Source organism: Doryrhamphus excisus, chromosome 2 (genome assembly GCF_030265055.1).
Source record: "Doryrhamphus excisus isolate RoL2022-K1 chromosome 2, RoL_Dexc_1.0, whole genome shotgun sequence".
In the NCBI taxonomy this organism is placed as follows: Eukaryota; Metazoa; Chordata; class Actinopteri; order Syngnathiformes; family Syngnathidae; genus Doryrhamphus; species Doryrhamphus excisus.
This window is the reverse complement of record NC_080467.1, coordinates 19,250,939-19,781,250: the sequence shown is the minus strand read 5'-3', so window position 1 is coordinate 19,781,250 and position 530,312 is coordinate 19,250,939. Positions and strand designations below refer to the sequence as shown.

At 42.2% G+C, this 530,312-nt stretch overlaps 17 protein-coding genes across 28 annotated transcripts; 10 read left to right on the top strand and 7 right to left on the bottom strand.

Annotated features, from left to right (window-relative positions):
- Positions 1-88,878: 88,878 nt before the first annotated feature.
- sfswap (splicing factor SWAP) lies at positions 88,879-120,546 on the top strand. The gene is made up of 19 exons (XM_058064165.1): positions 88,879-89,254; positions 90,394-90,557; positions 91,973-92,104; positions 92,513-92,589; positions 95,217-95,442; positions 95,540-95,640; positions 96,439-96,589; positions 99,328-99,586; positions 100,176-100,334; positions 100,463-100,556; positions 104,062-104,113; positions 104,594-104,697; positions 104,768-104,936; positions 107,237-107,433; positions 111,510-111,886; positions 112,031-112,159; positions 113,762-113,899; positions 114,174-114,246; positions 120,035-120,546. The coding sequence occupies exons 1-19, from the start codon at positions 89,058-89,060 to the stop codon at positions 120,098-120,100; spliced, it is 2,865 nt and encodes a 954-aa protein (XP_057920148.1). The 5' UTR covers positions 88,879-89,057; the 3' UTR covers positions 120,101-120,546.
- Positions 120,547-164,814: 44,268 nt separating this feature from the next.
- Positions 164,815-251,190, top strand: mmp17a (matrix metallopeptidase 17a). The gene is made up of 10 exons (XM_058056569.1): positions 164,815-165,221; positions 206,453-206,585; positions 208,227-208,362; positions 219,250-219,536; positions 241,965-242,141; positions 243,491-243,593; positions 245,179-245,261; positions 246,244-246,396; positions 246,461-246,718; positions 248,435-251,190. Exons 1-10 carry the CDS (start codon positions 165,117-165,119, stop codon positions 248,758-248,760), a joined length of 1,761 nt encoding a protein of 586 aa, XP_057912552.1. The 5' UTR covers positions 164,815-165,116; the 3' UTR covers positions 248,761-251,190.
- A 3,615-nt stretch (positions 251,191-254,805) lies between these two features.
- On the top strand, positions 254,806-273,061 carry ulk1b (unc-51 like autophagy activating kinase 1). The gene is made up of 27 exons (XM_058055218.1): positions 254,806-255,480; positions 256,577-256,669; positions 256,919-256,960; positions 258,757-258,789; positions 259,602-259,638; positions 259,747-259,920; positions 260,270-260,343; positions 260,565-260,666; positions 261,134-261,192; positions 261,688-261,770; positions 262,361-262,414; positions 262,530-262,621; positions 262,799-262,964; positions 263,083-263,137; positions 263,242-263,328; positions 263,858-264,001; positions 264,087-264,229; positions 265,298-265,560; positions 265,647-265,852; positions 266,771-266,892; positions 266,973-267,089; positions 267,279-267,463; positions 267,774-267,958; positions 268,666-268,784; positions 268,868-269,025; positions 269,807-269,942; positions 270,017-273,061. Exons 1-27 carry the CDS (start codon positions 255,391-255,393, stop codon positions 270,070-270,072), a joined length of 3,075 nt encoding a protein of 1,024 aa, XP_057911201.1. The 5' UTR covers positions 254,806-255,390; the 3' UTR covers positions 270,073-273,061.
- Positions 273,062-273,198: 137 nt separating this feature from the next.
- Positions 273,199-277,821, top strand: si:ch211-222n4.2 (uncharacterized protein LOC101885505 homolog). The gene is made up of 7 exons (XM_058055268.1): positions 273,199-274,375; positions 274,730-274,777; positions 274,972-275,044; positions 275,815-275,962; positions 276,042-276,142; positions 276,205-276,258; positions 276,491-277,821. Exons 1-7 carry the CDS (start codon positions 274,078-274,080, stop codon positions 276,600-276,602), a joined length of 834 nt encoding a protein of 277 aa, XP_057911251.1. The 5' UTR covers positions 273,199-274,077; the 3' UTR covers positions 276,603-277,821.
- A 173-nt stretch (positions 277,822-277,994) lies between these two features.
- Positions 277,995-284,687, top strand: crkl (v-crk avian sarcoma virus CT10 oncogene homolog-like). Of its 2 annotated transcripts, XM_058055255.1 has the most exons (4): positions 277,995-278,623; positions 278,790-279,102; positions 279,990-280,464; positions 283,078-284,687. In XM_058055255.1, exons 2-4 carry the CDS (start codon positions 278,792-278,794, stop codon positions 283,210-283,212), a joined length of 921 nt encoding a protein of 306 aa, XP_057911238.1. In that variant the 5' UTR covers positions 277,995-278,623; positions 278,790-278,791; the 3' UTR covers positions 283,213-284,687. The 2 variants fall into 2 exon arrangements, with proteins under 2 accessions (XP_057911238.1, XP_057911229.1); XM_058055246.1 differs by having other exon boundaries at positions 277,997-279,102.
- Positions 284,688-286,232: 1,545 nt separating this feature from the next.
- Positions 286,233-295,660, bottom strand: LOC131106300 (T-box-containing protein TBX6L-like). 2 transcript variants are annotated; one of them, XM_058055227.1, is made up of 10 exons: positions 295,645-295,660; positions 291,969-292,161; positions 291,752-291,893; positions 291,588-291,690; positions 289,963-290,127; positions 289,751-289,897; positions 289,613-289,689; positions 289,436-289,497; positions 288,496-288,712; positions 286,233-287,103 (listed from the first exon to the last, which is right to left on the bottom strand). In XM_058055227.1, exons 2-10 carry the CDS (start codon positions 291,982-291,984, stop codon positions 286,929-286,931), a joined length of 1,104 nt encoding a protein of 367 aa, XP_057911210.1. In that variant the 5' UTR covers positions 291,985-292,161; positions 295,645-295,660; the 3' UTR covers positions 286,233-286,928. The 2 variants fall into 2 exon arrangements, with proteins under 2 accessions (XP_057911210.1, XP_057911217.1); XM_058055234.1 differs by lacking the exon at positions 295,645-295,660 and having other exon boundaries at positions 291,969-292,309.
- Positions 295,661-295,890: 230 nt separating this feature from the next.
- Positions 295,891-378,841, bottom strand: LOC131109421 (matrix metalloproteinase-17-like). 2 transcript variants are annotated; one of them, XM_058061387.1, is made up of 11 exons: positions 378,778-378,841; positions 337,980-338,416; positions 319,711-319,843; positions 318,784-318,919; positions 313,055-313,341; positions 305,244-305,420; positions 304,056-304,155; positions 302,682-302,764; positions 302,034-302,186; positions 299,774-300,031; positions 295,891-299,395 (listed from the first exon to the last, which is right to left on the bottom strand). In XM_058061387.1, the coding sequence occupies exons 2-11, from the start codon at positions 338,133-338,135 to the stop codon at positions 299,076-299,078; spliced, it is 1,803 nt and encodes a 600-aa protein (XP_057917370.1). In that variant the 5' UTR covers positions 338,136-338,416; positions 378,778-378,841; the 3' UTR covers positions 295,891-299,075. The 2 variants fall into 2 exon arrangements, with proteins under 2 accessions (XP_057917370.1, XP_057917379.1); XM_058061396.1 differs by lacking the exon at positions 337,980-338,416 and having other exon boundaries at positions 378,778-378,823.
- LOC131109411 (centriole and centriolar satellite protein ofd1-like) lies at positions 340,197-343,030 on the top strand. The gene has a single exon (XM_058061374.1). It carries the CDS (start codon positions 340,197-340,199, stop codon positions 342,363-342,365), a length of 2,169 nt encoding a protein of 722 aa, XP_057917357.1. The 3' UTR covers positions 342,366-343,030.
- Positions 378,842-379,113: 272 nt separating the features above from the next.
- Positions 379,114-383,923, bottom strand: LOC131109428 (dynein axonemal intermediate chain 2-like). Its single transcript, XM_058061410.1, has 11 exons — positions 383,486-383,923; positions 383,296-383,417; positions 383,061-383,203; positions 382,880-382,993; positions 381,731-381,870; positions 381,536-381,658; positions 380,943-381,166; positions 380,615-380,750; positions 380,382-380,528; positions 379,568-379,798; positions 379,114-379,493 (listed from the first exon to the last, which is right to left on the bottom strand). Exons 1-11 carry the CDS (start codon positions 383,828-383,830, stop codon positions 379,482-379,484), a joined length of 1,737 nt encoding a protein of 578 aa, XP_057917393.1. The 5' UTR covers positions 383,831-383,923; the 3' UTR covers positions 379,114-379,481.
- Positions 383,924-386,092: 2,169 nt separating this feature from the next.
- LOC131119223 (neoverrucotoxin subunit alpha-like) lies at positions 386,093-397,142 on the bottom strand. 2 transcript variants are annotated; one of them, XM_058064696.1, is made up of 5 exons: positions 397,062-397,142; positions 389,147-389,272; positions 388,935-389,049; positions 387,389-388,855; positions 386,093-387,302 (listed from the first exon to the last, which is right to left on the bottom strand). In XM_058064696.1, the coding sequence occupies exons 3-5, from the start codon at positions 389,026-389,028 to the stop codon at positions 386,764-386,766; spliced, it is 2,100 nt and encodes a 699-aa protein (XP_057920679.1). In that variant the 5' UTR covers positions 389,029-389,049; positions 389,147-389,272; positions 397,062-397,142; the 3' UTR covers positions 386,093-386,763. The 2 variants fall into 2 exon arrangements, with proteins under 2 accessions (XP_057920679.1, XP_057920678.1); XM_058064695.1 differs by lacking the exon at positions 397,062-397,142 and having other exon boundaries at positions 389,147-389,343.
- A 21-nt stretch (positions 397,143-397,163) lies between these two features.
- Positions 397,164-401,155, top strand: LOC131119250 (syntaxin-2-like). The gene is made up of 8 exons (XM_058064697.1): positions 397,164-397,730; positions 397,809-397,908; positions 398,395-398,469; positions 398,781-398,854; positions 398,993-399,101; positions 399,529-399,602; positions 399,698-399,835; positions 400,178-401,155. Exons 1-8 carry the CDS (start codon positions 397,680-397,682, stop codon positions 400,403-400,405), a joined length of 849 nt encoding a protein of 282 aa, XP_057920680.1. The 5' UTR covers positions 397,164-397,679; the 3' UTR covers positions 400,406-401,155.
- A 455-nt stretch (positions 401,156-401,610) lies between these two features.
- On the bottom strand, positions 401,611-404,163 carry pgam2 (phosphoglycerate mutase 2 (muscle)). The gene is made up of 3 exons (XM_058062662.1): positions 403,671-404,163; positions 403,419-403,599; positions 401,611-402,000 (listed from the first exon to the last, which is right to left on the bottom strand). Exons 1-3 carry the CDS (start codon positions 404,085-404,087, stop codon positions 401,831-401,833), a joined length of 768 nt encoding a protein of 255 aa, XP_057918645.1. The 5' UTR covers positions 404,088-404,163; the 3' UTR covers positions 401,611-401,830.
- A 1,062-nt stretch (positions 404,164-405,225) lies between these two features.
- nefma (neurofilament medium chain a) lies at positions 405,226-410,438 on the bottom strand. Its single transcript, XM_058064791.1, has 3 exons — positions 409,271-410,438; positions 408,723-408,847; positions 405,226-408,023 (listed from the first exon to the last, which is right to left on the bottom strand). Exons 1-3 carry the CDS (start codon positions 410,282-410,284, stop codon positions 406,046-406,048), a joined length of 3,117 nt encoding a protein of 1,038 aa, XP_057920774.1. The 5' UTR covers positions 410,285-410,438; the 3' UTR covers positions 405,226-406,045.
- A 19,552-nt stretch (positions 410,439-429,990) lies between these two features.
- LOC131120067 (ankyrin-1-like) lies at positions 429,991-497,174 on the top strand. 7 transcript variants are annotated; one of them, XM_058065137.1, is made up of 45 exons: positions 429,991-430,064; positions 430,170-430,901; positions 448,230-448,331; positions 450,874-450,972; positions 451,070-451,168; positions 451,279-451,377; positions 452,005-452,190; positions 452,288-452,386; positions 453,987-454,085; positions 454,266-454,364; positions 454,653-454,850; positions 454,965-455,063; positions 456,329-456,427; positions 456,502-456,600; positions 456,660-456,857; positions 456,935-457,033; positions 457,821-457,919; positions 458,412-458,609; positions 458,716-458,814; positions 458,896-458,994; positions 459,105-459,203; positions 459,270-459,362; positions 460,156-460,228; positions 460,347-460,367; positions 462,541-462,664; positions 462,930-462,993; positions 463,208-463,320; positions 463,556-463,780; positions 469,306-469,460; positions 469,712-469,923; positions 470,994-471,198; positions 471,346-471,442; positions 471,528-471,756; positions 471,847-471,975; positions 474,066-474,185; positions 474,941-475,025; positions 475,836-475,910; positions 476,239-476,370; positions 476,483-476,641; positions 481,779-481,850; positions 490,342-490,987; positions 491,062-491,332; positions 494,018-494,074; positions 494,457-494,554; positions 494,733-497,174. In XM_058065137.1, exons 2-44 carry the CDS (start codon positions 430,776-430,778, stop codon positions 494,523-494,525), a joined length of 5,820 nt encoding a protein of 1,939 aa, XP_057921120.1. In that variant the 5' UTR covers positions 429,991-430,064; positions 430,170-430,775; the 3' UTR covers positions 494,526-494,554; positions 494,733-497,174. The 7 variants fall into 7 exon arrangements, 6 of the variants coding, with proteins under 6 accessions (XP_057921120.1, XP_057921122.1, XP_057921121.1 ...); XM_058065139.1 differs by lacking the exon at positions 429,991-430,064 and having other exon boundaries at positions 430,433-430,901; positions 490,918-490,987; positions 491,062-491,197; XM_058065138.1 differs by lacking the exons at positions 429,991-430,064; positions 481,779-481,850 and having other exon boundaries at positions 430,433-430,901; positions 491,062-491,197.
- Positions 497,175-497,542: 368 nt separating this feature from the next.
- On the top strand, positions 497,543-501,223 carry LOC131120070 (eukaryotic translation initiation factor 4E-binding protein 2-like). Its single transcript, XM_058065144.1, has 3 exons — positions 497,543-497,823; positions 499,960-500,142; positions 500,293-501,223. Exons 1-3 carry the CDS (start codon positions 497,688-497,690, stop codon positions 500,322-500,324), a joined length of 351 nt encoding a protein of 116 aa, XP_057921127.1. The 5' UTR covers positions 497,543-497,687; the 3' UTR covers positions 500,325-501,223.
- A 132-nt stretch (positions 501,224-501,355) lies between these two features.
- LOC131120069 (nodal homolog 2-A-like) lies at positions 501,356-502,852 on the bottom strand. The gene is made up of 3 exons (XM_058065143.1): positions 502,727-502,852; positions 501,804-502,558; positions 501,356-501,644 (listed from the first exon to the last, which is right to left on the bottom strand). The coding sequence occupies exons 1-3, from the start codon at positions 502,839-502,841 to the stop codon at positions 501,492-501,494; spliced, it is 1,023 nt and encodes a 340-aa protein (XP_057921126.1). The 5' UTR covers positions 502,842-502,852; the 3' UTR covers positions 501,356-501,491.
- A 1,634-nt stretch (positions 502,853-504,486) lies between these two features.
- Positions 504,487-521,376, top strand: LOC131119920 (low-density lipoprotein receptor-related protein 2-like). Of its 2 annotated transcripts, none has more exons than XM_058064794.1 (49): positions 504,487-504,608; positions 504,873-504,995; positions 505,191-505,430; positions 505,598-505,711; positions 505,842-505,961; positions 506,146-506,271; positions 506,452-506,655; positions 506,875-507,043; positions 507,111-507,279; positions 507,354-507,576; positions 507,690-507,809; positions 507,899-508,117; positions 508,286-508,591; positions 508,708-508,926; positions 509,032-509,178; positions 509,287-509,535; positions 509,636-509,854; positions 509,917-510,165; positions 510,277-510,495; positions 510,572-510,820; positions 510,979-511,200; positions 511,290-511,538; positions 511,688-511,912; positions 511,996-512,244; positions 512,336-512,554; positions 512,645-512,917; positions 513,037-513,252; positions 513,333-513,512; positions 513,646-513,768; positions 514,316-514,480; positions 514,572-514,784; positions 514,886-515,115; positions 515,190-515,319; positions 515,390-515,583; positions 515,752-515,938; positions 516,525-516,740; positions 516,813-516,996; positions 517,065-517,266; positions 517,338-517,502; positions 517,660-517,914; positions 517,984-518,211; positions 518,283-518,417; positions 518,622-518,823; positions 518,910-519,035; positions 519,517-519,624; positions 520,014-520,250; positions 520,374-520,689; positions 520,786-520,879; positions 521,233-521,376. In XM_058064794.1, exons 1-49 carry the CDS (start codon positions 504,551-504,553, stop codon positions 521,278-521,280), a joined length of 9,333 nt encoding a protein of 3,110 aa, XP_057920777.1. In that variant the 5' UTR covers positions 504,487-504,550; the 3' UTR covers positions 521,281-521,376. The 2 variants fall into 2 exon arrangements, with proteins under 2 accessions (XP_057920777.1, XP_057920775.1); XM_058064792.1 differs by having other exon boundaries at positions 512,333-512,554.
- Positions 521,377-530,312: the final 8,936 nt, after the last annotated feature.

Genomic DNA, 530,312 nt, shown 5'->3' with positions numbered 1-530,312 from the left:
CGTTACATTGTGTCAAAGCAGACTGGGTATCTGACACTAGATGGCACTTTGACACAGAACACAGACTTGTTTGCCGTCACAGTAACTACTCTTGTTTGGTGCCTGAGCAGCTGATTACCTCCTCTCTGTATTCAGATCTGGTTCCGACAGGTCTGAGCCTCCTTTGATTACTGATCAGTGTGCAATATCAAACGTTGCGTATCTGTAAAGCTAAAGGTTTCATAATGGAATGAAAACCAGCTGTTTTGTACTCGTGCATAATACTTGGTGGAAGTCAGACTGACGCTGCTACAAAAGCACACACACACACACACACACAATGATCACTGTGGAACTCTGAGTCAGTCGCACACTTCTAGGACATCAACCAGCCCTGCTGTTGGAAAAACAGATAGCAGGTAGAAAAGAGAGGGACTTTGCCACAAGCATCTCCATGGCCTCCCAAGATACTCAGGAAGTGCAGATCCTCCAGTAGCAGGTATGCTGTGTCTTCCAGCACAGTGTCAAGAGTGTGGAAGTGATACCAGGAGACAGGCCAGTGTGCCAGCAGGGGTAAAGTGCAGAGTCCAAAATCCAACCAGCTGACCTCCAGCATGCCACCAGTGCCACCCAACTGTCAGACTCCATGACGACAGCAGGAAGACCCAACAGCCACAACAGAGGACATAGAGTTCACACAGAGTCTAGGGGTTTTTGTGGAGAACATTCTGCTGCTTGTAACATTGGCCGGCATGTTTGGAAAATCCCCCCGGACAACTCCCTGTCACTCACATGCACACACACAGGTGATGTGGAGCGATGCAGCCGCAACAGAGACCCATTTGGAAAATATGGCTGAAAAGAGGAGAGCAGCTAAAACAGTAATCCCTCATTTGTCACGGTTAATTGGTTCCAGATCCAACTATTATTTGTGAATGTCCACAAAGCATATTTAATATTTACATTTTAGATATGTATCTTTGGTTGCACGACGGACAAGTCGTTAACACGCAGGCCTCACAGCTAGGAGACCCGAGTTCAATATCTCTGTGTGGATACTCCGGTTTCCTCCCACATTCCAAAAACATGCTAGGTTAATTGGCCACTCCAAATTGTCCATAGGTATGAATGTGAGTGTGAATGGTTGTTTGTCTATATGTGCCCTGTGATTGGCTGGCCACCAGTCCAGGGTGTACCCCGCCTCTCGCCCGAAGACAGCTGGGATAGGCTCCAGCATGGTAAGCGGTAGAAAATTAATGAATTAATTTTTATGTATTTTTTGCTTTTAATCTTTTTTTTTTTCATGAAAAAAGGTAGCTACGGTATTTTTTTTTTTTTATCATGCCAGTAGAAGCAGAGAGAACTCTTCCCTTTCATTTGAGGGTCAGTTTGCCTCACAAAGTTTCATACTAATTAAATAAAACTGGCAGTGAACCAACACCTCGTTTGACACAGACAGTAAATGTAGCGTGTCAAGGGAGCGGTTGCACTCGCAGATCTCCAAGTCCTCACAAGGCTGTAGTTGATGCACAATATGAGTCATCAGAATCAGCATCAGCGATTTGTACATGGAAGATTTGTGGCTCTTTCACAGTCGTCATCACCTTGCGATACCATGGCAAGATTGCGGTGATCTGGAACTAGTAAATGAAAAACACACAGAGAGCAGCAGACCTTTTCATACAGCGTCACTGATAATGGGAAGTATAATGGCAAGGGTGGAGAAACCCTGAAGGGCCGACCTCATCCGAGGACGATAATCGATGTGGATGTGTTTCATTAGGAGGGATATTGCTCACCGCCCTTAACTTGCATGCAACAAGTCCCGATTTGAGGTATTCTTGGTCTGAATCAGCACGGAAAGCAAACTGGAAGTGGTTTTGTTTGCCATATTTGAGTCGTTTGAATCCATAGATCATGGGGTTTAATATGCAAAACACTAGTCTCCTGCAGAGTCATCGACGCCTACTGATGATTGCTCGTTTTATTTTCTTACGGCTTTCATTTGTACTCAGTGGTTCCCAGAGAGATAATTTGCATGCACAATCATATTGGATGAAATGCACGTTTGATATCCACTGTGTAGACTATACTGCACCAACAAGGCAATTACTTTAGTAAATAATAGTGATGAATGTGCAATTTCACGACATATTTGACATGGAGAGCTCAACTAAATGGGGACTTATAATTGTGTTCCTCTATAGTTGACCCGGTTCACAGTAAAACCATTACACGGACCCTCAGCTGAGGACAATATAATAACATGAATTCCCATTACCATTTGGCCTAATGGTCTGAGGGTGCTGGAAAAAATTCCATAAAACCTCCCTGTAGCGCTTCCAAACCACTAAACTGGTGAGTAAACGCAATTAGAATGCAAATATTTCAGCCGCCGAGCAACCTACTAATCTACTTTGTAATAATTCCCTTCATACAATTAACGCCGCTATACAAACAACTCTGCTCCAGTTAGGTTTTTAGTGGTGTGATTGATCTGAGTGCTGCATAAAAGCTTTAATTAGAGATGGTTATAACAATTAAGTGGTTTATTATTCATTTGAATGATTCTACTGATTTTTTTTTTAGGGTACACGCATGAAGAGTGACGTTACTCGTTATGAGGGATGCCCCTTGCAAAATCTCCAAGTAGCCAGGTGCCGTTTGACGCCCCTGCACAACCTTATCATAGAATAAAACATTCTTCCACCTTTCGATGTCCCAGGTTTGGTGCTCTTGTCGAAATGGAAGCAATTCCATGATTAATCCTCATAATATTACTTTATTTTCAAGTCAAGTTATATAGCCCTCAATCACAAAAGAGCCTCAAAAGGCTTAACAAGCAGGCAACAGTAGACGATATTCTAATATTCTAACTTATTTCTGTCTATATTTTGACTTTATTCTTGTAAAATTACTGCTGGGTTTTCCATTTTTGCTGTTTTATTGTTTAGTTTTCTTGTTAAGGTAGGTAGGTAGTTACTTTATTCATCCCCATGGGGAAATTTGCATGTTCCAGCATACTTTGTTGAAGTAAAATATTTTTTTAAAAAGCACAAAAGGATTAAAAAACACAGTAAACAGACTTTAAGGTGCAATAAATACTTAAATACGCAGCGGAATTGAAAAAACGGTGTAAGGTGCTAAGTTAAGTATAAATGTACACAAATGGTCCCTGTCCCGCACTTTGGATACCACTGAGTTTGTGTGATAATAATATTTAAATTATATCTCTACGTTGACTTTCCTTTCCTCTAATTTGGTGAACATTTAAAATTCAACTTCCAGATCACAGCAAGTAGCCACATTCTAATCGTCGTACTTTGTACAGCGGGTGTTGCAAATCGTCAAAGCCTGTGTCGCTTTGCAATGGCAGCCCAATGCTAATGTAGAGCAGTCGTCAAGCCAATTAGCTAAATGTTTTGATTACAGTCCTCTAATGAACCTTCGAAATGATGTTGTCAAGCTGTTTGTGGCTGAGCTGTTTATATTAACTTTAATGAGCAATGAAGAAGTCGCTGTGCTCTGCCTTTTGTTGCAATGGAAGAGACTATCAAACGGAGTGGTGGTGTGTGGTGCATTTATTATTAAAAAGCTGTCTGCCGAGCATTGTCTGGAGAGGAGAACCACTAAAAGAACACTCTGCAGTCTGCTGTGGAGACACACACACACACATAACCGGTATGTCAAAGTTTAGAGGGAAATAACACATACATTGTTTATGCAATGATTGGAAAAATGTTACTTATGTAATATTATGCGGGAAATAGCTTTTGCTACATGGAGGCTAAGTAGGGCATCCAAACAATTATTAGTATTCATATCACTACAAGGGAACTCAGAATAAGTTTTTAAGGATTTTACATTGAAATACATAATAGATAAATGTGTTTACCAATACTGAAAAATATTTTTATACGGGAGTGACTTTATTGGTTAGAATGGCCTTACAGGTCAGGTATTTATAGCGCCTTTCCTCACCCCCTAAACCCTAACCTATATAACCTATATAACCTATATTCACATAGAGAGACTTACCACATCATCCATGTTTAAGCATTTGATATTGTGGCTGAGTCAACTTCCTGTTACCTTTTGCTTTCCTTGGTGCTGGAACCAAATGCAGGATGGCTTAGCCCTTAATCACTTTATCAAGGTAGCAAATGTGTGCATGTGTTTTCACGTTATGACTCAGAAGAAAATACAAAATAAGGTCACATCCAGAAAGCTGGCAGAGGTACAAATCTAGCGGGGACGGATTAAATTAGGGCAAAGATACAGAAAAAGGTGAAACTAGTGACCTTAAATATGACCTTAAGTCAATGAAACGATTGGCAAACAGATGATTGGTTGGTTCATCACTGCTCACTGTATTCATGTAAGAATATTAAGGCTTTTTGGAGGTAGCCAACTGGACTACATGAAATAGTAGGTTTTTGCAGAGCAACGGAAACATTCATTGACAAAACGGAATCCACATGAGTTGGGTGGTGGGTTCACGGAAGTAGCAGTCGGAGGTGAGAAGATCCCTGGGTGCTTAGTCCGGCCCCTCCCAATTGATTCTGAGGCCTTCTTCAAGACCTCCTACTGGTCAGGCGTGCCCTGATGGGCAAACCAAATGGCTCTAAGGGAGAGAAACTCAATTTAGTCACCCGTACTTGTGATCTCGTGCGTTCGGTCACCAAACTCGTCACCCCCAGGTGACGGTCGGAACGTAGATTGACCAGTAAATCGTGGGTCAGGGTCATAACGAACCAATGCAGAGTTGCTGCTGACATTCCATCCTTCCCTTACCCATCCCTGACCCAGACTCCACCCTTTACCGGCTGAGAACCACCAACGGAAGCCCGTTTATATTTCTGTTGAAGGCACAAACATTGATGAAAAAATTCAAACACTATACGCTACAGCAAATCCGTTATTTTACAAACTTGTGGAGTCCGACAGTCTCACCTCAACAGTGTCTCGGGACAATGTGAGGACCCACTCATGGAGAATATCATTTGCACATTGCATGTTGGTTTGGCATCAAATTCATTTACACAACACAAAAATTTTTTTCCTAGTGTACTTATAGAATACTACCTAATTGTATTTTTTTTGTAACAAACTGAAGTATCTGTGATCTTCTGGACCCAATCCTTCATATCAAGCAGTACTGCTGGAGTAGGTAGATGTTGGATATTACAGTAGTCAGTTCGCCTCGATCAGCCTACAATTCTTCTAACATTTTATTTTCACTTTCATACCTCTCAAGCTGGTTACTTTGGAGAGCCATTTCAGTTACAGGGCACGCACAAAAGTCTCGGAGGAGTTCTGGCAGGAAATGATTTGCAGACCTGTAACATAATTGAGCAAGAAAGAGAAATGTAAAAAAGTTTTACTCCTTCGGTTATGTGAAGATAGAAATAAATCATAGCTTTGTGCTACGTGTTTAATACAATGCATGATTTAAAGTATAGGTCATTAACTGGCGGACCACGGTTCGAGTCCGGACCCAGACGTTGTCCTGTACAGACCTGGACGCATCGTCAGGAGGCTACTACAGAACTACAGTTCCCATGAGTGCTGAAACAGAAAGTCATACCTTTCGGAACTAGAAGCAAATAGCTAAAATCACATTTGGAAGTCTTATGCGGCGATCAGGTTTTGATCTGACAACTCTTAAGTACGTTTGATCAAGTTTACAATAAAACTTCTGCTGCTCTTGGACCACAGCAACTGTTGAACCGATGGAAAAAAGCACCTTGCATACGTTGTTATATATATTAGAAGTTATATATATTTCGAGAAAAAACTGCATCTCAGCTTAGTGATACAGGTTAAAAAAATACTTTTAATATCAACATCACTCTTTGCTCGTTTTTTTTTTTTATGTTTGCTGTTGTTTTTTTTCTGATAGTTCAACTGATACTTTTCTTGTAATACCTTATTTTCCGGACTACAAGTCACACTTTTTTTCATAGGTTGTCTGTTCCTGCGACTTATACTCCAGAGCGACTTATAAATGAAAAAACTGTTTATGTTCCATAAACACTGGACACCTTTTCTGTTCATGTTTATTTTTTGTGTAGCTGAATAAGCATTGTGTTAGCATATCTTACACCTATTCAGCCTGTTCTCTATTCTTTTATTAATGTTAGAACTTGCCTTCCAAGAGGATGTAATGTCTGTTTTGGTCAAGTAGTTTGGAAAATAAATTACCCACAAAAAATGCGACTAGTGCGACTTATGTATGTTATGTATGTTTTTTTCTACATAAATATGCATTTTTGGCCTTGTGTGACTTATACTCTGGAGTGACTTATAGTCCAGAAAATACGGCATTATGACTTTGTTCCCATAATATTAGAACTTTTTAAATTGTTTTGCTTGTTTGTTATAATATTACGACTTGAAAAAAACAACATATTTTTTCTTTAGTATTTAAACACTATGGTACTAAAATCACATGATTTTTCCTCATAATACTACAAATTTTTTCTTGTAAAATTGTGTTTTTTTCTCATTAGAATGTGCCTTTTTACTCGGGATATTTGGACTTTTGATGGGGTGCTTCTATTTTTGTAGACATTACAGTCCCGGTTTATCAGATGACCCAAAAACATTCATGGCAGTCAACATTGTGACTTGAAGAGGCGAGAAGCCAAGCGACTAAACCGGAAAAGAGAAACCAGTGAGCGATACGCAGAGGAAGGGCAGCGGGATGAGTGACATACGGGGAAAGTCGAGCAAAACGAGTGAGAGAGGTCAGAGAGATGAGTGACATACGGGCAAATTAGACAGATACAGTACGAGAGGGCAGACGGACGAGTCTGAGACAGCAGAAAAATAAATACACTTGGTACTTTCTAAGAAGAGGAAAGTGGACGGGGAAAATAGAGCTTTCAACTCAGAATGGACAGAATCATTTCCTGTACGCTCCTTTTCTCCCTCGAAGCACAAAATCAGCCTCCCATGCTGAGAGACTGTGGCAAAAGTGGAACGCCACTGTGAGACCAAGCACAATGTTGACGACTAAACACGTCCACTCAGGTCTGACTTGCGGTCACAGAAAATAAGCAACAATCCACCCAAATCCTGACCCACTCAGTCACAGTTTAACAGCTGCTGTTGAACCTTCTTGCCTCCTGGGGGTGGGGGGGTGTTGAGGAGACGTCTGGCAGTTAGGAGGCCTCAGGGAAGACTGAGGACATTTTGGAGAGACTAGTCTCTCAGCTGGCCTGGGATGTTCCCAGACCTTGGATATGCGGTAGAAGATGGACAGTGACAGTGGGTGTAGTTGAATGTGATAATTATTGGTTTCCATTTATGGTGACATACCCTAGCTTGGTCTGGAGCAGGCTGACTCCACACAACATATCTCCGTGGTAACATATCCCACTTTCCACCATCCCACACTAGAAACACACGGCTACTTCAATCTAATGCCAGTCAGACATGATGATGTCCTTTGCTTTGCTTTAGGGCAGTGATTCCTAAAGTGTGGGCCGTGGTGGTTCTGCAGGTGGGCCATGAGAGGTCATTAAAAATATGATTCATTTTTGCAAATATTATTTTTAAAATTATTTTTATTGTAAAATATTTATTACATGATTTAAAAATATATATATTTATAGGCCTAAATAATAACCTATTGAGTGTTATTGACCTATCACAATATTTTAGGAACCTTATACAGTTTATGACCAGCTCTCTGGTCATCATGCCAGTCTTGAATGCAGTTATGAAAAGTATGAGAATTAATTCTATCTTGTGTGTACACCACAGATTAAAAGTTTGGGCTTCCTTTATCCCCCTGTTTTCATTTCAATCCTGAATAATAATAATAATAATAATATTGTTACTAATAATATTATTGTTATCATTATTGTTATATTATTATTATTATTATATATAATAATGATGCGTTCTTAGAGCACTTAACTATTAATAATAATAATTATTATTATTATAATATAACAATAATAACAATAATATTATTAGTAACAATATTATTATTATTACTAATAATATTATTGTTATCATTATTGTCATTATTATTATTATTATTAGTAGTAGTAGTAGTATTATAGTCTCTATTATAATAATAATATTATTATTATTGTTGTTAATAATAAAATTATTGTAATACTAATAATAATACTATAACAATAATGATAACAATAATATTATTATTAACAATAATAACATTATTATTATTATTATTGTTATTATTAATAGTTAAGTGCTCTAAGAATGCAGCATTTGGTCTACGTACTGTTCATAGGACAAAGGTGGGCCGCAGGCTTTAGGGAACGTTCTCGAACTGGCCCAATTTGGATTTGAGTCAAATACAGCTGCTTTAAAAGCATGGCTGCAGTTCAATAAGGCGGCATCGGCCCTTGATGAATTCATCCAGTAAATTGAGGGTAACAGGTGGAAGGCTTGCTTCAAAGCCAATATCGACTGTCTGACGCTGTGCAACAGCCTATGCAGATTCCTAATTACACTTCTTTTAAAGTGACACGCAAGGTGGTGTCGAGTCCATTTGCATACACGACATGCTGATAGCAAACTAAGGCTTCTTGTGTTTTCTTTGATATTTTTGTCAGGCTGGTGCTGAGACAGCGCGAGGCTATTGACAGTGACAACCGTGATCCCATCCACGCTGATGTTAGGCTGACAGCGTAAGTCTCTTTCATGAGAGTTATTATCTTATAGCATCTGACTGTCAGGTTTTTTTGGTCGGCCATCTCTTTTCTCCCCAAGTACTTCTCCAAGCAGGAATCAAACCAGTGTGAAGTGGCAGTTCTTATAATGTCTGTTATGGAGAGAGGCTCTCTGTCCGACTCTGTCCCTGCCTAAAATAAAACATATCATTCCAAAATTTTTGCGAATATAGCATTTAGATTTCTTTCTTATTTTACATATAGTTGTCCCTCTTTTACTGCGGTCAATCCGTTCCATTCCAATATATTCATTTCCACAATATAGGATCCAATGATAATAAATGGATTAGAAAATCTGTTTATGACTTTCTAAATATGTTTTTTAGCATCATTAGAGCCCTGTAGAACTAACATGCCTATAGTCTTTACACTCCTATTATTATTTATCCTTTACGTCACATTGTGCAACTCTTATGCTGCATGGACTTAAAAAGCTAATCAAAACTTACCACTTCCACACGTGAAGGAGAACATTTTTTCACTCTACCACGTTGGACATACCATAGCTGACTGCATGCAGTGTTAAGGTAATACAACTTCGATATGCAGGTTGAAAGAAATGTACCATAATCATAACCGTTTAGTCTGCAAAGGCACACAACAGGCTTAATAAAATTTGCCGGTGGGGCCATCTATACACAGGCAGTCAAACAGAACAACATACTAGCTCATGGTGCAACAAAACGAAAACAATATTCACAGCAAGTTACCATATCACATAAATCAACGAGTACGATGATGTGGGTGATTCACAACAACTAAGCGCTAAACACAACATGTAACTTAAAACCGTTATTTCCAAATGACTGCAAGACATGCTGGGTAGTCCAGCTGCAACCACAATATGAACTATGAACAATTAAACATTGGATATCAAGAGTATGTTAACTCCTATTAGTTTACTTCTCTGATGACTTCCTCAACAAATTTTGCGACAAACATTGCAAAATGTTGGGAAAGTACCACAAGTTACCCTGCATGCCTTGCGGCAGGAATATATGGGTTTGCGTTGATATTTATTTGTATGCCCACACGGTGCAGTGGATAGGTTCTTTGTGTGTCGTGTGTGTTTGTGGATCACTTTTTTTGTACAAGCTACAGACTGCAAAAGGAATTTGGAAATGCCTGGCGGGCCGGATGAAGACACGCGGGCCATAGTTTGCCCACCCCTGGCGTAAACATTCACAAAAGGCAAAGCGCCTGTTTGAATTGAAACTGAGACGCTACTTTGTGGCGGAGAATAGACAAATTTCCCCAGGCCATTTTTCCACTTCCACACACTTGAATCCACACTGTCAGGGTAAATGTATTGTTAAGGAAAAATCAAATAAAAAAAGACACCACAGATCTTATGGGCTTCTTTTGTGATAATTTCCAACAGTTTGACAGCAGATGCTTGTTTCACTTCACTTCCTGCGCCATTAATATTTACACATCCTATTTCGAGTCGGCCATGAGAAAGAAAGAAGTTGTCAGCACAACCCCCCCCCCCCCCCCACTCGCCTCCTCACCATGACAACATTCAGTGTTTTGACAGCCCGAGACCGACGACTATTCTGATGTTGCATTTGACTGGAGGCTCCACTGAGCCGTGTTGTGTTGGGAGACAAGAGAACGTCAAGGAATGGGGGCTACATTTCACTTACATTTGTCACTGTGGGGACTACCAATAAGGATGAACGACTAAAGATAGACAAGTGACAAACTTGTGTTATATGGTGGATTGCAATGTTTGCAGATTAATAAAGCATCTTTCTAAATGCTGGAAAAACAAACATGTTTCTATAAATGTATGTTCTGTCCATAAACTCCCTCAGTGCTTTATTTTTGTTTATCACACTTGTTGTGGGGATTATTTCTCTTTTTGGTGTGTGTGATTCCATAATTTTTGGCGTGTTTTCATCTTTTGGAAAGATGAGAAAGTAATTAGCTTGTTCTTCATGCGCTTTGTTCTCAAGAGTTTAACCAGACGTGTGATTATGTGTGACCACACTTGATCCTAATGAATGCATGCAACAAGCTCAGCACACAGAATTGCTGATGTGCAGATAGCATACAAATACGACTGTTTATTGTGTAACGATTATATACATTTGTCACAAAAAAGGTCAGTGAATGTGTCGTGGAATTTAAGGGCGGGGTGGCAGAAGCTGGATATTTTCTCCAGGAGGATACGCAAAGAAATGATGTAATCTTACAAAAAACATTACATTTAAAAAGCCTGTTAAAAGATGATTATGTTCCGCCCTGATCCGACAACATAACCATGTTATTCATTTTACTTTTCTTTCATTTATACCTGTTCATACCGGAAATTATTCATTCATTCATTCATTTTTTGCCGCTTATCCTCACGAGGGTGGCGGGGGGTGCTGGAGCCTATCCCAGCTGTCTTTGGGCGAGAGGCGGGGTACACCCTGGACTGGTGGCCAGCCAATCACAGGGCACATATAGACAAACAACCATTCACACTCACATTCATACCTATGGACAATTTGGAGTGGCTAATTAACCTAGCATGTTTTTGGAATGTGGGAGGAAACCGGAGTACCCGGAGAAAACCCACGCATGCACGGGGAAAACATGCAAACTCCACACAGAGATGGCCGAGGATGGAATTGAACTCGGGTCTCCTAGCTGTGAGGCCATGCAGCCTCAGAAATGAGTGTGTGAAAGTCTTTATTCATGTTACTTTACTTTCATTTTTCTTTTCTTCGTACCTGTTACCAAGGTTTCTCTATCTCCTATTTACCTCATTAATATTTAAGCATTTGTCATAGGTGGACTGAAAGAGAAAATAGGACATAGGGGTTTATCGAAATTCAGGAGGTCGGAAATTATTGTGTGAAAATCTGTATTCATGTTACTTTTGTTTTATTTTTCTTTATACCTGTTCTCAAGGTTTTTTCTCCTGCATTCACCTCACTAATATTTAACCATGCTTCATATAGATAGGTCGATAGAGAGAAAAAATGGGACTTAGGGGTTTTGCAAAATTCCGGAGGTCAGAAATTAGAGTGTGAAAATCTTTCCTAGAGTGTGAAAATCCGTTCACTTTTTTCAGACCGGTTCTCAATGTTTCCCTCTCTCGTATTCACCCCACTAATATTTAAGCATGCTTCATATAGATAGCTCAATAGAGAGAGAAAATAGGACATAGGGGTTTAGCAAAATCCGGAGGTCAGAAATTAGAGTGAGAAAATCTTTCCTATAGTGTGAAAATCCTTGACAACAGGTCTGAAAAAAGTGAAAGGATTTTTACACTGTAATTTCTGACCTCCAGAATTTTGTTAAACCCTCATGTGCCATTTTCACTTTTTTTATACCTGTTCTCAAGGTTTCTCTCTCTCTCTCTCTCTCTCGCATTTGTCTCACTAATTTCTAAATAGTTTTCAGAGACAGATAAAGAGAAAAAATTAGACAAAGGGGTTTAGCGAAATTCAGGGGATCGGAAATTAGTGTCGGAATCGGAATTAGTCTTTATTCATGTTACTTACCTTTCACTTTCATTTGTTCCTATTGTCAAGGTTTTTCTCTGTGCCATTCACCTTTCTAATATTCAAGTGCTTCTCATTCCCTCCTGTGACAATGTGATGACTGCTTTTATGTCCGCTACGTCATTTGGACTGCTTTGCGAAGAGCACTTTATCACTGGTGACTTTAAATCTTCCAATTTAGCAACTCACACAGATATATTGAAGGTAAGAGATGACGCATTGCTTAAAAACAATATAGAACTTTCCCGTCATCAGTACGCTCAGACATGCGGGGGTGCTGATTATCTGAGAAGGTGTATAGAAGTCATCTGTATCACGGCAAGGATTGTAGACAATGTTTAAAGGGGACCACTTTTCTGACCTATAAATGTAGTTAGAATGTAGTATACTCGTTTTAATCCATGCCAAAGTTTCAGGTAATGAGGGATTGGGACATTGGGAAGTAAGCCTTGAAAAGGTTTGGGATGGCTCAAAACGCTTGGTTTCAAAAGGCGTGGTAAAACTGTTCCTTTGTGATGTCACAGAGAGGGCAGACTTCATTATATGTAAACTCTCTGCCCTCCCTCCAAGCGTACATTTTAAAAAGATGAATGGCCGTTTATCAACTCCTGTAAACTTGGCGGCACAAACGGGAAATCTTTCCATGGTGGAATACATTAAAACTAAAAAACTAAAAATAAATACAACAGTTTTTGTGGGATGGACAAATCCAAAGAACTACAGCTGAATAGGTGCAGATTCTGAAAGATCTAGAAAGCATTCTATGCCGGTTATTGTGTGTAGCTGCTCTATAGGAGTCCACCATTCAATACAAAGGGTCAAAAAATGGGGAATTCTTTTACTTGAATACACTTTACACGGATCAAAAACACACGTTTGGCCCACAGTGTGGGTGATCTGATCAAATTTAATCCCTTGTAGAATGAAATATTGAGGCTTGCTGCTCCACCCCCTTTCAATCAATTTGTCACACAGTGTCACACACACACACACGCGCGCGCACACACACACACACGGTAACCATATCAAATTTTATTAAATTGAAATGTCACCTTCACCTGAAAAAGGTAATGTATTTGTATTATTTACAGTTAGCTATGCTGTGAAGGATTAATCCGCATGTCATTATGGCAGATTTTGTTGAATAAACAAACATGAAGATATTTATAGCCAGATCTGACATTGAGCATTCACCTCCAACATCACACTCCAACATCCAAAAGTTTACCCCGAGGTCATAGACGCGCAACTGCGATGGTAAACAACACACCGCAATTAGAGAGACTAAGTTTGGTAGCCTGCTCAGCTGTGAAATAGACTGCAAATTGCATGTAATTAGTGTATAACAAACTTAATGCATTATATACACTAGACCCCGACTATCATACTGGAGTCACATTTCAAAAGCCGTCCCCATCGGTATCGGCTATTTTTGATGATTTTGACTGATTTTTCAAGGCACACAGAATATTGTGTTCTTGGGCTATACAGGCATGGTATATACCAGGGGTCGGCAACCTTTCCTATCAAAAGAGCCATTTTACCTGTGCAGCAACGTGCTCACATCCACAGCGAATTTGCGAGTCTCCCATGATTTTGAATGACTGCCAGATTTAGACGGAATTTTGGGGTATCAAAGTACTTCAGAGGAGAAAAAGCGGAGTTGATCGAGTACTCTTGCTAGTAATGAGCTTGCTAATATAGAAGATAAATGTACATAAATATCTGTGTAAATCAGGGGTCTCAAACTCTGGGGGCCACTGGAACTAGGGTCTGGGCAAGGCTGGGCCGCATCAGGTTTTCCAAAAAAAAAACACGCATTTATTAAAAACAGAAAAATATACCAACTTTTTCAGTGCTTTGGTTCCGATTTTCTGCAATAAAAGCTCTGATAAAACATTCCACTGTTCTTAAATATCTTAATTTTTATTTTTCTGCACAAAATAAGATGAAAAATAAATAAATCAAGAATAAAGAAAATCAATCAATCAGCAATAAATAAATATAATAATAATAATAAAACGGCAAATAATAAAAACTTAAGAAACCACATATAGTTGGTGGGTAGACAAATTATTTTTTTCAGATTAAAATGAACAAAGCATTATTAGAGCCCTGTAGACATGACAAAACACGACTATAGTCACATTTATACTCTTTTTATTTACAACATATTGCGCAACTGCAGGGTCTTGAGACACATGCTAACTCGCAAACTAGAGAGCTAGCGACCTAAACGGTAGCCTTCAAGTTATTTCCTTTAAACGTAAATAGCCAAAAACTTACCACTTCCACACGGATAGGGAGGATAACTATTAACAGTTATTTAACCTTTAACATGAACATGAATCAAACGTAATAATTTTTTCTGGGTACATGATACCATACAGCATCCATATCAAACTTGCGTGGGCCGCACTAACATTAAACTTTCATATCAAGGCGGGGGCCTCAAACTAGTGTCCTGCGGGCCACATTTGGCCCGCTGGGCCGCGTGTTTGAGACCCCTGGTGTAAATTAAATGTAAACTGTTTACATTTCTTGACAAACATGTTTACTCTGGCCCCAACAAGTTTGGGTGTTAAATATTTGAGCAATGCGAAGGGAGCCACAACAAAGAGGCTGAAGAGCGACATGTGGCTCTGGAGCCGTGGGTTGCTGACCCCTGGTATAGACCAAAAGAATGATTAGACTAATTTTTCATCAGAACAACCTTTTTTAGTAATTAGCAGTAAAACAGAAGTAAGTTTCAGCAAAATATCAGTTCTCAATGAAAAAAGGGAGTAATAAGTTAGCCTTAGCCTTGTTGTGATTAATTAGAGCAGCTGAGTCACTCAGCAAGTCTTCCAGATGAGGTTTTTCCATCAACGCAATATTTAGTCTGAATTGTATAGACATTTGTCGTCCTAAGTACTACACAAGTAGTAGTAATCTTTACTTCAAAAACAGCATCTTGGGTATCTGGAGTGCGGTACTGTGACAGGAAATAGTTTAGCCAAAACATAGCTCACATTACCGACTGCTAGCCCGTTTTGTCAGTTAGGCTGCATGCTCGATGAAGTTATCAGCTCATATTCCAGCTTTATTTGGCTTCAGAGTAAGTCGAAGAATGCAGATCTGTAAATATTTCTTAAAAACTGCCACTGAAAACTCTCAATGAATTAATAAACAGAGGTTGCTTTAGACCCCTTAGTTCCACCTGAATATGAATTATTCATCCAACCAAGACATTTTGGACATTTCTATGCTTCTGAGTTTGTAGGAAGGACCTTTTTGTAGGTTCCTATTGCATAAATCAACATCCATAAAGACACGCTTGGTTGAGTTTTGTTTGGAAGAGTTCTGACATCAAACCCACTAAACACCTTTGGGATGAACTGGAACAGAGATTGAGAGCCAACATCCGTTACCTCTGACCTTACAAATGTTCTTCTGCATGAATGGAGGCCACAGACACATTCCGCCATCTCGTAGAAAGTGTTAACAGAAAAGTGGAAGCTGAGAAACGGACCAATGACACATTTTGACTCCCTGGTCAGGTACTCTGTGACTTTTCTCCAACAGCGACTCCTTCTAAGATTGACTCGATAATATATCGACCAGTTAATGACTTCACTTAATGAGCTGTAGACTGACGAGTCAAGGCATTGCGTGTTTATTCTGCGATCTTGGATCACACACCCAACACCAAATCTTGCAATACTGCGGTATCCTGTTAGGGTCATTCAGTTGGCGAACTCTCTTATCATTTCATGGACTCAAACAATCACAAACGTTGGTGTTGTCATGTTCTTAATATCGACTCCAAATTGTCCATAGGTATGAATGTGACTGTGAATGCTTGTTGTGGATGAGGATGGGAAGAATAACCGTATATCAGTTATAGAGTGGACTGATTGGAGGGACCGGGGATTGGGAAGACCTGGGTTCAATTCTCCGCTTGGAGATAATATTTGTGTGGAGTTTGCATGTTCTACCCATTCGTGTTTTTTCCTCCCACATTGCCACTCCAAATTGTCCATAGGTATGAATGTGAGTGTGAATGCTTGTTTGTCTATATGTGCCCTGGGATTGGCTGGCCACCAGTCCGGGTTGCCCAAATACAGCTGGGATCGGCTCCAGCATACCAGCGACCCTAACGAGGATAAGCGGCAAAGAAAATAAATGGATTGAGTTTCCACTGTGAGAAGAAAAGCAAGTTTGTGTACCACTATACTTAACTATTCATATTCATGATTGAACATACTTTTGTTCGACCCCATATATTTCATCTTGTGATATTAGCAGACGTGCAAAGTCCAGGTCAACAGAAGCTGTGGGTAGATATTACGGTTTTAAGACCTCACCAAGGCTGAGCTCTTGTTTCTGGAAAGAGCAACCTCTTGACATCCAAAGGTTAGAAGGAAGGGGAAAAAAAATACATCCAAATAAATCAATAGCGAGCCTGCCCTCGTCTAACTGCAACACCAACTTGGCACAGGTGCTGAATGGAACAAAAGGAAGGTTAAAAAGCAGGGTCACGGCGCGGTGTAAACAAACGCTAAGACAAATGCTCATTTGTTGTTGCGGCTTCCGTGAAATAAGAATGATGAAGAAGAAAAATAGCACATCTCCGCCGTGGTATTCATGTGGTAATGAGTTTACTCCCCATGCGCTAGGAATCAAGTGATTAGAAAGTGCGGCTTAATGAACTGACTGATCCTGGTCGCAATTTACGATGTGCTCTCTCTGAGACATACACCCCAACAATTAATAGACGTTATTATAATCGGGATTATTATGATCATCATCGAGGTGGTCATCTTGCTTTGCTTTTGTTATGAGGCTTTGAGTTGATTATTTATGACGTCTACGTGATTTATTCATGGTTTTCTTCAAGACAAAACATATTTTAATGAGACTTGTTGGTGCAAACCAGGATTTAAAATGCTAACACCCACAGTGGGACCGCTAACCCTCCAGAATGCAAATGGTAGCGTCCTATATACACTGCATATGTCCCTCGCTCTATGCCGTTATTTTGAGTGCTGTTTACCCTTCTTCTTCAAGGATTGCTTGTAAACTGCTTGTATGCCGTTTCATAATAAATGCTAATTATTTTGCACCCTTTGAATGAATGCAGAATTGAACTTCTTTATCTTGTTCTGATTTTCAGTGAGTAATTCTTACATCAAGCACGTTTAAAATGCCGTTTTGCTTGGAGAATCCATATCCGTAAACATGACTGTCTCATTTGTGTCCAATAATGGACGGCTAATTGCAGCGTGCAATCGTCTGTGTCCGCAACAAATGGAAGACGAAGGCAGGAATAAATGCTGGGACTAAAAAGATGAGTTATTTAATGTGAAATTGATTTTCGCTGCTTATGTTTACAATGACGACTGCACAGCGAGCAAGTGGTTAGCGGGTAGGCCTCACAGCTAGGAGACCTGAGTTCAATTCCACCCTCAGCAATCTCTGTGTGAAGTTTGAATGTTCTCCCCATGGGTTTTCTCCGGGTACTCCGGTTTCCTCCCACATTCCAAAAACATGCTAGGTTAATTGGCCACTCCAAATTGTCCATAGGTATGAATGTGAGTGTGAATGGTTGTTTGTCTATATGTGCCCTGTGATTGGCTGGGTGGCAGGGTGTACCCCGCCTCTTGCCCGAAGACAGCTGGGATAGGCTCCAGCACCCCCAGTGACCCTGGATGAATAAATGATGAAGGAATGAATGAATGAATATTTGTAATGTTGATGTATTTCAGAAGAATGACAACATGAAATCATCCCAGCCATCAAATTAAGGGACCTTGGAATTTCCCGACTTTTCCCCTTCATACTGGTCAGTATCGGACAATACTAGTCCTGGAAAATCAGTATCCAAATTGGCAGCATAAAATCCTAATCCTTGATTGTTATAAACTAAGATTCCCTCAGTATTTCCCCTCCGCTCCTCAAGGGGGCCCAATAGTGGTGAAACCCTCAGTGGACCTGCAGCTACCTCACTTCCTGCCACTCCCTACATATAGACCTGGATCTCCAGCTACACATTTCTATTGTCTCCAAACAATTCACAGCAGCCAGCCATGTAGTAAGTTCAGTATGCTCCATAATGATAATTTAAGAATATATGCCTTTGATTTGTAGATATTTTGATTTATGATGAGATGATTTTTACTTGGCTTGTTATTATTTGACTGCTGTCTACTATCCTATGAATTTAAAGGCTATATTTGTATTACTACTTTAAGAGAGATATTATAATGCGTTCTTTTTCTGTGTTTTATTTAGAATCAGAGCAATCCTCATTTAATGCCACCAGTATCTGGAACTGAAACTGGATATTCTACTGCAAAATTGTGTCCTGGTGGTTCCGTGGTTTGTGGGTCCAGTTTGAACCTACAAATTCCCAATACTGATAAAACTATGTAACCTGCCATTCTGGTTTTGAAAGTGGAGATCTGTCCCCAAGTACGTTAGAGACACATTTGGGTTGAGAAACTTTTTCCAGAGCTGAACATTTTAATTTTAAGTGAACCAGGACATATGACTCAAAATTGTTGGAACTTTGTAGCTTCATGGTTCACACTGGAATCTTTGACATTGAACGAAAAGTCAAAAAACTAAAAGAAACAAACAAAGGGTACACTTGCATTTACTTTCTGCAATCGCCTTAAGAGCTGTTCCAGTCTGGACAATAAGTGAAATTTAGCAGAACTGACCTGAAAGAAACCAAGTTCATTTTCACAGATCCAATCTTGTGAAAAGTTTAGCTCATACCACGGAGGTCGTACAGATGAATTTCTCTAACAAAGCTACAGTAGACTTTAGAGCAGAATTCCTTACTAAATTCTCGAGACAACGTTGTGCACGGTTGGCCAAAATCAAAGGTCGCAATATTAATGTTCTTCCATTTGCAGACATTTTCAGGGGTTATATGTACATTTCCATCATATTTCCATCATCTCTCGATATATTTGGACCGTATCAGCAGATTTGAGCCTCCACCAGAGAAAATAAATCCACATTTGGCAGGATCTGTCATACTTTTAGTATTTAACCTGACCTTTGGAAGTTCTCCTTTAGAGCGGCATTAGGCAGTCTAGCGGCTGCTGCGTACGGCATCACCTTCCCCAGCCGCGACGCACGCAGGAAGTAATGTCATATTAATTAAAGCCGCTCTTATCACAAATATTAATCTTTCAGTGCTGGTAGACAAGCCCATGTTTTATTGATGCGGCCTGACTCGGGCGCTGCGGCACGATTTAATTCTCTCTGGCAAGCTAAATGGAAACTGCTTAAGAGATTTTTACACCTGCTTATCACGTACGTTCAGGTCAAATTTAATCACACTTTTCACTTCCAAATGAAATCAGGTCCACCAAGTTGAAGTCCCCACTGAAGCGCACAATTGCCTTTCTTTCAGTCGTCTTTTTCACCTCACTAAGTATGTGCGTTTAGCTAATTAGCAAGTTAGTAGAATCAAAGCAGTTTGACTTGTGTGTGCATTGTGTTTGTGTATTGTCTAACCCTGCTTTGGACTTGGACTTTTGGAAGAAGCCTTCCGGAGCTGCTTTAATGTATGCATTTTTCCGACACACCCCGCACATGCTTCGGTGCTCTTAGGTGTGAATTTTGTTGCCTTTGTTGTCAGATGTGCACCTCCAAATAAACCCTTGACCAGTGTCGGGCACGTTACTTTAAAAAAGAAAATAAATAAAAAGTAAAATAAAAAAGTAACTGAGTTACTCCACGACAAAAGTAACTAGTTACCAGTAAAAGAAACAATTGCCCCCCCCCCCCCCCCCCCCAGCAAAGAAAGGTATCATTACAGAGGTTTGTATTTATTGTGGGTTTGAGTTGCACACACAAGACGTGGACGAAGTTTTTTTCGGGGACATAATGTACATTTTACCTTTGACTTCTATTTGGCAAACGCTGTATTCTCACTCAATGTGCTCTAAACACCCGCCCACCCAAGTTCTCTGATTGGCTGAAAAGGCAATCTTACTAAATTTTAGCCAATCCTCATTGCTTATGTGCTCTAAACACCCGCCCACCTAACTTCTCTGATTGGCTGAAAACGCAATCTTACTAAAACCTGAGTCAATCCTCATTGCTTATGTGGTTATCTCACCCCCTCCCTTGTCACTCTGCAACACTCTCACTGCATTGTAGATTAGTTATGAAGTCAGTGATATATTTTTAGGCGGTTTCAGTAACGTGCTGTAACAGGGTGTCGAAAATGGTAACGGCGTTATGCTGACAGTAAAGTAATTAGATTACCCGTTACTGAAAAAAGTAATGGCGTTAGTAAGTTAGTTATTTTAAACTTCGTTATCCCATTGCTTCCCTTGACGCATTGCACTGTTAGTGGGATAGTTTGGATTATTTGACATAAAGTTGTATGACATCCCCATCACTCACCCCCCCCCCCCCCCCACTTGGTCTCCTAAGTCCAGTTCTGGTGGGATTTTGGTGATGAAGAACATGGTTCCAGCTGGGTTTCACAATGAAGGAGTTTGGCTTCTCAACGTAAAATCAGATGCTCACATCTACTTGTGGGAATTCATTCTTCATGACCGAAATCCGACCAGACCTGATTTTAGGAGACCAAGTTGCGAGTGAGTCACTGTTGACGGATTACACCGCTGATGGGGATGTCGTACAACGACAAAATTGTACAATCGTACAAAATCCCAAAAGGGGAACTGCATTTTCGGGGGGAATTTTGCCCATCATCGGTCATCATCGCACAGACCTCACAGCTAGGAGACCCGAGTTCAATCCCACCGTGCGTGGGTTTTCTCCGGGTACTCCGGTTTCCTCCCACATTCCAAAAACATGCTAGGTTAATTGGCCACTCCAAATTGTCCATAGGTATGAATGTGAGTGTGAATGGTTGTTTGTCTATATGTGCCCTGTGATTGGCTGGCCACCAGTCCAGGGTGTACCCCGCCTCTCGCCTAAAGAAAGCTGGGATTGTTAGGATAAGTGGTATATAAAATGAATAAATAAATTTTGGCCATCATTCACAATCCTTATGTGAAATGTGAACACTTATTTATTTCCCTTTTCTGTGCATTCTAGCTCGAGAAAAGAAGTTTATATGCGCTGGCTAGCAACAGGCATCGTGGGAAAGCCATGAAAAAAAAATCCAAAAAACTATGAGCTACTGCGATATTACTAAACTATGTTTATCTCGTGGACTAACACGGCGCATTGCTAATCGCTGGAGCACACGTCTTGTGCTGGAAGACACAGCCATCCAAGGTAGAGCGGACATCGTAAGTGTTGTCGCTGCTGTTGTTATTGACGGAACTAGCATAATTAGTATGTGTATCAATGCACTTAGGAAATGCAATAATTGAAAAGCATTTTATTGCAGTTACAGTCCACTTTCTTTGGGTATAAGATCTTTCAATAAACCAGCCACACAGACGTCATAAGAACCGTCAGCTGTCTACCGAGTGCTATTCTGCATGAATGTATTTTTATTGCCCCGTGCTTTCATACCATCTGCACAAAGCCTCCACGTGGCCCCTCGGGACTGCCAGTTTTATCTGTGTTAACCTGCAAAGATAACAAGTGCCCCTCACGCTGAATTATTCACAGAGATTATTGATTCACAGTCGGCTGCTCCTCCTGTATTTAAATTCTTCCAATGGCGGAATGAGCCAGGCAAAGTGTTCCTCCGTCACTTGGAGCTGACCTCCTTAGGAGTTACACCAGTCTGGCTGCCTCCTTTTCACTCCGGCACCTCAGCACACTTGAATAACTTGGGTTTGATGTGCTGAATTCATCCCCAAAAATGGCTTTTGCTTGTCTTTTTCAACCTCAAATGCAAACTCCCATATGCACAGCGCGTAAGAACACAGCTCATTTGCATAATCTAACCAGTCTGAACCTGAAACTCATTTGAAATGCAATTTGTCTTCCTTCAAAACTGCAACTCTTATATGTCCCACTGCGGTATTTGACGATCATTAGGAGACAGTTTTGCTACGTGTTGGCCGGTAAATAGTCCCAGAGAAAGCCGGTTGGAAGAAAGAGGAAAGGAAGCAGACAAGGGAAAAGTTCAACAGTGAGACGGTGGAGTCCATGGAGAATGGGAGATGGTGCGGTGAGGCAAATAGCCACAGCTGCTAGCAGGATGTGGGAGGATAAACAACAAAGAGAATAATTCCCTGCTAGCTGCCGGAGAGAGCAGAAGATGAGGAGGGGAAAAAGAAAGAGAAATGCAGAGGCTACGACATTTCTGGGCGTGAGGAAGGAAGTAGTGTGAGAATAAAAATGCCTTAACTACTGGGTTCCTGTCATGTGACTGGCTGCTTGCGGGATGCAGGTGGGCGACAACAAGCAAAGTGATGGTGAGAATCCGTGTAAAGATACAGAAACTAATGAGATTCAGTGACATTCGCCACCTCGCCACATCATGGTTCGAAATTTGCAGCTTAAAGGTTTTTGAAAAACCGCTAACCCTCCAGAATGCAAATGGTAGCGTCCTATATACACTGAATATGTCCCTCGCTGTATGACGTTTTTTTGAGTGCTGTTAACTCTTTTTTTCTCATGTTATAGAAATTGGTTTCAAAATAAAAGCTAATTATTTTGCACCCTTTGAATGAATGCAGAAGTGAACTTCTGTGATGGGAAAATGTATATTTCACAGGTATAACATAGGTTACACATTGTGTGAATTACTTTACGGCCATCTTGTTCTGATTTTCAATGAGTAACTCTTACAAAAAGCACATTTAAAATGCAGTTTTGCTCGGAGAATCCATATCTTTTTGAAAAATATATTTTTATTGTGTGTTTTGAGGTTGACTCCAGTGTAAACAAACATATGCATAATTCCTTTCAACTTTAGCCAGCCTTAATGGCTTAATTTCTTATGATTATATAGACTATATTGGGTAATATGATTGTACAAGTGACTATAGGGGTGCTATTGCATGTCCAGAGGGCTCTAATTGTCACGATCGGGCTTCACCCCCCTGTGACAGCTTGTTTCGTTCCTCCTTTTCCTCTGTTCCTCGTTCATGCCCTTATTTTGTATTCACTTCCTCTGTTGCTCTGTTCTGTTTTCCGTTCCTTTCAATTATCTCCCGCACCTGTTTCCTATTTTCTGTAGCCTATTTAGTTCAGGTGCTCCTTCCTTTGTCGGTTCATTGACATGTGTGACTTGGTCATGCTAGTGCGTCATTCTGCTGCATAGCATAAATAAATATATTTTTACCTGCAATTGGGTCGCCATCTCTGCATCCTGGGGTCGAACCTGTAAAAGTCGCAAGCCGCACCGTGACACTAATAATGTTAAAAACTGCAACAATGGTGTGAAATTGTGGCATTGGACGTCTTTTGATGACGTATATATTCGATAAATGTAAAAATTGGATGCACTTCAATGATGTTGATAATATAAATGTAGAGAATGCAATACTTTCAGGTCCTAGAAAAGTTCAGTAAGAATCTTTTTAACACATAAATTAGCTCACATGGTATCTTGGAGACCAGATATGAATTCTTTCTGCAGCCTTCGTTCTGACGTGATGGAAAGTCAAGATATTTACATTCCTCATGAATCATAGCAATCCTGAAGTGATGCAATGCTCTCTGCACCACAATTTAAAGGTTTGATACCAACAATGGAACATCACGCGCGTGACTGAGGCAGCCTAGACTGTGGTTCTGTCCTCATTAACACTCATTAGCCCCCGGTCGACATTGAACAATCCACCTCATTATTTGTGGGCCACCTCTGTAATTGAGTAGTGGAGTTGTTGAGAACAATTGTCAAACACCAACTTGGGTCTGCAGCAAAAACGGACCATTGGCAGTGTCGCTTTAAACACAGTTTATCATAATTACGGGGTGTTTAAAGAGCACTCACCACTGGGCGAGTTCCCACAGTGACGACTGAAAGTGCATTAATGCCCTCGGTCATTTCCCACATCATGATTTGTACAAATGCTGGAACATTAAACAACACAGCAGGGCTTGTAAAGGAACAGCAGGTTAGGTTTTCATCCACGGTAATGAGCGTTTAACAGTGTTTTTTTTTACAATTGGACAGTGACTGGCTTTGTGGGGGAGCTCTGCAAGTTCCAAGCACTCCATCACCGCCTTCCTTCCGCACTGGGGGAATAGCTCCAGGACAGGAGAAGTATTTAATAGTCAGGCGGGCAAACTCATTTTCAGTTCTTGTGTGATTCATTCATTGTTATCGTCGTTTTTCTGAACAAGAAATCTTGTTATGATGAGATCATGGAGTCATGGAGGTGAGATGAGCTCACCAGATGAGAAGATACATGAGACTTGGTCCACGGGAATGAGACATTCATTCATTCATTCATTTTCTACCGCTTATCCTCAAGGAGGGTCGGTTGCGGTGCTGGAGCCTATCCCAGCTGTCTTCAGTACACCCTGGACTGGTGGGCAGCCAATCACAGGGCACATATAGACAAACAACCATTCACACTCACATTCATACCTATGGACAATTTGGAGTGGCCAATTAACCTAGCATGTTTTTGGAATGTGGGAGGAAACCTCGGAGAAAACCCTGCAAACTCCACACAGAGATGGTCGAGGGTGGGATTGAACTCGGGTCTCCTAGCTGTGAGGTCTGCGTGCTAACCACTCGACCGCCGTGCAGCCTAGGGAATGAGAATACATGATTTTATTCCAATGACAGCAGTAGATCATAAAATAGATACTTGCCTATAGATCAGGGGTCTCAAACTCACTTTACCTGGGGGCCACTGGAGCTAGGGTCTGGGCGAGGCTGGGCCGCATCAGGTTTTCCAAAAAAAAAAAAAAAAAGCATTTATTAAAAACAGAAAAATGAATAAACTTTGCTTTGGTTCCGATTTTCTACAAGAAAAGCTCTGATAAAACATTCCACTGTTCTCAAATATCTTAATTTTTATTTTTCTACACAATATAAGACATATCAAGAATATCAGTAATAAATAACTATAATAATAATAATAATAAAACGGCAAATAATTAAAAATTAAGAAACCACATATAGTTGGTGGATAGACAAATTATTTTTTTCAGATTAAAATGAACAAAGCATTATTAGAGCCCTGTAGACACGACAAAACACTACTATTTATACTTTTTTTATTTACAACATATTGCGCAACTGCAGGGTCTTGAGACACATGCTGACTCGCAAACTAGAGAGCTAGCAACCTAAACGGTAGCCTTCAAGTTATTTCCTTTAAACTTAAATAGCCAAAAACTTACCACTTCCACACGGATAGGGAGGATAACTATTAAGAGTTATTTAACCTTTAACATGAACATGAATCAAACGTAATAATTTTTTCTGGGTACATGATACCATACAGCATCCATATCAAACTTGCGCGGGCCGCACTAACATTAAACTTTCATATCAAGGCGGGGGCCTCAAACTAGTGTCCTGCGGGCCACATTTGGCCCGCGGGTTGCATGTTTGAGACCCCTGCTATGGATGCTAGACCTATAGATGCTCGGCCTATAGGCAAGGAGGAGTAGCACGTACGGTGTTCTACCATACCGTTTGCCATGTAGAAACTCCACTCGATACATATGCAACATTCACAGGCCAGTAAAAAAAAAAAAAAAACTGTAAACAATTGGAGTGCAAACACAAAGCAGAGCTCATACGTAGTTGTGAAGCATCGGCCATTGTGACTTGAGCAGCAAATCTCTCCAAGCTGGAATTGATGAGGGCCAAATCCAAATCCATGACAGCGTGCGAGGATGCATTGTGTACATTTTGGACACGTTGGCACCCACCCCCACTTCTCTCCTGTTTGTCTTTGAGAAATAATGAGGTGTGTCTATTTGTCACCAGTCCATTCCGCCGCCCGAGGTTGATCTCATCTGCTTGCAGGTGTGTTCTCTCCGCGGACGAGATACGGAATGTTGAATAGGTTTCCAGCCCTGTTTTCCCAAAAGCATCCTGAAGCTAAGATGATTGCAAAAATCCATCTTGCCAAGATGGAGAGGGTTTAACAAAAGCAAAGTGACGGAATACGTCCGCACCCTTGAACAAGACAGATTGTTTTATGAATTGGAAAAACCAGTCAGGGGAAAAACACTTTGCTTGTGTGTTTTAGGAACGCGGAGAGAACACGTGAGATATCCGGTCGACATGAAAAACGGCAGATAAGCAGCACGCGCTGACTGATAACATCCAACATTTCCAATGTGTGTGCTCAAGATTGAAGATCAATCATTTTACTAAGTGCCCTTTACAGGCCAAAACACAGAAACCACCCCCCTCGCCTTCACGTCAACTGGGGACAAGTGTAATCAATCAGGACAATCAACCTGTGAAGCCAATCTGAAGGGATGGCACGGGTCACATAAATCAAGAATCCAATTTACAGTGAATGAATAAAACAAAAAAATACATCGAAATGGAAGTTGGCTTACATTATTCACATTGGAAGATAGAACAGTAACACGGAGGTCGACGTTCTAAACGCTACAATAGCCACGTATACATGGACCCAAATATTCCAATTGCATTTGGTTTATTTGCTCAAATGGAAAGAATTTAACCTTTGTATACACCTCATTCTGAAAGAAAAGTGCCAATCCGAATGAATACCGTATTTTCTGTACTATAAATTGCTCCGGAGTATAAGACGCATAAGGCCAAAAATGCATAATTAGGTAGAAAAAAACATGCATAAGTTGCACTGGAGTATAAGTCGCATTTTTTGCAGGTAATTTATTTTAACTACTTGACCAAAAAAGACATTACGTCATCTTGGAAGGCAAGTTCTAACAATAAAAGAATAGAGAACAGGCTGAATAGGTGTAAGATATGCTAACACAATGCTTATTCATTCATTCATTCATTCATTTTCTACTGCTTATCCTCACTAGGGTCACAGGGGTGCTGGAGCCTATCCCAGCTGTCTTCAGGCGAGAGGCGGGGTACACCCTGGACTGGTGGCCAGGCAATCACAGGGCACATATAGACAAACAACCATTCACACTCACATTCATACCTATGAACAATTTGGAGTGGCCAATTAACCTAGCATGTTTTTGGAATGTGGGAGGAAACCGGAGTACCCGGAGAAAACCCACGCATGCACGGGGAGAACATGCAAACTCCACACAGAGATGGCTGAGGGTGGAATTGAACCCAGGTCTCCTAGCTGTGAGGTCTGCGTGCGCTAACCACTCGACCACCGTGCCGCGTTATTCGTTATATTATTATATGCTTATTCAGCTACACGAAAAATAAACATATAACAGATAAGGTGTCCAGTGTTTATGTAACATAAATATTTTTTCATTTACAAGTCGCTCTGGAGTATAAGTCGCAGGAACAGACAACATATGAAAAAAAGTGTGACTTATAGTCCGGAAAATACGGTATACAATCGGATTCACAGGGGTGGAATATTCCTTTCCCCAATCCGATTGAGGTATCTTGTACCCGCTCAAATGGAAAACTGTCAGGGTGCGTTCTTCTTCATCGTGTTTTTCTTCTTTTGTTGTTTATTGGCGGTTGGCAAGCAGCTTTCGTGTGCATTCGCGCCATCTGTGGAACAGAATCTAAACACTTCTATACTTTATTCACAAGTCCAGTTTTATTCAAAAAGAAAATATATATCTATATAAAACATGTCCCGAGTTTAATTATAAAATATTAGCAAGATTGAATTTGATCTTTTCCTGTTAAAATTGATCCCGGGTGCATTCTTTCAGCGCATGCTTAGATATGACGTAACATGCAGATCCAGACGTTGTTCAGTTCTAAAAATGGAGGCGAGCAATCGGCACTGGACTGCTGCGGAAAGTTTGGTTTTGATCCAAACTAATTCCAACAAGTGAAAGAAAAACTCGGAAGTCGGTATCACGTGATGTTGATGTTTACGTTTTACTGGGCATGCCCCATTGACTATTCTGTTTGATTATAGCGGCGTATGTAGACAAGAGATTGGAATATTCCTTTCCATGTATACCATTGTTTTCGGAAAGATTCCATTTGGAAAGAGAAAATCTCATGTAAACGTGGCAGGATGAAAAGTTGCTGACCAAATCAAAAATTATTGAATGAATCTGTTCCGGGAATGCCATAAATGATAACACAAAATATGTTTTTGTGGTTTTACACGCAGAAAACAATTAGGCGTACATATGAATCAGTGGCAGGCGGTGCTCCTCCAGTTCTTGATGACTTTGGTCGTCTGGAATAAAAACGAACCGTCAAATCATTCTACTGAAGGCAGCTTGACTGACACTCCAAGCGGTGATTAAACTTACACCATAATTGCTCAAAACGAAAATGTTTTTGAAGAGTAGGGACTTCGGAAGCAACTACCCGATCCACCGAGACACGTTTTTGCAGTCCCGCATCAACTGGCCTACTTGATGTGTGCACAAAGACGGAGAAACAGTAAAAGAGGAATAACAATCACGCTTCATTTCAAACTGTGCAGATGGAGAATTGATGCTGTCTCGTTATGAGCAAACAGATTACCTTGTTAGATGTTATTGTTATTATTGCTACAGATTCATTTTAATCGCTCGCATACACTCACATAGCACAATCAGACTTGTGCAAATATTATGGCTTATAGTTTATTATTGGCTATTCTTTGGTATCATTTCAACACTTTTTTAATTGTGTGATGAGTGACTACTTTTCTGGTAGCAACACAGTCCAAACAATAGTCTCTAAAGTTACAGGATATTAGCTTTCTTCCGGATATCCGATATTGTCCAGCACACGTGTAATGAAAACTGTATACCTCTTTCACTGGATGCGCTTCACAAATAAACACTATCTGTGCAAAATAAGACAAATACTGCAATGCTGCAGTTGACTCATGGTTATATGTGTTTATATATGTTATTATGAATGTGCATCGGCAATTGTATAAAAAAAAAATCTGTGCGAGTTGATTAAGCTGCAGTGCCTTTCGCTATCTCCATCACTCCTGCTTTGAGCGCAATTAATTTTAGGAGACAGCTGACAGCCAATTATCTGCGGAGTGGTGCAGACAATACATTGGACGTCACCCAGAGGAACGGTTAAAAGGCAAATACAACAACAACATGCTGGACTGCAGTTTTGGAGCAGAATATTTGGGGGTTCTAGCTTTCCATAAAATCTCACACATTCAAATTACAATTGAATGCATCACATAATCAGTTCCCAGTTCCACATGTCCAAAAAGAGTAGGAAGAAGCAAAGCTTATTAAATCCTACCCCTCCATCTGGTACTTTGACAATCAGTAACTGTTACATTTGTTCACTTCCTACTTTCCTAATATAGTTTAAGTATTTTTATTATTATTATTTTTTGTCACGTACCAAAGTACTCGGTGATATGAGCATCCAATGCCATAATGTGTACCATAGTGCGTGTCAATATAGTGATATATATAGCACATCATGACTGGTTCAAGACTCTTCATCCTTGTATTTAGCAAACATCAACTGCTTGTATTGTTTCTTGAATTGGCTCATCGTTGTGCATTGTTTGATTTCCTTACTCAATCCATTCCATAGTTTGATTCCACATACTGAAATGCTATGGCTAGCATAACGTAGTCCTAGCATAGAAGTGTTTCAAATTTAGTTCTTCCCTGAGATCATATTTCTCCTCTCTTGTAGAGAAGTATTGGATGACATTTTTAGCTAATTGGTTATTTTTAGAGGGCTGCACAGCGGTCGAGTGGTTAGCGCGCAGACCTCACAGCTAGGAGACCTGAGTTCAATCCCACCCTCAGCCATCTCTGTGTGGAGTTTGCATGTTCTCCCCGTGCGGGTACTCCGGTTTCCTCCCACATTCCAAAAACATGCTAGGTTAATTGGCCAACCATAGTTCCCAATGAGAGGGTGAGGCAATACGTCAAAAAGGTACCCTATTTACATTTATAACACCCTTCTTTTATATTACAAAAGTCCTTCAAGAGTCCCACAATGAAGTGTCACTTCCTGTATACATTTAAACACTCAATTACACATAACTACTTAGATTACCGAACCAACACCCAGTCTTCCCCCCCCCCCCCTCCTCCAGGTGACACTTGTCCAATTAAAGTGATCAGCCTCTGGCCTGCACTCACATGGGCGCGCCTCCATGTTTGTGCCCCGACCAATCACCTCAAAAAAAAGGAGAAACTCATGAGAAATTAGGAACAAAACAATTCATTCATTCATTCATTCATTTTCTACCGCTTTTTCCTCACGAGGGTCGCGGGGGTGCTGGAGCCTATCCCAGCTGTCTTCAGGCAAGAGGCGGGGTACACCCTGGACTGGTGGCCAGCCAATCACAGGGCACATATAGACAAACAACCATTCACACTCACATTCATACCTATGGACAATTTGGAGTGGCCAATTAACCTAGCATGTTTTTGGTGGGAGGAAACCGGAGTACCCGGAGAAAACCCACGCATGCACGGGGAGAACATGCAAACTCCACACAGAGATAGCCGAGGGTGGAATTGAACCCTGGTCTCCTAGCTGTGAGGTCTGCGCGCTAACCACTCGACCGCCGTGGCGCCCGGAACAAAACCAATGACTTCTAAATGAAAAACTAATTAACTAAAGTGCCAATTAAAAAACGTAAATGGCAACCAAATATAATCAAAGTACTAACCAGAATATATGTAAATAACAAAAGTCAACTATATACACAAATAGAAACATGACAGTGTAGGTGGGCCAAACACCTGATCAGTGAGGGAGGATTGGCAGCTCCCTCACAGTAGGGATGTCCGATATCAGCAAAAGCTGTAGGAATTCTAAACTTGATCAAACTTACGTAAGATTTGTCAGAATGAAACGCGATCGCTGGCGATCTCGGCCAAAGTCAGCCATGGTAGGCTCCAGCATTGCGCCGTCACCCGAGTGAGGATGAGAGGCATAGAGAACAGATGGATGGATGGATGGATGGATGGATGGATGGATGGATGGATGGAAATTAGCCGCATCATTGTTTAAAATGATGCATTCAAAGCGTGGCGAAAAATGTTTTGGTAAATAAGCTTGGCTTCTTCCTGCTCCTTTTCGGACATATTGAATTGTATAAGATGACCTGATGTACTTCAATGTAACTTTGTTCGAAATAATCATTTACCAAGTCAAGCAATTCCAAATGATTCCATGTTTCTTCGTATGTTCAGTATTTTTACACTCATGTACGTTTTAACTTCCTAAGAAGTTTCAGGCCGAGGTAAGAAGAATGAAAGTTTTGTCCCTTCTGGCTTCATTGCTTGTGGTCTGATATAAATCTCAGCACATTCTCCCTGCTCGGTTTTAGTAAATGGCTGCTAACTGGCCTAGTTTAGTCTGCAGCGTTTATCTGTGACACTTCCACAGGCTAAGTTATGAATTAGTCAGGGGGGCTCAGTAGGAAAACAACAACTTAATTAGGGGGCTCCGTCACCACACTCCGTGATCTTTAATCAGGAATTTGCTTCTTTTTCCGGCACCCAAACAAACACTCACAGTGGGGAGAAACACTTAGGCTTCATCGTTAAGTGAATAATTACATAAAGTAGTGTTTGTACGGAATTACAATCTGGCATGTTTAGTGACAATGTGGTTTTCCAAAAGCACCGTTAAAGCTTGTCGACAAATTATCACCCTGTTTTGTTTTTTTTTTTTTAATTTGGCTTCCCACAGCTTTGTAGATGTAATACTTTAAGTAAATAACAATTGGAACATTTTAACAACCTCAATTTATCCCTTGGGTCAAAATGACTTGCCATTAGGTTAAAAAAAAAACAAAGAAACGTGTTTTTCGCAAATATCTTCTGAACGGCAAGAACCAATTTTCACCTTCATCATTTTCCATAATTTGACCTTTGCTGTCAAATGAGGTTGAGTAAAGTCCAATCAAAAGATGGCATAGCTAGAAACTGATCAAAATAAACTGTGCCTGTTGTCCCAAGCGAAAGGTGTTGTGAATGTGTTACGTCACCGCGGCATCAAAAAGTATAAACATGTTGTGGTACTTTTTCAAAACAGTGTGGCAAATATTCCATTCCTAACGTGACCATTTAAATTGCCCTTTCATATTTAGCGGACTAAACAAGACAGCAGGACTGAGGATGGAATCAGCAACCATCTGGTTGGTTAGACAATAAACCAGTCCTGGGCTATGTCACCCTGTTTAAGATGTCACTCTGTAGAATAAACAGACCGACAGTATCTGGTCTTTTAGCATGAGCTGATGAAGCCTCCGAAACATCTTCTTAGACAACCTGGACTGCCCAGTTGTGATGCATTCAATGGCATGCATGAATGAGATTATTCACAGGCAAGTAGAAACATTTAGGGTGAGGAGCTCAGCCATCCGGGAGGGGCTCAGAGTAGAGCCGCTTCTCCTTCACATCGAGAGGAGTCAGTTGAGGTGGCTCGGGCATCTCGTCCGGATGCCTCCCGGACGCCTCCCTGGTGAGGTGTTCCGGGCATGCCCAGCCGGGAAAAGGCCCCGGGGCAGACCTAGGACACGTTGGAGGGACTATGTCTCACAGCTGGCCTGGGAACGCCTTGGTGTCCTCCCGGTGGAGCTGGAGGAGGTGGCCGGGGACCGGGAAGTCTGGGCTTCCCTACTAAGACTGCTGCCCCCGCGACCCGGACCCGGATAAGCGGAGGAAAATGGATGGATGGATGGAAGTAGAAAAATAAATACTGTATTTTCTGGACTATAAGTCGCACAAGGCCAATAATGCATAATTAGGTAGAAAAAAAACATACATAAGTCGCACTGGAGTATAAGTCGCATTTTTTGCTGGTATTTAATTTATTTATTACGTCTTCTTGGAAGGCAAGTTCTAACAATAAAAGAATAGAGAACAGGCTGAATAGGTTAGCACAATGCTAACACAATGCTTATTCAGCTACACAAAAAATAAACGTGAACAAAAAAGGTGTCTAGTCAGTTTTTTCACTTATAAGTCGCTCTGGAGTATAAGTCACAGGAACAGCCAACCTATGAAAAAAAGTGTGACTTAAAATACGGTGCATGAAAAACGGTATACAATTTGACATGTGATACCGTAAGTGTATAGTCAGCTCCTGTCTTAAACCGTAATGATAAACGTCAGTGAGCGGTCTCGCTGGCGTCGGGTCATAATGATGGCAGCATACCGCCCAGTACGTGTTCATCAAGTCCAATCATTCCTCGGCTGTACGCTTTATCTAACTACAGCTGATAGATCGGTAATGTAGAGTCGTAGACCGAGGTGGCAGGTCATAGTTATCCATCGTCATTTGTGAGACCCGTGCTGCCCCCGAAGCCGCCCGGCCGCGGCCATCACTCATGCCTGCATGGCGCAGTCGGAGGGGAAACCGGGATGGAGTCGACGGCATTCAGACACGCCCGATAATCACTCATGTCGGCCTCATAATGCACCGAGAGTACCTTCGGTGATGGATGGTCATCATCTCCTTTACTCCCTTATTTCTTTCACCCCCGCTATTCTCATTCTCTCACTCTTCCACGTTCACATTCATTCTGCATCGCCTCATTTATCTTGAGGCCTCTTTTTCCTCACCGCTGCTTGACTTCACTCTCCTGATATTACCGTCTTGACCTGTCACAAGGCAACTGTCTCTGTGCACACGGCAATTTCAGAGACGTGAGCGACCCGGTGGGAAAATCTGATGAAAACATCCGTCCCTTTTATGAACCCCCAAGGCAGGGTGGTATCTCCCTGGCATACAAAGGTAGCATTATAAGCCAGAACTTGGATTGTTAAAATATGCCAGAAAAACTTCAAGTTGAAAACCGCGATGTGTGATGTCACCCAGAATGTCAGCAAATCCTGTTGGACGTCAGCATCCAGAGGATCCTTGCTGAAACTCCACAAGTGGGTGTTTACCCACTTTTATTGTGAAGCCATCACAGAAACAAAAATAAAACCACTGGTCTAGTTATTTAGTATCATCGGTCAGCTATATATGGAAGTCCGTTTCCGCCACTGAAAAAAAAAAATATCACAATGGTAAGTTGAAATAACAAGACAAAAAGTTGAAATAATGAGATAAAAAGTCAAAATAACGAAATAAAAAGTCAAAATTTTGAGATAGAAAGTCAGAATGAGAGAAAAAGTCGAAATAATGGGATAAAAAGTCGAAACAACGAGATAAAAAGTAAAAATTACGAGATAAAAAGTCAAAATTTTGCGATAGAATGTCATAATAATGAGAGAAAAAGTCGAAATAACGGGATAAAAAATCGAAACAAGATAAAAAGTCGAAATTACGAGATAAAAAGTCGAAATTACGAGATAAAAAGTCAAAATTTTGCGATAGAAAGTCATAATAATGAGAGAAAAAGTCGAAATAACGAGATAAAAAGTCGAAACAACGAGATAAAAAGTCGAAACAACGGGATAAAAAGTTGAAACAACAAGATAAAAAGTTGAAACAACGAGATAAAAAGTCGAAACAGTGAGATAAAAAGTCGAAACAGCGAGATGAAAAGTCGAAACAGCGAGATAAAAAGTCGAAATAACGAGAGGAAAAAGTCGAAATAACGAGATTAAAAAGTCCAAATTTCGAGATAAGAAAGTCAAAATTTTGAGCTAAAAAGTGTAAATAATGAGCTAGCTTCACAGCAGTCAGAGTCACAGCAGCAGAGTCACAGCAGCAGCTCTTCTGTTCAGACATGGATTGTGAGTACATTGAGGAGTACTTTAAGTGTGGCTTTCCAAGTGATGAAATACTTCATTTGCTGGTAAATTCACATGGAATTGTACTACGCAAACGCACATTGGAAAGAATTTTGAGGCATGGAAATAATAAAAGGGATGTGGCTGTTGACAACTGTCTAGCCATTTTGCCAAACGACGAAGACGACGGTGAAAAAGACGGCACCTGCGGCACATGCGCAGTTGGTATCTCATAATTTTCACTTTCTATCTCGTAATTTCGACTTTCTATCTCGTAATTTCAACTTTCTATCTCGTAATTTCAACTTTTTACCTCGTTATTTCGATTTACTATTGTGATATTTTTTTTTCAATAGCAGAAACGGGCTTCCATATTTATATCAATGGTCCACAACCATTTTGAATCCAAATTGGATATTTAGAACAAAATCCAAGATGGTTGAGAGAATGATCATCAAATCAGTCAACTATTTTAAGACACCCCTCCGTGTTTTACTCCAAGCGATGAATCCTTGAACTCATTAGGATTTATCTTAACTTCCTAACAATAGTAGCCCAAGGAGTATTCAGCTCAAGCTGTAGCTTTTGTAGCTTCGGTCTTTATCTTTTCTCAGATGCCGGCCATTTTCTGACCGGCCCGAAGCGTATCATTTGGAACCAGTTTGACCTCTGTTCCTCCCAAGCCAAGGTTAGATAAAATGGAAGGCAACAGGCGTGATGGTGCCACAGTAGAGACACATGTTGAGCAGGGGAATGATGGGAAATAAAAGTCGACTTTGAATGGCGTCTATTTTTATGCTCATACACGACGGATGCCCCTCAGGGTTGTGCTGTTCAATAAATCCTTAAAACACTATCTGTAGCCTGCACTTTAAGAAGCAGAGAGCTGCTTAAACAGATTATTTCATTTTGCATATTATTTCCAGTGAACAGCGTGATGATCCGATTGGTCATGGATCAGTGTGGCAGATGGCTTCAGGAAGAAATAGATTTTGCAGCCATTCCGGCTCCAGCCTTATTAAAAACCATTTACCATTTTGCGCCCTTCCTTCTTAATGTCACTTCCTTCCCCCTGAGAGAGGACTTGTTTTGCAAAAGGAAGTTCCAATCACGGTAATAAAAAGTAGATGGAAGTTTAAGAAAGTGTTTCTTTATGAGGTTGGAATGATTAATATCTTGTTGTCGTAAAGTTTGATACCTTAACTCGGGGGTCGGCAACCTTTACTATCAAAAGAGCCATGTTACCCCCATGTTAACTAAAAAAAATAGACTGGAAGGGCAAAACATCATTTAAAAACAATATCCCATAAACTTTATAAAGTTTGAATCTCAGTTTTAGAAATGTAAGCCAGAGAAAACAAAGGTATCTGTCCATGCAAAATTAAAAACTCTAATGCTCCTTTTTTTGGAGGAGTATATTCATGGTTAGTTGACCACGTTGCCGGAAGACCCGGAACATCGCAACCAGCTTCCCCTCCATTCCTCAGCTCATCCAATTTTCCAGATTTCCCCCATTCGGGTGTTAAAGAAATACATTGCAAAGGGAGCCACAACAAAGAGGCTGAAGAGCCACATGCGGCTCTGGAGCCATGGGTTGCTGACCCCTTTGCCTCTGTTTACATGGGAACAATAATGTAAAGATTGTGTTGTCACGACCCAACACACATTTTATCTTCTTAATCCTATCTAATCATGCCCTGAATGTTACATCCATCACAGCTCTACCTCCCTAGATATGGTCTGGTGTGGTGGTGATAGAACAATGCTTTGATTGACACCATAATACTACAAAAATCAATCATTCTTGACGAAGCAGCATTTCTTTCGAGAGGATGAGAGCATCCATTGAATTCCCCTGAAGGACAAACACCTGAGTGAACACATCCATTCAATAATGCAACAACCAACACGTAATATTTTTCATCAAATACACAAACATATTGGCTTTCCGTCTTTACACCTTCAGTAGTCTATTGTCAATCGGTGGGGTGCCGTGCTGTGATTTACTCGAGACAATGTGGGATGTGTGATGAAGATGCTTTGCGGTGGACAAACTGGCATCAGACAGCTGCACTTGAAGAAATTAAAAAGTGGGGGTATCACTTTTAGGAATGATATAAATGATTCCCGGCAACGGAGGGAAGGATGCGTGGGAATTAAATTTAAAAGCTTTTTTACCGAATCCTTCACAGATTCACACAAAGCAATCAGTGACGGAGCGATGATGCCGTTTTTGCTGTAGCGGCTTTTCGCTTGTGCAGCTTGCTTGCAGCTGCAGCTGCTACACGAGGCTACTGAGTCTGTGAGTGTGAGTGACGGGAAGAGAAGCTCCGCAGCAGCTGCCGCTCATTGGGGAAAAATACAATGCTAGTCATTTTTAACATAGACATAGTCACTGGGATGAGAATGAATGAATGAATGATTGGTCACTGGGGATCGGTAATAATAAATTGTACACAAAGCAGTATTTATATACAGTATTTCATCATATAGCAATCGCCATTGGTAGACCCCCGTTTTGAACGTGGGGGCACGTTCTCTGCAAATAATCTGTCATGAGGCAGAGAGCATCAAGTCAGCCTGAGGCAAGAGAGGAAAAACACACACCAGTCATCTGACATCGTGCTCTTTGGCACAATGATTGACAGCACGCTGCAAGAATAAACCGCCAGAATTCAGCCGTCGATCTCTGATGCTGTAATGGTACAGCTGCTGCCTTTTAAGGGAGCAGCAGGTTCAATCCCAACGATAGCCACATTTACATGAGGAGTTTTTCTCTTTCCGAATGACTTTCCCGAAAATAATGGTATACATGGAAAGGAATAATCCAATCTCTTGTCTACATGCGCCGCTATAATCAACCAGAATAGTCAATGGGGCATGCCCAGTAAAATGTAAACATCAACATCACGTGATACAGACTTCCCCGACTTTTTCTTTCACTTGTTGGAATAACTCCGTATTGCCAGTTTTTCCTTCGTTCAGTCTTGAAATTAGTTTGGATCAAAAACGAACTTTCCACAGCAGTCCAGTGCCGATTGCTGGCCTCCATTTTTAAAAATGAAGCATATCTGAGCATTCTTCCGAAAGAACGCACCCGGGATAAATTTAAACAGGAAAAGATCAAATTCGATATTGCTAATATTTTATAATTAAACTTGGGACATGTTTTATATAGATATGTATTTTCTTTTTTAATAAAACTGGACTTGTGAATGGCGTATAGAAGGGTTTAGATTCGGTTCCACAGATGGCGCTAATGCACACGAAAGCTGCTTGCCAACCGCCAATAAACAACAGAAGAAGAAAAACACCACGAAGAAGAACGCACGCTGACAACTTTCAGTTTGAGCGGGTACGAGATACCTCAATTGGATTGGGGAAAGGAATATTCCACCCCCATGAATCCGATTATATATTCATTGGCACTTTTCTTTCGGAATGAGGTGTATACAAAGGTTACATGCTTTCAGTTTGAGCAAATAAACCGAATGCAATTGGAATATTTGGGTCCATGTATACGTGGCTAGTGTAACATCATATTATTAATATGTTACTTGATACGATACATGAACTTAAAAAAATTTTGTAACAGTTTGTAACACATGGAACCTCACAGACAGACCATAATGACATCCTTTTGCCGATGGTGGGAGTTTTAATGATGGTTTTCCAAGAAACTCAGCCACCTCATTATGACTTGCTGCCCTTCTGACCCAACCAAAGGCAGGGCCCATTTTCAGAAGCAGTCGTTATGTTGTAGTTTTTATCCTGGGTTGTTGTCATGTTTTTCGGTTGTGATGATGGATTCGTTCTTTGTTTAGTTTCCGTCTGCCTTGGACAACGGGAGTACGAAGAAGGGGCAGCGGCAGGGGATGCATCTGCAGCAGATTGGCAATTAGGCTTTTTTAAGAAAGCTGCCGCACGAGGAGGATGCAGAATGGTTTTCTCAGCACACGGCTCAAACTCTCAATGTGGTCGACTTGCCTTTGAAGACTTTCTCCTGCTCTGCAGTTCCAAAGCTGTAATTCATGTGGCGAGGAGTTGTATCGTTTTGATTTTGGGGGCCTCCTCGTCTCCTGCGGTCATCCCGACTGCCTCCTTTGACTGTCGAGTCACTGACTCTGACTTTTTACTCCCATCTTTTGTTTTTGCTTTTTTTTTATTCCTCCCGGCCATCTTGCTGTGCTTTTCTTTTCATGTGTTGTCATTCAGCATTTTCAGGATTACGCTTTCACTTTATTTTTTCCCTAGCCGCCGTGCTGCATCTTTTGTTTGGTACTTTGTGCAGAGTTGTTTTTTGTTGTGGATATAATATCGCTGTTACCTTGTGGACTAATTAAAGACTTTTTCCTTGCCGGAAACTGCTTGTGCTTCTCCTAATTACACTACGTGTATCACTGTTCTTCTTTCTGTGGCTGCACGCAATGGGTGGCTTGGTTTAGCGCTATTTATTATATTTATGATAAGACTTTAGCAAGAATAAACCCATGACTACTTTTTAGGATAACTACTTCAATGCAAAATTTGAACATGATTAGAGCCTCGTAGACATGAAATAACACCCCTATAACAACCTTGACACTGCTATTATTCTTTATTTACACCGAATTGCCACTGTTGCTTCATGCTGCAGGGACTCGAGACAACAAGCTAGCTAACCAGTTTGCCTCAAATGTATTTTTTTTAACTAAAAAGCCAAAAACGTACCACTTCCACAGGGAATGGGAGGAGAACTTTTTAAGGATGTTGACATTTGCTTTGGTCAGAGTTCTTTGATGTTGGTTGACTTAGCATAGCATTGGTCCTTTTGCAATTTGGTTTCAGTGCTCATCAGCGAGGAAGATCGATGAAGAGCCCAGAATGACGGGTGTACACCACAGATAAAGAAGTTCCAGAAAATGAAAGTTAAGTTTGTGTGAAAGTGAAATTTCTGCATGTGTGACTGAATAGGAGCAATGCACCTTTTGTGTGCAAGTTTGATTGTGCTATGTGAGTGTATGTGTCCTGAAGGTCTGTATAGTTTAGACTCACAATGCACTGCGCTACCTAAAGTGTAATAATAATATCAAACACTGTACTTGAATGTTGATTTTGTCATAGGAGTAATTGAATAACGCTGGAATAGTAATTACAGTGCATGATATGCTGCCAAAACAAACCTTGCATGATGGCAGAACACGGTGCACCCCATTCAGTTGCATTAAAACTTCACCACAGGCGTTCAGGCTGCCTATTTGTACTGCAGCCTCATATATTCTCTGTTGCATTACGCACACCCCCAAGATTTTGCCATTTTCACCTCATATATCATTCACAGTGTGATGTGTCATAAAGTGCAAAAGAACTTTGGCTGACCCATGAGCAATGGATCAAAAAAAAGTTGCAGAGGGTTGACATTAAAACGTAATATCCTGCGCTCCGAAAGCAGTATTCCGCTCTTTCTTACAATCAATATAAAATCACCAAATGATCAGTTGCAGAAATGAGCAGTTGCAGGAGGATTCAACTGTCTGAATTCACTAACTTCCTTTCTTTAAGACCTAAAGAAATGCCAGAAAATGCATCGTGACTTTGCCATCCACAAGATCCTCTTGCACAACCACATTCTGAATGTAACTCCAAGCCATGATGTTCCTCCACCAAACCTCACCCTTTTCTGGGTCTTTTGCAGTTTTTGCAGTTTTTGCATTTTTGGCGATTGGGATTCAGTTGAATGAATGATTCATTCATTCATTTTCTACCACTGCTTATCCTCACGAGCGTTGCTTGGGGTGCTGGAGCCTATCCCAGCTGTCTTCGGGCGAGAGGCGGGGTACACCCTGTACTGGTGGCCAGCCAATCCCAGGGCACATATAGACAAACAACCATTCACACTCACATTCATACCTATGGACAATTTGGAGTGGCCAATTAACCTAGCATGTTTTTGGAATGTGGGAGGAAACCGGAGTACCTGGAGAAAACCCACGCATGCTTCACACAGAGATGGCCAAGGGTGGAATTGAACTCAGGTATTCTAGCTGTGAGGCATGCACGCTAACCACTCGAACGCCGTGCAGCCGAATGAATGATTCATCAGGGAAAAAAAAACCTTCCCATTGTCCATCCTTTCTCGGTGATCCTTGGCAAGTGCAACGTCTCTTGTTGCCCATCACCATCCAAATTACAAGAGAGTGCAAATGATGGCTCTCCTTCTCATTCATACAGCCTCTGCATCTAAGTTCCTGATATTGAAGAAGGCCAATAATGCTCCAGGATTGGCCAACCTGGTCACCAGACATAAACATCATTAAGCATGTTTGGGGTTAGATGAAGTCCTGGAAGATGACATCGTATGGATGGAGTCAAACACAATATTAATTCTTCTTACCAAGTCACCTTGACTTCATGTTCTGTTTTTGTACAGCATGTTGGTGTTTTCAAAGGAAAATAGACAAAGACGTTTGCCCAAGTACACGCTAACCTTCCTAATTAAATGATAAAACATAATGAATGATACCAAACCTTATTTTGCTATAACCAGCATAATCGAGATCAGTGGCGTCATTAGGCCTATTTTAGGGGGTCTGCAGCCCCCTTGAAATGTTCTTAAGCCCCCCTAAATAATTTTATATTTTTATTGATATTTTTTTTTAATTTACAAAAAAAATGTCTGACAAATTTCATATAATAGGGCAAAAGCAGGCTAATAAGCAAGCCAATAAGCAGGCTAATACTTGCCTTGTAATAATCAGAAGAAAAATAATGATGATAGTAATAATAGGCTAATTAATAATATAACAATGATTATTATATCATTGATCACTGTCCACTGGACAGAATGGTTGCAGAGCTTGAGCAGCGGTTTTGCAGTGTAGATTGTGTGTACTTGTGTACATTTAATGGTGGCCTAAAACAATTGAGTATCTCTACTAAATCTGTCCAAAAGTGGGAATATATATATATATATATATATATATATATATATATATATATATATATATATATATATATAGTATATCCCGGTTCTTGTTGCTTATTTGTTTTTTGGATTTTTTTTTTAACGTCTACTACATTCATTCATATCCTGTGCATCTCCAGGGGGCTAAACCCCCCATCCTCAGGACCTAGTGACGCCCTTTTCATAATAAGATATTACTGAATCCAAATGAGCAAAAGTAGCGTCGTTTACAATGAGATTGCCATGTAGACGCAACAACCATTAACATGTTACAACGGGTTTAAGGGCGGCACATTACAGAAAGTCAGTTGTCTGTGTCAGCATTATGCTAAAGTAAATAACAGTAAAGAAATTAACGACACAATATGCCTGATTACCTCAAATCTGGATTCTGTTCAGAAGCAAATAGCCAAGCGTTTCAGTGTTTTTATGTGCTATTGTGGTGCTTTGAAATAATGTTCAATCATAAACCTCCAGCTGCCATCTTCATTCCTGTCAAGGCCCTCTGTGGTGTTTTCCGTCCTTTCTCAACTGATCTACAACTTGAATGGCTAGTGAAGCAGCGTAGCCATTAACAACTTCACAGTTGCATAGCTGCAATCAATAATGCATCCCCCACGCTCCTCACAAAGACACTTTTAAGGAAGCAGGTCCAAGGGCAACATGTAAGACAAGACTGAGGGGAAGGGGGAACGGAAGAGAAGAAACAATATCGAAGCAACAAAACAGATAAATGACTATCCGAAAAGGAAAACCACACTTTAAAAAAAAATGCTGCCCATCATCCACAGTCCTTACGTGAGGACTCTTCTCTTCTCTTCTCTGTACAATCTAAAGCACAGCTAAAAAGACTTAACAAAGAATGCACGTAAAAATGCGCCAACAACACCTCCTTTAGATACAATGTGATGTGCATATTAACCAAGCTACTTCCAAATGTGAGAAATGTAAATTGTTCATTGTATTATATTCATAATTAAATGGTTATTTTCATGTAAAACAACCGTTTTTTTTTTGCATTTATGCTATAGCATATGTAGCATGTACATTGCCTTATTAAAGTAGCTTTAGGTACTAAACAAGGATAACTGCAAGATCTAGGCTAGAATCAGAAAATCTAAATTTCGGCTCTGGGAGTGAGAGTAAAGAGGCAAAGCACCAAAATGAAGCTGTGGCGGTACCGTATATTAGAATGTGCAACAAACAGAGCAATGCAACATTAAGTTACAATAACAATTCTAGTGAAATCAAGTACAATCAGGACAAGACAAATACAATGGAGCACCATCACGTGACCTAATGACGTAGCACCACGAGACATCGCACGCACGATAATATTTCCATTACTGATATTACTATAACAACAACCATAATAATAACACTTTGTTTTCTATCTAGGTTACACACACAATAGTTGTTCAGATATTTTGCTGAAACTTCTACTGCTGATTAGTAAAGAACAGAATAATGTAGAAACAAACTTTTTTTTCTGATGAAAGATGAGTCTTTTGGTGTACACCACATCTATATAGCCTGAGAACACAATATTCTGTGTAAAGCTGACTATAGGGGTGTTATTTCATGTCTACAGGGCTCTAATAATGGTTAAACATGTAGAAAGTCAAACCGGTTTTCTATGTCCAAACTATGAAAATATTCCATTTATTAACACAAAATCCTACTTTGCAGAAATTCACTTAGCAAATATGACTTATCACGTCTAAAACAATTAACCGCGATAAACGAGGCGATGACTGAACACATACTGTATGTCTCTCTTCACTGTACAATCTAAAGCACAGCTCAAAAGATTGAACAAAAATTGCACGTAATGGGAAACCACCTCCAAAATGCGCCAACAACACCTCATTTACATAATAATGTGACATATTAACCAAGCTAGCTCCAAAAAATGAAAAATGTAAATTGATCATGGTATTATATTTGTAGATACATTGTTATTTTCATGTAAAACAACCATTTTTTTGTGTTTATGTTGTAGCAGACAATAGTTCAAATTACCGATGTTCTACTGTTGATTACTAAAGACCAGAAAAAGGTAGAAACAAACTTTTTTCTGATGAAAGATGAGTCTTTTGGTATACACCATGACAATATAGCCTGAGAACACAATATTCTGTGTAAAGGTGACTATAGGGGTGTCATTTCATGTATACAGGGCTCTAATAATGGTTTTCTATGCTCAAACTATGACAATATTCCAACACAAAATTCTACTTTGCAGAAATTCACTTAGCAAATATGACTTATCACGTTTAAAGCAATTAACCACGATAAACGAGGCGATGACTGTGATACTGTATAAATAAAAAACACCACCGAAAAGGTTCCATTATTAATCTTCTTTTCTTGCTAGTGACACTATGATTTATAACCAGGTATTCATGAGTGTTCAAATTACAAATTGAATTCAGTCATATGACGGGAAAAAAGCTTGATGCCACGTCTTACGACTCCCAGGCCAACAAACAGCATTTTCATGATTCTAAAAGGAAGTTTAGGTCAAAAAAGGCCAGATGAACAGCAAGATAGAAACTATATTTGGAGACAATACACTTGTTTTCTCTTGAGTGGGTCCGCTGCCTTTCTACTTTACTATTGTTATTTATGGTGGAGCACTCAACAAAAGGCTTTTATTCTACTCAGAGAAGCAGACCTCCATTACTATTGGGTGTATATGTGCAGTATATTTCTGGCGGCTGTAAAATATTTAAAGCACATCTGAAAGCATTTGGTATTCATCAATCATCAGCGAGTCCTTATCTGGAGTTATAGAGGACAAATCATTTCATTGTAAATCAAATATGCAGGATATTCTCTTTTTGAATGAAATGCACAAGGACCAAAACAACCTGTCATATGTCCATGGATTCAAATGTATATTCCTCTCACATATCCAAATTTGCCAGAAAGAATATGAAATGGTCGGCTTGGCCTGGCTTGACGCTCGTGTGGCGTTAACGAGGACGGAGATAAAGAAACAATTCCAACTTCTGTGTTTCATGAATTATTAAATGCGATGCAAGAGTCACTCGGCAGTCAGAATGAAAAACAGAAGCTCAACGGAGAGTCAAGGGAAAGTTTATGGATAATACTAATTAGAAGTTCAAAATGAAATATGGCTACACAGATGAATTAGGCTCCAATATTTGTATAGAAAGAAGCAGGTGACGCTAACTTTCAAGTCTTTGCAAACATTTTTTTCAGCGCTACATGCTTTGGTTTAAGCTGTCTGTTCTGTGAAAGCTGTGCCGCATTAGTCAGAATGAGAGGAACAGCAATGCGGCAAAAGGGGTAAACTATTCCAGAGGGAATAATCCGGTTTTCACTCTAGACTCCTTGGTTTACTACTCATGCCTACTCATGCTGCTTCAGAGAGCTGAAAGTCCGACTCAAAACAGTAAGAAAACGTGACCGGAAGTAATCATGGAAAGTTCATGCAAGATGCGGTTTTATTGACAGCCCCACCTCAAAATAGGCAGCTCTCCCTCAGAAAGTTGTGTGCTGCAGTGAAATTAGGCTTGTCAAAATCAGCGACTGGTGTGGCCAGAAAGGGACCAATGGCGGTCATGTCCACCCCGGGCCACCCCACAGCTCCGCTGTGGTGTGTCGCTTAAGACAGTCATTTTCAACCACTGTGCCGCGGCACACTAGTGTACCTTGAGAAACGTGAGGAATTATCCAATATCACTTTTTATAATTAACATTTATTAATCATCATTTGCAAATATGATGTCAATAGTATACATGGACCCAAATATTCCAATTGCATTTGGTTTATTTGCTCAAACGAAAAGAATTGAACAGGGGTGGAATATTCCTTTAACCAATCCGATTGAGGTATCTCGTACCCGCTCAAACGGAAAGTTGTCAGGGTGCCTTCTTCTTTGTGGTGTTTTTCTTCTTCTGTTGTTTATTGGCGGTTGGCAAGCAGCTTTCGTGTGCATTACCGCCATCTGTGGAACACAATCTAAACACTTCTATTCACCATTCACAAGTCCACTTTTATTAAAAAAGGAATATATATATATATATCTATATAAAACATGTTCCGAGTTTAATTATAAAATATTAGCAAGATTGAATTAGATCTTTTCCTGTTTAAATTTATCCCGGGTGCGTTCTTTCAGAGCATGCTCATATATGACGTAACACGCAGATTCAGACGTTCTTCACTTTTAAAAATGGAGGCCAGCAATCGGCACTGGACTAAGCAAAGTTTGTTTTGGATTCAAACTAAATTTCAAGACTGGACAGACGAAAAACTGGCAATACGGAGTTATTCCAACAAGTGAAAGAAAAACTTGGGGAAGTCGGTATCACGTGATGTTGATGTTTACGTTTTACTGGGCATGCCCTATTGACTATTCTGTTAGATTTTCATGCCGCATGTAGACAAGAGATTGGAATATTTCTTCCCATGTATACCATTGTTTCCCGAAAGGTCATTCGGAAAGACAAAAACTGGTGATGTAAAAACGTGGCTACTGTGGAGTGTCTGTGGTGTAAAGACTGGCATAGCAATGTAATATTGGTCCGTGTGGCAACACCTACCTTGTTCCTCCCATAGACTTATTGATGCACGTGTGAGGTCGTGGTGACATTTTGGTTAGTGGTGAGCCACAAGATTTTTCCAATGTAAAAAAGGTGCCACGGCTCAAAAAAGGTTGAAAAACACTGGCTTAAGATGTCTGTTCAACACTTACTTTGCCGCTTAGGCGCAACAGCGAATCAGGACGGCAGCTTCATGTCAGCTGACGACTTATCATATGATGGTGGGTGGCACAAGCGAATCAACCCACACGGAATGGCCATCCCTAGTACCATTTGTATTTGGTGTTGGGTGCGTGATCCAAGATGGAATGCTGAATGCTGGGCGTAATCAACACAGCGCAAGACAACGGAGACAAAATTTGGGCAAACATTTTTGTGGAAAACTGGAGCGTTTGAAAGCCTCGGATTGACACCGGCCTTAAGGACTTATAATACGAATATTTGTAGAGTTATCTGCATGAACTCCCTAATCAATGTTGAATTCCAATTGCAAATGGGAATGTCTTCCCTCGTGACTATGCATGCTTTGAAGAAAATCCCTTTTTCATTCTGCCAGCTCACATCAAGTCAGTCTATATTTATGCATGTGGCCAGGCCTACTGTAAAATGCAAAATACATCCAGGTGACTGGAAAATAAACATGGGGATAGAATGAGATTGATCGGGATTCATTCCTGCAAATTCCTCATTCATAAGAGGCAGAAAGCCACACTACAGAGCCTACTTGCAGTTTCAAAAGCTATTTTCCTCCCACAACTAACAACCGCCAACAACACCAGAGAAACTTTTATTCTATTTTTTTTTTTTTTTTTACTACCGGTGGCATCTGTTTCTGACCTTTACTTAACATTTCCTCTAATGTTTATTGGGTGGTCACGGGCCTTGAGGCAGGTACTTTGTAATTGGTTCATTTCTGACGTTTGCATGGTGACATTTTAGGTCAGTCACTGTGTCCCCTGCTGACTTGCTCTTCCTGCTTCAAAAGAACATTCCCCCGTGGAAAAAAAAAAACACATTTAAAGCTGTACATCTCATGGTGAAGAGTCTCCAATGACATTTTTTCAATCTCACATTTGAAGTGCAATTGATTTGCTCAACGAGACCTCTACCAAGGTTGAACTGTTCCCAAAAAATGGAGAGAAATGTGGCAGTCTGTATTGTGGGCACAGTTCAGTCCTTAGTCAGACAGCAAAAAGAGGACATACCAAGTCTCTGCTGTTTATCACGGCTGCAAAATAACCCCAAATGGGGCCAAAGCAAAGTTGCAAGTGCCAACATTTCTTAAAGAAGGCGAGAAACACCACTGAATTCAAGAAATAACTCATCGCAAAACATGAAGTTGGTGTTCACGTTGATCACTACATTGTTGCATCTTTGGCAACAATCATGTCTTCAATGAATGTCACATTTAATTTATCAATTTTATTCATCATTGAGATGCATTTAGTATCGTTTTACGCATGCAAAATTATAAGGTGTTTTGTATAACTGTGATAGCTACCAAAGAACTACAGAGACAATAACGTAAAACAGTTGTCGAAAACCTTTTTTAAGACCCTCAAAATGTATGCTTGTTGGTTGCACTTCGGGGCGGCATTGATGTAATATTTTTTTTTTGTTTCAAATATTTTTGGGATGGCCAGTAGTTTGCGATTGACGGGTTGGTGACACCTGCCATAAAATTTATAACGTATGCAAACCGAGGCAAACACTAACCAGGGTGTACTCTAACCAAGGTTACACTTTTTGGATGACGAATATAAGGATACAGTGGAGTCGTGTATTGAATTTAAGAAATAACTCATCACAAAACAAGAAGGTGGTGTTCACGTTGATCACTACATTGCATCTTTGGCAACAATCATGTCTTCAATGAAGGTCAAATGTAATTTATCAGCTTTATTCATGATTGAGATGCATTTAGTATTGTTTTAATATTTTAAACTAGAACATGTTTTGTATCTAACTGTGATAGCTACCAAAGAACTACAGCAACAATAACGTAAAACAGTTGTCGACAACCTTTATTAAGACCCTCAAAATGTATGCTTGTTGCTTGCACTTCGGAGGGGGGGGGGGGGGCATTGATGAAATTTTTTTTTTTGTTTCAAATATTTTCGTGATTGACCAGTAGCTTGCAATTGACGGGTTGGTGACACCTGCCGTAAAGTGTATGCAAACCGAGGCAAACACTAACCAGGGCATACTCTAACCAAGGTTACACTTCTTGGATGACAAATGTTAGGATACAGTGGCGTCGTGTGGGTGGTATCACCTTCCTTGGTTAACATCCAATTCCGATCTATTTGCGGTCATGGACCCACCTGACCCATTTTGTTTATCTTTTTAAGAAGGGGTAAAAGAACAGCGTTGTATGTGGGAGAAAGGTGGTGGTAGACCTCCCCCTCTGTTCACAGGTGGCTTCTCAACCTTAACGTAGATGGTTTCCCCCACTCCCCTTTCAAACCATGTGGTGCAATACATGAATATTGCTATTACATGCCATTACGTGCATGCAAGTTGTCTTTCCAAAAGCAACTTATTTTTTTACACTGTTAATAAAAATGATGTAGCCTTGTTTGAAACCTTTGACAAAGCTAGGGGTTCTGACACCGCTGAGAAACAAATCATTAAAAGGACACACTCATGCCAGGAAAAAAAAACAAATCACGAAAGGAAGACTGTCTCGGCCTGAAATATCAATCTTCAGGATGGTATTTTCAACCATAATGAAGTGCTGCTGCATCTTCACTCCTCAACAAAAAGTTGATAAACAATTTATGCAGTGGGAAAAACTAATAAATCCGCAATCCCTGACATCGCATTTACATGCCATATTCAACCCAGACAAAAGAACGTGGCACTCACACACATCCATTATTGTTTCTGGATTCACATTTATTATTTATCAGACTCAACAGGAGCTGACTCAAACGATGTAGCCGGACAGGAAGAGGGACAAATCCTCCATACGTATATTTTTACCTAAAATTCAAGAAAACTGTTTAATTAACTGTAGAAATTCACTCATTTTTCCAGGGTGCATTGACTAAAAAAGTTCCGCAATCATTCTGTGTCCTTTTCATCCTTTTGTGGATGCAGCACCGAGCCAGCAACAAGCCTTGGCTGTACCGACACATCAGCGACTGTGAGCTTCAATGCGGAACAAAAAGTGACAGAAGTAGGTAGGGGTTGTTTTTGTGTGGCTGTACAAATTGGCAATGATCAGTCCAAATTTGCACAAAAGAAGAATAATAAACACCAATTGTAGAACAGACCAGAGTTAATTCACTGGCATAAATGATTTAATAAAAACAACAGAGGAAAATAAAAGAAGCTTTTCACCCTCAGCGTCCGTTCATCAGCACCAGATTTAAAACTGTCCTAGTTTTCTGTCTTTTTAGTACAAGCTGTATGAGTAGATCAGTTTCTGGAGCCTTAAGTGTATTTATCAGGTATTTCGAACCCTGTGTAACGTTTGCCAGACAGTATGGCTGCACTACCTCACTGCCTCAAGAGCCATGCTAGTCACCAGGTTGACTGGCCAGACTTTTAGCTCGGCGGTTAGCACTCTTCAGTCCCATTCCGAAGGTCCTGTGTTCCGCGGGGCTTGCTGAAACGGGCGGGTCACGCCTGGACTAGGGGCAGTAGCTCTGTCCATAGGAACTTGGCTTTACTATCTATGGACTAAACAGCAGAAGGTCTTGGGATGGAGATGAGGACTGGTTTCTGGTCGGTCTAAGCAGTTATGGACTGTGTCCATACCTGGAGAGGTCGCCAACTTTTCAACATAGTCCCTTTTTGGATAAGAAAGCTAAATAAAGGCTATTATCGAGATTATTAGGAGTTGTTTGGTTTTGTCTTTACGTCTTACAGATCAAAGTCGCTGAGAATCGAACCCACCACAATAGGAAAGGCAGTATGATGTGAAACCTTGTGATTAACCTTGTGATCATGAGTGAGGGTCGGGATGTTGTCTTTTGGATCAGTGCTCTCTTGACCTCCACAGTCCAGGATCGCGACTGCATCACTGTGGATTCTTAACCGATCACGATTCGTCCTGAACAGGACAGAGACCTGATAGTAAGCTTCTCATGTCAGGAATGTAGAAGTCTGCATCTTCACTTGGGACTCCTGCTTGTCAAACAGCACAGACAGTCACAGAAAATCTCATCACAATTCTTTTGTTCACAAAAAGCCCTTCTATACTGCTTAGTCTCAGAATAGAGGACAAAGGACAGGAAGCTGAGAGCTTATAAATAAAATCAGTAACAGTGTAGTGTTAGATTTGATTATTTCTCTTTTAGGTCCAGTCTAATAGTTTACTGTATTTCAGTCTAATAGCTTCCCGTAGGAATGCTTTCATGACAAGCCACTCACATAGCACAACTAGAGTTGCAGATCATTTGTATGACATAAACAGACACCAAATTTAAAGCTCTGTATCTGAAAGTATAAAATACTAGTGGTGGGCAAAACCGTTCATTTCAGTGAACCGGATTATTCCGGTTCATTCAGTAAGAAGATCAGTTAATTTCGGGTCATTTCGGTAAATCCGGTCATTTCGGTCAATTGGTCGTTAGCCTGTGATCTCACCCTGGGCATAGATGCGGTCAGCTGTGTCGAGTCAGTCCGTTCACTCATGTTCATGTTTGTTCCGACTCAACAGCACAACAACACGTGATGACGTCGCTTGAAATCTGAAGTATTATGACAGCCCTTCGGATTCGAGCGTCTCAGCTCCCCGGTCCAGCGTTACGGTCCAGTCAGAAAGACAGAAAGACCGAGGGATTGACCTGGTCAATCTGTCGGTCTCTGAGACCGAGACTCAGAAAGACTCGGTCTTTCAGTCCACTAACCCCACCCACAGAGCGAGGCGCGACGATCGGATCGGAAGCATGCAGATAGTCCCGCCCTGCAAAAGGAACAGTGAATTGACTCTCCAGCCAATCCAAAAAAAGCACTTGCAACTGAACGGGTATTTTAGGGGCGGTGACCTCGTTCATTTCGTTCACAAATTCGTTTGACCCATTCGTTCAAGACCGACACACCACTACAAAATCCTCCCCATCATGATTTGCATTACACAACAGACTCACCAATGCCCTTTATAATCCCTACCCTCAGGTCTGATACCCTCCAAAGATTTTACGGTCAGTCCACACACTCTCTCAGCTCACAAGGCACCACACATTTGTCATGCAAGAAAAGCCTGGGAAAGGTTGGTTGTGGACGTTTGGGTGTACCGTGTAAAAACACTCGTCTCTCAAGTCCTGTTTCTGTCGCAAAGACATTTCTTTCATTCACTGTCAGCTTAACCGTCCTCAAGTCTTTTATTTATTTCCATTCGATGTCCCGTGTCCCTCATGAATTCTCTGGATCATATAGTTGATATTCTCCACCTCCCAAAGGCCTTCTCTATCAGGACACTTTGAATAGTGTGCTTTAAAATAGAAACAAATGACCTGTTTTCTCGTCTTTTGACTTAACGGTGATATAAGCTATAACGGGACAACACACGCAACATCAAGAAAAAAATTCTTTTCTTTAGTTTGATTGATTTTGATGGCCAGTGTTTATTTTAGGACCTCGTGTGACAGTTGTGACGGAACCGTCACATAATTCACAGCATGGCGTTGGCAACACAGTCTGAACCAAAATAGCTCATTCCCCAAGCGTTTCAACTTGTGTGAGCTAATTTCACATATCACTGAATTTAAAGCAAATATAAAGCACACTACCCCATTAATCGACATCTATAGCCTAATAAGCGCCGACACAACTTTTACCTGTTGTTGGAAAATAATTCAGAATACAAAAAGCACTAAACTATTAAAGACCAGGCAATCTTTAATAGTCATTTATTGTCCTGTCGTGTGGTAAATGCTTAACTATCAATTTCTTTTATAGTACCAATATCTCTTAAAATGGCAAACTAAATGCTGCTTTCTTTTTAGTTCTGTTGCAGCCACAGAACGCACCATATGCAACATGACCACATTTTCATAACAATAAGATCAACTACTGGGTTTTGCCTTTAAAACTCCTGTAAACGTTATTGATTTTCTTAGCTTTCCTCACAATATTTCAAAGGTTGGGCTGCACGGCAGACTAGTGGTTAGCGCGCAGACCCCACAGCTAGGAGACCCGTGTTCAATTCCACCCTCAGCCATCTCTGTGTGGAGTTTGCATGTTCTCCCCGTGCTTGCGTGGGTTTTCTCCGGGTACTCCGGTTTCCTCCCACATTCCAAAAACATGCTAGGTTAATTGGCCACTGCAAATTGTCCATAGGTATGAATGTGAGTGCGAATGGTTGTTTGTCTATATGTGCCCTGTGATTGGCTGGCCACCAGTCCAGGGTGTACCCCGCCTCTGGCCCGAAGACAGCTGGGATAGGCTCCAGCACCCCTGTGACCGTGGTGAGGATAAGCGGTAGAAAATGAATGAATGAATGACTGAATGAATAATGATTAATTTCTATGTATTTCAATGTGTTTTAAAAGAGAATGAAATGACATTAGGTTTGCAATTTGGATGAAATGTTTTCTGACTATTGGCCTGTGTTTTAGGTATTTTCATTTGTACGTTTCATAAAGAAAAGGTGCATTGAGGCAATGGCCCAAAGTCCCCAAATTGATATCCCTTTACATAAAATTTGATGTAATTATCGTTGTAGTTACACATCGAATTGTTTACCACAGAAGAGATTTCGCCTCCTTATTATAGATAAAAACTTATTTCCTGTGATTAAACTGTGATTAAATGTGATTAAATGCAAGTTAACTATGGCCAAAATGTGATTAATCACGACCAAATATTTTAATCGATTGACAGCCCTCCTTTATTTGCCTTTTATTTAACTTACAAATGTGTCAGATCATTTTGCCTGACCGTATATAATTGTATACAAAGAGATCCGCTAAAATGCATGCTAACAGTTAGCTACATGCAGGGCCATGATTTTTTTTGAGGATTTGGAACCGAGTTTCTCAATGCATTCTTAAAAACTATTTTGGTATTTCTGTCTGGGAGTGTACTTGGTGAGAGGAAAGGAGAATCATTTCTGCTCCCATAGAACTGCTGTTCATTCTACTAAATGAATAATGAATAAGTTGGCAGCAAGAGAAAGTGAGCGTAGCAAAATTAATTAAAATGTAACTTAGTCTCCGACCAATCCTGCAATTTTGTCATCTTGTCATAGCAGCCCACAGCGCAAGCCTAATATTTAGGCAGCTCTGCATCTGTCAAGGTAGAATAAATGTCATGTAATCAGGGGTCCTTCGTGTTTAGCACATAAGATATTGACCCGTGTTGCCCGCATAGATCAAAATGACAGGTTGACAACGTGGCACGTGGAAAATGTACAATTACTTACAAAGCATTGGCACATGTAAAACCCATTTTCTGCTGTTTTACCTTTTTTCCCCCAAACAAGCAAATAACATATAAGTTGTTACGATTTGATGGTTCAGTTGCTTCAGTTCACAAGTCAGCTGACATTCGGTTCAAGCCACCTCGCTTAAACAGCTGGCATTCTTAGCCAATCACAACGTTAAGTCCATCGTTACACTGGGAGCTCATTTAAATCAGTGTGGAACCGATGCCAGCTAAAGCGGCTGTAGGAGACGTACAGGTACGTTGGGAAACCACCAAAATGTTCTTTGTCTGGGGAATTTCTACTCATTCATTCATTTTTACTCATTTCATATCCTCACTGCTGTCGCAGGTGACCTTGGGGCGAGAGTTGGGGTGCACCCTGGACTGGTCGCCAGTCAATTTGGACATTTTTAGAATCTCAGAGGAACCCAGACCTTCACGATCTCCTGGCTGTGTGGCCAACTTGCTAATCACAGAGTCTGGTTGAATCAAATGTAAAAGTGACACAATTTTTTTCTAGTAATAATAATTTCAAATTCATTGTGTGCCTGGTTTGGGCACTCGATTTCACATGACCATGCAGTACAGGGCAATATTATGTTATAATATAATATTACACGTAATATTGCACAAAAACCGAGACAATGCTCAGAAATTATGTCAAAATTGAAATGTTTTATGTAGATGGGCTGCACGGCGGACGAGTGGTTAGCACGCAGACCTCACAGCTAGGAGACCCGGGTTCAATTCCACCCTCGGCCATTTCTGTGGGGAGTTTGCATATTCTCCCCGTGCATGCGTGGGTTTTCTCCGGGTACTCCGGTTTCCTCCCACATTCCAAAAACATGCTAGGTTAATTGGTGACTCCAAATTGTCCATAGGTATGAATGTGGGTGTGAATGGTTGTTTGTCTATATGTGCCCTGTGATTGGCTGGCCACCAGTCCAGTCAGGGTGTACCCCGCCTCTCGCCCGAAGACAGCTGGGATAGGCTCCAGCACCCCCGCGACTGTGGTGAGGATAAGCCGTCGAAAATGAATGAATGAATGAATGTAAATTTAATCATCCGAACATTAGGGAGTACCAAAAACATTACTGAGTCAAAGTCGGCCATTGCTTCCATGAAGAGAAAGATTATGTTATCGTTTTTTTCGACAGCAGCTTCTTAAAATATGGTTTCGTCTCTTCTCAGATCCTGGGCTGAAGTTAAAAGGAATGATCCAAAACTTTCCACAATGACACTGAAGACATTCTTACAAACTGCGCTCACACACATCAAACCAAGCTGTGATCTTCTTTTGGAAAACAAACTCTAGGTTCGCACCGATGGTGAGTCAGTATTTATATACATATATTGTGTTTTAATTGGTATTTTGCTTTAGAAATGACTGTGTCAGAGGTTTTTGCAGAAAGGAATCAAACATGTTGAGCCTTTGAGGTTCCTTGGTCTGTCATTGTAACTATCGGTCATGTTTTGATCAAGATGTCTCCCAATTGGCCAACAGTTAGACGTTAACGTTAATCAAAGCCCCCAACCTTGAGGACGATCAGCAGTTCTGGCTTGTGTAATAATCTCAGATTGTGCCTCAAAACATATAAGAGGGCCACCAAAGACCCATTTCCTCTTGCGCTCTGCCTTCTCGAAAAGGCCTACCGGTCCTTGTAACGATCTCTCTGGCGCCTTTTTCATCAGCTCTGATTTCCTCCAGGCATCTTTCTGCCAATCTCGCGCCTCTCTGGTGAAAATTTGCTGGGTATGAGTTCCCGTGCAGTAATAGCCCATTACATATCATTTGTCACACTCTGATTGACACCACGTAATCATTGGGAAATGGCTTCTTTTCAAGGAAGATGAGAAAACAGGTGTGACGTTTACTGACAGCAAAAAATCGTTGGAGCACACATTCGCTCACACACACACACGTACTGATTTGGGAAGGATTTCATAAATACTATCTCTGCGGAGAAACTCAAATAAACCTCGACATGAATGATTCCCACCAGAATGATTATACTGCCGATTACATCGATGTGATGGTACCCATCTGTTTGCCTCGTTGTGTTCTGTTGGCTCCTCTCCTTGATTGTGAGCTGGGATGCTTTAAAATATGGCATTAATAGCAAAGCCTTTCCTTACGCTCACTTGTCAACTGATTTTTCACGTGAAATTGATTTTCGAATGCAGAGGTTGTGTCACGGTTCGTCATGCGGGTGTTGCGGTGCGACCCCAGGATGCAGAGATGAAGCAGACGGTGCAGGAAAAAGCTTTGCTTTTATTTTCCGAATTCGGCGAATGCAGCACTGGCATACGACACGTAGTAAAACATGCAATGAACCAACAAAAACGAGACGCACCCGGCTGAACTAAATACAAGAATCAAATTGGCAACAGGTGCGCGTAGAACGGGAAAGTAAAAGTGACAAAATGCAGGACAGACCAACACAGGAAGAACAACAAAATAAAAGCATGAAAGCAGGAACTAAGGCGAACAACGTGACAACAAAAACTGTCACACAGGAGACGATGCGGATTGTGACAGTACCCCCCCCCCTCAAGGACGGATCCCAGACGTCCTAAAGTGTCCATAAAACGAAAAGGGAAGGGAGGTGGGAGGACTGGAGGTGGGCTGCTGGCCGGACCTCTCCGGAGGTCAGCGTCCCGCCGTGGAAGAGGTGGCGCCGGCGGCGTGGCGTCCCGCCGTGGAAGAGGTGGCGCCGGAAGAGGAGGAGGCGCGGCGTCCCGCCGTGGTATCGGTGACGCCGGAAGAGGAGGAGGCGCGGCGTCCCGCCGTGGTGTCGGTGACGCCGGAAGAGGAGGAGGCGCGGCGTCCCGCCGTGGTGTCGGTGACGCCGGAAGAGGAGGAGGCGTGGCGTCCTGCCGTGGTGTCGGTGACGCCGGAAGAGGAGGAGGCGTGGCGTCCTGCCGTGGTGTCGGTGACGCCGGAGGAGGAGGGGCAGTCCCGCTGTCTTGGCTGGACTGTGGAAAAGAGGAAGAGGAATGTGAGTCTTGGTCCGGAGGAAACGTACCGGGCAGCACATCCCGGTCAGCCGGAAGAACCGGTTGCGCTGGCGGTCCGGCGGGCTGTTCCTCCTTGGGCGACCAGCAGAGGGCATCATCCCCACACTCCACAGACGAGGTGTGACGTGCGTCCTCCAACGCACGGCTGGTCGTACTAGCCCCCCCTTCCGAAGGCGGATTCCAGACGCCGTATGCCGCTGGACGTGGAACCAGGGACGGGAGGAGGGGGACCTGGAGGAGGGTCTTGAGTTCCACCTGCTCTGCTGCCCGGACCAGGTCTAAAAGGGACCGCAGGCGGGGTTTGGGCACTGGGGGGGGGTCTGGAGCATCAAGCCGCTGGACACGGGAGCCAGGGAATGCTGGGGCTTGGGGCTGCGCGGCTTGGGCACAGGGGGAATCCGGGGAGTCACAAAGCTTGACACGGGAGCCGGGCTTTGGGGAACCTTGAGGCTGTGCGGCTTTGGAACAGGAGGGATCTGGGCCGTCACACAGCTTGGCACGGGAGCCGGGGTTTGGGAACCCTTGAGGCTGCGTGGCTTTGGGACAGGAGGAATCCGGGGTGTCACGCAGCTTGGCACGGGAGCCGGGTTTTGGGAAACCTTGAAGCTGCGTGGCTTGGGCACTGGGGGAATCTGTGGCGCCACGCAGCTTGGCACGAGAGCCGGGGTTTGGGAATCCCTTGGGCTGCATGGTTAGGGCACAGGGGGGGAGGGCGGCGGGAGATTGACGTGCTTGCATGGAGTGGGAGCCTCTTTGCGCTTGGTCGCAGGCTGGCACTCCGAAGCACCGTGAGCGGGGGGGTGCGCCCCGGCTTGGCGCGGAGGTGAGGAAGGAAACGGCTTCGCCCGCTGAAGCCTTGCTGGAGCCGGCCGAGACGCGCGTCGGCGTCGTCGCCGGACTGGTGTGTCAGCGCCGTGTCCGCGGTGCACCCCCGCCATGGGTATCAGCGTGCCGTCCGGCCCCCACACCATGTCCTCCAGCTCCTCCGGAGTGAACTGTGCGCACTCCTCCTCCATTGCCTTGAAAACCTGCAAGGTCCAGAAGTCCATCTCCGCGAGGTCGTCGTTTGGTTGGTTCATTCTGTCACGGTTCGTCATGCGGGTGTTGCGGTGCGACCCCAGGATGCAGAGATGAAGCAGACGGTGCAGGAAAAAGCTTTGCTTTTATTTTCCGAATTCGGCGAATGCAGCACTGGCATACGACACGTAGTAAAACGTGCAATGAACCAACAAAAACTAGACGCACCCGGCTGAACTAAATACAAGAATCAAATTGGCAACAGGTGCGCGTAGAACAGGAAAGTAAAAGTGACGAAACGCAGGACAGACTAACACAGGAAAAACAACAAAATAAAAGCATGAAAGCAGGAACTAAGGCGAACAACGTGAAAACAAAAACTGTCACACAGGAGACGATGCGGATTGTGACAGGTTGTATCCATTAAAAATGCTGTCGTGTCCTTATTGGTTGGAAATATGACAAAGCGCTCTGAGAAAAAAAAACTATGCGGCACTCCCTTGGGATTTGCACCTGCACCTCCCCTTGTAAACTCTTTGTTGTCTTTGAAAAGAACTATAAACAGTCAAGGTCAATCGATGAGGATGAGTCACTGCCACTGTTATTCCTTTATAGGATGCTTCTTCAATTACTTCAAGTTATTTCAACTTAATAATAATTATAGTCAATTTATTGTAATATTAAACCAGTATCGCATTTGTATTATTCCATTAATTAAACCAGGGGTGAGCAAACTACGGCCCGGGGGCCACATGCGGCCCACCAAGCGTTTGAATCCGGCCCGCGAGTTGCTTTCTATGTATTTAAATGTTTAACATACGAACTGGCAACATGACTTTCAAATCAGATGTTTTATTTTGTAAATAAAAAAAACATAAAAGAATATACAGCTGATAGTATAACATTTTTACAGATAAAATTAGACAAATAATTCAAGGAAAATTTTAAGCGTGTTAAATATATGTTATTGCCCCCCAGACAATTTTGTTAACTCACTGCGGCCCACAGGTCGAAATATTTGCCCACCCCTGAATTAAACATTTCCATGATGATATTTTATGTCTGAGTACAGTAAATTGAAAAATTTGAAAATAATTATATTTTTATCACTTTTTTCGAGGAATGTTTTATAATATTGTCCGACCGATACTGTCGAACCACATAAGATCTTCCGCGTCCCTCCATCTCACTGTTCCCTCTGCACGTCTTAGCACTATGGGGAGCAGAGCGGCTGAAAGCTCTGCTGGAACTCATTGCCACCAGACCTCCGTAACTCTGCCACCCTTCCCATCTTCAAATCCAAACTCAAAACTCATCTGTTCAAACTTGCCTATTCCCTTTAACTGCTTCACATGGTCCCCCCCCCCCCCCCCCCCCCATTTATTGTATGTTGTCTTTTATCTTGTATTTTATATTGGTGTTTTTTATCTTCTGTACAGGGACCTTGGGTGTCCTGAAAGGCGCTTCTAAATAAAATGTATTATTATTATTATTATAAGCGTCGGTAAAGATGTACTGGATAATATTGGTGGATCTGATATGGGATTTCAGTCCATCTAATAGGAGAAGAAAGAAGTAAGTCTGTTCTTGGGTCCCACCCTCGCAGGGACGGTACTTCTCCCCTACGTGGATCAGTGGTGTGTCGATCCTTGTCCATGCATCTGATTGGTTCTAGCGCTTGTCAATCTGGGGTTTGAGTGTGCCTTCTATGTGTAAAAGCTGATATGGTTGCCAAGCAACATGTCTGTGCCATTCTTACCATTCGGCCATCAAACCTCATACTGTTGAGTATTTCTGCCGTGTCTGAAGGTCAGGAGGTTATAATCATGTATTTTATTCTTTCACCATCTTTCCCTGCTTTCTGCATTTGCTTAAAATATCATTTCTGTCAGTGAAGTTGGAGGAGCTGAATAAGTCATACACTGCAAATGGGTGACGTCTTGCTTTAGCTTGGATTACATCCCCGATGACTACTTCCTTGGGGAATAGACTAGAAAAACAAACAAAGGCAACTCTTAAAAATGATGTTTACATTTGAGTGCATCGAGGCGTGCACATTATAAATACATTTCCTCGTGCCCTCGGGCCACCGCAGTGGCACGCTTTTTTACGCGGCTCTTTAAAGATTCACGGGCGATAGCTGTTGTCGTTGCCACGCAATGTTACATCAGAAACAGATATTTAAATCCAAGCGGAGGAAAGCATGAGTCGGGTTACCATTGGAGGAATATTATTACCCAGCCTAAATGAACAACACAAAAGCCATTAGCCAAACAAATAAAGAAAGTCCAATGGAGAAGGAATTGAGTGGAGTGAAGTCGTTGCATCTGGCGTTCATTTCCCTCTCATTCCTGCCTCCATCATTCTGTTTATTCTCATGATGCCTGAAATTAGATACACACAAGCCTGTCATTAACTCTCACATTTATGGCATTACATTGCTTGCTGTTATTAAACTTCTCTCAATAGTCTCTGCTTAGGTGCAAACAAATTGGAGTCGGGTAAAGTATTAAACTAAGATGAGCATTTGGCTGCTATTGCTTCTTTGGTTTAACGATTTTGCCTTTATACTCCACCACAGCTGATTTTAAATTAAACAGTCAAGTGCGATTGGGGTGTAAACGAATGAAATGAAGCATTTGGAAAGTTGAGGTGGTTTAGGAATCGAGCCAGAAGCAAATCGTATTATAATAATGAGACGACAAACATAGCTTGTTCAGTGTCAAGGAAAAGGAAAAAGTAAAGATGTGTGAAATAAGGAAAAAAATAACATTCATATTAAATTAAACTGATAAATTAAGAATAAAAAGTATATTATTATTGTGCATATTGAAGCAAATGTCACTACCTAAATGAAGCATTTTCAAGCATAACAATGGTTAAATGAACTAAGATACAAATGGAAGGCATCCAAAGACACAGACTTATTTAGTATTTTACAGGTGTCAGTACTGTTACTGTAATGTTCGCTGAGACACACAAGCACCAGACTTGATTGCCGACACAACAGACTTTTATTCTCACCCGCTGATGTCACTTCCTGGTCGACACTCATCACCCATCTCCCCTGGGAAACACGTTTATAGCAACACACATGAGTAAAAATCTTATTTAAGTCATAAATGACTTGTTTAATTTTAGTGTGTGTACTATACAGTATTGGGTAATACCAGTATAAAGGTTACTATAGTGGTGTTAGTCTAGAGGGTTCTAATAATATTCAAATATGTATTTAGAAAGCTGAAATTAAAAGAAATAAATTAGCAAAGTATTTCACTGGTAATGGCTGCCAGGGTGCTGCAATGATGTCAGCCTCCCTCTGTGTTCTGTGCTCGTCTGGTTGCCTCTGGTGGACAGAGGCAGCATTGCAGCATCATTGGACCCAATAACCAAATAAATGCTTTGCTGGGACAAAATGCATTATGGGAAAAAGTTTAAATAATTGTTTTTAACTTGTATTGGTACTTGTATTTTTCTTAGCTATCTTTGACTGTTAAGTTGCTGTGTGATGAATTTATAATTCTTTGTAAGATGAAACCCTGAGCTAGAATGTTATATTGTGTAATGACTTGCGTTTTCCAATGGGTTGACAAGCTCATTGTGGATTCATGATTGGCTCCATTTACTGACTGCCTTGCGAGAGCCACAGTAGCTAAATGATCGTAGTGGTTTTGAAGTAAAGGAGGTGTCATGAGATAGCTATAAATTAGCCAAGCCTCTGTGTTTATTTGTCATTAGGAACAAATGACCAGGACAAGGTCGTCCCGACACTGGAAGGTTGGCAGTTCGATCCTCGCTCCCTCCACCTAGTTGGACACCTAGTTGTAGTTGTGTCCTTGGTCAAGACACTTCACCCACCTTTCCTCCCAGTGCTGCCCACACTTGTGTATGAATGTGAATGAATGTTTGGTGGTTCTCCAGTAGGTCTGAATTGGCAGCCTCAATTCAGTCAGCCTACCCCCGGGCAGCTGTAACTACAGATATAGATTACGACCACCATTATGTGACTGAAAATGAATGAATAACGGGTTCATTTCATTGCGAAGCACTTTGTGTGCCTTGAAAAGCGCTATATAAAATCTAATCCATTAGTGTTATCATTAAAAGTTCATTCTAGGACCTTCCTGCAATATGTGTGTATATACCATATGCAGCCTTCTATGAGGTTGGTGCCCCATCAATTTTTTTCATACAAAATCACCACTGAAAATAACTGTAATCCATCATCACTCTCAGGCTTTCGGTAGGCCATTAAATCTGAACTGGCACCAATGGAAGCAGGCGGTGGGATGCGAGGTTGACGGCTGAGGAATTCAACCTGACGAATTATCGTGTTTGCAAACTGGAGGCGTGATGAAAAATCGATTCTCAGACCTGTGAATACATTACTTCTGCCGGCGATGCAAATTTGCAACTCGCTCAATGATAAATTGATGCGCCAGCTCATTTGTTTGTGTTTATGTTTCAGTGTCTTATGTCATGTTGTGTAGTTTACAGTATGCGGGGTGGGAATGTGATTGCTCTCCAAATCAATAGCATGAATGAATGTTTTTTTTTCTTTTATTTGTCCAGGTTTCATTTGTTTTGTTGCAATTTTCATACATGAATATGACGCAATTGACAATTCAATATCGTTTTCTGTCTGCTATTCACATTGTCATGATCTCTTGACGGCAAAGGACTGTCAGACGAGCACCAACTTGGCTGTCGTGAACATGTCTGCCGCTCCTCTCACTCCCTCTCCTCCTCTTCCCAACGTCTCAGTAACGCCGTGAGGGCAACCCTCTAATCTCTTCATCGCCTCCTCACAGGTCGAACAAAGTGTCCCGACAGTTGACAAGACCCCACCACATCCCCCTCGGAGCAACGGGAGCTGTGACTGGTAGCCAGATGAAGGAGTCTGAGATAGTATCACGCAGGGAGATTGAAAGGGGGAGAGATATGCGACGATAGCTAGAAGAAAGGACCGCTCAAAAGGATAAAGGAGCAACGGCGCTTGCATTTGCAGTCCTGTGCACAAAAATGACATAACTATAAATCTATAAAACATAACTCGCCTCAAAGTTTCACTGGAAAGCCGCAGTGGATATCGGCTGACAAAGGATATCAGGAGACTGACCCAATTTTCTACTTTTTTTTGGAGGGGTAGGGATTGGTTCCACTTTACAGATGAACTCACCAGGGGCGTCACTAGGTTCTGAGGACAGGGGGGGCTTAGCCCCCTGGAGATGCACAGGATATGAATGAATGTAGTAGACATTCAAAAAAAAAAAAAACAAAAAAAAAACAAATAAGGAACAAGAACGGGGATATAACTTTCCCACTTTTGGACAGATTTAGTAGAGATACTCAATTGTTTTAGGCCTCCATTAAATGTACACAAGTACACACAATCTACACTGCAAAACCGCTGCTCAAGCTCTGCAACCATTCTGTCCAGTGGACAGTGATCAATGATATAATAATCATTATTATATTATTAATTAGCCTATTATTTGTCACAATCTGCATCGCCTCCTGTGTGACAGTTTTTGTTTTTCACGTTGTTTGCCTTAGTTCCTGTTTTCATGCTCTTATTTTGTAGTTTTTCCTGTGTTGGTCTGCCCTGTGTCCCGTCACTTTTACTTTCCCTTCTACGCGCACCTGTTTGTAATTTGATTGCCTTATTTAGTTCAGCCGGGTGCGTTTGTCTTTCGCTGGTGCATTGTTGTTTGTTCTTTGTTCGTTGCCAAGTGTTGTATGACAGTGCTGCATTTGCCCGTGTTGAAAATAAAAGCTAAGCTTTTACCTGCACCATTCGCTTCTTCTCTGCATCCTGGGGTCGCATCGCAACACCCGCATGCCGAACCGTGAGAATTATTATTACTATCATCATTATTCTTCTTCTGATTACTACTACTACTAGTAGTAGTAGGCTAGTATTAGCCTGCTTATTGGCTAGCTTATTAGCTTGCTTTTGCCCCATTATATAAAATTTGTCAGATTTTTTTTATAAAAAAAGAAAAAAATCAATAAATTGAAAAAAAAATGAATAAAAAAATATCAAATTATTTAGGGGGCTCAAGAACATTTTGATATTTTTTTATATATTTTTTTAATTTTTTTATTGATTTTTTTTTTTAAATAGGCCTAATGACGCCACTGGAGCTCACACTGCTCTACAGTATTTTGGCTTGGCTCTGTCGATATGTGCCATCACTTCATTCATTATACAACGCTGTATTAGCACAGATTTACCAACTTTGGGGTTACCATTAAGGAATGTGAAGGAATATACTAAAGGAAGGGGGGTATTTTCACAAGGAAATGTAGTGTACACCACAGCAGCGTCGCTGTTTATTTTTGCTTTCTCTCGAGTGCCTCCCACATGTGCATTGCGGTTCAGAGTCGTGATTGTAAATAGTAACCCTTCATATCTGTTCCGTGCAACCCCGGCAGATATCAGCCCAGGATCATAGGATTCAATAAGCTGAACTTGCAAGGGGAAGGAAAATAAATAGATGTTAGAGTGGTTTCAACCCGTAGCCTGCTGGGAATCCCTCATGGGAACGCCTCTCTGCTTGTAGGGTTTAGTCACTGATAAATGTCGTTTCCAGTGCATGTGCAGATAATGGCCAGCAAATTGCTTTGTAGGCATGTTCACCACCAGGTGATAAAATGCACATCCGGCCGTGGCCTTAGCCCTAGTGTTGTTGAAATCGAGCAACTGTTTGATCCCGTTTGGCAAAAACAAAACTGATTTCTATATACCATGATGCATATAATTGGAGGATTTGTGTGACTGCTCAGTTCTATTGTAGCCCTTCATAATTCAATAATTCTCTGAATGAAATCCTTCCACAGTCGATGTGCGGATGTAATGTAATTGCTCGTGCTTCATGATTAAGACACATCCAGGGACCTAATCATGGCGTTTTATTTTTTAAGCATCACCAGGCAAACTGCCAGGCCTTCCCTGGCTCACAACACCATGGTGTGTTTTGACACGTTCCAATCTCAGCCCTCCATCCCGTTACAGCTTCTATCACTTCAGGTGTAGGAGGTTCTAACATTTGCCAGGTTCAGTCCTAACATTACAGCTGGAAGTCATTTACAATTCAGTTCAGTGAATTATTTCCATGTGTCTGCAGGTGATTTCCATGTCTACTTTCCACGTCCTTAGCTGGCTGTTTCTCTTGCCTTTTGTTGACGATACGTGGTACAGCCCCGCATCATCCCCGAAGGCTTCCTGTGATGGGCATAATGGGCTCATAATGTCCCGTGTTTTAAGCTGCAATACATCACTGCATACTTGTATCTTATTTGCCTACCACCTGTGTTGAATAACAGTTGCAGTGTTGTGCCTCAGACTTCGACATCAGACGAGTGTCAGGTAAAAACACTCCACAAAATGGCTCCTTTGTGCACATTATGGATTGAAGATGAATCATGTACACAAGCAAATGCTTTCCATTTGTCCTTTGCTACGCTACATCATTACATTACAGTCATTGCATGGAGCCACGGCAAGTTCTCCTCCTATTTCGTGTGGAAGTGGTAGGTTTATGGCTTCTTATTTTTTGTCTTTCTTCGCCACTCCATTTCAAACTCTTAGATTCATAAATTGGAGGATAACTAGTTAGCTCGTTAGCATGCTGTGCAGCCATGGCCGTCTCGTCGCTTGGATTAACATGTTTGTTAAAATAAAATGTAAAATTATTAAAATATATATAAAATATAGTTTTTTCCTTGTAATAATCTGACATAACTATAGTGAAATTATTGTTTTTTCGCGGTTGGAGGCTAAATTAAAGTCTAACTAGTTAGCTCGTTAGCATGCTGTGCAGCCATGGCCGTCTCTTGGGTTAACATGTTTGTTAAAATAAAATATAAAATAATATTTTAAAAATATATATGAAAAAATTATTTGAACAAATTTTCCTTGTAAAATTCTGCCATAACTTTAGTGAAATTATATATTTTTTCGCTTAATATTTTGCCTTTATTCTTGCAAAATCAATGCCGATTTCTCCATATTTGCAGTTGTTTTGCCCTCGGGTCGCACTTCAAACGACCTGAGGGCATTTCCTGTGCTGCACCAAACTGTTGCAGTCAGGCTGGACAGTCCTGTGCTTGTCCCTCGTCTATCGAACGGGACGAGGGGGCCCTTGGAGCCGTAACGGGGCTTTTTTTTGCTTAATATTTTGGCTTTATTCTTGCAAAATCAATGCAGATTTCTCCATATTTGCAGTTGTTTTGCCCTCGGGTCCCACTTTGGGCAACCTTGTTTGTGAAAAGCCTTAGAGATTACACTCTAAAATTGTTGACTTGGAACAAACCCATGGAGTCAAGTGACTGGATTACGAATGTGTATGCAATATTTCGTAGGCAATACATCAATGGTTATCAGGAAGGATAAAAGGTGCACAATGACATTGTCACTCTGAGGGACATGTGGTTTTATGGTTTAAAAAATTGGCGTGGGTGGGGTTGGGGGGGGGGGTAGTCTGCATCAAAAGTACTGTATGGTTGATTTATGATTTTTCTGTTGATGTTTGCATTTGTCCCACTCATCAACGTGTGAAGGACATCCAGCAGTGGAGGAGTTGGTCCATGGAGATTTGTTTCCTGCGTGTGTGCTTAGTCATTTCATTCAGAACATCTGCAATCATTTTTCAGAGAACATTTGATCAGAATTTCAATCAGTCAGAAGTGAGAAAAAAATGTTTCAAAAACAAGTTGAGTGACTGCACGGGGCCTAATGCGTGACAAGCCTTGGAAATAGTTCAGATGTATGTACACGCTTCCCCAATTAAGTTTAGAAAAACAACAAGAGAAAAAGCGCTGATATAAAATGTGTAAACATTCGTTAGCATGTATCAGACAACCCCGTTGGACGCGCAAATACAAATGTGCTCCAAGATCAACAGATTGTGCTGTGTATTTTTAATGAGACACATCCTGCCTCATTGTGGAGGCTTTTACAGCCCCGTCTTGTACAAGTATTGACTTTCGCTGCTCAGAGAGCCCATTTGTGCATGTCTCAAAACCTCTACAAAGGAGCAACGCTATGTTAGAATGTTGATGTTGTTGCAGTTTCCATGTTAACATGCCCAAATACCCCATGGGGGCTGACGACATCAATACCGGAGCTCAACAACAACATACCTGCAGCCCACTGGAAAATAATACCTTGAGAGTCACTCGTTTGTTGACAAAAGACGTTCACTCAGTGAATAATGATATTTTCATCTTTTTCTGATATCCAATAAATTACTTTACGTTTTTATAAGAAAGAATATACCGTATGGCTGCACGGCAGTCAAGTGGTTAGCCCGCAGACCTCACAGCTAGGAGACCCGAGTTCAGTCCTACCCTCGGCCATCTCTGTGTGGAGTTTGCATGTTCTCCCCGTGCATGCGTGGGTTTTCTCCAGGTACTCCGGTTTCCTCCCACATTCCAAAAACATGCTAGGTTAATTGGCCACTCCAAATTGTCCATAGGTATGAATCAGCTGGGATAGGCTCCAGCACCCCCCGCGACCCTTGTGAGGTTAAGCGGTAGAAAATGAATGAATGAATATACCGTATTTTCCGGACTATAAGTCACACTTTTTTTCATAGGTTGGCTGTTCCTGTGACTTATACTCCAAAGCGACTTATAAATGAAAAAAGTGTTTATGTTACATAAACACTGGACACCTTTTCTGTTCATGTTTATTTTTTGTGTAGCTGAATAAGCATTGTGTTAGCATATCTTACACCTATTCAGCCTGTTCTCTATTCTTTTATTGTTAGAACTTGCCTTCCAGGAGGATGAGAATGTCTGTTTTGGTCAAGTAGTTTGTAAATTAAATTACCCGCAAAAAATGCGACTTATACTCCAGTGCGACTTATGTATGTTTTTTTCAACCTAATTATGCATTTTTTGCCTTGTGCGACTTATAGTCCGGAGCGACTTGTAGTCCAGAAAATACGGTACTGCATTCAAAAAATGACAGCAATGACAAAAATGACAACAATCTGGCGACATCCCAACGCCCCTTGACAACATATTTCAAATTTAGCAACTTTTTCTGACGTCGTTTGGGAGTTTTCTATTAATTTGGTTTATTTGTAGTTATAAACTTAGTAAGTGTTTATAAACTTTTTTTGGTCTCTCCTATGAGATTATTTATCTCTGGCATTTTAAAACATTGTATGCAAATTAGACTATGGCATCATCTATTGACTTCCTGGACAGCCAATAGCTACTTTTCTGACTGAAAGGTTGGCAACAATGGATTGAACAAATCAGCAAACTGATGCTTTGAGTCTTTGGAGTTTCAAACTATGAAACTTATGAAAAAAAGTGTGACTTATAGTCCAGAAAATACGGTAAGTGGTGTTCATGACCTTATTAAATGCAATCTGCGGGGGCGCAGAAGATGAACTGAATATTATTTGTTGGTATCAGCAACGATGTGCAGAATCTGTTCCCTTTGCCTTTAGATGAATTCAACCTATCAGGACGCTTCTCTTGTGTTTGAGTTATTTCAAGGGTTTTCAAACAGTCCAGTTAGAGTACATAAAAGCCGGTGGGTGGAAACCATCCAAATGAGATATTATGACAAACTGATTAATTAACTTGATTAACCTTGAGGTTACAACATTGAATAAACGGTTAGCATGCATAAAGCATGTTTGAATAGGAGCAAATGCTGGAACTTCAACGGTTTTGTATGAGCTGACTTTGTTGTTCGGTAACATGGATTTGTGGATTTAATGCCACTGGCCCTCGGTGTACTATTGATTTGTCTTCGAATTGAGAATGGCCTTGTCTTCACCAGCACATCAATAGTGACAGGTTCAATTCTTTTAAAATGTCTACACTCAGTGTATTACTGTGTGGGTCTCAAGGGTCCAAACCAAATCAATTGAACTGGAGGCAAAGCAACCAAACTGAAAAGTCCAAGTATAAGCTGTTGGGTGGCCTTGATGATTGTGTTAATTGAAAAAGGGAAGGGATATGGAGAGTGAATATTGCTTCATGGAGCCACATGTCTTCACTCTCACAATGGTGACTGTTTCTGTATTGGCATAGCCCAATAATTCCCAGTCTGCCCAGTTTCTCTGGGCTTGTACTCTCATCTCCCCCTGCTGCCATTCTTTCCTTTTCATCAATGTTTTTTTCTTTTTCTATCCAATACGTCCATAAACAGTCTTTTATAAGGTTGTAGGCTTTGACCTCCATACATACAGTACGTGGAGCAGAAGCATGCCAGTCGGAGAGAACAGGGGGGCAGACCAAGTTAAAAGAAGACCAATGGTTAGCCCTTTGCTAAATATTTCACACTTTCTGAATGTCCAAAGTTGATAAACCTGACAACGACCTTCCAAACCTTCCATTAAAGCAGATCTTTCAAGGCTTACTGTAGATGTTGGTAGATGGCCCAGTTGGCCGTCCTTTCCAAAGAGCCCAGAACCCACCGCATCCCCATAATTAGAAGGACTGATGGCATCCACGAAGGATGTCTCGTCGTCTGCTCGTGGACCTCGCCACCGCATTCCTCCCGCCACGAGTAGCAGGTTCAGGTCGGACACAAACAAGGCAACAAAAACTGTACACCCTGTCATGATGCCCTTTTCAATCCTCTGACATTTGTGGGTTTTGCTCCAGAATGTAAATGCGTATAAACATATCCACTGAGAGAGTCCATTGTCTGGATCCCCCCCACCCTTGTAAGCAATTCCTGTGAAATTCTAAGTAAATAAAACAACTTAGAATGGAGAAAACTTATAAAGTGGCCTTTCAATTTGAAGGTCACAAAGATCACTTTCAGTTGTGGATGGTTTTTCAAGCATAACACGATGAAGGTCTTTTTTTTTTCCTGTTGGGAAAATCAGCCATTTACAAAGTTTAGAGTTCCACATTGTGTCACTGTCGACTTTCTTTTGACTTTGTGTTTGACTTTTTCATGGAGTTTTTTTCATCGCCTCCTTGGTTTTGCCCGTGGCAGCCAATTGGCTCCTTCCTTTCCCTCGTATCTTTCTCAACTGAACATACAAGTTGTTTTTGTTCACCCTTTCTCCCAATTCACATCATTTCCTATTATCCAATTGTTGGCATTTGATATTTCCCTTTTGTCTTTCAAATACAATGGATAATTAAAAAATAGCATACAGTGATAGTGCGAGTCATGATGAGGCAGTTAGCTTCCGTGACAGCTCGTTTGGTGTCCTTCCTTTCCTATTATGCTAGGAGTCCACCGGGCTCGTGTCAATCACATAATCTTTGGCGCGAACTGGCACCAACTGGCGCCGGCCCCGTGGACTCCTAGCATCATAGCCACAACTTGGCTCGCGCCATTACATTCCAGTGGATTCCAATCGGCGGATTGTTTGTGATATTCGGTTCCATTTGGTGGGCACTTGAACCACTTCCATCAAGCAATTGGCGCAACAAAGACTTTAAACATTTTGAAATTTTCTTGGCTGCACGGCGCACGAGTGGTTCACGTGCAGACCTCACAGCTAGGAGACTCGGGTTCAGTTCCACCCTCGGAATTGAGTGTGAATGGTTGTTTGTCTAAATGTGCCCTGTGATTGGCTGGCCACCAGTCCAGGGTGTACCCCGCCTCTCACCTGAAGACAGCTGGGATAGGCTCCAGCACCCCCGCGACCTTCGTAAGGATAAGCAGTAGAAAATGAATGAATGAATGAAATTTTTTTGCCGCCATCACGGGCCACCACGAGCAGGTTGGGAGGCAGTTTGAGCCACAAGGCACTTTATTGGCGACACCAGGCGCCACAGCAAATTGTATTGGCGCGAACCAGCAACAACTGGCGCCGGCCAGTGGACTCTTAGCATTATAGTTCTCAGTTCATGCCCTTATTTTGTATTCACTTCCTGTGTTGCTCTGTTCCGTTTTCCTTTGCTTTGCATTCATCCCTGGCACCTGTTTCCCATTTCTATTTAGTTCAGGTGTGAGCTCCTTACTTTGTTGGATCACTGTCGTTTCTCTGGTTGTACTTGCTAGTCGTTTTGCCGCATTGCATCAGCATTTAAAGACGTTTGCTCTGCTGATGGATGACATTTGGTACTGAGATGTTGCAGTCAGCCTGGACAGTCCTGTGCTTGTGTTGATACCAAATGAAGCCTTCCTGTGTTGTGTTGTGTTTTTTTTTATGCCTAATAATCGGTCATCTTTTTTTTTTTTTTTTTAACCTTCAGCTATCTGCTCGCTCATATGTAAGGAACTCTGAGTTTCACCTGACATGCAAGCAATTTAAACCCGAGGATGAGAACTACTAAAACCAATGGAGTCCACATTACAGCTACTTCAGGGGATAGATCAGAAAAAGTACTTTGTTGGTTATGTACCGGCAGTATGTGTAGTCAGGCAGATACAGTACTTTTGTATCAAGATAGATTTCTTTTCTTCTGGTCCGTGTTCTGGAGCAGGAGCATGCTAAGCGGGAGAAAAGTGATCAAGCTATTTTTTTACTGTTCTTTAAATTGGAAGCGCTGTCCCTGGTACTGGTAGAAAAAAATGAATAAAAGCAGTAAAACAATAAGCATAAAACTGTGCACAGTTGACAAACCATGAATCTGATTGCTAAAGTGTCCCAGTGGACTTCAGTGGACCATTACCATCATCCTGCATCTCACTTTATTCTTTATTATACCTCCTCCTAGGAACGTTCAATTGAGTAGGAATGTTCTAAGGTGCTTCTTCTCCACGTCTCTTTCTTTAATAATTCCAATCCAGGTGTGTCGTGTACGGTCTTTTTTGAACAGTTCGTCCAATCAAATCAACGACCGTGTCATTTCCTTACTTTTATTTTCATGGCAGATTGTGAAACTCATTCATTCATTCATTTTCACCAGGGTTGTGGAGGTGCTGGAGCCTATCCCAGCCTGTCTTCGGGCGAGAGGCGGGGTACACCCTGGACTGGTGGCCAGACAATCACAGGGCACACATATTCATACCTATGGACAATTTGGAGTCGCCAATTAGCCTTTGGCGAAACATGCAACAACACACCTCATCCAAGTTTACTCTCCAGCGTGGTCACTGAGGTCCGAGGGCCAGCTCCAACTTGTGGTGCCTAAGACGAGACTTAAGACCAGGGGGGAACGAGCCTTTTCTGTGGTCGGCCCCAAACTATGGAACTCTCTGCCCTCCCAAGTAAAAAAGCCCCCCGATATCGAAAGCTTTAAGTCTCGTCTTAAAACCCACTTTTATTCTCTGGCTTTTAACTCGGAGTGAGTCGTATGGTCCTGTGTTTTTTAGTTCTTCGTTTTTATTGTAACTGGTTCTATTTTTTATACTTTTATTGCTTTGTTTCTAATATTTTAATATCTATTATTATTTTATTTCTTAAATGCTCTTTTAGTTTTGGATTATTATTTTTTATTTTTACTAGTCAGCACTTTGGAAACTCTGTTTATAAAATGTGCTATATAAATAAAGTGGATTGGATTGGATTGGATTGGATGCAAACTCCGCACAGAGATGGCTGAGGGTGGAATTGAACTCGGGTCTCTTAGCTGTGAGGCCTGCGTTCTAAACACTTGCTCACAGTGCCCGTGAAACTGGTGAAACTGGAAAACAAAAATACAGTATACAGTACCCTTACCTAACTTTGATAAATCTGGAGCAGCAGGATTGAAACATCAAAAATTTCATTGCAGGCTGCTACCATGACAACACGATAACTCTGCATACAAATATATGGTACGCTCACAGGATGGCACACGTGTGTCCCGTTTTGATGCCTCGTACTGAAGTCAGACCCTTTGTGCGATGTGTCAATTGTTTGACCCTTTTTTGTTTCTCTTTGTGGGCACTTGCATATTTGTTGACATTCCCTCATGATCCACTTCAATGTGGGTTGCTGTTCCCTAGCAGAACCTTCATCTACTGTAAACCCACACAATGCTGAGCCTCAAACAACCTGTGAGAGCAGAAAGATCAACTAAATAAGCGAGATGAGAACTCGGGAGCGGGTGTCTTTTTGTAAACAATGTCTCACTCACAAATTCTCTCTCCTACTCAGAGCAGCGGCGTATACCTCGGAGCTACAAAACATGAATAAATACATAAATAAAACAACAACCAGCGTTACACTTGTATCTCTTTCTAATCTGTCAAAGACAATTAAACTATCAAAAATAAAAAATGTTCTGTTCTTAACTGGGAAAACTTTTGGAACACCGTGAAGAACATTTTTAGTTTTCTTTCTTCAATTACAAAGACATCAATTCCTGCTAGCCTCACCCTGGGGGATTCCCACCATCACTGCTGATATACAATATGTGGTCTTGAATTATTCAGCATTACACCGCAAGGAAAATAGACATAAAACAAACAGCACAGACAATATGGACGGGGGGGGGTTGGATGAATTTACGCTGCCATTACACACATGCCGACACACACAGGAGGGAGTCACTCACTGAAATAAATACTGCAGACCACAAAGGCAAGAAACAAGACAAAAAACAAGCAGGTGAACAAATCATACGCTACACTGAAGATGGCTCAATGTCAGCTGCGGGACTGTGAAGACGTTCTTGCGACATACTATGTGTGGCGTGACCGGCCCCCTTCCTGATGATGTGGACTTTTGTGGACCGACTCGGGATAATGTTTTTAGTTTGACGTTGTAAATTTACGCCACAATTTTGCCTCGTCTCTGTTTGGCGTACAACATGAGGCGTGTCTCGTTGTGTTGTGAATACACCATATGAGTCCGACTGTGTTCTTGATGTATTTTTCATTCACTCATTTTTCATTTTCCACCACTTATCTTCACAAGGGTAGCGGGGATGCTGGAGCCTATCCCAGCTGTTTTTGGGCGAGAGGCGGGGTACACCCAGCCAATCACAGGGCACATATAGACAAACAACCATTCACACTCACATTCATACCTATGGACAATTTGGAGTGGCCAATTAACCTAGCATGTTTTTGGAATGTGGGAGGAAACCGGAGTACCCGGAGAAAACCCATGCATGCACGGGGAGAACATGCAAACTCCACACAGAGATGGCCGAGGGTGGAATTGAACTTGGGTCTCCTAGCTGTGAGGTCTGCCTGCTAACCACATGACCGCCTTGCAGCCCTGATGTATTTTTATTATCAAATACATCTTCCTTGTTAGCCTAGTAGCTTAATCACACTTACATTAAAGACACAACACAGGCTGTAGAAAGTCATGGTGTATAATAAATGTGACATAGAATGGGGGAGTTACGGGGTGGCCACAGCCAGCCTTGGTCACTCTCCGGCCACCCCAGTGGCCACCCCCACAGCTGGGGGACAGTTTTGACAAATGTAGTTCTATTTAGTTCAGCCTAACCACTCTTTCCGCTTGGACACATTTCACTGCAGCACACAACTTTCTTAGTTGCAGTGCTGTCAATAAACTGTTTGCATGAATTGCAAGCGGTAGGTAAGTTTTCCATGATTAATTTGGTTGGTTTTGTGAAGTTTTCTCAATATGTTGGCTTTGATTTAAAAAGTATTGGAATCATACAGAAAATACACTACTAATGCAGTTGAATGGAAAAATCTGAATATTTACATACAATGGATGATATGAATTGCACCGGGAATCTAGTGCAATGGGTGCAATTCCCGACAACAACATGTCAGCAGGTTGCCTGTCTGCAAAATGAAACGAAAGTTTTTGATTGGCTATTGGTATTATAACAAGGCTATCATTCCCAGTCAATATTTCAGTCTCAAGCAATGCACATAAAATCTTTTCCCCCCATTTTTTTCTCCCCAGTTTCCAGTCGCGTACAGTTAAATTATGGCTACTTTCGGTGTGAATCTGGCACCCATGGTAACAATGGTTGTGCAAGCCCTGCTATATATTGTCTGTTATTGTGTGTCTGTTATTATTTGGTATTGCCAGAGGAGTATTGTGACTTAAAAAAATGTGACTTATACTCCAGTGCAACTTATATATGTTTTTTTCAACCTAATTATGCATTTTTGGCCTGGTGCGACTTATACTCTAGAGCGACTTATAGTCCAGAAAATACAGTAATAGGGCAAAAGCAGGCTAATAAGCAAGCCAATAAGCAGGCTAATACTAGCTTCCAGCGTGCGTGATTATTACTGATTAGTAATAATCAGAAGAAGAATAATGGTGATAGTAATAATAATAGGCTAATTAATAATATAATAATGATTATTATATCATTGATCACAGTGGGTGCAATCCCAGACAACAACATGTCAGCAGGTTGCAAAATGAAACGAAAGTTTTTAATTGGCTATTGGTATTATAACAAGACTATCATTCCCAGTCAATATTTCAGTCTCAAGCAATGCACATAAAATCTCTTCCCCCAATTTTTTCTCCCTTGTTAAAATTGCAGGATATATTAATATGTATGGGCATGAGCTGGAGGCGTCACATTTCCACATCTTATATATGAAAGCTGAATATTTGACCAGAATTGGCGCCCCGACTATTTGTGACGTTACATACAAGGCACGCTTCAAGGCCTTATCTGATTTCCAGAAAGTCAGAGAAAGTTTACTCTTGCGTCAACTAATGCTTAAGAATGTGTCAAAATCCACGCATGCATCATATCTACACCGTGACGCTCAATCATATCATTAAAAGAACAGGAAATACATCTATTTCTCCACTGTGAGAATGTATGAAAGTATAACTGTAGCCAGCATCTTTTCAAGGTGCAGCTTGAGGAACATACTACATCGTCGCCCTAATGAAGTAGCTGGTGGAAGCGGGGTTAATAGAAATGCCGATCTACTATTCCACAAGGCAGCAATGAGCTGGCAACTTCTTGTGTCATATTTTAAGAGCAAGAGTTGAAAAGGCGTTTGAAAAGTTTGTGGGTATGTATATTTAGAAGCGTAACAACTCAGGAACACATAAGATGTATGTATTGCATGTTTCCCAGCATGCTTTGCTGTAGTTCTAATGATCACTTTTGACTGTCTTGTGCCTTTTTAAGGTGTTATTTTGGTAATGGTAATGGTTTAATTTCATTTGAACATGCATCAGATTACAATTGAATGCATCACATAATCAGTTCCCAGTTCCACATGTCCAAAAGGAGTAGGAAGAAGCAAAGCTTATTAAATCCTACCCCTCCATCTGGTACTTTTACAATCACTAACTGTTACATTTGTTCACTTACTGCCTTTGTAATATAATTTTTTTTAATTATTTTATTTATTTTTTCATTTTCTATTTTTATTTATTCATTTTTTTGTTTTATTTCATTTCATTTATTTTTTTATACAAGGTGATATGACCAAACAATGACATAATGGGTACCATACTAAGTGTCAATATAGTGATATATAAAGCACACCATGTCATCCTTGTATTTAGCAAACATCAACTGCTTGTATTGTTTCTTGAATTGGCTCATCGTTGTGCATTGTTTGATTTCCTTACTCAATCCATTCCATAGTTTGAGTCCACAAACTGAAATTCTGTGGCTTTTTAACGTTGTCCTAGCATTTCAAATTTAGTTCTTTTCTGAGATCATATTTCTCCTCTCTTGTAGAGAAGTATTGGATGACATTTTTGTACACATGGTGCAGTTTCCAGTCGCGTACAGTTAAATTATGGCTACTTTTGCTCTGAATCTGGCACCCATGGTAACAATGGTTGTGCAAGCCCTGCTATATATTGTCTGTTATTGTGTGTCTGTTATTATTTGGTATTGCCAGAGGAGTATTTGATACAGAAATAATTGCTTGAGCACACAGAATGCTGTGAGCACTTCCTTTGTTGAGGGCCATCTCCATGTTATTTTCCGGCCGGATGAAAGTGCAGAGGCCCCGCAGGCCTGAGTTTAACACGTTCTAGATCAATAAGAGCAAAGGTTTGAGTGTAGAGGCTTGAATAGCTACCTTTTTGCTAGGATAAAACATCTTAAAAAGAAGGCGTGGGTCTCAGAAACCTCAATATTATGAGGTCATTGAATTGGTCATTGAATAATCGTGGCACGGTGGATGAGTGGTAAGCATGTAGTCAGGAGATCGGGGGACCTGTGGAGTTTGCATGTTCTCATCCAGACCCAACACCTTGTAACAGCTGATGTGTGTCTTGTTGACGGAACAAATGCTTGAATTGAAGTTGTAAATGTCAGGCGCCGCTCCTGACAGTGATTGGGCCAGCAGAAAAGGCCTTGCTGACCCTGACCGCTCACCAGCGGTTAATAATAAAAGAGTGCAGCAATACGACTGACACGACAACAGCTCATTTCAGAGCCGCTGCTTGGTTTATGAAACCCTGGAGGAAGACATCCTATAATATTATATTTGACATGGTGAAATGTTCCTCTAACCCCACGGGCTGCACTCTCCTTCTCGAGTTTCCTATCGCATGCATCGTGACCGCCGCATGGAGGCTGTAAACGTTTTCACAGCATTTCACATCAGCACACATTAGGGGTTGTTAAATTGATTGGAAAGGGTTCGGCGAAGGGCTGGCGTTCATCGGGAAGTGACACCATCACAAAAACGTCCATTATTAAGGATTTTTGACATGATGCTTTAATCCAAAACCGTATTAGATGACCCGACTGCTCCACAATCAGAACATCACCAGTCTATTGGCGCATTTGAAATGTATTAAAATGATATTTCTACCTGGATGGTGAATGTGATGTCGAGTTAGACATCAGTGGCGTCATTAGGCTTATTTTAGGTGGGCTTCAGCCTATTAAACCCCCCCTAAATAATTTCATTCATTCATTCATTCATTCATTTTCTACCGCTTTTTCCTCACGAGGGTCGCGGGGGTTGCTGGAGCCCATCCCAGCTGTCTTCGGGCGAGAGGCGGGGCACACCCCGGACTGGTCGGCAGCCAATCACAGGGCACCCCTAAATAATTTCATATTTTTTTTTGATTTTTTAAGTGTTTCTAATTTTTTATTTTTTGTAATCTCTGACAGATTTCATATACTGTATTTTCCGGACTATAATTCACACTTTTTTTCATAGTTTGGCTGTTCCTGCGACTTATACTCCACAGGGCTCTACATTAAAAACAAAATTGACTTCCCCATAGGGAATCCTTAAGGTGAGAACTACTTGCCCCAACTTGCCCCATGTAAAATGAAAAGACTGCCATAATGATATCATGTAATTTTTGTGGCATCACATAAAGATGAAATGATGATCATTTCTTGTGGTTGTTTTCCTACATAGATCATGACGTTGCATGGAAATCTGGATTGTCAAGAGACTTCTAGGCACTTTGCCTTGATAAATAAAAGTACATTCATAATTGAATAAACATTGTGCTTATAAAATAATAAATGACATGAGTCATAAATGAGTTGTTGAAGAATTAGACGATGTTGGCAGGGACGCCATGATAGATGTTTTCGTAGTCAAACGATCGCTGATTTGTTGATCGCAAAAAAACCCGGATTGCGGACCACGGTCTAAATAAATGATTCTGATTGGTCCATTTCAAGATTTGCAAGGATTGGTTTGCAAATTATCACCGGAATTACGCAGTCCGTGTTTTACCAACACCCAACAAGAACCGCTTTAAAAAAAAACACTTGGCAGTACGGCATGCCAAAGTGCACTTGCCCGACGGGAATATCACCGATTAGATTTACTTGCCCCAATTTTGTTTTAACTTGCCCCGGGCCATCGGTACATCGTTATTGTCGAGCCCTGCTCCAGAGCGACTTATAAATGAAAAAACTGTTTGTTACATAAACACTGGACACCTTTTCTGTTCATGTTTATTTTTTGTGTAGCTGAATAACCATTGTGTTAGCATATCTTACACCTATTCAGCCTGTTCTCTATTCTTTTATTGTTAGAACTTGTGTCACACCCTGTGTGGGTTTGCACGTGACAATTTGGGTTTGAGTTTCCGGTCTGGGTTTTGGTTTCCTTTTTGCACGGTTTTATTTTGTCTGACTTCCTGTTTTGCCTTTTCTGCCACCGTTGTCTTAGTTACCCACACCTGTGCCTAATTTGAGTCTCTATTTAGTTCAGGTGTGTGCATCTCCCTGTGTGGGATTATTGTTGTTTGTCCGTCAGCAAGTTGAGTTGCGTTTTCTTCTACTGCTATAATAGCTAGAATAAATATTATTTTACCTGCATTTGGTCCTGCTTTCTGCATCCTGGAGTCGCACCGCAACATAGACATGCTGAACCGTGACAACTTGCCTTCCAAGAGGACATAATGTCTGTTTTGCTCAAGTAGTTTGGAAAGTAAATTACCCGCACAAATGCGACTTATACTCCAGTGCGACTTATGTATGTTTTTTTCAACCTATATATGCATTTTTGGCCTGGTGCGACTTATACTCCAGAGTGACTTATAGTCCAGAAAATACAGTAATAGGGCAAAAGCAGGCTAATAAGCAAGCCAATAAGCAGGCTAATACTAGCTTCCAGCGTGTGTGCTTATTACTGATTAGTAATAATCAGAAGAAGAATAATGATGAAAGTAACAATAATAGGCTAATTAATAATATAACAAAGATTATTATATCATTGATCACATTGAATGGTTGCAGAGCTTGAGCAGCGGTTTTGCAGTGTAGATTGTGTGTACTTGGGTACATTTAATGGTGGCCTAAAACAATTGAGTATCTCTACTAAATCTGTCCAAAAGTGGGAAAGTTATATCCTGGTTCTTGTTTGTTTTTGTTTTTTTGAATTTTTGGGATTTTTTTTACCGAGTGCCGCCCCTGTTGGACATACTTAGGCTGATGAAGCTACCAAGTGGGTATGTTAATGATTCACACCGACGCCCACTATCGCATCCATTCCACAGGTCTAGCCTCCTGTTTTCCGACTGTCAGAGGCTGTTAGCTGGCTTTTCCATTACAGACTCCCAAGATGAATGAGCCCTTTGCTTTGCACTGACCACAGCCTCGGTCTCTGGGAGTGAATTGTGCGATACATCATTTACTCAAGGAGTGGTTCACACTTTTCAAAGATTTCCCCGCAGGGGTAAAAAAAACAAATTTCCCTTGGATGTGTCCACTGGCTGTTTGTCCACCCATTTATTGGTTTGTCTCAGACGGGTGATCAGCTTTTGGCATCTCCCTGCTTGTCTTTGGACTAGCTTTCGGCCTTTATTTCTTAGTCCACTCTGTTCTTTTATTGCATTTATTAGTCTCTGACAAGAGCAGCACAAGACACATTGGCTTCTGAATTTGAAAAAGGCTATCCAACAATATTCATTCATTCATTCATTTTCTACCACTTATCCTCATGAGGGTCGCGGGGGTGCTGGAGCCTATCCCAGCTGTCTTTGGGCGAGAGGCGTACACCCTGGACTGGTGGCCAGCCAATCACAGGGCACATATAGACAAACAACCATTCACACTCACATTCATACCTATGGACAATTTGGAGTGGCCAATTAACCTAGCATGTTTTTGGAATGTGGGAGGAAACCGGAAAACCCACGCATGCACAGGGAGAACATGCATTGGGATTGAACTCGAGTCTCCTAGCTATGAGGTCTGTGCGCTAACCACTAGACCACCGTGCAGCCCTATGTTGGCGATAATTATATGAATTGAGAAATTGTTTTTTTGTTTTTTTTCAATTTTTTACATGAATCAAAGTCAAACATGACCATGAATACTATCATGCAATAAAAAGATGCCAAAATAGGAAGGCCGAGACAGACGTTTGGTGGACTGATGAATGATTCCCGCTGAGGTGTTCTGTGTGTGATAAGTTGAGAAGCATTCAAACTCAAACACAAAAAGAATTGTCGATCAATCTCAGGAGTGCTAGCTGTTGGTTTCCATAAAGAATACCCCATAAAGTGTTTATAGGGAATGGGAATAGAATCTTCCAAGTTCACTTTTAGGGAGCGCCATGCATTCCTCCAGAGCCTTCCATTCCAGTGGAGGTGTCACAGGTACTTTCTGTGATTGAATGGTCCCGACCAGCAGCCCAGCCAGTGAAATGCCAAGTCTGGCCTTCATGAAAGCATGTATACTCTCAGGCGCTGGTCAGGATGAAATGGGCTGCATGCCACACTAATTTCATTCTGCCAAGGGCTGCTGTCACTCAGGATATCAATAATTCATGAAAAGGGTCCATATAGGAAAAGGTCAATTTACTGAAGAAAGCTTCTATTGATTACATCAATGTAAATGGTTGCTAAAAGATTTTTTTTATCAGTCCCAAAACAAAACTTTAGATTTAAGATGCGATGTCTGGTGTTATTCTGGTAAGAGACATTCTAAAGATTTACAAGGCGGTGCATTTGGATGCCAGTAAATTCTGATGAAAATGAGAAACTAAACCTATAAACCCCGGCTGCATGGCGGACGAGTGGTTATCATGCAGGCTTTATAGGTAGGGGACCCGAGTTCAATTCCACCCTCGGCCATCTCTGTGTGGAGTTTGCGTGTTATCCCTGTGCATACGTGGGTTTTTTCCAAAAACATGCTCGGTTCTTTGGCGAGTCCAAATTGTCCATAGGTATGAATGTGAGTGTGAATGGTTGTTTGTCTATATGTGCCCTGTGATTGGCTGGCCACCAGTCCAGCGTGTACCCCGCCTCTTGCCCGAAGACAGCTGGGATAGGCTCCAGCACCCCCGCGACCCTTGTGAGGATAAGCGGTAGAAAATGAATGAATGAATGAATGAATGAAACCTATAAACCCAAGACTACCTGAGTGCAGGCCTCTACAATGACTCTGATGTAAATGAGTGTGAATTGGATTCACTTTAAACAGAGATATGGTAGATTTTGTAAACTCTTATCTTGGACTCCATAAAGACCAAAGTAAATAAACAATGCTGAAAGCAAATATCTCATATAGGTCTCCAAAAAATTGCTTTCTAATTGCCTGGTAAGCCAGTGACTAATGTTTTTTCATTCATTCATTTTCTACCGCTTATGCTCGCGAGTGTCATGAGGCGTGCTGGAGCCTATGCCAGCTGTCTTCGGGCGAGAGGCGGGGTACATCCTGGACTGGTGGCCAGCCAATCACAGGGCACATATAGACAAACAACCATTCACACTCACATTCATACCTATGGACAATTTGGAGTGGCCAATTAACCTAGCATGTTTTTGGAATGTGGGAGGAAACCGGAGTACCCGCAGAAAACCCACGTATGCACGGGGAGAACATGCAAACTCCACACAGAGAGGGTGGCTGAGGGTGGAATTGAACTCGGGTCTCCTAGCTGTGAGGTCTGCGCGCCAACCACTCAATCGCCATGCAGCCCCCCACTGACTAATGTCAATACTGTAAATGCACTTGCATCAGCAAAGCCGTCGAACTTTGTATTTGTATTGCTCTTACAGTAAATAATAATGACAGTCCGTCCTTGTTGGGTCCGTCCCTTCCAACCTGCCAATCATGTGACAGATGGCTGATGGTATGAAACTTGTGTCGGAGAAAGCCTTCGACATGTCACTTGCCAACTGACTGTGTGGGAGAGGCCATTGAGTCAATTTGTGACAATGTTAGTTGACATGCATCCGCCAAATGAGAAAAGATGCTGACTCGGGGGAATTTGGGAGCATCTTTCTATGAATGTTAACTCCTGTTTCCAATGGCAGTGTTGTATGTAAGATGTGTTCAGTGCAATTTTGCATTGTTGGGCTTTAGAAGAGATTAAGCCATCATTCACGCTTCCTGTCAAAAAGGTTTAGGTTCATTTTTACAGAGCTCTCATTCATATTACTCTGAGACGCCGTGGCTGGTGATCACAACGACAACGAATGGATTAAAACAATAAAAGTTTCTTGTCATGCTGTTGTCAACCTCGAATACCCAAACCCCCACCGCTCATGTATAAGCCATCTCTTGGATCCAATGTTGGTTAAGGACATAAGGAAGGAAAGAATGACCAATGCTCTACTGTAATTCTTTATTTTCCCAATGGGAGAAATGAAATTGGAAAATAAACAAGTTCTAGGATCCATCTAGTGACATCCTAAAACCTTCAGGGGCCATCCATAATTTTCAACATTTTCACGAGCGTACAAACCGTACGAGGGGGGGAGGGGGTTAAGACATCAACGTACGCTTTTTTGAAAACCAGAAAATGTCGATGTCTGTATGTTCGAACCGCGGGACGCAGTCAAATTTTAGCGCGAGTAGACTGGTCCCCTGTCGTCGTATGCTAGCGCGAGAGCGTACCAGTCCACGCGATACTCCACGTGGCTCTGCGTGCTTCGCATTCCAACACAACAATCAGACAATGGCCGACCCCGGTGATTTCGATTACCTATTTTCGTTCATCGGAAAGAAAGCGGAAGGACGCTGTAGCGGCTGGCCAGGCGGCTTGGAAAGGTTCCAAATCGAAGGACTCGAGCAGGGCGGATTTGTTCCGAAGTGCCGTTGCGAAAATGGAGAAGATCAAAACTAAAGCGACCATCCTGAATCTATTCGCCAGCTCTGTGTTTATTTTCTATATTTGTGCATGGACCTGGCTGTGATCGCCATTTTCTGAATGACTCTGTGGTGGTGAATTTGACTTTGTGGACAGTGCAGTAACAATCAATGTGATTTTCACTTCCTGTGATACACTGACTAGACTATAGGTGTGATTGTTAAGCCTTTTCAAAACAGTTGTGGCATCTTTATTGCATACTTCGCATTGAGTTGAGTTCAAGGGTTGTGTCCATCATTTCAAAGAAGATTTGATCTCCTCAGGCTTTTGGAAACCAGGGGCAACTCTTCTGCTCCTTGAGTAATCATGTGTGTATACAAGAAGTATTCCCTTGTTTAAAAGATCCTGTGGAAAACGGTTGTTGCATCAGGACTTTTCTACATGTATCATTTGATAGAAAGAACAATACAAAAAGACCAAATTTGTAATACATTTGTATTTTCTTGAAAGAAAAATACAAAAAAGGCATTTGATATATTTTTTTTTATCTTGTTCGTGTTCAATACAATGTTGATGGGCAGTGACTGATTGACCAGAGTCCCAAAATACAGCCAGAGAACACTATTGGACATTCGAATTTCCTGGCTGTATTGGGTCAGTTGGTCATGGACCTATCAACATTTTTCATTTGGGATTGTACTCTTTTTAGGGGGGGGGGGGGTTCTCAAAAGAGTACTCTTTGTACTCTTGTGAAAATTTTGAAAATTATAGATGGCCCCTTACTAAAATGTTTAAAGTAACATTTTAAAGTTATTAGCGGTCATACGACATACATTTTGTCCTTGAGCTCCCAACCCCTGTCATGTACGGCAGCTGTTCAAAACCAAAAATACCAAAGATCCTGTTTTTGGCCATGCCAATGGAATCAGGCAAATTTACATGACCACTCAAAAGTTTGGGATCACTTGGAAATGTTTTGGGTCAGTCTGAGATATGGCTTTTTCTTGGCAATCCTGCCATGAAGTCGGAAGTCCTGAAGTTGTGCTTCACTGTTGATACTGACCCTGGTGTTTGATGGGTACTATTTAGTACAGCTGCCAGGTGACGATCTTTGTCTTAAACTACACACTCTCAGATATTTGTCTTCTTGCACAGTTGTGCATCGTTTTTCTGTCCTTATTAGACCCAGTTTGTGCTGCTCTCTGAAGGGAGTAGTTAACAGCATGGTAAGAGATTTTTTAGATGGGTTTTCTAGTAATCTATTAGCCTTATAAAATGATGAACTTGGATTAGCAGCCATACCAGGAGATTGATGCAGAGGACTGACAGTTGTTGATAGTAGGCCTCTATGCAAAAATGTAGATCCTTCTTTGAAAATCACCTGATTCATTTTAATTGTTTGTGAAAAGGATAAAAATGTTTGCGGAATGGAAAAAAATGTTTGTGAAATGCATGAAAATGTTTTACTTTGGAAAACAAAGAAATTTGCAAGTGATCCCAAACTTTTGAGTGGTAGTGTATATGGACATTGCCGAAAACATTGGCACGCCAATATTTTGGCCAGTGTAGCAAGATCCCCTTGAACTTCATATGTGAATTCTCTTCAAAAAAATGGTAACGCAGAAATGGTAATGGTGAGTGGTCCGAGAGAAATTTTCATCGTTTTGGGGGTTTGGTACTCCCAAAAGGGGGGAATATGACTTGTCTTTGGGTGAACTTAGTCGAACGTAAGAGGGCTACGTGACTTTGGGAAGCCAACGTAACCTGATTGTTACACAAGATGTGTTTGGAGTCCAAGATGTTCTGCCAAAGTACTTGGGCCCGGTCATGACAAGGCATGACCAGATAAGGACTGAATTCTCGGAATTCACATCATTGCTATTGTTCATGAAGTAAGGTGTATTAAATAAACACGACGACCCTTTTCTTACAACTGCAGAGGTGGTTCGTGTTGCATTATTTGTGCAACTGTAGGCTGAATTTGCAATTGTACGACTTCAGGGCCGTTCAAATGATGAGATTCCGCTCTGAAAGACTTCAGGCTCTTCAGCTGCCAATTCCACTTTAGACTTTAGTATTTGCCAACCCCGACTCATCATCGCCACAAAAGCTCAATATTACCATACCAGAAGCGCATGTGTGGTGTTTACTTGTTGTGTTTACTCTTAAAATACAAGGGAAGCAGTTTGTACGGTGCTGTCAAGCATTATAATGTTACAAGTTATGGCGTGTTATGCTTAGACACTTTGTAAAAGGAATAAAAGAGAATGTGAGTGAGAGCGTGTCAGGAATGGGCATGCGTGTTACGATAAAACTGCATAATAATTACAGTCGTGCGGGCTAGACCAATTTGTCACCTGCATGTGCACATTATAAGTGGCAGTCAGCAAGAGAGGCATAAATTATACTCATAAATGCCTTCGGCGTAGGGGTAGCTCTGCTGTGTAGCTTTCTGTCTCACAGTCGGCTCTTACCTCGTCCTGATGTATTACGTTGCCTTAGAGGGAAACTGGATATCCGTACTGGCCCAAGAGAAGCCGTAAAGGTGAAATGATCCGTTACTACCAAACCTGTAATATGAACCCATTTCCTATCGGGTGGCAAACCGGAATGCAACACTGCTTTCTGTGGCGCTTAGAATATGTTGAATAAAGTGACACTGGAAAACTCTGGTAAAATTGTTTCAATCATTTGTACTGTGTTTTTTATTTATTTATTTATTTGTTTGTTTGTTTGTTTTATTTTTTTATTGATTTATTTATTTACATTTTTAAAACTGCACTTAGAAGATGTTGAATAAAGTGACATAAAAATTGAAAACTTTTTTTAAAAAGTTTTTTAAAAGCAAAAAAAAATGTTTTCAAGTTTTTCATTTTTTTGTCACTTTACTCAACATCTTCTAAGCACCACATAAAGCAGTGTTGTTGTTTTTTCTTGTTTTTTTTATTTTAAAAAACATTTAAACAATTTTTTTAGTTTAAAAAAAAAATTTAAGAAAAAAAAATGTTTTAAGCCGAAAACTGATTTGCCTCTAAATTTACAATACCGTTATCAGCCGATACCGATATGTTTAACATGACTTATCTCCTATGGTCGAATGGACATATATGTTGTATGCAGTATTTTTTTTACATATCAGTTTTCATGATCTGGAAAAAATCTGATACCGATATCAACCCATATTGCATTTTATGGCGAGACATCCCTAATTAAAATGCATGAGAATGTTTTATATTTTGAACACAACACAGTTTTAACGCTGTAATGTCCGTCTTGTCTTACTTTGAAAAGTCAGCCAAAAAGGTATTTAGCTACAAAAATAACTACCTTTTATTGTGTTACAAAATGTCTGAGATCCAGAAGCAGTCATCAAATGTACTGGCACATAGGTTCTCTACCCCTGTATTAGATGCCCATTCCATTCTGCAAAGTCCTGCTTACTGATGCCACTGCAAAGGCGCAATGACAGGGCGACAGACACAGGTATATTATGATGCAGTCTCTTATTTGTCCTAGTTTTTGCTGTGAGCAGCGACGCAGTAAGCGTGCTTTTGCAAGCCTGAGTCTCTTTGCACCTTGTCTCCCACTTCTTTCACGAGAGTGTTAGGCTGTGCCTATGGATACGTTTGAACAAAACACGAGCATGGGTAGTAAATAATAGAGGGGGGAGATAAAAGCTTTGGGAGTTACAAGACTGCTGCATTTTTTAAAATGGAGTATACCTGTTCTATGCTTCATCTCAATCAACCACAGTTAGCTTATTTCCTGCATTAATATAATAGCAATCCGCAGTGTTGATTGTGCTAACGGGTTGTTTTCTCATAGATTCAGTGCAATTGAAAACTCAGTTTGTTTAATTGAGTGTTTATGGCACAATCAGCACAATTATTTTAGTGGAGCCACATTCCATGCAGAGCATTTTGCAGTTCGTGAGATGCGCACTGATATCAGTATTGGTTGGGTACAAATGAAAAAATACAATATTCATTTTCATACTCATTTTCTACTGCTTATCCTCACGCGGGTCGCGGGCGGAGCTGGAGCCTATCCAAACTGTCATCGGGCAAGAGGAGGGGTACATCCTGGAATGGTGGCCAGCCAATCACAGCACACATATAGACAAACAACCATTCACACTCACATTCATACCTATGGACAATTTGGAGTCGCCAATTAACCTAGCATGTTTTTGGAATGTGGGAGGAAACCGGAGTACCCGGAGAAAACCCACGCATGCACGGGGAGAACATGCAAACTCCACACAGAGATGACCAAGGGTGGGATTGAACTCGGGTCTCCTAGATGGGAGGTCTGCGCGCTAACCACTCGTTCGCCGTGCAGCCAATACAATATTCCTATCTGATAATATAATTTCTGCTTTGTTATACTCTTCTGCACTCTGTGTGTATGCTTGCAGCCCCGCCTCCACCCACTGAGACAAGGACTAACTCTGTTGTTCTATGACCCAGACGTACCCAGGAGGTTAACTCCCTTCTTACCTGTTTGGAAGCGAGAGACGAGAAAAACTGGGACCCTACACAGAACAAAACAAAAGCACAATAGCGTAGCATACATGACTCAAATGTCAAGTGTGTGCAGCGTCAGCCATGGTTTTCTTTGATGGAGTGATCTGCATTCACCTTCAGTGGTCAAGTTCACCTCTGATGCTCTTTGACTGCACAGGAGAGAAAGATCAATTTTCAATTACAATCTGACTTTCAAAAATAACAAATATCACACAGTGTTTTCATCTGTTGGCCAAAACCACCACACCCACCTTACCATGTGGCTTCATTTGGGCTGTTCTTCGATGATTTATAAGGCCCCTTGTCTCCAGAACAAGTTCTTCACCGGCTTAACAGCCATTTTAGATACCTGTCGTTACGTTCATGAATTCCATTGACACTATTTTTTTTTATTTTCCTGGTAAAAAGTGTACTTCCATCCATCCGCTTTCTATGCCGCTTATCCTCTCGAGGGTTGCAGGGGTATGCTGGAGCCTATCCCAGCTGACTTTGGGCGAGTGGCCGAGTGATGTAGGCCCCACACTCAGTAGATAGGAAGGACCTGGTTTGATTCTGTGCTTATCATCACGATACTGCACCGAGACTTGCCACATCCTTTCAGGTATTTCGGGAAGAGTCTATTTCAGGACTTTTCTGCAGGTTACTCATTTTCTCCCTCCTACATGTTCCATCACTCCGGTATAAGAACAGAGGAGGCTCCGCCTCCAAGGAGGAGGGGGAGGAGACAGGATGTGAGTGAATACAGTGCGTTAGCACAGCATTTCACAAACCACTATCAAATTATTATTTCAGTCTTTTTGTTTGTGTAATACAGTCAATTTCATATCAACTGCAATACATTTGTTCACTTCCAGTAATTCCAAATGTACTATTTGGTAGTTTTAAATAAATAGGAAAATGATTACTTATTTAAACACATATATTCTGGCCACTAGATATTGAATTTGATACTTTTTGTAAATAAAAAATGAAAATTTTAGGAGGCATTCAGATTTGCCGCCCTGAAATAGTCCTAATAAAGCCATTGACTTTTCTCCCACCCAAACGAGCCCAGCGCAGTTGAGACTGACTTTCAAGCGCTCAATTTCCGACTCGCACATTCACCACATATCCCACGAACTTACAAATAAATCTACAAATTAATGGCATTTGCGTTAAATGATAACAATAATTTCATTGTAAATAGTAGCTCAACTAAATGTTTATATATTATATATATATATGTATGCTGGTAATTTAATACGGTTGCTAACTATGACGTAAGTGTCGAACGGACACATTGCTACATTTACATATTTTCAACATGGCGACCGACAGCACGTAGAATTGTGTATCTTAGCTTTAACAAAAACAAATAATCGTGGCATCTGATCACGCCGTGAGCTCTTTGATTACCTTAGACTCATAAGTATTGTTTTGCTACATACATTAGCGTCTTTTTAAATTAACCATTCGGAGATGTATCGTCGCGGGACGGCAAAGAAGGACCCAAACAACAAGCCGGCTAAGGATGCTAGTGACAGTGATAAATACGCCGATCTTTTGGTGTTTGGCTACGCCTGTAAAGTGTTCCGAGACGACGAAAGGGCTCTTTACCACGAACATGGAAAACATCTTATTCCATGGATGGGGGACAAGAGCATCATGATCGATAGGTCGGTTGAACACTTAAACCGAAACACAATGCTAACTATCTATCTTGCTTATTAGCCTGTTTCAAAGTTGAAGGAACTGGTTGGAGTTAGTCTTGCAGAAGCCCTGAAACCACCTAAAACTGACGACAAATGTTGCACTTCCATATACAGATGTGTTTTTGGAAGATTTGTGCCATTCAAAAGACATTTCCAGAGTAACATTTGGAAATCCCAAGTCTGCATAGCTCGCAGACGGGATGCTAAACTATTAAGATAACACTGATCGACTGCAACGCAGTTTAATACAGTAATAATGTATATTAAAAGCAATTAGTATTGTTAAGTTGCACTGTTTGCACGTTTGAAGTATCTCCTCTGGAAATGTTTACCGATGGCATACGAGTTGCAGATCAAATGTGAATGTCCTCTTTTGGTTTTCCTGTTCAAATTAAATTCTGCCTAAAATACCTGTCTTCACTGAGCACATGTCCTGCCCACAAGGCCAGAGTTACTGCAACAAAGGTGATTCATGGTGACAAATCTCATTGTGGTTAGTTAGCCACTGTGTGTTGCCCAGTCGTGCACGCACCCAATTTTCTTTTGAATCACCTTGACCGGCAGTGGCCCACGTTGTTTCATGTGTACAGCCTCTGTATGTGTGTCTTTATCACATAACACAGTTCTTTCCCCAGCAAGGTAGGCTAAGGGGTCCCGGCAACCCCGAATGCCAACCCCGGCACCCCATTTCTTTGTCTTCCTGAAGATACTCCAACTGAGAGATGGCGTAGAGGGACGCACCCAGGAAAATGTCGTCCGTTTGCGTTCTTGCGGATAGGTATTTATGTACTCGGGTTTGTGTGAATGTAATTCTCTTTGCAGATATTGATGAGGTATACAGGGGGAACCCTGTAAGGTAAGGGGAGTTGCTTTAATTGCATTTCTTTCAATGTAGGGTTCTTTTTATGTGTTTAGGATGGAAATAGGTAATATTACTTTTATTCCTGAGAGAAAACGGCACATTGTAGTGTTTTGCAAGTGCAGGTCAACAGAATATTTGATATAACCATTTAGGGGTTTTATATCCCACCCTCCCCTGGTAAGTAGGTATTTTTAGTGACTAAGTATTTGTCTTCTCTCTAATCCTGCATATCATTCAACAGATATGATGGGCGTGGTCATTTACATGACCTTTCAGAGTATGACAGCGGGTCGTGGAACACATCCTACCAGCTGTCGGAGGAGGAGGCCAGAATCGAGGCGCTCTGCGATGAAGAAAGATATCTGGCCTTGCACACTGACCTGCTGGAAGAAGAGGCGAGACAAGGTAGGCATGTACAATACATTGTTTTCATTTGGATTCTGGCTGGTTAGTACGTTTGCCGAACGTTAGGCAAAATGTCTTCCTCAGAAACAGGGGAAGGGGAAGTTATGGGGGACATTTGCAGCATGACACAGAAAAGGAACGTTTGATTTGCTCACTCTAAACCACCTTACAGCACAGTCCAGGTAATCTGTGCTGTACAGTTACGGCGCTATTATGATAATTCCTTATATTGGACGGGTAAGTGTCTCTCAATTTCCCTTTTCACAATCTTCGTCCAATCGATGATGTAGTCCACCTTCAGCCCTAACTCATGTGGGTCAGGCTGCAGCTTCTGGACAGATGAATAGTTCCGCTGTTGATGGTTAGAGCACATATATAGTTATTACAAAGCATTATGCTTTACCACATCTAAAACATTATTATTAGATCATATTTTTTCTATTCAACAATGTCCATTTTCTAATTAGATATACACAGTACATCACAAGTCTGCATTGACATCATTGTGTCATTTGTAAAGCTCTAACAGGTCTTCCAGGTAGCAAGTATAAGGGTGCTCCAGAGAGAGGTACTCTAGTCTGATGAAGTCCATTGTCCATTGTTGAAGTCCATTGTTTTTCGGGTTATTTGCTTCGCCATCCGACTGTCATGTACATATGAGTATGTACTGTACTGTGTATATATACTGTATATTTGCAGACTGTTGCTAAACTTGCCATACAACGTTATGGGTTTGTTCTTCAAATGCCGTGTTAAATTAAAGCAAATTATTATGCACATTGCCTAGGACTATTTTTCTCTGGGAAATAATTTTTTTTTTTTAAGAGCTCTGATTTTCAGCATCTGTTTTTTTTCCTGTGGAAAATGACACACTGGCTTTGCCACTGAGCTCATGAGCCACTTCTATTGAGATCACTTTTTACTCAGCTGGATTACTTCCATCTCGCTCATTTGACATGCTAATGAAACAGGGTGGTTTGGTGTCGAATCACTCTCCTGAAAGACATACTCAGTCACTTAATTGAATGAATAACCCATCATTTTAAGTGAAATATGGTGTCTTGTGCCCAAACTGACAGGACAGAATGACGTGGCTAATGATGGATGTCACACACACATTCGCATATTGGGGGTTCATCCAATATGGCTGTGTTGCCCTTGAATTTGGGAGCCTGACTCCCATTCATTCAGTCTATTACCCATCTGGCCACTAAAGGGACAGCGTGAGAGCATTAGCGATATTGATAGTTTTAGTGGGAATTTTGTCCTTGTGGCTTTAATGAAGTTAAAGGTATGAATTTCATTAGGAACAAGGCAACGTTGAGGTCAAACCGGCCATTTTTATTCATCGACATAGCCATTTGTCTTCTGCATTAAAACAATTGAGGTTTGATACATGCAGTATTGCTTTACAGAAGAGGAATACAAGCGGCTGAGCGAGGCCCTGGCAGATGAAGGCACCTACAATGCAGTGGCCTTCAAGTACAGCGCGGACTACTATGACCCATCCCAGCCTACGGAGGAGGAGGATGCTAACAAGGTCACTGGTAAGAAAAAAAAAACATGACAGAGGCAATACGACTACTGTAAATTAGTAGTCCGTATGTGAACCTATGGACAGATGTACATGGACTCCAAATGGCAACATAAATCAAATCTTTATCACTTGTAATTGCAGGGTAATTCATGAGGGGCACACAAGCCAGAAGATTAATTTCAGTGTAATTACAAATTATCGCTCAAAATATGTCATGTTGTTGTGTTGCTGCAATGACTGTAATTCTCACCCAATTAGTCACCCCCTTTTCATCTAGCTATTCGTCACACCATCCTTGCTTTGCTTACCACTACCAACCAGTTTATTATCTGCTTTTTATGTAGTATTTTTTTGTTGTTGTATTAAATAAGAATTTAGTCTACATACGAATGAATCCAATTGTTTGCTACATGCACAGAAGAGGCAGAACCAGAAGAGAGTGAAGAACCATTTGTTGCTCCTGAAGGACTTGAAATCCCTGCCGACGTGGAACTGGTGAGTTTAACCGGATCCCTGATGGAAATAGAGCATATCCACCCCGCCTTTGTGGAATGCAACACACATTATGAACAATGTGATAAAGCCCACAGCCTTGCTTGTGCAGAAGTAATTTCAATCAAACTCTTAGTAATTGCACTCGTGCTTGACAGACCTTGAAGATGAAAACCGTGCTCACAAACATAAGAGCGAATGCCAGACTTAATTCTTTAACCTGAAGGTGCTCCGGAGTGCCTCCTGTAGTGTCTGACATTGCACAACATCAAACTCCGCTGCCTGTTAAGTTACCATGAAGCCGTATTCGACCAGTGGTTTCAAAGGGCGTGCAGGTGGTTTGTGTTTTGTGCGGTTTCGTGGTTACGCATGTAATTAAAAACTGTAAACACGGGACTCGCTTGAGAATGACACTACCGCTTAAAAGTTTGGGATCACTTGGAAATGTTTTTGGCCAGTCTGAGATATGGCTTTTTCTTGGCAGTCCTGCCATGAAGTCCAGCATCCTGAAGTCGCCGCTTCACTGTTGATACTGACACTGGTATTTGACGGGTACTATTTAGTACAGCTGCCAGGTGACGACCTGTGAGGCGTCTTTGTCTTAAACTACACACTCAGATATTTGTCTTCTTGCACAGTTGTGCATCGTTTTTTTCTGTCCTTGTTAGACCTAGTTTGTGCTGCGCTCTGAAGGGAGTAGTTAACAGCATGGTAAGAGATTTTAGTTTTAGTTTAGATTTTTAGATGGGTTTTCTAATAATCTAGTAGCCTTATAAAATGATGAACTTGGATTAGCAGCCATACCAGGAGATTGATGCAGACGACTGACAGTTGTTGATAGTAGCCTCTATGCAAAAATGTAGATCGTTCTTTGAAAATCATCTGATTAATTTTAATTGTTTGTGAAATGCATGAAAATTTGTTTTTTTTGGAAAACAAAGAAATTCGAAAGTGATCCCAAACTTTTGAGCGGTAGTGAAGCTACAGCACAATTCTTTATATATTGAATGTTTCCATAGTTAGAGCATAGAATGTTTATGACTTCCTAAATATGATTTTTGACATTAGAGCACTCTATACATGAAGTAACACCCCTGTCACTTTTACGCTTGTATGACCCAATATAGTAGACATAATGTCATATAGACGCTCAGATGTTTCCATTGGGAAAGTTATTGTTGGGGCATAATACAAAATATATATATATAACAACCAACAGAAATTCACAGGGAAGTGTTGGGAAGTTAAGGGTGGGACCATCTGGTTTCGACATCACTTGCTCCTGATGAAAATTGTAAAACAAAAACAAATACCCCAGCATTTTGAAAACAGCATTAGCATTATATGGATAGTCCTGCATGTGAGCTCATATTAATAACGCTGTTCATTCTAGTTGAAATCGGTGTTGTGTTGCCATGCTACTTTGATGCCCTGCCACCAACACATTTCCACAAACCACTTGTGTGTTTTCCAATGGATATTTTGGGACTAACCAATCATCTACCCCACAAGGTTTCTTCTTTTGTGTGTATGCATTATGCCTATCTCCTGATTATAACACCCCTGTGAATACACAGAAGCATTATGCATATCATTTCTTTATGGACAAATGATGAGCCAGGAGTTGTGGAAGAACTCGTCTCACCAGGTTGTTGTAAAGTTTGGCTGCTTTAAAGTGTTATTGCTGCTTCAACTCATACATTTTATTCAGATCATCATTCATTATCATAAATGATATTCAACAAATACTCCACGCTGGAAAAGCTATCGGGTGGATTGTAAATATCTTTGCAAACTACATAATGAATGTTGTTAATGATGATTACATTGAAGTTCGGTATTGTCCTTGGGTTTTGTCTTGGAGGCGATATCTATCGCCAGTGCTTCCAGGTAAGATTTTCTGTTGTGAGTATGTGTTGCATAAATATTATGCACACATTTCCTGTCGCGCAAAAATAGAAATAAAATATAATAGACAATTAGCGTTTGACCCTGTCATCTTTTTGGCAGGTGTCTTTTAAGGAGGTAATATTTATTCCAACTTTCATCCCGATGACATGTGTGTGTCGGGTCAGCACGTCCCCTCTACTGTCTAGGTAATGACAATGATTAATCATTGAAAGCACACAAGGGGAACAATAATGAATTAATGATGGACCATTTTATGTTCCACTGATCCCCCCCCAAATGTTTCCAGAATTTATGTGATCAAAATGAGCATTGGATTGCTTTGCATAGAAAAAGTCTCAGAAATAGAAGTACTTGTACTTGGCATTAAGCGTTGCTGTTGTTGACACGTTGACCCCAACTGTGTTATCCTTGACCAGACCAGACCATCACCTCATCATCATTCAGTTTCCAGGGGTCTGTGTGGTGTGTGTTTTTTTTTTAGTTATAATATCATATTCAATTTCATTATTTATGCTATGTATGGTTTACATCAACTTAATTCTGAACAAGGTAGAGCGTAAAATTAAGCGTGAAATCAAATTACAGATCGTGAGGCACGCTTTACTCTAAAGCTCAGGTGTCCAAATCTAAATAAAAAAGTCTTGTGAAATAGCTTTGTCGTTTTTCAGAAAGATATATTATGTTTTGTTTGTTTTTGTTTGTTTCTTTTTTTTTTTTAGCCGGCAACCATCAAGACTCATAACATCATCGAGCGGACAGCCAACTTTGTCTGTCAGCAGGGTGCTCAGTTTGAGATCGTGCTGAAAGCCAAGCAGGCTCGTAACTCTCAGTTTGACTTTCTTCGTTTTGACCATTATCTGAATCCTTATTACAAACACATCCTGAAGGCCATGAAGGAAGGTCGGTACAATCTGGCCTCGTCTGACAAACAAGAGCAGCCAGAAGGTGAGTTTATAGTCTTACGTTCTGTCAACCCACATCTAATGCAGAATCACATTTTGGACAAATCTCCCCCCCCCTCCTTTTTTTTTTTTTGCTGTAGAATCTCATTCTGATGAGTCGGATGACGATGGAGATGGCAGCTACCTTCACCCCAGCCTGTTTGCACCTAAAAAGTGCTCACGTTTGGAGGAGCTGATGAAGGTAACCAAGTGTGTGAAGTGTTAATTGATTGAATTAGTGTTTTAGCCTGGAAAACAACTTTTACAGTAGCGATGTGCCCAGCTGATCTAAGAATAAATGCTTTAAGGAACGGTATGTTCAAGTCGCCATCATGGCGCCTTAAACAGCATCTACAGTATAAGCAGTTGTATCAGTGGCATCATTAGGCCTATTTTAGGGGGACTTCTATGTTCTAAATATTCTAAATAATATTCTAAATGTTCTTAAGTCCCCCTAAATAATTTGATATTTTTTATTTTTTATCGATTTTATTTTTTTTGCAAAAAAAATATCTGACAAATTTCATATAATAGGGCAAAAGCAGGCTATTAGGCAAGCCAATAAGCAGGCTAATACTAGCCTACTACTACTACTACTAGTAGTAGTATCAGAAGAAGAATGATGATGATAGTAATAATAATAGGCTAATTAATAATATAATAATGATTATTATATCATTGATCAGAATGGTTGCAGAGCTTGAGCAGCGGTTTTGCAGTGTAGATTGTGTGTACTTGGGTACATTTAATGGTGGCCTAAAACAATTGAGTATCTCTACTAAATCTGTCCAAAAGTGGGAAAGTTATATCCCGGTTCTTGTTTATTTGTTTTTTTGATTTTTTTGAATGTCTACTACATTCATTCATATCTTGTGCTTCTCCAGGGGGCTAAGCCCCCCCGTCCACAGAACCAAGTGACGCCCCTGAGTGGTATTGATAGCCCAGACAAACGTTTGAATACAAAGGTCACATCTTGACTATTTCACTGACCCTTTCCCAGCCGCTTCGAGTGATGGACCCGGACCATCCCCTTGCGGCACTGGTTCGAAAAGCCAAGGAGGAAAGAAACGGCTTGGCCGCAATATCAACCGGCCCCGAGGAAGCATCAGATCCCGCAGCATCCAGTGCAACTGCCCAGTACACAGCTGACCGTGAGTGTTTATTTGTTCATTGAACACACTCCGAACCTTATTAAACCTCATTATCGAATAGTTTGGCATCGTTTAACATGGTAATACTACATTCTAACATTTCCAGGTCACAAAAGTGGAAAAAGCATAGAAGGTTCACTTAAATGTTCTTGAACTGTGTTGTGTTGATGTTTTTGTGTGTCTGGAAGAAATTAATTCGTCCTGATCTTTTGGAATGACTTAATGAGGAACACCAAAATTCCACATACAATAGCAAGTACAATATTAGGGCTTTTACTAGGGGGTGAGTATTAAATTATGAGGCAAAAATTTGCAAGTTATGTGACTCAAGTCGTCATGTTCCAGTCATAAAGTTTTAATATTACAAGAATACATCATTCACACATCAACCGCTTTCCATGAGATCAATACTGTATAACTTACTGCTATACTCGTATCTCTGCATGTACATTGTGAATGGTCTTGCACAACACGGCCGTCGGTCCAGCCTGACCCGTGAGTGTTAACTTGTTCATTATTGCAATTTATTCTTCCGTGATGCAGTTATGGAGAGAGCCCTTTTGACCCGCTCTTCGCTTCAGCACCGGGGCTGTTGATGTTTTTAAATTGGCACCCGATGACCTTAGCATTTAACACCACTGATGTGCATTTGCCATCCAGGTTGCAATGCTTGGCTTGTTTGAAAACAAGAACATCTGCATTTATGTTAGTTGTGGTCTTGAGTGGTAAAAGTGCATTTTGTTATTGTGGGAAATACTGAGAGGAAAGCCTTTATAACAGTATGTACCAATCCTTTTATTATCGCTTTGTCGATTTAACGTAAGGAAAAAACAAAATTCGACTCACAAAGATGCTCAAAGGTGAGCTCATGCAGAAAAGCAATGATGCCATCGACCCTCAATTTCGCCGTCCATTCACACCGCTGTGATGTTATCCCTATTTGGCTTAAAGCACTCAGGGATTTTTAAGATCAAGTGTAATGTCTCAACTGCTTTTATCATCTTCAGTTGTTTTGAATTATGGAACACGGACAGCAATGCTTTGCATTCTAATGCAAATTATAAGGGAGCTTCTAATCAATTGAACAGTCAATTGTACGATATCTATTTCAGTCATCTGACCGTAAAGGTCTTAATTTTACCAACAGCACACATTTTTAATGGCAGCTTGCAGTGTTTGCTTTCCATTTTCCTGATTAAAGAAAATTGGATTTCCCATTAAAGTTAACTAGTTCAGTGACTAATGTTGCCATCCCCTCATTGACGCTGACCATTTAGGTTTCGGCGATTTTGCCGGATAGCTGCCTTGTCCTGCTCCTTTGGAAAAAAGTGTTTGAAATATAATGAATAATATGTGATGAGTCATAGTTCCTGACTTGTTTGATACAAAGTGAGTTCTTGTAACAGACATGTTATTGCTAAGTGTGACACTGACCAATAAAGCGCCTCAGCAACAGTGAAAACATCACAGCCTCGTAAAGAACACCTTTACTTTGCTCTTGAGGTCCGAGCACAAGCAGTGTACTGATGTGTTACTCTCAGGAGAGCAATTAGAATGCTGCTGCTCACGCGGCGGCCTCGCCGTGATTACGCCCAGCACCATTTACATGCTCTCCACCCAACAGCCGTAAATTTCAGCCCGGGCTCCAGTTTGATTCAAATTCTGATTGATTGACGTGTAAAATGCAGGGGGTAGTGTCAGCGCTGAAATGACGCAAATCTTGCTGGAGGTCAACATAGTGCGTCAAAGCTTTCTGAGCCAAGTCTCCAAAGTGGAGCCTCGAAAGATTATTTTCAAAACAAAATTTCTGGGAAAATGTGGATTTAAAAATATACACCAAATGTTAGGGTAATTGGATTTACATGATTTCGGTTTTGGCTTGGTTACGTTGTGGTTAGTCGGATCTCCTGGAACAGATTAATGACGCTAACCAAGGTTCCACTGTATTCAGTCCTAGTTTTCAAAAATCCAAATGAATCACATTTAGGCTATTCTAGAGTGGATTCTGTTCCAGTTGTACATGGATTTCCATTGTGTCTATTGGATGTTTCCTTGAGTCAACAGTGATGAGCAGTGATGGGAATAATGCCGTTACTAACGCTGTTACTTTTTTCAGTAACGGGTAATCGAACTAATTACTTTTACTGTCAGCATAACGCCCACAGAAACACCTGTCAACTGCAATAAATGCAAACCTCTGTAATGGTACCGTTTTTGCTGTTAGGGGGGCAGTAGTTACTTTTGCTGGTAACTAGTTACTTTTGTACTGGAGTAACTCAGTAACTCGGTTACTTTTTTGAGAAGAAACTAGTAACTATAACTAATTACTTTTTTAAAGTAACATGCCCAACACTGGTGATGAGATGGTTCAAATGGTAGTACTTGGTAGTACGCAAAAAGGCATCGCTGCTGCCCACAGAGCCCACAAGTAGAAAAAATAATTTGCTCCACTATTCACATTTGCATTCTTTTATGTTTATAGCATGACACTTCAAATGAATGAATTGAGTTGTGTGTATTCATTGACCGTTCCGGTTGTCTTAGAATATGTTTTGCCTCTCATCTGAGCAGACATCATCAGTTCATGCTCAAAGATTATATATCTAGGACACCTCTAGTCTTGTGTGTGTTCTTTTCATTCTGCCACATGCATCCAAGTAGCACAACTCCTTGCCATGCGTACAAGTGAAGCATTTATAGATGATACGTCATGCAATCATGTTCGTATCTGTTTACAGCAAATGCGTCGGCCATGTACTATGGCTACTACATGCTTCCTGATGGAACATACTGCATGGCCCCACCTCCCCCAGGAGTAGATGCAAGCGCCTACTACAGCAGCGTGGCCTCGTCGGGGATGACCCTCACGTCTTCTTCGGGAGCTTTTCCACAGTCGGGGACATCCTCCCTCATTGAAAATATGGCCATGGTGCCGCCAGCTGCTGACCCTTCTCAAGTCCCCACGTCTGTTGCACCTGTTACCATTGCAGAGATGAGGTATGAAGTACTTGGTTACATTGCATACATATAGAAGTAGGGCTGTCAAAAATAACGCATTCACGGTGGTAACTAAATGTCAAGGGAAGTTTTTCTGCCGGCTTCAAAATAGACAATACCGTTTCCTTGAGAATAATGAGAGGCACAATTTAGTGAAACTTTTGTGGAAGGAGACGGATCAATACAACCTGAACAAGCGGCTTCTTGAGAAAATGACCATGTTTGACAGGAAAAGATGTTGCTATATAGGATGTGCATTGCTACTGTGTTGGGCAAATACATTTTCAGACGTGTTGTATTTGAACGTTTCAGTTCATTTGCAGCTGTTGATATATCCAAATATAATTGTTTCCCATCGTTTCTTTGTGTTCATGCAATGCAGTAAAATTGAGCATTTTTAAGGCATAATTGGAAACTGATGAATCATAAAAAATGTATGTGAAAACTGACTAATCTGATTCAAAATTTGCTCCCTGCTAACACTGGTATGATATAACAGTATATGTCTAAATTGAGTCTTGAGACCCAGACAAGGATGCGGGTCACTAATGGCTTTAACTTGTTGAACATCTTTCAATTCTCCTGAAAGCAATTACAGAGCTGGAGCTCAAGTCGCCACCATGGCAGCAGCACCAGCTATAATCCCCCCACCGCTGGATGTCCAGGCTGTCATAGACAAGCTGGCGGAATACGTTGTCAGGAATGGTTTGAAATTTGAATCCAGCGTCCGTGCCAAGAATGATCCGCGGTGAGTGTTCTTACAACGAGTAACAAACTATATATACGTTTTTAGCTTTTCCCCCTCGAGATCATGTAGGAGCAATTCATCTTGTTAAGGAGCGTAATCCTCATACAGCATATGCTCTTCCACTCTAGGTTTGACTTTCTGCAGCCTTGGAATCAGTACAACTCCTATTATGAGTATAAGAAGAATTACTTCATGCAGAAAGAAGGAAAAAGCTTGGCAGAGGTATTATTAGCACTATATGTTTGACTGCTTTTATTTAATGCTATTAGCATTCAGCTTTATTAACCACTGAATGCTGCCACTCTTTAACAGATGCATACAAATGGTGTCATGTGTTTTTTCCCCCTAGAATTTACAAGCATAACTAATGAGAATATAAGGCATTCAGAAGGCTGATTGAAAGACACCGGTCACTAGGTGTCAGTAATATTACTCTGTCTAAAAAAAGTATGAATTTGGGGCAAAATTCATCCACACAAACCAGTGCATTGGGTGCAAACAGTACCTCTCACCTCACATATTTATGCTTGGCATACCAATTAAATGGCTGCTATGAGAGAGAGCTGTGTTGACAGTTGCCATCATCAAGATGACATAAATGCTTCAGATTAAAAAAATTAAAAACGCCTAACTGAAAGTGCACGACAAATCACAACGCCGGTTTATTATGTAGGGAATCCGTTATGAATTCCAATCATTGAAACAACCTGTCGACAAAATCTACATGTGCTGCATTTGCCAGTGGACACACACACTTATCAGACAAAGAGCAGACATATCCTTCTGCACACTTTCCTGACAGTACACCAGCCCAGGTGGCCTGACATTTACCGTTGTGTGCCTGAAAGCACCTTCAGTTGAGCTGCCCATCTCTCACCAGCATTAAAATTCCAGTATCCCACCAACAAGCCGCAGTGGAGACCTGACCTCTCTCTATGACCACACACACACTCAAAGCTACAAGCAGGTATTGTGTATAGCAGACATAATAGAATATAGAACGCTTAGTCATACTTCTAAGTCATACTTTGCACCCGCTAGCAACCTCTCCATTCACCAGACCTCAGGCAATTTATCTCAAGTGTAGATTAAATCTTTTTCTTTTTTTTTTTTTTACATTTTAAATCTAAATGCATCAGGTTTGTGTGGGAAGCTTTCTTAGCTGGTGTTGCAACATCCCTGCTAACCCGTACCCATATGCATTCGATGGTAAGCTGACCACACGGCAGGCCTCTCTGCTCTGAATCTTCTCCAAGATGAGCATTTCGAAAAGGAGATGCGGTCCATTTCAAGTGCTGTCGTCATCGTGTTTTTGCGGACTATAAGTTGCTCTGCAGTGTACGTTGCGTCAGTCGAAAAATACACCACCAAGAAGGGGAAAAAATATATATCGCACTGTAGTATATGTTACATTTACTGCTATTTATCATCACCCCTAACATTACTCTATCATTAAATATACAAGAAGATGAAGCCAGAGGGGAGGGGCGATGCTTACACCAACAAGGAGACAAATTAAAGCCCCGAGTACATGGACAGTTTAATAACACTTGTACACAACACAACATGGCGCCTTTTAAGCACTTTAGGCAAAATGAATACATGACACATACTACTGTGTTGTGTCCATGCAAGCTATTTTCTTCAAGCCACTTGTCATTCAGTCGGTACACCGCATAGGACGCACTGTAACCCTTTACTCAACACTTATCTGCTCATCCCTCCAAGGCAAATAATGACCTCCCCCTGCCGTTAATTCTCTCACCTTGCCGTGTTCATTATGATCATGCTAATTTTGCAGTTTTTCCATTTTAAGAGGGGGGGAGGGTGGGGTGAAGAAAGTTTTCTATAGAGCAATTTACTTTTTGATGAATCCAATTCATTAGCTTGTCAGAGTGTGATCCATTATGGCAAATCTCAGGATGGAGCTGCTCTGCTATTCTGTCCCCAATACAAGCTTTTGATGTGTGCATTATGAAAAATTGCCCTTCTCAGACAGTGCTGTATCATATGTGTTATAGCAAATGGTTGAAACATGTTTTTATTTGCACTGGTGTTCATTTATTGTGGTAGAGTTATCCTAAAATCTGCTCTGACTTTCAGTAAAACTAGTAAAAAAAAAAAAAACCAAAAAACCTGCCCTACTTAAGGTGAAACTTTTGCATTTTAATAAACTGTAGACGAAAAAAACAGCAACAGATACCATGTAGGACACTGTGGCAACAACTTAGGATGCAAGTGGAAGCCTTGAAAAACACCCAGTTAAAAATACATATTTTCAAGGCAGATGCTGATGCACTGACTTGAAGATAGCTCTTACTACTTGGGGTTAGTCAAACACAATCTGGGAGGCTAATTTATTGGCTGCTGGAATATTGTTGGAATAGGAAAGAAGAATTCCCATTTGGAGCAGGCTGTGTTAAAGGAGCTTTAGATACTATACGGGATTTCGGTTTTTGTTGTACTGCTGTAAAAGACTTTACCGGGATGTTAAAATGCGATATTGGTTCCTAGCAGTATTATTGATTTTTAGCACCGCAACATACTTGCCTGTTCAGTATGTCTGGAATTTTTTCCAAGTCTGGCGTTTGAATTTTAAATACAGTGGAACCTTGATTAGTGTCATTCATTCGTCACAGAAGGTCAGACTCTAACCGAAGTGTACTCTAACCGAAGTGTACTCTAACCGAAGTGTACTCTAACCGAAGTGTACTCTAACCGAATACATTTTTCCCATAAGAAATGATTCATATCCAATTAATCCTTTGCAGGAAGCCAAAAACACTCTCTTCAATGCAATCGTAATTTATTGATTTGTTGGTCCGTAGAATTAACAAGCAGCACAGTGACGGGCAACTACTGCTGTAGCTAAGGAGCCTACTATCCAATGTCCAATTGCCTTTATCAGCAATGGTAATAAAGTGCTTGACGATGTTGGTATATTGGATAGTGTTGTGATGTTCGCGAACGAACTGGTTCTTTTGAACGGCTCATTAACATGAATGATGGGAACCGACTCGCAGCTGGGAACCGTTACGTGTTCAAGTCATGGTTTACACACACATACACAGAATTTGTACATGGGTAATTCAAAACAGTGACGTCACTGTCAAAGCAGAGTGTTATAGCACCACATTGTGGAATATTTACAATTAATCCATATCAGACTTTAAAATGTTATAATCAGTATTTCAGAATAATAATTTCAAAGTCATATTGGTGGGATGACTAAATTCATTCCTCCTAATGATTATTTCCAAGATAAAATGAGTTAAGGCCAGGCTGGCTTCTTAATAAATATAAAAATGAGCCAGTTTTTTGTTACGGCTCTTTGAAAGGAACGGCTCACCATAAAGAGCCAAAAATCCCATCTCTAATATTGGATACTGATAAGAAAGCCAATATTGAGAATCTCCAGACGTGGCCTCTAAAACTGATTTTCCATCTTTTAAAATAAGTTTTTGCTTTCTGCTCTATCCAGTAGTTTGTTTCTATTCATGGTTGAGTAAAACCTCTCAATTACATTTTACTGATACTCGTTTACAAATGGAGCAGTTAGAGAGTCATCGTAAAAGTGAAGGCGGACCATTTTGGAAGTATAAACTTGCTTAGTACCATCTGTCTCTTGTCACATTCTTCTTTATTATGTTCAAAAAGTGTGTGTATGTAGGGGGGGCAATGAATATGTTTTGTGTGTGACTCTTGTGTTGTCATTTCTCTTATTTAGATGGGCAAGCTTCAGTCAGATGAGTCTGGCAGTGAATCCAAAATGAGCAAAGGTATTTCTCCTCTCCCTTCTGCCATTCCTGCTTGGGTAAATACTCCCCCACCCCCCCTCCCTCTTCCAATAGTATGGGAGTCAGGTGGTATTCACACTAGCTATTTCTGTTAGCACTATCGGACTGGAAATGTCTGGCGTCGGCCCAAATCCCTAAGATAGATGCACACGTTTGCAAATGAAGACGGTCTTTCACAGATAGCGTTAACAAGTGACAGGCCACAGGAGGCTAGAGCATTTATTCTTGACTGGTGGATCGCAGAGTTTTCAGTGGGCTGCAGATCTTGGCCTGGGCAAAAAAAAAAAAAATGTAACGACCGTGATTGTACCTCTTGTCTGTAAAATTCATTTGCATGTTCATGAATAGCTGGTGGTGTTGGTCCAGCCCAAGTAACTTCACTTTGTCGTTGTCTCTTGTGCTGGTTCCATTTTTAAGCTACACTGATGGATATTTTTGTTGTCTGTCTCTGTGCTGTTGTAGCCTCCTTTGCCCCAATCTGTTTTGCCATCAAAGCGAAGGAGAATGACTTGCTGCCGCTGGAGAAAAATCGAGTGAAGCTGGATGACGACTCGGATGAGGACAAGGTTTGAAATGTAATCCTTAACGTCATGTGGTTGAAATGGTTTTTCCTCAACATATGAGCATGGTTTGCAGCTGCTGGAAGGCGAGGGTCTGGAAGCTGTGGTCGGTGCTGCCGCTATTGCCGCCGCCGCTGCTGCCGCCGCCGCCGCTGCCATCGTGGTCATCAAGGAGCCACCAACCATTAGTGCTCCTGAGGTGAAGAGACCGTGTCTCAGCTTGGAAGAGCTGGAGGCCAAACAAGGTAACAGCCAAAACAAACTTCTATTTATTCAGGTTTTTTTTACGTTTATTATTGTCCCATTGGGCCATTTCTGTTTTTACTTTCATGTTTACATTTCTGCTGGAAAAAATATCCTTTGGGATAAAAACAAGTTGAGATAAAAACCAGTTAAAAATAATTACACCATACTGTTGCTTTTTCCAGAGGAGAAAAGAAGAAAAATAAACAAGACGCTGAGTAGAAACTGAATAGTTTATTCCTTTCATAAAATACTTGTTTTAAAAATGTGGATGTGTTGGCAAAACATATTATAGTAAAATGAAAGTTTTGCAATAAGATTTAGATTCTTGCAGGGGTTATTTTAGTGGCAAATTCACCATCTCACCTTATTTGCATGTATTTTAAGGTGCTCCATGTTGGCTTTCAAACTGATATCTTAGTTTGTACAGCACTTCTTTACCGATACTGATGCAGGCAGCAGCTCCACCCTATAAATGGTGCTAATGAACACATTATGCTTCTTTTAATGGATGCATTTTGCCAATTAAACACTATTTGTGGGGAATAATACAAATCCTGCAATAAGCAGTGATACCTCAGTAGTACTCGGCATTACTATTTAGGTGGAGCAGCACAATGCGCAAACACTTAATAATAATAATAATCAAGCAATAATCGGGAATTGTATATTTACAATCTGAAGACATAAACTAAATAATTCCAGGCTGCGGCCATACTAAGCTTGTTGCTTTGTGGAGCATGATACAGGTCGATGAGGAAAAAGAAAATGTTATGCCAATATTGTCCAATAATATTATATACATTATTCCTAGGAAGTAGCCATCTTGGAAGTTATTCTTCTCAATTAGCCTCAAGCCATTATAATGATTTGCAAATCCATAAAAAGATTATGGAGATTATTGAAAAAGTGTTAGCCAATTGATTCTTGTTCCAACGTTGGCATCCACATTCAGTTCCGGCTAAAGCTGTCTGATGGATGTCTGAGCCTGCAGCAGTCCAGTCAGCTTCTCCAAATAATGTTTTAACGTCAAGCCTCTGATCCGTGAGCTGGTCAATCGCTGAATTTTGTTATCCCAGAAATGCACTCAAGATAACCCCTCACTTTGTTCTCTTGCATGTCACATATTTACATATTTAACTAGGCTGATTAATTATTTTTAAACAGTTTAATTAAGTAAAGAGGGGAAGAGCTATCTGGATCATAAAGACGGTTGCTAACTGGAGCCCGGAAAGACAAACACTTCAGACGGACAGTTCAGACAAATGTGCTACTTTTCACCATCAAGGGAGCTGACAGGCGCACTTAAGGTTCAACGTACGAGTCTCAAAGCATCGCGGTCCCTTTCCGGGGCTGACCGACCGCCAGAGAAAGAGGCTTGAAAAGCCTAATAAATAGCTGATTGAATTTGCTTGGCTGTGTGGTAAAGTGGCTGTCGGTCAGCGAGCCTAACTTGATCAGATTGCAGGAGAATCAGTGGCGGGCAGCTGAATGCTAATCTGTATCGATGGGCTGGAAAAGCGCCACGTGCACTTAAAGTGGTTTCCAGTAATAACTACTCCAGTTCTTTACTTTGTACATGTGACGTTTACATGCACTAAATTAATGGGATTCCTCAAATAAATCAGGTTCTTCCATTCTCACTTGTGTATGTGAAGCCCCTGTACTATTTTTAATTGGACTGTTGGCCACACTGGAAGAAGTTTGTATACCACTGGCAATTTTTTTGTAGCTCATTTCCTAACTGTATCCCTAATAGTTGCATAACATGAAGCTTTTCACATGGTCTTCATACCTCTCTCTCTTATCTGGTTCTGGTGCTTTCTCAGCTCGTTCACGTTCCTTCCACCCGTTTCTGTCACTCCGTCTCTTTTCTTCATCTCTCAGAGCTGTGAATTTATTCCACCCCCATTGTCATGCAGATTTCTCCTCGCCTCTTCCCATATACCCCTGACTTGGATTTATGTCATCTTCAGATTTCTGCCGCCACAAACGCAGTTTGGCTTATCATTAAGTGCAGGAAATGGCAAACTGTAAGCATCGACTTTTGTTTGATCTGACAGCAAGCAGAAAATAAATCCCACCATCCTTTCCTCGTCAAATTTTTGTAATTTCTTTCATTTTTGTATTTTACCTTCTTATTTTAAACACTCCGCAATCCTGCTGCTGCTCATTAGCCATCTCGTATGGCAAGGTAGCACAAAACGTAGAGCTTATTTATTTTCAAGCTCCAAGAAATGTGTTGAGCAGCAGTAAGAAAACAAAAAGCCTCAAATGTAACTGTCCTATTTGTTCATCCCAGCCAAACAGAAACTGGAGGATCGTCTCGCCGCTGCAGCCAGGGAGAAGCTGGCGCAGGCATCCAAAGAGTCCAAGGAGAAACAGCTGCAGGCGGAGAGGAAGAGGAAGGCAGCGCTGTTCCTCCAAACTCTCCGCAGCCCATTAGCGGGGGAGCTGGGGGCCAAGAGAACTGAACTCGACGTATCTACGCGGCTTGAGGTAGATAAATGTTTGATAAAGGAGCTTCTGTAATTGTCATTGTGTTCATGTTCCTACATAATTTAACTGGACCATTAACCTACTCACCCTTGCTGAAATCACAGTTAAGCAGTTCCTACAGGGGCAAAATTGTTGGCACCCGAACAAGACACTGACACCATCTTGTTGGATGAGGCCTGTTTTGTTCCTGGGGGGTTGCACGGAAATGCAGTTGGTACATCAGGACTTTGGAGCTGCACAATATGCAATATTGCTTTACATACTATACTATATATAGTATAGTACACAAAGCTGTCTTTAATTTACTTTGGAAGTAAAGTAAACTATGGGGTGGGGATAGACCGATATGGATTTTTTGACAAAAAAAAAAAAAAATGACAATGATAACAAATATTACAGGTCTCAAGTTTAAACAAACATTTATTGAAATGTAAACACACATTCAAGTAAACACGTTCAAGTAAAAAAAAGTGTTTGGTGCTTTTAATTATTCAAGTGATGACTATGAAATAGAATAAAACAAATATTTTAACTTAAATATGAATAAAACAACACCTACTGTACGCATAATTAAAACAACTGAGGTATTGCACACAGTAACAAACACACACACACACCAGCTGAGCAGACGTGACTGAAAAACTTTGCTACCGCTAGATTGATAACGGCAAACGGCTCAAAACACGTTTTCACGAAATACTGACCCAATTCAGTACTATATATAAAACATTTCTCTCATCATTAAAGTTCGTGTTGTGCACGCTAAAGACCTCTGATAGCAGACACGGTTGCTCCAATCCACTCTGTGTGTGTGTGCGCGTGCTCTTTAACCCTTAAACTAAGTTGAACTGTTAGAGGCTAATTAAAAGTTTAAAACTTACCCTTGTTGTGGGTAATGTTGCTTTCACCACTCGCAGTGCGGGATGGGTACCGCGTCTGCGTGTGCTGCAGGGTCTTCCGGCAACACAAAGCGGCCCATGGATGCCTGTCTGTAAATCAGGGGTCAGCAACCCGCGGCTCCAGAGCCGCATGTGGCTCTCCAGCCTCTTTGTTGCGGCTCCCTTTGCAATGCTTGAATATTTTTTAGCACCCGTGTGGTGAAAATGAGTTTATGAGTTTACAAAAATCCAACTTTGTGTGAGACCATGAATGCATCCTGACTGAGTTCTGACTGGTGACTGAATGAGCAGACAGGATGCTATCCAGTTCTCTCTGACAGGTTAACATGAAGGGAAATGAGTAATACTTTGAGTTATTTGAGTTATTAATTATTATTAATGAGTTATTTGACGATTCTAAAAAATAAATTAGAGCTCATTTAAAAACAAAAGTTTATCTCCAGTACTAGCAAGAGTACTCCAACTCGTCTTTTTTTTTCCCTCCAATGTTGTTTTAAACATACAACGTTTTGCGGCTCCAGGCTATTTTTCTTTAGTGGGCAAGTGGGTGAAATGGCTCTTTTCATAGTAAAGGTTGCCGACCCCTGCTGTAAATCATGCCGTGGAAGACACGTGGCACGGCCCGATATATCGGTCGATCCTTACTATGGAGTCATCACTGGCAGAGGCAAAAAAAATGTGGAAAAAAAAAATGTAAGAAATATCTTTCGACCAATACTTCATATATCATTAATCAATACACCGTTTATGTGATAAGAGAATGCCACCAATATACTCCTAATCTTTTAGTTGCCTCTTCCTCCACCGTTCCCATCTTCTAGTGCCTGCTACTTATCGTTCCTCTTGCTGATATTGAAACTTAAGTATATCTTGCCAGTCTGTGTAGGGGAAAAGATTCCCATAAGTCAGACCTAATTTTAAACAAGCCTTGCTTTGCTTCCCCATCATTTCATTATCTCTGCCCTAGCCCCCGACTGCCGATAGTGCTCCAGCCGAAAGGTGTGATAAATATTCCTCTCCTGACTTCCTTGACTGTTTTTTAAATAACTATTGATTGTCCCATGCACCCGTACTCCACTTTGCAGACGTTGCCGCTTTATCTGATTTGCCCTCCTGCTTTTGTCCGTGTTCTTCGTCATCCCTTCTGTTTGCATCCCTCACTTGCCCTTGTTTATGTTTCACCCATCTCTTACAGGGTTTGCCTTGGAAGGGATTGGGTTGAATATGATCTTGTTATGTTTGTGGGCCAATTCATAACCGATGTTGTCTTAAGGAAGTTTCCATAAGGAACAGGTTCATGTAAGCAAAAGGAAAAAGTCCCTCTGAGGAAGAAGTGTTACTCAGCTACACAATTAAGGGTTTAAAAAAATGTAAAGGTCTTATATTCACTTGACACGAGTATCCACATTTTAAATTATTTAATTTAATATGGCTTTTAAACATCATAGCTGTCTATGAATATTGATCTCAGTTTTAAACTGTGTGCATTCAAAAAAATAAGCATATAATGCAACAAAAACAAAGGTGTTCAATTCAAGTTATTTTCATTGTTGTATTGGCAGCAGTGTTGTATTGGGGCTAGAAAAAAATGAATGTATTGTATTGTATTTCAAGTAAATAAAAAATGCAAAAGAAGTTTCATCACAGCAGTATTTCAAGTCAAAAGTGCAAAAAAAAAGTACAAAAGGGTCCCCTGTCTCTCACCTTTCATATATGGACATTTTGGCGAGACAAAAAACATTTATTCCAGAGGTAAACCATAACGGGGGTGATTTGAATGTTAGATTACCGAGAGCCTCCATGATGGACGGACATACTTCACTGAACCTGTCGAGAAGAAAATCAATAAACGGTGGTATTGTGCCCATCCCTATTTTCTGGTTGGTTCTTTTTTTTTTTTTTTATTACTTTTTTCCGCCTTAGTTGTTGTGCTTGGCTCAGGAATCCCAGTGAGAATGAGGCTTTACGTCTGCATCGGACACTTGGGTTTTAGGCCACTCGCCGGCCGAGGCGGACGCAATCAGTGGAAATACGTTTACATCAGCATGAAATTAAACTGAAAAGTAGTAGTAGCAGTAGTGCTCCACTGATTGCACTTCTAAAATGGGATGGCCTCAATAGCAACTCAAGCTTCAACCCGGAAAGATGAAATCTGACCTCACAAGATTTCGGGTCATGTTTAATCCACTGATGGACTCGGGCTATCTTTTTCAGCGTGCATCCAGCAGCAGACCAAACTAATGTGAGCCGACGGGGCAGCATCGGGTTAATTAGAGACACCAACCAACTTCATTGTTTTGTCTTGCAAACAATGGTTTTCAATCAGAGCAACAGCAGCTTCAGGGGGGGAAGCGTGGAGTAATATTTTGCAAAGGTTTTTTTTTTTTTTTGAGTGGCTAAACCATGGCTGACAGTGTCCATGCTATTTTGTTGCTATTCATGGAGCACATTGCAGTTACATATTTCACCTCCGATACTGTATTGCAGCCTTGTGTATCGGCCGATACTGATACCAGCACACATCATACGTACTTTTGTTGCTTATTTTGTATTGTGTAGATGTTTGAAAAAGCTTGATCGAGTCGTATTACTCAGAGAGCAGTAGTCAAAACAAAACACGCAGCGGCATGGAAAGGTGTGAGAGTATAGTCATAAGATTTCTACAAGGTTGGTTGGTGTGTTAGTGTCTTTATTCATGCTTGAACGATGCTGGTGCCCGCAGCTCATACAGTGGTTTGTACAGATAAATAAATCTGCTCACTAGGGTGGGCAGGACAGAAAATACTTGAGAATCACCCTGTTTTTTTGCTGTTCTGTTTATACAGACTTAACTGCTTGTGTTCACTTTATAGTGCACTGCAAGGCACAACAAAGACACAATAGCCCCACCGAGTAAAGAAGTTACAGACACTGTTTGTAACCGTTCCCTACCCAGCCGGCCGTTTACGTCTCTTGCATCTTTCTAAATGGATGGCCCAGTTATTGATCGCTTACTGTGAGATAAGGCATTTGGGAATTCCTTTACTCTCACTGACGTCAAATTGACAAAGAGACCGTTGTATTTAATCAATGACTGGGCCTTTTGTGTCTTTCGAATAATGACTAAGTGCAAGCGGGGCACTGAATTGAAAAATAGAATTCCCTTGCTGAATTTTCATGCTTCCATTCTGTTTCTAGATGCAAGAGGCCCTTTCTCTTCTGTCTGAACTGCCGCCCTCGCAAACGTCCTCTGCAACACCTGCGTATCGTCAGGATGAAAGACCTCACAAGGAGAGCCGGGGAAGCCATCGCGGCAGGGAGGCCCCCTCGTCTTCGTCGTCGTCGCACAACTCTACCTCCAGAAGCGCTGACAAAAAAGACAGATACCGGGACAGCGATCGAGAGAGACGCCGAGACAGAGAGAGGGAGAGAGAGAAGGACAGGGATAGAGACAGGGAAAGGGAAAAGGACAAAAAGAAGAAAAAACACAAGAGAAGATCTAGATCTAGATCTACTTCAAGGCCAAAGAGCAGACATTCGCTTCCCAGTGCCTACAAGAGATCACACCGATCCCGGTAAGACTTGACTCCTTCCAACTTAACTGCATTGACTCTGGACCATTTGAACCCTGTTGGACTTTTCCAGCCATTCAATTCCACCCTTCAGTTTAAAGTCCTGTGCTTTGTTTCCTGAGCTCTGCCTTGTCCTCTTCTGACAAGGTCCCGTTCATATTCCCCGGCAAGAAGAGGCAGGGATGGTCCGTCATCAGAAAGGCGACATGTCAAAGAGCGCGACCCTCATCATCACAGTAGCCGCTCCGGTCTGCCCAGGGAACATTCCGCATCCAGGTGAGGCTCCCTGCAAACACTGACTTTTTTTTTGAAGGTCTCATATTATACTTATTTGTCAGCAATTTTAAGTAAAGTCTCCCACACAAAATCTAGCCTTGATGATGGAATTTAGACCCTTTAAAAAGTGCTTTTAGTAAGCCCTACTGGGAACATTCCGTTCTGTGTTGACACGTTTTAATGCTAATGAGGTGTTTGTTCACACCTGTCTCTGACAGTGTGCGTCTCAGGAAGTGCTGTTATACACTTTATCCACTTTTTACATATTCTTTCTACTGGAACTCTGCACTAGTGTAATGTAATAAATACCATATATTGCATTCGACAACGTAACATTCAGGAGTAGGACAGGATGATACAAACAATAGCAATAGCTCCTGGCTTTAAGATGTGTAGCAAAGCCTATTTGTATTTTTTAAAGTGTACACATAGTGGGCTCATACTAGGTGATGAAACGCTGCACGGGCTATGCAATGACACGACACTCACCTTGCATTTATAGCAGTCACGGTGCATCAATTGTAAGAGGAAATTACCTTCATGCTAAAGTCAGTAGGAGCAATCAATTGTTTATTTGCAGCCTCGGGTGTGGAGACAGTGATACACTTCTGTTACCGCCTTGTAAGCCTGATAATCAACGTAACATTCTATTTTGGCTTCCCAGCAGAGCGAAGACGCGTAACTGGTACCGGTTATTTTAACATGACAGGCTGCAGTAAAGTTTCGTTTGGCTTTTTTAAAGTCATCAGTCTGGGGGGGGGGAATGAATAGGAACCGTTTGGAAAAGTGTAGGCAATTTAAAGTAATCGGGAAGGTAATTGTACAAGGGTTATGTTTGTCGCATTGATTGTAGCGCACTGGCGTGCACCGCTACCGGCGCAGAGTACAAAGTCCTGCGCAAGTCTTGAGGCCGCCATTAAAACACCACAACAACAACAAGTAGGAAGACAGAGTGCGCGTTTTCAATGATGGATGTGCTGCTCATTGCTAATTAGTGTTTGCTTCTGAACTAATGAACGTGGTTATGCTCACTTCATCAATTAAAGCAGCCGTCAGTCACAAGTGCGACTAAATATAGTCGCTTGTACAATCCCCAATTTATCGGACACAGGAAATTGAGCCATCCGCTCGTGTCAACAACCTCCCAAATATCCACTCATTTAAAACCAATAACAGACAGTGCTGCTTGTGAAGTATTTATAGACTTACGCCCCTCTCGCCTGGCAATGTCGGGCAACTTCCTGCTTTCTGTAGAGTGAGAAGCCCTGTCATGACGAGCAGATGTCCTCGATGAAATGTTAATGTATTTTCATGTCAGGGTTTTACAGAAATAACAGCGATATGTGACAGACTGCTAACGTTACAGCGTGTGCCTTATACATTGTGGCGTGTAATGCGCTTTAGTCGACACGCTAACAAGACACTGATGGAAACTGGAACTGACAGTTTTTCCCGAGCATTAATTTAAAAAGCAGGGCTCTGCTGAATACAAAAGCCCCGCTGTCTCTCCTCATCCGCCATCCCAGATGAATTATTGCTGTCTGAATTCAAAATGTTTAAGATCCCTCTGTTTGCCACTTTTTTTTTTTATATATCTCGCAGGTCCCCCCTTGCCAAAAGGCAGAGCTCCTTGTCCTCGGTTGCCAAGAAAATGGCAGGTTCTTCTCTTTCACCTTACCCGTCACCCAATAGAGCCTTGTCCCATTCATCAAGCCCCGCCTCCAGCCTGGCCCAGTCCAGGTAAGCCGAAAGTTTTCAAATACAATTTTGAATTCTTCCACTGGAGAAGCCAGTGCTTATCCTTTACAAACCCTTTGGTAAGGTTTTTTTCTTCTCTTTCTACTCCTTGCCTCTTCCTTTGACTGCTCCACATTCCGGTTTTGCTTTAAACATTTTAAAACACATCATGCATATTGCATAACGTCTCCCGTTATCGTGATTGGTTTCCTTCTTTTTCTCCCCGCAATGCTTTTGCTCTTGTCTAACGATGCTTTCCTCTCCTTACACTCTGCAGGGGTGTTTCTCAGGAGAAAGAAGAGCCAGTGGCCTCTTCCATAGTATCCGCTGTTCAGTCCAAAATAACTCAGGTATCGTGTCTTGATTGTATACTGCCCGTGCAATTGTGTAATGTTTTCCGTGTTACCGATGTTTGTTTATGTCAGGTTTAAACCCCGACACTTGTAGAAAAACACTGCCTGTACAAAGGAAGACGCAGAGAGATGAGTTTCTTTTTACTTGCAAGGAGAGTGATCAGGAACCGTTCAGTAACAATTCGCCACCTCACTCTGAAGCAGTTCCTGCCCTCTTGCCTTTTTATTGAAGGAAGGCCCTGTACAATCAAATAGCTGAGGGAAGGGGGGTTTAATCATTCTAGTTAAAACCAGTTTCTTTGCACAACATGTTATCCATATGTGTAGATATCTCATCCTTGGCATGTGATTCTCCGGACACACACACACATACCCTTTGAGGTCATATCTACTTCTGACCCGTGCCTATGTCCCCTGAGGGTGTTAAAACTATCTGCTAAGGAATGTTCTGTCATGTTCTGTTTTCCCTTAATCATGATGTACACCACAAGTGCAGGCGTCACAGCATTAATCTTACATTGTTATGTGAGTGATATGAAACACATGTACAGCGTTAATCTTACTTTGTTATGTGAGTGATACGAAATGTTTGTAGGTCATAAGAAAAATAGGTCATAAGAATATAGTAAAAATAGGATAACTTTATGTACAATTCAGGGCTCTACGTTAAAAACAAAAATTACTTGCCCATGGGGAATCCTTAAGGTGAGAACTACTTGCCCGAACTTGCCCCATGTAAAATGAAAAGACTGCCATAATGATATCATATATCAATATATGCTGATAATTCATCAGATAATAGTACTGATGCATTGTATTTGGAGGAATGTCTGAAAATTTGTGGAGATGTATGTTAACATGGCAAGCCATGCTACCTTACACATGGTAGTCGTAGTAAGCAGTGATATTTATTTAAGTTGTGCACCTCAATGAAACATTTGACACATTTGTGTACTAGTAAAGTGTTTTTAGAAAGAAATGCTCAGAAAAAATGCTCAATGGTCAAACAATAATTTGTGAAGCAAAGGTGAGAAAAATACACAGAGAAATGAAACCGCTAGGTTTTGTAGCTTGTGCAAAATCAGCACTTGGTATTGGATCTAATCGGTGGCGTTTCATTGTGACCACTTCAAATTGTCACAGCAATGTGATTCACTCACCTGTGCCATCATTTGATTTGCTGCCGCTAATAAAATACTTGTTTAGGAGGCACTGTTTCATCACTTTTTGGTGTTTTCCTTCAGAAGTTGTTGAAGAATTAGACGATGTTGGCAGGGACGCCATGATAGATGTTTTCCTAGTAAAACGATCGCTGATTGGTTGATCGCGAACAAGAACGGGTGTGGGTAAAACGCGGATTGTGGATTACGGACCGCGGTCTAAATAAACGATTCTGATTGGTCCATTTCAAGATTTGCAAGGATTGGTTTGCAAATTACCACCGGAATTACGCAGTCCGTGTTTTACCAACACCCAACAAGAACCGCTTTAAAAAAAACTCTTGGCAGTACGGCATGCTAAAGTGCACTTGCCCGACGGGAATATTAATGATTGGATTTACTTGCCCGAATTTTGTTTTAACTTGCCCCGGGCCATCGGTACAACGTTATTGTCGAGCCCTGCAATTATTCCAACAGTTTACACCAGCGCTTCTCAAATAGTGGGGCAGGGCCCCCCTGGGGGTAGCGATGAACTGTCCGGGGAGGGGTCATACTCTTCATACAATTTGACTCTTGAATAGAAAGTAATCGAGTACCACTGGTTTACATCAACAAGTAGACCAAAGTGACTGAAGTCCAGGCTCTTACTGGTGGATGGTGGCTCTGTATTCATTTAGTGCTTTTCATGTCATGTTGTCGTAGTTTTAAACAATACACAATAAGATCAATTAGATCCCGATCATGTACGTTTGTTTTGCTAATGCTATTTGATCCATTGTCATCTTCAGCCATGGTCACATTGACACAAGCTGTCCTCGGCTTTAGCTTGTAGTTCAAAGCACAAAAAAACAACCCGAGACGACTCGTTAGTTGGGACACTTGTATGCTAAGGGACTAAATGACAAAAAATACCGTCAGTGCTCCAGTAACTTCTCACTTTTATCCTAATCCGTGACAACTCAACTCCCAGCCAAGATCCACATAACTTTGGTCTTGATGCAAGAGCTCTCTGCCAGGGCATTGAAGCTAAATTTGCCATTCAAAATACCCTTTTTTGTCCATTTCTCCTCAATATTTGCGGCTCCCAGGCAACGGGAAAGTGCCATTCAAGGAAACTTATGCTAACACATCAACTTTGTCGGCACTAATTCATACGCTTTTATAGTTAAGAAGGGAAAAATGTTCCCTGTGAGGTTAATAAAGGTTTTGGGATGGTGACAAGTTGGCCCAGGAAAAAAATGTTTTTTGACCTTGGACTGTACTAAAACTAATACAAATTCAATTTATTATCCATTTTGGTCAACAAGCGACGGCGGCTCAGCCAGGAAAGAAAGCGAAACAGAGATTTAGGACAGTCCACACTTGGTTTGATTAAATCCGATGGCTCTAAGCTTCACATTAAAGCGGGATCACCTATAGATTGTGTTTCACCGGGGCATTGCTTTTATTGGGAAGGAAAAGAGGAGCATTTGCTAAAGAAGTGAATTTGGAATTACGTTGTAGCTCAGAGCGGTTAGAACAAAGAGGTACAAAATCCATCTTTGGAACTGTAATTTCTGGAGACTAACTGGCCTGAAATGTGACTGGGTGGTATAGTGCTTGTACTACTGTCTACAAGCAAACACATTAGTCACTATAATCCCACACTCACTCACCCAAATATACTGCGACCTTGGTCAACATTCTCTCCGCTCCACCCAGTTTAACATTACAGTGTCAAATTTATGGCCGTCATCAAGCTGCTTTCCATAATGTGATGCACCAGCACGTACTGTTCCTGGAAGAAAAATGTATTGTAATGATTTGTGAAAAGCTTTAAACTGGAATGCTTAAGGATGGGGAAAGGATAGCTGCTCACTGAGATGTTTATGTCGCTGCTCGTGTGTCTCAGCTCCAAGTTTCAAGTAATGACTGACCAGTTATAGAAGCACACATCGTAGACCCGCTGATGGATACAAAACATCTCTCCTCCCGCTTGTATCACAGCACGCCTCCCGACATCCTGCTGTTTCTCTGCAGAGTGAAGATAGTCGCAGCCACTTATTACGACTTAAAACCCCCCTTCCGTGATGTTTTACAAACACACCCTGAATAATTCAACAGCTTCTAATAGCCTTGTTGCTAGTCGACTCATCTCGTCTCGTCATTGTCATCGTGTCTGCTTTTGTTCCTTGCTCATCTTCACCGTGGTCGACTTGTTTCATATGCAGCGTGATGGATCCATTACACAGTGTTAGTAACTTACATACCTGCAATCCTGCACTTTTTCTTGGATCAGAAAGATGCTGAGAGCTGAGATAGACGAGTTTTGTTAAGGTGTTGGAGCTTTGACGGGGTTTTAAAGACAATTGGAAGCAATTGGACTGTTGCCTTTGGCAAGTCAGTCTTGAAAAGTGATGATAAATCCAGTATCTCTACTACGAGAAACACAAATATATTTAAGGGGTCACTAAGTGGTAAAAAAAAAAAATTACAAATTCCAAAGCCAGGTTCCTTTGAGAAGGCAAATCAACACACAGGCATGTGTTTTATTTGGTCTTATGTCTGCTATATTGGGTACTAAGAGTGTAATGGTGACTATAGGGGTGTTATTTCATGGCTAGAGGGCTCTCATGTTAAAAACTGTATTTAGAAGGTTATAAACAGCTTTTCTAGGCCAACTACAAACATGCTACATTCATGATAAAGGAATCCTACTTCACGGAAATTCACTGGTCTGGTCTGAAGCCAATTAACCACAATTAGCGAGGGATTGGTGTACACACACAATGAAGATGATTCAAGTCCCTGGCCGGAATCTGTCTATAGTGTCTGAAAACTCTAAAATAGCCACTATCTATCCATTCTTCACAGAGACCAATTCATTAATCCGTAGATGCTTTGCTTGGCCACTCAATTCCGGGCGAACGGACTACTTTGGTAGGCGCAAACAGAGCCATAATTCCAGCAGTATTTTTTGTCAAAAACCGAATCCTACGAAAACCAGAGGTACCACAGCACTTCTCATCATAATAGTTGCGTGCAACTTCACCATTATTGCCTTTCTTTTTTTGGCATCCATTTTGACTCGAGTAGAACGTTCCAAATAGGCCCCCATCGAAGGGTAATGTTGGATCCCTCGCGATCAAGTAAACGGAATCTCTCTGTAGCTGTCTTAATTGAGTCCTCACCAAAAAGTCCGACCTATTTTTGAGGAAATCCACAGGGTGCTCATTTCAAGTTCAAGCATTTCGTTCTGTTAGAGATCTTCTCGGTAATAAACTTTAGTTGCTTGATGTTTCAGTTACAGGAAAGTTACAGGAAAAAGTCAATCTGAGCGAGTGACTGTGGTAATGAGTCAAACTCAAAATCAACGCACAAATCTTTCTTTGTGGATCCAAATGGTAGAGGAGCTGCAGACCAAAAAAAAAAGGTTTGAAACAGGACACAAGTGTCAAGGTGGCGCTAGCTGCAGGCACAGGTGAAGAGATAATCAAAAGGCAGAATACGCAATGAAAAATTCACAGACTGCAAGCGGGTCTTTATGGCAGACTGACAGCGGCTGGTGGCCTGACTCATGCACACCTTGACACCCCTGACTGTGGAGGAAGTGTGTGTGACTGCAGGCTTCGTGCAAACAGAACGTCATCGCAGACGTGTGTGTGTGTGTGTGTGTGTGTGTGTGTGTGTGCGTGTGCGCGCGTGTGGTGTACATTTGCAGTCACCGGGGGCCACTGAAATGGCCTTTTGAGTGATGTGATATGACAGTTCCACCTCCTCTGTGATTACAGCTGTTAATTTGTCTCATCTGTCAGCAGAGCTCACGGGTGGGTATTTGTCCATGTGCAAACGAATCACGCCCGGGATGCGAGCTAGAGCGTCCCCGGAGGACGGGCAAAGGAAAGTCCAAACTAAAGACGTTCTTTGGTATCAATCTATTGAACGGGATATAGAAATGTTTGCCTCCAAAGGAAGGCAGGAAGTGCATTCCAAAAGAAGCAGATAGGTTCTCTTACCATGTAGCAGCTGTGAAAATATGCCTCTCCCTGGTGTGCAAAGTGCTTTACACGCTTGTAACTTGAGCGCGTCTGCCCTTTCCGATGGCCCGACTTCTTATTAAGGGAGTTTGTGCAGAGTCCGGCGAATACCAGAAAGCGGGACAACCAAGGACATCCAAACCCGGAGGACTATACGAGGAGCTGGGGACATGAGTGTGGTTCTGTCTCCATCATTGGTGGGGATAAATTGGTGTTGGCTGGGAAGGCCTGGTTGCCATTCAGTCGTGCTGGGACAGAAACAGACGTAGCGATTGATTAGTAGCGCAGTGGTACTTCATTTTTGGTTATGAATTAATTCCAGAAGGAAATAATGTTTCAGACACTTAAGGCACGGCAAGGCAAGTTTATTTATGGAGCACCATTCGTACACAAGGTTATTCAAAGTGCTTTACAGCAAAGAAGGGTAAAAGCATTCTAAAACCGATACTTATAATTCCATAAAGTAAACAAAAACAAATAAAAAAATAAAGAGTGCAGATTGGCGTCTGCGCCATTCCCAAGTATCCCTGATAGACATTCCAAGACAACTTCATCATGGGAACAGTTTCCCTCATTGAGCCTCATTTCTTTGTGTCGATCTATCTTTAGGATCTGATGGCCAAAGTGCGTGCCATGCTCGCCTCCTCGAAGACCTTCCAGCCTCCCACTTCCTGAAGACTCCTCGGCCGTCGACTAACCAGCAGCCAACTCCAATTTCACGGAGAATCCTTGGCCTGAGTTTTATCTGGTTACTTTTATTTTTTTTGTAATTGTCCATCATGATTTGAGAATCTGCAGATTCGGAATGACATCAGAGTTTAAGATGAACTATCTTAATTTGGCTGCCTTAGCTGACTGGTTCGCTTTGTTCATGTATCACATTTGCTTTCATGCTTTAACGACACTTTCCCTTGTCTTGTCAGGAACATATCCGCAGATCTTGATGTTCCTTCTGTGAAGGATTGTTGATCATTTCCGTCACTCTCTATTTGCTATTTCACTCAAGCACCTCACCTCGCCCGTTCTATATGGGATCTTTTCATTTTGGACTCCCCTCAGCTCCAGTCTGACCCTGTTTTCTGTTCCCCATCCAAGCTGTTAATAAAGTTCAATTAATGATCTATTTGTCGAATGTTCCTGCTGGAATGGCCTAGTGTGAGTACCACTGCCCATCAAACCTAAATCCCAACTACTGTATTAACTGCGATGTTCCTGATACCCCCCCGTATCATCCAATCTGTTCATAGTCGGACATCCTCAGGGTGTTTGCGTCTGAAACCTGTGACCCAGTGGGCAGTTAAACCGGGGTGCAGAAATCATTCCCAGACTTCTCCCCGACGACCGCAGGCAAGCTCATAAAAGATTAAATGTTCAGAAAGATAACCTGTTTAAGGCCCCCCAGAGCCGTGCGATGATCAGCAATAAATATTGTTATAGACAAGCCCTAAAGAGACCCTAAACCAGATGTGCTGTTGTCTGTCCACCAGCACTGTTGCCAAATACCTTGGTTAGTGTACTGTTTTACAACTCCCGAAACGGGGGCATTTTATTACATGAAATAATGAATACAGTATTATGCTGAACACTCAGTTATGCTGTTAGAAGTGTTTTTTTTTGTTTGCAGAATGTGATAGATGTGGTAGACAATGTGTAGATGTTGCAGAGGCCATCCCTTATGACTGAGGACAATTCTGCAGTTCACGATTTTTTGGAACATCCTGCATGTCGCCCTGATCTAAATCCAATTAAGAACATTTGGGGATGGAGGCAAGGGTTGACAAAATGGACATCAGTTCCAGACAGTGGATGCCCGCCCCGAGGCCATCTTCACCACCTGGAGAACATTCCGCTTTCCTCCTGGAAATACTGGCATCAAGCATGCTGAAAGGTGATCATTTTTTCAGCATTTTAGAGCATCATCTTCACTATCTAAATTCACTATCTAACGTATTTTAATGTCCTAATGTTCTCGATTGCAATGTCAAGCATGGATGTTTAAAGGAATAAGCGACACACTGCATCACTTCAATATGAAATGAAATGAATTTGTCAGAGATATGAAGAGAAAAGGACTATTTAGAAGGTTCCATTCAATCTTCTAGATGAGAATTATCTAAAGTATTCACACTTCAAATTGAAAAGTGGTACTCTGTGTCTACATGTGGCTGTTTTTAAACAGTTTTGGCCCTTGCTTCCAAAGCATATTGTGTTGCATATTGTACTGGAAGCGGTGCAGCCAAGGAACAAATATTACAATTTAACTTTTTTAATGTAGGTCAATATTTGTGATTTTTTTTTGCCTCGTCTCCCTTTTGGAGATGAAATAATTTTCAAAAATATGAACAACATAGGGCTGCACGGCGGTCGAGTGGTTAGTGCGCTCACAGTTAGGAGACCCTAGTTCAATCCAACCCTCGGCCATCTCTGTGTGGAGTTTGCATGTTCTCCCCGTGCATGCGTGGGTTTTCTCCGGGTACTCCGGTTTCCTCCCACATTCCAAAAACATGCTAGGTTAATTAGCCACTCCAAATTGTCCATAGGTATGAATGTGAGTGTGAATGGTTGTTTGTCTATATGTGCCCTGTGATTGGCTGGCGACCACTCCAGGGTTTACCCCGCCTCTCGCCCTAAGACAGCTGGGATAGGCTCCAGCACCCCTGCCACCCTCGTGAGGATAAGCGGTAGAAAATGAATAAATGAACAACATAACTCCAATAATCACTGCCATGGTCACTTTTACAGTTTAAAGATTACCCTGACGAGTTTACCAAGCCACCAAGAATAAACAAAAACAACTTTTTTTGTTCTGCTATACACAGAAGCACACAGCTGCCTGCGCCTTCACTCCGACGGTCCACAGAGCATCACATTTTTGGAGCTCCATCTTGGTGGCAGGAAGGGACATCCCGTAGGATTCATGACGTAGTACATCGTGTGTAGCACGGTTGGTCAAAACTTGAAAACCACTGTGATAGTGTTTAGGCCAGGGGTCTCAAACTCAATTTACTTGGGGGCCACTGGAGCTAGGGTCTGGCGGGACTGGGCCGCATAGGGTTTTCCAAAAAAAAAAAAACGCCTTTATTAAAAACAGAAAAATGAATAAACTTTGCTTTGGTTTCGATTTTCTACAAGAGAAGCTCTGATAAAACATTCCACTGTTCTAACCCTAACCCTAACCCTAACCCAATAAATCAATCAATAAATAAATATAACAAAACTGCAAAAAAAACTTAAGAAACCACATATAGTTGGTGGGTAGACAAATGATTTTTTTCAGATTAAAATGAACAAAGCATTATTAGAGCCCTGTAGACATGACAAAACACGACTATAGTCACATTTATACTCTTTTTTATTTACAACATATTGCGCAACTGCAGGGTCTTGAGACACATGCTAACTCGCAAACTAGAGAGTTAGCGACCTAAACGGTAGCCTTCAAGTTATTTCCTTTCAACTTAAATAGCCAAACACTTACCACTTCCACACGGATAGGGAGGATAACTATTAACAGTTATTTAACCTTTAACATGAACATGAATCAAACGTAATAATTTTTTCTGGGTACATGATACCATACAGCATCCATATCAAATTTGCGCGGGCCGCACTAACATTAAACTTCTCAAGGCGGGGCCTCAAACTAGTGTCCTGCGGGCCACATTTGGCCCGCAGGCCGTGTGTTTGAGACCCCTGGTCTAGGCCAAGAATGTAAGAGAAGGCCTTGCTGGCCCTGACGGCACATATTTGATTATTTCTGGCCTTTATCCTCCTGTACAGCTGCAATGCTTTTGATAAGGTGAGCTTTGCAGCAAATTGTGTGCCACCACTGAGGAATCACAGAGGCTGGTGAGGAAGGTTTAGATGTTGGATGAGCCCATCACCCTTTCCTACAAAGGCAAGTTCTCCCTTTAAGCATGTCTGACATTTATGTAAAATTCAGCTTTACATATTTTGTATGTCAGAACCAAGGGTAAATGTGGCTTTCCTTCTTGACTCGAGCAACGTTTAACATCATTAATAATATGCAAGAATGAATAAGCTGCAGTGACCTAAAATATATTATGAAGGCAATGAAGATTGAGGCAATTTAAAAACAAACCTGAACCTTGCTCGTTTGGGGATTTTAGCTCAATTTGAGGAATTAACATGCTTTCTGGCAGGTGAGCGGTTAGTCTTTCTTTTTCGTGCATTTGTGAACACTCCAAATGAACTCTGACCCACTCTGAAAAGATTGGTAAGTGCTGTGCTTAACCTGTGCATTATGAACAAAAAGCTTCACTTTTTGGTGAATTAACAATCCGGGAAAACTCCCACCCTGGGGGGCATAATGATTGGTTTGCTTCTGCAGTTTTTTTGGTTAAAAGAAAAACTCTTACACTAAAACGTAATTTCTCAACCAACCAATGCAGCCCATCAACTAGCGATCAGTAATAAACCTACTTACCTCCACCAGTACCAAACAAGTCCCGTACCATAGCCAGTTGCTCATGCGCCCATTATTTCTAACTACAGGCCATATATTAAATCACCATTTGATTTCCAGTGAAATTAAGCTCGCTGCATCTGCATTGAGTGACTCCGGACTCAATTGTGCTTGACATTTGCAATTTCATTAACTCGTACTGGCGTACAGAAAGATTGTGTGCGGGTGAGGGAGTCACTGGGTGCAGGCTGGAGGAGAGATGAACATTTTGTTTATAGTGAAGGATCATTGCACTTCAGTCTTTTGTATTTTAGTTAAACAGAAGCTGCTTATCCAACTGACCCAACCTCATTAGCTCCTTGACCCACTGTTCAATTCATCATAGCCGACCCTTATCTACTTCAATCAAAGGGGTCCCGTCATTCCCAACCAAACATATTTTCATATACAGTGAAGAAAATAAGTATTTGAACACCCTGCTATTTTGCTATTTCTCCCACTTAGAAATCATGGAGGGGTCTGAAATTTTCATCGTAGGTGCATGTCCACTGTGAGAGAGATAAACTAAAAAGAAAAATCCAGAAATCACAATGCATGATTTTTTTAACAATTTATTTGTGTGATACAGCTGCTAATAAGTATTTGAACACCTGAGAAAATGAATGTTAATATTTGGTACAGTAGCCTTTGTTTGCTATTACAGAGGTCAAACGTTTCCTGTAGTTTTTCACCAGGTTTGCACACACTGCAGGAGGGATCTTGGCCCACTCCTCCACACAGATCTTCTCTAGATCAGTCAGGTTTCTGGGCTGTCGCTGAGAAACACGGAGTTTGAGCTCCCTCCAAAGATTTTCGATTGGGTTCAGGTCTGGAGACTGGCTGGGCCATGCTAGAACCTTGATATGCTTCTTACGGAGCCACTCCTTGGTTTTCCTGGCTGTGTGCTTCGGGTCGTTGTCGTGTTGGAAGACCCAGCCACGACCCATCTTCAATGCTCTGACAGAGGGAAGGAGGTTGTTCCCCAAAATCTCACAATACACGGCCCCAGTCATCCTCTCTTTAATGCAGTGCACTCGTCCTGTCCCATGTGCAGAAAAACACCCCCAAAGCATGATGCTACCACCCCCATGCTTCACAGTAGGGATGGTGTTCTTCGGATTGTACTCTTCATTCTTCTTCCTCCAAACACGCTTATTGGAATTATGACCAAAAAGTTCTATTTTGGTCTCATCTGACCATAAAACTTTCTCCCATGACTCCTCTGTATCATCCAAATGGTCATATGCAAACTTAAGACGGGCCTTGACATGTGCTGGTTTAAGCAGGGGAACCTTTCGTGCCATGCATGATTTCACATCATGACGTCTTAGTGTATTACCTACAGTAACCTTGGAAACGGTGGTCCCAGCTCTTTTCAGGTCATTGACCAAGTCCTGTCGTGTAGTTCTGGGCTGATTCCTCACCTTTCTTAGAATCATTGAGACCCCACGAGGTGATATCTTGCATGGGGCTCCACTCCGATTGAGATTGACCGTCATGTTTAGCTTCTTCCATTTTCTAATGATAGCTCCAACAGTGGACCTTTTTTCACCAAGCTGCTTGGTAATTGCTCCGTAGCCCTTTCCAGCCTTGTGGAGGTGTACAATTTTGTCTCTGGTGTCTTTGGACAGCTCTTTGGTCTTCGCCATGTTACAAGTTAAAGTCTTACTGATTGTATGGGGTGGACAGGTGTCTTTATGCAGCTAACGACCTCAAACAGGTGCATCTGATTCAGGATGATACATGGAGTGCAGGTGGACTTCTAATGGGCAGACTAACAGGTCTTTCAGGGTCAGAATTCTAGATGATACACAGGTGTTCAAATACTTATTTGCAGCTGTATCACACAAATAAATTGTTAAAAAATCATGCATTGTGATTTCTGGATTTTTCTTTTTAGTTTATCTCTCTCACAGTGGACATGCACCTACGATGAAAATTTCAGACCCCTCCATGATTTCTAAGTGGGAAAAATAGCAAAATAGCAGGGTGTTCAAATACTTATTTTCTTCACTGTATACTCTTTAGGAACCTCAGCAGATCACACCAACTGACTAAACTAGTCATTTAACTTACCGATACCTCACAACATACGTTCCTCAACAACCTTAATCTCTCATGGCCTACACCAGGGGTCTCAAACTCGCGACCCGCGGGCCAAATGCGGCCCACAAGACACTAGTTTGAGGCCCCCACCTTGATACCAAAGTTTAATGTTGAAATGACAGCTTAAAGCTGTGTGCACACCGGACACAATTAACATGATTTTGCCCCGCCCATACTGTTACCCTACCCCGTTACCCCGCCCTGTTTTGCTTTGGATTAGCAATGAAGCTAAAGGCTTATGACGCTGGGTACAAATAAATGCAGGAAATGATTTGGAATAAAAGGGAAAATACACGTCAAGATAAAGCATCTCATCAAACATGTTGTTAAAGTTACCACGCTGCTCCCAGATGGAACTGAGTACCATGCTAACTTGCTAATTGGGTACAATTATTAAGTTTCATTCATGTTCATGTTAAAGGTTAAATAACTGTTAATACTGTACATTTCAATCTGAAAAAAATCATTTCTCTTCCAACTGTATATGGTTGCTTACGTTTTTCTTATTTGCTGTTTTATTATTATTTTACTTATTTATTACTGATTGATTGATTGATTGTCTTTATTCTTAATTTGTTTGTTTTTTAATCTTATTTTATGTATAGAAAAATAAAAGTTAAGATATTTGAGAACAGTGGAATGTTTTATCAGATATTTTGGTGTGGAAAACCGGAACCAAAGTACTGAAAAAGTGTAGGGTATAGCAGAAGCAAAAGCATTGAAGATAGTTTTTTTATTGATTTTTTTCCAGTTTTTAATAAATGCGTTTTGGGTTTTTTTTTGAAAACCTGATGCGGCCCAGCTTCACCCAGAGCCTAGCTCCGGTAGCTCCCAGGTAAATTGAGTTTGAGACCCCTGGCCTACACCAACAGACCTTCCCAAATCCAAAAACCTAATTACTACTACTAAGTACTATTATGGACTGGTCAAGCCACCAACCAACCTTAACCTACTTCATCCAATGCAGACTCTGGCAACTACCACTAATCCAACAAACCTACCACCTCACCCAACTTATTACTAATCTAACTAACTACCCACCACAACCAACAGATCAACTCATTCAAATAAACACCCTACCTCATGAACTATCAATACTCTCACCAACCCGACTAACCTAACTACTGATATTCTAACTCGTCCACCTCCAAAAATTCCTGCCAACTCTGTTTGTATTTCTATGAAGGATGTCATGAAGAACAAATTCCAGTCTTTGTTAAACGCCTGTGGTGGCAAGACTCTGAAAACTGACAGCAAAATGCAACATGTGTGCCAAGTCTCCTTTCTTATCTTTGCATAGGGGATTTGGACGGCTTTCATCATACCGTATTGGGAATGGTTTATTATTCTAAGTTGACTTGTGTCCCAAATCCTGTTATCTAATCTTGGCTCTGTTGGGGCCCCGCAGTTAGCAGCTATTGTCAAATGTGTCAGCTATTTTGCAACTCACTTGTCTGACTCGGTTGTCGTCAGCTGGGAGCCGCTATTAAGGTTTTTGCTTCTACATTGTTTTGATGTTGTCAGTAAGTCGGCCATGTTCATGTGGATTTTCGATGTTCAAAATTGAGACTGTAGTTATGATGTCATTGCCTCAAAACAGTTGTCCAATCAGATTGCTCAACTGCATACCGCCTAACCCTGAGCATGACATCTGGGGATAATAGTATTAGTATTAGTACAACAGTATTCCCACATTTATGGTGGTTAATTGGTTCCAGACCCAACCGTGATAAGTGAATTTTTAGTAGTATTCAATATTAATAAATAGAATATTTTCAAAGTTGGATCATAGTCCATAGCCTGTTTGTGACACAAATGTGGTTTTTAACATTAGAGCCCTCAAGACATGAAATAACACCCCTAAAGTCACCTATACACTCTTACTACCCAATATAGTAGACATAATAAGAGGAAATACACCATTTAATAAATAAAACTTGTGAGTTGCTAGTGGTGGGGGTTCAAAGTTCACGGAGTGGCGGTATCGGTGCTCAAACTTACCTCAGCATTCAACTCATGCTTCACCTTTTCAACACAGCACACACTAAAATTACCGCTCAATACTCGGACACTTGAAGACCCCCCCTGCCTTAAAATTGTTGGGTTCCAAGGTCCAAAATGAAGATTCAATCTGTTTCCAGATGTGCAACAGGAGTTGTTAGACAAGTCGTTTTTATTCCAGTCGTATTGAGAGCACAGAGCCCACAAGAAGAAATCCTTTGTCTTGTGTTATATGAATGTTATATTACTTTTTTTAGAATGATGTATTCTGCTCATACTTTTAATCCTTTGCCACCACAGATTTTCAGATCCAAGTCAAACAACAAACAAATTAGTGCAGCAATTTTCGCTGATTGTGTCCAAAATTGGTGGTCATTTCGAGCGTCGATAGTCACTTTAGTGATTCCATTTAGCAGGGGATTGAACCACGCCTTCTGTGAAAGCTCCTGGGGTCAAGATGGAGTCTTAACAAGGTCAAAAATCAATTTGCAACCACATTGACTCATATTACAGTGACTGAAGAGAGCCTTCCAGATCAGTCAGTACGTCATCCAGGGGGTCGTCGGTTTACACCGAGTCGTGGTTCCAATCTCTCGGCCATAAATTAATTAAAAACGTCATTTTGGTACATAAACACAGGGACCCGTTCCAGAGCTCGTTGCGTTGTTCAGCCACAGTCCTTTTGAGAATTAAATGAAAAGGACAGAAAGAACAAAAAACCACTACCTAGTTATTACCATGGCTTCCATAGGACCAGATCCTTTAGCAAGCTGAAGGAATTTGTACTGACCTGGCAGTTATGTGTCATGTTTTGTAAGTTTTGTGATTTCCAACACGTTACAGTTGACTTTGCTGATGTTTTTTGGCGTGGTTATGGCTGACAGTAGCCCTTTTTTTTGTGTGAGGAAACCGGAGTCCCCGGAGAAAACCCACGCATCCACAGGGAAAACATGCAAACTCCACACAGAGATGGCTGAGGGTGGAATCGAACTCAGGTCTCCTAGCTGCGTGGCCTGCACGCTAACCACTCATCCGCTAACCACTCGTTCATTCATTCATTCATTCATTTTCTACCGCTTTTCCTCACAAGGGTCGCGGGGGGTGCTGGAGCCTATCCCAGCTGTCTTCGGGCGTGAGGCGGGGTACACCCTGGACTGGTGGCCAGCCAATCACAGGGCACATATAGACAAACAACCATTCACACTCACATTCATACCTATGGACAATTTGGAGTGGCCAATTAACCTAGCATGTTTTTGGAATGTGGGAGGAAACCGGAGTACCCGGAGAAAACCCACGCATGCACGGGGAGAACATGCAAACTCCACACAGAGATGGCCGAGGGTGGAATTGAACCCTGGTCTCCTAGCTGTGAGGTCTGCGCGTTTACCACTAAAGCACCGTGCCGCCCCTAACCACTGGTAAATAATAATAATAATATTTCATTCAATTCGTACTGTCTAACATTTGTAGCATTTCTTGAAATGCTGCTTTTAAAACTGTATTAAAGAGCAGCATTTCTTTAGTGATTACACACAATTTGTATTTACATTGTCTCAGTGAGTGTTTACTGTTGGGACGAAGGCTCTGCATCTTCACGTGTCGTTTTTTTCCCAGGTGGGAAAACTGAGTCGTGTGGATGTTGGTTTTCATTTATTCATTGATGATATGAATGGAGTTATTTTTATTATCGCAAGTTCTCGTGAAAACCCGAGACATCCCTACAATGCGTATTAGGAACGGAGCTGGTTCATAACCCGAGGACCACCTGTATATGAAAGTGTAGAGCACTCGGAGAAGAAGGAATCCTGCTAAAGAGCAATATTCTGGGGGCATTATGGGTAAATAACAGCGAGTATTATTGGCTCTTTTCTTTGACCAAATAGAGCTCTGACTCAAATCAAACATCGTCATATTTCACTGTTGGCCTTGTCCATAATAAAGACACTCAGGGTCCTGAGATGATGTGCTTGTCCTCGGGTCCCTCTGCTCAACTGTTCAATATCCTGGATGGCATTAGGCTTACAATAAAAAAAAATGCTTGCACCCCAGGCATTGTGCGAGTGTAATAGAGAACACAAAATAAGTCTTTTTAGAGAGGCGAATTGGAAAGGACTGAGTCGGGTAACAGCTTTTATTTTGGCCAAATATCCATTTAAATGGCTTTGACAGATGCCTCTTAGTAAACCACCCCCAAGGCATTCAAGGTTGTTATTGGAAGCTCACAGTAAAGAAAGTTGAAGCCACTTTCTTATTTCTTGGAATCAATGGCTGTTATTGCTGCACAGATGTTTCAAATACGATCTTTTTTTTTCCTCTTTGAAAGCCGCATAAAAGCTGTCAGTGTGATTAGGATTCAGCATGCTAACGTTGATGCCTTCCTTTTGAACTGCGTGCAGGATTGGCTACGTCTTGTTTCGGATTGAACTAGTTCTTTTTTGTGAATGGAATGAACAAGGTCACCGCCCCTAAAATACCCGTTCAGTTCGTTCAGTTGCAAATGCTTTTTTTTGATTGGCTGGAGAGTCAGTTCACCGTTCCTTTTGCAGGGCGGGGCTATCTGTGTGCTTGCCTGTCTTATCTTATCGTCGCGCCTCACTCTGTGGGTGGGTGGGGTTAGCTGACTGAAAGACCGAGACAGAGAGATTGACCGACACTGTCGGTGACCTCGTTCATTCCGTTCACAAAAAAGAACTTGTTCTTTTGACCCGTTTGTTCATGACCGACACACCACTAGTCAACATCACGTGTTGTTAGTCGGAACAAACATGAACATGAGTGAACGGACTGACTCCACACCGCTGACCGGGTCTATGCACAGGCTAACGACCAATTGACCGAAATGAACGGATCTTTTTACTGAATTAACCGGAATGATCCGGTTCACTGTAATGAATGGTTTTGCCCACTACTAGTGTGAGTCTATGGAATGTCTTATTTGTGTCTAAGACGTCTTATTTTCTTTTCTTATGTCAACTATATTGGGTAATACATGTGTCTACAGGGCTAAAAACCTTATTTAGAATAACTTAAGCTACGCTCTAACTCCAAAAATATTTAATTCAGGGGTCTCAAACACGCGGCCCCCACCTTGATATGAAAGTTTAATGTTAGTGCGGCCCGCGCAAGTTTGATATGGATGCTGTATGGTATCATGTACCCAGAAAAAATTATTACGTTTGATTCATGTTCATGTTAAAGGTTAAATAACTGTTAATAGTTATCCTCCCTATCCGTGTGGAAGTGGTAAGTGTTTGGCTATTTAAGTTTTAAAGGAAATAACTTGAAGGCTACCGTTTAGGTCGCTAGCTCTCTAGTTTGCGAGTTAGCATGTGTCTCAAGCCCCTGCAGTTGCGCAATATGTTGTAAATAAAAAGAGTATAAATGTGACTATAGTCGTGTTTTGTCATGTCTACAGGGCTCTAATAATGCTTTGTTCATTTTAATCTGAAAAAAATAATTTGTCTACCCACCAACTATATGTGCTTTCTTAAGTTTTTATTATGTGCCGTTTTATTATTATTATTATTATTATTATTATTATATTTATTTATTTATTACTGATTGATTTTCTTTATTATTGATTTGTTTATTTATTTTTCATCTTATTTTGTGTAGAAAAATAAAAAGTAAGATATTTGCGGACAGTGGAATGTTTTATCAGAGCTTTTCTTGTAGAAAATTGGAACCAAAGCAAAGTTTATTAATTTTTCTGTTTTGAATAAATGCGTTTTTTTTTTGTTGTTGTTTTTTTTGTTGAGTTTGAGACTCCTGATTTAATTGCTATTTATTTATTCCACTTCACAATAGGCTGTATTCAACCACGAACCTGTGATCAGTAATTTATTCATTAATTTGTGAAAAACCGCAAGCGAGTGTGGGTGTGATGTTCAAACTGCAGTGTAGCGAGTGACGACTTCATTCTACTTGTGTCCCAATTAGTTAAAAACAAAGAAACTAACAAATCCACAGCCCCCCTCGTAAAGTACATAAAATACGAAAACATCATTAAACCAGAGTCAGCTCCCCACAGGCTCCATCTAAAAAGATATAACGCCAGCATGAGCTCAAGATCCAATATGAGAGGTTTTTATGTTATTCATATTGGAGAAGCTGAGGTTGGGCCAAAATTCAAGCAACAAATAAAGTATAAGATTTGGTTTAGCTTCAGTGTGTCTTCGTAGCTACAGGCAAACATCATCAAATCAGCAGACAACTGCGGGGAAAGTTATCCCGTATATCTCCCAAAACAAAGTACCGATGAGCTTTCCATAATGCATCATGTAGAGATTGACGGATATCCAATCCACACCTAAAATATCCCACCTGGAAGGAAGAATCCTGCTTTGGTTCCCGCTGAAGGCATCAGGAGTGCAGTGGATTAGCTCCTACCCAGCAAGGTGAGCATAGCTGCTGCCAACCACCTTCTTTTTCCAAGTTGGGCAGAATTGAAAAGCTCAGTGGGAAGCAGGGAGAGCAATCATCCACCCGCACCCCATGAGGGTCTTTTGTTTTTCAACAGTCGTGAACGCCTCACCGCTGAGCGGCAATAATGTCGCCTTGCAGGAGACGCGTTGGAGGCTGGTTTGTGGACAACGCCTACAAGTCGGATGACGGTCATGTTATGGAAGCTCAGTTTTTCAAATCTATCTCAATTAATCATGCAGTTTCATGGTTAAAGATGACCATCAGTCAAAGAATATGGTCCGTATGTTTTTTGCCTAAAAATAAAAGATCATAAAAATAGCTAAATAAACTACAATACAAATATAAGGCATTCAAAATATGCCTTCAAAGATGTTGATGTAGTGTTATACACTGGTCACCAGGTGTCAGTAGTGTTACTGTCATTTTCAGTGAGACACACAAGCACCAGCCTTCACCAGACGCTGGTAGAACAGGCATAATAATCCTGAATAAAAACACCCATGGCAAGCTGAAACCCTACTTCCTGTCCACCACCCACTCTGCTCCCCCCTATGGAAGACATTAATAGCAACACACACCATCTATTATGTTAGCTAGGAGTGATATTTCAAGCCTCGTCTAAAAAAACAAAACATATTTAGATGTTCGTAAACAGGTGGTTTTTAGGTGTGTTTTTTATTTTTTGTTATTATATTATTATTGTGTCGAATTTGTGTAAGAATGCCAATATCAGGCCAATCTAGTTTGCACCAAAGGATTCCAGTGTGGAAGCCCCAGTAAGTCCCATATTGTCGTTAGCGGTGTTGTATTGTGTTTAGTTCAATACTGTAGTAAAAGACACTTTCCTTCACCATAAAATATTAAGACCCCTTCGGATCTGCTCTGACCCCACACACCCCCAGCATGGACTGTTTTCTCGCCTGGCGTCAGGGAGAAGGCTCTGCAGCATCCGCTGTAGAACAACCAGGTTTAGAGACAGCTACTTCCCCCTGGCCATCAGACTGCTCAGTGCCAAATAAGCCCCTCTTCCTGCCCACACGCACAAACAAAACTTTTCATTATTGTTATTTATTCTGAATTATTTACAAATTACTGTTTACGCTGTACATTGTTCATATTTGATGACATCTATTTATTCTCCACATTATTTTTTATTATTTATTATTACACGGGAGCCAGGCAACGACATTTTGTTGGCAATTTCACTGCTGTGTTATTGTGCAATGACAATAAAGAAATTCATTCATTCATTTTCTACCGCTTTTTCCTCAACAGGGTCGCGGGGGTGCTGGAGCCTATCCCAGCTGTCTTCGGGCGAGAGGCGGGGTACACCCTGGACTGGTGGCCAGCCAATCACAGGGCACATATAGACAAACAACCATTCACACTCACATTCATACCTATGGACAATTTGGAGTGGCCAATTAACCTAGCATGTTTTTGGAATGTGGGAGGAAACCGGAGTACCCGGAGAAAACCCACGCATGCACGGGGAGAACATGCAAACTCCACATAGAGATGGCCGAGGGTGGAATTGAACCCTGGTCTCCTAGCTGTGAGGTCTGCGCGCTAACCACTAGATCGCCGTGCCGCCCAATAAAGAAATTATTGAAATTTATTATTTTAACCCTAACCCTATTAATTTTATTTATTATTAAATTTATTATTTATTATTTATTATTTATTATTTATTATTTATTATTTATTATTTATTATTTATTATTTATTATTTATTATTTATTATTTATTATTTATTATTTATTATTTATTATTTATTATTTTCATTCATTCATTCTCTACCGTGGGCCACGTTGAGTTAACAAAATTCTCCAGGGGGCCAGAACATACATTCATTCATTCATTTTCGCTTATCCTCACGAGGGTAGCGGGGGTGCTGGAGCCTATCCCAGCTGTCTTGGGGCGAGAGGCGGGGCACACCCTGGACTGGTGGCCAGCCAATCACAGGGCACATATAGACAAACAACCATTCACACTCACATTCATACCTATGGACAATTTGGAGTGGCCAATTAACCTAGCATGTTTTTGGAATGTGGGAGGAAACCGGAGTACCCGGAGAAAACCCACACATGCACGGGGAGAACATGCAAACTCCACACAGAGATGGCCGAGGGTGGAATCGAACCCTGGTCTCCTAGCTGTGTGGTCTGCGCGCAAACCACTCATCCACCGTGCCGCCCTATTTATTATTTATTTATTTATTTTTTTTAAATTATTATTATTATTATTATTATTATTATTATTATTATTATTATTATTATTATTATTATTATTATTATTACACGGGAGCCAGGCAACGACATTTTGTTGGCAATTTGACTGCTGTGTTATTGTGCAATGACAATAAAGAAAGTTTATGTCTAAAAGCAAGTTTTATTTTTCCATTCTGCCATCATCGTTGTTATGAATGAATCTCTGTGTCTTATCACGCGCCATAGCTCCTCTGACTTTTGTTTCCTTTTTCTATTTGTTTCTCTCCCCCCCCCCCCCCCCCGCCTCCCTTTCTGATTGTTTGTTTCTATGTGGAACTTTGACTTTCCTGTATTGTGGCATCATTCACTCCCCCCGTCTCCCTCCTTTTGTATTCCAACACCAGACACGTTCCAATCCCGTCCGGCTGTGATTTATGGCTGCAGTGCTTCCTTTATCTTAAAGTTTCTTGTTCCAGTCCCAGCCAGATACCAAGTTGCTGTGTAGTCCGTTTCAGCTTGTTGTTCTCCGTATCGCTTCTTCTTTCCCCAGACGAGATGGACAGTCAAACGTTGTGGGAACACAGCGGGAATACTTGGCTCTTTTTTTTTTTTTTTTTCGAGGTGAGAAAGCAGTAACGGCGGTGTTGTGGTTCTCCTGCTGTTGTCTGATTCTGTGTCTTGGCTTCTTCTCACAGGCAAGCTTCTCCCTGGTCTCCATCCATTGTTCCACCTGCCTTCATTCCCGTCCTTATTGGCTCTAGACTGTGGAACACAGCTCTCGATACAAAAGCCACTGAATAGCCACGACACTGGAAAAGCCTCTAATGAGACAGAATGGCTGACCATGGGCACCCATGCCTAACGCTGGGGAGTCGCCATTGTCTTTCTCCTCTGGAGCCTTTGGATCTGACCAGAGCGACATTGTCTGCTAATGTGAGAATATTCTTTGCGGAGAGTGGCTGATTCCCACAATTCCCATCCAACCCTTTGGTCTTGCCTGGTTTGGGTTCACGCTCAAAGATCATTTTGGAATACACATACTGCAACAAGCAAACTCATTTCCGTCGTTAATCTGCTCCAAAATGCCAGACGAAAACCCAAATGAGACGGAATAGCCTTAGTGGAGCCTGCAGTGCATAACCAACTGATTCATTATGTTTTCAGAGTCTTTGAGATATGGATGTGGTTTGTCAAACCTAGTACATGTTTTATTGTCTTTCCTGCGTCAAATGTTGTATGCCGTCAATACGATCGATCTTGACCATGCTACCTCTTCCTTGTGAATGCTAGACAAACGATTTCCATCGATTGTTTGTATGAGAGACCAGGAAGGAGGAAAATATGAGAGAGGAATCATTTCCAGAGACATATTAGAGCAGGGGTCTCAAAATCAATTTACCTGGGGGCCACCGGAGCTAGGCTCTGGGTGAAGCCGGGCCGCATCAGGTTTTCAAAAAAAAAAAAAAACGCATTTATTAAAAACTTCAATGCTTTTGCTTCTGCTATACCCTACACTTTTTCAGTACTTTGGTTCCGGTTTAACACACCAAAATATCTGATAAAACATTCCACTGTTCTCAAATATCTTAACTTTTATTTTTCTATACACAAAATAAGATAGCAAAAATAAATAAACAAATTAAGAATAAAGACAAATAAATCAATCAATCAGTAATAAATAAATAAAATAATAATAAAACAGCAAATAAGAAAAACGTAAGAAACCACATACAGTTGGTAGAGAAATGATTTTTTTCAGATTGAAATGTACAGTATTAACAGTTATTTAACCTTTAACATGAACATGAATGAAACTTAATAATTGTACCCAATTAGCAAGTTAGCATGGTACTCAGTTCCATCTGGGAGCAGCGTGGTAACTTTAACAACATGTTTGATGAGATGCTTTATCTTGACGTGTATTTTCCCTTTTATTCCAAATCATTTCCTGCATTTATTTGTACCCAGCGTCATAAGCCTTTAGCTTCATTGCTAATCCAAAGCAAAACAGGGCGGGGTAACAGGGTAGGGTAACAGTCTGGGCGGGGCCAAATCATGTTAATTGTGTCCGGTGTGCACACAGCTTTAAGCTGTCATTTCAACATTAAACTTTGGTATCAAGGTGGGGGCCTCAAACTAGCATCTCAAACTCACGGCCCGCGGGCCGCATTTGGCCCGCGGGCCGTGAGTTTGAGACCCCCAGTGTAGGCCATGAGAGATTAAGGTTGTTTAGGTACGTATGTTGTGAGGTATTGGTAGGTTAAATGACTAGCCAAATGTGGCCCGCGGGCCGCGAGTTTGAGACCCCTGTATTAGAGGTTGCATGCCGCACATGTTTCATACTTTCTTATTTTCCTGCTGCGTTCCAGTGAACGACTCTTTTATAGTGTGGTGTTTGGTGGCCATGCAGCCACTTTACCTGCCCCCTACGAAGCAACAAGAGATCTCTGACACCGACCCCCCCCCCGTGTTTGGGTTCAATACACAGAAAGAAGATGCTCATTTTTTCCCCCTTCTAAATGGGATGACAGCTATGAAACCGCCCCCCTGCTGGTTGCCCTGCGAGGCCACACAAACACAGGTATGTAACCTTAAATTCAATTCAAGTGTGAGACATCAAAGCAGTGATTCCCAACCTTTTCTATGTTCCTACGTGATGAGCTCACCTCCAACAGAAGGCAAATAGAACCTACTGTACACATTGGACAAGAAGGTATCCACTATCAGTCCACATACGTATACAGTATGATTCCCCTTTTGTCATATTTACCATTGTTATTCTGCTTTGGTGTTCCAGCCTCTCTTGAGAAATCCTCATATTGAGATGAGGAATTATCAGCCCCGCACAGCAAGAGGAGTTTTCCACAACCCAAGACCGCCGAGACCTGAACACGAGACATGGCGGGCGTTTAATTAGAGCACCAGACAAAAAGAAAGCTCTCGTGTTCCTTGTTAAACATGCCGAAGGCCACAGGTAGAGCGCAGTGTAGTCTGGGGGTCAGCGGGTGGATTCCTGACTGGAATGGTGAAGCTTTCCTGATGAGGTAAGTGTCTGCATAACACATTATTAGTCACTCTGTTATGTCGTGTCTGCACTGCGAGGAGACGAAACCATCAAAAGTCTCAACTAAAACAACATTTTTTCATGGACTGTCACAGACAGAGTAGATTCAAACATAATTGTAGGATTTTTGTTTTTGGCCAATGATCACTGTTATGATGTTATGATTACTGTGCCATAGTTTTCCATAGGAATATGTTGAAAAATGTCAACTGAGATGTCAAATGTGAAAAAGTGCACGTTCATGTATATGATTTCATTCATTCATTTTCTACCGCTTTTCCTCACGAGGGTTGCGGGGGTGCTGGAGCCTATCCCAGCTGTCTTCGGGCGAGAGGCGGGGTACACTTGACCGGTCGCCAGCCAATCACAGGGCACATATAGACAAACAACCATTCACACTCACATTCATACCTATGGACACTTTGGAGTGGCCAATTAACCTAGCATGTTTTTGGAATGTGGGAGGAAACCGGAGTACCCGGAGAAAACCCACGCATGCACGGGGAGAACATGCAAACTCCACACAGAGATGGCCGAGGGTGGAATTGAACCCTGGTCTCCTAGCTGTGAGGTCTGCACACTAACCACTCGACCGCCGTGTCGCCTGTATATGATTTAATCAAATCAAATATAAACCAAGAATTATTCATCATCTAAGTCAGGGGTGGGCAAACAACGGCCCGGGGGCCACATGCGGCCCACCAATCGTTTGAATCCGGCCCACAAGTTGCTTTCAAGTATTCAACTTTGAACATACAAGCTAGCAACATGAAAAACAAAACCTGCAACAAAACTGTAAAATTCAAATTTGCTGTTTGTCTGATGTTTAAAGTACTCCTGAAAAAAGGGACATGAGAACATACAGCTGATAGTATGACACTTTTTACAGTGTAACAAATAGTGTACTATGTGTTACAGTGCATCCGGAAAGTATTCACAGCGCTTCACTTTTTCTACATTTTGTCATGTTACAGCCTCATTCCAAACTGTATTAAATTAATCTCTTACCTCAAAATTCTACACAAAATACTCCATTATGACAATGTGAAAAAGTTTTTTTTTGACTTTTTTTGAATTTATTAAAAATAGAAAACAAAAAAATCACATTTACATAAGTATTCACAGCCTTTGCTTAATACTTTGTTGATCCACCTTTGGAGGCAATTACAGCCTCGAGTCTTTTTGAATATGATCCCACAAGTTTAGCACACCCATCTTTAGGCAGTTTTGCCCATTCTTCTTTGCAATAAGTCTCAAGCTCCATCAGGTTGGATGGGAGACGTCTGTGCACAGCCATTTTCAGATCTCTCCAGAGATGTTCCATCGGATTCAAGTCTGGACTCTGGCTGGGCCACTCCAGGACATTCACGGAGTGGTTCTGAAGCCAATCTTTTGAGATCTTGGCTGTGTGCTTCGGGTCGTTGAGCTCAGGCTGGGGCGAAGGTTCATTTTTCAGCAGGACAAGAGCGCTCTGGAGCAGGTTTTCATCCAGGATATCTCTATATATTGCTGCATTCAGTTTTCCTTCTATCCTGACTAGTCTGCCAGTTCCTGCTGCTGAAAAACATCCCCACAGCATGATGCTGCCACCACCATGCTTCACTGTAGGGATGGTATTGGCCTGGTGATGAGCAGTGCCTGGTTTCCTCCAAACATGGCGCCTGGCATTCACACCAAAGAGTTCAATCTTTGTCTCATCAGACCAGAGAATTTGGTTTCTCATGGTCTGAGAGTCATTCAGGTGCTTTTTGGCAAATTCCAGACTGGCTGCCATGTTCCTTTTACTAAGGCGTGGCTTTCGTCTGGCCACTCTACCATACAGGCCTGATTGGTGGATTGCTGCAGAGATGGTTGTCCTTCTGGAAGGCTCTCCTCTCTCCACAGAGGAACGCTGGAGCTCTGACAGAGTGACCATCGGGGCCTTGGTCACCTCCCTGACTAAGGCCCTTCTTCCCCGATCGCTCAGTTTAGAAGGCCGGCCAGCTCTAGGAAGAGTCCTGGTGGTTCCAAACGTCTTCCATTTACGAATAATGGAGGCCACTGTGCTCATTGGGACCTTCAAAGCAGCAGAAATGTTTCTGTATCCTTCCCCAGATTTGTGCCTCAAGACAATCCTGTCTCGCAGGTCTACAGACAGTTCTTTTGACTTCATGCTTGGTGTTTGTGCTCTGACATGCACAGTCAACTGTGGGACCTTATATAGACAGGTGTGTGCCTTTCCAAATCATGTCCAATCAACTGAATTTACTGCAGGTGGACTCCAATTAAGCTGTAGAAAGATCTCAAGGATGATCAGTGGAAAAAAGATGCACCTGAGCTCAATTTTGAGCTTCATGGCAAAGGCTGTGAATACTTATGTAAATGTGATTTCTTTGTTTTCTATTTTTAATAAATTCAAAAAAAGTAAAAAAAAAAAAAAAAAACTTTTTCACATTGTCATAATGGAGTATTTTGTGTAGAATTTTGAGGTAAGAGATTAAATTAATACAATTTGGAATGAGGCTATAACATGACAAAATGTGGAAAAAGTGAAGCGCTGTGAATACTTTCCGGATGCACTGTATATGTATGTTCTGGGCTGCATGGCGGTCGAGCGGTTAGCGTGCATGCGTGGCTTTTCTCCGGGTACTCCGGTTTCCTCCCACATTCCAAAAACATGCTAGGTTAATTGGCCACTCCAAATTGTCCATAGGTATGAATGTGAGTGTGAATGGTTGTTTGTCTATATGTGCCCTGTGATTGGCTGGCCACCAGTCCAGGGTGTACCCCGCCTCTCGCCCGAAGACAGCTGGGATAGGCTCCAGCACCCCCGCCACCCTCGTGAGGATAAGCGAAAATGAATGAATGAATGAATGTATGTTCTGGCCCCCTGGAGAATTTTGTTAACTCAACGCGGCCCACGAGTCAAAAAGTTTGCCCACCCCTGATCTAAGCCTTAAATCTCTGTCTGCCGAACACCCAGAGATTGACTTTAAAGAAGACCTATTATGATTTTGACACTTTTCTGACCTATAAATGTAGTTGGAATGATGTCTTCTGGTGTTAAACCACGCCAAAGTGTCAGTAATGAGGTTTGCTCATTTGGAAGTGAACCCTGAAAGAAGTGAGGATGGCTCAAAATGCTCGTTTTCAGAGGACGTTGCAAAAGTGTTCCTTTGTGATGTCACAGAGGAGCCGACTTCCTTATGAGTGGGGCTGTAGGCGTGATATGCTCTCTGCCCTCCCCCAAGCTCTGCTTCCCCCGCCCTGCCCCAACGAAACAAGCCCATTATTGTTTTTGTAGTATTGGGTGATTTCAAAATAAAAAATATTTTCATCTGTCAACGGCATTTCACACGGGACAGTTTTTGTGAACATGAATGTGAAATATCTGCCAAACTGTTGCTGGAGCCAGAAGCAGCGCGGGGAAAAGGTGCATTAATGTCAGACATGTCACTTCTGAGCTCAATGGTGCCTCTGACAAAGTGTGTGCAACAATGAGTGCTCCTCCTCGGGCAGGTGGGGTTGGAGTGGAGTGGGTGTGAGCATCCCCGGAGGCGGGCCGTGGGCGGAATAAATTAAAACAGAACATTTTATTGGGAAGTACAAATAGAAGGAAATTGAACTGGAATAGGTGCAGATTCTGCAAGATCTTGTGTGTCGCTGCTCTATCGGAGTCAACAACTCAACAAATGAGTATAATAGGTCCCCTTTAACATGTTCTTCTTCTGCAGCTCGATATTTTTTATGGGTCAAATCGAAGAACACCAATGTCAAAAGCCGTATGTATGCTTGTATGCTCCATTGCTCTCTCATTTTGTTGCATTTCGCTGGTCTCACTTTCGAGTTCGGGCTGTTCAGTCCAGATAAATAAATCGATATTATCAGTATAACATAGCGTTTCTGTCCCACAGTGGGGGCATGACAGAAAATAATTGAGAACCACTGCGACTGTGCTTCCGTGATTAGAGAAAAAAAGGTTACATCTGTGTTGAGGAAGTGCGGAGGCAAGTGGAGGGTTTCTGACTGATCAGTTGATCACAGACGGCGCAGAGCCAAGTGGCCAATCATAAATTGCTACGTGAGCGAGTCGGGATGATTGTGAATGCATGTCAGCAGCCCAGCTCTCAGCTCTACACAAGAGGCCGGTGTAGAAGGTGCGGAGCAGGAGTGCTCTTCGGGAACTGAAGGGAGTGTCAGGAGTTGAAGTAAAAGGTTGGAGAGGATGTACAAATTGTCTCAAGGGGGGGTTGTCGGGGGGTGAGGTTGCCTTCCCCTCGTGTCAGAATTTCATTTAATTGAGAGTATGAGGTGTCATATTTGCAGGACGGTTCTGGTTCAAAAAGGGGGGGTAGGATATAACAACATCTTGTCCAAAAAAAGACTAAAATTGGACGTACGTATGTATTTTACTGCATGTGCACGCTTGCACACAGTTCAGTTTCAAATGTGGAAATTGCAAATAGTTCAAAGTGGTATAATTGTAAATACATTATTTTCATGTAAAACACATTTTTTGTTGTCAAGTTGTTGTTTAGATATTTTGACAAAATTATATATGGCTGACAAAATTATGCTTGGAATTTTACCTTTTCATAAAAAGCCTTTTTTCTTCTTTTATTTTTGTTATTTATTTTTTGTTTTGTTGAAAACTGATATTGGGCTGCACGGCGATCGAGTGGTTAGCGCACAGACCTCACAGCTAGGAGACCCGAGTTCAATCCCACCCTCAGCCATCTCTGTGTGGAGTTTGCATGTTCTCCCCGTGCATGCGTGGGTTTTCTCCGGGTACTCCGGTTTCCTCCCACATTCCAAAAACATGCTAGGTTAATTGGCCACTCCAAATTGTCCATAGGTATGAATGTGAGTGTGAATGGTTGTTTGTCTATATGTGCCCTGTGATTGGCTGGCCACCAGTTCAGGGTGTACCCCGCCTCTCGCCCGAAGACAGCTGGGATAGGCTCCAGCACCCCCGCCACCCTTGTGAGGATGCTATTTGATACTGATATTTTTCTGAAACTTACCTGTGTTCTACTGCTAAAGAACGGATGAGAGTACAATCTTACTTTTGTTAGGTACCATGTTTATATAGCCCTACAACACAATAATAACACAAAAAAATCAATTTATTTATTATTATCCACCTCTTGTATATACAATAGTACTAAAAAGTAGTAGTAACATCACAAATGGTCGATAATGCTGTACACCCCCCACCTCACACGACAAGGAACTTACCAGATCGTCACGGAGCCGAACAATTCCAAAGACAGCCCCACCACGGGGACCTGTGATTTGTTCAAGCATTGCAGCCGTTGTGTAGTCTTGACGTCTGGACAGTCATCTCAGTGGAATATCAAGCACGGCTTCTGTGAGGAGGTTTCACTTTCAGTTCCAGTACAGAGCCAAGTTCCAGTCATGGATAAAAACGATTAGACTACCATTGCTTCTTCAGTTTATCCATCCATTCTAATGCCCGGTCCAACGAAAGGCACTTTTGTTTGAATAGATATGATGGTGATAACAAAAGTAGCTCATTTTGGAGCTGATATTTTCTTCATAATCACCAGAATTACTGCCAAAAAATTCAACTCCTATGAAGTACTTTTGTTGTCATCATTATATTTGTCCAAATAAAGGTACCTTTATTTGTGCCAGGCATTAAAATGAACAAGAAACTGAAGAAACAAGGTCGGTCCTGCCAGATTTTTGCCTTGACTGTATGTACGACGTGATCCTCGGAAGCCGTCACCTGAGTTGAATGCAAATGCTCCCGGTGGGAATGTCAGATGTCTACAGCACAAAGGCGTGGACGTAATGATAGCGGAACATCTGAAATACTGATATTGACCCTCAGCAGGCTTCCATCTGACAGATCATCTTCACTTCAAAGTCAAGCTACAAATGTTCAAGGTGAATCTGTTTTCACTGCGACCTCGTTGAAATGGATTTCTAAGCGTGTGTTGAAAAGAGGAAGCTCCGGGAACCGAATATTTATTGAAGCTGCTGCTTTCCTAAAGAGATATTTATTTGAGGATATTCCGTGTAATGCCCAGGGCTGATGAGATGACTACATTGGTTTGAAAGCAGCTCTTTTCCAATCTGGCGTCCTTACAACGCCCTTGCAAATGAGAGCGGTTAATAGCCCGTATGACAATGGCTCTTATCTGCTCTGCGTCGCCGTACGCAAGGCGGCTGCAACCAGAACCTCCCCGATGAACACAGCGGATAGAGAAGTGGAGGAGCGGCCCGATCCTTTATGCTCCCGATCCCATCAATGTCTGAGCTTTACTCTAATTGAGGATGTGCTCAATTGTCCCGATTGCCCCCCCCTCTTCTATTGCTCACTTAAGCAGCTCTCACTGAGCTGGAAATGATGCCTCTTGCTCCCTGGTGTCTCACAGTCGTCTCTTAAAGGATCACTTCAGGCCCGGTAACCCTGGGTGACTTCTTATGGCTCCGTATATATTGGACTCATGGGAAAGGACGGATCGATGCGGTTTAGAAAATTAAATAGCTTTGGTTCTCATGTTTACTCCTGAGGTCAAAGGAAATACACTCTTGTTAACGTTGTGCACTTACTTTTTCATAACCATCTGCGTCGCTGATACGCTGAGCCCTCGTTTGTGGCAGTTCATTGGGCCCAGTCTTGACCACCATAAGTGAATTTCCGCAAAGTAGGATTCCTTATTTCTAAATTTAATATTTTTTAACATTATTAGAGCGCTCAAAACATAAAATAACACCCCTATAGTCTTCTTTACACTCCTATTACCAAATATAGTAGACATAACAGAAATTGTTGCGGATAATTCAAACCTGCAATAAAAGCCTGTTTTTCAATCAAGTGTGGTGTGTAATAACATTACTGACACCCAGTGTCCAGTGTTGAATACTACATATCACTCACAGCTTCTTTTGTATGCCGTATATTGTTTGTATTTTAATTCATGTCCACTTTTACTGAACCCCGTCAGTACAGCCATTTTCGACAATTTGACTGATCTTTTAAGGCAACCAGAATATTGTGTTCAATGCCTATATAAACCTGGAACCTACCAAAACATTTCGATTTAGATTTCTTTTATCGGAAAAACTTTTTTTCTTTCTACCTTTTTCCGTTCTTTAGGAATCAGCAGTAGAACATAGGTAAGTTTCAGGAAAATATCAGTTTCTGACTAAAAAGAAAGGGAGGAAAATGGCTTTTTGTGAAAAGACATTCCCTTTGACAATATTTTTTTTTTGCTTTAATATATCTAAACTAAAGGCTGCACGGCGGTCGAGTGGTTAGTATGCAGACCTCACAGCTAGGAGACCGGAGTTCAATCCCACCCTCGGCCATCTCTTTGTGGAGTTTGCATGTTTTCCCCGTGCACATTACAAAAACATGCTAGGTTATTTGGCGTCCAGGGTGTACCTCGCCTTTCACCCGAAGACAGCTGGGATAGGCTCCAGCACCCCCCTGCGACCCTTGTGAGGATAAGCGGTAGAAAATGAATGAATGAATATCTAAACTACATCTAAAGTGTTGTTTTACATCAAAATCATGTATTTACAAATATAACACCATGAAGTATTTACAGTTTCTACTTTGTAACACGCTGCTCTTGAACAGACGTTGTTGGGTCAGCAGGAATGCGACTATTGTTGAAGAACTTCACTTCCAGCTACGAGATGGCAAGTGTTGCCTCCTTCAGGTCAATTTTTCACCTTGGAGGACTGACTGTGTTGTTGTGGTTGTCATGGCGTGGGCGACTGAATAATCTTTGAAAAACGAACTTCAAGGACCCAACTATGACTAGTATACATTAGACATCCTCCATGAATGCACCGGGTTCCCGTCAGGAGGAGAAACCCAAGTGGTTGCTATGCTGGGCGGAACGTCCTTCATGCTTTGACATACTAGAAATACAACATACGTGTTCAGTCAGAGATGGCATATTACTATAAGTTCGGGAAAAAGGTTTGGACATCAATTATTGTATGGAACAAAGAGCGATTCCCAACGTTGCCAACACGGAGCGAAGAAGCCGACGTATTCTGCGCTGAGCTTCTACGAACAACCGATCCTTTCCAAGTGAGATGCGAACGCGATCTGGCTTATTTGCAGGGTTGCGGTCAAAGTCATGCGCTGTTCGAGCGCACCGACACACCACTGACACATGCCGCAAATCTGGTCCAGGCTCGCAGGCTGCAACTCATCTCCAGATTAAAGGCTTAAGGGCTCAAAGGTTGTGTGTTTGCGCTTGATAGCATGTTTTTGGCGATGCGTGTTGGCATCGCTGCACGCGGCGAGCTCGCGCTCCTCAGATCTGACTATCACCTCCATATTTCATTGTCAAAGAAGAGATAAGGGAAGGCGGTTGGAGTGTTCTTCTGCTTTAGCTGTACCGTATGTCTGAGCCACTGCAGCCTCAGCCAGTGAGGATATACTGGTGCTTGAACTCATATATTATTCACAAAACATGTACTGACACATCTTTCCAAGCTGATTATTTCACATCATACTGAGACTTTTTTTCTTTCATTTTGTCAGGAACAAAACACATGCATTGCTCCTCATTTGTATGAAAAGTCAATGTAATATTTTAACATCAATGGAACACTGTGAAATTGCACTGAACATTAAATTACCGTCATGTCCGGTGGGTGTATGAGCTGCTACTTTTTTCTTAAACCTTCAAACCAGTGGTGTGCCTAATTTATGGCTAATCTCGTTCGTGAGTCAGTGTTCAAATGGTAGCTCTTTCTTTAGCAGGGGCCGGTCGTGACCAGTCTGACTCACAGTGTCATATTTCAAACAACACTGAGTTCATCACACAGCAAATTAACACTCAAAAGGTATATGTAGTAAATATACAAACATATACCAATACAGTTTCAAAATAAATACATTTTAAAACTCTTAAAGTTTTCTCATAATGCATTACGTCCGAGCAATGTATTCATCGGAGCGATGCGATGATATCAGCCTCCCTCGAACCTGGTGGACAGAGGCAGCATTGCAGTTGTTAGTATAAGGAATGTACTTGGCCACTTCGATGGGCTCTTCCAGTGTACTAGATGACAAATTTTAATACCAGTGAAAAAGATTTTTTTTTCGTAAAAAAGGTGGGAACTGAACACACAGATGAGGGCCTTCAGTCATGAGGGTCGTCCATTGAAACATTGCCACATAGCCAGCTGCCCAAATGGCATATTGTAGCATATTGTCCCGTAAATGTAGTTTGACCTGCACAACATTCGACTTTGACTTCAAGCAATCTTCCAATTCAAGACAACCCCTCCACCCTCGGCAAAGGTACCCTGTGGGACATTTCACCTCATTTCCCATTCAGGGGCTATCATGTCATTGAGTGACTTTCTTTATCTACTGTCTGGTAGGGGAAGCTTAGATTACCTTTTGTGATTATCCAGTCACACGTTCAACAGTCCTACAGGGACTCCAGTTTGACCCCAATTATCTTAAAAATGTCAGTGTGGGGAAAGTCCATTGGTGCATACAAACGTGAAAAGAGTGACATCAAGAAGGTTAAAAAGGCTAGTTCTTGTTAAAAAACAATATATATATACTGCATATATATATATTTGTTTGCACTTGCTCTTTGGTCCCCACCACATGTAGCCAGATGTCCCGTTTGGCAGTGCAATTAAGGAAAAAGCCCCAACTTCCCCTCCCCTTTGCTAGGGTCCCTTCTGGTACTGGACTCCGCCTCCTCCACTTACTGGTAGCTACCTAAAGCATTACATAATCTAATCACTGCGCACATAAATCAAACACTTCGTGCTCCTTTGGGATGCTTCAGCCAAGATAAATCATGTTCAGTGAGCATTTGTTTACATATTTTCCACCAAGCTACTGCTAGTGACTGTGTGTTTGTGTAGCATGCATGTTTGCAGCTTGGTGCATGTTCATCTTTGGCACGCCTGCACAGTCGAGGCCCATTAACCAGATTAATTCCGGAAATCGGATGAATGTGAAAGGATGGACGGACACGGAGAGGAGGGGTTGGGGGGGGGGGGGGGGGTACAGAGACGAACAGAAAAGTATTGGATATGATAAGATATATAAGATAAGATATACAGTATAATCACACAGATGGGTGATATTGATATCAGATATCAGCAAAAAATATCGTATTGTTGTGGAACCTCGGTCAGCATCCTCCCCCGTTATCATGTTTGGGTTGATGTCAAAAATGTACACCACAATGTTGCCTCTGTTTGCATGCATTCCCCGTTTGGCTTACAATCTAGCGCATGTTTTGTCTTGATTTGAAGACATTGCGTGAGTGTGTTATTAACCCATTTAATCCCAGCTATATTTCAAAACACAACCCCTTCAGTTGCCCTGTGATTGGCTGGCCACCAGTCCAGGGTGTACCCCGCATCTCGCCCCAAGACAGTTGGGATAGGAAAATATCGGTTCCCAACTAGAAAAGGCCGATGGTCTCTGGCTACCCCAATTCCACCAGGACACCAAAGTGGTCCCAGACCAGCTGTGAGACATGATACCTCCATTTTGTCCTCGTCCTCGTACAACCATGTACAATGAACCAATCAGGTGAACGTTGTCCTCCACCAACTGAATCCTATGAATAACTGAACAGTATGAGTGACTGAACAGGCAGCATTTCATGCCATTTTTTTAAGGGAGTAGAACCAGGTAGGTGGCTAAGGGAGATTAAGAAGTGAGACAAAGCAGGGTAGAGATATGACTATAAATCTTCTTATGCAAGAAAGCTAGCTATTGCCTCTATCGCTCACTGAAGGACGCAAACAGTAAGTAGGAAGTAAGAAGTGTCTGCGGGCAAACGTGCTGCAGAGTGCCGCCAGCTCAGGCGGTTTCACGGCGCCAAAGAAGACGATGATAATCCAGTTAAATTGAAAAATGGCAACGTCTGTAGAGCTCTGGTTCATCCTGTAATTAATCCTTTCTTACATTCGTGCGGCCGCATAGTTTATACGATTAGGATTGAGCAGGAGTGATACTTATTGGGAATGCTCCTTGATGGCCGAGGACGTATGTTCACATGTATTTCAAGCTCTGCTGTTTGTGTTGCAGGGGCTTTAAGTGCGCTTCGCCGCGAATTAATCACATTTGTGGGACATGTGGTGTTAATGGAACACTCAGCTCGGGAGTGGAAGGAGTGCACCTAAACTGGGATTAAAAGAAGACGAGTGTGGCTAAAAAGAGAACTAACATGAAATACATCAATGGGGGAAAAAGGTTGCTGTCTTATATTTTTCAATTGCTTCTTAGCCTAGCATCCGTGAGTGAGTGGACCATATAATAGACGTTGTTCATGGTTCAGCATTTGGGAAAATGTGCTTATAGGAGCACTTGCTGCCTGGGAGACGTATAGATCAATATCACTCAAGCCAAAGGAACATTAGATGAGCTTGCCTTCAAAACTGGAAGTAGGCAGAAAGAAGTAGGACTTTTTTTTTTTTTTTAAGATGAACATGACCTTTCAACACTGTAATTACACGGTGGGTTTGAATCAATGACACCATCGGCTACTTCCACGTGTTTTCAGTCAGCTGTTACACTTCTGATTGAACCTGGGTAGACGTACGCCACGATTAGCATATTTTTCAGTTAACTAAAAATTTACAGCACACTTCACGTTATCGCAAACGCTTGATTGCAGTTGTTGCTGACAGGACAGTGACGGTCATCTGCACTGAAACTGCTCTTCTGTCAGGCGATGATGTTCTGTGTTGGATGATGCTGGTTGTCAGTCATCCTGTCAGTCTTCTTTCAGGAGATGATGGATGATGGGCAACCAGCATAATTTACACCGGAGCAGTTTCAATGGCAGATTACTATCACTGTCCTGCTTTACTGAAAGACTAAGCAGATATCTGTTTGTCTCTTCTATTGGGAGATGATGGATAGCGGATGACCAGCATCATCTCACGACACAGGAGCAGTTTCAGTGGCAGATTACTATCACTGTCCTGCTTCACTGAAAGACAAAGCAGCTCTCTACTCGCCTTTTCTATTGAGAGATGATGGATAATGGATGACGAGCATCATCTCCTGACACAGGAGCAGTTTCAGTGGCGGATTACTATTACTATCGCTGTTCTGCTTCACTGAAAGACTAAGCAGATATAGTACCTATCTATCTCTTCTATTGGGAGATGATGGATAATGGATGACCAGCATCATCCAACGCAAAGCATCATCTCCCAAAACAGGAGCAGTGTCAGTGGCAGATTACTATCACTGTCCTGCTTCACCGAAAGACTATGCAGATATATATTTGTTTCTTCTATTGGGAGATGATGGATAACGGATTACCAGTATCATCCAACGCAACGCATCATCTCCAGACACAAAAGCAGTTTCAGTTGCAGATTACTATCACTGTCCTGCTTCACTGAAAGACTAAGCAGATGCAGTATCTATCTCTTCTCTTGGGAGATGATGGATAACGGATGACCAGTATCATCCAACGCAAAGCATATATCTCGGGATATAGGAGCAGTTTCAGTGGCAGATTACTATCACTGTCCTGCTTCACTGAAAGACAAAGTAAATATCGATTTGTTTCTTCTCTTGGGAGGTGATGGATAACAGATGACCAGCATCATCTCCCGACACAGGAACAGTTTCAGTGGCAGATTACTATAACTGTCCTGCTTCACTGAAAGACTAAGCAGATACAGTATCTATCTATCTCTTTTATTGGGAGATGATGGATAACGGATGACCAGTATCATCCAACGCAAAGCATCATCTCCCGACATAGGAGCAGTTTCAGTGGCAGATTACTATCACTGTCCTGCTTCACTGAAAGACTACTTATCTTCATGTCATGAGGCTTTCAGCGGCATGGCTACAAATACACGGAAGGTGATGTGGACAGAAAGTGCTGCTGGAGGTTGTCTAGTCTTTGTTACCTTCATTTGCCCCAAAGAAAAGGGAGCCTCTTGTCGATTTACGAGGAACAACAGAAGCTTCAAACAGAAGCTGCTTGGAGATTGCAGGTGGATTATGTTACACTAAATCCAGAAGTGGCATTTTGAAGGTCCAGCCTTTCTGAAAGTGGCGTTTATCTTTTCAATAGCATGTGGGGGGGGGGGGGGGGGGGGGGGGGGGGGATTTCTATTGTGCTTTGTGTCTCCTGTCATTTTTTAGAGCTTCTATTTACACATGTAAATAAAAATTCTGTATAAAATACTTGAAAATATAGCCATAATTCCATTTCCACACTGTAATATCATTCATGTGCAATAAAACACGTTAATGTGGGTTAATCTGCACGTGAAAAAAAATAAACCAGCCCTGCAGACAAAAGACACATTCAAGTGTTTAATGAAATATGAATATTCAAATCCCACAAAATAATGAGCTTAATTCCTGTGGGTGCCATCAGTCACAGTTTGTGGAACACATCAACTCGATGATCACAGAGACTGTGCTTGCGTTGCAGCGTATATGGGTGGACTTTTTTTTTTTTTACAAGCATATGTATGTAATAATACAACATTTTTATGGTTACGTTCTGATTGCATATCTTGTTTTTCTAATATTTTGGACTTTTTTGTAATAATGCAACTTTCATCTCATAAAACCGTGCCAACGTTCTTATATCATCATTTTGATTTGTTCATGTAAATAAAAGGAAATTTTTTCTTGCAACAATATAATTTTTTTAATTTGCAATGTTTATTTTTTATATTTTTATTTGTGTCTTGTACCATTACTATTCCATGCTTTTCGTCATTGCAACTCATGTCCTCGTAAACTATATATATGTATATATATAGATATATATTATGCATTATACTACTGCATACTGTAAGTCGGCAAATGCGTTGACCACAAAAAAACAGTCATTCATGATCATTCTATCACGATAATAGACGGTAAAGCTGGAATGAGACCTACTTACAATGTCCAGGAGGAGAATGTGAGATGAATCCAACATGCTTCTACAAAAATACAGTAGACACAGTCCGAGTTATTGAACCCATAAAGCAATCCTTTGGAGGATTTGTGTTCTGCAACAATTAACTGGAAGCGCCACATATATTATATTTCTCTGCTCTTGCTGTGTTCCCCCAAGCGGCGCCGTACACTCACATTCGCTGAGCACAAACACGTAAACAAGCAGAATTTATAAGATCGGACCAGATTTATTTATCAGGCCAGATGGATTGAAGACAGAAAGGCTGCTCTCAGCTTCCACGTGAGTCGGTGGAAGGATACAGTACGTACAGTAGCGACTGTAATAGTGTTCACTGGTTGGACAATATGATATGTTAGAAGTGAAATTATATTGATTTGACATTTGGCTTCTCGGGTCATTCGTATGAATCAATGATGTTCTTGCTTTGGTGGAGGACAGGAGGCCCCCAGGTTGAGGGGGGGATTGTGGAGGATTATGGAGGAATTCAAGGAAAGCTTTATTTCACTACTGTCACCACATGAGACGTTGTATCTAATATTAAATGAAGGGGAATAAAGTGGAAGCCCAGACATGGCAAACAATCCCCCCCCCCCCCCCAAAGACCTGGAACCCGCATGGTCACCAGCCAATCCACACCATTCACACCGTTTATTCCATTTCTGCCCTTATTATTATTTGGATTTTCCAAGTACCGTATGTTCCGGACTATAAGTCACACTTTTTTTCATAGGTTGGCTGTTCCTGCAACTTATACTGCAGAGCGACTTATACATGAAAAAACTGTTTATGTTACATAAACACTGGACACCTTTTCTGTTCATGTTTATTATTTGTGTAGCTGAATAAGCATTGTGTTAGCATATCTTGGTCATATCATTAGAACTTGACGCAATGTCTGTTTTGGTCAAGTAGTTTGGAAAATAATGCAACCTATACACCAGTGCGACTTATGTATGTTTTTTTCTCCCTAATTATGCATTGTTAACCTTGTGCAACTTATACTCTGGAACAACTTATAGTCCTGAAAATATGGTATTTAAACTTCTTCTTTTAATTTTCCCCATAATATTTTGTCTGTCTTTATGTGACGTTACAACTAATTTTCCAAAAATTACAAACAAAAATTATTTAAAATAATGAAGCTGCCTAGCATGCTTTGCGGCAGGATGGCACAGGCGTATGTGTTTATTTTTCTGCCCACACGGTGCAGTGAGAAGGTTACATCGTGTGTCAGTTGAGGTATTGTTTCTGAGGTAGTTGCTTTCCTGTTGGACTCAAATTCATTTCAAGAGCCAATAATAATTTAAAAACATAATTTAAGACCAAGACCCACAGACCATAGACGCCTAGTCCTGATCTATTGCTACTTTTGTTTCCCAAAGTTGAGAGGATTTTCCAGTCATATTATTTGACCTCATAAATTCCAACTGTAATGAAAGGGAGTGACTTTCAACCGGTGGTGGAAATCTTCTATCAGTCAGCGAGGTATGATACTACCGTGAATCTTTGCCACATTGAGTGGGAGGTTTCCTTAGCTCAACTCACCTCAGCGTGCTAGATGACATTTATCCCGTCATGGTCAAAATGTTCCTTTTTCAAAGCCTGTGGCTGGATGTTGTTCCGTATAGCCGAGTGCATATGGAGGCAAGATGCTGCAGAACAACCATATTGACATTGGACAAGGTTTCATGTTGAAGTTTGACTCCAGGCAAGCTCATGTGTACAGCACTGGATGTGCAACATCCTTGCCGGTTGGTGGACCGGGTCTTTTTAAAGCTAAATCATCTTATCATGCAAATGTCTCCCAGAGATCACCTCATTGTGAATCAGTGGCTGTCCATCAATTTGGTCGTAATTAACACACATTCAGATGGGGGCAACTAACAGCACATTAGATATGCATTGCTTTGTTCACTATTTCACGTCTTTTAATTGAATCGGATGCGATTGGATGTGCTACTCTAGCTAGGGCCAAAGAAAGTGAAAAAAGTAATCATCAGTAATTTGTTCGTCCTCATGTTTCACTCATTCCATCCCAGCCATTTCTCCAAAGACAACCCCTTCAGTAACGGTCATTGCAGATGATTTTGACTGATCTTTAAAGGCACTACTAGCGTTCTCTGTTCTGTAGTAATCAGCAGCAAAACATAGGTATGTTTCAGGAAAATATCAGTTCCCGACTAAAAAAAAAGGGAGAAAAGATGCATTTCAAATATAACTTTCACTTTGACACAAATATTTTTTTTGCTTTTGTGACAGCTGAAACATCCAAACATTTATACCAAGATAAAGATTATTAAAAATAATAATTTATATACAAATATAACACCATGCTTCAGCCCCCCTAAAATGTTCTTAAGTCCCCCAAATCATTCATTCATTCATTCATTTTCTACCGCTTATCCTCACGAGGTTCACGGGGGTGCTGGAGCCTATCCCAGCTGTCTTTGGGCGAGAGGCAGGGTACACCCTGGACTGGTGGCCAGCCAATCACAGGGCACATATAGACAAACAACCATTCACACTCACATTCATACCTATGGACAATTTGGAGTCGCTAATTAACCTAGCATGTTTTTGGAATGTGGGAGGAAACCGGAGTACCCGGAGAAAACCCACGCATGCACGGGGAGAACATGCAAACTCCACACAGAGATGGCCGAGGGTGGAATTGAACCCCAAATTATTTAATCTTTTTTATTAATTAAAAAAATATATTTTTTTCTTTCACTAAAAAATATGACAAATTTTATATAATAGGGCAAGAAAATGAGATAAAATAAATATTCGCATTACCTGTCATTAATTTATAATCATAAATCTGTCCATTTCCCTTTATTTCATGGTGCATATTAGAACCTCTTCACTGCGCCATTCCAAGTCCATTCCAAGAATGGATATACGAAGGTTTTTCCACAAAAGTAAGTATTCATCACTGCTGGTAGCAATTAGTTAGCTCCAGCACACAGTTAAAGGCAGATTGAACCATGAACCAAGCATATCTAATTTTACAAAAAAAATCAAAAATATAAGTAAATTAAATGACCCCCCCCCCCCCCCCGTCCTCAGAACCTAGTGACGCCCCTGCTACTATTAAAATCTTCACATTTGGAACTGAACTGCGTGTGCATACATTAACATTTTCCGATGATGCGTAACCGTCTGCACGCTACGTTCTTCCTTAGTTCCTCCTTCCTGCCCTTTGTGATTTTTCTATCCACGTGATCTCCCACGTGACCCAACTCTTATCAAATCCACTTAAGCCATCTTGTGTCCCTTCTTATGGCCTAAAATTGCTCTCAAGTGAAATGCAGAGTTGCGTCATCACCTCTTTTTTGCCTATTCTGCAAAAAAAACATAAAAGATGGGCATTATTAAAACATATAATTAATTACGTTTTTGGCATTGAATGAGTTAATACAGCATGTTTTGATGAAAAACAGTGGATTAGTTTTTTTAAGGAAGAAAACTTGCTGTATAAAAATGTGACATTTTTTCTTCCTACATCATAACTGAAACACAATTTAGTTAGCCCCCAGTCACATCTGTGTGGCAGCTTGTTGCTAGGAAGGATTCAGAGGGCACAATCATACCTGCCCCAGAGGCCAGTGGGGAAATTGGGATATTCTGGGAAAGTAAAACTTGAGGATTATTGAGAATTGATACATATTCATTTTGAACCCTTAGCCAATGGTTATGATATGCAGTCGTCAATTAACGTAAATTAATGAGTGATGTTGTGACCTAGTGGGGCACTGCCCCAGGTGCTTTTCGCAAAGCGAATCACTGCTTTGAATCATGAATTACTGCAGTGGTCTCCGCCAAGGCAGCATGTTTTATTTTTGTTTGCCGGTGTGTCCACAAGAACACAGATATTTATAAATGATGCATTCAAGCACACTCCGAGAGTTACAAATAGCTTTCAGACAGAAATCATACGATTGGAAAATTCTGACATTACCGTACGCCTGCGAGCTGGCCCTGCGAAGTAAATCTGAAATGTGATTGGTTAAACAAACAGCCTTGTTGTTAATGTTTAAGTGACATGGGCCAGCACTCCTGATTCTGAAGGCCTTGGGCAGATTACACTGATATGGCAACATGTAGGGCTAAACAATCACATTACTGGAACGCTACTAAATGAAAATAATGGACTATTGGGAATAAATGACCAATTATATGCAACAAATACTAGAATTGCGTTTGTAACTGTTTAGGCCAGCAGAGTGAGCTTTGCTGGCCCTGGCGGCACAACACAGGTAGGTTCAGTTTTTGAAATAAAATGTGGAATGAGGGTTTAATACACTTGATGTTTGATACAGTCTGTGCTACATATATACAAGTACACGGCCGTGGTACTTCAAAGATGCTAGTCGTCTACATTTGGACACGCTGTCGCAGCTTTCAGACGATATAACGCAGTCTCAATTTCTTTCTTTTTCCCCTCATCAGCACTTGTGAGGTTCGCCAAAAGACACGTGAAGCATTTAATGGCAGCTTGCAAAAGTGTCAGAGTTGAAACATTTGGCATTGTAACCTCATCTTTAAGTAAGTCATTGGCAAGGCCTTAAGGTCACGCTTGAAAAGCTTTTCCTCTCACTCTCTTTTCTACCACTTTTCTGGTCAACTTGACTCCATCTTTTTTCATTTTGGAGCTGTATTGGGCTAAAAACAAACCAAAGAAAATACTAGAAAAATATAGCAAAATTATTGGGGGTGGAGGGGGTATCAATAAACAAATAAAAAATAGAAAGAGAAGTAATGGTAATGGTTTTATTCCATTTGAACATGCATCAGATTACAATTGAATGCATCCCATAATCAGTTCACAGTTCCACATGTCCAAAAGGAGTAGGAAGAAGCAAAGCTTATTAAATCCTACCCCTCCATCTGGTACTTTTACAATCAGTAACTGTTACATTTGTTCACGTCCTGCTTTCCATAATACAGTTTAAGGGTTTTTTTTGGGTTTTTTTGTCACATACCGAAATACGAGGTGATATGAGCATCCAATGCCATAATGGGTACCATAGTGCGTGTCAATATAGTGATATATATAGCACATCATGACTGGTTCAAGACTCTTCATATTTAGCAATATTGTTTCTTGAATTGGCTCATCGTTGTGCATTGTTTGATTTCCTTGTTATTTCCCTGTTATGATCCTCAGTAATGTCATATAGCGAGTAAAATGTTATAGCCTTTACAAATATAAAAAAAAAAACTTTATTGGTAAAAGTATTAAGTGGAGTCAAGAAAAGTTGTACTGTAACAATGATGAAGTCACAATAAGTCATAATATTATAATATTAAATGTTGTGCATGTCGGCACAGTCCAAAAACTAATCCCAGCTATGGAAAGAGCAAATCCTTTTAATCAGGGCTCGTTAATTGAACTTCTCTTGGCGTCATAACCCGCAAGAAAGATGGCATTCACTGCAGGAGAGAAGGTGGAAGGCAGCCACCTGAACTGCCACTGTGGCAAATTGGAGGTGAAATGTAAATGTTGATGAATGATGGCGGCTGCACACCTGCAGATTCCGCTCAAGCCGAACAGCGTCGGCGTAAATCATTGATGGCTCTCACCGATGACCTAAATTAAGGTCGCTACGATGCCACCGGCGGAGCACGATTTCCATTAGAGGAGTGTCAACATGTCTTTTCACCTTTCACTGACAGTAACAGACAGCATGTTTACACAGGAAAGATGGAACCAAGCTATAAGGATGCTGAGGGTGTCATCTCCAGCATCTCCAGAGAGAGAGAAAGTACTCCACCATGGGACCTTGAAAGTCAAATACTTTAGTCCTACAATTTGGAATTCAATCCAAATTTTAGGGGAAAAAAATGCAACATCTGACAAAAACCTTTTCCCATCATTTTCAAGCATAGAAATGGCTAAATGAATTAAAATACCGTACCTGAGATTGGCTGGCGACCAGTCCAGGGTGTACCCCAGCTGGGATAGGCTCCAGCCGAACCACATAGATAATGAATGAACTAAAATAGAAATATACAGTATTCAGAAGACGCGTTTAAAGACCCTGTTACTATCATACACTGGTCACTAGGTACCAGTAATGTTACTCTAATGTGATGCACAAGCACCAGACTTGATTGCCACAGGTTTGAATTATGTCACATTTATGTCCCCAAGTTATTATTTATAAATAAAACCGTCAGAGCATAGAAAGCCTGTTTACGACCTCCTAAATATGATTTGTAACAGGATTAGAGCCCTCTACACATAAAATAACACCCCTATGGTCGCCTTTGCACTGTTGTTGTTTTTTTGTCACTGTCAAATACTACATTTCAACGTGTCGCTATGCATTTTTTTACTATGTTATATTTGTGTTTTAGTTCATTTAGACATTTTTATACTTAGCTGTCTTCAGGCGAGAGGCGGGGTACACCCTGGACTGGTGGCCAGCCAATCACAGGGCGCATATAGAGAAACAACCATTCACACTCACATTCATACCTATGGACAATTTGGAGTGGCCAATTAACCTAGCATGTTTTTGGAATGTGGGAGGAAACCGGAGTACCCGGAGAAAACCCACGCATGCGCGGGGAGAACATGCAAACTCCACACAGAGAGGGTGGAATCGAACCCCTGTCTCCGAGCTGTGAGGTCTGCGCGCTAACCACTCGACCACCGTGCAGCCCTATTATGAGTTTTATTTACCCCCAAAAAAGTTGCAAATTTAACCACCATGTTGTGTATCTGGTGGGGCAGTGCCCCTCCTGCAACATATGCTCAGGGGCTGCTGTGTGTGTCATTCAGGGAGCGTCAACAGTAAGTTCGCTCTCCTCGAGTCACGCTTTGCATCATGTTGATTGGGGTCTTTTTCGTTTTTATATAACAAAACAGCGAGTGTTGTACTTTTTGCTTAAGTGCACCTTATAGAAAAAGCAACACATAGAATAATGGAACTGACAAGAGCCGCACTGCTCTCCATAAAACACTCATGTCTTCTAATCTGATTCTCTGTAGAGCATCGGTCCGAAGACAGGCTTTTATTTTTCTGCTGGTTTGCATTGAACCACGCTGTGCTGAATAGAGGATTGGAGACGAGTCGGCCATAGCATCAATATCAATAATCCTGCAGCCTAGTTTTTCCATTTATTCATTCACAGTGAAAACAACAGGGGACACGAGGCAGAGGGAAAAACACACCAAAGATTCATCTTTTATATTTATTTCATCGCATGGACTTTGGTGAATATAAAGTTTGATAATTTAGCAGACATCAAGCATTCACACTAATATTGTATTCTTCTTCGGCTTATTTTAAAGCTCTCAATAAAACAACAAAATCGTGTGTGTCTCCTTCCGTCAGTATTTACATGCAATTTTCGACTGCAATTTATGGTGCATTATTGCTATTATTTGCGGAATGGAAAATGAGCAGAATTGCTGCAATTTTGACTGTTATTCATCCTTTTTGCTACTTCCAGAGCCAACAAGAACAAAACAAAGGTTCGCATCATTGATTCCTTTTAAACTTTTATATAGGTGTTGCTTTGTTGGCTCACAGCGGTTGTGCGATTGTGTCTTTCTGTGGCAGCGACTCCTTTGGACCTCTTCTTGCATTTTTCCATCCCTTGAATTCACATTTCATATATGTATTTTATTCACAACATGTATTTTTGAAAAGACAATTATCATACTACGGTATATAAAAGCAAACAATAAGGAAAAACAGTTACAAAAATGAATTAATTCGGACTGTCAACCGATTAAAATATTTAATCATGATTAATCACACCTTTTGTCCATAGTTAATCCATATTTAATCACAATTAATCGCAGATAGAAAGAAGTTTTTTGTGTCCGATATTGGCTTTTTGGCTGAAAGCCATATGCTAATATTGTCCGACTCTCAATTACCGATACCGATATCCATATCGATATTCACATATGTGAAGCATGACATATCTCCTGCGGTGGAATGAACACGTGAGGTTTTCATGATCGGGGAAAAAGCAGATACTGATATCAACCAATATTGCATTTTTATGCTGATATCGGGCTGATAATTATTGGTACCGATCATGACCAGACAATAAGTTTCATAAGGGAGTGATCAAACATGCTGGCATCGATTGGTACAGCCTGTAGCAAGCCCCAGGCACATCATTCCGTTGGCATCCCTGCGTGGCACAGCGAATATGTTGGATTGGCCGTTGCACGCAAATCGTTTTTTGTGATCAGCTTTGAATGGCGTTTATCGGCATGTGACGATTACATGTTTTTCTTTAATGGAAATCAGCCGATATTGATTGGTGGCCGATCAATCACTATCCCAAATAGAAACATATTAAAATATTAAAATTGATTGAAAGTTTTTTCTCACAAATTTCTCTTCCATTTTTTAGTTGGAAACTGACATTTTCCTGAAACTTATATATGTTCTAAGGCAGATTACTAAAGAACGGAAAAACATAGAAGTTTTGTTTTTTTTTTCTGATGGAAGATGTGAGTTTAATCTTTCTTTTAGTAGTTCCATGTTTATATAGACATAGAACACATTAGTCTCTGTGCCTTGAATCGTCGGCCGGTAGTGAAGAGGTTGTCCTTTGAAAAATGGATGGGATTGAATTTGTTCAATAATAAGAAAATAATTGTTATTATTATATAGACTATAGTCTAGATACAGTACATGCAAAAATAAAAACAATTAAGATTAAGGGTTCCTGTATGATGTGAATGAAGCTTTTAAAAACAGGCCGGCTTCCCGCTGATTATATAAAAAAAGGTTTATTGACCTCACAAAAATGACTCTAACGAGGGACGTAAGAGCCTGCTTGTTGCTAGGCACAATATGGACCCCCAAAGCCCAATAAAAGTGGCCTGCAGGGTACAAGAAATGAGAAGAGATCCAACAACTACACGTTGGATGTTCCAGCACACTGCCAATGTGCGGCGGGTGTTGACTTCCTGTTGTGACATTCCACAAAAATAACGTATGCAAAACATACCGTGGTGGAACACTGGGGCAGAAGAGCAGCTTTTGAAATGGGTGCTAATGGAATGAAAAGTACGGTGGCCAACTGGGGCACGCTGCACTCGGATGGGAAGCGTGCATAATTCCATCCTCTTTAATTGTGGACCACAAAGCAACATTGCATCCATACGTGTATCATAATCATTACATGTGACATACTGTATATCATGTGTTTACCACACTGGAGCATTTGCATTTTTTTCTCTTGAGATGGACATATTTCATTATTTTCTACTGCCCTGTGCTCCCTTTTATGGAAGACAGGCGGAAAACTGGATTTTGAAAACCCCACAGCAGAGTGTGTTGTAAATAAAAAGCATTTGTTTTTGGATTGAAATTTTAACAAAATGTTTAATATTTTATGAACGTGACCCCCATCGTCTCTGCTCAGAATTTCGGATGGATAATTTATTTATTTATTTATTTTGCTATTTATTGCTAATGCTGTTACCCGTTAAATGTGCCAAAGCTGCTAGAGCCTTTAATCTTTGCGACAGTTTGCGTATCTCGGAGCCAAAATATAACAAGCAACATTTAAATCTCTTTTTAAATCTTCCCTCTGGACGCATGATGTTTACATGTGGAGAAACGCCACATCACGGTTCGAATTTCACGGCCTCACTCTATCACGCTTTTTCAAACATACCTGAATAATAAATTAATAAATCATGCTGGTTGAAAACAGCCAATTATTAGTCAAAAACTATATATATATGTAAGTAATTTGTATGTATTTTTTGCCTTAATGAAGCATTTTTAACCACATTCAAATAGTGAATGTAGTATTCTACATTGGTCACTAGGTGTCAGTAATTCTTCATTGTTATTGCAAGTTGAAATGATCTACAAATTATAATGATAAACAAGGGATTGGTATGAGTACTTGGTATGAATGTAAAACACTTTTTATGTTATATTATTATGTCATATGTCATTTACACATCTATAGAACGGGACATTGATAAAGAATGTTGTTTTCTTAAAAAAGACAATCCCTCTTTTCAAGCCGTGTTGACATAAAATCACAATCATAGTTGCACAAATTGTGTAGGAGGTGACAAAACAGTTTGTATGGGGTGATTAATTTTAATGTGTCCTAGCAACAACCAAAAAGTTCATGTTACAGAGTCAAACTTTCTACAAGTTGTGGCAAGCCTTCCCACGCTTGCTTTGCTATGCTGATATTGTGGGGGCGGGGCATTTGGGGCTACCTGCGATCTGATTTCATTGAATTGGTAAAAAAAAAAAAAAACAATATTTTTTGTTGGGTTTGTTTTTCTGTCTGCTGCAACAGGAAGAAGAGTTAAATGCTCTTCCACAAGGTAGCTGGAAGTCCATCATGAACCTGTGCATCCATCTGTTTACATTCAGGTGGATACAGCTAAAAAGGAGGCGGGGGGGGGGTTCTCTTGGTTCCCGGATGTCTCGGGCCCCAGCTCTTCTTGTTCTGAGGGACTGCACAGCGGAGGTGGGGGGGGGTTCCTCGCACCCCCCGTGAGGGTTCTTCGGTGAATTGTGCGTGAGGTTCCCAGAGGGTGGATGGTCTGTGGGTCTCCAGTGCACTTTGGGGTCCGGGGGCCTGCACCCCCAGGGGGGACGGGCACTGGATCCCAGCACATTGTAACACTCTAGCATGCATGCATGGTTGTTTTCATCATTTGTCATTTGATACCTAATATTATTATCACCATTTTTCTGTCCTAGCAATTATATTATTATTATTATTATAATGACAGCAATCACAGGGATAATAACAACCATACTGAATGATACTTTTATGATACTTATTGCTGTATCTGCTGGTATGTCTCACCCTCTCTTCTCTCTCCCTGTCAATCCCCAGATTCTCCACCTAGGCTCCATATCCATTTCTAAGGTTCTCCAACCAGGCTCCATAACCAGTCCCAAGGTTCTCCAACCAGGCTCCATAACCAGTCCCAAGGTTCTCCAACTAGGCTCAATAGCCAGTCCCCTAGTTCTCCAACTCAGCTCCATAACCAGTCCCAAAGTTCTCCAACCAGGCTCCATAACCTGTTCCAAGGTTCTCCAACTAGGCCAATAACCAGTCCCAAGGTTCTCCAACTAGGCTCCATAACCAGTCCCAAAGTTCTCCAACCAGGCTCCAAAACCAGTCCCCAGGTTCTCCACCTAGGCTCCATAACCAGTCCCAAGGTTCTCCAACTAGGCTCCATAGCCAGTCCCCTAGTTCTCCAGCTCTGCTCCATAACCAGTCCCAAGGTTCTCCAATTACATCCTTGCTATTCCTGCACCTGCTGACTATCTGGCTTGCACATTACGCCAGAAACATGCGATGGAATGAATTCTCTTCCCCCAGGCCTTCCTCAGCATCAGACCCCAATCCCAGTCTTTTCATCCATCACCCCTCTAACGATGTTCTGTTTGTTGGTTTTAACAATAGATTTGCAAGGCAACTGGAACAGGAGGAGTCTACTAAACAATGACACTCATCCTGCATGACTAAGCTGCAGAGCATGACAGCTTCCAAGGTTAGAAGACTGTGCACGACATGCTGTTTGATTCTAGAGGAAGATTATTGTTGGCCACATAGAAACATCCAGGAAAATCAACTTTATCATTTCATGTATCACGTTTCATGTGTTTATTCCTGTTTTCCTCTCCTTTCATTGTCCAATTTGTAGTTTGGAAATCCAAATCATAAGAGAAGGGAATTAAAGAGGAGAAATATGCCAGCATTTGTCTTGGGGCTCCAGTACACCAAATAAGAAGACATTAAAGCCGAGGCCTTCAAGCTGTGTTCCAACATCTCTATGAAGATTCTCCATGATGCAAACAAGCACATGGAATCCTCCTAGAAATACGGATAATGATGACTTTCTTTTTACAATTCCTGCCACAAAGTGTTGTCTTTGTGCACACTCTTCTCCACGGGGGGCGGGGGTGGGGTAGTTCGGTACCAGCAGAGCACGCTCATCTTCAGGTCAGCACCGCTGAAACTAATAAGGATTTGGAGTTTTGCGAGAGGAAGGTGGCTAATTGCCACATTGGGGGCTTGAACTTCATTCTTCCACTTGAGCGAGCTTGTTTGTCATTACGCTCCCACAATAAGGACATGAAATGCAAGTACTTCCAACAAAAGATGTTTTTCATTGACAGTAAACTTTATTTGGAGCAGAGGAACACGTGGATGATTCTTTGTAAGACACCCAAAAACTGTTGACAAACATAATCTTAACCTTAAAGATCTTTTTTTTTTTAAATTCCTAATGGATTTTGGGGGTAATTAAGCAGCAGTTAAATCCATTAAGTACAATTTTCTAAAATGCTTTTGCAACATTAAATGGCATCATATTATGTTTGATGTCATCTTTTTTTGGTAACTCATAAAATCGACAAAGCTTCATCTGAGAGGAGGATGCCCTCAATTTCCAACTCTCTCACAGCTGTTTAAATAAAGCCAAATGTGTTTCTAGGAGCCAACAGGAAATGGAACAAACTCACTTCAGAGTAAAAGCATGAGCTATTTGCAGTTTGGGGCACTGATGGAAGACAAACTGATTTTTTTTATTCTAATTTTTTTCATGTGACATCTTTTGGTATTATTACTTACTGCGGTTTGATTATAATGGTGATTGTAATTGATTAAGCAATATGTCATATCTGATCAATATAAAAATAAACAAGTTCACAGTTCATAGACTGCAAAATAAAAAATATAAAAAAATGTTAAAGAATATACCATAAATATAAATACAAAATAAATAAATATAATAATATTTTATATAAGAATATTTATAATAATAAATACATATTTATTATATTAATTAAGCAGCATATTATTAATTTTCATCAGCACTTTGGACTGGAGACTTATCTTATGTATATTTACATAAATAAATACATCCATCCATCCATTTTCTCGAGCCTCATAAATAAATCCAGTATATTTATATAAAATAAATACTATAAAATAATAATAGAATTTATACCAATTCAAAATACATAACACATGCCAAATAATGTGATTCTTTATAGATGAGGCACTTTTATAGAAATATCATTTCATATCATTCCAAATGTGTACATGCACTGTCGGTAAAAATGGGCGTGGCTTTATTTTGGCAGTCCATGCCGGAAGTCGGCTAAATTGACGCTAATGGTCGCTCTGTTCTGAGCCGCTCGTACGGCAGCTGACTTACTTTGAGCAGAGCTGGAGCCACTCCAGTCATGAGTGGAGCTCATTTGCGCTTCTTGGCGGATTTTGAAACAACACACTTCCTCTTTTTTCATTTTTAATCCCACCACTTAGTTGAAAGCGCCTCGTCGACATAAACTGGTGTGATGCTTCCAAATAGCCGCGGCACCTGTTTTCATGTGTTTTATGTTGCGTTCAACAGTCAGCTGGACTACTGGGAATTTTGGATGCTACTGAAAGGTTCGTTGTTCGAGCCCTGCGGGTCCAGCCTGGTTTAAGGGCGTGAAAATTGTTCCCGTTCTTCTTTCCACCCGCCAAGTGGATGAGGATTATATCTGCGGAGATGCTGCTTCTGGTGCCGGTTCTGTGGCTGCTGCCTCTGAGCGGAGCTGCTCCCTCTCCAACCGCGCAAGAGGACACCGGGGTGGTAAGTTTACTATCATGGAGATGAACTTTTTCCCATCTTTTTAAAAATATATATTTTTAACCTCTCCAAATCTCCATACTTGATTTGAATATTAACAACCCACTGCAGTCCAACGGGCAGGGACAGCCTTGCAAAACCTCCTTACTCAAATATCAAAGACGAACAGTTGCATTTGATGACTATGAATATGGGGATGTGTGCTGCCATGACTTGGAGCTTTTGCTATAGCATCATGCAAGGGGGGTGGGGGTGGGGGTGGGGGTGTTCACTGTCACAGCCAGGAACCCACCAGGCATGAGAGATTATTCCATCAAGGCGTTTCTCACGCATGGAAATTGCCAGCGAACTTCCCATTGGACTGCTTGGGAAGCCAAATGTCAAGTGGTTTACCTAGCCACTGGAAAAGCATATTCATTGCCATCAAAACACACATCATGCACGTGGGAAGAATTTCAAAAGCAGAAATCCTTGTCCTCGTCGTGGCAGTGTTTTCAAAAAAGATAACACTTTTCAAGGAAGGCCATCTTCAGCGAGCTCAAACGCAGCACGGTGTGGTCTGGAGTGGTTTATTTCTTTCAGATAAACTCAACAAGTTGAAAAATGCACATTTCAACATGTCTAAAAAGGAGTAGGAAGAAGCAGCACTGTCCTTTCGTTGCATCCAACATGCCTTGCATCTTTTCCTGATTCATATTCACTAGCGGTGTGAAATACTGACGGGGAAGGTGGAGGCAGATGTCAACATCTTGGACATCAGGACATGGTCCGCTGCACCGTATCGCTGAACTTTGATACCTCTCGCAAGGAAAGTGCAGCGGAACCTGAAACGTAGGGGTGTCATGAGATTTTAATATTCATTTTAAGAAAAGAACAATGAAAAAGAAATTGAATTTTTGTTTCACCGTGGCACAAAACATTGCAGGTGTGTTTTGGAATATTTATTGTCCCACATATTGATAACAAACTTTATTTTTGTCAACATTTTTTTAGACCATATACTAAACCACCACACATCATTCACAATCCTTATGCGAGAAAACGGGTTAATATGAGCTAGCTAGCAACGGGCGTCATGGGAAATACCTATTTTGATACGAAAGCCTTCACCAAAAAAAAAAACCCTCCAAAAAACGCAACAGTGTTTACATTTACATAACTGACTAGCTAACACAAAAAACTATTTTTACCTCGCGGACTAACACGACGCGTTGCTAATCGCCCGTCTCAGCGGATACCTAGCTCTCCATTTTGCTACAAAGACTCAACACAATGCTCGTTTGCTGTCAGCATTTTTTTTAACCTGATGACTGACGCACACGTCTTGTGCTGGAAGACACGGCCATCCCAAGGAGAGTGGAACTAGCATAAGTATGTGTATCAATGCGCTTAGGAAAGAAGTTTGGGGCGTGTTTTAAATCATCCAAATAGGGCAAAATACTGCAACTATTACATATTATCATCATTGTACGTGCTAATGCATGATGACAGCATGGATATCAAACCATGCTACGTTTTTAGAGGGCTTCATAGTAGTCGAAATAGGTGTATCCCAATGACAGCATTGTAAGCTAGCTCAAATTAACTTGTTTTTTCGTGTTATAATGCCCAGAAAAAGGAAAGATTGCAGCATCAGATGACTGTTAGCTGTTATCTTACTTTCTTTTTATTACCTTTGATTTGTTAGGTTATCCAAAAAGTCCATACATGAACCGAAAGGCAACAATATTTGGTCCTATTTTCCAATCCCAGGCATGCAGCAAATTCAATTCAGGAGCTTCTGCCACAGTTTTCATGCTCCTCTCATTCCTAATCTTTCTTTTCAGTATTGAACTGAACCAAATTGCACCCAGTTGGCAACTTCGTCATAACAGTGTAGCTTTGAGGGTTTTGTTTTGTTTTCAAACAGTTGAAACAATACAAAAAAGATGCCATTAAACCTTCTTAAACCCACTTCCCTTGTGTATGACATCATTCTGCTGATGTTTTGTTGCTTAAAGCTTACCCACAGAAGATGTTACACTCTGGAGATTTACGCTGAAAGTCAAACGGTTGAGACTACAAATTCAAAGACATGAAAGTGTCACTCTCCGTGCTCGTCCGCTTCTTGTGGATAGTTTTGTTGAATGTCTCTGCAGGCTCTGCGGGGGAAGGTCTCATTTGTCAGTCAAACTGCAATAAATGAAAAAGAACTATAAGACAGGTGGAAGTTTTTGGCTAAAGTTGTTGTATGTGCAATGAGGTGATGTTTTTTTATGGGTGCAGATACCCCCCCCCCCCCAAATCAAGACCAAATTCAGACATTTAATCTGGAAAGACAAGTTCTTCAACTACACAACGGTACACAGAACAAGAGGCAGAATAGGTGTCCGGTATATTTCACCGAGCTCCCAATCTCATTCCACATCAATGAATCCATGATAGTGACTCAAACTCATTCATTCATTTTCTACCGTTTATCCTCACGAGGGTCGCGAGGGGTGCTGGAGCCTAACCCAGCTGTCTTTGGGCAAGAGGCGGGGTACACCCTGGACTGGTGGCCAGCCAATCACAGGGCTCATACAGACAAACAACCATTCACACTCACATTCATACATATGGACAATTTGGAGTCGCTAATTAACCTAGCATGTTTTTGGAATGTGGGAGGAAACCCGGAGAAAACCCACGCATGCACGGGGAGAACATGCAAACTCCACACAGAGATGGCCGAGGGTGGAATTGAACTCGGGTCCCCTACCTGTGAGGCCTGCGCACTAACCACTTAAGTGCCCCCTGACTTTAACTGTTTTACTTCTTGATCGATATTCCAAGCTTTCTTTTTCTATCAGGTTTTGTATGACCCAAAGGGTTTGCGGCTTTAGCGGTATCAGCCGGCGTTCCAGCCCTCCGGTTCATTTCTTTCCTTGGCATGTTTACTTGGCAACTGCATCTCTCAGCATTCGCCTGCAACTGCAATTTCAAGTTCATTAGTGATAGGGAACATAATTTAACAGAGACAGAAACAATCAGTGTGAGCAGCTCGGCTGATGATTAGTTGCTCACATGTTGTCAATGCGGTGCGGGGGGGGGCCTTGAGGATGGTGTCATGCTTCCCTCACAGGACGATATCATCAGATCACAGTTGAGGGCGTCACGATTGTACGTAACACCGAAGAATATGAAAAGCACTTCATCACAAAAGTAATTATATGCTCATTTGTATGATTACTTGTGATGTTTTCTTAAGTTTGCACTCCCACGTTGTGATGCTGGGTACGCTGCGTGGCTCTACAACCTCCCGTTGGGCACTCCGGCACACATCAGCTGTATTATTGCTCTACCGCCATCCGGTTGATGTACTGTGTCGCTGCGCCGTGCCGATGTGCAGTTTCAGCACCTGAGCCATAACATGTAAAACACAGTACGCTTTCGCTTTGTGCTCATCGTGTTATTCATTTTTTTGGGATACAGTAACTGACAAGCTTCCCCTGGGATCTACAGAGAACATTCACCTGAAGAACATTATATCCAGTCGCCATTGTTCTTACACAAAGCCTGTGTCAAGACTTTTTTTTGTAAGTCTTCTCGTTAATCTCACGTCCAGAACCTCTTCATCGAAAAGCTCACCTCTGTGTTCAATTATTCATATTTCAAGCTTTGAGGTAAAAAAAAAAGACCTAATTTTCAGGTCCTAAGCTCTTTCAGCCAACAACTTCCTGTGGCAACTTCACAATGAAAGACAGTTGGCATTTCACTCGTGGAATGAATGTCATGCTGCAGCAGCAGCAACATTTAGTTTTGGACGGTGTAGTCCAAGTAAACAAAGTCCCACTTCCGAGAAAGTTACCTTGGAAGTTGATTAGTAAATATGACGGAGCAGGATCATTCCGATCGTTAGATCGAAAGATTGTGTGACGTGCGATCGTCATCAATCAGTTTTACCGATGATTGGTTGAAAGCTGGGGCTGCACGGCTGACCAAGGTTCAATTCCACCCTCAGCCATCTCTGTGTGGAGTTTGCATGTTCTCCCCGTGCATGCGTGGGTTTTCTCCGGGTACTCCGGTTTCCTCCCACATTCCAAAAACATGCTAGGTTAATTGGCCACTCCAAATTGTCCATAGGTATGAATGTGAGTGTGAATGGTTGTTTGTCTATATGTGCCCTGTGATTGGCTGGCCACCAGTCCAGGGTGTACCCTGCCTCTCGCCCGAAGACAGCTGGGATAGGCTCCAGCACCCCCGCGACCCTCGTGAGGATAAGCGGTAGAAAATGAATGAATGAATGAATGAATGGTTGAAAGCTGTAACTGGATGGGTAGAGTACTACTGGTGTGTCGGTCATGAACGAACGGGTCAAAAGAACTAGTTCTTTTCAGTGAACGGAATGAACGAGGTCACCGCCCCTAAAATACCCTTTCAGTCCGTTCAGTTGCAACTGCTTTTTTTTTTGATTGGCTGGAGAGTCAGTACCCGTTCCTTTTGCAGGGCGGGACTAATCATATCTCATATTCATTTTTCCATTTAGAGTGCATTCTTAAGTTTTTCAATGCACATTTATCTAAATGTTTAAAATATTTTATTTCATATTTGTTTGCACTGAAGTTGAGTATTTTCTTTTTCTATTGCACAAAGCACATTTAATATAATATATACTTGCTATTTAGGGCTATAGGGTTTGGGCTTTTTACATTTACGTCTCTTGACTTTTGTACTTGATATTATTGTTTTCAATGCAACTCAAGATAGTAAAAACCATTAAAAACCTTAAATTTTTTGTTATTCCTACTATAATTTATATTACAAGGAGTGCAGCGTGATCGCAGTGTTGGACGAGGTGCAGCACAATCGCAGTGTCGGCGCGAGTGGGGGGGTGGGGAAGTACAGTGGTCAGAGTGTCAAACGAGGGTGGGGTTCGGAACGCCGGACCGGGGAGTTGAGATGCTCGCATCCGCTCGGACCGAAATGAACATATATTTTTACTGAATGAAGTGGAATGATCCGGTTCACTGAAATGAACGGTTTTGCCCACCACTATGGAGTACTGGAGTACTGACACTCGGGCGTCTGTGTGGAATCTGCTGGTCTTTGAAATTCTTAAATTGGACTTCCTTAAACCTGCATAGGAAGCTGGAAAAGGAACAAGAAATCTAACCCTTTGCCTGTGTTACCTCAGTCATGCGGCGTCTGATATCATTCAAAAGGAAAGGGTTTCTCACTTGGACTCTTTTGATGCCAGCAACCTCAACTTGGCATTCTATTTGGGTTATTTGGCAGTTGATTGTGTTTGTGGTGGGAAATTGGATGAAAATAAAATACCCCGCTCACTAATACCTCAAATATGTAATGCAGTCAAGTGAATTATTTAAACTTCAAACTGATTTCAGAACCAATTAAAAGATGTGGTTAATACTCTCCGTCTCATTTTTTTCCCAAGCAACATTAGTCCTCCATCACCCAGCCAGCAATGGTTCAACTTTATGTATGGAGCTGGTGTGCAAGATGGAAGATGTTCTTTTTAATAATTCAGTTTTTGTACAGAAGGGAACAATAGGGTATTTTTTTCATATTCCAGCCAGGCTCTCTACCACTGGTTCCATCGCCCTCACGGTGTTTGCCTGAAATTTGGTGAATATCACCAGTTTTATATGCAGCTTTTACACTCTCAGTGTATCTTCCTACCTTTAGCTCCGTCTCCCCACGTAGGAGGCCCATCATGGTCTGCCTGATTACACCCAAAGGGCCACAGGATAGGGGAGGTGGCTCAGTGAGAAAATTGGATGCAGTGAAAGTCCAGCAGACGTACGAATGAGGGATTGCTGCGCTGAAATAAGCGAGGGTCAAGTAAAGATGGCATATGTAAAATGAAGAGGGAGGAAAAAGAACCAACCAGGAAGAAAATATTCCCTTCTTTGGTTTAACAGTGTTGATTCCGTAGGGTGGTTCATATAGAGAACTAATAACTCGCATCAGATAAGCTTTCCTGGTTCTGTGCAAATCTGTTATTACATCCTCAGCCTGGATCATTAGGATACTTTTAGCTCTGCTGTCCCACTTCCAGCGAACGCTCTGACCTTGGGTCTGTTCTGCAGAAATGCACCAGGGGACGCATATTAAGGGCGAGGAGACAATTTGAGGAGTAAGACAACTTGAATGTTGGCAATTTCTCTATAACGATCGTCATAGAGAGTAAAGTCACGTTTTCATCCTCTCAGAGAAATGGAAATCAGGCTTTTTTTTTGATGGCTTTCTTTTTCTTGCTAGTTTGGCGAGATGTCTTCAAGTGTGATATCCTCCAGGGGCTTGTAAGAACTTGGAAGCATCACTTTAGAGTTCATGATGCTATTAAATTCACTCAATAAGGCAAACTAGCATATATTAAGTACTCGCAACATTACACTGCACTTCATAACACCATCTTCATTGGTCAGATGAGGAAACAACAAGTCCTAACTCAACTGAAGATAGCAACTAGGAAGATTTTAGACAATACGTAAATTCACCCAATCATTATACGTCACGGTCAAGGCCTGAATCAATCTTCCTTTTCCACTTTATACCTAAATATCACATCAAAATTGAGTCAGCTGGTGTGAGCTTAGGCCGGGTCTGCCTATTTTTGCGGTTTGGAAAAAAAATCGGATCAGTAAATAGTCCACACAGGAAGGACTCGCTGTATGAAAACAAAGTACAACAATGTTCCTCGCCACTTTGCCGTTTCGATTCTTAGGCTTCACTCTATCATGGTTATTCATTCATTCATTTTCGACTGCTTATCCTCACGAGGGTCGCGGGTGGTGCTGGAGCCTATCCCAGACGAGAGGCGGGGTACACGGGGCACATATAGACAAACAACCATTCACACTCACATTCATACCTATGGACAATTTGGAGTGGCCAATTAACCTAGCGTGTTTTTGGAATGTGGGAGGAAACCGGAGTACCCGGAGAAAACCCACACAGAGAGAATATGCAAATTCCACACAGAGATGGCCGAGGGTGGGATTGAACTCTGGTCTCCTAGCTGTGAGGTCTGCACACTAACCAGTCGACCTTCGTGCAGCCCCATGGTCATTTGGATTTCATCTAAATTTTTTGCAAAAAATTTGCTTCGGCTTTCAAATAATGTCTCGGTTTTTGTACAATTTTGCACCGAAACTAGTTTACTTTTCCGTGATTGTATCATTTCATAAAATTGAGTATCCAAACAATGCAATTCTTCCCTATAAAACGTATATTTTTGTCAATATTTTTGGGTGTCTGGAACATGTTAATTGGATTCAGTTGACAATCAGTTACCGACAATCAACAGGAACGATGACCTAAATATACTGTAAGATGACACCTCTGTTTTTAAATACAAAATAAATCATAATCACATGTCTCATAACACCTGTGCTGTTTGCTCACTTGCTATCTGCTAGTTTGCGTTCATAAATGAGTAGGCCCCGAATATAAGACGACCTGCGGGTGGCTAAATGAATCAATCGCCCCACGGTTATTCCAAATATACTAATTATCACTGTTTTGTGGTTGACAACAGCCTGTTCTTAGTCAAAAGTATGCAGATTCAAGCACATTTTACACGTTCCTGTGTGGGCATGCCCTTCATTTGTCCAGGGTACATCCATCTCTAGGCGAATCCATCAGAATAGGTTGGGCATTGTCAGATTTGAGGTGACGACCTTAATCATCATGAGCTGAAGTGCACTTATTGAATCCACAAAGGGTATTTTTGAAAGTTCAGTTGTGTCAGATGAAGAAAGCTTTTGTTTGTTGTTTGTTTGCAGACCAGATGATGATGCCATCTTTGTAATAAAACAAAGTGTTGTTGTGCATGCGATTTTGGCATCAACAAAAGGTGAGTTAAAGTGAGTTTCGCAGAGAAGTAATGGACAAAACAGGACGGAGCAGGAAGAACACCCCCCCTCCCATTCACTCTTTTCATGACTTATGGTAAATGCGGGTTGGAAACAAGCTGGCTCACTCTCAGCGTCCCTACGTAATAACCCCCAAATCAACTCCATGTGGCCTTCCTATTTATAAGAGAGGCCCGCCCCCTTACAGGACTATGCAAGATGAAGAATCCCAGTGCCATTCAAAGAACCTGAACTGGTAATTTTAGTGCTTCCTTGAGGTTTGCTCTGCTCTGCACATTTCATGTTCAAGTCAAACAGTCCAGAGACCCAACGAGCCAAACTCCTCTGATGTTTGCCTTTGGAGACTGAATTGTAATAAATTCTAAGCGTGTTTGTTTGCTCGTTAGGATAAAGAAAAGCGTTGCCCGGAGCCTGGAGGAGGGCGCATAGCTGATTTCATCTCTGACATTGTTGTAGGAGTGATGGGCACCCAAGCCTTCCGGCTCGATTGGTAATTCAAATCAAAGGACAGACACCCTGCTTCCTCCAATCCAAAGAAATGGAAAGAAAACGAAAACACATTTTGAGACTGTCTGGGAATTAACTTTCAACAATGGAATACACTCGGTACAATGACATGTTTTTATTTCTCAGACGCCAAAGACAAAACACAAATATTTGACACTGGGGAGGCCTTTGGTGTTTGCCTCCATGTTTGTGTTAAGGGGAATTATTATTACTATTCCACTTTTCTGTCTTATAAATGTAGTTTGAATCTTGTATTCTCGTGTTAAACGATGCCAACGTTTCCGATAATGAGGTTTGGGCATTTGGAAGTGAGCCCTAAAAGGCATTTGGGATGGCTCAAAACACTATGTTTCAGAGGGAGTTGCAAAACTGGAGCCAACCAACGTAAGTAACAATGTATCAGTGTCCTAAGTCAAAAGTGGTTGTGTAGCATCATAGAGTGTGCATACAGGAAGCGGGGTTGCTAACAGCCGATTCCCAACACAGTGAGTTTTTAACACTGGCAGTCCCGCCAAAAACGAGTAATGACCACATTAGACGTTACTGATGCTGTAGAAAACCTACGTGTTGTCTTCCGTCTGACCTTTTTGAATGGATTCATATTGAAAACCGCGTTTCCAGCGTATTGCCGATGCCGCAATGTGCCATTCTTGTATTGTGTCATAATGTATTGGGTGATATGATATTGAACAGCGGTAATAGGAATTCTCATAAAAGACAAATAAAGCAGAACACAGAAGTCCGACTTTTATGTGCCTGTTCTTACTTATTGGCTAATTAAGTTTTTTCTTCGTTTCCTTCCCATTGGGAACAGTCAAAAAGAGTTATTTCACAGCATTGCCTCTCTTCTACAAGATCGTAATGATCACACAACAGTGAATGGAACAACCCTTGAACAACCCGGAATTTAATGTCTCCTTTCATCCTGTCCGAGATTCTTCTAAGTTAGGATAAAATTCTTGCTGGAGGGGAACAGCCCTATCCTGACTTGTGGCTGGCCGTTTCTCTCTAGACCTTCACTTTGGCTCCAACCCAGATAGCGTCTGAAACGGTTACCTAAGCTGACCTCACGCCTTCAGGCAATCTGTATGGGCTAGAGACCAACACTTAATGTCACCTGAAGGACTTCCATTACCCCACCACACCCTAATGTGGGGACTTTGCAAAAAATCTTGCGTAAAGGTAACTTACATTTTGCTGTGGGTTGATTTTGACTCGAAAAATCTAAACTAAAACCAAGGTCAATATACAGAATATCTCTATCTTTGACTAAAGTTTGTTTTACAACCATAAAGAAAATTAATAATCTGTGAATTCATTAATTGTGTTCTTAAAAATATAGTCAAACCTCGGTTTTGGTACACTGTAGTTTTTTTTGCATAATTTGGTTTTCATCGACATTTTTTTGCTGAAATTTTGCTTTGGCTTTCATATAATGTCTTGGTTTTCGTACTATTGTACTGAAACTACTTTGCTTTCTTGTTATTGTATCATTTCACAAAAGTGAGTATACAAACAATGCAATTCTTCCCTATAAACTGTATATTTGTCAATATTTTTGGGTGTCTGGAACATATTACCGTATTTTCTGGACTATAAATCGTCGCTCCGGAGTATAAGTTGACCAGGACAAAAATGCATAATTAGAAAAAAACATACAGAAGTCGCACTGGTGTATAAGTCGCATTTTTTGCGGGTAATTTATTTTACAAACTACTTGACCAAAACAGACATTACGTCATCTTGGAATATAGAGAACAGGCTGAATAGGTGTAAGATATGCTAACACAATGCTTATTCAGCTACACAAAAAAACACAAAAGGTGTCCAGTGTTTATGTAACATAAACAGTTTTTTCATTTATAAGTCGCTCAGGAGTACAAGTCGCAGGAACAGCCAACCTATGAAAAAAAGTGCGACTTGTAGTCCGGAAAATACGGATTCAGTTGACGATCAGTTCCCAACAATCAACAGAAACGATGACCTAAATATACTGCAATATGACACCTCTTTCAATACCGTTTTTAAATACAAAATAAATCATAATCATATGTCTCATAACACCTGTGCTGTTTGCTAACTTGCAATTCGCTAGTTTGCGTTCATAAACGAGTAGGCCCTAAATAAGACGACCTGCGGGTGGCTAAATTAATCAATAGACTTTTAGTGTAAGATATAAATGTGATGTTACCTAGCAACATGTTGTTACTAAGTGAACCTCACGTATCGGTCCAATTTGAAAATGTAATCCAACATATAACAGGCATGCAGTGTGTTCTATTAAAACTAGCATTGGTTCCGTTGTTGGCATGCAGGGAATATCATCTGACAACTGACAGCCTTCATTTCTGCATGCCTGATTTAATTATTTTCTGGATTGGAGGCAGCAGACCGTGGCATTGTCCAAATAGTCAACATTTATACACACATTTCAGAATTGCTCAAATCTGGATTCATCCGGATTTACAACCATCACAGTCATGGGATGCAAGAAATAGATTTTTTTTTTTAAGGAAAATAATCAAGATTAATTTGTGCATGTAATGGGGAAAAACAACCACACAATCTCGGAGAATTCCCAAAGCCCAGAGTATTCATCTCTGTGCAGGTTTATCGTAACAATGAAATGATGTTTAGATCGGGAAGGAGGGATATGGGACACGGTTATTAACTGATGATTAACTGCCATTCTGCTTCTTCATTCTGAAATGCGGATCCACCAAGCACCGCTTTAATGCCTTATGAGCAAATAAATGAGCTGAATGAATGTGATATCAACTTTCTGATTCGTTTTAGCGCAGAATTCCTGTGTTGTCTTTTTTGATTTGAACAAAGTCAGCTCAGTGGCCCACTTGGTCGCTTTCCTTCCTTAATTAGCCACTCTAAATTGTCCTTTGGTATGGATATGAGTATGAATGGCGTACCCACGCGACTCTAGGGAGGATAAGCGGCATGGAAAATGGATGGATGGAGTTATGCTCACCAGTGGTGGGGTTTTTTTGGGGGGGGGGGGTAAAAAGCTGGATAGGAACCATAGACTAACCATAGAGAAGTAAACTAGGTCACGGAAAGATCAAATATTTCTGCAACACAGCTACTCTCCACTTTACATATCCACCTGGAGTTGGAGGAGTTTGTTGACGGCAGGCAGAAGACCCTGGAGCAATTACTAAATCAGCACAGTTTTCTGTTAGATTTGTCACATTGTTGCAATATGCCTTCTCACATTCCGTCACTGTTTGATGACAACACACACGGCATATTTCAGGTGGATACAAAGACACAGCACATTTTTAAGCGGACTCCATACCGCATGTGTACATTTAATGTTAGATTCCAGTGATGAATGGATAGTAATGAACTGTCCAGAACAGGAAGTCAAAAAAAGAACAACAATATTATGTCTTATTTATGCTTAATATGTCTTTTTTTCTCTGATTAGGTCTACTATATTAGGTAATGCAAGTGTAAAAGTGACTATAGGGGTGTTATGTAATGTCTAGAGGGCTCTAATAATGTAACGTATTTAGTCGGTTTTAAATAGGTTTTCTCTGTGATTGGCTGGCCACCAGTCCAGGGTCTACCCTGCCTCTCAGCCGAAGACAGCTGGGATAGGCTCCAGCATACCCGCTACCCTATAGTGGAGACATGTAGTGCAGAAAATAAGCAGGTTTTCCATCCATTCATCCTCTATGCCGCTTATCCTCACTTGGGTCGTGGGGGTATGCTGGAACCTATTCCAGCTGACTCCAGATGGGGTACTCCCTGGACTGGTCACCAGCCAATCGCAGGGCCCATATAGACAAACAACCATTTAAGGGTCGCACGGTGGACTGGTGTTTAGAGTGTTGGCCTCACAGTCAGGCGACCGTGAGTTGGTATCTCTGATACCACGGCGTGTTCTCTCGGTGTGTGCATGCCCAGGGTACTTCCCCCTTTGATCGACTGGCGACCAGTCCAAAATAAAGTGGACAGTGGACAGTCATAGGTACTACATGTTTCAAGATCCTTTGGGTATTGGATATCAAATGTTCTCAGTATACATGCATTTTCAGACAACAATCCATAATCAACATGTCAGCTACTTGACAGTATTTCTTCTGCTTTTATGAGGCCAGAGATTCACACAGATGAATGCTAAAAATGGCGGGACGCTACGACTACATACTGATTTTATTTTCAATGCTTGCATATTTTTTTTATTGTGCAAAACAAATCCACGGCTCCGACAGCCCATGTGTTATTGACAGCCGCTTTGACACTTGCATTAATTATTAGGGAAACAGAGCCGACGCCGTCTTGAGCGGTACAGCCGACTCTGTAGCAGAATGTGCTGGATGTGTTTGGGGAAGAGCGTCTACAGGAGACGCCATAAAATGACAAGACCAGCAGCTGTTAACAGAAGTAGGAACATTGTAACATGAGTATTCTCCCTCTGGTTTTGTATGTGCAGGGTGTATTCCTGAGCCCGGAGTAATTTGGGGGGAGGATTTTGGTCCGCTATCAGTCCATGGCCTCACGGTTACTTTATCTCAAAAGACACAAAGATCAAATTCAAAGATAGATCTTCCAGCAAATGTTATCGTTAATTAAATCTCTTTGTCATCCATTGTCAGAGATCATTTCTATTTTATGTTCAGTACAAATATTAGTGAATGGCCGTGATGTTTGCTCCAAGGCAAGTGTGTGTTGTTTCAAAAGTTTATTCAACTCCCCATTATCTCCTAATTGCTCAATTGATATTATATAACCTGGATGTGTTTCAAAGCAAGAGCGCTGCAATCATATAATTATACCGCATTTCAGAAGCAGGCAGGCATATTTTTCATTTCTTTGCCCAATGTCGCTTTTGTTTAAAGTGCTACTGACGTCAACAAAAAGACTTGGGCTCCACGCACTCCCCAAATCAGCATAACCAGCATATTCATTGAATTAACGGGCTAGTGAATTTCATGAAAATCACCAGCAGAAAGTTTATTTTGAAGAGACTGTACTCGGGATGTCCAATAGTAGTGGCATAAAATTAGATACTGGTTCGTATTGGTACTGGTCTTTCTGCCGATGGTGATATTGGTACGCAAGTGATGACGTTCCACACAACATGTATCGTCAGGATGTCGAGTTCCGCATTTAGTCGCCCCTCGTTTATTGTGAGTACAGTAAACCTCGGATATATCGGACTCGGATATATCGGAAATTCGCTCACAACGGACAGATAAAAAAGAACCGATTTCTCTGTAATGCATTTCCAATAAAATTTAATTGCATATATCGGATTTTTTATCACGGATTTCGCCTATTTCGGACAAAATCTCCAGTCCCGTTCCAATGCATTTCCATTAAATTTCCCTCGCATATATAGGATGGCCGCATCGTGGCGCTCCGATTCGCCGAATCGTGACAGGCCGCTATACGACGTCATTTGCAGCGTTTGCAGCGTTGCCTGCGCGTCCAGGTACATTGGAAACATAGTCAAGGAAGTGCCTTTTTATAACGGATAAAATCCCATTTACGCATATACCGGATATAAATCCGATATATGCGTAAAACGGACATTTTCCGGTATACGCATATAACGGACAAAACCAGTGGGAACAATTTAATCCGATATATCCGAGGTTTACTGTAATTGGTTTCAGACCAGACTGTGTCAATGTTAACATTATTAGAGTCCTGTAAACATGAAATAACACCCCTACAGTCACCTTTACGCTACTATTCTCAAATTGCACAGGCTACGGGATCACTGCAGGGATATAAATAGATGGCCGTTGCTGGCATAGCATGCTAACAAGCAAACCAGTTAGCCTCTCCAGTTTGTTTATTCTCAACCGCAAGTGTTTCAAACACAGTGGCAAGGAAGAACAAAGTAAGATGCCAAAAACGTACCACTTCCACACGGAATGAGAGTACGCAGTGTAGGGAGGAACGACTGTATTTTTCTTATTTTGCACAAGCAGTGTTTATTTGTGAAATACATGCAATAATATCACAATGAAATAAGCATAATGTGAGATGTGACCTAACGTTAGTTTGAAGGAGTGGCTGCCAATATCGGTATCGATATCGGTTCTCTTCTACACTAAATTATAAACATATTGCTGAGAAACGGAGCGATCAAAAAGAGGAAGTTCATTGTAAATACTGCAATTCCTGTAACACAGACCGGTGTAAAGTTAATGGAGTGGTGTTCCCCTGGCTGGGGAACGTCTACATCTCCTCATCTCTTAGACTTCTGGAGTGGGTGTTTGTGTCGCTCGGGTCCTTTCACATGCTGACATGCTCGTATATCATAAAGAACCAGTCGGAGGCGCTTTATTGTCTGCAAGAACTTAGCTCTGAGCCTCAGGCTTCTCTGTCGTCTGTTTGACTGTTAAGTTGTAAAGAGAATTGGTGAAACAGGAAAAAAAAAGCTTTAGCATTTCCTGTCAGTTCAATGTAATATTAAAACCTATTAGATAATACACAGGTTTATGCATACCACACATAAATCAGTACAGAGGTGTTTTTGTGAACTCACAGCACCCGTTTCCTTTTGAGTCACAAAGTACCTGCTAAAGACTGAACTTTGACCCCAATCCCCAAGCTGCTGCCGTGTCGGATAGCAAGACAAGCAAACTCCCTCTGCAGCTCATTTTGTCCAATCTAAGTCTCCATTCTTTAGCCTTGAAGTCAGACTTCCTCCTGCTGTGAGGCTCACCGCTGCAGGTAGGAGTTGAAGACTGCGAGAGAATCCGTTGATCCACAGGCAGGCTGTCGTTTAGTTGCAGCCCTTTTTATTGCTCTCGGTCCAAGGGAAGCTTTTTTTTTTTTTTTTTGCCTTTCCTCGCTAATGAAATAGCATATATCTGGACAGTTCATGTCTTCCTGCAGGTACCCTGTGCTTACTCCCGCTCTCTCTCCTAAATACACACGGCACCTATTCCCTCTTGGTACTCCTCTTTTCTCAGATAACCCCTTTCTGATGTCACGAAGGCTGCTCATCACCTCCCGGTCTGTGTTGTTCTTTTAACAGCCTGGAGCTGTAGGGGATTCTAAATAAAACTTCACTGTTTGTCTTGTTTTGATGGCCTTTTTTAGAAATGCTCCTCTCGAGCTGGTGACAAAAGTTTCGGGTGCGCTGGAGGGTCAAACTGTGTGGGGAAAACAAAGTAAAGTTTGACTGCTTTGCAGTGACGATAATTGCTTTTGAAAATGATGGACATGGAAAATATTCATCTTGAAGCAAATGTTTCATTTGTTTTGCCCCAATTAAGTAAGCATTTACATGCATAGCAAAGGCTCGATTAATAGGAATGCACATATGGATATGACATACGGTATTCTACACCGGTAACAAGGTGGTATTTGTGTTAGTCTAATGTTTGGTGAGACACACAAGCACTTGATGGCCGCAACAACAGGCTTTTATTGCAGGTTTTAATGAACTCACAATAGGAACAATAATACCCAATAAAACCCACCACAAGCTGAAACTCAAATCTGAATCGCTGACATCACCTCCTGCCCATTTCTAGGGAATACACTTATAGTAACACTCTTATTTATGTCTTTATGTCTGCGTTAATGCTCTAATCATGTAATAAAATATATATTTTTCTGCCATAACTATGGAAATATTCCATATGTAAATAAGGACTCCCACCGGAACCAATTAACCCTGATGATCTTGAAGCAACTGAGGCCAAATGAGGTAGTATAAGTATTTATATAGTTATCGATTTAACTGAGATCATTGATAATTGCTAGCGCATACTGTATATGGGATTTCCAATGTAAATTAGCATTGAACTAACATTTGGTTTATGCTGAATATCACAGTTTGTTTGCAATTTTACAGTGCTTCAAAGTACTCAAACGCAACTGGAGTCTTTATTGAGAGCTTTTTTTTTCGAGCAAGCAAGTAGAGACCAAACGTTAGCAGGAACCAGATAGTAAAGCTTTCCACTACACTTTATTAACTTTAAAAATACACTTTACACTTAATAATAACATAACATAATATAGAGTTTGTGGACAAAAAACTATTGTCCATGAAATGTTCATCTTTCATCTTTTCATTCAATGTAGAGTCATTCATTCATTTGTTCATTTTCTACCGCTTATCCTCATGAGGGTCGCGGGGGTGCTGGAGCCTATCCCAGCTGTCTTCGGACGAGAGGTGGGATACCCCCTGGACTTGGTGGCCAGCCAATCACAGGGCACATATAGACAAACAACCATTCACACTCACATTCATACCTATGGACAATTTGGAGTCACCAATTAACCTAGCATGTTTTTGGAATGGGGGGGGGGGGGGAAATCGGAGTACCCACGCATGCACGGGGAGAACATGCAAACTCCACACAGAGATGCCCAAGGGTGGAATCGAACTCGGGTCTCCTCGCTGTGTGGTCTGCGTGCTAACCACTCACACCCTCAATGTAAAGTATTTGAGTTAAAAAGTTTCTCCAGCTTGCGTCGCCGCTTGTTACTAAGGGATGAGAGAGTCAGAGCTTTTCTTCCAGTCGGTCACACACACACTATTGTCTCCAATGCAAATTAGCAAAAAGAGGCGTTATGATGCCAATTTTAATATTGATGCTAAATGCACCGCTGGAATTGAGGTTTCTCCCGTCCATCTTAAAATCACAGGAAATTAGGTCACATGGTCTTTTACTCCACGTGCCCATTGGGATTGAGTGCCACGGCATAAGGTAGTGCTCGGGATCGATGACCAACCAGAGAGAAGAAATGAGTCAAAAAAATATTACAAGGCCGGGCATCACATTTTTTGAGGATGGCTTTCATCATTTTCAGAAGAGTAATATTGATTGTTGAAGCTTAAGATTTGCAGCAGACGAGGTTTTATGACCCGCTGGGGATTGATTGGTGGAGACTGAAACCTGCTGCCAGACAGCTCAACTTCACCAATCACCATATCTTTTTCTGCCATCGCCAACACGCTCTGTAGCGCCTTCTCCTGCCAAGTGACTGATGGTTTCCTGTTTGCCTGCTGTGCTGCTCAAACTCTGGGGACGTCTCAACACTACTCCACACACGCAACTTCTCACCAAACATTCAGAGCATGCAGAATGGCGTGATGCCCCAAGTCACTCTCCGACCGCTATCTGCTTCCACAAAATTGAATTGAGCCACCCCACGAAGATGCTGCTACACAAAAACATGTGAATAAATATGGATAGGAAGCCAGCAATGCTTTGTTCTGCATTGGATTCAAAGTAAGCACAAGTCCAATCATACAGTGGAACCTTAAATTTAATGAACATTTAAGCAAATGTGCTAGCGCAATACTAATGTGTATTGAAAACCCAATATACAGTAAACCTCGGATATATCGGATTCAATTGTTCCCACTGGTTTTGTCCGATATAAGCGAAATCCGTTATATGCGTATACCGGAAAATGTCCGTTTTACGCATATACCGGATTTATATCCGGTATATGCGTAAATCTGATTTTATCCGTTATAAAAAGGCACTTCCTTGACTATGTTTCCAATGTACCTGGACGCGCAGGCAACGCTGCAAACGCTGCAAATGACGTCGTATAGCGGCCTGTCACGATTCGGCGAATCGGAGCGCCACGATGCGGCCATCCCATATATGCGAGGGAAATTTAATGGAAATGCATTGGAACGGGACTGGAGATTTTGTCCGAAATAGGCGAAATCCGTTATAAAAAATCCGATATATGCAATGAATTTTTATTGGAAATGCATTACAGAAAAATCGGTTCTTTTTTATCTGTCCGTTGTGAGCGAATTTCCGATATATCCGAGTCCGATATATCCGAGGTTTACTGTACTACCGATTAGCATTAGCAATTGTATATGGTGATTTCCATCACCTTCAAATATGGCTATTAAATAAACATCAATTCCACCCTCGGGCATCTCTGCGTGGCGTTTGCATGTTCTCCCCGTGCATGCGTGGGTTTTCTCCGGGTACTCCGGTTTCCTCCCACATTCCAAAAACATGCTAGGTTAATTGGCCACTCCAAATTGTCCATAGGTATGAATGTGAGTGTGAATGGTTGTTTGTCTATATGTGCCCTGTGATTGGCTGGCCACCAGTCCAGGGTGTACCCCACTTCCTGCACAAAGACAGCTGGGATAGGCTCCAGCACCCCCGCGACTCTTGTGAGGATAAGCGATACAAAAATAATGAATGAATGTTATCTTTCACTGTTATGGAGCTGGTTTTTGTGACATGCATTTTCTCAAGCAATTCATACTGTCTATCAGACATTTGCAGCATTTCTTGAAAAGCTGGCTTTTCAACTGTGTTAAGGAGCTGCATTTCTTTTGCATCTCGATGTGTAGTTTTTTTTTGTTCCCAGATGGGGAAACTGGATGGGGTGGAAGCAACAAGAGGTCTCACTTTGTTTGCCGTTGTTTTATGAAACAGACGCGCATGCACATTTCCGCTGGGGGAAAAAAAATCCCATCAGAATACAAGCACGAGATTAAGACCCATGATGGTTGAGACCCACCAGTTGACAATCTCTCAGTCTTAGGACCCTTTTTCAGCCTGAAAGTTGCCACATCAGAAACGGAGTGGCAAAATGTACGAAAACCCAATAAATCAATTCCAGATCCGCCAGAATATTAACAACAAAAAATCCACTTGGAAGAGAATAATTCAGGGACTGCAGATGGAAAATCTTAAAATGTTTTTGCACATTGTCCCTGTTAAATAAACCAAGCTAAGCTAAACTAAACATTTACCTTATTCATGGACCATTATTGGGAAGCCTGTGAGGAGCAGACAGGGAGGAGGGGAGTGGACGTCATCTTTGTACTATTTAGGACTCGCACTCAATAAAAAATGCACAGCTAGTGAGTCATCAACGCGTAGCGTGCTTTGGGTGTTCAAATTCTGGAGAATACTACAGTACAAGGCAAACGGAGTAGTTGGTTACACACAATATTGTACGATAACATTTTGGGTGAATTTTGTCCTCAAAAACCAAAACTGTGGGATTCGAAAACAAAGGTGTTACTGTACTTCTTGTGGATTCAAACAAGTCAGAGATGGACCAGTGTTCAAAATGGGAGATTCCACTGTACAAGGAGAAGACACAGGGGCTGAGTGCAATTAATATTTCAACGTGAACAGCAGGATAAGACTGACTCTGCCCTGGCAGAGATTATGTCGGTCTGACATGAAGGAGACGAGCATCGGAGGTTGTGACGTGGCATGGAGGGAGCTTTAAGGTAGAAATGTCAGGTATCTGCTGTTCTTGGTGGTGGAAGAGCGGAGGTGGTACTGCGAATTGTTATAAGGCTGAGTGACGGCTGAATTAGACGGAATTTCAACACTTTATGCGTCAAAGTTATCTCCCGTCATACATGCGACCTCCTATAAAGTAACTTAAAACCACATTAAACACAAGTAAGCTTCCATAAAGTCAATGTTGCTTAATTTCTGTCCGTCTCAGAGTCCCATTTCCACTGACCTTTGTGGGGTGTGTATCATTCAACCAGCGGTGAGCTCTTTTCAGTATGTGTTGTCACGTCCATCCAAGCCCCTTTGCCCGACCCTGTGTTCCTATAAATAACACGTCTAACCCGTAAATACCCATACACAACGTATATTCCTGCGGAACGTTTGTAGTTGAGGCTGTGAAAGCGATATCATTCCTCATAAGGTCATGTAAAAGAAATAGGAGCCAATTAACCTCCAGACAAAGTGTGATAGGAAGGAAACAAATGGAATGATTTATGTGGAGGCTCACATATACCATGTATTGGTATCCTGCAGCCTCAACTTAAAAAAAAAAAAAGCCCTCTCGGACATATACTTAAGAGATAAGGATTATTTCTGGTAGAGGATCGCATATGTGATAGCTGTGCGAATCTGTCACGCAGCACTACTTGTGTGTGCGTGTGTGTGTGTGTCTTTGTGTGGCTTATGGGATGAATGCAGCAGCAGGGACACTGGGCAGGCGTTACTCAATCCATGTGTTTGTGGCGTTGGCCTGCTGCCCTGCCACATTCCCACCCACGGAGGCAAGGAACTTCAAAGAACATTTCCAGGCTTATTCCCTCGGAGGAGCCACTGAATCTTCTGCATTTAAAAGGAACTCCAGTTACGCGGACACGGCCTAATTGAATCAACAAGCCCTCAAGTTTGTTTATCTTTAAATACTGGATGGCTTCTTTTTTTTACTGTGCATTGAATTTCCTTTGAAGCAAGAATAAAATCAGGCTTTTTGGTGGATGATAATGATGTCACCCGCTATGACTGACACCTTTGTAGTCCTGAAGTTGGTCTTTATATCATGCTCGGGCTGTTTTAACAATGCATGAACACTACCCTGCAAATGAAACTCTCGTTAATGCTATTCCAGCCATGCATTGGGTGTTTGCAAGTAATATGTGCTATGACCATATAAGCTGCATTCTCTGAATTTAGAAAGACAAACTTTATATATATATATAATTATATAAAAACTATGATATGTAGGTGATTGCACTCGTTAATTAGGAATGGACCTACAAGTCTGTGTGGACCAAGTCGTTCTATATTTGACAGGATCCAATCATGAAGACAAAACTCACAATGAGCAACCTGACTCACTGTACCATCTTAGGAACAATGCTAAAATCTTCACACAGCAACTTAACACTCAAAAGATAGCTAAGAAACATACAAGACTATTACCGATACAAATTTAGAATAAAAACAACTGTTTTACCTGCTTCCCATCATGCATTTCTTCCCAGCTATTGGCCTTGGCTGCCGAATGAATCATTGCAACGCCTTGGCAGCCATGGCCAAACTTCCACACAAGCAGATCCCTAAACATGTGCTAGGATAGCATCTTTACGCTTAACGGCGGTCGAACAGCTGAAGAGTTCAAACCAAAAGTGCTGCCAATGTTGGTGGGAGCTTTTAATTATGTTCCTTTTCACTTCCATGGCGATGACTTTTCCTTCCCTTGGCACACTTCCACCTGCCTTACGCTTGGAAGACATAATGAAGTGCCAAAACGTAATTAATAAGATCAAATTTGATGGGTGAAATATGATTTAAAGTGACATTTAAAAACAGATATTAGGCCAGTTCCATAATATATAATAATACTGCAAAGTATGCTATGGTAAATGTACTTTTTGTGCCCTTTTCATTACTCTACAGAAGTACATATTAACCCATTAAAAGGGTGGGGATATGCAGCAATGTCTTGAATACATACTGTGGTTTTACGGTTCCAAAATAGCACTTAATTGGCAAGGGTTTGTTTTACTGAGATGAAAAAAAAGAGGAAAACCAAGTTTTCAGCAGAATATGACCACCGCCTTGTGGAAACATGTTATGACTCCTCCTGTCCTGCTGTGTTAGCATTATACAGTTCTCACTTACACAGTTATAAGTCAATGCTTTTTATAGCCTGTCATTGTCATCTAGGTGGCGGCCATTGTGGTTGCAGTCGGACTACTACATATTGATTTTTGGACAGGCACAAGATAGCATCTTCCCACTTGACTTGTCGGATAAATCTCCTCTTCTGGAGCCTTTGACTGAAGCATCGGTAACGGCTAAAAATGAGCAGGGGGTGACAAGGGTGAGCTGCTGTGGGCAGCTGAAGCTTAGGCTTGAGGTCAAAGTGTCCTTGGCTAGCAACTTGTATCGGAAACCGCATGCGTGTGTTCGGGACTGCCTGTGGCGAGACCATCAGGTGGTTGAAGTAGAACATGTTTACGGAACGGCTCAAGCAAGGGTGGGAAAACTACGGCCCGGGGGCCACATGCGGCCCACCAAGCATTTGAATCCGGCCCACCAGTTGCTTTCTAAGTATTTAAACTTTTACCATACAAACTGGCAACAGGACTTGCAAGTCAGATGTCCTTTTCTGTAAAATTGAATTACATAGTTTGATGTATCAGCATAAAATAGTGTGTGTGTTAAATATTTGTTCTGGCCCCCCGGACAATTTTGTTAACTCAATGCGGCCCACAAGTCAAAATATTTGCCCACCCCTGCTCTAAAGGCAATGGCATCCAACCCAAATTTTCTCGGAATACAATCACGTAAAAACTTTCCCTTGAACCACCGTGGCGGATTACACCATGGTTGATTTTACCCAACCTCACGAAGGTTCAACAAGCATCAAAAGGAAGGATCAACTCAAATACAAATTTGTTTTGCTCCTTCTTGGGCTTTTTGTGGCTTTTTTGGACATTTACTTCAAAAACTGGACTAAGTGGCCGACTCTGATTCAGTGCCTTTATCCTTTATCTGTTGAGATGCCTATCTGCAGCTACACTCCATTATCTTCAAGGGACTCATAGTCGATATGGCTGTGTTATTTACCGAATACTTTATTTACAGCGGGTGTGATGGTTGGGTAAACATGCATTTGTATACGTCAATGACCGATGTTAGATCTGATGTGTCCATTTATGGTGCAGTCTATTCATAGCTGATTTCTCTCCTGATTCCGATCGGAGGGTATCTGATTCTGTGTGTTTTTTTTCTCTCTTTGTGCTGCTGATATTTTTCCCAAGTGTGCCACATGGGATGAAAAAGAACTTGTCTAACGATATAGAACCATATAGTGGAACGCCAGCCGTAGTGTCGACATTGGTTTACTTTTTAATTGTAAAAATCATGAAAACGAGTGTTTCCACCGTCTTAACCCTGACCTTTTCTGATTCTCCCCCGTGACATTTTGGTTAGAAAGTAAGCAAAGATCTTTTAAGGGGGCAAACTTTCTAAAAAAAAAACAAACAAAAAAACTGTCAAAACAGACTGGTCTATGTCAGTGCGTTTGGTATGATGCAGTGGCTTTTAGTGTCAGTGCTTTCCTCTTTTTGTCAAGGTTGGCATGTCTCTAAGTGTCTTTATTAATGCTTGAACGATGCTGGTGCCAGCAACTCATACAAAGGTTTGTACACATAAATTAATAAATAGCTTCTCAATAGTATTTAAAACTGGGAGCAGCCATGAAAAAAAAAATCTGTGAATGACAGAAAATAATTGGGAACCACTGGTCTACGTTACCACACACTCAACTAGTGGCATTCCCTGGATTACATCACATTGCGGTGAGTCTCTTTCAATTACCTCTGTTCCCTCCATGAGCAACCCCACCGCCAACCCTCCAACCCTCCAACCCGCCATCCTCGGCTCCGTATGTAAAAGGATTGAACAATCTGCAGTCTCCATTAAGCAGACACCTCCAGGTCACTTAGGGTTGAAGATCAAGGGGAAGAGAAGGCTTCCTTTCTCATTTCCTCCCTCCTCCGCCGTCTGTGTGATTCCTGTTGTCTCCCCCAGCGCCTCCATCAACAGACAGGAGTTGTGTCTCAGCTCTCTGTAGAACCAGCTGTCTCTAAGCTGGGGATTAAATGATTCATTTACCAGCCGCATTTTAATCCTCTCTGTCACACACTCGCTCTGAAACACAGAGACGCACACTCAACGCGCACTTTGTTGCTTTCCGTGGCACCCCCTTCCTCCTTCGCTGGCCAGCGTACGTGTAATGAAACCATGACATATCGATATCGGCAAGTGGAAACTAGGTGTGAAAGCCAGCACGTCCAGTATCATTACAACAGCGTGTTCCTTTGTGGGTTTATTTTATGAAAGTACTTGTGTAATGAGGTGATTGAGCGCTGCAGCGTGGGGGTGGGGGGGCGGGGGGTGCCATCTGCTTGCAGAATAGTGGCTTTCAAATCCATCCATCTATTATTACATACGAGGTGGGGTGGACAATCAAATATTTATTTTCAGCTATTTATAATTACGCGTCACCTTCAAGAACGGACTTTCAGCAAAGATTTAAGGCGAGCTGAAACCTTTTGGTCAACTACTTGCCGTTTGACGCCCCTGCACAAACTGAAGCTCCATTGTTCCATTGAAGAAAATAAAATCAGTCAGGTCATTTTTTTTAATCATCAGAGAATACAGGGCTGCATGGCGCTCGAGTGGTTAGCGTGCAGGCCTCACAGCTAGGCGACCAGGGTTCAATTCCACCCTCGGCCATCTCTCTGTGAAGTTTGCATGTTCTCCCCGTGCATGCGTGGGTTTTCTCCGGGTACTCCGGTTTCCTCCCACATTCCAAAAACATGCTAGGTTAATTAGCCACTCCAAATTGTCCATAGGTATGAATGTGAATGTGAATGGTTGTTTGTCTATATGTGCCCTGTGATTGGCTGGCCACCAGTCCAGGGTGTACCCCGCCTCTTGTCCGAAGACAGCTGGGATAGGCTCCAAGCACCCCCTCGACCCTTGTGAAAATAAGCGGTAGAAAATAAATGAATGATTGAATCAGAGAATACAACTTTCTTCCACCTTTCCAGCTGGTGCTCTAATGCAAATTCTAAACAGGACATTGTGTGCCGTTGAAGGAAACGAGAACTTTGAAGACATTTTTCCTTAAGGCTGATAGGTATTTGACTGGACTCGGCATCAGTAACAACCTTCATTTGGGTCGAGCATCGTCCCGTGTCTTGACCGAAGACAGCCAATCAGATCCGCCGCTTCATATCCGGGGTCTTCCACTTGACTTTTGGGTGGGTGTATTTGTCAAACCTGCCACTGAGTACTGTATTGTACGACTTTAGAGGTTCTACCATCGTGGGTCCTCTCAATTTTGCAGTGAGACACCCAATTTCCGACTTCAAAAACCAAATTTCACACCACGGGAGAAGAAGCCTCAAAGCCCTTCCTGTACAAAAACATGATTATATGAGTTCCGCTGCTTTTCACTGAACAGAGCACTGAGCCATAACCGGCTTTTCCAGATTTCAGCTCCAACATTGGACACAGACCAGAAGAGACAATTTGCTGACTTAAGTTGATGAAGTCTTAGCCTCCACCATATCATAAAACAACCCTCGTAAATGTCACATTCTCTCCTCATTTAGTTTGCAAAACAAGGTTGAAATGCACACTTATGAAGTCTGCTGCTGCAGGATGAATGAGATGATTGGTATTTCCAGAGCAAAAGTACTTCACTTGTTTACTTGCCGTTAAGCACAAAATGCTCCATAATCTCGTCTAAATTTAGGTTACAAATGCTATTAAAAATATTCTCTCTATTACTTTTGCATTATATCCTGAAAAAATGCCCTGAAACACAAACATTTGCACCAATTCGGGCAACACGTAAAAAAATAAGTTAGAATTGGAATTTTTGTCAATATTTTTTTTAATAGTAAAAAATAGCATTTTTTCTGTTAACATCACACCTTTCAATGTCTGTTGCCAATCACCAATGTCTTTTGCCAATAAATGCTGCCAGGGTGTACCCCACCTCAGCTGGGATAGGCTCCAGCACACCCCTACGATCATAACGAGGATAAGCAGTATATAAAATGAATGGATGAGTGGAATTACCAAGGAAATATAAACAGATGACATTTTTGTTTGTTTTGGGGATTTTGGGACCCCGAAATAAACAAAGAGTCCCGGTGTGCGTAATACTACAGTGTTACTTAGTATAACAATATACTACATATTTTGTGACATGCAAGTTGAACAGAATAGTACTTTAAATACTTCATAATACAATTAAAATTAAAAGTTTATAGCTGTAGCAATAGAATCTAAGTAGGATGATATGAAGAGCGCAAGTTATGAACATTAGCAATATTTGGATATTTTCATAGGCATCATTATGACAATGCTGACTGTGGTAGTTTTTGGAGTGACTGCAAGGGGCGTGGCACACAGACTATAACCATATAAAAATATACTCTGTGATACAAGATGGGTAATTGTTACATGTGCAAAATTGCACATGAACGCAAACCAAGGCAACATTTTAGCATCAGTTTTGGATGTTAACCAGAAACACGTTAACCAAGGTACCACTGCACTGTGCAAATATTCCCATGGACCGCTATCACACAACAAACGCACAATATTGTTGATGTATATACACAGAAAAACTTAAGTCATGCTTTAAGCCGTGACATAATTTATTATAATTCAATAATACAATTAAAATAACAAAGTAATTCACCATTATGAAATAAAATACACAACAAATTGCAATCGTTATGTCAGCAAAAGCAGCTTGTGTTGACAAAATGTGTGTTCTGTGTTTGGGTCTGCAATAAAGTTTAAAAACAGCGTATCTGACAGGATGCTACAGTACATTACTTACAAGGCGGTACGTGCTCAATATCACCGTCAAGCCCTTGTTGCAGGTGGCTGAGTCTGCATTCATTTTGCACCGACAGCTACTTGGGTTGTAAGAGTTTACATGAAGACACCGAGTTTGGGTGCCCATCCCTACTAGATACTGTATGCTTTAATGAGTGCAGGTCTCAAACTTTAATATAGAAGCATTTTAGTTTGAAGTCTATGCTGGAAGATGAATATAACCCTCAAACACCCGACTTGTATTGACGGAGTTCTACCGCTCGCCTGCCTCAGCTTTGAGTTTCATCTCTCCTAACTCTGGTGTCGTTCTGTTTGTTTAAACTCTCTGCCGTGCACTTTTTTCTCCTTCAAAATGATCTTTCCAATGTGCCAGCCTGTGTGGCTCTCCGCAATCCCAAGGCCACGGATTTTTTATGGCTTAACCTCTCGTTTGAAGAAGGGGGGGGAAAAAAACATAATATATAGAAGAAAGACAAAAAAGAATTTCTGGCTCTTTTCACCGCAGGAGTAAAGCAAGCTTTCATGTGGTCTTCATGGCCACATGCTCGCAAGCCACATATAACAAGCAGCAGCCAGCCTTGCTCCACCACAGCGCAATTATCCTGTATATTAAGTCTGGTAAATGTCGTAAGATGAAAGACGCCTTGCAGCCTTTGGGATGGAAGGCGCTGTGGTGCAATGCAAAAAGGTTATAGCACACTTAAAACACTTCACAAAACACTAAGAACTCTCATGTCATCTTTCTCTCTTAATCAACTGCACTGCTTTAAATACGAACGATGCTTTACCAGCCCCCACCTGACAGCTGTGGCTCCACGGTGCATGAGCAAAAACGATACTTCGTTTTGTCATTACTGAGTAACTACTGTCGTTCTGGATCATTTTTTATTGACTTATTTTATAAAAAGGTGTGGTGAAGCAGCATCATGTGGTTTTGAATTGGATTTGCACAATTCAACATGCCTGGAAAGGTTTATGAAGAAGCCCTTCTACATATTTACTACTGATAATTCATTCACACTGAACCTTTTACATGTTGTCACTTACGCAGTTTAAAGTAAGGGAATAAATAAAATGTGTAATAAAAGGAATAGCATAGGAATACATTGTTAATGATGAATAGAAATCCTTCGCTACATGTCTGTTTGAACAAAAATAAATTCATTCATAAAGGATTGCTGTTTTGTGTTTATCAGCAAGCTGGAGCTACCCGTTAGCCAAGTGCTAGCAGCATGTTAGCAGTGTAGAGCATGGCCGAGTGAGTCTATTTCATCTTATTTATGTCTAAGATAGCTTATTTCTCTATGCTACTCTATTGGGTAACATAGGTGTCAAGTTGACTATAGGGGTGTTATTTCATGTATACAGGTCTCTAGGCCTGTCACGATTATGGATATATCGGTTTATCGAAGGTTAACACAGCTCATAGCTGTAGCGATAGAATCCAAGTAGGATGATTTGAAGAGCACAAGTTATATGAACGTTAGCAATATTTGGATATTTTTATAGGCATGATTATGACAATACTACTGTCGTAGTTTTGTAGTTACTGCATGAGGCGTGGCACACAGACTATAACCATATAAAAATATACTCCGTAATACAAGATGAGTATTTGTTAGATGTGCAATATTGCACATGAACGCAAACCAAGGCAAAATTTTAGCATCAGTTTTGGATGTTAACCAAAAACACGTTAACCAAGGTACCAGTGCACTGTGCAAATATTCCCATGGACCGCTATCATTTTCCCACAACAAACGCACAATATTGTTGATGTATATACACAGAAAAACTTAAGTCATGCTTTAAGTCGTGACATAATTTCTCAGATTGAGTCGTCATTATCAGCTGTTAAACCTTCATAGGCATCATTATGACAATGCTGACTGTAGTAGTTTTTGGAGTGACTGCAAGGGGCGTGGCACACAGACTATAACCATATACAAATATACTCCGTGATACAAGATGGGTAATTGTTACATGTGCAATATTGCACATGAACGCAAACCAAGGCAAAATTTTAGCATCAGTTTTGGATGTTAACCAGAAACACGTTAACCAAGGTACCACTGCACTGTGCAAATATTCCCATGGACCGCTATCACACAACAAACGCACAATATTGTTGATGTATATACACAGAAAAACTTAAGTCATGCTTTAAGCCGTGACATAATTTCTCAGATTGAGTCCCATTATCAGATGTTAAACCTTAATGAAGACACTGAATTAGATTAGATACTAAACCATGTCGGAGTTTGTTTGTTTTTGTTTTTTTACCCATCAAAATAATTTCTTGGGGGCTCCATACAAATCAAGCAGTCATCAATTTGAGCTTTGAATGTAAATAATGCAACAGCGCCCGTTTCTGGTTAACATCCAAAACTGATGCTAAAATTTTGCCTTGGTTTGCGTTCGTGAGCAATATTGCGCGTGTAACAAACACGTGGCAAGTTTTTCCTCACAACCTGACACAGAAGAAGTGATACTTGATGCTTGATATGTCACACTTTTGCTACCCGTCTCAGGAGAACGACCCTGATGCTTTCAAACCAATTCACACCTTTTGCACTTGTATCCTCAAAAGCGCTAAACCTCAATTTGATTACAAATGTGCGTTTTCTCCCTGTTCCCACCCACACTCATCACACTTGCAAGTGTGATTGTTTCTTTCTCTCTCTCTCTCACACACACACACACACACATACACACACACGGAGCGAAGGAACATCTCTGATTAAGCATGACCTCAGGAGTCAACATATGCTGTTGGTGTCGTGCACACAGAGAAGCAGTGTTTAATTTCACACAGATTTAACACCAAGCAGTTATATGTGGGATCTGGGCCAAAACAACACATTTCCTGCTCGTTTACGTCCAGTATTTTGTTTACAGTGTTTTGACTTCAAAAGTGCCTTTAGCACATCCCAAGGTGTTGGCACCATATACGCACTAAATGACTCCAAAGATCATACAACGGTTTCCGTGAACTACAGCAATACTAACTGCACCGAAAAAAAGAGTTCTTCACATTTACTGTTTTTGGCCTAGAAGCAAAAAATGGAGTTTAAAGTTCAGCTTTAAGTCACCTCATTATAAGTACAGCTGATAAACTTATAACGGAAGATATTTTGTAAAGTGTAGCACAGCAGTTATACAGCATATTGGTGGGGAAATAACAGGAAATCCTTGGCTCGTTCCCTGGTTACCAATGTGCTCCAATAAATTATTCATATTGAACAAGAAGATGAGGAGAACTAGTTGCACGGTGGAAGAATACATCGGCGGAATGATACATCATTGGTTCCGTTCCAAAAAATGAATCATACCAAAGCTGAAACATTTTGTTTCTATAGGAAGCAATGTAAATGAATCACAAAGCACACTGAATACAGTGGAACCTTGGTTAGCATTGTTTATTGATGTTAACCAAATCAAGTTTTCCCATTTCCCAATGAATGTGTTCCAGAATGCCGAAAACACAATTTTATTGTTTTACAATTCTAATTTTACATGCAGAAAACAATTGAAAATGCATATAAATGATGAATGAGCATTTAAGGCTTCTTTAACCTTCATTGGTGACGTGATTCTTGACGGGACTACAATTGGAAACGTGTTCATAGACGTAACGTCCGGGTCTGGATGCCACTTGTAAGCTAGCTCATAGGATGCTAACAAGGATGGACGCTTTGTGGTAAAAACTACAAGAAGAAGACAGTTGGACTCTCAGTGTGCTAACAACACGCGCCATAATTGCACGCTAATCTGACAATGTACACAAATGGAGGCAAAATTGTGGCAGAAATTTCTGACAAATTGTTGACTGTGTAGAGAAAATATAGTTTTATTTTTTGGAATACATGAGAAAATTGACACATCAAGCGAGGCAAGGAATGGATAATAATGTTATGTTAGGAGTCCACTGGGTTGGCGCCAGTTCGCGCCAAAGATTACGCGATTGGCGTGTAGTGGCTGGCTTAGGCGCCGAATTAATGTTCGCTCGGCATGTTGCCGTAATTCGGCGCCACAGCGAGCCACTACACGCCAATCACATAATCTTTGGCGCGAACTGGCACCAACTGGCGCCAGCCCAGTGTACTCCTAGCATCATTGGCGAAACTTGGCTTACGCCATTACGTTCCAGTGAATTCCAATAGGCGGATTGTTTGCAACATTTGGTTCCACTTGGTGGACACTTAGCGCCGATGCGAAGATTTTCAACATTTTTAAAATTTTCTTGCCACCAAAATTAATTTTTGCCTGCGTTACGGGCCACCATGAGCCAGTTGGGAGGCAGTTTGAGCCACTCGGCACCTTATTGGTGACACTAGGCGCCACAGAAAATTGCATAGGCGTGAACTGGCACCAACTGGCACCGGCCCAGTGGACTCTTAGTATTATGCTTATTCCGTTATCTTGATCACATGATCACATTCTCACCTTGCCCAGGTGAGCCAAATACTCCATTTCCTCAGGCAATTGCGTATTTTCCTACTGCTTTCATTTTTATTTATCATGTGCTCTTGATATAATCACACAAGCTGTCGTTGCTGGGTACATCACCATAGTGGAATACTTTCAAGTAAACAATTCCTGGCAGTAAGGAAAGCTGTCCAACTGCCTCAAAGAGCGCTACGATTGCATATGTTTCCAGCCGTGTCCATTATTGTATAAGACTGTATATTTATGATGTCTGAGGGCAATAAACAGGCTAAGTCCGCCCTCGCAAAACACTGCCTTCCTCGCCCACCCTTATCTTCCACTATCGCCACGGACATGGCCCACATGTGTCTGGGTCAGCCTGAGTTTTGGCTTGCCGTCAGATTCCATGTCAAAGGGTTGGACCCCCGGTTCATGTCGGAGCTCTGGTCAGCACTAGGGAAGGTTTCGGGTGTGCAGGTGCACCGCACTACGGCCTACCACCTTCAAGCTAGCAGCTTGTGTGAACTCTTTCATGGGTTCCTGCTTCGCTCTCGGATGGTAACTGCTTTGACTCTTTGACTTGGGGTCATGCTCGGGTTGCGCTCGGCTTCTAAGGAGGATCAAAATGCCGCGCCCGCTCATTCATGTTCCTGGAGAGTTTTCGCCTGAGAGTTCTACTTTGCAGTCACATCCCTTTTTGTCTCCCTGGTCTTATTCACCGCCGTTTTTGACAACGGATCTCGTGTCAGATTGTTATTGTACGCCTTGATGTCCACCATTCCCAACCAAAGGCCCGTTTTGGGGGCTCGAGTGGGGTCCTGTGGGTTTTGAGCTAAAGATGGACAAGTGTAGGGAGTGCGTTATCTGAGATGGGCCTAAGACCAAACACCTGGTGGCAGGTGAGGTGCATTGCCATTCCAAGTCCCCTGCCCGGTCGCCCTCCAAAATCCCCACCTGTGAATTTGTGGGTCATGTTTTTGAGTGCTTTTCTCCTTCTCGCCACCCACGTGGGCACCCTGTCTGACGGGTTTCACCCACACAGTCGGTTCTGACTTTCTTCACATTGGTCAAAGTAGTCAAAATGCAGTCCTGTTGCCTCTGGGGGACGAGGCTACTGATGTGACTCCTGGCCTAAGGCAGGGAAAAGTGATTGTAAAAACTAATGTAGCCGATGCTACATGTTGTAGAGGGGAGTTGGACATGTGCATTTGGGAGTTGGGGATGGGTGGCCATGTGGCACTTGGACTTGGTCCTGGGGTTGACTTTGACTTTGCCCGATGCCCCTGGCTCCAAGTCAATCATGTACATTGAATACAGGAAGTGAACAAACGATTGGGTAGGATTAAATAAGCCTCGAGGGCTGTCTAGTCAGTGCTAGACCTCACAGTGCCAAAATATACAATTGGAATTATACTCACTAAACCAGGGGTGGGCAAACTATGGCCCGGGGGCCACATGCGGCCCACCAAGCATTTGAATGCGGCCCGCCAGTTGCTTTCCAAGTATTTAAACTTTTAACATACAAACTGGCAACATGACTTGTAAGTCGGATGTCTTATTTAGTAAATAAAACAACAAAACTGTAAAGTTAAATGACATAGTTTAATGTGGTCTGATTTTTAAAGTGATCCTGAAAGAAAGGACATGAGAACATACAGCTGACAGCTGATAGTATTACACTTTTACAGATAAAATTAGACAAATAATTCAAGGAAAATTTTTGCAACTGAATTTTCTTAACTCAATGCGTCAAAATATTTGCCCGCCCCTGCACTAAACTCACTGATTATGACTATTGAAATTTTAGTTAACGCAAGGTTGTGTTGTATCCCGGTGAGCACATTTAAAGGCTCTTAGAAGCTGCTCACTGAGAAAAACAGATGCTTTGTTGCGTGGAAGATCTCACCAACAGGAAGGACAAAACAAGCTGAGCTTTATAAGGGCATTGGGGAAAGTCAGGGGGCACTCTGACCTTTTGTGGGGAGGAGAATTCTTCCATGATGTCGGGGTCTCTCGCAAGGAGGATGAGCTTTTACGCTAAATACAGAATGCTGTTTGTCACTGGCCTTGCCGAGGTTTGCGCTTTCTCTCTTTTTGACACTAAGTTGTAAAGCCTTCACTGTTGCCAGCCTGCATAAAAACACCATCCAGACCAGCTGGAAGACAAGGATCTATTCTCTTGGATGAGTCAGCCGTTAGACATGCACAAATTTGAGGATGGGGTTGGTGAAGATAGATTGCTAGAAGATGCTGAAACCATGACGGAAACTATGCACTGATATCATTCATTCATTCATTTTCTACTGCTTATCCTCACGACGGTCGCGGGGGTGCTGGAGCCTATCCCAGCTGTCTTCGGGCGAGAGGCGGGGTACACCCTGGACTGGTAGCCAGCCAATCACAGGGCACATATAGACAAACAACCATTCACACTCACATTCATACCTATGGACAATTTAGAGTGGCCAATTAACCTAGCATGTTTTTGGAATGTGGGAGGAAACCGGAGTACCCGGAGAAAACCCACGCATGCACGGAGAGAACATGCAAACTTCACACAGAGATGGCCGAGGGTGGAAATGAACTCTGGTCTCTTAGCTGTGAGGTCTGCATGCTAACCACTTGTTCGCCGTGCAGCCCTGCACTAATATCAATAAAATAAAATAAAAAAGGTTTATAGTTGCGATATCACTGAACAATGGGATCACATTTCCGAGGCAACTAATTTTATTCATAAGATAATGTAGCATGAAATAGAATGTATATAAATCATTGGACGGTTTCATTCCCACGTACGTGAATGAGAGAGAGGCTTAAGAAGCATGGAGAATGTGTGGGATAGATGATGATTTTCGGTGATTACATTTTAATAACGTTGCAACATATTTTTAGTTATACAGTCGTGCCCTCAACTAGGGGACAGAATATTAAGTTAAAACCATTCATTCATTCATTTTCTACCACTTACCCTCACGAGAGTCACGGGGGTGCTGGAGCCTATCCCAGCTGTCTTTGGACGTGAGGCGGGGTACACCCTGGACTGGTCGCCAGCCAATCACAGGGCACATATAGACAAACAACCATTCACACTCACATTCATACCTATGGACAATTTGGAGTACCTGGAGAAAACCCACGCATGCACGGGGAGAACATGCAAACGCCACAAAGAGATGGCTGAGGGTGGAATTGAACCCTGGTCTCCTAGCTGTGAGGTCTGTGCGCTAACCACTAGACCGTCGTGCCGGCCAAGTTAAAACCAAACACAGTTAAAAAAAAAAACAGGTAAACTAAATAATTATTTTGCCGATGCTATTTTAACTCAGAGGTAATGATGCAACTCCACATGTTGGTAAAGTTTGAAGCTGAAAAATGACCACAAGGTGGCAGAATTGCATTTTATAATTACAACACGGCCTGCATCTCTCCCACTGAAATATACAGTTGGCTAGACGGCAAGCAGGAAGTGAAAAAACATCTTGCCGTGTTGCAAACTATTTCAGAATAAAACTAAAAACTAAAATAAAATAAAAACAAATAAAATAAAACTAAAAGACTCTAGAGTCCTCTGTGGCCTTAGAAAGTTGAGGTATTTGTCAGTCTGCCCACAGACTTTTTTTTTTAAGTGATGAATTTGTTCTCATTTGGAGGACACCCGGTAATTGTTCCAACTCCCTACAAGGTTACTCGTGTATAGCGTTAGTTTTATGTTTGAATGTGTGTAGCCCACCTTTGTTGGGTGTCAATGATTTTCATTTGAAATGATAAGCGGGACCGTATTCTGTTCCTGTTAAATTGAAAAGCCTTTTGTGTGAGTTTTGTGTTCAATCACAGAAAAAAAATCCACTGTTTGGGCACCGTAGTGAGAGACAACTTTTGAAAACATGACTGGGATTCCATCCGTCCATTCTCATCCTCATCCTTAATTTTTCCTGTTAAATTATATTTTTAGACCGCAATAAAACAGTCGCGGGCTGCTAATGACCCCTGGGCTGCACTTTGGACACCTCTGCTATACATGATTTATATTCGATATCTCAGTGCTCATTTCATCTTATTGGATCTTCCTACAGATTTGGATTCCTTTGCCTGAAGGTGTCTTTGTATCGTCTGAAGATTTGCTATTATTTTAGGCAGCAGCATACTGTGTGAAATCATTGTCTCTGTTTTACACTCACGAGGTTATTCAACAGAGGGACCTTGACAAGAAACTCATAGCCGAGCAGGGGTATCAAATTCCTTTTCACAGAGGGTAACTGTCAAAATGTATGAATATTATTACACATTTGTCCGTGCATTTCTTGATTATATTTTGACTAGCAAACCGATGGATGACTTGCTTTCAAATGACAAGTACTTGGATTATCTTGTTGCACGATCAGATATTAGCTTAGAACAGGGGTTCCCAAACTTTACCAACTTAAAAATCTAAAAAATGTCTGCGGCCCACCTTTGTCCTATAAACAGTACATAGACAAAATGCTGCGTTGTCATAGCACTTAACTTATTATTATTATAATGATGATGATAACGATGATGATGATGATGATGATGGTGATATTATGATTATTATTATGGCATTGGCTGGCGACCAGTCCAGGATGTACCCCGCCTCTCGCCCAAAGACAGCTGGGATAGGCTCCAGCACCCCCGTGCCCCTTGTGAGGATAAGTGGTAGAAAATGAATTATTATTATTATTATTATTATTATTATTATTATTATTATTATTATTATTATTATTATTATTATTATTATTATTATTATTATTATTATTATTATTATTATCATTATTATTATTATTAAGATTCAGGATTGAAATGAAAGCAGGGGGATAAAGGAAGCCCACACTTTTATTCTAATTAATTCTCATACTTTTCATAACTGCAGTCAAGACTGGCATGATGACCAGAGAGCAACGTTCCAATCATAAATTGTATAAGGTTCCTAAAATATTGTGACAGTTCAATAACACTTAATAGGTTATTACTTAGGCCTATAAATATTTTTTTATCGTGCAATAAATATTTTACAATAAAAATAATTTTTAAAACAATGAATCATAGTTTTAATGACCTCTCATGGCCCACCGGAAGTACCACCACGGCCCACCAGGGGGCCGCAGTCCACACTTTGGGAATCACTGGCTTAGAAGAACTTCACGTAATTTTCTGTCAAAATGAAGGAATAAAGGGGCTGCACGGCAGTCGAGTGGTTAGCGCGCAGACCTCACAGGTAGGAGAGTTGAGTTCAATTCCACCCTCGGCCATCTCTGTGTGGAGTTTGCATGTTCTCCCCGTGCATGCGTGGGTTTTCTCCCGGTACTTTGGTTTCCTCCCACATTCCAAAAACATGCTAGGTTAATTAGCCACTCCAAATTGTCCATAGGTATGAATGTGAGTGTGAATGGTTGTTTGTCTATATGTGCCCTGTGATTGGCTGGCCACCAGTCCAGGGTGTAAAGAAAGAATAAACACGTTTAGAAGAAAAAGGTGCAGTGCATGATTGACACGGGGCCCCATCGGGGCCACGGTGTAATGGGTGGACACCTGTGCAGTACAGCTTCCCACGTTTATCTTTTCTCAACAGGGAACTCGCTAAGATCTGTGCTAATGAGAGGCATAAATTATTTCACTCTTTCACTTTGTCCCACAGAGGAAAAACAAGCACGTTTTTAGCCACCGATTTAGTGTTGGCACATAAAGACAAACCTAAGCCAGTCATAAAACTAAAGCGCTTGAAAAAACAGGTGGAACGTCAGCTGCTAGTCATGTTGACACGGCTTTAATTCAATATCAGGGGAGCGAGAGGCATGCTTATTGGAAGAAGGAATTCTCAGCAATGAGAACATGCTGGTTATGCTTTTATGACTGTCCATTTTAGAGAAGCAGATCCACATCCACCCCCTTTCAGTACAGTAAGTTGAACATCTATGGTCATAACACTTGTAATGTGATGTGGAGCCCCATCACAATCACATTGTTTATGTACATGAACTGTTCCGTAACATCAATTCTGCAGATGATTTGCGCTGTACTGGAAAATTCATATATAAATCAGATATCTCAAAATAATAATTCTAGTTAATGTTTGCTTTTGCTGTGTGACCCAGGGATAATAATCTGATCTAAAGCATTCATTTCCTTGCCAGGCACAACACAGGAAACACACCAACATGTGAGTGTTTCCTGGATCATCAAAAGCCAAGTCTTGGCCATCATTTTGTGCTCTTATGTTTGTCTGCGTCTGTACATCTAAATAATGCATGATTAAAGAAGACTGCAAGTCTCGGCCATCTGCGTGGGCCCACTCGTGCCACACTTAATCACAGATTAAAACACTAAACTTACACGGGCAGCTGGAGTTCCTTCATTACAGTGGACGACATTTTCTGTTTCGGCAGGCGAGGGAAACGCTGGCTTCACACACGCCTTTCCATTTGCATTCCCGCATCAAAGATAATCAAATATCTGCGATATATATAGCATGCATTTCGACTTACAAAGCATCCTTTGCTTCGGCAGTGCTGGGATGATGGAATTAATCACAGTTTGACACTGTGAGTGTGACTCATGATCAAATGATTTGGAGTCACACTTGGGTAACATTAATTAAGGATGGGTGTTTGACTACGCTTCCTTAATGAAGGTTGGGGGAAATTAATGTTCAATTAAGCACATACGGTTTTGAATATAAAGCCAAGCCTCTTTTTATCATTCATTCATTTTCTATTGCTTATCCTCACGAGGGTCGTGGGGATGCTGGAACCTATCCCAGAGGCGGGGCACACCCTGGACTGGTGGCCAGCCAATCACAGGGCACATATAGACAAACAACCATTCACACTCACATTCATACCTATGGACAATTTGGAGTCGCCAATTAACCTAGCATGTTTTTGGAATGTGGGAGGAAACCGGAGTACCCGGAGAAAACCCACACATGCACGGGGAGAACATGCAAACTCCACACCGAGGGTGGGGCCTCTTTTTTTGAAAAATATTTGAATTTATTATATAAATATGTAGATTGAAACAGGATTGAATTCGCTGCTCTGGAAGCGACAGGAAGAAAAGCTGGGTTTGTGGTCAGCAAGTATAAACACCCTTTTTCCTTGGGAAAAAAAATGAGTTGAGACTGAATCAAAAGTGCCTCCGGTGGCTGAGGACAAGTGGTGCAATTTCACACAGTGACTGTATTCTTAGCGATCAATTCATCCGCCATTACGCCGGTGTCTGACATGGATCACGGAGTGTAGCCGAGAGCGAAAGCAGCCATATGATGCAAACAGGAGCAGCAAGAATCCATTGGAATAAAACAGAAAGAGGTCGGCTCGTCGGTGCCAATGGTAATTGACTAAACGCAAACTACTGTAAATGAATATAACACCCATGAATGTACTCTGACTGGAAGACTGCAATTTGCAAAATGTACTATTTAAGCATGCCAGGAAGGAGAGTGACTTTTCAAAAAGGCATCGTCCCGTGAATGAATGGAATAGAACAGGACCAGGATGGGGTGTGTCCAGTAAAATGGATGATGGCAGAAGTTAATTTGGCTGCTTTTGCGTCACGGTCTTCTTGTGCATGCCAGCCGCCATGGCGAACCGAGACCCATGGAATGACAATCATTATGTTACTCATGACCCTGAGTGCTTTGGCTTCATCGACAAGCCAAGATATCTGGCTCCACTCAAGTCGATGAAGGAGGCTACTTCTCAGAATTCCATCACAGGGCTAGTCAGGGTAATTAAGGTTGCATGTGCATCCTTGGCGTGGAAATCTATTTCTATTTGTCTTTGTCTTCTTCACTTTCGGGTTTCTGTCACTGGAGGTTGCCACAGCAAGTCATGTTTCTAAGTCACCCTGATGCCCTTGCTTGACTGTGGGTCCAGGGAATCTAACGCACCCCTGAGGTCATGCAGTTTGGAATTTAAGCAATGTTTTGGGGGAAATTATGCCAGCAAAACTAAAATTGTTATGCATGACATCACACGAGATACCAGCACAAGTTCAAGCAGAAACCCCAAGCATTAGCTCTGGGATATGCTTTTTCTTTATGTTTTTTTTTGCGACACATATTCGACATGTGGTGACATGTAGTTGTGTAAAACGTGTGTATTAAATGGCAAAATACTGCACATTAAACATTGGGTTGATATGCGGGATTATGACATCATAGCGATAAATCCGAAAACATCAAAAAATAGCTCAGAAAAACGCTCCAATAAGGTGAAAATACCAGTACTGTACTGTCGGTGGGTTTGAGCAAATTTGAGCAAATCAAGCGATAAGTGAATTTCCACAAAGTAGGTTTGAATTTTTTCTATTAGTACACTCATAGAGCACCATAGACATGAAATAACACCCCTATAGTCAACTTTACACTGTTTGTATTGTTTGTTTACAACACATTGCACACCTGTAATGCACAGGCTACAGGATACCTGTAGGGATGCAAGAAACGGCTGCCGCTTCAAACATAGCATGCTAACGAGCTAACGAGTTAGCCTCCAATTTGTTTATTCAAAACTTAAAAAAGGGTTTCAAACGGACTGGGACAGAGTAAGATTCAAAAACGTACCACTTCCACACGAACTGGGAGGAGTACTCTTTGCATTCCAGTAGCCAGACAGTAAAGTAATAACGCTGAACCTAATTACTGAACCACTCAATATGTTATTGTGTAAAATAGTTGAAGAGAGCAACAATTCATGCAGACGCAAGCAAAGGGCTTGGGCTGAAGACCGAACGCGAGAGGCACCTGAAGGCTAAAACGGCTAATCCACTAAACTCTGGATATTAATTCCAGATTAGAAATATGCTGTCAGTGTCAGAATAAACAGGAAGCTGATTTATTGGCACCGCAACAGCTGGCATACTGAACCTGCAGTAGATGAAAACTATTTGCATAAATGAAAGAGGCCAAGCATAACTAGGAAGATGATTTGTCATTTTGGGGATGTCTTCGCATGTACGCTTCTAGCAACAAAAAAAACAGCTAAATTGCCCAGTGATGAATTGCGATAAGAAAAGGCTTGGGCAGGTTTTAACACAAATGCAATTTCATGGCAAAATGAGTACAGAAATATCACTGCGACGACTCATCAGCATAAACACAGCCTCAGCTGCACCGCTCTTCCCGGTGTGGCGTAAACATGTGCATTTAAAGCAAGGGGAATAACTAACTGAGCGCAAAAAATATACAACCATAAATTGCAGATCCCGCGGGCTTTCCATTGCTGCTGAATGTCAGTCAACGTAGACACCAGTGGCATCCATCTTAGACTCACCTTGAAGGCTTTGTTGTTTGTTTGTTATGTTATTATTGCTGCTGTTTAGTTTGCTGTCTAATAAAGGACAACACGTCCATGCCGATATCCATGATGGCGACTACCCACAATTATTTTGCCCAATGTAACACTGGCATCCAAACAAGAGTTCCGAACATTTTGTCATTATGTCGTTATGGTAATGGTAATGGTTTAATTTCATTTGAACATGCATCAGATTACAATTGAATGCATCACATAATCAGTTCACAGTTCCACATGTCCAAAAGGAGTAGGAAGAAGCAAAGCTTATTAAATCCTACCCCTCCATCTGATACTTTTACGATCAGTAACTGTTACATTTGTTCACTTCCTGCTTTCCTAGTATAATATACGTTTTTTGTAAAAACTCATTTTTCATTCATTCATTTTCTACCGCTTTTTCCTCACAAGGGTTGTGGGGGTGCTGGAGCCTATCTCAGCTGTCTTGGGGCAAGAGGCGGGGTACACCCTAGACTGGTGGCCAGCCAATCACAGGGCACATATAGACAAACAACCATTCACACTCACATTCATACCTATGGACAATTTGGAGTCGCCAATTAACCTAGCATGTTTTTGGAATGTGGGAGGAAACCGGAGTACCCGGAGAAAACCCACGCATGCACGGGGAGAACATGCAAACTCCACACAGAGATGGCAGAGGGTGGAATCGAACCCTGGTCTTCCTAGCCGTGCCGCCAACTTTGTTTTATAATTTTTTTTATTTTTTGTCACGTACCGATTATACAATACAGATATATGCATTTGGCGCCACCTGCTGTTTTGCATGTATAAAACCCTAGATCCGTAATAACCAATGAATCATATTCACTATTATATTCCGTTGCTGTCATATTGTGATGAACTCATACATGCCCCGTTTCTCTCCATTGGTGAATAGAATCACATCATGTCAAACAGTAAACCCGATCAGGTGTCCGATCTCCTCGACAGCTACAGTACGACAGCCTAGAAAGTTCATGTCAAGCATTTTCTCCCCCCAGGACTGGCTGAGCAAGTTTGGTTACCTCCCGCCCCCCGACCCTGTGACAGGGCAGCTTCAGACCAAGGAGGCCCTGACCAAAGCCATCAAAGCCATGCAGAAGTTTGGAGGGCTCAAGGAGACCGGAGTCTTTGGTATGCGGCCGCGTTGTGTGTTTGCGTGCGCGTGCTTACCGCATGGCTACAGCGTGTGTCAACCAGAGTTAGATCTGAATGCAAATTTATAATCTCTCTGGAGATTACACTGAGGTGAATAAAACATGGTGACAGTCTAAGCATGATAAGTGCACATCCTGCTCTCTCTCGTAAACATTACGCCGTAAATCCTCATACTCCCCTCCAACAATCAGCTCCCGCTTCCATGCAATTCTTTTTCACACCTACCGCTTGCCCAGCTCACGACGCATGACTGGAGGGGGTGCAGAGAGCCTGCGATACAATCTGGTAGATATTCACTTTAAGAGAGTACATGTGTTAGCAACTTTAATGTATGGTCGTCCGCGAATAAGAACCTGATTGCTCAAACGATAAAGCTGCATCAGAAACAACAACAATTATTTTAAGCTAAAAAGAGAACTTGTTTGTGATATTCTAAATACTGTTTTTAACATCATTAGAGCCCTCTAGACGTGAAATAACACCCCTATAGTCACCTTTAACTTGTATTTACCAATATAGGAGACATAAAATACAAAAAAATAAGCATATTATACTGTAGATTCATACATGATAACATTGGGAGAGTCGCATTATAACATGTATTTTAATGTGTCTTCTGACTGCGTTGTATTTGTATTGTAGTTTAGCCATTTTTATGCTTGAAATAATTAATTTTTAGCTTAACTTAATTTAGGTCAGAAATACATATAAATATATAAATAAATCTGCATTTTCACGTTACACATTATTAGAGCCTCCTAGACGTGAAATAACACCCCTATAGTCACCTTTAACTTGTATTAAGCAATATATAAGACAAAAAATAAGCCATAATATAGTGTAGATTCACACATGATAACATTGGGAGAGTCGCATTATAACGTGTATTTTAATGTGTCTTCTGACTGCGTTGTATTTGTATTGTAGTTTAGCCATTTTTATGCTTGAAAATGCTTAATTTAGGTCAGAAATACATATAAATATATAAATAAATCTGCATTTTCACGTTACACATTATTAGAGCCTCCTAGACGTGAAATAACACCCCTATAGTCACCTTTAACTTGTATTAAGCAATATGTAAGACAAAAAATAAGCCATAATATACTGTAGATTCACACATGATAACATTGGGTTAGTCGCATTATAACATGTATTTGAATGTGTTTTCTGACTATATTTGTATGGTAGTTTAGCCATTTTTATGCTTGAAAATGCTAAAATTTAGATCAGAAATACGTCAAATTTGCTTAAATCTGCATTTTCACATTATACATTATTAGAGCCTTACAGATGTGACATAACACCCCTAGAGTCACCTTTAACTTGTATTAACCAATATATCAGACAATAAATAAGCCATACTATACTGTAGATTCACACATGATAACATTGGGTTAGTGGCATTATAACATGTATTTTAATGTGTCTTCTAACTGTCTGACCCCTATAATCACCTTTACGCTCAAATTATTATATCATTTTTTAACCAATAATGGCTCATAATCAACAGCGCTGAAACAGCGCTGATTTATTCTTTGGAAAAGCTGTGATAGAGTTAAGCCGCAACATTTAAAGTGGCGAGGGACAACTTTATACATTTTTGTCTTCCAACAGATCAAGCCACATTGGGACTCATGAAAACTCCCAGGTGCTCCCTGCCAGACGTGCCTGTGCCTGAAGGGGCAATGGGCCGCAGGAAACGAAGCCTGAACACTCAGAACAAATGGACGAAGCGGCATCTATCTTGGAGGTACAGGATGCTTAATGATCAATTCTACGGACTGTGTCCGGATCATGTAGAAAGTTGCATAGTAGTGGTGTGTCAGTCATGAATGAACGAGTCAAAAGAACAGAATTTTTGTGAATGGAATGAACAAGGTCACTGCCCCTAAAATACCTGTTCAATCCGTTCAGTTGCAAATGCTTTTTTTTTTTTTGATTGGTTGGCGAGTCAGTTCACCGTTCCTTTTGCAGGGCGGGACTATCTGTGTCCTTGCCTGTCTTATCCTATCGTTGCACCTTGTTCTGTGGGTGGGTGGGGTTACCTGGCTGAAAGACCGAGAGATTGACCGACACTTTCAATGACCTCGTTCATTCAGTTCACAAAAAAGAACTAGTTCTTATGACTCGTTCGTTCATGACCGACACACCACTAGTCATCACGTGTTACTAGTCAGAACGAACGTGAACACGAGTGAACGGACTGACTCCACAAGGCTGATCACAGGCTAACGACCAATTGACCAAAATAAAAGGAATGGACGTATCTTTTTACTGAATGAACCTGAATGACGGGAATACCCGTGTATGAATCACATTGATTTCAATGTTGGCCTTGCAAGCTCGAGACCTTTAGATTAACATTACATTTCATCTTATTTCTCCTGTATATAGAATAGAGAATTATTTGTAATCAATCATTTTAGTTTGGGGTTTTTTTGGCTCACAGACAGCGATTAGAGCTCCAGGTGTGGGCCTCCTCACAGAATCAATAAACAGTTTATACACTACACGATAAAATAATATGATCACGCTAACCATGCATCAGCAGTTTGATTAGGTGGAAAACAGCTGAGTAATTGGTTGCAAGCAAAGAGGGCTTTACAACTTTGTTGGCCGATGCCGATTCGCCCACGCTGAGGCGAGGCAAAGAGATGGGAACTCAATCGCAAAATACCGTACGTGCAGTTCAATTTCTCATTTGCCGACAGCAGCGGGACGTGAGTACATAAAAAAACCACGGGTTTCAAACGCCCCAGTTTGTCACACGGTTTTTGACTGAAATCATTTTGCCTCGGTTTTTTAGTACACAGTCTCAGTTTTCATGCAATATTGTCTCAATATTGACAAGATGAAGTCTGTTTTCCCTGTCTTGTATCATTCCGAGGAGTCCAATGCCCAAACAAAGCATCCCACACGTTGTGAGTCACTAGCCACATTTACTTGAGGAGTTTTTCTCTTTCCGAATGACCTTTCCGAAAACAATGGTATACATGGAAAGGAATATTCCAATCTCTCGTCTACATGCGCCGCTATAATCAACCAGTAAAACGTAAACATCAACATCACGTGATACCGACTTCCCCGAGTTGGAATAACTCCGTATTGCCAGTTTTTCGTCCGTCTTGAAATTTAGTTTGGATCAAAAACAAACTTTGCTTAGCAGTCCAGTGCCGATTGCTCGCCTCCATTTTTAAAACTAAAGAATGTCTGGAGCTGCGTGTTACGTCATATCTGAGCATGCGCTGAAAGAACACACCCGGCATAAATTTAAACAGGAAAAGATCTAATTCAATCTTGCTAATATTTTATAATTAAACTCGGGAAATGTTTTATATAGATATATATTTTCTTTTTTAATAAAACTGGACTTGTGAATGGCGTATAGAAGGGTTTAGATTCTGTTCCACAGATAGCGCTAATGCACACGAAAGCAGAGAAGAACAACTTTGAGTGGGTACAAGATACCTCAATCGGATTGGGGAAAGGAATATTCTCCCCCCATGAATCCGATTATAAATTCATTCGGATTGGCACTTTTCTTTGGGAATGAGGTGTATACAAAGGTTACATTCTTTACGTTTGAGCAAATAAACCGAATGCAATTGGAATATTTGGGTCCATGTATACGTGGCTGTTGTTCGTGCATTTTTAATTGGGTGTCAGTGCTAAATAAAAGTAGCCACTGACAACAATTTGATGATGAAGGTTGGACTTTAAATGTAGATTTTGTGGTGAGAGATATCGTAGATCATGGAGACTTGTAGCTTGCATGCTGAAAAAGTATGATAGACATTGGTTATGACAATGGCGACACGGTGGTTTGTGGCCGGGCCGACACATGATTCAATCGAAAGCAAGACAGACAGCGGGAAATAAACCCATCACTGCCAAATAAGCCCCTCAAATTGTGTAAATATCTTGAAAAAATGAATATTTGTAACCCTTTATAGCACACAATTTCAGGGAAATTTGGCTGTTCAGCCTAAGAAATATTCCATTTTTTTCCTGGTCAGTTATCCCAGCAATTGTATCCGCAGTGAAATGATATCCGGAGAAGATGAGCCACAAGGTCGGCAATGTTTCCAAAATGTCTTTATAGCCGTTGCAATGATTGCTTTAAAATTTGGTAGCGACATAGCGGGGCCTGAGGGGGATAAATGATAATCACTTTGGCAAGCCACCGCCTTGATGGCTGCTTAGTTAGCTCCCTCTGTTCATTTTATCTACCAGCAGGCACATTTTATTGAGCCTTGATTGCTGAGTTTATTCACACTTGTTGCTCTTCTTTTATTGTGCACTGACTGTTGTCGTGGCGTTTTTATTTCTTTCTTTATTTATTGCATTATGTGGTTTTGGCACAGATAAGACGAGGGGAAGGCAGCGTATTAGCGCTTTGTTCCTCGTCCATCGGAATAGCCTGCGAAAGCGCTGAAGGGCTGTGGTTTGTTTGCCCCTGCTGTTTTGTTGTCAGCAGCATTTCATCCTTCGAGTCTCACAAGAAAAATAGATAATAGATTTCACTGGAACTATAACAATGATAGCTATTTTTATTTGTTAGCGCTTCACTTGCTTTCGTTTTGGTGCGCAGCTGATGGTTGCCAAATGACAGGTCAGCGTCTCGGTTCAGCAGAGTGCAGCGTTGCCTCAGGCTGCAATGGGTACCCGACTGTGGAAAACATGCAGGGTGTGAAAATAGTTTGCAATGCAAACAACGTTTTATGTTTAGATTTATACCCTTATATTCTAACTTAGTACAAAGGTTATATTTGGATGCGGGAGGAAAAAAAACATTGCTCATGCATTCAATATAAATATACTTTATTCCTGGGAGGTAAACTTGAGGTTAAAGTTATAAAATAATTTCCTGAATATAAGTGGCGTGATTCCTGTACCGTATTCTTAGTCCTGTTTCAAAAAGTTTGGATGTCTTTGCTGCCCACCATCTGTGGTAGAAAAACTGCAACATTCACTAAAGGAGTGTACGCCATCCCCACTCTTGATGCTGTTAATTTGTGACTTGCCTCGTCAAATGTCACTTAGTAATGAAGGATGTGAGAGATGCACGATGCGCTGGGCAAAAAAAAAAGACCAACAGTACTTTGTACTTTGACAGGAACAGAATGCACGAGGGTGCAAAGGAAGAAGCTAAAAGCGGCGTGAACTGAATGGAGCGCTTTACTTTAAGAAAGGAGTCTCTTTCAGGAAGTTGGCCTACCGTGGGCACACAGCCCAGAGGGGCCAAACCAATCTCCTGGGGGGGATAAAGATAGAAGGCCAATACATCACCTGTATGTTAGGACAAGAAGAACCGAATGAATCAAGAAGTGTACGACGACTGTAACATTGCCATGGAGGTTGTAAAGGAACACATCCACCGATACGTTTCAGTACAAGAAATGTACATTTTTGACGACGATTACATAATCGAATTCTTCGAACGGACTACTTCACTGAAAATCTCAAGTATTTTATAGGTATTTATAAGTATTTTTTTTATAGATACAATACAAGCAGTTGATGTTTGCTAAATACAAGGATGAAGTGTTTTGAACCAGTCATGATGTGCTATACATATCACTATATTGGCATGCACTATGGTACACATTATGGCATTGGATGCTCATATCACCGAGTACTTTGGTACGTGACAAAAAATTTATAAAAATACAAAATAGTTTAAAAAAATTTTTTTTTTAAATATATTAGAAAGCAGGAAGTGAGCAAATGTAACAGTTACTGATTGTAAAAGTACCAGATGGAGGGGTAGGATTTAATAAGCTTTGCTTCTTCCTACTCCTTTTGGACATGTGGAACTGTGAACTGATTATGAGATGCATTCAATTGTAATCTGATGCATGTTCAAATGAAATTAAAATATTACCATTACATTTTCAAGTCATCGCAATATTGTGATGACTTAGTGACGTGACTATAGTCCCGTGACTCGAGTCCACACCTCCGCTATGTTTATTTGTAACAGTAGTTGCCATGTAGTGACACTATCTTGACAACATCAGTTCTTGTTATTTTCTTTCTATAACCCGAATACCAACAACTTGCATCATGATGGAAGGTTTTAGCTGATAATCTACACCAGCAGGTGATCTACACTGAGTCTTTTATGCGGCCGTATTACATCCCGGCGTCCAGCTGTACTATTTATTGCAGGACATTTGAGTAAATGGACAACCAGAAGACGGATATGCCAGCTAACTAGTCTTCCCTAACAAAGATTGCTGCATCCTACCGGCTCCAAGGATGAGAGTGATGCATAGCGGAAGCGGGACTCACTTGTAGCTGCGAGCGAGTTGGTCGTGGCTTATTGATTAAAAACCTCCTTGAGACTTTGTCTTGCCAGCGTACAGTAATTTCTCACATAACAGATTATTTGAAGAGGTCAGCCATCATTGCTCTTAGGTACATTTGCAGCAAAGCGAACGTGTGGGCGTCAATCCAGCATCACGAGACGAACAACCTGCTGTACAGGATTAGCATGTAGACCCCTGCTGTTAACTGATAATAACACCCCTATAGTCGCCTATATCCTATATATTTGACATAATAAGAGTAAATAAGACTCATACTTGTGTGGGTTGCTGTGGATGTGATCCAGGGCTAGGATAGGGGACGGAAAGTTAAGTTTTAGGTTGGAGTGGGTTACGTTTGGGGATTAGTAGTAGGGATTATAGCCTCTATTGTGAGATCATGACGGAAAATAATTGAGAACCGCTGCAATAAAGTAATGTTTATCACCAGTTTTTATGTTTGTGTTGATGCTTTTTTGATATATTTTATGAAGTTTAGGACCGAGGGAGGAACAAAATGTGCTTTTCTGGTTTCTAACTGCAGCATTCACTTGGAATCGATGCACAGTAGTGCGCTGTCACCAGGTTTCACACTAGCTATTATTACCTTTGCACGCTACATTTCAATGTACAAACGGAGAAAGGTGAAGAAAACAACAAAGGGCAAAAAGAAAGTCCATTTTCTACTTGAAATAGTATTAGCAGTTCCAGCCTATTAGTCTCGGGACTGTTTTCCAGGGAGCAGGGGAGATGCAAATTATCGCTCCAGGGTTAATTGCCAAGTTAATTGTGTCTAACTTGAAGTGGGCTGGAGCCTTTTCTTTACTCCAGGTTCAGGCAGCGATCTGACAAAGGGTCCGGCTGGATTTTGAAGCTGTTGTCTTTTATATGCGAACAATTATAAGCTTTGGCTTCTCCTGTCTCTGACGCAAGCTAGCCTACTCTATCCACTCACAGAAGATGATGTCTTACAAAGTTAAATACCACAAATGCTGCATACTTGAGTTGAATGAAACCGTTCTTAACTTTTTGGGGGCGTGATAACCGTGGTCAATTTTTTTGATCAATTTTTCTGAAACTTGCTAACAAACTGAAGGTCATGTCCCACCCTGTACTTCCACAGTAATATCATTTAATCTCAACCAAGCATCCTCTTGAAACGAGGAGCATTTGATGGTGCAACACTGAACTGTTTTGACCGTACCGCCAACACGGATAGCTGTGATGCCCACATTTACAAATGGTTAACTTTGTTCTTGTTTAAAGTCGGCTCGCACGCAGCAGGAATGAATGTTGTGACATTAAAACCACACTGCCCTGTTTCCTTCTTTCTCGTCAGTTTGTAACAATGCTTGTCTCATTTCTTCCTCTGTCAAAGCAGAAGACGCACGGTCCCTGCTGGCCTGCCTGTTCAATAGTGCACGTTGGGGGGTGGGGGTTTGTTGATGTCAGCGCTTCTTTGCGTCTGTATTATACTTGATTGATGTGAACTGGTCTGACAGCACACTCTGTTCTCAGGTATTTATTTGTGAGTCAATGATGCTCTCTCATGAGGTGTGTTGCTGTTTAACAGCCACTGGGCTTTATGCGGCGGCGCTACAATCTTACGCATGCACTTCCTCTGCTGGCTTATCAATTTCCAGCTGCTTGTCGGTCATGGTCGTGAAAATCCCAGAAAGTAAACATTTGTGTTGGAATCACACAGCCAACAGCTTAATCACGCACTGGAATCTGGCAGTGGCTTTCTTTCTGCCGGGTATTTTAAACTGTAATTAAAAGTTTGAGATTGAAGTTGGGGCTCCTTTTTAAAGTTTACCTCCGATTCTGTTCGGCAGCGGCTCATTTTCTTATATAGTGAAACATTGGTTAGTGCTTGATTTCAGTGTTGGGCATTCATTCATTCATTTTCTACCGCTTATCCTCACGAGGGACGCGGGGGTGCTGGAGCCTATCCCAGCTGTCTTCGGGCGAGAGGCAGGGTACACCCTGGACTGGTGGCCAGCCAATCACAGGGCACATATAGACAAACAACCATTCACACTCACATTCATACCTATGGAGCTGTGCGGTTATTTCTTACCGGATTCGACTCAAACAAACTCACTTTCATTCATTCATTCATTCATTTCATTCACGACAAGACATGTGCCATAATGTACATATGTTTGCAAACCAAGGCAAAATTGTGGTTCACTAACCAGAGCGAACTCTAACTGAGGTTCCACTGTATCTTTAATCTCTTAGCTTATTCATTCATTCATTTTCTATCGCTTATCCTCACTAGGGTTGCAGGGGGTGCTGGAGCCTAGCCCAGAGGCGGGGTACACCCTGGACTGGTGGCCAGCCAATCACAGGGCACATATAGACAAACAACCATTCACACTCACATTCATACCTATGGACAATATGGAGTCGCTAATTAACCTAGCATGTTTTTGGAATGTGGGAGGAAACCGGAGTACCCGGAGAAAACCCACACATGCACGTGGAGAACATGCAAACTCCACACAGGGATGGTGGGAGGGTGGGATTGAACTCGGGTCTCCTAGCTGTGAGGTCTGCGCGCTAACCACTCGATAACAACCGTGCAGCCCTAGTGTTGGGCATGTTACTTTAAAAAAGTAATTAGTTATAGTTACTAGTGACTTCTCAAAAAAAGTAACTGACACTTACTAAATGAGTTACTCCATTACAAAAGTAACTAGTCACCAGCAAAAGTAACTACTGCCCCCCCGAGCCAATCCTCATTGCTTATGTGGTTATCTCACCCCCTCCCTTGTCACTCTGCAACACTCTCACTGCGCTGCAGATTAGTTATGAAGTCGGTGATATATTTTTAGGCGGCTTCAGTAACGTGCTGTAACGGGGTGTCAAAATGGGTAACGGCGTTATGCTGACAGTAAAAGTAATTAGTCAGATTACCCGTTACTGACAAAAGTAATGGCCGTTATTTTAAACGCCGTTATTCCCATCACTGCTTGTTTTTCTGTTTGAAAATTCATGGCGATTTTTTTGAACATTTTGTGTAAATGGTTGCCTGAAAAAAAATCATCTACATGAAATCTGCAGTGGCCTTGCGCAATTAAAATTTGCACACTGATAAGATAGATCCCTGCCACGGTGCATGGAGTTCAATCTAATGTCGACAAGCCACCGCAGGGAAATAACACCTGGCTCATTTTTCATGCACCTACAGTCTTCTAATGTAAACAAGCATCTCCCTTGGACCCCGTACATCATCCTGGATGCAGGACAGCAGGGCTCTGACCTTGTGACGGACTTGACCGCAATTGCCCGAGCCAGCTCACACAATTTGGATACACATATCTTTATATTTACACACAGAACACAATCACACGCACTCGTTCATCTGAATTAGGTTTAATAAGCAGGTGAATTGTCTGCGGAGGTTGAGCAATTTGCAACGACCTTGGAAAACGGTGGAGCGGCAGTCAGAGGGCGAATCTGCTAGCGGTGTGAATAAAGTCGCTGTGTGGGCACATCTGTGTATGGAAAAGAGTTTCGCCACCGAGTACGTGATGTGATCCTATTTGGATGTGGCTTTGTGCACGCATACCAATGAGGTGCGACTCTTTTTCAGACCTCACTCGGTGCTTTCAGGGACAGTGCCGTCAGGGCCAACAAGGCCTTCTCTCTCTAAAGACTATCAGTAGCACTGACCCACATTCACAACTTCAATTCTAGTATTTGTTCCATAAAATTGTTTCATTTATTATTCCCAACAGTCAATTATTTTCATTCCTAGCATGTCTCTTGGCTGCACTGCTTCCAGGACGCTTTTATGTGTCAATCAAATTTACCCAGGACCTTCAGAATCAGAATGGCTGGCCCATGCAGTTTCAAGTTTAATAGCTTGTCATAGAAGGCCTTCTTCAAACACACAACACTCACATAGCACAATCAAGAGTTGCACAAGGCTTAGGTATGACTAACAGAAAAATACCGGAACAATATTGCATCTTTGGATCCAGCCTATTAGCTCAGTGCATTTTCAGTCTAATAGCTTGTCATAGAAGGCCTTCTTGAAACACACAACACTCACATAGCACAATCAAGAGTTGCACAAGGCTTAGGTATGACTAACAGAAAAATACTGGAACAATATCACATCTTTGGATTTAGCGTATTAGCTCAGTGCATTTTCAGTCTAATAGCTTCTAGCTTCTCATAGAAGGCCTTCTTGACACACACAACACTCACATAGCACAATCAAGAGTTGCACAAGGCTTAGGTATGACTCACAGAAAAATACCGGAACAATATCACATCTTTGGATTTAGCGTATTAGCTCAGTGCGTTTTCAGTCTAATAGCTTCTCATAGAAGGCCTTCTTGACACATACAACACTCACATAGCACAATATTTGCACAAGGCTTCGGTATGACTCACAGAAAAATACCGGAAACAATATTACATCTTTGGATCCAGCCTATTAGCTCAGTGCATTTTCAGTCTAATAGCTTGTCATAGAAGGCCTTCTTGAAACACACAACACTCACATAGCACAATCAAGAGTTGCACAAGGCTTAGGTATGACTAACAGAAAAATACCGGAACAATATCACATCTTTGGATTTAGCGTATTAGCTCAGTGCGTTTTCAGTCTAATAGCTTCTCATAGAAGGCCTTCTTGACACATACAACACTCACATAGCACAATATTTGCACAAGGCTTTGGTATGACTCACAGAAAAATACCGGAAACAATATTACATCTTTGGATCCAGCCTATTAGCTCAGTGCATTTTCAGTCTAATAGCTTGTCATAGAAGGCCTTCTTGAAACACACAACACTCACATAGCACAATCAAGAGTTGCACAAGGCTTAGGTTTGACTCACAGAAAAATACTGGAACAATATCACATCTTTGGATTTAGCGTATTAGCTCAGTGCATTTTCAGTCTAATAGCTTCTCATAGAAGGCCTTCTTGACACACACAACACTCACATAGCACAACAGTTGCACAAGGCTTAGGTATGACTCACGGAAAAATACTGGAACGCTATTACATCTTTGGATCCAGCCTATTAGCTCAGTACATTTTCAGTCTAATAGCTTGTCATAGAAGGCCTTCTTGAAACACACAACACTCACATAGCACAATCAAGAGTTGCACAAGGCTTAGGTTTGACTCACAGAAAAATACCGGAACAATATCACATCTTTGGATTTAGCGTATTAGCTCAGTGCGTTTTCAGTCTAATAGCTTCTCATAGAAGGCCTTCTTGACACATACAACACTCACATAGCACAATATTTGCACAAGGCTTCGGTATGACTCACAGAAAAATACCGGAACAATATTACATCTTTGGATCCAGCCTATTAGCTCAGTGCATTTTCAGTCTAATAGCTTGTCATAGAAGGCCTTCTTGAAACACACAACACTCACATAGCACAATCAAGAGTTGCACAAGGCTTAGGTATGACTAACAGAAAAATACCGGAACAATATCACATCTTTGGATTTAGCGTATTGGCTCAGTGCATTTTCAGTCTAATAGCTTCTCATAGAAGGCCTTCTTGACATACACAACACTCACATAGCACAATAGTTGCACAAGGCTTAGGTATGACTCACAGAAAAATACCGGAACGATATTACATCTTTGGATCCAGCCTATTAGCTCAGTACATTTTCACTCTAATAGCTTCTCATAGAAGGCCTTCTCGAAACAGGCATACACTCACATAGCACAATCAAGAGTTGTGCAACGCTTAGATATGACTCAGGAAAAAGAAACTGACAAAAAACAAGCACACAACACTGCTCTCGCTTTCACACACACATGCTTTCACTGTCATCCATCATTCTAGGCTCTTGGTCCATGTTTCTTGTCGTTGTAAAGTCCAGTGCTGTAACCAAATAAATTGCACTTCCTTTAATACAAAGTGAGTATTAGAAAGGAACCAGGAGGAAAGGCTAAAGAGATGGATCGCCGTCATGAATGATGTCATAGTACCTGACAAAAGCATCATCTATTAAAAAGAGCATTATTATCTCTGTTTAGACCACATTTTTGATACAGCACTTGTATTGTATCCCATTATGTTTTGCCTCACATCATACACAAGTAGCACAAAATGTGATGAAAAACAGTCGGGATTTATTAAGCCTGTGCGGCAGGTGTTCAGAATTGTTACTTTGACAGAAAAGGTCACCTTCCCCAGTGGTTTCAGACACGGGAACAGCTGCAAGGTCTCACAGAAGATGAAAGCTTTGCCTGTGACTCTCAGACCGTGTGTGACATATTGCTTTTATTCCCTTTCTTTCACCCCAATATCCCCTCTCACCCTCTCCCTCAGAGTGAGGACCTTCCCCAAGGATTCGGCCTTACTGGGCAGGGACACGGTTCGAGCCCTCATGTATTACGCCCTGAAGGTGTGGAGTGACATCGCACCGCTGAACTTCCATGAGGTGGCAGGGAGCGACGCCGACATTCAGATCGACTTCACCAAAGCCGACCACAATGATGGATATCCCTTTGACGGGCCCGGCGGCACCGTGGCTCATGCCTTTTTCCCGGGAGAGAGGTTCACCGCTGGGGATACGCACTTTGACGACGACGAGGCTTGGACCTTCAGATCACCAGGTAGGAAATTCCAGAGTTAATTCCAGAGTTGCTGTGACTGAAACTCTTCTATCCAAAACTAGAACACTGGCCTCATTAAGAATTCAAGCAGGCCTGTTTCATGTTCAGTCTCTTTTATTAATATTTATTTATCATTATGATCTGAATTTAAAAGTTTAATATGTCCTCAAAGTAAGGAGAGGAGAAATGCTTCAAATAGTGGTGGCTTCTTAAAGAGGTCAAACATATTCCCTCTAAATACACGGATACACAAACAATCTTCATTAGACCACCCCAGGAGGTATAGCAATCCCGCGTTTATCGCAGTAAATTGCCGATAAGTGATAAGCAATAAGCGATAATTCCTGCTTGAGTGTGTCACCTTATTTGTGTTCCCGAGGGGATCTTAATGACAGGGGCACAGGAAGTGAAATTGGAGGTTCAGAGTTGAGTTTTAGCTTGTCATGGGTTATGGTCCAAATTGTCAGCCTTAATTACCGTATTTTCCGGACTATAAGTGACACTTTTTTTCATAGGTTGTCTGTTCCTGCGACTTATACTCCAGAGCGACTTATAAATGAAAAAACTGTTTATGTTCCATAAACACTGGACACCTTTTCTGTTCATGTTTATTTTTTGTGTAGCTGAATAAGCATTGTGTTAGCATATCTTACACCTATTCAGCCTGTTCTCTATTCTTTTATTAATGTTAGAACTTGCCTTCCAAGAGGACCTAATCAAGTCAAGTGGTTTGTAAAATAAATGAAAATAAATGAAATCCAATTTATACTCCAGTGCGATTATGTATGTTTTTTTTCTACCTAATTATGTATTTTTGGCCTTGTGCGACCTATACTCCAGAGTGACTTATAGTCCAGAAAATACGGTAATTGGATTCTTACTTGTAAATTGAGTAACTTGCTTGTCAATAGCAGAACGTGTTACTTTAGTTGACTTTTGGTCGTGATTAGGCTTGTCCCGATAATCAATAAATCAATTAACCGCATGTTAAACAAACACAAACTCAATGATTTTGCCTGCTTCCATACGATATTGACATCTGCATGTGTGTTTGTTTTCCTCCTCGCTCGCTGCCAAACAGGCTGGATGACAAGAGAGTTCACTTTGTGCATCTTTCTCAACACGTGGGTGCGTTAGTTGTTTAGCGGAATGGGTTCACTCACCCCGAGTGAACCTTCCTGTCAATCATTCTATCTCTTTGACGGGGCGCTAGCAAGTTCACACACAGAGTGCTGAAAGTGAGTGTTGTCCGGAGTAACAATAAGCAAATGTAAATGAGTGATTCTCCTGAGAAGCACCAGCGACGGTGCAGTTACTTCCAGGGTCACAGAGCACAGGGTACCCATGTGGAGGCATATACTGCATATGGCATAGACATACTGCAAACATGGTGAATGGACAGGGAAACTTTCTGCCTGTTGTGTATGAAACAGCATCTGACTTCAATTTCACCCTGCATCATCATGAGAACATTTGTGACCAAGTCAAACAAACAGCGTACGGTAGTGATCCGAGTCCGAGAACATCAATGCTGCTGTTTCACCTGAACGCACCATGCTGAAATTTAGAACGGATGTATGAAAGATACCTGGCATGGTGGCACTGTGTGTTTAGATAAGTCTCTACTTATCTAGCTAAAATCCAACAATGCTAATGTTAGCATTTTAAAAACGTTACTATGCGAATATTAGAATGATAGTGCTGACATGCTAACACCTGACATGATAGCACTAAGTATTTATATAGGTTTTTACTCATGAAAACTGCTAAAAGGCTACAATGCTAACATTAGCATGATAAACCACTCACAATAGTGTGTCTGCAAATGTGAAAATGAATGAAAGTGGAAAAAAATGCTTCTGTGATAATGTTAGCATGATAGTAATGCTAACATGCTAACGTTATAACCACTTATAACACTAAGTGTTTATGTAAGTATGTACTAATAACAATGGTAAAAAAGGCTACTCTGTTAACATTAGCATGATAAACCAAGCACAATACTGCTAATGCCTGCTAATGTGAAAATGAATGAAATGGATATAACTGCTATTGTGATGATGTTAGCATGATAGCAATGTTAACATGCTAATGTTTACATGCTATCACTTATAACACCAAGTGTGTATGTGAGTGTGTACTAATAAAAATGGTGGAAAAGGCTACTCTGCTAACATTAGCATGATAAACCTAGCAAAATAGTGTGTCTGCCAATGTGCAAATGAATGAAAATGCATAAAAATGTTATTGTGATAATGTTGGCATGATAGCAATGCTAATATGATAATGTTTACATGCTACTGCTATAACACAAAGTGTGGATGTAAGTCTGTACTAATAAAAATTATGAAAAAGGCTACTCTGCTAACATTAGCATGCAACACCTAGCATGGCAGCGCTTAATGTCTTTAATTCTTATAAAAATGTTAATGTTAAAAAATACAATGTTTTTTAAAAATGCTAACATGCTAAGCCAGTATGGAGCTGGAAGCATAACCAGTGATTTTTTGGCCATGATTAAAAATGAAAGAAGAATAGACAATTCACGGCAATAAATCACCAGTCCTGATAAAGAGTGTTGTTTACTGTGCGGTTGTCTGAATGCTGCGGCTAAACACAATCAATAAGAATTATTTGGTCCCAATGACACATTGATGACATTTCAGCACTTGAATGCAGATGTTGGCGAGCACTTTTGAAGCGCTGAGTCTCCTCTTTCCGTTGTGACATTTGTGACTTGATATTTAAAATTGCAGTGGAACGTCCAACGTTGAACACAATCTGTTCTGTGACACGTGTTAAATAACTTATCTACCCCCCCCCCTCCCCCCAAAAAATCAATTAGAATTGAAAAGATACAATTGGGCCTTCACAAAAGGTTATCGCTTTCGTGCTCGGGCCCTCATGATTTGTTACTTTTAATCTGTCTTTTGTCCACACTCATTTTATGTTTAGGTCACTGAAAACATACAAACCCTCTCTCTTTTTTCAAGGGTTGTTTTTAACTCCGCATTTTGCCAGTCAGCAATAATTTTTAATGGAGATGCTCGATATATTCTTGGGGTGTCCAAAGTGCGGCCATACAGTCAGTACAGAATTTTTAAACTGGGACTGATAATATTTTGTCTTCATATTCTGACTTAATTTTATTAAAATTACAACTTTTGGGGTGTGTTTTTGTTCTATTTTCAGACTATTTCAATTTTATTTTATAAATATTTTTCTTTAGTTTATTTTCATAATGTTTTTACTTTGTGTTCATAACTTTGTCCTACAACTTAATATTCCAAAAAATAGACTGGAAATGATGCTCATGTAACAAGAGAACTCAAAAACAACAACAGCAGCAAAAAAAAAGAACAATCAGCACAAAATTTTAGTGGCATAAAGTTGAAATGTTAAAAAATATTTTTTAAGTTGTAAAGTCATATTCACGATAGAAAAATGTACAAAAATGAAAATCATTGGAAAATGAAAAAAAAAACAGAAATGGAAAACCTTTACAGGAAAAAAGTTGTATTCTAACAAAATATGCATTTTATTTTAGAAAAAAACACATATAATATTAAGAGGAAAAATAATATAATTTCAGGAGCCAAAAGTTGAAATCTTCCGGAAAAAATTTTTTTTTTAAGTTATAACATGTTGAGAAGCAAACTGAATACATTTACCATGTCTTGGGAATAAAGTCCAAATACTATGTGAGTAAAATTTACAAACTAATATTCAAGGAGAAAGTTGATACCAAGCAGCTTTTCCTAAAAATGTATACCTTCTAGCATATCTACATATTTAGTTGCTTTACTAAATATCAAAGTGGCCCTTGCATCCTTTCACTTTTCACAATGGGGCCCTCACAGGAAACCTTGGACACCCCTGCTGCAGGCTTTGCTTCCGTCACCCCCCAGTGGCGCACTGGCAATGCAACATGTTGCCAACTTCCAAGCCCCAAATCTCACTTTTTAATACCAACTTCATGATAAAAGGATAAGGATGAAGGATCCGGTGACGCAAAAACTACCGAGCGGATTTAAGAGCTATGTTATGGATGTGAAGCTGATGAAGAAGCCATAAAGTAGACCCGACTAAAGGTCGGCTGCCGTCTAGTTTTTAACCTGCCAACGCCTTGGGCAACATTTGAAAGAACGGCACGGGGGCTGTGTCGGGGTATATTGAGGATGTTGTGGTGTCGTGCTCCCCAGACCATTTTATTAGACACTTTGAAGGGGCGAGAGATATGAAGAGCTCTGTGATGTCACCGTGGATGTGTGGAATAGAATTCCGGTGATAACCTGTGCAGCTGTGGTGCATTCAATGCCCATCAGGATGAAGGCAGTGCTAGACACTCTAATACTAAATGTTGATACTTTGAGGTCATCAATGAGAAATCATTTATCCAATTAATCGGAATCATTATTTTTTAATTCAAACATTCAATTAAAATCTCCTGTGATGTGATTTTTTTTTTTACTTTGACAAAGCCTTATTAAAAAGCTGTATTAGTATGATTCTTTAAAATATTTTTTCCTGTTTTCTTAAATTTTATAAATTTTATTTTCTTCTTGAATAATCTTCATATATAATATTATGACTTTATTCACATAATATTGTAATTTTCCCTCAAGCTAATTTTCATCAATGTTGTGAAAAAATATACTTATTTTTTCCTTAATATTTCAGGTCTATGCTACTAAAATGACATTATTTTTTGTCATAATATTACAAGTTTAGGCTTGTAAATTGTGACTTTTTTTTCTCATTGAAAAGATTTTATTTATTTATTTATTTTAGATTTTCACTTTATTTTTGGAGAATTATTTAAAATGTTTTTTGTCTTTTGTGTTTTTGGTTTATTTTCTATTAAAAAAAAAAAAGCCGCAGTCCATAAATGGCCTCCCGGGCTGGTCTTGATGACCAGGAGGTTTGTGCCATCTCCTATCATCGAATTTCCTCAAATCTCACCCCCAAATATTGTCTCATTCACGACGGAGGCAGCCAACGACATGTTCTTACACAGTATGGTCGTTCAGCAGCCACACCGCTCCACGATAACAACAAGAACCATTCCGTACCCGTCCAGTAAATGGGTAGGCTAGATACGTAGACACCTCCATTGGACGACTGGAGAAGCTATTTGGGTGCTCCTCACACTTCCACGTCTCATTCTTACGCTGACTAAATAAATGTGCTATTTACGGGTGCAAAGTCATGTGGCGTGTTATTGCGTAATGATTACATATCAAGATAATGAACACCTTCTTATTTGCCTTTCCATATCACATTACAGGCCTTTATCTATCTCATTACCTTCACTGTATTCCCTCACTAGTGGCTAACTTATCTGTTTACCTTTTTGTGCTAAGAGGGATTTATTTCATGCAAACAGCAAATGATGCAGATAAGAGCAGATGGAGAAAATGTAAACTGCAAAGGTGTGGGTCCCAGTCCCAAAAGTGTGATGGGAAAATGCCTTACAGAGTTGCAAATGACCTTTCGTGCACGTTTCGCCGAAAAGAAATCCAGCCTTGCTCTTGTGCATGAAGCTGTTATATGGAAATGGCACACTGTCTTTGTCATTCTTGCAAACTAAGCACGATTTGCTGAAACAACAGCCGGGTGTTTCCAACGCCTCCTGTTTTGCACTGCAGCCACTCTATCTGTTCTTTAAATGAAAGTGTGCTGCCAACTCGCCTGATTGAAGACGCTCGAAAAGAGCAAAGGACGAATGGTTTACTTTAGCAACTTTTCCCTCCACTTCTTAAAAAAAACACTCACTGACGAAAACATGAAATAGCATTTTCTATTGTAGACATTCTCGTGTGGGAAGATGGAGAAGAAAAGTGCTTAGTCTGACGTTGTGTTGTTTGTGAAGAAGCATCACAAATTCCTGGTTCAGCAAATATGGCCACACTTTTTGGTTTGCAAAGAAAATATTCTCAGTAAATATGTCCTCGAAAGAGGAACATGTATTATGTATCCATATGTATTTGGGGTGTCCAACTACCTTGCCTCCAGTGCTGCCCAATCTGGTGTCTGAATATGAATATGAATATGAATGGAATATGAAATAGTTGGTAGTGGACACAGAGAGGCCGTTGCCGCGAATTGGCAGCCACGTTTCCGTTAGTCTACCCGGGGGCAGCTGTGACTACAGATGTAGTTTACCACCGGGAGTGAGGTGTGAATGAATAATGGGGTCACTTTGGGTGCCTTGAAAAGCGCTAGAAAATGGAATGATATTATGAACCAAAATAAGGCGATACAGAATGTGGGGAAAATGGGAAAAGTGAAAAAGTGAAAAAGTTACAAGAAAAAACACATAAGGGGGAAGGGTGTATTTTACAATAACAAAACAAGAATACATTTATAATATTATGACCAAATATACACGTGTACTGTATGTAAATTATGACTGGACAAAAATACTGTCAAAATATGAGGACAGAACAATGTTTTAGTATTATACAACCCTGTAATAATACAGATAAATACAGAATGTGGAAAAAAGTGAAAAAGTTACAAGAAAAAACACAATATTAGGGGGAAGGCTGCATTTTACAATAACAAAACAAGAATACATTTATGATATTATGACCAAATGTACATTTGTACTGTATGGAAATTATAACTGGACAAAAATACTGTCAAAATTAAAAAATGGAAATGAAAACTGGACAAAAATACTGTCAAAATATGAGGACAAAACGATGTTTTAGTATTATACAACACCATAATAATTGGTTAGTAGAAAAGGGCTATAAAATTCAATATTATGAACCAAAAAAAGGCAATACAGAATGTGGAAAACATGGGAAAAAGTAAAAAAGTTACAAGAAAAAACACAATATTGGGGGGAAGGCTGCATTTTACAATAACAAGACAAGAATACATTTATAATATTATGACCAAATATACATGTGCACTGTTTGTAAATTATAACTGGACAAAAATACTGTCAAAATATGAGGACAGAACAATGTTTTGGTATTATACAACCCCGTAATAATTAGTTAGTAGAAAAACACTATAAAACGAAAAAGTGAAACAGTGGAAAAAGTTACAAGAAAAAACACAATATTAGGGGAATGGGTGTATTTTACAATAACAAAACAAGAATACATTTATAATATTATGACCAAATGTACATGTGTACTGTATGTAGTATTTTGTAACTGGACAAAAATACTGTCAAAATATGAGGACAGAGCAATGTTTTAGTATTATACAACCCCATAATAATTGGTTAGTAGAAAAGCGCTATAAAATGGAATGATATTATGAACCAAAAAAAGGCAATACAGAATGTGGAAAAAAGTGAAAAAGTTACAAGAAAAAACACAATATTAGGGGGAAGGCTGCATTTTACAATAACAAAACAAGAATACATTTATGATATTATGACCAAATGTACATTTGTACTGTATGGAAATTATAACTGGACAAAAATACTGTCAAAATAAAAAAATGGAAATGAAAACTGGACAAAAATACTGTCAAAATATGAGGACAGAACAATGTTTTAGTATTATACAACCCCATAATAATTGGTTAGTAGAAAAGCACTATAAAATTAAATGTTGTGAACCAAAAAAAAGTCAATACAGAATGTGGAAAAAATGGGAAAAAGTGAAAAAGTTACAAGAAAAAACACAATATTAGGGGGGAGGCTGCATTTTACAATAACAAAACAAGAATACTGTCACGCCCTGTGTGGGTTCCCACAGTTTGTTTGAGTTACCTTCTTGGGCTTTGGGTTCTTAGTTTGTATTTGACTTCCTGTTTTCCCGTGTCTGCCTTGGTTGTCCTCGTCTCCCACACTTGTCCCTAATTTGTCCTGTCTATTTAGTTCAGGTGTGTGCTTCTCCCCGCGTGGGATCATTATCGTTTGTCCGTCTACTTCCTGAGTTGCTTTTTTCTGCTGCTGCATTTTTCGCAACGAATAAATATTATTTACCTGCATTTGGTCCCATTCTCTGCATCCTGGCGTTGAACCTTACAGCTCTCAATACCAACTGTGATAAATACATTTATAATATTATGACCAAATATACATTTGTACTGTATGGAAATGAAAACTGGACAAAAATACTGTCAAAATAAAAAAATGGAAATGAAAACTGGACCAAAATACTGTCAAAATATGAGGACAGAACAATGTTCTAGTATTATACAACCCCATAATAATTGGTTAGTAGAAAAGCACTAAAAATTGAATGACATTGTGAACCAAAATAAGGCAATAGAGGATGTGTAAGAAATGGGAAAAAGTGAAAAAGTTACAAGAAAAAACACAATATTGGTGGGGAGGCTGCATTTTACTATAACAAAACAAGAATACATTTATAATATTATGACCAAATATACATGTGTACTGTATGGAAACGAAAACTGGACAAAAATACTGTCAAAATATGAGGTCAGAACAATGTTTTAGTATTATATAACCCTGTAAAAATTGGTTAGCAGAACTCTGGCATGGCGGTCGAGTGGTTAGCGCACAGACCTCGCAGCTAGGTTGTTTGTCTATATGTGCCCTGTGATTGGCTGGCCACCAGTCCAGGGTGTACCCCGCCTCTCGCCCGAAGACAGCTGGGATAGGCTCCAGCACCCCTCGCAACCCTCGTGAGGATAAGCGGTAGAAAATGAATGAATGAACTCTGAATACCATTTTTTTAAAAACCCTCCATTATATAACACTAATACAGTTATTCAACATTATCACATTGCCATGAAGAATGTGGCAGCCCAATTGTAAATGTTATTTGTTTGTTCACTCTCAAAGAATTAAAAGTTCTGTTGTGGAGTTAATGGATTCTATTATATGAAGTGACAGAGCTCCATTCCAGGCTGCCAACTCATGTTACTGTGAAATGAGAAGTTCACAACACTTTCCTCTTGGATAATTGTGTTTGCCGGCAGCCATGCTCGTGCTCCTGTTTAGTTTCATCTCTCCAATATAGTACCTTCTCACCTTTGGACTTTTAACTAGATTGATGCTGATGGAAGCGCCGTGACCTGATCCTCCATGTTTGGATTCCATTTTCTTGAATCAACAACATGCTGATAAACAAGTCAGGTGTACTTCTTATTTGAAACCTTCTTCGTTTTGAGCGTAAACGTTATTTATTTTTAGTCAAGTTCACCTCTGTTAACATACTTTTGTCCATTAGCTGGATTATGTATGTGTCGCCAAAAAAAGTCACAAAAATCCCCCCCGCCCCAAAAAAAGCAAACTTTTTATTTCTATTTGCCCGGAAAAAGCTGGTTAAATTCCAAATTGTACGACCTCAGAAGGGTTGGACTAGCGGAAAGTGTTGGACTGTGACAGTGCTAGGAATGAAAATCCCGTCCAAGAGGATAGCCCTCAGCTAGCTGGCGGCCTTCTCATTTCCATCCAGTGCTTTGCTACTCCACAATCTCATTAAACTCGCCATCTGGGCTGCAGGCTATGTTTTATAGCATTCTGTGCTAAATCCAAAAGTTTAGACACTGTGTGTTTATTGTGTGTTGTTATAATTACATTTCTCCATAGCATAAGTCACCGTCCAAAGCTTCATTAGCCCACTTCCTCGGATAAATATGCTGTGTGATTCAGTCGTATTGTTTGGCTTGTCGGAGCCAATGTGTTTGTACATGAGAAGGTGCTACAGGCCCCAGTATACCAGTATACAGTATGAGCGAGGGTACAACAGGTATTGTTGTTGTCTTTTACTCAACCGCGCATCAACTGGGACTTGCCCGATTCAACATGTGCAACATGTGTCTCTGTCATCCCTCGCCGCTTGGCACTTTAATATTATTGGCTGGATGTCATGGATGTATATACACAAATACATCAAGTCAGTGTAGCGTTCACTGTGGGAACGGAACTGGAGGAGTCTGTTTGGAGAATGAGCTCCGCTGCGCCACTATTGTCCGAGTTCGAGCTAAGAAAATCAAAGTCAAACATTATTAGAGCTCTGTAGATGTGACATAACACCCCTACAGTCAACTATACGTTCCTATTAATTGTAAATGTTGTGGCATTCTAAATAGCCCCGAACTGGTGTGATAAGATGCTAACCAGTTAGCGTCAAATTTATTTCTTCTCAGCTTAAGAAGCTTAAAATGTACCACTTCCACACGGAATGGGAGAATAACCTTTTCACTCTGTGATGTTGGACATGCGATGGCTGACTTCATGCAGTGTTAAAGTAATGTAATGTGAGGTAATGTCTCAAAGGTTTGTGTCATTACTGCTGCAGAATACTACATATCACTTGTATTTCAGTATGTTTGAACAAATAACAACGATCATGTATTAATTCATTCCTTAATAGTAACGGATGACTGTAGGTATTTGGCGAAATGAACTAAAATACAAACATAAGGCATTAAGAAGATGCATTCAAAGATATTGTGATTATATGTCATATACAGAAGTGCTTTTCAACCTTTTTTGAGTCACGGCACCTTTTTTACATTGGGAAAATCTTGTGGCTCACCACTAACCAAAAATGTTACAAAATGTCACCACGACCTCACACGTGCATCAATAAGTCTATGGGAGGAACAAGGTAGGTGTTGCCACACGGACCAATATTACATTGCTCTGCCAGTCTTTACACCACAGACACTCCACAGTAGCCACGTTTACATGACCAGTTTTCTCTTTCCAAATGACCTTTTGGGAAACAATGGTATCCATGGAAAGGAATATTCCAATCTCTTGTCTACATGCACCGTGAAAATCAAAAAGAATAGTCAATGGGGCATGCCCAGTAAAACGTAAACATCAACATCACGTGATACCGACTTCCCCGAGTTTTTCTTTCACTTGTTGGAATAACTCCGTATTGCCAGTGTTTCGTCTGTCCAGTCTTGAAATTTAGTTTGGATCAAAAACAAACTTTGCTTAGTCCAGTGCCGATTGCTGGCCTCCATTTTTAAAAGTGAAGAACGTCTGAATCTGCGTGTTACGTCATATCTGAGCATGCTCTGAAAGAACGCACTCAGGCTAACAGGAAAAGATCAAATTCAATCTTGCTAATATTTTATAATTAAACTCGGAACATGTTTTATATACAGTAAAGCCTCGTTATATCGATATTCTCGGGAGTCAGAAAAAATATTGATATAACCGGACTATCGATATATCCGATCCTGCGCCGAACTGCATTAAAAGTGGGCGATAAATGGGGGATCTTTGATATGGCATGTCATTTTCTCCTTGAGTTCATGGATTGCGTACCTAGTGTTACGTCGCGGGTTAGTCTTGGTTCCGGACACGGCGACAGGAGTCAGGTAAGTGCGTCTCAAGGCTTTTATTCGGCCCAAAAAGGAAGAAACAAAAGGCGATGGTGTCGGGAAAGAGCACCATGGAAAAAAAGACACAAGATAGGCTGGCTGAAGGCGAGCGCTGCTGAACGCAAAAACAACAGGTGTAACTAGGAAGAGCAGCGGCATGTGTATCGTAGCGTAGGTAGCACAATAATCCGGCGTTGGCCAGCTGTCTGCGGTCCGCTTAAGTGCCAGCGGGGTGATTGGCTTCAGGTGCGTTCAGCAGCTCCGCCTCCAGCCAGGAAACGAGGATCTGAGGAGACACAAAAGACAGGGAGGAGACTGGGGAACAGAGCAAGGGCCCCAGGATATGACAGTACCCCCCCCTTAAGGACGGGCGCCACCTGGCGGCCTACCTGGCTTCTCGGGGAAACGACGGTAAAAGTTAGCAAGCAAGTCCGGGTCAAGAATGAGCGCCCGCGAGACCCATGAACGGTCCTCGGGGCGGTACCCCTCCCAGTCGACCAGGTACTGGAAACCCCTGCCCCTTCTTCTCACGTCCAAAATGGCCTTGACCGTGAATGCGGGGTGGCCGTCGATAAGCCTGGGAGGAGGAGGAGGCACATCTGGAGGGCTGAGGTCGCTGACTCTGACGGGTTTGAGGAGGGAGACGTGAAACGTGGGGTGGATCCCCAGGGAGTCCGGGAGGCTAAGCAACACCGAGGTGGGGCTGATGACCCGTTCCACGGGATAAGGGCCAATGAACCTAGGCTGGAGCTTCTTGGAACTGGTGTGGAGGGGCAGGTCACGAGTGGACAACCAAACCCTCTGTCCCGGCTTGTACTCCGGAGCTGCCACACGGTGGCGGTTGGCCAGGCGCTGGTTGCGTTCCGCTGTGCGTGCCAGGGCCATCCGGGTGTTGCGCCAAGCCAGGCGGGCGCGGCGCAGGTGGGCGGACACCGAGGGGACAGCTGACTCCGCCTCTAGAGAAGGGAAGGCTGGGGGCTGGTAACCATATGCCCCATGGAACGGAGAGAGACCTGTGGCGGAGCTGACCAGGGAGTTGCGGGCATACTCAATCCAGGGTAAGTTGATGGCCCAGGAGGCAGGCTGCTGGTGGCATACGCAGCGGATGGCCGCCTCCAGGTCCTGGTTCGCTCTCTCGGACTGGCCATTTGTCTGAGGATGGTAGCCCGAGGACAGGCTGGCGGTCGCCCCCAAAGCCTTGCAGAAAGCCTTCCATACAGCAGAGGAAAATTGTGGTCCCCTGTCGGAGACGACGTCGACAGGGATGCCGTGAAGCCGGAAAACGTGGGTGACCAGTAGCTGGGCGGTCTCCAGGGCTGAGGGGAGCTTGGGGAGGGCGACGAAGTGGGCCATCTTGGAGAAACGGTCCACAATGGTGAGGATGACCGTGTTCCCATTGGATGGGGGAAGGCCGGTGACAAAGTCTAAAGCCACGTGGGACCACGGCCGGGATGGGATGGGAAGGGGGCATAGGAGGCCTGCCGGGGCCTGATGGGAGGACTTATTGCGGGCACATGTTGAGCAAGCGGCCACAAACTCTGTGACGTCCGAGCGCAGGGAAGGCCACCAGAACCTCTGCGACAGGAGAAAGGTGGTGCGCGAAACTCCGGGATGGCACGCGAGCTTGGACTCATGCGCCCAGCGAAGAACCTCTGGGCGAAGGTCAGGGGCAACAAACAGGCGTCCAGCTGGGCAGCCCCCCGGAGGGGAAGAGTCCTTCAGGGCGTCCATCACCCGTTTCTCCACGTCCCACTGAAGGCCCCCAAGGATGCGGGACAGAGGGAGGATGGTCTCCTGAGGAGGTGTGTGCAAGGGCGGAGAGTACATCCGTGACAGGGCATCGGGCTTGCCATTCCGGGAACCGGGGCGGAAGGTCAGAGTGAAGTCAAATCTGGTGAGAAATAGGGCCCAGCGTGCCTGCCGTGGGTTAAGTCTGTGGGCAGAGCGGAGGTAAGCCAAGTTCTTGTGATCCGTGAGAACGACAAAGGGGACCGCCGAACCCTCCAGCCAGTGCCTCCACTCCTGTAGGGCCAAGACGACGGCCAGTAATTCCCTGTTGCCAATATCGTAGTTGCGTTCCGCCGGGGTCAGACGGCGAGAGAAGAAGGCACAGGGGTGCAGCTTCTGGTCGGCGGTGGAGCGCTGGGAGAGGACCGCCCCCACGCCAGTGTCGGACGCGTCCACCTCGACAAAGAATTGAGAGAGAGGGTCAGGGTGGACAAGAACAGGAGCAGAGGTGAAGCACGACTTGAGACATTCAAAGGCGGAATTAGCGTCAGGGGACCACACAAAAGGAATCTTAGAGGATGTGAGCCTGTTCAAAGGTTCTGCGACCCGACTGAAATTCTGAATGAAGCGACGGTAGAAATTCGCAAAGCCCAGAAACCTTTGAAGGTCCTTTCTTGATGTAGGAGAGGGCCAATCGACCACAGCCTGGATCTTGGCTGGGTCGGCTCGGAGTTGCCCCTTCTCCACCACAAATCCCAGAAAAGACACAGACGAAGCATGAAAAGTGCATTTCTCGGCCTTAACGAAAAGCTTGTTGTCGAGGAGCCTACGTAAGACCAGCCTCACTTGCTGGATATGCTCCTCGAGCGTGGCAGAAAAAATCAAGATGTCATCCAGATAGACAAAGACAAACCGACCCAGCATATCTCGAAGAACATCGTTAATGAGGCCCTGAAAGACGGCCGGAGCATTGGTGAGTCCAAACGGCATTACTAGGTATTCGAAGTGGCCTATGGGGGTGTTAAACGCAGTTTTCCACTCGTCCCCCTCACGGATGCGGACAAGGTGGTAAGCGTTGCGGAGGTCGAGCTTGGTGAAAAACTTCGCTGAGTAAAGGGAGTTAAACGCAGAGTCCAGCAAGGGAAGTGGGTATTTGTTCTTGACCGTGATATTATTGAGGGCGCGGAAATCCACACATGGGCGGAGTGACTTATCCTTCTTCTCTACGAAGAAGAAGCCGGCAGCTAGAGGAGAGGAGGAGGGGCGAATGAGACCCGACGCGAGAGAGGAAGAAATATACTCTTCAAGTGCCTCTCTCTCCGGCTTAGACACATTATACAGGCGTGAGGTGGGGAGTGTGGCACCGGGGTGAAGATCTATACTGCAGTCGTATGGACGGTGAGGGGGGAGTGACATGGCCCTGCTCTTGCTGAACACGTCACGGAGATCGTGGTAGGCGGAGGGGACCGAGGAGAGATCGATGGGTTCGGGAGTAGCGGCGCGAGTGGTCGGCAGACGGGGACACGCCCCCCTAAGGCAATGTGTGTGGCAGAAAATGCTCCAGTTAGCTATGGCTGGCTTCGTCCAGTCAATGTGAGGGTTGTGTCTGTTTAGCCAATTAAGCCCTAAAACCACCGGAGCGGAGCGCGAGGGGATGACGAAAAAAGATAAATTTTCAACGTGGTTGCCAGATAGGCGGAGCACAAGAGAGCGGGTCTGGTGAGTGACCTTAGCAAGGTGGCGCCCGTCCAATGAGCGTACAATCTTAGGCGTAGATAGCGGCACCACAGGGATAGACGAGCTAACCACAAATGCTTCGTCGAGGAAGCAGTCGTCCGAGCCAGAGTCGATAAAAGTCTTGATATCTACGCTGATATCAGACCAGGAAAGTGTACCTGGCAGCTGCAATCGGCTGACAGCAGACGTGGTCGAGACAGGAGGCGCGGCCAGAGAGATCACCGACGAACCAGGAGAGGGCGCGCCCGTAGCTTGTGAGCGTTGGCTGTCTGGGCGGAGTGGACAGCGAGAGATGTTGTGGTCGGGTTGTCCGCAGTAGATGCAGAGACGAAGCCGAAGGCGACGCCTCCTCTCGGCCGGCGTGAGGCGATGTCCGCCGAGCTGCATCGGTTCCTCCGGAGCCAGCGTAGGTGTTGTCCCCATGGAGGCGGACGGCCTGTCGTTGAGGTGCCGCTCATCGGGGAATCTCCGAACGAAGGTCGGCGCGGCGCGACGGAGGAGCCGGTCCTGCTCGCGGAAGTTCAAGCGCTTTTCGATGCGGACGGCCAAGGCGATCAACTCGTCCAGGTCGCTCGGCGTCTCCAGAGGGATCATGTGGTCTCGGATTCGTTCCGCGAGCCCGTCGGAGAACACATCCAGGAGAGCTGAGGGGTTCCAGTCGCTCATGGCTGCGAGCGCGCGGAACTCGATCGCGTAGTCCGAGACGCTGAGCCTGTCTTGGCGAAGCCTCAGGAGGGTCCGCGCTGCCTCGCGGCCGGGGAGATTTCGCTGGAACACCTGCTCCAAGGCCTTGGCAAACGAGGAGAATGAGGAGCAGATGGCCGAGCGCCGGCTCCATTCCGCTGTGGCCCAGGCGCCCGCCTTGCCCGTGAGGTGGGAGGTGGCAAAGGCAACTCGAGCGCGTTCCGTGGGGAAGGCGGCTGCTTGAAGCTCGAAGTGCAGCTCGCACTGTGTCAGGAAGGTGCGCACGTCACCTGAGTCCCCGGAGAATCGCTCCGGTTTCGAGAGCTGGGGGCAAACGGCGGCCGGGCTGGGCCCCATGGGCAGAGGGGAAGGGTCCGGAGGGACGTCCGCCACCGGAGGTGTGGCGAGAGCCGGGAGGACCTGCAGAGCCGAGAGCACCGTGTTGAGCTGAGCTTCGAGGGCGGCCATGCGTGCATCTTGCTGCTCGGCCAAGTTCTGCACGCTGGCACCGAGAGCGCCGAATAGTTCCTCTTGTTTGGAGAGGCGCATGGCTTGGAGACGGAGGGACTTTTTGACCGGGTCCGTGTCGCCGGGGTCCATTCTTATGGCCGGATTATTCTGTTACGTCGCGGGTTAGTCTTGGTTCCGGACACGGCGACAGGAGTCAGGTAAGTGCGTCTCAAGGCTTTTATTCGGCCCAAAAAGGAAGAAACAAAAGGCGATGGTGTCGGGAAAGAGCACCATGGAAAAAAAAGACACAAGATAGGCTGGCTGAAGGCGAGCGCTGCTGAACGCAAAAACAACAGGTGTAACTAGGAAGAGCAGCGGCATGTGTATCGTAGCGTAGGTAGCACAATAATCCGGCGTTGGCCAGCTGTCTGCGGTCCGCTTAAGTGCCAGCGGGGTGATTGGCTTCAGGTGCGTTCAGCAGCTCCGCCTCCAGCCAGGAAACGAGGATCTGAGGAGACACAAAAGACAGGGAGGAGACTGGGGAACAGAGCAAGGGCCCCAGGATATGACACCTAGCATGCTTTTGTACTGTAGTGAAGTGAGAAATAAACGTATGCATTAAATAAAAACGTCTTTACACTTTTTTAATGACTATTTCTTTTCTAAAATTCAACCAATGCAAAATCCTCACGCTTCAGCAGACAAAACCATAAACATTGTTGCAAAAAATGATTGCATTCATATACATAACACAATTCGGTTAAAGTCAGATGGGTCACATTTTTTTCAACATTTATTATTTTCATAACGCACTCTTGCAATAGTGACTCTGAGTAAATATTCAACAATGCACTCGACATTGTTCTATACCAGGGGTGGGCAAACTACGGCCCGGGGGCCATATGCGGCCCACAAAGCGTTTGAATCCGGCCCGCCGGTTACTTTCGGAGTATTTTAACTTTTAACATGATTGTCTTATTCAGTAAAAAAAAAAACTGTAACAATAAATTTCGTAGTTTGAGGGAAATGTAAACATATAGCGTGCAGACCTCACAGCTAGGAGACCAGGATTCAATTCCACCCTCGGCTTACCTCTGTGTGGAGTTTGCATGTTCTCCTTGTTTTTCCAGAGGTTTTCGAAGTACACAGTTTCCTCCCACATTCCAAAAACATGCTAGGTTAATTGGCAACTCCAAATTGTCCATAGGTATGAATGTGAGTGTGAATGGTTGTTTGTCTATATGTGCCCTGTGATTGGCTGGCCACCAGTCCAGGGTGTACCCCGCCTCTCGTCCGAAGACAGCTGGGATAGGCTCCAGCACCCCCTGCGACCCTCTTGAGGAAAAGCGGTAGAAAATGAATGAATGAATGAATGAGAACATATAACTTATACATAGTATGACACTTACAAATAAAATTAGACTAATAATTCAAGGCGGACTGTTAGAATTATGTGTTAAATATATGTTCTGGCCCCCCCGCACAATTTTGTTAACTCAGCACGGCCCACGAGTCAAAAAGTTTGCCCACCCCTGTTCTATACACACGAGAGAAACCACGAACGCCAGCATGTACATATGAAAAACAGTGATTATTGCAAGCGATAAAAAGATATCTGAATACAACACAATCATTTTTTTGTTTCAATAATTCAATTGTTCGTGCGGATCTTATCTCTAAAACGCTTCACGAGCTTCACAACTCCAATTTATACCTGCTTTCATCCCTTTTGATGTTTACTAGTATTGTAGATTTACTTATCATATTAATCTTTAAGGTACACGTGTATTGATTTATTTCAAACAACAAGAGATTGCTTCTTTGATCAAGCAATACCGTGAGTTTACTTTCATAATTTATCAGTAAAGCTAGTGCCAAGAATATTGAACACATCTGAAAACACTAAGTCTATTCACTGAATCTTCCCTCTAAATTATACAAATATTTACGCCTTTACTTCAAAAGATTGTTTAATACTTACCTCATATTAATTACCTGTAATCCTCTAATTACTGTCCGTCGGTGGAAAAGCCGAAACGGTGAAAATCAAACAATACGCCGTTTACAGATTTCGCTAATGGTGGTATTGAAATCCTTAAGCAAATATTGATTCAGCTTTAAGCTGCTTTTGTATCGATATAAGCAGACCAAATTGGCTGGCGGGAGATGAAAAAGGGCATCGTAGTAACCGGATTATCGTAATAACCGGGTATCGTACTAACGGAACTAATTATATCATAAAAGACTAGAAATTTGCCGGGAAATGAAAATAGTATCGTAATAAGCAGTACTATGGCTATAACCGATATCGATATAACGTGACTTTACTGCAGATATATATTTTATTTTTTAATAAAACTGGACTTGTGAATGGCATATAGAAGTGTTTAGATTCAGTTTCACAGATGGCGCTAATGCACACGAAAGCTGCAGAAGAAGAAAAACACCACAAAGAAGAAGGCACCCTTACAACTTTCCGCTTGAGCGGGTACAAGATACCTGAATTGGATTGGGGAAATGAATATTCCATCCCTGTTCAATTCTTTCCGTTTGAGCAAATATACCAAATGCAATTGGAATATTTGGGTCCATATATTCATGGCTATTGACATAATATTTGCAAATGATGATTAATCAATGTTAACTATGAAAAGTGATATTGGATAATTCCTCAAGGTACACCTGACGGTTTCTCAAGGTACACTAGTGTGCCGCGGCACAGTGGTTGAAAATGACTGATATACAGTATATGAGCTGGTCACTAGGTGTCGGTAAGGTTACTGTAATGTTTGGTGAGACACACAAGCACCAGACTTAATAGGTGGAACAACAGGCTTTTATAGCAGTTTTGATTTATCTTAGAGTAAACACATTAATCCCTAACACGGCCTACTGTTGGGGGCTGTAGCTGGAACTCAACTCTAAACCCCCGAAGTCACTTCCTGTCTGCTCCCCACTCAGCTCCCCTAGCACCAACACACAGCATGAGTCTTACTTATGTATTATTATGTCTTCTTTTCTCTTATTATGGCAACCATATTGGCAAATACGGGCTGGAAATATTAAAATATTAAACTTATGAAAAAGGAATCCTACTTCGTGGAAATTCATTTATCACAGAACCAATTAACCACAATAAACGAGGGATTACTGCAATTTGTACACTTCCTGTGTTGAAATCTTACTCTTTTCTAGCAGGGAGAAAAAATATACACAGTAAACCTCAGATATATCGGACTCGGATATATCGGAAATTCGCTCACAACGGACAGATAAAAAAAAACCAATTTTTCTGTAATGCATTTCCAATAAAAATTCATTGCATATATCGGATTTTTTATAACGGATTTTGCCTATTTCGGACAAAATCTCCAGTCCCGTTCCAATGCATTTCCATTAAATTTCCCTCGCATATATCGGATGGCCGCATTGTGGCGCTCCGATTCGCCGAATCGTGACAGGCCGCTATACGACGTCATTTGCAGCGTTGCCAGGGCCTAGCTTAATTAACAATTTGTTATGCTCAGAGTCCAATAAAGTTAAATTCTCATTACCTTACGTCTCTTTTCATTGCCCAGTCCAGGTACATTGGAAACATAGTCAAGGAAGTGCCTTTTTGTAACGGATAAAATCCGATTTACGCATATACCGGATATAAATCCGATATATGCGTAAAACGGACATTTTCCGGTATACGTATATAACGGATTTCGCTTATATCGGACAAAACCAGTGGGAACAATTGAATCCGATATATCCGAGGTTTACTGTACAAGATGCTGAACAATCGAGTCATAAGTTTTATGGTAATGAAAACATAAATACAAATTAAAATATCTAACAAAAGAAAACAAATAGTCACATTTTGTCCAAAATGTTCTTTTCCTTTTTCCACCCATTTTCTCCTCCTACGTGTGTGCGCTGTGTACCCTCATGAATGTGATTTGGCATCTTCCTTTCACAGGTGTTCATGTTTCCCGATTGTCTTTCAGCACACAAACACACACACACACACACACACACACCGATGCTTCCATTACTTTCAATACCTTTAGACCAGCTATTAATGAAGGCGGAGACCACCAAGGATGTTTTTAGAGACCTTCTCTTTTCCTACATATATATATATATATATATATATATATATATATATATATATATATATATATATATATTTGAACATTATGGGGAAATGCACTTCAATCGCCTGCAGCCTTTTTCCGTGTCTCTCTTGCACTTTGCTTGTGATTGGCAGCCCGAGGGCTCGGGCGGTATTACCATAGTTATCTCTCTCCGCCACATGGCCGACAGCACTAACAGCCACCAAAAGCTGTCTTGTGCGCCTCTTAAAATACAACCTATAGGCTTCACTTGTAAAAGGGCATAAACACGCAAACAAAACTCACAAAAGTAACAAAGTTAAAGCGGCTAGCAGATAAGAGGAAACGCTCTTATCGACATTTGACTCCCTTTTTTTTGGGTAACATCTGCCGTACGTGTCTGGTTTCCCAATATGCCATGCGTGTTTCGGACAATATCCCAAAATATGCGCTTACGCAAAGGTTAACTTTGCACTCTGATGTTTAATACTCGTAACATTTGTATGGAATACATTATACAGTGAATCCCTGCAGAACAAAATGCTGCGAACATTTACTGTGAAGTGAATGAATTCAAAAAGGAAGGTGTTTGCTCCGTAATAGTTTCACCTTGTGGTGTTGTATAGAAATCAGTGTCACAGGCAAGCATGGTCCTAACCCTTAGATGCAGACACAGGAACGTTTGCAGGTAAAAAATAATAATTTTAATAAAGGTTTCTCCGGCAGGAAACAAGCCAACTCGTAAAACGACTAGCGTCAAACAAAGGGCAGTCAATCAAGGAACCAAAAAAGGAAAGGACGCACACCTGAACTTAAATAGGAGAATCGGAAACAGTTGTGGACCAGAGGAGAACAGGAAGTGAGGTGCAAAAGGAAGTGAAAGAGAAAATAAGAGTATCCAAAGGGGAACTAAACTAGAAAGGGAACAGCAAAGGAAGTGAAGGCAAAATAAGGGCATAGATACAGGAAACAGAGGCAAAGGAGGAAAACACAGAGAGCTTTCACGAGGGGGTGAAGCCCAATCGTGACAATCAGCGTCCATCTGCTTCGATAGACACCTTCAGATGTGTGATATGCGGTCAAACATCGGTTTTCGCATGACACGATTTTATTACAAATTCAGCAAAACCAAGGTGTCGCGTTGAACTTCCATTGACCGGAAGTTCAATGTGTCACATGACCCTGTGGAGAAATATTTTGTGGGTTTTTTTTTTTTTTTGCCAGCGTTTTCGACACGAATGGCTATCCGGGGGCAGCTGTGACTACAGCTGTAGTTTACCACCGGGAGTGAGGTGTGAATGAATAATGGGGTCACTTTGGGTGCCTTGAAAAGCGTTAGAAAATGGAATGATATTATGAACCAAAAAAAGGCAATACAGAATGTGGGAAAAATGGGAAAAGTGAAAAAGTTACAAGAAAAAACACATAAGGGGGAAGGGTGTATTTTACAATAACAAAACAAGAATACATTTATAATATTATGACCAAATATATGTACACATGTACTGTATGTAAATTATGACTGGACAAAAATACTGTCAAAATATGAGGACAGAACAATGTTTTAGTATTATACAACCCCATAATAATTGGTTAGCAGGAAAACACTATAAAATGAAATTATATTATGAACCAAAAAAGGCAATACAGAATGCGGGAAAAAGTGAAAAAGTTACAATAAAAAACACAATATTAGGGGGAAGGCTGCATTTTACAATAACAAAACAAGAATACATTTATAATATTATGACCAAATATACATGTGTACTGTATATAAATTGTAACTGGACAAAAATACTGTCGAAATATGAGGACAGAACAATGTTTTAGTATTATACAAGCCCGTAATAATTAGTTAGTAGAAAAACACTATCAAACGCACCAACACACAGCATGAGTCTTACTTATGTATTATTATGTCTTCTTTTCTCTTATTATGGCAACCATATTGGCAAATACGGGCTGGAAATATTAAAATATTAAACTTATGAAAAAGGAATCCTACTTTGTGGAAATTCATTTATCACAGAACCAATTAACCACAATAAACGAGGGATTACTGCAATTTGTACACTTCCTGTGTTGAAATCTTACTCTTTTCTAGCAGGGAGAAAAAATATACACAGTAAACCTCAGATATATCGGACTCGGATATATCGGAAATTCGCTCACAACGGACAGATAAAAAAGAACCAATTTTTCTGTAATGCATTTCCAATAAAAATTCATTGCATATATCGGATTTTTTATAACGGATTTCACCTATTTCGGACAAAATCTCCAGTCCCGTTCCAATGCATTTCCATTAAATTTCCCTCGCATATATCGGATGGCCGCATTGTGGCGCTCCGATTCGCCGAATCGTGACAGGCCGCTATCAAACGACACGAATAGCTGTGACGTTTAACAAATCTAATGATCTCTTCACCCCCTTCTGGTCCAGACTCTCACGGGATGGACTTGTACGCGGTTGCCGTCCATGAGTTTGGTCACGCCATCGGCCTGGTCCATACGTCAGCCATGGAGTCCATCATGAGACCGTACTACCAGGGTCCTGTCGGAGACCCTCTGAAGTATGACTTACCCTATGAAGACAAGGTTCGCGTCTGGCAGCTCTATGGTAAGAATCAACTCTAAGCGAGCACTGCAAATGTATTGATCACCAAAAACATGGATAAAGTTAATTGGGTGCCTTTCGGGCATTTGACCTTATCGCAGCGTTTGTTGATGGAGGCGACACGCAGCAGAGAGAATAATGGGCGTGGAGGTGGGAATGAAATGCAGAGGGAAGCACAGTGAAGGAGGACAACGGAAATAAGTGCATTTTAAAAGCATCGGGGGGATTTACGGCCCCATTTAGAACAATAGGTGATGAGAGGAAATAACTTGGCCACTTTGTATTCCCATTCTCACAAAATCCAATCGGTTCTTGCTGTGCACTTGTACAATCTGTCCAAATGTTTTATGGGAATCTGTGCTGCTGTTCTTGCGTTATTAATACAAAACTAACTGAGGTCGTCTCACTCATAGCTATGTCTTGATACTTTTGCCATTATATAAAGCAGGGGTGTCCGTATTGTGGCCCGGGGGCCATATGCGGCCTGAAAATAGTTTCTAAAATTATAACTTAACAAGATATATACATATATAACCTAACAAGAACACTAGCAAAAATTGTACATGTTTTTTTACAAAACTAACGACCAAAGAGAAAAAGTTATAATAATCAAAGGAGAAAAGTCGTTATTTTACAAGAATATCGTTATGAGGAAAATGAATGGCATTTTAGCAGCATTAAGTAGGAATATTCAAGTTGTGATATTTTGAGAAACAAAGAATACAGCAAATAAAGTTGGAATATTTGGGAAATTAGGTTGCCGGAATGTTACGAAAATAAAGTCAAACTATTATGTCAAGAAATCATAATTATGAAAAGAAAATTTACCAGAAGAAAGACAGCAATAATTGAAAAAAAAAAAAAACAGCTGTAATTTTATGAGAATAAAGTCAAAATATTAACAGAATAAAGTTGGATTCTACCAAGAAAAGAAAGTAATTTTTGGAAAATTAGGTTTCAGAAAAACTTTTAATATAAGAATAAAGTCATAAATTTAAAAAAATTGCAATAATTTCATTCAAAGAATGAAGTCAGGGTGAAGTATTATGAGGAAAAATAATGTTGTCATTTTAGTAGCATGGAGTTGAAGTGTTAAAGAAAGTAATGTAAAGTTATGTTATGAGAAACAAACAAAACTAAATAAAGTTGTAATTTTTGCAAAATTTGGTTGTGGAAAAATTTAGGATATTACTAGAATAAAGTCGTAATATTACAAAAAGAAAATGTATGATGCTTATGATTCCACAGCAAATATCTACTGCATTTTAGCACATCTAAGTGGCTTGTCCTTGTGGTCCTCAGTGAAAAAGGTCCCTGGTAGATGCTCTAAATGACTTGTACATCCTCCTCAGGTGTCCGAGACTCCGTGTCCCACACCACACAACCAGGCAACCCCTCCCAAACGGCAGACCCACCAGTGCTGCTGGACCTTCCGGAAAACAGATCGTCTGTCTTGTGAGTAGATGATGTGCTTGACATTTCATGCAACTCCCACAACTTAAGCACCGCTTGGATGTCAAAGGCATAAAATTCAGCTTATGACCTTTTCAGTGATAATCTTTTTTTTTTCTTTACTTTTGTGACCTTCTGAAACACACAAGCACACTGATCCATCACCCTGCAAACACCCTAAGGTCCTCCATTACATAACCGTTTTGAACATAATATATTTACATTTGCACAATTCAACAATTAAATGTTACTTTGAAGGACATTTCTAAGGAAAGAGTAGATCATGCGTAATACAGTGCAACCTCCATTTTTGTCATTGATTTGTCGGAAAATGAAATACATACAAAATAAGCTGAGAGAAGCTGCACGGTGGGCAAGTGGTTAGCACGCAGGCCTCACAGCTAGGAGACCCGAGTTCTATTCCACCCTTGGCCATCTCTGTGTGGAGTTTGCATGCGTGGGTTTTCTCCGGGTACTCCGGTTTCCTCCCACATTCCAAAAACATGCTAGGTTAATTGGCCACTCCAAATTGTCCATAGGTATGAATGTGAGTGTGAATGGTTGTTTGTCTATATGTGCCCTGTGATTGGCTGGCCACCAATCCAGGGTGTACCCCGCCTCTCGCCCGAAGACAGCTGGGATAGGCTCCAGCACCCCCCGCAACCCTGGTGAGGATAAGCGGTAGAAAATGAATGAATGAATTAAAGATACAGTGGAACCTCAGTTAGAGTTCGCTCTGGTTAGTGAACCACAATTTTGCCTTGGTTTGCAAACATATGTACAATATGGCACACGTCTTGTCATATTATAAATACACAGCATGAGTCCATCTGTGTTCTTCATATATTTTAAAAAATCAGGAAACTTTACTTCTAGCGTTTTATCATGAAGAGTGGTAAAATTATTCCACTGTCCATCACAGTACATTGTCAGTATAAAATACCATTAGTGAGTTTGGAGGAAGTAGGGCAAGATAAAGTAATTGTCGGCTATTCAGCACCCTAACAATGACGCCTTGAGGTGGCTGTCAGGCAGCCATGATGCATACTGTGTACCTTTTGTTATGTTAATTAGCAGCCAAAGCGAGCTGAACCAGGTTGCCGTGCTTCTAATTGAACTGTTTTTCTTTAATTAAAGGGCTCAATAGACATGAAAATCCCGTTTCCTCCTCATTACCAGTCTTTCATCCGCTGGATCTAGCTTGACCTAGGTCCCGACTGCTGACCGCTAGGGAGCGGTGTTGTGTCGACACGCTCCATGAAAGGACATGTTTGTTTACAATCGGATGGTCGGACTGCCTCCCACTCACAGTGACAGTCCTGTGAGGTTAATGGCTTCATCATTGGCAGGCCGACCACGTCACTACTTGAAATCACTTATTATCCCTGTGGGTAAATGCACTTGAGGGGTGGGAGTGGAGGGGGGGGGTGAAAGCTTGTCAGCAAGAGAGCATCTCAGGCTCACCTAATTGAAGCAAACTCATCCCAGCGTTTCTCACTTAGCAAATATTTCATTTCACATCTAAAGCGTCTTTTTATCCTGTGGTTCCGTTTTAACATTGCCTTCCTTCACTGTCCTTCCCTCGCAGGCTGGTACAAGATGCCCCAGACAGATGCGCCGGCCACTTTGATGCCGTCGCCCAAATACGAGGGGAGGCCTTTTTTTTTAAAGGTATTTTAAAAAGCCGAAAGCACAGAGCGTGTAGCAGAGAAACAGACAGACGCGGGCTGATTACGAGAGAGGGAGAGGAGGTGAACGAGGATCAATTGTGAGGAAGAGACAGGGTTGTGGGCACGGAGTGGGCGCTCCAGCGATCAATAGAAAGCCAAGTGATGTGTTGCTCCCAGGGCTCTCCTCACACCATCACGGAATTTTATGTTCCAAACAAAACGCTCCAATAAGCCCCCGCCTGCTTGGCTATACTAGACGTCTTATCTCTTTAATATGGACTTTATCTTTTCATGCTCATTAGCTCGTGTGGCTAATATATCTGCAAACCCACACAGCTTTTCCAAAATGTTTAATAAGGTTTTTGAATACATTCATATATCTTACTTAATGCAAATATGTGACTTGGCTTGTGGTGAGCAGAAAGCCTATTGCAGTATCCGCATGATATACTCAAATGAGGGTAACAATGCATCATCGATAAAGTGGTTTTTAAATATTAAAAGTGAGTTTGGGTCGAGTGGTTAGCATGCAGGCCTCACAGCTAGGAGACCCGAGTTCAATTCCACCCTCTGCCATCTCTGTGTGGAGTTTCCATGTTCTATGAATGTGAGTGTGAATGGTTGTTTGTCTGTATGTGCCCTGTGATTGGCTGGCGATCAGTCCAGGGTGTACCCCGCCTCTCGCCCGAAGACAGCTGGGATAGGCTCCAGCACCCCCTGCGACCCTAGTGAGGATAAGCGGTAGAAAATGAATGAATGAATGAATAAGCTAAGAGATTAAAGATACAGTGGAACCTCAGTTAGAGTTCGCTCTGGTTAGTGAACCACAATTTTGCCTTGGTTTGCAAACATATGTACAATATGGCACACGTCTTGTCATGAATGAAATGAATGAATGAATGAATGAAAGTGAGTTTGTTTGAGTCATATCCTGTAAGAAATAACCACACAGCTCAAATTATTCTGGTTTCTTTCAATCAAAGGCAAGTACTTTTGGCGACTAACACGTGAGAAGAACCTGGTATCACTGCGTCCGGCTCAGATTCATCGATTCTGGAGAGGCCTTCCAGCCAGTGTGAACAGCGTGGACGCCGTGTACGAAAGGCCCGGAGACCACAAAATTGTCTTTTTTAAAGGTAGGATTTGAAACTGTTGTTTCTGCAGGATCAAACAGCCTCAATGTTTGTCCACACTCTTCAGGTCTCAAGTACTGGGTGTTTAAAGACAACATCGTGGAGGAGGGCTACCCCCGCCCAATCAGCGACTTCGGCCTGCCTTTGGAGGGAGTGGATGCCGCCTTTGTGTGGCTTCACAACGAAAAAACCTACTTCTTCAAGGACAACCGCTACTGGCGCTACGACGACCACCTGAGACGTATGGATCTGGGCTACCCGAAGGACAGCACGCTGTGGAAGGGGCTGCCGCCGCAACTGGATGACGCCATCCGGTGGTCTGACGGTGAGTCCTCACAGAGAGACGTTTTCTAGGGAGTCGATACAAGCACGAGGAGGCCATAGACAGGGGTGAGCAAGCTACGGGCAGGGGGCCACATGCGGCCCGCTAAGTGTTTCACTCCAGCCCGCCAGTTGCTTCCAAAGTATTTAAACCTTTGACGTACAACATAAATTTAAATTTAAATTTTTTCATATTAAAGAGTATGTGAACATCCCTGACTACAACATGAAATTAAAATTAAAATTAAAATTAAAATTAAAATTAAAATTAAAATTAAAATTAAAATTAAAATTAAAATTAAAATTAAAATTAAAATTAAAATTAAAATTAAAATTAAAATTAAAATTAAAATTAAAATTAAAATTAAAATTAAAATTAGAGTATGTGAACATCCCTGACTACAACATGACGCTGACTACTTGAAAGTCATGTTGCCGGGTTTAATTTAAAATTACAATTACAATTACAATTACAATTACAATTACAATTACAATTACAATTACAATTACAATTACAATTACAATTCATTATTTGATGGGGTCGGATGTTTTAAGTGCTCCTGAAAAAAAGGGACAGAATGTATGACACTTTTACGGATAAATAATTCCAGGTGGACCGTAAACGTAAAACAGTTTGCATGTATCAAATTAAAATTCTGGCCCCTGGACAATTTTGTTAACTGACTGCGGCCCGCGAGTCAAAAAGTTTGCCCAACCCTGCCATAGACTCTTGACATACACCGTAAGCATACGGTATTACATGGAAGAGCAACTTTGGAGCTGTATCAAAGTCAGCATTTAGCCAACAAACTTTGCGTTCTGTTTACATGATTGATCCTTCATCTTAACCTTTGATAAAGCACTTGTTGGTATTCAGAACGGGAAGGAAAACAGCTAATAAACACCTAAGCGTATAGGCTTATATGTGCTGTCTCTGTGTGAATGTTTGCAGTGTGTGGGCGCTGATGGTTTGGCAAGGCTAATGCTCAATCAGATAAGTAAGAATGAAAAATTGACTCCTCCCACCCCCCAAATGGGGTGGGCTCCACTTTGGAGATGGGGGCTGATAAAATCTCTTCAAGGTTGGCAGGTCTGTCTTTATTTATGCTTGAACGATGCTGGTGCTAGCAACTCCTACAATAGGTTGTACAGATAAATACCGTTTATTATTAGTGTTATTAGCCATATTGCAAGAAAAGTCATATGTAGTACTCGACACTGGTGACTAGGTGTCAGTAATATTATGTTGAGCGATATTACTTTAACTTGCACTGGCCCATTGAGTCAGTCATGGGTGCAGAGTGAAAAAAGAGCTCTCCTCTCATTCTGTGTGGAAGTGGTACTTTTTTTTTTGCTTCTTACGTTTTCTCCCACTCTATTTCGAATGCTTTCTTAAGTTTAGAATAAGTACATCGGAAGCTAACGAGTTGCTATGCTTAAAGCGGGCAGCAGTCTCTGTGGCGTAATGAAAGATAGTCATAGTGAAGATGGATGATAACATCATGCTACACCTTCCCATTGCTAACATGTGAGTTTTTACATCGGTTACCATGTCTTCTGTATTAGGTAATAAGAGGGTTAATGGGACTGTAGGGGTGTTATTTCATGTCTACAGGACTCTAATATTGTTTTAAAAAACATATTTAGAAGATTCTAAACAGGTTTTTTTCTGCGCTTCGCTTGCCCGAAGCCTCCAATGAAATCCCATGTTCCGTTCCAGGTTCGTCCTACTTCTTCAAGGGGAAGGAGTACTGGCGTGTGCCCAGCAGCGACATGGAGGTGGAGGAGGGCTACCCCCGCCTCATCTCCAAAGACTGGCTGCTGTGCACCGAAATGCAGTCAGACTCTCCGGGCGCGGAGCCCAAAAGCACCGAGACGAGAATCAACGTGCGCCAACACCCGGACCACGCCGAGAACGGCTACGAGGTGTGCTCGTGCACGTCGGACACCGCCTCGCCTTTAGGCGCCCGGCCCTCCCCGTCCCCCTTGTGGCTGCTGCCGCCTCTCTGGACGCTCTGGCTCGCCCTATGCTCTCAACCGCTATGATGCCAAAACAAAGAAAGTACTCATTTAAAGACACCCAGCTTACATTTAAACTGGAACATTCTCTTCATATGAAGTACTAATTTTGCTCCTATTTATTTCTCAAGCCATTTGATGTTTATCTAAAAGGCCTTGCAGCATACCTAGTACATACTGTACAGTTAACACACAGGTGGGCTTCAATCCGCTTCCAATGGGAAAGGTAATGGTCTGAAAAAGAAGTTACAAAGATAGATGAGGTGAAATTTTGAGCAGCTAAACTTTACAAGAAACACAAATCAATGTTATTAGTTACACGGAACAAGCACACACCAATTAGAATGTAGACCAGTTAAAGGAACAGGTTGACCTTTTTTCAGACACTTTATGATATTTCTATATCCAATTAATGAAAGGCTATCAGGCCGCAGACGGGAAATTAGATTTGACTTTTGCCATTTAAGTACCCCGACGAGTTTTACTTAAGCTCACTAATTAAAATGTTATACATTTACTGATGACATCACCGGCTGAAGCCAATTCAACAGGGCTCCAAAATCCAATTCACAATGCTGGCGGTGGACCAAAATATACCCCCAGTATGGTCCCATTTAATGGAACTGCAAAAAAGGACGTGTCCCCATGTGTGCAGGAATAGAAGTGACATCAGGACAACGGGCCTCATTCACTCATTAGAAGTGCTTAGTTTTATGTCATGTTTCTCCATTTGTACCCGTACATTTTTATTTTTTTTTATTAATTTTTTTTAAATCTCTGATTATTTGAATTATCTGTCATAACAGGCATTACAGTTATTCTTTTTAAATTTAATTTTAATTTTTTTTTATTTAATTTAATTTGATAAAAAATCTCAGATTATTTGAATTCTCCGTCGTAACAGGCATTGCCTGAGACACCTGTGAAAAGTTATGAAAACTTATGTGACCTTTAGCCTTGGGTTTTTTTTAATGCAAATTTACAACTTTATTTTTGTGCATTTATGACTTTTTTTCTCTGAAATTTCCACTTTTTCTCGTAAATGTACGACTTTATTCTCAAAATCTCAGATGATTTTAATACTCTGTCCATACAGACTTTGGGTAAAGGTAATATTATGACTTTTTTTCTTGTTAATTTGCGACTTTTTTAATGCAAATGTAAAACTTAATTCCTGTACATTTACGACTTTTTTTCTCAGAAATTTCCCACTTTTTTCTCATAAATGTACGATTTTATTCTCAAACTCACAGATGATCTTAATACTCTGTCCAAACAGGCTTTGGGTAAAGGTAATATTATGACTTTTTTTCTTGTTAATTTGTGACTTTTTTATGGCAAATTTACAACTTTATTTTTGTACATTTATGAATTTTTTTCTTGGAAATTTCCCACTTTTTTCTCGTAAATGTACGACTTTATTCTCATAAATCACGACTTTATTCTCAAAATCACAGATGATTTTAATACTCTGCCCGAACAGGCTTTGGGTAAAGGTAATATTACGACTTTTTGTCTTCTTAATTTGTGACTTTTTTATTGCAAACTTACGATTTTATTCTTGTACATTTCTTTAAAATTTCCCACTTTTTTCTCATAAATTTAGGACTTTGTTGTCGAAATCTACTCCGTCATACGAAAGAACGGTTATGGTCAACCCTCAGTGGTCCATATATGGATATGACACACCTTCCTTTTGTCATATCAGGAGATGAAAAGCCCTCGATAATCCATATAAGTGCATCGAAGCCCTTCCCCTTGCCGTATAAGTACATTGAAAAAGCAAATATGTCCACGCCAGGACATTAAACACTCATTCATGTTTCCGTGAGCTCATCTTAGACTTAGACTGATTGTGTAACATTTAAGCATACATTTGTTCCTAAGAATTGTGGGTGAATGAGGCCCAATGGATTGACATGAGTCCAGTTCTAAGGTCTAACAACAGTTAGATGAGGTTAGACATTCAGTTCTATTGAGCCTGGCAGCAAAAGCTTGTAAAAAGAGTTGAAGTGGACAGATGGTGATTGACACGCGAGCCTGGCATGTTGGTAGCTTTGCAGTGGGGTCACGAGGAAGAGACACAAACAGCATGCTGGATGGACGGCATCTCAGACGGGAGACATTGGAGCTCCAGGGAGATGTCCGAGTGGCGACTTTATTTTCATTCTGAACCATGGAGTCCAGGACCATCTGTGTCGTCGTAAGCAGAACTTTTTTGTCATTTTCAGCCCACAGAAGCATCAGCCTGGTTGTATTTTTGTAACGGTTATGGATACTTGCTCTCTTTCCTCACCCCAGACTGATTTTTATTCTCTCGCTCTGTCATACGTTGAACTGCAGTTTGAAACGTCAAAATATATTTGAGTTGCTCCAAGTCGAGTGTGTATTTCAAGGTGTGTTTTCTAATGTAAAATATTTTTATAAGAAAATAAATTGTCACACTATTTGAGAGTACTTGTTTTCCAGCAATTTTACAATAAAGTGAACGTCTTAATAGAAAAACAGTTTAATGATAAGATTGACAGAGTTGTAATTTTATGAGAATACAATCATATACAGAAAGATAATATTTTATTAGCATGGAGTTCCACCCATCCATTTCCAAGACTTTAAAAGAGAATGAAGTGAAAATTTTATAGCAGGAACTGGAAATTGGATTGGAAATTGTTCAAAGAGAACGTCAGAAAAAGAGGTGTATATTAAGTCAAAATATTAAGCCAAAAATTCATTCAAAAGAGGAAAAAAAGCTGCATTTTTACAAGGCAAACTTGATGACGAAAACTAATGTCATTTTCGTAGCATATACTTGAAATATTTTTATTATGAAAAAAAAAACAAAGTATGTGCCCATCTAGGCTCCATGAGGACAAGCGGCATAGAAAATGAATGAATGACTCATTCTTCCATTTAATTCATCAGTTGTAATTATTTGAATTGTTTTCCCATTAATTATCTTCTATAAAAAGTGTTCTTATGTTTGAATTAATTTGATTGCCTCATGGAAAAATTGTATATTTTGGTTTTCACCTGACCTTTTGGGAGGAATTAATTAGGACTGCAACTAATGATTAATCCGGAGCTTGTTGTTTCAATTAATAAGGGAAGAGTTAGGCCACGGGCGCACCAAATCAATATGAGCCAACACAAACTGGAACATATCAGACACAAAAATAATACGTCTGCTTTCATGCATGACTAAAATGAAATATTCACATTTGAGAAACACTCAAATAGTTGCCGAGGTGCCCCCGGTACCTTGGCTGCGGGCATGTTAAGGGTTTCTGGTCCCATGAGAGGGGGCATGCATGTTAGCGTGTTTCATTCACTTATGTGCTCTGGCAAGCATCAGCAGCCACATTCCAAGAAAAGGAAAGGCGCACCCTTTCATTTCCTGTCAGACCCGATGAGTTTGAAGCTAAATATAACCCCCCCGAGTCTTTAGGTCAGTTGTGGTATCAAATATCAAGAAAGTAGGTTTAAAAAAATGTTTAATTGTGATTTTGTTGATGTTAGAATTAGTTTGATGTTAGGATCACCACCAGATGGTGCTGTTTACTGTTGCTCTAATGTGGATATTACACTTAATACAGAGCAGGATGTAATAATTGACTATTTCCATTTTTGTTATGATGTCATATAAAATAAAGTACACCACCAGGCTCAGTCTTATCTTGACCTCACATGCTAAGGTTCCAAGCACGCAGAGCTGTCTGCTATCGAGTTTCCTTCCACAGATTCTCACTTTAATTACCTGCCATTGACCTTATTGGCCGGGATGTCACACTGGAGCCCGGCAATGCAAGATGGCAGACAAAACTATTATGCTGATCAAGTTCATTTCGCCGCCCAGATGGTTCTGCAGAAGCGGTGACCTTCACGGTGTGTCGGCAGGCACACGATCTGTTGACGACCAGCTCATCAAAAAGGATGCCGGAGCAAAGAGGTGAGGAGTGGATGAATTGTTTTTTATCATTCATAATGGTTCACGCCAATAGCAAAGGCTGCAGTAATTGTCACGAGTTACAGCTGTAGTAATAATGAAAGACCTTTTGCAGATATGCTGATACAGTGTAACACAGGGGTCTCAAACACACGGCCCGTGGGCCAAATGTGGCCCGCAGGACACTAGTTTGAGGCCCCCGCCTTGATATGAAAGTTTAATGTTAGTGCGGCCCGCGCAAGTTTGATATGGATGCTGTATGGTATCGTGTACCCAAAAAAAATATTATGTTTGATTAATGTTCATGTTAAAGGTTAAATAACTGTTAAAAGTTATCCTCCCTATCCGTGTGGAAGTGGTAAGTTTTTGGCTTTTTAAGTTTAAAGGAAATAACTAGGAGGCTATCGTTTAGGTCGCTAGCTCTCTAGTTTGCGAGTTAGCATGTGTCTCAAGACCCTGCAGTTGTGCAATATGTTGTAAATAAAAAGAGTATAAATGTGACTATAGTCGTGTTTTGTCATGTCTACAGGGCTCTAATAATGCTTTGTTCATTTTAATCTGAAAAAAATCATTTGTCTACCCACCAACTATATGTGGTTTCTTAATTTTTAATTATTTGCCCTTTTATTATTATTATATTTATTTATTACTGATTGATTGATTTTCTTTATTCTTGATCTTGTGATATTTTGTGTAGAAAAATAAAAAGTAAGATATTTGAGAACAGTGGAATGTTTTATCAGAGCTTTTCTTGTAGAAAATCGGAACCAAAGCAAAGTTTATTCATTTTTCTGTTTTTAATAAATGCATTTTGTTTTTTTGGAAAACCTGATGCGGCCCAGCCTCGCCCAGACCCTAGCTCCAGTGGCCACCAGGTAAATTGAGTTTGAGACCCCTGGTGTAACACATTGTCTTCATATTTTATTTGCATTTTTTGTGGGTGGAATACAGTAAAACAGAGGGAGCACGGAATCCAAACAAATACAGTGGAATAGGTGCAAATTCTGGAAAAACTTGAACGCTTTATGTGCAGGTTATTGTGTGTAGCTGCTCTATAGGAGTCCCTGACTCAAGAACAAAATGAGCATAATTTCAAACTTTAAAACTGCTGCCCTGCAAAGCAGGTTGTTAAAGATCACAGGCCTACTTTCCGACACAGTTAAACACATGACACTGGTGTTGTGGATGCATTTAGAATGCATCACAGCACCAGTCTGATAGCACAATACGCCACACTGGGAATGTGAGTCTGCGTGCCCCAGTGTCGACCGGCTGCTATCTCATATTCCCTGTCAGCCGAGCTAAGACAGCTTCTTGATGTCAGATTATGTTCGCCGAGAGAAGTCGTCCTCCTGCTGCTGCGTGCAGTGTTTTCGGAACAATCGAACATCCCTGAAGAGGTGCTGTTGTAATTGTGAATGTAATGTTCCACATTGGCCACTAGGTGTCAGTAATTGTTCGGTGTGACAAGCTAGAGCAGGCACAATAACATAATAATCATAATACTGTTGGGACCATAAATGGTGACATGCTACAACTCAACTCTGAAACTGATGTCACTTCCTGTCCTCCACAAATCTATCCGCCCCCATTTATTGTGACACACATGAACAGGAGTTTTATTTACATCGTAATGTCTAATCTAGTCTTCTTATATCTACTATAACGACTAATACGAGTGTAAAGCCATTTGAAAGTCTGTTATGCTATTTATTTGTAATATGTCTCTGATCATACCTACTATATTAGATCATACAAACACAAAGGTGACTATATAGGTGTTATTTAATGACTAGAGGGCTTTACTACTATTAAAAACCATACTTAGAAGATCGTAAAGAGGTCAATTTCTTAATATTGAATTCAAAATGGACTTGTTTTGCTTGTAGCTGTAGCAATCCTCAATTAGCTATCCAATTAGCTAGCAAGGTGAATAGATAGAATATCATTAAAGCACGGATAAATATTGTTAAACTCAAAGAATAAAGTCACAAAACGAATTATGTTAATAATATCGAGAAACCTGCGATAATTGGTTAGGTCTTATTACATGTACTTGGCACGATTGCCCTATAATGACTACTAGTTGACTACTGAGCACCCCTCTGACGTCAAAGCTACAGCTGTTATGACTCTGCGCATGCGCGTTACAGTCCCGACTACACCGTCTGCTTTGTTGGGACCATCGATGCTATTGTGACTTGGCTCGACCAAGCTTTGATCCAAAAGAGATTAGGGGTTGCATTTATCCATAGTCACTCGTGTGATATTATAAGTGAGGTTTTGAGTTGACAGCCAGTGCTTATTTTTGTCGTTTTGACGCTTGAGACGACAGAGGCGAGGAGCTCCTGTATATAAACAAAACGCAGCGCGAGCTGCTTTTAAGGTGGCACGTCATTAGAGACAGCTGGAACAACAAGAGCCCTCTGCGAGGCCGCTCGGTCCACTCCGGGAAGAGGAGCTCGGTGTCCGGAAAATGGAAATCTTTCCTCGGCCTCGTCGGGAGTGAACCTCCGTAACTAGCGAACATGAGCAAAGAGGGCCGCTTGTTGTCTGGACGGCAGCTCCTGGCAAGTGAAAGAGGGGGTGACCGTCCCTACTGCTGCCCCCGCTTGACGGAGGAGAAAGGCGAGCTTGCTAGCAAGAAGGGCGACCGCAGACGCCCTGGTTCTCTGCCCCGGTCGAAGTAGAGCTAAAGCGGACCGAGGCGCATCATGGAGACGGTGGGGAGATTCGAGTTCAGTCGGAAGGACCTAATAGGACATGGCGCATTTGCGGTCGTCTTTAAAGGCAGACACCGAGAGGTAAGTGTTATTGTCCGTCCTAAAAAGCACAACACAGCCATGCCACACGTTATTATATTTTAATAACGTTTAATAGCACATATGTGTGAAATGGAAAGCTAAACTAATGCTAGGGCTGCCTGGTATTAGCCAGTTGTTGTTTGTTTTCACGGTGCGACCTTAAGAGGCCTAGCTGCCTGACCGAGCAGGATGTTCATATTATCATATTACTGTCTACTAAAACATAAAGGTGAGTATTTTACATGGAATATAATGTCACACACCTGCTGTGGGTGATCACACATCTCACCGATACGAATAGACGGTTGGTTATGTTAATGCGATGCGGTTGTTAAACATGTTGTGACATGTTACTCAACTGGCACGAAAGATTATTGTTATTAGGACACAAACTGCCATTATCATGAAAGAGCATTTGCGGAGGTAAGCACGACACCAACAGAAGAGGCCTGTGGTATAGCGCTTTTTAAAGCACATAGGCAAAGCAGCGACAGCAACACAACATGGGTGCATCCGTTTTTTTAAGGAGCACATGCACTGGACCTGGTACCCTTACAACAACATTGCATCAGGCATAGGAAGTGTTGTAAAAATGAGCTGGTAAACACCCTCACACTGCACACCACTTCTGATTTGTTCCACTGGGCAGGTGATTATGTAATCTGGGTCCAGATTGCACGTGTAGCCTCCCTGCCCCCCCTTTCACAAGAGGGAGGAGCCAGCATGTGTGCCTCATGTATGTTCTGTTTTTATGTCACATGTTAATGTCCAACATCACGGTTACTGCAGCAAGACAATGGGACTAATTTGCAAACACATTATGACTGGGGTGCAAAGTCATTGTGTAATTAGCAAGGCAAGTCATGTTTAATACAGTACGCACCCTTCATGCTATTGGGACATGAATACCAAGTTAAGTAGTGCAAAATGTTAAATGTGAGGCGTTTTAAATGAACAGTACTTTTATATGAGCATGGTTATAATGATAATTAGGAGTATGACTTTTGCACAAGACTTCCATATACTTTGCTGTTTTCGTTCAGACTGCCTTTCTCAGTGTTAGCGTTTAATTTCTGAGTGAATTTTGTTTTTGCAGAAACATGACTGGGAGGTGGCGGTGAAATGCATCAACAAGAAGAACCTAGCTAAATCCCAGACACTGCTGGGGAAGGAGATCAAAATACTCAAGGTGAGATGAAACTGTCTGGACACCTTTTTTTAGTAGTTGAAGCCCTGTTATAAAAATGTCATAATACTCTAGAGTTTCCTACACGGGCGTGACTAATGTGTCTTCCAGCAGTTTGCTGCCCTTTATGCTTTATTTATATCCTATTTCTTTGGAAATGTAGATCATTTATTGAAGATGAACTTCAATAACAAATTAATTTCCAAGGTAACCGTCAAATAAAACATTCACCTTTTATTTTTTTTTATACAGGAACTGAAGCATGAAAACATTGTAGCATTACTGGACTTTCAGGTATGTAGTAATACCCTCCTAGATCATAACCACAACTGCTGCTTAATTATCTCACCTCCCACCGTCCCGGTTTGTCGTCAGTCTGTGCTCGCCACGCTGAGCAGACGGGCTGTTGGCCATGTCGGTACCACATGACCCACTTCTGTCTCATGCGACGCGGTAGTCTGGTTTTGTGTGGTTTCTACTGAGACGCTGCAGTGTTTATTTTCCTAAAAACACCCTTAAGGCCGACTCATTTTTTAAAATTTTTTAAGTCTCACTTCCAGGTTTGTGTCCTGTTGAACCCAGATATTGTTTACACAATGTCTGTTGGTGCATCAGTGGTTTGTATTACCTGACTGTGCTCACTGGTGCTCAGACCTAGCCAGTTCATGTGCCCATTTAAATACCAGTATTAGCGTCTTGGCGCCATGGAGAAGTAGTCCTCTGGCGTCAACAGTCACAGATGCTTTCAACCTAGAAACAGTCAAAGCAACTCATGCAGGAGTTTCTGCTGGACATTTGGAACTTCCTAGGGTGGGGCTTGAACTGTCATACGACAAGCGTTCAAACCGGACTGAGGAATCTTATCAGATGTCAGAGGACCTAAGGAAAAAAGGAATGTTGGCCTACATTGCAGTGTCTAACCATACAAAGGTGCTCTTTTTTTAATAGATTTCTTTGAGGAATCAAAAGAAAAACTCGGGCCTCAGGAAGGTCACGGCCGTTGATACACTGCTTCATTTGTCATACTTCCTAGATTATGACTAAAAATGCGTTGAAACCACAGGCGTGTTCCAAAAGATATCATCAGCGTTAGCGGCCTCGTTAGCATTGAGCAGCGGCAGTATGGTTGCATTGTTGTCATTGTTGTCGATTGACATTACCCACATCAGGGGTCACTCAGGAGTGGATGATAGGTGGTATATAGAGCTGAAACTGTGACTTTTGCCCAAGGTTATTATGCCGTCAGAATCCTGGCTGAGAGTATTCAAATCAAGATCGCTTGTTAAAGAGAGTTAATGTGAGTCTCTGACCATTTCCTGTGCGACTCAAGCTGGCTGCAATATACTAACAGGTTTTGTCTGGCTTCAAGCGAGTTTACAATGGCAATACAAAGTTATTTTAGATTTAATATGAATCATTATTTAAACATCAAGCAGTAGCGATAGATGGATTTTTATTTGAGATACACAAAGGGATCATGTGCAGTCTGTAGGGAATTGATGCCTTAACTCAGGTGAACAACAACAGCTCAGAGGCTATGATTCAGCTGAGCAATATATGTATTATTTTAAAAAGGAGGAAAAAAAACAGCCACTGGCTTCAGCGTGACACTTCCAGACCACAGTCATCTGTCGCCTTGTGATAAGAGTTTGTTTTTACCGAGGCCCACATTTGCCTCACAGGAAAAACATAAAGGTACGCTCCATGATGCTCTGAGATGTGAAGTCGTTTTGGAAAGATGAAATGTTTGGTCATGTTTGCATCGGTTGGTGTCTCCCTGTCTCTCACTCGGCCCGCTGCTGATTTGTTGCCTCGTTATTAATGTCGCAGAGCACTCTAAACGTTTTCAGCGTTTCTCACTCGAAGGCGTCTTTTGTCTCAATTAGAAGTGTACACATCGATATTGCTTATCGCTACGGTTTGTTTTTCTAGCTCAAGGTTTCTCATCCACGCAAATGTACTGACTCACTTGGCTGTTTACACAATCTGCCATCTCAAGAACCACCTGTTCCTTTCTTTGTCTGTCACTCACATGACATGCCCCCCCCCCCCCATCCCCCACCCCTCTACTCTTATCTCCCACTTTTTAGGAAACTGCCAGCTCAGTATACCTGGTGATGGAGGTAAGCCCCCCGCCACGGCCTTTGGCCTTTGTTTGCTCAGCGCCGCGTTGTTTCAGCATTTTGTGGGTGGCTTTGAAAGGGACGTGAGCCAAAATTAGCCCCGTTCTCAGGCAGGGCATCCGGGGGGGGTGGCGTCCGCACGCTGCTGTGGCCTTATACAATCTATCTGATTGTGTTTGTCTCCTGTGCTGGCCGTGCGGGGACACAAGAGAATGGCGTAATCACAGGAAGCCTCATGGTCAATAAACACATGAATAAATGCAGTACTTTCATACCCACCCACACATCCTAACTTTATAGATTTTGCTAGAATTGTTTCTTTTATTTCACATGAAAAGCAACTTGCTGAGTCACAAGGACGAGGTGGGGACATCTGATCCTAACACTCAGGTTATTTTTGGGGCGTAGAATTATTAATGTTGCATGTAACCGTGAGGCTCCTCTTCTTGGAAGTGCAGAAAATCGATGTCCTGATTTGCTGATGCTCCCTAGTCCTCATTTCCTCCAACAGCAAAGTATAGTTCATGTCACCACTGTACAGTTCGGAACAGTAAGACCTAATCTGGCTCCTGATCACGGTGTTTGCGGCGGGAGTTAAATACATGGATAGGAAACAGAGTGTAGCCTGCCTGTATAAAATGATGCGCATATGGCTTCAGCCGCAAAGTACGGAACATTGCAACTTGGATAGCGGAGGGAGGGGGGCAAAAAGTGGTGTAACTCTGGGTTTACTGTGGATTACTTCAACCAAACTGAAGTCAACTACTTGGTACCTGTGTTTCTTCATCTTTTCCTTTCTCTTCACATTGCAGTACTGTAACGGTGGTGACCTTGCCGACTACTTGCATTGTAAGTGAGCAGATGCAAGCTGCTGTGGAGTTGTTTTTTTTTTTGTCGTCTGACAATGAGACGATAAGTGCTGGGGGAAAATAATGACCCCGTTTTGTCGTCACGCAGCGAAAGGCACGCTGAGCGAGGACACGATTCGTGTTTTCCTGCAGCAGATTGCGGGCGCCATGAGGGTCCTGCAGGCCAAAGGCATAATCCACAGGGACCTCAAGCCCCAGAACATTCTGCTCTCCTACCCGCCAGGACGCAAATCCCACTCAAACAACACCTGCATCAAAATTGGTAGGTTGCGATTGCTTGCATGAACATATTCAATTTCACAGTCGCAGATGTCACTATTAAAATAATTATGAGACAATTTTGTTGTGTTAGGCAGTTGGTGCAGCACTTTAGCATACCCTGCACTTTACCATAAGTTACCAAAATAGAAGAGGAGGCATGATATTGCCAGTGTGGTATTCAAATATGTACAAAAATGTACCAAATTTACAATCAAAACAAATTGAAATGAAGTTGGTCCGCATCTTACATCAGGATCTTATACCAAAATGAACTCACACTGTACACACAGTACATGAAGAACATATACAAGAATGATATGAAAGGGCAATAAAAATAACTCTCTCCACAGCTGACTTTGGTTTCGCCAGGTACCTTCAGAACAACATGATGGCCGCCACTCTCTGTGGGTCCCCTATGTACATGGTAAGCATCCAAGTATAGGATGGAGTCTGCTCCTCTAAATAAAAACAATGGCCATCTAAATCCACATTGTTGAAGCTGTGACCTTGTGAGAATGAAGCAGAGCCAAGTCTGTAAAGTAGTGCTTTATTGTAAAATGCATGCATAATCACTTCATTAGTAATCCATTGGAGTCCAATGAAAGTATTGATCTTTTTTTTTTTCCTCCTCGATCTCATTCCAAGGCACCTGAGGTCATTATGTCTCAAAACTATGACGCCAAGGCCGACTTGTGGAGCATTGGGACGATTGTGTTCCAGTGCCTGACTGGGAAGGCTCCCTTCCAGGTAGGAAGAAACGCTACACAAGAGACGAAATAAGCGTTGTATGAGCGCTGAAGTGACTGACGTGCTAATGATCACAACGGGGCATGTCTTCATAAAATAAGTACTCCACTAGATAGCTAATAGAGCCAAAAAGCAGAGCTTAAAGAGAGCAAATATTGGACCTCACCTGGGAGAACGTGCACTGCTCCCCGTGAATGTTAATGTCGGTACCCCACAGCTCCATCGTGACACGTCAACTTCAAAGTTAATGAAATGTCACTTCAGCTGGTGGTAAAATGCTCTCCATGCAGGTTGGGTCGTCCATTGAGAATCATATCTTAGAAACTCATTTCGAGCATTTACCTAGAAACGTCTTTCTTGCCTGGTCCTCTCTGACACCGTACCTGTACCGCCGTTTATTTAAAGGTCCTAACATTAATTCAGCAGTCAAAGTGTCTAATTATTATTTTTTTGTTGTCATTTTTTAGGCAAGCAGCCCCCAGGATCTTAGGATGTTCTATGAGAAAAACAAGAACCTCAGCCCCAAGTAAGTAGAAAAGGTTGAAAATATCTGCTAATTGGAGTGTGGCTGTTTTAAATTCCAGGGCTGTCTAAAGTGTGGCCCGCTGCTTTTTTTGTTTGTTTGTTTTTATTGACCCGTTTTATTTTAAAATGTAAAAATCAACAGTAATTTCACCAGAAGAAAGTCTAAATTTGAAGAGATTTTTTTTTTTCATTCATTCATTTTCTACTGCTTATCTTCACGAGGGTCGCGGGGGTCACCAGCCAATCACAGGGCACATATAGACAAACAACCATTCACACTCACATTCATACCTATGGACCATTTGGAGTCGCCAATTAACCTAGCATGTTTTTGGAATGTGGGAGGGAAAAAAATGTTTATTATTTGTATTATTTTTACATTTATGTTGCAAAATTTCTGAGCAGTAACATTTTATTTTTTTTTATTGTTTTTGTCTTTTCTTTTTCCCCTATTTGGCCCCTGGGTGATTATTACAATACAATTACTGTCTTTCAGCATTCCCAGAGAGACTTCCAGCCATTTGAGGCATCTCTTACGGGGCCTGCTGCAGCGCAATCACAAGGACCGCATGGACTTTGGTTAGTGAACGCGCACTGTAAATGCAGTGAAGGCTTGAGGCAAACCCGCACTGATACTGTATAACCGATAACGAGTGGAGATGGTTGGCATTGCAAGCATAGAAGGCTTGTCTGTGTACTTTCATCACAAGGGATCTACATAATGGATCCATTTTTCAGATTTGATTTTTGAAGGTTTGTGATGAAATTGCAGCGCAGGCCTGATATGGCCCCTGGGCTTGAGTTTCACAATGTGGTGGAGAAGGTTTTAGCTCTGAGCCTCGGGCTTTGTTGTCTTATTTGTTCCACCTTATTTATTGTATTTAAACAAGCTGGTTAATGGATACTGTACTTTTGTAGATGATTTGCAGGAAATAACTTTGTTGACGCAACCAGGCATTACAAAGAAGTCAAATGAATAAGATATCAAAATATTGCTAAAGGAATTTGTTGAATATAATCTCTGCTGGGAATAAAAATCCTGGTTTGAGTGAATCTAGAGGTTACAGTGCTTTATAAATAATGTTGTAATAATCGCCCTTAGTCTAATCATCCATCAAGGCAGTGTAGACACAACCTCCCACTCATGTCACATCTTTTGTTTTCTGTAGATGAGTTTTTTTCACATCCATTCTTGGAGGCCGCCAGCTCATCCATCAAAAAGAGTAAGTTACAATTTTCATTAAAAAAAAAATATATATATATTTTGAATGGTATAATACTTGTGTAATGTAGAGCAGTTAGAGATTGAACCTTGTATATTTTTTGCTGCCACCACAGCAACTCCAACTGTGACCATGACCTGCTTCCCAAGTTCTGCTTCAGCCAGCTCTTGCAGCAGCTCCTCCACCTCCCACCTGGCTTCTCCTCCGGTTTGTCTCCTATCATCTCTGCAGTGTGTGAATGATTAACGTGGAAGTCTGTGTGGCCTCAGGGGGCCACCCAGGTCATCGCATCATTAGCCTTCCCCTCCTCGCATAAGCACTTTCACACTATTGTCTTGCCCTTCTTTGACTGTTCATGCTCCATTCTTTTCCGGGCCTCTGCAGCAATCCCTTGCTGAGGTTCAGCATTTGCGTGCCAAAGCACTGGCCTCTCCCACTCAGGAGGCCACTGGGTTTCTTCTCAAGGATTCTTCCGGAGGAGGCGGCAGCAGCAAGAACTCCTCCTCCTGTGACACGGATGACTTTGTCATAGTGCCTGCTCATTTCAACCGTAAGAAGAGATTTCTTTCTCCTTTGGACGTCCGCTCTAGATGTGCTCTAAATGGAGCACCTGACTTGTCCTAAAAACAGATCATAGAAATATAAGATGATGTGGTTATCTCCTGCAGCGGCTGAGCTGACGAGCGAGAGCAAAGTGCTGCAGGACAGTCTGATGAACAGCGGGTAAGAAGCATCTGACTTCTCTCCTTCTTCCATCGTGATAGACAACAAATGCATCTAATCATCTCTCTCGTATGAAATTCTTCTTACCCTCCTCGCCCATCTAGCTCCTTGCTGACTTCTGCTGGTTTGTGTGTCCAAGCCAAAACGCCACCACACTCGCCCTCCTATAGTGGCTCCCCAAGTCGTGTCAGGTAACACCACAGAGAGGAATGCATTGACTCAAGCATACTCCAAACTCAGTGGCGTATGAACGTTAGTGCTTGGAACACCCCTGCGGTAAAGTGTACCGCCATTATGGCCAACTTGCATAAAATCTGTTGTTGTTGTCCAAAGACCATTTGAACAACACTTTAGGGGCGGCGCAGCTACTTGACAAAAATAAAGGAAAAAAAATGCATTCTTCAAGCCTATGAAGCTAACTTCAGGCCAATTGAATTTGTTTTTAGTTCCTACAATGAGAGTAAACATAAGAGTACTTTACAAATTGGCGTCGCCCTCTACTGGCCTGGCATGTACATGACAGTGTTTTCGGTCATTTTTGTAGACTGCATTTACATAACAGGACTATTCACAGGCTGTCAATAGGTACCAAATTCGAATTTTTCTCTTGTGAAACAGTTGTAAACTACAACCAAGCATTCCCGGTCATATGTGCACTTCTTTCTTATCTAATTGGGTCTTTGGGGGAATTTTATTGTTTCGTTTGACTGTTCCTGGCAGGCCTGGTGAGTCCTCGGGGAGTAACTACGCCGGTCACAGCGGAAGCCACGGTCACTCCCTGCCGATCCCCGTTCCCACTCAGGTCCACAACTACCAACGCTTGGAGCAGCATCTTTATACCACCAAGCAAGAAGGCTCGCCAAGGCATGTGCCCACCAAAATAAGCACTGATATGCCAATTTGTCCTCCAAGAGTTTTTAACTGACATGCACCCACTTGATGTTGTTAGGCTCTCTACCCCGGTGCATCGCTGTAGCAGCGGAAGCCCGGTCGGCTTTGCTCGAACCGGGCCTTCTCCACCTTACGGAACAGTGACCACCACCCGAAGGCTCTCCTTGGGAGGGGCGAGACCATTTCAGCTCTCCCCTCAAGGTAGTTTGCTTTTTACTTTAATACATAATCTTACTTCGCCATAACTCTGCCCTGATTTTACGATTTTTATCATGATTTATTACCTTCCGAGAAGCACCTGATTGTCTTTATGAGAGTCTTAACTGCAGATCAATGTTGCCCTCCTTTATTTTTTTAAGAGATAACGAGGAGCTCAGTCAAAGATGTTATGTAAGCAGCCTAATAGAGACAAAGCATTCACCGAGCAAATCGGCATCAAAAGCATTCGTTGTCAGAAGCCTGAAATAATGTGTCATATCAATTGTGTTAATTAAAGGAGGGTTTTCATATCTGTCTTGGATTAGTTGCTTCGAAAATAGTTTTTTTAAGTATTTTTTATCAGCAGTCTCTAATCCCATCCTCGCCTGTTATGAAAGAATTTTAATTATAAATTGATTGATGACTTTTTGATGGCTAAAAACTGTATGTGTGAAGTTAATGTTAAATAAATGTTAATGTTAAGTATAATGAATGTAATATATATAATGTATATAGATAGATAGACTCCCTTAATGTAATATATAAAAATATTATTTATTTAATGTTTTATATTTTAATATATTCATATGTACATATATATATTTTTTATTCAAAATATTTTCATTTGTTGAAATTTATAAATGTATTTATTTTGATTTATTATATATATTGTGTTTTTTCATTATATATGTTAACATGCATTCTTCATTTGGCCCAACAGCATTTTCTAATATCTGTTTTTATCCATCACAAAGTCGTGTGTGTATACAATAAATGATATGAATTAAAAGTAATGACAGGTTTCTGCCAGGATTCTCTGCAGACGCCCCACCATGTGATTTAAGATGTAGTTAGCCGTGCAGTTTTTTCACATTCAAGTCCAATGATTCCTGAGCCTTCCTCACATACATAAGCACTAGTACGCTTTCACTTCTAGTCACAGTCTGCACACGCTCTCCAGGGGGTGGTTTATTTGTCCTGCATAATATTTCACAATGTTATACTGTCTGCTGTCCAATGCTACAGATCTCCTGACCTGCCTTTTACCCCCGCCGCCCCCTTACCTTGCAGCTGCTCAGCATGCTGAATCGAGGCCCACTGCTCAAAAGCACCCCCACGCCTCCACGGGCCTGGGCACACGGCTCCACAGCGCCCCCTGTCTCTTGGAGTGCACCACCGGTAGCGGAAGGCAAAAAATTCGAAAGCAGCACTCAGACCCGGTGGTGGTCCCCACGGCAGGCCTGATGACAGTCCGCCCCCTACACTCTTCCCCACGCCTCAGCGAGCTAATGCAGCGAAGCCCCCTTCCCACCATCCTGGGCTCCCCCTCCAGGGTAATCATTGTGTGTTCAGTTAAGGCGCACAAGGCTGCTAAAACAATGCTCATACTCATGTCTTCTCTTTTGCCTCTTATTTCCAGGCCATGCCTCCATTTGAATTCCCCAGGCCCCCCAGCTCTCCAAACCTCGTCAACTTCCTGACACAGCAGTGTTTGGCCATGGGTTCTCCCAGCAGCAGGACTGCACCGGTCGAGACCAGAGACGCAGGACAGCCGGCGCCCACGCAGGGCCCGCAGCCTTCACACTGCATCCACAGGATGAATGACGATACCAGGGGATTTGGAAGGTGAGGGCTGAAATGGCAGTCGCTGCCCTCAATTATAAACCATGTTGTTCTTATTAGGGAGTCGTAAACAGTGCAGCAATAGCTGTCGTTTTTCATTCTTACACTTATTGGCAAAATCCAACCACAGTGGGACTATACTAGAGTGACTTTTAAGTTGGGGGGGCGCAGCTGTACAAAACTACTATTATTTAAATACTGTTGCACAGTAACTCGTCTGTTTGCCTGAGAATGAAGTTGGAAAAGTAAGCCCGGCTGTCCCTCCTGGTACTGGCAATTTTTGATGATTGTGTCACCGAATATTATGTTCGAGGGCTACATAAACATGGTGTATACCAAAATAAATATTGGACTCTCATTTTTCATCAGAAAAAAAGGTTTGCTTCGACCTTTTTCTCTTTTTTTAGTAATCAGCAGTAGAACATGGGTAAGTTTCAGGAAAATATCAGTTACTGACTAAAAACGGGAGAAAAACAGCTTTTTGTGAAAAGATACATTTCAAGCATAACTTTCACATTGACACAAATATATATATATATTTTTTTTTACATGAAATGTTATTTATTTAAAAATATAACACTATGAACTATTTGCAATTTCCTCTCCATGTGTAATCTCATGTGTAAGACTCCATGCCTTTTCACTTCCTAGTTGCTGTATAGCTTGTATTACTGTGGGAAAGTTCTTCTGCCACCTTGTGGATGTTTTTCCAGCTTAAAACTGCACCAAACAGGGAATGATTTAAATGATCTGCGGGAATAAAGTGCATGTGCATGCATTCTGACTAATAGAGTTTAAAAAACATGTACGTGTATGACGCTCTGTAAGGTGAAAGTGTTACTCATCATTCAAAATGAATCACTGTACACTGTAGAATCAGGACACCAGTGGTGTTTTGCTCAGATTCGTGTTGTGTTACAGATCTCAAAGCGCTGGCCTGCTGTCCGACATGTTGCTGATGGCGGCCTTTGGGCCAGGAGGACCGGTGAGTGACCGAGGCAGCACGGAAAACCTGGCGTGTGAAAAAGCTATCGACATAGCAGGTAGGGAGTGTCACTCAATTCTGTTAAGAAAAACTCCCACCACTTACATAAATGCCCCCCCCCCCCTCTGGTGCCCTCAGGTGGTGGAGCATGTCCTGGACCGAGCTCCTGCAGCCCAGCACAGGTGGTTTTCACCATCGGCTCCCCTCCCAGTGGCAGCACCCCGCCTCAGGCATCCAGACAGAGAAAGTACTCGGGTAGGATTCTTTTTAGATTTTTAATTCCAACATCGGTATCCTCGGTAGAGCTAAGAGTTGTCATCATTCTGTGTAATGCAAGCGGGTTTAAATTCTTCGAGTGAGTTAATTGAAAGGTGCTTGCTTTTTATCGCAGTCCAACATATTGGAGAGTAAAATTTCAGCCATCTCTATTTCTTCTCACTTCAGGCTCGTTTGCTTCAGTCAGCCCTGCAGGCTCCTTCACCAGCCGCTACCCGCAGACAGCCGCCTACGGGGACGGCTTTGACGCCTCTTCCAGCCCTCGTTATAATTTTTTTGATCCCATCACGGCCAACATGGGCGGTCGAGTTACCTTTGAGGCCCCCGAGCTGCCTGAGGAGACCCTGATGGAGGTGAGATGAAGGCTTTCCTCCACAACTCATCAAAGTGACAGAAAAATGGAGTCTGCTCCATTATGAAAAGGAAAAAGTAAGAGGGATGCTGCGAGGGCCCAGGTCCACAAAGCACAAGGGGGGGTGTGCCTACAGAGAATGATGAGCGTGAACTTGATGTCAAACACGCTGTGGCCCCTCGCAGTTAACAGATAGTGGACACGTTGTAGACACAGCACTTAAATGGCACCCTGCCATTTGTTTAAAACGCTCACATCGTTTGTGTGTCTCCTGTCTCTGTGTGTGTATATGTTGGGGGGGGGGGGTGCAGCAAGAGCACACCGACACCGTACAGAGCCTGCGCTTCACATTGGATTTCGCTTACTGTCTGATGGAGGTGGCTGGGGCCCGCAGCGTCGCGTTGATGGGGGTGCCGGGTGACGCTTCTCACCCCGCCTTCCCGCAGCAGCAGAGCCTGGTGGCAGATCAGATTAGCTCATTGAGCCGAGAGTGGAGGTGAGGACATCAGCCATGATGAACATTTCTTTTGTTTGACGCTGTTTGCTGGATGGAGACCCGAGTTCAATCCCACTCTCGGCCATCTCTGTGTGGAGTTTCCATGTTCTCCCCGTCCAAAAACATGCTAGGTTAATTGGCGACTCCAAATTGTCTGGTATGAATGTGAGTGTGAATGGTTGTTTGTCTATATGTGCCCTGTGATTGGCTGGCAACCAGTTCAGGGTGTACCCCGCCTCTCGCCCGAAGACAGCTGGGATAGGCTCCAGCACCCCCGCGACCCTCGTGAGGATAAGCGGTAGAAAATGAATGAATGAATGTTAGCTGGATGGCTTTTAAAAAAATAATAATAACTGCAATTTGGCGACAAAAATCCTCCCATTGGGGGAGAATTGAAGATTGATTGAAGACACGAATGGCTGCTTAATGAGAAACTGGTCTAATAATTCAGTTTTTCCACTGTGCGTGTGTCTGTCCTGGTTACTCAGTACAATATGTCAGCAATAAGATGACAGTTTTAATAATAGAATACCAGATTGTACAGCAGAAAGTGGTCTGGGACACTGTTTTACTCTAGACCCTTACAAACTTTAAAGAATGGACGGTTTGAGGTGTATACTGCACGCGTAACAAAAGAAGCACGCAGAACACAGTTTAGTTTGCCTGCTAATACAACACGGTGCTGTTGTGTGTTCTTGTCTTGTCAGTCATGCGGAACAGTTGGTTCTTTACCTTAAGACTGCAGAGCTGTTGTCCACTGCCATCCACACAGCCATGGAGCGAGTGAAACAGGGCAAACTTTACCCCTCAGCCACAGTCAAACAAGGTATGAGCTGTCCACAGTAATTAGCCGTCTAATTTCGCAGCTCCTCAAGCCGAGTTACCATCTTTTTTACATTGGCTTCACAGTGGTGAGGAGGCTGAATGACTTGTACAAGTCCAGCGTGGCATCGTGCCGCTCTCTCAGCACACGTCTGGAGCGCTTCTTCTCCAGGAAGCAGCGTCTCATGGACCAAATCACCTCCATCACAGCTGAGAGGCTGCTCTTCAGCCACACTGTGCAGATGGTAAGCCAGATAAGCAAGGGAAAGAAGCCCTATTTGATTGTTTGTTTGTTTGTTTTGGCATTTGTGACGTTTAGTTTTTGGTGTGTTTTTGAGATGCGGCTCAAACAAACCTTACTGTTCTCACACCAGATTTCCTTTGAACCAAATCAAACTTGGCATATGTGAAAACGCCCTGAAGGCTTGTCATGCATCCCGTCAGCCTTATAGTACTTTATAATAGAGACTATTTAAATCGTTTAGTCCTTTAAATATCCTCACTTATTTGTGCCTAACGGCAAAAAAATGTCAGCTTTCCAAAATCCTGACCCATTTTTTTCCACTTGAAGCAAGTCAATCTTTTACAAACTCCCCAAGTCTGAAATTTACATATCAAACACAAATTGTATTTTGGGGATTTTACCCCTTTAAAGAGCCATATGTTTACATAGATAAAGTAAAATAATAACATCGATGGAGACGTACACACATCATTTGATATCAATGCACAGCACGCTTATAGAAAAAAAGCAAAATGTGGCATTTTCTGCATGCTTTGAATGGGCAAAAATGGGGAGGACAAATGCAAAAACCGAAAATCGGGAGCCAGAAATAGGAAATGTTGTCCCGTTGAGAAGGGACATCTCAACGGGATGTCCCTTCTGTTTGACACCATGGGCCCAAAGAATCTGCATTCTTCTCTTCCATATGCTCGAATAAGGTTTCCTTGGTCTCTTCGATGGAGGGGCCATTGCACTCCACAGGAGCCAAACAAATGGCTTGATGTTGTTGTGATGACTTGCAGGTTCAGTCTGCTGCTCTGGATGAGATGTTCCACCAGGGGGAGGCATCCATCCAGCGCTACCACAAAGCCCTCTTGCTGATGGAGGGACTGTCTCTTCTGCTCACTGAACAGGAAGACATCCTCAGTGTTAGCAAATGTAAGTTCACGTCAAATCAGCAGCGTCACCGAGGCCCGTAGCGGCACAGCCGACCCTCTTCTTTCTCTGCGCAGGTAAAGAGTGTATAGAGCGTCGCCTGACCGCCTTGCAGTCTGGGCTCTGTGTGTGAGAAGTCTGCACACGACACGTCATCTGTCGGCACATTATTGACAAACTTCATCATCTCATCGTGACTTTCACAAAAGTGAGATCCCGAGCTTCTGCCATCCATTGAACCTGGACTGGAAAGCCCTACGTGAGAGATCGTGACATTTGTATCGACTGTTGAAGATTGAGCGGGCTACATGTACAAGCGGGTGACTTGATGAGTCTTCACGATTCATCAGATGGAGGTATCATTGTCACATGTATGCCCACATGAGACCACGTCTTCAACCAGGTAGGACTTGCCTGCGACAGTGTACATTGCTTCAACCAGAGGCGCATACAATCGCTTATTAGACCAACTGCTGCCAAAACCACGAAAAGCGAGTACTTTTTATAATACCTTTTGATTTTACATTTACACTTTACGGACTCTTCTTGCTTTTAATAAAGAGAGACTGGCGCAGGAGGAGGAGGTGGAAGAAGTGGGTCCAAAAACAGGATGTTTTCTTGTGTCCAGTACGTAGTCGCCCCCTTGCCCTCCCATTGTTCCACGTCGTCATTGCATCATTGTATCTGTCAATCATGTCAGCATAAAAGCACGTATAATCAAAAAGGCGAATGTATAGGACAGGAGAGGAGCCGCGTCAACATCAGTCTGAATGTTAGTCTGCTAGGATTTAGGCTGCTGCTCGGCCGCTCATGCCTGAATGTTTTTGCACTGTTGAAGTACTGTACAGAGTGGAACATGCGACACATGTCAAGTATTGTTTTCTTTGCTTTATTTCAATATACTTTGACTGATTTCTGTTTCTACTGCCATACATGGAGTGCAGTTGTATCATAGTTACTGTGTGTTAGGTGCGAGAGTGTCCATTAACAAGAGGGATGCAGTGAGTGTTTTCTTAAGAAAATATGAAAAAAAAGCTTTACGGTGAGGAGGGTTTAAAAAAAAAAAAAGGCTGTTTTGCTGCGGAGTAGTCAGTAGGTGAAGATTCTGTCTTGATTTTTTTTTTAGTGTTGATTTGGAGTGCTGATGTTAAATATTTTATCTGGATTCTTTCTGTCGAATCCCCTTTACTCTCCTCAGTTGTGGGCCGGTGGAAATGGTCAATGTTAACGTAATGTTGCCTGCCTGCATGTTAGCGTGTGTGTGGAGGGGGGTTGGTTGTGATTCTGACTGATGGCCACAGTGCAGCGAATGTTGCTGTTGCTGTAACACACATGAATGAATATTAGCTCATTCTGACTCCACGGGTAGGATCAACACGTCCTCTGGTTACGAAGGAGGAGGGGGGCCACACTGGAGAAGAAAAAAGAAAACTACAATGATGACTTTTGTTTGTGTTGTAACATAACAAGAAATAAGTTCTGGTATTATGTGAAAACAGGAATCACAAAGATGTGGAATTTATTTACTGGGGGCTGCTGGTCTGATGGTTGCGTTTGTGTGGGAATTTTTAAATTCACTGGGTAAAATTACCACTTTATTCTGCTCTTAACAGGACAATGTAATATTATAAACATACTCTTAATATTACAACTTTTTGTTCAAATATCCACTTTGTTCTAGTCATATTAAGACTTATTTCTTGTAATACTATGACATTTATAATAGTACAAATGTATGCGTACAAGGTTGACAACTTTCGCCTCCTGTTACGAGGAAAAGTTGTGCTATTTTGACTCAAATTATCGCAGGCACTTTTTTCATCATCAACTCTGTATTTATTTTGAAATTTTCTCTTTTTTTATATTATTAATTTATTCCCGTAACATGACAACTTTTTCACTTAATATTACAACATATCATATGTCACGATTTTTTGCTATAATACGATTTTCGTCATGATGAGGAAAAAGTGTGCTATTACAATAAAATAATCGCAATAATTATTATTTTTCTATCATTAACCCAGTATGTATTAACCAGGTAAAATTACTCCTCTTAAAATATATATTTTTTCTCAGCATATTACAGATTTGTTCTCGTAACATTTCGACTTCTTTCTCGCAATATTCTGATTGAATTCTGCCTTTTATTCTTGTGATATTACAACTTTTTTCTCCTAACATTGCATCATTTTACTCAAGCTGTTACCCAGTGTGGCCCTAATTCTCCTTCACACCCTCCTTCTACCATGAGGCCCAGTACTACTTTTCTTTACGTTTTCCTTTTTTGTATTTATAAGGCAGTTCCTGTTTTGAAAGGCTAAAGATAGTTTACACAGAGATCCAGTATAGTAGCACTGTTGGTAGAGAAGAATGCAAGAAACCTTTTTCCCCCTCTTATACTGTCTATTTGCTTTGAGGCCTTTAGTCATAAAAAAGATAAAATCAGCTATATTCTTCCTTCACAGCTGTGAGCATGTGTCTAATGGTTGTTTGAATTGTACATTCCTAATATCATATCATTCGGGCCCCACCTCTCTTCCTGCTCAGTCAGTATCCAGTGGCGATGACCTCTTTACTAAATAAAACCCATGCATGTGTCACTTTTTATAGTTCCCTACAGTGGTTCCTACTGGCCATCCCAATTACTACCGTCTCAGCTCGGGGTCACCATGAAGAAAATGTGTGCAGGCATTGAGATAAACGATGAGGAGGTAGAGGTTGGGGCACGTGTTGTTTTCTGCTGTATGTCCTTGAGCAGGATGCCGACTTTCCTGTCACGGTCGTGGCATCCCATGACGATAAAGATGAAGTGTAACCATCGTGAAGGTTCGCACTCTCCCATGAGGTGTCCAGAGATTTGACTTTGTGACTGTTGTCATTTTCATGTGCGCTATCGCCTCTAGGAAATGTAAATTAAGTTATTGCTGTTGTTGTATTTATGGATCTGCAGGTGTTGAGGGAACAGTACCATACCATCTCTTCTTTTTTTCCCAAAGAAAAAGACTTCAAGGCATTTTCATGTTGTCATCTGTATGACAAGACACTATCTCAATGTCTCCTGTGTGTGAATATAACCCTTACTGTTAGTTTCAACACAAATAAAGCTAAAGGAATGGTCATGTTGCAGTGATTTTGTGTTTTTCTGTCCTTAACTCTCTTGGAGACATGCTCAGCATTTTGTAAATATTTAGCGATGAAAGTCATGTTTTCCACATCAAGTGAGACTGGCATGCCTACCTCTTGGGAACCAATTAACATTGCTCGGACTGATTAAATAACATAAACATTACTTTTTTAAGGTACATTTTGTCATAATTAATACAGGGCTCTTTTTTGGGCCAAAAAACAAAATGTGAAAATGTCAATTTAATATTCGCTTACTTAGATTATTTACTTTACTATATATGCAGTGCAGTGCAATGTAGTTAGTATTGTATAATTGCTTACTTTAGTATCGCCCCTTAAAATCTGTACCAATCAAAATGCTTTGTTTACACCTCCTTTGATTGGACATCGTCAGGTCACGTCGGGCAATGCTCGGTTCTCAAAAACTAGGAATTTCCTGTGTATATAGGGAAAAACATTCCGACTCAAAACGTTTAAGATATTCCGCAAACATGTGGTCTAATAGTACAATATTATTAATTTTTATTTTATTTGTTTTTTACAATTGCGAACCAGTATAGGTCTCAAGCTTGGTCACACACAAGAGCTGGGCAACATATCCGTACGGACGTGGTCCTGACGTTTCCATGTATAAATACCGTGAACTTTTAACATATTTATTTCATATCTGTGTCGTACCAATACGTGTGTTTAAATACTTTAAATACGAAACAATGAGTGTCATTGTGAATCCGAGGTAAATTGAACGCCTCGTGAACGGAAGGGTACTGTCGCCATAGCAACTTGGCGTCCGAACGTAGGGCAGTTTTAAGTTGTCTGTCTGGTTATATGGAGCACTGTTGTAGTGTATTAATGTTGTAATTAAATGCAATAACAATGCCGACTTGTTTGTCCGCATCTAAGAAAACAAACAACCATGTTGCTAATCTGATTTAGCTTACAAAGTTGCCGCTACTTTGCTAACAAGAAGACGGGGCTAATGCCGATGCTAGCCGGATGAAGCAAGGCCATGTCCAACAATAATCTCCCGCCGGTGCGACACCTGCCACAGTGGAGCCGAGTCGGGCGTCTCGGAATTCCTTGCCCGCCACGACGATTACCGCTGCACCGCCTGCAGCCACTGAATGTGCCTGCCCTGAGGGACAGAGAGGGGCCGAGAGGGGCTGTGACAGCTGGGTCCGGTCAGGGCGACTCAAACCCCCGGGTCACCTCGCTACAGAGGAATATTGAGTTCTTACAGCAACAACATAAACACACTCTGGAGAAGCTTCACGAAGAAGTGGAATATCTTAGAAGGGAGAACAAAGGTGAGGAGTAACTTTACTTTTTAGCATTTAGCTAGCTGTCTCTGCACTTGGGCTCGTGCACGCAGTGACTTCCTGCCTGTGCCAAGTAAGCTTCGAAATAAAAGCATAAGGAAAGAGCCTACTATAAGATCCTAGAGTATTTTCATATTAGTAGACAAAAGCAATGACTCCACATCTATCTTGCTCCTGATAATTAAATGCAAAAAGGTATTTAATCAGGGTATGTTGGCACTGTTGTCCTGTCTGTTGGATGTAGACATTAAGTCCGGTTTCAGTGTTTCAGTTTATTTAACAGGCCTCTTGTTTCCTCCATCATGAACCCCTGATGTCCCTTTTGTCATATGGATGTTGCAGAGTTGAAGTACAAGCTGATCATGGATGATCCCAAGTCAAGTAGAAAAGGTGAGATGGAGGTTTAATTACAGAGGTTTTACAAAAATACAGCACTCACAGAGTACCTTCATTTGTCGGGGCCCAGTTGACCTGAATTCCGTCAAAAGGTTTTGCTTGGGTTTTCGTACATTGTCTCAGTTTTATGTAACAAACTGGGTGCCCACACAGAAGTCAAATGATAACATGTGCTGTTCTTTGTATAGGTCAAAAAAACAGTCACGTGGCTTTTGGTCCAGCAACTCAGGAAAAAGGACCCTCACAGACCCATTTGCTCAGGTGAATTCCCAACACATCTCAAGTTAGTCAGACTAGAGAGAATTGTATTAGTCACCAATTATGTATTTTTTAATTGCTTGTTTTATTCATTTTATATTATTTTTATTTTTTTATTTTTTCTCATTTTATTATTTTGTATTGCCCAAAATCTAACCCCGATGCTGGGATTCACACAGCTTAAAAATGTTTATTTATGAACAAGGAATCTTAGTTTACAACCCTCTAAATGTTTTTTCAACATTATTAGAGCCCCCTAGATTAGAACTAACACCCCTATAGTCACCTTTACACTCATTTTACCCAATATAACATAACAAGCATACATAAGCAATTTAAGACATACGTCTTGTGCTCATGTCATGTTCTCTAGGGAGCAGAGTGAGTTTGGGGGTTCAGAGTTCAGTTTCAGCTTGTCATGATTTAGTAGCCCAACACAAACTGTGGCCCATGTTTTAGCCTGTTGTGAGATCATTAAAACCTGCAGTAGAAGCACGTCTGGTGCTTGTGTATCTCACAGAATATTACAGTAACATTACTGACACCTAGTGACCAGCGTTGACTATTACGTCCGTGTCTTTGTATGCGTCTTTTGCATGCCTTATATTTTTATGTTAGTTCATGAACATGAAATTGCTTCATGTGGGCCAAGAATATAAAACATTTGCTTAAGTATGCATTTTGACTTATAATAGGCCCTATTATAATAGGCCCCATAAAATGTCTATCTGTAGCTCACTGATGGATAATCTATCTAATGTGGGACACTGCAGACCTAACCGTGGCTCAGAGATGCCGGGAGCACAGCCTAGACAAGTTCAAAACAATCCATCATCCCATCCTCCCCGCGCTTCCAACCTGCGGGAGTGTGAGCTCCTCATCCGGCAGCTCTACAACACCAACAGTTTACAGTCTCAAGAAGTACGTTTCCAGAGTCGGAAAGCTTCCTGTTTTCTCGTGATAAAATAAACCTTCTGCTCTACCTCACTGTGCCTTCTAGATTATACGCTACAAGGCTTTGCTGACAGACATTATGCTCAACAAGAAGATCACCCCAGAAAACTACAATCTGACCAAAACATACCTCATTGATAGCACCAGGTAAAGTATCAGAGACCATAAAATTTACCTGACTTTTCTTATATTATGTTTTTTTTTTCCAGCAAATCCTCAGACATCAACATGTTTCCTAGACTGGGTCTGCAAACGACAAAAACGTATGTAAATATGAATATATATCTTCTGCATTAAGCCTACATATTTGATCTTTAATGGCTGTTATGACACATTTATTGAATTGATGGCGCTTTTCAGGGTACTTGAGAAATAAATTAAAAGGTCATCAAAGAAATAAAATACCAATAAATGTCATTAAAGAAATGTTTACAGTGAGGAAATGATAGAAATGCACAACAAACAACCTACACAACAGCCTCTTGTCTCTCCCAGGACGGGTGTGACCCTGCCAGCGCTCACACAAAGCATCGGCTCCACTGTGGCGGAGCGCCAGAAGAGGACTCGTGCTGTGCACAGAGGCCACGTCAAGGCGACAGTGCGTTGAGAAGATAACAGCTCATCATCACCTCTCTCGCCGCCAGCCACCTGCGGGATGGCTCAGGTCCATTTTTTATTCCCCGCCACTGAATGACTGAATGCAATCTGGAATATATTTCCGGTAGCGGACTGACTCAGGCATTTATTTTTGATGTTTAAGTGTTGGTGACAGAGTGTATCTCTGTTAAACAAGTTCGTATTTTCACTTCCTGTGGGTATAATGGTCAGACGACAAAAAAAAGACACAAAAGGAAGCTAGTATATCAAATCAAAACTTTATTTTATTTTTTTATTAAAAGTTGGCCTGCCGCCAAACATACCTGAATGTTGCTTCAACGTTCTTATTATCATGCAAAGAATGTATTCATAGTCCTCCGTCCACAAGCAAGCACAATGGTGTTTGTTTATGTCTATGATAAACAAATATTTAGTATGTTTTGGCATAGGTGTACGGAACGAGCAAGCCCTACAGCCGCTGATGCTCAATGGTCTGAGCTCCATTAACATGCACACAGTGTCGCAGTGCTTAGAGCTGCTCTGTTGAGGCAGCTGCAGCCACAAGGGAGATGGTGACCGAAACCTCAAAAGCAGAGGAACGGTGCTGCCCTCCCCCTTTTTTTTAACTGGTGGTGACCGCATTGGACCGCCGCTTTTCACGCTTAGTCACTGTTACCTAACACCTTAAAAAACTTTATGTTAAGCTTCATGTTTGATGTCAACAGTTTAAGTATGGCAATTATGATCATGCTAACTGTTGCCAGTGTGGGTGGTGGCCACATCATGGAAGACTACCTGGTTAATATGCAACAATGCTGCGTCATTTATTTTTTGTTTCACTTTCAGTTTGAGCTACTACGCACTGATAGAACATGTGCAGCGTTTCCCATACATTCATTCATTTGTGGCATCACTCCAGGTCACTGCTGTGCGCGTGAGTGGCAAGAAGAAAAGCAAGTCAAGTTATTTTAAGTTAATAAAGTATATACAGTCTAAATATTATGGAAGTGAAGTTGTAATTACAAGAAGAAAATTTACACTAGAACGTTGAAATAGTTGGAAAATAATATTTTAAAATAACAGCAGAAAAGGACATTTATGTGAATGTAGTAAAAATATTCAGAGAAAAAAAGTAAACAAAAAAGGTCACAATGTTATGAAAATAAATAATATAATAAATTGTGCGAGAAATGGCATTTATTAAAATACAGGCCCTGATAACAATGTAGTACACCAATGCTGCGTCATGGCAATATGATTGACAGCTGCGGGGGAGGGGCTGGCCCAGTCTCGTCACCCGCCCACCGCTTTCCTCCCCTCCCTCGCTCTCTTCCTTCTCCCACCTCCCCCTCCGGGCGTCAGTGACGTGCACACTTCAAGAGCGGGACCTGCCCTCCCGTCGCCATTTTTTAGCCTCGTACTCCAGCTCCTCGGCGGATCGGTAGGGAAGCGCAGACGAGGAGGAATAAGACAAAGTATTTGGGAAATACTCCAAAGCGACCGAGCGGAGAGGAACGCGCGCGGCCGCTCCCGTGTAACGTGACATGCACGCGCACGAGACCAGCCGCTGTTGTGCAATCTTCTCTCGGGTAAAGAAGACGTGTGGCGGGCCGCCATTTTTCTCCTTCGGCGCCTCCAAAGTCCGCTCCGACTCGAGAAGCGGGATTCAAGGAGGCCTTTCCGCGACGCGTGCCTTACCTTAAGACCCCGAGAAGATTCTGCTAAATAATTTTCCACCGGCGACGTTGAGCAGACATGAGGAATTAACAGACTAAGCGAGGACACCGCTCCCTCCGCTTCGTCGCCTTCTCAGAACAGACACTAACCAGAGGAGATAACTTACTAGACGAAAATCTTATCGTAAGGAGGAAGCAAAAGGGGAAGCTTCATTGAACATTTGTTGCGTTGACGGCCGTCCATGTTTATTTGTGTTAAGTTTTTTGTTTGTGTGTCTTCCTCGACCCTGCTGACCACAGGAAGCACAATATGGTCCAAAGTTGGATCCGAGCCTGCTGTTTGTGAGCACGTCAGGTAGTTTGGTTGAGGGGAGCTCCACAACCTGCAAGGTGGGGCGGCCCACGGCGAATGAGCTGCCCTGCAACCTCCACTTTGCAGTGACGTCAACACTCCCAGTCGAGAGACCAGGTTGTAGTTTTCCTCACCTGTTGGCTGACCTTTTTAATTTATTTTTAAACAGAGATGTCCACTGCTCGCTTTGACTCATCTGATCGCTCGGCCTGGTATTTCGGACCCGTGTCACGCCAAGAGGCACAGAATAGGTTACAGGGACAGAGACATGGCATGTTTCTGGTTCGGGATTCGTCCACCTGCCCCGGCGACTATGTGCTGTCTGTGTCTGAGAACTCCAAAGTCTCTCACTATATCATCAACTCTTTGCCCAGTAAGAGGTTTAAGATTGGGGACCAGGAGTTTGAGCACCTCCCTGCCCTTTTGGAGTTCTACAAAATCCACTACCTGGACACGACCACGCTGATAGAACCAGCTCCCAGGTAGGAAGGATTAAAGTACACACGTCGTCTCCTCCTCAGATTGCCTGCAGATCAACTTTATCTAGGTTGGCTATTTTTATCAGAAGTAACCTACTTTCAGGCAGACTGCAGACTGTTATGTCATGAAGGATCAAGACAAATGTGAAGATGGTGCACATGGCTCCTCTACAACCACTCATGCAGCCTGGAGTCCTCCGAAATGAATAGAATACGCGTCATACCACATTTTGGGAGGTTGTTAAAGTAAAAGCCTCCTTTAGAATACATAAAATGTATACATGGTTTGGTGGATTCATAGAATTGAACACCATCTTTGGCCTTGGATTCATTCAGGTTTCTAATACATTTCCCCATGAGAATGAGTGCAAATTAAATTACAGTAATCTGTTTCATCAGTTGAACGTTTCTATTAAGAACAACTATTTATCATTACCGAATGTTGCGATAAGCACAATTGCCTACTGGAAATAAATATGGGGCAATATGATAACTTCATAAACAGATTATTGTGGAGCAAATGTTCACAATCATCAAATTTACTAAATCTATCAACTTTATTTGTCTTTTTGTGGTTCCTTTGTTATAAATGTAATATTTCCAAAGCCGTAGCATGGAAAACCTGTTTCCAACCTTTTGACAGATGTTTATAACATTATCAGAGTCCTCTTCACAAGATATAACACCCCTATAACCACCTTTACCTTTGAAGCATTTGGCTGGATTATTCAATGATGCAGGGGGTCCTCACCCATGGTTTCTCTTTTTACCTTGATGAAAGTATACAATTTTGTCCTGGTTTACTAACTACTTGCATGAGAAAAATCCAAAGTTGCATGGGTGTAGTCTACATTACTTATGTCTCCCTCCTGTGTTTCATCAACTCCAAGGTACCCAAGCACAGTCTGTGGTCCCATCCAGCCCATGGTTGGCCAAGAGGAGAACCTGGAGTATGTTCGGACTCTGTATGACTTCACTGGCAGCGACGCAGAGGACCTCCCCTTCAAGAAGGGTGAGATTCTAATCATCTTGGAGAAGCCAGAGGAGCAATGGTGGAGTGCCAAGAGCAAAGAAGGCCGTGTCGGCATGATCCCCGTGCCCTATGTCGAGAAACTGGTACGACCTTCGCCCCACCCGGGCCAGCCCACCCTCGGATCCCGCAACTCCAACAGCTACGGCATCCCTGAGCCTTCGCACGCCCTCATCCATGCCTATGCCCAGCCGCAGACCCCTTCGCCGCTTCCTCCTGGCACTCCCGGAGCCGTCATCACTCCGCTGCCGTCGTTGCAGAACGGACCCGTCATTGCAAAGGCCATCCAGAAACGAGTGCCCTGCGCCTATGACAAAACAGCTCTTGCGTTGGAGGTAAACGCCATATGCCTTATTTCAGTGTGAATGTTTGTCCATTACATTTTACATCGAACCAGAAATCTGGAGCGTGCACCAATCACAATATCAAAACTGACAAGTCATCAATACGCACATGTAGCTTGTCTACTCGTGCATTAGGAGCTAAATGCATTGTTGCACCAAGAGCTTTTTGGAGCAATCACTTATCGGCATTAGACTCTTTAGAAATATAACAAGACTGTTAAGAGCTCTTGGCAGAGCACAGGCAGGTCAGCCAAATTCTGCTTTAGCCCATTTGAGCTATACATTACATTTGATCTAAATTCAGGTAAAAATGTTAACCCTTTCAAACGAAGAGCCTCGATAATTCATGTGGATATCTGTAAAGTGGGAGTTGAGTCGAGATTGTGTTACAGTTTGGTGGCAAATGAGTAGCCTAGCTAGATTGTCCACTGAAATGTTATCATTAGCGCTGTTGCACAGCACAGGATATGACTGATATCTCATTCAGATCTGCCTTCACTCCCGCTAACATGTTGAAACATGTAATAGGGTTGCAAGGTGCTCCACTGTAAAGGCAGACCCAATGTCTACTGCATCAACTGGCGCTTACTCCCTTTTATACTCAGCAACACTATTAGTCCTATGTCTTCTCCCCTAGCCTTGATTATAAGGAACATGTAATAGCATCCAACCCTGCTAGGCATGATTACTTAAGTGCAGTTGTCTACCCTGCCACCTAGATGGGATATTTCATTTAATAGTAATGATGCAATTGCACGGTCAATTAAGCAGCTCTGCAAATAGTAGGTAATGGGCAAAATATGTGTTGGAGAATGTGTCATCATTTGATGTAGCATGGAAGTGTAAGAAACCACACAGGAAACAAGAAATAAATGTATCCCTCTGCTCCATCATTCAAATGGAAGTTTAGGTGTATATTTAGTAGGAACATGTGTGATCGTCTTGTCAAAATAAAGTAAAAAAAGATGAACAGTTGCAAAAAGAGAGCTGGATGCCATGTTTAATGACTTGTGAAAATTGATAGCCTGCTTTGCTGCAGCTTATACCGTTCCACGACGGTGGTACGGTGATTGATTGTACCGAATAAATCTACACGTTTGAATGCTTCCTCTGTGGAACACTGTTGCAAATGTAGAATAACCTACTTATAAAATATATGAAATGTACTATGAGCACCCAGCAGGGCCCCGTTGCGTCACTCTGAAGTAGTTGAAGTCGAAAGAAGCACAATTGTAAATAATTGATCATGAGTGATCATTTTATGAAGTAGGATTCTTTATAAATGTCATATTTTTTTAGTTAGTGCATAGAAATTCTGTTTGCAACTAATATCCATTTTAAGTCTATAGCCCCCTTTACATTTATATTATCCACTATAGAAGACATAACATTTTAGTAAGGCATACATTAGACATAAATACACATTTCCCAATCTTACACGCTTGCATTGGGAGAGCTCCTGTTTTTTTGCTGTGGCTATTACCACATCTTCTACATTCTTATGTGTCATTCATTGAGCCACATAAATGTTTGAAAATGCTTAAATCAGGCCAATAATACATACAATTTGATTAATCAAATTCGATTAAATATTCACATTTATTTATGTATGTATATGTATTTGTGTGTACATCAACAAAGTATGTGTTGTATGTTACTTAGTTTCGGTGCACCGTGGTTCTTTGACCGATTGATCCAGCTGACCTTTTTTCTTAATAGTTGTCGGTCAGGCATCCCACCAAAGCTTTGGGCTGCAGCATTCTTGGCATTCCGGAGTGCCGTAAAAGATTATTGTGACAGACAATGTGACCCGCTGTCCTTTTGAAGTGGAACTTCAGTTAAAAGTACAAATGGCGTGTCTTCACGTGTGCTTCAGTGTGTGTGTGGCTCTTCTTCTCTCATCCAGATAAAGACCATGCAGTGTTAAACAGAATGAGGTTACAACCACCTGAACCTCAGCCCTAGTCTTCGCAGTCATCTGCTTAAACCATTTCTGTTTTTTAAAAATGTATTAAGTTAGTTTGAACGCACACATTGTAGGCTACGGTCAGGATGCTTGTATCATAGTGGGGCTATTCAGGACGAAACAAGGATGGCTTTGAAGGAACGCTTTGACAAAATGCTTATTGTGCTTTTGTATGAGGTAGGAAGGTTGCTGCTGTTGTAATAAGACTATCAACTTATTTGACATGATGTTTTGATCGGTGCAATCTTACCCTTGAAGAAGTGCATCACCCTCATGATTTGTTGAAGGCATTTACATTCTATTAGATATTGTTGCAGATGTAAAGGAATCACATAAATGTGTGCGTAGTTTGGAAACCAAGTGGTGTGAAGGTTTCCAAAGGCTGCGAAAGATCCTCTTAGTAGTTAGCATAGCAAGCACACGAGAATATGAATGAAGGCACAAAGGTGTTTAAAAATGTTATTTTTTCAAACCTGCATAAAAAAATTCCCATGAGCATTCCCATGTGGTCAGGGCCTTTGTAGTGAAACGAAATCTATCCAGATATGTTGTTGACATATGTGAGATGCTAATATTATAGGCTCATTCTGTCTATGCTGGTCCTGTGTTAACTCGCCCCCTCTTCCTCCTCCCCTCAGGTGGGCGACATAGTCAAGGTGACGCGCATGAACATCAGTGGTCAGTGGGAGGGTGAGGTGAACGGGCGCAGGGGTCTCTTCCCATTCACCCACGTGAAAATTGTAGACCCCCAGAACCCAGACGAGAGTGACTGAATGACCCGAGCCAAGTGACTGGAACCTTCTTGCCTGGACCGAGCTGTACGTGAGTCTTTTGGGTGCCCCCTCCCAATCCCAACCTTCCTCTCTTTCTCTCTCTCCCCCTCCCAAAGTGTCACTTTGTGCTTTTCCTGCTGAGAGGCGGTACCCTGACAAGGCCCACCCCCTTTCTTCCTATGTTTTGCCGCTGCTGCCAGAGGCTTTGACTGTTTACATCCTCGGATCGAACTAAAAACCTGACTCCCCTGACAAAACAGTGTTCTTACACCGGGTTCCATTACATTTCTACATTTGTGTTCACAGTGTATATTTACCACACAGCTTGACAATTTTCGGGTGTGTATGTTGCGTTTGTGAGTGATTATTTGTACAAAGTGGGCTAACAATGGACTCAGGCTACGAGGAGCTAACAAGAAGCTAGTCTAATATTCTAAGCACACGCTATGTGATTTTTGTGTCATGGACAAACCTTTTTTGTTGTTGTTAAATTTGTGCCACCTGATCAACAATTTAGCCATGGACTAGCCAGGGATTTATGTAGGAGGGGGTGTCTTTGCATGGCTTGGAGCACAACAACGCTGTACCTAAAGATTAGCTTGTTTGCAATGCAAGCGACACCCGAGCACTACAGCACTTCCCACTATAGCACATCCCATGGATACCCACTCTGCAGGTGACAAACACCCCCCAAAAATCTGTCAGCCAATTACATTTCAATAAATGCCTTTAAAAAAAAATAAAATAAAAAGAGAGTGGGATAAATGCATTTTTCCGCATTCATTCTCCTCTCAATGTTTTTAATGTACTCGTCTATTTAGGATTTTTAACTAGCTTTATTTAAATGCGCTCTTTATGCAAATGGCCTCATGTCAGTGATGGGAATGTTGCCATCATTTCTTTTTTAAACATAGGATTGTCCACCCCTTATCTGCTGTAAAAAAAAATCCATATATAACTAAAAAAAAAAAACCTGCCTCTTCCTCACCTCAAAGCTTTGGGTTGAAATGGTTTTTACTTGCTCCTTTTTTCTTTGCTGGGATGTGTTCCTTCAACAAAAGGGAAACAGGCCTGCTGGTTGCCTGTGTGCAAGGAGACGCTTGTGGCCAAATGCTGCTTTATGTCATGTATTTCCTCATGGTTCTCATTTCATAGCCTCCTGGTCTGTGACCAGCGTGGCGTCATGAGACTTGATCAGACCCTACTACTTAAGCAATACACACCCTGACTGTCAATTAGCCCTCCTTGAGGGGAACTTCTCGTGCTTCTGAGTTGTTTAGTAATGGCATTAACAGTATTACTGTGTTCCCAACTTCTAGGAAAGCCTGTCTTGGACTTCAGAATTAAAAGAATTGTGCCTTTTTATTTTCTTATACCATTGACACGTGTTAATATTTCCCATGGTTAACACTTGTGCTGGTATTGACCCTTTATGTACAGAACAAGTAAATAAAATTTACATCTACTACTTTAAAGCACGTGTGTGTTGTCCTTTTGAGCGTAACTGGAGCGCCTCGTGTTCCAATACGTGACAGTTCCACTTCTGTTAATTCTGCTTCTGCCCAGGAGAAAGGAGGCAATTAATGAATTTTAATGAAGCGCTAATAAAAGACAGTCAGCTGACCCAGACGTGGCAGATGGAAAACTTTTCAAGGGCAGCGTGTAGGAGTGCATGTTTGCTGTTTTCTTCGACGCCTCGCACAAACAAAATGGCTCTCAGGTCCTTTTTTTAATTTATATTTAAAAAACCTTGATAAGTGTTTTGGTACATTTTCATTTTTGTATTAATATAATAACAGAAAATACTAAACATTAATAGCAAAACACAGGGTTTCACCAACAATTGTACATGGCTCTCTCCGCTGGAGACTACCAGGACTCAAACTCTCAATCCAAATACATGTTAGGAAAAAAACACACTTTAGGATAAGATTTAAAGCAAAGAAATTACAGGATCTAGACATTTAAACATTTTTCCTTTCACACAGAGCCTTGTAGACATGAAATAACGAAATAATAATCCTTAGCCACCTACACTCCTGCTATCCTTTTTGTACTTGGTGTTTGAAACGAAGCGGGGAAGGACAGATAAGCCAAAAGCCTACTTAAAAACTTACCACTTCCACATGGAAGGAGAGGAAAACCACCAGCCTCTATCCCCCCATTCAGTCTGGCTCTGCAGTTAATGTGATCTAACGTCATGTCTCCTAACAGCACTGATGCCTGGTGGCATTCAGACATGAGTCTGACCTCTCCTCGGGCTACTTTCTTTCTTCTTTCGCTCTCCCTCTTCCTCTCACTCCGTCTGTGTGCATATTAGTTGTGAAAGCATGACAGTCGATGCAGGCCATCATCCAGTCCATTAGCACCACACCCTTTGCCATTCCTCCATTGAACCCTGTTTGTAATGTGCTGCACTCTAAAAACATGCCTATTTTAAGACAGGATGTGACGGTAAGATGTGCTTGAGTTCAGCATGTATCGTATTAGGCATTTTCATTTCACTTTTTTTTGGAGTGAATACTAATGTTTTCAATAGGTTCAATATTAATGAATAATATCTCTAATAGGATGCGAATGGTGGAAGTTATGTTGCCTGAAAATTGATGTTAATGAAAATATTTCATATTTGCATACAGTACATTTCTGTACCGGTAAAAAACGTTTTCTTTGGTTATTTCCTGCTAAAAAGATCAAATGAAATCTCCATTTAACATCTCTGTTCAAGAAACCGCTGTCTCTCTTATAGCTGCCGGGTTTGTGGTCTACAAAAGCAAATAACCGCTGGCGTCTGTAATTAGCAGCGGGTGCTAGCAGCTGTGTCTGTGGGCAACCTCCTGATGTCGTCTTTATAAACTCCGCAGTTGGCAGTAGCTGCGTTTGAAGTACCACGAGTGGTCAGCATGCAGCAGCTCGTATCTGGCTCTGCATGCGCTGTAAAAAACGGTGGCGGTGCAACTCTGTAAATATTGCTATGTTTTAGCTTCAGATGATGTATTTTAATACAATTTCATCTGTCATAATATCTCATTTCTGCTTTTTCAGCATCATGAAAAGCATGTCCATTCCATGGGTGAAACCAAAATAACACGTACTGTGGCTTTAATACGCACCCCTTTTAAGGTAATAAGTCAGACTGTTAAGTAAAATTCATAATGGAGAAACGTGTCACTTGACATTTCTTCTCTCGGCAGGTTGATAAATGTCCCAGATACATTTGCTTCTCCGTGTGTGTGCGTGTGTGCTAAAATATTTACAGCCCAGACGTTTGTGCCGTCTGCCGGGGGAAACTTGCCAGGCCATGTTGGTAATTCCACACTTGGTGCTGGAAGACAGTCTGTCACCTCGCTCTCTACCACGATGGTTTTTGTGTTTCAGCTGCAAGGATTTTTACAGCACATTTAATGATTATGATTATTATTTTTATTATTATGGGTGGTTTGGGGAATCAGAATTGTGATTTCCTTTGTCTGACTGTCTTCCTGCCGACATTCCCTGTCTTTTAAACACTGTGTGGGGCAGCAAATGTTCTGCCCCAATTTACCCCATAAATGACAAAGAATGAATGTACTATGAAAAAATGCAAAGTAAAAAAAAAAAGTGTATTTGCAAGCCAAAATAAAGGAAAAAGATGGACGCTCCTGGTAAGACTGTAAACATTTTACACATTTATACACTTCTGTACATCTCCACTGTCTGCTCCTCTGGGTCAGGGTTCACCAGCAGGAGTAGGAGAAGAGCGGGTACTGGCTCCAGTCGGCTGTGTTGCTGGGGTGGTGATGGTGGTGGTGGGAGGACCCATGTTGCCGGGTGCCCTGGTCAGCCGGGGCAAAGGCATGGGATGTGTCTGCGTCACTGGAGGGAAACCCAAATCTGGTGTATTCTACAGACCTGGAGGAAAGTATAGAAATATTCACGTTATAGCATATTGTCATTTGGTATTACAGTAAACCTCGGATATATCTGATTCAATTGTTCCCACTGGTTTTGTCCGATATAAGCGAAATCCGTTATATGCGTATACCGGAAAATGTCCGCCACATTCATTACACGGACGCGCAATGCCACGGGGGAACTTTCTTTGATCCATGTTCACAGCCAAAGCTGAAGATTATAACATCTTTGTATGAATTACAGACATGTACATGAGTATGTACAACGAAATAAAACAAAATTTTCTCATCTGTAGAAATGCCTTCTTGTTGCTATTAGGGAGGTTTAGAAACCAAACGATAAACGTAAACGCAAACGATAATGACGTCACAGGATATTGACAAGTCGGCAAGTTCCCATACATTTCAATAGCATGTGACGTCATTATCGTTTGCACTTACGTTTATCGTTTGGTTTCTAAACCTCCCTAATAGCAACAAGAAGGCATTTCTACAGATTTGAGAATTGTTTTTTTTTTTCGTTGTACATGCTCATGTACATGTCTGTAATTCATACAAAGATGTTATAATCTTCAGCTTTGGCTGTGAACATGGATCAAAGATGGATCAAAGGCCACGATGCGGCCATCCGATATATGTGAGGGAAATTGGAACGGGACTGGAGATTTTGTCCGAAATAGGCGAAATCCGTTATAAAAAATCCGATATATGCAATGAATTTTTATTGGAAATGCATTACAGAAAAATTGGTTCTTTTTTATCTGTCCGTTGTGAGCGAATTTCCGATATATCCGAGTCCGATATATCCGAGGTTTACTGTAGTTCATTCAAAACACAAGTAGACAGCCAATGAAAACACATTTTTAGGGGTCGCAAGAGAAGAAAATACCCCAAGTGGCACTTCAATATTGATACACTTGATATTTGTATTGTAAAAAAGGTCAACACATCAACCCTATAGTCCAGAAATATGGAATTCACTGATCTGGTACCAAATGACGAGAGAAGAAATAGGACTTTTGAGAATGAATGACTTAAATATTTATTTAAGTATTTTTTAAGTACTGCACATAGGAAACCAACTACACCATTACCATATATAAAAATAACATCCTGTATAGACAACTGTATATTAAGCCTAGGTTTTTTTTTTTTTCGTGTATAAGGTATTTGTGGTGATGATAGAGGAGTATGATCTCGCACATGGAGGATGTACGACATATCTGAACGTAATTCTGTATGTCATGTGCACATATTTTTACATGCATAATTTACAGGAAGTAGAATATAGCTTTCTAAAAACATTTCTAATACTGATATACCACTGCATTTTCTAATAATGATAATACAAGTTTATTTTCTGGCCTACTCCACCAATGTGCCATCTTACCTTAAATCCGACCTGTCGTGCTGATAGGTCACTGACGTCGGCACCATCTGCTCCTCACAGCTGTAGTCGTATTCGTGCAGATCCAGGGGTTCCCCGTGTAGACTCTCTGATGCGTCCTGCTCCTTAGACCAGCTGGGATGTGGACCCCGCTTCATGGTCTGTGCATGACTCTTGTCGGCCTCTTCTGATTGAGTGGAAGAAGGCGTCCTCTGCAGGCCTGAGAGGGGACATACAACACGCTGTAGTCTGGAATCGTATTGTCGTGTTTACCGTATAATACAGGGGTGGGCAAACTTTTTGACTCGCGGGCCGCATTGATATGACAGAATTTACGGGGGGGGGGGGGCAGACTATATATTTTACACGTAACAGTCCACCTGGTATTATTGTATCTGTAAAATTGTCATGCTATTATTATTTATTATTTTATATTTATATTTAAATATTTTAAAAATAATAAAATATTATAATAATTACAATAAAATTAAAATAATAATTATTATATTATTATTATGTAAAATATGCAAATATAACAATAATATTATATATAATTAATATAATAATTTGCATTAATATAATAATTATAATAACCATAATAGTTCTAATAATTATAATAATCTAATAATAATAATTATTATTATTATTATAATTATAATTATTATTATAATAATTATTATTATTATTATGTGCTTGTGTCCCTTTTTTCAGGAGCACTTTGTAAACAACAGACCATGTCAAAAAACGAAATTGATAAAACCATCAAAAGGTTGGCTCAGGCCATGATGCCAGGTTGTATGCTGAGTTTAAATGAAATACTTTGGAAAGATTGGGCGGGCCGTATTCAAACACTTGGCGGGCCGGATGTGGCCCCCGGGCCGTAGTTTGCCCACCCCTGGTATAATATGAGGGTGTTTACTGTATAGGATAAGACCGGTTTTACCTGAAGGATCTTTGCATACAATTTTCCTGTCTCCTGGGGATGTTTTCTCTGAAGGACGACACCTACAAAAAGTCACAGGTGAGATGGATGGTGTGCTTCATAATGATTTCACTTCCAATATTCAATATTCCTGTTTATCCCCAATGCTACTATCCATTCCTGGAATTTTGCACCTACCTTTTCCCTTGCGAATGTGTGCCTCCCTCTCGGAATGCTTTAGCAAATGGGTTGTGGTCAATCTTCAACTTTGTGATCTTGCAGAAAAACATATTCTTAGTATGACTCTATTACTATCATTTGAATGCACCTTCATACCTTTGGGTTCTGGTAGGCGGTGACTGCGGTGAAGGTCATCTCCGGGAAGGAGAAGGACAGAAAGGGGGCCCAGCGGACCAGGTATGGACTGTCTGTCTGGATGACGTGAAACCTGGGGTAGTAGCGATGCATGGAGTGGAGGATAATCTGGTAAAAACAGATACAATTGAACCACGTGAAGTCATGTGATGTGATGGGTGCTCGGGTCTTACATGGCCATGCTGATCCAAGGTGTTGTTGGTGAGCTTCATCTTCAGAAAGGACAAAGACTGCTTCATCCAGTGACTTCCTGGTGCGGGGGAGTCTGGGTGCATGTATGACCTACATGGGGGCTGAGGCTCAGCCTTCCCCGCCCACTCCCACTGCTCCTTTTTCCACTAAAGACAAGAAGAAATACTCATCATCGCACATTCTTGTTTCCTACAATGCTGATTTTTACATGTGGGGCAAGCGAGCCAGTGCCCCAACACATCCAGCAGATATAGTAGCCATGTCTTTCTGTCCTTTGACTACTCCATATGGCAACAGAGCATTAAGACTAATACCAAGAAAACATGGCAGGATGACACGGATACATTTAGTGTGTTCTAGTTGCTAAAACCAACCCAATGTCGTTCAATACGTGCTGTTAGCTTTGTGTCGTAGAGGACAAATCAAATACAGGGCTAGCTAAAGTGCGACGCAGGGGTCATTTGTGACCCGCGGCATGTCCTAAAAATACAATTTAACAAAACTTTGAAAAATAACTGCAAAAAAGAAAACATCTGCAGTTATTATACAAAAAGAAAGTGAAAAATTAACAAAAAAAGTATTAATCAGAAATTTTACAAGAAAAACCAAGTTAAACTTTTCAGAAAATGAGGTTGCAAAACAAATGTTACGAGAGCAAATTCAAAGTAGGTGAATGTCATAATTCAGAGGAAACAAATCTGTGAAATTAAAAAAAATGCAATTTTAGAATAATGTCAAAATATGAATGGGGAAAAAGTCACAATTTTACCAAAAAAGTTTCAAATATGAGGAAACATAATGTTATTATAGTAGCATAGATTTAAAATATTAAAGAAAAAGTGGGCTGTAATATGAGGAACATTAGGCTGGCGAAAGATTTTTAGGGAATAAAGTCATTTACAAAGATTAAGAAGAAAGTAGAAATATTTCTGAAAAAAAATATATATATAATATGTATTTTTGAAAATTACAAACTTTGTACAGATACTATGCTTTTTTTTTAATCACAAAGTTGAGATGTAGTTTTTTCTTGAAATATGTACAACGTCTACTGTACATGTGTTGCTCTACAAAATATCACAGTGGCCCTTGCATCCTTTTGTTTTCACCATGTGGCCTTCACTGGAAAAAGTTTGGACACCCTGATGTAACTGAATGCGTCATTAATAATGCATTTATACAGTACATGGAATATAAAGAGGGACAATAATAAATGAGCTACCGTATGTGCTGAAAATGGCGCCACACTTTGGAAAAGAGATTATAAATATTACATTCATTTTGTCCATTACTTGTTGCAGTATATACAAATATCTTTATTTAATGTAATATTAAAAAATGTATTTTTTTAACCGAAAATAATGTGTTGTGTTTGGTTTTCAGGGCGGTGCTAAAAGGCATCCAGTCTGCCGTGTGACCAAATGGGGCCCTAAACTGCTGAGAGAACGAGCCACTTGGAAGTACGGACGACCTGATTGATTGGGATGCTAATTATTGGGCTCCCGGCTGAGAGTACGCAAACAGGAAGCGGTGAAGACTTTGAAATGTAAAGCCCGTCCATGTCTGGGTGCAGACTGCGAGGAGTGAAAGACCGACTGTGTGGTACCTTGTATTTGAAAGTGTCTGCTGGAATCATGTCCACCATGATGATGTACTTGGCAAAAGGCTGGAGGCCCGTGACGCTGACGCTGCAGTGTGGGAACATCCTCCTGAAATAAAACACAGGCCCGTCAGCTTGGAGGACATCTCCTAAGAAATGTTAGCATTTACCTTCCATGTTTTGTGATAATCATCTCTGTTCCGATGTTGTGGAAGGACTTCCAGAGATGAGCGTTCTCCAAGGTCATTCTAATGCTTCCCTGCTGGATGGAGTCGGCGGCCGGGGGCAGCATGCTCGTGTTGGGTTTGGAGTCTGCACAGACACGGTATTTTCAGAGTACAAATACACAAGGAGTGTCAAAAAGTGATATTGTCGATATGACCTCACCGTGAATGTGTGCCATGGTTCCTCCGCTGGAGCTTGGAGAGAAAGTGCTGCTCTAAGGAGATGTTTTGACTAGCGAGATCTTGTTGGAGACCATCTTGAGGGGCCTGACCATTGAACTTGATTGGTCATCATAGAGGGGGCGGGGCAACAGCAGCAGGGGAGATGGGCGTGTCCAAAGCAGCGGAGTTCCTGACTAGTTTCAACACAATACTGTTAAAGACTGTATGCAGATATTGGTCTACATTCGGACCAGGATGGGGTGATGCTGATGCCGAAAGAATCATCATAGATTTAGGGTTAGGTTACGTTTAGATGTAAAGTTAGGCTTAGGATAAGGTTAGACCAGGGGTGGGCAAACTTTTTGACTCGCGGGCCGCATTGATTTAACAAAACGGGGGGGGGGGGGGGGGGGCAGACTATATATTTTACACGTAACAGTCCACCTGGTATTATTGTATCTGTAAAAGTGTCACGCAATCTGCTATTATTATTTATTATTTTATATTTATATTTAAATATTTTATATTTAAATATTTTATATTTAAATATTTTATATTATTTATATATATATATTAAATTTTATTATTATTATTATTATTATTATTATTGTGTCCCTTTTTTCAGGAGCACTTTGTAAACAACAGACCACATCAAATAACAAAATTGATAAAACCATCAAAAGGTTGGCTCAGGCCATAATGCCAGTTCGTATGTTGAGTTTAAATGAAATACTTTGGAAAGAACGGACGGGCCGTATTCAAACACTTGGCGGGCCGGATGTGGCCCCCGGGCCGTAGTTTGCCCACCCCTGGGTTAGACTTAGGGTTAAGGTTAGGATAAGTCTCGATTTAATTTCATAGCTTGACAATGTGCTTCAAATCACAGGGTTTAAAGTTCACACAACCTGTTGTACAGTCCATGCATAAAATGCAAGGAATATCTACTCCGCCAAGACAAGGTGAAGGGCAGAGTCTGAAAGTGGGCGAGGGCAGGGTGGGGGTAGACAAACAGGTCCCATCCTGACTGCTTCACTTGTGTATTGAGAAGCAGCCTCCAGATTAGAGAGGTGGCCTCCGACCGCCACAATAGTGAACAATACTGCAAATGCCACCAGGCCATTTGGCCCAATTGCCCCCCCCCCCCCCCCCCCGCCCCCAACACCCACAAAAAGGGGAGCATCTCGCTTCTATTAGATGGAGCCAGCAGTTGTCAGCTCGTTGACATGAAAGCCTCATTTCATGTAAAACTGCATCATCCGCAAACAAACTAAGCTACGTAGTTAAAGTGGCCCTTTTTTGGGGGGGGGGGGGGAGCTCATGATGCTTCATGTTTCAGCGTTACAGCTGCAGAAGGTCTGCAGACATGCTGAGAATTCCCTGCTTGAATCAACTTGACGCTGGAAGGTGGAATCCAGAAAGTTCCAGCTTGTGCAGCCCAACGGCAGCCCAGGAGGTTCAAGTCTAGGAACATTTCACAATGCAGTTGTGACATGTATGATTATTATTGGATGGCCGGCCTTAAAACACGTCGGCTTTTGTCTTTCTTGTCTCTCGTGTGATGTTTTTGTGTTTTCATGTGTATGTATGTTTTTTTATGTATGTGTCTAATGCATGTATGTATTTATCGAATGTACTTTTCTTGTCAAAAACACGGGGGAAACCTCACACACTCAACACAGGCCCCAGAAGCACTCAAAATGGCATAAAATGCTAATGTTTGAGGGCGGTCATTTTTGACAAAAAACATATGTCGTTTTTTTTTTTCAGTTTTTTCAATATCCTTCTAATGAACTTTTCTGGTCAAAAAACAGGAGAAACCTTACACACTCAACAGGGGGCCCAGAAGCATCCAGAAATGGCATAAAATGCCAATGTTTGAGGGTGGTGATTTTTGACAAAAAACGTAAGGGGTTTTAGTATTCATTCATTCATTTTCTACACGAGTGCGTGTTTTTTCAGTTTTTTTCAACTTGCTTCTAATGAACTTTTCTGGTCAAAAAACAGGAGAAACCTCACACACACTCAACAGGGGGCCCAGAAGCATCCAAAAGGGGCATAAAATGCTAATGTTTGAGGGCTGTGATTTTTTACAAAAAACGTAAAGGGTTAGTATGTCATATTTTTCAGTTTTTTTCACCTTGTTTCTAATGCACTTTTCTGGTAAAAAAAAAAAAAAAAAAAAAAAACAACAACAACAGGGGGGCCAGAAGCATTCAAAAAGGGAAAAATGCTAATGTTTGAGGGCGGTGATTTTTGACAAAAAACAAGGGGTTTTAGTACGTCGTTTTTTCCATTTTGTTTCAGTTTTTTTCAACTTGCTTCTAATGCACCTTTCTGGTCAAAAAATCAGGGGAAACCTCACACACACTCAAAAGAGGCCCCAGACGCACCCAGAAAAAGGCATAAAATGCCAATGTTTGAGGGTGGTTATTTTTGACAAAAAACGTCAAAAATAATGTTTTTTGACAATTTATGTTGTTTTTTTCAAGTTGTTTCTAATGAACTTTTCTGGTAAAAAAAAACAAAAAACAAAAAAAAACAGGAGAAACCTTATACACACTCAACAGGGGGCCCAGAAGCATCTAAAAAGGGCATAAAATGGCAATGTTTGAGGGCGGTGATTTTGGACAAAAAATTTAAGGGTATGTCGTTTTTTTCATTTTTTTACAACTTGCTTTTAATGCACTTTTCATGTCCAGAATAACCGGGGAAAACTCACACACACACAACGAGGCCCCAGAAGCACCTAAAATCATTATAAAATGCCAGTGTTTGAGGGCGGTGATTTTTGACAAAAATCGTACAGGGTTAGTATATGTCTTTCGGGGTTTTTTTTTTTAACGTGTTTCTTTTTTTCCGGTTAAAAAAAATCAAGTTAAACATCACACACACTCAACAGGGACTCTGGGAGCATCCAAATATAAATCTAAATATAAATAAATAAAACGCAATAAATTTATTGCATCATTAATGCATGAGCACTAGGGGTGTGAATCTCAGCACTGAGGACAATTTGATAGACATCTCCATGCACTCCCAGCAATATGATAATTTAATGATACATGGAATTTTCTGGTGATACGATGCAATGCGATTCACCCTCTTCACAATGTCATATGATGCGATAATCATTTACGATCAATGCGATCCGATACGAAAAGGTGCAATTTCTTGCATATGATGCAAATAAGCAAAGGAAAAAAATAGAATTCACTATGGTCCTACAAAAAGGATTTGGCTTCATTCCTTATCTGCATTATCTGAATTTATTCCTAAATTCAACAAAAGTGCCGTTTGTCTTTTTTACTATGCACCACTTCTTGTTCATTCTTTCTGCCATCTTAAAACAGCAACGACTTTTCAAAAACAACTTTCCTCCCACTTTCACATTGGCTAAGCAATTCCAATAGCAGTGGTTCATTGATGTAAAACAATTAACAATAAGTGCTGCTGTAAAAAATACAGTACCAGCAACAACAAAGTTCAAGTGACACTTTGAACAGTGGAATCAATGATAGTTTATATTCCTGTCTGTCTGTGAAACATATGCTAATATGAATGCACTAGGAGGTAAGCTAATACAGTAGTGAGGAGCAGAAAGTGGAAAACAACTTCTACCTTTTAAAATTGTTTCAAAATTCAAGAAGAAGCCAACTGCTCAGCTGTTATCATCTCACCTGCTGTGCTGGACACTCGTTCAGGGGGGGGGGGGCACTTGTTGCAGGGGAAGATCCACTCGTTCTGACCTGGTCTGCTTGGTTTTTCCCCGGGTGTCCGACGAGGAACTAGACGAGGAGGCTGGGGGGGGGGGGGGGGGGTTATTTTATATGTTTCCAAACATATCAAATATATCAACTTCCTCGATGCTGCTTGTTTGTATGTATGTGTGTGTTTACACACACATTTATGTATATATGTATGTGTGTATGTGTTGATGTATGTATGTATGTATGTAGTGTGTGTGTGTATGTATGTATGTATGTATGTGTGTGTGTGTTTATGCATGTATGTATGTGTGTGTGTGTGTGTGTATGTATGTATGCAGTGTGTGTGTATGTATATATGCATGTATGTGTGTATGTGTTTATGCATGTATGTGTGTGTGTGTGTGTGTATGTATGTATGCATGCAGTGTGTGTGTATGTATATATGCATGTATGTGTGTGTGTTTATGCTTGTATGTATGTATGTACTATGTATGTATGAATGTACATATGTGTGTGTGTGTACCGCTTATACTCACGAGGGTCACGGGCATGCTGGAGCCTATCCCAGCTGTCTTGGGGCGAGGGGCGGGGTACACCCTGGACTGGTGGCCAGCCAATCACAGGGCACATATAGACAAACAACCATTCACACTCACATTCATACCTATGGACAATTTGGAGTGGCCAATTAACCTAGCATGTTTTTGGAATGTGGGAGGAAACCGGAGTACCCGGAGAAAACCCACGCATGCACAGGGAGAACATGCAAACTCCACCCAGATCCTCAAAGTTGGAATCGAACCCCCATCTCTGAGCTGTGTGGCCTGCGCGCTAACTATTTACCATGCAGCCTGTAATCATATAACAATCACAATTTTTTCAAAAACTAGCAAGATAAGACTTACAAAATCCACTTGAATAACAGTACTTGAATTACTACTAATATGAATGACATACTATTGGTAGAAAGCGTCAGGGTTCTAAAAACATGGTAAACACGGTGCAATGAAATGATTTTATGACCAGCAGAGGGCGATAAAGCACACAAAATGTACACGTCCAGCACAGCAGGCATTTGTCTCTACTGTTGTGTTCGTTTAATGCCAGTGACAGCTTTTCCGTTTCCCACGATGCTCAAAAATCTTATACCTTATTCGTTTCGCCACCCACCTGTAAATATGATGAATTTAATCACTGCCGTTATTATGAGACGACCTCAGGAGAAAAACAAAACACAAAGCGTGTGTTTTAAATTAGGCTTACATTCTAAACGTGCGTGGCTCACAACTACATGTATTTTGCCTACACATTATAAAATACAAGCTCTTTGCAATTATTGGTCGTACATAGGTAAAGCTACCACACAAAAATAACAAATGTTTTCTACGACGGTCCTAAAGCAAACTTCCTATTCGCGTCCCCTCGCCAACACTGCCACCAAGTGGCGAAAAGGAGCATTGCTTCGCTTACCTCCTCAATGGAGAGCCAAAGCCTTCTCGGTAAACATTATTAATAACAAAATCATTTTAAAAAAGGCGGGGTTTTGACACTGACTAGCATATTAAATACTTTGTTGTGTGTGTGTGTGTATGTGTGCAAGTGTGTGTTTGCGAGCTGACGGACAAGATGAAGAGCAAGAAAAGAAGACAACACCTCAATAGAGATCAGTCCATCATATACATTTCAATTTTTTTCTATAAAAATATTTTACAATACAAAATCCAACTTAAAATATACACTAAATTTTGCAGTAAGTGCAGAACCCCTCCAGTCCAACATGGCGGGTCTTACAGAGAAATAGAACATTTCCAGCAAACGACTCAATCAGGCCTCAATGACATGATCAACACAATCTCAAAGAAGCTGCAGCGGGAGCGGCCCACGCCGCTGAAGCAGATGGGAAATTGATAAAGTGTTGCAAAAGGCAAAAAACGAGAGCGGCCGCTCGTCTCCTCGAGGGAGCAGTTAAGGGATTTTCTTTTTTTTGTGTGTGTGCGAGGAAACCATCACTTTGAAAGTTGGCAACTTTGGCTCCAAAAGTGGAAGCCAGATGTTCTCCTGGCAGCAATCAGCTTGTACAAGTTTAGACGGTGGATGTTTGAGCTGATGTGGCTTCAGCTCAAACGGTCGTACTAAACCTTGGAACCAAGCATCTGTTGTTGCTGACAAAACCAGGAAACACAAACACTTTTTATTGTGACACTCACAGAACGGCGAGGAAAGCCAACTTGGCAATTTTCCACAGAACCGTAACAAAGGCGGGACACTGTCTGTGTGAAAGGTGACAGTAATCCCTCGTTTATCGCGGTTAATTGGTACGAGATTTGGGATTTTTGTCGTTAGCGCACAGAAAACCTGCTTACGACCTTCTAAATACGATTTTTAACATCATTAGAGCCCTCTAGACAGGAAATGACACCCCTATAGTCACCTTTATACCTCTATTACCCAAAATAGTTGACATAAAAAGAGTAAATAGACATAAATCAGACAGTATTTGTTCCCTAGGGGAGCAGAGTGGCAGGCGGACAGGAAGTGACGGTTCAGAGTTGAGTTTCAGCTTGCCGTGGGTGTTTATTAGATATTTTCCTTTTTTTTGTTTTAATTCACGAAAATGTACGACTTCATTCTCACAAATTCACGACTTTTTTCTCTAATAAATGTATGACTTTATTCTTGTAAAGTTTTGTTCCCGTCAATTTTTAATTTCTGCTGTTTTTTGTTACATTAAAAACGATGTTTAACAACTTTCCTCTTCTAAATATTCTTCTGGTTATTATGATTTTATTCCCATAACATTCTGACTCATAACATCATTTTTTTTCTTCCTCATAATTTCAACTTCATGCTACTAAACGTTAAAATAAATAATATTATTCTACGTTCTTATAAAACATTTTTTGCTGTATTGTAGCTTTTTTTTAACTCAACTATTTCGATTTTGTTGTTGTAAAAATCCGGATGATTATTCTAATTTTGTTATTGTTAATTATATACTTATTATGTGCTGTGGGCCAATGGGGAAAAAAAAGAGGCCGCAAATGGCCCCCGGGCCGCACTTTGGACATAAAGAATCGTCTTTTTAGGTGTTTTTTTTTTTTTGGCCATTTGTAGTGGACAGTGACAAAAAAACCATCCGTGTTTTCATGTTCTTGCTGTCATACTCAAACACACATGATACTTTCTTGAAAAACAGTAAAGACGTTATGTTTGGGTATCGTACGTTTCATTTTGTGGCCCCATGTTTGCTACTTCCTGGATGCAACACAAGAATATTTATGTTGCTGATTCTGTAAACAAAACAGCTCCAGCTGCCAGAAGGATGGTGAAATAAATAATTCCAAAAGCAACCGTCCTGTTTCTGCTGAGTGCTCGCTAACGGCGTGCGCTGGCTTTTGGCATCATAGCGGTTGAGAGCAGAGGGTGAGCCAGAGCGTCCAGAGAGGCGGCAGCAGCCACAAGGGGGACGGGGAGGGCCGGGCGCCGAGAGGCGACGCCGTGTCCGACGTGCACGAGCACACCTCGTAGCCGTTCTCGGCGTGGTCTGGGTGTTGGCGCACGTTGATTCTGGTGTCTTTGGGCTCCGCGCCCGGAGAGTCCGACTGCATTTCGGTGCACAGCAGCCAGTCTTTGGCGATGAGGCGGGGGTAGCCCTCCTCCACCTCCATGTCGCTGCTGGGCACACGCCAGTACTCCTTCCCCTTGAAGAAGTAGGACGAACCTGCACAGGAGCGGAGAGGGGACAACTTGAGTACTCTGACCACTAGCGGGAGCTCGGCAATCCCAGAATTAGGATTAGTCCTATTTCAGTACTTGCACAGAACGCTGCGGTCTCATTAAGAGAACAAGACGAGAACACACGTATCATCAAGGGCCTCATTTCATGAATCAGTGAGCCGGCTTTCAAAGTGTTTACGTTTTCCCTCCTCAGTACTCGACTCCACACAGCACGCCTTATGTTGCAGACACAGCTGGATTCATACGCAACATGGACAATGTGCAGAATACACATATTATGTATACAGGAGGCGGACGTGCACATGTTTTTATTTTTTCCCGATATTTCTATATCCATTCAAATATCAGACCAGTGACTCACCGTCAGACCACCTCATGGCGTCATCCAGTTGCGGCGGCAGCCCCTTCCACAGCGTGCTGTCCTTCGGGTAGCCCAGATCCATGCGTCTCAGGTGGTCATCGTAGCGCCAGTAGCGGCCATCTTTGAAGAAGTAGGTTTTCTCATTGTGCGGCCACACAAACGCCGCGTCCACTCCCTCCAAAGGCAGGCCGAAGTCGCTGATGGGGCGGGGGTAGCCCTCCTCCATGATGTTGTCTTTAAACAGCCAGTACTTGAGACCTGAAAGGCCGAGCAGACGCGTGTTGGAGAGAAAAATCAATGTCCTGACCTTTCTTCATGCAACTCCCACTCAGTTAATCCCAGGCGCTCCTATGATATCTTATTAAAGGGAGGTCGGAAACACAATTTGTGGAGAGAGGCTGCAGTAGAAAATGACTAACTCTTTGATATAATAGAGCATCTATGAGTGCCTCAACAGGGTGGCTTTGTTTTCATCCCAGCAACACCAGTGTGTACGTCCATCAGGTATGCTGCCACACACCTTCATGGCATGTTCCTCATGTGTTTACTTGTTTTTATCATCTTATCTTTTAAGATGTCAGCAGCAATCCATCCATCCATCCATCCATCCATCCATCTATCTTGTCGTCCTATCTGGCAGCGATAACGTGATTAATTAGAACTTCAAAATGAGATTCGATCTTTGAACAGAAGTGTAAGGATGGCAATTATTCATCTTTTACCAAAATCAACCAAGCCATATTTCATAATCAAGCTGACAAAGTAGATACATTTTACATACAGTAGAGAAGCATTTAAGGATGTGATATTAGTCACTTTTCTTGATTTTTTTATTCTATAGTTTGTATGACATTTTAATGTATTTTTTATTGTACTTATTGTGTTTTAGCATTTATTTATGTGTAAAATCACTCCAATGTAGGGCAAAATATTACTACGTATACACACTAATATACATATACTACTAATAATAAATTAATTAATAATATTAATTAATAATTAATAAGAATTAATAATTCTGGGATTTTTTGTGTGAGCATTATTGCTATTTATTTAGTTTGTTATGTATACTTTTTTATTTCATTTATTATATATTATTTATCCATTACTTATTTGTATTTTGTATTATTTTATTACATTCACCGCTTTTTCCTCACGAAGGTCGCGGGGGGTGCTGGAACCTATCCCAGCTGTCTTCGGACAAGAGGCGGGGTACACCCTGGACTGGTGGCCAGCCAATCACAGGGCACATATAGACAAACAACCATTCACACTCACATTCATACCTATGGACAATTTGGAGTGGCCAATTAACCTAGCATGTTTTTGGAATGTGGGAGGAAACCGGAGTACCCGGAGAAAACCCACGCATGCACAGGGAGAACATGCAAACTCCACACAGAGATGGCCGAGGGTGGAATTGAACCCTGGTCTCCTAGCTGTGAGGTCTGCGCGCTAACCACTCGACGGCCGTGCCACCTTGTATGACATTTAAATTTTTTTATGGCATTTATTGTGTTTTAGCATTTATTTATGTGAAAAATCACTCCAATGTAGGGCAAAATATTACAGTATAGTAAAGTAATAATACATAAATACAGTAAAGTATACACACGAAGATACATATACTGATAATTAATAATAATTCTGGGAGTGTTTTTTGTGTGAGCATTATTGTTATTTATGTAGTTTTTATTATATTATGTATACTTTTTATTTCATTTATTATATATTATTTATACATTACTTATTGTTTATTATATATTTTTTTATTTTTAATTACATTATATTTGTTATTTTTTATGATATGTTAAGGTTATGCTGTTCAATACATTGCGATGATAATTATTGTTACTTTTAATATTATTGTTATGTAATAATACAATTATTAGAATTTTTTTAATGTTATTTATTGTACATAATTTTTTATATATATTATTAAATATATATTGCATTTTAGATTTATTATTTTATTTATTGCATTTAAAAAAATATATTTTAATTCATTATTAAACCAAAACCCAATAAGTATTACTATTAAGGGCTTAAAAAATTGTAAACATTATTGTATTTTTTAAATTAAATGTATAACTATTATTTTGCTGAAAGTTTCCAGTGTAGGTTAAGGTGTGCAAAGATATAAAATATATTCAAAAAATGCGAATTACTTATTTATATTTCTTGTTTATTTTTCCATCCAGCATATCCTGGTGATAAAAATCCTGGTGCACGTTGGACAGCCGTGGTTGAGGAAGCGTACCTTTAAAAAAGACTATTTTGTGGTCTCCGGGTCTCTCGTACACGGCGTCCAAGCTGTCCAGGTTGGCGGGCAGGCCCCTCCAGAACCAGTGGATCTGAGCGGGACGCAGCGACACCAGGTGCTTCTCTCGAGTGAGACGCCAAAAGTACTTCCCTTTGAGGTCAAAGACAGAAGGAGCGTAAGGTACCGTGTGTTCAAAAGCAATCGTTTGCAGCGAACAAGTAGGAATAAAAAACTCTCCGATCGTATGAGAAGGTTGAAAAAGAAACAGTGACTTTCTAATAGAGATTAGACAGGTTATTATTAATGTCAGTGCAAGTAAACAGCTTTGATAGCGAAGGTACAAAAGGCTTTTTCCTCTTGCTGTTGTCAGCGGGAGGCCGCCTCCTTCAGACGGCGCGCATGAAAGTCTGATGCAATTTCGGAAGCGCCGACTCTCAGCGGGGCTCAGCTGGCTCAGTCGGGCGTCTCCAGCAAACCCTCTCTCAGCCACCCCCCCCCCCCCTTTTTTTTTCATCATTTACCCTTCCTCTCACAACTTTTCGGCTCATTCTATTCATTCTTTCCACAAAAAAATAATAAAATTCCACCCACCAACCCCCACGTGGCTTTTGCTTCCGTCATTCTCGCGTTGGTGCTTGGCTTTACCTTTGAAAAAAAAGGCCTCTCCTCGTATCTGGGCCACTGCATCAAAGTAGCTGCTGCATCTGTCTGGAGTGTCTCGTGCAAGCCTGAGAAAGAGAGACTGCTTTAAAAAAAACAGCTAAAAGTGGACATTATCTTTTTAATGTTTAAACAGCACACTTGTTTGTGCAGTCTACTGATCTCCACATCCACATTTATTCGTGTTGAAACCCGACCTGTGGATGAAGTCAGGGGATCGGACTACACTCAAGGTTGACGAGAGCAAATTAATTTTCTTCATTTATGAGCGATTTAAAGCATAGACGTGGACGGTATGTTAACGATGACTCCATTGAACACCCACGGCCGAGTACAGGAGGGTCTATACACCGACACAGATCTCCGTTCAGGTCTCTGTTAACACACAGGTTGAGTTCTACTGACGTCAAAGCGATCCGTACTTTGTAAACGTGGATCTAGGTATGTGCCTTGGAGGTGGAAAAGCGCTCTACACGACTATATTACTTCAGAACGACTACTAATTGCTGCATTGTGTCTCAGCAGCACATCCATTGGGGCGCTGCAATGACGTCAGCCTCCCTCTGGTGTACCGAGGCAGTACGGGTTCTTTTCCCCCATTTTTGTTCCATTTTACAGTTATACGACGCTTTAAAAAGCTCCTGATAATAGTGTGACACTATACCCTCAGCCAAAGGATCATTTTCCTCAGACATGCTCCCTGCTAAGCTTTATAAATATTTTTGCCTGCGGTCGGACCCGGGGGGGGGGACGCCCTCCTTTTACGTTAAGGCTCACACACGCACATGATTCATAAATGGACAAACTTAAGTCTAATTATCCTTGATAATGGAAGAAGATACAAGCTGACAGGAGCTGCAGTTGCTTCGGGGAACCACTTAATTAGCTGGGCTGGCTCCCGAGCGCACTCTTACCGATGCACCACGCTGATACGGCACCTCATATCATTATTTCATATTAAGCCGCAAACACTGGTTATGCAGGCCGTTTTGAGTATTCCTGCATGGCTTCATTACGTCTGTTTCTCAGCATGAGCGGGAAAACATTACAGCAAATTAGAAGAAAAGCATTATACATTCCAAAGTACAGAAAAGCCATAAAAATGTGAAATTCGCCCCATAACCAAGTCTAACTTTGCTGCCTTATGAGAAAAACATTAAGAGTACAATGTTTGTAAATGACTGGATTCATCTCTTTTGTGTACAACGTTACGGTTCTGTAACCTTGCATGCAATTTAAAGCAATTTACAGTAATCTGTGTAAGTATAAAGTACATGAAAAAGCATTCTCCTAATTGGATGTGTCAGCATTTCTTTGGAATCTTCTCTGTATTGTTCCCTGAAAAATATGTTTACTTACTGCAGAATGGATTTGTTTTGTGGAATGTCCAACAGGATGGGAGGTTCAGATGTTTGAGGGGTGCCTGGATGGTTCGTGTGGGACACAGAGTCACGAACACCTGCCATGAGGGGAAAGGTCAAATAGAATGAATAGATCCGCCCCCAGCCAAAACACTCGGGACGCCCGCACAAGATAATGTGATCTAATGCGGGATAATAATGCTCACTTTGTTGTTTGTAGTGTCACTAATGTCCTCTGCTGCTGCTTCTTGCGTCGCCTAATTGCCACCATCTGTTCTCTCCGTGTACCATGAGGTCACGTAACAGCCCGTTCCTTGCAATCAGGTCGCATGGAGCTTATCAATACCAGATGATAGACCATTTAGACCAGTGGTTCGCAACTGGTTTGGCTGTGGAACCCATCAACCAGAATTCTTTCTACTTAAATTTCTTTTGTATTTAAAGGGACAGTTTGGAACAGCTGCCTGATATCAACCTGATATCAGCATAAAAATGCAAATCGGTTGATATCGGTATCTGATTTTTTTTCCAGATCATGAAAAACACCTATATGGGCTGCACGGCGGTTGAGTGGTTAGCATGCAGGCCTCACAGCTATGAGACCCGAGTTCAATTCCACCCTTGGCTATCTCTGTGTGGAGTTTGCATGTTCTCCCCATGCATGCGTGGGTTTTCGGTTTCCTCCCACATGAATGATAGCAAAATGATAGCTCCTAGCAAAACATGCTAGGTTAATTGGCGACTCCAAATTGTCCATAGGTATGAATGTGAGTGTGAATGGTTGTTTGTCTATATGTGCCCTGTGATTGGCTGGCCACCAGTCCAGGGTGTACCCCGCCTCTCGGCCAAAGACAGCTGGGATAGGCTCCAGCACCTGTGTTCATTCCACCAAAGGACATACGTCATGTTACACATATCGGTATCGGTTGATATCGGTATCGAGAATTGAAGGTTGGGCAATATCATTGATAATAATCATTGATTTAGACTGTACGAAGCAAAGCACTGTAAGCATGCACGTTTATTAGCCATTTTGATTCTAGAACATTACAATTTGTGGACGAATCTACCGGACATACAAGACACCTGCAGGGGTTTACAATTTGGTATCGGCATCGCATCCTTTCAACATCAAACAGTACCTGGTTTTGGAAAAGTGTCAATAGTGAGGAAAAGGGATTCTTACCATAGAGCTGCCAGACTCGGACCTTGTCTTCATAAGGTAAGTCATACTTCAGAGGGTCTCCTACAGGACCCTGGTAGTACGGTCTCATGATGGACTCCATGGCTGAGGTGTGGACCAGACCGATGGCGTGACCAAACTCATGGACGGCCACGGCAAACAGGTCCATCCCGTGGGAGTCTGAGGAAGACAGAGAAGACAGTGATTAGTTCTATTGACCCACATTTGGGTTTTATCTGTGGCAAATGTGCTGACTACACATTTAAATTGGTAACCTTGGATGGGTCTGTTGGTGTGTCGGCAGTAGCTACATAAATAGTGACTTATGGTGCTGCAGATTAAAGAAAATCGTTATAATTGTTGACAATGTTGATGATTCTTGGTTGATTGACCGAACCTTCCTGTCAGTTGGGGACAGGGCTTTTCTCCGACGTATTACTTGTACCCGAGAACGACCTGTTTAACAACCTATTCCAGATGTTAGATCCATGCTTACAGAACAAATTAAAAGCCGTGACAGGCTAAATCAAGATGATTCCCGCACTGTTGGTGCTACAGGGAGATAACTTTGGTAATCCTGGCCAAGTCTCAGGGTTGCCAGTTAGAACCAGAGAGCAGGAAGACACCTCGGGAGGCTTCAGGCTCTTCCACCGCGGCAATTGGTAGAAAAAAGAGGAACAAAGAAAGCCTCCTAAATTCCATGTGCAACCCTACGCTTCGATACAAAGGCTGAGGCTTTTGAAAAATACGGCGCTAAGCCAATGCACAGCCCCTTTGCACCTGGAGGCTGAAGCCTACATTTGGCTAACCTTAGCTTGACACCCGCTAGGGACACACTGTCGTCCTACCAGGTCCCAGCAAGACAAATGGCACATGTAATCTACAGGAGCACCCGGCGGACAGAGGAAAGGTGAACAAAAGGAGGGATTGAGAGAGAGCTAGCGTGGTGTTTACGACCCATGTGAGGATGAAACAATAGAGATCATGCCCACGGACAAAGTGGAAGTGTAGAGAATCGGGCGGATGAAGGCAGAGCGCGATAGAGACGGAAGAGCTTTGTGAAGCTCTACAGGCGATGAAAATGCTTTTATGTTCCCCCGTCTCGGCTTTGCTCCGTCGGATTCACAAGTGAGTCATTAAGTAGCTTTTATATCGACTTGAATGCTTTTGCCGTGTGATGTTGGGGGGTGGGGGGGGCACCTCCAAACGTTATTTAGGTCAAGAATACAGTATCTTTTCATTAATCAATTTTTTTTCCCTAGACATATACATTATTTATTCATTCTTTTAATGTATACACCTTTTCTGACCAGTTCCCAAATACCAAGTGGCATAAAAACTGGCGTAATCCTACAAAAACTGTGGTCACAAGGCGGTATTGATGAGACATTACCTTACATAACGCTACCCTAACACTGCATGAAGTCAGCTATGACATGTCCGGCATGATAAAGTGGAAAAAAAAATTCTCCTCCCATTCTGTGTGGAAGTGGTAAGTTTTTGGCTGAATAAGAAGAAATAAATTTGAGGCTAGCTGGTTAGCTGGTCATAAACAGGTTTTCTATGGTCTAATTACAAAAATATAAAATAATAATATAACATTGAATTCTGTATTGCAGAAGTTCATTTTTCGTGGTCAGAAGGACAACTGTAATGAAAACCTGCAAAAAAAAAGCGATCAATCTTTATCTCACGTGACACCTGGTGACCAGCATAGAATACAACATATCATCAGAAGGTCTTTGAATGCATCTTCAGGATGCCTTATGTTTGTATTTTAGTTCATTTAGTAATTGTTATGTTTGAAAGAGATTATTTTAGGCAAAAAAAAATTGGAAAGTTTGCTGAAATATGAATATGTTTGGACTAACAATTGGTCATATTAAACCATAACCATTTAGCATGATTTATGAATTAATATACTGTATTTGAAAAAATAAAAATGATACATTGAAGCTATGAAATTTGAAGCAAAATTTCCATAAATTCATATTTTTTAATATAATAGTATATGCAGACACAGTACATTGGAACAATTCACCTGCATAATGAAGCTTTTGTTACACGGGAGCTAATTAGTTGTCAGCATCAGATCTTCTAAAAGGGTGATAATTAATGTAAGCCATTGGATGCCTATCAGAGGAAAAAAGACCACTCCTTGGACCTCCACTTATTTGATTACCCTTCTCGCTACTCTTAATGGACGTCAAGACACAGCAAGGGCCAACGGGTCCAGTTAATGTGCTGCTTAATATTCCACTATTCAGCATCATCACACACATTAGGAGATGGCCTTAGCGGACCGAGATTTAATGTCCCGCTGAGAACAATGCAATGGGAGGATGTGGAAGGGAATTAGCCAAGGCAATTACTCAGCTTTGGATTTGATCCGATAAGGTCCGTTTCTCAACAGATGACTACAGAGCTGTAGCGCTAACATTCATATGACCTAAGAAGTTCCTGAAGGCATCAGTGCGTCTAGTATGAAAGTTGGACATTGATGAATCCGATGCCAATAGCCGTTACAGTAATAAACAGTTGGAAATCAATGACATTTGGTTTATTGAGTTCAATTAATTGTTGATTCATTGCAATTGAGACAAAATGGAGTGTTAATACTCCATTTTACCGGCACGGGCGCTGTTGATTCAGTCTCAACTACAAATGACTACGGCTACATCCAATCATATACTACTGATCAAAGTCTGTATACATTTGCTTGGTTTGACTTCAATAAAAGTAAAGTCAAAATAAAGTCACGACTTAACGACCATTGGACAGTGGGGGTCCCAGGTTGAGAGTCGAGCCTCTACACAGGCTACGATGCTTCCTGAGGAACCCCCCAAGGCCGTGTCCACTCTGGGTAAAAGGGAGATTTCCTGGTGGTTTTCTCCCCAAGCATCCAGCAGTCAAACATAAAGGTATGCGTTTGCTTTTTTGGATTAAAAGGTCTGATGCACTCGGAAGTAAATTTCACCCTTGAGGGGGTTCATCACTGCAGGGGTTTGGCTTGAAAGGAGGAATGACTTGCAAAGTTTGATGAGTCATAGAACCCTTTCAGACCCACACATAGTAAGTAAGTACGCTGGAGGTCACTTTAATGTACGAGCAAAACAATGACTCTCACTAAATACGTAGTTGCATCACACGGGCTCAGTTGGAGTGTTTTGAAAAATGAGTAATCTTGTCATGATGCAAGTTCTTTGTGAAGATTAACATCCAAATCCTGCCACTTGAGCTGTAACACTTGGACTAAGTTGATTTTTGAAGCATGTCTCATTCGACTTGTACGAGTCTGTGCTCTAACACAGGAGGCCGTGGGGAACGTGTTGTGACAAATAATGAATACAGTCATCTGGACGAGTCTGACCCCTTTCCTCTTCACTTCATTGCGCTCATTACCTTAACCCGCATTTGTGCAGCTGTTGCCGATGCACCACCCCCACCCCCCCCACCCCATTGCTACTTGCAAACATCCAGCGACGCACCGCTTGTCCTGCCGCTAATGCAGACTGGTGAGAGATGTAATGGGGCCAGACCGAGGGCGGCCCTGTTACATATGGCTTATAGCCATGACAGAGAAAGCTACGGAAGGACATTTCAGAAATGTCAAGGTTGATTTTTCGCCAGAAAGACATTTCATTTGATAGTTTCCAAGGAAAACAACTCATTTATTGAGGAGCCACAAACAAACTTTTTGGTTCAGTTTGGTACACACTTTATTGCATTTCTGTTATAAAGTGTCCCAAAATAACCAAGATTTTTCAACATCAATGCATCCATGCAGTTTGTTTAAAAGGTTTTGAAAATGATTAATTAGTAGTTGTATTCTAACATACTGGCCACCAGGAGTCAGGATTGAGGCGACAATAGCCACCAACTATGCCAGGGGTCTCAAACACGCGGCCCGCGGGCCAAATGCAGCCCGCAGGACACCAGTTTGAGGCCTCCGCCTTGATATGAAAGTTTAATGTTAGTGCGGCCCACGCAAGTTTGATATGGATGCTGTATGGTATCATGTACCCAGAAAAAATGATTACGTTTGATTCATGTTCATGTTAAAGGTTAAATAACTGTTAATAGTTATCCTCCCTATCCGTGTGGAAGTGGTAAGTGTTTGGCTATTTAAGTTTAAAGGAAATAACTTGAAGGCTACCGTTTAGGTCGCTAGCTCTCTAGTTTGCGAGTTAGCATGTGTCTCAAGACCCTGCAGTTGTGCAATATGTTGTAAATAAAAAGAGTATAAATGTGACTATAGTCGTGTTTTGTCATGTCTACAGGGCTCTAATAATGCTTTGTTCATTTTAATCTGAAAAAAATCATTTGTCTACCCACCAACTATATGTGCTTTCTTAAGTTTTTATTATTTGCCGTTTTATTATTATTATTATTATTATATTTATTTATTACTGATTGATTGATTTTCTTTATTCTTGATTTGTTTATTTATTTTTCATCTTGTTTTGTGCAGAAAAATAAAAAGTAAGATATTTGAGAACAGTGGAATGTTTGGAGCTTTATTGTAGAAAATCGGAACAGAAGCAAAGTTTATTCATTTTTCTGTTTTTAATAAATGCATTTTTTATTATTTTTTTTGAAAACCTGATGCGGCCCAGTCTCACCCAGACCCTAGCTCCAGTGCCCCCCAAGTAAATTGAGTTTGAGACCCCTGAACTATGCTGTCAATGCTAACATGAGAGTCTATGTCATTTCTCATTTACTTCGAAGACGTCTTATTTCTATTATTATGTCAACTATATTGGGTAATACAAACGTATATATGACTATAGGGGTGTGATATCATGTCTAAAAGTCTCCTATAATACTAAATACAACATATAGAAACAGGATTTGGGCAAAAATGTTGCAAAAGGGTAAACCACCCCTTATGTGGTAGTCGCAGGGATTGTGGGCTCAATTCCCACTCAACCAGTCATATAATTAATACAATCACTCCTTCTGCCAGTTATTAATGAAAATCACCACCTTGCACAATCAAAAAATAAGAGCAAAATAAGCCATCAGTACGCTTGAAATGTATCAGGGTCGTCTCCAGCTTGAATAGGACGTGTGGTCGAAAATGAATGGCTGGGTTCATCAGCACCTCAAATAAAGCCTCCAAAAAGATGTTTGGTTTTGTTATGAACTGAAATTGAGCATGATTCATCCGCTCCTCTGTTCAGACGACATAGAGATAATGTGAGAAGAAGCAGGTGTAACAGATTGTAAGGTTTTGCTGGAGGGAAAAAGGAGGGAGTAAGAAATAATGTAAAAGGCATCATGACAAACTCATCTCTCGGCAATGGGCACTTTTTAAGAGGATCCACGGCGCACAAGTTGCAATCATTCTTGCACTTTGCAACCCTTCACAGGAATAAATGGATGGAGCCTTGACACAGACACATCTGGGATGGAGACTGAACTTTCCAACTACAAAATTGGATTCTCTCAGCCATGTTGGTGACAACAATAGTCACACATTCCTTAAATAACCTTCTCGCATATACACTAGCTTCTGTCTTCTATTTGACGGCCAAACATAGAGGCTTCAGACAAACTAAAGCTACAGAGGCTGAAATAAGTCCGTTCTTGGAAGTAAATGGACACAATAAAAAATAATTGTTGCATGAATGTCAGACTGTTCTCGGAGAAGATGCTTTTATTACATGACATAACACCTGGACGAATCCCTGTGTGTAGATACGACTGGATTTTAACACCAAAACTTTCTATTAAATAGACTGAAAATCATACATGTGTATTGAGTTAGTCAGCGGCTGCCAAGATGGCTATGATCTCCAAGCTAGATGCTGTTAGCGTCCAGTAGTTAGTGTCCTAATTAAACAACACCGCGGTCTAAAATACCCCATTTCTGATATCATTGGAGTTGCACATAACTTACAGACACATCCAGACACATATTAGAAAGCATTCCCGGTATCCTTTAACACTTAAAGGCAGCACATGCTAAATTATGTACAGTATATACTAGGGGTGGACAAATGTTTTGACTCGCGGGCCGCATTGCTTTAACCAAATTTATGGGGGGGGCCAGACTATATATTTTGACATGTATCAGTCCACCTGGAAGTACTGTATCTGTAAAAGTGTGTGTGTTGTGTCCCTTTTATTCAGGAGCACTTTGTAAACAGCAGACCACATTAAATAACCAAATGGGCCCCGGGCCGTAGTTTGCCCACCCCTGTGGGGGTGTGGAGTTTGCATGTTCTCCCCGTGCATGCGTGGGTTTTCTCCGGGTACTCCAGTTTTCTCCCACATTCCAAAAACATGCTAGGTTAATTGGCCACTCCAAATTGTCCATACGTATGAATGTGAGTGTGAATGGTTGTTTGACCTCTCGTGAGGATAAGCGGTACAAAATGAATGAATGAATGTATTGTAATAATCATGTGGTGTCCAATCATCACAGTTGTTGTTAAGAAAATAGTTGTTACTATTTTTTTTATTATTTTTTTCCCTTTTGTCATCGAACACTGCAAAAAATAAGCAAGTAACAAAAAAATGTGACTCCCTTGTCAAGTTTCGAGTCAGCAAATTCGGAGAACATTTATACATACTTATTTAAGGAATATTGTGGAGAAACATAGAACAAAATCAAACGGGGCGGGACTAAAATCCCTGCAACATAAAAACGGACGCACAGAATTTTGCAAATGTTTGAGAATCTTAACTAAGATGCAAGGAAATGGTGCGCGGTAGCATGATATGCGCTTAAATGGTATATACTGTCATTTCCCATCTATAAGCCACATTTTGGAGCCTGCTAATTTATGGCTAAAAGAACTACACTTCCCATGGTGCTTAGAGTGCCGACACAGAAAGTAGTGCATTTCCACAATAGAAGTTAATAAAACATGTTTTGAATTCTTATGATGATTTGACAAATTTGATCAGTTTGATCAACTGTAAAATTACTACAGTTTCTGCTTGAACCGCCGCTGACACGTGATGCTAGGAACTCTGAGTCTAGGTAGGAGCGGAACTGTATATATCTACTGTATATCCAAATACACCAACTCAACATTAGTTTTGGACTGTTTGCTATCTCTCTCCTGTCCATACGTCATTCAGGAAGAAGCGACTGGCGAGTAGATGAGGTCACATAAAAGTTCAGTCATTCAGATGAAAGTGACACTAAAGACACGGAGTACGATAAAATGGGAAGTAATGCCGAAGCTATAAACTGTCTGATGGTAAAGACACATCCGCCGCCTACAAGATCACTCCATCGACTCGGTTCATTTGAATGAGTGGGCACCAGTCTCGCACTGACTTTTATTTTTCTTCTTCCTTTGAGCCACAGATGCTGAGATGAGGAACATTATAATACAGACATTTGTTTTCAGTTTATCCAAGACCTACAGCAAAGCCCGTTTAATTCTGTCACTGCACTGGAAAAAGGAGTGGAGCAAAGAGGAGATTCCAAAGGAAGACGTATTGTGTGCTGTGAGATTTTGACATCGTGAAGAGCAAACATTCCCAACTCCAAACATCCGAACAGAATGCTGTGTTTTCCCAGATCTGACCACAAATAAGCAGGCTGACTTAGCATCGTGTCCTCACTTCAAACCGGCACATCTCTCACGGGTAAGCTTGGATGAAAACAAGTTGGCTTGATCAATGAAGATAAGCACTTAGACCAGAAACACGCCGACTGAATTTGTTAACACTGGAATGAGCCAACATAATCTGCTTCTTAAAATAACATACATTCTGGAATAACAACGACAATCAACTTTACGAGAACCCTGTAGATGACGGTTGAAATGTGAAAGACTCTTCCTCTCTCTTACCTGGTGATCTGAAGGTCCAAGCCTCGTCGTCGTCAAAGTGCGTATCCCCAGCGGTGAACCTCTCTCCCGGAAAAAAAGCATGGGCCACAGCACCCCCGGGCCCGTCAAAGGGATATCCATCATTGTGGTCGGCTTTGGTGAAGTCGATCTGAATGTCGGCGTTGCTTCCTGCCACCTCGTGGAAGTTCAGCGGTGCGATGTCACTCCACACCTTCAGGGCGTAATACATGAGGGCTCGAACCGTGTCCCTGCCCAGTAAGGCCGAATCCTTCGGGAAGGTCCGCACTCTTGAGACAAAGCAGAAGGAAGAAGCAAGGTCACGTGGGATACATGAGGCCAAACAAAACATCATCCATGACTTCAGCTCAGTGAGCCTCTCACATGTGTTTTCATTTTCCTTTGGCTTTACCGTCAAACCTTGGTTTTCATCCAAACTTTTTGCTCAAATTTTTGAGGTAAAATTGCAGAGTTTGAGTATTCCACGCAGCAAACTCGTCCGCTTTCCCTGTACTGTGTCATTCTGCGAAATCAAGTGCCCAAACAAAGCTCCATACGGGCTTACTGTCTGTGTATTTGTCATTGACAGCCATTGCTAAACAACCTGCCATGGGACCAAAATAAGTGACTATAGGGCCCGATTAATATTTAGACAGCTGTAATGCTCCGTATAAATATTTCATTTATGGAATAACCAGTCCAGGGTGTACCCCGCCTCTTGCCCGAAGTCAGCTGGGATAGGCTCCAGCATACATAAAAATGGATGGAGTCCAATGAACCACAATAAATTCCACTACATATATTTGGCTACAATGAATCATTACATTGATGAAACCAATCAACTGAATAGTGAAAAGTTGACTTGTATGTAAATACATCAAAAACTTTGACCTGAGTGAGTGTGATGTGCGTTGAGCAGGTCTACGCCATTTTTGTGTGCACCCTGAAACGAGTTGGACAGAGCGGCAAGTGATGAACGCCTGATTTAATTTTCTCAACCTCGTTAATTCCTTCGCACAATTTCCACCTCCATTTGTCCACCGGGTAAGGGAGCGAGCATTGATGCGCATGGATAGTTCGCACACACATTGGCGCCATCTAATAGAACTTTCTATTTGAGGCGTTTCAATTGAAGAGCGGCTGAGAGGTAGAGGAGACTACCGCAGGGTGGCAAGCTCACAGGGAGAAGCATGAGAGGAAAACGCCACAAATTACCTGCTGCCCATGGCCTACAGCTTCCCAGCATGCTTCCAGGTCCTGTGGCTGTGCAGCTCCACAGAGACGCGGTGATGCTCAGTACATGCAAATGACATCCCACGCACACGTAAACACACAACACTGACCTCCTGTGCGGCGCTACACTATGTAGACACGCACTAATTAGCCTCCTCATTGAAATGAAGCGTCTCCCACTCTTGACACTCATGGACCCACTCGTGCATTCTAAGCTATTTTGCTGACAGGAGACACAACCCCACGCTGTGTATTAGCAAAGACTCAGCACATTCATTTGACACACTCGCACACAAGTCTTGTCATTCAGGCTGAGGATGAAGGGCTCAAAATGAAAAGGTCTTGTGAGGATCTTCACGCTTCTCACATTTTTACTCTCCGCTTTTTTTGGGGCATTTCACTCTTTCCTGTTTCCTCGACCATTGTGACTATTAAAGTCACCAACTTACACTGTGATATGAGATTTGAATAAGGCACTATAGTTTGTGTGTGTGTGTGTGTGTGTGTGTGTGTGTGGTTCCGCCAGGCGAGTTGTCAGGATGTCACCTGTTGAGAGCAGCTGGCAGATGAATGTTACTTGGTAGCTTTGAGTAAAAGAACATTAGTCAACGATGTGTTGTTTTGTGTAAAATACAAATGAATTCAATAATGTCACCAAAAACAAACCGTCATACTTGGATAAACTTTGGTTTGATAGGGTCTCAAGGGGATATTTTTTAAACCAATACTAAACAAATACATACAAATATATCCCTGGTTTATTATGGTTAATCACAGTTAATGCAATAACTATCATTTCAAATCATTATGTATTGTAATGGGCTGCACGGGATTGAGTGGTTAGCGCGCAGGCCTCACACCTAGGAAACCTGAGTTCAAATCCACCCTCGGCCATCTCTGTTTGGAGTTTGAATGTTCTCCCCGTGCATGCGTGGGTTTTCTCCGGGTACTCCGGTTTTGCTCCCACATTCCAAAAACATGCTAGGTTAATTGGCAACTCCAAATTGTCCATAGGTATGAATGTGAGTGTGAATGGTTGTTTGTCTATATGTGCCCTGTGATTGGCTGGCCACCAGTCCAGGGTGTACCCCGCCTCTCGCCCGAAGACAGATGGGATAGGCTCCAGCACCCCTTGTGAGGATAAGCGGTACAAAATGAATGAATGAATGTATTGTAATAATCATGTGGTGTCCAACATCGCCGCTGTTAATAAAAAAGTTGTTACTATTTTTGGGTAGTTATTTTTTTCCCTTTTGTCATCGAACACTGCAAAAAATAAGCAAGTTTTGATTCAACATCAACTACAAATTTTTACTCCCTTGTCAAGTTTCGAGTCAGCAAATTCGGAGAACATCTATGCATACTTATTAAAGGAATATTGTGGAGAAACGTAGAACAAAATCAAACGGGGCGGGACTTTTATGCAACATAAAAATGGACGCACAGAATTTTGCAAATGCTTGAGAATCTTAACAAAGATGCAAGGAAATGGTGTGCGGTAGCATAATATGCGCTTAAATGGCAACTGCACTTTTTGGTGGAATTTTGCCCATCATTCCCAATCCTTATGTGAAACATGAACATGAACTTTCCCTTTTCTGTGCATTATTATTAAGACAACAAGTTAATATGAGCTAGCTAACAATGAACGTCATTGGGATACACCTATTTGGACTATGAAGACCAATATGAAGGGGAGAATTTAAGCTTTGTAATTTGTAATTAAAGTTATTTCTGATATACAGTATATGCAAGAAACTGTTTCAGCACCAAGTGAAATCATTCATTAAGATGGAGAGCTCTAATTAGTTTGAATGAATTGAATGCACTGCTTCTCAAATAGTGAGTGCTGAGATGTCAATATCATCATTCATTCATCCATTCATTCATTTTCTGCCGCTTATCCTCAAGCGGGTTGCGGGGGGTGCTGGAGCCTATCCCAGTTGTCTTGGGGCGAGAGGCGGGGTACACCCTGGACTGGTGGCCAGCCAATCACAGGGCACATACAGACAAACAACCATTCACACTCACATTCATACCTATGGACACTTTGGAGTCGCCAATTAAACTAGCATGTTTTGCTAGGATTTTGCTAGCATTCAATGTGGGAGGAAACCGAAACATGCAAACTCCACACAGAGCATGTTTTTGGAATGTGGGAGGAAACCGGAGTACCCGGAGAAAACCCACGCATGCACGGGGAGAACATGCAAACTCCACACAGAGATGGCCATGGGTGGACTCGAACTCAGGTCTCCCAGCTGTGAGGTCTGCGCGCTAACCACTCGACCAATACAAAAATAAATATTAGAGTAAATAAATGCATGGTTTATGCTCCCCTAAAAGAAAAAGGAATGTGCCAGCAAGGTGATAGCAGGCAGTGCTGCCGACAGCTGATATCGTTAAAGCAATATGCAATTTAGCGACTCAGGCAGAGGTTGATATTATTGTTCCCAATTATCCCAACTTAGATGAAATTGCGGCATGTCTGGAGGATGCGGTGACCTCTAAAAGAGAAGAATCCTCTCTTGGTGTGCAGGAGAAATGACACCAGTGCCAGATAACGAACACGTTAATGCACCATAATATGTATTTAAATACTGCACAGGATTGAAAGGAAAAAGAAAATGATGTGGCCATGCTATGGTGTGCGTGGTCATTAGCGCAAGCAGTTTCACGAGACGAGCTGAAACAGTCATACGGTGACACGGACGACATCGCAGCCCCTTTGGATACAGCTGTGGCGGTTCTTGACAGCCACTAACAGCTGTGAGCTATGACTATAATTAGCACTATGACGGACCCCCGCTGCTGACTTATGACTGTGGTTACCCTTCCTTCATTAGCAACCACTTTTGACTTTCAATCAGGTCTCACTTCGTTTAAATACGCTGTATTCGCTCGCCGGCTAATATTAATGATATAAACATAGTAATATCACAATGGACTTCAGGTACATCTCAGGAACTAATGTTCTTTGCACACTTCCCATTTGCTGCATTAGGAAGATAAATGCAGAACTAAAAGAAATAGACGTAGTTGTGTGCCTGGTATCGTGGTGCAGGTGCGGGTGGGTGGGCTGACCCACTGTCCTGCAAGTTCCAGACGTCTGTCTGAACCCACACATCCAATTCAAACGAACAGGCCATCATTAAGCTCTGCAGAGGCTGATAATGAAATAGAATTTGCGGTGTTGACGTGCAAATGCAACAGGGGAAGATTAGCTTTCTCGCCGTCTGTCTGTGTTTCCTCTCATTCAGCTCACCAAGTCTCAGATGAAAAGCACCCGGCCATTAGGGAAACGTACGGTACACCAGGTTTTTGCAGAGGTGAAGTACTGTAATTTCACAATAGATGTGTCATGCACAGCTTTTACCCGGGATAGACTCAATTTCCTTGATCGAATGTTGCTTTTTCAATAGCAGTGTTGTTCCGAGCATAATAATGCTGCCAGGTGTAGAAATGCCATAGAAGAGGTCTCTGTGGATGTACTTCCACTTCCCATAGTCATGATGCTCTTATTTAGAGCAGGGGTTTTCAAAGTTTGCCTCCTCTCTCAGAACATGAAAGTGCTCGGATTTCCTGGGGTCTATTTTACATTTTCTTCTCAACCTGGGTCTTTCACCCTAAAAATAACACCCATACTCAGCTTCAGAAATGGAAAAACGAACCAAGCCAAGCCAAGTAGTGCACCCCATGTTGAATCATTTGCTTCAAGACACAATTAATCAACCATCAGTTCAACTATCAGCAATCCATTCCAGTCACTGTTATTGGTGTTGTGTCGCGGATGTACGCATGTGCTCCACAAATGTCGCCACTATGTCAGCCACAAACCACCATTCCGGTGACATCACAAACAAAAACTCATTGGGAATTACTAGCTCGTACTCATAGTTCGACCAAAAGTTTGGTATGACATAACGTCCGGAGATCCAGTGGTGGAAATGCAGTGGTCCCTTGCCACAATGTAATATGGTATGTACAATAATCTCCCTCAGAATATGAATTTTAAGCTTTTTGTTCTTTTGTAATCAGCTCTAGACCATACGTAGGTACGTTTCAGGAAAATATCAGTTCTCAACAAAATAAAGGGAGAAAAACGGTGTTTTGTGAAAAGATACAATTAAAGCATAACTTTCCCTTTGACACAAATTTAGCCATATGCCGTATATTTAGTCAAAATGTCTAAACAACGACGCAACAACACAACAACATGACAATAACATTTTGATTGCACACAGAATGCTGGTGCCAACACCTCAAACGGTGGTTTGAGTCAAATTTCTGTCCTCTGTAGGGGGGGGCATGACTGAAAACAATTGAGAGCTAATGCTCTATAGCCACATTTCTACCATAGCATCGTTACTCTGACAATCCTCCCTCAGATTGCTACAGTGCCGGTCCTACTAAGAGCTGCTAGAGAGAATACGGAACAGCTTGAACAGCAGGTGCAGAACTGTTGCTCCAGCCGCTTATTTCATCAAATTGCTTCCTACCTCCAGGACAAATGCCTCTTTTTCCATTTGTTGGGAGGAGTCAGGCTTCGTTTTCTGCGTCCCGCCGTCACTTCAGTCTCAGAGACATCTGGCAGAGAACATCTGGGTGTTTTCATTAGACCCAACGTAGCTTGGTCTGTAAAGAAAAGTTCACTGTGTGAGCGATCTCAGGATGATTGATGTAGATTTTAGCATAGGGAAGAGAAAAATTTTATTCATTAATTAATGATCGTTATTTCGTGGTTGACCATGGTCAATTATTAGTCAAGTCAAATGTAGTATTCTGGTCACAGGGCGTCAGTAATGTTACACAGATGATACATTACCTTATATTACATTACCTTAACACTGCATGGAGTCAGCAATGGCATATCCGACATGACACAGTGAAAAACCTTTCCCATGTATTGTGGAAGTGGTACATTTGTGTCATCTTACTTTGTTCTTCGTCTCAACTCTATTTAAAAGTGTAGAAGAAATGAATTGAAGGCTAATAGTTAGCTCGGTAGCTTGCTATATGCTAGAATAACAAGTGTAAAGGTGGCTATAGGGGTGTTATTTCAAGTCTACAAGGCTCTAATGGTAAAAGAAACGTTTTTAGAAAGTTATAAACAGGTTCATTTCATTTGTCACGGCATGGTCATGTTTACAATTTCCCATCTGCTCTCTGTATTCCGTGCAGAGAAGCAATCACATATCAACACATGACACGTGTTTATATTGACTTTGTGGATCATGTTGCCGTCTTTCTATTGCTATCTACTATGAAAAGTGGTGGTTAGCACATGTCAATTCATTTCTTCTACACTTTTAAATAGAGTTGAGAAGAAGAACAAAGTCAGACAACACAAACGTACCACTTCCACAATACACGGGAGGGGTTTTTCACTGAGTCGAGGAGCAACTGCACAAGTCCGTGTAACATACCAAAAACTCCAGTCTCAGTGAGTCCTCCAAACTTCTGCATGGCCTTGATAGCCTTGGTCAGGGCCTCCTTGGTCTGAAGTTGGCCAGTCACAGGGTCGGCGGGCGGGAGGTAACCAAACTTGCTCAGCCAGTCCTGGAGGGAAAATGATGAACTTTGTCATGTTTGGCTTCCTAGCGTGTTTAAGGTGGAATTGTATGGGCATGTTGAACTGTGCAGTTCATACAGAACCACCGGAGATCAAATGGCTTCACTGATTGATTCGATTGATTCTGACCTGAGTCCAAGTCGGGGGCCGTGGATCCACACCTCTGGCTAATAGAACCCAATGGCATTTTAAAATATCACGATCCTTTTGCTTTGAATGCGACACATTCAATGACAAAATGTGTAAAACCATGGCAGATGTACTGAAGCAAGTAAGAAACAAACCTAAATTAAAGAGCTGGATCTCAAACAAGAGTGGTGATCGTCACACATGAGTTGAATCAGTCACAAGTGCTCATCCTCTCCCAGGTGATACGGAATGACACACTGGTAATAGATAATCAATCTGCTTCCAAGTAAAGTGGAACGTCACACGTTGAAATGACAATTTCAGGACACAGATAGCGTCCCACCTGCTGGGTTGCTGCCCTCCCCGACTTCCTGTCTACTGTCTACTGCCCTGTCTCCTGGCAATTTTCTGGGATACCCAACAAACTTGGGAGTATTGATGTGCCATCCTTGAGGATTTGCGCTACCTAAGCGACTTCTGTGGGTTGTAGATAAGACCTCATGCTACCAAGAGTGGTATGCAAAGTCAGCCAGGAATCAGTCAGAACGGATAGGGAGAGGGAAACGGTGAGAGGCTGCCACCTACAAAAGCATTCCGTAGCGGTGGGGGGGTCGGGGGGGGTTCTCTTGCTAATTTGCCTCTCTGTTCATTCATTCCCTGAACTGGTTGCCAGTCAACCACAGGACGCATGTAGGCCAGGAATACGATACGATGGTAACATCAAACATCCTCTTCCTGCACCAGACTGTAACACTTCCAGGCATGCTTACTTTTCAGGTCAGGGGCTTGAGATAATGGATATATGACAAAAGATAACGTCCCCTTTGAACATAAAGAAGGCACATTTCATCCCTTTCCAATTAGTAGTGTGGATGATACAGCGGACGCCTTATTAAATATGGTTTTGGTGCACTTAGGGGGGTGCAAACACTTTTGAGCCACTAATCTTTATTGATTTTCTCCTCAGCCTTTAATTGTATTAAGCGTCCACAAGATTGATCTCAGCCTCATCTGCTGGTTGGTGAATTCTTTCAATGGAAGGTCACAATGTGTGAAGGTGAGCGGTGTTTTATCTCGTGCTATTCTCTCCTCTGCTGGTGCGCTTCAGGGAGGGTCATCCGGTCATTTTTAAACTAACATTTTAGATTTAGCCATATTTGTTGAGCCATATCGGGGAATATTAATCAGCTTCCACATTCTCGACTGGGACAAGGTGCTGTCAAGGTCAGAAGGTACAACCTCCAATGGTGTACCTCATTTGTACAGGGTCTGGACTTGAACAAGATCTCATCAGTCCTGGCTGATAATGGAGGTAAATTATCAGAGTCAGAGTGTTAAAGTGTCTTCAGGAAGAGGGAACAACATATTCTTACTACACAACAATATCTCTTCCTGTTTTGCTATTTAATGAGCAAACATAAGCACTCCTGGATTTTGTGTATTAAAACCCAGCACGTGCAGGTTCTGCTTTGACATACTCCCATTCTGGGCTACTGTATTTGGTAGTGAAGATGTTTGCTACCCGGTAATCCTGAACACAGGTCTGTGTAATCCTTTAATACAGAAAGGTTTGGCATCAAAGAGATGCTACAAAGCTGCAACGTATTCAGAAATTCCACAGTGAAAATACTGAATCACATAGCGAGCGGGCTATAAATAGTTTTGCAAAGCATTTTGCATTGAAATCCCGCATCTTCTTCCACCTCATTAGAGTAAATTGCATTTATAGTATGGTATCTATATTACAACTGCAGGACTATATAGTAAAAAGGGTAATTGACGAATGGCGTGCTTTAAAGGCATTTCCATATGTACAGAGCTTTAAATCCACGAGGCAGCAGCGTCTGACATCGCCCACACTAAACCTAATTAAATCATCTTTTACATTACAAGATTATTGATGTAGCTGAGGTTGAACGGCGGCACTGGCATTTCCTCTGCGACACATCAACTTGTGCAATGTGGTGAATAAACAGAGCTGGAGAAGAAATCATAGCTTTGTGCAAGAGAGATGCTGATTAACGTGAGAGCTGAAGCATCAGTGTAATATTTGAAACGGGCAACAGAGAAGCAGAGCGTGGGGGTGACATCGCAGAAAGGCCTGCCAAGATATTTATATCTTTGACTGAATGCCATTTTGTCATTTTTGGGTAGCAGCTGAGGAAATGTATTAACTTTTGGTTTACCTCATATCCTGCCAAATCGATCAACAATCTATTTATTGCAAAAACAAAAACAGCAGTTAAGTTGTGTCAAGTTCAAAGACTCCGAACTGAAAGGGACAGTAATAACTTTCAATGTCTACACCGTCTATTTGTATTTGCTGGTACATGTCCTTTCTGCTGTTACCAAACAGCATGATTTTAGTTTTACTTAGGTTCAAGGACAATCTATTGTTATCAAACTATCTTTTTAATATGACCATTCTAATGATTTCGTCTGTGCCCCCTCCGGAACAAAAAGCAGTGGTATCATCCGCAAATACTACCAGCTTTAAGTCTTTCGTGACTTTGGAGATATCACTGATGTACAAGTTGAACAATTTTGGTCCCAGTATTGACCTCTGGGGTATTCCGTACCTTTCTAATTTAGTTATTAGGATGTCATGATTGATTGTATCAAAGGCTTTTGTCAGATTCATGAATATTTGGCTGCTTATGTAGCGATTGTGTTTTGATCTGACAAATCCTAGGTAAGTTTGATCAAGTCTTCTGTTTGGATGTTGAACTCCGATGAAAAATGCATCTCACGTCTCATCATCGAAGCTAATGCGTGACACTGGGAACATCAAGCGGGGGTCGGATTGCAAGGTTTATAGTGTGTCTTTCTTTATAGTGTGTCAAAAAAAATCCACTATCGCCATCCAGTTTCGAAAGGCTGAACTACTGTTTGATGAGTGTTGATGAAAGTGTGTTGACAAAGGAATTTTGAGGCTGTTCAATTCTGAGGCTGAAGATGGCCACGAATGACATTTCTGGTAAGCTACTGTTTAACTCGTCGTATTACACGTACTTTTTGGCATCGTTTATATCTTTCATATGTTCTGTGTGACTTTGGAGATCATTTAAGATCCAAACTTGACTTACATCACGGCCTAGGAAAATAATTAGAATGTAATCTGAGGACCACCTGTAATGGGTTCTCACTGTAAAGCCCGTGGGGTGGTGGTGGTGGGGGGGGGTGTCTACATATCCGATCAATTATAATTCACAGACAAGGCCGTCTGATCCTCTCCGGCTCTGCGGAGGTAACATTTTTGTTGTTTCTGGGTCTACTTGACTTTGATCTGTTTTGTTTTACTGCGTTTTATTGCTTGTGCAATCTTCCAATCAAATACAGACAGGCATTTTGCTTTTGCCATCAGGAGGTCATGATAGTCGTATGAAGATCTGATAGAAAGTGAAATCACAGATTGTGACTTCTTAAGGTGACGGTCTGAATCTTTTGCTCAGCTGGTAAACAGAAGAGAGAACAGAAGCTGGTAAATTGCAGACTGGATTTTCGGTTTCTTGCGTCTTCTTTTGCATGTTGATATTCGACTTCCAACGAGAAATGTGAACGCTTGTAATCAGTAACGAACTGTGGTTCTGATGCGTCGAAGTTGTATTCTTAACTTGCTGTTTTAAACTGTGAGACATTTATCAAGGCGCTTCAAAGACAGAAATAACAAACTGTGACTATTTTTGCTTATTTTGTGGTGCAGTTAATCTTCTTTTCTGCTCGTTTTCTGTTTACAATTGTAGACTGCGTCTTTTATCTTCATCCTCAGATAATTTCTGCCAGTCCCATGATAGACGTGACACCAACAACCCCCTCACTCGCTATGAATTCCCTGGATAATGACCTCTCTCTTCACAGCAGCTAAATTAGACCACACACACATTCCGTCTGCCTTACCTTTGTTTGCGCCGCTGACATCACACCCTTTAATGAATGACCGTCGCAGACGCACACATACCCAAGTTGTGTGGCCGTGGTATCATCGCCATGGCAACTTCTCCCGCATGTGATCTCTTCTGTCCCACAATCCCCCCCCTGTTTAAGACTGATACACAGCTGCTGGGCCCCTTCGTGTTCATCTTCACTGACAGGAAATGACCCATTTAACCTTGCGACCTTGATGACTCTTTAAGGGTCATGGAGCCACACAGCCTGTTATACTGTTTACATTGTTCAAAGTTACCCCAGGCACTGTGAAATGAAAAGATGTCACAATTTTAAAGGAAGGAAGTAGTATTATATCAGAAAAAACACTTTTTAAAAAGTCATAATATTATACGAAACTAATCAAAGAATGGAGGGGGAAAAACTGAATATTAATACTGATGAGGTCAGAATATTATGAGAACAAAGTTGAAATATTTGTAAAATTATTTGAAAAAAGCAGAAATGGAAAAAAACAGCTGATAAAATCAAAATATTAAAAGAAAAAAAGTCATCACAATTTAATGAGAAATAAACAATATTATGAATGAAGAAATGTCATTTGAGCAACACTGTGTTGCAATATTAGAGAAAATACCCTTTTCAAGGACGTAATATTACAAGAAACAAACAAAACAAATGATAAAGTTGTAATTTTTGGAAATATATGTTGGGGAAAAAGTTATACTATTATGAGATAAAGTTCAAAATATAATAGTCATAAGGACAGTTTCTCAGTTGGAATGTGAATTTCTCTAGATAATTAATAAAGTATCTATTTACTTATGTATCTGTCTTGAAATTTTACAGGAATAAAGTTAAAATATTAAAATAAAAAAAGAGTAAGATAAGTAATTAAGATAAAAATGACCGTTTCACCAGTGCTTTCCGAACCACTTGTTGTGACGAATCCCTCACTCACATTCTCATCACATTTGAATCTAAACAAAGTCTTTATTAGTAATTACTATCAATTAGACCCCATTAGAAGAAGCTGGTCTCCAAACGGAGTCTATTAGATTTCAACACACCGCACGTTGTGTCCAGAACGCGCCACCTCATCATCTTTGCTGGAGTGCTCAGTCGATTCACTCCAGGAAGTATTTGGTGCTGCTGGAGTAACAGAGAGCATATAATGAGACACCAGTGTGACTTAAGTGAAAGTATATGGAAGCTTCGGGTACGTGTGCTTATTCCGACAGCCAGTGTGGAAGGCATCTGGGAGGTATGAATGTCATTTCCTCAACATTTAATAAGCGTTTTTTTCTGCACGTGTGAAAATGGATCATTTATGGAAGCCATTTCTATCCTGCCTCTGTTATCACCAGCTGTTTGTACAGTTGCTAATAGGGAGTCGTTTATTCCAAGTGCCTTCAATTAAACCGACGTCGACTTTGCCATCACTTGTTGGTAGTTCCATTGCCTTCGCCCTATTTTTGAAAACCTCGCCTTTCATTTTCAGTCAGTTTGATATATAAAAGTCAAGGGAATAAACATGCATTTGTGGTAACGTTTTATGAAGGGAATAAGATTTTGTGTATGACGCTGATTAAAGGATCAGCCTCTCTGAGTCACAAGTTTTCCAACATCCCATTTCCACTTCCCTGTCATTTTTTCCAGTCAGGACTGGTATGTTCATCGAAGAAAAATAGCTTGTAAAGTCACACCAAAGTACAAACTGCAACCCGTTTTTGTGCATGGTGTCATGCAAGACGTCAACATAACCCAGGAGACCTCAGACCGGGACCTTTTCTTTGGGTTGGTGTGGCTAAGAGGGGAAAAAAAGTTATGTGAAAAGTTCTGACATTCAGAGCTTCACCCATTGTTACAGCGTCAAATTTTTTTCCGACTATAGGGGTGTTAGTTCATGTCTAGAGGGCTTTAAAAGGTCTACGTATGTTCTAACTCTAAAAATACAGGGATGTCTGTATACAGTTTTCTATAAGAAGAACCTTGCTTAAGCCTGAGATAACAGTGTGTCCTTGCGCACCATGTTCATGAAGGCCACACAATATGTCCCCAGCACAATCCTAGACGCATACAAAACATCCCTCTGGTGTCATGTCAGGAATTCTGGCAGCTGTCACACAGGGTTTGACCATGCATGTGCAAAAATACATATATGTGATTTATTTTTAGGACCATCCTTTTGTTCAGTCTTGCAACTGAACCACAACGTGACATCAACATGTCGGAGAGTCAACATGTACAATGTGCTACATGAGTGTCCAAACTTATATCGATATGAACCAATATCGGGCCGATTATTATCAGACACCCCTAGTTCTGACTTATAATAAACTTAGTTTTTATTTAATATTTCGACTCTGTGCTGTTAAGGACATTGTTTATCATTTTAATATAAGATGTTTATTCTTGTAAAATTGCTACCTTTTTTCTTGTTTGACTACAGTGTTTTTCTCTTCATATTTTGGCTTTATTCTCGTAAAATTACAGATTTTTCTATTTCTGCTGTTGTTTTCTTGTTTATTTTCTTATTTTTTCAACTTTCTTCTGCTACATTTTCTTCCCATAATTATGACTTTATTCCCATAATATTTTTGTACTTTTTCAGCAATGTAATTTTCTAGAAATTGCAACTGTTATTTATTATTTATTTACTTTTTTGTGGTTTAATTAGTTTCTGATATTACAACATATTATGAAAAATGTTTTTTTTTATATTTTTCCTCATAATATTACACTAGTCTGTAAAAAAAACGACTTTTTCATGTTGGAAAACTTTAAATATTTTGACGTTATTGTTGTATTTCTGTATTTCAATTTCTTATGTTGTCGATCAAAAAAATACCTAACTAAACTAAACTAAAACAGTGACCGTGACCTTTGACTCACAAATCCTCCAAAATTCCCGCAGGCACACTTTCAAATCTCGCAGCAAACTGTCATATTTCCTTCTATTTTAACGTCCTGTAGGTACCACAGCAGGGTGCCCCCAGACAGCGACTCACACCACCAGGACTAAAGCAAGCGGCCCTCTTGTCCATGCACGCTTCCCTCTGCCACCCAATCAGCCTCTTCCCATCCTCCTCCTGTCTCTTTACTTAACATTTCCCAGAAACGGGATAGCAGCGAGTCCGCAAATCCATTCATCCTCATCATTTCTGCCGCTTGTTCCGGAACGACAACGTGAGACCACGTGGCAGTGCTCGCTCAAACACATCAAACTGAAACACACGCATGTACAAAAACAAACGCTGCACACACTCAAACCACTTTTATTATAATGCCGCCAATTTCTGCAAGCAATTTGAGAGTAGCGCTGCCATCCCTTTCAGGGTTTTCTTGATCATGTTATTAAAGCAGACTATTGGCAGCTCGGATGGCAGAGCTATAGATTATTTTCAGCGTCTTCATGCAAGCCAGCACAAACACCACAAACCGCCGTAATTATACGATCCGGTCAATCGTTTGAAAAGCAGCAGCAAACCCAAACTTTGATCTGGTCAAAGTTGAGCTGAAGGGGCGGGGCTTGGAGCGGTTAAAATAGAACCGTCCACATGGAGTTGATTTGAGGTTTCCCCTTATAGGCGGCTCTATGGAGGGCATGTCATAAAACACGCATGGAAAAGCTTTTGCGTGCGCCTCCGTCCGGAAAGAAACGCCTCAGTCGTAATACTCGTATGTTAAAATGTAAGAGAATTGTAAAATATAACAAAAATATTCAGAGGTAAACCGTGAAGGGAAAAGAAAATAGAGAAAGAAAATAAGAAAATAGCTTGATGTGGGAAGCGTCTTATTCCATGAATGGGTCCAATCATAACAACCAAGAGCAAGTCACACACCCTTGAAGGATAACTCCATCAAGCATTGGAAGGAATTCATGTCTGTTGTGTTATTTTTTTTATTGTAAATATGCAACAAACAAAGAAAATTCAACTTGTGGTTGAAAATTCAACTTGTGGTTGAATTTGTGTTGCTTTTTTTTCTTTTTTTTTTAACAATTAATTGACACGGTAACGGTACCAATTTGCCTTACTTTTGTGTGTGGTTTTTTTTGTGTGGTAATAAATGTTAATTTACCGTTTTTATTTATTTCTTCTAAATGTAAGACATATATCAGTTACTCTCATATAAATGCTAACAAACATCAAAACAATATCCAACTGTAGAAGTAAAATTACATGACGAAAGTGGAAATAGTTGAATAGTAGAAATAGTAGAAAATAAATGTAATGTTATGAGAATAACGTGACAAATATTAAATGAAAAATACCTCAATTTTAAGAGCATGAACCCATATTACTATGAAGATTAATAATGTAATTTCACTGGCATAGAGTTGAACTAATTATTCATTTTAAAGTCATAATAAGTTGTAATTTTAGGAAAATTCAGTTGAGGAAAAAGTTATAATATTGTGTGAGTAAAATCATAATATTATGAAAATAACTATTATTTTTGAAAAAGTTGGGAAAAAAATTGTAAAAAAGCTTTCTAGTTCTTCCAGAATATGCACCTATTCACCTGTATTTCTTTGGATTTCGTGCTTCCAACCAAAACGGTCTGTTTTAATGTATTCTTCCAGGCACGCCCAGTCTGCAGTGGATGGTCACATTCCCGAGTGCTTAAAAGGACTTCCGGTGTGTGCAGCTAGCCGCAAACCCAACTTTAGTTGAAAAACGGTATAGGAGTTGATAATAAATGGCAATTTATCTTTTTAAAATGTCAGCCGTTAACATATAGCCATGTGTTCCCGAATCCGATCCTGTATGCACACTCTATAATGCTACACATACAAGCGCTTTGCTTTTGCTGCCACTAAAACCAGCAGCTGTATTTACTCTCATCCACTAGCCTTTAGATATGTAAATGTTCACATGTACAATAACCATCAAAGGTTTCTCTTGACTTGACACCACAATCATTCATGCAGATGTCGTTGTAGAGGCAGAAACATAAATACTAGTGTGGAAATAAACAGATCCCTCACTAAATCCTATTCTAAAATGTATGACCTGATACCTGAATGAACAATCCAAGCCAAAAAACGTCATCAATATTCATCTCAGTGATGAAAATGTTGCAGTGGCCACGCTACATTGGCAGCCAGTTAAGTGTCAGGTCCATGTCGAATTATCCTCTACGATACAATAAACCCCGCCAACCTTGTGAAAAAGTCCCTGCAGTACTTTCACACTTAACAAAGCTGTGACAAGAGGATTGGACAGCAGCGTGTCGTCGGAGGGACTGTTTGGCTTCTCCCTCTTCACGGGGAAATGTGGATTTTTATGCATGTCAGACACTGAACTGTCAGTCATTACTGTCAATCAGCACGCAATGAGAAACTGATGAGCTGCCCTTATTAACCTCCAATAGCAGAAGGCCCCACGCAGAAAGGTCATACCGCTTGGCTCAAAGAGTGACTGCAGAGTGAAAAGTCACCTAATTGTTCAAACTCATGGATGCTAACTCGTAATTTATGTGTCTTGATTATCCACAGACGGTCTTCATCCTGTAAGCCGAGAAGATTGAGTTAGGTTCCCTGAAGGTTCTTAATTACCAGGTTGGGGTGGGGTTTTCTACTTCCGAATAGTACTATGGGGCACTATCAAACCTACGCCACATCAATCACACTAAAGAACAACAACGGTAGAGAAAGAGTCTCCTGTAGTGACTTTGCTCTGTCACTAGCCACGTTTACATGACGTGTTTTTCTCTTTCCGAATGGAATCTTTCCGAAAACAATGGTATACATGGAAAGGAATATTCCAATCTCTTGTCTACATGCGCCGCTATAATCAAACAGAATAGTCAATGGGGCATGCCCAGTAAAACGTAAACATCAACATCACGTGATACAGACTTTCCAGAGTTTTTCTTTCACTTGTTGGAATAAGTCCGTATTGCCAGTTTTTCGTTCCTCCAGTCTTGAAATTTATTTCAAAAACAAACTTTCCGCAGCAGTCCAGTGCCGATTGTTGGCCTCCATTTTTAAAACGTCTGGAGCTGCGTGTTACGTCATACCTGAGCATGCGCTGAAAGAACGCACCCGGGATAAATTTAAACAGGAAAAGATCAAATTCAACCTTGCTATTATTTTATAATTAAACTCGGGACATGTTTTATGTAGATATATATATTTTCTTGGGGAAAGGTTCAATTCTTTCCGTTTGAGCAAATAAACTAAATGCAATTGGAATATTTGGGTCCATGTATACGTGGCTATTGTTAGTAAGTAGACGTTTTTATGCAAGTGGAGACTGGAGTACAATACAGGAATCCCTCGTTTATCACAGTTCATCGACTGCAGACCCAACCATGATAAGTGAATTTCCACAAAGTATGAGTCCTTCTCAATATGTTTTTTCCAGACCTCTAGACGTGAAATAACACCCCTACAGTCACCTTTATGACCCAATATAGTTTAGCTTGGAGTGGATTACAGCAACATTACAACAGTAGCCTGTTATGGAGATTATTATATTATTATTATCATGAATGGTGTAAGACAAATCAAACCTGCAATCAAATCTGACATTTGTGTGTCTCACCAAACATTACAGTAACATTACTGACACCTAGTTTCCAATGGAGAATACAACTTAGCATCACGTGCATCTTCTGAATGCATCGTATTTTGGTTCAGTTAGACATTTTTATGCTTGAAAATGCCTAATTTTGTTAAAAAAAAAAAATACGTAAACCTTGCTTGAATTTACCCAAAAAAAAAAACACGGTAAAAATGTTAAAAAAAATTTTTGGACTACTAATTTTTTTGTTGTTGTTGAATGAAGTCGACAAATAAGAATGTGTTCACTTTCGTCATTTTTCAGCATGTACCCTAAAAATGACAAATTTGCTCAACCAATGAGCAACCAGCAGTAGTTTATGTCAATATGGTATAAGGGGGATAGGCTGGGATAGGCTTCTGCAGTTTAGAAAATGGTCTGACTACCAAAAGCGTCAAAGACCAACTGTGTCATTAAATACCTTTGTAGGTGGACTGGACCTTCAGGACTCATATCCTGGAGAAAATGAAGTCTGCATGTTCCCCCACTGCAACCACCCCGATGTTATTTATAATAGTTAAGCTTGGGTAATAACCTTTTCATCACAATTATTAACAATAGCTACAACTGCAACACAATTTATTGACTTTGTTGAGTCATGTTCAGTGCAAAGGTTCCTCCATCTTATTATTACTTGTGTGCTAATGTTTTTCTTAAAGCTTGTTCCATTCCTTAGCTTCTGGGTGCAATCAGAAGAATGTGATGGAAGAAGGAAACCACAAATGGAAGAACTAACCTCACGGACATAAAGCAAGAAAAGGAGGAAGCCGGGGGTTGGCAGAATGTGATACTATTGAAATACACGAACGTGAATAGCAAAGCTAATGAGGCACTAAGCTAGTTCTGGGAAGACTTGTTACATGAGACTCGTGGGAGGGACCAGAAATGGATGCAACACGTTCCTCTAAGTCAGTTAACATGAGACCAGATGGAAAGGCCAGGAATTTGCATGGTGAAGCAAACTGGGAAGGAGTTTCCCCAACAGGGACACCTTCCTCTGCAAGATGGAGAACTACACAGACGCAATTAATTGTGCGTTCCCGCAGAGTTAAACCACCTGAAGGTATGTTGAAAGAGCCAACTCAGAAACAGCCATCAAAAAGAAACATCTAAGTAGATAAGGTGAACACGGAACATAGTTATGATCATATTTTGGCTTTTATGTTGACATCACCTCCCGAACACGATTGTGAACAGCGTTGGAGTGCACTAGATAAGAGCAAAGCATGCATGCCTCAGAGCTGTGCTCAAAGTTTGTGGTTCAGTTAATTAGTTTCAAAGAGAGTGATGCAGCGCATAAGCGCCACTAAGACTAAAGTGATGCAGCATAATGGCGGGGGTGTTGTGGGACTGTGGGAGGGGGAGCAGGAGAGGCGGAGGAGGACACGCTTCTGTGGGCGGGTGGTTGTTTTGTGGACCGTGTCCCAAATGTACAGCAGTTATGAACACAACTGGGCCGCGTTAAAGAAGCTCAGTTAAAACGCTGGATGAAAAAAAGAATAATACATCCACCTGCTCCCAACAGCTGAGTCCAGCTCCATCTGTGGGGAGCGCGCTTATTTTAAAATCAATCAATCATGACGGTCACTGGTGGGACGCATGTGGGGTGTCTGTGGCCCATCTGGCCCTCCAAATCCCTTCTATTGTCATTCTATTGTTATATCAAAATTGGCTTTGATGAAACAATCAGATGTAAGACTCAACGAACATCTCCAGTGTTCCATCACGACACCCCAACGCAATCCATTCAAAGAGGCTGTCCAACTTTTGACTTGTTGACGTTTAGTTTGTACTATGTTAAAGAGGACCCAGTATGCTAATTTCCGTCTCTTTGTATTCTGTTGTGGACTCCTGTAGAGCAGCTACACAATAACCTGCACAGAAAGCTTTCTAGATCTTCCAGAATCTGCACCTATTCCAGCTGTATTTCTTTGTATGTCCAAAACTACAGCTAACAGCAGATTTTACCTGAACACGCCCATATAAGGAAGTCCGGCTGGTGATATAAAATCTCTCTGAAATTAAGCGATCAGAGCCATCACAAACTTCTTTCAGGGCTCACTTCCAAATGCTGAGGAGTGAATGAAGGTACTACAGTAAACCTCGGATATATCGGATTCAATTGTTCCCACTGGTTTTGTCCGATATAAGCGAAATCCGTTATATGCGTATACCGGAAAATGTCCGTTTTTTGTCCGTAAATCGGATTTTATCCGTTATAAAAAGGCACTTCCTTGACTATGTTTCCAATGTACCTGGACGCGCAGGCAACGCTGCAAACGCTGCAAATGACGTCGTATAGCGGCCTGTCACGATTCGGCGAATCGGAGCGCCACGATGCGGCCATCCGATATATGCGAGGGAAATTTAATGGAAATGCATTGGAACGGGACTGGAGATTTTGTCCGAAATAGGCAAAATCCGTTATAAAAAATCCGATATATGCAATGAATTTTTATTGGAAATGCATTACAGAAAAATCGGTTCTTTTTTATCTGTCCGTTGTGAGCGAATTTCCGATATATCCGAGTCCGATATATCCGAGGTTTACTGTATATGAAATCAATCCATCATTCATTTTCTACCGCTTATCCTTCCGAGGGTTGTGGGGGTGCTGGAGCCTATCCCAGCTGTCTTCGGGCGAGAAGCAGGGTACAACCTGGACTGGTGGCCAGCCAATCACAGGGCACATATAGACAAACAACCATTCACACTCACATTCATACCTATGGACAATTTGGAGTGGCCAATTAACCTAGCATGTTTTTGGAATGTGGGAGGAAACCGGAGTACCCGGAGAAAACCCACGCATGCACGGGGAGCACACAGAGATGGCCAAGAGTGGGATTGAACTCGGATCCCAGCTGTGAGGTCTATGCGCTAACCACTCGACCGCTGTGCAGCCTCCATCCATTATGTAATGAAAAATATAGTCAGACACCCCAGTTTCCATGAGTCTTTTGTCATCACAAGGTTTTGCCTGGGTTTCCATACACTGTCTCAGTTTTCATACAGTATTGCATATAAGAAGCAAATCTATACATTTGCTCTGTACTGGGATCATTTGCAAAATGGACTGCCACAAAACTTGATTTGATCTTGCCATGAGAACATCAGCAATAAAATATTGCAATCTGTTCATCATTTCAAATTATTTTGCATTGTTTTCTGCATTTATTGATACCTGGAACAGATTAATTCAATTTATATTATTTCCCATGGGAAAAATGACCTTGGTTTTCGGATGCTTTGGTTTTCTTTCACCCTTTTGGAAGGAAATAATAACGAGTTACCACTGTACGATAGAGTAAATCCCATGCTTCATGATTTCAATGATACTTAGACATGACATCAGACATAAATGGGACGGTGCACTGGCTTGTAACAAGGAGAACAGTGTCTCAATTATAGCCTCGGTGACCCCAGATCACCTACTTTAGTGGTCTAGAATATTGATGGAGGAGCCTATGACACTTCTTTCATTTCACTTTATCCGTTTACAAGAAAAGAGCACTGATATTCGCCTGAAATTGGCAAGCGCTTGGCTAGTAAAACCAGCACCTGATGAGAAAAAGTTTAATTATTCCCGGGTAATCTGGATGGTCTGCTTGCACTGCTGTTTCTGACAGAGAATGTGGATTCAGCTCATTGTTTTGGTTTGTAGCTTCACAAAATTACAACAACTTGACTCAGTCGTGCAGTAAAAAAAACACACATCTCATGAGGAGAGTTGAACATCAAACCAAATGGCTCTTTCAGGAGTTAAACCAGGAATAAAACTCCTTGACTCACACGGAATACATGGTGAATAAATCATGTTGTGAAGTTTAGTCCAACTAAATGAGAGAAAACATAGCTCAAATACAGAGAAGACCGATGGTTTGAAAGAGGAGTGTTGGAAGCCGTCTCCGTTAAGGTTGAGAAGCCATCTCAAAGCAGGTGGGGAGGTCTGCGACACCCACTTTTTCCCCACGTACAAGTCTGTCCTTTCATCTTTCCCTAAAACAGTCAATCATTCAGCTTCTAATGGATACCACAAAAGAGCAAAAATTATTCCTACTCCTCCTTCAGAGGATGAATACACTGGATCTTGCACCGAGTTTTCAGTCTACAGCTGTCCTGACTAGTGTTTCTCCCAGAACAGTCCAACTGCGATTGATTCAATGCCCTGACAATTTACATAACTGAAGTTGAACTAAAACAAAAATACATTTTAATCAAAAAAGCTATACCTAAAACAAAAATAATGACTGATACTTTTAATGCAAATGCTTTTTTTTTTTGTCATTAACATTATGGTGGGAAAGCAACTGACCCCAAACTGCAGCGTCAGGACGGGACGGTGCAGGGGCAAAGCAGCATAATAAGGCTTTAATAGTCAGCACATGGAGGACTGAGGGGTTGAATAAGGCATACAATCTACAGTACGGGACCAATGCAGTTTTCTACGTGACTCATAAAATGATAAAATTCAGGGTAAATGTATTCACATCATCGCCGCTGATTCACTCTCTCAATCTATCCGCATAACGGCCCCCGATGTATGTAAGGAAGGACAAATCTCACAGCAGCTAAGCATATATAAGGAGATGAGTTTGCAGTCATCAGGAAGCACACGTCCACATACATTCTGTGTCCTCATATGAAAATGTTCATAGCAAATTTCCTGGTCCGGTGAATTTGATGGCCTGTTTTGACACACCTGAAATGAACATTTCACAGCACAGGTTCTCCAGCATTAGGAAAACAATGGCCGTCGATACATTTGGTTTGAGGCTAAACAAAATATGAAGACACTTTAGACCCAGATGCTGAACAGCATCGGGATAAATGTTCTCCTGGTTTGAAGCGAGGATTTAGTTTGGGAGACAAAAACGTCTGCTCCAGTACGAACACCTATGATGTCAGCCTGCAGTATTTTCTCCGCTAATTCAAGTCATCACCTGAAGCCAATGAGAAATGGCAATTACCTTGGAAATTGCATGAGTGATGGGGAGGCCCTTGCAGAGCTTTTCAAATTATCACAGCAACATTGCATATTTAGCATAATGCACAGCGTACTCTCTACAGATTACCCACATTTTGAGTTGGTTACCTGACTTTTGAATTGCGGTGTATGAGCAGGACTAAAAATGGTGAGGCTGCGTTTCGGTTTTATATTGCCAACATTTTTTTGGTTTTGTTTTATGGAATGATTTATGGAATTTTCTTTAATGATTTTAGAATAGGGCTGCACGGTGGTCTAGTGGTTAGCTCGCAGACCTCACAGACCAAGGTTCAATTCCATCGTCGGCCATCTCTGTGTGGCGTTTGCATGTTCTCCCCGTGCATGCGTGGGTTTTCTCCGGGTACTCCGGTTTCCTCCCACATTCCAAAAACATGCTAGGTTAATTGGCCACTCCAAATTGTCCATAGGTATGAATGTGAGTGTGAATGGTTGTTTGTCTATACGTATGTGCCCTGTGATTGACTGGCCACCAGTCCAGGGTGTACCCCGCCTCTCGCCCGAAGACAGCTGGGATAGGCTCCAGCATCCCCCGCGACCCTCGTGAGGAAAAGCGGTAAAAAATGAATGAATGATTTTAGAATAGTTGTACCCTTCTTTTCTGTAAACAACTATGAATTACCTTGTGTAGAAATGCTGCTCTATAAATAAACTTGCCTTGCCTTAGTCGGTCCATACAGTGGAAGCATTCATTCAGGGTGAGTTACAATTTCAAAATATCACTTCCAAAATTGCCCAGCTTAAGTGTTATAATCCTTTGGCCCCCGTTGGTACGTCATTGCTTTTCTGTCCATGAGCTCACCTTGCATAAAAAGTGTATTATTATGTTTCTGATAAGTGGTTCAGGTAGGGAGGGGTGCAGCTGTTGATTCCTTGTGTAGAACTCATTGTTGAATAACCGGATCTTGAAGCAAGTGAAGCGAAATGGAGTGCAATATTAGCTTGCAACCAGTGGAGGCCCTGTCGAGTCAGTCTCAACTACAGCTACAGTGCGGCTGGAGTTGACTCGGTTATGCATCTGAGGTATAACTTTATCTGGTGATGGTGGCTAAGCATAATGTAGCGAGGCTCAACGCGCTGAATGAAGCGTTTAAACTTGGCATTATGTCTCTTTTCTGTTCTATGTGAAACCTTTTTGCCATTCCGTGGGAATTTCGGGCGAAAATCCTCAATCGGTTTTCTGTAATGCTGCTTCAAATGTGCAGTGAGGTTGTATGAAATTTCAGAAGCTTGTGAATGACATGTTTTGCACTCACCAGTCTTTTTCTTTTTACGACCGACATCACATATACTACTCGCTACTTTGGTAGCATGATTTTTTTCAGATGCAGGCAGATCTGATATCAGCATCGGATCAGGGCAGAGAGCTGGGGAGTCTGTATCTTCAAGTCTTGAATGAGCAGTCATTACAAATGCACACAGGCGGCATACTGAAATATTCTCTTTTATCTGACGTTATGTCAGTGACTCTCAACTGGAGGATCAGGACTCAATAAATGGGTAACGGACGGCCGGTCAAAGATAACATAATGTGCTTCCAATTTTAAAAAAAAAACAGCACTCAAGTGGGTTCTCTCCAGCTTCCCACATTCCAAAAACATGCTAGGTTAACCAGCGACTCCAAATTGTCCATAGGTATGAATGTGAGTGTGAATGGTTGTTTGTCTATATGTGCCCTGTGATTGGCTGGCGACCAGACCAGGGTGTACCCCGCCTCACGGTCAAAGTCAGCTGGGATAGGCTCCAGCATACCATGGTGAGGATAAACAACATAGAAGATTCATGGAAGTATATTTTCGTCTATTTCATTGGTTTTAGCATCTTTAATGCACACAATGTATCAAAATGGACCCACACATCCTTCAAAATTACTGTATGCTTTATCCATATTTGTATTTTTGGTTAATGTTTCATTTTACAAATCATTACAGCTAAGAATTTTTGCATTATATTCCGTTACTGTACTGAAAACTAACCCAACCATGATTCTGTCATACCATTACACTGCACAGATTACTTTCATCATATTTATGTATGTTTCTTCACAAATACAGTTTGCACATGCAATTAAGTGTCTTTTTTTTTTTAATTCAAGCACATGTTTACACCACATTTACCTAACTAAACAAGGTATATTGCTTAGTTCCGTGTATAAAATCTGCATCTGTTTGCAAACACTGACAAAAAGTGTGTGTCATGACACATTTCAAAAGCATAACGGAGAAGATGACATATCCAATAAGGTCTTCTAGTCTCGGTCTGTCACCATGCTGGAAGTCAACCTCATTCTCTATTCGGCGGAGGATGCACGGCATGTCGGCAGGCAAGGCAAGAATACACTCCTGGTGTATTTATTGCAAGCCTATCTTATTTATTGCACAGCCTACATCACGGCTCCCCATCACCGCATCAACCCCATCAGACCTCCGCTGCTTAACATTCAGCGCAACATTTGCATCCAGCACCCCCCCACACACAAAAAAAGCAATGTTAATCCACCACAAAACTTCTTAACAAATGGAGATAACTTACCACTCCGGTGTCGTCTTGCTCGGTTGGAGCAGCTCCGCTGAGAGGTAGCAGCCACAGAATGAGCAGCATCTCCGCAGATATAATCCTCATGTGTTTGGAAAGAACAGGAACCGGGCTGGTCCCACTGAACTCGAACAACGACCCCGGCAGTAGCATCCACGGGAGAGTGGAACGTCGGTGTAAAAGAAGCAAAACAGAAAGGCTCTACCTCACAGTGGAGCGCAAAGACATAAAACACATGAAAACAGGTGGAAGTTAGTTAAGACGGGACACGCATAATGAGAGAGTAGAGCCAGCGTGGAGTCCATGAGATGTCGGTCTATCCCACAGCAAGTGGCGCGGGCGTCCCTCCTCCTCCCGACTGAGCAATGGGAGCAGCTGCGTGGGCTTTTGTCCCCACCAGCACGCGCCTCACTCACCCGAGTGGACTGGAGCGCCTGGATAGGAGAGATAGGGGGGGTGGGGAGCGGCTCTGGTGTCATTTGACATTGTCGGGAGAAAAAAAAGGGTCTGAACCGGTGACGGGCGGTGAGGTTCATGGCTGGTGAGGCACCGACTCTTATGGACTTGGAGTCAATACAAGTGGCTCATTATGAAGAAAGGAAAAGAAGACATAACCTGGCATAACCTAATTAATGATTGTATGGGCCCTGTGATTGGCTGGCGACCAGTCCAGGGCGTACCCCGCCTCTCGCCCGAAGACAGCTGGGATAGGCTCCAGCACCTCCCGCGACCCTCGTGAGAAAAAAGCGGTAGAAAATGAATGAATGAATGAATTAATGATTGCTGTTTTTTGGCAGATTATTGTCGATATCATTGTTTTATTATTGTTGGACCAGTCCAAAATCAGCTGGGGTAGGCTCCAGCATACCTGCGACTCAAGTGAGCGTAAGCGGCACAGCAAGTGGATGGATGGATTATTATTGGTACATTGTTTCATATTGTTATATTTATATACTGAATTTCTTTCAAATAAATAATAAATGTTCGTGCCGGGTTTGATTATAATCATAATCATCAATTTTAAGGCAAAAACATAAAATCATTCAATCATGTATTCAATTAAGTTTGCCGTAACAGAAGTCCAAACCGAGTCGTAAAAAAAACACGCAGATGTTATCAAAAAGAAAAAAAGATTTGAGGTTGATAATAATTAAAAATAACAATAAAAAACTGTCAACTTGGATTTAGAAACAGAGAAAAAAAGAAATTTTCAGATTTATTCATTCATTCATTTTCTACCGCTTATCCTCACGAGGGTTGCGAGGGGTGCTGGAGCCTATCCCAGCTGTCTTCAGGCGAGAGGCGGGGTACACCCTGGACTGGTGGCCAGCCAATCACAGGGCACATATAGACAAACAACCATTCACACTCACATTCATACCTATGGACAATTTGGAGTGGCCAATTAACCTAGCATGTTTTTGGAATGTGGGAGGAAACCGGAGTACCCGGAGAAAACCCACGCATGGACTTGTAATGCATGGGTGGGTGAAATTGAACTCGGGTCTCCTAGCTGTGAGCCCTGCGTGCAAATCACTCGTCCACCGTGCAGCCGATTCAAGACTTAATTTTCAAAAAATTTGATTAACACAATTTTAAAAATAAAACAATAAATTACTGTAATTAATTAATCATAGTTAATGCACTGATTTTTACATCCTTAATTATATTATGGAAACATGAAGGTCAGAGTAGGGCACACGCTATCATGTCGCTCATGCTGGTTGCTTCCATGCCGATTTATTGTTCATTGTGTGCAGGTAGAAGTTGGTTGTTTTGTCTTTTTGAATTAAAATACAAAGTAACTACCAAGAATATTGAACAACGGCATTGAATACATTGTTTGTGTTCCTGTCCGATCCAGCGAACCACACCGTGGTATTCATTTTGTGGGTGTAATTGGATGCTGAGCTTTTCTACATCAGTTAATGGCAATAGCTTCAGATCACTATCCCGTAACCCCTTACCAAGACCCTCCCCTGCCACAAATAATGCAGAGAATGTTCTGCAGTCGCCATGGGAACAACAAGCTAGTGTACAAAACTTTATGATGCACCTCACGTTTAATGTCTTTGATTCCTATGAGGTCACATGAAAAAAATAAGCAACTGCAAGCTTCTCATTCCACCGCTATCATCCAAATCAGGCTGATATTTCTATATATACATAATTTACAAGCCACACCTTGAGGACCAATCAGACTGGACACTCATGATGTTCTCAGCCAATGAGGATGCTTTGTCTACCAATGATCTGAGGGAGAGGCTCTACAAAAGATTTAAGGATAAGGGAGTGCAAGAAGCACTCAAAACCCAACTGCGCGCTCAACTAATCAAGGAGTTAAAACCTCCAGCGTTCACTGAAGACCCAGATCCCAGACCAGCTCTTGTGAAAGCAGACTCTCATTTGCTCTCAGCTTGTAACTGCATAGTCGCTGATTATCTTCACAGCTCCGGGTATGAGTACACCTTTTCTGTATTCCGTCCTGAAAGTAACCTGGACGCAGGGAATATTTCTAGGAAAGAGGACCTTCTCCAAGTTCTTGAAATTAGCCCTCACTCATCACTTTACAGATGTCTTCTGAACGATCGAGGGGTTTTAATGAACATTCTGACACACGTGACACACTGTCACACACCTCGTCTTTCCCGTGATGCTGCCACTCAGACAACGGGTGACGGGTCGCCTGTTGTGACGATGGAAATGACGGAAAGGGAATGTGCAGAGAGCAGAGAGGGCGACCAAGTTTTATTTCATTCCGAGATGGATGCATACAAAAAACAAACCGAAATGCAGATGCAGATGCAAGTCGATGTTAAAATGCAATATTTCAAAAATGTTGAACTTGCCAAGTTGAGGATGGAAGTACAAGTTACATTTCAGGAGGAATTTGATAGACTGAGACAAGAACTGGAAATGATCTATGAAATGAAAGTGAAGAAATTAAATGCTGAGGAAAACGACCTGATAGACCGATTGAAGAAACAAGAAGAAATGAAAGAAAACAATGTTTTCATCCAGAGACAAACCTTGCTGAAAGAAAGGGAGGCGGTGCAACGTCGAGGAAATGAGCTGAGGAGGCAAATGGAGGCTCTGGAAGGCACTTGTAGAATACATGACGAAAAGGTCAAGACCACCGAGGAGTTGCTCAGGAGGAGAGAACTGCTGGTGAAGATAATGGAAGACACGCACAACCACAGGCTGCAGAATGAACTCTCCAAGAATGAGCTTGACTTAAGGGAAGAGTACATCCGAAGAGGCGAGAAACTCACCGAAAATGAGCAAAGAAATGTCCTGGAAACTATGCACGTCCAAAAAGGCTTAGCTGCAATTAATGCCAAAGCAGAGGAGCACAGAACAATCCTTTCAGAGGTGAGACGGCTGCGGGATGAACTGAACTCTGCACAGCAGAAGACCTCGGTGCTCAATCAACAGAAAGAGCAATTGGAGGAAAAATTGGAGCGCATGAGTGACTATCCCAGATTAAAAAGTGAGAAAGCACAGCTGGAGGAACGGGAGCGGCTTCTCGAGACACAGTTGGAGGACTTACGCCGAGAGAACCAGCGGCTTTGCGTAGACTTGGAGATGCCGTCAAAAGAGCATCTGGCCTTGCAGATGGAGCTCCAGAGGCTCCAAAGTGAACACGGAGTGGAAAAAGAAACATTCAACAATGAGAGGCAGTTTCTGCAAGCTCAGCTTTGGCTCGAGGTAAAGAGGTGTGATCAGCTCAAGGTTCAGCTGACAGAAAGCGAAGAGAACTTGCAGTGGTTGACTGGTCATGTTGAGAACCTGAAGAAACGTCTTGATCAAAATCAAGAATTCAAAAGACGTCACCAAGCCCTCTTCAAGTCCTCTTGCTTGGGGTCGGATTTACAAGATAACAAGGACCAAACCATGCCAACATGGGACTCGGGTGGGCGTAACGCTCCCAAGAAGGCGCTAGGGACTGACCCCGGTGCTTGGATCCTTCGACTGCAGAAGGAGGCGGAGGCCTTCCAAGACGCCTACAGAAAGATCCAGGTGGATTTTCCTTCACATTATCTGGAGACAAACATTTCTGATCACCCACACCTATCCCTGACCAGACAATCTAAGATCTCTCCTGACACCAGAAAGATCTTGCAAGGGGTTCAGCCAAAAGATCCTAAGCAGCAGTACTGTGGAATGGTCACAGAGAATAGTCACTGGACTGAACCCAACTTTCAAGATGAACCTTCATTCAAAGATCTGTCCTTCCCTTCATGGTCTAGTAATGGTTACTTCCCCTGTGATGCCCAAAAGAAGCTGTCCACTGCATGTGATCTTTTTTTCCAGCTCAGTCCTTCTGGAAGTCCTCTTCACAAGAGAAGGACAGATGGCAAAAGAAGTGGTTTTGTCCTCTGACAGGCGTCTCCCTTCTGTACCCAATCACAGTGTCTGCAATCTATCTAAACTCCCGCCTAGTGCCCTACATCTACACCCTGAGATCTCTCCAGAGACTCATGTTGAGATTTTCCCTGAATCCCAACACATCACAGGTCATCTCCTGGACACCCTCTGTTCCGAGGAGGCACCTGGGAGCCTCTCTGTTCCCAAACCTCACACTCCTCTGGAGACACACTGGACCAAAAAGCAATGACACGATTCTCAAGGGAGTTTGTATTGTAAGAAGACAAAGAATCTGAGGAGCAAAGCTGGCAGAGAGCGAAAAGAGAAAAATGTAGGCAGAATAGGGGACGTCATACAGAGACAGCGAGAAGAAACGGAAAGACTAGAGAAAGACGAAAAGGCGGCGAGAACAGACAAAGCCAGAGTCCAAAAATCCATTGGAGACGTGCGTACATGAAGATTATTTTGAAAAAGCAAAAGAAGCAGGATGGCCATGAGCAGAAAACTAAGAGGACAAAAGCAGAGGTTGAGAAGAAATAGGTCAAGTGTTTCTGTGAGAAGATTAGCAATAGCATCGGAGGAGATTGTACAGGCGGAGACCGTTTCTGGTGAAACCACTGAAATATACAGTATTGACATTCTTGCAACATTTGATTGCACACTAAATGAATAAATCATAACAGAACTGTATCTAAACAAGCAGTTGACTGACTCCTTTTATGGATTACTGTCCAATTGAATCATGTACCAACCCAATGGGTGGAATTGGTATCAATGAAATCAATACCTTTTGGGTGTTCTGGGTTCGGGATTCTTTATTTTCCGATGAGTGCAGGGTAACAGAAAGTTTTATCACTTTTTTTCTGGAACCCCAACACCGTTCTTACAAGAAATAAGCATCAGCATCACAAAACAATAATCCATAATCGTGTCATTCGTATTCGAGTCACAAGATTTTGTCCCCATTCAGAATGTTCACGAAGCGGAACATCAAAAACGTGCACCAGATGATTGCAATTAATTTTAATGATACTATCACAAATGCGCAGTGCGGTTATAACGCTGACTAATTAAAATGGGAAACAGTGAGGCACCCAAAAGTTAAATAACATCAAATGGGTACACATATCACAAGTAGAACAACTGTAGGCTGTATCTACGTATGTATGTATAATGCAAAGGCCTTTTATGTGTAGCCCTCATTATTTTTCTATTTCCAGCATTACTACAATGCAGTACAAATAATGTGCTGTATTGCACATCATATGGACACTCGTATCATTTTCATAAAAATTGTTGCACTGTTCTATCTTAAGGAGGTTCTAAGTAGAAATGCAAAAAAAATTAGCATGGAAAAAAAAAGAGCAAGTTATTTTTTGAATTTATTCAATATTTTATATTTATTATATATATATATATATATATATATATTTTAAATGTATATATTTTGTCTATTTTTTATTTATTTATTGAACCAAATTTGTCAGAATATTTTTAGCTAACCATTAATAATTTTGGTAAATGAGGTCCAGCAAGCTAAATATTTTATGTGTTTATTGAAAAGCATCTGTTTTTTTCCCCCCTCCTCTAGGGGGGTCTCGCTCTATTAGATATGACCTTGACAGTCCTAGGGTGGTACACAAAGACTCTCCCACAGACTTACTAATTTTATAAACACCTTGCTGGAGGAAATGATCCGTTCTAGTGATGACCGTGCCTTCTTAAAATAACAGATGAAGCCTGTATGTGTCCCAAATGAAACACAGCAGATGTTGTTCTTGGTTTGGATACTGGCAATGTAAAAAAAAAAAAAAAGGTCAGCCAAAACTGAGATATGAAATGGAAAAAGTTATTTTTGAGTACACATATTCCAAAAATGTCAAGTTGACGACACAAGGACCCAAATGAGCCTTGCGTGGCTTTGTGTTTACGACACGTTAGCCCAGCAAATAAGGAGAACATCTGCTCTACATTATACAGAATGAACATCAGCATGTGTAACATTGTCATTAAGTGACTTTCAAGGTCATTAGCATCGCAGCAGACACATTTTCACACAGATGAGCCTCTAAGATTGAACAAATTCAGCCTTTGAATAGTTTCCGTTGCTCAGAGAAAATATACATAAAGTATGTATACATATGTCAGGCCAAAATGCTTACGTTTTTGATTCCAAGTGCTGATGCACATGATGGAAGAGATTTGTATTCCTCCTGAAGCGATGCATCATAATTGCATGCTGGATCATAAATATCTAAAATCGTAAATCTAATTTCTGCTTGTTGATCCATGACGTCAATGACATTACAAGTTAAGTAAATGGTGAAGGGTGGCCCCGCTGAGCACGAGTCCTATAAGTAAATACGCCGTTTCACAGCCTAAATTGGATTCATTGGGTTATAATGAATGGTTCATTAAAGGTTCCAAATGGTACTGCTCGGGTAGTCATGTTTAATTCATGGCTTTTTCCAACCGGACTCTCCATATTTCTGCACGTGTGGAACGCGTATTGATCGCGAGGTGGGATTGATGGTAAAACTGTGATTCAGTTCTTGATTAAAGCTGTGGTTTATGTAATGTCAAGCTGTATAATTACCTGTTCAGCAGGAACCTTTACATCTGAACATCTTTACATCTAAGTCCGAATGTGGGTGACATTTTCAGGAAAAGTACATTTCTTTGAACTTCGGAGTCTGCGCCATCATCCTGTGAGACCTTCGGAAAGGATGATGACAGTTTGACCCTAGAAAAGAGGATCTATTGACGCGATATTTCCAATGGGGAGAAAGGGTTCCATACAGACCGTGCTTGACCTTGGAGGTAGCTGCACTCCATATTCTTCATTTCTTCATCTTTTAAAAGCTACTGTATGTGCCTCTCTTCAATCCATGTTAATCATACTGGAGGACAAACCTGATGGGTCCTCCTGCTCACAGCCTCAGTGAAAATTGTGTTCTTGATTGGAAGTGACCTCCTCAAAGTCCGCCCGAGGCTCATGTCTGTCTGCTCAGTGGTAATCCCAACGTCCCCGCATGACAGAAAGCATACCATGAATTAAAAGAAGCTTGTTGAGATGCTCCATTCCTACACCTTATTTCAACAAGCATTGTTTTCCTATATCGGGATATGTGAGAGGCTACTTGTACAGTCCAGTGGTGCTGTGGTCATGACAGTTATATAAAGTGGTGCACCACGGGGGGTGCAGCCAAGCAATGCATCATGGACCGACTCTTCTGATCATTCTGCTGCCTGGCATTCTGGCTGTTTCTCTTCTTTCCACTTTGCATCCAATAGGTTCTCACTCTAATGTCCTTGTGTGTACATTATACATATGCATGCATTGTCCTTCTCTTTAAGACAGTTTTCATTGCATTTCTATCTACTCTAGCTATTGTAAACTTCTCAGCATAAATACAAAAATTAGAGATGATACTGGCTATCGGTTCTTGTGCTGATATTTATATGCGTGCGTGACTGAGACCTCATCAAACTGCACCGTGCTCCACAGAGCAACAAAGCTTGCTAGCTCAGTCTGTCCGTGTTCTAGAATTATTTCCAAGTTTTCCCTTTCGATTGTAGATATGCAATTTGCAAAGACTGTAAAGCAGGGGTCTCAAACTCAATTTACCTGGGGGCCACTGGAGATATCTTAATTTTTACTTTTCTGCACAAAATAAGATGAAAAATAAATAAACAAATCAAGAATAAAGAAAATCAATCAATCAGTAATAAATAAATATAATAATAATAAAAGGGCAAATAATAAAAACTTAAGAAACCACATATAGTTGGTGGGTAGACAAATGATTTTTTTCAGATTAAAATGAACAAAGCATTATTAGAGCCCTGTAGACATGACAAAACACGACTATAGTCACATTTATACTCTTTTTATTTACAACATATTGCGCAACTGCAGGGTCCTGAGACACATGCTAACTCACAAACTAGAGAGCTAGCGACCTAAACGGTAGCCTTCAAGTTATTTCCTTTAAACTTAAATAGCCAAAAACGTACCACTTCCACACGGATAGGGAGGATAACTATTAACAGTTATTTAACCTTTAACATGAACATGAATCAAACGTAATAATTTTTTCTGGGTACATGATACCATACAGCATCCATATCAAACTTACGCGGGCCGCACTAACATTAAACTTTCATATCAAGGCGGGGGCCTCAAACTAGTGTCCTGCGGGCCACATTTGGCCCGCGGGCCGCGTGTTTGAGACCGCTGCTGTAACGCACCATTTGTACCATTTTTTTTACACTTCTAATCTATGACCATGCCTCAGGAGCCACACACAATGTGACACAGCACATTGAGCGCTCTAAACATGAACTAACACCCCTATAGTCAACTTTACACTCATAATACCCAACATAGTAGACATAATGAGACATCCATCCATCTTCTATGGCTCTTATCCTCACTAGGGTATGCTGGAGCCTATCCCAGCTGACTTCTGGCGAGAGGCGGGGTACACCCTGGACTGGTCGCCAGCCAATCACAGGGCACATATAAAGTCAACAATTAACCTAGCATGTTTTTTGATGTGGGAGGAATCCGGAGTACCCGGAGAAGACCTACGCATGCACAGGGAGAATTTCCCTTGTGGATCCATCTAAGTCTTATGATGGTAAAAGTTTAGCCTCTGGAAGGGGTTTATGTGGGTCAAACAGCCAATATTTGCATTATAAGGAAGAAAACATTATCAAGAGCTCATTTCTGTAAAAATAAAAACACTTCCCCCCATTTGTAACGTCCATCAGTCCAGTTCAGGCTCGTTTAGACATACGCTGAAGCATATAATGCATAGTAGCAATTCTGCCAAATGCAAAAATACCGTATGGCCTTTTATATCTTAGCAGTGAATACAATAAGAATGCAATGTTAACTATAAAATGCAATATTTAAGAGACAGTGAAATTTGCCTCTCCCATATTTTTAATTGAAAAGATGATTTGAAGATGAAAAACAGAGCACAATAGAGTAGGTTTCCTTTAAAGTTTTTTTTTTCCCCCCGTCCTGATTACTAATTCATAGCAACATAGATCAGATGAATGCTCTCTGCTTTGAGATTTAAAAATATTCAATTCCCCCCCTTTGATTCCTCTCTTAAATTAACATTAATGGAATCATCCGAGCGGAAGTAAACAAACTTCACAGCATTTCCAAAGCAGACACAGCTCATTTCCCGCTGATCCGTCAGAATCAAGATTGCAGCTAAGCAAGTTGTACTATTTAACTGAGGAAGTCCTGAATGACGAAGGAAACTAACAGAAGAAGAAGTAAGTCGCAAACTCCGTTCACTACCTGCAGTTTCCGGTACCAACAATGTCAGATTCATTAGAGGCTCATTGCAGCCCCATGATAGGCTACTGTAATCATCTAGTCCAGAAGTCATAATGTTAGTGCCCATTAAGGGCATAGTACTCACACTAGGCCGCCCTCCCTCTCCTGGCCCCCGCTGGCCTGCGCTCACACTGAGCATTCAGTTTGCTTTCAACTGCTTTATTGCAGTAACTTCCCTGCCTTTGTGGATTGCTATTGTGGAGGTGTTGGCTGTCCTTGACGTGATTCAGTACCAAAGATGTATTTATGCGTTTTTATAAACCCAAATGCCCGATCCCAAAGACGTATTTATATGTCTTTTACGTCACGCTAACAGAGGTTCAGACACAAATATGCGCCACAAGAATTTGATGAGACCTCGCCATGGTTCTTTTGCATGTTAAAACACACTCAACAGCAAGGAGCAGGTGGAAGAGCACGGAGGAGTGTAGCATACAGGAGGTTGCACATTGTAGGGAATTTTAATACATGCACACACACAGTTTAGTTCCAAATGTCATTCATTCATTCATTCATTCATTTTCTACCGCATATCCTCCTGAGGTTCGGTGGGGATGCTGGAGCCTATCCCAGCTGTCTTCGGGCGAGAGGCGGGGTACACCCTGGACTGGTGGCCAGCCAATCACAGGGCACATATAGACAAACAACCATTCACACTCACATTCATACCTATGGACAATTTGGAGTGGCCAATTAACCTAGCATGTTTTTGGAATGTGGGAGTAAACCGGATTAGTTCCAAATGTCGAAAATTTTAAATAGTTCATGGTGTTATATTTGTAAATGTCAATGTAAATTATGCTTGAAATTTACCTTTTGTCAAAAAGCTGATTTTCTCCTATAGTTGGGAACTGATATTTTCCTGAAACTTGCCTGCTTGAATGTTCTCCTGCTGATTACGAACTTAAGAACTGAGAAAGGTACAAAGGTACAAACAGACTATTTTTTTCTGCTGAAAAACAGGAGTCTAATCTTCTTTTGGTAGGTTCCGTGTTGATATAGTCATAGGACACAATATTCTGTACGCCTGAAATGACAGAATCGACTAAAATGGCCGGTACTTACTGATAATTACTGTAAATTAGAGCACTGCATGGACTAATCCAATACGTGTTTTACATTAGCCTACAATGAGCTTTTCACGGCACGCTGTGACATGAAACCCCATTTGTTTGCTCTTTTTTCAATGACAGCGGTGAACCACAAGATGAAAAATCAATCCTTCATCAAATCTCAAGGATGTTCAGTATTGCCATTCCAGCATGGATTACCAGTAAGAAAATAAGAGAGGAGTGAGTTTGCTGCTGTAGGCTGGTGAAGAAATGGTGATTGAGCTTGGGACTGTTAGGATGCTTCACGCCACCTCAGCAAATCACTTGTGTCTGTCAATTAAACAGAGTGCTTTTATTTAGTGGGTGTGGGTGCACTACGCCAACAATGGGCGTGTGCTCTAGACTGTGGATGCTCATTTTGCTAATGCTACTCTTTAAAAAAAAAAAAACAAATATATATATATATATATATAGTATAGTATTGAGCAATTATCTGAATGGAAAACTCACATGTGTGAACAAAGACATACAGAAGATAGAGGAACTGTATGAAATTGAATCTTATGGATGCTTTTATTTGACCACAATCCAACATTTGATGGATAGATTCCGCTTTCTCTGGTATCGTTTCTCCATAGCTGCAATGTTCTGGTGGAATCGTTCAATGTTCATCTCTTACTTCTCCACAGTTCTATGGAAAGAAATCAAGATGGGAATGCAAAAAGTGACATTCATTCATTTTTACCACTTTTTCCTCACGAGGGTCATGGGGGGTGCTGGAGCCTATCCCAGCTATCTTTGGGCGAGAGGCGGGCTGGTCGCCACCCAATCACAGGGCAGGACAAACAACCATTCACACTCACATTCATACCTATGGACAATTTGGAGTTGCCAATTGTGTTGTGTGTTGTGTGTAATGTTTTTGGAATGTGGGAGGAAACCGTGCAAACTCCACACAGAGATGGTCGAGGGTGGAATTGAACCCTGGTCTCCTAGCTGTGAGGTCTGCGCGCTAACCACTAGACCGCCGTGCCGCCCCAAAAAGTGACATATTGCAGCCAAAGGCTTTGCAGGACTTCCGGGGTTTTGCCACCAGCTGCTTATAATGATCTGCCTGGTGGTTTCTAAGAAATTCTGATGCAAAAGTCAATTTCAGTCAATTATCGGAATGTGTCGACATTTATTAGTGACCTACACAAAGAAAGATTTCACACTTTTGGTCCGGAACCAGTGTTAATTTGCCAACCATAATTCAAACGTACCGACTGTGTGCTGAAGCTTTGCCACCCAAGCGAGACCCAGAAGTGACACTGACTGCCTCCGGGTCACGTGGTTGCCACCCAGCAATTAACCCACCACGCGTGTTTGAAGACAGTAGGAGGAAAGGAGAATGCTGGGAGAAAAACTAAGATCACATAGCGGTGAAGCAGACATGCTAACCACTACATCAACTGTGAACTAACTCACAAAATCACGTCAGTCAATTGTTGGACTTCTTATGAACTCTGACACACCCCCGGATAAGGAGATGCTCATTTGTCGCCTTTGTACTTCTGACAAAAAGATGAAATGTCTATGGAACGGTGATGACCCCTTTTTTTTCGTCTCTTGTCTTTCTTCCTTCAGTCGGTGCAATCGGAGGCTGAGGGAACCTGCATGATGATGACTGGTGGAAAAGGAGCGGCCCATCACATCTATTATTCAGAAAAGCATGTGTGAGCAGCTGTTTCCAGCCTCATTAGACCAAGATCACACCAAGACATGTGATACAATGGTGCATATCTGATCTCTCTCTCGCACACTTTCTGTGCACATAGAGGCAATTTGCAGTCGCTGCAGGCCATACAACAAAAAAGAATAAATGATTAAAGTATTTCTGATGGTGCTGGAAAGCAAATATCTTAGGAAGACATTTTTCCAAAAGCTGTCCCAGTCAACGCAAGGGAGGGATGGAGATTTGCGGCATATTGAAGAATGCTTCCACCACCCCCACCAGGTGATTCCCATAATGCCCTGCCCTGTCGCTCACACTGATTTAGTCCCTAATTAAAGGATTGCGACAGCTGGGGTCAGGCCACATAAATCAAATCAGTTGTCTTTGCAGCTGCAAAGTTGTCAATATTTAAAGGAGCTCTATCAGGAGTTTTTTGATTGATATTTGATTATAGTACGTATTTTCTACCGCTTATCCTCACGAGGGTCACTGGGGGTGGGGGGAGGGGGCTAGAGCCTATCCCAGCTGTCGTCGGGCAAGACCCACCCTGGACTGGTGGCCAGCCAATCACAGGGCACATATAGACAAACAACCATTCACACTCCCATTCATACCTATGGACATTTTGGAGTCGCCAATTAACCTAGCATGTTTTTGGAAAGAAAAAAAACCCCACACATGCACGGGGAGAACATGCAAACTCCACACAGAGAGGGTGGAATTGAACTTGGGTCTCCTAGCTGTGAGGCTTGCGCGCTAACCATTTGTACGCCGTGCAGCCCTTATAGTACTTATTTTTAAATAAAATACTTTCATTAAATTTCGCCTAGAGCACACGCCCATATAAGGAAGCCCGCCTATGTGTGACATCACACACGTCCAGTTTTGCCACTCCTGCTGAAACGGAGCGTTTTAGCCACCCCAAACTTCTTCCAAATGCTCATCATCTAAAACATTGGCATGGTTTAACACGAGAATACAACATTCTAACTGCATTTATAGGTCAGAAAAATGGAAATTTTGACTCCCATCATGTGCATTCCACTCATGGTTGTTTGAATTGCATCACAGTGTTTTATGTTGTTTTTTTTCTCAGTGCACATTTGGGGTCTTGTTTCTGCCCCACTGCACATGAGCCAAGTCCTTTAACTAGATTAATTTAAAGGAGTGGATGAAGATGGAAAGATGGCAATTGCAGTAAAGGAGGGAGGTGGGGGAGCAGCATGGAAACGGACACAACAGGAAAGGCTGAGTGGATCTTCTTAGGGGAACTGGCATTTTGTCCCAGAGCTGAGTTGTAGATGTTTGAAAGTTGGTGCAAGCGAAGGCAATTTTTAAGCAGCGTGATAATCCAATTAAGAGAAAATGTAACTAACAAAGGATCTACTTCTCAAATCCTGAGTATAAATCCTTTCTAAGATATAATTAACTCAAAGAGGGTATAATAGCTTAGCTCAGCAAATCGGAAATATCCCACTGGATGAATGAGTGATGATTTGGTATATTCTGTCACATATCTAATGAATCCTATGCACATATATAAGTTAATGAATACCTCTCTATGAGCGTGTTAACTCTGCATATATACTCATTAGACCAGGGGTCGGGAACCTTTTTGGCTACGAGAGCCATGAAGGCCAGATATTTTAAAATGTATATCTGTGAGAGCCATATACATTTTTTTAGACATTGAATGCAATAAAATGTGTGCATTTTTATGTAAGACCAACAGTTTTAGATATTATGGGCTCTAATTACGTAGACCAGGCACACTACCCCACGCCAATGGGGTGTGGCCAGCACACTTTCGTGAGCAGCGCAGTGTCCAATAATAAATCAAATACTTGCTGCCATTAATGCAACTTCTGCTGCTGCATGGTTCTGCACCATACTCAGTATATTTCATTCTTTTGGCCATCTTTGCCAGAAGGCTTGGTTCTGCAGCTTTAGCTAGGTGACTATTTGACTAAAGGAGGAAAGTTTACATGTTGACATCTCAATGACCGAGGTAGACTACCGCATTACCCAGTAATAATCAAGTTTTGGTGTTTGACCTGGAAAATATCATCAAGAAAGATGGATATGGTCGGCCATACTGCAGTAGAAAATAGATGGACGGATTAAAATGCATAAGAAAGTTTTGATTTTTAATATTATTTTTAACAGTGATTTCTGTGATGTTTACTTTAAAATGTTAGCAAACATACATTTTTATTGTGGTAAATGCTCGAGAGCCAGATACAGTCATCAAAAGAGCCCTACCTGGCTCCCGAGCCATAGGTTCCCTACCTCTGCATTAGACTGTGCACATGTACCTAATGAAGTGTCCCATGGGGGGGTTGTCCGCAACTGTAGGTGTTTTGTCCAATTTGCCGCGGCAATGGATAATTACTGAAGCCATTATGAATTATGAATGCTTTGATTGAGTATCTGGCCATAAAACATGCAAAAGGCCCAACTGTAAATTTCCTCCCGTCTGCCTTGTTCCTCATGTCCACTTGTGGCTTAATGAAAATGGAGGTATTTTATGGCAGCTGAAGGCGCTGAGTCTGTTCCCAATCGTTACACCGTGGAAGTAGCTACGCTTGGTTTGTTTCTATTTGAGCTTCGAGCGCCTCTTGTGTGCGTGTGTGTGCGCGCACGAGAAAAGGGTGTAATACATCATCGCTTTTGTCAATGTTTCTGCACAGCTCTGTCGGAAAAAATCGCCATGATTTAAAGGTTTGAGGGATTAGTGGTGACATTTTTATATCATGAAGCGAGGAGGAGGGTTTTGCTCTTTTTGCTTCGGGACGTCATCTGCGGGAAATGAATGAAGGACGTGTCTGCAGGAGTCTCTGCAATACCGGGAGAGGTCGGGATAGGTCAGTAAAGTTGGCTTCATGAGGAATTTGGAAGGTGAGCAACGACAGCAGACGTATGTTCAGTCAATTGGATTTGTGATATTGCAACTGCGGCTGCACGGCGGGCGAGTGGTTAGCACGCAGGCCTCACTGCTAGGAGACCGGAGTTCGATTCCACACTCGGCCATCTCTGTGTGGAGTTTGCATGTTTTTTCTCCGGGTACTCCGGTTTCCTCCCACATTCCAAAAACATGCTAGGTTAATTGGCGACTCCAAATTGTCCATAGGTATGAATGTGAGTGTGAATGGTTGTTTGTCTATATGTGCCCTGTGATTGGCTGGCCACCAGTCAAGGGTGTACCCCGCCTCTCGTCCGAAGACAGCTGGGATAGCACCCCACGACCCTGGTGAGGATAAGCGGTAGAAAATGAATGAATGAATGAATATTGCAACCGCTTAAGATATCTTACAATACAGGCAATCGTATGTTAAGCAGACACTGAGGTAATATGGTGATAAGTCAGCCCCAGTTTTTTATATGGTGCTATAAATGGAATTTGATCACATATGTAGGACCTCATATTTTGGTACATTCTTAAAGCAAAAGTAAAGTTAAAAGGAAAACTGCATTGCCCATCATCCGCAATTCTTATGAGAGACAAGAACATATCTTTCCCTTTTCTGTACATTCTAAATAATGAAAAACTGCTAGCGCAAGGCAGCTAATAATGCATGTAATGGGATTCACCACTTTTGCAGATAAAGCCCTTTCAAAATCTTCCAAAAAACCACCAACAATGTTCCATGTACATGCATGACCTGCATATTAACCAAGCTATAGCGACATTGTCATTGGGGAGCTAACACCAACTGCTACTGGATCAATATTGTGGTGACTTGGGTTGGTGGAAAAAAAAGTTTCTTCCTCTGTAGGGTTTGTGTTACGGCAAACAATTCTTGGTATCCCGTGATGATGATCTCTTAGAGCAGTGTCCTCCTCGCTAGATATACACAGTCGTTTCATCAATAGTAACACAGCAGGCACACTCAAATTCCGTCGGTATGGCATATGTTCCAAATCAGCCATCGTTACTGGCTCTCACAAAGTATGTGTTGGTAAATGTCCATGACTACGACATGCTTTAGACCAGGGGTGCTCATTAAGTCGATCTACCGGTCGATCGCGGAGGTGGTACTGGTCGATCACTGGTCGATCGCGGCATGACATTAAAAAAATATCATCTTAGCATCAGTGCCGTCACTTGATTGATATACAGGGCAGCCATTCAGATGACAACTGAATGTTGCCCTTTCGGGCGACCAATCAAATCAAACAACGTCTCTAAGTGCAGCAGAACTTACGATGTCAGCCTATCATCCATCCCTGTTACTTGATTGACATACAGGACAACCTGTCACGCCCTGTGTGGGGTCCTGAGTGACAGTTTGGGTTTGAGTTTACGGTCTGGGCTTTGGTTTCCTTTTGGCACGCTCTTATTTTGGTTTGACTTCCTGTTTTTCCTTGTCTGCCTCCGTTGTCTTAGTTACCCACACCTGTCCCTAATTTGAGTGTCTATTTAGTTCAGGTGTGTGCGTCTCCCTTTGTGGGATTATTGTTGTTTGTCCGTCAGCAAGTTCAGTTGCCTTTTCTTCTGCTGCTATTATAGCAAGAATAAATATTATTTTACCTGCATTTGGTCCTGCTCTCTGCATCCTGGGGTCGCACCGCAACATAGACATGCCGAAACGTGACAGAATAATCCCACCAAGTGACGACGACCTCGCGGAGAGCGATTTTTGGACCTGGCAGCGTTTGAAGGCCATGGAGGACGAGGAAATGGCGATACCGCTATGGGAGATGGAGGACTTGGTGTGCGGTCCGGACGACACGTTCGTCGCTACGGCGTGGTTGTATCCCGGACCCATCGATGACGCTCCAAATCCTCCGCGACGCCGACGCAAGCCGCGGCGCCACAGAGCGACGCCTAGTTCGCCTTCCCCTCCACGCCAAGTCGAGGTGCACCCGCTCTCATGCCCTGCCGGCTTCGACGAACCCGATGACGATCCCGCGGAGCTCGACGAATGGACCCGGCAGTTCTTCGAGGCGATGGAGCAGGAATGTGCAAGGTACACGCCGGAGGAACTGGATACCATGGTGTGGGGGCCGGACGGCACCCTAGTGCCCATGGCGTCGGTGTTCCCAGTACCCGCTGCACACCCTCCGACGCGGCGGCGTCGCCGACGCACGGCACGTCGCCAAGAGGTGTGGCCGCCCTCTTCCGCCTCGCCATGTCACGCCACGGCACAGCGCAACCCTCTCGCTGTTGCCGAGTCCCAGCCCGTCGTGCATTCCTCGACGGCTCCCGCGCCAAGTGGCGAGGCGCTCCGGCTTCCTCCAGTGCCAAAGCCACGCAGCCCCAGGTGTTTCCAAGACCCGGCTCCCGTGCCAAGCTGCGTGGCCTCACAGATTCCTCCAGTTCCCAAGCCACGCAGCCCCAGGTGTTCCCAAGACCCGGCTCCCGTGCCAAGCTGCGTGGCCTCACAGATTCCTCCAGTTCCCAAGCCACGCAGCCCCAGGGGTTTCCAAGACCCGGCTCCCGTGCCAAGCTGCGTGGCCTCACAGATTCCTCCAGTTCCCAAGCCACGCAGCCCCAGGTGTTCCCAAGACCCGGCTCCCGTGCCAAGCTGCGTGGCCTCACAGATTCCTCCAGTTCCCAAGCCACGCAGCCCCAGGGGTTTCCAAGACCCGGCTCCCGTGCCAAGCTGCGTGGCCTCACAGATTCCTCCAGTGCCCAAGCCGCGCAGCCCCTGGGGTTCCCAAGACCTGGCTCCCGTGCCAGGCTGCGTGGTGTCCCGGATTCCGCCTGTGCCCAAGCCGCGCAGCCCGAGGGGTTCTCAAGACCCGGCTCCCATGCCAAGCTGCGCGGCGTCCCTGATCCCGCCCGTGCCCAAGCCGCGCAGCTTCAAGCCCAAACAAGTGGCTGTGGCCGGGACTGCTGACCTGGAGGAGCCAGTGACCCTCCTCCAAGCCTCCCTCCTCCCTACCCTGGTTTCGGCTCCCTCGGATGACGGCGTCTGGGATCCGCCTTCGAGAGGGGGGGCTAGTACCACCTGCTGGGCTATGCTGGAAGCACAGCCCAGCCCGCCTATGGAGAGGGGGGAGGGCGCCACCTGCAGGGGGAGTGAGGAGGCACAGCCCACTCCACCTGCAAGACGAGGAGCAGGGCTTGCGGGAGCAGATGAAGAGGCTCTGGCTTGGACGCCTGCTGCTTCGCCGTCGCCGCGTCGGGGCCGGACGCCTGCTGCTTCGCCGTCACCGCGTCGGGGCCGGACGCCTGCTGCTTCGCCGTCGCCGCGTCGGGGCCGGACGCCTGCTGCTTCGCCGTCGCCGCGTCGGGGCCGGACGCCTGCTGCTTCGCCGTCGCCGCGTCGGGGCCGGACGCCTGCTGCTTCGCCGTCGCCGCGTCGGGGCCGGACGCCTGCTGCTTCGCCGTCGCCGCGTCGGGGCCGGACGCCTGCATCTTCGCCGTCGCCGCGTCGGGGCCGGACGCCTGCATCTTCGCCGTCGCCGCGTCGGGGCCGGACGCCTGCATCTTCGCCGTCGCCGCGTCGGGGCCGGACGCCTGCATCTTCGCCGTCGCCGCGTCGGGGCCGGACGCCTGCATCTTCGCCGTCGCCGCGTCGGGGCCGGACGCCTGCATCTTCGCCGTCGCCGCGTCGGGGCCGGACGCCTGCATCTTCGCCGTCACCGCGTCAGGGCCGGACGCCTGCTTCTTCGCCGTCGCACCCAGGGCGCCCCCCTGAGGACGCCTACCTTGCGCTTGGTCGAGGGCGCCCCCCGGAGGGTGTTTACCGACCTAACCATTCCCTCCATCACGTGGAGGGGTCTTGCTGGCTCCGCCGGGCCTGCCGCCCCGGCCGGCCCCCTGAAGGGTCCCGTCGGCGACCCACCTCCGGTCCCCCCACCACCCATCCCTCTTTGACTTCTAGCTGTTTTGGACGTCTGGGATCCGTCCTTGAGGGGGGTGTACTGTCACGCCCTGTGTGGGGTCCTGAGTGACAGTTTGGGTTTGAGTTTACGGTCTGGGCTTTGGTTTCCTTTTGGCACGCTCTTATTTTGGTTTGACTTCCTGTTTTTCCTTGTCTGCCTCCGTTGTCTTAGTTACCCACACCTGTCCCTAATTTGAGTGTCTATTTAGTTCAGGTGTGTGCGTCTCCCTTTGTGGGATTATTGTTGTTTGTCCGTCAGCAAGTTCAGTTGCCTTTTCTTCTGCTGCTATTATAGCAAGAATAAATATTATTTTACCTGCATTTGGTCCTGCTCTCTGCATCCTGGGGTCGCACCGCAACATAGACATGCCGAAACGTGACACAACCAATCAGATGACAACTGAATTTTGACCTTTAGGTCACCGCTCATGCGTAAACAACGATGCAAAGTGCTAAGCTAGTCGGCGAATTGCGTCAGATTTCAAGCCCTCGCTAAAGTTTATGGTCACTAAAATGAGTGAAGGAACTGGACCAAGTAAAAAGGCAAAAACATATCACTTCCATACGGAATGGGAGGTGGACTTTTTTTCCACAATGTCTTTTTCGAAGTGCGTTTGCCTCATATGCCATTCTACCATCGCCATCATACCGTTCCACCATGACTGATGAACATTTGGAAGTGTGCTTGAGGCTGGCTATCAGCAGCTACTGTCCGGACTATGCATCCCTGGCTGGTTCAATTCAGTGCAAGTCATCAAAGTAAACTCAGGTAATTACAAAAAATGTTAATAGTTAATTATGTGTGTTTTGCAATATTGGCTCATTTGGTTATGTAAGGTACATCAACATACATTGTACATACAAATAATCCTCAATACTACATTTGAAAATAAATACAGTAAACCTCGGATATATCAGATTCAATTGTTCCCACTGGTTTTGTCCAATATAAGCGAAATCCGTTATATGCATATACCGGAAAATGTCCGTTTTACGCATATATCGGATTTATATCCGTTATAAAAAGGCACTTCCTTGACTATGTTTCCAATGTACCTGGACTGGGCAATGAAAAGAGACGTAAGGTAATGAGAATTGAACTTTATTGGACTCTGAGCATAACAAATTGTTAATTAAGCTAGGCCCTGTTACGCCCGTCAGGCCTACGTTATTTCCAATAGTGAGGTTAAGATCTCATTCACTGCTGTGCTAGTATTATTGACGTCACTCACTTTTATATTTGTCCTAAATCTGGAGCCAGGAGAAAGACAATAGCCAGTGACATCAACAAGATTAGCATAACGATGCGGCCATCCGATATATGCCAGGGAAATTTCATGGAAATGCATTGGAACGGGACTGGAGATTTTGTCCGAAATAGGCGAAATCCGTTATAAAAAATCCGATATATGCAATTAATTTTTATTGGAAATGCATTACAGAAAAATCGGTTCTTTTTTATCTGTCCGTTGTGAGCGAATTTCCGATATATCCGAGTCCGATATATCCGAGGTTTACTGTAGATGCTTTGCATTTTTGTAGTGGGTAGATCATTTTGACTCGGTCATTTTAAAAGTAGCTCGCATGCTGAAAAAGTGTGAGCACCCCTGCTTTAGACGTATGCACGCTGTTGTTGAAAATATGAGCAGGTAGAAACTACACATTTTATCGTTTCAGCCTTTCATCAACATAGAAACTGTTGTGGGTGCCCTGAAACAGTCATTTTTGCTAAATCTGAAAACACTGTTCCTATGTAGCCAAGCGGAATTGTTGTTTTAGAAAAAGGATGACGTCACAGACCAGTCGTCGATGCAACGATCCAGCACAGTGTGGAGGAAAATGTCAAGCTCTCTATGCTGTTGGTGTTGATGAAAATAATATTCGTTACTATGAAATCAATGTGCCCAGGAAAAGGAACTCTATTCATACTTAAAACGACCAAAATGTGGCAAAAATATTGTCATTATTACATATACATAAACATGTACATAAAATGATTTTTGAAATGTTTAGATGACTTGCAATAAAACTATAGGGCTGCTACATTCCATCGTTGCTCTTCTTTTTGGGTTTTTGTCTGTTTTCAGAGGCCCTTGGTCTGGTTGGGCACCCCTGCCGCTGATTGGCTGCCTGGCTAGTTAAAAACCGATGCTGGGAGATACCGGTTCTTTCTTCTTCTACTTCTACATCGAATAGGTTTTGCATCTTCTAGTAGAATGCCCAGTGGTTTCCCTGCCACCCAGCCCCCCCCCTCGCTTTTCTTTCTTCAATTAAATTGATAGGCACCATCGCCTGTTATTTCTGCTCCCTCCTTTGTTGGCTTTGTGTGACTCGCATTAAAGAAACTAGAACGGTTTTCCGGCCTCGCGCCTCCCCAGCTAGGATCCAGACCTCCACAGCACTTAACAGTACATGACTATAATTATGCAAAAAATATACCATAAATATGCTGTGGTGTTTGGTGAGTGGGTTAAATGTAGCCTGGTTATGTTAGAATACAGTAAAATGTATTATGAAGGGAAAGGTGGATGGAAGCAATTATGTACTGTAAGTAATACATATGATGAGGTCTCACACCACATTGGGAATTGGGAATCACCGATCTAAAGGAATAAACCTCTAAAAGGTAGTCATAATAATAATGGGGCTTTTTAATAAAAATGATGACATAAGGCCACCTTTATGCGACATTTAAATGGTCCTTCGCTGCCGACGGATGTGCCAGATGGGTTCTGTCAGAGCCTTCTTAGATGCAAGTTTTCTGCCGCCAAGAGAAGCTGAGCAGAGCCATCCTGTCTGCCAGTCAAAGTGAAGCTCAGCCAGGTTGCGACCTCATTCGCGAGCTGGTGCGTGAAAGCGGAGCCAAGCCGGAGACCTGCTCTGCCGACTGTGGCTGACACACAAAGACGGGTGATGAATGAAAGGAGAAATGAGGGTTCAGATTTAAGAGACATGCTCGGTGTCTTGCTAATGTTCTTTGGCAGCAAGCAAAGGGGGCAGAGGAGAAAGATGTCGGCTCCGGGGGGGTCACGCTAACACGGTGGCAACAAGAGAGGTTTTCATCTTCACATTCAGAGCAGAGCTGCAGAAAGAACACTTTCAGATGGGTTCAAATATAAGGACTAAATAATAATGCTGGCACTTTATCACCTGACCGAACTTTAACATGGCGGCGATTACTCCTAATTCCACTCGTTGCTAGAGGTACAAATGATACAATGGTGCTTGACCTCTGCGTGTGGAGTTTGCACATTCTCAAACAACCATTCACACCTGTGGAAAATGTATAGTCTCGAACATGCATGTTTTGGGAATATAGGAGGAATCCAGAGTACATGTAAACTCCACAGAGGAGTAAGAAATGACTACAAATTTCAGTGCATAAGCCGTATCCACAAATTTAGTGGATTGGAGTGACCGGAGCCAACCATGATGGAAATGGAAATGGCAGGAGATCATACTCGATATAACACTATAACACAAATGATGCTGAATTCATCACACAGCAACTTAACACCCAACAGGTATACCTAATACATATACAAACAAGTACTAATACAAGTTTAAAATAAAATAAAAAGTTTTCCCCTATTCCATTTCATCTCAGGAGAGCATTTAATTGGACAAGAAAATGGATGGATTGTGCTGCAATGCTGCCTCTGTCCACCAGAGGGAGCCAGAGGAGCCCAGAGGGAGGCTGACATCAATCAATTTACCAGCCAGGCAGGCACCAATGAATGCTTTGCTTGGATGCAATGCATTATGGGAAAACTTTAAAATAGTTTTTTTTTATTTTAAACTCCAATTGGTAGCTGTTTGTATTTTTCTTAAGGATACATTTTGAGTGTTAAGTGTTACTGTGTGATGGGTTTAGTGTTCTACATACGATGATGATAACCTCATGGGATTTCATGAAGACAAGCTTGTCATGAGTGCACTGAGAGCTTGTGACTGAAAGAGCTATTGTTTCCTCGCTGACTCGCGAGCGCCACAGTATTTAAATTTTTTTTAGTATTTCTGAAGTAAAGGAGAGTTGTCACAAGTTGGAAAGGAGGCTCTTATAACGGCAATAAAGGCGTACCAGTCCTTTGGTGTGTTTTCCATGGACTTTTATGAGAATGCAAATTCTTTTGGCCCAGTCGAGCGTTCACCATGAGAGTTCTTTCCAATTACAGCGAAGCACTTTGCATTCCTGATGGCAGAGTCTTTCAAGGGCCATCGCTCAAACACTAAAATGGATGGCGAAGGAGGTGACTGTTCTTGTCAATGTGGACATGCTTACTGTAAAAAATGGGTATGTGGAGTTTGGGGGACGGCGGGGCGGGTACTGGTGCTCTGTCACAAGTCCGCCAAGTCATGCAAAATCTGCAGTGTTCCTCCTGCGTGTTCTGTCACAGTTCGAACGGCTCCGAGGAGGATGCAGCTGAGACCTGCAGGATAAATGCTCTTCTAAACAAACTCAACACTACCGAGTTCTCCATCCAGAATACACACAATGAAGTACAGCAGCCAGTTAGACCAACAGAATTATCCTTTTTTTCTGTCTATGAGCTATTCATGCGAGTGACTTTCAATTTTCCTTTATCTGTCTCCCGATGTTACGGCTCTATTTTTCCTCTCTGAGGGAAGCGCTCCTGACAATAAAATCAACAGAATTGTGGAGTGAAGTGCGAAGGGATTATTTACAGTGTAGAGGACCACACGGGAAGAAAAAGGCAATGAAAAGGACGAGCTGACAAGAGAAAGATGAATGAAATGAATGAAAGCGCTGAAATTATGGAAATAAAGCACCGGGGACTTTGTGTTCCTGCCGCATTGCTCCACATAAAAAAGTGGAACAGTGGAAGCGGGCACTTAAAGGCACTCGGAAATTTGAAAAAACGTGAAACACTTGAGAATGAATACAACTAGAAATAACAGTGTTTTGGCACAAAGTTTGAACTCGTCCTATTTAGTGTGCACAAGGTTGAGTACCATTCAAACAGCATTTGTAAAAATACTACTTGTACTCCTACTACTACTACTACCACGAGCGGGCGGGGCATGGTGGACCTGACCCTTCAGTGGAGACTTAAAGGTCATCCTAACATATCTGAACATGAACGTGGATAAAGTGAGGAAATAGCAACCCTTTTATTGCATAATATGCCTATAACGTTCATAGATAAGTATATACATTTTTCAGGATAATAAACTTTAAAGACAGCCGCTATTCTTTGTGGCCCCTCGAGGTGTGACATCTACCCAGCGGGACGTCCTGCAAGGATGCCGGTCAGTAAATGTTTCTGTGTTACCGCCTGTATGTATATATATTTTTTTTAGTTTTTCAAATACAATGGCGCAAAACAACTCCAAACTTAAGAATTAATATTTATATAATACCATGAAGGAAGAATAAAAAAATGTAACCAGTGTTTAGTATATTGGCCACACAGTCAGGAGATCGGGAAGACCTAGATTTGATTCCCCAGTGTACCTTAGACCAGGGGTGGGCAAATATTTTGACTGCCGCATTGAGTAAATAAAATTGTCCGGGGGGCCAGAACATATATTTAACACACACACACACTATTTAATGCTTATAATTTTCCTTGAATTATTTGTCAAACTTTTACTTTTTATTTGACTCAACTCTTTTTCTTCACTGTAAAGTATATTGAAAAGCGCCATACAAATAAAATGTATTATTATTATTAATTTTATCTGTAAAAGTCTCTGTTTTCAGCAGCACTTGAAACATCAGACCACATCAAACTATGTCATTTAATTTTACAGTTTTGTTGTTTTTTTATTTACTAAATACGACATCCGACTTGCAAGTCATGTTGCCAGTTTGTATGTTAAAAGTTGATCCGGGCCAGATTCTAACACTTGGTGTGTCGCATGTGGCCCCCGGGCCATAGTTTGCCCACCCCTGCCTTAGACCCTAGTGAGGATAAGCGGCATAGCACTGGCATAGCCTTTCAGGCATCACCAATCTCCTGTTGACAAGACATGGGCCAGCACTCTCTGATTCTGAAGGCCTTGGGCAGATTACATCCATACGTATGGCAACACATGGAAGCTGAAATCAGCCAAAAAACACGCTATCAAATGAAGATTATAGACAATTTTATGCAATAAATATGAGCATTTAAGTAAGTGATTGGCCAGCACAAAAGGGTTGCTAACTACTACTACCTCCTGACCTCAAAGCCCATCATAGTCATCATCCCATTTTCTGTATCTACTCATCTTGACTCTTTTGCTTCTCCACTTTATCAAAATCCAAACAGCTGTTAAAGTCATCAATAAGCAAGAATCCTGAATCCAGGAGACAACCACATTTTTGACCGGTGCGTCATTCCACATCCAGGCACGATGCTCACAGATGGACGCTGAGCAGTGCCAACAGATTACAGCCTTTTGTGATCTCAGACAGTGGGGAGAATCTGAGTCCAAAAATATTCAAACCTTTTATCAAGTGGCCTCTCATGTTGGCCTTACCGGTGGGGAACGGTGGGGAATTGTGCTCTTCCTTTGTGCGCCCTGTCCATGCATGGGTACTGTTCCAAGAACTGACAGAATCACTGGAGCTCTTGCTTTGTTACATTTCTTTGTGAGCATCTGTGTATTAAAAAAAGTGAATACCTGCAAGAGTTACTGTTTAGTATCTGTATGGATTACACTAAAATATCTACTTGGTGTTTACTGGGGGTGTTTGTTTACTAAACAGCAGAGATGTTGGGCATCTATTAGGGAATACGTGTTTATTGGGCTTTATCTGTACAAAAGCCTTTTAGGAATAAAAGTACAGAACACCGAAAAACCCTGCCTCCCTTGGGGAGAAGTCATTTGGCACCACATCTCAAGACCCCAAATATAAGACAACGCCCCTTTTTCAACACAAAAATGAATACAGACCCAGCATCCACCAGTATCAGCCTGGATTTTTTTTTTAGAGAGATTATACCCAGTGGCGTCATCAGGCCTATTTGTAAAATGTTCTTAAGCCCCCATAAATAATTTGATATTTTTTACTGATTTAAAAAAAAAATATATTGCTTTTTTTTTCCACAAAATCTCTGACAGATTTCATATAATGGGGCAAAAGCAGGCTAATAAGCAAGCCATGAGCAGGCTAATACTAGCCTACTACTACTACTACTACTACTACTAGTAGTAGTAGTAGTAATAATCAGAAGAAGAATAATGTTGATAGTAATAATAATAGGCTAATTAATAATATAATAGTGATTATTATATCATTGATCACTGTCCACTGGACAGAATGGTTGCAGAGCTTGAGCAGCGGTTTTGCAGTGTAGATTGTGTGTACTTGTGTACATTTAATGGTGGCCTAAAACAATTGAGTATCTCTACTAAATCTGTCCAAAAGTGATATCCTAGTTCTTGTTTGTTATTTGTTTTTTGGGATTTTTTAAATTTAATTTTATTTTTTTGAATGTCTACTACATTCATTCATATGAATGAATCTCCAGGGGGCTAAGCCCCCCCTGTCCTCAGAACCCAATGACGACCCTGATTATACCGTCTCTGTTTGTGCTAACAGTGTTAGCATGAATTAACCTGAGGTTGGTCGCCTAACAAATATGCACATTAGCACTCAATAACACCGAAACCTCACCTTTATGCATTCCCACATACGACTAATATGAAGTGAAAGAAAAACTGGAAAAATACAGCAGTCTATCTGTGTGGGAGAAGGTTTGATGGCGCGTTCAAGGACCATTAAAGTGGGATATGAGCATGCAAAAACTAGGAAAATATCCAATTTATTAACATATAAAAAGAAACTTGAATTATTCTCATCTACATCACAATATTGCAATATCTAAAAAAATAAAAACACATCAGTCATTTACGTATTTAGACAAAATTGAAAAGTCTTCTTCCAATGGCAAATGACAAGAAAGCTGTCATTGCTCCTTTGCCTGTTTTGACTGTTTATTGAAAAGGCTAAGAAGCAGAAAAGCAAAGCAAATGCAGGGAAAAGAGCAGCTGACGCACACACACAGAGCGGGAAAATAAAACAGCTTTTCATGGGAAAGTGGTGAGGTGTTGAAGGGAGACAGCTGGGAGAGGGGATGAGAGGAGAAAGAGGCCAAAAAAAAAAAAAACAACAACAACAAAAAGGGAAGCCTTGTGGCAGTGTCGCACTGAAGAAATTCTGCAGAATGTGCCATTTCAATAAATGTTTATCAAAATGCAAGATTATGTGCTGTATGAATTATTTAATCTCCTTAAAATCCGTGACATGAAAACGTGTCAGCTGGCGTAAAACCTAACATTTGTGCTTGCAAGATGACTTCTTGAGTCCTTGCTTACATTGCTGCCTCGACGTGATAACGACACATCTTTGGCTGTAAATGCTGACACTCCCGTTTCATGCGCTCATGCATTTCATGCTTGAAAAAGAAATGATTACAAATTTCAGGTTATTACACCCACCGAATGCAGAAACCTGCAGATGAGTGGCATTGTTTTGATTGCCGTTTGTTGGTTTGTTAGCAGAACTACACAAAAAACACACAATCAATTTCCATTCAACTTTACAGAAGGATGAAGCCATCATATTTCTCATTTGGCCCAGATGACTTTTGGGGTGAGAGGCGGGGTACACCCTGGACTGGTGGCCAGCCAACCACAGGGCACATATAGACAAACAACCATTCACACTCACATTCATACCTTTGGACAATTTGGAGTCGCCAATTAACCTAGCATGTTTTTGGAATGTGGGAGGAAACCGGAGAACCCAGAGAAAACCCACGCATGCACAGGGAGAACATGCAAACTCCACACATGGCAGAGGGTGGAATCGAACTCGGTCTCCTAGCGCTAACCACTGCGCCGCACTATGGGCATATCTGGAAATCACTGGAAATAACAGACAATAATCCCTCTTTATTGTGGGATAGTCTGCTAGTTAGAGCATATAAATGTTTAAATACAATTTAGAGCTCTCTACACATAAAGTAGCACCTCCATAGTCACCTTTACAATGGTAATGCCCAATATAGTAGGCAAAACACTGTTAATACGTTCCGCTGTTCGTGTATTGTCATGTTGTGAGACCATTCGAACCTGCAACAAAAGCCTGATGTTCCGGGGATCAAAACTGGTGCTTGTGTGTCTCATGGAACATTACTGACATCGAGCAACCATTGTACATCTTTGAATGCGTCCGAATGCCCAATTTGGGCAAAACAATACATAAAATGTGCTGAAATGTGCATTTTTTAACTAATAATGTAATAAAAGTGTGTGAATTGAAACACAACCAATGATTTGCGAGAACATATGAAGCACTCTTTAGATTCCGTTGGGGTTTTACCTGCCAGAATAGCAATAACTGGTTAAAATGAAGACCAAACAAAGACCAGAGATCCCGAGGGATCAGTAAAAGAGACACACAAGAAAATGACATGCTATAGCTGCCTGACTGCGTGAGCGGATGCCGAGGGGATCATGTGTAGCAGATGACGTGCTGTTCTCCGACATGTCAAGTGTATAGAGTTGTCACAGCCTCCCATGTGTGTCTTCCACCTCCACCTGTAGTGTGGAGCTGTCTCCTCACTCGTGTCATAAATAGCAAATAGCTTTTCCAGACTCTCCTACATCTATTTTCCAGTCTTCCATTACAACTCTCAAACGCTACGTGAGTCTACAACAGTCCTGTAGGTCCATCTGCTGGATCTGGTTGGTCATTTCTCAACATGCCTCTAAAAACATGGACTTTACCTGCAAAAGGTTTTGACTGAATTACGTGTGAATGCTTGTTTGTCTCTATGGAACATCAGTTTTTGTTACTAATCAGTTCCAAAGGGTCTGTCTAAAACCGAATCTTATGAAAACTGAAATCATTTTTCCAATAGAAAACGGTGTAAATCAAACCAACCACCCCCAAATAACTTTAAATGTAGACCAATTGCATATGTGAAAAAAAAATTAAAATTAAAATTAAAATTAAAATTAAAATTAAAATTAAAATTAAAATTAAAATTAAAATTAAAATTAAAATTAAAATTAAAATTAAAATTAAAATTATTATTTAGCACTACTCTTACCTCTACTGATAACCCGTCTGCAAAAAACGGTGAGCGGTGTGGGAGGAGTGGAAGAGAGATCCACATGGACGACACCTTAGTACCCTTCTCCGACTTGTGTTTTGAATTCACCTATCACACACGTGCATGAAACAGTGCTTTATGACATACTGTAGTGACTCCACAAAGCCCCACAGCAGTATGAAATTGCAACTTTACTGCGGGTTATTTTGCAGCCGTCATCAAAAAACAAAGCAAACAGACTGAAAGCTGATTCTAGTATGCGCTTGAACACCTCATCACCTGAACTACCACAATGGCAGCACTGGGAGCATCGTGCTCGATAGATCATGCTCCAGAAGAAAGGAGACAGACATGGAGTTGGACACACAATGAAAATTATGATCTGTCTATAGTGTCCCAATTCTAAAAGAACCACTATCCATTCTTCACAGAGACTGGGTCATCAATGTGTAGAAGCTTTGCTTGAATTCCCAGTTAGGACTGGGATCCAACATAATGTTTAGCCGTACAAAAACCAAGACATTTTCGGAAAAAACTGAATGATACAAAAACTGAGGTTCCATTTAATATGCTATGTCAGGGGTTCACAAGCAACAGTATCAGTTTCTATGTAAACAATACCCAACCCTAATCCCACTTTCAGTATGACACACAAGGGGAACAAGTAGTGGATTTATTTCTATTACACACTTTCCATGCATCTCTACTGTAGTATATGTTATTTTGTTTGGTTACTTTTTTAAATGCACATTTCTAAAGAAATAAAGGAAACACTTCAAAACGATAGTTTGACTTGGAAATTGATTTCCCAGTGTTACATGGGAAGTAGGGCAGAATATATCAGATTGAACTGATTTACAACGCTTTGACAAGATTCCGTCTGCTTCAATCTAGGATTCAATCTGTTGCTGTGCATGAATTTGCACAATTCATTCCAGACACACTTCTGCCTGTTGGCCTTGACAGGAAACTCCAATATGCATTAAAAAAAGGCTCGAATCAAGATCTCGTATTTTATGTAAACACCAATGCAACTTTGTTTTAAATTAAGTATATCGCAGAAAAAAAGTCAGTAGATTGGCTGTGTGTGTTGAGATCATCAAGGATTGGAAATAATGAATCACTTTCATGTGCTTGTTTTTTTCCAGGAGCATAATTTATATTTAAACAAGCGCAAAAGTGGAGGGATGGCAGGGAGTTGAAGAGGAATTAGTTAACCTACTGAATGAATTATTGAGAGCTTGGACAATACAAAGGCTGCCTGACAATGAGCTTTGATGAGTGCCAAAGATACTGTTGCTTGTTTGTCAGAGTGGGACATAACATTAGCAGGAAAATCAGTCGGAATGTTGCTCCAGGTGGGAAAGATGGCTTCATGGAGGGCATCCATTGTCGGGAACTTCCCTTGCCATCCATCCGCAAATGTTCTGAATTCAATTTAGATCAGGGGAACATGGAACAGGATGTGTAGTCCTGTTAAAAAACACAGTTATTACCACACAGACGAGGATATGAAGGCATCACAGATGCCACTTTACTCCCCTGCACAACCTGAAGATTCCGTTGTGCCATTGATGGAAAAAGCACCCAGATCATGATGGGATCCCCTTGTCATGCCAGTAACGTTGAAAGGGGGCGGAGCTGTGCATGATCTGGAAGATGCTTGCCAGTGCTGTCCTTCCATAGAGAGGAAAAGCCAGTGTGTTTTTTCACATATTTTCATGCTCTGCTGAATGAGCGAGTGTTGTGTTTACCGAGCGAGTGTTGTGTTTACCGACGTACGTAACCACAATTAGACTCTACCCTCCGTCTGCACTGGTTTGGCCAACAATGATTAATTGCAACAACAGCAATAATCTGACACCTTGGAAGATGGCAATCGCACTCCCTCTGCATGTTGTCTGCAGGGCACCACGCAGTACTAAAAGAGATTTGAATCACATCTGCTTTGCTTTAAATGTTATCACTGCTCCCTCTAAAACTGAGACTATTATGTCAGGCAAGAGGTCCCTGAGGAGGAATTGTGGCGGCTAAGAGAACATAACAAGCCGCATTATCTAGTTTTGACTAATACCAATCAAAAGTCAATTGGTGCTCTTTTGGAAATGTGGCCAATTCCATGAACAGACACACAGTTATGACGCACATGAGAATCCCTGTTAGTGCATTACTTTGAACATAAAACATCATGGTTGGAACACTGTGCCCTGACTTGATGGCAATTAACAGCTATAGTATTCATTCATTCATTTTCTGCCGCTTATCCTCACAAGGGTCGCAAGGGGTGCTGGAGCCTATCCCAGCTGTCTTTAGGCGAGAGGTGGGGTAAACCCTGGACTGGTCGCCAGCCAATCACACGGCACATATAGACAAACAACCATTCACACTCGCATTCATACCTATGGACAATTTGGAGTGGCCAATTAACCTAGCATGTTTTTGGAATGTGGGAGGAAACCGGAGTACCCGGAGAAAACCCATGCATGCACGGAGAGAACATGCAAACTCCATACAGAGATGACTGAGGGTGGGATTGAACTCAGGTCTCCTAGCTGTGAGGTCTGTGCACTACAGCTATAGCAATGTTCCAAAAATATACTTCGTTTTCCAGTGAAAACCACTAATTCATCAGGCGAGTATGCATCCGATATTTCCAAACTTGTAGACAATCTGTAGAGGGAGCGGACACTTTGAGTTGCCAAACGACAGCCCCAAAACCTTGTGCCTCGGCACACGTCCTCGGCACACTGCTCAGCTATTAATTGCTCAAAAACTGCTCAAAAGCAGTGATGGAGCTCCATGGTGGCCAGTGGAGGCTGTGAATTTCGAAAAATTTCTGCCTCTGCCACGGTGCACTAGCAGGCCTCCTAAAAGTCCCCTCTGCTCCCGGGGGGTGCGCCCGACCGTTTGAGAAGCACGCCTATGTGGAGAGAGGAGACCCTTCCAGAAGGACACGCATCCCTGAAGCGCTATGAATACTTTCCGGATGCACTGTATATTAATGAGATCCCATATGGCTGGAAAAAAGAGCAATATTAAGTTGCCAAAACATGGTAACTTCAGCAAATAGTTTTAATCGAAAAAACAACTCTGACATTTACCATTATTTCCATAAGAATGTTCCTTTTGAGCTGATAGCGGTGCGTTTTATAATGACTGTGTTGTCATTTCAAATGCTCTATTGATTTGTCTTTTTTTTTCCAGGAGAAAGGTTAATGAATTGCGATGAAATATGCATAAATAATATTAGTGTGCATTTGGTACTGGCAAAATGCCCTAGGTTTGAGATGAATGAAATATCTTTTGTTCTGCAATCTAAAAAAGGTGTAGATATTGCAACATCCCTCAGGCTTCACACTTGGTTTCAAGTGTCTCCTCCTAAGTGACTTTAATTAGCCACTATCTGCTCTCATTAAATGGTGCTGCAAGATGCGTACAAGCGTGATGAGCAGGAGCCTACATCATTATCAGTGTGCAGATTGACTCCCAGTCACTCTTCATTGGACATTGTGCTGAGTCAGCACAAGGGACGGCCATTAAAAACAATTAACATTATTATTTTATCAAGTTAGTTTTTCAAGCATTCTTAATGGGATGGAACAATGAATGTTCCGTATACCTGTTTTAATGCAGATAATAATAATGACTAGACGCATCAGCTTGGGCAGGCCTCTTGATCCGACACACCGGGCATTTCCAAATTCCTTTTTTTCCAACTTTTTGAAACTGTAACCGGCAACACGACTTGCAGTGCTATTGTGGCACTCGAATGCAATCTGTAGCTTGGACAAAGAAGCCATCCAAACATCGCACATGGAAAATATTATTTTTATTGATATTTGATATTATTACATTGTTATATTGTTGCAGCTAGACTACTCAGCATGCCTTGTGGGCATTTGGAAATAAGAGTTGTAAGTATACTTAATTGTTAATCACACACATAGTAGCAGTAGATTTATGTTAACTACATTAACTACGTTATGTGAGTGTGAATGGTTGTTTGTCTATATGTGCCCTGTGATTGGCTGGCCACCAGTCCAGTGTGTACCCCGCCTCTCGCCCGAAGACAGCTGGGATAGGGTGCAGCACCCCCGCGACCCTTGTGAAGATAAGCGGTAGAAAATGAATGAATGAATGAACGTTAACTACGTTAAATACGTTAAAAAGGCAAATTATACGTAACTGTAGGAGCTATTTAGTAGTGTGTTCCTAGGTTTCTAATATCTGTTGATTTTTTTGTTTTGTTTGGATCACTTGATAATATTTCCTTTTTAGTTATTTATTTGTTTATTTATGATATTTTGTTGGGGTTAATTAGTAGTTTATTTGTGGGTTTATTTCATTGGTTAACACCATGGGCACCTGAAATCTATTTATGTAGGCAGTGCTCACAGGACCAGCATGCACCGGGGTGGGCCAATGGTTTTTGTCAGGGATCAGACAGAACGAGGACCACACGAGCGTCACAGTTCAAGATGTTTATTGAAGCTCCAGCAGAGATCAGGAACGAGTCTTTATTCGGCAGAGGCACAGGCAGGGGTCAGGCGGAGATCGGGGTCAGGGCAGGTCAGGTCGTTGTGGCAGGTGGTCAGGACAAGGCAAAGGTACCGGCAGGGGTCAGGCGGAGATCGTGGTCAGGGCAGGTCAGGTTCTGGTTCTGGAGTCAGAGTCGAGCTGTGGGCTGAAACAGAGAGCAGAGCTTCGTGCAGGCTTGCAGACGATCCGACAAGAGGCACTGAGTGGGGGAGGCTTATGTAGAGCAGGCAGGGCAGGTAATCATTGGCTGCAGGTGTGCAGAGTGTGTGTTGGAGGGAGCTGGGTGTGGGGTTGGCTGGCCAGGCAAAACAGAGGGAGAGACTCACCAGGAGGAAAATAGCATGGGGAGAATGGATCATGACAGAACCCCCCCCTCAAGGGACGGCTCCTGAAGTCCCCAAAGCTGGTGGTGCGCTAGAATTCCTCTGACAGGTCAGAGTCGGCTGCAGACTATTGGGGTTCAGGTGGTCTTGGCTGGGTGGCCTGGCGAGGTGGGCGGCCCCGTCGAACGGCAGGCTGGTCAGGATGCTGCTGATGGAATTCTCTAATGAGAGTTCGGTCCAGGATCCTGTTCGATGGCACCCAGCTCCTCTCCTCTGGACCGTAGCCCTCCCAATCGACGCGGTAGTGAATGCCTCGACCCCATCGTCTGGAGCGGAGCAAGCGCCGGACGGTGTAGACAGGATCTCCATTGATGAGACGAGGAGGAGGGGGAGCAGGTGTCGGGCGGACCAGTGGACTCTCCTGGAAAGGTTTCACTTTAGAAACATGGAAAGTTGGGTGTACCTTCATGGATCGGGGAAGTTGAAGTCGGACTGCCGATGGACTGATGACCCTTTGGATGGGGAAGGGACCAAGGTAGCGAGGAGCCAGCTTCTTCGACTCCACCCGAAGAGGCAGATCCTTGGCCATCAGCCACACCTTCTGGCCAACCCGGTATGTTGGTGCTGGGGCTCTCCTGCGGTTGGCACTGGTGGTATAGCTGGTGACCGACTTGAGGAGTGTAGCACGGGCTCGGGACCAGGTTCGGCGGCATCTGCGTGCATTGGCCTGGGCAGATGGACAGGTGGCCTCTTCTTCCTGACTGGAAAACACAGGTGGCTGGTAGCCATAGACACACATGAAGGGTGACATGCCAGTAGCAGAAGAGATGAGGGAGTTATGGGCATATTCGATCCACGTCAACTGTTGTGTCCAGGCTTGAGGTTTGCGAGAGGCCATGCACCTCAGTGCTTTTCCTAGCTCCTGATTAGCTCTCTCAGATTGGCCGTTAGATTGGGGGTGGAAACCAGAGGTTAGGCTCACAGTAGCTCCTAGGAGATGGCAGAACTCCTTCCAGAAAGTGGAGGTGAATTGTGGCCCTCGGTCTGAGACAACGTCTCTTGGCAATCCATGAATGCGAAAAACATGGTCGATGACCAACTGTGCAGTCTCTTTGGCAGATGGTAATTTAGGTAGCGGAATGAAATGTGCCATTTTACTGAATCTGTCAACAACTGTAAGGATGACTGTCATACCGTTAGATGCAGGCAGGCCTGTGACAAAATCCAAAGAGACATGGGACCAGGGACGAGTGGGCACAGGCAGAGGCTGGAGTAGTCCGGCAGGAGGCTGGTTGGTGGACTTGTTTTGGTTGCAGGTTGGACACGCTCGCACAAATTCCTTGACATCCCTCTTCATAGAAGGCCACCAGAAGCGCTGAGCGAGGAGATGGTTGGTGCGAGCGGAGCCAGGGTGGCAGGCAAAACGGGAGTCATGACCCCATTGTATGACCTGGGATCGAAGATTCTCCGGGACAAAGAGCAGGCCGTCAGGGCACGCACTAGGACCGGGCTGATCCTGGAGGGCCCGTCGAACCTGTTCCTCCACCTCCCAGGTCAGGACTGCTACCATGCAGGGATCAGGCAGGATTGGGGCAGGCTCTGTGGAATGTGTGTCATCAATCTGGAACTGGCGGGAAAGAGCATCTGGCTTGGTGTTACGTGAACCAGGACGATATGACAGAGTGAAGTTAAAACGGGTGAAGAATAAAGCCCAGCGGGACTGCCTTGGGTTCAGGCGTTTAGCAGAGCGGATGTACTCCAGATTTTTGTGATCGGTCCATACCAGGAACGGGACTGTGGTTCCCTCCAGCCAGTGGCGCCACTCCTCCAAGGCTAGCTTGACCGCTAGCAGCTCACGGTTGCCAATGTCATAATTGCGTTCTGCAGGGGACAGTCGACGGGAAAAGAACGCACAAGGATGTAATTTATTGTCCTCACCTGCCCGTTGAGAGAGGACAGCCCCGACTCCTACATCAGACGCATCCACCTCCACGACGAATTGTCGGTCAGCATCCGGCATCTGGAGGATGGGAGCTGAGGTGAACCGGTCCTTCAGGGTGGCAAAGGCCTTGTCAGCCTCTGGGGTCCAAGCGAAGGGCTGCTTGGTACTGGTCAGCGCAGTCAAAGGAGCAGCGACTGTGCTGTAGTTCCGGATGAATCTCCGATAGAAGTTGGCGAACCCCAGAAACTGCTGCAACTTCTTTCTGTTCTCCGGAACAGGCCAGTCTGCCACCGCCGAGACCTTCGCTGGGTCCATCTGGATACTGCCATCTGCCACGATGAACCCCAGGAAGGTTGCTGACTTAACGTGAAACTCGCATTTCTCCGCCTTGACATAGAGGGAGTTCTCCAGGAGGCGGCGGAGGACCCGCTGGACATGGCAGATGTGTTCGGACATATCCTTGGAAAAAATCAAAATATCATCCAGGTAAACGAAAACAAACTTATTCAGCATGTCTCGCAACACGTCATTCACCAGGGCCTGGAACACAGCTGGAGCGTTGGTGAGGCCAAATGGCATGACCAGGTACTCATAGTGGCCGGATGGGGTGTTGAAGGCCGTCTTCCATTCATCCCCCTCTCGGACTCGGACAAGGTGGTAGGCGTTCCTGAGATCCAATTTTGTGAAGATGGTGGCTCCCTGGAGTAGCTCAAAAGCAGAGGTCAAAAGAGGCAAAGGGTACCGGTTCTTGACTGTGATGTCATTCAGTCCACGGTAATCGATGCAGGGTCGAAGTGAGCCATCTTTCTTCCCCACGAAGAAGAATCCGGCACCGGCTGGAGAGGAAGAAGGGCGAATGATCCCAGCGGACAAGGAGTTACTAATGTAATCGTCCATAGCCTTTCGTTCAGGGGCAGACAAAGAGTACAGACGGCCCTTGGGTGGGGTGGTACCTGGGAGGAGGTCAATGGAACAGTCATAGGGACGGTGTGGTGGCAGGGACATGGCTTTGGATTTGTTAAAAACCTCGCGTAGGTCGTGATAGCACTCAGGAACGTTAGAAACGTCAATAGCGGAAGCAGGTGGGACTGGGCAGCGGTGCAGAGAGGCAGAGTGTAAACAGGTCTGATAGCATCTCTCACCCCATTCCTTGATGGTTCCAGAGACCCAATCAAGGTGTGGATTGTGCAGGCGGAGCCAAGGGGAGCCTAGGATGAGAGGTTGATTAGGTGAGCGAAGTAGGTGGAAGCTGATTGTCTCACGGTGGTTGCCTGAGATCATCATGGAAATGGGTGAGGTGATACTGGTGATGGTGCCCAGAAGATGGCCATCCAGAGCGCGGACGGGAATGGGTTCGGGTAAGGGGCGACTCTCAACTCCCAACTGGCAAGCTAAATCAGTGTCCATCAGGTTAGCTTCAGCACCAGAGTCTATCAGAGCGGACAGGGTGTTGGTTACATTGGGAGAGTGAAGAGAAACTTTGAAAAGAGGTTTACTGAAGTTGGAGGATTGCAGGTTTGTTGGGCTCAGCCGGACCCCTCCTACTTCCGGTGAGCCCCGTCTTTTACTGGACAAGTGGCGACACGATGCCCTTCTCCTCCGCAGTACAGGCACAGGTTGAATTCGAAGCGATGTTGGCGCTCTTCGGGAGAGAGCGAGGCACGACCGATCTCCATGGGTTCAACGTGATCAGCAGACGCAGAGGTTGAGTGCGTGGTCAGAGATCGGCGATCACGAAGAGTCTGGCGCCCCCTCTCTTGACGGCGGGTCTGGATCCTGCGGTCAATGCGGACAGCTAGGGCGATTGCTTCATCCAGGGTGGAAGGTCGATCATGGGAAACCAGCTCGTCCTTCAAGTAGTCTGCCAGGCTATGGAGGAAGACATCCACCAAGGCCTCCATATTCCAAGAACTGCGTCTCGCCAGGGTTCGGAAGTCGATTGAGTAGTCTGCCACTGACCTTCGACCTTGACGGATCGTCATCAGAGCCTGTGATGCTTCATCTGTAGACGATCCCAAGTCAAAGACCTTCAGCATCTCCTCAGCGAACAGGTTGAAGGAAGAGCACACAGCTGTCTGGCGTTCAAATTCAGCCGTTCCCCAGAGTCGTGCACGGCCAGTCAGATGGGTGATTGCAAAACCCACCCTCGCTCCCTCCGTAGCGAAGGTTCTAGGTTGCAGAGCAAACTGCAGTCGACAGCTGGTAAGGAATGCCCGAACCTGTGCAGGATCACCATCAAAGCGTTCAGGGTTGCCGACCTTGGGTTCTGGAGCAGTGGTGGTGAAGAAGGGAACAGAATCAGACATGTTCGGATCAGACTGATGTGGGGTAGGTGCAGCGGGCGGTGGCTGGTTGGAGAGCAGATTAGCGATCTCAGCCAATTGCTGTTGCTGTTGCTGAATCTGCTGCTGTTGTTGCTGGCTGAGCTGAAGCAGAGAGGACATGTCAGCAGCCATGCGGCTCACCTTTCCCTCAGTGGATTCCAGGCGTTGCATAGCGGAGGGTGTTTCGGGTCCTCTGCTGGGAGAACTGCGCGCTGGGTCCATGTTGGTCGGATCGTACTGTCAGGGATCAGACAGAACGAGGACCACACGAGCGTCACAGTTCAAGATGTTTATTGAAGCTCCAGCAGAGATCAGGAACGAGTCTTTATTCGGCAGAGGCACAGGCAGGGGTCAGGCGGAGATCGGGGTCAGGGCAGGTCAGGTCGTTGTGGCAGGTGGTCAGGACAAGGCAAAGGTACCGGCAGGGGTCAGGCGGAGATCGTGGTCAGGGCAGGTCAGGTTCTGGTTCTGGAGTCAGAGTCGAGCTGTGGGCTGAAACAGAGAGCAGAGCTTCGTGCAGGCTTGCAGACGATCCGACAAGAGGCACTGAGTGGGGGAGGCTTATGTAGAGCAGGCAGGGCAGGTAATCATTGGCTGCAGGTGTGCAGAGTGTGTGTTGGAGGGAGCTGGGTGTGGGGTTGGCTGGCCAGGCAAAACAGAGGGAGAGACTCACCAGGAGGAAAATAGCATGGGGAGAATGGATCATGACAGGTTTTTGTACCAGAGCAAGAGAGGCAACAGGAGACAATGCCTTTGTTCCTTTTTTGTTTGCTTGCTTGGTAATAAAAGAAATAAGAAGAAACGGAACAAGGTTGTATGGACAATGACTCTTTTGCCTGCGTGAAACCCAACCCGTGGTGCATCACTGGCCTTTTGATTATAGTTTAAGTTAAGTTTATTTTGTAGGACAAATAGCCACTACAGTAACTAGAATGTGCATTTTGTGATATAGTTTCCACGGGCACAATATGTCTGTCAGAATGCTTTTTCATTATCAACACAATCATTGGAAGCTGCACAAAACAATCCGTGCTCTGAAAAAATGAGTCAGTGAAAATGTCATGATGATGCCCAACATTAATCATTAGATTTTCTTTTTTTTTATTGGACGAATTCTCAATTTTATTTTTTGTTCGGGTGCCAACAGACGAAAAGGAACATCATCAACACAATAAATCACATTTGTCACTTCTTTCCTCAATATATTCTCCCTGGGTTAGACCTCAGTGCAGGCATTTGATGTAGCGGGATGAGGATATTGTCCATGTGAGACAGTTTGTATGGCTGCCAATGTGTGTCACGGCCCAGAGGTCTCTACTGCTGTCTGTTAACTAGTAGAATGTCAAAGCTTTGCTGCAACGCTGTCTACAGCAACATGGCATTCATCCCAAAAGGATTGGAACAGACTCAAAGCGCCTTCAATTAAACTGCACACTCTCAAATTGGAATTCACACAGGTAACAAAGGAGGTCTGCAGTTCCATAGTGCTTTATCTTATTTATGTCATGGTTGATATAGTTTGTACTAAGGTTACCAAGAATAGGGTTCTATGCACCCCAAAATCCAAGGCACGGCAGAGCATCCCTTTATTGTTATTTTATTATTATAATTAAACAAATGTCTAAAGAAATGTAACAAATTCAATCTCTTTTTTTGTGAGACATGCCAACAGAGGAGATTTGTTTTTATGAAATATTCCCACATAGCTAATGTGACAAAGCATTCAACAACTGGATGTGATATAAGGGAATATTTTGACTAATTTGTTAGTATCATGACAGTGTTTCATATTGTTTTATTGTTCACAAATAAGCTATCGGTATTGGCAAAAATGAATCTGTAATTACTTGATATGAGATCCACACCAACTTTGGCAGTATCGCCCCACCCTATCAAGGTAGTTTGACAAGACGCCATCATCTACCAATGGCTGCGTGGATTTGACAGCACGTGACAATAACAACTATGGCGGATCGGATGACTTTCGCAATTATTTCCAAACGCCTATATCTACAACAAATGACACAAAAATTCAATACGCTGGAGCCCCAAACCTATCGACGAACGCTTACACACATCCCATAGCTAAAGACTTTTGCAAAGTGGGGCTATTGTAGTGGGACATTCATTTAAAAAGGGAACGCATTCATTGCGTGTATCAGCCACTTAACCAAGTTAAAAAAAACCTAACCAAGTTACGTGCACTATTAATTGTAAATATTAATTCACTAGTATAACTAACAATTTTGAGGAGACATTACAGCTTACCTGATTAACATAAACGTGTTGTAGTATCATTGCTGTGGAAGCCCCAGTGACGTGACGTTCAATGGCACCAAGACCTCAAGGGGGCGGAAGGATCCAAATATAGATGTGGAGATAGCCAGGTTTGTGTCACTATCTTGTGTTATGTCCTGATTATCCAGCCATGATAAGCAAATTAAAGGCAAAATCACTTAATGAGCTTTTAAATGTCCAAGTAAGAAGTATTGTATGAGCAATATTGGACGGATCAATACACAAATGTGCAGTATCACCCACAGCTACCTTGACTAGAATGTAACTTCACCTTGGTTCAGGTTAACATGCTTTATTCACAGGGAAGCACATAAGGAACAGGAAGAAGGCCCAGGTCCACCCGGGTGTATGCTGGTCCTGTAGCCTGTCTACATTATACACTGTACAAGTGGTGTCAATTCACTTAATTTAAACAGTACAAAAATATACAAATTAAATCATATATTCATGATATGTATATGTCAAAACTAACTACCTTTTACATAACAAGCCCATGTATAGTTAATCACAAGGATGAAAACCTACACTGATTAATGTCAACAATTAAAAAATGGTATTCATATTGGACAATAATAGACAATAGACAATATCAGAAAAGATAGAAGTAAATTTCTCAGCAAAGCTGACATGTTTACAGTTCTCCCATTGGCCTTTGGACTCTCTTTGACTGCCATCTATGAGCTGATCTAAAATAGGAAGATAATGCAAAATCAACCAAATGAAATGATGGTGACAAAAATATGTATATTTTGCATTAAACCTGTTGCTTTTCTTCCTCCCTTTCCTTCCGCCGTCTCTTCTCAGCCTCCACCATAGCAAAGAAGTCTTGCTCAGCTTTGGCAATCAGCTGCTCCGGTGTTTCCTCTCGGTCCGCCGCGTCTCGGCTCGCCTCATCTTCGCGGCTCTGCTCGGAACGACTCCTCTCCTTCAATCGCATCTCCTTCTGACGAGCCTCCAGGATCTTCTCACGCTTTGCCTCACGCTCTAACATCTGTGCAGAGAAAAGTATCTTTTCATGGAATCTTTTTCTGGGTCTAAGATAAGATGAGCGGTAAAGGTGCCACGGAAAAGTAAAAGTAAAAACTTAATCGATTCAATCCTAGCCATTTTTCAGAAGACAAGCCCTTCAGCCTCCACCAGCCATTTTAGACACTTTTGACTGACCTTTCAAGGCACACAAAATATTGTGTTGCATTGCTATATAAACACAGAACCTACCAAAATAAAGGTTAGACTCCAAATTTCCATCAGAAAAAAAAGTTTGTTTCTACCTTTTTCTATTCTCTAATAATCAGCAGTAGAACATTGGTAAGTTTTGGGAAAATATTAGTTCCCAACTAAAAAAGAAAGAAAAAAACAGCTTTTTTATACACTTTAAGCATAGCTTTAACTGCCACCTTGCATAATATAAATAAACATAAGTATTATAGCGTTGTGTAATGAAGTGATGGGACAAGTAAAGGTTGTAGAGAAGCTCAAAATTCACAGAAAGCATTTTTCTGGTTGAAAAAGTTATTGTAGATGGTTGAAGTCGCAGGAGCGTGAAGTTTGCTGTTTCTAATTTGGAGTCTCACCTCAGCCATGAGGCTTTTCTCGTTCTTCTGGAGGCAGGACAGTCCTGAGCAGATCTCCATTATTGTAGCGGCGCCCTGCTGAGAGCCACAAGCCAGCAGACGTCCATTCTCATGGACCCGCAAGCTGTACAGAGCTTGGTCACACACCTGAACAACACAACACAAGGGTTGAATCCCAGCAGGGCTGAGGCTGTCAGGACACTTTAAAAGCAACGCAAGAGAAATCCGGGTACTTTGACACTCAGCGTGGGGTCGTTCTGCTTGAACAAGACATCCCAGACGTCCAGCACGCCATCCGTCTTCACGGTGAAGAAGACAGAGGGTCTCACTGGACTCCAGCAGGCATCTGTCAGGTACGACATCTGGTACCTGATCAAGCCAAAAACAGTGGACATGACTAAGCCAAGACAAGAATGATGTAAGAACACAAAAAGATGGCGATTATGAAGCCAGAATACAGTGAGGAAAAACAAATGTTCTTTAACATGCTTATCATTTGCAAATAACATCCACGCAATATTCACAGCCATAACTAACAAACAGAAAAGACGGATTTTGTACTTGGTCCACATGATGGATGACTCCTTGATGTCCTCGGACCAGATGCGAGCCCTCCAGTCCCCAACGGTGAGGAAGTTTTTGGGGAAGAAAGGGTTTCTCTGTAGAGCGTAGACAGGTCCATGGTGACCGTCATAGGTACAGACGATCTTCTCAGCTGGAGTCTTTGCCTTCCTGTTGCAGGACACAACAATGCCCTGCTCGGTCCCCACCATGAACTTGGTCGGCTAGAGTCACACACAAAGACACTTTAAGGGACAGTTTGCTATCCTGAGATGCGCCTACATTAACTTAAGCTGAGATAACGTCCAAATATTAGCAAAAAAAGAGTTGTGGACCATATTGTTGTTTTCCTCGGAGTTTGCATGTTCTCTAAAAGCATGCATGATAGGCTAATTGGAGACTCCACATTGTGAATGGTTGTTTGTTTTGTGGGCTCTAGCCCACCCATGGCCGTGAAGAGGATAAGCAGTACACAAAATGAATGATTTATGTGGTGGTCTCCAAGGAGACAGGATGCATCCAGTGACCTACCTGCCTCCTTATGTTGCAACTAAAGACATGACATTTTAAAAGCTCAAAGGACAGAAACACACCATGGTAGATTCAAACTCCAGAGAGATGCCTCCTAAGGCCCGGTCCAGGTTCCCTTCTCGACCTAGGTCCAGAACCAGTTTCTCTGTGGGCTCGCTCAGCTTGCGGACGTCCCACCATAGAACCTACCATAAAAGACGAGGTTCAGTTAGTCAGTCAGATTGCAGCTGAGGTTGGGTTTAAACTGACATACTGACCTGTCCATCCGTGGAGGCAGAGAAGGCTTCTGTCCCGGTCTTGGATTGTAACCATATGGTTTTATAGACAGGGTCTCTGTGACTCTGCTCCAGAGAGGAAACATCAGTTGGATGGCTTCCTTTACGGGTGTCCCAGAACACTGAAAACAGTATTAACGTTTGTCAGAAATCACTGCATGATTGTTATCATTATTGTAGTATCATTTCATTTTGAATACCTTTTAGTTTATCCTAAAATGAATAATTAGTGTTTGATTTGACAGCTGATATCGGCCAAAGAGTCGATAACAGTATTGGTATCGGTGATGTTAGGCTCAGTTTTACTTGTATTGGTAAGAAAATACAGGGTGTCACCCATCACTTAGGGGCCCATTCCTCAAAACAGGAGAATTAAGCGTTCATATGTACACTACCGCTCAAAAGTTTGGGATCACGCCAGTCTGAGATATGTTTTTTTGTCTTGGCAATCCTGCCATGAAGTCCAGCATCCTGAAGTTGCCACTTCACTGTTGATACTGACCCTGGTGTTTGACGGGTACTATTTAGTACAGCTGCCAGGTGACGATCTTTGTCTTAAACTACACACTCTCAGATATTTGTCTTCTTGCACAGTTGTGCATCATTTTTCTATCCTTGTTGGACCCAGTTTGTGCTGCTCTCTGAAGGGAGTAGTTAACAGCATGGTAAGAGATTTTAGTTTTAGTTTAGATTTTTAGATGGGTCTTCTAATAATCTATTAGCCTTATAAAATGGTGAACTTGGATTAGGAGCCATACCAGGAGATTGATGCAGAGGACTGACAGTTGTTGATAGTAGCCTCTATGCAAAAATGTAGATCCTTCTTTGAAGATCATCTGATTAACTTTAATTGTTTGTGAAATGGATAAAAATGTTTTTCTTTGAAAACAAAGACATTTGCGAGTGATCCCAAACTTTTGAGCGGTAGTGTATATGTTTTTAAGACGAGCGAGAACATGCAAAGTCCATAAAGGTACTATGTTCAAATAGTGTTTTGTAATTTTGGTGGATTATTTTACTTAAGACATAAAACAAGACATTAAGACATACTTATTAAGACATATACAGTGCCTCGGATTTAAGTACATATTACTGAAACATAAAAAATATTTAATTTGTAGCTGAACCCACCGATCTGTCCATTGTAGCTCCCGCCCACTAGAGTGTGTGAGTCTTTGGGGTTGTAGTCCAGACAGACGAGTGGAGATGCTGGCTTCAGGGTCATCTCAGGTTTGTTGGGATTCTCTAAAAGAAAAAAAACATCACATATGAACACAGTCTTTTTGCCTTTTTCTATGAGTAGCATACGCACCGATATCCCAGATGTACGCATCCGTGCTCATGTCCGCCGAAGCTTTCTGGAAGTCCAGACACGAGTAAGCAGCCGCCAGCTTCCGGCCTCCATCAGGGTGCCATGACAAACAGCTGACGGTACGCATCACCTGGTTTGGATCCCTGTTGAAACTGTCACGGTTACGGGTCTGTCTAATCTACTGGTGGTAGTTTGAGGTCCGGAAAGTCCGAGAAGAAAGATGTCTCTCAGATACCTGAACACGTTGATGGTTTTAGCAGATGGTGGTTCCTGAATTTCATTCTCCAGATCGTCATTCTCAAAGTACTCCTGATAGATGTCCACTGCATTGTTCTGTCCAACACAGTGTCCTATAACCTGGGCCATACAGAGATCATTTCAGCACTGCATATAGCAAGGAGAGACAAAATGAATTAAGATCTTACGCCGCCCAGCTGCATGATGCTGGTCAAGTAGCCCTCATCCTTCTCTACTTTCTTCCTGAAGCGAATAGTTTGTTCCATCTCTTGTGGGTTGATGTCTTTGGGCCACCCCCCTTCCACATGGTTTATTCCACAGCTCTCCGATTCAAACCTCTCTGTGTTCACCTGGTGTTCGGACATGTCACGGGAGCACTGGAGCGCCTGGACCCTGCTGCTTTTCGGTATGAACTGCAGCACTAGGTTCGGATCCGGAGGAACGTCCGCAAGAAGCTCCGCTGACCTGTCGGAGAAGAGGCACTGACGGCCAAAGTCCCTGCGGGGTTTCGTGTACTCATGGACGATCTCCATCGCGTTGATATCACCCGAGAAAAGCCAAAAAAGGACTGGTCAAGCAATGGAGGTGCCGTCTCCTAGCAACGGAATTGAACCCGGAAGTGGGTACTGTATCGTAGCAACGACATTCAACAGTTTATGTAAAGTAAACTTTCAAGAGTGAATTTTTACTGTTAAAATGAGGACGGGATGGAAGCACACCTCTGAAATAATATTTTTTGTTTCTACTAACGTCTCGAGTGAAAACTAAAACTAGCTATGCAAATGCTAACTGCAATTCAATTCAAAGCTTTATTGAGACCTATAAATGGACAATGCTTCCGTGTCACATCAATATAGCAAAGAACAGAACATAAGCTATATAAACATTGATGCACATTCCCATGAACATATGATTTACTACTTCCAATAGTCTGCAGCTCATCTTTTATTGGCCCGCAGCACGTTCTCAAAAAAAATATATATATATTTTAATTAGTGCCAAAATAAAGGGAGAAGTATTAATTTTGACATGAATAAAACAATAATATGCTTTGTCACCCATAACACAAGCTGACCTTAAGTAAATATAAGACCTTTTTTCCACTAAATGAGAAAATATCAAAATCCTTTGATCCTTTGATTTTGCAGTATGTGACTTTCGGTGAATAAAGTTTCAACACCCCTGCTTTAATAGTATCCTCTGGGATCAACTATTGCTTCTCAATTATTCCTAGAGAACTAATTTATTTCAATTTGCATCAGAGAAGCTAGGAAAGACATCATTCACATTTATCATCATGCATTCAAACTAATGAAAGTGCTGCAGATGTGTTACAGCACCTCTCGTATCCTGTTGATTGCTTGTGTCATGTTATAAATCATCAGTAAAAACGATGGCAAAACAATGGGAAAAAAATGCATTGTGCACATTTATTTGAACCCTCCTGCTTTGATTGCGTGAATAAAACAAATGTGGGTCTATTCTGTTCAATCTGTAGGGGTCTGCACAGGACAGGCACCTTGACCGGTTTCTAATCCTGAGTGGAATTACTTTGATGGAGGTGTTTGCATGTGTGTCCTGTGAGAGGGAGAGATGATGTGGGGGGAAAAATACATTTTTCTTTATTATTTTTAACTATTTTAGTGGGGCTTCAGGCCGCCTACAATGTTCTTAAGCCCCCCTAATGTCTACTATATTCATTCATATCCTGTGCATCTCCAGGGGTGCTAAGCCTCCCCTATCCTCAGAACATATAGTGACCCCCTGTTGGTTACACAGACCACTGGAAATCATCATTGACTCCATAAACCCCAATTAAGCTGTCTTGCGCATGTTGTTTTCCCAAGCAGACGTCTGCTTGTGCTGAAAACCATGCAGAGAAACATACGGTAAAGATAATGTTAATAGATTGAGCATTCAAGCATCTGAAAAACACATTTTCATATACATTTCAGTGTGAAAATAACAGCTTGCCATTAGTGTGCAAAAGAAGCATCCATTGCATGTTATTTAACACAATTGTAAAAAAATAATAATAATAAATGCTGCATAACACCGCATCGGAAAAGCAGGGATTGTTGCTTATCAAAATCATCAAAATCCCATTTGAGATGAATGGACTTGGGATTAGTTTGTCACAGACTCTACATTAGTTTTCTTCAAAAGCAATGGTATGAAAAAGGAGGACACTGACATGTCTAACACTATCGCTTATATTCCCCAGGAAGCACACACTGAGACCTAATAATAAAGTTTCCTAAACAGACAAAGACAAATAACATTGAACACAAACTGAAATGTCAAGACAGTTATGAGCAAAGACTACAAAATGTCATGGTGCTTATTTTCATGCATGTTGTGGATGGAAGAAAAATAAGTTGTGACTTGATATATTTTTTTTTCTGTAAATTTTTGGACTCGCTCTGCTTCTGAGATAAAAGTACCAAAATCTAATAAGATAACTGTGCTGGTTAGCTAATGTATTCAGGATATTTAATGATGTTGTTTTACATCAAAATCATATTTTTATACTGTATACTCGTAGACTTCATCAAAATCTCAAGACCAGTTGAAAAATTGCTAGAATATGCATTTTGCATTGTTTTAGTTAAACGTTTTGGAATAAATTAAGAAAGAAAACCAACACTTTGCTCTGGTTGTTAGTTTAGATGAAAAAATGACGGCCAACAGTTTGAGCAAAAAGCAATTTTATTTTCCACATTGCAGCAAATGTGACTTTTCTATCTTCATGCTCTATATTTATATTCCTTTGAAAGCTCTATAATTACTGTATATTCTATAGATTTGAACACACCATGTGACCATAACAGAGGTTGTCAAGCCAAATGTAGCATTTTTGTTGGTTCAACTACTATTTTAACAACGTGAAAGAAAATTCCCAAACAAAGCTGAATATTACCAACATACGTATGTATGTTAATATTTCTGGGCTTCTATCCTCTAGCCTTAGGGACTATTATCTTAGCTACAAGCAGCAACTGTGGCTCCAATAATGATTAAGTCGTGTTATTGAAAATTCCCTATGTACCTTCTCATGCCCAAATTATTTTATTTTGTAATCTGTAATTATTAGTGGGAATGACACATTTGTTTTCTGTGAATATTAAGATAAAATTCATCAGGTTTTAACAGGAACAAACCGATGACAAAAATAAACTAAGCAAAAACATTTTTCGACCTATGTTCTACATATTGAGCATTTGCTGGCGAGCGATCTACTTTTTCCGAAAGAAACGGACTACACAGCTTCTTGGACATTCACGCTCTTCCTCCATGTTCTAAAGACGTTAAAAGGGAAAAATTCAAAGACCCGTATGTCGTATTAGGCTGATGTCAATTTCAAATATTTATGCTATGGATGAACTACGATGCCGTTTAAACCTAGTGACTCTAAAACTGTTGCATAGCTGATAATAAAATGAAAATCCGGGGTTTGCTGCAGTACCTAAAACGATGACAGTAAACCATAACTGTGTTTGTTATGCACCGCAAAACCTGCATGAACCGGTTCTTTAAATTGCACTTTCATGGTGTAGTAGTGTTTCATTTTTCTTCCTGCGACGCCATAGAAGGACAGAGTACCACCTACCCAGTCAAGAAGCACTCCCATCGTTGTTGCGCCACTAAGGGGGTACTTAGTCAAAGTTAGGTAAATACCAAAGATCTGTGTCACAAGTTGCGCATCATGCTGGACTCGAAATGCCCAGGAACTAACCAAATCTGAAAACTTTGATGAAATAAAGCCTTCATTTTTCCTTGGAACTGAAGCGTAGGCAGCCGCCACATAAGCTTGACCCCTCCACTCAGCCTCCCAATAATGGCGACCAGTCATCCCTTCGTTGCTGAGAACTTGAGGTTCAGTCACAAACCTATCTGAGTTAGCAGGATACGACCTGGCAGTGCCATTTGTCGCCTTCTTGTTCCCCTCAGACAGAGTGAGGTTTGCGTTGACGGTATTTTCATCCAACGTGAGCTCAGTAGCATCTGGAAGAGAAACAAAAACAACATTTTAGAAATTGCAGTTTGCATGGACTTGGAAGTGGAAACTGCAGTACAAAAATGGAACTTACACCAGATGACGTCATTTATGTCTGTGATCTTTTCAGGTTCTGGGAGGGATGGTATTGTGAAGTTGTCACTGACCAGAAGACCATCCCTGTAATGGTAGATGGTCGATGCCTTGTATTTCTTATTTGGCATTGCAGCTATGAGGAACTTCACACGGCTGCTGCGCCTCAGAGGTTTGGCATATTTAAGGAATCTTTGGACATCTTCTCTCATTTGGATGATATCAGCATTTGTGAAGGTCGATTCTTCATTGGTTTCTTGGAATTGGGATGTGTCTAAGAATTTGGCCATGGAATCAAGATAACGGTCAGCAGTGTCCAAGTTGGTGAAAACATAGACAAGAACATTTGTGACACCTGGAGTAAGGACCACTCGATCCAATTCGGTCTTTGAAGTAACAACATAGGCATTTGAATCACGAATGATCATCTCAACACAGGACCAAATGACGTTAATGTCTCGTTCTTTGGCGTCCAACCACTTGCTAAGACGAGCTTGACTGAATGGAGACTTTTCCCGGTTGTTTAGGACATTTGATAAAGCGCTCTCATCTTCTTTGCCTTCACGGATAGCAGGGAGGCTTTTGGCCAACATCATTTTAATTGAAGATATGTAAAAAGAACACAACTTTTTAAAACTATTTAAATTTTTGTGAATTACAGTGAATTCCCGTGCCACATCGCTATACAAGCTATCATTGCATCTCATTGTCACCTCATTTCCATCTTCGATAGTAGTTTGAATTTTCCTTGCCAGTGCCATGCTGAGGTCTTCGATCAGTTTAGGGGCCTCGGCGTACAACGAATTCAGAGGATACAACCAGACAACCAGAGGAGCGGTGTTGTCCTTTTGCTCCAGAAGCGATGGAAGCTCAGTGTAGGCATTTACCGCGTCAACGAATGTGGCAGGGTTTTTTTTAAGGATGAGGTCTCCAAAGAATTTACAGCTGAACTTGTTTGTCAGTGCTTTTTCCTCCTCAGTCAACTGTAAGCTAGCTCTGCCTTCAATGGTAAAAGAAGGAATCTTTTTAATCACAGCTTCCATGTTGCCCTGAATATCTTGAACACTGCTGGATTCCAACTTCTCACTGTCAAACACAAAGACTGCGTTTGCCCCGTAAAGGATGCCAGTGACGATATGTGTCGCCTTGCCTTTCTCAATGATTTGCTTTTGCTCGTTGTTCAGTGGTCCAAGAGCAGGTAAAGAAAGCTGCTTGAAGTTGGTAGTCGCTTTATATTGAAAAGTTACCCTGCTCTGGTTCTTGAATTTCTTCTGATCATTCAGGTACTTGGCAGATCCTCCAACTTCAACCAGCCCACCCATGAAACTGAGTTTCACGGAAGCGTCAATATCCATCAGGGAAGACCTCGATTCAATGGTGTCAGAGGCCGTAATCTTAAAAGAGCTGCTCTTTTGAGCAGTTTCTGATGTTTGGCTGCTTAGAGTTGCCACGTCCCACAGAGTAAAACCTGCAAGATTAGTTGCGTTACAGAACCTTGAGCGATAAATGTGTCCAAATATACAAAGACATTTTGCATCATGTTGTACCTGGGATCAGTTCATCTTTGCAGGCATTATAGAGCATTCCCAAGGTGAATGGCTGACCCAGAGCGGCCACTTTCATGGTTTCTGAAACAGACATCCTTGCAGGTTCGAAGATTGCCTGAAATCCAAAAGTGAATCCCATTCAAGCAACCACATTTGATCAAACACTGTAAGATCTGCAGACGTATTCAGCATTCGGTTTTGTAACCACTCACCTGAAGTGAAGATCAGCTGAGAAGTCTTTCAAATGTAGCGTGATCATCAGTCGGGTTGGATGTCTATTTATACTTAACATCAAGTGGAATTTTGCATGGCAAATGTTTTCATAGTCATCCTGTGTGCTACGAGCCAAACCCAAGTCAAATTGATTCAGCATGCCAGGCAGTTATTAAAATACCGTACATGAATGATATTTCTTTGGGGGTAAAATGACCCTTAAGATTGCCTCACGTAGCGTTCCGAACATTCATTCATTTTCTGCCGCTTATCCTCACGAGGGTCGCGGGGGTGCTGGAGCCTATCCTAGCTGTCTTCGGGCAAGAGGCGGGGTACACCCTGGACTGGTCGCCAGCCAATCACAGGGCACATATAGACAAACCACCATTCACACTCACATGGACAATTTGGAGTGGCTAATTAATTCATTTAATTTTTTGGGAATGTGAGAGGAAACCGGAGTCCCCGAAGAAAACCAACGCATGCACAGGGAAAACATGCAAACTCTACACAAAGATGGTGGAGGGTGGAATTGAACACGGGTCTCCTAGCTGTGAAGCCTGCGTGTTAACCACTCGTCCGCCATGCAGCCGCCTTCGGAACACATTTATGTTGGAATCTTTTCTCTGTAAGCTATCATTACATACAACTGTAATATGAATGTTCTTTATTTTCTAATGACAATATAGTAGTGAGGGCTGCTTGGCGGACGAGTGGTTAGCAAGCCGGCCTCACAGCTAGGAGTTCAATTCCACCCTCAGCCATCTCTGTGTGGAGTTGGCATGTTCTCCCCGTGCATGCATGGGTTTTGTCCGGGTACTCCGGTTTCCTCCCACATTCCAAAAACATTCCAATGGTTGTTTGTCTATCTGTGCCCTGTGATTGGCTGGTGACCAGTCCAGGGTGTAACCCGCCTCTCGCCCGAAGACAGCTGGGATAGGCTCCAGCATCCCCGCGACCCTTGTGAGGACAAGCGGTACAAAATGAATAAATGAATGAATATAGTAGTGGTAGTAGGAACAATGGCGTAGAGCAGTGGTTCCCTATCCCTTCAGACATCTGACTGGAAGTCAAGTACCCCCTACTCCTAAACACTTCCATGCATCCATTTTCTTTACCGCTTATCTTCACGAGGGTCCCGGGCATGCTGGAGCCTATCCCAGCTGTCTTTGGCCGAGAGGCGGGGTACACCCTGGACTGGTGGCCAGCCAATCACAGGGCACATATAGACAAACAACCATTCACACTCACATTCATACCTATGGACAATTTGGAGTGGCCAATTAACCTAGCATGTTTTTGGAATGTGGGAGGAAACCGGAGTACCCGGAGAAAACCCACGCATGCACGGGGAGAACATGCAAACTCCACACAGAGATGGCCGAGTGTGGAATTGAACTCAGGTCTCCTATTCTCCCATTCACACAAACGTCCATGCATGATTTTGGAATGTGGGAGGAAACCGGACAAACCGGAGATTGTCTTAGCCTGTGACAAGCTGTCGTCAATGGACTTGATTGTTTTGATCCCCATGTACTTGAATTTTCAAGGGGCAGTTGGCAACCCTAACGGTGTGCGTGGTGCCTCTCACTCCTCTGGGATGGTTTCCACTTCTCATTTGTAAACGTGAATTTGTAAACTTTGAACAGACATGCAAAAACTTCAACGCTTTGGATGGAAATTTAAGAAAAAAAAAGTCCACCTCGCTTCCTATCACCTTGTCTATTTCATGTTGTGCCCCTTTTCAGTGTGCAACTGGTTAATAATTATTCAAATTATTTCAAAATTGTCTTCCTGTAGCAGTTGACTTCATTTGCATTTAGCTAAATTCAGTCGCACTTTTCGAACTTGTATATTTTGAATATTTGGTTTGTGCAGTTTTCAACAAGTTAAATGTAAGACTTTTCATGACTTTTTTAAGACCAAAATGAATACATTTTCAGACCCATCTCCCATCCATACTGGCTAAAAAGTACCATAGACATGAGGGAAAATCGGAAGTGTGTTAGCAGGCTACTGAACAGCAGTGCAATGCAGCCACTGCATTTCTGTTTACAGCATGTCCCGCCACTGTATCTTGACCTTTGATGCGATAATTTGGCTGTATGGATGGGATCGGAGGGGTTATATATATTTTTTCCTGATATCCCATCTATAGCTATACATTTGAGTATTAATAGGGCAGGTAGGATTGTGCCTGTAAACCTGGGCTCCAAAGAGGAGGATGGGACAACAGTCATTCATTCTGGAGCCTATCCCAGCTGTCTTGGGGCGAGAGGCGGGGTACACCCTGGACTGGTCGCCAGCCAATCACAGGGCACATATAGACAAACAACCATACACACTCACATTCATACCTATGGACAATTTGGAGTGGCCAATTAACCTAGCATGTTTTTGGAATGTGGGAGGAAACTGAAGTACCCGGAGAAAACCCACGCATGCACGGGGAGAACATGCAAACTCCACACAGAGAGGATGGGATTGAACTCAGGTCTCCTAGCTGTGAGGTCTGCGCACTAACCACTCGACCGACGTGCAGCCCGACGACCGTCATACCATCCAGAATTCCTGACAGCACCTCTATCCACATGGATGACAAAGCCAAAAAAAAGACAAAAATTGTCCTGATCCCGATCCACAGCTCACAGTGGAGAAACTGTCTCTGTGTGTCTCTCAATGACAAATGGCACTTTCTTTCAGACCATGAGGACAAAAACGCCAAGGATGGTTGTGAGAGAATGAGCATACAAATTAACACTGCTGATATGTTTGTTTGTTTTTTTTTGGGGGGGGGGGGGGGGGCTGACTAATGTTAATTGTGATGAAGTGTGTGCACAGGGCTTTTAAACATTCCAGCTGGGAAGAAGGAAGCTCGCAGATGGCTTATGGTATATTTCCGCCAAGCTGGTGTTCTAACAACTAACCGAAACTTGCTTATTATTTACTGACGTGAAATGACCTCAGAGATCTCTCATTGTCCCTTCACGAAGGTGCCCAGAGCTCTGCACACCGATGTTCCTGGTTGAACTGGCAGCCTGTTGCTAAGTTAGCGCACTGCTCCCACCCCATCTGTGTGTATTTACTGACCCTGACAAAGAATTTTGATTCCTTTCCCCCATTTTTCCAATACTGTATATTTCAAAGTCTGTGAACGCCACTTCAACCATTTCTTGTTTTGTGCTAAACGGTTACTTCACACTGATCTGCAATGGGAAACACACACTAAAATAGGGAAGGCTTCACACGGCTTTGATTTACCTAGCCTAAAAATATGGACAGTTTGTTTCATGGTTGCCGTCTTGTACTAAAAGGCTGCAAGTTCATGTTGAGGCAAAGGGAGCAGTTGTCAGCAACCTGCAGAGATCCAGACAAGAACATCACAGGGAGGGGGGAAAAAAGCCAAACACAGGAGAATCAGCAGCAGCTCAAACACTTGACATTGACAGAAAGCATCAGCCAATCCCTTCAGCTCATTCCACCATGGAATTACTGCATTTCAGCTGTTCATTGTATCATCATCTATTTTTGTTGTCTAATTTGTATTATTAACTTAAATCTGCGGTGTTAACCTCATTTTCATTGAGGGCCACATCACACTCATGGCTGTAACAGTGTAAGTGAATATACTGCATATATTATTATTATAATAGAGTCCTGTAGACATGACAAAAATGCACTGATAGTCACCTATTAGCAAGCTAACAAGTTAGCCACAAATTGATTTCTTCTGAAATTAAAAAGAAACTTACCACTTCCACACTGGTTGGGAGGATATTTGTTTCATCATGTCAGACATGTCATGGCGAGAGGTTGAGACATTCTGACTAGACATAGTCGGACTCACCTCGACCCACAGTTTGGGACCGGGATATTGAGTCCGAATGGGCCATATTCCGTGCCTCCATTGCTGAGGCAGCTGACCGGAGCTGCGGCCGCAAGGCGGTCGGTGCCAGTCGCGGTGGCAGGCCCCGAACCCGATGGTGGACACCAGAGGTCAGGGCTGCCGTCAAGCTGAAGAAGGAGTCCTATCGAGCCTTGATGGCTTGTGGGACTCCGGAAGCAGCTGACAGGTACCGTCAGGCCAAACGGTTTGCGGCTTCGGCGGTGGTCGAGGCAAAAACTCGGGTGTGGGAGGAATTCGGTGAGGCCATGGAGCACGACTTTCGGTCGGCCTCGAAGAGGTTCTGGCAAACCATCCGGCGCCTCAGAAAAGGGAAGCAGTGCCCAGTCCACACTGTTTACAGTGGAGACGGGGGCCTGCTGACCTCGACTGGGGATGTAGTCGGACGGTGGAAGGAATACTTTGAGGCCCTTCTCAATCCCACTGACATACCTTCCATAGAGGAAGCAGAGTCTGAGGACACATACGTGGACAGTACCATCACTGTGGCTGAGGTATCTGGGGTCGTTAAGACGCTCCTCAGTGGCAAAGCTCCGGGGGTGGACGAGTTCCGCCCAGAATTCCTCAAGGCTCTGGATGTTGAGGGACTGTCTTGGCTGACACGTCTCTTCAACGTTGCATGGAAGTCGGGAACAGTACCTTTGGATTGGCAGACCGGGGTGGTGGTCCCCCTTTTCAAGAAGGGTGACCAGAGGGTGTGTTCCAACTACAGGGGGATCACACTCCTCAGCCTCCCTGGGAAAGTCTATTCCAGGGTGCTGGAGAGAAGGGTACGACCGTTGGCCGAACCTCTGATACAAGAGGTCCAATGCGGTTTTCGTCCTGGTCGTGGAACACTGGACCAGCTCTACACCCTCACGAGGGTGCTTGAGGGTGCATGGGAGTTTGCCCAACCAGTCTACATGTGCTTTGTGGACCTGGAAAAGGCATTCGACCGTGTCCCTCGTAGCGTCCTTTGGGGGGTGCTCCGGGAGTACGGGATTGGTGGCGCGCTACTACGTGCTATCCGGTCCTTGTACAAACGGGGCAGGAGTCTGGTTCGCATTGCCAGTAGTAAGTCGAGCCTGTTTCCGGTAAACGTTGGTCTACGCCAAGGCTGCCCTTTGTCACCGATTCTGTTCACAATTTTCATGGACAGAATTTCTAGGCGCAGCCAAGGTGTTAAGGGAGTCCAGTTCGGGGGCCTTAGAATCTCATCTCTGCTATTTGCAGATGATGTGGTTCTTATGGCTTCTTCGGGCTGCGACCTTCAGCGTTTACTGGGACGGTTTGCATCTGAGTGTGAAGCGTCTGGGATGAGACTCAGTACCTCCAAATCAGAGGCCATGGTTCTCAGTCGGAAAAGGGTGGAGTGCTCTCTCCGGGTTGGGAATGAGGTCCTGCCCCAGGTGGAGGAGTTTAAGTATCTCGGGGTCTTGTTCACGAGTGAGGGAAAGTGGGAGCGTGAGGTCGACAGACGGATCGGTGCAGCCTCGGCAGTAATGCGGTCGCTGTACCGGACCGTCGTGGTGAAAAGAGAGCTGAGCCGGAGGGCAAAGCTCTCAATTTTCCGGTCGATCTATGTTCCCACCCTCACCTATGGTCATGAGCTTTGGGTCATGATCGAAAGAATGACATCTCGGATACAGGCGGCTGAAATGAGTTTCCTCCGTAGGGTAGCTGGACTCACCCTAAGAGATAGGGTGAGGAGCTCAGCCATCCGGGAGGGGCTCAGAGTAGAGCCGCTTCTCCTTCACATCGAGAGGAGTCAGTTGAGGTGGCTCGGGCATCTAGTCCGGATGCCTCCCGGACGCCTCCCTGGGGAGGTGTTCCGGGCATGCCCAGCCGGGAAAAGGCCCCGGGGCAGACCTAGGACACGCTGGAGGGACTATGTCTCACAGCTGGCCTGGGAACGCCTTGGTGTCCTCCCGGTGGAGCTGGAGGAGGTGGCCGGGGACCGGGAAGTCTGGGCTTCCCTTCTAAGACTGCTGCCCCCGCGACCCGGACCCGGATAAGCGGAGGAAAATGGATGGATGGATGGAGACATGTCATGGAGTAACCCTAGCAAGTAGTTAGACATAAAAAGGTCAGTCACCCAATAATAATATCGCAGGGATATCATGCTGTATGTATATACACCCACTCACACACTGCTTTGTTCCTGAAAATGCCACTATAGCCACATATTGATATGTCTGAGAAAAAAACATCGACCCTGAATGACATTTCAACAAAGAATCTGCATTGATCGAGTTTTGCACAAAACACATAATGTGTATCTCTAGGCTTGATATACTGAGAGTGGATAGATTACCAAATGGAAGTCATATTTGCTTGGTGGAGGTTATTTTCACAGCTGTTTGTGTTTGCCAATGTTGCTGACGCCAACATTTACCCTCCTCCCGTCGGGGCACTAATGCAACTTTTTCCGAGCTGCTTTGTTTGACCACAGAAGGAACATGTTTACACTGCGGTCCCATTTACACTTCCTTTTTCCTAGAAATGGAAGATTTTCCGGCAACTCTGAAAAGTATGCGTTGAAATATGCATTTCACTGTCCAGCACCACCCCAAAACTTGGCAGCAAAGTAGAGCTGATAATAACCAAAAAGTACTGATGAAACACAGAATACTGCAATATTAAGATTACAGAATGTGTCCTATGTCCCACTTGACTCCACACCTTGGTGGAAATATGCTTGCCCGTTTTATCTCTGTGACCTTATTTTTCAGTAAAGAACTATCACAGCTATCTTGAGACTCTTCTGAATTTAATAACACAATATTAAAAAGGCAACAGTCTGTTTAACAACCAAAAAGCCAATATGGTTTTATGTCCAAATGGAGCAACTTGAGCCTCCTTTATGCAGGAGGCGAGTCACAGCATGACAATAAAAAAGTAAGCCCGACATTTTGTTGCTTTCCTTGGCTAACACAAAACTAATCTCAGGACATGAAAGGTAAATAGCTATCATAGGAAAATGGTACAAAGTGGGCTGCACGGCGATAGAGTGGTTAACGTGCAGGCCTCACAGCTAGGACACCTGAGTTCAATTCCACCCTCGGCCATCTCTGTGTGGAGTTTGCATGTTCTACCCGTGCATGTGTGGGTTTTCTCCGGGTACTCAAGTTTCCTCCCACATTCCAAAAACATGCTAGGTTAATTGGCGACTGAATGTGAGTGTGAATGGTTGTTTGTCTATAAGTGTCCTGTGATTGGCTGGCGACCAGTCCATTGTCGTTTTCTAAATATATGACTAAATGTCAAGCAAGTGAAACAACATCCGTATTTGTCTCAGTGGTGCACCTCATTGGATTGTTTTACGGAACAATGATTAGCATGTGTGCTGCTAGCATATGTGCTATTTGGTTGACTCGTTTCCTTATCTTGCTTGGTCACCCTACAGTACGTACCCTACTACTAAACTATGCACACACCTTTGTTATGAAACCAGTACATCTGTAGCTCAGATTAAAGTGGACCTATTATGCTTTTTCTACTTTTCTGACCTATAAATGTAGTTAGAATGTTGTATTCTCGATGCCAAAGTTTCATATAATGAGGTTTGCGCATTTGAAGTGAGCCCTGATTGAGTTTGAGATGGCTCAAAATGCTCAGTTTCATAAGGCGTGGTAAAACTGCCCATTTGTGATGTCACAAGGGGCGGGCTTCTGTGTATGTTTCCTAGTGAGGAAGCACTTAGGGCATAATGAGCATAATAGGTCCCCTGCCACTTCAGCTTGGACTTGCCTAACTTATTAGATCATACTAGATCATAGAGCAGCAATGCAGTTTCTGCAATCAGCTTTGTTTTATCTGTAGCCTCACAACAAAACAGGTATGTTCCCTTCATTGGCAAAAGCCTTACTCGTGGGGGGCAATTCTAAGTAACACACACACTGTTGCTTACGTTATGATGACGCATTACTATCACGTCATGCACTTTTCTCTGCATGAGTCGATTCATTTGGTTCGTGATTGCTGTCAACTGTGATCTTCTAGTATTAAAAGACGTAGGTGTTCCTCCAAACCTTTTTTCTGTGTGCTTTACCGGCCTCTTGCGGTCATCTCTGGTACTGCAAGTTCTGCTCCTCTGCCTCTTGATAATGAGCATCGTCGGCCGCCATATTGCTCGTGAATCGACAACGTTAGCTTCAACAAGTGCTCGTAAGTGGTGATTTGAGACGCAAAGCTCGTTTCATAAGAATAGCAGCTTCACAAGAGCGAACAGTCCTTGTTGTTTTGAACCTTGTTGCTTTCCCGTCGCCCAAACTTATTTGATTGACACTTCCTGTTGCTGTTATTTACATACGGAAGTCTGAAAGCGGTCAGACTGTTTTCATTTTGACACGGTCGCGCGCTCACGGGAACGCGCTCATTCGGTACAGGTGTGCTGCATGCCAACCAGCTTCGCTTCTAACAAAGGTCGTCTTCCACATTATTCAACTTTTCACTCGGTGTCGTGACCATCTGGTTTACTAGTCATTTAACTAAGAGCAGGTTTCGACACTTTGAGCAGAACAGAAGTAGAAGAAAATGGCTAAGGGCTCGAGATAAGGTGGCATCTGGCTTCTGTGTTTGGTCGGACAGGTGGCATTATGACGGCTAATTTGCTATTTTAAGAAACAATGCATGCTTGATTTAGTAACATGGCAAATGCGGCCAGAGGGAAATACACCATGGAGGAGTTTTTCAAAACGGTAAGTGTGCAGATGTTCATGTTTTTGTCTTTTGTCACTTCCAACTGTTGACTTTTGTGTGTGTGTGTGTGTGTGTAGATAGGAGAGTTGAGAAGCCTCATCCAAAAGATCTCCTGCCAAGTTGATGAAGTGGAGAAGAAACAAAGTGCTGTCCTCTCCTCATCAAATCCAGATAAGAGTAAGACTTATATGTAACTGGACACCTTTTAGTGTTTTGCCAGCAGCCATCTCTCACATATCTAAAGTAAACAAAGCCTGTCACACCCATGCTGGTTGCTACGGTCACCAAGCACTTCAATACTGAATACCGTAAAGCCAAAACAAGTTGTAGGACTGTGATGGACCCAGAAGTGGGTTGCAGGTAGCTTGTCGAAAATGACATTAAAGGGATAGTTATCAAACCATGATGTACATTGTTAGTAGCTCATATTAACTTGTTTTCTCATACTATAATGCACAGAAAAGGGAAAGAAATGTGTTCACACTTCACTTAAAGATTGTGAATGATAGGCAAAAGTCCAAAAAAAGTCCAGTTTTGCCTCTCAAAACAATATGCGTTCTATAGAGCAATGCATTTATACCTCTGCGATGCTAACTCCCTTGTGTCTCCATGTTCTCCCTGTCCCTTTTTATTGCACTATCATCATTGTTGTGTTCCTGTCAGGTTGCAAAGACGAGCTGGAACTGCTGAACAACAAGATCAAGACGGAGGCCAACTTATTCCGAGCCAAGTTAAAGCGTGGGTAGAATTTGTGATTGCAGTCATCGTTTGCTTTTATTGCAGTTAATTGAACTCCACCAGCATTACAGACCACTTAAGGTGTACAGCAGTGTGCCGTCATTATTTAACACCATGACAGTGTGTTACTCTTCCTCATACTGAGTCTGAATATTTAATGTCCAAATATTTGTTTAGCAAATGCTAAAGGAAGAGCAGTCTGTAGCAGGTGGTCACAGAGCGAGTAATGGAACATTCCTCCCAAAACAATTGCATATCTTTTCTATTTCAGCATTCTGAAGTCAGTTCTTAATGAAAGTACATTTCCCCAGCATTGCAGGATGGTTTCCCAGTAGAGGGCAGCGGCGCCGGTGTCTCTGTGATGCAGCGCATTAAGAAGAATCAGGTTTGGCAGCGCTATTTATGTATTTCAATGAGCCAGGTGCACGCCGAACAAAGTCGCTCCAAACAATACACTTCAATGATCATTCCCCGGCTCAGTAATGACTTGTCACTATTTGACTTTTATTTCCCCTTCTGGCAGCATGCACACCTGACTCGCTGCTTTGCCGAGGTCATGACGGGTCACCATAAGACACAGGTGGCGTTCAGAGAGAAATGCAAAGCCCACATTCAGAGACAACTGCAGATTGGTGAGTTGAACAGTCCCTCGGTCTTTACCAGCCTCACATGTAGAGATGTGTTGTCTATTAGAACTGAACAAATCAGTCACCCAATAGGTTTATACTGTGCTTCAGTCTGCTTTAATTGGATAATTGGTTAATCACAGTTGCAATAGTAAGACATATAGTTTGTGATTGGATTCAAACATGCAATAAAAGCCTGTTTTGGCTGTCAAGTCTAGTGGTTATGTGTCTCAAGGAACATTACAGTAGCACTACTGACACCTAGTGACCAAAGTATCACAATGTTTTTCAATGTTTCCGATTCAGTGAGCCATTTTTCTGCTTGAAAATGCTTAAAATGCATGATTTAATAATTAATATAGTTAATATCAACGTCTGTGTAATATTGACACCACATGATTTCTTGATTGCATGTGCTTTGTCTCCTCCCCAGTGGACAAAGTGACCACCGATGAAGAGTTGGAGGAGATGCTCAACTGCGACAATGTGACCGTTTTCATATCTGATGTCAGTTTAACCATTTAACCGTTCTCTCTGTGTTTATTTTGGTTTGCCACAGTCCAAAATATCATGTCACAAATTTAAGCTCGTCCTTTCCGCAGATCTGCTCCCATGCTCGTATATCAAGCGAGGCGCTGAGCGAGATCGAGTCTCGTCATGAGGATATCGTGCGCCTGGAGTCAAGCATCAGAGAGCTACACGAGATCTTGTGTGACACGGCCATGCTGCTGGAGATTCAAGTGAGGATGACTCCTATTGTTACTCTTCTAATGCACATGCACTTGGCATTCGAGCCCGCTGCACTCAAAAGAGTCAAAATGGCCGCTGCTGGATGATGCTGTATTTATGGAGTAATGCAAATGTTAGCAATAATTCTCTGTTGAATGTTTGCAATTCATCATTAAAAAAAATAGACACAGCAGTTAATTATTGCGATCGTCATTTCCAGTTAGTGCACAATGAGAGTTGTTGATTTTTGGCAGCATTACCTGACAAAGTCCAGTAGATCCTTCTATTCGCATATAGGCGGGACGACTGCAGTTGTTTGAAAACCAACATGACATTTTGCTTCTTTCAACCAGGGGGAGCTAGTGAACAGCATAGAAAAGAATGTGGCGTTGGCTTCAGAGTATGTGGACGTGTCTAAAGCAGAGACGCACAAAGCAGTGATCTACAAGAAGAACCCATACAAGGTAGTTTCCCTGCCCAGGTTCTTTAAGTCCTTCAGGAGGCAAACGGCTGTGAAAGCATCACCGGGTCCTAATACCTCCCACCTGGACCATGAGGACACCACTCCTGATGCTCACTGAACTTTGACTCAACCAAACATATGGCTCACCTTTTAGATGTGATTAGGAGCCAATCAAAAGGGAGAGAGGCCGGAAGGAATACTTTTTTCACTCATTCATTCATTCATTCATTCATTTTCTACCGCTTATCCTCACAAGGTTCGTGGGGGGTGCTGGAGCCTATCCCAGCTGTCTTGGGGCGAGAGGCGGGGTACACCCTGGACTGGTCGCCAGCCAATCACAGGGCACATATAGACAAACAACCATTCACACTCACATTCATACCTATGGACAAATTGGAGTCACCAATTAACCTAGCATGTTTTTGGAATGTGGGAGGAAACCGGAGTACCCGGAGAAAACCCACGCATGCACGGGGAGAACATGCAAACTCCACACAGAGGTCAGGTCTCCTAGCTGTGAGTTCTGCACGCTAACCACTCGACCGCCGTGCAGCCCGGAATACTTTTTTTCATATGATAAGTTATTTTACTTTAGAAAGTGTGTGGGGTGGGCAACTATTTGTAGTACACGGGAAGTAGATTTTGTGTATTCCTCTTCACTAATATACACATGACCAAAAGCACTACATACTTGGCCAAAATATCAGTGACGCTTGTGGCTTGCGCTACCCTTTACTGACCGGTAGGTGGCGGTTCAACACTGTCTCTGTAATGCAGACTGGTGACGGGTGAGTTGGCCATGTGGTTCCCTGTCATTGTGATGCCAAATGAGATGCACCTCTACCAATAAACTGCCTGTCAATTCTAACTTTCACTTGTCCTTTCCTATTATGTTATCAGTTGTGATGAAATTAAGATAATTTATAATGTCTTCATTTCTTCTGGCCTGTATGAAATTGCCTTAAAACGCAGGGGGGGGCAGTTGATCATTTCTCCCACTTTTCAGCTTCTGGTACTTTTGCTCCTTTTACATTAAAAAAATCAGTGATTTATTTACATTCATGTCTGATTGTGCTGTAGACCGACTTGTCCCTGCATTATTGGAAGGCTGCCATGCTGAACCCACTGACTCCTCTTCCTCACCACCGTATGCTGGATAGGATTTCACAGCACCTTTTGCACAATGCTGAAAGTGCACATTGGACTAAAGGGGAATGAAGAAAAAATTGAGGTGTACAGTACAATGTATTTCAAAGAAGTAGAATGCTGAAAGAGAATTTTGATAGGAAAGAAGCAGGCACAGGCTTTTATAAAAACATGTTTCTTTATTGTTTGTGCCAGGGTGGTGGGTTTGACCACAACTTAAAACAACTTAGGGGTGTGCAGGTGGATGGATGTAGTTATTATGTCATGTTATTATGCTTGAACTGACAGGTCATCACAGAGAACAAACAGGAGACGAACCATCACAAGTTACCCCCCTGTGGAATGGACTACAAAGATGGAAGGCTGACAGTCTCTCACATCTGCCACTTCTTAGATCTTACTTCTTCACTTTGCCCTGGGCAGCCACGGCCTCCATGGCCTTCTTCACGGTCTCCTCGTCACCCAGGAAGGACATAGGCTTCACAGGCTTCAGGTCTGCGTCCAGCTCGTACACGATGGGGATTCCAGTGGGCAGGTTCAGCTCCATGATGGCGGCGTCAGACATGCCTGAGAAAACGTTGAGCAGGATTGTACAGGTATATACATTTGTACTGAAAGAATCTGAATGTTAATACAGGTTGCTCATTAAGAGGATAGCAAGCTTGATTGTACGTAATCCTCCATTTTCATTCATTCAACACAGCATAAAAAACACTGGCTTTTTCTTTGTATGGAAAGACGGCAGCGACAAGCACCTTCCAGCCTATGCATGTCACCACCCTGTTTATGATATGGTGAGTTTGTTTCTTACGACTTTTTCCTGATTACGGAGTCGCACTTATATTAAATACATTACACAGAATGTAGAAAGTCATGGCTTGTAATGTTTCTGCAGGATATCACTGAATAGCAACAAAAACATGAATGTATACAATATTCCCAATGCACAGTGCATTGAAATTTAACTGTTAATAGTTATCCTCCCTATCCGTGTGGAAGTGGTAAGTTTTTGGCTATTTAAGTTGAAAGGAAATAACTTGAAGGCTACTGTTTAGGTCGCTAGCTCTCTAGTTTGCGAGTTAGCATGTGTCTCAAGACCCTGCAGTTGCGCAATATGTTGTAAATAAAAAGAGTATAAATGTGACTATAGTCGTGTTTTGTCATGTCTACAGGGCTCTAATAATGCTTTGTTAATTTTATCTGAAAAAAAAAACATTTGTCTACCCACCAACTATATGTGGTTTCTTAAGTTTTTATTATTTGCAGTTTTATTATATTTATTTATTACTGATTGATTGATTTTCTTTATTCTTGATTTGTGTATTTATTTTTCATCTTATTTTGTGCAGAAAAATAAAAATGAAGATATTTGAGAACAGTGGAATGTTTTATCAGAGCTTTTATTGTAGAAAATCGGAACCAAAGCACTGAAAAAGTTTGTATATTTTTCTGTTTTTAATAAATGTGTTTTGTTTTTTTTTTTTGGAAAACCTGATGCAGCCCAGCCTTGCCCAGACCCTAGCCCCAGTGGCCCCCAAGTAAATTGAATTTGAGACCCCTGCCTTAAAAGCTGTAAATAGTAACCGCAAAAGTCGAATGCAGTACTATATTTAGCCTCATGGGGTACATTAGTATACATAGTACCTTGAAGGACAGAGCACTATTTAGTCTTTTTTTTTTTTTTTTTACAGTTTAAGTGACATTTGCGAGTGCCCTCGAGGCCTTCTCTGCCTGTGTAAGTCCGTCTGCCCACTCCTTGAAACCTCCCTAGATAAAGGTCGTGACTGTAATGGGAGCCAGGCTCATGACCGTCTTCCCTTGTCCCTGAGCTCACAGATGCTATTTATATAAACTGTGTGTGTGTGTGTGTGTGGCGTTGTGTTAAGTGCACCGGTAAGTCTTTGCTCAGCTAAACTACAAATTAAATGTGTAACCTTCCTGTGTGCTTCCAAGTCCCAAACAATGTCTTTCTTCTCCGTGCTCACCTTCTAAGTGCTTGACGATGCCACGGAGGCTGTTGCCGTGAGCTGCGATAATCACGTTCTTTCCGGCTTTGATTTCAGGTGCGATGACATCGTTCCAGAAAGGCAGGGCGCGGGCAATGGTGTCCTTCAGGGACTCGCATGTAGGCAGCTCACCGGCCTTCAGGTTCTTGTAGCGTCTGGACTGTAGGTTGTGTAGTTCAGTCAGAACGGGCAAAAGCAAGAAAACCCGTGAAATGATTTTTCGTGGCTCACCTCACTGATGATGGAGTGATAAGGATGGTCCTTGTCCATGGGTGGGGGCGGGATGTCGAAGGAGCGACGCCAGATCTTCACCTGCTCCTCGCCATGCTTGGCTGCTGTCTCGGCCTTGTTGAGACCGGTGAGGCCTCCGTAGTGACGCTCATTGAGACGCCAAGTACGGATGACGGGCAGCCACATCTGGTCCGTACCCTCCATGATGGTCCACAAGGTCTTGACTGCACGTTTAAGCACAGACGTGTAGCAGATGTCAAACTTCATGCCAGCCTCTTTGATGGCCTGGGCTCCTTGCTTGGCCTCCTCCACACCCTTCTCACTGAGGTCGGCATCAAACCAGCCGCAGAAGCGGTTCTCCTGGTTCCAGGAGCTCTCCCCATGGCGGACAATAACTAGACGGTGGACAGCAGCCATGCTTGTTTGTGGATGTCAAAGCTAACACAGTTAGCTAACCCTCAGCCCTTCCAAGTTGTGCGCACACACACTCTGGCTCACCCAAAGTCAGGCTGGGTCAACATTCCAAGCTTTTTTTATAGCAGCATGGCTGGAAGCACCACGTGACAGACCAGCCTTTTCCACGGTCCACCTGTAGGAGGCCTCCATATTATGATGGACTGGCCGGCACAGCTAATGGGAGCAGACGCCCGCATGTGATGTTCGGGAAGGCCAAAGGTCAGGTATTAAGCTAAAATAGCAACATGACTTTTAAGTGGAGAACTCTTGAACAAAAGTGTAAAGATCAGAGTTGGCTGCAGAGACGTGACACTCAGGTTAACAGAGTCAGGTCATTGCAGTGCTCAGACTGGACATGTATAGTAAACTTTATATTAGGCTGTCTAATATTCTTACAATAACACATTTTATCAGCTTGCTGGTTGGGTTCAGTAGCCTGATGCCTATTGTGGTCAGGGATGTATTCATTTAATAAGAGATATCATAGTGTTTGTAGCTGTACTGTACTGTATATCTGATAAACTGTAAATATTCCCCACAACTTGCCAACAGAACAGAATGCTTAGCTAGTACTTGCTTTATAATGCCTGATTTACTTGCTGTTTGCCGCAATGTGTTTGCCTGCCTGCCCCCCAGTGGTCCAGTGGGTATGTCACATGTTTGTTTGTTTGTTTTTTTGGGGGGAATTTCTGTAGCAATTCGAGCCTTAGAAAATCTTTATTCTACTGTGACAAATGTGTTTGAAATGTTTACAGCTCTACATGCATGTACCGGTGGCAGCTGCAGGGCTCCCTCCTGCAACATTGATGCATGCAGAGGCGTCGTCGTGTATGAGCTTGAGGAGAGGCCCAGTGCAGGGATAGCTGCAATGCAGGTTTCATACTTAACCATTTGTACGATTATAGCGCTCTTATTCAGCAAAACACGACGCCGACAAGGTGCACGGCTTTAAAATTATTCTCATTTTGTCTTTTCATGGCATAAAAAAGGTCTAGTGTGGGTAACACCCCATATAATATCAACATTGCTGCAATGATTCCTGTATTGAGTTCCATGCTGATGTACCAATGTGAAAAACGACACAAGATGGTCTGTAATCATTATGATGTTTATTGAGCAAATGCTGCTGGGAAATTGTTGTTGATGAGTAAGGTCATGGGACTGCAAACAGTAGCACCTCATATTTCTGTTTTGCAATTCAAGTCCGTTCCTATGCATATACCAGAATGCAGGTCTCTACGCTAGTACAGTGTTTCTTTGCATTTGCACTCAGGTAAACATAACAGACATGGATTAAAAAGCATGTTTAAGGCTAGTAGTTTCTCAGGGTTCATGAACAGCATCGGGTACTGCGTATGGTCATGTGATCATCCTGTTGTCATTCGCTGCGGCGGGTGTGTAGTGTCTTTTTGGCTGAGTTGCTATCTTCACATATATGTCAAGTAAGGCTACATCAGCACAGCATTATGCATGTGTGCAGAGGCCCCTCCCTCCTCCACCCTCCCCCCACCCGATCACCCTTCCCTCGTTGACTTAAGCTAGAAAAAGAAAGTAACTTCCCGCTTGCCTTACAGTGTGACCTTTAACACGTGTCTCTTTACAGTCTATCCTTAACATACATACAGTACATACACGGGAGAGGCAAGTGCCCTCCTTCAGCCCCTGAGCTAGCATGCAAAGCCCCGCCCACCCCAAAAACCACAAGCTCATCAGCGAACTGCCGAAAGAACAGAGGAAGATAAATGTCTGAATGGCTGCCTCCCTCAGTGCGTCTGCAAACATGCATTTCTAACATTTGTAGTATTTGTTTGGCTTCTCTCTAAGTTGTGTATTATGTGGCTCTAGCTGTATGGTGGTCTTTATGTTAGTTCTGCTTGATTGCTTGTCTGCTTCTCGTCCTCTTCTCTTGCTTCTCCGCCTCAGTCGCCTTCTGTCACCTGCTTGATGGACTGCGTGGAGTGCGTCTCCGTCTTCACGGTGGAGACCATCTTCTCCTGCAGCACCTCCTCCACCTCCTTCACCGTCTCCGTCACCGTCACAGACTTGGTGACCAGCTGCGAACCGTCCTCCCCCGTGGTGATGGTCTCCACGGTTTTGGTGATCACCACCTTTTGGCTGCCGTCGTCTTTGATGGGGCTCTCGTCCACGCCGTTGGTGATCACGTTGCCGCCCTCATCCTTCTTCTCTTCCTCCACTGGGCTGATCTTATCGACATCGCCGTTCATAGCCACGTCCTTCGTCTGCTTGTCATCCGTTGAGTCGCTCTTTTTGTCTTCGGCAGGCGCCGGCACGTCAGATTTCGTTTCTGTCTTGGGAGATTCTGCCTTTGGTGAGTCTGCTTTTGCCGCCTCTGATTTGGGGGAACCGGCCTTTGTTGAGTCTGCTTTTGCCGATTCTGATTTCAGGGACTCTTCTTTTGGGGAAGTCGCCTTTGGTGAGTCTTCTTTGGGGGAGGCAGGCTTGGGAGATTCAGATTTAGGTGACACTATAGGGGAGCTAGCCTTTGGTGCATCTTCTTTGAGGGATGCAGGCTTGGGTGTTTCTGATTTAGGGGATTCGGCCTTTGGGGATGCATTCTTGGGGGATTCGGCTTTTGGTGATGCAGGCTTGGGGGATTCAGATTTAGGGGATGCAGGCTTGGGGGACTCTGATTTAGGGGACTCTGCTTTTGGGGATGCAGGCTTGGGGGACTCTGATTTAGGGGAATCTGCTTTTGGGGAGCTGTCCTTTTGTGGGTCTTCTTTGGGAGATGCAGGCTTGGGGGGTTCCGCTTTAGGGGATTCTGCCTTTGGGGATTCAGATTTGGGAGATACAGGCTTTGGGGTTTCAGATTTTGGGGAACCAGGTTTTGGAGATTCAGATTTCGGAGAACCAGCCTTTGGTGATTCAGATTTCGGAGAACCAGCCTTTGGTGATTCAGATTTTGGTGAACTAGGCTTTGGGGATTCCGATTTTGGGGAACCAGGCTTTGGGGATTCCGATTTTGGGGAACCTGGCTTTGGGGATTCCGATTTCGGGGAACCAGGCTTTGGGGATTCCGACTTTGGGGAACTAGGCTTTGGTGATTCGGACTTTGGGGATTCAGGTTTGAGGGAATCTGGTTTTACTGGTACTGTTTTGACAGTTTCTTCCTTTTTGGCTTCAGGCTTTGCAGCGTCTGTTTTCTGAATTTCCACTTTGGTGACAATAATTTCCTCAGCTTTAACCGTTTCCTCTTCTTTTCCCCCTTTGTCTACGCCCCCCTTTGTTTCCTTGTCTGCGTCATCATTTCCTTCATCCTTGTTGTCCTCTTCATCTTCCTCTTCTCCCCCACTGGCCTCTCCTCCTCCTTCTTCTTCTTCTTCTTCTCCGTCAACATTTGCTTTCTCAGGCAAAGCTTTAGACTGTTGAGTTTTGGAGCACAGGATGGTTTCCTCCACTTCCTCCTCATCGTCACCTGCCTCCTCCTCTCCTTTGCTCCCCTCGTCATCGTCTTCTTCATGTTCCTCCTCCTCACCTTCCTCCCCCTCTTCTTCCTCGTCACCACCCTCCTCATCTTTTCCCTCCTTGGCAGGTGCACGTGAACTAACTTTGGCATCAGTTGCAACTATAACTTCTTCTTCCTCCACCTCACCTTCCTCCTCACCACCAGCCTCTTCCTCCTCCTCCTCCTCCTCCTCTTCTTCTCCACCGCTGCCTTCCAGTGTGGCCGAGAGTTCCTTTGCTATCTCAGCCAGGGCGTCCTCCATGTCGGCCTTTTCATCCTCCACCCTGGTCTCCTCAATGATCTCCTCCACGAACTTATGGTGCACTTTCATTCTGGGAGCTTCTGACTTGACCCTCATGATCTTGGAGGAGGAGACAGCTGGACGATGGGAGAAGGTGCTAAAGTGGGTCTCCTCGCCCTCCAGGAGTTTCCTGGTGGGATAATCGGTCAAAATTGTTTCACTTTCATTCATGTTAGTTAGTTTGTTTTCCACTAAAATGCATCTAGTGCCATCTGTTGCTCGTTAGACTAAAAATAATGGAGACTTAATCCTCTCCTGGCTGCAGCCAAGTCATGCATCATTTTCCTTTAATCAATTGCTATGAATTCTTTGCAATCATTCGACTGATGGATTCGTATACCCCAACGTCTTCCGGCTTCAACGGAAATAGAATCCTAACACTTCAAATTTTCAGTCTTTGTCAATCAAGTACAATCAAATCAAATATATGTATGTAAACAATATCACCATAATGTTCAGCATGTAGGCCAATAATATATATGTTTCAACACTTTGCTCTTTGCTATAACTATGAAATTGAATAAAAGTTACGGCAGACCGATGTAATATACCTTCTAAATTAGTTTTTACTGTTGAAATGACCAGATTGGACACATTTTGGAACCAACGTTAAGTCCAAATATTCTCCAATATTCTATATCAATAAATTTCCATTGCAGTTGCCTTCATGTGAAGGGACATAGTGATGATTTGACAGTATATTGACATATTTATTATCAAAGACCGCCCCCAATAATGCCCTAGATCCGCTATACAGTTGAGTTCCACTATATGATAAAATACATGACTATCACCTTAGCCTTAAAAGTGCTATATAATGTAAGTTCACCTGTATGCAGCAATCTCAATGTCCAGGGCCATCTTGACATTGAGCAGGTCCTGGTACTCACGCAAATGACGTGCCATCTCCCATTTGGTGCTCTTGAGCTCATTATCCAGCTGGTGGATTGTCTCCTAAAAACACAAATACACACACTTCATAGTAAAAAAAAAAGAAGAAATGTTTATATTTGCACGTCTCAAGGTGACAGATGACTTAATAACAACATTAATCTCACTTGAAGACCTATTGAATTACAAACTGCAGAGTCTGCAGGCTCGGTGCATATTTAAATATGCCCACTTCAAGGACTCCACATTTCAATGAAGTCATCCCGCCATGACTCTTACTCAGCAAAAATGTGGAGAGGGAGGGAGGGGGGTGCAGTGCTGCAGTGTTTCCCGGTATAGTTAACTCTTTCGTGGGACTTTACACAGCGAAAGTCAGGAAATAATACAGAATAATACAGAATGACAAACCTATCCAATCACATGCATGCATACACAAACACAGGAAGTAACACAACGTCATGTTTTTTCTGATCTCGGTCGTCGTACCTGCAGGCTGGCCAGGTCGCTGTTGTGGCGGTCCTCAATGTCACTCAGCTGCCTCTCCAGCGAGTCTCTGGTGCCGCGGACCGACTCCAGCTCCACCGTCTTGGTCTGCAGCTGGCGCCGGTAGTCGCTGATCTCGTCCCGGGCGGACTTGATGGCGTCCTTGTTCTGCTCGGCCGCCTCGGTGAGCTTGGCGTAGTGGCACACAAACCAGTTCTCCACCTGCTGCAGGTTCTGGTTGGAGTGGCCCTCCAGCTCGCTGCGGATCTCCCGCAGAGCCTCGGTGATGTCGGCCCTCTGGGGGTCCCTCCTCTCCACGGTCACCTGAGACGCCTGGATGTGGCCCAGCAGCTCGCTCACCTCCTCTTCGTGGTTGTTGCGGATGAAGGCGATCTCATCCTGCAAGGACTGCACTTTCTTCTCCAGCTCAGACTTGAGCAACTCCGAATCGCCGGCGTCCTTCTTGAGGACGCGGATGATGGCCTCGGTGTCCTCCCGGATGCGGGCTTCCTCGTCCAGGCGCTCCCTGATCCGCTGGATGTCGTCATCCAGGTGCTCGGTGTCCAGCTGAATCTGAGCCTTGTCGCGGTGGATCTGCTCCAGCGTGGCGCGCAGCTCCTGCAGCTCCTGGTCGTAGAGGTCGCCCAGCTGGGAGCGGGACACCTGCTGGTTCCTCAGAGCCTGGATCTCCTCCTCGATCTGCTTGTTCTGCTGCTCCAGGTAGTGAACTTTGTCGATGTACACAGCGAAGCGGTCGTTGAGCCCTTGGAGTTGCTCCTTCTCGTTGGAGCGCCTGCAGTCTGCACTCAGGAGAGAACTTTGGCTGAGCTCCATGCTCTCCATGCGGGGCTTGTTCACGCTCCTCTTGTACGAGGCGGTCACGCCGGGGCCGGGACTCGCCCGGGACCACGTCTGGGAGCGGTAGCCGCTGGAGGGGGTGCCGGCTGAGCGGCTGTAGCCGTAGCTGCTCGTCCTAGCGTCCATGACTCTCCTAAAGGGGCTCCCTATGGCGTCCATGCGGCCGAGTGTGCGGAAACTAACAGGAGGATGTGCACCAAAAGTGAGGCAGGAGAGTAGCTATGTGGGTGTGCTATGTGTGTGTGTGTGCATGTGTGTGCATGTGTGTGTGTAGGTGCGAGGGGGTGGATGGCTTCCACAGCGACTGCCACCTCCTGTGTGTGCACCTTATATATGTGAGAGGGAGGACGCTAAGCAGCCAACTTGCTGCAGTTTTCTTTGGGCCACTCGGGAGGGAGGGGGGGGCACGTCCGGTCTCACGTCGTCTGCTATTGGTCACACTCAGCCACGTGACACACAGCCCCATCGCCGGACAGGGTGTGATAGGTGTGCGGTGATGGGTTCTATGTGCATACATGCGCTGTCATGTATTTGTAGTTAAGGATTACACGTTGGTGTTTCCAAAGTCTAAGTGGGTTCCATTGCATTGTCCCTATGAAGAAACACACATACTGTAGATGGGTTTCAGCACCATGGACAGTCGCCCTTTGCAGCCACTTTAAGTAGACGGTACGAATAGTAGTCCACCATGCAAGGGCCACTTTGACGTACTTGTAGATATGCTGAGAAGTTATAGATATATATTTCAAGAAAAAAACTACATCTCAGATTTGTGATATCGATGATAACGTGTGTTGTTAGTATGAACGTAAAGAATCTTTGTACATTTTTTTTCGGAATATTATGACTTTCTTCCCATAATATTTTGACTTTTCCCCCAATCTAGTTTTCCAAAAATTACAACTTTATTTTATTTAAAAATAATATAATTTTTTAAAGTGTAATTTAACCCCTATGCTATTAAAATGGCAAAAATTTTGACTTTTTTTCTTGTTAGAGTGCAACTTTTTTCTTAATATTTTTACTTTATTGTCTTAAAATTACAGCTTTTTTAAATTTGTATTATTTATTTATTCTTGTAAATATGACTTTATTCCCCCCCAAAATTGGACTTCATTCTCGTCACTCGTTCATTTTTTCGCAACCTAATTTCCCACTCCCCCACCCCCCAAAAATGAAACATTTCCTCTTCATTTCATTTTACTATTTTTACATAGTAATTTCACATTACTATTTTTTTGCTTAATATTCTTACATTTTTCTTTTTATTCAATGATATTTTCACAATATGCCACATTAGACAATCCTACACTTTGTAATTGCTGTAGAAGCAACACACTGGAATGTGGTGGTTCTGCCCCCCCTTCCAGTGTCAGTGCAGGGCTGGTGCGGTGGCTCACCACCACCTTATTGATCACCTATCAATCAATTGGTTGTGATCAATGCCAAACGATCCACAGCTGTAGTAGTGCGTCCCAAAGAGCTGCATCAGGGTTTTAAGGATTTTAGTACTATTCTCTGTGTATCTAAGTGTATTTATTACACAGCCTAATCTACATGCAGTACACTTTTGCATATATTTACATGCTGCAGAGGGAGTGTATCTATTTTAAGTCCTGTATGGGGACTGTAAATGAGCACGATACAGGAGGCGCGCCGGCATGCTGATGTCCCATTGTCCTTGACCGCCACTCCATAAGCAAGGGGCAGCAGGATGCCAGACGCTTTTATTTCATATGTTGGGGCTCCCGCAGCCTCAAAGTGCTGCCGGATGCCCTCAGAGGGAGACATGAGTGAGTCTGGGTGGGGTCCTGCAAAAGATCCATTGGGCCTCAGTTCAAGGCTCAGGCGCACTGCAGAAGTGGTTTGAAATGTTACTGCAGCTGAATACGCAAATACACTCATCACAGTCTGAAGAGTGCGCACACACACACACACACACACACACACAAAAGAGGTCATCAAGCTATACACACATCTTTAGGTTTTACAATGCAGTTGCTTGTTGTTGTTACAAGGCAAGGACGGCACGACCTTACATTGAGCTGATGTGCAGCTGACTAGCACATCAAGATAGCATTGCTGGCGTGGAATATGAGCTGAGTCAGCAGCTTTTCACAAGCATTGACTCCAGGACCATCTGCAAAGCCGTATTTCTTTTAGTATAGGTGAAGTATTAGAAGCAGCTGTCAGTACGATGCAGTACAGTTCCACACCCTAATCATAAAGCACGGCCATTTTTGTTGTTGTTATGCTGGTGTGGATATGCAAAAATGACACTTTTGTGTCTATTTGCTTTAAAGTTGTGACTATGTAAAAGCTATTTCTTTGGACGAAGAGCCCAAAATGGAAGCACACGGAGTAGCCTAAAGTTTGTCTACAAACTGCAGGGATTTTTAAACTCTAACATCTCTGATATAGCTTATATTTTGAGGGACTGTTTTCAACACAACTTAAGCCGCAGCACTAAGATGCTGTCTCTTGATGCTGTGCTCCTCTCCAGCAGATATCTTCAGCTGTGTGTCGAGCAGACGGCACGTTATGTCTCCAACTCCATGTCCTTCCTCTGCCACTCAAGCTTGACCGAGTCACCCAGAAACGAGAGCGTGAGTTCCATTTCCAGACATTCCCGTCATTCCTGTCGTCCCTTGCAATGTCGCGGATTATTGCTAGATAATAATGGGCTGTGGTCTATTATTAGTCAAAACATAATGATATACAGAAAAAGAGAAAAAGCTTTTTGTGAGAAGATATATTTCAATTTGACACGTTGGTTTAGCCAAAGGGGGTGTTTACGAAAAGGCCGCTAGCTATGCCATCTCAATTTAGAAAGTCATAAACTGGTTTTATAGGCTGTAAATATATTCAATTTATTAACGTTCGATCCCATATCATGGAAATTCATTATGTCTGTATTTCCTCTTCTAGGCAAAGACCCCCAAACCCACTTTTAGGTTCCGACCCACCAGGTGAGATTCACTGGTACAGTAAACCTCGGATATATCGGATTCAATTGTTCCCACTGGTTTTGTCCGATATAAGCGCAATCCGTTATATGCGTATACCGGAAAATGTCCGTTTTACGCATATATCGGATTTATATCCGGTATATGCGTAAATCGGATTTTATCCGTTATAAAAAGGCACTTCCTTGACTATGTTTCCAATGTACCTGGATGCGCAGGCAACGCTGCAAACGCTGCAAATGACGTCGTATAGCGGCCTGTCACGATTCGGCGAATCGGAGCGCCACGATGCGGCCATCCGATATATGCGAGGGAAATTTAATGGAAATGCATTGGAACGGGACTGGAGATTTTGTCCGAAATAGGCGAAATCCGTTATAAAAAAAATCCGATATATGCAATGAATTTTTATTGGAAATGCATTACAGAAAAATTGGTTCTTTTTTATCTGTCCGTTGTGAGCGAATTTCCGATATATCCGAGTCCGATATATCCGAGGTTTACTGTATTTCGTGTAGTATACATTGTTGCTGTTGGGATAGCAATATCACACAAAAACACACAACAGGCCTTTGTTTGATGGTTTCAGGGTAGCAAAAACTACACAACCGACATCTTGGAGGGATGGTTAGTGTGTTAGTGACCTTATATTATAGTAACACTATTATATACATTATGTTGTATGAGTAGATACAGTACACAGAATATCATGAGCCAGCAGAGAGGTGTAATAATGATGATGCCAATGATGCTCAGCCCGCCGCTGAGGTTGACAAGTGGAGGCTGTGTTTGGGCTCCAAGACTAATGGGCCGTGTAATGGGAGGCGTCACTACTGCAATAGCAACACATCTTGCTTGGGTGGCACATGTTGTACACGTACGCTCTCCATATATAACCACTCTCTGGCCTTCCTGTGTTTGGGGTGGCCAACTTAAATACATTTGATTAGATGAATGGATGCTTCTATCGTTGAAATTCAAGGCTTCATGACCTCACAAAAGCCATTTTGTTTTCCGCTGAACCAGTGCGAGGTAGATCGAGGTATTCATGTATGCCCATATTTCTGCACCTGTCCAATTCATGAAAATAAATAAATGTACATTGTCAAGGGTGCCCAAAGTTTTGCATACAACTGTACGTAATTGTCTATATGCTTAAATTTGAAAGGTTTTTTTCCGAGAACAGTCATTGGTGATCACATGGTTGGATGGAATGTATTTGACATGAACCTCCTTCAACCCTGCTGCTGGATTAGCTCCTTTGAACGCGCCCCGCCCTGCTCTTGTGTCTCACCTGCCGTCACACCGTCTGCTCCGCAGTCACCATATTGTTGGCCTGCTCTTGTTCACAGCGATAACGTTATTGCTCCTTCGACCTCCAACAACAAATCGATCTTCTCCAGCGCGGTATCATTTACCTTCAGGTATCGCCACGCTTGTCAGCGCAGTGTCCTTCACAGCAACATGACAACATCTGGGATGAAGCAAAGCGGACGCAAATTGTCGACAAACGTGCGACTGTACATGCTCTTCAAAGCCTTCACACGTTGGTGGATTCGTGTTATTGCACATTCAGCTACTCATTATGGTTATGTTGGACTATTGACACACATCCCCCAGAGGACAACATGCAGAACAGATAAGGAGATCAAAACGTTAGGCCTGTCTTTGACAACAAAACACACATTGCTAAAGCCACACATTTTGTCCTCGCAATGTTGCATAGCGGCTGCACACTGGTCGAGTGGTTAGTGCGCAGACCTCACAGCTAGGAGACCCCAGTTCAATCCCACCCTCAGCCATCTCTGTGTGGAGTTTGCATGTTCTCCCCGTGCATGCGTGGGTTTTCTCCGGGTACTCCGGTTTCCTCCCACATTCCAAAAACATGCTATGGTATGAATGTGAGTGTGAATGGTTGTTTGTCTACGTATATGTGCCCTGTGATTGGCTGGCCACCAGTCCAGGGTGTACCCCGCCTCTTGATAGGTTCCAGCACCCCTGTGACCCTCGTGAGGATAAGCGGTAGAAAATGAATGAATGAATTTTGCATAGCAATGATTCAAGTGTGAAATATGTAGAAAACATTTGAAATGTTGAAAATTTGTGGCATAAATAATATCTGTGAACTAGTCATCATGAAGGCACCACAACTTGTGCGTATACACAATGGGTCTTTTGGCTCTTCCTTATGTATTTCTGTTCATAATTGATCATAATACCCAAAGTGATGTCTTCTGGTCAGCAATTCCCTCTCCCACGCTGTTTGAATAGTTCTAGTTTGAATAAAATGTTCAACCAAACATTACAAAGCATGAGACTGTATATAAGTTAGTGGGCTGCATACTGTATAGCCCAGTGATTCCCAACCGCTGTGCCGCAGGACATTAGTTTTCCCCAGCATCTTATCCAATTTCACTTAGTCAGTGAAGTCAAGGATTCAACGCTTCAGCATTCTTTTGCTGTAGACTCTTTCACCGTACTGTCACCCCACTTTTTCACAATCTGGCTTCTTTTCAGATGCTGTGGCCTAATAAGAACGAGTGGCCTGTCTGGAAAACATACATTGACACCATGTGTCCTCTCCTTGGTGGAGGTTGAAAGGTAGCTTTGGCCATCATGTTTTGATAAGATGCGTGTCTCAATACTTGTGTCTATACATTGTATTCATATTATGTAAGTCTTCTACTTTCCACTGCTCTTTTCCAGGAAGTCCACATTGATCCGGTGTCCTGAGATATGGACATCAGAGAGAGGGGTAAAGGTTACAGAAGAAGATGTGGAGGTAAGCAGGGTGTGACAGGATGTATAGATGGTGCGGGATGGTGATGTTAGTGGGGGGTTTAGTGGGTGGTTCTGCAGGACAGTGACGTGTGTGTACAATGGCGGGGAACAAATGAGCAACAAGGGTGTGTGAGTATCAGGGACCGGGGGGGGGGGGGGGGGGGGGTATAGGTGATGAGAGAGGGAGGGGTTACACTGCAGTTTATCTGCAATGCATCAGTAGCTCTCACTCTCTCTACCTCGCTCTCTCTCTCTCTGGGCATCGGGAGGATGCGGCTCTTTTCTCCACACACTGACATCTATCGTCTATCATCTATCTATCGTGACAAATCAAGAACTATACTATTATTAAAGGTACAGTTAAAACATCATTTTGCTTACTTCTAGTGAAGTGTGCAACCATGTTTACGCTGTGAGGGGCAACCTTCACCCCAAAAATGTATATGTTGCCATATTTTGCAGTGAACTGCAACCATGTCATTTCTTTCAACTACTTAGCAAGGAAACGAGGAACACGCTACAATAAGGTACACAAAAATACAGTAGTATTGTACAAACCCACCTAACCCTAGCCACTAGTTCTAAAGTAACTACTCTAAATTTACTGCATATGCCTTAGTTCCTCAATAACTACTCAATTCATTACTTCATCATTGGTTTTTCATTATATCCATAGTAACTACTCAACATGTACTGTGCATGTCTTAGTTCCTCAGCAACTACTCTAAATTGACTGTGTGTCTTAGTTCCTCAGTAATTACTCAATTCATTACTTCCTCATCAGTTTTTCATTAGTTCCTCAGTAACTACTCTAAAATTACTGCATATGTACCTTAGTTCCACAGTAACTACTCAATTCATTACTTCATTAGTTTTTCATTAGTTCCTCAGTAACTACTCTAAATTCACTGTGCATGCCTTAGTTCACCAGTAACTACTCAATTCATTAGGTACGCATTCGTTTTTCATTAGTTCCTCAGCAACTACTCTACATTTACAATATTTACCTTAGTTCCTCAGTAACTACTCACTTCATTACTTCCTCATTCGTTTTTCATTAGTTCCTCAGCAACTACTCTACATTTACAATATTTACCTTAGTTCCTCAGTAACTACTCACTTCATTACTTCCTCATTAGTTTTTCATTAGTTCGTCAGTAACTCGTCAAAATTGGCTGTACATGCCTTAGTTCCTCAGTAACAACTCAATTCATTACGTTCTCATTAGTTTTTCATTAGTTCCTCAGTAACAACTCCAAATGTATCCTCAGTAACTACTCAATTTATTAGGCACTCAGTTTTTCACGAGTTCCTCAGTAACTACTCTAGATTGACGGTGCGTGCCTTAGTTCCTCAGTAACTACTACACTCATTGGTTCCTCATTAGTTATTCATTAGTTCCACGGTAACTACTCTAAATGAACTGCTCAATTCATTAGGTACGTGAAATTCAAAATTCATTGCCCTGATTTATGATACATTTATGTTGTTACTTCATTCCTTTTCCATCTTTTATCCTCATGGAGGTCACAGGTGAGTTGAGTTTATTTCAGCTGACATAGGCAAGAGGTGCGGTACACCCGGGACTGGTTTGCAGTCAATCATAGAACACGTTCATGTTATAATGAGACATTAAATGTAACCCGCGAGTTGAAATGGCATCAAATCCTACACTTGCATGTTGAGCATGCTGTTTGCGATGTCTGCGTTGTTCCCGACAAGGAAACACCGACGTGTGTGTGCACCAACACACCCACAAGACGCATCGAGAAGAGGCCATCAGTGTGCTGACATGTGCTCGCCAGCGTCAGCAGCTTTGCTCGCCTTCAGCAGGAAGTCGATGATCAGCGGGAGGGCGGGCAGATGAAGATGTAGTACCGTTAGACCCTCGATTACTCCATCAGTGTCACACAGGTTAATTGCAAGGAGGTAACAAGTTAAACTGACAAAGCCTGTTAGCGTGGTTTAATCTGAAGGAACAACCTAGTCTGTGGGGGTGCAGTCAGGTGTCCAGGGAGGAAGGGGAGGGGGGGCTACAGGCATAACATCTCTTCAAGGTTGGCGGGTCTGTTGTTGTCTTTATTCAGTAAGTAACTACCTGGATGATTCCAGTGGAGACTCTTCACTTTCTAGTGATTGACGGGTTACGGTAATCATAGGGACGACACCACAGCAGCTTCAGAGAGGCTCCAGACCGCGTGAAGGATTTAGCATGCATTAATGCAAAGCAACCTCCAGGGGAAGAAGGGACCAAAGCACAAACCACAGATTGCATGACACTTCTACAGCTATAATAAAATCAATAGTACCGGGTGGACTGTTAGGATCATAACAAGTAGGAAAACTGTGTGTGTGTGTATTTATTAACACTGGTCATTAAATGAGCTTCCTATCCCGAATCCATCAACACCTCCATCTCCTCTGCAGTGCAAACGTAGCATTTTCTAATGATATGCAGTTTAATCACAAAAACATCTGCTGTCAATTTCCAGAGTCCTCTCAGGCCAGCCACTTCCAATATCCTGGAATATGGCCTCTTGTTGAAATCTGCAGAGTCACTCATCACCCCCTTTTCTGCAACCCTCCCCCCTCCTCGCTTGTCTCCACACACACACACACACACACCCACGGTCTCCATCATCCACCTTTAAATATTTTTGCTAGCAAGTGAATGTGCTTCAGCTTGCAGTGCAGCCATACATTGAAGTGATCACATGACTCGGCAGGCTAGCCGGGCTCTGCTTTTGGCTCGGGTATCACAAAGTGGCTTAGTCATGACTGATATGAATGGCGTGAAATCCAATGCTGCCGCTAACTGGAATTGCCGTGAAAGTCGATGTAGCTACCGAATGAACATTTGTACACTTCATTCAGGTGTGACTGTTTGAGTGGGACGGGTTGTTTATGTGTCCTGACTGACTGGCGACCGGCCCGGGATGTGCCCTGCCTCTGGGTCGAGGGTAGCCTGATGAGGCCAATAAGATACGGTATCCATGTATGAAGGCAAAGAAGATAAGCGCTCGGACAGAGACTTGTGGTACAGTCTGGGCCAAAAGTTGTGAGAATTTTTTCAGTTACGTATTTTTGTCAGATGTTACTATGACTCAAAGGGATAAAAGTTTGTAGAGTTTCCTGGCCTTGGAGCCAAAATGGCATGGTTTTGTTCTGGTTCTTGTGCTTCATCATGATGGAAAAAGCATTGTTCACCACCAAACTAATCTTGGATGGTTGGGAGAAGTTGCTTTGTTGTGGTACCATTGGTACCAATCACGGCTGTGTTCTGAGGCCAAGTGGTGAGCCTAGGTTGAGAAACAAGCGCACGGAAGAATGATTTAATAATGCTTCACTGTTGGCGTGACACAGGACTAATGGTAGCGTTCACCTTTTCTTTTCTAAGCAAGCTTTTTCCTGAATGCCTCCAACAATCAGAAAGGCCGTTCATCAGAAACAAATGTTTTTACCCCAGTCTTCAGGATTCCAGAACACCAAGTCTGTCCCTGTTTATCTTGGAAAAAAGTTGCTTCTTTGCGCCTTCGGCAACCCAAAATGTTGAAAGAGCCATATTGGACCAAAAAGACAAATGTGTCTGGAGCCGCAAAAATTCAAAGCCTTACATAAGCCTTATAATGAATGTATCAATATTAGCTATATTAGCTATATTAGCCCCAACCAACTTTATTTTAACATTCCAGCCCCAAGGCATTTCACACAGGACGAACTTCCTGGTTCAAAGGTCAGACAAGTCCACCCTACATAGCTGTCCAAGGCAAATGCCTGTAACACTTGGACCCAAGCAACAAAACACAATAATATCCCTAAGTTTCTTTCCAAAATCAGAAATCACTTTATAAAAACAGCCACTTTGTTACTAAATATGTGACTATGAAAGGATTGTGTTCTTACCCGTTTAATGTGCCGCCAGTTTGTTTACAACAGCCACCAGCCTGGCATCCCGCCCTGCTGAAACGTGTGTCGCAGGCTTTGACTCAAATCTTTGTTGACAGAAATGTGGAAATTTAATATTTACTCTACCTTCCTACAGAAACCAAAAAATATATTTCTCTCCCCCATCTTTTTCCATTTTCAAACATTTTTCAAAAAGCTCCAGGGAGCCACTAGGGCCCTAAAGAGCCACATGCGGCTCTAGAGCCGTGGGTTGCCGACCCCCGCTCTAACCTGTGTTAACCAGAGAATTACTAATAATGTCCTTTTGTGGCAGGGCTGAAATGCAGTGGAAATAGTTTTGGGGGATTAAGTTCATTTTCATTCTTTAAGGACTTTGCAATGAATTACCATTCATCTTATCACTTTTCATAACATTGCAATTTGCCGTCATAAAAACAGAGGCAGTAGACTTTTTCATTGTTTTTTCTTAGTGCACTTTATACAGGATCAGGCAAAATGATGTGACACATTTGTGGGTTAAATAAAAGGCAAATAAAGTAAAGAAACAAAAAAGGGCTTTTACATATAAGTACATATAATGCCATTGTTTTTCGTTTCTTTTTCAGTTGCTGCCATGAATTGTGGAAACATTGATCAAAACAAACGAATCTGTAACTGCAACACAACCAGCGTTCTGTTTGCACTTCAATGTTGGTAGACATGATCCCGTACCAGTTGGAATCACCATCTTGTTATGGGTTACCAACTTCTACTGGATCTGCATTCAAATGAAAATCAACCGGCCAATCTCGCACCGCCAGAACTGATTTAATTTTTAAAACATAATGAAACAGAATGACATTATATGTACTTTTCGAAAACAAAAACATTTTTTTTTGTTTCTTTACTTTATTTGCCTTTTATTTAACCCACAAATGTGTCAGATCATTTCGCCTGTAACAAACTCTCTGCTAACTTAGTTGCTAACCAAAACCACAGCTTCCTTCACACAGAGATCCTGTATCATTTCTGTATCTGAGCTCCAACAGAAGATTGCTGGTTTTCTTTGTGGTCCTCTTTACAGTTGACTAAACAAAACACAATATAATTTTTTTTTCCCTCACAAAGTACCAGTACAAGTTCCTCACTGCAGCGTCTGTGTAGGTCGACATGAGGGCATAGCCTGTTGAAACGTGTTTTATTCTACTTCTCGTGTTGGATGTCATTCGATTGTGCGGGTGTGCCTACGGTGTCAAAGTGGTCAGTGGGTGGCTTTGGTCCCTGGCAAGGCATCGCTGTACATCTCTGGGGCACGTCAGCGAGCTGCTGATGAATGTGAGAGGAAGGCGGAGTCCTGCTGCAGAGGCTGAACTGCAGAATCCTGATACGGCTAAGTGTGTGTGTGTGTGTGTGTGTGTGTGTGTGTACACTGTCCATTCAACCCCCCATTCAACGTAAATGTGTCTGCTGTGCCTGCAGAAACATAAGAACGTTGTATTGCAGTAACAATATTGAGTTCCGTCTGGAGGGCTGACATTAAGTTTATTGAGATAAACAACACAGTCTTGTCGTACCCTTTTGTTTTTATATCTAGTTTATTACTTTTATATATGGTTAAATTAAGACCACGAGATCATATTTCATTAAAAAGACCTTCAAGTGGAATGGCTTGATAAGCATTCATATAATCACATTTAGGACTTTTCCCAACACATATCTAATATATATATATATATATATTAATATATATATATATATATTAATATATATATATATATATATACATACATATAATATATATATATATATATATATACATATTAATATATATATATATATATATATATATATATATATATACATATATATATATATATACATATATATATATATATATATATATATATATATATATATATACATATATACGTATGTATATATATATATATATATACGTATATATATATATATATATGTGTATACATATATCCAAATAGCCTAAAAATAAAAAAATGGTGTAATACTGTATTTAAGGGATTTTCGTTCAGTTTTTAGGGCCAGACGATTTTAAGTTGGGGAGGGGGGGGGGTAATTGTGTCTTAAATAATAATAATACAATGTCAATGTTGTCTTTGCTCTCATCTTTCATGAGCTGAACTCAAAGCTCCACAACCTTTTGTTGCCCCAGCCTGGCCACAATAAAAGGCTAATCCGCAGCACCACAGATGCAGCCAGCATGCAGTAGGTCATCGTTCACCAGAGCTGTTGACCGTGAATTGGGATGTTGATTTGTCGACCACAAGCCACCTCCAAATGTGTTTCAGAGAATTTGGCAGTACAGCAACAAAAGTCAATCATGAATAGTGAATAATTCATATAAAGAATATTTCATTTCATTTAAAAAAGCAATTACGAAGATACGTCTTACTCTATATCGGTCACTTGGTGTCAGTAACCGGTGAGACAAACACCAGACTTGATCGCCGGAACAACAGGCTTTTGTTGCAGCTACAACCCAACTCTGTATTGGGTCATACCAATGTAAAAATGACGAGAGGGGTGTTATTTTATGTCTAGGTTTCTCTAGTAATGTTAAAAACCATATTTAAATGATTGTGAAATCTATGAAAATATTCCACTTATTTTTCATTTATTTATTTTTAATTTTTTTCTTAGTTCCTTTTTATATTTTTTATTTTTCTTATATTTTCCTTTTTATATTCCGCTTATAAAGAAACCAACCAATCAACAAATCCCGAGCTAAAGATGCCATTATGAGTTCCAACAGCAGGTACCATTTTCCGCAAAGTATAGCAATTATTCCTGCTCAAAGCATCGCAGCAATCAGGCGTTCTGTCTTGTCATGCTTTTGATTTCTTTTTTTCTTTTTTCTTTTTTTTTTTCCATAGGCTCTGCAGCCCTGCCCTGCCATGCCTCTCCCTGGGGACGACCCTTGCGGCTGCACCTGACGCTACATTATGCATGACAATGCTTCCGCTGCTTGGCACTCGCTCTTCACTGGAGCTCCTCAAGTAAGAAAAATGCAGGAATAGAAGAAAATAATGATGATGACTCATTGAAGCCTTGGTGACTCAGCTAAATTGTTTCTTTGAATCCAATCTTTGCTGTGTCTATTGTGCACACCACACAAAGTCCCCTAGCGTGCATTGAAACACACTTTTATGACAACTGATACTCCAGGGTGTAAACATATGCTAAAATTAACTACTTTTAATTCTATAAATACATTTTTTAAAGTCATTTGGAGTTGAGCAGTGCTGTACCACAGTTGAGTAAGCTGATTAGGTTGTGCAAACGTGCATAGCCAATGGCAATGCATCAGCTTACATATTTCATGAGGCTGCGCAAAAGGTAAAAAAGTGTGAGTGGGAAGTACAACTCACGTGGTGTTGCATCCTGGTTATGAGCGGGCTGAACCAGAGTAAAAAGTCAACTATATCAGTCATTACCTTTACTGCTACTTCATTATCATGTTATTCGATCCAACATAGTCTATTACTTCAATTATTCCCACCACTTATTTATTGACTTTTTGTCACCCTTGATCTACAGCAGGGTAGTGAAAGCATCTCAAGTAATAACAAGACAGCGCTTGTCATAGTGCCAGAAAAAAGCGTCTTGCTGACTCAACTTATACAAAACAAAGGGAGCACATACTCGGCGAAAAACAGATGTGTATGGATGGATGGATGGATGGATGGATATGTGGAGAATGAGAGGAAGAGGAATGTCATCTCATGCATGATTTTAGTTTGGTTACAGTCTACATCCATGGCTCCGTGACATCACATTAATGCAAATGTTGGGGGACAAATGTTGTCAACAATGCTATTGTGCATGAGAGTATTTAAAGGGCCCCCATTATGCCAAATTGACTTTGTAATGATGTCCCAACAGTAATGGAATACGTATCCTGAGGCTTTGTTTACTTTTGACACTTGGGGTGCTTTCGAAGTCTCTCCTATCCTATGGACGCGACACCGCCTCTGATCCTGGTCTACGTACATGAAGCCATCATCGCCGTTGGTGACACTTTACAATAAGGTACACAAAATTACAGCAGTAATGAAGAGCATTGAACACTACTTATTAGTCCCTCATTACTTCTTCAGTAGCTCTTCGGTAACTACTCAAAATACAGGGAAAGCGCCTTAGTTCCTCAGTAATTACTATAAATGTATGTGCCTTAGTCATTTGTACCTCAGTAACTACTCTAAATGTATGTGCTTTAGTCATTAATTCAGCATTACTGCTTCGGTAACTACTCTAAATGTATGTGCCTTAGTCATTACTGCCTCAGTAACTACTCTAAATGTGTGTGCCTTAGTCATTAGTTCAGCATTAGTGCCTCAGTAACTACTCGAAATGCATATGCCTTAGTCATTTGTACCTCAGTAACTACTCTAAATGTATGTGCTTTAGTCATTAATTCAGCATTACTGCCTCGGTAACTACTCTAAATTCATGTGCCTTAGCCATTACTACCTCAGTAACTACTCAAAATGCATGTGCCTTAGTCATTCGTTCCTCAGTAACTACTCTAAATGTATGTGTTGTAGTCATTAGTTTCACATTAGTGCCTCAGTAACCACTCTACTAAATAGTTCCTCAGTAACTACTCAAAATGCATGTGCCTTGGTCATTTATTCCCCAATAGTTCCTCAGTAACTACTCCACATTTGTCTACCTGAGTTCCTTAGTAACTACTCTAAATGTATGTGCCTTAGTCATCAGCTCCTCCTAGTGCCACAGTAACTACTCAGTTCCTCATTAGTTCTTTGTAGGTTCATCAGTAACTACTCTAAATGCATATGCCTTGGTTCCTCAGTAACTCTACTCATTAGTTGCTCAGTAACTACTCTAAATTTACATTGTCTTAGTCATTTGTTCCTCACAAGTTCTTTGTTAGTTTCTCAGTAACTACTCTAAATGTATGTGCCTTAGTTCCTCAGCAACTACTCTACTCTTGAGTTCTTCATGGGTTCTTCAGTAACTACCATAATTTTGTGCACCTTATTGTAAAGTGAGACCTCCACCGGTTGTTTTTAGACTAATGTTAGGAATGGAATATTTTCCATTCTGTTTTTCTGTGCAGCAACAACTTTCACTTGGAACAAATACACCCTGTTTTCATGGAGATGACTGTGAATGCACCACAGGGACTACCACACTTCCATATCCACGGCCCAAATTCTTTTTGGCTCTCCGACTCATCAGCTCAGCCATGAATCACACAATTTCATCTTGTTAAAAGCATCGACGACCACCAAAGCCACGGCAGGCGGGCAGGCGGGCAGGCTGGCAGGCGGGCAGTCATGATTTAATAAAAAATAAATGTCATCAGTAATAGGCCGCTGCGCTCGTGAGCTTAATTGCCGTCTTCCTATTGGTTGCTTTGTCGAGACGTGATTGTGACGTCATTCTCTGAGGGCGACCGAGGCGTCCCGCTTCATGCTTTATATTGCTCATTCATTTTAGTGCTTCTGGTGCAGTAGTCCAGATCCAACTTTAATATTGTGTTTTTATACCCTAAAAGTGAATTCAGCCCAACTTGCTTTGCAGTTTAGGGGCTCACAAAAGGAAATCAACATACATTTTACTAGGATATTGCATTTTATAGTGTTTAGAGTCCTTCTGACGGCCATGTTTGGAGAGTGGGTTGCAGCAGGACGGGTCTGATCTCCAGGTGTCGACTTTTTGGAGGATTGGCTGCCATATGAGCCCAGTTAGGTTGTGGGAAAGGATCTGTTTCAAATGCCTGCAGTATTACTCCATTTGTATAATAGACAGAAAAGAGAAAAGGTGTTTATACTCCGATACTGCACGCGGCCACACATCTTTCTTCTTCTTGTGTTTCCCTTCAGGGACGTCCTTGCAACCTCTGCCTGCTCTCTTCTCCCCTCTGCCTCGCTATGCCTTCCGCCATGTGACCAGCCAACGCCCAGTTGCTGCAGTGCAGCTCACGCCTCCTCCTCCGCCCCCCCCCCCCCCCCAAAAAAAAAAAATATATATGACCCCCATCTCTCTTTCCTTTCCTCAGTCTTAGCATCCTTTCCTCTCTTCACTCACACCACTCTTCTTTCAACAGCAATGGGCCAAAAGGGAAGTGATTAGTTTTTTCTTTAATCCGATTAAGCTCCAAAACTTCAAATGAAACAAAGGAGTGTTGAAGCTGTGTGTGCAGAAAGTCAATGTTACGACACGATGCAACACTTCAAGGAGCCGTCCTGACTCATGCCTGTCATAATAATTCATGAATGCATAAACACAATGGGAGAGGAAAGAATTCAACAATATTTCATAGCGCTGCAGTGTACAAAAAGTTGCCACTTTTCCACCCTCAACTTTAACATCAGCATTATAATGAATGCTTTAGAACACCAGTGGTGTCCAAAGGGCAGCCCGGGTACCAGTTGTGAACCGGACTTTGGTTGTCATTGGCCCGTGGCATGTTATTGGAATAAAAATAATAGTGTAGTAGTTGAAAATGCATGAAAATTAAATTGTCAATTTACAAGAAAAAGTTGTACATTTACATGAAAAAAATAATAAATATAAGTTTTTTTCTTGTGAATTTACAACTTTATTCCCGAAATGTTTATTCCCGATGTTTTTTTTTTCAATGTGGCCCTAACACTCTGCTGTATTGATCGGACATAGAGAAAGCTAAAAACCCTTCCCAACACATTCTCAGTGTGACTTGCACCACTGAATAGATTGTAAAAAATCCGATTTCTGTGATTCATCCATCATGGCACGCAAAAAAAGCACCGTTCTTATTTAATTCCCAAGCTAAGCACGGCCGCCTCTCCATTAGGAGCCATTGATCATCAGAGAAGGGCATGCCAGACGCACTCTGTTCCAATCCCAGAGCTTGAATGAAAAAAAAAAAATCAGCCTGGCGGACGTCCAGAAATCATCTCAGAGTTAGCCTGTGGGAGCCAAGATGCCACAATAATGCAGAGTAGCTTCCCGTCAAGGAGAAGAATGGTGCAAACCTTCTCTCCATGAGTGCTGATGAGGAGAGGAGCCCGCATGGCGGCTCTGCATGGTTTCTAACCTCAATCGTCTTCGTCGTGTCAGCTGAAGGCAGTCATCTTCACTGATGGCAGCAATATCGGCGATTACTTCAGATTTGTGTCCGTTTCAATATTTTTGCGGCGTGGTAATCTTGGGGTATGTGCTGACCTTCCAAAACTGGAGCGAGCCTCTCAAGAGCACTCGAGGACAAATCTTGTGCTGCTCCCTGATCAATGCTCATCGACTGGGCCGCTTTTACAAGTCTTACATTCCAGTAAGTGGGTTTGCTCTGCAGTGGTTCTGCTCTAGTCGGGCTAACGCTGCGTTCTATGGGTTCCGAGGCCCAAATGTCATGGTCACAATGCTCTTATGATGACCTCAGTGCAGTTGCATGCATGTCAAGCCTGCGTCCGTTTTGTACTGCCATGAGTAGTCTTTTTATTTGGCACCGACCCCTTCCTGTGCATCAAAAAAAAACATTCATGACCGAAATTCAGATTTTGTACAAATGCCATTGAATACTTGAATATGTGTTGGTTGATTGACACAATATGAAGATGGTCCTTGCACTGGTCGCTGATTCCAATCCTGGACCTTTACGGACACCTACAGTGCAAAGTCCGCAAGTGCAGTCTAGGGTGGTGTATTTGGTCAAATGAAATAAAATAAATCAAATGATAACATTACAAGAAAATGTAAATGAGGACAACAGAAAAAGTCGAAGGAGGGAAAAGTGGACTTTAAGGAGAAAAAGTTCATTAAAATGTGGGTTTTTTTTCACCTGTATCACGAACTAGTTTGCTAGCTTGTTAGTTTGTAAGCTTGATTGCTAGTTTGTTAGCTCACTAGCGAGCTGCCGAACAAGAGTTGTGCAATATGAAATAAATGGAGTAAAGGTGACCATTGGCCTGACTAATAATGTTAAAAACCATATTTAGACATTCTCTTTTTTTTTTAAATATTTAGACATTCTTAAACAGGCTTTCCGTGGTCTAACTGCCAAAATACTGTATTTATTAACACTGAATCCTATATAGTAAATGTTGCAGTTTGTTATAAAGCCACTAGAGGGCCCTAAACCTTTACGGTATGATATTTGTGTCATGCGCTGCAGCAAGTTGTAATAATCATCAATTTTCACCAGATGGCGCTGACACAAAGCTTGGCCTATGGCTTGAGCCAGAAGGTAGATGAGATGAATACAGAATAAAAATACTCTCTTTTAACAATAAGAGACCTAATAATATAAAAAAAAATATATTGACTTTAAAGTCAAGATGACTTTAACAGATCATAGTTATAAACTGAACAATATAATTCTTACAGATTTGTTTTGGTTGATTTCCTGATTAAAAAAAATAATAATCATGAAAATGAATGAATGTCCTTGCAAATTCTCCAGAGCCCGCTAAAGTTCCCCTGAAGCTGACAGGAAATAATTAAGGCTCCTTGATTTTGCTGATAAATGATGTAACACCCTCCTTAACGATACGAGGAAGGCAAATATATGCAAACAAGCCAAGACATGACACACATCCAGCACTTTCTTGGCACCATTATGTTGCTTTTACTTTAATTACTCTTCCACCATTGCAAGGCAATACAAAACTCAAACACAAATGAGTTTTGATTAGGCAATTAAATAATTTGCTTCACTGATGTCCTTGGGGAAGCCCAGTTTTGCACTTTTTTTCGTTTAAATAAAAACATTCTAAATGAAGTGCAATATTGTCCGAAATACAAGATGCCCTTGACTATAAGACGATGATTATTTTTGTACAAGAAACATCATTTATTTAACCTTATGTCATTTACTGAAGCACTTTCAAGGTGTACCATTGGATGGGATGGATGCAAAATGTTGCCACTGCACTGTAGCATCAAATCATGGACTTGAACTCCTTTCAGAGGCTACACTGTACGGTTATGCAACAGCGCTGTGAGGAAAGATGACGTTGCAGAGAAAGGTGGGGGAATAGACGAGGTATAGAGAGAGAGAGAGTGGACCAGTGGCGGTCCTAGCAGTGGGCCACACCGTATTAATTCTCAGTGCTTAGAGTCGTTTCTTGTTGATCATCGTCAAGCGGCAATTCCACTCTTGGCCATCTCTGTGTGGAGTTTGCATGTTCTCCCCTTGCATGTGTGGGTTTTCTCCGGGTACTCCGGTTTCCTCCCACATTCCAAAAACATGCTAGGTTAATTGGCGACTCCAAATTGTCCATAGGTATGAATGTGAGTGTGAATGGTTGTTTGTCTATATGTGCCCTGTGATTGGTTGGCGGCCAGTCTAGGGTGTACCCCGCCTCTTGCCCGAAGACAGCTGGGATATGCTCCAGCACCCCCCCACGATCCTCCTGAGGATAAGCGGTAGAAAATGAATGAATGAATGAATATTTTTGTAGCTGTTTATGACCTTCTAAATGCATGTTTTGTCATTATTAGAGCCCTGTAGACATGAAATAACACCCCTATGGTCACCTTTACACTTGTAGTACCCAATATAGTAGACCTAATCATCGAAAATAACCCATCTTAGACTCACACATCAGCATTGACAGCGTATTTGTCACGCTGCGCTGTGACATGTGCTTCTACCTTGTGTTGCTGTTTGGGGGTACGTCTGGGTTTTGTGTTATTTGAACCCTTACTGCTCTCCTTATGCTGTTGCAGACGCGGACCTCCCCTGAGTTGGGCGGAGCTACCAGACGGGCGCAGCTGCTGCCAATTCATCACAATTTCCGGTCTCCCTCATTAGGCACTGAGCTGCGGCAGGAGGGTGCTGGATTATTCCTTTGTGGACGTGACAGACCAGCTCTGAGCTGTTGCCGTGCTCCTGTACCCCTTCAGCACTGCTTACGCCTCTGCCACGCACCCTCCTACCCGTCCGGTAGCCCGCATGCCTGTAGGACTGCGTATTGTCTTTTGAGGTAATTTGTGTTGTGCCTGCCGGCACTTAGTCACGGAGCCCCCTCTTTTGTGCTCCGTCGTTTTTCGTTACTCGTACCTCACTCACTGGACAATTAAAGACTTTAAAGACCTTACCTGAGCCTGCTGTGTCCTGCATCTGGGGATCAAACCGCCGCGCACGCGCCCTAGCCCTGACAGTATTGGTCCTATCAGTGTAACGTTATGGACACCTAGAGACCAGTCTTCATGTACTATTACGTACTAAGAGGGTAAAGCTGCGGTTATCATGGCAAAAATGCCACATCAAGACTGACTGCTCGTTTGGATGACTGTGTATTGCATAACCATCCACATCCCAGGTGAGCTGGAGCCTATCCCGGCGGGACTACATCCTGCACTGGTCGGTAAATTTGCCTTTTAGCATGTCCTACTCACTGTTTGTCCCGCCCCCTATCGGTCTCTAGGAGGCAGGGGTGCCATGGAAGATCCACAGTCAAGTAGGCGGGACATGATGTGATGGTATTCTGCAGCTTTGGCGCCCTCATCTCTTTACCGGGATGTCAAGGAGCAGTGACGGCAAAGGATGCAGCACAGAGGAAGACTAGGATGATGCATGGATGAAAAAAAAGAGGGGGATCTGCAGCAGGAAGAACCACGTACGCTTCCAAACGGCGTGACCAGTCTCCGGGAGCAACGTGGAGCGAGCGAGGGAGGGGTGGGGAAAGAGGGAAGAGTGGAGGAGGGGAGGGCAGGCAATTCAGCGCAGTGCGAGCGGACCGGATGAGTGGCAGCATCAGCACCACTAGCTGTAGCATCTTCCTCTGCTGCTGCTGCCTGAGGCTGGCGTGTGACTTGTGGCTACCGTAGCATCTCCATCAGCTGCACATAGAGACAAACCAAAAAAAAAAAAGACACACGCACACACATGCATGCAGAAGGGGGGTTGTAAGTGACGAGGGAGGGTGGCAGGGAAGGGGTGGGGGGGCTCCGGGGAACGACTGGTGGGGCTGGAGCAACGGCGACAGGAGTAGCAGCAGCAGTGTAGCAGCAGTAGCAGCAGCACCACCACCATGGCGCAAGCCGCCAAGCAGCTCCGTAAGACCAAGGACCTCGCGGAGGCCGCCGCCCAGGAGCAGAGGGAGAAGGAGGAGGAGAAGATCAAAAAGAGGAATCGATCCAGAGACCGCAGGCGTAAGGTAGGCAGCCTCTGGGGACAGGGGAGGTGACGGCATCCCCATGTCTCTTTTTTTTTTCACCCCCCCATCCATCTCCCTAGCAGTGTGTTTCTCTGCGTCTGTCATGCCTGATTGGTGAGCATCCAGTTACACATGCATAATTACCCACTTGGTCCGTGGGCCTCAGCTGGTGTGGATGTAGGGAGGATTGTTCCGCCAGTGATGGGCTGGTGCCTTTAATGTCAAGCATTTTCATCTGATTGCAGGCACATCCGGCAATGTTGCACTTTAATGCTATTCACCTGCAGCGGCGGTGTTACCCCTGCATTGGTTGCCATATTTCACATATATATTTCAATATGGCCTTTCCGGAAGTGTGGTTACATTCTCTACATTTCAATTTCCAACCTGGTATAAAATGTCTCCTGTATCCCTGACACTCACTGGGCATGCCTTCAGGTGAACATTTTATGAGGTTTGCACTGCCCGGGCACTCAACCTTGCCAGACATGAAATGATTCATGAGAATAAATATTGCATAATTTAAAAATCCTTGAATCCTTAGAATCGGAACTTTTTCAAATGCAGTTCAGTGTATATATCCTTTTGTGTGAAGAGCGAGCAGCTCCTTTTGTAGTGAAACAATGACCTCTCGCCTGATTGGCTGGCCACCAGTCCAGGGTGTACCCTGCCTCTCGTCTGAAGACAGCTGGGATAGGCTCCAGCACCCCCGTGACCCTTGTGAGGATAAGCGGTATAATGAATGTGTGTGTGTGTTAAAGACAGGGTTGTACATTTTGAAGCAGGTTTTCCACCAGAATCATTGATCAATCAAATATCATTTCCAGCCCTTAACTCACATTTTTTTGTAACAATATCTCAACTCTTGATTGCTCTACTCAACGGTCCCCACTACTAAGCCGTCTGGGTCATGAAGTATAGAAACATTTGCCAACACATCCGGTACGGTCTTATGGAATTAGAATCGCCAAACAAAAAGCCAGTGAAAGACTTGCTACCACCATAAACACAGTGAAAGACTGCGCTATACCTCGGATTAAAGTAACAAATGATGCCAGTTCCTTCTCCATAGCAAGCGTCCGCTGTGTAAAGACTTGTAGAATGTCTCAGGAATTGTTGTATAGCCAACAAATGTGGAGGATTGAGTTCATTTTGTAGGTTCTACAAGAAGAAAATTACTTCCCCTGGGATGTTAGCCAAAAAGGGAATCTTGTTCATTCTAAATAACCAAGCTAGAACACAATAAATCTTAGCCATGTTGATGTCAAGCACTAAGAAGATTGTTCCTTGCAAAGGGAGATCCTCATGGTTTTGGGATATTCGATAAGTCAAATTAACATTGCTGTAAATCAAACTGGAATACGAAATATTGTAGCTTCTTCTGTGGTGACAAAAGAAATGTTATTAGAAGTGTGGACAGAATCCAATGTTGTGTGTTTATATATGCACTACCGCTCAAGAGTTTGGGATCACTTGCAAATGTCTTTGTTTTCCAAAGAAAAACACATTTTCATGCATTTCACAAACATTTTTTTCCATTTCACAAACAATTAAAATTAATCAGATCAATGTACATTTTTGCATAGAGGCCTACTATCAACAACTGTCAGTCCTCTGCATCAATCTCCTGGTATGGCTGCTAATCCAAGTTCATCATTTTATAAGGCTAATAGATTATTAGAAACCTATCTAAAAATCTCTTACCATGCTGTTAACTACTCCCTTCAGAGAGCAGCACAAACTGGGTCTAACAAGGACAGAAAAACGATGCACAACTGTGCAATAAGACAAATATCTGAGAGTGTGTAGTTTAAGACAAAGATCGTCACCTGGCAGCTGTACTAAATAGTACCCGTCAAACACCAGGGTCAGTGTCAACCTGTGTCAGGTGAAGTGGCAACTTCAGGATGCTGGACTTCATGGCAGGACTGCCAAGAAAAGGCCATATCTCAGACTGGCCCAAAAATGTCCAAGTGGTCCCAAATATGTCCCATGTATATCCCATGTATATCAATGTCCCTTATTTCTGTCTCCTCTTTCTTTTGTCATGCCATGGTTTCCTCCCACATTCCAAAAACATGCTAGGTTAATTGGCCACTCCAAATTGTCCATAGGTATGAATGTGAGTGTGAATGGTTGTTTGTCTATATGTGCCCTGTGATTGGCTGGCCACCAGTCCAGGGTGTACTCTGCCTCTCACCTGAAGACAGCTGGGATAGGCTCCAGCACCCCCGTGACCCTTGTGAGGATAAGCGGTAGAAAATGAATGAATGTTTTTACTGCTTATAATGTTCAGGGCCACGGGCACCAGGAGCCCATACCAGCTGACATTATGCAAAAAGTGGTCAGTATGGAATATTATAGTGTAAAGAGATGAAAGTGACGTTGTTGGGGTATTTCTCCATTTCCCTGTCATCTGTAGGATGAAGTAATCTGTCAAATATCTTGTCGCTGCGGTTCTGCGCTCTCAAGCTATGCACTTAATCCAATGGAGCTGATGTTCTACTAATGGATAGTGTGTGCTCTTTGTGCATGTCTGGGGCTTCAGGGCACCTCGTTCTGCTTTTATGTCAGCTTATGGATAGCATGCCAAAGATGTCTTCTGGCGTTCTTCTGGTGCACAAGACAAAAACTTACTGGTAACAGTATGTGTATGATTGTGCTTGTAGTGACGCATGTGGGCCGCACAGTCAGGAGAAGGTCAGGAGATAGAAGCTCAAGCATGATGGTGGATGCAAGTTATTAGGTTGGTCTTGTTGTGGTGACTGATAGGACTCTTATGAACAGTAGGGTTTATCTGCTTTTCTTCAGTCCTGTTGTGTAAAAGATTAAAAAAATGCGTTAGACCAGCTTTAAATAGCTATAAAGATGAATAGACATGACATGGATTATTCCTGTAAGCAACAGAAACAAGTGGCAGGAGAGTGTAGGACGGTGCCTTTCCCAGCCCTTTGAGTAAAGGGAGGACAGGATGGAGTCAAGGTCGCGCGGAGCAAAGCAGCACTCAGTCCAAAGCCCAAAGCAGCCATAAGCTATATTTGCCTGGCAGCCTAGGATTACACTGCACCTTAGACTACACATCACTTCTGTGTTATTGTATCCGATCATGTGATTCCAGGAAGGAAGCCTGCTTCCTCTTATGGCATGATGCAGACATTGGCACTATTACAAGTTCTATCTGGAGACCAAAGTGACAGGGGCGTCACTAGGTTCTGAGGACGGGGGGGATGCGCAGGATATGAATGAATGTAGTAGACATTCAAAAAATAAAATCAAAAAATCAAAAAACCAAATAACGAACAAGAACCGGGATATAACTTTCCCACTTATGGACAGATTTAGTAGAGATACTCAATTGTTTTAGGCCACCATTAAATTTACACACAATCTACACTGCAAAACCGCTGCTCAATCTCTGCAACCATTCTGTCCAGTGAACAGTGATCAATGATATAATAATTATTATTATATTATTAATTAGCCTATTATTATTACTATCACCATTATTCTTCTTGTGATTATTACTACTAGTAGTAGTAGTAGTAGGCTAGTATTAGCCTGCTTATTGGCTTGCTTATTAGCCTGCTTTTGCCCTATTATATAGAATTTGTCAGAGATTTTTTGTAAAAAAAAAAAAAAATTTCATCAATAAAAAAAATATTAAATTATTAAAATAGGCCTAATGATGCCACTGCAAAGTGATAATGACAGTGGTTTTCTCCAGTCATTAATATCATTTGTCTTGTCTTGGATTCTGGTATACTTCCTGTATTAGCATGGCCTGGATGCAGGTTTGAGACACACGGGACTGAACCAATCATGTGACTGTAACATGTAAACACACGTGCAACAGAAGCCTCTCTGGTGGAATCACGTATAATTCGACTTACCAGTTGGATCAACTGAGAAAAACAGCAAAGCAAGGATGTTCATGGCATTGGACGACCAGCCATTTTGGTTGCTGTGCATTTTATGCTTATGGATTATTATACAATCTTAGTGTGAAAAATGTGTTTTCTCCCAGAAATTTTTAAGGGAAATTTTCAGAAAAAAAAAATTAGTTTGACTGAAAATCTGCCGATATGCTGAAATGCTGAATCAGCACTTTAAACAAACAAACCTGAAGCAGAGTCATCAACTGTAAAGCAGTTAAGCAATTTGAAATATTGCATTGATGTTGAAAACACGAGTTAAAAAATATACTATTATGTTCTAAAATATATTTTTTTCCAAAAACTGGCCTTGTAAAAGCGGTGTTGTCTTATATTCAGGGTCGTCTTATATTCGGGTCAACATGGTGTTATACATCAGGGAGGCAATTGTGCTCATATATGAACAATCCTTTGACTTTGTTTTCAGTATTGATCAAGACGTTGATATTTCCCGCTCCTGTGAAAACCCAAAGTGTGACTAAGATAATTTTGATCAGACAGCGCGAGTACAGAAGAGGCTTGATCCAAACGTGCACTCATTGTGATCTCACATGACCGCCTGTACTCGCTAATCAGAGCATCCATCACCATTGTTAGCAAGGCCAAACAGCACCAAACTGTGGCACATAGAGGGAGAGGTAGAAGCTGTAAATCATGTGACAAAGTTTATTATAACCCCGGGGGTCAGGTGACAGGCAGCCTAAGGTGACTGATGTAACCACGGAGATTACAGGACGACAGTGCACGTTACGGGATGATGGAGGCTTGAGAAGATGGACGAGTGCCTTGATGTTGATGAGCCATCTTAACTGCCGGCCTGGTTATACAGCTGAACATTAATTGGTTGGGGGGGGGGGCTTGTTGTAGCCCGAGCAGCGTACTGAAATCGCTCTGTGGGTCTACATTTATTTGGAGGGTGCTGTAACTCACAGCATCCCTTAATGCAAGGGTCTCAAACTCTATTTACCTGGGGGCCACTGGAGCTAGGGTCTGGGCAAGACCCTCATCAAGTTTTCCAAAAAAAAAAAAAAACGCATTTATCAAAAACAGAAAAATATACAAACTTTTGCAGTGCTTTGGTTCCAATTTTCTACAAGAAAAGCTCTGATAAAACATTCCACTGTTCTCAAATATCTTAATTTTTATTTTTCTGCACAAAATAAGATGAAAAATAAATAAACAAATCAAGAATAAAGAAAATCAATCAATCAGTAATAAATAAATATAATAATAATAATAAAACGGCAAATAATAAAAACTTAAGAAACCACATATAGTTGGTGGGTAGACAGATGATTTTTTTCAGATTAAAATGAACAAAGCATTATTAGAGCCCTGTAGACATGACAAAACACGACTATAGTCACATTTATACTCTTTTTATTTACAACATATTGCACAACTGCAGGGTCTTGAGACACATGCTAACTCGCAAACTAGAGAGCTAGCGACCTAAACGGTAGCCTTCAAGTTATTTCCTTTAAACTTAAATAGCCAAAAACTTACCACTTCCACACGGATAGGGAGGATAACTATTAACAGTTATTTAACCTTTAACATGAACATTAATCAAACGTAATCATTTTTTCTGGGTACATGATACCATACAGCATCCATATCAAACTTGCGCGGGCCGCAACATTAAACTTTCATATCAAGGCGGGGGCCTCAAACTAGTGTCCTGCGGGCCACATTTGGCCCACAGGCCGCGTGTTTGAGACCCCTGCCTTAATGGAACTTGACTGGGAAAGCTGGAATTGCACTCCCTTGAGCGTCATTAGAGTGGACTTCTCAAAGAAAACTTGGAAAACACGTCTAACTTACATAATTGGCCTACATGCGGGATATACCCAGTGCTAATGATTCATCATAGGTCATTAGCAAAGTCAGGATGAGTGAGCACTGTTAATTCCAAAGAATCATTATAAAGGAGAGTGAAAGTGATACAGACACACACACACACACATTTAGAAGCGAAGCTGGGCATTATGTAAGGAAATTAGCACTATTCAAGGTCTGTGTGGATCATGTGACCTGCAGAAGCCTGCTTATGCACCAAAACAGCAGCTTGCGGACACACCCCGACTCCATTGCAGAATGGGGATGTGATCATGGATGCTAGGCCCGGGGTCCATGGGCGGGTCCGAACCGGGCTGTGGAAAGGATTCAGGAGCAATAATTTAAAAAAAGACACCTTTTTAAAAACAGTTCTATAATTAGTTGTCCATTTGAGGATATATGTTTAAAAAATCTCTATTGTCTGGACTGTTGGAGTCCACAAATGAAATCACTTTGCCGTCAATTCAATTGGCCTGAACTGAGCTACAGCCCAAGTATCATCGTGGACTGAACGTTTTCTGGCAAGTGTCACTTTTATTGCCGTCATGCACGCATATAATAACGCATGTATGGTTTCATTTAATCCTTTCAGCCATTATTGATTGGTTATTGAATGATGGGCCATTTAATCTGTCGTCTGGCTGCAATCCCATTGACACATTACCTTCTTTTTCATTAAGAGGACACTTGAAAAGCACATCCGAGTGAATAGGAAGAGGAAGTAGCTCATGTGATGTAGTCCCACAGTGAAAATAGACACAATATCAAAACATCAGCAGTTTGCAAACAATGCAGCCAATGTCGGCTGCCGTTCTTTGCAACGTTTGCATCCGCAGCCAGGCTGTGAATGCGACACAAGGAGACAGCTCTCCTGAGTCGACTCTCAAACCTTGTCACCCCTCTCCGACTTGACTTGACACTGTAATTCCCTCCCGAGTGGAAATGACTTTGTGTTATTATGGCCAAGACATGCATGTGACAAAAACTAGGATACTACTTGGGCTGTTTTTTAGATCATAAATCATTTCTCAGTGTCTCTTTAGTACAATACATGACATGGAAAATGATGCGTACACAGTATATCAACCGTGCTAGTAATACTGTATATATATTTCTATATTCAGACATGTACAGTACTGTATATATATTTTTTTGTATACAGTATGGCTGCATAATACTGTATTGCTGTGATGCCTAAAGCAGTCAGACATTGCATTGAAAAATCCGTGTTGCATTTGTAAATACTTCATTTCTAATTCAATTTTAAACTGACAGGAGAATAGCACGGAGCAAATGTTTGTTTTTGCACCGCACACAACTTCAGCACTTCTTTCCAACAGCCGTACTCATCTCAGTATTGGGCTTCCATTCCACTCCCTTTACTTCATTTGGTTCCTGGGTACTTTTATTAGTTTTGCTATGGTCTGGTCATGGTTTAGAGAATGGTAGTGGTTTTAGAACATGAACATCACATGTTCATACCTGTTCAACTCATCATGTCTGAAAAGGATGTTGGGTCTGGCCGCTTTACCAATCTCAGCTAAAAATGTATTGTATTTGGAGTCAATACAGGTAGTTGCAATTTCAGAGAGTGGTCAGCCACCCATCCAAGGTGCAGCGACGTCCGAGCGGTCTTGAAAGTGAAGTGATCAGCATACTTCCATTAACTGTTTGTTGGTGTATTGTTCTGATCTGGTTTCAAGGAGACATGAAGTTGATCCATAATGACTGTGTGAGAGAGATAATTGAAAGAAACCAGGGTGTGTTTATTCCAACTGAAAGTCCTCATGATCTCTGTTAAGAATCAGTGCAAAGATGTTGCGGTACCAAAACAGAGTGGAAAATATTCCATTCCTAACAAGGAGTAGGAAGCGGCAGAGCTTATTTAATTATACCCCTTCGTTGAAACTTAACAATTCTTGATAGGTTGTTCAACTTGTTTACATGTTAGCATGTTAGCAGTAGAATCTGGCATAAGACCTGCATGTGGAGCCCAGTCACCATCGCATTGTTTGTGCGTGTTTCCCATTCAATCCCACCACATCGGTTTGTTATGGTGAAGAGGGCGTTGGGGACATGTTAGAGAGACTGTCTCTCCCACCCGGGTTAGGAATACCTCTGGATTTACCAGGAGGAGCTGGACCAAGGAACCAGGGAAGGGGAAGTCTGGGTGGATGGATAGATAGGTGGATGGATACATGGCATTCACAGCATGTTATGACATAAAATATACTGTTTAATGTCTCCGGAAGCTTTGTGTGTAGGAACTACTGAGTACTTCATAGGTTGTGCCACAAATGTCTGTAAATACAGGGATCAGAAATGATTAAAAGTTTATGTCTTAAATCTTCTGTCAGCCCGAGCCCAAGTGACTCATCATTCGGTTCTCAATAGTCGCGGCAGATGAGCTACAAGCCAGCATGTCCCATAGTTCATTTACCTCCCGTAGACCAACTGTAACATCCACAAATCGATCACCAGGAGCTTCGGAAGCAGCTGATGAGACTTCCAGTAAGAGTATTTGTTACACAATTCAAGTCCAAGCACCGTTAAACCTGGTCTGGTCTGAAATATTCCATTTGCGGGTGCGTCTGCTGATGACATTGATAGATTGTTATGGATGTGTTGCTTGTGCACCAGCCGTTGCAAATGGTAATTTACTGCCGGGTGTGCACATTTAGCCTCATTAAACTGACGTGGGGATTTTTCTCATCAGATGACCAGAGTGCCAATTGCCTCGTCCTTTTGCCTGTATCCTTCCACCTTCCTCTAAAACAATGTCAATGTTGACCCCAGGCTATTCAAATAGCAATATATATATATATATATATATATATATATATATATATATATATATATATATATATATGTGTGTGTGTGTTAAAATAGTACTATAACACCCCTGATAACAATATAAGTACATCTTTTTGTTGCCTCTGCAGCATCAGCAGTGAATCAAGCTCAAATAAAAGAAGGGCTCTTCTGTTGTCCATTTGTTCAGTAAACAATCAGGTCAGGTCCATTGGAAACATCCATTATTGCTCCAAGCACAGAAGAGGAGGTTGAGTAATACAATAAATGTAACCACGCTTTACTGGAACAGCCTGTTTGGAATAAAATATGTTTACAACTGGGCCGAGTGGTTAACATGTTGGCTAAGTTAAGTTAAGGAGATCAGAAAGACCTGGGTTCGAATCTCTGGTACTCCGGTAACATGCATGTTACGTTAATTGGTGAGTGTGAATGGTTGTTTGTCTATATGTGCCCTGTGATTGGCTGGCGACCAGTCCAGGGTGTCAGCTGGGAGACTACTAGCAGAGAGTTTGTCTAAACGCACCCTTGGTTAAACACTTTAACAGTTTGCTACATCTATGACTCATACTAACAAGAAAAGTGGAAAAAAGCCTTCTGAGTAGGCAGCATGGCCGTCTGACAGAACAACAAGGCTGCAGCAGTCGCAGAGGGGGAGGCCAAGATGAAAGGCAGAATACCCTCTAATATGCACATGGTCCTCATATTAAAAACGCCCCTTTATCCTTGAAACTATTTTTTCCTTCTATTTCACCTCGAAATACAAAAGCCCAGTGCACCTTGCAAACAAAAAACTGAGGAAATAAATTCACATGAAAAACTGTGTGGGGTTGGGTTTGGTTGGGTTTGGTTCCTTGCAGCTGCCGAATTGGATCATTGGCCCCCGAGTGTTCGCCACAAAACCAGTGTTGTGTGTACGAGTAAAGCAGGCCAAATGACTACAATGTCATGTGATAGTTCAGTCCAGTCCAGTAAAAGCTTTTATACAACGACATCCTCAAGGAGGGTATCCGATGAGCACTCATGACTGTGATTGTAGCTGTGGTTATCGTGGCCTATGTTTTGGTAGTTTGTCTCAAGCCAACTAAGGTACTAAGAAAACCGATTGCTGGGATTGCCAGTTTCTCCCCCAAGTGCACCCTACACCCACTGTGACAAGAATTTTAAGATGCTGTACGTTGCAGCTTGTTTTTATCTTAATTAAGAGGACACTACTATATATTCTTTCACAGCAGGAGCCATCCCAGAATGCCTTTCTCATCAACAGGGGGTGGCAATAGTAGAATGCTGAACCCAGTTTGCATTGCTTTATATCTTTAAATGAACGTCAATGCCTTGAAATGTGTTTTGTGCCTCCGTTTTCACGAGCTGTGTCCCAATTACGACACGCAGCCGGGAGGCAGGGTTGCAGCGCAACAGGAGCATCTCTCCATGGCCTTAAAGGATGCCATCTTACTTGCATCATCAGCACTTCTTAAAGCCTTGGAAGATATGCGTCGGCCACATCCCCAAGGACACATGATCCGACATTGGGCACACGGTCTGTGTTACCGAGTAAACACTTACAACAGACGTGAAAGAAATATCTAAATGCCTCCATAGTTGGTGCCAAGCACAATCACTAAGGGTCTTGCTAGTAACCGAGCAGCATCTCTGTTTTTGCCCATTGCTCCTCTACTCGCCACATATGTCCAATCCAAGCTGCCCATGCTGAAATATATATAACGCTAGGAACCTTCAGTACCTGTAGTACAGTTTGTTCCCAAATACTGCCGACGTGGCGCCAGTCAATCATTCCGTTGCATGGTTGAATGTCACGTGTTGGATCCAGTCAACAAACATCAGCAGCTGGTGAGTGATGAGTGTGATTGATGCCCGTCTGGATGAAGTATATATCTGCTAATGCGGCGTGTCAGCTTGTCTGCACCGTATATTTTTGCTTCCCTGTGGCAGGTTTGGTGATATGGGATATAGAAAAGACACGGCATGGTTGACTCATTGTTCTCCGGTTTCTATGTTGTCAACTTGGCTATATATTGGCTATATTATAGTCGCCTATGTACTCTTATTACCCAATATAGTGTGCTCATGTGTGTAGCTTTAAATGGGTTCCAGTGCTAGAGGAGCTGAGTGGGGGACGGACAGGAAGTGACAGTAACATTACTGATGGATAGTGTCCCGTGTCTTTAAATGCGTCTTGTGAATGCCTTATGATTGTATTTTAGTTCATTTAGCTATTTTTATGTTTAAAAATGCTTAATTTAGGCACTTAAGCATACCTATTTTTTGACTACTAATAAGCCGTATTCAATCTGTTTTTAATGTCTAACTTTTTATATCTGACTGCTGTGCCCCGCCCCGCTTTTACTCATGTTTTAACTGTGTATTAACCAATCAATGTTGTATTTTGGTGTGTCTTCTATTCTGTTTACTTGCTCTATTCAACTCCATTCTTCTGTAAAGTGTCTATGAGTATTTTGAAAAGTGCTATACAAATAAAATGTATTATTATTATATTATTAATTGTATGCATTGAATTTGGTGAGGTTTTGATTGGGGTACATTTAATGTTTAATTTGTGCCACTTTTTCTTGGCTGGCCGTAACTTTAACTGAAGGCCAGCCTGCTTCAAAGTGAATAGTTCTTGTTCTAACTCTTCTTACACTTCAGGTCTGACCCTTGGGTGTTTGCCCCATTGATAAATGACTCCTAGTGGGCTGAAATATCTCTCGTGAGCCGTGCAGAGTGCTGAATCACAAGGACTTGTATCGACTGGCCTCAGGGAGCAGTCGTCACCTCGAGAAATCCATCAGACTAGCAGTGGGATTGAGTACAATTAGTCTCTCGTCTCTCATGAAGGTTATTTGCTCATTCTTTGGTTGCGATGTGGGGTACTTATGATTAGTTTTCATATCATAACCACAACGTACGCATACAACTGATTCTAATACACCTGATATTTTTTCATGCCTGTGTTGTTACTGTGTACTTAAATGTATCCTCTATTTATAACATCTTCTGCATCCACCATCAGCCCTTAACCTTCTCCCAACATGTTGCTTACTGGTAGGACTCGCCACCCGCCGTGTGATTACTGATTATCCGCGAAGGCGCCGCGGGGTGGGCTGACTAGAACAAACATACGACTGCCAACATGCAAGAGAGGTTGTAGTGATTCGTAATCCCCAGTACATGGTATACGTGGTTAAGTCTGTTGTCGTCGTAGTGGTCAAGCACTTGAGATATTCCACACGGAAGCCCAGGGATGTCGTTTGCCTGTGTTGTACTTTCCCCATGCAGAGAGCCGTGTAGTGGCATGTATTTTAGGGTGTGTTGGAGCCATTACCTCCCGTGGTGACGAGCATATGTCAGCTCCTATGACTGCCTGTTGACAGCAGTGTCCAATATGATGCAGCATATTTGTCTTCACAGTCCTTGTGCATAGGTTCCCTGCACTGCAAAAAGTGTCAATCTTACCAATTATTGTATTTTCGGGTGCCATTGGATGGATGCATGGATTAGCATTGCTATAAGTGCTGATTTGACATCATAATGCTACAATATCCACAACTCTAAATGTCATCCATGTTGCAACAAATTATGACTGACCAGACGTATTGCAGATATCAGAGTTTGCATCCTTCCTGAACCCATCTAATCAGGATTCACTAGCCTCTATCGCTAGCTTGCACTAGCTCTCTCTCAGCAGCTGACGGTCACCTCTGACCTCTGGCTGTGCGTGTAGCACATGTAGAAAGCTTCCTCGCGTTAAATGGACGAGGCAAGTGTAATGAACCGAGCACAGCTCCAATCTCCTGGTGTTCCAACACACTTTGTGGTGAGACGTGAGTGATTGGCCGTATCCTCATTAGTGCTTGATCAGATTTCATGTTATTGACGCATTGTTTAGTGATATGTGAATATTACGTGCTTCTTACTTGCCGTTCATACCCTCCCACCCCCGTATCCCTCCTCTACGCCTTAAACCCGTTTGCCCTACACATGCTTGAATATGTCCTTTCTCACTTCCCCTTTCTTGCTTTCTATCCATCACTCTTTTGCTGATTGCTCACTCCTGTCATGGCGATGGTATATTATCATTATGGGAGGCATGTGCCGATGAGTGTTTCACATTAGTTGTGCAGGCATGATTCCCGATCCTTCTGCTTTCCATGTACCTGCAGGTCTTATGTCTGTTCTAGTCTACGATGTTGGGCACACTACACCAATTGCACCGTGCTTGGCTTTAGTGGTTTTGTATTGACAACATATGTGTATTATAACACACGCTGCCATTTAATTGCTATTACTGTGAACCTTTATCTAAGAACACTGGCATAAGTAGAATTATAGCATACATGTTTACATACATTACATACATGCAGACATTTTTTGTTGTTGTTGGGCTATTAATCACAGATCTAATGCTGACGATGTATTTTTAAAAGTAAGTTAGCTGGCATTGGAACCTTGACTCTGGTTCAGTTACTGTGTTTGTGTATGTGTGTATGTGTGTGTGTGTGTTTGTGTGTGCAAGAGAGAGAAAGAGAGCGAGAGAGAGAGCGAGAGAGGGCAGGCTGCCCAGAATGTCAGCACAGAGTGATGACGTCAACGGCAGACTCTCTGAGGTCTAAGGCTACCCAGCATGCTCTGCAGGTAGCATTTCTGCAGCGCTCATGAATATTGAAAGGTTATGAGAGGAGGAGGCCGACTGTGAGGGGTGGGGGCGGGGGGTATATGGACATGATGTGTGACTGAGTAAATGAAAACCTGCATGCCTCCTAATGGACACGTGCAATATAGGCTAATATAGCACCATTTAATGCAAATACCTCATTATGTACTATGTGTTTTTGGTTTGACAATTAAGAAACCTTGAATACTTTAAATTTTAGACTAATACTAGGCTGTAATTAACCACCAACAGCGTGATTTATTCATTATTTTTATTAATTTAAATTACTTACATTATTGATTTTGGACAGGACAAGGCAAAATAATGTCAGCTCAGCCTAGAAGATTATGCTCCAACCAGGATTCAGCCTGAAAAAAATTAAAAGGGCGGCCCATGAATGATGCATTCGGAAGAAACGCAAACATCACCGTATTTGACCTACTTCATTTATCTAAAAGGAAAAAGAACATTTAATCATGTCAGCATGTGTTCCTGGGTAGTATGAAGGAGCAGACAGCCTTCTTATTTGGCTTTTACTTGGAACCTCAAACTGTCATGCGTGTTTTATGAGCCACTAACGATACTGTACTACACGTCCATGTGTGGGTCTGTCATATACTGTACTGCATTTGCATTGCTTTACCATTGGAACCCTCATATTAAATCTCCCAAATCAGCCTAGTAGCTGATGTCGGGGGGTGTGGAATAAGAAAAAGCATGCTTTGATTGTAATGGCTTGCTGAAGCAGTGGCCTGACATAGGCTATAAATATTTCAGACGCTCTGTTTTAGCACAGGGAAAGAAGAGACAACAGGAAGATCCTTGTTTTGATCTGTCTCATCATTGTTTCACAGGCAACCAGCAATTTGGCACTCTGCAAAATAGATCCAAGCTCCCGACTACTTCTGTCTTAATGCCTTTATTATTTTTAAGGAGTATCTTTTTACCTCCAGACATGAAGCTGCTTCCACAGACAAACATGCCAATGAATGACATTTTTACCCGAGATTTCATTGTTAATCTTTCTTTAATCTGTTCCATTAACAGTGCGTCATAAATCTGCTAGACTTGATAAAGAACTCTCATCAAGAGAAGAGACATCATGCTGAAATATACATGACCTGAATTAGAACTTAAATCAGTTATTATGGTTGCTTGCACACGGCCATGCATTTTGCAGCATTTAGTGTGTGTGTGTGTGTGTGTGTGTGTGTGTGTGTGTGTGTGTGTGTGCATGCTATGTCGTACTTGCTAGACACAGTAAGTAGGTTGATACTGTAGGTTTTGGTATTGTTAGATATTATTATTACACCTTTAGAATATGTCTGTGAGCTCACTGCATTTTCTGTCTAGTAGCTTCTCATGAAGACATTCTTGACAAACACACTCACATAGAACAATCAGAGTTGCTCAGGACTTACACAGGACTGGAGAGGAGGAAGACACAAAAGATGTATTGTTCCTACCCTGTTAGCTCAGTGCATTTTCTGTCTAATAGCTTCTCAAAGAAGACCTTGAAACCTACTCATGTAGCACAGTCAGAGTTCTGCTTTTTGGTAAAATACTAAAGGAAGAGGAAAACACAAAAGATGTATCGTTGTCACTCTCTTAACTCAATTCATTTCTATCTATTAGCTTCTCAAAGAAGACCTTCTTGACACACACTCACATAGCACAATCAGAGTTCTGCCTTGTGGTAAAATACTTGGAGAAGAGGAAGATACGAAAGATGTATTGTTGTCACTCTCTTAACTCAATGCATTTCTGTCTATTAGCTTGTCAAAGACAACCTTCTTGACAGACACACTCACATAGCACAATCAGAGTTCTGGCTTATGGTAAAACACTAGAAGAGGAAGACACAAAATATGTATTGTTGTGATGCTCTTAAATAAATACATTTCTGTCTATTAGCTTGTCAAAGAAGACCATCTTGACAGACACACTCACATAGCACAATCAGAGTTCTGCCTTATGGTAAAACACTAGAAGAGGAAGACACAAAATATGTATTGTTGTCACTCTCTTAACTCAATGCATTTCTGTCTATTAGCTTCTAAAAGAAGACCTTCTTGACAGACACACTCACATAGCACAATTGTTCTCACTCTCTGCTCAGTGAATTCTGTGTCTAATAGCTTCTCATAGAAGACCTATTTTCATTGCAGTAAATTTGATTAGTTTTTATTTTTGTGTTTTGAATTGACAGCCTGTTGGGCTTGTTGTTGTATGTGCTGGTTTCATGTAATTTGCACTATAGCCCATCTCTGTATGATGTGTATGGTTTTTATAGGCGTATGCTAATGAGATGTTAGTGCTGCCACTCCTCTACCATCCATCTGCCCATTAATGTTGGAGCAGCTGCCACTCTGCGAAGCCCGGCTATTGATTTTTAATTCTCAGCGCGATGACTTCATCTTGGCATCGATCTCTACTTTCCTGCAGGGAAATGTATAGTTATGGCATTCCATTTGTGAATGGGTGTTACTACAATTGGTGTTGTGTTAGGATGGTGTTTGTAAAACAGTCAGGAGTTGTGAGAGGCTTGAATGACTTTGTCGGAAAACTTGGACAGCACATTCCCGTTTGGATGAAATGTGACAGAATTTTGCAAATGACTGAAGTATCAAAAGTATTGATTTTGAGTTTGATTTGAGAATGGAGTTTCGATCATGAAGAGCTGGTATTAATCTAATGCCCAGTCCAAGCCACTGAAACGGAGGGAAATTGTGTTCATGAATACAAACAATCTCCTGTACATCTAGAACTAGCCATAATGCTAAAGTGCATGTTGTACTGTCCTGTACTATTGTAGTGTGTGTGGCAGTGCAAGCTGTGTTTGCTTGCTAATCAGTCTTTTGTGGTTAAAGTGGGTCTTTGTTCAAATCCATGAGGGTTCATTACTGTGATCCTTCTCCCCTCGTTTGGTTGCCAAGACCAACATCCTATTCAGCCTATGTGCTTATTTTTAGCATTTGTCAGCAATTTATCTTCATGTATTTTTTATTATGAAGTATATATTAAGTATCCTGTTTGCATTCACAATAATTGAATGAACTGCTATTTTCCCTTGATGCTATATTAGTACAGTGGTATCACGGTTTTCGACAATAATCTGTTCCCGAAGGTCAAAGGAAAATCGAAACTATTTTTTTCATCCATCAATTGTGATGAAGTTACAGTATAAGGTTTTATATTGCAATGAATAACGCAAGTAAAACTTTATATAGGACTTTAAATGGCTATGGCCTTGTCACTCTCGTGTCATCATGTGCTCTGACTCTGCGGGGATAACCTTTGCAATTGCGAGTATTGTGTTCAACAAGTACAAGGTGCAAGAAACTAATCTATCTGAGTGCATAACACAGGCTGTTTGTTTCATGGAAATAAAATGAGGTTTAGTTGGAAAGGAGGGTGGAGCAAATGAACTTATTTGTTTAAGGATGCAGTATAATCTAATGGAGTACATATATCCGGGGTGAAGTACGCCTGCTCTTGGTAGCGGCAACACAAATACAGTAAAAAGATGTGAGAGAGAAGTTCCGTATAATCAAACCCCTCAGGATCAACGGCTCATAATGATGCTGCTGAGAAAAGGCGAGGAAAGGGTCGAGAATATGGCGCAGCGTGCTGTATTTCCACTGGAGGCTATTGGAAACCTCTCATGGTGCGGGTTAGATGTGTCATGTTATCGGCTGGTGAATGAATACTAAGGCGGGCTTGCAAACACACGCAGAGACACAAAGCACATGTGCTCTCCTCTGAGATCAGACGGGCAGACAGCACGCCCCGTGGCAGAGTGTGTGCTCAGCTACGAATGTCCGCCTGGTTTGCTGTGTGGGTGGCACGCCATTGTGAGAATATTATAATATATTTACACAAACTGTAATACCATTGTCCTACATAGCATTGATTCAGAGGCGTACTGACTACAATAGGCTCGGATTTGTAGTACAGTATTTCAGGTCATATAGGAAGAGAAGTTGGATCCTATTGTCTGAGTTCGATGTAAACAGATTGTTCCCATGCTTTGATCTCATGATTGACAGTCATCCTCTGTCTTCATTGCAGGCCGATGCAGCCACCAGCTTTCTGCGTGCAGCTCGTTCAGGCAACCTGGACAAAGCTCTGGACCACATCAAGAATGGAATAGATATCAATACTGCAAATCAAGTAAGCACAATACAGATGGCCAGTGTTCATTGTGTATTTGCATGGTTTATAACCTCAGGGTCGGGGGGGAGGAGGGTTTGACACCTGATATAAGGACCAATCAGCCACCTGTCTGTAGTCATGGCCAAATGTTTTGTCCCCAAAACACAATTTCCACTGCATTTTAGCACTGCCACTGGTTAACATGGGTGAGAGTGTTGACAAAGACAAGGGCGGGAGATGACTATTATCCTGATGGAGTGACTATAACATAACTATAACATAATCTTTGTTTTTCCTCTGTTAACTATAGTTACCTGCAAAGAAACAGGTATCATCATTATTTAGCAGTGCTTAATAAAAAAAAATACCGAAAGTGAGTTTTTATATAGAGTCGGCCCTCGTTTCGCATGGTGAATTGGGTAATAAGTGCATTTCTACAAAGTAGAAGTCAGTGTTATGAAATAGTTCATAGTTAGAGCATCGAAAACATGTTTGACTTTCTGAATTAGTTATTTTTTAACCATTTGAGAGCCATGTAGACATGAAATAGCACACTCATAAATACTCCTGTTATCCTTTGTTTATACCACATTGCTAATGCACAGGCTACTGAATCACTGCAGGAATACAAGAAACGGCCACGGCTGTGTAGCATGCTAGGAAGCTACCTAGTTAGCATCTGATATCTTTATTCTAAGTGGGGAAGAAAGATAAAATAAGAATCCCAAAACATACCACTTCCACACTGAATGGGAGGATAATTTATTTTCACTTTTACTGAGATGACATGCTGATGGCATTTGTGATGATGATGGTGATGATGATGATGGTTTAAAAAGCAAGTTAGGTTTAGGTAATTTTGGCTGAACTCCAAATTGTACCACTTTTCTGGCCCTATACAATGTATGTATGTATGATTACTTATGCTAATTGCAATGGGATGGATTGTGACGACATACTAAAATGGATTATAAATTAAATGAAGATTTTCTTGGTAAATATTAATAGCAATATTTGGGGCTTCTAGAGTGGTGTTTCATAACACGTTGGGAAGGTACAAGGGTTTCCCACAGTAATGAGGTCACTATTATGAAACAGCCTGAATTAAAATACGTGAGAAATACATTTTATCCTACAGAGAAGAAAGTTTGTTTTTACTTGAAGTCTTTGAAAATGGATCATTTAAGTGCAACACATAATTTCACACTGTCCCCCAAGGAGACTGTGTCTTCACAGGAAGTAATAAAAAAGACAGAAAAGACAAATTAAAAATTCAAGAACTCCTGGATACTCCACCTTTGTGTAAAGTGGTGTACATAAATAATTCAGTATTTCAGATTATAGTTCCTTCAATCCTCCATGCCCAAAACTGTCTACTTTCTTATGCCTTGTTGCATCATCGGCCCAATACAGCTTGTACATTGAATATGTGCATTGCATGCACATTGTGCACACATGGAGTGATATGATGGTTATTAAAATAATCGGAAGAGCATGCATACGGTATGATTGTGTTTCTCATCATCTTGCTCAGCTTGCAGAAGACAAGCTGGTCAGCAGAGTGATGCTGCAGTATACTCGACTTGGAAGTGTGGATGATAAGTGTGGATAACTGAGACTCCTGGTGGTCGGGTTGGTCTTAGCAAGAGTTTGCCCTCCTTTGACAAACTGAGAGGCAATTAGGCACACGCACACACACACACACACACACACACACACACACAGATAAATGGCTGCTTGCTCATCACTATCATCACTGCATTTACTCAGAAGAGGGTAGCAGTGGGTTTATCGTCTATTTTTAGAGGGGCGGTAACTAGAAGGGGGATGTGCTGCATGGTGAGAGAAGTCAGGCACGTTGTCGAGCTCAGGAAGCACACGGCTTTAAACCAATGGCGTTTGAAATTGAGATTCCAGTGAGTTAATACTGCCGAGTTTGGCAGCTTTTTAAAACTGATGCCAAGTCCGGAGCCTTCGAGACATTTAAATCTTTGTTGATTCAGGTGATTAGAAGTTGCTGCTTGACTTAGGAGCGAATTAATGCACCGACTTGAAAGGCCACTGCTGATTAATTCATTGAGTTGCCATAAGAGATGTATTACTTTTGAGTTAATGTGGTCTGTGATTCTATTAATCTTGGTTATTAAAGGGATTATTACACTGGAACTACACAAATTGTGCGATACAGATAATCCCTTCAAAGGAACACATTTGTAATACTCTGTTGGCCTTTTGGAGATTTATGCACACCAGATTCGTTTTTTTACGTTTCAAGCAGCCGAGTGGTTAGCACAGTCAAAAAAATCGACAGTTTAAATCTTTGGTTGGATGACTTTTGTTGGATTCTTCCTCTCAGATACACAAACCTTGCAAAAATCAGTTTTGACAGAAAAATTGTATTGCATGCAGTGAGAGTCAAAGCTGCTGTTGACAGGTGTGAATGGTTGTTTGTCTATATGTACCCCTGGGATAGGCTCCAGCTCATCCGTGGCCCGAATTAGGACCATTGGTCTCGAAAAAGCATGGAAAATGATTCTATCACTCTGTTTTTTTCCCACAGAATGGCCTCAATGGGTTGCATCTGGCATCTAAAGAGGGTCATGTGAAAATGGTCCTGGAGCTCCTGCACGCCGGCATCGAACTGGAGGCCACCACCAAGGCACGTGCTCTTTGTTCGGCCATGTCTTTGCTTTGTGCGTACGAGTGAGTTTCACAGCCTATTTTTTCATGTCTTGGCATCCCTCTGTGACCTCCAGAAAGGCAACACGGCTCTCCACATCGCAGCGCTGGCAGGCCAGGAGAAAGTGGTAGCTGAGCTTGTCAATTATGGAGCCAACGTCAATGCCCAGTCGCATGTGAGTCAGTCAGTGTATTACAGTGTTTACAGTAAGCCCTTGTTTATTGTTTCTGTGTTTCCTCGTGATGTGTACTATGTGTAACCTCATCCAATGTTTATTTCATACAGAAAGGATTCAGTCCTCTCTACATGGCAGCGCAAGAGAATCACCTAGAAGTGGTCAAGTTCCTCCTTGAGAACGGTGCCAATCAGAGTCTCCCAACTGAGGTAGGTGCGCGTGTGTGAGGACTCCATCGATGCAAATGCTTCTTATTAGTATGATGAGTACATGCTGTACCTCGGCTCCACGGGGGCATGTTGCGCAAGGGGGGCGCATTCTTGAGAAATGCGCAAAGGATGTACATCGCTGCCTTGCGGCATAGAGCACAAAGTCAGCCTCATCTGACACCATGTCTGTGACATTCACTCATCAGTCCCTGATTGTGTAATGGTACAGCTGCTGCCTTTTTTTGTTATTTTGCACTAAAAATAATTTTATGAAGAATTTGTTTTATTCCATCCATCCATCCATTTTCTACACCATGCATCTTGACGAGTGTCAAGGGGGTATGCTGGAGCCAATCCCAGCTGTCTTCTTTAGACAAGAGGCGTGATGTACCCTGGACTCATCGCCATCCAATCACAGGGCTCATATAGACAAACATGTTTATTATTCCTATGTAAAAGTAGATTCTAATGGGTCCCCTCAGGGGCGAATCTGCCATAAAAATGAGTTATATCCCACCTCCACTACTCAAAAAAAATGTAAATTTTATTTACTTACCTATTTACTTACTTATTTATTTTATTTTATTTACCATATTTCCTCACTCTTTTTTACTTTTCTCTCATCAGGACGGCTTCACTCCTCTGGCAGTAGCCCTCCAGCAGGGCCACGAAAATGTTGTAGCGCTACTCATCAACTATGGCACCAAAGGCAAGGTCCGCCTCCCCGCGCTGCACATCGCTGCCCGAAATGACGACACGCGCACCGCAGCCGTGCTTCTACAGAACGACCCCAATCCTGACGTTCTCAGCAAGGTTCAAATATTGGCGTATTTGGCCAAAGTTACACCATACACTAAAAATGTATTTTGTTACTCAGATGTGTACGTTTTTGTTATTATTCTCTCTGTAGACTGGTTTCACGCCTCTCCACATCGCAGCCCACTATGAGAATATGAGCGTCGCCCAGTTGCTGTTGAACAGAGGGGCCAACGTAAACTTCACCCCAAAGGTGTCAGCTGCTTTTTCAAACCCAGTAACTGTGACTCAAACATTGTGTGTCAAGAAATGATTGTCAACACTCCTTTGGGTGCACTTGCACTGGGTTAGGGCACGCCTAACACCTAAAGTTTAAAATTCTACGGGCACTCCCATCCGGACTAAAGCGCGATACGGTTGATGGTTTTAATTTCACAGCTTCACTCTATCAGGAATTTTCAAAATAAATATTAGTTTTGTGGTTGACAAAGGGATATTATTAGTTTTTTTAAATGTGCATATTTAAGGAAATTTTTACATAATCTTGGCTTAAATTAAGCATTTTCAAGCATAAATTTGGCAAAACAGGAACTAAAATGTTAGTAATGTTCAGTGATGGGAATAACTGCGTAGTAACTGCGTTACTAACGCCGTTAACTTTTTCAGTAACGGGTAATCTAACTAATTACTTTTACTGTCAGCATAACGCAGTTACCATTTACGACACCCCGTAAAAATATATCACCGACTTCTTATATAACTAATCTGCAGCGCAGTGAGAGTGTTACAGAGTGACAAGGGAGGGGGTGAGATAAGCAATGAGGATTGGCTCAAGTTTTAGTAAAATTGCGTCTTCAGCCAATCAGAGAACTCAAGTGGGCGGATGTTTCGAGCACATAAGGAATGAGATTGGCTAAGGTTTACTAAAATGCCGTCTTCGGCCAATCAGATAACTTGAGTGGGCGGGTGTTTAGAGCACATAAGCAATGAGGTTTGGCTAAGGTTTAATAAGATTGCATTTTCAGCCAATCAGAGAACATAGGTGGGCGGGTGCTTAGAGCATGACCAAACAGCGTTTGCCAAATGGAAGTACAGATACTACTTTAACCTCGTTGATGTCAAAGGTAAAATGTACATTTTGTCCCCGAAAAAAACTTGTGTAACTCTTGTGTGACTCTTGTGTGAGCAACTTAAACCCATAATAAATGGTACCCTTCTTTGCTGTGTGGGGGCAATTGTTACTTTTACTGGCAACTAGTTACTTTTGGAGTGGAGTAACTCAGTTACTGTTTTGAGAAGTAACTAGCCAATTACTTTTTTTTAAGTAACTTGCCCAACACTGCTAATGTTACATTGACACCCACCACAGGATGTATGCTGTCCAGAAAAAAAAACAAAAGTAACTCTCCCACTGCTAACAAGTGAGAGTGTTATGTCTTATTTATGTCCAATATGTCTTATTTTATGTTATTATGTCTACTATTTTGAGTATTACAAGTGTAAAAGTGACTCTAGGGGTGTTATTTTATATCTAGAGGCTCTAAAAACTCCTATCTCCTGTCTCGCCACTTAATGATAACTTCCACCTTGCAGGATATAGAGGACCAAAACTGCACAAAATAATCCACAAGGTCAAAGCCCAAGTTATCAGGGATTGGTGCTGGGGTTGTGAGGAAAAGAAGAGAATTTATTGATGCTCAGAGTACATGATTATGGAAGGAAGACTGGGCAGCAATACAGTACATCAAGGCGCTGCAATAAGGGGATGGAGTTCAAGCACAAATGTATGCAACGTTGGTGTTTCTTACAATTCATGACATTGACCTATTTTTTTTCTCCGTCCTCTTCATTAGAATGGCATTACCCCCCTTCATATTGCCTCCAGGAGGGGCAATATGATGATGGTCAGACTCCTGCTGGACAGAGGGGCCCAGATCGATGCAAAAACGAAGGTACCTCCTATTTCAGTCGCTATTTCCTGTTGCATTCGCTGCTCACGTCTGGCATTTAGTCGCTAATGCTTTCCCATTAGCTTCCAAATATTTATCTGCTCCATCTGTCGCCTCTCCCCCTGCTGAGTTCCTCTTTCTTGCTCATAATGTTGTCGAATGCGTATCCTTTTTTTTGTGCAGGATGAACTGACTCCGCTTCACTGTGCAGCCAGAAACGGACACGTTCGCATTATTGAGATCCTGCTGGAACACGGGGCTCCCATCCAAGCTAAAACCAAGGTACGGTTTAATGAACTTCCAGTCAGACTTTCATCTGATACCTCACTCTGGATGGTGGGACTCTTTTGATATCATCTGGGTGATCTCTAACGATGTATAATCACGTATCCTTGTTATCAAATGGTGTCTTCTTGAGTATGTTACTGAAGGATTAGTCTGTTTATTTAGTATTTTAGCTCGGAGCTTCCTCTACCCTGCATCTGAAGATGTTACACAACATGCATTTCGTACACACAGCATCTTTTTCTTCCAGTAAGCTTCTTCTCATCTCGCTGTGCTCTTGTGCAGAACGGTCTGTCCCCCATCCACATGGCAGCTCAGGGGGATCACATGGACTGCGTAAGACAGCTGCTCCAATACAACGCAGAGATTGACGATATCACGCTGGACCACTTAACCCCTCTTCATGTAGCAGCCCATTGTGGTCACCACCGCATGGCCAAAGTCCTTCTGGACAAGGGCGCCAAAGCCAATGCTCGAGCTCTGGTAGTTCTTTTCTTTATGTTCAAAATATGATGCCTGAGATCTGTGGAAAATATACACTTAAGTTGTTTGTAAGATGTTTTAAGTTGTTTTTTTTGGCTGTTTTTCTGGCTCCAGAATGGTTTCACACCTCTCCATATTGCATGCAAGAAGAACCACATGCGATCGATGGACCTGCTGCTCAAACATTCTGCTTCCTTAGAAGCTGTCACAGAGGTGAGATGGTGTTACCAGATATTTGTGGCGGTGATGTGTGGTGAGGGACATGGCTGGGTTTTTTTTTAAGAATATAGCATTTTAATTCCTTGTAGTTTTTTATTTTTTTACATATACGAAGAACAGGGCTGCACGGCAATCAAGTGGTTAGCACGCAGGCCTCACAGCTAGGAAACCCAAGTTCAAGTCCACCCTCAGGCATCTCTGTATGGAGTTTGTATGTTCTCCCCGTGCATGCGTGGGTTTTCTCCTGGTACTCCGGTTTTCTCCCACATTCCAAAAACATGCCAGGTTAATTGGCCACTCCAAATTGTCCATAGGTATGAATGTGAGTGTGAATGGTTGTTTGTCTATATGTGCCCTGTGATTGGCTGGCCACCAGTCCCCGTCTCTCGCCCGAAGACAGCTGGGATAGGCTCCAGCACCTCAACGACCCTCGTGAGGATAAGCGGTAGAAAATGAATGAATGAATGAATAAACGAAGAACATTTGTGGTCTTACCTCTTATTTGAATATGAAGTACAGTCATCCCTCGCCACTTGAATTCCGCGTCTTCACGTATGATGTTTTTCAAAAATATATATTAATGAATAAATGATGCTATTTTTAGCTGAATACGGCCTGCTATTTGTTAAAAATATACTTGATTGCCACAACAACAGATGTGTGAATTATCTCCCAACAGGCACAATACCCCCAATAAAAGTCTTTCCTAAAAACACGTGCTACTGTATCGCCTGTAACCCACGCTACCAAAAACTCAACCCTGAACTCCAGATGTTACTTCCTGTCCTCCCGCCACTCAGCTCCCCAAGGAATACATTTATAGCCACACACACAAGCACAAGTTATGTCTTAAATGGCTTATTTACTCTTATTATGTCTACTATATGGTGTAATATGAGGGAAAAGGTGATTAATTATATGAAAATAATGTATTTATCAATAAGGAATCCCACTTAACACAGACCTGGAAACAATTAAAACGAGGAATTACGTTCCATACACCCTATTCTTTTCCGGGAAAAGCTCTGCTACTTTGTTGTAAAAGTCCGATCACCCTCTTTCAATAAAGTTTCTGCAAACATTGACTCAGTATGTAAAGTCAGAAGGTAAGGTTGGGCTGGCGCACTGACAAAATGTATTATGTGTCATTATTTTTAGTTTTTATCGCCTCTGTTTAGTCAATGATTGTTTTTCGACAAACGTCTTCTCGCTCACACAAACCTTTATATTTGTTTTTCTATCTGTCTCAATGTGCACAGTCTGGCCTCACTCCTCTCCATGTAGCAGCTTTCATGGGCCATCTCAACATCGTGAAGAACCTTCTCCAGAGAGGGGCTTCTCCTAATGCTTCCAATGTTGTAAGAACCTCTTGGTGTTAATGACATATGCCATGTCGTGGGTGTGATGCTGTGTATGTTTACTATGCATCCAGAAAGTGGAGACTCCCCTTCACATGGCCTCCAGAGCGGGACACTGTGAAGTTGCACAGTTTCTCTTGCAGAATGCGGCACAAGTGGACGCCAAGGCCAAGGTACCCGTGATCTCCACCGCCATGAAACAAAGTACTATGCTGCTGCTTTCCGTTTCTAGGACGACCAGACCCCTCTTCACTGTGCGGCGCGCATGGGACACAAGGAGCTGGTCAAGCTGCTACTTGAGCACAAGGCTAACCCTGATTCATCTACAACAGCAGGCCACACGCCCTTACACATCGCTGCACGTGAAGGACACATTCACACCATTCGCATTTTGTTAGATGCTGGAGCACAACAGACCAAAATGACCAAGGTAATGGTGACACTGGCGTGCATCACATTATTTTGTCTTCACTATTTGGTTCCACTGATTTTTTTTTACCCGAGCAGAAAGGCTTCACCCCCCTCCATGTTGCCTCGAAATACGGAAAGGTGGATGTAGCAGAGCTCCTTCTCGAGAGAGGCGCCAACCCCAACGCAGCTGGCAAGGTGAGGCAGTTTTACGCGTGTATGAGAGTGCAACATGAGCAGTGTGTTATGTTACTGTGGGGTGTGTCTCATACCATTTTTTGAACAACATTGCGCTGCAGGAATTGCTTGATAATTGGTTCCAGATCTGACCATGAATATTTTTGTAGTTGGAGCAAAGAAAACCTGTTTATAGCATACTAAATATGTTTTTAACATGAAATAAATAACACCTTTACTGTTATCTTTACACTCATCTTATCCAAAATAATAATCACAGAAAACAACTCATTTAAGACATCAATGCTGGTGTGTGTTGCTATAAATGTGTTCCCCTATGGAGTGGAGCCACAAAATCCAAACCAAAATGACGAAAACCGAGGTTCAACTGTATGTCTACGTCAGTTGTGGGCAAACTTCGGCCTGGGGGCCACATCCGGCCCGCCAAGTGTTTCAATACAGCCCGCCCGTTCTTTCCAAAGTTTTTCATTGAAACATACAACCTGGCATCATGGCTTGAGCCAACCTTTTGATGGTTTAAGTAGCTTTTTTTATCAATTTGGTTATTTGATGTGGTCTGTTGTTTACAAAATGCTCCTGGAAAAAAAGGGACACAAGCACATATAGCCGGTTGCATGATACTTTTACAGATACAATAATTCCTGGTGGACTGTTAGAATTATATGTGTAAAATATATAATCTGGCCCCCCGTCAATTTTGTTATATCAATGCGGCACGCGAGTCTGTTTGCCCACCCCTGGTCTACGTCTTTATATCTGAGTACATGTTGATGTATGTGTCCAACAGAACGGTCTGACACCCCTTCATGTGGCGGTTCACCACAACAACCTGGATGTTGTTAAACTCCTGGTCAGCAAGGGAGGATCTGCACACAGCACCGCACGAGTAAGACAACTCACATGGGTCATTGGAAAAAATGGCATTGCATGTAGCGACACATGTGACACCTAGCTATTATATATACAGTACTGTTTTTAGGTTGTCTCAAAATCTCGATGTTCAGACTTCTCCCACAATGCATTTATGGATCTTTCAGTTATGTCCCATAATTATTGTGCACCCGCCTATATTTAATCATATTAGTTTTCCTAAAAGTAATGTTAAAATGTTATCTCATCAAGCCAATATCATGTATTGTCTCATCTTCTTGGTGGGTGTATCGTGACACCCCTAGAGAATACTATTATTATTATCTTGGATTACTATTATTTTGGAGTACTGTGTACTTGGGAACTTGCTGAGCCCCGTAGGCTCATTGGGACGGGCCTTCACAGGTGTCTCTTTACTTTTCCAGCTTTTGAGTTTGAATTGCACAGGTCACACGCTAGGCAGTTTCCACTCCTGCATCGTTCTGCACGTCATTGTGTCTCTCTGCAGAATGGTTACACCCCCTTGCATATAGCGGCCAAGCAGAACCAGATGGAGGTGGCCAGTTGCCTGCTGCAGAACGGGGCATCGCCCAATGCCGAGTCCCTCCAAGGAATCACGCCTCTGCACCTGGCTTCGCAGGAGGGACGACCCGACATTGTGGCTCTTCTCATCTCGAAACAAGCCAACGTGAATTTAGGAAACAAGGTACCATGGCAGTCGTGTGTGTGTGCATGTACTGTAAACACACAATAAAGCATTAAATTCCAAATCGAGGCTCAATTCTTACATCTCTCCATCTGTTCTTCCTCAGAACGGATTGACCCCCCTGCATCTTGTAGCACAGGAGGGTCACGTGGGCATCGCTGACACGCTGGTCAAACAGGGAGCGTCTGTTTACGCCGCTTCACGGGTGAGATCCATACTTCCTGCACAGCACAGTAGTTATAAAAGTAAAAGTTATATTGTGGATGTATATATATGTTTGTCTCAGATGGGCTACACTCCCCTTCACGTGGCCTGTCACTACGGTAACATCAAAGTGGTCAAGTTCCTCCTGCAGCAGCAGGCTCACGTGAATAGCAAAACAAGGGTAAATCCTGCCACCAGCACCTATCAATATATTGGCTGCAGTAATTCATCAATGAGCGTATAAGTCAGAAAAGACCTCATCACTTGTTATTCTTTCTATTTTGCCTCCAGATGGGCTACACCCCTTTGCACCAGGCTGCTCAGCAGGGTCACACTGATATTGTCACCCTGCTGCTGAAACACGGAGCACAGCCCAATGACATCACGTCGGTGAGTCACTTTCCAACACAACTTTTTCTATCAAAGCTTTTTTCTGGACTTTGTTTCTCCACACAGAATGGGACATCTCCACTGGGCATCGCGAAGCGCCTGGGTTACATCTCTGTCATCGATGTGCTCAAACTGGTGACTGAGGAGTCTGTTTCTGCGGTAAACCAACACGCATGCTTGACACGATTACCAGATGCCACCAAGAAATAAAATAGTTGGAGGCTGTTGAAGACCGGATAGTGGTTCTTTTAGAGTTGAGACACTATAGACAGATCCCATCCTTCAGTCATCTGTATCATGTTTCTGTGGGTAACTTATAGAATTCATACAAAACAAACAGATCAATCAATAACACTCCTTTTCCCCCCTCCTTTTAAGAAAAATATTTTATTTTGTGTCTTTTGGTTTTCTTGTTAATTTTTGGAATGGATGAATAATGCAAACCACTGTAACTCTATGAAATATTTTTCTCACTTTGGTTAAGTACCGTATTTTCTGGACAGTAAGTCACTCCAGAGTTGCACAAGGCCAAAAATGCGTAATTAGGTAGAAAAAACATACATAAGTCGCACTGGAGTATAAGTAGCATTTTTTGCGGGTAATTTCATTTAAAGGTGTCCAGTGTTTATATAACATAAACAGTTTTTTCATTTATAAGTCACGCCGGAGTATAAGTCGCACAAGGCCAAAAATGCATAATTAGGTAGAAAAAAACATACATAAGTCGCACTGGAGTATAAGTCGCATTTTTTGCAGGTCATTTAATTTAAAGGTGTCCAGTGTTTATGTAAACATAAACAGTTTTTTCATTTATAAGTCGCTGTGGAGTATAAGTCGCAGGAACAGTCAACCTATGAAAAAAAGTGCGACTTATAGTCTGGAAAATACGGTACATCATCTCTTGCCTCTTTACCATCTCTGAGGTGGCATCATTTTTCTTCTCTTTCCACAGATCACGACGGAAAAGCATCGGATGAGTTTTCCCGAGACGGTGGATGAGATCTTGGACGTCTCTGAGGATGAAGGTAGGTTGATATGGTTCCAGTGGCGAGTATGGTGCTCTTCTGCAATAAGGCTGATTTGATGATTCGGCGATTGAATGAATTCCTGTGTGTAACGTAAGCCTTTCCATTTGTTTTGTAGGGGTTGCCCAGCTAACGTTAGGTGTGTATCTCTGCTTAGCGACCATGTGGCTTCATCGCAGTCATTTTCTCTGTGCATCACTACTTGTCTTTCTATAATATGTTCCTCAGACTCAACTTCAGCCATATTTGTTCTGCTCTGTTTCTTTTCTTCTTGCACTTTATCTTTTGCTCCGAGATTTATTTAGAAAAAAAAGGTCCTGTTTTTCATGAGCGTTTGACGCCCTTGTGTTGAGGGACCCATTAATGACAGGTACCCTTCTAATTCAGCGGTTAAGTACCCCTGCCAAACACCAATTGATCAACAAGCTAATGAAATACTCCATGCTGTGTATATTGTGCTCGAAGGAATTGCAGTTACTGTCATCCAGCTTCATGTTTTAACGTGTTGGCAATGGTGTTTCTTTCTCTTCCTCAAAATAATTTTGTGTTTTTCTTTGTTTTCTTTGTTCCTGAGCAGCTCATACTAATCGTGATCTTGTCTTTATGATTTCAGTCCCATTTCTCTGTAATAACCAAGCTCTTTTCTCCTACACAGCAGCAGTTCTTACCACGTGTGATGTCATTTGTATTGAGCATGCTCACTTAAAAAACAAACAAACGCTGTCACCACGTGCCTTGTGATTTGCCGTTCGTGCTGAGTGTTGTTGGTTTGGTAACGCTTTACAATAAGGTACACTAAACTACAGTAGTCAATAAGGAACGAACCTACCCTAATGCTAAGTAAGCACTACTAATTATTTCCTCATTAGTTTCTCAGTAACTACTCTAAATGTACTGTATGTGCCTTAGTTCTTCAGCAACTACTCATTAGTTACTCATTAGTCCTTCATTAGTTCTGCAATAGTTCCTCAGTAACTACTTTACATGTATGTGCTTTAATCATTAGTTCGTCATTAGTTCTTCAGTAACCACACCACTCATTAATTCTTCATTAGCTTCTCAGTAACTACTCTACTCATTAGTTCATCATGAATTCTTCATTAGTTCCTCTGTAACTACTCTAAATGTATGTGCCTCAGTCATAAGTTTCTCATAAGTTATTTTATGACCTTTTATGACTACTCTAAATTAATGTGCCTTAGTTCCCTGGTAACTACTCATTTGTTTCTTATTAGTTCCTCATTAGTTCCTCAGTAACTACTCTACTCATTACCCCTTCATTAGTTTCTCAGTAACTACTCTAAGACGGTGTGGCTTAGATCCTCAGTAACTACTCATTCGTTTCGTATTAGTTTCTCATTAGTTCCTCGGTAACTACTCTGAATGTATGTGCCTTAATTCCTCAGTAACTACTCGACTCATTACCTCTTCATTAGTTCATCAGTAACTACTCTAAGACTGTGTGCCTTAGTTCCTCGGTAACTACTAATTTGTTTATTAGTTCCTCATTAGTTCATCAGTAACTACTCTACTCATCACATCTTCATTAGTTCCTCAGTAACTACTCTAAATGTATGCGCCTTAGTTCATCGGTACTTACTCTAAATGCATGGGCCTTAGTTCCTCAGTAACTACTTTACTCATTACCTCTTCATTAGTTCCTCAATAACTACTCTAGATTTATGTGACTTAGTCATTAGTTCTTCATGAGTTCCTCAGTAACTACTGTGTTTTTGTGTACCTTAATGTAAAGTGAGACCATTTGTTTGTCTCCATTGCTTTGAATCAAGATTGTCGGACTGTTTTGTGGACTTTGATGTTGTGAGAGTGAAACAAGGGCAAAAAATGTTACTTTTAAAACCAGGGGTGTCCAAACTTTTTTATACAAAGAACTGCATATGTGACGGATGCCAGCTGGTGTAGCTGTGTGGATGTATGCATGGTAAACATCACTTCCTGACCGCATTTAGTAATTATCTTATGAAAATTAGCAAAAAGTGAGGCTACAATGTTTGAACGGTGGTGTCGTGAGGGCCGACTGTATTTTTTATTCACAATAAATCCAAGCTGTGGGCCAGAAATGCCACCCTTTGGACACCCTTGGCTTAAACCAATAAGGAATTGAAGCGCCACTGTTAAATTTCAGATACTATATATATACTATATATATATTTCAGATAGGCATTGTGGATGAATTTTTGGGAGGTGTTCAAAATAATTTGTATTATGTTTTTGTCCTTCTGTGTTGTTTGTTTTCCCCAGCTTTCTAGCTTTGGAAAAAAAAAAAGCCCTGACTTGTATTTTCCTCACAGGAGACGAGCTGCTCGGCATGGACGGAGCACGCTATTTGAAGCTCGACGACTTCAAGGATCAAGACGATGACTTTCTCTCCCCAAAGAAGACTCTTCGAGATTTTGAGGGAGGTGTGGGAACCACGTAAGTGCTGCCACAATGATTGACTCTAAAGGTGTAATGGTACAGCTACTGCTTTTCAAGGCAGAGGGAGCAGGTTTGATCCCATTTTTTATCTGTGAATTTGTTATTTCACGATTTCATGATAAAATAAATTTGTAGTACTACTAAAATGCTGCTTCGTGCCCCAATTTGATATTAGTGATAATTATATTGCATTGTATTTGTAATAAATACAGTTGTATTCAGTGATATAAATTATTTTTTGTCTCCTTGTCCTCTCCCACAGGCCGTATTCTCCCGCCATTCCCAGGATTCCTTGTGTTTCGCCAGAGACTGTACTTCTCGATCAGGTATGTTCACTTAATGCCTTATAATAAATGCCTTATATCATAGTCTGTGTTCCAAATGCAATGCAATGTAATGTAATGTAAGTCTGATTTATACTTTATTATTACTTCAATGTTTTTTTTAATCTGCCACTACTCTCCCGTAATCTTATCAGTCATGGTAACGGTCTTCCCATTTTCACTGTCTATGCTGCTGTTCCCTCGTCTGTGACCTCAGCACACCCCCATCCCACTGCCAAAGGAGTATGACGAAGATTCTCTCATCCCGAGCAGTCCAGCAACAGAAACCTCAGACAACGTCAGCCCTGTGGCCAGCCCCATTCACACTGGGTGAGCTTGTTGCGCCATCCTTTCATTTTTCACTATGTGGCCCTAATAGGGAAAAGACTGATGTCATGAGGAGTCACCCTGACGCACCCACACTGCATCCTTGGATGTGTGGTTAGTCTGTTAATTTGGATGCTCCTCTCACTGACCGTGCTGCAGAAATCAAACAACACCAGTGTCGATGTTGCAAGCTTTTCCGCACCACTTTCTTAACCTCACCTCCACGTCCTGGCTGTAGCTTCCTGGTGAGCTTCATGGTAGACGCTCGTGGAGGGTCCATGCGAGGCAGCAGACATCACGGCCTACGAGTCATCATCCCCCCTCGGACGTGCGCTGCGCCGACACGCATCACCTGTCGTCTGGTCAAACCTCAGAAACTGACCACCCCGCCTCCTCTGGTGGAGGGGGAGGGCCTTGCCAGCCGCATCATCTCCCTGGGTCCATCGAGCATGCAGTTTCTGGGGTGAGTCAATCTATGCTGTTACAGTGGTTAGTTACTAATTTGTTTTCCTCATAAATCCAATTAATCTTTTCCAGGTTAATTTGCATTTTACATGCAGAAAATAATTAGAACAATTAAATATAAATGACGTATGGATGGAACTTTTGGTGGATGCAGACTTTCTGTACACAATGGCGAATTAATTGGTGTTTCTCATTCTTCATCAAATTGTTTTGATCCTGTTAGCAAGCTACATGCTAACATGTTAGCATATCAACATGTTAGCATGGCAAAAAATGTTAACCAGGCAAAAAATACCAATCACGACACTGGATGACAAATGGACGACACCGTGATTGACAAATGACAAAAAAAAAATTTTTATGCCGTTTTAAGCCCTTTAAATCGAATAAATGAAAGATGCTTTATGTGTGAACTACACATATAAGTCGCATGAGTCAAAAAGAGAAAAGAAACTTTTTTAGAAACAACACACAAAACACCAGGTTGAATGGGAGTCTGGTAACACATAGTTATTCATCTGCACATTAGCATAAAGCCATGATTCTCAACTGGTTTGGGTTTTTGATTCACAGGACTTTGCCAAATAATTATGTAATGACCCGATGTCCTTGAATGGGGGAAGGGCTTGGACTGGGAACTTAACATGCCGTGCACGGGTCAGGAAGTGGCGGGGTGCTGCATCAGATAGACAGGCTCTCACTACTGGAATTTCGCCCACGATGAAGACTCACAAGTACATTATGACAGGACTGGGAGGTGTTTCATGCCCTATTGGATCCACTGACCCAGGCAGAGGGATGGTGGGCTGAAGAAATGACCCTCCTGAGAAACATTTTGACTGAGTTCAATTTGTATCGTGAAATCTGCAGTTTAATGTATTTTCATTTAAGGAACTGTTTGCACCACCGGCAAGCATAATATCGTTAGTGGTTTAAAAGAACAGATTGAACAAAAACGTATATATTTTTCAGTTACAATTAAAATTGAATCAAAATTGTCACTCGGCTCACACGCGTACATATGCATTCACATCCACTAAAGCAGCCTCAAGGAAGCCATTAACTTCATTTAATACCAGCAGTTTGGGTCGCCGCTTGTCACTAGCCACGTATACATGGACCCAAATATTCCAATTCCATTTGGGTTATTTGCTCAAATGGAAAGAATGTAACCTTTGTATACACCTCATTCCGAAAGAAAAGTGCCAATCCGAATGAATATATAATCGGATTCACGGGGGTGGAATATTCCTTTCCCCAATCCGATTGAGGTATCCTGTACCCGCTCAAACGGAAAGTTGTCAGACTGCGTTCTTCTTCGTCGTGTTTTTCTTTTTCTGTTGTTTATTGGCGGTTGGCAAGCAGCTTTCGTGTGCATTACCGCCATCTGTGGAACAGAATCTCAACACTTCTATACAAGTCCAGTTTTATTAAAAAAGTACAAAAAATACATATCTACGTATATAAAACATGTGCCGAGCTTAATTATAAAATATTAGCAAGATTGAACTTTATATTTTCCTGTTCCCGGGTGCGTTCTTTCAGCGAATGCTGAGATGTGATGTAACACGCAGCTCGAGACGTTCTTCGATTTAAAAAAATTGAGGCAAGCAATCGGCACTGGACTGCTGCGGAAACTAAATTTCAAGACTGGACAAACGAAAAACTGGCAATACGGAGTTATTCCAACAAGTGAAAGAAAAACTCGAGGAAGTCGGCATCATGTGATGTTTGTATTTACGCTTTACTGCGCATGCCCCATTGACTATTCTGGTTGATTATAGCGGCACATGTAGACACGCGATTGGAACATTCCTTTCCATGTATACCATTGCTTCCGGAAAGATTCCATTCGGAAAGAGAAAAACTCCACATGTAAACGTGGCTATCGAAGGGTAATGGCCAAAACAGTGGAGAACCACTTGCATTAATAGCATACCCGGGAGGCTGAATACGTAGGCAGTCGGATTTTAACAGTACACTTACAACACGCTGTTCACAGTGCGTGACTATTTACATTTGGTCAGACACGCCCCCTTTTTCTTTTTCTTTTTCTTCTTCCATATCCGGCTACAATTTTACCCACAGCTCCTCCTGCAGGCCACAGCGTTCACTGCACCCTGCTACTGCTTGCTCTACTTTTCAGCCTGTTCTTTCACCTACAAACAAGATCCCATCCCACTGGTCATACCGCCCGACTGGACTCCGCTATTACAACAATAAACATGCAAATTTAATAAATCTCCGCCCACTCTCCCGCAGCCAAGATCAAATGATGAACTCTTATAATCTAAAATTATCCCTCCTAAATGTCCGCTCTCTCAACAACAAGGCTCTCATTCTAAATGAATACATCACTGACAATAAACTGGACTTCCTCTGTTTGACAGAAACCTGGCACAAACCTTTGGACTATTTCTTCCTAAACCAAGCAACACCTCCTGGATTTACTTACCTTGAAAACGCCCGTCCCGACGGACGTGGCGGTGGCACAGCAGTCATATATAAAAAGGACATCAAAGTCACTCCAATATCCCTCCAAAATGTTCACTCCTTCGAATTCACTGCCTTCAAACTGTCCGGTCCATCCCCCCTTGTCACTGCTGTCATCTATCGCCCCCCAAAACCAAACTCTTCTTTCCTATCAGATTTTACGGACCTCATCACCCAATTAAATGCAATCTCATCATCCATCCTTCTGCTCGGTGATTTCAACCTTCATATTGACAATTCCAACTCCAAACCTGCGACAGAATTCCTTGATCTTCTCAGCTGTTTCTCCATCACTCAACAAGTTAACTTCCCCACCCACACCAGAGGACACATCCTGGATCTTGTCTGCACTACTGGTATCAATATTCACAACCTCACTAGCCATAACCTGCACATATCAGACCACCTGGCCATCACATTTGATTTACACACATCTCCTAGTGTCTCAAAAATCAAACGTCAAATAACCTTCAGGAATCTCAAATCCATCAACCCTCATGCCCTTACCTCACTTCTAACCACAAAATTTGCTATCTCCCCTCCCCCGCTGTCTGAGGACCCCTCTGAACTTGTCTCCTACTACAACAATACCCTTTCCTCCTGTCTTGATGAACTGGCCCCTAAAAAAAACAAATTGGTCTCCTTCTCCCACACTGCCCCCTGGTACACCCCTCAGCTCCATAATATGAAGACCCGTAAACGCCAGCTTGAGAGACTGTACAAGAAATCTGGCCTATCTGGTTCATCTTCAAGCTTACACAGATTTTCTACAGCAATATAAAGATGCCTTAAACACTGCCCGCTCACGATACTACTCCAATCTGATTACATCTAGTTCCAACAATCCTAAATCCCTCTTTTCAACAATCAACACACTGCTAAAGCCAAATGACAACTCCTCCTCATCCTTCACCACCACCAAATGCAACAACTTCTTAACCTACTTCCAGTCCAAAATTACCAAAATATACAGCTCCCTAAACCCCCCCTCGACTCACTCGCTTCCTCCTGACCCTCCACTATCTGGCTCCACCCAACGACTCTCCAAATTCACACCTATCTCACCCGTGCAACTCACTAAAATACTAACCGGTATGAAGACTCCAACATGCTCCCTGGATCCTATCCATTCTTCATTCATCAAACCCTGCCTCCACATCATCTCCCCGCTGATCACAAGTATCATTAACTCCTCCCTTATCACTGGATCCGTCCCACAGTCTCTCAAGCTGGCGGCAATCACCCCCACACTCAAAAAGTCTGGTCTCGATCCCAATAACCTCTCCAATTTCCGTCCCATATCCAACCTCCCCTTTCTGTCCAAAATCCTTGAACGTGTCATAGCTGCTCAACTTCAATCTCACCTCAACTCCAACAGCCTGTTTGAATCCTTCCAGTCCGGTTTCCGTCCCAAACACAGCACTGAAACAGCTCTTCTTAAAATCACCAATGATCTTCTTCTCTCCTCCGATTCCGGCCATCTTACCATCCTCACCCTCCTAGACCTCACCGCAGCCTTTGACACCATTAGCCACTCTATCCTCCTGTCCCGCCTCAAAACCAGCCTCAATATCACCGATTCTGCTCTGTCCTGGCTCCAATCATACCTTACCAACCGTCAACAGTTTGTGCACATAAATAGCTGCTCCTCCTCCATAGCCCCTTTACCTCAAGGTGTTCCCCAAGGTTCGGTGCTTGGTCCTCTTCTCTTCATCCTCTACATCCTTCCACTTGGCAATATCATCCGTCGACATGGCCTCAATTTCCACAGCTACGCTGATGATATTCAACTATACATTTCTACCACCTCCATCAACTCCAACATCTACTCCACCCTCACCAACTGCTTAGCTGATATCAAAACTTGGATGGAACAAAATTTTCTCAAACTTAATAGTGACAAAACAGATATTATCATCATCGGTCCCAAAAACACCACGGCGCCCACCCATAATTTCCATCTTCAATTTGACAGCGCCACCCTCACTCCATCCCCGCTCATCCGCAACCTTGGTATCCTCCTAGACCCCACCCTTTCATTTGAACCCCACATCAAACAGTTAACCCGGACTGCATTCTTTCATCTTAAGAACATAGCCAGACTCCGTCCATCACTTACATTCTCTGCCGCTGAATCCCTAATCCATGCATTCATCACCTCCAGAATCGACTACTGCAACAGCATTCTCTACGGTACACCATCCAAAACCCTCAACAAACTACAATATATTCAGAACTCCGCTGCCCGCCTCCTCACCTCCACCCGCTCCCGTGAACACATTACCCCTGTCCTCCAAAACCTCCACTGGCTTCCCGTCCCCCAACGCATTCACTTCAAAATTCTTCTCATCACCTACAAAGCCCTCCACGATCTGACTCCCCCATATCTCACAGACCTCCTCCATCCACATAATCCCCCGCGTCCCCTTCGCTCCTCAGACTCCAACCTCCTGGCACTCCCCTGTAAGACCAAGCTCCGAACCTGGGGAGACAGAGCCTTCTCCATCGCTGCCCCCACTCTCTGGAACTCTTTGCCCCATTCACTCCGTGCTTGCCCTGACCTTCCCACCTTCAAAAAACAACTCAAAACCCACCTCTTTAAATCTGTTTTTAATGTCTAACCTTCTATATCTGACTGCTGTGCCCCGCCCCCGCTTTTTTAACTGTGTACTAACCAATGAATGTTGTATTTTGGTGTGTCTTTTATTCTGTTTACTTGCTCTATTCAACTTCATTCTTTTGTAAAGTGTCTTTGAGTATCTTGAAAAGCGCTATACAAATAAAATGTATTATTATTATTATTATTAAATTACCATAACAAACCAGTGAGTTCGTCAAGCAAGTTCACCAAACTCCCGATCTCATTGAATCCACTGAATTCTTTGTGACTCTCGACAGCTGTAAACGGCTCCATTTCTTATATATCCGTATACCCATTTAAAAACATGCAACATTTTTAAAAGTGTGCCTTATAGTCTGGAAAAAACATGGTACTCAATTCCCATTTCTATGATGATGATTATCCTACAGGCCAGTTATAGTGGAGATCCCACACTTCGCCTCACTAGCTCGGGGGGACCGAGAGCTTGTGGTCCTCCGCAGTGAGAACGGCTCTGTCTGGAAAGAACACCGGAATCGCTATGGCGACGAAGTGCTGGAAACTATTCTGAATGGCATGGATGAAGGTGAGTGTGATGAAACCGTCCGGGGGACACTCGGAAAAAGTGCGGTCTTAATCTTGATTTACGGGCTGCCACGTTCAAAACAAGGACACGGGATGGGGGTAATTCTTTTTTTTTTTTTTTTTTACGAGGTAACGTCACACAAGTGCACCTTCTTTCACCTCATTTGGGATTATTGAAAATGATGCATTGTTAAATTTAAGTACAACCTGTTTCGTACACTCTACCTCTATTTAATATCTTGGTATCTGCAGAGCTGGAAAGTCAAGAGGAGTTAGAAAAGAAGAGAATCCGCCGCATCATCTCCACCGACTTCCCCCTGTACTTTGCCGTGGTTTCCCGAATTCAACAAGAGAGCGATTTGATTGGTCCGGAGGGCGGGCGGCTGACCAGTAAACTTGTACCGCATGTCGAGGCCATTTTCCCGGAGACTGCTGTAACCAAAAGAGTGAGACTGGGCCTGCAGGTACGGAGAGTGTTGATGATGAAGACGTTTTTTCACGTCAACGATGATGATGTGTTCTGTTTAATCATTTCACTGCACATGTTTATGCTTTGTCACCAAACTGAAATCTGCTTTATGTTTATTTTCCTTTTATTCAGCCATTCTTCACTCCTCAGTTGCCTGATTTAAGTTGTGAGCCACACTGACCGAGCTGATAGACTGATCTGAGTTGGGTCAGATGTGACATGTAAATTGGTTGCATGTGTGAGTATAGCTGGGATTTCGGTCTTACGGTCATGTTATAGAAATGTATTTTCATATCTGTGTTGGTACGTCGTACGTTTCAGCAACCATTCCTGCCTATGCGCTACTATAGAAATGAAATTAGAGGTACGATGCCTTATTTATAAATGGAATATTTTTGTAGTTAGAGCATAGAAAACCTGTTTACCATCTTCTAAATTGGTTTTTAACATTATTAATGCCCTCTAGAAATGAAATAACAGAGTTTCATAGGGGAGCTGACCGGAGACGACGTCGGAGGTTCAGAGTTGAATTTTAGCTTGGTGTGAGTTACAGCTGCAACAGTCGCCCGTATTGTGAGATAACTCAAAACCAAGCGGTACTGACCCCAAGTGGTCAGAGTACATTGGTTTGGACAATGTTATTATTAGAGCTCTGTAGAGATGAAATAGCACCCCCATAGTTAGCTTTACACATGGGACTGGATCATGCTCTGGTTCAAAATGCCACAGTACATGTTGGCATGTTTCCCGGAATGAACCGCAGCTCCCCAGTGCAGCACCGTACCTTGAGACCAGCACCACCATAGGTGACTGTGGACAAGACACATCATCTTGGGACTCACAATAATGGTTGTGTGTTGACTCATTTCAAGTGGAAAATCAATCTATACGAGCTGTATGCTGACCACTCCACAGTATATTCAAGTTTCTTTTCTATGGATAAAAATGGTTGCTGAAATGTGAGGGTTGTTTTAGTTCCTGTTTTTTGTTCATCAAGTGTACACTCGTGCTTCTTTCCAACAGCCTTTATTCTGCCTTTTCCGGCTTGTCCTCTCATCCTCTCAGGCCCAGCCCATCCCCGACGAGCTGCTGACTCGACAACTTGGCAACCAGGCGACCTTCAGCCCGGTGGTCACCATCGAACCACGCAGACGCAAATTTCACCGTCCAATCGGGCTCCGGATTCCACTTCCACCGTCCTGGCGGGAGAGTCCTCGTGATGCCGGAGAGGGTGACACCACCAGCCTGCGCCTCCTCTGCAGTGTCATTGGTAGTTGACCAAGCAACTTTCTTATTAGGGATGACATTGGAAAGACGCAGTCTTTTCTTAGCTCTTATCGTGGCTCATAAAGCGTGCTGTAAAGGTGTGAGGAGGTTAACAGGGCATGAATGACGCGGTGTGGTTGTCACCTCTCAGGTGGGACAGCGCCTGCTCAGTGGGAGGACATCACCGGAACCACAAAGCTGATGTATGCAAACAGCTGCGCTAACTTCACCACCAATGTCTCTGCAAGGTGAGCGCCTTTGTCGTCATCAGTACATGCACTTTGAGGTAAAGCTGCTTCCTAGTTTCCCACACGACCATCTCTGCTCCCACAGATTTTGGCTAGCCGATTGTCCCCGCACCGCAGAGGCTGTGACCTTTGCTAATCTGCTGTACCGTGAACTCATGGCAGTACCTTATATGGCCAAGTTTGTCATATTTGCGAAGATGAATGAAGCCCGCGAAGGGCGGTTGCGTTGTTACTGCATGACAGACGACAAGATGGACAAGACGTTGGAGTTGCATGAAAACTTCACCGAGGTAGCACGGAGTCGAGACATTGAGGTCAGGACAAAAACCATTTAACCATTTAACCAACTAAATCACGCCAAAGTCTTCTCTACTAAGAGTTTACCTTTCACTTTCTACTTTTAGCTAATGGAGGGCATGCCTCTGCACCTGGAATGTTCCGGAAACCTGGTACCAATCAGGAAGGCCACGCAGCAACCTCGCAGCTTCAGCTTCCAGGCCTTCAGAGATAACCGGCTGCCTGTTTCCGTCAAGGTCTGTCTCTGTCCATCCCTGTATGCGCCCGTATCACTCTATGGTGTGTTGGTGTCGTGCCGTGAGGTTCTTTGGTCACTTCAAACCTTGTGATCGAAATTACACAAGCCCTTTGTGTGAACGTGCTTAAAAAAGAAATCTCTCTAAGGCAGATTTGTGGACGAGGATGATCACTGCGATTAAGGATTCATTCATAATTCATCATGGATGATTATGCATTCAATCAATGACATTGTTGAGACATTTAACAAACCGTAATCGTACCATCATTCATGCTGCTTGTGCAGCACATTTGCCTTAAGTATTGACAATTTATAATTATATATAGTGTAAAAGGCTATTTTTATTGACCTAAATTTAATTTGGATTTGACCCTTTGTGATATACAAATCCTGTTTATTCAAAAACGCCATCCACGACAAAAAGAATATCATTTCTTTCATTATCATTCTTTTCTATTTTATTTTTACATTTACTACGCAGTAGCAGAACATTTAAATCACGCTTCAACCGTTTTCGTGTATTTTCTGAGATTTTCGAGCATACTTAAGCGTTACAAAGTGAGTGATGAGGATATCCACGTTTTGTTTTTCTTTGTCCTTGTGCTGATTTAGCCCACACATACACGCATAATAAAGCCGTTCTTGCGATGTTAAAAGTGTTCCTGAATGCATCTCGCGGTCGTGTAGTGACAATGACGGCGTGTCGCTCCCATCACGAAGCGACTAGAAACGTGTTTGTGAGTTGGAGATATATACCGTATTTTCTGGACTATAAGTCGCTCTGGAGTATAAGGCGCACAAGGCCAAAAATGCATAATTAGGTAGAAAAAAAACACGCATAAGTCGCACTGGAGTATAAGTCGCACAAGGCCAAAAATGCATAATTGGGTAGGAAAAAAAACATACATAAGTTGCACTGGAGTATACATAAGTGGCATTTTTGCGGGTAATTTATTTTATAAACTACTTGACCAAAACAATTACGTTCTCTTGGAAGAAAAGTTCTAACATTAATAAAAGAATAGAGAACAGGCTGAATAGGTGTAAGATATGCTAACACAATGGTTATTTAGCCACACAAAAAATAAACATGAACAGAAAAGGTGTCCAGTGTTTATGTAACATAAACAGTTTTTGTCATTTATAAGTCGCTCTGGAGTATAAGTCGCAGGAACAGCCAACATATGAAAAAAAGTGTGACTTATAGTCTGTAAAATACGGTACTATATACATATATACGTATATGGTGTTGGAATTGCACTGCTATTGACGTGTTCCGGTCAGAATAAAGTTATTATCTGCGGGGGCTTATTTGTTTTAATTTGGATATTTTGGCATCATAGTGTTTTCCAACCTGAATATTGTATAAATGACCTGCTTTTAGCTTTCGATTCCATTTGAGTTCTGTGTTATGCACACAACTGTACATGTGATGTCTAAAGGTGTCCCTTTGCTACTGCACTCTGTGTTTGTCACCGCTTTTTGGCTCTCTTCTTCATAGTACCTCTTAAACAGATCTGACCAAGATCTTTTTGTGACCATATTAGTGTTCTTTCCTTTTGTTTTCTCCATTTTTCCATGTGTGTTTGTGTCAGTGTGACACCGTACTACTGTGCACCCACCAGATAACTAGTCAAAGCTGACTGTACCTTTCCACCTGGCGACTCTCTTGTGAGAGTCTGCATGTCCCGTGACTCCCTCACGTTCCTCGCCAGCCTTGCAATCTTGCGGCCTTGCCTGTCTTGTTTGTGTCTGTCTCACTGTCTCTCTTTCTCTCTCTGGCCGTCACTCTCTGTCTGGTCTGACAGACGTCCAGGTAAAGTGCGCAGGTAAATCTCTCCCTCTCGCCTGCCTGTGGACTGCTTCCACCCTTGTTCCCCCCTGCTTCTGGCCCCATGTTACTGCACCACATGCCTGTGACGTTGTGGTGGAATCCAATACTGGCTTTCATTTTGATTTTTGTTTCTCTTCCCCTTTCTCTTCTCCATTCACTTCTTATTCTATCTTTGCCTTTCCGATACCTTCCTCTTCTTTCTGCTGTCTTTCTCTCTTTGTCCACTTTGTCCTCTCCTGTTTTATCTGTGTTAGGTCAGAGACGGTAACAAGGATGCAACTGGCTTTTTGTCCTTTCTGAGAAAGTGCACCAAATATGAGGATGCACAGCATGTGCTCTGTAACCTCAACATAGCCATGCCACCCTGTGTCAAGGTAACGTCTACTTTCAGACCCGACCGGGATGAGCACATTCCCACAAACTAGGATTCCTTATCTAATCCTTTCATAGATATTTTTGCTTTACAACCTTCTAAATATCGTTCTACGTAGGGGTTAGCGCGCAGACCTCACAGATAGGAGACCTCAGTTCAATCCCACCCTTGGCCATCTCTGTGTGGAGTTTGCATGTTCTCCCCGTGCATGCGTGGGTTTTCTCCGGGTACTCCGGTTTTCCTCCCACATTCCAAAAACATGCTAGGTTAATTGGCGACTCCAAATTGTCCATAGGTATGAATGTGAGTGTGAATGGTTGTTTGTCTATTTGTGCCCTGTGATTGGCTGACTACCAGTCCAGGGTGTATCCCGCCTCTCATCCGAAGACAGCTGGGATAGGCTCCAGCACCCCCGCGACCAGGAGTGTCCAACATGCGGCCCAGGGACCATTTGTAGGCTGTAGTTTTTTTTTTTGGCCTGCAGCACATTCAAATTGGTTGTAATCTAATGAGAAAATATATTAATAGCATAAACATATTTTAATGTAATTAATGTAATATTATGAAAAACAAAATAAAACTATAATTTGAGGAAAATTAGGTTGTGAAGTTATGATGTTATGACAATAAAGTCAAAATATTATGGGAATAAAGTCATAGTTAGGAGAAATAAATGAATAAATCTATCATACTTGGCAACTAAAGTCGTGTTTCCATCCAAACGACTAGTCATTTAGATGCTGTGTGTTTTTACAGGTCGTTGGAAGTGAAGAACGCAGGCGAACTCTAACCCCTCTGGCCTTGAGGGAGCGCTACAGTGCACTGAATGAACCTGGCTTGGGTAAGTCCTACGCTGCCCGAACCACAGCCCTGCTCCTGAAGTATCCTCAGTGGAAACAGGCTCTGAATGTTGCACTGCCCCTCGACCCAAAGCCCTTTGCTTCCCACTTTCATGTCCTCTCTCATGTGCACGCATGGCACTGAGACCGAGCCTTGGATGCAATGCGCTGCTGTTCAGTACGCCCCAACGTTCTCCGCAGTGCACTTCAAGGAAATTGAATTCAATTGAATGTGTGCCAAAAGATGCACATCTCTGTAGGACCCAAAATGGCTCCACGGTACCTGGATATTTTGCTTCTGTGGGTGCCCTGGAACAGTTGAATGACTCCCGTGATATTGGTTTGCATGGCGCTGGGGTCTCCACTGCGATTTCCACTGGCATGGCGGCAGATACTCTTAGCATTAGCCTAGCATTGAGCTTAGCATTGGGAATGGGCAGGACCTCGCAGTGGAGCCAGACAGAGGAGCCCTGATGCCGGTCTCCTGTAGTTATACCAAGATGGAGGTGTGGAGGTGTTTTTGGGAGCAAGGCCTTTTCTGTCTACTCAGTACACAGCGCAGATACAATGCACTAACGATTACTGAATGCGACTCTCATTATTGGGACTGGCACCTGAATGCGCCCTAAATTCTATCCGCTCCGGCCCATTTGATATCGGGGTTATTGCTTATCTCCTTCAACAGAACAGTGGTTGTGTTCAGGTAAGTACTGCTATCAACACACGAGGTTATTCAGCAGCCCCAGCATGCTCAGTCTGCACCTCATAATTGTCCTAAATTGCTGTACTGATTGGATTTTTCATGTGTTCAGCTACAGTCAACGCAATGGAGAGGACAGAGATCAAAATAAACATCATATCGGAGCAACTGGGCTTAAGCTGGGCAGGTCAGTCTCCGAGGGCAGTGATTGCCAACCATTATGCACGTTAGATATCTAGTATGGCACAGGAAGTGAGCCGATTTCACTTTGTTGGTCCGAATAATGCTTTTGTTTATCTATCTGAAACATTAAGTGGTCTTCGACTAGATCAGGGGTGTCAGTGAGTTAAGAAGAAAGTTTAAAAATGGAGGAAAAGAGCAAAGAGTGAAGTTGATACGAATAATACGCGTTTTAATCACAAAGCTGAGATGCGTTTTTTTTTCAACGCAACATACTGAATGTGCCTTGGCTTTGAGAATGGTTCTTTTTATTGACTCGGCTGTTCTGTGGTCAGAGTTGGCAAGGGAGCTCCAGTTTGGCGTGGATGACATCAATAGGATCCGCGTGGAGAATCCCAACTCACTGCTGGACCAAAGCTCCACCTTACTCAATCTCTGGGCCAGCAGAGAGGGCAAGAGAGCAAAGAGTATGTCGGCTTCTTGGAATACACACACATCCACTTGCTGCGTGACACGCAGATTGACTCCCTCATTGAGTAGCTCTTCATTCATCACAGCCGCATTTGATTTTTCCCTCAGTGGAGAGCCTGTACATTGCTTTGAAGAATATTGATCGTGCGGACATTGTGAGCTCTCTGGAGGGTCAGGCCACGCAACTGGCGCCCGGGTCTTCAGAGGAGGGCGCCTGCCGACTGGGGGATCGCGACTCCACCTTGCTGTCGCCCAGTGTCATCAATGGTACGACACACACACATTACAGTCAGCTATAAACGTTATTAAAGTGCATCAGTCCGTTCATGTTCTGTGATTTCTAATGAATGAATGTTAGATCATTCAGAAAAAAAATGTAAAAAACGGTTTTCTGATCTTACAAATCCACAATCTTATTTGTGAACAATCACCCCTCGTTTATTGCAGTTAATTGTTTCCAGACCCGACCCGACCCCGTGAACTTTCATCAAGTAGGATTCAATATTAATAAAAAATCAAATCAAATCAAATCAACTTTATTTGTAGAGCACTTTTCCTGCAAGGAGATGCGACACAAAGTGCTTTCCAGAATTAAAACAATTACCACAATTAAAAAGGAAAACAATGAAGAAAAAAGAAAGCCCCTCCTTCCCACCCTCCATACTAGACCCACACACACACACACACCCATCCACCCACACACACACACACGCAAGCACACAATCACCCACATTAGGGAGACATGGCATGGTACTGAGGAACAAGGAAACACCACCTTTGGGGCCGTCCACACTGGGAGAAGCTGCAGGCCGTGCCATCGGAGGACCAGCACCCGGGCCCTCCGACTCCGTTAGACGGGCGGACCCCCACATTAAAGGGAGGAACCCCCCAGCCGGCCGTGTCGAAGGGACCCAAGGATGGCACCCCCTCAGCATACCCAAACAGCCCCCAGTGTGGAGGACCCCCCTGAGGAAACACTGGAGCTGGAGCTAAAAACTAAGACCATAAAATAGGACTAAAAGATAAAACATAACACTGGAGTTAAAAACTGAAGATTAAGAGCATAAAATAGGACTAACAAGATAAAAACAAAACACTGAAGTTAAAAGGTGAAGAATAAGAACATAAAATAGGACTAAAAGGATGAAAACATAATAAAAGCTTAACAATATTAGTTAAAAGCCTGATTAAAAAGGTGCGTCTTTAATCTTCTTTTAAAAATATCAACAGTCTCCACAGTCCTGAGGCTCTCCGGCAGGCTGTTCCACAGGTGGGGGCCATAGTGGCTAAATGCTGCCTCACCGTGGGTTTTTGTTCTGGGTTTTGGTTTCGCTAAAAGGCCAGTGCCGGAGGACCGCAGGGACCGCGGGGGTTGATATGGTAAAAGCAGATCAGATAAATAAGAAGGGGCAAAGCCGTTAAGACATTTAAAAACCAGTAAGAGAATCTTAAAATCGATCCTGAAGCGGACGGGGAGCCAATGCAGCGACTTTAAAACCGGTGTAATGTGCTCCCGCCCTCTGGTCCTCGTCAGCACACGTGCGGCTGAGTTCTGTAATAATTGGAGATTTAAAATACTTTTTTTGGGAAGACCAGAGAGCAGGGCATTACAGTAATCTAAACGACAGGATATAAAAGCATGCATTAGCACCTCCGTGCTGGCCTGAGAGAGAAACGGGCGGACTCTGGCTATGTTCTTAAGGTGATAAAAACCTATTTTTGTTATATTTTTAATATGTGGGATAAAATTTAGCTCAGAGTCAAAAATCACGCCCAAGTTTTTGACAGAGTCGGCTAGTTTAATATCCTGTAATTTTGGTAAAAGTTTCTCTCTCTGGCCTTCAGGACCTATGACTAAAACCTCAGTTTTGTCCTGGTTGAGCTGCAGGAAATTCTCTGCCATCCATGACTTAATGTCTACAATGCAGTTAAAAAGGGCATCAAGTGGCCCTGAGTCATCAGGAGACACGGCGATGTATAGCTGTGTATCATCAGCATAACTATGGAAGCTGATGCCGTGCCTCCTGATCACGTCCCCAAGGGGAAGCATGTACAGATTAAAAAGGAGTGGACCTAAGATTGAGCCTTGAGGAACCCCACATTCAATTTCATGGGTTCCTGAGGAACATGTATCCATACTTACATAAAAACATCGGCCTGTGAGATAAGAACAAAACCAGTTAAGAACAGTACCAGAGAGGCCGACCAGGTATCTAAGTCTATTTAATAAAATGTGATGGTCCACTGTATCAAAAGCAGAGCTTAGATCCAGTAGAACCAAGACTGTGAGGTTCTTGTTATCCAAATTCCACCTGATGTCGTTTAAAATCTTTACAAGTGCTGTCTCGGTACTGTGGTTCCTCCTAAAGCCAGACTGATGTTTCTCTAAAATGCTATTTCTGTTTAAAAAGTCATTAAGTTGGTAAAAAACCAGTTTTTCTAAAATTTTACTTAAAAACGGCAAGTTGGATACGGGTCGGTAATTATTAAGATTGTTGGGATCTAAATTGCTCTTCTTCAGAAGGGGCTTCACCACCGCCGTTTTGAAGGCGGTGGGGAAGACACCCGTCTGAAGAGAGCAATTCAAGATGTTTAAAAACTGCTCCTCAAAGAATCCATAAAGTGATTTTAAAAGTGATGTGGGAATTGGATCTAAAAGGCAGGTTGTTGGGCTTACTTGGGAGAAAACTCGACCAAGTGTCCTTGCATCAACCAGGGCAAAACTCTCCAGTCTCTCCTCAGGCAAGGACAACAGTCCAGGTGTGGTAACAGAAAAAACTTTCTGGGGTAACAGGCAGGATCTGATGTCCTTGATTTTAGTTCTGAAGTGGTCTGCAAAGTTTTCACAAAGATCGTCTGTTGGTGTCTTAAAAACTTTATTAAAATTTGTGCCTGTTAAAATATTAAAGGTGGAGAAGAGGAACCGGGGATTGTTTTTATGGTTGGAAATGAGTTGTGAGAAATGGGAAATTCGTGCCTTTTTTACTGTATTATTGTAGGTTTTGAGTTGTTGACATAAAATCTCGTAATGAACTGTCAATTTAGTTTTTCTCCATCTTCTCTCAGCACTCCTGCATTTTCTTTTCAGTTTATTGATCTCATCGTTATTTCTCCACGGGGGTGTAGGTTTCCTTTTTATTGTTTTTGTTACAAGTGGAGCTACTGAGTCCAGAGTTGACTTCAGTTTACTGTTAAAATTATCAACGATAAAATCACAAGGTGCAGGTAAAATTTCAGCAGGAGTGCTCTGTAAAATCTCAATAAAATTTGCAGCCACTTCAGAAGTTAGATAGCGTCTCCTCACTGTTCTCACCGGGGCCTCCTCCTGGTTAAAACTGGTGATGCTAAAAAATACACAGTAGTGGTCGGACATAGCCAGGTCAACAACAGAGGACACACCGATGGACAGGCCATGGGTTATGACCAGGTCCAGGGTGTGTCCTCTGTTGTGAGTTGGCTGTGTGACGTGCTGCTTAAAATCAAGACAATTTAAAAGGTTTAAAAACTCTCTGGATATTGGATCCGAGGTGTCATCAACATGTAGATTAAAATCACCAGATAATAAAATCCTGTTATAAGAAGTGTGAATGATTGATAAAAATTCCGAGAATTCACTAATAAAAGAACTAGAGTGATGGGGTGGTCTGTATACAGTGACACAAAGAATCGGAGGGCTGCTAAAAGTAAAGGCATGGTGCTCAAATGACTTGTAACTGTTAAAATACACTCCATTTGAGGTCAGTGAGTCATTTGTGATGGATGCCGTCCCACCTCCTCTTTTACCCTCTCTAGTAGAATATAAAAAATTAAAATTTGGTGGGCAGGCCTCAGTGAGAACAACGGATGCGTCAGTACCAAGCCATGTCTCAGTTAAAAGAAGACAGTCTAACTTATTATCTAAAATCATATCATTCATTAAAAAGGTTCTATTTAAAAGAGAGCGGACATTAAAAAGTGCTACATTGATGGTGACAGGTGGCTTGTTGATCATGGAGGTGGGGTATGGGTGTCTATTGAGTGGTCGGAGGTTATGAGGGTTCACAGGGTGAGTATGGCGGTGTCTGATGTGTCGATATAGTGTAATGATTACTGGAATGGAAGTAGTGTTGATGTAAGTTTGAGGTCCAAGTCCAGTATTATGTGTATGGTAGTCAGAGGTGGAACTGAGTGAATAGGAGCATGGACCTGGGGGACATCAATCAGAGTGGGACAGAGCAACAGGTGTGGGTTTGGGGATGATACCATGTTGAAGGCCAAAAGTCAGGTTGGATGAGAGCATGCGGGCACCTCCTCTGTGCCCGCATAAAGAGAATATTATTGGAGTTAAACCATAGCAAAACTGTTTACGGCATTCTAAATACTGTTTATAACACTATTAGAGCCCTGTAGACATGAAATAACACCCCTATAGTCACTTTTACACTCCTATTATTCTTTATTTAAATCACATTGCAGGAACATAACAGATGGCCTCTATATATATATATATATCACTATATTGACAGTTACTATGGTACCCGTTATGTCATTGTCTGGTCATATCACCTCATACTTTGGTATGTGACAAAATAAAATATATAATAATAACATAAATAAAACCAAAAACAAAAAACTTAAATTATATTAGAAAGGCAGGAAGTGAACAAATGTAACAGTTATTGATTGTAAAAGTACCAGATGGAGGGGTAGGATTTAATAAGCTTTGCTTCTTCCTACTCCTTTTGGACATGTGGAACTGTGAATTGATTATGTGATGCACTCAATTGTAATCTGATGCATGTTCAAATGAAATTAAACCATTACCATTATTTACATCACATTGCAGGGACGTAACAGATGGCCGCCACTAGCATAGCAAGCTACCGAGCTAGCTAGTTCGCCTCTCCAGTGTACTTATTTTACACTTAGTGATTCAAACGGAGTGGGGAAGAAGCCAAAAACTTACCACTTCCACACCGAATGAGAGGATAACCTTATTTTCCCACTCAATCTCAGCTATGGCATGTTATTGATGAATTATTTGGGGGGAAACGCAATATAGTGAGGGAGCCATATTCGAACCGTGATGTAGCGAAGTACACTGAGTGTAACAATATGCACAAAATAATTGTCGAGCAAAATAGAGTCAATAATGACAAATAAGTAAAAACCCGAAGTCAAATAAATGATGTGAATATATAAACAATGTAATAATATAACAATATATTCAAACAACACAACAATAAACACATATATTTGTGAAAATAAACAAAGAAGAAAACTCGATCCAATACTGATATTACCCCAGTATTGATAGTATTGGTATTTAGGAAGTCCACTGCTGGAAAAGGTGAGATGTGTTTTGTAACCCTTGTGGTGAGTGTGGGTAACAGGCATTTTTACCTTGTCTCTGTTGCTCCACAAGAGGTCACGGACACAAGGCCGTCGCGCCTCGTGCGCAAGCCGCAAGTTATTAGACCCCCGTTTATCAGGAGGGGTAAGTGGAAGACGGTGGAAGTGGGGGGGGCTGCATGGTGGTCTGCTAATGACTCTCAGAGGATGCTGTTGAGGTTTGAGGAATGGTGCCGTTCTCTGTAAGCAGCATGCAACGTGTAAAGAACCCCTCCCACCCCCACCCCCGCCTCCGTGCACTCGTCACTGGAGCACAAGTCATTCTTTTTTCACGCCTCATACATGATGCTAAAATGAGAAACAAAGGTAACCTCTTTTCCCCTTGGATTGACTCTTTTTTTATATGATATCTTTTAAAGGTAAAAACCAGCAGACACATTTTTGTTACACTGTGGTACCTCGGTTTTTGTTGCTAATCCATTCCTTATAGGATGCAATGTAACTCTATTTCAGCAAACAGCCTTAATATAGAACAACTATAGTTATACATGCAGAAAACAATGCAAAATGCATTTCTGAAAGGGACAAATGAACAGCTATAGTTATTTCTTGAATTCAATGGTGTTTCTCAAATTTCCTTGGCCCCGTGGTGGCTTATTTTTGCTGCTGTTTGAGATCGCAGAATAGTAATAATATCGTGGATTAGATTATATAGCATATTTCAAGGCACAGATCGCTTCACAATTCACCCTGTCCTCAGTCACACACTGGAGGTGGTAAACTATATCTGTAGTCACAGCTGCTGTAGGGTGACGCAAACATGGCTGCCGATTTGCGCCGACCACCCTATTAACTGTATCGCAAGTGTTGCTTTCTATAAATTCTACAAAAACAACTTCTTTGTTAGGCTACAGTGTAACCCAGGCGGTGTACGAATCCTACAAAAACCGGGGTACCACTCTACGTGAATTTGAACGAGACCTGTCAGAGAGATGTTTAGGTGATGTGTGCGTGTTTGTCTGGGATGAATACACGAATCAAAAGTGGCACGAGCACACGGGTGACAGTGTGCTGTGGGCCTTCATACCTTGTTTCTACTCCTCCTTCCTTCTATCTGCCTGAGAACAAGACAGAGCCTCGCCTGTTGATTTCTTTTGCTGCACCGAAAAGCAAATGTCAGAACAGGTGCTGAAATGTTCGTCTTTGGCTCAGGACAGTTTTCTCTCTCTTGATCTCTCAAATCTACGACATGTCATATCTGCTGCCGTGCCACTCCGCTGCCTCCTCCTCCTCCTTCTTCTCCTCTCCTCCCGTCACCACAGCTCTTCCTGTCCGACCTCTGACCCCATGTGACCTCATGTTGAACCTCCGGGCCTCCTCCTCTCATTATATTTCCCCACGCTCCTCCTTCATTAAGTGGAACGGGGGACCCTCTCCTCCTCTCTCAGTCCAGCTCTGTGTGTGTTCTACAGTTTGTGCACGTGCATGCGCATGCTTTTGCTGTTGTATGATATGTTTGTGTGTGCAAGACGTCCTTAAATATTTGCAAGAAATTCCATTTGAATGCATTGGGTGTATTTTTTTTAATCAGCCTTGCACTGTAAAGTCGCTTCAACGCAGATACAACCAAGAGAGGTTTTGCCATCGTGAGTTTATAGAAGAAAATGCTGTTCAAATGTGCTGTTTTCCGTTTCTAATTTGCATGGCATGACGTCTCCTTCACTGTGTACAATGTTCTTTTTTTTCTTTACTACTCAACAATGTCTTTTGGTCTCCAATGCTTTATTAACAGACAAATGTGCCCTTTTCTTTTTCTGTGAAATAAATGGTGTGTTTTTGATGTTACGCTGTACGTAACCTGTGCCTGGATGAACGTGATGTTCACACAAGGTGGCTGTGACGCCGCGTTTTTATCACTCATGGGCAAAACAACTCATTATTTCAAGATGGTATGAATTATATTGGCATCTTCTAAAAATGCAATGAAGCAAGAAAAAAATTACCAGTAATTTTCCAAGTATAGAGATGAAATAGTAAGAGCTTATGGTCACAATATTAAGAGAAAATAATAATAATAATAATAAAGGAAAAAAGTGTAATTGTGACAAGCAAACAAAACACAAAGTTGCAATTTTCGGAAAATCAGAGTGGAAAAGGGTTGTGATATTATGATAATAAAGTAAAAAAAAAATTACAATAAAGTCATAATATTAAGAGAAATACATAGCACGAATTTAGAATATTAAAGTAAAAAAATGCTTACATTTTGAAGCAAATAAAACAAAAATTCTTGGAAAATTAGGTTGCAAAAAGTCATAATATTTTGATAATAAAGTCCAAATATTGTGAGAAAAAGTCATCATATTGTATATTTACGATTCCCACTATCAATTTCAACACCTGTAATGATATTGAAATTTTCATGCCACTATTACTAATATCCCAAAGCTTTGTCTTGAATTAATTTGTCTTAAATTTAATTCTACAAAAAATAAAACATTAGATTTTTCAGTATGTGGCTCCTCGAGGACACTGAAGCATATTGGATATTTTTAGCTATTTTTTTAATACATTGAATCCTTTATTTACTTACTGTATGTGTTAAAATTACGTTTTATTGTACAAATTTTGCCCAGGTTTGATGACAAAGTCACATCAACATTGTCTGAGCGTTATCTGCTAATGGTGTGTGATGATTGTTATCTTTCATTTGGATGTCTGTGACTATTTATATATATATATATATATTCAAGCCTCACCTGTGAGCTTAAAGTGTTGGTGCTCATCTGTATTCCAATGTGTGTGTGTTTGTGTGTATGAACGGTGTTTAATGAATAGCGTGCTGTGCATTTTCCGTTGCTGTTGTTCTGTGCTACGACAGTCCTTGTGCAGTACCATAGTTCATTTCAGCTTCTTCGTATTTTGTGATCCTGTGCCTTTGACACTTGTGTGTGCTGTGTGTGTGTGTGTGTGTGTGTGTTTGTGTCTAAAAGGTAGGAGTGAAGGGAAAGGCTAGTACATATTCATCACACTCATTCTAACGGCCATTCCAGTTCTGACCCACATCTCCATGCTCACCTCATTCTGAAGCCATTTGTCATCGTCCTGGCCCTGCAACATCCCAGAAACACACACACACGCGCACACACTCTCTCATATAAAATTGCTTAGATTTTCCTCCATGCATCCTACAACATCCTTGGCATAGAAATGCTCAAAATGAAGTAAAATACAAACACACTTTAAACCTGTGGTACCAGGTACTATAGATCAGGGGTGCTCATTAGGTCGATCGCGATCTACCGGTCGATCGCGGAGGTGGTACTGGTCGATCGCTGGTCGATCGCTGGTCGATCGCGGCGTGACATTAAAAAAATATCATCCCAGCATCAATGCCGTCACTTGATTGATATACAGGGCAGCCATTCAGATGACAACTGAATGTTGCCCTTCGGGCGACCAATCAAATCAAACAACGTCTCTAAGTGCAGCAGAACTTACGATGTCAGCCTATCATCCATCCCCGTTACTTGATTGACATACAGGACAACCAGTCAGATGACAACTGAATTTTGACCTTTAGGTCACTGCTCATGCGTAAACAACGATGCAAAGTGCTAAGCTAGTCGGCGAATTGCGAGATTTTAAAGCCCTCGCTAAAGTTTATGGTCACTAAAATGAGTGAAGGAGCTGGACCAAGTAAAAAGGCAAAAAACATATCACTCTCATACGGATATGGAATATTATACGGATATTATGATACGGATATTATCCATGACTGATAAACATTTGGAAGTGTGCTTGAGGCTGGCTATCAGCAGCTACTGTCCGGACTATGCATCCCTGGCTGGTTCAATTCAGTGCAAGTCATCAAAGTAAACTCAGGTAATTACAAAAAATGTTAATAGTTAATTATGTGTGTTTTGCAATATTGGCTCATTTGGTTATGTAAGGTACATCAACATACATTGTACGTACAAATAATCCTCAATACATTTGAAAATAAATAGATGTTTTGCATTTTTGTAGTGGGTAGATCATTTTGACTCGGTCATTTTAAAAGTAGCTCGCATGCTGAAAAAGTGTGAGCACCCCTGCTATAGATCATATCTATTTATTTATCTGCACTGTACAGACTGAACTCCAAACTGAAACCAGCAACAAAATGGTGAGCAGGGGAGCATACAAACGTATTCAAGAGTCAAAATACATGCAGTACATGAGTACGAATTGAAGCATGTTTGCAGGTCTGCACCGAAATTCAAAGTCCTCCCTGCCTCTCACGCCCCCACCCGATAGTTCGCCTTAATAGTCATCATCATCGTTGTAATAATAACCCACGCTACTGTTGTGGCCGTAATCCAGCTAAAACGCAACTCTGAATCCCTACTGTCACTTCCTGTCCACCTGTCCGGAAGACATTTATTGAAACACACACAATCACAGGTCTTATTTATGTCTTAAATGGCTGATTATATCACCTTGTAATTCGGTACGTGACAAAAAAAATAAATAAAACAAATTAATTAAAAATAATTAAAAAAGAATTTCCAAATTATATTAGGGAAAAAGGAAGTGAACAAATGTAACAGTTACTGATTTTATAGTACTGGGGTAGGATTTAATAAGCTTTGCTTCTTCCTACCTGTGAACTGATTATGTGATGCACTCAATTGTAATCTGATATATGTTCAAATGAAATTAAGCCATTACCATTACCATATTTTTTGTGATTTGAACCATTATGTTGGGTTATATGAGTGTAAAGTTAACTATAGGGGTGTTATTTCATGTCTACAGGGCTCTTATAAAGGTAACAAGCAGGTTTTCTGCAGCTACAAAAATACTACATTTGTTAATGTTGAATCCTCCTTCTAATCAAGCGACATAACTGAGGGATTACTTTTGGTCTCTTAATCCGGCCATACGGTGCTTAGTGGTCAGGAAGACCTGGGTTTGAATCTTTTTTGGTTATCTTTGTGTAGGGTGCGTGGGTTTTCTCCGAGTACTCCGGTTTCCTCCCTCATTACAAAATTGGCAACTCCAAATTGTCCATAGGTATGAATGTGAGTGTGAATGGTTGTTTGACTATATCTGCCCTGTGATTGGCTGGCGACCAGTCTCTCGCCCACAATCAGCCAAGCTGACTGTCGGCTCCCGGCGTACCAGAGTTTACAGCAACACAAGTCTTATTTATGTTATTTTTTGTATTATTTTTTGTACTTTATTCTCGTAACATTACTGCTATTGTTCCCATTATCTTGGTGTTTTTGTGAGTTTTCTTGCTAAATTGTACTGTGTGAATGTATTGGGCCACAAAATGGCAGGCTTGCCTGAGTTTCCCATGGCAAAAATTCATACATGTCATTCGCTTCCCAGGGGTTTTTAATTACAATGAGACCTTCAGACAGGCGCTATTGTCACGTGGAAGCTCGTTAAAGAGACAATACGTGCTATCCTGCCAAGAAACCAATCCACATGAACAGCCTCAACTGCTCATACAAAGCTGCATGGATTTAATGTCATTGACCCCGAATCCCGACACCGCCATCTGAATATCTTTGCAGTCACATTGCCCCTCGCACCACCTTTCCAATCTTCCACTACCAAATGGCGTCTGTCATTATGAAAAGACATTTTGTCAGCTTGAACTATTCATTGGTCAATCCCATTAGCGCCTTTCCTGGCCTTTTCCACTGAGAAAGTCAAAAAGACTGAACTTGTTTAGGATCTAAAACATGTCTGTAAGCGTTTCTAGTCAAGATATTCAATTTCATGAGAAATATAACCACTTTCATTTTTGGTCCAGTTGAAACGGATTCTAATTGATTTGATTGATTTCCAGAAGGGACGCCATTGGGGTGATACGTCAGGTTATACCAAAATGTCGTGTTGCTGCTGGATGTTCACAGTATACGAGTGATACTGTACATTTTATTTTTCAATTGAGGAACATTTAAGACAAGAATGTACGCAACAAGGGCTGCATGGCGGTCGAGTGGTTAGCGCGCAGACCTCACAGCTAGGAGACCCGAGTTCAATCCCACCCTCAGCCATCTCTGTGTGGAGTTTGCATGTTCTCCCTATGTATGCATGGGTTTTCTCCGGGTACTCCGGTTTCCTCCCACATTCCAAAAACATGCTAGGTTAATTGGCGACTCCAAATTGTCCATAGGTATGAATGTGAGTGTGAATGGTTGTTTGTCTATATGTGCCCTGTGATTGGCTGGCCACCCCCTGCACCCCACCTCTCGCCCGAAGACAGCTGGGACAGGCTTCAGCACCCCCGCGACCCTCGTGAGGATAAGCAGTAGAAAATGAATGAATGAATGTACACAGCAATTGCAGAGAACGTGAGACAGACGGATTCCCAACTCGAGTTGTGTTCTTTGCAGTGGTAAATTCACGAATGACGGAATAAATTCACGAATAAAGGAACACCTTTACAAAGAGGATTTGGCTTGAAAGTACAGTATAAACACACTTTGAGAAGGGGTGTTATTCCCCTGGTATGGAGGATAAACACAACACAAGACAAGAAGAACGACTATACATGAAAGTTGACACAAGAGACTAAGTCATGTCTTGTTTACATAGGCTGTGCGGCGGTGGCGAAATATACAATAAAACAGGCTATAAAGACCTCTCTTCCGGGAACCTTTTTGGGTTAGCATCTCAACAAGTGCGAAAGGCGATTCCTACATGTATGTGACCTGGAAGACATCATGTTGTTTTGGGTGTGTGAGGTTGTCAGAGAATGTACATATCACATATTCCATATAATTGATATGCATATGCTTAACTGAGAGCATTTTAGGACCGCTGACAAAAATACAACTAGACCACCAATATCTTTTTTTTTTTTGGTTCAGACCAGAGTGTCGGATTACAGGTGTAAATGTACCGTTAGTTTGTGTAGCTTATCATTGTTCTTTTGAGTGTGTGTGTGTGTGTGTGTGATGGCATGTTTGGGATCATTGATTATGCATGGCAGTTGCAGTTACTTTGCCTTTTCTTCCATTATGGAACATGTTAGAAGGGTTGGAACGATACTAAAGATGCTGAAATGTTGTGGACACTCAGTCAACCCCCCCCCCTTAAAAAAAAACTTTTAGAAAATAGCAGTTAAACTAATCCAGTCCATTATGTAGGAAATTTGAAATCGCTGAAATTAGAATTCGTGTTTCTAAAACACAATACCAATATCGTGCCAACCCCAGGAGTAAAATATAGGTGGAACTTTTTTTTTTTTTCTATGTCACATTATGGCAGTCATAGCCTCATGTCGTCACAGAGACTGATGACTCAGCAAATCCCATACCCCTACCCTCAACTCAGCGTGTCCCAATGACAGTAACCACCTTACCTTTCTTTACATCAGACCCTAAACGCCTTTTTTCCACCAACTTTCAAAATTTTGAATTGGGGTATTTCAATTGTGAATAACGTTTTGACGAGGACTGACTTCAGGCTGTAGCGGCTTTATTGGGACAGGGCTGAGCTACTCTGTTTCCATGAAACTGCCTTTCCACCAAATGATACACTTTATCTCCAATTGCTGTGGTGCAGTTTGGATCAGATCTACATACATGCAGTAGGCTGGGATCAACTAGGTTTTAAACTGGGAACTAATAATGTCTTGTTACGTGTTTTTTCCACTCCACGGAGCAACCACATCAGTATGTTTGAGATTTTTTGCAATTTGCTTTGCCAATGTTTTGCTTTTTGTTGTTGCTACACTTATACAAGGGTCAGGGAAAATGATCTGACACATTTGTAGGTTAAATAAAAGGCAAATAAAGGAAAGAAATTTATTTTCAAAAAGTATGTACATATAATGCCATTCTCCTTCATTGTGTTTTAAAAATGAAATCAGTTCTGGCGAGGTGGTCAAGGTGGCCAGGTTGGCCGCTTGATTTTCGTTTCAATGCAGATCCAGTAGCTGTGAAGTTGGTAAGCCATAACAAGATGGTGTTTCGAACTGGTACGGGATCATGTCTACCAACATTGAAGTGCGAACGGAACGCTGGTTGTGTTGCAGTTACAGATTCGTTTCTTTTGATAAACGTTTCCACAATGAAAGCGCAATGCTCACCAGTCCAATTTATGGCAGAAACTGAAAAAGAAACAAAAAACAACGGCATTATATGTTCGTACATATGTATATGTATGTAAATAATAACACTTTTTTGTTTCTTTACTTTATTTGCCTTTTATTTAACCTACAAATGTGTCCGATCATTTTGCCTGACCCTGTCGCACCTTGAGAAACAGGTACTGCAGCTGCACATCGTGCCAAACAGAAAACCAAAATAAGAGCACAAAATGGGAAACGACGTGTTTACTAAGAGCAAACTAAAAAGCAAAGAAAAGTCCAACCTGAGATTCGGAACATGCAGTGTCCAATGTATGTGTGACCTTTTAATAATACTCTACATCTTTCCCCACTGGCAAATTCCATTTGCTTATCTTCCATTTACGTAGTACTTTTGAAACCCGTGTGACTTCGCACTGGAGCAGGACTGTACTGTTTGGTGGAAACAAGGCTTGGATCCTCCCCATCCTCACCTCAACCCCCCCGGCTGTGCCTGCATGGTGTTAGTCTTTCTCTTGTCTCGCCCCTGTCCTCCCTCCAGGTTATGGGCTGGTTCAGGAGGAGCTGCTGTCTCCAGCCTCCATGCAGTACAGTATACCCTCCCCTCTGGGTGCCGAGCCCTACTGGCAGGAAGTCTCCAGTCTGGAATGTGCTCCCATCGCAGCCACAGAGGAAGACACCTTGATGGAAATGTCGGACGTCCAGGTTTGGCCGGCGGGGGTCAGCCCGTCACTGGTTACTGTGGAAGACTCCTCCTTGGACGGCAGCAGTCGAGCAGACGACTCGGAGGGCGCCACGCTCTCCCTTCCCTGCAGCTTGGGCCGCCCCAGCAGTGGAGCCAGCGGGGCGAGCGGCTCCATCATGGAGCTGGAGGAGGAGGAGGAAGAGGTGGAAGAAGGGGAGGTTGAGGAGGAGGAGGCGCCACTGGAGCCAGTGAGCGCCATAGCAGAGAGGGACCGGGTTAGAGCCAGTGGCGCCGTTCCCAAGGTCAACTTGAACGGCCAGCTGGGAGGTCAGAGGTCGGATGGGAGGAGAGGGGAGGGTCCTGCGACAGGAGGAGGAGCAAAAAGAGGCGGGGCAGGGCTTGGTTCAGTGGAAGGCGTTTCTGTTGTTGCAGGCCAGCAGGTGTACGGCCAGTGTGAGATGCCCACATTGGGTCGAGCTGGCGAACACAACGGAGACAACCGGTATGTGACGTCCATCTTCTTTTACTCCCATTCTTACTTCACCCACCACTCACTGCCCTTCACTCTCCTGCCAGGTTGGTCGGCGGTGGAGCGTTTCAACCCTATCTACCCGAAAAGGACGCCCTGCAGGGCTGGGTGGGATCAGTATCATCGGGACGGGACATGAGCGCACCAGGCCTCCACGCCGCCCAGGAGGCTCTGCTGACTCCGGTGTGTGACACAGGTTACTCACATGTGCAACGTGGGCGCTTCCTGGAGGGCACGCAGCCCTTTGGCAAGGAGCTAGGCTCCCCTCACCAGGAGGCAGGCAAACGTGCTTGGGAACAGGATTGGAGGCGGGGCAAGGTCAGGTTGAGGTCTCTACGACCCGCTGCTGCTTTTTTTATTTTTTGGGAGCGGGAACATCTTATCTTTTTGTTTTTGCCTTTTTTTGAATGAGGCAATGAAATTCCAGCCATGATTGCAACCATCAGTAGCTTTAGTCTCACAAAACACATCAAAATGATCATTTTGATGACGTCGCGGCGCTTGATCAAAAAATGTGTTGTACCATATGGTTTCAAGTCATTTTTTCCATAGATGTAACATTTCGGATGACCAGATTATAGCTGTGTGCAGTATACAATGGAACCTCGGTTAGCATACGCCCCAGTTAACAGATTTTTTGGTTTACAGCAAACATTTGCCTCCGTCACATTAATAATACACTGCGTGAGTCCAGCTGTTGTTGTCCATCTTAGTATCCTTTAAGCATGGAAACTGGCCCGTCGATGACATCATCACCAGTTGACTGTATTTCTTTGCTAGCTAACACACTTGCACCACAAGTCTCTGCTTTTCTTATTGATCACGCCTGCAAAACAATGCAGGATTGAGTCAAAATTACTTGCAAGTTCCAACAATACTTTTTTCAGTAACGGGTAATCTAAATAATTACTCTTACTGTCAGCATAACGGCGTTTTCCATTTTTGACACCCCATTACTGTACGTTACTGAAGCCGCCTAAATATATCACCGAAATTACTCGCAGGGGCGAGTAATGCAATAGTTACTTTTACTTGTAACTAGATACTTATGTAGTGGAGTAACTCAGATAGTAACTCGGTTACTTCTTTGGAGAAGTAATTAGTAACTGGGGCCTTACGGCGGTCGTGTGGTTAGCGTGCAGACCTCAAAGCTAGGAGACCCGGGTTCAATTCAACCCTCGACCATCTCTGTGTGGAGTTTGCATGTTCTCCCCGTGTACTCTCCGGGTACTCCGGTTTCCTCCCCCATTCCAAAAACATGCTAGGTTAATTGGCCACTCCAAATTGTCCATAGGTATGAATGTGAGTGTGAATGGTTGTTTGTCTATATGTGCCCTGGGATTGGCTGGCCACCAGTCCAGGGTTTACCACGCCTCTCACCCGAAGACAGCTGGGATAGGCTCCAGCACCCACCGCGACCCTCATGAGGATAAGCGGTAGAAAATGAATGAATGAATGAATGAACTAGTAATTAAAACTAATACCTTTTTAAAGTAACATGCCCAACACACACTTGTACCCAAGACAAGCATAACACAAAGATACCGTCAGGTAGAGAACAAAGGGAGCCATCTTAGCCAACAATCAAGTCTTCAATCAAGATGTTACATGCATTTATACACATTCATGAAATTGTTTTCTGCAAATAAAAGTAAAATTGTAGAACTGTATTTTTAGAGTCCAGATTGGATTAATTCTGGGAGAAATTGAGTCGGACCTTCTGGAACGTATTCATGACGCTAACCTCGGTTCCATTGTATAATACAGTAAATCGGATATATCGGACTCGGATATATCGGAAATTGGCTCACAACGGACAGATAAAAAAGAACCGATTTTTCTGTAATGCATTTCCAATAAAAATTCATTGCATATATCGGATTTTTTGTAACGGATTTCGCCTATTTCGGACAAAATCTCCAGTCCCGTTCCAATGCATTTCCATTAAATTTCCCTCGCATATATCGGATGGCCGCATCGTGGCGCTCCGATTCGCCGAATCGTGACAGGCCGCTATACGACGTCATTTGCAGCGTTTGCAGCGTTGCCTGCGCGTCCAGGTACATTGGAAACATAGTCAAGGAAGTGCCTTTTTATAACGGATAAAAACCGATTTACGCGTATACCGGATATAAATCCGATATATGCGTAAAACGGACATTTTCCGGTATACGCATATAACGGATTTCGCTTATATCGGACAAAACCAGTGGGAACAATTGAATCCGATATATCCGAGGTTTACTGTATATCATAACACAGAGGTAGGGAACCTATGGCTCAGGAGCCAGGTAGGGCTCTTTTGATGACTGTATCTGGCTCTCAAGCATTTCTTACCACAATAAAAATGTATTTTTGCTAACATTTTAAAGTAAACATCACAGAAATCACTGTTAAAAATAATATTAAAAATCAACAACTTTCTTATGCATTTTAATCCGTCCATCTATTTTCTACTGCAATACGGCCAACCATATCTATCTTTCCTGATGATATTTTCCAGGTCAAACACCAAAACTTAATTATTACTGGGTAATGCGGTAGTCTACCTCGGCCATTGAGATGTCAAAAAAACATGTAAATGTAAACTTTCCTCCTTTAGTCAAATAGCTAAAGCTGCAGAACCAAGCCTTCTGACGAAGATGGCCAAAAGAATGAAATACATGTACTGAATACGGTTCAAAACCATGCAGCAGCAGAAGTTGCATTAATGGCAACAAGTATTAGATTTATTTTTAGACACTGCGCTGCTCACGAAAGTATGCTGGCCACACCCCATTGGCGTGGGGTAGTGTGCCTGGTCTACATAATTAGAGCCCATTATATCTAAAACTGTTGGTCTTACATAAAAATGCACACATTTTATTGCATTCAAAATGTATATGGCTCTCACAGATACACATTTTAAAATATCTGGCCTTCATGGCTCTCTTAGCCAAAAAGGTTCCCGACCCCTGTCATAACAGTATAAGTTTGTGCTGATGTTTAATGGTCTTTATGCAGAGGGAGGAGAAAGAGGACTATCGTGCTGACGAACACGGCAGCATGCTGACGAGAAAAGTGAGTATATTTTCCCAGAAGCCACCAGCCAAATATTGGGTTACATTCTCCCCTCCAACGCACTTGCCAGCAAACCAGACATACTGTCATTGTCACTCCAGCAAATGGGTCACCGTCTAAATAAATACAGTGGAACCTATACAAATTTGACCACAATTTTTTGCCCGAAAAAGTGCACTTGCATGAATTATACCTGACATCACCACATCATGTGATCTTTTATCTTTCATGTCTTTGTTGGGACATGTGAGGTCGTTTAGAAGCACACACGATGAACCGAACTGCAGCAGTTAGTTCCCTGCTCTGCATGGTTCCCATGTTGTCTTCAGCACTTACTGTATCTGGTCCGAGTGTTGTTTACGTCCCTCCCTCCTTGCTCCAGGTGGGGGCGGATGTGAGAAGGAACGCTCAGTCGGTGCAGCGCACCAGCCTTCGGAGGGTTAAACACTGAAACACAACACACACAACCCGGTCCACGAGGTACGCGATTTTTCCTCCCGCAAGCACTCGTGCATCCCAGTGCTTGGATAAAGTACCAGAGCCGCTCCATGTTTTTTACTTTGATGCCAACTTTTTTGGGGTCATGTTCATATTCATATTCATATTCATATACTGAGCTCTGTTTTATTGTTTTGTCTCTTTGTCGTGTGTCTTCCAGGACAAGAGAGCGGCTGCCAAAGCTTCCTCCACAAAATCACAACCGGAGCGCAAAGGAAAGTGAGCAAGAGGAGAGGAGGGAAAGGACTACCAAACAACAATATGACAAACATACAATTAACCTCACACAGAAATACACACACACACATACAGAAAAAAAGGTGTGAGAGTTCAACTTGTAGTTTTATAACATTTGTAAAGTATCACATTACCTAAGGCATGGATTTTTCTAGAAAAGCATCCAAAAAAGAACAAATGTCACCAAAACAAGACAACAAAAAGTGCTTCCTGTCAACTGTAACTGCATGACGACTGCTGGTGCATGACTTACGAACTTTTGTCATTATCTACAAACTGAAGGGAGTACAAGGTAGTACAAGTACAAATGGACTGGCCCACGCTTGGGGGCGGGGGGGGACAAAGCCCCAGTAACACAGCAGCTTAAAAAAAAAAAAAGGGTTGTGCTTTCAGGTTGGAGCCTGTCATTGCCTCTTTCAGTGGACCCTTTTCGTTGTGCGTGTGTATTGTATATGCGCTCTCTGCTCTGTGGACATGTGTCGCCGTGTGTGTGCATGCGTTTCTCGCTTGCCCCCCTGATTGGCTCCAAGGCTCCGTGATGTCACGGCGTGCTCGCCGCTGGAATGAAGAAGCAGCAGCTCCCTTCCCTCGCTTATGATTGTTGTTGTTGTTGTTGCTGCTTTTCCCAAACATGCCCAATCTTAAACTATTGTCTTTTTGTTTTCTAATGGGTTTTGGAAAGAACCGGAATCTTTTCTTTGGCAAAGGGTTTGATCGCTTGGTAGCAATGTGCAGCCGCTCCATAACACAGATGCTCTATTCTACCTTCTTCCTTTCGTCTCCTGGTAGCCTCACTTGATATGCAGAACAATCCAAAGCCTCTCGTTCCCATTCATCCAATGTTTAAAAGTCAGTGTTCTCCATCTTTGAGGCAAAGCGAATGCAGTATGTAGTGATTCCGGGGGTTTGGAGTGGGCTATTGTGCTGCTTTGACGCGTGATTGTGCAAGGAAGTGTGCGGCAAAAGGGCACGCAGGCAGCATTGTGATTGTCTCACTCTCACCGACCCCAGACTCGTGATCCGTCGACACAAAACCGAAGCACACTCGTCACACAATCATATCATGAAGGTCTTGGAAAGTATGAATTTGCCACAGCAATAAAATCTAATCACATGTGTGCTACTAGGAAGTACACTTATACACTGTTTTTTGTTTGTTTGTTTGTTTGTTTTTAATCTCCTGGACAAGACTGGAAGATTTGTGCTGTACTGACCTTGACTGACACAAGTCACTCCAATCACACCAGTCCACCATATCAGTGTAGCAGCCAGAGAGAGATTTGTGTCTGTTTTTCCAGCATTTAGCGTAGCAAAGTACCAACTAGTGTTATGTTACAATACAATTTGTTGTCTTTGTTTTCTGTATAAGTGAACGTATGTGGATACAGTGGATGCAGACACGTACCTTCGTTTTCTCATCTGAGACACTTTTTATGCAGAAACCTGATGTTGGAGATTATGCAGGGTGGGGGTCATATTATGGTAGCACACATCCGCCAAACTTTAAAAAAAAAAAAACAACACTATTTATCCCATAAGTACTGTAAATGCTACTGTAGCATGCATATGTGAGTCTGACAGAATGAATGAAGATTATTTTTGCACATCACACCTACCCTGTGCCCACGCATGCATGATAACCTCATCTGATATTTTTGCAACATTTTTCCACTTTTCACACACCACTCAGGTTTTAGTTTGGCTATTTAAGTGGGTTTTTTGTGCCATGCATGAGTGACAATGTGGGTGACTATTTTGTCCTGTTATTTTTTTTTTTTTAGGATGCATTGTGTCTGCGTGTGAGAGATATTTGGCTCTCAACATTGTTGGACCATGTAAAAGAGGAAGGTTTTTACCAGGCATGCCACTCGAAAGGTGAACGTGTAACCTCCGATGACGTATTGTAAAAATGTAACTGTCGAGAAGAATAGAGCTCACCTATACTCCTTTAGAATGGATACATGACAATGTAAACGCAATATCATATTACTCTATCCTAAGGAATGCAACTGCACCCATGCACAAAAAAGATGTTTTTATGAAAATATGTGTATAAAAAAATATATGACAAAATATATTTCATTAGAATACTATGCACCCTCATAGAGTTGTTATGGATGTTCTTTAAGCGTTATCTAGTTAGCCGACTCCCACATGATGGGAACTATAGAGGCTTTGTAGCTTTGACCACTTGTTTTATTTTCTTTTGTATTGGTCCGAAAAAATGATTCAAGAAAAAAAATCAAGAAAATGTATACAAGCCTTTTAATCAGAAATATTCTGACTTAAAGATATGTATAGATCATCTTACCCTGTACACCAGCTCAAACCATTTACAAGACTTAATAAACAAAGATGTGACATAGATGTTGTCTTCCTTGCCCTAAGGCACTATTATTGTATGTTTACTAAATTACTCCTACTGTATACTATTTTTTGGGAAGTTTCACATTCATTTTGTCATTTGTATTTTATAAACTTACTCAATTCTATGCATTTTTTCCCTTCATCTAGAAAGCAATGAATGCCTGAACAGTCACCATTCATGACTAGACGCACTACATGAACGATTTGCTGTTTTTAATGGTTTATTTTTAAAATACCAGCCCATACATGGTAGCTGAATACTGTGTTCTGTTGTGACTTCCGCACCGCAGCGTGAAAAAAAACTACAACTTCCGCTATGTGTGACGCCCCTTGCTTTCAGCCAATCATAACCCGTGTGTAGGAGGAGCTTGTAGGTTGTTTTGGGAGTGTTGGCTGCACGTGGGGCCACGAGGTAAATCAGTTGGAGAAGAAATTCGGGAGAGTCAGCTTGTGTTTATTATTTTTTATTTTATGACAATTGCAAAAAGGTGTGACACCATCCAGTGACGACATGTCAGCGGCAGGTCAGACGAGTGGGAGCCGGGATATACCAGCCGTCAGGCGGGTTGCCGTCCTCGAGGCTGCTCACATGCCCCAGGAATACTCCACCACTCCCGGGGGAACCGTGTTCAGCACTACGCCTGGAGGTAACACGACCACGAGTTAGCAAGAAAACTGATAATTACTGGATTTAAACACTCAGAAACAAAACAAACCCAATTATACTTCATCTGTGTACTTGTGTTACGAAAAAGTGTGCGTAGGAGTGACAAGTTGCCTTGAACACTACACCATCGGTGTCCAAAATACGGTGCGGGGGCCATCTGAGCACGCTGCTCATTGTAGCAATAAAACAAAACATAAATCAAAAAGTCATAATGTAAAGAAAAGCTGAAATGTTAATCCTATTAACTAATACCATAATGCTTTGTATTTACTGGTATTTTCACTCTTGTCATTTTTAGTCCATTTGGTCTGCTTCTATGGTTTCTTTGGTCAAGTGTGTACAGACCAACAGAGGGGCCAAGACCGTCTTTTTACAAAATAAAAACAGATGCATTAAAAGATCAAAATCTATTATAGAAATATAATACATTGTAGTGTTGCTTGGAGTGCTTTTGGCTACCCTGCATGTCTTGCGGCAACAGAAAGTTGCTAAAGTTGGAGTTAACACTGATGTTTCCCATAGTAGTAGTAGTATTTTCCCCATGTTTGTTGACTTATCGGTTACATGCAGTGGTGTCATTTTTGTATCTCCCCAAAATCTGGTCGTCATGAGTTCGAGGCCCCTGCACTACAGGGTAGGGTCGCTGATCTGTCAGCTTGATCAACAGACCTGTTTTGGTCTTTGTGTTAATGATCGACTGTTTTGTCATTCATTACTATCGTTGGGAAAGTGTGGAACAACAGTATGACAACTTGCACTACATACCCAAATGAGGACAAGCAGTGTAGAAAATGGATGGAGGGATGGGAACATTTTCCTTCTGCAGCTGTGAGAAAGTTGCCACAGTGTTCACATGCCGGTGGTGGACTGATAGTGTGTTCTGTAAATGTACCAGGTGGGACTGATTTACGCAGATAAAACACACAGCTGGCCCGCTCAATGTGTGTCACGGTGCCAGAAAATAGGTCACTCGGTGTGGGTCCGTGGGGGCACGTATACTCCATGTAAAGTCTCACATATGAAAACAAAGGGAGCTCAAAACTGCTGAGTCAAGAAGTCGCCTTCTTAAAATAATGGCCTCCTCGTGATATTTTCAAGTTTTTCAGGAAACAGGATGACATTCCGATTGATTTGTGACTTCCCTGTCTCCCAAGTCAAACTGTTGATGACAATTACAGCGCATCCGGAAAGTATTCACATTTTTCCCCCCTTTTGGTGTGTTAGAGCCTTATTCCATAATGGAATACATTCATTAAAAAAAAAAAAAAACGTTCAAAACACAACATCCCATAATGACAGCATGAAAAACGTTTTTTACAAATACAAATGTGAACATAACTTGTACATAAGTATTCACAGATCTGCCTAAATTGAGTTTAGGTGCATCTTGTTTCTTGTGATCATCTTTGAATACAATTGGACTTATTTGAGCTTTAAAGGTACAGCGGAAGTTCCTAAAGTTTGGTGTACCAAGCTTGTACTATGTAATTCTACAGTACATAATTTGCCTCACAAGATTAACTAGAAAAGCACTCTGAGAGCGCAGACCTCCGCTAAGAGCCATTGTACCCCCCCCCCATATTGTGATTTACATCATATTAGTCCTACATTTATTTGAGCTACATATTTAGATTCCTTGGCCATGACAACACACCGTGGAAGGGTTTGAATGAGCATGCTAACACCTAGCATAATAGTGCTAAGTGCCTCCCTCTGAAAGTGCTAAAAATTTTAGTATAATTACGTTAGCAGGTCTACATGCTAACCACCTAGCATAATAGTGGTAAGCAGTAAGTTCATATTCATAAAATTCACAGAAAATGCTAGCTCATGTTAGTATGTTAGCAATGCTAACATGGTAACATGAGCATGCTAACACCTAGGATAAAGGTGTCTACCCATGAAAACGGCTAAAAATGCCACTGTGCTAATATTTACATGTTAACAATGCTAACATTCTAATGTTAGCATGCTAACATTATGGCATGATGGTGTTTATATATAGTATTTGTATATGTGTCTGTGGTAAATGTATGTATAGTTTAGCTATAATCCGAAACATTGCTGTCCTCATTGACAAATAAAATGGTTTTTAACTTCCCTCTTGGGTCTGCAGGAACTCGAATCATCTACGACAGGAAATTCCTATTGCAGCGTCGGAACTCTCCTCTGACTCGCACTCCTCCAAAACTTCCTGACATACCAGGAGTCACCAGCCCACTCAAACAGGAGTCGAACCAGCCGGGAGCGACTGAGAGCAGTGACGCTGAGCAACATAGCTTGCATGCTGAGAGTGCAGGTAAACATTGCCTGTACAGCGGTACCTCAGTTTTTGGTATTTACTAAAACCAAAACATACCAAGCAATTTATAAAAAAAAATATATGTGTACAAGTGAATATAGCTTATGATGGTGTTTTCTTCCTAAATCCATTCTGTTCTTCCTATAGGAGATGACGCCCAGTTTGAGATGGACATTTGAAGAGGATTAAAACAATTCCTTACCAATGCTTGTTGCTAGTACAGATGATTTTTACATAAGTTGAATCAAAACCTTAGACCAGGGGTGGGCATACTACGCGGCTCACCAAGCGTTTGAATCCGGCCCGCCGGTTGCTTTCTAAGTATTTCAACTTTTAACATCCAAACGGGCAACATAACTTACAAGTCAGATGTCTTATTTAGTAAAAAAAAAAAAAAAAAAAAACACAACAAAACTGTAAAATGAAATTATATAGTTTGATGTGGCCTGATGTTTAAAGTGCTCCTGAAAAAACACGCGACATGCGAACATACTGATAGTATAACACTTTTACAGATGAAATTAGGCAAATAATTCAAGGAAAATTATAAACATAAAATAGTGTGTGTGTGTTAAAATATGTTCTGCCCCCCCGGACAATTCTGTTAACTCAATGCGGCCCATGAGTCAAAATGTTTGCCCACCTCTGCCTTAGACTGTAGGCTGTCTAATCAGGTTTCCTAAAGGGAAATTATATTTTTATTGAATGAATGAATGAATGTGCCTCAATTATGACCTGCCTTAGAAACTGTGACATGTTAGATAAAGAAGCTGTTTAACGTGATGTAACAGCATATACTGTACGATGAGAATATGACGTCATTGTGTTAAGTGCTGTTAGCGAATGTTCACTACATACAAATTTGATGTTTTTTTTGCATGGATATCATATTTTGTAACTTGCTAACTCGCTCGTGGCATTGGTTTTATATATTTATAATACAATCTTCAGTATTCTGAGTGTAAAATAAACTTCATCAGTGGAGATTCAATCAGTCCCTTTCTTCAGGCTTTCTGATTGGTCTCCAGCAATCTGCCGGCCATTCAGCTTTGACTTTGAAATAAATGACTGTATCTGACTTGTATGTCATAAATCATCATTCATACACACTTAGTTGAAAATAAGACATCATTTATTGACTTACTGTACAGTGTAAACATACAAATGGGTCAATGTGACCCAAACATTAAATAAAGTTAAAGCGCTTCCGAGTGTACATTTCATGCATTAAAAACGGTACTTTGTGTATCTGAGTGCTTCTGTCAGTGTCCTGCCATACTTTATAGTTGCATCATTTGGAGAATCCATGCTAGTCTGTCGCTGCTCCGTCTCTACAGTCTTTGTTCTCAGTGGCAGCCACACCCTTCCACCACCATGTCCTGGTGGTTCCTCATGATCATCTTGCCGTTCTCGTAGTAAAGCATGGAGAGCGGCGCCAGGCGTGTGGGCACGCAGGACAAACATGGCACCTTGTGTGGGTGGTGGAGCTTCAGCAGGCTCTGTGGAGGTGAAGAGAAGAGAAGAATTCATTAGAACATCAGTAAAGACTTTCAGGCTTGTTTAAATGATATTTGTTGAATGAACGACGGTCCTAACGGTGCCCGCGGGCACCACTTTGGACACGCCTCGTTTAGAAAGTCCACATAAGTTTGTCTTACCTGCATGTAAGCATGGTTGGTTGGAGAGAAGCTCTCATCTACAGGTGTGGGACAGGCCCCCTCGCAGCGGAACGCGTTGTAACGTTTGGGATAGACGATCCACTGACTCCAACCTAGCTTCTCAAAGTCCACCCACATGTCCACCTTTCTGCACAGAGGACTCTCCTTGTTGTCAGTGGCAACAGGGGTCGCCACCGGCATCCTTCCTCTGTGCTGATGCTGCTCCTGCGGGTGCCGTTTGGTCCGGCGTAGCTTCATCTTGGAGCCGCCGTCCCTTTCCAAGCTCACGTACTTGGACTGTTCAGCTGTGTGGATGAGAGTGGGCGTCCTCTGAGCATCAGGGTTCTGCCTGGCGAAGACCACCATCATGACCCGGTCCGCTGTAGGGTGTTGGACTCCTTCCAGATCTTCCTCCATCTCCTCGGCAACCTCTTGCATGTGCATAGGCGGTTCCTGCTCCTCGTGTTCCTGCCAACGGTTGATCATCTCCGTCATGGTGAACACCTTCCAGGAGGAAGAGGAAGGCGGCATGGAGCCGGGATGTGTCTTGAGGTGACCCAGGAACACCCTGTTGTCTGAGCAGTTTTCTTCTGAACACGGGTCCACTTTGGAGTGGTAGATGTCCACCTGGGCTCTGGAGGATTCGCTGAAGGCAGGAAGACGGATTCTGAGCTCGGCCTGTTGGATGTTGTCGCTGGAATACACGGACGACATGTCAAAGGTGATGGACCACCTGTTGCCTCTCTGCTGGCAGCCTGGAAGAAAGACATGTATTATTATTATTATTATTATTATTATTATTATTATTATTATTATTATTATTATTATTATTATTGGCATATGAATCAGATATCAGACTGTAGTCAAAATATATTGAAATGAAATTGAGTGTATAGTCATCATTTTAAGAAGGGACCACTCACTTTTAGCGACAAGACTGGTCACAGAGTCCGAGTTATGCAGTCCAGGGTTGTCCACGATCCAGCTCTCTCTCCTGCCTCGGTCCTGGGTCAGCATGGTCCTGTAGAGCTGGATCATGAGGAGGGGAAGTCCTTCGGTCTTGTGCGTCTGCGGGATACGTCCGGACCCGGTCGCCGAGCCGCGCAGCAGCTTGTCCGGGTGCATCGCGGCTACACACACGTCCACCAGGAGGAGAAGCACAAAGGAGAATTCCACAGATCGTCCCATCGGAGTTGTATGTTGTCACTGTGGCAGGTAGCTTCCAAATGACCCAGAGGAGATGCTGGGACTGTGTTTTATAAGGGTGTGCCTGATAGGTGAAGGTCTTTGAAGGCATGTGTCAAGGTGCGTGTGATCCACCGCAGCGCTGGAGCCTTTTTAATGTGTCAGATAATTATACTATATCGAAACCACTTGGTCCTTTGTAGTGGCCGAGGTGTGAAAAGAGGAAAAGACGCAGCACTGATGTTGTTGTTTTGTGTAGCAGACACGCTCTGATAAGAAGCCCTGACAATAATTTTAGTTAAGGAGATTAAGAGACATGCTGTGTGATTAATGACAAATTAATCACAATTTACTTTCTGTCGACTCAACTTGCTGTGCAGGCAAGTTCAAGCCAAAATGAACCCACACGCAATGTAATTATGTTCCTTGTCATTATTATCTATAGAAAAATATTTCCACTTATACATTTCAGTTTGAATAACACTAGCAATCATATCATCCGGTGGATCTCATTTTTACATATAATTAGTGATTTTAAAAAAATCACCCGCTCATTAGTGAAACATCTGTTATAGACAATGGCACAACATTATTTATTTCAATATAATTTGTAATAATTATTATCAACTGATCATTATTAAACTCTAATTTTATGAATGAAAGCAGTAGTAAAATTGCACACTTGCAAAAAAATGTGCATACAAGAAGATGCTTACTAAATTAAGCACAATATTAACCGAATTGTATTTATATTATTTGCCATTATTTGTATTATTTTGCCAGTGGATGTGTACAACTTCAACGTATCATAGTGAAAGGAAGTTTTTTCTTGTATTATTAGTTTTTTCTTTTTCTTTTTTTTTCTTTTTCTTGAATTATTTTATTTACTGGCTATTTTATTTAACTACATACATTAATGAAGGTTTTCCAGTCCACCTCGTAAAAAAAAGTGTTTTAAACGATCACTACGAACCTTGGTCTTGCAAGGGATGCAGATACCAACAGAAGGTTCGAAATCAATTGATTGAGTTCTTTATAGTGCTTACATCAAACATGCTCTTGTTTTGAACAATGTATCCAAAGTATTGGATATTTCACATCAAGATTATGATTAAAATAATACATTACCACGACTGATACTTGACAGCAGCATCAAAGAGTTGTTAATGGCCACTTTAACCTTCAGTAAAAGGAATGAAAAGGACAACAAAGGGCTCGGTAGCAATTGATATTCAAATTGTCTTTGACTTAAAATTCTTTATAGTCCATACATCTAACATATAATGCATTTGATATTATAAAATAACCATACTTTCAACAATGCATTACAAATGTTTTTTTTCATCATAAATATCGTAACAAAGTTTGGTTCTTTATATTTTTGTTGATATATTGTCATTTTCTATAATGTAACTACTTTAATAGTAGTATTGTTTATTGTTTATGTTTTCACCTACTTCCGCATTTATTCGGCGAGTGCTGCAGTGCGCATGTGCGCCTTCAAGTTAATTAAGGGTGTCTTTCCAGGTGCTCGTTTGTCCAGATGAGTCTAGCGTGCCGACATGAACTCACGCCAGCTCATTTGTTTGATTTTTCTGTCAAGGTTAAAGTTATCCACAGGTAAATTCACATTTATGCGTGTGCGCTTTCGTCTGGTTTGAAGAGTGTAAACGAGGTTCAAGAGCGTCCTGGTAAAAGTCTGATCACAAACGTGTCAAGATGGCGTCATTAAGATGAACCAGACTACTATGAAAATCCGTCGAGTGATTGACTTTGACGTTTTGTTTTGTTATGTCAGAAAAAAAACAATGAAACTAGCGTTGTCCCAATTTTATGTCTGGTCAAGTATGTGTGATGTCTTGACGCTTGTTAAATATGTTTCAGGTCAGAATATAAGCTGTCGTAAAGACCAATGGCAGTGTGATGATGGAGGCTGCATTGCTAACAAATGGAGATGCGATGGAGATGGAGACTGCTTGGATGGGTCTGATGAAATGGACTGTGTTGGTAGGTGAACATTTCTATTTCCCAATGATGGTAAAAGGTTTTTTTTTTTTTTACATCTCATTAGTATGGGTGATGTTAAAACCCACAGTGTTAGTCTCATTTGCAGTGGTTGTTTCAGGGAAGTGCATCAGCATTGAAATGATTTCAGATTGGTGACTAATGGTTTGAAGCACATGGTTCCTTTTTCACCCCCAGGCTCTCTTGAATGTCCACCCGGTCAGTTTTCATGCATGGACTCTGTTGACTGTGTTGATGCGTCTGCACGCTGTGATGGACAAAAGCAGTGTCCAACCGGCTCTGATGAGGAGAACTGTACACTCTCAGAGGGCTGCTTGAAGTCAGACTGGACATGTCAGAACAAGATTTGTATTCCCAGAGACTTGCGCTGCGATGGACAGAATGATTGCGCTGACAACTCGGATGAAGAGGGCTGTGGTAAGAGCAGTTGTGGCATTTTCAAACAAGTCAATCGTTTTAAGAGCTTGGCTGTATAAATCTTGTTTTCTAAACTATGAGCATCAATGTATGACCGGCATAGGTCAAGTGGTTCAGTCAACAGTAAAAGTATTTTCAATGGTATAACACATTGATTTCTCCATTAGGGTTGTGTAGCAAGGAAGGAATACGGTGTCCCGAGTGGGTGTGCCTTTCTGCTGAAGAGAGGTGTGATGGGAAGTTTCAATGCTCGGATGGCAGCGACGAGCCCGTAACCTGCGGTAAATTTAAAACGGTGTACCTGAGTGAAAATGAAAGGAAATGTGGGAGTCAACACTCCAACCCCGCCCACTATTGAACAGTGATTGACCTTTTTAGTAGTGTTATATAGATGATTACTCCTGCTTGCAGGGAAGACCTGCTCTGTGAACAATGGCGGCTGCAGCCACGTGTGTGTGGATGAGCCCTGGGGTGCTCTGTGCGCCTGTCCTGCAGGATATTACCTCTCTATCAATGGGGCGGTCTGCAAAGGTGACCCATTTTTATGCCCTTGCATCCTTTCATTTTTCAGTCTGTGGCCCTATGTTGAAAAATGTTTGGCAACCCCTGCTACACACACAGTAAAAAAGGCAGAAGGCAGCATCGCCATCTGCTGGATATGGTTTGGTACTGCCTCAGTAGCCCTTTTAATATTTCATCATAACTGCTTCCATAGATGTGGATGAATGTGCCCTTCCTTTTGGACCGTGCATGCATTATTGCACCAACACCGCCGGATCTTATTATTGCCACTGCAGAGAAGGCTTCACACCAAGCGATGGCTTTGCCTGTCTAGCCACAGGTAATAACCATCACTCCCTAAGTACATGAAACTGTAGTTTCATGATAGTGTCATGGTGTTTTTGAGCAATTAATATTAAAATATACATATTTAATGCCGATATATGAAATGTGTTCAACCTTTCCATTTCTATTGGAATTTGTACACCAACTTGAACCTGCTTTCGAAATTTCTGTTCAGGTAACGAGACTCGACTGCTGACAGTGTTGAGGACATCTGCAGGACTGCTGAGTGTCAAATCTCAACGGTTTGAGGTCATCCAGACTCTAAAGTCCAACCCAGTGGCCCTGACATATGACATTGCCAGAGGCCGCTACTACTGGGCCGATGATGCGGGCCGCATATATAAAAGTGATGGGCAGCGCAGCTGGACCATCTATACTGGTTTGTTACACTTGGAGCTTGTATGTCATGTTCATGTGAAACTAATTGTTCTCTGCATGACTGTAGGAATACTGCATCATTTACTTAAATGTCTGCTTTTATTAGAATTTGTGCCATTATTTAACCCAAAACGCACAATGTGGATAGCTTTTGAGCATGTTTTTTTTTAATGGAGTTTTATTTCATTTAAGCTGACCTGTCATCCAAATCTTCAAACAGGCGAGGTGGGAATCAAAGCGTTAGCTTGTGATTGGCTCAATGGAAACCTGTTCTGGGCCAATCAGAGGACAGACTCAATCTACATGCAAGCAGAAGATGAAAAGAGTTGCACTACTCTGTTGAGCAAAGATATCAGCCCATCAGAATTGGTTCTTATACCACTGGAGAGGTAAGCTACCAAATAAGGTATAAAATAAAAATATCGTATAAACAATGTTTTGATGTTTGTGTTGCAGCTTGATGTTTTGGATCAACACAGGCCCCAAAGATAGGGTGACCCTAGAAAAATCCTGGATGGATGGATCAGAGAGAAGCTCTCTGGCTGTGCTAACAGCTCAGTTGGCCCATGGACTCACTGCAGATGTGGGCGCCAGGAGGCTGTACTGGATTAGCGACTTCAAGAAGGTCAGCAGAAGAAATGTTTAGCTGTCGTAGCCGGACTGTTGACGTTATTTACAATATTGTAATGTTTTCCTCAGTCAGTTGAGACTGTGAAGGTGGATGGGACTGGCAGCTATTCCTTTACCGGATTGTGGAACAGGAGACCGGCTCTGAACCTGGCTGTGTTTGAAGGGTCCTTCTATTGGGTTGATGATAAAGGACTCTGGCAGGTGCCACAGGACCAACTAAGCCAGAGGACGTTTCTGTGGAAATCCACAGTTCCACTGCTCAGTGTTTATCATGAGCTGCAGCAGCCTCGAGGTAACTCAAATGCATGACATCAAACACGCTCCCACTAAGTGTTTGCATTTTTCTTTTGTCAAGCAGCTTGAAAAGAAAATGGTGTCTGAAATGAATGTCTCCTCAACACTTAGGCACTTCTGCATGCACCAATACCCCGTGCCATATCTGTCTTCTAACTAAAGGCAACCCTCTTGGCTTCACCTGTACTTGTCCCAACTCCAAAGTACTGATGCTTGGCGGAGCGTGTGAATGTAGGGCCTCTGTCAAATAGACAAAACGCCACTCACACAATGAAGACAATTTCCAATTGTGCTTTTTAAAAAAAACTTTTGTACCTCAGATCCGAGGTTCCTTTATGCGACCTCCAGCAGTATCAGCATGTTGGAGTTTAAAGGCAGCGATTCCACGGAAACCGAGCTCTTTTCTACTGACAAGGGCATCCTGTCATTTGATGTTAACTGGAACCAAGACTGGCTGTACTGGGCCAACCAAACTGGTCACCTCCAACGCACCAGCTTAACCCGAGTCAAAACGGAGTGGATTCAAGCACCTGTGTCAGGTTCATGGTTTTATACGGTTTTAAAGGCTTAAGTCATTGAGCCGAAGTGGAGCATTTTAAATTGGAGTGCAATTCTTTGTGTTGAATTGTGTATCATGGGCAATTTATTTTTAAGTGTAGTTTTCCTTAACAAATCACTTTCTTCCCCCATTAATGTTTTTTTTCCAGTTTGCCAAATAAAAGTTGATCAGAAGAGTGGCAGCGTGTACTGGGTGTCATGCCACCAAACGAGCATTGGATCAGTGGATGTGGGCAGTCGTCACTCGCAGCAGTTATACCGCACAACAAAGGAGATCCGGAACTTTTACCTGGACTGGCTGAGGGGTGGCATCATCTGGTTGGAGGAGGAGCAGGTCTTTACTATGAGCGTGACTGGCAGCAAAGCCAAAGAATTGCTGCGTTTGGCAGGAGTCAGAGGCAACATTGCCTTTGACATCAGGGCTGCTAGTCTGTTGTGGAACTCCAAAGTGGGAGGTTTGTTTCTTCTGTAAATAAGAGGCACAACTAAATTAAAAGTTACAAATGCTAATTTGTGTGATACAGCTACTATACGGGCTATCGTTCTGTTTTTTTTTTCTCTTTTTGCTCAGGCCTGACGACAGTGAGTTTGCTGCAGGAGAAAAAACACCAGGCTGGAAAAAGATGGAATATTTCCGGCTCGGTGGTAGGTGCCCTTGAGCCGTACCTGATATCTCTCTTCAAAGACGCCATTACTCTGTGGGACCGCCGTGATGGGCGCCCCGTTCAAGCTGTGACTGTGAAAGGTCAAGTGGTCAGCGTGATGGCTGCACTCGGGGACATACATGCAGGTTCATTCCTCACTTTGTCCATAGCCGGAAAATAAGCAGTAAATCAGTGCACAGCTTTAAATGGCAAATCCAACTATTTCAAATGCGCTGTGTACATTTCCACAGTACCTACTACTGTGATCTGCAATACGCCAGCCATGCTGTGCAGGGACACATCCATCTGCCTCGCTCCAAGCCAGCTGTGTGACGGCAAGGAGGATTGTCCTGATGGAGACGATGAGGATTTTTGTGTTAAAACATGCCCGTCCAAAGGTAAAGTCTCCAAACATGAACAACTTCAGCTCAAGTTTTTTCACAAACATGCTTGCGTTCAATAGCTATTTGTATTTATTGCTCTTCTCTTCGCACTGTAATTGTTAGACGATTTTAAATGTCAAGACCAGAGGAGTTGTGTTTCCATGGCTCTGGTGTGCGATGGCCGCTCTCATTGTTTCGATGGCTCGGATGAGGTCGGCTGCCCTGCTGTTGACTTGCCTGTGACTCGAGTAAATGTCCTCAAGTGTCGCAAGGGCTTTATGCCATGCAGGAATGGTGCAGAGTGTGTGCTATACAACCATGTGTGTGATGGGGAGAAAGACTGTCAGGATGGGTCGGATGAAGAAGAATGTGGTGAGTAACCAAAAGCTCATTCTCAAGGGTCTATAAATACCCGTAACCAAAATGTGATTTGATTTGAATTGAAAGTCCTATTTGTTCATGTATACGACAGAGCAGGATGTGGCCTCACCAAAACAATCCACTGACGCATCAATCAAAATTGCGCCTACAACTCCGCCACCATCTCTGCCTGCCTGCATCAGCCCCTCTGTGCTGTGTTCCCATCCCTCTGGTCACCTCTGCATCACCCCAAAGCAGTTTTGTGATGGGCAAAAAGACTGTCCTGATGGCTTTGATGAAGAGAACTGTGTGAAAAGATGTCCTTCTAAAGGTAAGTCACAAATACAGGACATTATCTAATTGTAATTTCCATTAAAACATTTTTATCCTCAGATGATTTCCGCTGCAAGGACCGAAGGAACTGTATCTCCACTAGCCTCGTTTGTGACGGCCGTGCTCATTGTCACGATGGCTCTGATGAAGTTGACTGTCCGAGTGTTGCAAGCCCAGCCGGCCAATCAAAGGCCTTGAAATGTCTCATGGGCTCTAGGCTCTGTCGGGATGGGAGCGAATGTGTGCTCTTCAGTCACGTGTGTGATGGAGAGGCGGACTGCAAGGATGGCTCCGATGAAGAAGGATGTGGTGAGTTTTCATGCCGGATCACGTTTCCATCTTGCACCGTCGCATCACTCGATCCTGTGACACCCCTCGACTATAGAAGTTCATGTAAAATTGTACTTGGTATATTTTCAGACAACAGCACCACAACAACAACCACTTCTCCAGAAAATCTTTACCGAAATGGAGCCCCTTCAACCTTTGATACTCTACCTCCAAGCGAGCCCTCCTGCCAGAGTCCCTCATTTCTGTGTTCAGATTCTTCATGTATCCTTCCAACACAGATATGTGATGGAATCAAAGATTGCCCTGATGGACTGGATGAGAACTGCATAAAACAATGCCCAAATAAATGTAAGTTGGATGCTTCTGGCCTTAAATACTGCACATAGTGCTGATAAAATACTGTTTCCCCCTGTACCTTCCACAGTGGACTTCCTCTGCAAAGACAGGCGAAGCTGTGTCTCCAAGAGTCTGGTTTGCGATGGCCGATCTCATTGCCACGATGGCTCAGATGAAGTTAATTGTCCCACTGTAGCTCCTCCCCGCGCCATGGGAAAGGTCCTGAAGTGTCGCTTGGGCTTCCGATTATGTCGGGATCAGAGTGAATGTGTTCTTTTTAGCCATGTGTGTGATGGAGAAAGAGACTGCGCCGATGGATCAGATGAGGATGAATGTGGTTAGTATGTGGGATTCATTCAAACTTATCAGTTTTGGCCCTTATACATACTTAGTTGGTCAGAAGTGCTTGTGGTACCTAACAAATGAAAGTAAAGTAGAGATGTTTTTCACTCTCCCATATATCAGATGCTAAACAATTTTTTCCTCAATTCTCAGGTGCAACTGAAACCCCACTTTTAGCAGGAAATCCAGACGTGAATAAATTGCCCCCATCTGTGACAGTTTTTATTACACCTTCCCCCAAGCCATCCTGTAGAAGTCCATCAGTGCTGTGTCCAAATTCATTGCTTTGCATCAGCCCAACACAGCTATGTGATGGAATAAAAGATTGTCCCGATGGATCAGATGAGAACTGCATCAAACGATGCCCAAATAAATGCAAGTTTCCAAGTTTCTCTTTTCCGTGATGTACTTAGAACAGATGAAATTCTACTTTTTTGTAATTTTTTTTTCTCAAAATTCCACAGTGGACTTCCTCTGCAAAGACAGGCGAAGCTGTGTCTCCAAGAGTCTGGTTTGCGATGGCCGATCTCATTGCCACGATGGCTCAGATGAAGTTAATTGTCCCACTGTGGCTCCTCCCCGCGCCTTGGGAAAGGTCCTGAAGTGCCGCTTGGGCTTCCGTCCATGTCAGGATCAGAGTGAATGTGTTCTTTTTAGCCATGTGTGTGATGGAGAAAGAGACTGCGCCGATGGATCAGATGAGGATGAATGTGGTGAGCATGCAGGATTTCAATGTGATCTCTTTCCACCTTTTTTGCTTTTTCCTGATGAGTACGAGTGATAGCTAACGTAAATTACGTTAGTCATTAATGCATATACAAGACTAAACTTGCAAAACTGTTTTTTTCCCCTCAACTCCCAGATGCAACCGAAACCCCACCTTTAGCACAAAACCCGAGCTTGAATAAATTGGCCTCATCTGTGAATGTCTTTAATACACCAACTTCCCTAAAGCCATCCTGTGGAAGTCCATCGGTGCTGTGTCCAAATTCATTGCTTTGCATCAGCCCAACACAGCTATGTGATGGAATAAAAGATTGTCCCGATGGATCAGATGAGAACTGCATCAAACGATGTCCAAATAAATGTAAGTTTAAGTTTTTTTTTTTTCCCTACAATGTATGTATGTCTGAAGTGCTACTTTTTGTAATTTTTCTGTACCTTCCACAGTGGACTTCCTCTGCAAAGACAGGCGAAGCTGTGTCTCCAAGAGTCTGGTTTGCGATGGCCGATCTCATTGCCACGATGGCTCAGATGAAGTTAATTGTCCCACTGTAGCTCCTCCCCGCGCCTTAGGAAAGGTCCTGAAGTGCCGCTTGGGCTTCCGATCATGTCGGGATCAGAGTGAATGTGTTCTTTTTAGCCATGTGTGTGATGGAGAAAGAGACTGCGCTGATGGCTCGGATGAAGATGAATGTGGTGAGCATGCAGGATTTGATCACTTTTGGCCTTATGGATTTAAGTTCCAGTGACTTAAATATAATGATCTCAATTATTTTACTTTCAGAAGCAACTGAAAGCCCATCTTCTGTGGAAAATCCAAGTCTAAATCAATTGCCCTCATCTGTGAAACCCTTGAATCCACTTTCCCCTAAGACGTCCTGTAGGAGTCCATCTGTGCTGTGTCCAAATTCATTTATTTGCATCAGCCCAACACAGCTATGTGATGGAATAAAAGACTGTCCCGATGGCTCAGATGAGAACTGTATGACAAAATGCATTTATGAGAGTAAGTGAAGTTCTGCAAACAATGTTTTCAAACCCATATTCGGTACATAAAAAATATTTAGTATCACTTGATATATCTTTGCTTCTATAGGTGATTTCTTGTGCAAAGATCGTAGGAGCTGCGTCTCCAAGACTCTGGTGTGTGATGGCCGCGCTCATTGCCAGGATGGCTCAGATGAGGTTGACTGTCCGAGTGTAGCTTCTCGTTCAAATGCCCAAATGACAAACGCCCTGAAGTGCCGTACAGGCTCGAAGCTATGCAAAGACGGCACGGAATGTGTTTTATACAGCCACGTTTGTGATGGAGAGAAGGATTGTTTGGATGGATCTGATGAAGAAGGATGCCAGGAAACTTGCAAACAAGGTTAGCATGTTTTTGTGATAATGGGGGTTTCTTCATGACCCCATGAATAAATGGGGTCTCAATGAACAGAGCACAGGTTATGGTGTGAATGACTGCTTTTCGTCTGTACTCCAAACCAGGTGAATTTCAGTGTGCCCATGGTGCAATGTGCATCCCTGAGGCCCAGGTTTGTGACGGGACCGCTCAGTGTCGTGACCGTTCTGATGAACTGGACTGCTGGGAACAAACCAAAAGCTGCCAGTATCGCTGTGCAGACGGCCATCGCTGCATCCCGAAGAAATTTTTGTGTGATGGAGAGCTAGATTGTCTGGATGGCACAGATGAGGCAGGCTGTGGTAAGTCCTCGGGTCCAGGTTTTCTAGCAGAATTATTATTTTTTGAATAGCAGTTAGTTTAACAGGCTGTTCCTTTCCAGATCCTGTGAACACAACAAGCACACCTCTGGATTTGACTTCTGAATCAGTTTGCATTGCTCCTTCAGTCCGCTGCCCAGGTTCATCAGTGTGTATCTCTCCAAATCAGCTGTGCGACAGAAAAACAGACTGTCCTGATGCATTTGACGAGAGCGACTGTATTTTCAAGTGTAAAAGCCGAAGTAAGTCAAAGTATAGTGTGGAGGGTGACGCTGGTGTCACAGCAGGCCAGTTCCCCGACGTATTCACTTGCTCTTTTCTTAAACATGCGCCCCTCCCTATGTTCCTCGTTGACTTATTGTCTCTATGCATCAGCTGATTTCTTGTGCCGTGACCGGCGAAAGTGCATCCCCAGAATCTACGTGTGTGACGGCCGTGCCCACTGTCCAGACGGCTCAGATGAGAGGCAGTGCAAATCGGCAGATCCCAGCCCTCCTGGTAAGCAACTACCGTATTGTCTGGACTATAATTCACTCTGGAGTAAGTTCCACAAGGCCAAAAATGTATAGTTAGGTTGGAGAAAAAAAAAAAAAACATACGTAAGTCCCATTTTTTGTAATTTATTTTACAAACTGCTTGACCAAAACAGACATTACGTCCTTTTGGAAGGCAAGTTTTAAAAATAAAAGAATAGAGAACAGGCTGAATAGGTGTAAGATATGCTAACACAATGGTTATTCAGCTACACTAAAAATAAACATGAACAGAAAAGGTGTTCAGTGTTTATGTAACAAAAGTTTTTTTCATTTATAAGTTGCTCTGGAGTATACGTTGCAGGAACAACCAACCTATGAAAAAAAGTGCGACTTATAGTCCGGAAAATACAGTAATTGGAAAAATGGATGAACCTGTTCAGAAAGGGGTGGCTCTCTAAAATTGTCATCAGTCGACTCTCAAAGACAAGTTTATAAAGATTTTCAGTTTAGTCTATGAAAATGTAAATTCAATGTAATCCATTAAAATGGATGTCTCTTTCTCTGCTAAGCCTCCATGAAGAAGATTGGCGCCACATCACCTCTGAAATGCCGCAAAGGCTTCAAGCCTTGTAAAAATGGCCTGGAGTGCGTGATGTACAGCCACGTGTGTGACGGCGAGGACGACTGCCAGGATGGATCGGATGAAGAGTCATGTGCCGCTCAGTGCAAATCGGGTGTGATTGGTCGTTGACCTTGGTCCTGTTCAAATATTTAAAGCAAACTTTACTCATCTGATGGGTTTTTCAATTTTCATTTATTTCACAGATGAGTTTGAATGTCAGCACGGTAATAGATGCATCGCACCAGAGAAGGTGTGCGACGGCCAGTACGACTGTCGGGACCGATCTGATGAAATGAACTGTGAAAGTCAGAGTTTGGGCTGCCAGCACCGCTGCGATAAGACGCGCTGCATACCGGCAACCTTCCTGTGTGATGGCGAGAGAGATTGTGTCGATGGGTCAGATGAAGAGAAGTGTGGTATGTGGCGGTGTAGTTATTTAGTAGAAAAACTATTCTGACAGCTGCAACACATCATGCACCATCAGTTTACCCCCCCCCCCCCCCCCCCATCTTGCCAGGTTTGGCGGTCTGTGAAGTTGAACAATATCGTTGCATGAGCGGTCAGTGTGTCTCGGAGGCTCTTCGATGTGACGGTTACGCTGACTGCAGTGACCGCTCCGATGAGGTAGACTGCGCAAGACCCCCACGCTGCCCGACACAACTGCGATGCCCTCACAGTCACGAGTGCCTGCAGAGAGAATGGCTTTGTGATGGCGAGGACGACTGCAAGGACGGCTCTGATGAAAAGGCAAGGCCACAACTGAGGTGTCCCTTATTATAGTGTTGCTAATGTTCCTTCAACTTGGTGTCACTTGTACCCAGAACTGCGTGACTAAACCACCGCCTTGTAGAGAATACCAGTGGCAGTGTGGGGGCAGTAGTCAATGCATTCCTCTGTCCTGGAGGTGTGATGGGAAGAAAGACTGTCACAATAGCATTGATGAGGACAAATGTAAGTAGGTTCCTATTTAGACATAGAAGCCACGCAAAGAAATGAGTCTGTCCTGCATCTGCTTCAAAAGGCAGCCAGAGAAGGTGCCCTTCTCACCTTTACCAGTGTGGCAGCGGTGAGTGTGTGGACCTGCGGCTGGTGTGCAATGGCTTTACCAACTGTGCTGACAGTTCAGACGAGGGTGTGGGATGCACACAGAGCAACTGCTCCAGTACTTCAGCTCCTCAGTGCGAGCATAGCTGTGTCAGTACGCCAAATGGACCGGTCAGTAAAACCACAGCAGGACTGTTTTTGTGGAAAACAAATCATGTATTTCATGTTTGAAATGTGTTGTAGTTATTGATGAATAATATACACATGTATTCCATTTCACAAGATACAACAGATGGCACACTGCTTGGTTTGAAATGTCTATTTTGTTCATCTTTGCAGAAGTGTTACTGTACAGCAGGTTTCACGCTACATTCCGGTGGCGTGTCCTGTGTGGACACAAACGAGTGCAATTTAATGCAGCACGAGGCATGCAAACACAGCTGCCTCAACACCCCTGGGTCTTACGGGTGTCATTGCCACCCTGGCTTCTACCTGGAGCCAGACAACAAAAGCTGTAAGACCAAGGGTATGTCTCTGGTTTTGTCTCACAAATCCGTCTAAAAACTGTTATACTAAATATTACACGTTTGATTTTTCTAGGTTCTGTTATGCGTATTACATCTTTAAGGCAATTCTTTCTGTAATACACGTTTCGCAGCGTTGTCAAAAATATGTTATTTTTATTTTTATTGTAAATCTTAGTCTTGCAAGTACTATTAAAATCCTGGAAGGCTTGAACTGTTGAACACGCGATTTGTGTATTTACTGTGAATGGGCTTATTGACCATGACGGAATAAAAGCCGCAACCACTACATTTAATGGGGGGGGGGCGTAATGAAATTGGGATCCCCCCCCCCCCCCCCCACCACCACCAAACCGTGCGGAACAGTGTGTAATATAACTGCTTACTCTACTCTTCATGTTTCTTATCGTCTTCAGTGTCTGAATTGAACAAGGGAATTGAATTCCCTTGTCACGCAGTTTGCTCTTTTTACACTTTCAAGTGTGGGGGGGGGGGCAGCTTTTCAACAAATCACGATTGAAACTCATTCATCTATGTAGAAAAAAATAAGACATGTAATGGTTAAAATATGGTTGGTCCCTTTTTTAGATGAGCCGCTGCTTCTGGCATCAGTTCAATCCGAACTATTGCTTCTCGGAGTCCATAGTGGCACATTACGCCTTCTTTCTTCTGCCAATCGACCGGTTTTCTCACTGGATTACCACTGGGCCCGGCAGAGAGTTTACTGGCTGAGTCCTGACTACCAGAGCATCCGCTGGGCCGACATGACAAAAGACTCCAACAACAAAGGGACGCTTATCAAAGGTATGCACAAAGATTTCTCCACGTGTTTATCGCAAAATACATTTTTTCAGCATCGGTATGAAATTGTTACAGGAGTGAAGTCTGACTTCATTGCGATGGATTGGGTTGGTAAGAACCTGTACTGGGTGGATGGACTTGTCGGCCAGATTCTGGCGGTGCGACTTAGCGACACGGTCGTGAAATCTCAGGATTACATTGTGGTACTGGCTGAAGATCTGGAGCAGCCTCGCTCGCTGGTCCTGCTACCACACAAGGGGTAATGAATGTTGTTATCCTCACCCAGAATCAGAATGATTTTTTTTTTTTTTTTTTTTGATATTTCAGGTTGATGTTGTGGTCTGAGATTGGCAGCACCCCTCAGATCCGGCGGTCTGGGATGGACGGCTCAAAGAGGAAGGTGGTGGTGAGCAGTGGCTTGAGCTGGCCTGTCAGTTTGGCCTATGATTTCCTGGACGACCGCGTGTACTGGGCTGACGAGAAGCTGTGCTGCATTGGCTCCACCTCCCTGGATGGAGATTATGTGAAGGTCAATGTCACCTATTGAATGTGATTAGCTCCATATCTATTCATGTAAAACATCACTTCCCCACTTCATAGATCCTTCAGTTAGCCGAAACTCCAAGCCCATTCTCTGTGGCCGTCTTCAATGATCGGCTTTTCTGGTCTGACACAAAACGAAGAACCATTCGCTCAGCCGACAAAAACACTGGGAAAGATCAGAAGGTTCTTCTTAAGAGACCAGGACAGCCTTTTGGGCTAAAGGTCTGTGAGCCTCTTCCTAAAAGCATGAGTTGGTACTAGTGCATTGGTATTTTTTTTATTATTGGTTTACGTTTTCTCCTCAGGTAGGTACTCTTTGGTACTGTTTAGCATTGTCAAACCCTGAAAGATGCCACAACTGTATGCCTCTTCTTTCCAGCTGATGCACGCCCTCTCTCAGCCCACGATATCCAACCCATGTGACCAGCTGCAATGCTCCCACCTCTGTCTCCTGACCCCAATGCAGAAGGGCCGCTCAGGATTGTCAAGATCAGCCGGGGCTCTGGTAGGGAAGGAGCCGGCAGCAGTGTGTCGCTGCCCAAAGGGGCTACTCCTTTCTAAGGACAAGATCAGCTGCTCTTTGCCATTGGAATCCACTTTCATCGTGCTTCTGTCTACTACAAGAGTCTATCAGGTGATTGCCAGAGTTTTCTCATTCTGTTGTACTCCTAACCTGCCTGTGACCTTACCTTGTTACCTGCAGATTTACTTACAGTCCTTGCGTCACGATGGGGTCGGTCTGAAAAGTATGCCAAACAGTCGTGTGATGGCAGTTCCCGGTGTTGTCGAGGCCTCTGTACTCGATGTATCTATCCAAGCATTGTCTCTCTATCTGGCCGATAGTGGGCAAGGTACAGTAGATGTGCTGAACCTAAGTGGTCCCAGGTCCAGGCAGGGACTGTCTCCAGCTGGACGAGTTTTAAGTTTAAAGGTAAGGACGGGCTGCTGCTACTTTTAATGCAAGCCCTCATGCATGACTTGAGTGTTTATGTGCTCCACAAGGATGATTCAGTCGTGGCTCTGGCTGTTGACTGGGTGACTTCCAACCTCTACTGGAGCAGTACCAAAAGACCTAACCTTCATGTGACCACCCGTCATAACGGCTTCACCACCTCTCTGCTGCAAGGATCACTGACGGTAAATTGGGTTCATGACACAGCTCCCAACCCTCCTCGCGGACATAGCTCAGGCCCCAGAAGTGCTGTACTTCAACAGCATCTTTCAGGGAAAGTACGCCTACATACCGTATAACAAGCTGCACTCAGTGGAGCTAGCGGTTCAAATAAGCATTTGCATAGAAAGAAGTTTTAGCTTTGTAGTTGAATACAAGATGTGTTTCAGGGCACAACATCCATTGCAGTGCACCCCCCCTCAAGTCAGTTTTGCTACACGGCCCTTGTTCTGACGGGAGGCAAGAGTCTGAATGAGGTGAGCTGTGCCTGGATGGATGGCCGCAACAAAGCAGTGCTTTGGACAAAGTCCAACATCCCCACATCATTGGTCTTTTCCAATAATGGAACCATAATCTACTGGGCTGACACAGGTTTGGAGTTCACCCTCTTTGATCCTTGAAGTTATTTTTGCTACCTCCGTCTCTATTTCCCTCAATTGATTTTTTGTGTCTTCCAGGGGAAGGCCTAATCTGCTCTATTGGACTTAATGGATCTGGTTATAAACAATACAAAACGGGGCCAGGTTTGCTTACTTCTTTCACATACACTGAGAATATCCTCCTCTGGATAACCCTGGAAAAGGGTAAGGATGGGAACATTTCATGTGTTGCTACGCAATCATGTTACCTGATGTGGTTTGTTCATTAAGCTAAAGATCGATTAACCTCAAGCCTGTGACTTTTATAATAATTCTTTGACTGGAGAGGGTCCTACGGTGATCTCTTATTGATTCCATTTAGTCAAGGCTCATTGTCATCAGTTTTTTCTCCTTCAGGCAGCAGATGGCGTCGTAGATTGTAGCATTGAAGTTGATTTTCAGCATTACTCTGTACCATTGTGCAGCTCTGCCTCCTTTCCATGAAGCTGCTTTCATGTTTATCTCTGCTAATGTTATAGTAAGATTAGATGACATTTTCAACAATTTGTTAATAATGCATGTACACTATCTAAACGATTCAAGACACTTGGACTGCGCATACCCGCAATATTTTCACACTGTTCTCTTTAGCCAGTTCCTTCAGTGTTTGCAAATGTTCCATTGTTTCTCTGTCCGACCCATGTAGATGTCACCAAAATGTGGTTCAGCGATGGCCTCCAGCCCAAACAGCTGTGGTTCGAGACACAAACCAGCCTGGTAGACATCAAAGCTTACAGTACTGACAGCCAGGAAGGTTGGATGTGGTTTACTGTTGGCTTGGAAATGTCTTTATGATGGCTGATTTGATTCTAATCTACATACAGGTTACATTACCATTCAAAAACCACAATTTGTTGATTGTTTGGTTAGCATTTGTCTGTTTTCCCTCCCATCTTTTTGTGTATGGGCAGATTGCACAATAATTGTATGATAAGTGATGAGTAAAGGCCATTCTGATATATACATGTAATGTTATGGTGTCATCCGTGTGTACAAACAGGAGAAACCCTTATATTGGAGACAAACAACAGGTTCTGTTCATCTTGACACCAAAGCCAGTCTGGCATCTTCACCTTCTTCGAGGAGATGCGTATTAAGTTTGCTTTATCGGTCTGTAATTATTAAATTTCTTTCTACACGCAGGATCCAATATGTGCGGCAACAAAAACGGGGAATGTGCGCATCTGTGTTTGCCGTACCCTGGCGGTCGCACGTGCAAGTGCAGTCGTGGATTTTACAGCATCACTCCCACTTCCTGTGCACCCGAGCACCCTTGTCCTGATGGAGAACAAGCTTGTCTTGATAGTAGCAAGTGTATCAGCAGTGAGAGGTTCTGTGATGGACGTGTGGACTGTCTGGACCAGTCGGATGAACAGGATTGTGAGTTGTCTACGGACTACCTCCAAAAATTCAATTTTACAAGTCAATGGAAATCTAATCCAATGCTTTTTGCAAAATACACTGGTACTATAACTGACTAGTAAGCAATCTGAACTCTCTCAGGTCCATATTTAAAGTCCCATTTTGGGAAGAAAGCCAGCGACGGCCAACCTCCCAAGTCTCCGCTCTCACCTCCTCACCATAACTCCCCAAAGGACTCTTTGTCAGTCAAGGACGCGGCTTCATGTGGTCAGCAGCACTGTCACGGTCACGGCCACTGCATCACACAAGGCAAAGCCCGTCACTGTCACTGCATTGCTGGTTATAAAGGAGAGTTCTGTGAAGAAGAGGAAAGTGGACGAAGCCACGTGGCGGTTGTCCTGGGTGTCTTCTGTCTGCTTGCTGCATTCATGGGCCTTGCTTTCATTTTTGGAAAAAGGTAAGCAGTTCAAATGGGAATCATACCTAATTTGCATCAGGCAGAATTGTACTATTGAGCTGCTTGTATTTTTTTTTTTTACTTGCACTTAAACAGGAGAGCCTGGGTTTCAATCAGAGGCAGACCACAGGAGAAGGAAACTCTCATGGCCAACATGAGCCTACCTGAACACTTGGAGACTGACTGTGAGGTAAATATGAGTGTAAGGGTGACTATAGGGGTGTTATTTCATGTGTAGACAGCTCTACCATATTTAGGTTGTCTATGCTCCAACAAGGAAAATACTTGCTTAATAAATAAGAACTCCAACTTTGTGGAAATTCACTTGTTGGTCAAGATACAGTGACGTTCTGACACAAGCTTGCACCGTTCCAGACATCCGGCTTTTTGCCAAGCTCACAATCACTACATCACATACACAAATAACATGCTCTAATTGGCCTTGGTTGCCAAAATGTACTTGTGCCAATTTCTAATGTTGCATAATATATCGACGGAGATTAGTGTTCCTGCTTTATTAAAATGCCCTTTTCTCTCTTCCAGGAGCTTGAGTCCACGGTAGACTTCCGGAACCCCCCAGTTGCTTCATAACATCCAGTTGACGTCTGCTGGCAGATGTACACTGTTGGATCAGCTATGTAACTCGGGCTTCAGAAGTAATAAACCACCATTTCATATGAACTGTCTTTGAGCAATACATTTCTCAAAATAATGGATGGAAGTCATTCTACTCCTCCTCCTCTATTGCATCTACTTCGAGGAGGTTCGAATTGGCTTTGCCGTCCGCTTTCTCTGTACCGAGGTCCTCACAGCAAGGCGGTATATCCGGGAGTATTGTCAACGGTCCAGACATCTTCACACAGCCACTCTTGAGTCCCCTTTCAATGTTTTCTCTGTAAGCAATGCACATTTGAAGGCATGACGGTGATACCTGCGCATGTTTAGCACCTATGCAAGCTTTACCCATGCCTGAGATGTATGGTCAAAAGTGGAATGAAGCCTGCATAGCCTCTTGTGGGACCAAAGCCGCCAACATGATGCTGGAAAGTTTGGGGTGTTACTTAAAGTTACCTTAGTGCACACAGTGAACAAAGTAATGTAATGTAAGCTGTCCGTAACCGTAGTCAACTGTTGGTGACTATACGTTGGCGCATAGTCTGAACAGCTTATCCACAGTAAAGTCAGACTAGCTCAGGGGTGGGCAAACTACGGCCCGAGGGCCACATCCGGCCCGTCAAGTGTTTGAATACGGCCCGCCCGTTCTTTCCAAAGTATTTCATTTAAAGTCAACATACAAGCTGGCATCATGGCTTAAGCCAACATTTTCATGGTTTTATCAATTTCGTTATTTGATGCGATCTGTTGTTTACTAAGTGCTCCTGAAAAAAGGGACACAGGCACATAATAATAATAATAATAACAAATAATAATAATAATAAAAAATAATATAAAATATTACTAAATGTATTCTTCTTATTATAAATGTATAATGCACTTCACATAATAATAATAATAATAAAATAATAATATAAAATAATAAATAATATCAAATAATAAATTTATTCTTATTATTATAAATTTATAATGCACTTTACATCAAATAAATTATCTTAAAGTGCACACATAGCAGACTGCATAACACTTTTACAGATAAAATAATTTAGTTATTTGATGCGGTCTGTTATTTACAAAGTGCTCCTGAAAAAAGGGACACAAGCATATAATAATAATACAAATAATAATAATAACAAATAATAATAATATAAATAATAATACAATTATTATTATACATTTAAGTGCTCCTGAAAAAAAGGACACAGGCGCATAATAATAATAATCACAAATAATAATATAATAATAAATTTATTCTTCTTATTATAAATTTATAACACACTTTACATCACATAAATGATCTCAAAGTGCACATATAGCAGATTGCATGACACAGATTTTATAATTTGGTTATTTGATGTGGTCTGTTATTTACAAAGTGCTCCTGAAAAAAGGGACACAAGCATATAATAATAATAATACAAATAATAATAACAAATAATAATATAAATAATAATACATTTATTATTATAAATTTATAACGCAATTTACATCAAATAAATGATCTCAAAGTGTCCATAAAGCAGATTGCATGACACTTTTACAGATACAATAATTCCAGCTGGACTGTTACGTGTAAAATATCGAGTCTGGCCCCCCCGTCAATTTTGTTAAATCAATGTGGCCTACCAGTCAAAAAGTTTGCCCACCCCTGGACTAGCTGATGGAACTTTGTGTAGTTCCCACATGCGAAGAAGGCAAAAATGATGTACGTATTTATCCCACCAATGGATGTCATCTGAGTTCCCCTAATTGATGCACGCCCAAGGCGTTATTCCAGAGTCCCACACAGAGCGACGCTAGAAAAAAGGCATATTGTGCAACAGGCCATGTATTATTAAATGAGGGTGTGACCTTTCTGTCAGACAGTGTCTGATAAATGAATGTGAAAGAGTTGGTTTCTCAATGGGAGATGAAAATAGACACTGCTTGACGTTGTTGCCCAGACGTGTTGCCCTGTCCGTGAGGTAATTTCTGATTCATGCCGTTTGATCTTTGTTTTGTAGCTGCCAATTACTGAGCAATTTCAGATTTAACGACACCAGAATTAAGCATGTTATTTACAGTATGGCCTCAATTCAGTTCCTTTGCATCTTGCAAAGGGCCGGAATGGTAACTGGAGTTTGAGACCAGATTGACCTTGTCTTGTTTGCAATCAGGGGGAGTGGCATTGCGCCCACATTTCTGCCCTAGCTGGTCTCGTGTCACATTCTGCAGCCCTGAGTCAACTTTCACACTCACGTTTGCAGGCCACCGAGTTCCACAGCATTTGACGAGGCTTGATGAACTGTTGCTTGCCAAATCCTCCACATCACCTGGTTGACTGACTCTCAAAGGCTCTCCAGCTGAGCCGCACCTTTTGGCTGAAATGGGCACCCAGAATCACAGGAAAGCTTGGAAACCGTATACCTCTGCCAAGGAGCGTCGGTGAGTTAGTTTCTTCTGCCTTGGAGGTTATGTTTTCTGTTTGTAGCCTTGGTGGAGCTTTTTGTCTCATTCTGTTCTAATCATGTTTTCACTGTAAAGTACAAGCGAAGTCACATGGCCAGTGGCAACAGCGTTTATTCAGTGCTTGTTTCTGGTGTTTAAACAATGTGAGGAGGGCTGCACAATCCACAAACACGTCAAGTCCTTCCTGGGGAATCGTGTTCCAACTTGCTGCTTCTCTCACCAAACGCCTACCTCCATCATCAATAGTGCCGGGGTTGTTGGGGGGGGGGGGGGGGGGGGGGAGGTGTATACGTAAATGTTGATTTTTTTTCATGCTAATGTTTGGAATAATCCAACTGTTTGTCACCGTGAATGCTTTTCTCGGTCTGTTCATCAGCAAATGACATAATGCGGAAGCTTTCATTTAGTTTCTTGCGAAACGTGAAGTTGCCAGAGGGGTAGCTGGTATGACAAAGCAGGGCTGTGACTCACTCGCTACCTGTAAAGATGAGGTAGAGGGCGGAGGGTGTGTGTGAAAGAGAAGTAAAGCAGACAGGTATTCACAGGTCTCGGCTTTCCGCCCCTTCCCTCTTTTGTTGTAGATTCCCTCACTGAAAAAGGGAAGCTCACATTATCGTGACATTCCGCACAGACGCCAGGTAGATTCTCATCTTGGGACTCGACTCTCTGAAGTTCTTTTGAACATGTGAGTACAGTTTGTTTTTCTTCATGTTGATGTAGCTCTTTCACTGATACCGGATGATTTAGGGTCATAGATCTTTCTTAGCGTGTACTATTTAGAGTTTCTATGTAGTATTATGCTATAAAGATCTTGCCGGGGTAATTTGTGTTTGATGATTTACAAGTAAAATGTCTCCATGTTCCCCAATTCAAATATCAATCCTCCGTAAATGGGTGTAAAGGGGTGGGATTGTTTATCCAGGCATGTAACCAAAATGGGCCATTATTCCCAGTAACACCATTTGGCATTGTGCTGCATTCATTCTTTCCTACGCTTCTGTAGTTTCAGTAAGTTGGACCTTTTTATAAATACTAGTTTTTGCCTTTTATTAGAGCCCCATAGACATGAAATAACACACCTAAAGGCACCATTACATTTTACCCAATATAGTCGACATAATACTCATACATACTCATTGACAGCGTACTTCCTGAGGTGGCTACTGTCTCATCGATGTAACATATACTGACACCTCACATGCAGTCAACATTCACACAGGAGCTGCTGTCGGCCACACTCTACAATGCAAAGCACTCGGCTAACAGTCCATTCTTGCTAGCTAACAAGTACATTATACAGTAAAGTCTCGTTATATCGATATCGGTTATAATGAATTACTGCTTATTACGATACTATTTTCATTTCCCGGCAAATTTCTAGTCTTTTATGATATAATTAGTTCCGTTAGTACGATACCCGGTTATTATGATAATCCGGTTACTACGATGCCCTTTTCATCTCCCGCCAGCCAATTTGGTCTGCTTATATCGATACAAAAGCAGCTTAAATCAATCTTTGCTTAAGGATTTCAATACCAAAAAAGAACACGGCGAACGGCTGCTTCCAGTCAACTTTATTTTTCACACTTCCACCACCAGAGCGCAGCACACACACCGATTCCCGCACTTCCTGGTTCACAGGTCATGCTCAACCCGCCCCACATAGCTGGCCAAACACATGCCTGCAACAGAAGAACCAACTGACATAGCATACACACCTATTCCAACGAAGACACAAGCGTACAAATACATGTATTTAATTGTGTTGTATTCAGATATCTTTTTATCGCTTGCAATAATCACTGTTTTTCATATGTACATGCTGGCGTTCGTGGTTTCTCTTGTGTGTATAGATTCTATACACACAAGAGAAACTGTTGCAGGCATGTGTTTGGCCAGCTATGTGGGGTGCTGTGCTCTGGTGGTGGAAGTGTGAAAAATAAAGTTGACTGGAAGCAGCCGTTCGCCGTGTTCTTTTTTGGTATTGAAATCCTTAAGCAAAGATTGATTTAAGCTGCTCGACATTGTTCTATACTATAGAACAATGTCGAGTGCATTATTGCCCATTTTAATGCAGTTCCGCGCAGGATCAGATATATCGACAGTCTGGTTATATCGATATTTTTTCCGATTCCCGACAATATCGATATAACGAGACTTTACTGTACTTTATATCATGTTTTCTTAAGCAATACAAATATTTATTCATGACTTATTTTTGAAAGACCGCGATATTGACGGAGCAATGCAGCCACGCACTGTAGTCCTCTACAGACTTACATTTAAAAAGTGGATGGTTAGACTTCAGAAGCAGCATTTCACACACTGGCCCGGCTCACTTTCTCCGTTGAACCTTCCCCCCCCGCAGCCTGTGTTACCCGAGGAGGTATTCTATCCGACTTACACCGCAGCTCTATTTACATCAGTCTGGGAGCGGAACTTGTACATAGCCCGAGAACTACCTGTAGGCATCAGATGTGTTTATTCAGTTGGGGTAAGGCTTGTGATGCCACACATTGCAAACCCGTCTTAACCCAAACTTCTTAACCACTTAGTTTTTGTAGTCTAGCATGTGTCCTGTTTCATTTCACTTTCTGCATGAGAACAGAACATTTCCTGTTCTGTCCATTAAATAATCTCTCCTCTTTCCCGCCACCATTTCCTCTCTTAGTTCACGTTCCGCTTTCCAGTCTGCAATGGCAACCGCTCTCCCCGCTGCCCAACCAAGAGGCATTGACTACAGCCTGCCAACGTGCAGAGAGATCCGGTGCCATGGCCACGGTGCTTGCGTGCTCCCCCCCGGAGGCGGCGCCGGATTCGCGTGCGAGTGTGACCTGGGCTACCAGGGCGAATCCTGCGAGGAAACGGTCAACGGGTCCCTTAGCCTCCCGCTGAGCTTGGGCGTGGTGGGCTTCCTTGTTGGCTTAGTGATTTTGGCTTTCATCTTAGCCAAGTTAAGACAGAAACAAAAACAGAGGAGGAGGTACGGGAAGTAACTGAAATGTACATTTTCCTCATTCCTCATATATATTTCAATATTTGGGATTTTATTTTCCCAGTATTTCAGCTTTCTTCATAACCTTTTTCATTTTTCTTTTTTTCCATATTATTTTTTGAGTCCCTGTTTGCTTTTCTCCTGTCCCCAGGGACCTGCAGCAAAGCCTGGCTAAACAAGGCCTGTGTGACCCGGCTCAATCACCCTAACTCCAAAGGTATGTATTCTATTTGGGTAGCATTCTGGAGCTGGACGCCAGACAACGTACACATTGTACACAACATGGTAAAATATGCATGATTACACTAAAGGGACAGTACCTGAACACACTAGATTCATCCTCAAGACCACTACCAAGACCTGGCTCTCACATTTGCAGAATACAAGCGGTCCTCGATGTTACTGCGTTTCATTGTTACGTACACACGCCCATAAATTCAAACTAACTTTGGGCTGGAAAACACAGTTCATTGGGCCGCAGCCAGTTGGTGCCAGTTCGCGCCAATGCAATTTGCTGTGGTGCCTAGTGTCACCAATAAGGTGCCTAGTGGCGTGCAGTGGCTCAAACTGCCTCCCAACTGGCTCGTGGTGGCCTGTAACGGCGGCAAAAAGTTGAGTTTGGCTGCAAGAAAATTTCAAAATGTTTAAAATCTTCGTCACGCCAATTGCTTGATGCAAGTGGAACCAAATGTCATAAAACAATCTGCCTATTGGAATCCACTGGAATGTAATGGCACGAGCCAAGTTGCGGCAAGGAGGTCCACTGAGCCGGCGCCATTTGGAGCCAGTTTGCGGCAAAGATTATGTGATTGGCGCGTAGTGGCTCGCTGTGGCACCGAATAACGGCAACATTAATTTGGCGCCACAGCGAGCCGCTACAAATCACATAATCTTTGGCGCCAACTGGCACCAACTGGCGCCAGGCCTTTGGACTCTTAGCATAATTAGTGCTATATTACTTTCCGTGTGTTCTGTCTGAGGACACAGTAGGCGAGACAATCAAGTCAGCAAAGTTTATTAATGAGGAAACTAAAAAGAGGTGGAAGAAAATCCTCCTGTGTCCACAGAAGGATCCTGACACGCCAGCCAAACCAAAAAAATTGGGTGCAGACTGTGGTTCCTAAAGTTCATCAGCAGTAACTAAAGGGAGTGGTGGGTCTCGGTAAAACAAGTATTGAAACGTTTTTGCCTTTTGCCTGAAAGTACCTGAAAGGTGAGTCACCAAAGGAATAAATGTTCTCGTTGTCACCCAGGGCACCCCCTCACTCAAAGACCAGTGACTCTTCATTCAGCGTTCGACTGCCAAACGTTCAGCACAGTGTTGGCAAAGAAGGACATTTCCTACACATCTTCCGTCCCGGAGTGAAATGACTCTGTCACACCCCCCCGTGTGTCCCAGCTACTGTGTGTGTATTTCAATGGTTGGTGTTTTTCTTTCTCCAGAGGAGGGACAAATGTCACCTCGCACAAGACTATGGAAAACACGTTAAAGTGTGATGCAATGCTGGCGAATACGCTTTTTGGTCCAAGTCGCTAATCTTTTTTTGTACCCTTTACTAGTGGTGGGCCAATAGCATAAAATTGTATTAATTTATTCCCACAGTCTTTCATTTAGCTATGTGCACTACTTCCAGTATGTACATGTTTTAGTCCAATCAGATTTCAGCTTTAATGTGTTGCCATATCAATGTAATCTGCCCAGGGCCTTCAGAATCAGGAGCGCTAGCCCCATGCCGCTGTTAGGAATGGGTCTATTTCTTTCTCAAGTCTGATTTCAGATTCACCTCACAGGGGCAGGTACCTGGCCCAAAATAACGTCAGAATTTTTCTGTCCTGGTTGATCAGAGCAAAAGAAATAGTCTGTAGCGATCTGGAAAGGAGGATGGATTTTTTTCTGTCAAAGTCAGCAACCCTGGTGAGTCTGATGTGTATTGTATTTAATTTGTTCATGTTTTTCCTCATTTTATTTGGTAAAAAAAAAATTCAGCACTACTGTAGACGTTGTAGTGTAGAGGTTTGCCGTTGCCAGGCGCTTCGTGCATTTGCCCGAAGTTACTAGCAGAAATGTAACTCAGAGATAAATGGTTAACTTGGTTTGGTGCTTTAATCTTTGTGGTATTAATCTTTCCTATTGTAATGCCACTCCCTGTTATATTACATTTTTGCATATTTGTACAATAACGATATAGTGGTGGCAATAAGAGGGGGATTAAGTCTTCATTTAAGGCCCAGGTGCCAAACGCACGCCACACCAGAGCCCTTTTTATTGGAGGAAAGATGTGAAATCTCAGGATTTCAACTCTTTATGAAAAGGAAAATATATTTATTATGGACTATCGACACTGTGATTGAAGTCTGTTTTGTTCTCAAAGAAGCACTTTTGTTTTATTTGGATGGAGTCGTTTAGTAATCAAATTGCCTCCTTGCCTTCATTCATACACGTTGTAAATATTTAATCATTTTGTTTTACGTAGTTTACAGAAATCTGGTTTGCAGACAACACCTCAGTGCTTCTTATTGTATTAGAATGTTTGTTTTTTTGTTTTTCATTTTGCTGAATAGGTACATGTCGAGGGATGTGCCCGTTCATTTCTGGCAAAATGTCCTCCTCCCCATGTTTGTGTCTCATCTTTCATTCAACTATGTTTAAAAAGTGACACCATGTCGCTTTATAGCTCCCTAAAGGACAAGTCATATTGCACTTACATTGTTTAGATAGAAATAAACACTGCGCTGTTGTCATGCAATTGTGTATGTGCTGTATTTTCATGTGTATGTCAGATTCACTATGCTTTATTTTTCATATGCATGACTTCCTGCCTGGTGATGTCTTGCATTATTATGTTATTTAGTGATGCAATGAGGAAGGACTGTTTCTAATGACAGGCGTTCCTAGGTGTTGCCGACAAATAATAGTGTAAGTCCTTTTAATTAGCTGGATGCAGTCATGTGACCTGGGTGAATGTAATGTAACATAAGACGTACGACAAGCAATTGTGGCAATGAAATCAAGAATCAATGGATTCTGTGATGCCTGCACGCTCTTTTCCTCGGAACTCGTCCGACTTCAATCCTTTCATTGCTCTCTGATGGCACACTTTATACCAACGCGTACTATGCTGGTCCCACGTCACCCCTGTTGCGTACTGTCATTGCTTCCATTCCAACGATTTCTAATTCAAATTGTATTCTAATGAATGAGTTGGGGTTAGGTAGGTTTGTTACTCATTAAATGCTATTGTAAAGTGTCACCATTTTGTAGTGTAAAATTATTTTGCCGTTTCACTGTTTAGTGTAATTTTTTTTTCGTGATTTATTTTTAATACAGCCTCTGAATGCTGTTACAGGGCGAGCCTGGCCCTTTAAAAAGAATTGCATTGTGGGAAGTGGACTGTCTCTCTTCCCTCTGCATTCTGTTTCGACTCCCATTGTTTTCTGCCCCCTGATTGGCTGTAGATCCTTGTCAATCAATCTTCTTCGCGCCTCCCGAGCGTGTGTCCTGCCACGGTCATCGCTATTTTGCTAGCTTGTTAATGGATCTTCAGTTCAAAAGAGGGGAATGGCA

Bases quoted from the DNA above. Each gene is read 5' to 3' on its own strand.
- LOC131119250 (XM_058064697.1), top strand. From the start codon at position 397,680: ATGGCAAATGCGGCCAGAGGGAAATACACCATGGAGGAGTTTTTCAAA. The intron at 397,731-397,808 runs GTAAGTGTGCAG...GTGTGTGTGTAG, and splicing joins TGGAGGAGTTTTTCAAAACG to ATAGGAGAGTTGAGAAGCCT. The intron at 399,836-400,177 runs GTGAGGATGACT...TCTTTCAACCAG, and splicing joins CCATGCTGCTGGAGATTCAA to GGGGAGCTAGTGAACAGCAT.
- crkl (XM_058055255.1), top strand. From the start codon at position 278,792: ATGTCCACTGCTCGCTTTGACTCATCTGATCGCTCGGCCTGGTATTTC. The intron at 279,103-279,989 runs GTAGGAAGGATT...ATCAACTCCAAG, and splicing joins CTGATAGAACCAGCTCCCAG to GTACCCAAGCACAGTCTGTG. The intron at 280,465-283,077 runs GTAAACGCCATA...TCCTCCCCTCAG, and splicing joins AAACAGCTCTTGCGTTGGAG to GTGGGCGACATAGTCAAGGT.
- LOC131120070 (XM_058065144.1), top strand. From the start codon at position 497,688: ATGTCAGCGGCAGGTCAGACGAGTGGGAGCCGGGATATACCAGCCGTC. The intron at 497,824-499,959 runs GTAACACGACCA...TTGGGTCTGCAG, and splicing joins GTTCAGCACTACGCCTGGAG to GAACTCGAATCATCTACGAC. The intron at 500,143-500,292 runs GTAAACATTGCC...TTCTTCCTATAG, and splicing joins CTTGCATGCTGAGAGTGCAG to GAGATGACGCCCAGTTTGAG.
- LOC131120069 (XM_058065143.1), bottom strand. From the start codon at position 502,841: ATGATCCAGCTCTACAGGACCATGCTGACCCAGGACCGAGGCAGGAGA. The intron at 502,559-502,726 runs GTGAGTGGTCCC...TCTTTCTTCCAG, and splicing joins GACCAGTCTTGTCGCTAAAA to GCTGCCAGCAGAGAGGCAAC. The intron at 501,645-501,803 runs GTAAGACAAACT...TCACCTCCACAG, and splicing joins CCAACCATGCTTACATGCAG to AGCCTGCTGAAGCTCCACCA.
- LOC131109421 (XM_058061387.1), bottom strand. From the start codon at position 338,135: ATGCTACTGCCGGGGTCGTTGTTCGAGTTCAGTGGGACCAGCCCGGTT. The intron at 319,844-337,979 runs GTAAGTTATCTC...TTTTCCCTCCAG, and splicing joins AGCAAGACGACACCGGAGTG to GACTGGCTGAGCAAGTTTGG. The intron at 318,920-319,710 runs GTATGTTACACG...TTTTCTTTACAG, and splicing joins CACTGAGACTGGAGTTTTTG to ACCAAGCTACGTTGGGTCTA.
- LOC131119223 (XM_058064696.1), bottom strand. From the start codon at position 389,028: ATGTCTGTTTCAGAAACCATGAAAGTGGCCGCTCTGGGTCAGCCATTC. The intron at 388,856-388,934 runs GTACAACATGAT...CTAATCTTGCAG, and splicing joins CAAAGATGAACTGATCCCAG to GTTTTACTCTGTGGGACGTG. The intron at 387,303-387,388 runs GTAAGTTCCATT...TTTCTCTTCCAG, and splicing joins CATAAATGACGTCATCTGGT to ATGCTACTGAGCTCACGTTG.
- nefma (XM_058064791.1), bottom strand. From the start codon at position 410,284: ATGGACGCCATAGGGAGCCCCTTTAGGAGAGTCATGGACGCTAGGACG. The intron at 408,848-409,270 runs GTACGACGACCG...TTGTGTTTTTAG, and splicing joins GCGACCTGGCCAGCCTGCAG to GAGACAATCCACCAGCTGGA. The intron at 408,024-408,722 runs GTGAACTTACAT...TTATCCCACCAG, and splicing joins ATTGAGATTGCTGCATACAG to GAAACTCCTGGAGGGCGAGG.
- pgam2 (XM_058062662.1), bottom strand. From the start codon at position 404,087: ATGGCTGCTGTCCACCGTCTAGTTATTGTCCGCCATGGGGAGAGCTCC. The intron at 403,600-403,670 runs GTGAGCCACGAA...CACAACCTACAG, and splicing joins ATCACTCCATCATCAGTGAG to TCCAGACGCTACAAGAACCT. The intron at 402,001-403,418 runs GTGAGCACGGAG...ACGTTTTCTCAG, and splicing joins CATCGTCAAGCACTTAGAAG to GCATGTCTGACGCCGCCATC.
- ulk1b (XM_058055218.1), top strand. From the start codon at position 255,391: ATGGAGACGGTGGGGAGATTCGAGTTCAGTCGGAAGGACCTAATAGGA. The intron at 258,790-259,601 runs GTAAGCCCCCCG...TTCACATTGCAG, and splicing joins CAGTATACCTGGTGATGGAG to TACTGTAACGGTGGTGACCT. The intron at 267,959-268,665 runs GTGAGGACATCA...TTGTCTTGTCAG, and splicing joins TCATTGAGCCGAGAGTGGAG to TCATGCGGAACAGTTGGTTC.
- LOC131109428 (XM_058061410.1), bottom strand. From the start codon at position 383,830: ATGGAGATCGTCCATGAGTACACGAAACCCCGCAGGGACTTTGGCCGT. The intron at 382,994-383,060 runs GTGCGTATGCTA...TTTTTCTTTTAG, and splicing joins TGCGTACATCTGGGATATCG to AGAATCCCAACAAACCTGAG. The intron at 381,167-381,535 runs GTGTGTTTCTGT...GTGTGACTCTAG, and splicing joins TGGAGTTTGAATCTACCATG to CCGACCAAGTTCATGGTGGG.
- LOC131120067 (XM_058065137.1), top strand. From the start codon at position 430,776: ATGGCGCAAGCCGCCAAGCAGCTCCGTAAGACCAAGGACCTCGCGGAG. The intron at 463,321-463,555 runs GTGAGCTTGTTG...TCCTGGCTGTAG, and splicing joins GCCAGCCCCATTCACACTGG to CTTCCTGGTGAGCTTCATGG. The intron at 471,757-471,846 runs GTCAGGACAAAA...TTCTACTTTTAG, and splicing joins CACGGAGTCGAGACATTGAG to CTAATGGAGGGCATGCCTCT.
- sfswap (XM_058064165.1), top strand. From the start codon at position 89,058: ATGTATCGTCGCGGGACGGCAAAGAAGGACCCAAACAACAAGCCGGCT. The intron at 89,255-90,393 runs GTCGGTTGAACA...ATCATTCAACAG, and splicing joins AAGAGCATCATGATCGATAG to ATATGATGGGCGTGGTCATT. The intron at 92,590-95,216 runs GTGAGTTTAACC...TTTTTTTTTTAG, and splicing joins TCCCTGCCGACGTGGAACTG to CCGGCAACCATCAAGACTCA.
- LOC131119920 (XM_058064792.1), top strand. From the start codon at position 504,551: ATGAACTCACGCCAGCTCATTTGTTTGATTTTTCTGTCAAGGTTAAAG. The intron at 504,996-505,190 runs GTAGGTGAACAT...TTTCACCCCCAG, and splicing joins TGATGAAATGGACTGTGTTG to GCTCTCTTGAATGTCCACCC. The intron at 520,251-520,373 runs GTGAGTTGTCTA...GAACTCTCTCAG, and splicing joins CCAGTCGGATGAACAGGATT to GTCCATATTTAAAGTCCCAT.
- LOC131109411 (XM_058061374.1), top strand. From the start codon at position 340,197: ATGTTCTCAGCCAATGAGGATGCTTTGTCTACCAATGATCTGAGGGAG.
- LOC131106300 (XM_058055227.1), bottom strand. The intron at 291,691-291,751 runs GTAAATGCTAAC...GTTTTATTTCAG, and splicing joins ATTATCACAAAACATGGAAG to GAGGATGTTCCCACACTGCA. The intron at 290,128-291,587 runs GTACCACACAGT...TCTTGTCTTTAG, and splicing joins CAGACACTTTCAAATACAAG to TGGAAAAAGGAGCAGTGGGA.
- si:ch211-222n4.2 (XM_058055268.1), top strand. From the start codon at position 274,078: ATGTCCAACAATAATCTCCCGCCGGTGCGACACCTGCCACAGTGGAGC. The intron at 274,778-274,971 runs GTGAGATGGAGG...TTCTTTGTATAG, and splicing joins TCCCAAGTCAAGTAGAAAAG to GTCAAAAAAACAGTCACGTG. The intron at 276,259-276,490 runs GTATGTAAATAT...TGTCTCTCCCAG, and splicing joins GGTCTGCAAACGACAAAAAC to GACGGGTGTGACCCTGCCAG.
- mmp17a (XM_058056569.1), top strand. From the start codon at position 165,117: ATGAGGATTATATCTGCGGAGATGCTGCTTCTGGTGCCGGTTCTGTGG. The intron at 242,142-243,490 runs GTAAGAATCAAC...CATCCTCCTCAG, and splicing joins TCGCGTCTGGCAGCTCTATG to GTGTCCGAGACTCCGTGTCC. The intron at 246,397-246,460 runs GTAGGATTTGAA...CACACTCTTCAG, and splicing joins CAAAATTGTCTTTTTTAAAG to GTCTCAAGTACTGGGTGTTT.